Source organism: Anastrepha ludens, chromosome 4, assembly GCF_028408465.1.
Source record: "Anastrepha ludens isolate Willacy chromosome 4, idAnaLude1.1, whole genome shotgun sequence".
In the NCBI taxonomy this organism is placed as follows: domain Eukaryota; kingdom Metazoa; phylum Arthropoda; class Insecta; order Diptera; family Tephritidae; genus Anastrepha; species Anastrepha ludens.
The window spans coordinates 52,519,227-52,986,809 of NC_071500.1; the positions used below are offsets into that span (position 1 = coordinate 52,519,227).

The 467,583-nt window shown below is 36.1% G+C and overlaps 10 protein-coding genes across 18 annotated transcripts; 8 read left to right on the forward strand and 2 right to left on the reverse strand.

Moving 5' to 3' along the window:
* The first annotated feature begins 145,182 nt into the window (after nucleotides 1-145,182).
* On the forward strand, nucleotides 145,183-156,499 carry LOC128861831 (protein bric-a-brac 1-like). The gene is made up of 4 exons (XM_054100206.1): nucleotides 145,183-145,236; nucleotides 148,690-148,766; nucleotides 152,841-153,306; nucleotides 153,396-156,499. The coding sequence occupies exons 1-4, from the start codon at nucleotides 145,183-145,185 to the stop codon at nucleotides 154,533-154,535; spliced, it is 1,737 nt and encodes a 578-aa protein (XP_053956181.1). The 3' UTR covers nucleotides 154,536-156,499.
* A 15,105-nt stretch (nucleotides 156,500-171,604) lies between these two features.
* LOC128861455 (oxysterol-binding protein-related protein 11) lies at nucleotides 171,605-173,021 on the reverse strand. Its single transcript, XM_054099596.1, has 3 exons — nucleotides 172,681-173,021; nucleotides 172,231-172,627; nucleotides 171,605-172,165 (listed from the first exon to the last, which is right to left on the reverse strand). Exons 1-3 carry the CDS (start codon nucleotides 172,769-172,771, stop codon nucleotides 171,979-171,981), a joined length of 675 nt encoding a protein of 224 aa, XP_053955571.1. The 5' UTR covers nucleotides 172,772-173,021; the 3' UTR covers nucleotides 171,605-171,978.
* Nucleotides 173,022-176,782: 3,761 nt separating this feature from the next.
* Nucleotides 176,783-178,139, forward strand: LOC128862346 (uncharacterized). 4 transcript variants are annotated; one of them, XM_054100917.1, is made up of 3 exons: nucleotides 176,783-177,069; nucleotides 177,154-177,342; nucleotides 177,737-177,825. In XM_054100917.1, the coding sequence occupies exons 1-3, from the start codon at nucleotides 176,871-176,873 to the stop codon at nucleotides 177,754-177,756; spliced, it is 408 nt and encodes a 135-aa protein (XP_053956892.1). In that variant the 5' UTR covers nucleotides 176,783-176,870; the 3' UTR covers nucleotides 177,757-177,825. The 4 variants fall into 4 exon arrangements, with proteins under 4 accessions (XP_053956892.1, XP_053956891.1, XP_053956890.1 ...); XM_054100916.1 differs by lacking the exon at nucleotides 177,737-177,825 and adding an exon at nucleotides 177,895-177,980 and having other exon boundaries at nucleotides 176,787-177,069; XM_054100915.1 differs by lacking the exon at nucleotides 177,737-177,825 and adding an exon at nucleotides 178,053-178,139 and having other exon boundaries at nucleotides 176,811-177,069.
* Nucleotides 177,783-298,984, forward strand: LOC128862345 (triple functional domain protein). Its single transcript, XM_054100913.1, has 21 exons — nucleotides 177,783-178,415; nucleotides 191,421-191,976; nucleotides 192,050-193,348; nucleotides 193,429-194,223; nucleotides 194,296-195,101; nucleotides 195,170-195,288; nucleotides 195,407-196,258; nucleotides 196,320-196,441; nucleotides 199,724-199,927; nucleotides 251,406-251,676; nucleotides 251,755-251,815; nucleotides 274,641-274,740; nucleotides 275,954-276,199; nucleotides 292,727-292,801; nucleotides 292,871-293,029; nucleotides 293,154-293,269; nucleotides 293,343-293,459; nucleotides 293,539-293,728; nucleotides 293,816-293,953; nucleotides 294,031-294,297; nucleotides 297,893-298,984. Exons 1-21 carry the CDS (start codon nucleotides 178,237-178,239, stop codon nucleotides 298,112-298,114), a joined length of 6,894 nt encoding a protein of 2,297 aa, XP_053956888.1. The 5' UTR covers nucleotides 177,783-178,236; the 3' UTR covers nucleotides 298,115-298,984.
* A 12,629-nt stretch (nucleotides 298,985-311,613) lies between these two features.
* Nucleotides 311,614-315,390, forward strand: LOC128862349 (ubiquitin carboxyl-terminal hydrolase 5). The gene is made up of 3 exons (XM_054100919.1): nucleotides 311,614-312,272; nucleotides 312,329-312,858; nucleotides 313,779-315,390. Exons 1-3 carry the CDS (start codon nucleotides 311,783-311,785, stop codon nucleotides 315,192-315,194), a joined length of 2,436 nt encoding a protein of 811 aa, XP_053956894.1. The 5' UTR covers nucleotides 311,614-311,782; the 3' UTR covers nucleotides 315,195-315,390.
* On the reverse strand, nucleotides 315,218-316,985 carry LOC128862350 (alpha-1,3/1,6-mannosyltransferase ALG2). Its single transcript, XM_054100920.1, has 2 exons — nucleotides 316,875-316,985; nucleotides 315,218-316,792 (listed from the first exon to the last, which is right to left on the reverse strand). Exon 2 carries the CDS (start codon nucleotides 316,779-316,781, stop codon nucleotides 315,498-315,500), a length of 1,284 nt encoding a protein of 427 aa, XP_053956895.1. The 5' UTR covers nucleotides 316,782-316,792; nucleotides 316,875-316,985; the 3' UTR covers nucleotides 315,218-315,497.
* Nucleotides 316,986-320,247: 3,262 nt separating this feature from the next.
* On the forward strand, nucleotides 320,248-322,551 carry LOC128862351 (ribosomal L1 domain-containing protein CG13096). The gene is made up of 3 exons (XM_054100921.1): nucleotides 320,248-321,108; nucleotides 321,195-321,468; nucleotides 321,526-322,551. Exons 1-3 carry the CDS (start codon nucleotides 320,333-320,335, stop codon nucleotides 322,384-322,386), a joined length of 1,911 nt encoding a protein of 636 aa, XP_053956896.1. The 5' UTR covers nucleotides 320,248-320,332; the 3' UTR covers nucleotides 322,387-322,551.
* Nucleotides 322,552-328,214: 5,663 nt separating this feature from the next.
* LOC128862361 (hippocampus abundant transcript 1 protein) lies at nucleotides 328,215-369,463 on the forward strand. 2 transcript variants are annotated; one of them, XM_054100935.1, is made up of 10 exons: nucleotides 345,090-345,302; nucleotides 350,471-351,862; nucleotides 360,084-360,179; nucleotides 360,277-360,609; nucleotides 360,750-360,941; nucleotides 361,046-361,254; nucleotides 361,405-361,491; nucleotides 361,555-361,652; nucleotides 367,990-368,277; nucleotides 368,338-369,463. In XM_054100935.1, the coding sequence occupies exons 2-10, from the start codon at nucleotides 350,855-350,857 to the stop codon at nucleotides 368,433-368,435; spliced, it is 2,409 nt and encodes an 802-aa protein (XP_053956910.1). In that variant the 5' UTR covers nucleotides 345,090-345,302; nucleotides 350,471-350,854; the 3' UTR covers nucleotides 368,436-369,463. The 2 variants fall into 2 exon arrangements, with proteins under 2 accessions (XP_053956911.1, XP_053956910.1); XM_054100936.1 differs by lacking the exons at nucleotides 345,090-345,302; nucleotides 350,471-351,862 and adding an exon at nucleotides 328,215-328,987.
* Nucleotides 369,464-372,650: 3,187 nt separating this feature from the next.
* On the forward strand, nucleotides 372,651-385,615 carry LOC128862362 (uncharacterized). The gene is made up of 11 exons (XM_054100937.1): nucleotides 372,651-372,919; nucleotides 372,988-373,075; nucleotides 373,179-373,307; nucleotides 373,372-373,526; nucleotides 373,584-373,739; nucleotides 377,445-377,563; nucleotides 378,637-378,799; nucleotides 381,248-381,390; nucleotides 383,305-383,411; nucleotides 383,489-384,299; nucleotides 384,367-385,615. Exons 1-11 carry the CDS (start codon nucleotides 372,781-372,783, stop codon nucleotides 385,558-385,560), a joined length of 3,204 nt encoding a protein of 1,067 aa, XP_053956912.1. The 5' UTR covers nucleotides 372,651-372,780; the 3' UTR covers nucleotides 385,561-385,615.
* Nucleotides 385,616-391,968: 6,353 nt separating this feature from the next.
* LOC128862363 (prominin-like protein) lies at nucleotides 391,969-446,833 on the forward strand. Of its 5 annotated transcripts, none has more exons than XR_008454475.1 (17): nucleotides 391,969-392,099; nucleotides 416,666-417,407; nucleotides 417,499-417,643; nucleotides 417,748-417,876; nucleotides 418,892-419,079; nucleotides 419,151-419,315; nucleotides 419,410-419,534; nucleotides 420,913-421,078; nucleotides 422,481-422,650; nucleotides 425,462-425,571; nucleotides 425,663-425,767; nucleotides 425,834-426,692; nucleotides 426,758-426,879; nucleotides 439,355-439,405; nucleotides 442,507-442,647; nucleotides 442,939-443,065; nucleotides 445,159-445,249. XR_008454475.1 is itself a non-coding variant. In XM_054100940.1 (17 exons), exons 3-17 carry the CDS (start codon nucleotides 417,062-417,064, stop codon nucleotides 445,268-445,270), a joined length of 2,934 nt encoding a protein of 977 aa, XP_053956915.1. In that variant the 5' UTR covers nucleotides 391,969-392,099; nucleotides 405,588-405,705; nucleotides 416,666-417,061; the 3' UTR covers nucleotides 445,271-446,833. The 5 variants fall into 5 exon arrangements, 4 of the variants coding, with proteins under 4 accessions (XP_053956915.1, XP_053956914.1, XP_053956917.1 ...); XM_054100940.1 differs by lacking the exon at nucleotides 442,939-443,065 and adding an exon at nucleotides 405,588-405,705 and having other exon boundaries at nucleotides 445,159-446,833; XM_054100939.1 differs by lacking the exon at nucleotides 442,939-443,065 and having other exon boundaries at nucleotides 445,159-446,833.
* Nucleotides 446,834-467,583: the final 20,750 nt, after the last annotated feature.

Here is a 467,583-nt window from a genome sequence, read left to right on the forward strand (position 1 = left end):
AGCTTCCAAACAGTAACGGCAGTCTTTATATATGATTCGTTTTTCCTTTTTCAATTCTTTTTGAGCCCTCTTCAGTGCGGTGTGAATTACTAAAGTTTCAACCTGGAAGACAGTGCAAATGCTATGTAATTTAAATTTACGCCAGTTGTCACCTTGTCACCTTGTTTATGAACAACAAATGCTAATGCACAGTCGCCTTTTCCAACTTGCTTCCATCGGTATAGATATTGGTAGTCTTTACATCGATAATTCCGTCAGCGTCCTGTTGTGATGCTATACTTTCGAAGAGGTAAGGACCAATGCTCGGAAGGATTTAGTTCGGTTTTTGGTGCGGTACGTTGTTCAAGTAAAGGGTTATTCAATAGGTGCGCTTCAACTTTTTTCCGATAGGGAGGGCGAACGACGCAATATTTTTTATTTGTCGCTTGTCATTTGTAAACTTCATTAGTATACATTTCATCATGGAACGCTACACACTTGAGCAACGATTGCAAATCGTGCAAATTTTTTATGAAAATAATCGTTCTGTTGCTGCTACTTTAAGAGCATTACGGCCATTTTACGGTCCATTTAACAAGCCGTCCCGTTTTGGGGTTATGTGAAGTCATTGGTCTACAGTAACAAGCCGGCGACGATTTGTGAGCTCAGAACCAATATTGAACGCGAAATTGCTGGAATTTCGGACGATTTATCGAAAATTGTGGTCGAAAATTGGGTTCAACGATTGGACTTCGTAAAACGTGCACGCGGTGGTCATGCAAAAGAAATCGAATTTCATACTTAAATGTATATGTTCAAACTCGATAATAAAAAAAAAATTAGTTAAAAAAGTCAAACCGTTTGTGTTTTATTCAAAAAAGTTCAAAAGTTGAAGCGCTCTTACTGAAAAACCCTATATAATGTTTAATCTCTTAATATCTCCACACTTCCTATACACTTATTTACAATAAGGTTGGGTTAGTTCTATGGTTGCTCGTGAGAAAGCTTACACGGAAGAGAAATTAAATTCCTCGATTATAATACCACTGCATTGGCAAAGAGGAGAAAAAAGTTGGGAAAAGCGTGCTCTTACAACTGATAAAATTCATCAAACGAAAAAATTCTGATATAACTGCAGACGTAGCACAGAAGTGAGTGGCAAGATGTCTAATGCCTAAACGATTTATGCTAAACCCCGGACCGGTAAGAGAAGGCACTAGATAATTTCACCTAATCCTGCAGACAATTTCTGCAAGCAGCACTCGAAGAGTCCACAAAACAGGAAATAGGATATGCTGGTCCTATGAAGTGCAATACATGTCTAAGCAACATCAAAGTCATACAAAATAAAACTTGTTAATGGAGGACTGTTCGTTAGTTAAGAAATTGCTATAGTTTACTTTTTTCTGCTGCTTACTATAGTTTTATGGCGTAGAGACATTATAAGATTATGTAAATATGCATAGTTCTACACTTTGATATTGTGAAAAAACATGAACTTAACAAAAAAAGGTTATATCAATTCTCACTGCATTATACCTAACTGCGATACCCGCAATATGCGAAAGCAGCGGCTTTGTTAGCCTCAGAAGGATCTCGGAACCTTGTAACTTGATACCGAGCGCTCGCTGAGCTAACCACATTTCCAGGACAGACTAAGAGTGATCGTGGGAACGCCCAACAACAACCCCAAGCAATATAATTTCTGATTGTGGCTATGAAATCGTTCGTTTTAGTCGAAACAGTCACTCAATTACAGTCGACGCTTGTTTATTGCCGCATTTCTCTCATATACTCGTATGTAGGTACGTTTATCAGCTTTCAAGGTGCGTAAAGCGAGGTATGGCAATGTAACTGCTCATGATAACTAAACTGAAATATTGTAGCACGTGAAAGTCGCCATCTTGAAATAGGACTACTTAGAAAAAATGCTAATATAAATTATTATAGCCTTGCATATATTATATATACATATGTATGCACATATATTCCTCCCTGTTAAATAATATTTATTTATGTAGAGTGATACAATATATAAAATACTTTTACCTATATTTCAACGAGTCAGCACTTAATACCCTCTCCTCTTCATTCGCTTATAAAAAAAAAATTAAGTAAACTACTGGAAAAAGGGTGCATACATACATATATACTTTTAACAAAAGTAATAAAATTGCCGACTAATCTAGGCAACAAAAGAATTTGCTGTAAGAAAAATTTACATACGCAACAATAGACAACAGCAACTACAACAATTGCAATAATAACGCGAGAGACTATAGTAATTACAACAAATGTGATTACAAGAGCAATAAAAAATTATTTTAATTTCAAGTAATTTCCGCTGCAAATGCAATGCCCTCTAACTACGAGAACAGGAAGCGGTTGTGGAGGAGCGAATAGACAAGGCAAGGGGCTCACAGCACTACTATGTTGCGAGTATTACTTAGCGCATATTATAATTTTTTCCAGTTATTTTGTTATATTTTTTTTCAGCAATCACTTACGTACACAAAAAGAAGCGAGAGTTCGCTCATGATTTAATATTTTTTATGCACACATACAGGCATTTGTTTTGTAGATTCATAGTTATTCTTGTTTGTACAAAATCAAAGTGTTGGTGTTTGAATCATTTGGGTGTGTGCAATGCATGCCATTTTATTCGCGTGGTTTGCTTCTACCCATTTATTCATTCATTCATTAATTCCTTCATTCAGTTGACCGCTTGATTCATTCATGCATTTGATATGTAAATTTTTGAAACACTAATTTTTCTACAAATGACGGGATGGGGATTTCCGGCGCAACTAAAGATGACTTTTGATGTAGGCTAAAAGGAAATCTTGTCCGTTGATAGAAATAAGCCCAGGAAATCTTTTTAAATATCGATTTTGTTTTTTATACTAGTGAAGTATATAAAGATTTTTTGATATTCCTTAAATACTATCTTCGATGTTGATAGTTAAGAGAGAGAGCACCGTCAGGGAAAACACTGCCAAAAACCAACACGATTTTTAAGCGACTTCAAGCTAAAATTAAGTTGGCTCTAAAACTGCATACCCCAAGTTTTATTTTTAATTTTGACGAACAAGTTTGCTTTCATATAAAAAAAATCAAGCATTTATCTTAAATGGCGTGAAACTTAACGAAATAAATTGCAAAAAATCAGTGATATTTCGTTGAAAGTCACTTGGCGCTTTGCTACATCAAAATTCAATGGACTTTAAAATTTTAAATTAAAAATTTTTTTAAAATTCTGATTAAAAAGTGGAAAATTTTGAAGGTAATTTTTTGAAATTAGTTAAGAGGGGCAGCTACTCTAGCACTTTCAAATTTTCCATTTTTTTCTTTTAACTTTAAAAATTCATTTACAATCTAAAGAATATCTTTTTAATGTTTTAAGCTTAATAGAAAGTCTAAAAAGTGCCTATAAGGTCAGTAAAGTTATGAACGAAAGATGAGTAAGAACGAAAACTTTAATCGCGTTTTTCTCGAAATACGTTTTTTCCGCGCTGTTGCATATAACTCAAAAAGTAATCAAGGTATCAACTTAAAATTTTACAGGGATATTTTTTTAAACTATTGGCTTTTACATGTACTTCTAATTTTATATTAATTTTCTTTAAACATTTTGTTTTGATCAATCTGTACTATAGGGTGGGCCATGTAAAATTTTCTTTTTGAATCGGCTATAAAAAAAAAACTAATCAATATTTTTTCAAACTTTTTTTTTATTTTGAAGATTGAACATTGTAATTTATGAATGAAAAGTAATATCGTTCAAATGACTGCCGCGACTGGCTTTACAGTAGGCCATTCGATCAACCCAATTTTTAAGCATATTTTCGATTGCTTGGGCTCCAATTTCATGAATGGCAACTTCAATTTCATGTTTTAAAGCATTAATCGTCTCTGGATGGGTTAGCATAGCATTTGTCCTTAACGGCTTCCCACAAAAAATAGTCCAACGGGCTTAAATCACAGCTCCGAGGCGGCCAATTGATATCGGAATTTCGGCTGATTATTCGGTTTTCAAAAACGGTAGCCAAAAGTTCGAGTGTATCTTTGGCATTGTAACAAGTTGCACCGTCCTGTTGAAACCAAATGTCGTCCATGTCATCCTCTTTAATTTTTGGAAACAAAAACTCGGTGAGCATGTCACGGTAACGCTCGCCATTTACTGTAACCGCGGAAGAAGAAGAAGACTCAATATTTCCCAATTTTGTTCTAGCGTATAGCGTCTCATTTCGTAAATGTCAAACCTTTAAGTAAATTATGAACACATTTGACATGTCATTTGTGTTACCATTCTCAAAAACTATGTGGTTCAAAAAGCAAACGCTATATGCCCCACCCTATATAAAGGTGAATGTCTGTACGTTGTCCGCGCAAATGACGTAAACATTTTTAGACATTCATATTTTCACCCAATGAAGGTTATAGGCATGTTTTTATGATGGAACTTCCTTCCCACAGCCCCCAGGTCGCGCCACCACTCTCATTCGTCACTAATAATCGAATTATTGCTTAAATTTAATCTAAAAAATCTTAGTTTTTCCTATTTCCCACTATTTATAGCACACTCTAGACTTCATAATCCGCATAAGCTGTTCAACTATGACCCAAATGCAAAGCTCAAAAACGGTTTGAGATAGACAATTAATTAAAATAATTTTGCTTCATATTTTTCTGATTGGTTGTTTTAATTTTATTCAACGAGGCATAGCAACGGATGCCGGGTATTGTAATATTATGGTTATTAATAAAAAATTATTTTCTATGAAATTATTGTTTGTAATTCTTTTATATACATATCCTAAATCCCTCAAAACTACGCCTACGCGAACGGGGCCGCGGGTTAAAGCTAGTTTGTTTATAAAAAAGAGTAATTTTATTTCTTTACAATTCAAATTTTAAATTTTTTCGTTAAAAATAAGTAAGGGCAAAGCGTAATAATGATAATTATCAGCGTCTACTGCACAGCGAATATTTTTTGGTTGAAGCAGAAGAGAATACTATCACAGAAATAAAATTGATACTGATCTTCTTATAAACTAAATGAGATTAAACAATTGAGACTTCCAGGAAACCCCTAAAACTGAAATTCGTGCTTTGATTAGGACGAGTTCGGCCGTCATAGTCAAGTGATACTAGCGGTTGCTTGCCGGTTGCTCTCGATCTTCATACCCACTGTAGGCATTTAAAATCAACTCACTTTGCATCTACTCTTTCGTCACTTGTGGACTGTGAGAATCGCCGAGCTTCTCCTATAATCTGACGTGTTTCTCTTAATGTGGTTCTCTTTCAAAATGTAAGAAAATATAATTGAATGCCACCTCCAAACGGCAAATGGAATGACAAAATTTCTCTATAATTTGATGTTTCATTCTACAATTGGTTTTGAAACCGGAACAAACTGAATGCCAGTTACGCACAAAGTCACTCAGCAATGTCAGTCGCGGAACAATAACACTCTAATTAAAGTAAAAGAAGCAAAATGGCTTAACTCGTTAAATGATCACTCTTTTCTTTGGTTTGATTTAATAAACAAATCGAGCATTATCTGGATTTGCCTTACTTACTTCGGATTCATATTAACCCACAAATTATTTTCTCCGATGACTTCTCTTCTGTCGAGTACAATTGGCAATTTGTCCCCGGTTAAAATAACTACATAGATCATGAAGATAGTGTGATTCAGGAACCCATTTAGAAGGAGGTCCCATAGCAGTGACATATCTTATTGGAGACAATAAGGAAGAGTTCGTGCGTCGTTATAAAGAATAAGGTGAAAGCTAACGTTGCAACCTCCCCGTTCTATATCGCAGACCCCATCGCAACTAAAGATGTACACTCTTCTTCCTGTAAAATTGTTTTGGGTGTCTTTTTAATAGAATAGTTACTAAAATTACGCCAAAGAACTTAGAAATGCCGCCGAGTGGAAATGTTCCCAAACTATAACTACCCATGGTAATCTAACAGCCGCACATACACACATACATAGAGTAGCTTTTAAAGTCATACTCGTATGCTAGCATTCATTGAATGTCTCACCTCGACAACTGTTTAAATGTGTATTTGTATGTAAAATTTTACTTTCAGCTAAAAAGCAAAGTAATGAAATACTTTTATACACACACATAAATCAACAGCTGCTGCCAGATTACTCGTATTGCAGCAAAAGCAGAAAAGCAGCAGCAGCAGCAGCTGCAGCTACCGTATTCAGCATTTTTCAGTGCATTGCAATGAATTGCATCACATCCTCTTGTTAAGTGGAAATTATACAGTAATAAAAATGTTACATCTACTTAGTCGTACCGCAACAAGTACCACTTCCCCCACCTCACCAGTCAAGCGAACGAACGGATAAGCGATGCGGCATGTAGGTGTCCACATATTCACTAAGTCATGTACGTATGATTGTGTATATGTATGTGTGCATGTGCTTTTCGCATATAATTACGACGAGACGTTGACAGCGCAGGGAATTTATTTTTTTACAATTAAAGATAAATGCAACTATGAATCACAAACATTCACACACATATATATACAAGCAAAAATATATATAGATTATACATATGTTTGACAAAGCAACAACACACAACAAATATTACATATAATTTAAATTTAGTTTAATTGTTGCTCTCCCGATGGGTCTGCCGCAAAGTTGCACGATTTTCTTTCGTTGCTCTTATTCCCCTGCCGCTTTTGATAGGCGCGCAACCAACCTGTCGCAAGTATCGTAAAGTGAAGTGTCGTAGACAGTGTTTCGATCTGAAAAAGAGCGAGTGCGCATTATTATTGTGCGGCGTTCACCGTTACCTTGCTAGTGTGTGCTTTGCTTGAAGTATTACCTTGTAAACGTCAAACTGTAAAATTATAAAAGAACTTTTTCTTATAGCTTCTTATACGGCTAGGATAGGTTCAAAGATCATATAACCATATCATAGAACCAAGGCGAATCAATACAAATTAGGAATGTCAAGGGAAAGATAATAGAAGAATGAAATGAATAACAGTTAGGTGAAATTAGTTTGTCGTCATTCTATTTTGATGGCATTTTAAATTAAAGGCTAATTGAAGAAGAAAAAATCAACTATTCTAATCACAACACCTTTGACCTAAAGTGTCATTAAAGTGCCAGACAAGTGTCATTGTATCTCTTATAGCGTTGTAATTTTTTTTCGATTACAATTCGGAAAGGCGTGAAATGTTCATTATAAAACAAATTATCAACCAAACAAAAATAAGGCTTCTTAGAGCTCAAAAACCCAATTCTGAAATATCTCGAAAACTATTCTACTAATTGAAACAATCATATTTAGTTTCAGCGGACAATTTTACATAATTTTAGTGGGTCAAATGCCGTGGTCTATTTTTTTTTTCGGGTAGTGTAGTTGGGTTCAAATTGCTTCAAGTTCGACACACATAGGTATGCCATCATCAACATATTCAGCAAAGCGATAATTTTTTTTTACTTGAAACAGAATGAAATCCTCTCTCAGAGACAAATTTGACACTGATCTTCTTAAGACTTCCAAAAAATTCCAAAAAGAGGCTTTCACGAGTTCGGTGGTCATAGTCCGCTTGTTCCATACCCACTGTGAGAAATAAAAATCAACTAAGTCGTAAATCATGCTTCCTTAAAAAACATTGTATTATATATCGTTATATCGTACTATGTAGAATCAAATCACTTAAATATATTTTTACTGATTACAAAAAAAAAAAACGTTTCTTGCAAAAGTTTTTAAAAATTAATCATTAAAATGTAAGTAATAACAGAAGAGCAACACGTTTATTTTACTAAACTTAAAATAAATAATAATATATTAATATCCTGTAAGATCTCGTTTTATGCGGATTATTTTTATGCCATTTTGAAGTTGTGCAGTTAGTATTGCAAAGTTTAATTACCGACTACATTGTCTGCTTATGATGAAAATGATTTGGAACCACTTTGCAAACGGTGCAAGCCATTATAAGATAGCGATAATGATTAAAAAATTTAAAATTACATGACTTTTCAATAAAATAAAGAATTACATTTGAATACAAGTTTATTTTAGCCTAAACTGGTGTAATGAGTTTAAATATATTAAGAACAATTGGAATAAGAACAAATGGAGATTAAATAAAAACAATTTTGGAATTATCACAGGAACTCTAACAGACCTCTATATAGTATATTGAATTATTATCTTACTAACCTGGGAATATAATTCAATGGAACTTGCAGGTTCTGTAGTAAGGAATATGAAACCACCAACATAAGCTGGCATTTTGCCCAGCACTGAGGTACAAGCGGCACAAGCACTTGAGTAAACATATTTTACCAGAGAAGGGAACTCACTAAACTAGGACGAACACTAAAATGTATTAAAGAATTTGGGCTCAGAGAAATACTCTGAATCCAAGGCGAGGGCACAATAAAACTTTCAGGACGCTATGCTGGGTCTCCTAATAATAATAATAATGGATTGATATAAACTATTACGACTTTTCCCACAATAGAAGGCTTTCACTTCATACGATATTCACCCCCAGAAACAGGTGAGACCTCACTAGAAAAAGGCCATCCTGCTGTCCTTTGTGCGGTGGACCAAACACAGCACAGCACCAGGTCAGTCAATGCCCGAAACAATTGAATATCAATGCGCTGACAGCGTTAATCTAAACACTGCATTACCTTCCCCGAGCTCTAACAATTATTTTCAAGTGCATAATTTTCTAAAGGGCAATAATGTCTTAAATCTGGTCTAATTTAATTTGCTCAATATTTGTAATTTGCGTTTTCATTCTACTGAACTAAAATAAAACAATAAAAAAATAAAGCTTCGTAGCTGTGTCGTTTATATTGTAATTTGTTATTATTGTATATAAATTGATATAAATAATTTTGATATAAAAAATGTGTCCTTAGTTATTCTTTCTTAAACCACTGTACCACTGTCCACCAAATCCATTTGGATCTCCTGTCCTCTGACATTTATAAGCAACTGTGAAATAGTTATTTGTAAAACATAAAAAAATTAAAATTCTCAATTGTGTAATTGTGCTATTATAAGCTGCAAATAGTAGTTGGAAAGGAATAAAATTAAATGAATGGAAAAACAGAAAGAGAGAAAAAAATTGTGCACATAAAAAACAAACCGTCAAGTTTGTAGCTATAATAGAAAATTTAATAGATACAATTAAACATCCGCCAAATAATAAAATTTTTAAATTGTTGCCACAATGCGGCATAGTAACAACAACAACATCTGAAACAACAACCACGTAGCGTAGTGCAATGCAGTTAAAAATTAAATAGTAGTAGTCAAACAAAGTACCGCAAATCCCCCACAATGCGGCCAACTTCATACAAATGCATATTTGTGCACACTCGTACATAGCGGCGCATATGAGGACAGATTGGGGCTTAAGTCGTTTTAGATTACTTTTATTCACAAGCTGCAATTTAATATTTTAATGAGCTGCAGGAAATAAATGTGTAATTTTTTGTGACGAATGACCCATTGAATGTTGTAAAAATTGCATATAAAAAGGTAGCTGCAATTTCATAGCAGGAATTAGCGGAATACTCGGATCTATATGTACATTATGTGCACATGTGAAACTAATGATGGTTTCACTAAAGCAAACAAACATGTTATGCGGCCAAAAGGATGGACTTTTGAAAAGCGGGAATTAGTTATTGATTTTAGCAGTGCAACGTCATTATTAGAATAAACAGGTTGTAGTAGTGTTCCATATCAATCCGTCACCCCTGGCACATGCACACCATTAGTCGAGACGAAAGCTCACATTAGAGTATTGCCGTTTTTCGTTTTTGAGAGTGGGGGCAGTTTGTAACGTCACATCAATTGTTTCCATCAGCAGATATTTCGAGTGGCATTGGCGTAACGTAATGTTAACGTTAACTAATGACTAATGTCGTAATGTTAACTAGAGACTGAAAGAGTGTAGATGTTTTCTTCGTCTACTACAAGACAGGTAGTTATGCCGAATATATGTACAGGAGTATGTCCAGTTGCTACTTGAGGTTAAATTCTTCGCTTTTCTAATTTAAAATCTTCGAATCAAATATCAGCTTAGGAAGTTTCATGTGCCGTTCAAAAGCATGCGAAAGATATGTCGCATCATACAATATATAACAGTAAATTACAAAAACGCACTAATAAAATTAAAACTTAGTAGTCCATCCATACATCCGCCTTTGTATATATCTAAAGAAATATAAACTTTATAAAAAATGTTAGCCTTAGCGCGCTATTCTTAGCTACTAAATACAACAGAAAAATGCCATTCTCAATTTTTAAATTTTTGGTTATCATTTTTTGTGATTCCATTCTTGAAAATCTATCTCAAGAAAAAAGCTTACAACTTTCACTACTGCAAAGTTAAAACTTTTTCCGTTATGACCAGAGAAGCAAATTAATAGCTAAATTATGAGGAAATAATATAGAAAACAAAAATTACTTTTGTGCGGAAACGAAGAACAAAGGGCAAATATAAAATACTTAACTGTTTGGGTAAACCTTTTTCACTTTTCGACATAGTCTCCCTTTAGGCTTTTAAACTTCGTCCAATACTGTCCTGTTTGCTAATTCGTACCGAAAAATTGAATTTAGCCAAATCTTAAAAATATCCATCCGTTTCGACAATCGCCTCGTCGGTTGAATAAAATCTTTTTCCGACCAGCCATTACTTCGAGAAGCCTGGAGAATAGGGAGGATGTGAAACGACCACGACTGTTGAGGCGTGAGCTGGTGCGTTGTTGTGATGGAAGAAGAAAATCACTCGACTTCCTCGGTTCAAACGAATGTCAAACACAAAGAAATATACCAATATAGCTGAAACTTGGTGGCTGTTCTTCCTAGAGATGCTACTAACTAAACATAACGTTGATATGCACCAGTAAAATCATCTCTTTGACTTTATACGAACTTTTCAAACGACCTTCGTAATAACTTCAGGTCACATTTAAAATAAAAGCACTTTAGGCTGTCGCAAGGAACCGCTGTGATCGCAAGTCCTCTTGTTTAGCCGAGAGAGCTGAGCATGTATAATAAAATAGTTTTTACCCAATGGGAAATATTAAAAAATGTACGGGTTTTCACTTTTCGCTGGGGTTATTTCTGACCTCCTCATATGTGCTACTTTTTTCGCAATAAAGTTTTTCTCTAAATTCATTTAAATGTTTTATAAGAATATCAAAACATGCCAGTTGTTATTAAAATCTTAATTGTGACCTTGTGAATTTTGTGGCCTCATAAGAATAGAGTCCTAACTATGAGATTTCTATGTGACGTGGATTTATGTACTTGTGGTAGTTTAGTAAGCACACAGCCATAAATCAAGCCCATCGATCAAACCATCTGTCATGTAATAACAAAACAGAGTTAAGTTTCAGGCAAATTTATTTTTTCTCCTTCAAAATATAACCCGTCTGAAGCAATACACATGTGCCAATGTATAACCCAGTCCTCCATGCACCGCTGGTAGGCCGACGGAGGAATCGTCTTCAGCTCCTTCGTCGCATTCTCTTTAATCTCCTCTATCGATTGAAATCTCCTTCCACGAAGTGGTAACTTCAACTTGGGAAACTAAAAGAAATCGCACGGGGCCATATCAGGTGAATACGGTGCTTGCACGATGGTAGTTACTTGGTGTTTGGTTAAATAATGCAGCACAAATTGGGCTCGATGCGATGGAGCGTTATCATCATGCAAAATCAAAGAATTGTTTGCCCAAATTTCCGTAAGGCCAGGCAGACACTAATGATCCGGTGGCGGTTAAAAGTGGCAGGTGTGTGTCCTACAGTCCTACCAACATAGAAAAAAAATATGGACCAATTCCCACGAGCGCAGTTCATTTAAATTAAATATTCCCGGTACTTTCTGATCATAGAGTATATCCATGTATTCACCTAAGTGCTTCTTTACTTCTTTCACCACTTCGTTGCCTATTTCTATGGAATTCATTTTACTTTACTCTCGACTTGATTCTGTTATTCTCTTTCAAATCATTTCATATTTCCCTCTATAGCTCTACACTCTTTGTCACTTGGCTCATGCATTCTTTGCAAATTATTTGCTGTATTAAATTTCCAGCCTAAACTTGCAATCCAACAAGTTTCCATCGTCATAATACAGCAACGGTCAAACTGTGGTAGCACTCTGAAAAAAAACTGGGCGAATTTTAATTAGAGTTGTAAAATATTTTACGAATGCACTAATTACTCCACTCATGCAACAGATGTCGATACCACGAGGAAACGAATAAAACGCTAACAAAGTAACTAAATAATTGCGATGCATAAAAATTCTGCAAAGGCTACAATACAACAAAATAGCAACAAAAAACAAACATGGTGGTAATTTATGAAAAATAAGCAAATAAAAGAGAACCAGCAATTCAACTTAAAATAATAAAATTAAAAAGATAATATAAAAAATGGTCACAAAAGCAATAAAAGGATCAACTTTGTTGCAATGCAATATACGATAGCGGCTTGGTGCAAAACAAAATGCAACATTGTTGCAAAGCCGCATTAATTTGAGTGTATAATAAAAACAAAGAAACGAAAGAGTGTACACAATTTACAACATAAAAATTTTACAATATTAATACAATAATAATTTGAAAGTTTAACGACTTTTGATTTTTATCTGGAAGTCATAAAAAAGTGAGTGCTGCTATGTTGGCATGCATGTGAGCTGCCATTTCAGTTTAGATGTGTACGAGTATATAGTACGTATGTGTGAGTGTAAATAGCAATGCATTTTGTGGACTTAATCGTAGCTCATCTCACTTATATATATGCATACCTACTACATTCATGGGTCTATATATGTATATGAAATTCAGTAAAATGTTAAATTCTACAATAATGCAAACTGACCATAACCTGCAGTAACAAAATCATATCAGCTACGGACTGGTTTTGAACTATACATTTTGTAGCCAGTGCTAAATGAAAGTTCCAAATTGACTACTCAAGATCGTTTTTTCGTGCACAATGGTGGGTATCATTGCAAGCCACCAATGCATTTGCTGAGAGGCGTTGCACAAATCATAGGTACATATGGTATGTATATTTATTATATGTAACTATATATTTATTTGGAGGAGGATTTTTACTTGACATGTCCCAAACCCAGCGCATAATCTCACATCAGCTTACTCTCGAATGGATGTTCGGAAGCTACCCAAAGGATACTTGGGCAAGGCCCGAAAGTAGTGAGCTGTTTGAACCATATGCAGAAGAATCACTCTGGCCACGGCCTAGTGAATCGCAATCAGTGACTTTCCCCACTTACGTAGGCTTCTACTTATGAAACCATCCTTAAGCAACCATTGACGCTGAATATCTATACATATAATAATGAACGCAAAATGGTACTGTTGCAAAATAAACTAGTTACACGATAGGCTGAAAATATTTCAATTAGCCGCTTTCCAGCCATTATTCATCTGCCATCACCATTCGACATGCATACATACATAAAGACAGGTGTATGTAAATGGATAAATACATATAGCATATACATATATATTACGAAGAGAGTCAAAACGATTAAGTAGCCACTTTGTAAAGGCATGTATGTATATGTGTATGTGGTCATATGTACATATTACCATACAAAAAATTCACCGCGAAAAAATTGTGTTACTTTTCTCTTTGTTTTCTACTCATTTTTTACGCTTGCAAACAGGAAACTATTTTGCATTTAATTGTCTTTAATGGCGTGCAATATAAAATGTTAAAATGTTGTGAAAATTTGATAGGTGGAGAAGTGGAATAACGCATACATATAATAAAGTGCAAACAAACACCAAAACCCTAAGCCAAAAAATAGAATAAAAAACACCGAAGAAGACATACCAAAGTGTTTATTATCATCAGTTCTTGGCTTACCTCTGTTCTAATATTTGGTTCTTTTTATTTCTTGCTATTGCGTGTTTTTCAGAGCCAGCGAACTTAAAATGATAATAGAAAACAGAAATATTATTGGAAAGAATTTTTTTTAATTTAATCTGGTAGATAATAATGTCCGCCACGGCTACGAGTTACATAGTCCATTCGATCATTATCCAGGTCTATCAAATAAAATCATTAGTTAATTAATATTTGAATGGTATTTGTTCACTCTATGTGTTATGTAACATCCCATAACGAGTCAGTAAGTCTGAATGTAAAAGCAAAATTATTTCACAGCATTTACGTATGTAGTGGTTAAATTTTTTTTCCTTGTTCACTTCTCTCGGGAGCATAGAGCCTCGACAAGACTCAGTCTTGCGTTGGTTTCGTTAATCTATTTTGATTTCTGGCAGGGTAGGTGATTAGCCTGCCGCTACCAGTCCTAAGTAGTGGGAATGCCCACCTGTCGTTGCTTAGGAACAATGCCTTCTTACTGCTTGGAGCGCCATCTGTGTTTCACATTCTTCTGGCAGCAGGATCGCGCAGATGGTTGAGAACTTCGCTAAAATTCGTGTGCCTGCGCTATCACAGCGATCGCCCGCTTCCTCTTGCTGGCGCCACTGATGCAATGTGGAGCTGTGTATTTTTTGCTTGTTTTAGCAGCCACAATGCAAATTATGCGCAGACTATTGTGCGGGAATAAGGACGAAAGGATAAGTTTTTGGGGATGAGGAAGGAATTTTTGTTTTTTAGAAAGAGGGAAACTAGGTACAACATGGAGTTCGAACCTACAACCTCTGGGATGGCAGGCTAGTGCACTTACACATACGCTAGACTACTGAAGCCGTAAGTTGTTCCACACACTTACATAATAATTTGTTACAAATTTTCGAGCAATTTTATTTTTCACCAATTACAAACTAGGCGTACAAAATTAGCGTAATACTTAAAGATTAGACTTTAAAGTTAAAATTAAATGTTAATCTACGTCATGACCGGTATATCTAAAAGAAGAGGTATACAATTTTACTTACAGCTATATAATGCCCATACAATAGAAGCTAACAATACAAAGGGTCAATGAAAGGTTTGAAAGATGATCTCAGAGATGAAAAATCAATATCTACTTATTTTCTATAATACTCACTCCAAAAGTGCTCTGGTTATAGATGCATGGCTGTTAGCACTTGTAGATAAAATGAATTTTGAAAACAAAGAGCTTTGCGTGTTATAATCGTATGAATACTAATTAGCTCGAGAAGTTCAGAACCAATGGACCACTGATTATTATTGGAAAGAATTTTGAACAGTATTTATGCTAGTAGACACGGCGTAGATCGGATGTTAGTGAATTGGATTCGTTCGATGCTGGCCCAAAGAATCGTCTCGGTTCGAGCTGAGGAAAGTTTGCTGGTGTCATCCAGGGTCACTAGAGGTAGCCCCCAAGGCGATGTGCTGTCTCCATTGCTCTGGGGTATGGTAATCGATCCTCTACGCACCACCTTAAACGACTCGAAAGTCTACGCACAAGCATAAGCGGTCGACGTTGCCTGTTTGGTAACAGGCCATTCGCTTATGAACATCTGTAGGAAAGTGCGGAAAACTCTGGATATGATTGACACTTGGTGCTGCGCGAATCGACAAATTCCACCAAGACTGATATTGTCCTCTTCACCAGAAGGAGGAAGCTTAATGGACTCATTCTGCCTAAGCTAAAAGGAGTCACAATCCACCCCCACGGAAATCCACGGAAATTAAATATCTTGGAGTAATGCTCGATAATAAACTCCTCTGAAAATCACACGTTGAAACAAAGACATGCAAAGTACTGACAGCTTTCTGGCAGTGCAAGAGGGTTTTTGGGAAAACATGGGTCTTTCTCCTAGCAAGGTCCTATGGATCTAGACGGCTACGACTACTTCAGGCCCGGAATTAGATGCTATGATTAATCTACCACCACTTAATGTTTTCCTTCGTAGCCGCCGTAGCCGAATGGGTTGGTGCGTGACTACCATTCGCAATTCAAAGAGAGAATGTCGGTTCGAATCTCGGTGATACACCAAAATTAAGAAAAACATATTTCTAATAGCGGTCGCCCCTCGGCAAACAATGGCAAACCTCCGATTGTATTTCTGCCATGAAAAAGCTCCTCATAAAAATATCTGCCATTCGGAGTCGGCTTGAAACTGTAGGTCCCTCCATTTGAGGAACAACATCAAGACGCACACCACAAATAGGAGGATGAGCTCGGTCAAACACCTAAAAAGGGTGTAAGCGCCAATTATATATATATGTATATACTTAATGTTTTCATCCAAAAAGAGGCCTTGAAGGCTATCTGCAGGCTGAAACTCAATTCGGATTGAGACTTCGATCCAACCATCCTTGCCATACCCCTTGACTCCTTGCCATCCAGAGTCGTGCTTGACAAGAGGTTAAAGTGTGATGCTGCCAGAGGCTCAAAAACAGATGGAGAGTCAGATCTATATGTGTCTGCAGCGACAGCCAAGCTTCGCTCATGACCTTAGACAGCCCCCCAACCACTTCAAGGGTAGTCGAGTCCTGTAAATCTAGGCTGAACTATGTCGGTAGATATAATGGTTCGATGCTAACATGGGTCCATGGACACGTGGGAAAATGGATAAAGAGATCTCTAATTCTTTAGCCGGAATGGGCTCTGAGACTAACTTTCTTGGCCCGGAGCCCGTTCTACCACTCCCTTCTACAGTTATCAAAACTACGGTTAGTAAATGGGTTACTCTAACCCACAAGCGAGCTTGGCAGGCTGAGAGAGGCTGCAGAGGAACAAAACTAATGTCATGTCCGGCCGACTGTCGCGGTTCCTCCTGTCACTAAGCAGAGGGGACTGTAGGCAGCTAGTTGGACTGATGACGGGCCACTTCCTATGGCCGAAGAACATGGTGGGTATCTCAGACAGTGCGCTTTGCCCAGAATGTGGAGAGGAAGATGAGATGGCGGCTTGAGGTCTTTGGCACTGATGTGTTAAGAAGCGACCACCTTGGCTCCATGGCATCACAAGATCTACTCAGATTTCTTCGGAGGTCAAGTAGATTTACAGAAAATTAAAAACGGAATCCGAGTGCAGTACATTGGACTTAATTGTGTTTGAGTGATGTACTTCCCAGTCTGAGAAGTGGCTCTTCAAATTTTAACGGTTGGAACTTGCGTTCTTTTCCATTCCATTAGCATGACCATTCCGATCGGATTCCACATAAGAACAACAACATACTCGAATTTTGAGTGAACTAAAGAGTTGAAGAGAGGATTCCTGATATACAGATCTTTGACATCCTTTAAGCAGCGGCACACAATTACTACACTGCTGTAAACCTACGGAAGGACATGACATATATAATTTATGAATTTAAAACATTCATCAAACACCACAAAATTATTTACTGAAATTAAGTTGGTGATTAAAACCAGTATAATTAAGTCCTGTTTGAAAAAGTGAAAATCGGTTCTACAGTTAATATTACGAAAAAACTTCAAATCATCCATAGCAGAATATTCGACAACATAAACCAATGCTATCCAATAAAAGGAGCAAAAAAATTTAATCTCGAATACTCCTTGTGGAACACTCAAGGACGCTATACATAAAAGAGTACGACGAGCAATTTTCTATGTATTTTTATCTTTCTATCGAAAGATAAGCCCAAAAGTCAATGTCGAGGCCAATACATTCGAGTTTATGCAATAAAATTGCGAGTGATACTCTATCAAGGGCTTTGAGGAGTTGTTTTAATATTTCAAGATTAACTTACAATGAAAGCTTTGAACCAATTGTTAAACCAAATACCAAATCTGAAAGAAGTATAATTTAATTTTAAGCAAACGAAGTTATCTACTCAGTTTTAATATATGTAATATGAAACATAATATTTTAAGGATTTAGAATTGAATGGATTAGAATGTTAACTACGGGAATTTCTAAAGCTTAGTACATACAAAATATTTATTTAACTCCCTCCGCTCTCTGCTTTGCTAAATTGGCTTCATGCTTATGTCATGTAAATGTGTGTGTTGCCTATTAAAATAATTTCAAAAAAGCATATGCCAAACAATCAAGCACAATTAAGCATTTAATCGGGCAAATCATTGAATGCCACAAATACGATTGAAAAACATACATATGTGCTCGTACGCACCCACGAACATACGTGCACACACTATTGGACGGAAAACAGTTTGTGCGAAAATATAGGAAAAATGGTGTTAAATATGAGCAAAAAATAATCTGAAAAGCCATTCAAATAATTCACATTTATATTAACATGTAAATATAACACTACTTGTATGTGTGTGTGCACATTCGTGCTGTGTAGGAAAATCGACCTGCTACAAATTGCAGAGAGTAAACCTTTTCATTTAAATAAATGATTCTTGTAATTGGCTGCATCATACGGCAAAGTGTCATTAGATTGCGCAATTCTCTACAGTTCTGATCAAACTTATCAATCGAGGTATTCAAATAAGTAACAGCAAACCTACTCATCTTTACAGACTTATACTAAAATTATTACGCGTTACAGAAATTTATGTAGAAACTTATAAAATTAAGTACTACTTTTTGATGGGTGTTTTTTATCTATATGATAACTATCGATAACGATAACTATGGTTTGACAGCTCTGAATAGCAAACTGTGTTCACACATCCTTTCAATAGGGTTTGGCAAGTCATCTTGAATCGTTTAACGCCAGAACAACGCTTCTAAATTTTGGAAATTTACTTGGAAAAAAAAATGAATCTGCTCCAAAGTTTCTAAAGCACTGACGGCATCATCGGCCTTTATTTCGTTCGAAATTGGGAAGCTGCTCCCGTTACGATGAAGGGCAAGCGCTAAAGAGCCATGCTGACCGAATTTTTGTTTCCAAAAATTAATCAGCTAAACATCGACGACACTTGATTTCAACGAGACGGCTCAGTACAGCGCTCAGTAATTTTTTTATTCAATGGTCGTACCGCCAGATTTATTGGAAAAGGTGGTCAAACATTGGATTGATCGAATGGGCCATGTAACTCGTAGCCGAGATGGACACATGGTAGATATAGTATATACAAAAGAAATGCCATGCAATTATTCACCAGATAATGAAAAACCAAAAAAAAAATCTTTTCAACAATATTCTGTTTTTTACTACACTTTATATAATATATCCAAAGACGAAAGTTTGTTCGTTTTAATGTTATCTATAGACAGCAAAACTGCTTAGTAAATTTTTTTCATACCATGTTTGAAAATATAGTTACTGTTAAGAGCAGAATGGTGAGTGCTGGTGTCGATACCGGTCAAAATATATAATATATAGATCAAAATATGGCCCTTAAAGAGAAAGGTAAATTTTTCAACAAAATAGAAGAATATTACAATAATTAAAAAATATTTTCGAGTAGGGTTACCAACTATCTTAAATGTTAAATCTAAAAGCAATTTTGACCAAACTAAGTTTTACACAATGGGTACCAAATAAGGATTTCAATTCGGGAGCCCGGATTAGCACACAATACCGGGCTAGAAATTTTCCGCTAACATTATAAAGGGTGGTTAAGTTTCAAGAGCCGGTGTTGATTTTGAATAAAATACAATTTTTTTAGGAAATTATTGTCATTTCTCTTTATTATGATAATACTGGTATGGCTCAATTACGTATGGAACAAAATATCGGCTAAATGGCCGCCGCGGCCTCGGCGGCACACCTCCATCCGATGGTCCAAAGTTTAGATGACGCTGACGCATAATTGCGGTTCTATCCCGTTAATCTGCCGAATTATCTCATCTTTTAGCTCTTGAATTGTTGTCTGCTTATTAACGTACACCTTTTTTTTCAAATAACCCCAAAAAAAGAAGTCCAACGGTGTCAAATCACATGATCTTGGCGGCCAATTGACATCGCCGCGACGTGAGATTATTCGATCATCAATTTTTTCGCGAAAAGAGCCATTGTTTCGTTAGCTGTGTGACAAGTGGCACCGTCCTGTTGAAACCACATATCGTCCACATCCATATCTTCCAAATTAGGCCATACAAAGTTGGTTATCATCTCACGATAGCGAACACCATTCACAGTAACTGCCTGACTGCCCTCATTTTGGAAAAAATACGGCCCAATGATGCCGCCGGCCCATAAACCGCACCAAACAGTCACTCTTTGTGGGTGCATTGGTTTTTCGGCAATCACTCTTGGATTATCATTCGCCCAAATGCGGCAATTCTGCTTATTGACGAATCCACTGAGGTGAAAATGTGCCTCATCACTAAAGATGATTTTCTTCGAAAATTGGTCATTCACTGTTGCCATTTCCTGCCACCATTTCATAATAAGCCTGAATAACTTTAACGCGTTGCTCGATTATGTATCTTTCCATGGTTTAAATTGAATTAGTCTGAAATTGAAAAATCTCAAATGAAATACAAGAAAAAACTTGACGTTTAGGTGTGGTTTACATTCAACATCGGCCCTTGAAATTTAACCACCCTTTATTTTCATCCTTAGTAGCAAACAAAGTGTTTAAGCCAGCTTGTCAGATAATTTTTTTAAAAGTCGGTAATCTATCTAAATTAAAGAAACTAAATCAAGTGGGAGTTTACATACCAGAAAGAAATTAAATCAGGTGGGAACTTACATACAATATTTTTATCCAGAAATTTTTCAAAATGCTTAAATAATTTTAACCACTACAGTGTTTGTTTTAATTAATAATTAAACACTAAAATTGATTAATTGTTCATTGCAGTTTTCCACAAGTAGAATTAAGCAATTGTTAGTAATAACATAATAATAGTTAATTTTCAATTGCGCTTACAATTAATATTTTCCGTACACTGGTGAACAATAAAAGTTCACCTTTGAAGACTCATCTCTCACGAGATCAGCAAAGGTTTGTACAGAAACCCGAAACTAATACCGGAGTAGACACCTTTCACTTAATTCATTCATTTATCATGCATGCTTGAAATTCAAATATACTCTAATGCACTAGAAGATTTCTGAAATTAAAATATTTCCAAAGCCGGGAAAAAACCACAATGAGGTCACATTCTACCGCCTAATAGCATAAATTTTAGTAATCGGAAAACTATTTGAAAAATTATTTTCCAAACGCCTAAAGTAAATAATAGAATGCAAACAACTAATTAGTTCTCACCAATTTGGTCTTCGAGAAAAACATTCCTCGATTGATAAAATAAGCCATTGAAACAGCTATAGAAAATAACCAAGTTTATTCCACAAAATTTCTTGATGCAGCTCAGGCATTCGATAAAGTGTGCCATGAAGACCTGATCTGCGAACTAAAAAAGATGCTACCATACTTGAATCATATATTGCTGATAGGCATTTAGAGTAAAGTAATATCAGGCTTATTCAAACATTAAAAGAAAATAGAAGCGGGTGTACCTCAAGGCACCATTATTAAGCCAGTACTATATTTACTCTACACGTCAGACTTACCAGTTTTTACTACAAGCAGAGTAGGCAAATTTGCTGATGATACTTATACATGTATCCTAGCTGTTGGCGACATAAAGCCTGGAATATTAAACTAAACGAGAGCAAATTTGTATAGATTGACTTCACAAGCAAGAAGATAGCATATTTCCCGGTGAAAATATCCTGCATTACAATGTCCTATAGTAATATTGCTAAATACTTGGGAATGACATTGGACACGAGGCAAAATATGTCAAATTAAAAGCTAACGAAAGTGACATAAAATGAAAAAAGCTGACCATAAATGGTTGATTGCCAGAAACTCTAAACTGTCAATTCAAAACAAATTACTTATTCGAAATCAAGTTCAAAAGCCGGTATGGACAGACGGCGTTCAGCAAAAATCAAAATTATACAGCGCCAACAAAATAAGGTGCTCAGGGGCGTGGTCGATGCTCCTTGTTATATCTATAAGGAATACCGATCTGCACTACGATCTGTCGGTAGAAAAGGTTGTCAAAAGTATAGCTTTCTTTAAGACACAGCACAAAAAAAAGCGGGAAGAGTACATAAACCTGAAAGATTCAGCACTAAGAGAAGTCATATACACAAGAAGGCTGCGAAAAACCAAGCCTCGAGACTTAGTGACTAGCGGTGTGAAATGACGTAAAATGTTTGTATGTTATCAATTAATTATGTCGAAAAATATTACTTGTTAGCTTTTAAGCTCTTTTTTGTTACGTTTCAATAACAAAAAATTCCGTTCATTTATGACTGCAGCCCAGAGGTGCATGCATTATTGTAGGTACATATATTTACTACCAAATAAAAGCTTTCTAAAAAGATTATTTAAAATTCGAACTAAATCTAGGGTAGAAAAATAGATATAAAATCGACTCCTCTACACAACTCACCCCGTCTTCCTTAAACCGACTACTATGAATCCTTAGCGACTAGTCAAAATCTACAATAACTTCCACCAGCTAAGTTTATTTTAACTATGAAAGTACTAGTTCTCAACTAGACGCTCTTACACTACTTTTTCCTTTGGGGTATTTTCACATAACTTTTTAGACACTTTGCTTTGCTTTGTATTGTATATATACGTATTTAAATGTGCGAATTTATGGAGTGGACATGAATTAGCCATGCGGTAAAATACATACATGCATGCAACAGTTGGTTGCCACCTCCAGGCCACCAACATGACAAACATGCGCACATCCACTCACAGACTTTTTTAACACCTAGCGCCGCTAGTCATGTGAAAACCTAAACGAGCACCCGCTGTAATACAAGTACATATGTACGCATGTTCATATATAGTATGATTGTACATGTGTATTTACATTTGCATAGTACTACATATACATATAAATATGTGTGGCAAGTTGGCAGCATCAAATGCTTTACCAAAATTTCAGTTGTGAAAGTAGCAAAAAAGTCAAACAACCGGAAACCACAAAAATTTGCCGAATAATAAATGTGACAACCGCAACCACAACAACAAGAACGAGAGCAACCCACAATATTTACTTACTTATGCTATATAAAGGTGGGAAATATGCGCATGAAAGTATGTATGAACATGTGAAATATGTACCAGCGTATATTTATATATGAGTTTGTGGGTATGTTTTTGTATTAATTCCATAGGCTTATTAAGGATACGCACGTATGTATGGGCTTATGAGATCGCACGCACACATTGGCACGCATCAAGCCAAATCAACGCAAACAGATTCTACTGGGAAACCATAAAAGTAGAGCAACAAACCGAATCGAGCATGCAGCGGTGGTGTTGGCAATGTCGCCAAGGACATCGAAGCCAACCAAGCATCCAGCAGCTTACCTCCTTTCACGCACCACTGCATACAAGAATTCTTTGCATCATCTGTTCGTTAGTTCGTTGTATGCTTTACATATTTTCTTCATGGTTATACCAAGCTAGGTATGTAGTTGTTCCAAGAAAAGCGACTCATTGCCAAGATACCAACAAACACAAACGGCTTCACTGCTGCGAAAATAGAAAAACATGCATACGCTGGTGTGAAGATGCATTGCCAATCGGAACATTCAAAATATTTCATGGAAGGTTCACTTTAGTATGTACATACGTGCATATATGTATGTATAACTGCGTGGGTGGAAAGTAACGTTATTGAAGCAACAAGCTAGCAGAAGTAAGTGACAAGTCAAATTGGCGCAAATAACCGAAAATTCACTCAAACAGCTGGATGCAATAAAAAACAACAACAACTGAAAGAGCGCATAACTTATGCCCAAACAGACAATGGCAAGGAAAATGACAACCTTTACAGCAAAAAAAATCCGAATAGTGAATTGCTTCGACCACGAACCAGGGGCCAACACAGACACATGCCAGTCTGCCACAATGTTTGTGGGTTGCGGGTAAACAACGCTAACCCACCTCTTATGAAAACCAAAACCTCTCTTTAAGAGCGACAGCAAAATTACAAGTAGAGCGACATACATTTTGATGGGCTGTACTGAAGAAGCTTAGCTAGAAAATGAAGTCACGCTGTTGGTTTGTTATACCACAAACCCACACATACCAAACACACAAATAGACAAAAAGTACCCACTGATTTTCGTTTAGAAAATTTGTGAGTGTGGATATGCCAATGCAAGTATGTTTATGTTTGTATGTGCGAAGTTTTGTGTTGTTCATTTTGCCTTCTCAAGGTCAAGTCTAAGCAAGCAGCGTGCAACAGTTGCAAAGGCGAATAAGCAAAAAGAGAGTGTGAGGATGAGCACGCACAAACTTACAAATACACACAAACAGTGCACACTGAGCCCATTTGGAATATTTTTGACATAAATTTCATGCGTTATGCTGTGCATACAATTACACTGCACAACAAGAAGAAAAGTAATATAACAAGGATCCAACAACAACAACCAAATTTTTCTTTAGATGAGCTCAAAATTTACTCCTTATCAAAAAATGCCTCCATTTGAGAAATAAAATATGTTCAGTAATTTTAGGTGGAAAAAATGTCTTTCGTCGATTTTGCCCGAAAAAGTAAACAAAAAAATTGGATAACCAAAATATTATATTATAATAGCATAAAATATAGTATTAACACGTTCACGCCGGCGCTGTTATTCATGGTCTTCGCCCACAGACGGCAATGTTTACATCTTTTCGCTCTATCGGACGGGAGCGATTGCAGGTCATAAAACGAAATTTGTTCCTAAGGGTAGTCGTTTATGGCATCTCATCTCATAGGTACCGTCTAATAAAGTACCATTGGTGGTACGCGCTGCCAGATGATGCAATCTTGTGCGGGCCACCGGTGGTACGCGCCGCCCCATGAAGCAGACTTGTGCGGGCCACCGGTGGTACGCGCCGGCGTGAACGTGTTAATATATCTAAAATATTATCAAGGAATTACTTCACCATTCTCAATAGTTATAAGAAAAACGGACATTTTTTTATAAAGGTTGAAATCGAATGATCCAGCATGAGATATGCCTCTTAGAATGGCAGCAGATACAAAAGAATATACAAAATAAACGAAATGAAATCAAAAACAAGTTCGGGTAACTATACTGGCTATAGGCTAGAAATTCAAAATTAAGCCTTAATAACAAAGTAGTGGTATATAAATCAACAATCTCACCCATTTGGAAGTAAGGCAAAGAAATATGGGGCACAGGAAAAAAAAACCAGCATACAAATAATTCAAAGGATCCAATCTAAAATACTTCGAACAATAACAAAAGCAGACTTGTATATACCCAACGACGCGATCCACAGCGACTTCAATATCAACACAATAGATTACATACTCAGAAAATACAGCATCAAGCGTATTGGTCCAATGACTAACAAATCATCAAAATGAAGAAATGCACACACTACCCTAATCGGAGAAATTAGGCAAACGCAGATTAAAAGGATGAACTCCAACAGAACTTGTTATATAAAAAAAATATCTTTTATACTCTTAGAAAATAATGTAATGTGACATAAATTGAATTTTATTTGACGCCAAATTGAATGTTTATCTAATATTTATTTATTTATTTATTTATTTATTTATTGTCTTTGAATGGATACATTCTTACAGACTATATTAAGCTAATGTACAATAGTTTATTAGTTACTAAGAAAAGAACGATTTAAGATGATTGACTAAGATGCCATACGGCCATGTAAAATCAGCACCAGAAGAATTGAAAAACATATTTAAATCTGAACATGCCCTAGGAATCGGAGCATTCATCCCATAGTTGGTTCTCGAGAAGCCAATTTTAAAGGTTTCGTACTGTCGGAGCCTCATATTGGGTATATTAAATTGAATTTTACTTAAGAGGGAAGGACAATCAATAGATCCAGAAATAATACGAATAATAAATGAGCACGATAGAATAGACCGTCTGCTATCAAGTGGTTTTAAGTCAATTAGTAAACATCGAGAGCGGTACGATGGTACAGGTTCAGAAAAGTTTAAAGATCGGAGCGCAAAATGAAGAAAGACTTTCTGCACTCTCTCAATCCGATTAGACAGACCTATTTGGTACGGTCTCCAAATAATAGCGGCATACTCTAATCTTGATCTAACAAAAGCACAATACAATGTTTTGAGAGTGTGTGGGTTGGTAAATGCAGAACAATTTCGGCGAACGAATGCTAGCATCGCATATGATCGTCTTATGACGTGGTTAACATGGCTGGTGAAATTCAGCTTAGAGTCGAAAATAACGCCTAAGTCTTTAATTTCCTCAACGGATTGCAAAGGTAAGCCAGCAATATTATACGAAGTATGCAAAGTGTTGTTTGATTTAGCATATTTTACGTGAAAGCATTTGCTAATATTTAGTGACAGATGGTTTAAATAGCACCAGTTCCGGACATTGTGCAAGTCGGTTTGCAACTTTTCAGAGTCCCTAACACTGTTAATCACCGCAAATATTTTAAGATCATCAGCATACAACAAGTGTTCTGCAAATGAAAAGCAAGAACCAATATCGTTAATAAAGAGTATAAAGAGGAGGGGTCCTAGAATACTTCCCTGTGGGACACCGGAGGATGCAATAAATGCACGGGATGTCGTATTATCGACGGCTACAACGCAGTGTCTGTTGGACAAATATGATTTGATCCAAGACAAAAAAGTGGAGTGTATACCCAATGATGCAAGCTTCGACAAGAGTATTCGGTGCGATACTTTGTCAAACGCTTTAGAGAAGTCTGTATAAATTGCATCAACTTGAGATCTGTTCTGGAAGGCTGAAATGCAGTAATCATTGAAAATAGACAAGTTAGTGACAGTGGAGCGACTTGCAACGAAACCATGTTGGTTGGTAGATATTAGGCCTTTGACAGCAAAATATAACTTATCATTTACTGTTATCTCAAAAAGTTTTGAGACAGACGAAAGCTTCGAAATCGGTCTGTAATTGCTAACATCGTTTTTATTTCCACTCTTAAATATAGGCGTAATGGAAGTAAATTTCCAGTCGTCAACAAAAATACCAGAGGACAACGATTTATTGAATATAATTGTAAGAGGCTCAGCGAGACACAAGCAATTCTTCAGCAAAATGCCCGAAAGGCCATCCGAGTCAGTTTTCGTTGTAGACTTAAGCTTCGTAATACCCTTGACGACATCAGTAACAGATAGGTACAAAGTCCCAAAATTTAGAGGTGAAAAACTATTAGAGGGCAAACTAGAATCGGAGTCTAGGTCGGGTTCAAAATTAGAGCAAAAAAAGTCAGCAAATAAATTGGCAGATTCTATGGCAGAATTTGCATATTTACCATTATAAAAAACATTGTTTGGCACCATTGAGAAAGACTTTTTTGATTTGATGAATTGCCAAAAGGCCTTCGAATCCGAAATAATATTGTTTTCGAAATTCAAGATGTAATTTCTATATAAGAACTTGTTCAAACAGTTAAACTCTTTTAAATGGCATTGAAATTTTGAGAAGTGCATTGGGTCTCCAGACCTTTTATACAGTTTAGAGAATTTGTTTTTTAGATTCTTTAGGTGCCTAAGCCGTTTGGTATGCCAAGGTGACTTATATACTTTCTTATGATAAATAGGAATGTGCTTCAAACAGAGCTCAGAAACCTTAGTCTTAAAAAAATGAAAACAAGAGGTAACATCATTGTCGTGGAAGGCATTACCCCAGTCAATACTTAATAAAATTTCGTTAAAAATTGAGAAGTCGCATAAGTTGTAGTTAAATTTGATGTTAGGCTCATCGGATACCTCAGAAAACTCATAAAATTCCAACTCAAGAGAAAGAGGAACATGATGTTTATCAGTTAAAGATATGGGAGCAATGCCTTCAGACAATGTGTAGTTGATGTTATTTGAAATGAACACTAGATCTAGGATTCTATTAAGGCTATTATAAAAACCATTGATTTGTGATAAATCAATGCTTAAAAAGCTATCAATGACATGAATTTCGGCTGAAGAATTTACATTAGAAGCCATAAAAGCAGCCGAGTTTCTAAGTGGGGACCAATTCAGGCGACATAAATTAAAATCACCGAGGACACAAAGATGACTGTCACCAGCTATGCTTGATGCTAATGACACAACATTGTCAGAATGTGCAAAGTATAAATGATCCGGACTATTCGGCGGAATGTAGGATGCACACACATAAACTGTTCCAGATGAGCCATAAACACGTACACAAAGCTGATCGATGAGTGTGTCAGAATTGGTAAGTGTAACCAATGATGCCCGAAATTTTCTCCGAACAGCAATGAGAACACCACCTCCTCTGGAACATCCAGATTTGACAGGGTCACGGTCTTTACGGAAAACATCGTACAAATTGAGGTCAAAAATTTCACAGTCGAAGAAATTTTCATTCAGCCAAGATTCAACGAATACAAAAATATCAAAATCTAAGAAAGAACTTTTCATATATACCGTGGAGCATTTAGTCCGAAGTCCAGATATATTTTGGAAATACAATTTTAATAACTTATTACTAGCGATGGAGTTAGCTGCAGAAGTTACGGAATTAGAGGTGGAGTGACGTCTTTTTGAAAAAAAGTGAATGGCCGAATTTTTACGTTCGTAGGCCATATATCCGCATTTAAAAGCTTATCATAGGAAAATTCAGATACGCCTAGCTTAAAGTTGATTTTCTTGAAATCCTTTACGAGGGTATCCTTTTTGATAAGCATATAGCAGGAAAGAAATTTGCGGTCAATTTCTGCATGTTTCGCAACATAATCAACAATATCGGCAGCTGTCACAGTGTTTGAGAAGGACGATATGTGCAGCCACTTCATGTTAGGAACTACACTTAATTCACTATTTTGGTTTGAACCAATAACTAAAGGTTGCTTAAGCTTTTTCCTATTAGCTCTAGTTACGGTTTTCCATTCACGTGTACGATTTGATGTAGGTGCAAGAGAAGTCGGCAATGCCGACGCTTTTCTGCAAGTTGATGTTGATGGGAGAACGGACGTAGTAGCAGCAGCAGCAGCAATTGGCGTCAGCTTCACTTTAGCTGTATTAGTAACAGCAGCGCTATAAGAGAGCGGCGCATCACCAGCAGCAGCATGAGAGTGCGAAGCAGAGGAAAACGAATTAGTCTCACCATGCGGAGCAGCAACAATAGGCACGTTTACAGGCGACGTAGCAGCAGTCACTGATAGTGATTCCTGTCTCTTCGATTTGCTTTTCGCATTTTTTGTGTTCCTTGCATGACACTCACATGCAGGAACACAAGCATTAAGGTCTTTCACCTCAGCGGTTAGCTGTACCAGAGCAGAGGAGACATCAACCGTTTGATGTTTTCGTAACTCCTTCACTTCTGCACACAAATCACTTATTTGCGAAATCAGCAACTGCTTATCCACTTTGAGAGAGCTAATTGCAGCCATCGCACGAGCATTTTCCGATCTCAGTGCAGCAATTTCTCTGATAATTGTATTCAGACTGATATCTAAATTGTTTACGTCATCAGCTGATGTTGATTTCGGCAGTTGTTGATGTGGTGATAATTGTGTACTTAGATTAGCTGGATTCACAGGTACATTATCAGCAGTGGCAATTTCGTCATCCAGGTTAATGGGAGTTGATGGTGCTCGAAGGGATTGTCGTCGAGCAGCGGCACACTTATCACATATGAATTGCTTACCCGATTTAAGCAAGAATTCAAGGTCAACAGGTTGTAGGTTGACACAATTTAAATGAAAAAGGTCATTGCACTTGTCGCACTGCACTTTGTCTTGTGTACGCTCAACTTTGTTGGCACATAGACACGGCATTTTTAGATCAGTATATTATGCAATAGCCAAGAAGAATAATTTTATTAAAATAGAGTCACTGTCTCGCAAATAAAATTACACAATTTCGTATTTATGATGGTTTAGGATCATATTTAAAACTTCGATAGCGGAGCAATCAAAAAACACGACCGTTCACGTTCGCATACACGTCGACATATTGGTTAGGGAGCAAAGAATTCCAATACTACTTTGAACGCAACTACTTATTGTTTAACAGATTGTATTGTAACTTAAATATGGAAATGAAAAAAAAAATATGTATAAACAATTTGGCACATATTTGCCTATAGAGACCTACCAGAAAAAATTTACTGATACAATATGAGTCGCCTAGCTGCACTACTAGGCGAGAACCTATTCAAATACAGTATTCACTTTTAGCCTTAAGAGATTTTGAATGTGATTCTTTATATAAACCTCATTAATTTTCGTGCGTCTGCTATTTGTGGGGAGGGTCTAGGCATGACATTGTATGTATTTTCATTGTAGAATACGAAAATTTCTAGCTCATTTATTCTTTCTAAAATTGACCTGGATATTTCCACTCGAACACAAATGTACTTTAGTTCCCTTTTTTAGAAATCAAATGAGACTAACTATAAATTAAAAGGAACAATTTCAATGTTTATGTAAGAATCTGGCTCCACTGCGACATTTTTGGTGCATATATCGGATTCAATTTTCTGTCTTAGAGAAACGAAATTATCGTCTCTCATTAAATGATTATTGACGGTTAGCTGTGTATTTTTATTAAGCTAAGGATTTTTTTTTATTTCTGAATAATAAATCTCTAAAGTCATGCAAACTGCTCTTCTCGTGCCGGTTCGACAGAAGGAGGGTAATCATTTTACAAAATACCTGGTTGAAAATTTTTCTAATGATAGTACGCTCTCGCAGGTCTTCTGAGCTCAAAATTGTTGATTAAGTTTGGTTATTGAAACAGGTGATAATGCACCGAAAGAACTTAACAATGCTGAAAAGGCTAATATCATTATCGCTACTCTACTGGATTTTTAGTTCCTTCTGAAGGAACACCATAAGTGAAAGATTTATCAAAGCCTTATGTACCTTGTTTTAAACAACCAGTGTTGCCATACAAGCTCGGGCACCAGCAGTCAGCTGACTGAATCCGAGCCTGATTGCGACTCTTGCCGTAATTTCCCAAATATAGAGATATGGAATTCGTCCTTCGCTCTCAAGGGCATCTCTTATAAATCTTTTAAATTATGTTTCCTTAATCTAAGGAATCATTTTCAACACTTCTAAGTCACAGTTTGTAAAGATGTACAGTCATTCGTGTGCTCGCTCCCATTTGTGTGCTTTAGTGTGACGGGATACATTTCTTGCAAAATTACATCTTTTCATAATATAGGAAGTATGTACGGGTATGATATATTTTGAATATGAACTTAATTGCCCCTAAATACACCTTTACAATTATCTCGACATGAGTGCCACCTAGTGTGAAACAAAATTATGTTGGGTTCCCACTATGCCAGCATATCTTTTGGATAAAGAACACAGCACTCCATAAAGGAAGATATTAGAACAATATTTCTTATGCCCGACTTTGTCCTATTTATAAATCTACTATTGAATGAGTGATTGAATCCATAAATGATTGAATAAACTTTTCTCGGTTCGGGAGTAGTAGCAGTGGCGGTCTTCATTGTTCTCAAAGCACTGTAAAACGAATGACGATAAAGCCGCATTCACAAAAAGGAAGACCTAGCGACAAGTGCGCAAATTGCAAATAAAAAACCAAACAAAAAAATCTGTAAAATACGTAAAAGTATTTGAAACGAATAGACCAAATGAATGAGCAGTCAAAGCAATTTAGTGCAAAATCCGACAAGACTCAATCTCTCCTTCTGCTTAACCACTTGGCCACAAGATTTCTAAATACAACTGTAAAATTCTCGCAGGCGAGGGTTGCCTTTGGCTCGACACACCAATGACTGTTATTATTTTTCATTGCTTTTTGGCTTGTTATTGTTGTTCGTTCCTCTTTTCACCGTTGAAGTGTAAGTTTTGGCACTCCTGCTGAGTGATTGTTTGTGTGGGTGTATGTGAAGCTCATTTGCTCGAATTATTGTTGCCTGCTAACTACCGACCTAACGTGCTGCCCGCCTGGCTGCTTTTATCGTTTACTGTCCTCCACATACACACACACAACACACCCACACACTCAAATACCTATGTATATAAACAAACTTATAAGTATTTTAGACACGCTCCTGTTACTTGGCTTCGTCAGTTCGCTCGCGCTTGAAGCACCATCGCCATTACTGTCTTTATTATCATCGTTGATGTCGGTGGTGACGTTGGCGTTGGTGTAATCGCGGTCGTCATGTCAATTTGAAAAAGGTTAACTTTTGGGTGTCGACATGATTCCATATTAGCTTTTTATTGTTTTGACGTGACTTCATTGTACCTGCCCCTCGAAATTTCTCTACTGTTGTCTTAAATGTCAAGTGAGAGATTCAGTGGGGGTTTGCTGAATTCATACGTAAAAGGCAAAGTATGTATCGGGTGTTTTATAGCTGCATGCGAACTATTGATATCCATAACTATAGCTTGTCAACCGAGAATGGCAAACAAGTTAACAGTTCTGTTAAGTAAGGCAAGTTGTCATGAAACGCTTAACGCTAGAACAACCCCTCCGATTTGCGAAAATTTATTTTGGAAAAAAGATAAATCTGTTCGCGAAGTTCACAGAGCAAAGTGTTGGAGAACACGCCATTCTCAACTTGTTGTACTTCGTTCTTCAACTACATGGAAAACTTTATTTAAGAATCTTGGCGTAGTTGCCTATAAAATACAGCTCGCGCAAGAGTTGGAGCTGAATGACCAATTGTTTTCGTCGCATTTTTGCTTATTAGGCTCCTTTAGATTTGTTACTCAAATTTATTGGAAAAGTAGGCAAAAATTGGACTGACCGAATGGACCATGTAACTTGTAGTCGCGCCAGACATATGGCGGATATCATATTCCATGCCATAATTCATAATGCCATAAATTTATCTATCAAATTATAATAGAAAAAGAACATTCCAACAATGTTTCCGTTTTGTTTTATTATTTTAAATTTTATTTTATTTGAGCTTAATCCATCTCGACTATTGCCGGAGATTACACACACCGGATGAAATTTTCAAGGGATTGTGGCAAGTACGCTAAATCCAGCAATTACATGGTTGATTGTTTCACCGTAAATGCCGCACCTTCGTCACCTATCTTCTATTGCCTCGGCATGTATCGGAAATTTCTTGTTGGAGTAACTTGGTCCTGGATAGCGATTGCGAAACCTTCTGTTTCAGAAAATAGTTTTCCTCTTTTCAACCATAAATTGGATGATTGTGCGTCTATCCATTCCATTTCGAGATCATGAGGATGGGCATGGTGAATTGTTTTTGCCTTCCATGCTGCGATCATTTCTGCTGGGAATTTAACCTCCTCAGGTACTGGGAAGTCCTGCCCCATCAAACTGAGTGGGGTGAAGCCATTATCTTCCATAGCGATAGCTTTAAATAAATGAGACTCGCTGCTAAGAAAATATGTACGTAGCTTCAAGCTGCGAAAAGTGTAGACCCGCTATATTAATGATTCTTCTCCCACCAACGTTTCGAGGAAGCGATATTCTTTCCACAGCGCTTTGAGGGCAATGGCTTTAGAATTCTGTAAAATCGGTGCGTATCAGCGTTAAAATCCGAAGGAGATCTGTCTGAGACCATTTTATTAATCCAAACGAGTAAGTCAAAAGAGGTATGGTCCAGGTATTAATTGCTTTGCATTTATTTCCACTGTTCAGACTACTTTTTAGTCAGTCGTCTTTCAAATTTGCTAATGAGGCTTTGCTTTACTAGCGAGTGGTTGATTCCTTTGAGTTACAGCAATCCCGAATATTTATAAGATTTGCTGCTATGCAAGTTGTCTATAATAATATTTGGATCTACTGCATAGTTTTCTTCGGTCTCATCAAGCTGACCTATAATTAGATGTATTATTTTGCACTTATCTCTTTCAAATTCCATTCCTACGTCATCACTGAAAGCTTTAGTGATGTCCATCAGCTCACGAAGCTTATGCTTTTTGTTTGCGTAAAGTTTCAAGTCATCAACAAATAGAAGATGGTTGAATGTGTGTCTTATTTCTGTTTTGAGTGTAAAGCCGTTTTGCTTATGTGTAAAAAGCCTGTGGGTTGAGGCCAATGCAGAATCATAAGGGGCTTAAGGCGTCCCCTTGGAATATACCACGTTTGCTTGAAATCAGTTTTGAAACAGTTCCATTTAAAACCAGTTTAGTATTCCACTTGCTCATTATGCGACCCAAGAGGGCAACGCGGCAGCATCAATTTTGTATTCCTTATATTTCTAATAGGTAATCATGTGGCATCGAATCAAAAGCTTTTTTGTAGTCAATAAACGCGGCTCTTAACTTTCGCCTTCTTCGCAGAGCTACTCCTGTGATTACAGTCTCTATTTTAAAACTACTTAGTTATATTATTTTATTTTATTTTAGTGACATTTTTATTTAAATTTGTTTTCCTTGAAGTAAATGGTTTTCTTTTATTTATTATTATTGTTTTTATAAATTTGTATACTTTCGTACTCTATCTTAAAATAGAACTACTAAGTCTAAATATTAAAATGATAAATATGTAGTTCGGTATACTAATTTACTGAAAAAATGCCTTATGATATGGCAAGAATTCAGCTGGGACGCTTTTAAAAGGTTATAGCTATGGTGCTTCTCCAATTTCAACTTCTTTAGGTTTCCGCCAGAGTTACGTGAAAGAGCCCGTGAGCCAATATTACAAGTGGCAATAAGTTTCCATTAACTTTCCATCTGCCGCTTGATGTCAATCTCCAAATCATTTCAATTTTTTTTTTTTCAAAAATTATATAGTGACTTTATTTCAACGACATCAATAATCAAACGTTGTTTACAGAAAAAGAATTCCCAAAAAAACATCTCAACAATTATTCAGATAGACATACTTATGTATGTACAATTTTACACGATAGAACAACGAGTTAAAATTATTGAAACTTATTATGAAAATGGTATTTATCCGAATAAGTTGAGAATTCAAAGGTTGGTAAAAACAGATTTCAAGGAAATGGTTCTGTCGAAGACAGCAAAAGGACTGGCAGAAACAAAATTGGGCGTTCTGTTGAGAATTAAACAGCTGTAGCGCAAAGGTTTGCTGAATAACCTTCAACATCGTTATTTCGAAGTCATTGGTTCTCAACAATTAGGCATTCATAGACGGGCTCATAGTGGACATTTAAATGATGGCATTTTTTCACTTATAATTGTTAAGAGCCGAATTTCGAATACAAATTTTAAGTTACAAATTAAATTTTTTTTTTAAAACAATATTTTTTAATTTTATTCTAATTTATTTCATATTGTTTTACTATAATATAAATTAACTTACTTTATTTTATTTCATTTGATTATTTCATTTGAAGTAATTAATTTCAGTTTATTTAGTTAAATTTTCAACTTTTTCTACAATATTTATTTTTTTAGTTTCTCATTTGATTTAATTTTTTTTATTTTATTTAATATAATTTTATTATTTTTTTATAATTTTATACTTTTACGTGACTATTTTATTTTAATTATATTAAAATTATTTTATTTTATTTTACTTAACTGAATCTTATTTTATTTAGTTAATTTTGTATCTTATATTATTTTTTATTCTGTTCTCCATTTTACTATATTAACACTAATTTTATTTCAATTTATTTTATAACCCTAAATTTTTCACGTAAATATTTTATTTTACTTTAAATTAATTTATTTTATTTCATTTTACGTAACTGTATTTTATTTTATTTAATTTTTATTTCTTTATTTTATTTGAAGTAATTAACTTTATTTTATTTAGTTTAATTTTCACCTCAAATTATTTTTTTATGTTTTTATTGTCTATTGATTTAAATTTATGTATTTTTGGGTATTCGGCCGAGCTCCTCCTCTTATTGGTGGTGTGCGTCTTGACGTGTTACACAAATGGAGGGTCCTACATTTTTTATGAGGAGCTTTTCCATGGCAGAAATACACTCGGAGGTTTGGCATTGCCTGCTGAGAGGCGACCGCTATTAGAAAAATCCTTTTAGGAGTTTCACCGAGATTTGAACCGACGTTCTCTCTCTGAATTCCGAATGGTAGTCAGACACCAATCCATTCGGCCACGGCGGCCGGTTTTTAATTTTAATATACTATATATAATTTTAGATATTTTTTGGTTTCTCATTTAATTCAATTTTTTTTAACGGCGGCCGGTTTTTAATTTTACTATATATAATTTTAGATATTTTTTGGTTTCTCATTTAATTCAATTTTTTTTAATTTATTTCAGTTTACTTTATTTTATTATTTTACATTTTATACGTGATTATTTTATTTTAAATTTATTTGATTTTATTTAAATTCACTTAATTTTATTTTGTTTTATTTATGTTTTTTTTTCTCTTGTCAACGAAGCTACACCGTGTTGCTTACGACCGCTAAATTTAATACCTAATAAATCTTAAGGGCGCAGCAGGTGTCCCCATAAATGTCACCGCAATTACGCGAAGCCAACACAAAGAATCAAAAGAGAAAGCAAAAGCACCCCGAAAAGTGCTTATAAAATTCCTATCATATCTCAAAAATAAGTAAAGTGTATTTAAATCTTCCCCCAAATTGAGCAAACGCCAAATGTCACACATTGACAAACAGCCTTGAAAATGATATCCTTTTTCCTCAAAACAAAAAATACATTTACGAAACAACCACCCTTGGATACTCCACTTTATACAAGTGCAAGTAAATACACACACACACGATAAGTAAACGAGAAGTTTGTATGCATATAAGCATACATAGAAAATATATTGTATGAATGAATGAATATTATATGAACAACAGCTACAAGTGATTTTGAGCCTCCCAAATTCAGTAAACGAAAAAGAAGATTGCGTAGGCTGGTAAAATTTATATAAACACTTCATGGAACTCCCATTTGCACTGCGCAGCTGATACGAAGAAAAGGTCGTACTGATTTTTAAGCAAGCAATGGAAAATTGGTTAAGTTAACCAACCAGACAACTAAAGATTAAATATTTCTTATTTGTACACTGATATAACTGTATGTATGTATGTGTGTGCGTATATGAATAATTGTATGAAAGGAAAACACATACATAAATGCATACAATGCAGGAGTGTAGAAGGCAAGGAAGAAATTAATATTTGTATGACTTGGTCAGTTGAGAGATTGGCATCGGAATCTTGCGCCCATTTGGAGACTAGTAGGCATTTCTGTGTGCTTTACTATTCTAAAGGCTGCATGCATGCTGGCTTTGCTTGGCGTACTTATTTTTGTCGAAAACTTGCATGGCGAAATGAGCGCTTCGAATGCTTGTTTCGCTCAGGCACAGGAAAAGGAGATGTTAGCCATATTCAGTAATACATATTGTAATACATTTTTGAATCATAACGTTAATTAAAAGTTCTGAAAACATATTGCGAATTTTTCTCTTAACAGTTAAAAATATAGAAAATAAGAGGCCAATCAAAGTGACTTTGAAGCTTTTCCATTCTTATATATTATTTAATAATTGCGGCTGGTAATAGTAAAAACCGATGACTTATTTAGGTTTTTCCACTGCCGCCAGTCTGTATTTTCATGAGTTTGATTTCTTTTACTGTTTTCGAATTATCGTTCGCCTAACTGGTAGAATTCGTACATATGAATAATTTCGCAAGTAGCGCTCTAGTCGATTCTACTACTCCAACAAATCAGGTTAAGTAATTTTTTTTTTTTTTTGACAGTTATAATTTCAAGGTTGTAAAAGACTTCGTTTATTTAGGAACCAGCATTAACACCGATAACAATGTCAGCCTTGAAATCCAACGTAGAATCTCTCTTGCCAACAAGTGCTACTTTGGACTAAGTAGGCTACTGAGCAGTAAAGTCCTCTCTCGACGAACAAAACTAACACTCTACAAGACTCTCATCATGCCCGTCATAACGTATGGCGCAGAAGCTTGGACGATGACAACATCCGATGAAGCGACGCTTGGAGTGTTCGAGAGAAAGATTCTGCGTAAGATTTTTGGACCTTTGCACGTTGGCAGCGGCGAATATCGCAGACGATGAGCAGTATGAACTTTAAGACATAGCGCAGCGAATAAAGATCCAGTGGCTACGTTGACTGGGTCATGTCGTCCGAATGGATACAAACGCTCCGCCATTGAAAGTATTCGATGCGGTACCAGCTGGTGGTAGCAGAGGAAGAGGAAGGCCTCCTCTGCGTTGGAAAGATCAGGTCGAGAAGGACTTGGATTCACTTGGTGTGTCCAATTGGCGCCGGTTAGCACGAGAAAGAAACGACTGGCGCGCTTTGTTAAACTCGGCCAAAATCGCTTAAGCGGTTATCGCGCCAATTAAGAAGAAGAGAAGTTAAACCAAATAAAATGAAATGAATGGCAGGTGTGTTCAATTCCTAATGTCAAAAGCGTTGCAAATAGAACAATGAGCTATTTGAAGCTTTGCCGTACTTCAAGCAAATCTGCCATTTGGTCTCATTTCATATATTTCAGCATTGTTTTATTCATTTTTGAAAGTTATCGAAGCAAACAAAGCCAGCCTGCTGTATTTATCATACAGCAAAAGAGCTTGATTACTAATCAAGTACCAACGAAAGTGTTCAGCTCTGTAGTTGCAAATTTATTTAGATTAACTTGATAGCTCTTGTGGGTTGTTAGCACTCACCAATATTAGGCCTTGCGACAAAGTTTATGTGATATGGAAATCTCGCACCTTTTTGTTTTTGGCTTTCTAGTCGGAACTAAGAACTACTGAAGAAAATTGTAATATCTTTTTATTTAAACAATTTCCCAAGACGTGGGACTTACACCAGAAAACAATTTAAACGCTGTTCTAGAGAATAAAAACGCCACGAAAGAAACAGAACATCAAAGTGTTTTGAGTATTTAGGTTTTGAAACGAGCAAATATTTATAGAAGCCAGCAAAATATTATAGAAGTACTTATAACCAATAAATAAATAGTTGTAAGAACCCTACAGCGGCCGCCGTAGCCGAATGGGTTGGTGTGTGAGTACCATTTGGAATTCACAGAGAGAACGTTGGCTCGAATCTCGGTGAAACACCAAATTAAGAAAATCATTTTTCTAATAGCGGTCGCCCTCGGCAGGCAATGGCAAACCTCCGAGTGTATTTCTGCCAGGAAAAAGCTCCTCATAAAAATATCTGCCGTTCGGAGTCGGCTTGAAAATGTAGGTCACCCCATTTGTGGAACAACATCAAGACGCACACCACAAATAGGAGGAGGAGCTTCGGCCAAACACACAAAAAGGGAACCCTACATTTCGATACATAAGGTCATACCTATGATTTCTAGGTATAAATAAGTATCTCTGGCACATTACTCAAATATCGGCTTAATTTTGGGCAAAGATATTTAATCTGACGTAATGAGTATAATCTTGCGAGCCGCAGAACTTAATCGCTCAGACACAATTTTTTAAAAGAGCACACAACTGTTGGCGTATGCCAATGATATTGACATCGTCGGCCTTAACATCGGCGCTGTTAGTTGTGCATTTTCAAAACTGGTTAAGTAAAACGAATGGGTCTGGTAGTGAAGCGAAGTACCTGCTGTTATCAAACAAAAAGTCGGTGCACTCGCGTATCGTCACCCTCGTCACTGTTGACAGTTATGATTTCGAGGTTGTAAGAGAATCTCTCGTGCACACAAGTGCTACTTTGTACTAAGTAGGCAATTGAGTAGTCAAGTCCTCTCTTGACAAATAAAACTCACACTTTATAAAGCTCTCGTCATGCCTGCGATAACGTATGGCACAGAAGCTTGGACGATGACAACATCTGTTGAGGCATCCCAAGGAGTATTTAAAAAAGATTCTGCGAAAGCGGAGGATCGCGTAAGCGGTTATAGCGCCAATTAAGGAGAAGAAGTTGGTATACATTAATAGTGAATATGACCCATGTTGGACCACAAAAGGAACTTTTGGAGCGTTTTTATCCCAGCGGCATTTATCGGGTAATTTTTCTCCAAAAAAATGTAGTTGACATATATATATTCCGTATATAACCCAAATCCAAATCCAAATGCGTTTTTGGAGTAGAAGGCATTCACAAAGACAGAACATTAGGAACATTTCCGGTCACCGTAGCCGAATGAGTTGGTGCATGACTACCATTCGGAAGTACACAAGTTCGGAAACGTCATTGAAATTGAACTACTGAATGAAACAACAAATGACAGAAAATGTTTTTTCTAATAACGGGCGCTTCTTGGCAGGCTTCCGAGTATATTTATGTGATGAAAAATTTCCTCATGTAGGTCCCTCCAATTGTGGAAAAATATTGAAGATGAATACAGCAAGTAGGAGGAGGAGCTCGGCCAAACGCTAATATAGGCGGCACGCGTCAATTATATATTATATATATATAGAGAACATTTAAAAAGTGCTACTGAATGGACTCTAATTTCAAACCACATCTACTGCTCCAATTCCCCTATGACTCTTTAATAAATCGGTGTTCTCGTTTTTCAGAATCCTATTCTGATTAGTTCACCCCTCATTACAAACTGCGCTGGAGTTACTTTAACTTGGGCACACAATTCTTTAAGCCCCATCTCAGGCAATTTTCTCTATTTTCTCGTTTTGCAAAACATCACCAGGTTTCAGAAACCAGTACAGATTGTGTTGTGCTATCAAAGAGATTTTAGAGATATTAGAAGGGCAGTCACACTAGAATCAAGGATGCCACGAAAGCTGCCTGGTAAAGGTTGCATTTTATTCAATATCTATATACCCGACTATATCATTTTCTTTAAAATGGGCAACAATGTGTGCATACTCGTGCAATTGTGAGTGAGTATACACGCATGTGCATGCATTGCTTTCTTACTTCATATTCATGTTTTGCAAAGTATTTCTCACGTTATTAATTCCTTAATGTTGCATTGTTTATTTTTAACAGTTGCATATTTTAATCAGGCAAATGCGTTCATGCATTTTTTCCGCTATGCTTTTGTCTTATTGGAAATAATAATTTTTGTGTTACATATTTTGTCAAAGTGTTACATATTCTTTTGTTTTGTTTGCCGGCAGCTATACAACTGTAGATATCTAAACTAACAATAATTCGCTACATTCTCACAAGCCAACAAATATTTCTAAAAACAAAAGAGCATGTACGCTTGTATATTAATGGATATGCACTTTATACATGTAGTTCTTCGCTGGCTCTGCGTGTGTGTGTTTGTGTGACAGAGCATCTTGAAGAGCCTTAATATTCTACAAATGCATTTGCTTTCTATTGCGCGATTTTGTTTTGAATATTCTTTTTGGCGTAAAATTAAAAATGAAAGCAAATGAAAAAGACGCCCAAACAAAAAATAAGAAGCAGATAATTTTTCAAACAACATACATACATAATACTCATATGCACAAATTTACACACACATACATACATATTACTCATATGCACAAATTTACACATTCATCTTAATGTCAATGCGACGCCCTGATGTCACTCATACGCCCCACCTTACAAAGCCTCTTCTTTGTTGTGCTTGTTTGATGAAAGTTGTTACATCTTTTAATAAATCTTTCTCTCACGGCATGCATACATACGCATACATACGCATATGTATACATGCATTTATGCTGCTTTTGAAAATACGGCAGAGTAGTTCTATACTAAACCCTGTGATGACTATATTCGGACTGGTGAAAAGCTGATGAATATGTAATATGTCAGTTGTCAGCTTTGAGATAGGATATATCTTAACAATTTACATTTAAGATAAAATCCATGGTACCTTTTCTCTTGAAGAATTTGTTGAAGGCAGCCACATAGTTTGAGTTCTAGGCATATTAATCAAGATCTTGTTCGAAAAATCAGCTAAGCTATATGGATGCAAAATTCACACTATTTCATATTTCAACGGTGCCATTTTCTATATTTAATGACATCGGCCTGTACGACCAACTGAATTAGACTTTACAGGTGCGTTGTGATACCACTGTGCTATACGCAAACCTCATTTTCTTTACTTCGTCAAACGATTTTATGGTTCGTATGAAGCGCAGAATTGATACATTCTCCTCTCTAGGCTGTTACGTTAAAGAATTGAAAAAGTATCTACCTAGAAAACCTGCCTGACTTAAGCTAAGGCTAGAGAACTGCAAATAAAGTGCTCAACTGTTTCTTCCTCTTTCTCTTCCTCATCTCTACAATTTCTATAATATTAATAGTAGAAAACTCCTAATCTCAAGGAATACCTGTCAAATAGACAATGATCGGTTATACAAGCCACAAAGCAAGTAAATAAAAATAAGGCAAGAGAGGTCATTTTTCTTATTTACTTGCCTAGCTGTTACGCATATGCATTCATCTCTCTATGACCTATTGGTCTCTTGGACAATGTTGCTTTTAATTCTTAGTTTGCTCGAGGTCACAGGCATCCCGATGGTACTTCTATTTCTAAGAAGTTGAAGTATATAAGTACTATATATTCTAACGGAAGCCCTCGTTGCTAGTATTGCTATATAATTTGTACTGTATAAATTGTATAAATTGTTATAATTAAATAAATAAATAAAACTTTTTTCATTATACTTCCATCCTTACTATTTCCTTTCTTTCATTTTATTAGAATAAAAACTAAAAGCTCTGGCTACTAAGACCGGGCTGCAGTTCATAGAATGTATTTGTATATTAGCTTATTTTTATACGCGGTGTAAAATTTTATTCAGCATAAATGAATCGAGTGCGTTAAATAACTACAGCACAGGAACACAATTTTAGTAATTTATGTTTCTTGTATAATTTTACGATTTTTTTATGAAAATTCTACAAAAAACTAAGTTTTAAGTTTGTGCAAATTAAAACAAACAAAAATATCATCAAGATTTCATAATTTTTTATTAGAATTTTTCGAGAAAGTTCGGGTATGTGGTTTTCAATCCATTGAATTTTAGTGTAGTTTCCTTCAAGCAAGTTTAATTTTTTGGCTGATGGTCTTGTGCTATTACTCCATACAACAAATGGTCGATATTTCTAAAATTATTCTAGAAACTCTGCTTAAAAAGAATGCAATTTTGATGAAATTTTATTGGGTTTTGTTTTTAAATTACACAACGTTTGAAACTTGGATTTGAGTTTATGGTTTTTGTAGCAGAATGAACTATGTTTTCATAGAAAAAATTAATCACAAATAAGTTGCCAAAAGTTATCAATAAGCGCCTGTGCTATAGTTTTTTCTTTATTCTTTTATTATTCCACTTCGGAACATAGGGCTTCAACAAAACATTTAAATTTTATTGTATTAACCGCTGTTCTCTATACGACATCCCACGTTTGGCTAACTGCTTCTAATTTACGAAGATTAGAATACTTTCAAGTATTTTGTGGACGACCGGGTCGTCTGCGTCCTTGTGGGTTCCATTCCAATGCTATACTGCTAATGTTTTCCCTGTCCTTTCCGATCCATCGCCATTTACGATTTCTTATCACCTTTTGGATTGCATCTTACTCGGTGATCTGTCACAATTCCTTATTTCGGATAGTGTTCGGGCAAAAAAATTTACATATTATATAATCCGAAGGCATTTATTTGCTGATTTTTATAGTTTCTACGTAAAGCTTCTCTACACCGTCCATGTTTCACTGCCATATAATAGTGTGGATTTTATGCACGCGTTGAATACTCTTATTTTAGTTTTCTACGAGATTAGCCTACTTTTTACCTCTTTTACGCAGACGATTTTCTGTGTATTTTTCAGGTCCACCATTAGTTGAAATTAAGCTACCGAGATAATAGAAACTTTTAACATACTTCACCGGTTTTCCCCCGATTACAATATTATTAGGTGAGAGTCTTCCAAGGGAAGACCATATTGCGGTGCACTTGGTGGTATCAAAAGCCTTCTGGAAATCAATGAACACCATTTATCCTGAGAGTATTCGTTTGATCTACGCAACTTCGGTGGGGACGGAAACCTGCTTGTTCATTGCGTAACGACGTTTCGACCGGTTGAAGTCTGTCCAAAATATTAGTTCTACTATTTTATAAATAATTTTGAGCAACTTGATGCCTCTCCAATAGTTATTTAACTTAGTGTATATGTGGAATGCTGAGAGGAGGCAATTCAACTACTTATGTTTGTCCGTACTATAACTCGGGAAAAAAGTAGTATAATTCAATAAAACTTGGTATACTCGTACATCTTATCCTTTACCTAAGGTAGTTATTGCACAGTAACTACGCTCACCTCCCATATAAAGGTAATTTTAACAAAAAAAAAAAACTAGTTGTCAGGTACAAATAGTGATAAAATAATTTAGACCACTACCTGCGAAAAGTTTCTCAACTTAAAACAAGAAAAACCATCTATAGCCATTTAAGGATCTTGGCTAGAGAACTGCCTCAGGATTTCATCGAAAGACACACTAAGAAGCCTGAAGCACCTAGCCGCCAGACCTGGACTTTTGAAAAGAAAGTGTGCGGATTACCTAGTAACCGGTGACCTCCACTATGAGAGACTGCTACCCCTTTAAGTGTGTTGATTCTGCCATACTGAGACCAAAATATTTTTGAGACATCCCACGATAAGATAGAAAGAACTCCATCTGTCTTGAGCTTTTTTGAGAAAGAAATTGCTTAGTTTTCCTTTAAAAACTGTCAAGGGGACACCGATGTCTGAGATGAGGACAACTGAGATCGGTCATGCCGACGCTTTCCTGTCAAGTTCATTCGCTATTTCATTTCTCTCTATGTTCCTATGTCTAGGAACCCAGATAAGAGAAATGTGTTCTATAGATTCGAGGCGTTTGATCTTTTCCTTACAGGAGTTGACCAGAAGACAGCTGTAACATGGGCCTTGACCACAGCGTTCCACGCTCATTTTTTGGTAAATGCATGTTTTAATAAAATTCGCCCAAACTTGGAACATATTGCTCTTGCCCCTATGTAGATCCGATATAATTATGATTAAGACCAGATAAGAACCTCACCAACTTTGTCCTTTTATTTGTGTCATGCTATAATATATAAATCTCATTCTCCAAGAGTGTCGTTGCCAAAATTAAAAGCCATTCGGTTCGGGCTCAATTTTGTACTTCACCACTTCTTTCAAAATAACTTGTTGATAAGTATCTATAAAAATACCACCGATCGACAGTCCAAAATATTTAGTATTTGAAAGTGCTTCGTTTTGCACTCAATGATATCACCTCCTAAGTAGCCAGATGAAATAATTTGTCTGGCATTAGGCGCGTGTGAGTGTCATCCTAAAATGGGTTACTTGCCAGCAAGTTTTGAGACAGCACAATTTATTACATGGTAACATATGCATACCTGCAAATATTAACAATTGGGTGCACACACACCTAGTTTAAATCATAGAAACATGTATATACGTATGTGTGCACACTTTCCAACAGAAAAAAAAATCTTTCAAAAAAGTTATTCATTCGTATTTGAAACAAAGCAGACAAATAATATCAGGATTTTTAATAACACCTGTGCCCTACCACATCCGCAGTTTCATCATCCTTCATATCAACATTCACGTATAAAATGTACGCAGAAATTCTTCGACCCCACTTTCTTTCTCGCTCTCAATATGAAATCCTCTACTTTTTGCCTATTATTATTTGTCCCAACCCAGCTTTTGTTTACCTGTTATGTATTATTTTTGCAAGCGGTGAAGGGAAGAGCATACTTAGCAATGCAATGAATGTGCTCCTGTGGGTTGGTGGATGTGCGCCTTTGTTCGAGCTGCTGGTAATAGATTGTGGAGAAAATAAACTTTTTGACATGTCAGCTTTAAAACAAATAATCGTGATAATCATTATAATACAGATGTGTGAACGCCCAGATTGTAATAATATACATGTAGCAGGGAAAGGAGGAAGCGAATGGAACGGATGTAGAAATAAGGTCGTCAAGCAATGACTCAGTAGAAAAAATTGAAATAGTCTGATTTAAAGTAAAGCTCACTGTTAAGCCAGATCCTGGCAAACTATTAGAATATAATAAATTAAATAATATTGAATCTTTTTTTGAAATTGTAATCGGACGAGTGCGGTGTTCCTTTTTTAATTACGCGGCGTTACAGGCAATATACGTTTTATTTCTACCCTTACAAAGTGTTTTTTAAAAAATTTAATATAATACAATACCTAGTTTATCTTCTCAAACCAGTGAAGATTTCTCACTCACCAAGCCTTTGTTTTTGAAAACTTGTAATCATGCAATGAACCTTTGTGCTTGATTATATGGGGTATAGAAAACTTGTGTAAATAAATTCGTCCCCTTAATATAACAATAGCCTATGTGCTCATAGGCTATTATTTTTTTATTGAATTTTTGGATTCTCCATCGTCGATTTTATATGTGGTCAAAATTTTGTCAAATTCTAGTTCCACAAAGTGGGTCAAAACGTCAGTCAAAAAATAATAAATATTTACAGACATAACGAGATTTAAGTGAGAGCTACTTTCGACAAAAAGTTTGAAATTCATTTTCTCAAAGCATCAAAAAATTTATAGGCTATTTTAATACTAAGGGGACGAATTGAACTATGACTTCGGTTGTTCGATTTATAGTCTATATTCATTCTTCAAAATCTGGATGAAATAGACTGAAAGTTATCCCCCTCTAATTCCTAAGTATTTTTATGATAAGACTTCTTTTCGATTCTTGAAAAAGTTTTTAAAATGTTTTTCCTAAACTGCTTTCAGAGCATGTAGCAATTTACGTTGACTTATTTCTAAGGACTTGAAACTAGAAATTGGTAGAAAAGTGTACTCAAAGCAAAATAAAAACAAGTGAAATTTAAATTAATATTTTCTTTTTTTTTAATTTAATCTCCCTTAACTTCAACCCAATAATTCGAATGATCCTCTCACAATTTTTTACCAAATCTGAGTTGATTGGCGAATGTGGCGCCAACTTTCCTAGCAGCATTTCCGTGATTCGTCATTAAAAATATTTGTTTGAAATTTTGAACGCCCACTATGTGGCTCTTCTTCAACATGTGTGCGACTAGGCTTAAACTCTAAAATACAGGTTTAATACCTAAAATACATGGATGCCGTGTTTGCGAGTTCCAATAAAATATTTACTTTTTAAAATCGGCATATAAATTTCCATTCCTCTTCTAATTAAAAATTTGTCGCTTTCAACACTTTTGAACCAATCGTATGCCCTACAGCGGACTTTATAGTATATTGAATCGCCCGAAATCGTATGAAGTTTTATTGCACAATGCAATGGTTAATATTTTAAATAAAGGGCCAAACAAATTTACAAAAATAAACTCTGTTCAGTGTATTATAGTTACCTCGAAAGAACAAACATTCCAATTATTTATGGAACACAATTTCATTTACACGGTTGCCTCGGCTAGCTTCGGCATCGCTTCGCGAAGATTTTATGTAACTTCAAAGAGTTCTCACTCTCAAAATAAAACATAATGAAAAAATACTATATAGACCACTTTCTAACCTATAACGAACAATGAATCCACTAAGAGATGGTACATTATCCCGATCCATACTTCATGACTTTTCTATTCACAAATCTAGTAATTTGTTGCGACTGTCTTCCAACATATTTTTTAAGTTCACCTTCCGTATTGTTTTGCAGAATTCTACATATGTATATCGACGGTCCATATTCCCACTGCATAGTCAGTATTTTTAAGGAAACTAACGAGCGAAAACAGTGAATTAAGAACTCCAGTACTTTTTTATCATGGGGTATATAACTATAATCATCATGATCTATTAATGTAACAGTCCGGGGGTGGGCTTTAGCTGCCTCAGCAATCGTCCTCCATTCAATACCATTCAGCGCTGGAGATATCCAGCTTTTCACGCCTCATTTTTACAGGTTATCTTTGGTCTGGCACTGTCCAGCAGAAGTTTTTGTGACCCACCGTCATCCATGCGGATGATGTGACCTGCCCATTTGTTGCTTTGCGTCTTGATAGATCTTACAATATCTTCGCTATTACAGATACTTAGCAGCTCCTTATTGTGCCTGATTCTGTATTCGACATCTTCTTCGGGTCACATTCTTAACGAAATATTTTGCGTTCCAATATTCTTAGGCGCTCCAAGTCTGTGAGATTCTTGCTCCAAATTTATTGACCCGTTGGTCAACACGGGTCGAATGAGCAATTTACAAATAGCCAGTTAGCACCTCCGTGAGAGAGATCTTAATTTTAGGAGATTTATTTTAGCGTAGTGTGCACGATTCGCCATTATTATCCCGTCAGATATACAGTCCTGCATGTTGTTGTCGTTACTTATTAGTACGCGGAGTTACATAAATTTGGACACGCTCCCAAAACTGAAATCTTCGATATCCAAAACGCCAGATGTTTTCCTTTTCACTTTTCAGATCCTCATATATTTGGTTTTGTTTATGTTTATTGCCAATCCTACCAATCTCTCATAAATATACAGGGTGGCTGATGAATTTTGCTACATTAAGAAGCTCAAATAACTTTTTTTTTAGTGTATGGAATTCATTTATTTTTTTTTTCAAGTTGAAGGTCATTAAATTTTATTAAATGTAGCTTAACTAGTTTTAAAAATAATTGAATTTAAATGCCCCCCATGCTCGTTGACACAAGTGCGGCATCTTAGTAAAAAGTTGTTCATTGCTGCTTAGAGAGTTGCGACAGGAATAGCCGCAATTGTTGCCCGAATGGATTGTTTTAGTTCATCCAAATTTGTTGGCTTTGTTTTATAAACTTCTTGTTTACATAAACCCCACAAGAAAAAGTCAGGTGCAGTAAGGTCAGGCGACCTGGGGGGCCAACGAAATTCGGAGTTTCTTGAAATCAGTTTATTGGGAAATTTTCGTCGCACTCTGTCATAACAGTCTGGGCTATGTGAGACGTTGCCCCATCTTGTTGAAACCACACAGAGTTGAAAGGAATTCTCTTTCGGCGTAGTTCTGGATAGAAAAATTCTTTCAGCATTTTCAAATAACGGTCTCCAGTAACCGTAACGGTGTGACCATTTTCTTCAAAAAAATAAGGCCCGACAATACAGCGTGAAGAAACCGCACACCACACTGTCACGCGAAGAGGATGCAATTCCGTCTCGTGGAGTATCTGTGGGTTAGAAGTACTCCATATTCGACAATTTTGTTTGTTCACATTGCCGTTTAAATCGAAATGGGCCTCATCAGACATGAAAAGGCAGTTTAACATGTTTTGGTCTTCTTCCACCATTTGCAGGATCTTCTGGCAAAATTCCAAGCGAATCGGCAAGTCTGCTGCATTCAGTTTGTTAACCATTTGAATTTTGTAGGGAAATAAGTCTAAATCTTTGTGCATTATTGTTTGCAAAGACTGTCGGCTGACACCAAGTTGAGCAGATAAGCTTCTTGTTGAAACCCTTGGATTGCTTTGTATAGCTGCAGCTACAGCAGCGATCGTTTCCTCCGTCCGAACTGGTGGGTTTCGATGATAAGGCCTTCTTGCGACTGTTCCTTGCTCAGCAAAATTATTCACCAGTCTCATTATGGTCCATCTGCTCGGGGGATCGCCGCCAAACATCCGCCTGTACTCTCTCTGTATCAAAACTACGGACTCCAGTACGTGATAGCGGCGAACTATCCAAATTCTTGTTTGCGTGCCCCAGTTATCCATTTTAATAAATTATAAAGATCAATCTACAAATTAAAACAAAAATGGAACAGATAACTTAAAAAGAAAAAAAGTTATTCAATTTTTTTTTTGGTAGCGGCTTTCATCAGCCACCCTGTATTTGGTTTTGTTTATGTTTATTGCCAATCCTACCAATCTCTCATTATAAATATATAAACATATATATACAATTGGCGCTTACACTCTTTAATAGGTGTTTGGTCCAGCTCCTCCTCCTATATGTGGCGTGCCTTAATTTCTTTCACCGAGATTCGAACCAACATTCTCTCTCTGAGTTCCAAATGGTAGTCACGCACCAACCCATTCGGCCACGGCGGCCGCTATTTATAAAATAGTAGCAACTAAACTAAAAACTTTTTCTATTATTTAATGTTTCGTGCCCCAGGTTTCGAACATGTGCACTTCCAAACGGTAGTCACGCACCAACCCATTCCGCTACGGTGGCTGCCTATAGCTTACCAATAGCTTACAATATTCAGTTGAAATACCAAAGTACTAAATACCAAAGTACCACCGATTATTTGTCATGTGTAAACCTAAATAATGAGCATAAATCAGTTTGCTGCCAATAATTTATCACTTTTGAATACTCAGCCACAGGCACATGTCCACAAACATGTAAGGCATGCTTGTGCTCTATGCAAATTTTTTACAAATCTAATACTATTATATTTATTATTATGTATTCATTTATGTAGGTATTCATTTTATGCATTCAAAATCTGTTATGGTTTCACTATTGTAATTTGTTTTGTGGTCAATGCAAAAAGTTTGAAAACAAAGTAGCCGGAGGTGCAGTAGAGATTTGATTAGTGAAAATTTATTATAGCGGATTATTTGTATTCATATTTGAACCAAATTTTCTGCAAAAAGGAAATTTTGAAATTATGAAGCAAATGGGGGACAAATAAAATAACACAGTGGAAATATTGTGACTTTATAGTTTACATGTTCTGTGTGTGTGCGTACAAACAATCGTATGTAGGTATGCGAAATGGTTATGATAATATAGTGGCTTATAAATAATATTTAATTGCGTTGGCACATGTGTGGAAAATTCACGTAGTTGTATTTTTAAACCTAGTGCACTTGCTTATAAGGATATTATAATTGGTTCACTTATTTGTAGTAATGTAACAGACAAAAGATAGTTATAAGATAAGTATATGAAAATGTTCAGAGGGGCGAGATTTAAAAAAATTTACTATCCCGAATTTTTAACTTTTTTTTAAGCAACAGTTTTGACAGTTCAAGTTTTGACGGTCAATTCAACAGCATCCTCCGCTTTGTTAGATTGGCTCAGGAAGCTCAACTTTACAATCTACGTTAATGTTTTTCGATGTAAATGATTGGCAAAACTGATTGAGGTTATATTAAAACAAAATAATGAGTAAAATTTTTGTTTTTATTTATATTTTTTTCTTACTGACTTACTAAGTTACTCTACTGACTTAGTGCAAGTATAAATTATTACCAATAAACTCATAAATAAAAGAATCAAAAAAGATTAAATAAAAAGAACTAAGCCTAAAATGCATGGAATTCGAGATCTCATAAAATTCGCGAAGAACCCGAGTAATTAGGTACGTTGAACTCGAAATTCGTTCCGAATATCTTGGAATAAAAAGGATACGAGTTTCTTAAAATTCGCGCCGGAATAAGAAAGTTAAGGGGGGATTCTACTGTAAAAATCAAATTTTCATGGATTTTGTTTTCATACTTGTATTAATTTAATTAGTAAAAAAAAGTTTAGGGTTACATAAACACAGGTCTTGAGTGTACAAAAAAATTTTTTAAATTTATTTTCATTTCAAAATGGCAGCTGTACAGCCGCTCCCCCGAAACGCCTTTTGAAATCTGCCCACACTGTCACGCATTTAAAAAAAATCTGAAATGAAAAAAACCAAATTTTTTTTATTATATATCATTATTTCTAGTTGTTAAGCCTATTACTTGCAAAAAAAAATTTTTTTGTAAAATTTTTGAAGTTTTTTAAAAAATCGACATTTTTTTGTTGTCATTTTGTTATTAAAAAAGGGGTTATAAATAATAAATTTTTTCCCACCATAGCTTTAAAAACTAGTAAATATTGTTAAAAATATACTATCAAAGTTTGAGCTTGATATGTTAATTTTTCACGGAGCTGTGATGTGGGCAATTTTGAAAACGTGGTTTCGAGAAAAACACGCTTAAACAATTTTTCATACTTAGGGGGCGTCCATAAATTACGTGAGATGTTTAAGGGGGGGAGGGGGTCGAGTCAAATCTCATCTAATCTTACGTTGGAGAGAGGGGGGGTCTCGGCAAATATCACGCAATTTTTTTTCTGATTGAAACAAAAAAATTGTACATGCTTAAGATTTAATCTCAAGCCTAATCGTAGTATGATTAAGATCATTCACTAATTCGTTCGAAAGAAAATAATTTCATTCATTCTTCGACGTTATATGTACATTACTACTGTCAAACCACCATATTTGTTTTATACCAAATAGCTCAATTTAATCTGAATTTGCGGTACAGTGTAGCCCGTCGGTTGTTTTCGCGCCACTATGAGCCGAACGCCCTATCACTCAGGTTGAGGTTTGACAATTCCGGACTTTAAAGAACATGACGGAACATCATTTGCTCCATTTCTAATACGCGTACCGATTGAACCGCTGAATGCCTTCATCAGCACGCCTATTGATCTCTATTGCCCAAGTATACGTGATGATTTAGAGAAAATATGCTACAGTACATGCGGTATTTACTTCGCATCTATCACAAGAGCTGCAGAGCACAGGCGAGCAGCTCACATTGCACCAGCTAAGCAAGCGCGTATGTTCCGCAAAGTGCGACCCTCACGGATTGTCACAAGACGAGCTAATGAGTTACTGTGCGCAAGCGTCAACGGCTTAGAGTGGCTAGATTAGAACGAAGTTGAAGGAGCACATGATTTTACTGAAAATCATATGGACATGTTGGTCCCAATAGTCTCTTTTGAAACCGCGCATGATTCTCCATGGACTGAATTAGAGTAGATATTCTTTTTTTAATCGCAGTAGTTACGATTTAAGTCTTCTATTGTTAAAGTTTTATTACACTTATAACTCTCAGCAATATTGATTACTAGTCTTAACTAGTCGTAAATAAAAGCACGAAGCAAATTTTTTTTCTTTTTACAATAACAATCCAACGCGTTTACATAAGAAACCCACAATTTGACAAATCTCACGTGAGATTGGGGGATGGGGGAGGGGGTTGAATAAAATCTCACGACATCTCACCAGGGGGGGAGGGAGGGTCAGAAAATTGAAAAAAACACCTCACGTAATTTATGGACGCCCCCTTACAGCATATGACCGTAAACCGCTCGAGCGCTCAGTTTATACCTGCTTTGCTAAAACTTTTATAACTTGAAAACTATTCAAGATTTCTTTTTAAGATTTTCATGGAACATTCTGGAGTTGTTTCTGAGTATGTTTCAACAAAAAGTAAAAAATCGATTTTTTTTAAGTTTTACAGTAGAGGCCCCCCTTAATAGAATGCAAGGAAAATGTGCAATCAATGTAAGCTTGAATTAAATTAAGCATACAGGGCAACGATACAATCGACCATCTGCAATCGAGCGATTTTAGCTTGATTAATAACAAGCGGGAGCTGTAAAAGTGAGTTGGAACAGTACAAATTTTAAGATCTTAGGACAAATTTAAGAAACAGCTTTTGTGCATATTCAGTGGTTTCAAAAATTAAAAAATTATTTATAAAAAAGTTAAAATATAATCAAATTTGCTAAGCAACAAATAAGAAGTAAAATATATTGAAATTTTTTTTTGGCACCGTACATACATATTATATTAGTATGGGGAAAACAAAAACAATTTTTTTGCGTAAATTTCTGCGCAATTAGTTTAAAACTGTTTTATGGTCGATATTCAACTTCGATTAATTCTGTGATCTTATCACATTTTCGACGACGGGCCTGCATCTGGGAGGTGCATCTTTAACATCAAAGATGACTAAACGGAATAGGCGAAACCAAAATTGCACATAATTAGCTGTTATAGTATCGGCACCATAAACACCATTCACAATTTTCCCGGCCTGGTTTGCATTTTTCCCTTTATTAAAGAAAAACTGTAAAATGTACTTTGCTGACTTCCATTGTTAACACCCTGTAATTCACAACTGAATGGAACAAACAAAAAACAGCAGGACAATTTTTTTAGTGTGAAATGTCACCTTGACAACGAACATACATTTTTAATTATTTTATCGACACTTTACGAGATATCGATCACTACAGTCGTCTACCGAAAAAACAACGGACCCATTTTCCATGTCGGTCTCCTTGCCGCGGGGATGAGGCTTAAGTGGCGAGTTAACCCCATTCTATGGAGATTAACTTACCACGAACTAAGAGGGCAGCTCCATATAGGAATTGGGTATCCACTCAACCGCGGAACGGCGGAATTGGTGGCCACCCAAGTACTATGTGGAGAGTACCGTACCGACAACCTGGCAGGAGGTATAAAATGCATTTTCCTACAATGTGGAGGCTCAACAAGGATCTCTCTGCACGAGGTAACCCACTTCTGGGAAATCCTCCCGTCGAGCAATCGACGGCTCGGGCATCGGATGTGCAGGCCCGAACCCCACATTCCCCTATGACCGGAACTGACACCCAGGGTTCCGGAGGAAGCGCACTACTAGTGGTGAAACATGGCACATTGGCTATGCCAATGGAGAGCCGAGTGAGTGTGAGTGATACACCGCCGTCGAAACGATCTGAAGCAACTGAACAAGTTGTGGAGGATGTGGAGATGGCGGACAATCTCTCAGTAGACTCAGACGGATCTCTGGTACCGAGTAAGTCTTTGACAACGGTTAAACCTGGTACGAATCAGGTAAGTACCGGTAAAAAGACCGAAGTTATTGGAGATTCGAACGCAGGTGTTGGTCTAACCGCAAGGCAGATCAAACGAAGGAGACAGAAGGCGAGGCAAGCCGAAGCACTAGCTAAGGCAAGGACTCAAGCTCCGTCAACTTCGACACCTGTAACGGAAACGGGAAAGCGTGGCAGAACAGAGGATTCCTCTGTAGCGCTGCGCTCTTCCGGAAACGAAACGGGGTCTGTGCCAACGACCGGGAAGAGGAGAAAGGCAAATAAGAGTAAAGTCGAGAGACGGAATTCGGAAATGCCTGCATCCTCGACCCAATCCAAGGCAGACAAACCTTTGCCTGACAAGGCAGAGGCTAAGGGACCTCAAATGTCGAATGACACTCTTCCGTCAACGTCTGGCGAATCATTCGCGAGAATGGCAGCAAAGGCAATGACGGTGGAGATACATACCGACAAACAAGATGGTCTACTGTCCAAAGGGCAACAAGACTATCTTGACAGCTATCTTTGGAAAGCTATCGGTGAGTCGAAAGACGCGCCGACGTTCGAGGGGAAAAGCGTGGTGGACGGCATCGTAAAGGTGCACTGTTCCAATGCTTTTTCCCGAGAATGGCTAGAAAAAGCTATAGCAAAGATTCCAGCCTGCGAAAACAGCAAGTTTATTCTTGTTGAGAGTAGCAAAGAAAGGCTGGTACGAGCGAGTGTCTGGATTCCGGGTCCTTCCTGTAATTCAGCAGAACTCCTCAAGCGCATCCGTGTTCAGAATAAGGATCTTGACACGACTCTCTGGAGAGTATACTCGTGCACCAGGCAGAAATCCGCTACCACTTCGGAGGCGGGTTCCCACCTGGTACTGGGTATCGATCTTGGGTCCCTCAAGGTGCTTAAGTCGAAGTACGGGTGCCGTCCTCACCTACATCTGGGGCGGATCCAGTTCCGCGTCCAGGATAAGGTGGAGGACAAAGCGTAAATATACTCAGTCTCATGACTGAAGTAATATTTACACAGATTAATCTGCAGCATAGCAAAGCGTCTACGGCTCTCTTGCGCCGTAGGCATGCAAAACTGCAAACAAACCCACACATAATACTTATACAAGAACCATGGGTATGTCACAAGCGTATCTGTGGTCTAAGTGCTATGTCGTGGGGACAAATACTTCATTCTGAAGGGAATGTGAGACCGCGAGCATGTATTATCATGCCGAGGTTGATCGAACACACGATGTTAAAAGAGCTATGCTCTGGAGATATCGTTGCTGCAAAAATAAAGTACTTGAAAAGTGGGAACAGTGTCGAAGCTATCATAGTTTCGGCCTACCTACCCTACGACTCTTTACAGCCACCTCCTTCGAGGGAGCTAAGAGAAGTGGTCAAGTACGCAGAATCCAATAATCTGGGGCTAATAGTGGGCTGTGACGCAAATTCACAGAACATTGAGTGGGGAAGCAGCAAATGCAACCCCAGAGGTCCCAAGTTACTGGATTTTATCCTGTCATCCGATTTGGTCATCCAAAACACTGGTAACAAACCAACTTTTGTGACCAGAAGGAGACAAGAGGTGATTGATTTAACACTTACCAATAGGTCAGTTGGAAATCAAATCAACCGATGGCGAGTTTTGGAAGAGGACTCTCTTTCTGATCATCGTCTTATCGAATTCCGAGTGGGAATTGACACAATATCAATACCTTCCGGTAGGAATCCTCGAAATGTGGACTGGGACAGGTATGGTGAGCTTGTAACAGAGCGATTACCAAACCTGAAAAAACTCAAATCAGCAGAAATGATTGAAGATGGTACTAAGAAATTAGAAGGTACTTTAATCAATTGCTTTGAGGAACTGTGTCCACTCAGGCAAAGCAGACAGGGGAAAGCGGTTCCTTGGTGGAACCCTGAACTGTCGAAGCTTCGTGTACGGTCCAGGAAACTTCTTAATAAGGCCTTGAAGACCAAAACAGAAGAGGACTGGGCCAATCATCGACTTACACAGAGAGAATATAAGAAAAAAGTACGGCAAGCCAAACTTGAATCCTATAGAAATTTCTGCAGTAACGTCGAAGAAATGAGGGAAACAGCGAGACTTTGTAAGGTCCTTCATTTAGACCGCTCAGTAAGGCTGGATTCCATTCGAAAACCTGATGGTTCATACACCATTTCCAAATCGGAAACGTTTAATGCTCTACTCGAAACCCATTTCCGGGCAGTAGAACTCTCTCTGAAGCTGAGTGTGGCATGAACAATGACGGTGGCAATGGTGGAACCTCTAGGTACAGCTGGTATATTGCTAGTCGGATAGTGACAAGGGAATCGATAAGGTTTTCCTTATCTTCCTTTGAGAACTTTAAGTCCCCTGGACCTGACGGAATATATCCAGTAATGCTTAAAAAAGGAGGAGACAGGCTGATTGAGGCCCTGAAAAGGATCTTCACAGCCTGTCTTGCATTTGGTTATATACCATCCCAATGGCGACGCGTAAGAGTAGTATTTATTCCAAAACCAGGAAAAGATGACTATTCCCTAGCAAAAAGTTTTAGACCAATCAATTTGACATCGTTCATGTTAAAAAGTCTGGAACGAGTGGTGGAGAAACATATTCGAGTGGGGGTATTGCCGAGAAGTCCACTTAGTAGAAATCAACACGCTTACTAGAGTGGAAAATCATGTGAATCAGCCTTACACGATCTTGTTATCAAGATTGAAGCTGGGCTGGAAGCTGACGAATACACAATGGGCGTGTTCGTGGACATTGAGGGGGCTTTTGATAATGCCACTTTCGGCTCGATATGTTCTTCTGCCGAACGACACGGAGTTAATCAAGCCATTATAAAATGGATATACTCCATGATCCCTGAGAGGCTGTTAACCGCTGGTGGGAGCGCCGACGAGCAAATCACAGTCAGGGCCAAGCAAGGATGTCCCCAAGGGGGTGTTCTTTCTCCGCTGCTGTGGTGCTTCGTCGTAGACTCCCTATTAGCGGAGATGCAGGAACTCGGCTTTCACGTCCAAGCATATGCGGACGACGTCTGTGCGCTAACATCGGATAAATACTTAAGGAGGCTTTGCACGAAAGTGCAGGGGATCCTTGACAAAATCGATGATTGGTGCATGAGACAAGGTCTTTCCGTTAATCCGAACAAAACAACCATAGTCTTGTTTACGAAAAAACGGAAATTGGATGGACTCAGTCTTCCAACACTGAAAGGTGTGACACTTGGTCTTTCCAACGAAGTTAAATATCTAGGAGTAATCTCGGATAAGAAGCTGACCTGGGAGACACACGTTTCACTGAAGGTGAATCGTGCATTGAAGATTTTTCAGCAATGCCGTAGAGCCTTTGGCAAAACTTGGGGTCTGAAACCTGCTGTGGTCCTATGGATATACACGGCACTTATCAGACCAATCATCACTTACGCTTCTGTGGTCTGGTGGCGACGGAGCATGGTTAAGTCCACAATCCGGGAACTATACAGGCTGCAAAGAAGTGTATGTTTATGCATCACGGGTGCCATGAGTACAACCTCTGGTGATGCCCGAAATGCTATGCTTAATTTGCTCCCCCTGGATCTTAAGATACAACAGGAAGCAATAAAAGCAATGTGTAGACTCCATAAATATGGTTTCTGGCACGAAGATGGATCTTCGGGACACAGAGAAATCTTTAAGTTGCTGTCGGAACAGTATCCACTGTTTTTGGCACCTAAAGATGACCTGATACCCACAGTTTCGTTCGGAAGGAAATTTGATGTCAGATTTCCATTGCGTGAGCAATGGAGCAATCCAGAATGCATGCAGGGTGGTTTGACGGATATTTTCTTTACCGATGGGTCCAAGACTGAAATAGGGTCTGGAGCCGGATGGTACTTAAACGATAGTAATAAGTATCACTATGCTATGGGGGGAATGGCAACTGTTTTTCAAACAGAAGTTTTTGCCATCCTAAAAGTAGCCGAATGGATAATCGAGAGGAGATGGAGCGGGAAACAGATTGGAGTCTTCAGTGACAGTCAAGCTGCATTGAAGGCCCTGGAGAACGCGAAGCAAACCTCGAAGATTGTTCAAGAATGTAAGAAGAAGCTTAATTCTGTCGCAAGACAAAACAGGCTTGTACTTATATGGGTTCCGGGACACTCCGGTGTTCAAGGAAACGAAATTGCCGACGAATTGGCCAACCGTGGATCAGCGGTGCCCCCACAGGGGCCAGAGCCAATAATCGAAATCAGTCCCGCAGGAATCAAGAATTGGATCAACGATTATGTAGGCAATCTACATAAAGAGCGATGGTCCGGTCTAGAACGCTGCAGAACTGCAAAGTGTTTTGTGACAAGTCCGAACAGAAAACTGTCAAACTTTCTACTAAAACTTAGAAGGAAAGACATTCGGTTGATGGTCGGCATCATTACAGGACACATCCCATGGGGTCAGCATATGACCTCCATTGGAATCATCGAGGACCCGGTATGCCTGTCCTGCTTGGAGGAGGCGGATAGCACTGAGCACTTTCTCTGTGAGTGTCCTGCCTTTGCTAGAGCGCGACTACGGGTATTGGGTTCCGATGTCATGGGAATGAGTAATATTCGTTCTCTAAAACTGGAGGATATTTACAGATTCGCCAAAGAATCTGGAAAATTCTCACAGGACTAACTATCTCTATCTCTGTCTTTATTCTTTCCTATCTCTTTCTCTGATACTTTTCTCCCTCCCTCCTTGACTATCTACCCCCTTTCCAGAGCTTTAAATACAATGGGCTTTTTAGCCTGAGTGTTTTAGGAGCCACCAAATCTCCTGGTGCTCCTTGGCTCGACCTCTTCGAATTCAAATTCAATATATTATGACACATGAGCCTGAAGAAGAACTTTCAAATACCGTTATCTCGCAAAAATTTTGTTTCTTGCCGTTCAACCACCTGAGGAAGGAATTGCTTCAAATCAGAAACCTGAGCGATAACTCAGTAAAAATACATTTCATGCAATGGGCAAAATCCGAAAATAACCACACCGCTCACTTTTCAAACGACAGTAATTTTGAAAATTGCATAAAAGTTATATTTAATTGCTTAGCTATTAAAGAAAATGCGCTCTAACTTTGAGTAATATAAATTTTAGGACAAAAATAATAATATTCAATTAAAGAACACCCATCTTTAGGTATAGTAAATAGTACTTCCACATCTAATTCCACAAAAACTCTACCAAACGTGCTACATATATATTAAGGGTTTTCAAAAGTGACACCAAGATATCAGTAGTGAATATTTCTTAGACGGTACCATATTTTTAAGACAGGTGTACAATTCTCCGTGACTGGTTAGGTAAAGTCGCTGCCTTACGACGCACCTTGGACAAATAGAGGGGCTTTGTGATACCACTGGAACTTCTTCTACTTAATTGGCGCGATTGCCGCTTGTTCGTCGAGTGAGGACTTTACTACTCAATTGCTCTACTTGATCCTCTTTAAATCATTCTATGGCTTTATAAATATAGTTAGTCTAGCTAATTTCATTTTCTAGCAGCAATTTTCAATTTTATTTATTGCAAAGGATAATGAATTAAACTTGAACAATGTGATTCAAGCACTAGAGACTTTGCATAAAACTGATATCATCATAATTGCTAAGTATTGCAAGTAGAGCATTATATAATATAATAAATAAAATAGTATGAGGAATATTATAATTGTTTGATTTATACGGACCGCTTATATTTTTGCAACAAATTGCAAGTACTTTTAATTTGTGTTTTTTTTTTGGTTTTTTTGTATGTCGTTTAGTGACGCCTCCACTTTTTAGAGCTTTCATCAACGGTTGCTTGCATTTCTAGGGCTTGTTTGTTTTTCTTTTAGCATTTCTACGAGCTTTGTTTCTTACGTATGTGCTCATACCGCTTTTTCATTTCAGTCATTTCATTATTTTTTGCATCCATCGCTTTCGACTTTTGCATAGCATTCCGTATTTTCCCCTGTTTTTTAATTTATTGCTTTGTAATTTGTTTTTGGTCTTTCTTGAACTTTCCTCTCCACCGTTTGCAACTGTTTTTACACTTATCGCCACCATTTTCACTATTTTAGATCATTTGAAAGTATATTTTACATAAATCATTATATAAAACGAAGTTTGCAAATGTTCTTATTTTTCAAGGTTTCTTTTATTTCATTGTATAAGCATTTTCTGTTTACACTCAATATTTGACAACCTTTCTGCATATATTTTGGACGCAGTGATAACAAATGTTGTTTTTTAAAGTCGTATGGGACATCGAAACATGCGATAATGTTTAGTATCTGACATTTTCTTATGTAATTTACTTTACTCCTTGTACCGTCAGAAAGATTTTAGAACGCAAAAATCAATGCATAATGCCTCTCTTTAAGAGCTTTTGTCAAAACAAAACGTGCAATAGAATTATCCAAATAAGAAAAATTGGTCTCGAGCAATTCCGCTTTCGAGTATCGCGAAATGGTTAATGAAAACATACACTAAATCTACTTAAATGAAGTTTAGTTATATCCCCAAAAAAATATACTAAACTAATGTAATTTTATTTACTTTTGATACTTTGGCTGCGGTGGGCTCATATACAGGGTGTATACGGCAGTTGAGGACAAGCATATGTGGGGCTATAACTTCCCGAAACCATTATTTTTCTTTTCGCTATTTTCTTTTGCGAATATGTGCACATCACAATGATTTAGAAATGTCTGATTATGATAGGTGCTCGCGTTTATTTGTTCATAAGATTCACCTTGAATTGGAAGCATCACAAAAGCCAAAAACTAAGAGGAACGTTCTGACACTGTCGAAGCTGCAGAATTTATTCAACAAGAGTCAGCGATCTTTGATGAAGATCCTTCAAAGTCAATTAGTCAATTTGGAAGGGAGAAGTATAAATCCTACGTTTTGTGCAGAAAACACTTTATATTGGAGGAAGCACGAGAACAGCCACCAACCAATATTAAACATCTTAAAGCACCTGAGATGTTATAGTTTTTTTGGACAAGAAATGTGAACCTACAGAGGTTCCAGTTGTCATACACACGAAGTTTTCAACCACTGTTATGGTTTTTGGTATAGTGAGTAACAAAGCACATGTCATGTCACCACAATTCCCATTTCTTTATTCAAGGAGTTTCAGTGAACTCTGCTGTGTATACCGAGGATCTAGAGGCAGTACTGAAACCCTGGATTGATAGTGTACGTGGTGACAGTTCATACATCTTTCAGCAAGACTCTGCTCTTTCACGAAAAGCGATGCCCTGGATTACAACGTATAGAGCGTAGTTAAGCGTGAAACCAATAAGCTTCTGTGAAGGATGCAATTAATATCGTTATGGTCAATAAGAATAAGAAGTATTCGATTTTGGGCATGCATTCGTTTCTGCACCCAGGTCGAGTAGGTTATTGCAGCTAATGAAAATTTGTATTGAATGATTTTATGAATGTAGAATAAGCAAATGTTGTGTAAAAAGCTCGGGTAGTTTCATTAAATTTTGTTCAAAATAAAAGCTAATTAGATTTATGCCGCACGCACCGTACCGCATTAAACCTTTTTTTCTACTGTTTGATTCTAACTGCTGTAGAAGTGATTTTTTTTTAGCCATTATCAATTTTATTTTAAATTTAAGAAGCAATGTTGATTTTGAAAATATAATTTTATGCCCAGAAAAAGTCTAGCACTGAACTTTCAATATTACATATATATATATATACATATATATATAATTTGCGCGTACACCCTTTTCGGGTATTTGGCCACACTCCTCCTATTATTTGTGGTGTGCGTCTTGATGTTGTTCCTCAAATGGAGGTACCTACAATTTCAAGCCGACTCCGGAGGGCAGATATTTTTATGAGGAGCTTTTTCATGACAGAAATACACTCGAAGGTTTGCCATTGCTTGCCAAGGGGCGACCGCTATTAGAAAAATGTTTTTCTTAATTTTGGTGTTTTACCGAGATTCGAACCTGCGTTCTCTCTGTGAATTCCAAATGGTAGTCAGGCATCAACCCATTCGACTACGGCGGCCGACGTAAAGTACGCAAAGTAAATTAACGTTAGAAATACGATGTGGCTCCTGGTCCATGTAAATCAAATAACTATTTTAATTAGCTGAGTAATTCTACCTTTAATCGCTATTTGCAAGATACACATCTGGCTGTCAAAATATTCAATAAGGTTTATCACGCATCGTCTTACGATCGCTGCTTCACGATTGGCACCGCTATTGTCAATGGTATTCGGTATAGAGCAGAGCTCGAACTCGACAGCATACACTTGTGCTCACATAATTGAGTCACTTTATCTTTTTATAATATTCGCAGTATTTTCATTTAAAATTTTTTTTTTAATTTTTTATACAAATGTGGTTCTGTGTGTGACAAAAATTGTATAAATCAAAGTTCCAGCTGAAAGCCTCCAATACTAGCGCTGCACCACTTTCAGTTTATATAATAATTTTATTGTTATGTAAACCTTTATAAAATAAAATAAAAAATAAATAAATAAATCAAAGTTCCAAACTATATATGTAAAAGCTAATTCTTAACGACTTCAAACTTATACCGTACTATATTAAAATTGAATGCGCTATATAAGTGATCCTGCATGCCCAGATTTTGGTGAAAAAGTTGAACATTTTTCCGCCAATTTTTTAAATTTACTACATTTTTGTTAGTTTTGTACAAAGTTGGGAACTTGGATTTACAAGGTTTTTGTTATAAAATGAACTATATTTTTATAAAAAATTAACGAAAAGAAAAATTAGTTTTTATATTTATTTGGTACTAAATGTGGCTGTATCTAAAAGACTTTCAATTCTTGTATAATATGGTTGGAAGTTACAAAGTTCATAATCAGTTATTTTTATATAATGCAAACTTGAAATTAACAATTTAAAAAAATTACAGTAAATTTAAAACTATATGCATGCACCTAAGTATAATAGAAATAGAAACCAAACTTAAAGATAATTATGGGAATAGAGAGACATGCATGAAAAATATTGTGAATATTGTAAGAAGATAAAATGACTTCATTGTTTGAGCACAAGGGTAGATATAATATATTGCAAACTGCGATGCCAACAAGATGGCGATACAGGCCATACAAGCGGCGCACCGCTCCAAGGTGTGAGGAAGAAATTCAACGATAGCGTGCATTCATCAATAGCGGTCGTAAGAATAGTCTCACTGTTGTTGTTTTTATTTTAATTTAATTTCCTTTCTTTTTTAATCACCCTATATGTGGGTAATAGTCTTTATTTAAATACGTGTTACGCGTTTTGCGTGTACTCTTCCGTTAAATACAATTCACTAAAATCATACCCCGGGCATAAAAGCTACTGTTTCGTATAAATCTACATAGTGAATGTAAATTTTGATGTATTACAGATTTTAGCAGCTGTGACTTGTCGAATTATTAAACTAATTATATGATATCAATCAATTTAAAAGTTTGTGCATCGGAACACCCACAATTGATGGGAAAAATTCAGTTTTAATCGCAAATAGCACAAATTAGGCATGTAATTTAGATAGCAATTAAAATAAATGTAAAACATACCGACAGGCATTTTGTAACTAGTAAATAATACCACAGCTTGTGCTTCCTCGTTGAGTGGGCCACCATGACAAGATTCATATAATTAAATGGCATACGATGTTGCCCCGAAAGAAATCCAGTCACTTTCGCACTAATTTGGATTTACAAAAATAAAAGTAGTCTCCGTTTTGAAACGGAAATTACTAATTAAAATTTTCTCAACTGTTATGGTATACCTCTGTATATATGTATGTATGTAGGTACATAAGTATATATGTATGTAATGTTTGTTCAACAAAGGCATCTGTGAGTAGAATTACTTGTCTTAAATGTTACACCCATCAGCTGGTATTACTTCCGAAATGTCTGTAGAATTATTCATATAAAAACAAAACTATTTGATTATTATGTAAACATATCTATGGGTCACACAAGATCTACCTGTCTAAAGGTGCTGGTGCAATGTATGCTTGTTTTGCTTCGACAACTGTCAAAGAAGTCTTGAAAGATACTGAAATGTACTTATTCCCTCCATAAGTTGTGTTACTCGTTAAGTCCGCTACACTTATGAAACTAGAATTCTTTTTTCAATGAACTTAGTTTTATTCAGTCATGTAAATATTAAAAGCAAAATTGAAATTTTCTTTTCTTTCTTTCAATAGCCACCCTTTTGCTTTTACGCAAGCCATTACGCTATTGCAGCAGACACGGTTTCCATTTATATTGAAGTCTTCAACGGGCCATTGTGAAGTCTTCAACAGGTCATGACCTGGAGAACATGTCTCCAATTCTGACCATAAACTGTAGTCCAATGGATTCATAGCTGGACTTCCAGACGGCCAATCTTCTGCGGCTAGGAACCCAGAAATATTGTTCTTTAGCCACTGCTGGCTGGTTTTTGCCGTATGGGCTGGAGCGGAACCTTACTGAAAGATTCACTGCTCTCCATTGAAGATAGTACTAATACACTGCTTAACCACGCCTCCTAAAACATCTTTCTGGTACAAGTTTAAACCGATCTTAACTCCTATTTTGCAGAAAAGAAGAGATATAACGCCTTTGCTAGACACTCCCTACCAAACCACTACGGAGGCTGGATAGTAGTCACACTGAACCCTTGAAGCAACGTTTCTTTCCTCAACAAAGAAAATTTTCTAGAAAACTTTTCAAAAAAAGTATTTTCTTGACCGTTGCCCGCGTGCTGCTTGCATTTGTCGAGTCTAATTTTCTTCAAGTGCGTTGTCAGAAGGCTTTCGTTTGAAGATCATCCCTAATTAGTCTTAACATGGATATGGTCGATACATTAATTTCTCTAGACATAATTTCTGTTTTCTTAGGGGATTTCTGCGAATTCTTTCTCGAACGTTTTTAAGGTAGCACTGGCTTGAACTACGCGAGGCCGACCACTTCTTTTTCTGTCTGTCACTTCAGACGTGTCGGAAAAACGATAGATCGTGCGGTAAACAAACATTCTCGAAAAATTAAGTTTTTTCAGCAATTCGTAAATCTCACTTGCACTTTTACCACAGTTATGTAATGCAATCACTACAGTGTGATTTTCTTTAGCTCGCCACTACATTATTGATAAGCGAAATTTGCCACATTGCCAGACAATGCATACGAACAAATGCAAACGTTACGAAATTTGTTACAGAATTTATGGCAAGACTTAGTATAAAAGTTGCCAAATAGCAGATTCGCTTCGCACACTTGAAGCGCTTTAAAGTTTCGATCAGTACGATATTCAGTTTGACAGCGGTTTGCGGTTTTTTGACATTTCGAATTCACGCGCCGCACAGTGGAGCCGAAATACAAAAACGTACTATTAATTCGAATCTCTTTATTGTTGCACAAATGGAGGCGTCTACAGTTTTAAGCCAACACCGAACGGCAGATGTTTTTTATGAAGAGCCTTCTCATGGCAGAAATACTCTCGGAGGTTTGCCATTACCTGCAGAGGGGTGGCCGCTGTTGGAAAACCCCTGATACACCGCACTTCCGAATGGTAGTTACGCACCACCCATTCGGCAACGACAGCCGCCGAAGGTTTGCGATTCTTTTATTATTTTTTGTTTTCGCACTTCAAATGCAGTCCAAACGGCATTCAAATTTGTCACACGCTCTTGATAGCATAACATATGAAACTAAAAACGGATCATATACATCTTCATGAAAATTCATAACACTAAGATATTATTAAATTATTGTAAATCATTAATTATGGCTTCAAATGATGATACGAAACAGAAATATTGGGAGTGAATTTTTTTTTGTATTATAATCTGATATGCCCACCGCGGCCACGAGTTTCATGGTCATTTCGATCAGTCCACTTTGTGAATACTTTTTCAATAAATTTTAGAAACACATCTAAAGGAGCCCAATCAGCAAAAATGCGACGCAAACGATAATCATTTGGCTTCAATTCTTGCTAAAGCTATATTTTATAGGCATGTACGCCAAGATTCTTACGTAAAATTTTCCACGTGGTAGAGGAAAATATGCCAACAATTTAAGATCGACTACGAATCGACATTTCGGCGTCTTCTTCAACGCTCGACCCTATGAACTTCGCGAACAGATTTCTTAATTTTTTTTTTAAGTAAATTACTACAATTTGAAAGCGTTGTTTTGACGTTAAGGAATTCATTACGACTTGCCAAACCTTACTACAGATATGTCAACTCAGTTTGCCATTCTCAGTTGCTAAACCATAGTTATCAATATCGATAGTTTTCATGCAGCTAAATAAAAATCCGATATAAGTACAGTGGTCACACAAGGTCATGCCTACAGTCATGAGGCTTTCCTCTTTGCGCACGTCATAACGGAAAAAAGTCATACATGATTGCATACTTTTAGCTGTAGTTAATATTTCAATAGCTACTGCCTTAAAATACAAATTATTTATGTTGTCGCAAATAATTAATGATAATTGTGTTGAAAATTGTGACAATTTTGTCAGCTAGCCTTCGTTTTTTACGCACACACAAATTCACATTTTCGCATGAGCAAAAAATTGTTTATTTTACGTGCAAAACGAAGCAATGTCTCCGAAACAACACAGACGCCATCACACACGCATTTATAAGTATTATGTAGAGCTACAAGTTATAATCATATTTGTATGTACATATGTATATATGTATTTGTGCTTATAAGCATATACGTAAACATAAATGCATACCTAAAGTTTTGCGTGTACATATGTATGTAAGTATGAATATACGATTATATGTACAATGCGTTGCAACATCAAAGATAGTGTCAATTATTAACGCAATTAATTCAATCATTATTGAATCATGGAAATGGCTAGCTGACATTCAGGCAACTGTAGTCAGGCGGCAATCAAGCATCAGCAATCGTACGCCAGTCGCCTGACATCGATCGTAACCTTTGCCGGCAACAGCGTCTGTACAAGCGTCACCACAGTCGTCGCATCAGTGGCGTTGGAATTGTTTGCAGTAGGGTGACGCTTTCGAAGCCCAGTAAACGCTACTTTCTCACCAATGATGCTCTGCGCCCTACAAATTGATAGATAGTAAGTAATTATTATTGTGTGTCTATTCGACGCGGTTGCGTATACTCAACGCACAAGCCTTGGCGTATGAGCAACATCAACCCGCAAGTAGATACGCATTGATGAGTTACGAGTAATAGGTCTATTTATAAGTTCGTGCGGTTTTACAACAGATGGCGTAATTTGATTATTATTCCATCGATCCACATTTCCAAACATTCATTGGAGAGCTACTGTCGTAAGGCACAAACGTCAGTATAAGTTTTTTATTTGAAGCGTAAACAACAATATTTTGACCACACTTGAAAATGTCGAATTTCGTGCCAAATAATGTGTTTTTGCGGGGAATTCTTCTTCATTATTTTAATATGAAGAAAAAAGCAGCCGAAAGTCATCGTATCTTGGTGGAAGTTTATGGTGAGCATGCTCTATCTGAGCGAACGTGCCAGAAGTGGTTTGCACGCTTTAAAAGTGGTGATTTTGGCTTGGAAGACGAAGAACGCGAGGGTGCGCCGCCAAAGTTCATGGATACCGAATTGGAGGAATTGCTCGATCAAGATCCGGCTCAAACGCAAGAAAAGGTTGCAAAAACTTTGGGAGTTGATCAATCAACCATTTCCAAACGTTTAAAAGCCATGGGAATGATCCGAAAGGTAGGCCATTGGGTGCCGTATGAATTGAAGCCAAGAGACGTTGAACGCCGTTTTATGGCATGCGAACAACTGCTTCAACGGCACAAAAGAAAGGGTTTTTTGCATCGAATTGTGACTGGCGATGAAAAGTGGGTCCATTACGACAATCCAAAACGTCGGGCAACGTATGGATACCCTGGCCATGCTTCAACATCGACGTCGGCGCAGAATATTCATGGCCTGAAGGTTATGCTGTGTATCTGGTGGGACCAGCTGGGTGTTGTGTATTATGAGCTACTGAAACCGAATGAAACGATTACGGGGGATGTCTACCGACGACAATTGATGCGTTTGAGCCGAGCACTGCGAGAAAAACGGCCGCAATACGCCGATAGACACGACAAAGTTATTTTGCAACATGACAATGCTCGGCCACATGTTGCACAAGTGGTCAAAACATACTTAGAAACGCTCAAATGGGATGTCCTACCCCACCCGCCGTATAGTCCAGACCTTGCGCCATCCGATTACTATCTCTTCCGATCGATGCAACATGGCCTGGCTGACCAGCACTTCCGTAATTACGATGAAGTCAAAAAATGGATCGATTCGTGGATTGCGGCAAAACCGACCGAATTTTTCACAAAGGGAATCCGTGAATTGCCAGAAAGATGGGAAAAAGTAGTAGTAAGCGATGGACAATATTTTGAATATTAAATTTGTAACCATTTTACGTCAATAAAGTTTCAAATTTCGAAAAAAAACCGCACGAACTTATTCATAGTCCTATTATATTTACATACATACCATATATACACGCGCATACACATTTTGGCTTACGAAAATAGCTTGCATGTAGTCTACATAGAAAATCACCAACTTTGTGTGAGTGTGTGTGTATACATGCCAATAAATGTTGTCTAGAGTGTTTGCCGGTGTTTTGTCAACTTGTCTGGCTGTCGAGCGGTGTGTCCAGCGATGCGTTGCCAATTGAGTGCACATTTCAGCCTTACATACATATATGTATTTATCGCATTTAAAATAAATATATGTATGTAGTGTTGTGCAAAAACTAAGCAACATTTATTTAATTTTTTTGTGGATCAAAGGTTGAATTATTTCATTAGTAAATTTTTTTTTATTGATAAAAAAATATTTCTTGTAAAATATGATATCTAATGAGTCCACTTTTGCTCCTCTGATCTTTTCTTTTCCATAGACGTTATTCTTAAAGCCGCATTACCAACTTATGAAGAAGAGCTGAAAGCTATTCCAAAACAGTTATTACTTTTTGCTTAAGTCTCTTCAATATTATTCGCAATATGATCTTCAACCTTATAATAGTAAACCAAGGATTATCAATTTTCTTACATTTGGTAGTCGTAGAAAAATTATAGGAATAATATTTGTGGTTAAACTGGAATTTCCCAGGGTAGCTCATTTCTGCTGGCAGAAATTAACCTTAGTATTTTTGAAAATTATATAAAACAAATTACGAACTTAATAAACCATTTCTATTACTTATATTCTTATATAAATATTCATATAGAATTGACGATAACATTTCTCTTATTCTATACCCAGATGATTAACTTTTTCTTTAGCTTAACGGTTTTAGATCTCGACACTAAATAAACTTCCGCCCTTCTCGGATCCGCGCCAACACTAAAATGAGCCTACCACCCTCATGTTAGTTGGGTATAAAGAGGCCAGCTATTTTCGCATTCCTTATTATTAATGACAGTGCAATGTCAGATCAGAGTAGAGATAAATTTGCTTTTGTTATTAATTTTATTCTCGACTGAGAACAGCAAAGTACCTGCTACGAGAAGACTCGCAGAGACGTAGTTTCAGTAGATATTCTACTAACCAGTGGCATCCCACAGTGATTGAACAAGAAGAACCAAAGATTAAAATCAAAGCAATGTAAGCAAAAAGTAATGATGTGCGTTGATGAATGATCCCTCCAAAATGGAAAAACCTGAAGATGCTAGACAGATACATATATCTACATAAATCGTTCGCATAGCTTACATATCTGGTGGTGGATAGGCGAACCCTCGGCAGATATGCAGAATAGATGGGCAATAAAAGACAATACCTGCTTGGAGGTGTAAGTATGTAGTTTCCAGCTTTCTTTATTCTCACCAAGGCAGGATAGGCGGGCTAGCAACCTACTTATTGGAAGCTAAGTTGCTAACGAATAGTCAATTTCACAGTCTTGGATAAATAATCGAAAACCCTCGCTGACAACTTTTCGTTATCGTATAAGATTTTGAGGTTGTAAGAGACTTCGTTTACCTAGGTACCTACATTAACACCGGTAACAAAGTCGGCTTTGAAATTCAATTGAGTAGTAAAGTCCTCTCTCGGCGAACAAAACTAACACTCTAGAAGGCTCCCATCATGCCCGTCCTATGATTAGGGTTAGGAGCAGAAGCGTGGACGATGACAATATCCGATGAGGCGCCCCTTGGAGTGTTTGGGAGAAAGATTTTGCGAAAGATTTTTGGACCTTTGTACGCTGCCGACGGCGACTATCGTAGGAGATGTAACAGTTAACCGTCTGAAATTTACAACGACTTAGACGTAACGAATGAACACAAACGCTTCGGCTCTGAAAGTATTCAATGCGGTACCACTTGGTGGCAGTAGAGGAAGAGAAAGGCGTCCTCTATGTTAGAAAGATCAAGTGGAAAAGGACTTACCTTCACTTGGTGTGTGCAACTTGCACCGGTAAGCTCAAGAAAGAAACGGCTTGCACGCTTTGTTAAACTCGACCAAAATCGCTGAGGCGGTAATGGTGCCAATCAGGAAGGCAAGAAGATAAGGACACAGTTTGGCTTTGAAGCCCTCCACAAAGAGTTAAAGGAAAATATAGATCAATATATATATGCATATTTTATGTAACGAGAAGCCTATCATAGCTGTAGAGGTATCTCGCTTGTGTATACAGTAAACTTTGAAGGTAGCAGTGGCTGGCAAATACGAAAGATTGCTGAAGTAGAAAACTTTTGGAAATACTTGTAAAGGGCGACATGAGAGTACTACTGGATGCTGAAAAAGGCAAAGAGGTGTATTATTCGAAGAAGGAAACGAGAAGCCGAAAAAGATAAATGAAAAGAGTTTGAAATGCAGCTTAAAAAAGGTCTCGAGACGGAACTATATCAAATAAAAGTATCTACTGAAAGCACGGCCGTAATTAAATTATGAAGGAAACACTCATCCAGCTTTATGAATTCCATTATTCAGGGTATATGTAAACCCCAATCCCTTAGGTCGAAATGGTCGACCAGACCATGAAAAAAAACTCTGCTTAATAACAAGAAACCTCAGAGTTGCTAAGAACTTGCCCTCACTTGCGTTTGTCTTACTAGTCAAAGAAAGAAACGCCTTATGCGCTTTGTTGAATTCGGTTAAAACAAACCATACGGTTTTTGCGCCAATCAAGAAGAAGATAAAGAAGAAGTTTAACATAGGTCAGTAAGAAAATTATGTTAGATAATGTAGAGATTTGATTGCTCTTGTTTCATAAAGCACCTCACCAGATCAAGGAGTCAAAAATCATATTTAAGTACATCCAAAGGGATTTATTTGCACTTCTCTAAAAATTCGAAAGGCAATGCTCACCGTTGCTCAACTATTCTTATGGTATATATTTCCATTCAGTGGATAGTCTGGGTATCTATTTTTCGGAAACATTTTTATGGTCTATTTGAATGGTGTACAGAAATATTTCGAAGTTTAACCTAGTGCAAGTTATGATGGATAAGGGGATACTGTAACGAGGTGATTATTAGAAAGAATATAATTCAGAAGTTCGTAGATTCCCGCCGGTTATATTTTGTTCCTTCTTAACATAGGCACGTAAAGAGGTCCATATTTACTAAGGCTCTCATGGGAAATTGATTACAATGAAACCTCCTGTAAGAGGCTTAATATTAGTGACCAATTTAATACCAATATTTGTGATTATATAACAAATATAAGACAGTTGTTTCGGTATAACACTTAACTGTACATAAGTTTAAGCACCTTTATGTCATATATATATATGTCTTTAGTTGCTTAGTCACATTTGTGTGTTCTTCCTATCGCTGTGTGGCCATTTAGGCCTACACTACATCCGGGGCTTACGAGTTCTTCCACGTGTTTGGATGTGTAATGGAGTGTATATGTATGCGTTACATAAATATCCATGTATATGCGCACACTTATTTGTGCGTCCTGTGTTAATTACGCAATCGGCGCACGAGATTCGGGGTGTTGTATCCCTATTCGGTAATGATTCCATTAAATATGCTAAAGCGAAGTTGAACATAATTTGTCATGCGTCTGTGCATAAACTCTGCGACGTGCGTATGAGTGTGGGCTTATCATCTCATACCGGTGTGCGTTTGGGCATTTATATATGAAAGCATATACATACTTATGCGCGTGCACCTGCAATCTCTGCCTCATTTGCTGTTCTGTATTACAGAACATTTCAGTTAACTTGCCAGTATATACATACATACATATGTAAAGCCCACCATTGTTATAAGCATACATGCGAGTTTTCATGTACCGTTATATAGATATATTATTAGAATATATTTAGAGCACTTATATACATATTTGTATAGTTAGGTGTTGGGCGAGCTCGTGCTCTGGTGGTGTTCGTCTTGGTGTTCTTCCACAAATACCCGCAGTTGTATACCTCTTCCAAGGTCAGGTAATCGTTTATAAGGAGCTTTTTCATGGCAGATATACACTTTAAGGTTTGCCATTGCCTGACGAGTGGCGACCACTATTAGAAAAAAATTTGTAGAGCTCCTATGGATATACTTTAAAATAAATATGCATGATCTAACCCTTGATTCAATACGTTCAACAATGAATTCGATGGCTTGGTGGATGTGGGAGCAATTCGAAGTTCAATTCATGTAGTTTTGTGATTGCTTTGATTGACTTGTGACATGGTGCGTTGTTTGATGAAAAAAAATAAAGAGCAAACGCAGACCCACTTTGAACAGAGCTTCCTCTTAATCAAACGCTCATGCAATATAAAACCAACACGTTCTTCTGATATCTGTACGATGTCAACTAACTCATTAAACTTCACTTCTCCATCACTCATAACTATTGTGTAGATTTTTTAGATGTTTTCTGGGGTTGCCGCCTCATTTGAGGCGTTATGAATCATCGGAGTCTCTAGGAGCACGTTTGAAGTCAGCAACCCATCGTTTTCTTAACATTCATGCAAATTTACACTTAAGGCCAAGTGAAAGGATTTAAAGGATAGGTAAAAACCGATAGGCTGAGAATTTATTATTCCTTTAAAAACTGCATGGACTTTTTAAGAATCATAGTAATTTGTTTGTAGCACGTTCATTACATTCGTCTGAGTACATCCGACCCAAGAATATAAAATCTAAGTCTGGCGAACGTAGGTTCGAATCTCGGTGAAAGACCAAAATGACATGACGGCAGGTGACCATGAAAAAGCCTCATCCTGCTAGTAACATAAACACAGAGGATTTTCAGTGATATATATGGTGAACACATGTCGTCGTGCTGATTGATTAACCTCATCGGTCTCATAACTTACTGCCCATATAACTGAGAAAGAACTTTTCTACCGCTCTATCACACTTGGTTGCTTCGCAGGTGTCAATTCTATACCAATGGTTCACTTGAGCTCTGTTATTGAAAGCCTGGATATACCCGATTGTTACCGGTACGCTTGGCTCCAACCCACTTGGATGTTCCAAATTCTCAAAGTTATCAACCAATTCGTTACCTTCGACATCATAGTATCCCAGCGCTCGTTTAGGTTCAAACCCATTTCATCCTGGAAGAAAGTTTAGCCTCAATTTAGATACCAGGAATATTTTTGCAGAAGTTCGAGCCATTTTCCCAAACACTGCAAAATAATATAAATATTGCAAAGACTTCCGATAGAAAGACAGTTGTCATCATACCTAAAGCAACAAAGTACATATCTGAAGTTACTGTAAAATGCCATGCCACTTCAGTATTGTTTTCAGCCTTTGAGCCGTCGCTGTTTAAAGTTGATACCGGTCACCCTAAGAAGTGTCCAAATCGCTCTTTGATCCTTTGTAAGATAGCTAACAACATACTTTCCTCCAAAATGGACTCCAAGTATCTATCAACTTGTCATTGGGGGCCAAAAACATTGTGTTCTGCTCTGTCCCCGAAACTCCGATCATCGTGCCACAAACCATAAGAATGCTGACGACACATGGTATTAGTTGCCAATAAATTTTGTTATGGTTACAAAGAGATCTTGCAAAACAAAAGTTTCGGAATAAAAATTTTGGCAAAAAAAACTATAATTTAAGCAGTTTGATAGTAATTATTAGGTATTGTCCATTGGTTTGTAGAGGTACATATGAACATTAGGATGCATCGTCTAAAAATGTTGCAATTTTTCTACCTATAAAATTCATTATATTTTGTGGAATTACTAAATACAAACAAACAAAAATACCTTGAAACGTAGTACATAGAACTATGTAACTAGGTACATATAATTAGATGCCAGTCACATGGCTTGTCCATATATATATGAAAAATACACGGAAATGGTTAAGTTAAATATATAAATAATTAAGTACTATTAAGAAATCACATAAAATTATTCCGTGGTTTACATCGATCTTTGTTCAATTTTTACTATCTTTCCAGAAAGGCTATAAGCTTATGCCTATTTCTTCCTTACCTCCAAATAGCATCCAAAATCTGTTGTCAAACTTTACACAACATTTTTATTTAGAAACATGAGTTTAAGTTTAAAATTGAAAGAATAATATAGGGCCCCAAAACAATAGTTAAACATATTTTTGAAAAATAAAAAAGTCGAGGACTAAATATGTTGCAGACAAAAAATTTCTCAAATTTTTATTTTTCCATTTTTTCGGGAAAAGGTCCAATGTAAACTGTTAAAAGTTGACTTATATTTTCTTAGTAAAATAAAAACGGTTAAAATTGGGCTGTTATTTTTCCGGAAAATTTGATGTTAACTTCTAGATTTCAAAACATATATAAATTTCTTGGTAATAGGATTTCCGACTCAACAAACGAGACAGAAATGATCTGCGGTTTGATTGCGGGTATAGCACCCGTAGAAGTAAATGCTGAGATCTGTCAAGTATGTTTTTTGTATGTCTTCTGTCCATATTACTGTTACTCAGTTTTGACTTTTCTCAGCTTTTTTAAAGACCAAGTATATTTTTCTGAAAAGTCTGGTCATATTTTGCTGCTAAATGGAAAAAATGACGCAAAGTGATAAATTGAGCTGGTAGTTCCAGTTATTATTTGACTGAAGGTTAACCGTTATTATTCAACTGAGGAAATAAAACTGAAGTTTTAACAGTAACTTTTTTAGTTAAATAAAAAAAAAAATCAAAAAGTATTTTTTTTTTTGTCTTGAAACTTTTGTCAAAAAAAGTCATAACGCTACCGGTCGCTAATAAAGAGATTTGTATGCTACTTTAAACTTTTTTTCGATGGCAGGCTTAACAAAAACTTAAGTAGCTCAGGTAATTATTGACCGATTTAGACTACTAATGAGTAATTGGAAAGGTATTTCCTCACCTTTATACTATTCTGAATTTTTATTTCGCAAGCATCATTATTTTACTTCTGTTGCTATAATTTTTAAACATATTTTGCAGACCATTTCAGCATAAACATTTTAATCGTGGAATATGATTGAAAACGTTAAATGATTTTAAAACCAATTTAAAAAAAAAAATCGATATTTGGAGAAGCTGTCAAATAGGTTTTTCCAAAATATAAACACAAATATACGAGCCACTGTAACGTTGAAGACAAGAATTCTTAGCTTATGGGCATATGTAGGTGGTTAATATGCAGGTTGTCTCCTGCAAACATTTTAAAAATATGTATGTATATTCGTTTATATATATATAAATATGTGTACATACATACACTGCGCTGCGTTCGTATATTCAGAAACTGACAAATGTCGTATGTACTACATCCTGGCACGTTTATTTGCTGACACTCTCACACTCACACTCACACTTTTACTTTAACCATGACACTTGCAAATTAAAATTCAATATTAACGAAAATGGAATAATTTAATTCCTTTCACATTTCCATAATCGTACAAATGCTGACTTCATAAAAATTAAACTTCGATTTAATAATAATGACCAATATGACAACGAATCGGATGTATAGGATGGCTGGTTGGCGGGATGGCTGGATGGCTGGCCGGCTGGTTGGCTGACTGGCTTGCCGGGTGTGAGGATGGTTTTTAGTCTGTTGTGATGCAGAATGGGTAGGATTGGATTGGTAGGTTATTGCTATTATTGCTATTGTTGGTGTTCTTGTAATGTATAGCATATTTCGACACTGACACAGTAGCCATAAAAATGCCACTCAGTTGACCAATAAAAACAGCAAAAGCGTTTGTACGCCGGCACGGATTAAAATAAGAAGGAAAGCAACCAAATATACCTACTCGTATAGCAGTGCGAGCCAGCTTGACATCCTTGTTCGCAAAATATTTTTTAATTTGTCCAATAGCATTGGAAATAATAAACTATCAGCAACCATGACAACAACAACAAAAAACAACAGCAACAGATATGTAAAAACAAGTGTGACAACCAACAGCTACAGCAAAAACAGTGGCTGCCAGACAATTCGACCGCAATACAAGGCAATTAAACATTTTAACTTCATCCCTCTGTGTCCTGTCAATCCCTGCACCGCGTTCATGACGATACCAATTGTGCGGCACTGTCATGGTGTCATTGATGAAGCCCAACCAGCAGCACACGCTCGCATACTCGTCTACTAAAGGTGTGTTGGAAAGTATTTATTTATACATACACATACATACACACATGTATATATGGCAACAATTATATTCACATTCAGCGCTGCAGACCACTTGTGCCACAAGCTATGCGATCGCTTTTCGAGGAAGAAGAAAAAGCCGATCATGCTGCCTTCAGCGTTGGTTGGATAGCTGAAGTTACGTATGTATGCATATATGACGGCAGATGTTTGTGTGGGTTAACTTTAATATTACGCTTTTTTAATAAAATAGAATATTAAAAAAGTAACTCTTAAGTCGAGTAACGCATTTTTACGTAGCTGTGCACATATGCATGCATATGTATGGATATACAGAGGACCCAACAAGCGTGCGAATAATACAAATATGTGTAGGGGCATCAGGAATATGTGGAATATGATTGTTGCCGCTGATGTCGTTTTATTTGCAGCTGCCGTTGCTGTTTGCCGCAATAATAATCAAATAATGTGTTTACTGAAAACATTTTTATACCCACACGCGCTTGTGCACACGGGTATAATTATGGTCACGTAACGGTTGCATGTTGTAGTACAAAGCAATGTAGAGAGATGCAGACATACAATATACATAGATTTAGCCATGCTTTTCTTATTATCGAAGGGGAAATCTTTCAGTTGTCTCTTCAATCTTGGGAACAGGAAAAAGTCGCAGGGGACCAAATCTGGTGAATACGGTAGCTGAGGCATGCTAACGGTGTTGTTTTTGGCCAAATAATCTCTCACATGCAAAGATAAGTGAACAGGTGCATTATCATGGTGCCAAAGTCATGCATTTTTTTCGACAATTCCGTGCATTTTATAGCAAACGGAACCGTACGACCTTGTAGTAAGAACTACTGATGCACTACGCCATGGTAATCGAAGAAAACAGTGAGCAAAACCTCGACGTTTGATCAAACTTGGCGTGCGTTTTTTCGTCTTGGCTCTTTTAGACCCTTCTATTGCGACGATCGCGCTTTGGTTTCGATGTCATAACGATATACCTATGATTCGTCACCAGTTATGACTCTTTTAAGAAAATCTGGATCATCGTTGACGTCATTCAACAATTCCTCAGCAATGCTCAGACGACGTTGTTTTTGGTCGAAATTTAGCAATTTTCGAACGAACTTCGCTGCCACACGCTACATGCCCAAAATTTCCGAAAATATTACATGGCATGAGCCAATCGATATGCAGAAAGGCCGACATTCTCAGCAACTTGTCTATTCTCGACCTTCTGTGAAAGGCTTGTACCATTTGTAAAGGCTTTTGACGTGATAACGTCTTATGATTCGATTTAACAGGCTGCACGCACGAAAAAATGTGTCGTTACCTTGCTCATTAGTGTTACCTTGCTCATTTGTCGTTACCTTGCTCATTGCCGTTACCTTGCTCATTTGTCGTTACCTTGAATGAACTGCAAGCGAAAGCGCGGAACGAACGACAAAGCAAACAAAGCAAATGAACGGCAACGTTCGACATCTTGCTCTCTCCTACTTAAGTGAGCGTATACATATATGTATGTATATGCGCATATGTACATATATAAATTCACGTATTTGTATTTGCATATGCCTTCTTATTGATTATTATTAATTTGATTTACTTGAATAATTTAAAATAAAACCAAGTTTGTTAATAATACCTGTTGTTTTAATGTTATTATTATTAATTTTTTTATTATATATGAAGGAAAAAATGTATGGTAATATAATATTTACCACATTCCTTATAAGATAATATATGTTGTATACTAATATATGTATATAAACATGCATATACATATACAATTTCGCGCAATTTTCAAAAAGAACTAATCTATATGTAAAGATGCATACAAGTCATATGGACATATCAAATATACGAATCTATTCCGTACGCAAGCAAATGTAAGCTAATGTGCTTGAACTGCAAGCGAGAGCGCGGAACGAACGACAAAGAGCACAATCGGCCCCCGCGTTCGGCAACGTTCGACATCTGGCTCTGTCCTACTTGAGTGAGCATATATATGTATGTATATGCGCATATGTAGGTATATAAATCCACATACTTGTATTTGCATATGCCTTCTTCCTGTGTGCATGGTAATGAACCGTTTCTCTGTCGAGAATAGGACGATGATAGAAAAAGTAGGAAATGAAAGGGAGTGTTTCGAGTGTAAAGTGTCTTGAAAAAGGCAAATCGATGATGGTGCCTCTTAGTGTTGTTGACTTATTAACGTCTGATGCGCAATCGAAATTGAAGATATCTTTCATGAATTTGTTAAATGTTTCGTCATTTTCCACGTTTGTGTAAATGTAACTTGACCTATTCCATTGCAATTCCATTTACCTCCTCCTCTATATCCATACAAAATATCTATCAAACAAATAAAATTAAAATTTTGTTTTGAAAATTGCAACCATTCCATCAATATTTTCTTATGACGTTGTTACGTTAAACTATCGTCAGTAAACCGACTTTACAGACAACCTCTTTTTTGATTCCAAGTACTCTCACCGTGTGCCACTGTCAACATTTCAAGTATTTTTGAGCACCCAATTTCATTTTTTATACAAAATTTTATGCAACTTCTTTGATCCACTTTTTCGATAGCAGAAAACCGTCGAACACGCAAAAAACCTATCTTATTTATGCCTCTCGCAAGCAAGCTAAACATTCTACAGGGTGGGTCATATAGCGTTTGCTTTTTGAACCACCTATTTTTTTGAGAATGGCAACACAAATGACATGTCAAATGTGTTCATAATTTACTTAAAGGTTTGACATTTACGAAATGGGACGCTATACGCTTGAACAAAATTGGGAAATATTGAAAACCTATTTCCAAAGTGGTGAATCTTCTTCTTCTTTTCTGATTTTCACATCGGTGGCTACATCAATAAGTAAAATTGTCGGATTTGGGACTCAGAAAATCTACACGTTACTGTAGAGAAGCAAATGCATCCACAACGAGTCACTGTTTGGTGCGGTTTTTGGTCTGGCGGCATCATCGGGCCATTTTTTTCGAAAATGAGCGAGGAGCCGCGGTTACAGCAAATGGCGAGCGTTACAATGACATGCTCAACGAGTTTTTGTTTCCAAAAATTGAAGAGGATGACATGGACGACATTTGGTTTCAACAGGACGGTGCAACTTGTAACACTGCCAAAGTTACACTCGAACTTTTGGCTACCGTTTTTGAATTCCGATATCAATTGGCCGCCTCGGAGCTGTGATTTAAGTCCGCTGGACTATTTTTTGTGGGAAGCCATTAAGGACAAATGCTATGCGAACTATCCAGAGACGATTGATGCTTTAAAACACGAAATCGAAGTTGCCATTCATGAAATTGGAGCCCAAAAAATCGAAAATGTGCTTAAAAATTGGGTTGATCGAATGGCCTACTGTAAAGCCAGTCGTGGCAGTCATTGGAACGATATTATTTTTCATTCATAAATTACAATGCTTAATCTTCAAAATAAAAAAAAAAAATTTAAAAATATTGATTAGTTTTTTTACATGGCCCACCCTATATGTTCTACTTTTTTTTATATGCTTAGCCACCGCCACTATTGCTATGCCATCCGCAAATCCTATTACTTTTACTCCTCTGAGTACTTGGTGTTCCCTAAAACAGGACCTACCACCGATCCCTGCGGTCGTGCCATGTGTGTCCATATATCCGTGCGCTCGAGAATTTGAACGTGAATTGATATAATTCAATGAAACCTGGTACACGTATTACTCTTTGTCGATCCCTTTCATCTTAGAGGTACCTATAAAATGCTAAATTTATTTACAGAAAATGTATCTTTAATACTTAAATCAATGCCACTTTTTAAATGAATGCAAATATTTGTAAAAGGTATTTTATGATTTATAAGTACCTATAGAAAAAATACAAAATAAAGTTAAAATAATTGAACTTTGTCGTATGAATTTTGTCATTGAAAACGGGCTAAATCGTCGGTAAACAATGTCGCCCCTCTCATGTAATGTGAATTTTAAAAAATGGGCGGTACCACGCCCACTTTTAGGAAAATTCATATATCTCGATAACGAATTAACAAAACCCACGCAAACCAGAGCCAAATTCTTTGGCTGCCCACCTCATTTAGATCGCAATTTTCATGTTACGACCAAAATCCGTCAATCCGTCAGAAATAAGTTAGATATGGCATGCACATTACCCGTGATATCTTTTTGAAAGTTTACAAAATCAGTTCACCCACCCAAATTAAATGTTATTAAAATGTACGCGGGTGTACAAAGTTCGGTACGGAACTAGCTCTTCCTTACTCGTTTACAATTATGCGCGGCAAATTGATTTTCGATGTGAAATGCTTTAGTATACAAATATTTATCAACATATTCCTACATAAGTAGGAATGCACGCATTTATATATGTCAATATCCTGAATCAATGTTTATATTTTGCATCGCTGGTTTAAGATTTTATTTTATAATATATTTATATAAATATATATAGGTTTATACTAACCATACCCAGCATGCATTGCTACTGCTCAAATATTTTGTTGACGAATAGCTCAGAATTACTTTCGGCGTTGAAATTTTTCTTGCATCTAATAAAAATAATTGAATTTATTTTGCGCCTTATCTAATATAAACATCATTGGGGCCGATACAGCGGGAGAGAATCGAAGTTAAAAATTCAGAAACTTTCATTTGCATCTCGTGTACCAGTCATAGGCTGAGTATATCTTTTGTCCGTAAACTGATTTTGATGAAATAAATCCTATCACATACCCTAAGCTAAGATCAAGTTATCTGTGAGAACCTCATGAATTCGACTTAGTAGTTTTGGAGATTAGCATGTTTAAATAGATCAACAGACTGACACAGTTTTATTGCTTTGTGAACCCAAGTTTTTCCCCTACTACATCTATGGATTAAGTATAGTAGCTTTTTCTTAAGCGCCACTAGGTACGCTTTCGTCAAAACTAGGACTCTCTTCGACCTCTTTCCTTCCACCTTTTCTCCCGTGATAAAAACGAATACGATAACGAATAAAATTCACCTGAACACTCATCAAAAATACATTGATAACTTTGTCGCTTATCTGTTAAGCTTCTAGTAACCGCATGTTCTGTTGTTTGATTAGCCATGAGGGTGGGCTCATCGCATAAATCTGTTTCATGGTGTACTTTCATTAGAGTTTGTATACCATTTTGAAAGCCTTCTGTACTCTAACAGATGTAATATAATTTAAACGGTCTAAAACGGACCATAAATACAATTTATCGAAATATCTTAACTCGAGCGCATTCTATGAGTATAATTTTTGTAAAATCGTTTAATCTCACCAATTTTTGAGAGTACTGGGAAGAGTAATATTTTCAGAATACGCATTAACTTACTTACTTAGCTGGCAACTGCAAGCCATAGTCGGTTTTGGGCGCTACCAAAATGTTGCGCCCATTGCCTGTGCATTACGTGCGTTGACGCCAGTTAGAAACACTAAAGACGGTAAGGTCGCAGTCGACTTGGTGTTTCCAACGCAGATGAGGACGTCCCGCGAGTTCCACCAGTACATTTGGAAAAGAGCATCTTATTTGCTGTAGCGTTGTTGTTCATTTGCTCAGCCGTTGAATTTTCTCTGGAAAGCTCCTAACAACTGCTCATCCATCGTTGTTTGTCAATGTCCAAGACACAATAAGATCGGAAAGATGAGTGAATGATAAAGGATTCTTTTCGTGCGTCGAGAGAATGCTCTGCTTTTCAATTGACCGCCGAGCACAAAGTAGCACCTGTTGACAAGAGTTATTCTTCGCTGGGTCTCTTGGCTAACGTTGTTGTTGGTGATAATGCTTGATCCAAGCTCTCAACTACGCCGAAACCCAAATTTCCAGTCGCAACCTGCTGTCCAATACTAAAAATTAACTTTTATATATCGCGCATTTTCATTTTGACGGCTTAATTATCTTATTTGAAAATTATAAAACTCGCCTATTAACGATGAGTGTCCAATGCATTTTATTCAAAATTCTAGACAACTATTACTAACAACTATTACTAAGCTACAGCGATATGCTGACCAGTTTTTTTTTTTTGTTTTTTTGACACCACGTAAGAGATTTGGCTAAAAGAAAAATAATTAGAAATAATAAATATATAATTGAAACCGGTTAGGATATCCAAGAATAAAACGTAAAAGGACTTTTCTGATATATTTTCCTGCAGTGTAACTATGTCAAAAAAATTTCTTTGAAAAAGGATCACCTTATCTTGCTACATAACCCCAAATATAACAAAAAAACAGAGTTTTTTGGCCTTTTTTTAAGAAATTATCTTAACATAAATTTTAAATAGAAGGATGAATTTTAAAACTCTGTTTTTTTCGATACAGTCTATTGTACATAATTATAACACATTTATTTAAAAAAACGCACAAAGTAAGGAAAATTTGTTATGCAAAAATGTCAGAAAGATAGAACTAAACCAGCGAGGCTGGAGAACAAAAAAATGCTAAATCAAGTTACGAGAATGATAATCTGGTCACACTGATCACCAATTGTGCCAAATCGACGTTACGAAAATCTGCTGATATTATAGCTGTACCACAATCAGCGTCCATTTATTATTCTCTCCATCGTGTATTATATAGTAGGCAAATATTTGAGGTGCTCCTTTCTTCGACAGCCTGGGGTAGTGCACCAACCTAAATCCCCATCAATCTTCTCCATTAAATCAACAGCTCTGGCTGGCTATATTAGTAGATACCTGCCAGCTAGAGGTCTCTTAATGGTATCAGTGCTTTAGTACCACTTAGGGTGTAGTAGTACTTCAACCGGAGTAGTACCGTTATAACCATTTCACCTACCTCTCTAAATATCTATTTGCTTTCGAGAGAAAAATTTTGAGGCAAATCTTCGGTGCAGTCAAAGAGAACGGCGAGTGGCGTATAAGATGTAACCATGAACTGGACCAACTTATAAGAGGAGCAAATGTTGTGCGGTTCAACAAAGCTCAAAGACTAAGATGGCTAGGTCATACCATGAGAATGGAACCCACGAGAGCTCAACGAAAAGTAATTGACGCTAAAACATTTGCAATGAAAGCAAGAGGCATACCAAGACCAAGATGGATTGACGAACTAGAAGACGACATGCGGAAACTCAAGGTCAACAATTGGGGGGATACAACGAAGGATCGGATCAAATGGAGACATTTTGTGCAGCAGGCCAAAGCTCACATAGAACTGTAGCACCAAATGATGATGATGACTTTCAAGCGTATACTGATTTCCTCATGTGTGCCAAAAACTGTTCAATTTTGTAGCGCGGTGTAATAATAACAATGGCATTGAATAAAACAAGCTTTCATAGATATACATGTACATATGTATGTATGTGCGAACACACCAACATATGTATATGGATATTTCAATTGATAAGCGCATATAGGCGTTGGTATGCATGCTAATTTTGGACTCATCAATGCAGTGCTCTGAAATGCACGCATCCATACATACATACATATAAATGCATATACGCGTGCTGTACGAAACCGGAATATGTTAAGAAAATTTAATTGAAATTATTAAATTATTGAAATAATATTAATAATATGTACAGTTATAACAGTGCAATATTTTTCGAAATGTAAAGGATATGCAACGCTTGGAGTATCATTTTTAATGCAATTTTAAATGCAAGCGTCGGTGTATCTGCTTGTACACACCAATGCGTAGATATTCCAATAATGTCTTTCGACTTGATGCGGCATTCGTATGGAAGCCAATATTGTAAGTATATATGTATATGTATATGGATGTGTGCATGCATGTGTGCGCATCCATATATTGGAAATGCATATTTATTAATGCAGATGCAAAGTGTCAAATGCAATACGTTATGGTGTGAAAAATCACACTTTGTAAATGTAATGCATCTGTCGAAAAGTGCAAAGGATATACCTAGTGGTGAAAATTTGAATAATTGAAAATTTTTTAGAAGCAGCAGCAAGCAAATGCTCAATAAAACGTTTTGTATAGTATTAATTAGAATTAAAATATTTTTTTCTACAAGAGCTCTAGTGCTGAGAGGTTTAGGAATTTTATTCACGTAACAGTTGTTTGAATATAATATGTATTACTAGGTTAGTAGGTACCACGCCCATTCTAAAGAGCACGGCCCCACCATTATAATTAAGAAAGTCCTAATCTACAAGGTTCCGCAGGAAAAGCATAAAAATAGCGCAATTTTTAGTACCATTTCTCACTATTTTTGAAAATATTGTTTTATCGAAGGTCAATTTCACTTTCTTAAAACCAGAAAAGTTTTATAGAACCTAACGAAACGGTGTCAGTTCTTTACTTATACCTTGAAATATTAGCTTTAGGCAAGGTTTATTGTAATAAGTAAAAACAAGTATAGGTATTTAGAACTTTTTGAAAAAAGTGCAGAAAAGTGGTTCTTCATTTCTGTTGAAAAGTTGGTGCAGCTCGTCCGCAATGGGGGTAACCCTATCGGCCTTCGGCGCACGAGCACGCTCAGCATCGTATCCTTCAATCAATACGTAGAGTTCTGCTTTCTAAAATAAATTATATACAAAAATTGTTCCCTTTTGGTTGGCTGGGTTATTTCTTGTTTCGTTTTATTCTTTTCTTATTATAATTTCTTTGGCAGTATACGAGTAGAATAGAGTTTAAAGAAACATTAATATTATTTGGTAAGAAAAAGCTCTAAATCAAATGCTCAATCAATAAAACTCATTGATAACGTTCCTTTTCGTTAATATTTCGTTTTTGTATTTAAATAAAACCATTTTTGTTTGGCGCTAACAGCTGCTGAACAGCTGCTCTATCTGTTGCCACTTCCTTACAGCTTCCTTAGATTAAGCTGTTCCAGGTCTTCTTTCACTTCATCTATTTACTCGATCATGGAGCTCTAGCCATGCTCCTTTCCATTTAAAGGTAATTTCTGATAAAAGAAAAACTGCAATATTTAAGTAGATAATTATAAAGCAAATGCATTAAAACGATGTGCAGAGATATCATCATAGGTCATAAAAAATTGGTCGTGGTGACGTCTTGTTTCGAATAAATGCATATGATTATCTATGAAGCTAAGTACATATCTATGCACTTCAGAAAACTTTACTAGATTCTATACCATAAAAACCATAAAAATCTGACGAAAACTATACCTACCTCCCATTTAATTAATACTTTAGCCAATAGTATATGAAGCAGAGAATATCCCCTGTCGCAGATTGCTGACGCGGATCATTAACCGCATGAACATCACTAGTCTTACGAGAATTTTGTTCGAGGACCTCGCCTTGCTCACTTATACGGTTCAATTGATTCCAAACTACAAAACAAACGTTCGATATTGCTTCCCCTAACAGGGTTTGTAGCCCCTGGTGGGATTTTCATCTCAAAATTAGATTTTCGGGTAAAGCGCATTATCATTTTGACGGCAGAATTACAGCTTACCCGTAGGTGTTGAATGCATTTTATCAATTTGTTTTTAAATGGTAAAGGACAACAACAACGTCAATATAGAGCCCTAGAGATTTACGCTGGAAAGCTTTTTTTGGCACCACGTGGAAGAATCGGATATGAACAAACTCTGCATGTCACACAAATCGCCCAAGCAACGATATTACACATGTAAATGCGGCCTATATTCTTATTTCGGAGTACCGTTAAAAATCAATTTTATTTATATCAACAATCCAAAAAATATTCGCGGTCTTGCTGCAATAACGACCGAAACTATCAGAAATTCAAATTGGTGTGGCAGGATTTTAACCTAGTAGAGTTAATGTAGTCGATCTAGTATATCATTTCAATGACGCTCAATTCCAAAAGTTAATTGGTTAATTGTATTGATGACTATCCTCATACAAATAATGCAAAAATCGCCAGAAATTTAGATTATTCGCTGGCATATCGGGTTTTTATAGGGCTTACACCTTTTAGGAAAATTCTGAGAGATCCACATATATATGGGGTTTTTCAGTAAGAGCGCTTCAACTTTTGAACTTTTTTGAATAAAACACAAACGGTTTGACTTTTTTAACTAATTTTTTTTTTTTATTATTGAACATATACATTTAAGTATGAAATTCGATTTCTTTTGCATGACCACCGCGTGCACGTTTTACGAAGTCCAATCGTTGAACCCAATTTTCGACCACTCTTTTGCATAAATCGGCCGAAATTCCAGCAATTTCGCGTTCAATATTGGCTCTGAGCTCACAAATCGTCGCCGGCTTGTTACTGTAGACCAATGACTTCACATAACCCCAAAACGGGACGGCTTGTTAAATGGACCGTAAAATGGCCGTAATGCTCTTAAAGTAGCAACAACAGAACGATTATTTTCATAAAAAATTTGCACGATTTGCAATCGTTGCTCAAGTGTGTAGCGTTCCATGATGAAATGTATACTAATGAAGTTTACAAATGACAAGCGAAAAATAAAAAATATTGCGTCGTTCGCCCTCCCTATCGGAAAAAAGTTGAAGCGCACCTATTGAATAACCCTATATAATTGGCGCGTACACCCTTTTTGGGTGTTTGGCCGAGCTCCTCCTCCTATTTGTGGCGAGCTTTTTGTTGTTGTTTCACAAAGGAAGAGATAAGGAAGAGGCCATCCTGAGATATATGTATATTTGATCTTTTTATTCCTTTATGGAACATAGGACCTCAACAAATTGTTTCCGCTGGTCCGGATTTTGCGCCAGTAATTTAATTTCGCTCCATGTCTTATTCGCCTTCTCCATCTCTCTCCGGATTCCACTAAACTACATTTCTGGTGATGTCGTTGTTTGATCTGCGTTCCACTTACGTTTAGTAATTTCAATTTTAGTCGTTCTTTGCTTTTTGGCTTGCCAGAGCACAGTGTTTTGAATTGTATTTGGCAGGATACGTGCATGATTTTGCGCAAACAGCGGTTTACAAAGCTTTGAAGTGCTTACGGATCTTTTTGCAACAATTCCACGTTTCGCGGTTGTAGAGGAAGGCCGACTTTACGCTGGACACAAATATCTGTAGTTTGGTATTTCTACTTACCTGAGACATAGTTAACGCTAAAAATTCACATTGTGTTCAGCTGTCTCCGAAGAGCTGTACCGAAAGTAAGTCCCGTATTTAAACGGGTATTGAAGTACATAGATAATTGTACATATGTAAGTATATATGCATCATAACCATAATTGGATCGTCCACGATATTTATCTGAACTCACAGTTTCAGTTGTTGATTTCCACTCATTTCGATTAATCAACAATTTCTTGATTTGACATGAACACGCCACATTTAAGGCCGGCGGGCCAATTAAAAGGTCAAAAAAATCGATTTTTTTTTTTTCCTGAAATCAATAGCTTAGATATTCAAGAACATGAGACACAAATTTTCAGAGTTAAATTCCAAGTATTTGCAGAGCTACAGAGCCGAGCGTAGTGCGGCGTCGAGCAACCGTGCGCTTATTGTTGTAGTGTATTGTTTCTGTGTACGTCTCTGTAAGTGTTTGTTTCTCGGCTTTTCATTTTCACGATTTTACCTAATTTATGTACACGATTGCAAAAAAACTAAACGAGCTATCCATTTCATTCAAAATGCGTTATCTTCAGTATTGTTTTCTCTTCTATGTGAACTAAGAAAAACATCCAAAAACTTTTTTTAAGCGACTTTTTTACCCAGTTGAAGAGTTTTTTTTTCCTTGAAAAACCACTTTTTTTTTCTACCTCCCCCAAAAATTTTACGTGTTTCTCCCAATTTTCTTAGTTCACATCGAAGATAATTACATCAAAATTAATAATCTTTTTTTTTTGTTTTCAGATAAAAATTGCAAGTTGTATCTTGTACAGAAGTTGGGTACTTCAGTGGCAAGGCGCTCTGGGAATCTATTGATAACTCGGCTTACAATATATTGTTGGAGATTGTACAAATTTTTTTTTTTTTAGTTCAAATATATATTAAACTATCCCCAAAACTTCATTTGGCTAATTGTTTTTTTTCTCATCCTACAACGCTTCGCGAAAACTACTGAATTTAGGACATCTAATTGGCATGCCGGCCTTAAGATTTTCAAAAGATCGAAAATTTACTTAATTCTCACTTTATCCGAAAAACAATCATTTCATCTGGAGCAAGCGTTCATTAAAAGCTTTCAGTAGAAAGTGATGCCCCAGTTTCCTTATATAAAGGCCCGATTTCACAAATTCTTTAAAATAAAGGTTATTCAACCAACTAATTTCATATTTTTCCTTATATTAACTTTTTTTTTGGAATTTTATTAAAAAAAGTTTTTCAGCCAACTAATTTCCTATTTTTCCTCATATTTATTTATTTTTTTTTGGAATATTTTTATTTTATGCTCTAAGCCATATATGTATAGGTAAAAGGACGAGCACATTCTTTTGTTCACGCGAGTTTAGCTCATTTATTCTTAAGTCTTAATACTTTTGCTTAAGTTATGCAAAATAATTATAAACTTCAGACAGAGTAACTTTCTTACGCTTTATATTTTCCTTAAGTTGCAAAGCACTTGCGAAGACAGAGGGCGTGAAAGTGGATAGCTCATTTGCTGGATATTTAAAACAGTAAATTTAATTATTTTTACTTCCTTGTATCTTAAGATATTAAAATGTGTGAAGGAACAAAAAGTAGACAAAAAGCACACTGAGCTGAGAAAGAAGAATAAGATGAAATGTAGGTTTCATCCCTGCACTAATTAGGTAAGATACATTTTATAATATTGCCAAGGCTCCTTAATTGCAAACTAAATTGAAATTACGGGTAGTTTACTTATTTTCATTTTTAAATTTTAAAATTTTTAACTTTATGTAACTTGAATTATCTTTAATGCGTCTGAAAATAATTAAAATCATTGGATGTCAAGTAGGTAGAAACATTGTATAGCAATGGCCATGTACTTCTATAACAAATGTGAAATTTACACCTTTAACGCCGAAATGTATGCTTCAGTAATTCACTTCGGTCTATACTGGGCACGTAACGAGTGTGTCGTTCGAGTCTTTGTGTGGGTGTATGTGTGTGCATGTATGGCAACACGTACATACATACGTGATGCTTATCAAATTAGTTAACTCTCCTATTTTCGCTTCTTTGTGCGATTCCTTTAATGGATTTTTAAAATTCTCATGTTTACTTTTTTATACTTTATTATCCTCATAGAAAAATCCACTGACCTTTACGCTTTAGGTGGGCTTGGAATGATGATTACTTCATGTGCCTGCTCACTTTTTTATACGTAATCAATCAAGTGTCTTATACAACTTAGGCGAAATTTTCTCACATATTCCTATGCGACGATACCTTTTCGAACCGTGTTTCGTAGGTTTTATACCTTGGGAAATGGCATATTTAAATAATTAAAGCTCTTGCTTACTTTATTAAGATGAACTCAAATTTTTATTGGAATTGCCAAATGTAGCAAAAACTACAATATTAATCTGGTCCACTCCATACATGACTTTATGTAAAAATGTGTTTTAACACCCTACTCCTCAAGCACATTTCTGCAAACGCGACTAATACAAACTTCGAAATCTTCGGGTATCAGTAGAGACAGAACTCATCTAAAACAAAAAAAAAAAACTTTTTTATTTTACGTAAAATAAATTATATATATATGAATTACATACACACGCGTGCTTCGGATTATTTCATCTGGCGTCTAAGCTGTGACAGATATCGTGAATCAGACTACAGATTTGTGTCTACCACTACTCAAAAATTATGAGCTCTCAATGCGCAGTGGTATAGATTTCAGCATTAGAAGGTATTGGATATGGGAATAAGTTTCCGTCCTGTCGCTGCTGATACTATTTTTGTGTTTGCTCTAGTAATATACTGGTGATTTGAGGGTGTATATATGTGGGTCTCGAACGCAGTCAAAGATTTCTACGCTCGTCCCGAAAAAACAGCATTCGCAGGAAGTCATGCTTTATTATTACCTTGAAGTACAGCTGAAACATGTCGTATATTGATAAATATTTACGGTCATCATGCTTCATCACGCTTGTAAAGAGTGGTTTCGCCGCTTCCAAAGAAGGGGCACCGAAAAAATCGAAGCATTTCAACTACAACAATGATTGGATCCAGACGCATGTCGAACCCTTGATCATATGCCTAAAGAGTTGGATGTTGACAGATTAACCGTCGGTAAACGTTTGCATGCGATGGGAAGGGTCCACCTCAATTGAAGGAGAGATATATTGAGAGACGTTTAGTGACGTATGAGATACTTCTTGAACGGTAGAAAAGAAAAGGTTTTCTGTATCCTATCGTCACTAGGGATGAAAAATGAATCTATTATAATAACCTTAAGCGTCGAAAAAGTTGGAGCCTGCCAGTTGAACCAAGTCGATCGCCATTGAAAAAGAAATATTCATACTTCAAAGGTTATGTTGTGCTTCTGGTGGGATCAGAAGGGTGACATCTATTATAAACTCCTTAAACCATGAACTCCTTAAACGAACTTCTTACCGACTGTAACTAATGCGTTTGAATCGAGCTCTGAAAGAAAAGCGGCCGGACGGTAGAAATGACAAACTGATTTTGCTGCATGACAACGCCAGGCCATACGTTATTAAATCGGTCCAGAAATGTTTAGAGAGACTGAATTCAAAAATCTGACTCCACCCAACGTATTTCTCAGACATTGCACCTTCGGATTACCATCTGTGCCGATCAATGCATCAATGCCAGAACGGTTCACTTCTTACGAGAGCATTGCAAACTGGCTCAATGAATGGATCAAGTCAAAAGAACTCAAATTTTTCGTCAGAGGAATCCGTATGATGCCTGGAAGATGAAGTAAAGTTGTAGCTTCCAATGGAACAAACTTCACATAATATCATGTTTACTTAATCGTTTAAATAATTCGTAACTTTGGCTAACAAAGGGCGGAAACTTATTCCCATACCCAATAAAATAAGTTTGCTCACAAAAGCTAGTCCTTGAATGCAACGAAAAACTGAATTTACTAGGAATGCACAATCGCAGCTCATATGCCTCCCAGGAGATAAGGCTATACCTGGGAATGAGGCAGTAAATGCTTTCGCTAGAGAGACTGCGGTCTCATTATTAATAACTAAAACGGGCTCACTCATAATCCTCACTAAGAACAAACTGGGAATGCTCAAGGGCAATGCCGATTGCGCATTAGTGGGATCAGCATGTATATTCAATATTGCATAAACATTTGGTCATCAAGAAGATTTGCGTGGACTGCTACTCCGCAAAGAAAGTGTAACTACCCACATTCAGACATCGATGATCACATAAAAATATTATTTTACGATAAACGTAAGCTTCGGCGTAAATGGCAGAATAATAGAAACAAACACGACAAAAAAATCTTAACAAGCACAAAACAACTAAAAACTTACACAAAGCACTAAAAAGTAAGGAACTCTGATTTTCACACTTATCAAATTTGTCATCAATGCAAGCTACGGTAGAAGACAGCGAGAAAAACGTCACAATCAACATTCTACATATAGTACACCTTTAAAAACATCCCACGGATCGTGGGCAAAAACCGATAAGGAAAAGGCTCTGGAGTTCGCCTAACAGCTCTCAAATGTTTTCGCAACTTTTCCCAGTCAAAAGACAAATTTCTCTCAGCCCCGTTTCCTATGGATTTACAGATACCACTTCACATCCGGCAAGAGATTAAGTATCCAGTAAAAAAGTTCCTCAAAACAAAAAAGGTCAGGATATAGCTTAATAACCAATAAAGCGTTATTGCGGCTACAAGTTCATCACTTTCTCAGTCTACTATGCAATCACTAAGTCTACTGCAAGTAATTTCAAAACTTTTCGAAACACCGTTGCACAGTGGCCACACACAAATATGGATTTCGAAAAGCATCACTCACAAATAGAACAGAAGCAGCCTTCGTAAATAAGGAATATTGTGTTGCAATTTTTCTAGAAATGACGCAGGCTTTTGATAAAATGTGGCATAAAGGCCTATTGTATAAGCTCAAAGCGAGCTTAGTTACTACATGCTCTTAAAATCCCATCTTAAATAGGCATTTTCTTGCCAAATTAAACGATGAAGCCACCGATCTCGACGCAATAAAATCAGGTGTATCACGGGGAAGCATCCTAAGACCTTTAGTATATCCTGTTTACTGCCGATCTTCACTTATCGACGAACACACACACCGCAGCATATGCAGATGATAATGTTATAATAGCTAGGAGTAATCAAGCCTCAGCTGTTGCTTTTAAACTACAAGAGAAATCGATACTGTCTGCGCCTAGTTGAAGGAATGGCGTATACAAGCAAACGAAAGCAAATCCATTCAAAAAACTTTGACCCTCACAACGAACCTTTCCCTCCTGTAACTTCAACACCGCGAATTCCCCAAACAGATAATGCTGCACACTTAGGCATTCTGCTAGACAGGCGTCTCTCATGGTTACCTCAAATATTTTTAAAGCGGGGCTAATAATTTATTAAGCAATAACTTAGCTTCGTGATGGAATAGATGGAATGATGATGGAATGTGGTGGAATTCTTACTCAATGTCAATATCCTTTTTTAAATTGTAACTAGAAGTAATACTGAATGTTATTTTTAAGTGAGAGATTGTGTGTAGTAAATGGAGTTAATAAAATGAAATTTGTTTGACAATTTCTTAAATGTTCAAAAAAGGACTCGTACCGATTGGTGTAAAAAAAAAGTTGAACAAATACAAGCGCGTTGGTTCCAAGTACTTCCATGATATTGTAACAGGTGGCGAATATTGGATGTATTCATATAAGGCGGACACAAAATAACATTCATGGCATTCATAGCAAGTGATCGCCATTTTCAGTAATATGTGCAAAATATAGAAGGCAACCACCATAAGGGATCTTTACATAACATATTTTTTTATTACCAGCGTTCTGCCACTCCTCTTAGACCGTATAACGTCCCGCACTGATAATTCTGTTATTTCTAAAAGTTGGTCACCTTAATATGTATTGTGAAGTATGGCTAACTAAAGGGAAACGAGCGGAAATCACTCAGAACTTTTTATTAGTATTTCACCTACTCGTATTATGTATACAGACGTTCCGTATATGTATGTAAATGTTTATAAAATATACATACATAAACAAATCGATTAAAAAATGAGCATAAATTAGTTAGCATTACTTATATGTAAAATATCATATATACGTACATACACATACACATATGTAGAAGTATTTTCCGCTAGTTTTACCACTTCCGCACATACATACATACATACAAGAAAACGTTCTTTTAAATATAATATTTTACTACCATACATACATGCCACAAATGGTGCCAATATCGGGTATTTTTTAAGAGCTTGAGAACTTAAATGATAATACAATACAAAACCGAAATGTTGTTGGTCTGATCCTTTTTATTATAGTCTGGTAGAGTTTTGGTTTTTTTTTCCTTGTTCACTCCTCTCGGGAGCATGGGACCTCTACAAGACTCAGTCTTGCATTGGTTTCGTTAATCTATTTTGATTTCTGACAGTGTGTGTGATTAGCCTGCCGCTACCTAAGCCCTAGTAGTGGAATGCCCACCTGTCGTTGCTTAGGAACAACGCCTTCTTACTGCTTGGAGCGCCATCTGTGTTTCATATTTTTCTGACAGCAGGATCGCACAAATGGTTGAGGGTTTCGTTAAATTTCGTGTGTCTGCGCTATTACCGCGATCGCCCGCTTCCTCTTGCTGGCGCCACTGATGCAATGTGTGTGGTTTTTTTTGTTTTAGCAGCCACAATGCAAATAATGCGCAGACTAATGTGCGGCAGTAAAGATGGATTTTTTTGTTTATTTTAGAAGAACTAGGCAAATTTGGAAAAGTGCAAGGACCGTGCTTTTCGTGGAATTCGAACCCACAACCTCTGCGATGGTAGGCTAGTGCACTTACGCTAGACTATCGAGGCCGCATAATCTGGTACAGTGCTTCGTAGAGTTTATTTTATTATTATGATATCGGGCTTATGTCGGCCGCGGCTACGAGTTACATGGTACATACGATAAGTCCAATTTTTGACTACTTTTCCCACTAAATATGGCTGAATGGCGTCAATGGTAGCTTGAATATTGCAATAGATCGATTGTTAAGCACGCTTGCGAGTTGTATGGCAAGTTGAGACATCTTGTTGGGACCAAATGTCGTCGATGTTTAGCTGATTAATTTTTGGGAAAAAATTCAGTTAGCATGGCTCGTTCACTTATGCAGTGAGTAGCAATAAATCCGCAAAAATTAATCTACACGTTCACATATGGCAGATAAGCTGCAAAATTGGCATTCAGCTTCTCAACTGATGAAAACACAAAATCTCTTGTGGCGATTTCCCTTGCTATGTATGCAAACAGTGGCTCAATAAAGAACTCGGACGTCCAAGTTATTTGGTTTTAAATAAAAAAAAAATATGTTAAAGTGCAAATCTAATACGCTGGTGTGCTACATTTATTTTCGTTCTTCAAGCGCAGTTTTGAATACTACAAAAGCAGAAACAAACTACAACTCATTCGTACATTGAAAATACAAACATAAAAACTTAGCAAAATACATGGCAAAAAAGAACTCGGACATTTATATAAAGTAAAGTTGGGAAAATAATATTTAAGAAAAAACAATATAATTATTATTTTTTCTCACGGCATTCAGTCTTCTTGGCATGGATTCGAGCAACTTCTTGCAAGTTAAAGGATCTATTTTCCCCACTAGGACTTTCTTGTTCCTAATAACATCTTTTTTTCGTTGGTTTTCAAAATTAGTTCACAGATGTTCAATTACATTGAAGTCTGGGGATTGTGGAGGTGGTTCAAGTACTTTAGGGCAGTTGGACATTAGCCATAGCCGGACATCAAGTGGCTTATGCTTAGGATCGTTGTCTTGATAGTACTGGAAGCAGTCATTAATTCCCAACTTTTCAGCACTTTGGACCAAATTTTGTGTCATAATTGTTAGCTATTGTTTGTGGTCAATATTGTCGTTAATGAAGCACAAATTTCCGGTCCAACAGCGGTACCATGTTTAACTGTCGGACGTATATTTTTTTTTCAGAAACTCTTCATTAGGTCTTCTCCACACACACATGTATGATTGTCCATCTGACCTAAATATGTTAAGCTTGCTTTCATCTGCAAATAAAACGTGCTTCCAGAACACGAAATCCTTATCCCCGTGACGCTTTGCGAGTTTTATTCTCTTGTGTCGGTTAATCTCGTTAATGAAAGGTGTTTTTCGTGCAACTTTTCCATTATAATTATTCTTTCGCAACAGTACACGTGTACTTTCGGGGTTGCAGTTAATATTAAGGTGTTGCGCGCCTTCTGTTGCGAGCTTAGGAGCGCTCAAGTTTAGATTTTTCTTAATTCGCTGCACTGTCCACCATTCATCTGCATCTGAGAACAATTTTCGTCGTCCCGATTTCTTCTTATTACCCTTCCCTACAGGAAAGCTCAATAATCTCAATGGAAGCTGCCGCACGAACCAAGACCGAAAAAAGCGCGCCAAGTTCGGTCGAATGTAAAAGTTTTGTTTACCGTTTTCTTCGATTGCAGGGGCGTTGTGCATCATGAGTTCTTGCCACAGGGTAAAGTGATCAATAAGGAATATTACCTGCAAGTTATGCGCAATTTGCGCAAAGCAATCCGCCAGAAACGTCCGGATTTGTGGATGAACAAAAATTGACTTTTGCATAACGATAACGCCACTGCTCACACATCGTTGCTTGTGCGTGACTTTTTGGCCAAAAACAACACACTACTGATGTCACATCCACCGTATTCCCCAGATCAAGCCTCCTGTGATTTTTCTTGTTCCCAAAATTTGTGAAAAAAACACAAAATTCGCGATACTTTTTGAACACACCATGTATGTCCGAGTTCTTTATTGAGCCACTGTATATGGTAGTTGCGCAGCTTCTTCTACCACAAGTAAATAATATCTTCAACTGCTTCTGTGTGCCATATCGATTGTTGTTTTCTCTTATATTTAATAAAAGTTTTATTAGAATTATATTCACAAATCTTTATTTTTCTTGCCTTCGTCCATTTTATTTAGTTTTAACTTTGACGTTTCTCCTTACCTTCGCAATAATAGTTATCGATAACATAGAAAACACAGTGTTGTCCGGAAAAAAGTCTCGTTATGATGTAAAATTATATTACAAAATCTTGGATTTCGTAAAAGAAATTTTGTATGGATAATCTCGTTATTCAATTGCGGATTGTGAATTAAGCTCGAAAAAGTAGATAATCAAGTTGTATGTGAGCCTATTATAACGGCAGGTCATTCCTTCAGAAATAAGGGCCGATGATACCGCCAGTGCTCTATGAACTTTGCGAACAATTATTTTTTTTTTTAGTAAATTTCCACAATTTCGAATCGTTTTTCTGACATTACACGTTTCATAATGACTTGCCAAACCTTATTGAACAGAAATGTCAACACAGTTTGGTATTATCAACGCCCTCAAACCATATCGATAGTTCTCATGCAGCTATAAAAACACCCGATACATACATATGTACATGCATACATGTATGCATACATAAATTCATAGCAACCACTTTTAAGTAAACTTGCAGACAAAATGTCTTCCAAGACACTGAAGCGTTATAAATTTAATTTAAAATGTGCGCATAAATTAAGCGCGTAAGCGTGAAAGTGTCTGGCAGTCGCAGTATGGTATCAACGAAAACGCCAACAAAATGCGAATAACCGTGCCAGACTAATGCACACACACATGCAAACTCTTTTATATATTACATGTATATATATATAAGTAAGTAAAATGCAAATATTCGTAAAATGGAAGTTACTTAAAAGAACTAATAGAGAGAAATAGAAGTACAGTGGCTTACAGCTTATTTCGAATTGCACGTATCAAAAATTTGAACATTCTGTATTGAGTTTATGCCAAAGGTTTCATCTGAGCTAAAATGTTATATTTCGACTGATCTATTCCCCGATTCGAAATCACCTAAGCCTTAGTTAAGCGTTCCTTGGCAAATTTTAAAGGTCACTTGTCATTTTTAATGCATTATAAAGGGCATTTAAATCATATTCTTGCAGCACGCGTTGGATAGTTTCTGGGTGGTATGGCTTATCTGACTCTGTTTCCACTTCACTGGCAGTTTTTGGTGCTGATAGTGATGGATTTCCCCCGATTCTACGAACAATATTTTGTTCATCTGTTAAGTGGAAAATTTTGTTGGCGTCATTTCTTAGCGTATCATTAGTTTCATGCCTAACATGGATGCCTAACGGACAATACTCGGTCCGCCAAATTCGAAAGGTACGGTTTTGTTAGCCTCAAAAGTTCCCTCGAGTGCCACTGTGATCGTTAATCCAAATGACCGTTAATATCGAAGTATTCGGATGCCACCTGGCTGGGATGATATGCCCTCTCTTCAAATATTGCACACCGTCCACCCTTTCTTGACAGAATATGAATGGACCGTTTGGACCCAGCGAGGGTGTACATTGATCAAGCATATGGCGATGCGTTCTTAGTTCTTAAGAATATTAAAGTGTTCTAGCTTAAGTCTAGCTTGTGGCACAAACTCTTCAATCTGATTTCGGCACGTACAACGACAGTTTTCTCTGCGATGTTCACGGTCACTGCCCGTAGGTTGTGAATTCTGGGAGAATCGGCATTACTTCGAGCCCTTTTTGCGCAAGCCGTATGGAGGATGAGGTGGAATCATCTCAGCACCTTCACCTTAGCTGTCCTGCTCCTGCGGGTCCGTGACTAATTCATTGTCACTCGTCATCCACAAATCCTTGGGTGTCCTAATAGTTAGGTAAGATAATTAAACTAGACACCTGCAAAGTACCGCGTTCACTTTAATCAATATTCAATGAAGAAGAACACGAAACATACTGAAGCCTCAAAAGCTTCTCATATTAACGAAGCACTGAATTTTTGCTCATATAGCCACTTGATTCAGAACTTCTTGTGACTGTTCGTGTATGAACTCTAGGGATGATAATAAAGTGGAGCCAGTTCAGCACTTACACTGCTTATATCGCTCTGCAATTCGAATGATGCACCACCAATTATTTCTTGAGGAGCCACTTCTCCGAAGAATTTACAATTTGGGCTCACTATCGCTGATTCGTCTACCTAAATGACTTAGTCCAACTTGAACAAAGCACGTTAGTAATTTATTTTCATATTACATCTCTTTCCAGTGGAGGTTCAGAAGGTCACAGTCAGAAATTCTTAATAGTTCGCAGTCATGTGGGTATATAGAAAGTCCGTATAGTCTAAATCAGAATTTGAAAAAATTTCGTTTATAGTTTAAGAACAACGAAAACTATGTAGACATATTTATAAAGAGGTTGCCGTAAACGAATGGGTTCGTAAGTGAATACCATTCGGTAGTGTTGGGTTTCGAATCCTTGGGCATACAACACCAAATGATAGAAAAAGCTTTCTGTAATAGCTGTCGCTCTCCGACAGGCATTGTCAAACCTCTGACTGTGTTTCTGCCATGAAAAAGCTGCTTATAAAAAATCATCTACTAATTTGAGGTGGCATAAAACAGTAGGTCCCTCCACTTGTGGACCAACATCAAGATGAATACCACAAATGGAAGGAGGAGCTCGGCCAAACACCCAATAAAAGGTGTAAAATAAAGGTATATGAATATATATGTAATTATAAGGACTAGGTCACAAAATGTTAACAGCTTACAAGCTTTACAAATAATCTGGGTAATAAATAAATATAAATAAAATAAAAAATAAATATCTGTGTAAAACAATAACTTCATCATCACACTATGTACCCCACACACATACTACATACCTGTGCATTATCCTTATCACACAAAAACGTTACACATCCATCACTTCCAGTTACACTCTCCTCTATATATATTTTATGAATTGTTGTGGTTGCCCCAACGCCGGGCTATGATTTGCTACTTGGCACTGTTGCACGTTGCAACTCTTCTTTGTTGTTTGCTACACTTTGACGATTTTTGCATATGAAAAACATCTTTAGTAGCCAACTGCCACTCACCCACACTATCTGGTGCTCCTCTAATTGCTGTTGTTGTTATTTCTAAAATTACCAACATTTCTTAGGCCAGTTGCAAGCCAGGTCAATGAATAATGCATATGAAATAATACAGTTTTGTTATGCACCAAAATATAAATATGTATGTAAGTGTAAGTTTGCCGGACGGTTGCGCTCTTACCAACTACCGCCTTTTATTGCTGAGTACGAGTATTGCCTAGCATATCGCGTATTTCGACTTTTCACAAATATTTTATAAAAGCCAAACTATACGGTTGCGCTATTATTGTTGCATAAACGTCTTTTGTGGCAAGTGTAGCAACTACTCTTGCGCCTACTTGCATTGTTCTATTTTTTTGCCATTTTGCCATTGAAATTTTCCGCCCTTTTTCATCAGAACCAAACGTCGTGTATTCATGGTTGGATTTGTATTTAGAAATATTTGCACACATACATATGTAAGTATAATTCATATATACGAATACATATACAAACATAAGACACTTGCTTTTATAGTGTTTCAACTCACTCAACGTTTTTATAATGCATTTAAGTTGTTATTGCTGTGGAGTTTTTGTTATTCAAAATTTTTGTTCAACTGTTTGAGAAAAAGTTTGAAGTTACTTGCCACACTGGTAGCATATTTAATTTACACTTATGTTGCACTTGTTATTCTTGCAACAGTGAAACAAGTTGTTATTATATTTGCTTTCATTATTGTAGTTGCTGTTGTTCGAAAGTAGTAATTTCTCGCCTAAACAAAGCCAAGGATCAGCGTGAAGTCCCTGTTGAATAAGTCTAGAGGAAAAAAAAGGAAACTTGACTCGAGCAAGACCGCAAGTCTAACTTGGACACAGGATGAACTACATACTGCATATGTACATATGTATATATGTTTAATATATGAAGAGGCCAGCAGAGACTTGTCGACGCTGTCTTTAGTGACTAAAATTTGGTTCTTGGAAATTAACTTTCATTGGAGTTTCAGCTCGAATTTGTAGCAGCAAAATGAGGTATTAGTTAGTAGAAGAAATTTTAGTATACAAGCCGAAGGCCCTGGCAGCCAGTCATTGGAAAAATTACATATTCAACTTGCTGCTTCTTGCGCTAAAGCAATTTCGCGTACAGAGAAGTTGCAGAAAATCGGCCAAATTGCCAAAATTTATATGACCAAGCGGTGCACTTTTTATATAATAATTCGTATTTTGTTTCCACTATATGCCTTTAGATGCCATGACTCAAGACTTTTTCATCGATACCCATATCCTTGAATTTGTATATGCTTGTCATGAAAAGAGCAGTTCGACTTCCGTAGTGGTGGAAGAAAATTTGCCTAATTAAAACTTCTAAATTTGTTTGTGCATTATGTATAATCTCCAAAAGTTTGAACGAAATCGGCTGCATGTTTGTAGAAAAACATAAATATGCATGTTTACATAGTAATAACAATTTTTTATCGAAAATTATTCAGTTGAAACGTGACATAAAATCTTCGTAGCGCTATAACTTTTCAACAGATAATCAGAATTTCATGCTGCCCAAGGCATCGATGGAGATAGGTCTCTCCATACATATCTCCATATCTTCTACAAGTATATTAGGTTAGAAAAAAATGTTTTTTTGCAAAATTTTCCATCCAGCCTTTTTCAAAACCAGAATAGATTACGTATCACGTATAAGACGTTCGGGTAAAAAGTTTAAAATTTCTCGTAATCTTCTATATTGCAGTTTGCAGTCATAATAATTACAACAACTTTAGATGAATTAAGCATGATTTGACACACCAACTAGCACACCTTTTATTTTATTTATTTATAATTGGCGCCTACATCCTTTGTTGGTTGTTTGGCCGAGCTCTTCCTCTAACTTGCGGTGTGCGTCTTGATGTTGCCCCACCAATGGAAAGATCTACAGCTTTATGCCGCCTCCGAAAGGCAGTTTTTTTTTTTTTGGAGGAGTTTTTTATGGTAGAAGTACTCTCGGAGGTTTGCCATAGCCTGCCGAGGGGTGATTGTCATTAGAAAAAAACATTTTCTATTAGTTTTGTGTATCGTACCCACAGCAGGTTTCGAACACGTACACGAAACCCAATCGACCACGGCTGCCGCGTAACTTATATACAATGATAATAACAAAACTCTACAGTCGTTTGTGGGCTTCTCAAGATTTCTCAGAATCTTCAACAGATCGCTCTAATACTTAACCTTCTCTATTAAACTCTGAAAATTAATTCCGGGTGAAGCATTTTGATGAATCTAATGCATCTTATGGGGATATGTTCATGCAGCTGATTGTTCAGCTAATGTAAGTATTAGGTACATTATGTGGTATGTAAAGGGTTTTCCAATAAGAGGTGTTATTTTGATATTCAAAGAAAAATTGTATTTATTAATATAATTTTATTTCATTATGAAAAGGAAAGGTATGCCCTTAATAGTGGAAAATAACTTCAGGCAAATGACCACCACGACCACGCTTACAGGACAATATCCTTTTCATGAAATTTTCCATAACCGAATTGCAAAGTGGCTGCCCTGTGTCCTCGATAGCCTCACGAATTCTATCTTTGAGGTCTTGAATCGGCCCTGAGCTGTTGCCGTGGATTTTCTCTTTCACGTGGCTCCAAAGAAAAAAGTCACAAGGTGTTAAATCACAAGATATCGGTGGCCAATTGTGATCACCTCTTCGAGAGATAACACGGTCCGGGAACTTTTCCCGTAAAAGACCAATGGTTTCGTTGCTTTTGTGGTACGTAGCGCCGTCTAGTTGAAAATAAACGTTGTCCAGATCAATACCAACCAATTCCGGCCATAAAAAATCGAGAATCATCTTTTATATATTTAAATAACACCTATTATTGGAAAACCCTTTATTAAATTGTCCCCGCTGATTTTCAGAGGGACCTCTCACAAATATCTGGTTTCCAGACGCTACATCATCGGAGAAACTCGGAAATCTCGAAATTTTTGGAACTGAAAGCACTTATTTTATTTATAAATAGCCCTTGAGGCCTTCTGCAGAAGAATGGGTCTATTTTTGAAGTCAGCCTTTTACCTACTACAGGCTGTAGCTTAAGAAAAAAGAGTACCACCCCAATTGACCTTATCTCTCAGAGATATCGGAACACAAAGACTCTACGGTGGAAGCCGTCGACTAATAACAGTAAATCAGCGACGTAAATTTCGCAATTATCCTACTGAAATGACATCAGTTTCAGGGAGCCGCTAACTTGTCTGTATATGTAAGCACTACAGATCGAAGGAATCTAATTAACGACTTGGTTTGGAATAGACTTCGTGGAGCGGCAGACATTCTTGCTTACGTACAATGAACCAACTTTGGGTTACTCTGTGTGTAGGCTTTTCTCTCTCTAGGAAAATCACCACCAGGATTTGGAAACACCAGCCAGGTCTACTCGTAATTTTATTATAAATATTTATATATTTACTATTGTATAATACCTTCTGCTCAAATATGAACGAGACTTTATCAATAAAACGGTCCGCGGATGACATATGGCAAACATTTTTTGTTTTTTGGTAGAACTGTTATAAGCTTACATGGCAAATTTCAGCGTGATATGTCACATAGTTTGTTTTCTGTGCTACTGTAAACAACTCAAGCGTCTTAACGTCTCGTTCATATTTGAGCAGAAGGTGCAAGGCATTTGAATGAAGGATAATTTTAAATGGTAGAGCGCGAAAATTAATCTCTTTTTCAGATTTTTTTTGTATATATGATAACCAATATTTATTGTTATCAACGTTTTTTAAAGTTGGAAAGGGGTTTACTTCATAATTCGCTACTATCTTCTTTAAGCTCAAATAAAACCGTTATCGTTTTTGAAATAAGTAGTAAAAGTACAATATGTTTCTGCTTTTGTACCAAAAATCTCCGAGAGTCATTTCAAACCACTTTTTAAACTGTCGAAGATGTCTTTAAAATCGTCAAAGGGATTGTATTGGGCCAATGTAAATGGTTTAAACAGCACTGACAAGGACCACATAGTTTATTAAAGCTTAGTCCCACACATAATATGTTCGATATATTATTATATTCTTCGATTACCAGCGCCTCGTCGCCGGAGTCTAAGATCTCGTGAGCTACACCAATATTGTTCGTATTTCGTCATCACGGTACATACGCCGTTTCCATTACCAACTATAAGAATTTACTTCTCAGCTACAACATTGACCAGCTGCATTGATGTAGTGATAGAATATATCCCGTATGTACATATTACAGTCACGAACTTTCTTACAAATAAAATAAATGGTTTTACAGGCGCGTACACAGTCACTTGTGCACCACTATTCCTTGCAGGGTGGCCAAGCACGCCTTAGTTTGATATAATATGTACTGGTATTGCTACTAAGTACAACAGTGCTTACACAATTTACTTACCATTTGGCAGCTTGTCAGGTTTTTACAAGATTGGCATATGATTGGCGTGCATTTCCCGTTAAATATTTTATGGTAACATATTTAAAGGCGGCAACAAGGTGCAAGGTACTGCCTCCGTTTGAAGTAATGTTGTATGCGGGTAATGAGTTATTTATAATGCAAATCAGTTATTTAATAAAGCGTGCAAGATATTGATTTAGTAATCAACGGACATGATTTTCTTGTACTGCAAACTTAAATTTTAGAACACACAGCGCTTCGTAAGAATTTTTATAGTTTTCTTTCTTAAAAAATTTAGCCCTTTGTCACAAATATTTAATTATTATTTTTATTTTATTATGTTCAATACTTTTCATTATTGACAATACTAATCATGTTTTAGCAGTCTATAGAAAGTAGCTATAGGAAACAGTCCAACCTCTAACTGGGACTACTTGCCTGTAAATGAGTGCTATGAGGAAGCGAAGAATATTCAAACTCCGATTATAGCGACACTTATTCCCTCCTTAGTAAAAAGCTTTCCGAGAAAAATTTAAGTAATCATTTAGTGGGCAAAAAAGAAAAACTATGGAGAGAATGTTGTCTTGGCATAGAAAGTAAAGCCGTGACCACCACTGTAAATGTTACTTGTCGAGATACTTTCAGTGTTCGTTTTTACGGTCTCATTTGGTTCATACCATATTTAAAATATGAAATATACCACATTGAAAATCATATTCAAGGCTCTATTTAGGGTCATACTCAAGACTAATGTAATTTCTTTGAAACACAATAATATGAGGAGGTACGGAATGGTACTGAGTTTGGGGGAATAGAAATACATTATTTTCTCGATAGATGGCTGTAAGAATCGATATCTCTTAAAGTATCGATCAAACAATTTAAAGTTTATGCTCGTTGTCATCGCAATTGACCGGCATGTTCATAGTCGCCCAGATTGATCATATACCAGTTTTAAGCCATTACACAAAAATTTTACCCAAGGTGTTAGTTTTAAGACTAGTTCAAAGAGCGAATCTTTGGACGAAATCTGTAGAGCATTTCAGAACATCTTTCATAAGCATGGAACTATGACTAAGCAATCTTATTTCGGAGATTAATACACGATCATCGGGTTCGGGTCAACGATATCCGATCTTTTTTTAAGAGCTTGAGAACTGAAAACGATTATACAAAACAGAAATATTCTTGGAATGATTTTTTTTTGTTTGTTATAATTTCATTCCATTTATTTCTTAAATATGGCATCCAATATATGTCCGCCGCGGTTATGGATTACATGTTCTCTTCGATCAGCTCAATTTTTTACTACTTTTTCAAATAAATCTGGCCACAAGGCGTCAATGGTGGCTCGAATATTGCAATAAATCGATTACTAAGCGTGTTGGAACCAAATGTCATCGATGTTTAGCTGATTAATTCAAAATTCAGTCAGTATGGCTCGTTAGCGCTCGTTAGCGCTCGTCAGTAACCGTAACGGAAGCTCCTTTCCCATTTTGAAAGAAATAATGACCGGTGATACCGCCAATTTTTATATACACTTCGCGAACAAATTTACTTTTTATCAATCTCGATCTCGAACCGGATAAGGCGCTGATACCCATGCCCATAGCCACTTGTAAATTACTTATAGACGGGGAAACCATCAAAAAGGTAAATACAAGCTGGCAAAACTTCACAACATGCGAACTAAGCAGACAGACATGGCCGAACTAGAACAGCGGTCGATCGAAGATCTCGCTAAGATTCAACAGAGAATCTATAAGAAAAATGATAGGAGTATTAACTGGTCATTGTTTAATAGGCAGCCACGCCAGAAGGTTAGGACTTCCGTACTTCGATTTCTGTAAAAGCTGTCTTAATACAGAAGAAGAGGAAACAGTCAGATACCTTTTATGTGAGTGTGAAAGCCTAGCTATGAAAAGGCTCCGCACTCTTGATACAGCATTTCTAACCGATTTAGCGGGCATAGCGCATCTAAAACTAACGAAGCTCTGCCCGTTTATTAAACCTGCTGGGTGGTTTGAAAAGGAACACGTCGGGTAAGGATAAGCTCAGGTGGTATCACAATGGATCTGCGAAAGGTCTAAGTGTGTCTTGTGACAACCACCCTATTACCTACCTAAAGTAAAATTTACTCCGACGTTCAAAGATTCATGATGGCTTGCCTAATCTTACTGAACAGAAATGTCAACACAGATCGACAGTTCTCATGCAGCTAAAATAGAATTTAGGATAATGGTGATAGGCCCAAGTTTCATAATAGTGATGAATTGGAGCAATAAATGCACTTTATTCTTTCGAAAACGCTCTAAATATTGCTGAGAAAATCGCATTCGAATGAATTTTTGTTCCATTGTTAGCGAAAGCGGCACCCATTGCGCACACTGCTTTCTGAAATCCAATACTTCAGTCAAAATATTGCTTTTCCTGCCTAATGAGATGCCTAGTGCTTCTTTTTCAGTCACTCGACGATTTCCCAATGCGACATCCTGTATTTTTCCTACGATTTCTGGAGTTGTTGCTATTTTTGAACGTCCTTGATTGGAATCGCCCTCAAGGCTTGTACGGCCATTTTTTTTACTGTACGATAGGAAAAAGTCCTTATAGACTTTAAACATTTGTTCATGAATTTCGTTTGCTTTTAAACCTTCCTAAAATAAAAATACAATCACTGCTCGATAATTGATTTTTTCCATTGTAGTAACAGGTCGATACTGAAAGGCTTATAAACAAAGAATGAATTGACAGATTGAAATGAAACCTCACATACGTTCATATGGTATTAGGGGCGAACCAGCATAGCAAAAAAAAATTACCCCTCTCTTATCGAGAAAATTAGCAAATGGAGCATTACCCGAGTATGGCAAATAGTCCGAACTTCATGAAATAAATGTATTATATACATATGTACATATATATGTATATCTAAGTATATTCTTTCATACCAATTATATGGAGGAGATTTCTATTAAAAAACGATACGCATTACAGCAACAGTTTCAGTCAAATTTTCCATTTACCAAACGTCAGCAGATATATAATAATATTACAGTCAGAGCTAATAAGTTTATTAAAAAGGAGAATTGGTAATTAAGTTCCCTGCTCTTTTCGCTGCTGTCAACAAGTAAATTAAGTGCACATAAATACTCGCACATATATACATACATACATGCGTACATAATAATAATCGAGTGACAATTGAATTGATAGCAATTGAGTTACATGTTCATTTATTCGCATATACGTATGTATACATGTATGTGTGTATGTATATTAACTTTTTCCTTTGGCCGCTTCTACATATATATATTGCCTGTGAATGGCAAATGACATTGGCTGCATGTGCATACCTATGTGTGTTTGTACATATTCATGTGCAATTTTCTATAATTATTATGTGGCATTTCATCTGTCACTTAATTTTCAATTAGCCATAACTTCTTTCATAACAGTTGTAGTTACATACTTCTGCATACTTCATATTTATTTTTTTATTGCTGTTGTTGCTTTTGTATTAAAGTTTTGCATTGCCTAGAATAAAGCAAATGAAATTGAGAACACTACCGGGTTCAGTTCCTAACAAAAAATTAAATACTCGGAGTTTTTGGTGGCATAACCGGGGCTACTTAATTTTTTTTATTGAAAATTAGTAAATGTAAAATAGTCAAAGCGTTAAAATTTATTATTGCTGTCTCGGAGACCAAAGTTAAGACTGCTATCTTCTCAACAGACTTCAATAGGAATTGAACACGTGCCGGCCTCACGGATTCGTCAATTGCAATTCAACTAACTAAAGCCCGAATTAGCCTATAATTAACTAAAACCAACCTAATATAAGAAATTGAATTTGCAAACTGGACACACTAATGTGAAAGCAACTAAATTAATAAAAACAAAAAAATTCGAAGTTATTTAAAGTTAAACTTTTTCTCATTTGTGGTGCAGAACCAAACTAGAAAACTCCTGAAAGGCGGAGATCAAGAGGGTGTGTTGCTAGCAATTCTCTGATCTAGGTTCCAGGACATAGGAACGTAGAGGGAAATCAAAATATCTGATAAACTTGCTAGGAAGGAGACTGAAATTTCCTCAGAGACCTCCTACCCGGTCATCGGCATCCCTCTGCCAGTTGTTAAAGGGCATTGCACAACTTATTTTCCAGAAAAAACGCAGAAAAGATGAAGCTCCATTTCTCCATGTGCTATTTCGAAACCCCTTTGGCCCCGATATAATAGACGCAGGACTCAGAAAAGCCTTGGGACTGCACCCCATTCAATTTCCAAAGTCGTAGCTATGTGTACGGTCATTCGGCGTTCAGCACACACGCATAAAAGCTAGGGTTGCCATTTAACCCCCTTGCAGAAGCTGTGGGGACCTTTCAGAGAAGGACACTGTTGAGCACTTTCTCTGTATATGTCCATGTTTGGTAGCTAGACGATTAAGGTTACTGGGTGATCCTTTCTTCGACTGCCTAGGACTGCCTTTGTCTGATTTGTTTGCTGTTTCATAGCTGGGTACCAATACCCTATGATCAGAAAATACCGCAAATGATTAAATAAAACAAAACGGAGTTAAATTTCAAGAAAATTTATTTTATCTCCTTCAAAATATTACCCGTCTGAAGCAACACACATGTGTCAACGTTTAACCCAGTCCTCCATGCATCCGACAAAGGGATGGCCTTCAGCTCCTTCGTCGCATTCTCTTTGATCTCCTCTAGCGACTGAAATCTCCTTCCACGAAGTGGTAACTTCAGCTTGGGAAACAAAAAGAAGTCTCACCTGGCCATATCAAGTGAATACTGTGCTTGCACAATGGTATTTTCTTGGTGTTTTGTCAAATAGTTTAGCACAATTTTGGCTCGGTGCGATGGCGTGTTATCATCATGCAAACCCAAGAATTGTTTGCCCACATTTCCGGCCGCTTGCGACGTACAGCATCTCTAAGACGGTTTAAAACGGATAAATAATATTCTTTATTGACTGTCTGGCCTAATGCTAGGTTGCACTACGCCTTGGCAATCGAAGAAAACAGTGAACTCGGTACTTTTTTATCATAGGATACATACAGAAGTGTTTGCAAAATTGATATTCTGGCGCATCGTTAATTAAATTATGTATTGAGTCAGGCAAATTCCTCGCTTATTTCATTTTAAATGAATTTGCTAGTATTATTAGCGCTACAGCTACTGTTGCTATAGCAAAACTACATTTTCCACAGCAGTCACTAGTCGCCTGATGGCAGTTTTGAATATTGTCATCTTTAAGCCTTCAGAGTATTATAATTTACTTATACATATATGTATATTAGTACATATATATAACTATTATAAGTAGGTATATAATAGGCTGTTACACCCTTTATTGAAAATTGGCCGAACTTCTCCTCCTATTTGTAGTGTGCGTCTAAATATTGTTCCAACTCTCAACGGCAGATGGTGTTGTATGAGAAGCTTTTTCATGCCAGTATTATGGATGGATAAGATATTTTGCTCAAAAAAAGGCGGAAGTACTAAATTCGGTCCAGACCGTACTTTTTATACGCACGCACATTTTTGTAAAATTTAATTTTAGTAAAGTGCTAATTTTTGCAAGCAAGCACACTCATAGGCAATAGAGACGCATCTAGACTTAACATATAAAAAGTAGGCGTGGTTTTTTTCTTATCTCAATAATAACTCTGTAGATAAATGATAAGGCAGGGAACATTAGATGTACTGAGTTTGGGCGAATTCTGTTATATCGCTTTCGAGGTACACGCATTTGCAAGATATGTACCTGTATACTGGTCGACAGATATAAGAGTGCTGACACTATCGAACACGAAAACTATTGCATATGCCCAACTACCTTCTAGTGGAACACTCTAGTCCGGAAGCAGGAGTGGAAAATTAAAGCTCAAAAATGGAGCTGACATTTCGTTTAATATTTAAGGATGATAAAGCAGATTAAAACAAGCCGATAAGAAACACTTAGCGAAAGTTGGAAGCACCGATATGATCCACACTATTTCGTAAGTGCATATAAAACTGTTAAATATTAATAAAATGAAATCAATTAATAACGTATAAATGGTACCTAGCCTAATAAATATAGTAGGCAGCTATTAATAATAGTAGGCAGCTTAATAATATTTATTTATTTATTTATTATATATTACCAGCATATTGAAGAAAGTGAAGAATTCACGTATCTTGATAGCCAAATTACTGCAAACGATGGCGCTTTCGCTGATATAACAGTAAGATTAAATAAATCAAAATCAGCCTTTGGCGTGCTAAAAAGAGTGTGGTACTCCAAGCAGCTCACGGAGAAAATGAAAATACGTATTTTTAGTTCTAACTTCAAATTGGTCTTATTTTATGGTTTTAAGTCCTGGTCAACATCAGTGAAGATCGTTTTTAAAGTGCAAACGTTTGTCAATCGATGCCTTCGCACAATAATATGCGCTTGGTGGACAAAAAACTGGATAGCGAACGCTGAGTTGCATAGAAGGTCCAATCAAATTTGCAATTGACGTTGATATCCGTAAGAGAAAGTGAGCATGGATTGGACACATCCTCAGAAAACCATCCTAAGAAATACCAACGATGGCTCTGGAGTGACACCCACAAGGGCAAGGATGAGCAACTCGTGGCCCTTATAAATGCTTATGCGGCTCGCCAAGCATTTCTAAAATTGAATTTATTTTATCGAATTTTCCCCATCAATATACTGTTATAAAACTAATTATCATAAAATTCTAGTGCATACTAAACCGAAACGTATTTATGTGACGAGTTACTCACTTGCCGACGAACTGTTCAAACATGCAATACGTCTCCTGTTAACTAGCAATTTTTGCAATTCTTGCGTTTCTTGAAAGGCGTGAGAGTAAATTATTATCAAGAAGGTTATATTAGATATTGTCAAGTTTTCCTAGAATTTTTTTAACTTTAAAATTTTAAATCCATATCCAAGCAAACGAAAAAAAGAAAATTTGCTGATGATCATGGGCATTTACAAGAAAAGTGGAAATTTGATTATTTCTCCACTTTCGACAAAGACAAAGTTCTATAGCTGTAAGCTTAATATCCTTAGACTCTGACATTAGACATTAGACATTAAAAGAATATAACATAAAAAGGCATCACGTTACAAATTACGAGAAAATCTTGAGAAAACAACATGCTATATTTAAAAATCAAGCTATTTTATGAAATACGACAGTAAAGGCTAGTTTTGTTGTCACTCAAATGCTGACAAAAAAATTAAACCCCTTACGGATGAAGAGGTGTCTAACGAATGTCTAACTGCTGTTGCCGAAATAGTATTTCCTGATAAAATAAATGTTTTCCCAAATTTTAGTTTATTAATATTTACAAATGCAAGGGGAATTAAAGACTTGTTCGAGAACATAGTAACAAAGATTCATGAACGCATTGCAAAATTCGAATACTGTTCTTTGGCACTTGTTGAGAATTGCGATATTAGCGATACAGCGCAGCTCGCTATATTTTGCGTGGTATTGACACCAAATTTAATGTTACTGAGGAATTGTGTTCACTGACTACAAAAGGCAAATACCTGTACGATGATATAAAGCCTTTGTTGAAAACTTTTTAAAATTTATTAAAAAATATTATCGAAATATATCGAAAGATGGAGCACGAGCAATGCCAAGCATGAAGGTAGGAGTATCAGGAAGGCTATTGCAAGACATTAAGAAAGTCACAGTCGTTAACCACTGCACACTTCACCAGGAAAATTTTTGTGCGAAAAAATTAAGTTTTCCAAATGTCACAGTACCAATAATGAAACTGATCACCGAGATCACCGAAATCACCGAGAGTTTAAAGCACTCCTGAAAGATTTAGAAACTGAATATGAAGACTTGGTTTTTAATACTGAAGTAGCTTAGTAAGATGCAATGACAAAAAGAGTATACGACTTAAAAAGCGAAATAAAATATTTCAATTACGATTTCAAATGATCAGACCTGAGAAGGCAAGGGTTTTCATGAAAAAATGAAAAATGCTAAGCAAATGATGTCTCTGTTCAGAAGTACGCATGTTTGCGAACAATTCTTTTAAACTATGAAGTTAACCAAAAATGACCACCGATGAAGACTGAGTGGTACACTATTAGAAAACTGCGTACATGTAGCTACTTCATCAATTCCGGTTGATACTGATCTGCTTGGACCGAAAAAACAGTGCCAAATTTCTCATTAAAAAGTACAACTAAACTCATTTTTTTGTTTTTTTTTCTTCTTTGTTTTTATTTCGCTTTAAACTTTTAATATGAAATCTTAACATTTTTTATTTGATATTTTTTACTCTAATGTTTATTATGAATAAAGTTTTGTAAATTGTTAATAAGTGTTATTTTATGTGTGCCTTCAAAAAATTTTAAAATATAAATTGGCCCGTTGATCAAAAAGTTCGCTCACCGCTGCACAAAGGTATAGAAGCAGAGGTAGGCAAAGAGGATCCTGGTGACGCAGCCTGCAATCTCACCCAGACTCAATTGAGACAAAACGCAAACGATAGAAATAAGTAGAAATCATTAACCTTGACACTATGCGCCACATAGTCGACGCTAAAAAAACTATTTATGTGTAATAAAGGCATAAAACCGTGCTTATTGCTTCATAGAAATTTTAAGCGCATACAACATGTTCACTCTTATACGACGAAATAATTTTAGTAGGCACATATGAACATTTACAGTTACAAACATTTGTGTCAGAAAAAAGGAACCGCGATTATTCATGAAGTATAAAAGATATATATTTAAAAATTTTGTACAATGAAGTATGTACAAAACTAAGAGTCGCAATACTCCATAAGCCGTGTAGTCTCCATCGTTTACGAATATAGCCTGGTAACTTCTTCATGCTTTGAACCAGCTTTTCTGCGTAGCTCGTCGACAAACAGAACTAGATTTTGCAAACTTGACACACGAGTTGCTTTAAATTATGGCTTTCGGCTTTCGGCAAGATGCGTTTTAATAATTCCCCATACATTATCAATGGGGTTGGTGTCTGGGGACTGCGAAGGCCAGTCCATTACTGTGACGCCATTTTCTTGTTTTGTGGTTTCTCAATGTGTTTTTCTGAGAGCAGTGGCTTTGATGATGTGAGACGGTAGGGTACAGGTATGTTCGCTTCCTTCAGCTGGCGTTCGATGGTATTGATACTCACATCTTTTCCCTTTTCAGCAAGAACTGATCGTGCTTAGCGTAGTCACAAAGAAAGGTCCCGCTTAAGAAGTTGAACGATCATTTTATCCTGCTTTTTTTTCGTCACTCGCTTCAAGCCGCGCTCGGAAAAGTCATCAACATTTTTGTACATTTTAACCGCTAATTTCACATCACGACAAGCCTTTCGAATGCGTGCAGAAAAATACCGCCTCAAAACGCTTCGCGTACTTCTCACTCATTTTTGTTTGGTTGCGTTTACGGAAAAGTTTCGAACGACACTAACCTGAGTTAGCACTGGCGTAGTAACCCTTGAGTTGGACTATTATGCAGCAAAAAGCAAAACGAAATATATCTTGAAGTTACAAAAAAAAAACCTTGTTCTTTTCTTCCGACACAGACTCGTTGTTAGTAGTTTTAATTTGTTAGCAGTTTTAATACGTTTCTTTTGGAAACCAGTTGGTGTCACCTAGAACGATCGGAAGTCAAATTAAGTGCTTTAACCATATTTTTTTTTTCAAGTATTTATTTTTTATCGTTCTCAATAGAATATTGGTGTCATGTACGCTCTCATTTTATTTAGGAAAAAACAATGATTCCTTTTCTTGTGCAGATCATGTTTTTGTTGTTGTAGTCAAAAATATGTACCGAAATTTCAACAGAGTATATTGAAATAGGGACAAAACAACTCCATAGGCAATAACAAATAATAATTATCAAATTTAAAAACTTATTCATATCTTCAGAAGTGAGCATATTTCATTTAGCAGATGCGAATGCATTGACAAATCACATGAAAAACCAACTTCCTGCAATAGAGCTTAATTTTAAGCATAGAGCTTTTTAGCTCGAAAACTCTAACTTCTGTATAGCATTTGAATTTTAAAAACGTTTAGGAAACTTGTGAGTAAATACAAAAATATGGGTTGTTCCATTTTGTAGTACAACATCAAGACATACACCACAAATTGGAGAAGAAGCTCAGCCAATTCTGAAGAAACCCATTGCCGAGAGAATGTATTTTATTACTTCATCGGACACTTATCAACAACTTGTGCAAAATCGTTTAATCAATGTTCTGCAATCAAATAAACTTTACATACAATTTACACACACACATACATACATATTTGCATATGAATAAATATACACACATACATACGAATGTTTACAAATAGTGACGGTTATGTGGCTTACCGCATATTCAATCCCATTTTCACACATTCCACAATTGCTAAGCTTCATTGGTGGAAGGGAATACAAATAGCATAGCACTCACACATCCATACATGCACATACACGCATACCTAAAGCAACACAAATAAACACGCTGACAGCCATTGGGCATCTGTGCGACGAAATGCAACAGATATCAATTTTTTTTTTGTTCTTTACATCGCGCATATAAACTTCGGCCACTACGAATGCAATGCGATGCACTCTGTAACTGTAGCTTCATTGCAATTGCGAATTATTTGATTTTATTGCATTTTATTTGAGTATTTTAGTCACGTGTGGCGTAAAAAGTTATGGAATGCAATTGACCTTTACAGTAATCCGAGTATATGTACATATATGTATCCGCACTTAATATATACATAGCCACATATACAATCATACAATAAATTCAAAAACCACGCAAAATGCATGACACCCACACGCGCGTTATGTGCAGTTGCAACAGGCATTTGATTTGCAACAAAATGGCAAATACTCGTAGCACAAAAAAGTTAAAGAGAATTGACGGACTAATAGAAAAACTTAAATGGAGCACGAAAAATTGCTGCGACATACCTACATACTTATAAATTTACAAGCATTGAGTCATCACGATGCTGAATGCATTCACTGTCCACTGTACATAAGAACAGGCAACTGCGTGGCAGGCAGGAGCAGATTATTAGCACGCATCCACGTGCTACACGCTTTTTTGCACATAAATTAACAGTCATTGAAGTATGAAGTGATCCGGTTAAATCAAACTGAAATTGATTGTTACAACACAAAACAATTCGAGTGCTATTTAAGTTAAGACAAATCGACTTCTCAAGTGTAGTTTCGATATCATAAACTCCAGAAGGTCATGTTGAAACCAGTTAGCGCTTTAGGTAAATAAAGTCCCAGAGTTGTGAAGCCCCTTCATTGCAAAGACGTTGCAACTTTTTGTGCTCAACTGTTCGAAAGATGAGCCTCTGCGTGCACCTTAAACATCTCCATGAAGGGCGCACAAAAACTTTCTTATAGATGTGATCTCTAAAGCGATATCTGTGTCCAATTTTGTATGAATATCAAAGAATTACTATAGTGGCTAATAAAATCTTTAAGTTGAAGTCTGCCTTTCCTGGATAACTGAAAGTGAGAGAGCAAAAAGACATTTCATTGCAAGTTTTTACTGGATAAATTTTTACTTGCAAGTATTTGCAAGTGAGAAAAACAGCTAATCGCAAATTAAAAATAAATGCGAATTAAAATTTGCGAATCGCAATTGCTAATGGAATGTTCCTCATCTGATAGCGATGATAAAATGGAACAAATTATTATAGACAAAATGAAATCATGTGGTTCCGAAGCTTGTTGTTTTGCATTTTATTTGTTTTATTTTTTTTTTTTTTTTAATACGAGGTAGCTCAAGTGAAACAATTTTAAATTTTTGTGATTTTTCCTGCCAACAATTTAATCAGCTGTTCGTAAAACTTGCAAATTGTTACTGGTTTTGCGTTCATGTACCTTTTTTGATATTTTTGCTTTGATACAGAATTCCCGAACTTAAGTTATTGGATAATTTCTACATGAACAGACCTGATGTAAGAGGTGAGGGCAGGCCAATATCAAACCGTTAGCCAGCTCTCAGCAAATTTTACAGATTCAGCTGATAGGCTGATGTAACTGGAGTAATGGATCGGTTTGTTAAAAAAAAAAGTGTTATTGATATACGAAATAAAATGAACACAGCCCGTGCAGCTCCCCAGGCGGTGTCTTGGATGATCGGCTCATGAAAATACGAGATACCGTTCTCGTTGGTTAACCAAACGCACCCAAAATAGTGGACTTGGTCAAGATATATAAAACTAAACCCAATCGCCCAAGACAGTATGAAATCCTTGGCAAGCGCACAGGATTAAAAACTAAGAAGTGACTGCTTCCCCAGTAGAATGGCTCCCCGGTTTACGACTCACCCATATAAGTTGGCAGGCCATCTTACAGCATTATCTTTCTTCGCATATCTTCCGGCTCTGCTACCTCTCTAAAAGAATTAGTTCACCAATTAAATTTTTCACAGTCAATATAAATGGTTCAAAACAGCGTTGGCGTTGGATATTCAGTTCTTTAGAAATATTGTGATTACTTATTTATGTGGTAGTCTTCGAGTTTTTTTCGTAATTCATATAATTTTTCAATAATTTGGACGACCAGAGAGAAGATTATATATAAAAAAACGAACCATTGCACACCTTTTTGTTACCGCGTTTCGAGGAAGGATAAATAAGATCTTGAAAAATAAAGCAAGAAGCATTCCCTTCTTGCTCCTCGCTCGATACACTTCATTCAACGTCTCTCATCATTCAATATATGCACATCTCATTCCATAGATCCATGTCATGGAGTTTTGCTATTGTAATTTATGGCTAATAGTTGTAAGAGATCTTTTTGCTGCGTTAAATATATTTATTTTTACTTAAAATCTGCGATGATCGATTCAACAGTTCTGCATAGTATGTGCTAACGCTCGCTTTGAATTTTTCAAGATAATCAAAGCGAACGGCACTGCAATTTACTTTGCGTCCACGATTGCCAAACGAAAAAAAAAAAAAACATTGGGATGGCTATTTAATGTCGTCACAAATTTTGTCGAAGTTTTACTCGTCGATCTTTGAATATCGCGTCACGGATTTTATTAACAATTTTTCGTGTAACGCCCGCAATTAAACAGTATGGTTCCAATTGATGGAGAGCTTTCCAAAATGTTTTATTTGGGTCGCGCTATAGTTTTTCCACTTACTAGATGCTCATGTAACTAATTTTTTCCATATTTAGGTGTGGGCTTTAAGTAGTTCCCACAACATAACTACAAGTATCAGTTAGCAATGGCTCTCTATAAAGATGTCCCAAGCAATTTACTTGTTGTGGCAGCGCCGGTTATAATTTTCACTGGCTTCTTAACCTTTGCTCGTTTCAAAATTTGTTCACTATTATTCACTAAGCCCACTTATCAGAGGAGCAAATGTTATCAGATAAGTTTAAGCGCGAAGAATTCGATGGTACGGTCATATTCTGCGAATGGGTAATACTATAATTGTAAAAAAGATCTTCGAAACAAATCCACAAGGCGATAGAAGAAAAGGTCGGCCGAGAACACACATTTTAATATATAAATGCACATTCCTGCACTTCTACCCATGTTTTCGTTGGATTTATGGCTTAACCATCCGTATAAATCCTGTTTCGCATTGTCGCTCACTTATGGAATGCTACTGCTGTTATACAGGGTGGGCCATATAGCGCTTGCTTTTTGAACCACCTATTTTTTTGAGAATGGTAACACAAATGACATGTCAAATGTGTTCATAATTTACTTAAAGGTTTAACATTTACGAAATGGGACGCAATACGCTTGAACAAAATTGAAAACCTATTTCCAAAGTGGTGAGTCTTCTTCTTCTTTTCTGATTTTCATATCGGTGGCTACCTCAAAAAGCAAAATTGTCGGATTTGGGGCTCAGAAAATCCAAACGTTACTATAAAGAAGCAAATGCATCCACAACGAGTCACTGTTTGGTGCGGTTTTTGGTCTGGCGGCATCATCGGGCCATTTTTTTTTTCGAAAATGACAGACAAATATAATACAATCATACTATTAAGTTTGAAATCTATTACTGATTTTCTTTTGTCGCTTTTCCTGCCGGCAAAATGCTTCCGCGCGCTTGTAAATAATACTCTGGACTGTCATTTAGCCAATTAACAGACAGCTGTCGCCCGTACATCAGCTGCGCGAGCGGTCTGAGTTTGGTTGCACTTCGGGCACCGGTCCCTGTACTCTGCCGAAAATTTTACCAAGAAGACCGAATCATTAATTATTCCATACATAACTTCCATTGCGAGGCAGTTTATTACAATCAAAATAGCAATATTAACATAGCAACATTACGTTCCACAACTAGATCGTCCCCATCGGAACTTTTGAATGGCTTTATCAACCGAGTTACCATTCTTATTAAGTCTCTGCGCTTTCCAAAGCCACGAACTCGAATCTGAATCCTTTAATTTGGAATATTATTGTAATTTGCATAAAACTTTAATAATTTTGGTTCTATTTTTATGCGAAATTTTTTTAATTATTTATAATAGTAAGGATACGTATATAATTCAAGGAATATTCACACTGCTTCCATTACCATTTAAGAGATTTGCCCGCCCCTGCAGTAACAGTTAAAAATCCAAAAGTTTACGCAATTTACACCTGGTACGACTTAGTTTTTTTTTCAGTCCCACTTTATTGCTATTGGCGCAACATTGCAATTATTTGGTTTTTGTTTTAGCAAAGTTTGTTGTTTATTCCGTAGGTATTTTTTTCAAATATAGCAATATTTTTTTTTTCGAAAAACTAAACGCATTGCAGAAAAGTTCAGCCGATGCTTGGGAAAATAGCAAAGCAAGAAAAAACTAAAAAGCGGAAATTCCATTTTAAAGCAATTTCAAACAAATTAGTGTAATACAAAACGCATTCGTCGATACAAGCAATTTAGAAGTATGTATGTATGTGCTTATGAATTTGTGTATGAATAGTCAAGCGTACATTAGTAGGAAAAAGGCTTTATCGATAGCACCCTACATACATATATGCCTTTTGCAGCAGTACGAGTATGGATTAGTTAGTGAAACTTTTTGCACGCAGATAAACACGCACGCGTACACAGACACACGCACCCCTCCATATGCGAACATTGGAAAACAAATTACGTAATTCCTTTTTCGCTAATAAGGCGAGAAAATTTCACAGAGTTTGGGGTCGCTGCGGCATTGCGTTGCGTTTGCGTTGCGCGGCATTGCACAGGAAAATTATTTTCAGTTTTTATTCAGTTCACTTTAGTCTTAGTGATAAATTTAAACTCCTATTAAAAATCAAAACAAATCCTTGCAAGCAAATAAACAGCAACACCAACAATACAAAAACAACAAGGAGAAAAATTCTAAACGAACTCAACTTAAGCTGATAGTAACAAATAGTGATTACGGTAAGCCGTAAATTGGCTTCAGCGAAAAACTTAGCATTTTTCATACTCATACTGCTATGAAATGGAATTGAATCTTAGTTCGTTGAAGAAAAGAACGCTTCATAGAAGTTTAGCTGAATAATTAGGTAAAATACTGATATGTAGAAATCCTACAGAAAACGGTAAACTAGGAGCGATTTAAGTACTTGAGTGAGTCTGAGTCTCTTCGAGGGCAAAGCTTTTTAGTGACTTATGCTATACCATCTTGGTGAAAAAGTCTCTGAAATATAATCAGAAAATTCAAACTCCTCAAAAGTGACTTTATGCCAGTGTATGATCCATCTCTCGAAACCTTTCTGCAGCTCTATTTTCGGTATAGCCATCGGAGCCGTTTTCGATTTTTCCAATAGTTTCTTTCAGCTATTAAGCCGTGTTCTCCCTAGGGATTTTTTGACTCGATTAAACAGAAAAATATCGCAGGGAAGTGAATTCGATGGCTTTTGGAGGGTATTCGTTTCGGTTTTAGTAAAAAGTTCACAGATTATAATGCCACCATGCGTTGTCATAGTGCGAAATCCATCAGTGGTTTTCCCACAAACCATTTCTTTTTTGGCGAATCGCTTTATGTAAACACCTCATAATGCCCAAATAAAAGATCTTATTAACTGTCGGGTAAAAACACACAGTGTACATTACCGTTATAATCCATAAAAGCCGTGAGGCTCGCTCAATTTTTTGACTGAAAACAGCGTAGTTTGTTTTAGTTTTGGTTCGTTCTGATATCTCCACTCACTCGAGTGATGTCTGTCTTGGAAATCATGTCTTCAGCGATATCAACTCGGTTCATATTTTACATGAAATTCAGTTCCTTTGGGACTAGCTTTGCATTGACACGAACCAAGCTGAAATCATTAAATGGAATGTTCTGAACGCTTCCATAAGCAATGTTCAAGTCCTTTTCCAGCTCACTGCTGGGTAATTTTCGGTTATTGATCAACTTTTCTTTCACTTTATTGATGTTTTCATCAGATTTTAATGCCGACGGCTTGCTACTACGTTCGTCATGCTAGTTGGACTGACCGTCTCTTCTGAAGAGTTCATGCCAGTCACAAACGGCTATTTTCTTTGGAGTATCATCACCGAAATAGATTCCCAACATTTCTAATAATTTCGCACCATTCAATTAATTTATAAGGCAAAGATTAATACAAACTTTTTATTGCAAGTTCAAATCGATTTCTAAAACTGTAAAAAATCGAAAGTACGTGCAAAGGTATAATAGTTTTAGTCAAGACGGCGTAACTTTTATAAATGTTAAGCAATGGCGATACAATTTAGGAATGTTGATCACAGATGTGGCAACCTAACACAAATCGATTGGCGTAGAGCGGCACCTGGCGGTTGTTCCCAAAACTTTTTGATCCAGATGGCATACAAGTGAGAAAAATGAACAGTATTTTGTAGGTTATTAATGTGAGGTTACTCATTGGTTCCTAAGTGTTCATAGGGGGTGCATTCCACTTTGCAGGCGTGAGGTCTTCCTTCGAAGTAAGAAGCTCACTCATTCTCGAGGGAGATACGAAGATAGAATGTATTGAAAGTGAAATGAGATTTTTACAAAATTGCTTAGACGTCTCATTTACCATTACAAACTCTACTATCAAAGTCAATTATGTCTATAAACATCCTCATAGATGAAGTGCATTCAAATTGTATTACTAGGTTGTTCAATAAGTTTTGATGCTCGATAAGAGGGGCGTTGCTTCTAGTCTAAATTTATTTTTATTATGTTGGTACATTCTTGATACTACTTTATATGAATGTATGTGAAATTTCATTTAAATCTGTCAATTAATTATTTGTTTATAAGCCATTTGGCATTGACGTGCCGCAATATTTTCTTTATTGGAAAAAATTGAGTATCGAGCGGTGACTGAATTTTTATTTTTGGAAGGTTGAAAAGCAAAGGAAACTTATGAATGAATGTTGTAGGTTTATAAGGCCTTTTCGTCATCAATTAGTACAGTAAAAAGATGGGTTGCTGAGTTTAAACGTGGTGATCCACTTCGAGGACGTCCAAAAGCATCAACAACACCAGAAATCGTAGAAAACGTGTGGGAAAATCCTTAAGTGATTGAAAGAGATTTAGTAGAAGCCCTAGGAAGCAGTTCGCATAATGTGTGCCGCGAATACAGTGGAACAAAAACACATTCAAATGCGACTTTCTCAGCAACATTAGAGCGTTTTCGAAAAGATGAAATGGAATTTGTGCAACCATTCATCACTATGGATGAGACCTGGGTCTATCACCATGATCCTATCTCACAACAAAGAGCTAAAGAATGGCGTAAACTTGGTTCTTCGGCTCCGAAACGAGTTCGAGTCCAGAAATCAGCCAAGAAGGAGCATTCGTTTTTTGGGATACGAAAGAAATTTCGTTTGTGAATTACTTGCAAACTGGTAAAACAATAATTTCCAAATATTATTGTATACTTTTGGGCCTGATGGGAAAAATTCGTGAAGAAACACACAGTTTGCAAAAATATTTTTCATCAGGATATTGCACCGTGTCAGAAAAGCATTTAACAATGGCTAAAACCCATGAATTTAAATTAGAATTGTTGAAGCACCCACCGGAACCACTAGATTTTACCCCTCACGACTTCCATCTGATTCCAGACCTAAAAAAAATCATTCCTGAAAAGCGTTTTTTTACCAAATGATGAGGTCAACAGCAGTAGAAGCGTATTTTGCAGCCCTTCCAAATTCTCACTTCAGGGATGGAATTCATAAATTGAAATCCCGTTGGATTAGATGTATTGATATTCAGAGAGACTGCACTGTATAATAAAGTGTATTTCAAACCATAAAATTGTGTTTTTCTTATCGAGCTGCAAAACTTATTGAACAATCTAGTATATTGCGCATAATAAGTATTGTAACCCATACAATGTGGTTTGCCAGTATTGAATTGATCAAATAGTTTCTAAGCTATTGCGGCCAAGTTTTGGATGAGGAGCGACCAGGACGCCTGAGGCACGTGGTTACCGCAGAACTAATTCAAAAAGTCCACGACATGATTCTCGTTGATGGACGAACGAAAGTGCGCGAAGTAGCAGAGGCCATAGGTATGTCGACCAGAATGGTAATTAATATTTTACATGACAAGTTACGATGAAAAAATTGTCGGCCCGATGGGTGCTACGATTCCTCACAGTGAACAACAAACGGATGCGGCTGTTAACTTCTAATCAGTGTTTGGAGCAATTTAAGCGAGATCCGAAGGAATTCTTGCGCCGAGTTGTTACCGTTGATGAAATCTAGATTCATCATTACACACCAAAAACTAAGCATCAATCAAAACAATGGCAAGTCTGCTCTAAAAAAGGCAAAGACAGTCCCATTGACCGAAGAGCTGATGGTGATGATTTTTTGGGATCCGAATGGCGTCATCCTCAGGATTTTTAAAATATGGAAAAACGATCACTGGACAATATTACAGTGAGTTATTGGACCGCTTTCACAAAAAATTGAAGGAGACTCGGCCACATTTGGCGAAAAAGAAGGTGCTGTTTCACCACTATAACGCATCAGGACATTCATCCGGAGTTGTCGCCGTCAAACTGCATGAAACTCGTTATGAATTGCTGCCCCACGCCCGTATTCACCCGATCTGGCTCCCTGCGACTTTTTCTTGTTCCCTAACATGAAAAAATGGTTCGCAGGAAAAAAATTTAGTTCAAACAAGGAAGTCATCGCCGAGACAAAGGCGTATTTTGGAGAGTTCGACAAATTCTATTTTTAGGAGAGGTTAAAAATGGCCAGAGTGTTGGGAGAAGTGCATCAAACATAAAAAAATTGTTTGAAAAAATGATGTCTTTATTTTTTACACGGGTACTTATTGAACCCCCCTCGTAGACTGTTAATTAATTTAATTGATTAAATTTTGTAGCGGCTTTGTAACTAAAGGGTGATTTTTTAAGAGCTATAGGAAAGTTTTTCAAAAAACGCACGTAAAATACAGCAAAATTAATGAAATTTTTATTTAAGTCGGTACTACAGTCCATATAATTTAATGTTTGAAGATTATTTCATGCAAATGTTGACCGCGACTGCGCTACAAATGGTCCACCCGCTTAGTGCAATTTGTCTGTATAAACATGAGTTTTAACATAGCCCTACAAAAAATAATCTAAAGGCGTTATATCGCACGATCTGGGTGGTCAAATGACAGGTCCCGAACGTGAAATAAAATTTTAACCGAACTCGCCTCTCAACAAGTCCATTGTTACGCGTGCTGTGTGGCATGTGGCACCGTCTTGCTGAAACCACATGTCATGCAAATCCAGCTCTGCTCTATTTTGGGCAAAAAAAGTTGGATATCACTTCACGGTAGCGCTCACCATTCACAGTTACGTAACGATTCGCAGCATCTTTGAAGAAGTACGGTCCAGTGATACCTCCAGCCCATAATCCGCACCAAACTGTGACCTTTTCGGGATACATTGGTAGCTCTTGCAATTCTTCTTAAATTATAGACCAAACTGAAGATGTTTGACAGTGAAACAAAACACGAAACGTGCATCACCTGTTTAAACCAACTGTTTAAAAAGATAATAGCTAAAAAATCACCCTTTAGTTGTGAATATAAAAATTTGTGTGCCAAACAAAATTATTGGGCATTTACATTTTGAAATTTAGGTTAGAAAATATACTCCAATAAAATCGGAATTGTTCCTATTTACTTTATTATCAACAATTTTACGTGATTTGGGCTTTCCTCTAGAGCGAACTCGCACACACCTTTAGTACCTAGTCACTGCCTAAGCTAAAATATAGTAGGTTTCCCGATTGGTATTTCGTGTGTGTAGCTGTGTACATATGTATATATATGTTAATCTAAAAAGTTTTGATGTTCATACTAATACTTTGAAACATGATAAAATAGTGCCGGTAATAACATTTATATTGGCAAATATCCTTTACCACTTATATATATTTTTTCACCTGTTGGCAGAGACAAATTGGGAATTCCATATATTTGTAAACAAGTACATACACATACTAGTATATTTCCAAGTAATTGTGTATTTCTATGTATTAGTAAATTTCCCATTTTTCAAGCCCTACAAATCGCGATTACACCCACTACAGAGAATCTTGACGTTGGCAATGTTAGTTGGTTGATTTGTTGTTGGCTGGTTAGTTAACTATTTTTAACCATGACGAACAACGATGGTGCACTGACATTTATAACGTTGCTGATGAAGTGGGATTTTGAGTTCATAACGATTACTTGTATAACGATATATTGCATAACGGTACTGCTTGTGAAGTCTTTTTGTGCTGAGCTAAATAAATCGATTGATCAACTTTCAACAAAATACATTGCTATGTCTGTATAAAAATGTCTACCTACACATGTGTATTTGCATACAGCTGTAGTTAGTAAAAATAATAAAATATTCTTAATTGCAATTTCAAGTGAAAATTTCATCGTACCGCGTTGCTTCATATTCTTATCCGCTGATCCGGATGCATACGAACAGTTACCCAGGTAGCAAAATTGCGAGACAAATGTCTGTTAGATATCAGTCAGACTCGTTGGCAAAAAAATCCGAAAACTTCTGAATTTCTCGTAAATATCAGTCAGAGAAACGTAAGGAAAGGTTGGCAGCAAATCCGTGGAAAATTCAGACTTATTTCCCGACAGAAATCTATTGAAAATAACCAAATTATTGCCAACATTAAAGCGAAAATATTAATCACCATATTTTTAACTCTAAACCTACCGATATTTTATGTATTCCTATTCCTACCAAAGTGGGTCAAATGACCCGTCTTTAAAATATTATATATATTATTAAGATCACATATATTTCTCGGTAAAACAATTAGCAAGAGAAGAGTAAATCTTGAAAAATACATTCGATGTATATTATTTTTTAATAAAAATCGTGAAGGCAAACGACGATTTAATAATGTTATTTCTAAGAACTTCTGACAAAAAGTTTAAAATGGGTCAATTCACCCGTCCATGGTAGGTTTAGTGCTAAGAAGTTTTACAAGGATATCTGACTACTCTACTGTTTTTCACTGAGCTCCACGACAATTTTGTGGTATTTTGATCTACGCTAAATACTAATTTTAAGTTTTCATAAACTCACGAATTATATTGAATATTTGCTTGTTGAATCTTGCCAACAAAAATTAAGTACGTTGAATGAAACTGCAATTCAAGAACTGCGAAACCTGAGAAATCAAGCCTTTTATGGCTGGAGTGACATGTTTCGCTCAACTATACATTAAACATTTTAGATTGAATTTATTTTTTTTAACCTTATTCAATTTAATTATGTTGCTTTTATATTACGTTAGATAAGTTTTTGAATTGATTGCAATTCTGTTATATTTTTTTTTTTTTGTTTTTTGTAAAAAAAATTAATATAATCAAAAATATCTGTACAAAGTCGGACAAAAATCAATCAATCATATTGGATAACACACTAAACAAAATTCCCCATGTAGGTAGGTAGGCAGGTTAGATGGCAAAAGTACCACGCGTCAGCTACAAATACCTCTACTTAAAGGAATAAAAACCATTTACAGCCATCGAGTGCTGTTGATGTAGTGGAGAAGAGAAACGAGATCTAGGCTGGGCAACTGTCTCAGGCTATCGCCGAAAGGCAAGAAACCTCAAGCGCTTAGCCGCCAGAGCAAAGAAAGAAATTTCTCATACATCTGTAAGACTTGTCTAAATAGCCCACTTTTTGCTTAGGCATTTGTCTGATGTAAGAAAATGTCAGACAACTTTGCTAGCTGGGTATGCTTTATAGGAAAGTGGCATATTGAAATATGTGTGTGGACCGTATTGGTATGTAAATGGCGGATATTAACTCTTTAAGTAACTGCTTCGCTGCTCAGGATAGTCGCACCTCTGCGGGTAATGTATTTTTGTCATGAAAACTATTTCAGAAAAAACAAGTTGCACTTGGAATAAAACTTCAGAGGCTCAACTGTATACAGTTTGGCCCAGAATCATAACAAAAATATAACATTCCTCCGCATTTCAAACTCGTTCCAACTGTTATTCGGTTGAGGTAGATTGTAATAAGTGCAATAATAAATAAATAAGTAATAAATAATTGCTGACTTACTAAAAGTCCAGTAATAACGAAATATTGGGTATGGGAATAAGTTTCCGTCCTTCCTTGGCCAAAGTTACGAATTATTTAACCAATTAAATAATACATGATATTATATGAAGTATGTGACATTAGAAGCTACAACTTTACTTCATCTTTCAGCCAGCATACGGATTCCTCTGACGAAAAATTCGACTTCTTTTGACTTGATCCATTCATTGGGCCAATTTGCGATACTCTCGTAAGAGTACTTCATTCATTTGAATGCTAAGTATAGTAATTGCAGCAACCTCTAAATATAGAAACCAAAAAGTCTGCGTTCACTTTTAAAACATATGAAAAGCTTTATAAATAATATACAAAAACGAAAATTAGTATTTTGTAGGACAATTACGATGTTTTAGGACTTTACCCAGTTTTAAGACTCCCCCAATGTAAAGTTTATTAATTTTTCTGCTTGTAATATTCGCCGATTCTGACCACATAACCTTTAGCAAAGACACTTTGCTTCTTATTACTTACTGTCGAATTCTTTTTTCTAGCAGATAGGGTTGGCTGCGCCATGTCATCCGAACAGATGCGAACGTTCCGGCTCTGAAAGTATTCGATGCGGTATCTGCTGATGCTAGCAGGAGGAAGAGAAAGGCCTCCTTTGCATTCCAGAGATCAGGTAGAGAAGAACTTGGCTTTACTGCCGCCTTTTATCACCACAAAGAAACGACTAAAGCTCGGTCATAATCGCTTAAGCAGTTATAGCGCCAATCACAAAGAAAAAGAAAGATTGGAGTCCGAGTAGGTTTTGAGCTGTTTTGAAGTGTTGTAATAGAGCCAAAGCTTAACGATCTCTTCTGTGTTTTTTAGCATCATTGTAGGAGGCAAAACGTTTTTGACAAGCCAAATTTTCGGTACTCTGTTTCAAATTCCTTTTTAAAATTTCCAAATACCCCCATTTATTCTTCCTCGATTCAATAAATTCTAACTGACCCACATCACCTGCCGCTATGCAACCGCACACCATAACTCCCCCATCGCCGTGATTGACTGTACCAACAAGTTTCTCGTGATTTGCACCAAACAATTTGACGTCTTCTTATCCAAAAAATACAAAATTTACTTTCGGCTCAAAAACTGACTTGCTTCCAAAATTCTTGAGGGTTATTTATATAATTACTAGGGACTTCAATGAGTTATCGTCCGTTCACAAGCGAAATTTAATTCCGTCCACAAGTGAAATTAAATTAATTAAATAAGGAATTCAATAAAGAGTATTACTTTGAAGTTATGCGCCGTGTGCATGAAGCAATATGAAAAAAAACGCCAGGAATTGTGGCAAAAAATCATGGCTTTTGCATCATGATAATGTACCTGCTCACTCATTTTTGGTTGTGAGAGATTATTTGGCCAAAACCAACACCGTTATCATGCCTTAGCTACTGCATTCACAGATTTGGCTCCGTGCGACTTTTTCCTGTTCCCAAAATTGAAGAGACCCATGAAAGGACGGCGTTTTGAGACGATTGAGGAGATAAAAACCAAATCGCCGAGAAAGCTCAAGGACATACCAAAAAGTGCATATCAGGACTGCTTCGAGGAAAACACTGGCACGAGAGTATTATGTCTGAGGGGGACTACTTTGAAGGAGGTAAAATTCAAATGGATGAATAAATAAATATTTTTTGAAAAAAAATTAAATTAACCTTATTTTTTGAACACTCCTTGTATGTACTTCAAAGTATTTTTTCAATGGAAAATGTCGGCTTTAATACCAGTATTCAAAAAAGATTACGACAACTAAAAGTTTCTATAACTTTTGAACCAAAAAAGTTTAATGAAATATTCGGGCAAAGTTCGCCATTTTTTTAGCCAAGGCCGAACCGAAACCACAATAAATTTTAGTGGTCGAACAAGGTCGATGCCTAAGATGCAGTCCTTTCTTTACCCTATGATATATCTCTAATAAATTTGGAAAAGTGGTGAGCCAAACAAAAAGAATATATATTTATAGGAAGAAAGAAAACTGGTCAATTTAAGAATCATTTTACTTAAATGTGTCCTTTCTTGTTTGTTCTGTTTTCTTGTTAAAAAGAGTAACTGGTCTCACCATGCATTTCGCCTACTATTTTTGCTTTCCATTGTTAAACGGTGAGGAAAAATTATTCTCCACTTTTTCTCCAAACAGAGGGGGAAGCTGAATCCAAACACCCGTCGTTACTAATCGAGCTCTGAAGCACATACGAGCATTGCTGTTTTAAAAGAATTCTGTTCCGATTCAACAAACTCAACAATCTGTAGGAAAAAACATAAAAATCGATGACTATGTAAAAACTATGCAGCTCACTCCACAATCATACGTCACACAACTATGTATGTCCATACGTGCATGTAACTACTTTAGATATTTTTTGCTGCTGTAATATTATCGCAGTTGTTGTAATTTATTTTTCAAGTGCGTAGATTTTGCAAAGTTGAGAATTTTATTTATTTTATTGTGCGCGATGCCCGTGCATGTGGGATGCTTTGCCGAGGCTGCAAATATTGATTAGAAAATACAAATCCTTCTGCACATATTGGGTCGTATAAAAAGTTTTGTAACAAATTGTCAGTACATGGCTTTAAATTGGAGTAAGTCAATTACAATATCGCATTAGTGTCGAGCAATTTAAAAGAATCATATAGCGTTGATTTAAATTAAAATTGTTTTTTCCTTTGGTCAAAAAGTTGCTGTCACACCTGGAAATTGTATGAAGTTTACGAACATAATGCTACGTATTGAGTTTAGGTGAATCCATAGTTTTCGTTCTGAATGTTTCGATTTTAAGATGAACTGGGTGAAATTATGAGTTGCAAATCTCGAGACGAACGATTGATTTTTATCTCTACTGTTAACATTTATGACCGCTTTTGTCATGCAAGTTTATAGAGCGTGAATTTTTAAAAAGAGTAGTTTAGCTGCAAATTAAAGCTAAACTCGCACTAATAGTTTTAAAGCAAACCATTTAATCCAAGTGTCGAGTTGGTGGGCAGAATGGTTAATATATACCTGATCTTCTTTTGCTCTCTGAAACCATCATTTGTTTCATTACCTGCGGGACTCACTTAATAGAGTAAAACTAAACTCTATGGGAACCTATGAAATGGCTTTGTACCAGTTTTCACTCAGGCAACTAAAGCGCTGAAAGGTTCGTCGTTTGAAATGTCATACTTCTTCAAAAAAGGAACCATAATTTTTCAATAAAACGAAAATGGCTCAATTATTAATCGCAATTTTCAAACTTTCTCCCTGGAATCAAATACTCGAAAGAGCGTAGACGCTCTTATAAAACATTATGCCTGAGCGATTAAGTTCTCCGGCTCGTACGATTTTATCTAGCTTCAGGTTAATGACGACACAAAAACAGCGAGTCATCCTGTCTGAAACCTCGTTTGGTATCAAACAGCTCGGAGAGATCCTTCAAAATTCTAACGACGCTGCTGATGTTGAGTAACGTCATTTTGCATACCCGTATTATTTTTGCGGGGATACCAAATAACACTAAGAGTGAATTTGATTCGTAGGCACAGGAAAAAGTCATGCCGGGTGAATATGGCGCCTTGTGTTTAGTCAAACTGGAGTTGCTTACATAATGCATTGTCGCATTGAAGAAACTACATAATGAACATTTTACCCGAATTTGTTTAGTATGCTTACCTAATACTATAATTCTTATATTCTGTTTGGCATGACGAAAAAAATTTGGAGCGCGATTGTCGTGATCAAAGGCATAAGGTAAGCTAAACTTTACTTGGATCGACTTTGTAATAGTTTTTTGGATTTTGGCATGTCTTGGAAGTGTCATTCCGATAACTGGGGGCTCGTTCCTCTGGTGATGATATATTCGATAACATTTGAACCGAATAAAGAACTTATGTAGTGACATAAACGCGATGTTATTTTGTGAAAAATTTGGTCTCAAAGCCACACCACCGTTCATAACTCTCTGGGCCGATCTGGGCTTGATTCTCGCACAACAATCGTTCCGTTTTAGACCCAGTAATGAGAAAACGTAAATTATATTTTATTGAAAAAATATAACTTTGCAATGGGAAAACCTGTATTTTTTAATAATGAAAAATAAATAGATACGAGTATATTGAAACAACGTAATTTTTCTATTGATAAAACATAAATTATTATGAGAAAAAGGAATCTGATAATGAGAGAAGGTAAATTTATAATCCGAAAGGGGAAATTTGGAATGAGATAATGTTTTTTTATTGAGAATACGTAATTTTATAATGAGAATTGTTTCTCTTTTTAGTATTTGTTCTTTTGGGCCATTATTCATCCACTTTCTGATTCCATCTGTGTAAATTTTTGTGGCTGCACAGCTCGTTTGCAATTCTCTACTGATAATTTAAGCTTGGCGTCGTCTATCGTTTTTTCTATTGTAATTTATTCACAATCCTGCGGCGCTTATAACAGATATAGAGTCGTTTTCACCGCGGTTTTAAATTTACACCAAATAGTCTCTATAAAACTGCGGCATAGACAATTATGGGCCCAAATGTTAGACGGCCGACACACCCTCGGAATGCAAGACCTCCGAGTGACAAGAAGATTTATGGCACCCAATTCCCACACCTCGCAAATCGTTTTCCAAATATTGCCACTCTTGTACGAACTGCAAAATCCAATCACTGCAGCTGCTAGCTTTGAAGGAATTTCTCCTTCTGTGCCATAAGCGGAGTACTTGGAGCATCAATCCTCCGGGCTTATTATGAATAAAAGTATGTTTACTTCTTTTTAATATCCTAACTTTGCTAAACCTTTTTACCGAACTTTTTGAACACCCCAATAAGCATATATGCATTTACTTGTACGTATGTATATGTAGTCGCGCCTATGAATATCCTCCACCGTAATATCTTTATTTCAGCAAATATATTTTTCATAAATATATTTCCGCGTTGGAATGTTTGAGTGGTGTTTCTATGCAGGCACACACACACACACACACTCGTGTATGGCCTTCTGAAGGGATTCTACAAGTTAGTTCAGTTGTTGTTTTCACTGCTGTTGATTAATACTTTTTTCGCTACACAAAATCAAATTTAATTACTGCAGTAGTTACTAGGGTACACTTGTTCTTCTACGTACATACTTCGTATTTGAATATCTTCATGGGCATATGTATGTATGTATGAATGAGTATGTATGTATGAATCTATGTATGTTTGCGTTTTTATTGATAATGTACGAATATAATCGTACACCGCGTGCACCCTTGCAGACAACAACCTATCGCAACCTAAGTGAACATGTACAATAAAGTTTGGCATCAATGTATTTGTGTGTGTGTGAACCTTTATTGAACTGTAGCGCCCACTTATGTTGTATTAAACATTTTGCAAATATATTCACGCTAATTAATTTTTGGTTTTCTGACTTCGATGATTTCCTTTCTAACATTTTACGTTATTTGCGATTTCCGCAGCTCTTGGCGGGTTCGCTTGATGAAATATTTTGTTGAAATCGAATGAGTTCGAGTGTGTATGTGGGCAGGCATGTACACATGGGTGATGATGTGCCCGCTGCGAATTTATTAAATTTGGTGTACACTTAAGTTTTCTCTACCCCAGGACGCCCGCGTCGACAGTCACATATGTATGTCTAACCACATGAACATACTCTTACACACATGTATACATACATACATACATCCACACACGTATACATGTTCATTTTGCTACCTTTTTCTTTTGGGGATGCAATCAAGGAAGTCGCCAAATACGAGTCAACTTGTATACACTTCTAAACACGTGAGCACACATACATATGTACACTAGCACCGTCCGCACGCATAAGTGCACTTTGGCGACACCGCAAAGTGGTTGCAATCTTATCGACCAACCAATCGACATAAAAAACTCATCGAACAAGCTTTGGTATATGCGAGCGACAAATTTCATTAACCCCGGGGATTTCTGTTTTTTTGCCTTCCATAGTAAAAGGGGTTTTTCACACTCAATTGCCGCGGTTTGACGCCTCAATAAATACCAGTGGTTATTTTCAAGAAATACTATTGCTTATATACTTATACACACAATACATTCCAAGTACTTTGCTTGAGTGTGGCATAAGTGTGCACATGCATGTGTGCTTTTGTGTGTGCGCGCGCACAAATATCTGCCAAAGGACACAATTTAAAATGCTTAATTTTCCACTGCGTTCATTTTTCTTAAGTGAAGTGTAAATTTAACGATTCCAATTGCCTTTTCGATTGAGGCGTCGATTAGGGCGTTCCAAAGGTGCCTTTATAATAAAACGTGGCGCCACCCATTTCCTGATGCAATTAAAAATCAGTAAGAAAAGTTGCTTATGTACGAGTAGGTATGTATTTTTAGTCCTACTCCGAAAATATAAGATTAAAAACTTCACTTTATAATTTATTTGGCATAATTGTTATCATCTGCTCAAAAACGATGCTATAGGAAACTTATAAATACAATTAAATAAATCAATAATTGGCGCGTACACTTCTGTTAGGTGTTTCGCCCAGCTCCTCCTCCTATTTGTGGCGTGCGTCTTGATGTTGTTCCACAGTTTTCAGAAAATCCCGAACGGCAAATGGTTTTTTATGAAGACATTTTTAATGCCAGAAATACACTCGTTCGTTTGCCATACCTGCCAAAAAATTGTTTCTATCCTTTTTGCTGTTTCATGCACGGAGTTTTCAACCTATGCCATCTCGAACGGTAGTCAGATACGGCGACCATTAAACTTAAGTTACTGAAACTAAAATTACCCAATACAAATTAGGAAAGTAGATGCATCTGCACCCTTCCATCGTTTGTCGACAGTAGGGAATTAGGTTTTAAATTTAAAGTTTCTCCCTAACACTGAGCGTATGAGCGGGGATAAGGCCATATTAGCTTTGTTATTCGTGTGGGTTATTTAGTCATTACGTCGCAGTGGATTGCATCCGCAATCTAATCGTATTTCTAGGTTAGTGATTCGTTCGAGCAACTGTTAGTTGTAGATTTTGTTCGCGTTGTAATATTCAACGTGCTACGTAATGCCCCAAGTGGCAATTTGATTCGTTCATGGGTGCAAAAGTTCAGTGTCAAATAGCGCACATCCGAGGCCCACCGGACATCAAGAACAAGTGAAAATATTGAATTCATCGTTACAAGTTTGCACGATAATCCGCTTCAGTTCCTGCGCAAGAGAAAGGCTGCTCTGGTACTTAAAAAAATTATTCTACATGTGGGAGAAAAAGAACTTTTTCAGAGTAACAACATCCACATGAAGCAGAGCAGCGCAATCACCAGACCTGAACCCCATCGAAAGCTTATAGCGGTATTGTATAAAGTCCAATGTTTTCTAAAGAAATTCAAAGCCAACGACTCAGATTTACATCCTTCATCTATGTATAATATATACTTATATATGTGACGCCGTTATTCTGGTTTTTTATTTTGATGTTGAATGCAAGTTAATTTTTTTGAGCGGGAGTTTTGCCTATTAATGAGTCTTTTTTCATTTTATTATGACAAAGTGTAAAGAAAAAAATAACTTATTTTACTTATATTCGCATTCAAGCAATTAAAAAGTTAAAATCTTTTAAAATTTTACTCATTTGTTGTGTGCTTTGTTAAGCTTGGGCTCCCATTTGTGAGGCGTTGATGTTGTAGAGTTTTACGTTGCCTCCGAATTACATCTGGTTTTATATGAAAAGCTTCTTTATAACAGAAACCCACGCGAAGATTTGCCGTACCATATTGAGGGATGACAACTATTAGAAAAAACATTTCTATCATTTGGTGTTTCATACCCACAGTGCGCTTCGAACCCAGGCTTTACCGAAAGCAGAAATACAAGTGCGAGGATTTTCCCATCTTAGAGGAAAAAGCAAAAAGCTGTTGGGCTGGCGGCCTGGCGGCGAAGGAGGAAAAAATAAGGTAATTCCTGACAGCACAAAACATTGACCCGTTTATTTAAAAACGTTACTGCTGGTTGTTATTGTTGTTGTTGAAGTGGTTGAGTATTTCCACTGAAATAATCCTAATTAGTGACCAGCACCGTTTTACTACCACTGTCCTCGTATTATGATGTTTTTTGTTCTAAGTCAGATCCATTTAGTGGGGTCCAAGTATAGCAGCAAATTATTTATCTTGATATCTGAGATCTCATTAATATGCTGCAAGAAAGGCTTACCGAAGGAGCGGAGTCGTGCCCTGGCTAGTCCCGGACATTCACATAAATAGTGGAACAGACTTTCCTTCGCCCCTTCCGCTTGACAGCTTCTACAGACAGGATTGAAGGGTAGATTGAGTCTAGCTGCATGATCCCCTACTTTCCAATGTCCTGTAAGGGTTGCAGTGATACGTGAAATGTTTGGCCGAGAACATCCTAGCAGGTCATTCGTCCTTTGGATTTTGTATGACGGCCATGTGTTTTTTGTTGTAATACATCTTCTTTCGGCTAAAGCATGATAGTATGAAGCAATGGATGCTTTTAGTGTGTTCACTGGGGTGGAGACTGCCACCGCCTCTGCTATGTCTAGTGTCGAGCCCTTTCTTGCTAGCTCATCCGCTATTTCATTACCCCGGTCGGGAACCCATACCAGAGTAATTTCAAGCCAATGACTAAGTAATTCTAGTTTCTCTCTACACTGTAAGACTAGCTTGGATGAAATGGAGTTGGAGTCTAAGGCCTTGATTGCTGTTTGACTGTCGGAAAAGATAGCTACTCTTGCACCAACTTCCTTGTAGAGTTTTAGTGATTTTTATACTTCTGTGATCGCTAAAATTCTTCCTAGAATACGCTGGCATAGTCAGGAAGTCTAATTGACTGAGATAGGTTGAGTAGCTCCGAATGGTAGCCAGCCCACACCACAGTTCATCTTAGAAACATCAGTGTATATTTCAATGTCGTATCTTCCAATCACCTTCCCTTTGTTCTATTCGGCTCTCGGTGGAAAACATACGGTGAAGGCTTTCTTGAAGTTAAGGTCGGAGACTGTGTAGTCTGATCAATTTTTGAGCAGCGGGCGACCCTGTAGGAGGATCTTACTATGACCGTACGACATTGTTGCCCAGCTTCCTATGTCTCTGAGTCTCACCGCGCTGCAGGCGGCGATTGTTTTTAAATATAAATCTAATGGTAGCAGAAGAGTTAGTTACTGTTGGTAATTATAACTACGATGCGATGAACTGCTTTGTTCATTAAGGGACTAGCATAAATATAAAAATATAAACAACAATAACAACCTTGAATTGAATTGAAATCTTGCTATCAGGTGCCACTTTGAGCTTCGTAAATAATTCAAACCCAAAGCTCATGATAATCAAGGGAAATTACCTTTTGATTCGGTTCCCATAAGTGAACGGCAAGTGGATAAACATCATGAAGAAACAAGTTCAGAAGGACCGCGGTGAGAATAGCTAATGAAATTTCGCAGAGGATTCAACTGAAAGCAACTGGAGAAGGTTTCTAATATCAGCTAAAATCGGTTAATATATAAGTAAATAGAAGAAGATGTCACTAGAACAGCTGGAAAGTGTTTTGAAAAAACCTCTAGAAAACAAAGGAAATATCTATATAACATTCATTTGTTCCACAGTAAATAAAATTCTTATTAATAAATATGGTTTAATAAATAAAATGTTGTTCAAAATTAATTAAGTGTCAATAAATTAGATTACAATGGTTGCAATAACTGATACGTGTAAAGAAGATTACAGTTAATGAAATAATGATTATATCGCAAAAAATCTATAGTGTGTTCGATATCTTAATAGAAGTTTTTCGGTCCATCCTGATAACCCAATGACTGTAATAGCCGAAGAAAAAGTGTGTATTACTCCCTTTTTATATTGCCAATTGGAAAGCTGAGTATGCACGTAATGCCCCAAATGCGTGTAAACGTACTGAATTAAATTAGATCTCGATTTCTATATCAATTGATTTTTCTTTAGCGAGAGAGGAGTTCGTTAAAACTTTGAACTCTTACTTTTAATATTTTACTTCCATAAGTTTTTTTATTAATCTTGAGTGATTTTAGTAATAAACTTTTTATTTGCCTATATACTTGTACTTTCGTAGACAAAATTTTTATGAAGATGACGAAAATATTGAAAAATTAATACCATTCGATGGAATAATTAAACTGTAGCAGATACCAGAAGAACAAAGCAGGAGTTTGATACATGAAAAAAAATTCGTACGTGTTGGGTGTAGCAAATGCTTGCCTTTCGACAAGCAGCAATGATGAAAGAGTTGAAAAGATTTTTTTAGAATTACATATGTCAGAGTGATTTGGAAAAAATTGCAAAACGGTTGACTAAACCGAGAATCATCAGTGTAATCCTGAAATCAAACAAAGCATGACGTAGTGGATAAAGAGTAGAGAGTGGCCACTAAAAGAATAAGAAGTAGAAAAATCATCGTTGCAGACTATGGCTACCATTTTCAGAGAAAGCGAGGAAATTTTTTTGATTGATTATTTTACCAAACCCTTTTGCCCGCAAAGCCGAGCTTGTCGATCATTACCGTCTATTTTTGTTCTCGTGTGTTACCCATTTTTCATCATAATTTACAGTCCGCTTTTGGATTGATTTCAGTACCTGGGTTATAGAAACACAAATGCCGCTCGGACTACGATTTTCATACTTTTATCGATATTTTTGACGATTGGTCTACAAGAACGTGTCTCATCTTCGACTTCCACATTACCAGAACGAAATCGTTGTAACCACTACTTTGCTATTGCATTCGTTAATGAATTGAGTGTACATATAAACAGCACACATTATTCTCACCGCCTATTCCAACTTTTCACCTTGGTCGTAGTGGTACTGAAGAATGTATGAAATTAGCAACGTATTAGATGCTACAACAGTTACATATGTTAATAAAAATTCTTCAATTAATAAATTTCAGAACTCTGCTGCAAAGTTCCGACCAACACACACAAACCTCATATCACACAAAACACTTGGCAAGCATGGACAACTTCCGCTAACCAATGCATCCCCATAGCAACAAATGTATGCAAGTATGTATGAATATGTAACTACATGCATACATATGTGTACCTGCAAGTATGTATGTGTACATATATACATAACTGAATTATGTAAATTGATCGATTTCTCGGCGATTGTCAATTTGTTAATTTGCGATTGATTGATTGAATTTGATTTTATTATTTAAACAGCATTGGCTGAGCTAAGGCAAAGTGCCCCTACCAAACTCAATCCCATGGATATAGTTACTCGCACATAGAAAATCACACGCACATACATGCACGTGTATTGAGTGGTACAGTAAATGATGCTGCTGGGCCTGTTCACCAGTTATATGCAACAACGCGGCCAACTAATGTCAATCTAAAATTTACCGAATATGCAACGGCAAATTCAACCAAGTGCAGCGCAAAGCATTAGCAACAACAACGATGCACCGTTATAGTCTGCGACGTTTGACCAGAACACTAAAGCTTTCCTCACACTGCACACAAATATATACAGGCGCACACATACATACAAGTGTAAATATGTGTGCATGTATGAGTATCAATAAATGCATACATACATCGTGGATTTGTGTGTACGAGGCATCTCCAACTTTATACGGTGACCGATTCGCCCACACTGCCTGCCCCGCTGGCAGTTTTCAACCATTTCTGTCGCTGTTACGCGGCTGCTTAGCCACTGGTTATTAACAATTCACGCAACTGCAATCCTCCATCAGCACTGCCACCGCCAACTGCAATGCTGCCTTTGTCCCACAACTCTACCGCTTCATCAGTCATTACCCGCGGCTACGTCATTTATATGGCTGTTCGCTTATGGAGACCGAGATGCTACAGTTAACATTGTAGCCGCGACGGTACACTACCATAGCTCTGATAACGGTGGCGGCGAGTGGTGTGTGTCACTTAATTTCATCTCATCGAAGAGTGGTCATCCCAGCCGCTGGCGGTTAGCTGCATTTCTCATACCCTTCCGAAATATCCAGCATACAAGACTTATTACTCTTAAGTGATAGTTGTTGTTGTTTCAGTATCGCACCTCCCAAATTAACTGCGACCGGTGCACAACAGTCACTTTGACATCAACAAAATATTGCAAAGCTCGCATTATTATAAAATCTGTTCAGCAACAGCAACAATGCACCATTCTTATAACTCGGGGTAAACTCAGCTGCCACAATTATGCAACGGCTACATTGTAGTGACGTAATGGACATATGTAGGTACTATAGGCGAAACCAAAATCAGAGCCCAAGCCCATTTAGCACGAACTTCAGTGGGGAGTGGGGCAAAGAGGAACTACAACACCACACTGAATTATTTATTTGTGTTTCCGTAGTAGGCCGCACATTTGGCATTAGTTGTGACATTAAGTATGGTCGCATATGTTTGGACTATGACATTTTCGCTCAATTGGCAACAACAACTTCGGCAGCCGATTACCAAGTACAACGGTTATACGGTAGTTACTCGTTATCGATTAGAGTGCATTGAAAATTCTACTTTATATACCCTAAAGAAGTTTGGCAAAAATCAAATTTTGGACCCTTGAAATGTATTTATTTACATACGTCGTAGAATAATTTTTTTTTTTTTTTGTTAATGCCAAAAGGAATCATTTGCTACGGTGTAATCGTCCCCTTAGTATAACAATAGCCTATGTGCTCATAGGCTATTATTTTTTTATTGAATTTTTGGATTCTCCATCGTCGATTTTATATGTGGTCAAAATTTTGTCAAATTCTAGTTCCACAAAGTGGGTCAAAACGTCAGTCAAAAAAAAATAAATATTTACAGACATAACGAGATTTGAGTGAGAGCTACTTTCGACAAAATGTTTGAAATTTATTTTCTCAAAACATCAAAAAAATTATAGGCTATTTTAATACTAAGGGGACGTAATATATAAGTACAAGTACGGGGTGGTTTTCCTTTTGAATCATATAGGTGACAGCTCTTTCCCACTGGAAATCTTGAGTGTCAAGTCAATACCATATTTCCGCAAAACGAGGTGAATTGTTTACGCTCGTACAATGTTGGGAAATATTGCAAACTTATTTCAAAAGTTAATGTTTTGTAACCCTAACGGGCGTTTATTCAAAAGAAGTCAATATCATCTTTTCTGACGAAGCACATTTTCATCTTGGTGGCAATGTTAACAAGCAAAACTGCTGCATTTGGGGATCGGAAAACGCGCCGCCGTCCAGAAGCTACCGCATCCTGAGAGTGCATCTGAGAGTGACAGCTTAGTACGGATTTTCGAGTGATGGCATCATTGTCCCATTTTTCTTGGAAAAGGCTGCTGGTAATGCTATTTCGGCCAACCGTAAGCGCTACAGAGGTAAGATATATACTCGTACATGTATATCTTTTTTAACGGAAAATAACGAAATGGGCTTCTTCGGTTTTAGCAGAATGAGACCATGATACAATCGATTTTTTAAGCGCCACTTTCAGTAATGATGTTATCAATCTTCTCGGCGATGTCATTTGGCCATATCAGAGCAGCGATTTGATGTAAGCTGTTTTTACATGAAAAGTGGGCTGACCATTGCCCGATTTTTCCCATTTTGTACACCATCCATTCCTGGACTTCTATTAACTATTTAATTAAGATATCTTAATATTCATACAAAATATCCCACTGTAGATATTTACATACATACATACATACATGAATATATACATATGTAGATGGCTTTGATGCTGAGCCTCATTAATAAATCAGCGATGGTGGACATTGAATGATCAAGAGACCCCCGCAAATATCCTAAACACGTAATACTTTATGTAGTAAATTTGAAAATATAGATTTTTATGCTCCATCAAAAAATGTTTCCCTTGTCGGAGGTTTCAGTTATCTAGTAGCATCAAAGAATTATCTTCTTTATACGCATATTTGTGGTTCTACAGAAGAAAGTCTGAAGTCGAGTCAAAAGAGAAATGAAACAAGCAAGGAAGTTGTAAGTTCGATCCGAGGCGAACTTCATCCATTCATGCACATTATATTAAATAAAATTAGGAGGAATTGTTAATTTTTGGAATCAATCTAAATTATAGCCAAAGATACTTACAGCTTCACATATAAAAAATTGGCGTAGGAATCTCCACGGAACGACTACAATCTTTGAGAAATGAAACATACTACAACATACCTACAAAGTTCCCAAAACAACTGCTAGTTGACGCTGTAAGTCAAGATTTCAGTTCTGTTTTCTTTTTGTTTTCAATCTTCCGAAAACCTTAGAAATATTGGGAAACTATTTCGGATATTATATCTTACAGAAAACAATCATTTACGAGTGGTGTGAACGCTTCAGATGAGATCGTGAGTCCATCGAGCATGAAGAATATAGTAGCAAGCCGCCGGCATTGAAAACCGATGAAAACATCAATAAAGTTAAATAAAAGTTGATCAATAACCGCAAATTAACTATCGAAGAGCTAGCAGAGGACTTGAATATTGCTTATGGGCATTATTATTGATATAAGTTTGCGCCATGTTGCTGCAAAGTTAGCTCCAAAGTATCTGAATGATATCACCAAAGACATGATTTCCAAAGCAAAATCCGACTCAACTTCAAACTGGAGACGAAACATGGCTTTATGCGTACGACATGCAACCCAGATATCAGGCGAATTAGTGGAGAGCTCAAACTGAACTAAGACAAAAAAACAACGTCGTTTTCAGTATAAAAAGAAAGCGATGCTCACATTTTTTTACAATGGTTTTTACAATATAAACATAAAAGACGGTCCAAATGGCTTTATCGAAAATAGAGTTCCAGAAATATTTCAAGAGCTGGATCAAAAGCTGGCATAAGTGCATTGCAGTTGATGGGGTGTACATTGAAGGCATTAATATCACTTCTGAAAATTAAACGTGGATTTTGAATTTTCTGAATATATTCTGTTTGATCAAACTGATAAAGTCAGCGCTGCATACTTATTTTATGTTACTTATATTTATTCGCCGTCATCATGTAGGTATGATTAATGGTACATTTTTAAAGCAGTATCCCTGAGCATTGGTTTCCGATGCAATGCCAAGAGAAGTTGTAACATAACGTTACGAACTGCTGATAACTGTATGAAGGAAGAGTTGAAGTAGAGTTCATACCACGTGTACCGATTAAAGTATGGTAAAGCAAACTTGGAAGCACCGTATTTTTCTCATCGCAAGTTTTATGTTGCATGTTAAAGAGTTGAAGTAACGATAAACATATTAATTTACGCAAAAGGCAAAACAAAAAATTTTGCCTACTGAAATGTTGCTTTTTTTAATTATCATTGATAACACTAGTTGACGGCCAAAAAGAACCAGAAATTAGAGTATCCAGTTCCTATGTCAAATCGGTCGCTGAATCTGAAAAGCCATATAAACTTTTTTCCGTCATTTAGTTTTCGAGAATAATGAAGAAAACATATTAGGTCATAAAAATTTCTAATATCTGAAGAATAGAGGAGTAAATATGTCTAAAGTTGCACAATAGCTCAATCTGGTTGCAGTGCATAAAGGCCTTAGCCTAACCAGTACAACCATTAGCATGTCTCTAAAAATTACTTTTTTTGCTCCATATTTGTATTTCTTCCCAGAGAATAGAGGCTAAAAGTGATTAGTATGGCAAACGATTCTGCAAACAAATGTGGGTAATAGAGCAACGATACCAAGGCTTCTGAGGCGGTTGGTTGCTATGAGAGAAGCAAGTTTTTATGCAACGAAAGGAAACGCAAACTAAATAACCGATTTTGCATATTGTTAGAACCTACAGATTCCTTCCTATTACAAAATGGAGCGCTTAAAAGACAATATAAGCCTAATTCTGGATAGAAACTTCTCAGAAGATTTTACTCTAAAAGTCAGTACGGACGATAGCCATTGATGTTGTGAGCAACATATTAAAATTTCAAACGATTCGATTGAATAATTGTGTTTTTTTTTTTTTTTGACATCACCATGCCGAAACAAGTCGTTTCGAGATAAATGAGCTTAAAGTTTGCGGTACAGGAGTGCGCGGACCGCTCTCTACCTAATTAATGGGCCGTAGAAACTATAATATTGGGAATTTCTATACTTTCGAAATATCGATAAAACAAAAAAAAACGATTGTTTGAAATTTCTATACCTCCGGATCGCCTAAAGCTAACTCAAAAGATAATACTCACGCAAATTAATTTTTTATTTATTTTTGCAACATAATTCATTAATGGCCAATTGTTGCATAAAAATGTTTCGTCAGTCATAAACACTTAAATACTAAAGAAATAAAATCTAAAGCAACTCATAAAATCGAAAATTTTTCACTGAGTACTTAAACTAAAATTCAAAATTGCAGGTACTTACATATTTCCCTAAGTTGTCGCGTAGGGCTTCTAATTGCAGTCTTTGTTGGCCATAAACTCCACCATGACATCTTTTCGGGTGGGATTGAGTTTATTAAAATTCGTCCTATAATAAATTTATTACAAAAACCATATTTAATAATATGTATTTACAATTTACTTACATCTTTGGTTGAATTCGGTTGTTTGCGGGCAGCTGTCGCTGATCGAGTAACAGTTCGATCAAAAGAGTACGTTCAGAACTCGTTCACATATGCCATAGTGCGAAATATGCATATATCAGTGACGAGTGGAACGTACGCTGGTGTGATGATTCGACCCTTGTTAGATTCCCTAAACTTCAGGGTAGAGCGTTCAAAATATACCATACATATAGTACTCTGAATAAATGGAATTTTTTTTGGGATCATTTGCGTTGCCTATAATCTGCAAATAGCGTAATGCTCCTGTTTCATATAGACATGACAACCTTTGCACGTTTTACAAGCTCAACAAATGAAATATAGTTTTAAACTAGAAATTGTATTTACTATAGTATACCCGATTCCTCTGTAGTAGTTTGCTAATCTGTCTCGTGAAGATACATCACCATTCTATAAAAGCTATATTAGTTTTAACTTCCGGTTAGTGACCAGTAGGCGTATGAGCGATTTTATATGCAGAAGCACTCAATGCATAGATATGTAAATACTCTTCGCTATATGCACATTCTATTCTAACAAGCACATTCAGCGTGGCGAAGCAGCATAATGAAGCAATTATTTAAAAGGCAGCAAATATATATTTGCTTTTTTTGTTGTACTTTTTCCATCTTGTCATTATGCAACATACACTGATATGTACATGTGAGAGCAATACTCAAAGAAATGAGTTTTCATACAATAGCAAGCAGACAATCGTTAATAAATATTATTGTATGGCTTTGTAGCATACTCGAGCATGCATACATACATGCATTTGTGTGAGTAACTACCAATTTTATTTTCTAATATGTAAATAACATTTGAAGAGGTGCCAACTCTCGTTGACTTCTTGAACTCTGCATACCTTTGCGGCTTGAGCTGCATTGGTGGTTATAGTCCTCTTTTTGTTTCAATTTTTTTTTGTATTGCTTTTTTGTGCTCTACTTCCGCTATTTCATTTTGCTGTGGCAAATGTAGCTACGTAAGTGATGAGGGCGTAGCACGAGACGTCATAATCATGCATATGTAAATGTGTCTGATGCAAAAAAAAAAAACAATTGGAATGCTCGAACAATCCAACACACATATACACATACACTTTGGTTGCCTTAATTGTTCGACTACTTATAACAGTTTTCCTTTTATACACTTTATTCACAGTTTTTTTTTTTTTGTTTTGTGCTAAATGTTTAAGTGAAATTGCAAATTATTCTCCCATCCCCTGTATCTTTAACCACTTGAAAACTGAATATATTGAAATCACCGGAATAGGCACAAGTGTAGCGCCCCTCTCAGTCACTCTCCCTCTTGCTCTTTCACCTTGTGAAAATGTTACTTTGTTATGCAATTAGTCGATTTAGTTAAAACTTGAGAATCTTTTATTGCAAACTACAGTCATTCACATTGTTATACTGGTAGGCACATATGCATATGTATATGTTAGTACCTACATGAGCACGCAAATGCACACACACACACGCCTGATCTCTCAAACGTTTAGGGTTTGAGTAGGAGCACTGCAACTCAGTCAAATGGTTTTTTTTCTCTCTCTCTCTCTCTCTTATTTTATGCTACAAGTGGGGGAAAGTTGTTGAGGTTTCTCTGCGCAAACGGATGATTAAAGGGTTACATATTTTTGTGTTCATGGAATCCCGCATGCATTCAATTGAATATCCCAGTCAACCATATACGGGGGGGCTCTGAATATGATGTGAAGAAGAGATGCCTCTACAGCACCACATGGGAGTGTTTAGAAATCACGCCTTCGACTCGCCAAGCGTTAGCAAGCGGCGAAAAGATGAAGCAACTGGTATAAATGAATATGAGCCGATAGCGCTGGAAAAGAGCTGCCAAAAATGACACTTGTTTGGAAATACTTAATGAGTGTTAGTCAGATCGAGTTGATACAGGTAAACATTTATTGCTTCACTCGTTATTTGTGATGCTCGTGCTCTGTCAGCACCCTTTGTGCTCTCGTTCTTCTCATTGTTGTTATTGACTGTAGACCAAAAACTAACAATTGTAGGGCATACAAACATGACGTGCAATACCAAAAGAAAATTGGCAGAGTAGAAACAACAACATTCTCTAATACGAGTGCGGCCTAATGAACCTTTCTAGACAGGGAGTTGGCAACATTGAAAATAATGAGTTATACCAGTTTTATGAGGCACAGCCATACTCGCTAGCGGAAAATCTTGCTCAAGAAATTGTGGCTTTTCAATGCAAATTTTTCAAGTGAGCAGAGCCGAGAGATAGCAACAAGAGAAGATAACTCAGATAACGATTTCCATTCTTCACTTTCAATTTGCATTTGAAAGCAACAACATAATTATCGTGCAAGATTCATAAGACCTCTTCTATTCGCGACTTCTCTGTTCGCTATTTCACTTCCTTGCGCTTGGCAAATAGGAAAGGCTTCTTGTTGATTTTTTTTTTTTTGCGCTTCTTGCACTCGGTTTTTGTGTAATTCCACCTTATATTTTTATGGGTTTTCATTTAAGGCTATTAGTTCAAATGGTTCAGTATTAGGTAGTTACGAACAAATTTTAAGCGATGTCCAAACGAAATGAAAATAATTCGAAAGAATCATAGTTTCCTTGGCCGATTACTATGGTTTTAATAATGCAACAGAAAGTTCTGGTGACAAGGATTTCAGTCGAACGAGAGCAGTTTATTACAAATTTTAAGAAACGTGTTTCCGGAAAGGATAAAGACTAGTTTTTACCTAGATTATGTTTCTCCTCTCTTCTCTGAATGTTATGTGGAATTTCTTTAAGTGTTAGTAGTCTCAGTATTTTTACTATAAAGTAAAAAAAAATTATAAGTACCCCATAACACTCCGTCTGGGTTATCTTTGGTTGATTAAAAATGTCCTTTTTAATTAAATCATGGGTGAATAGCGGAGTCCGCACAGAGTATTTTCAAGTTGTATAAGTTTGCTTTCTAAAACGCCGAATTCACTCATTTAAGAAGTCCTAAGGCACATTTTTCCATATACAAGGGTCCCGATGGCTGAATTAGGAATTAAAAGCTAAATTAATAATGCATTACTAATGGGAAAATTTATTTCAATAACTATTACACAGAAGATAAGAGCGCTTTTGAGGACCTGAGTGGTCAAGATATGTCACCGAAACGGCTTATCAGTTTATTAAGGAAGAAATAATGCAGTATCGCCATGGTCTCTCGGGCCGTGTGCGGCGTAGCACCATCTTGCTGAAACCATGAGTGTGTACTGAAGGAAAGATGTTCTTTCAAAATAGTCGTTCAGCATGCCCGTGTCTGTGTCTCTTACACCATCCAAAGAAATGACTTCCCCTCGACGATGCACAAAAAAAAATTTGGCCCAACTATTCCAATCTATACTCATTAATAATGCCCATTAAATCATAACTTATGGACTGTGAAGTGACTGTTGATGTTTTAAAATGGGTTCTGTTCTTTAGGTAACCAATAATGGCAATTTTGCTTATTTGAATTTCCATTTATGTCAAAATGGGCTTCATCCCTACAAAAGATTGTGTTTATCGTACGAGATCGCTGCAACATTGTCTCAGAGAAATTTTAACGCAAATTGTACTTGTGAGCCTTAAGCGTTTGCACCTTTTGAATTTTGAAATCTAATATTATTCCTAAATATTTCTTGCTGAATAACTTTTGGAAAATCCAGGGCGGCCGCTCTCTTGCGCACAGATGAACGAATCAAATCTTCACTTGCAGCATCACGTAAACGGGCAATATTGTAACGCGAACAAAATCTACAACACACAAATAATTTGCCTTGAAATACGCTTTGGTGGTGAATGCACGTTGTTCATCCGTCCACTAGGTTATCATGACTAAATAGCGCGCACGAGTAAGGCAGCTAACGTAGTCCTCTTTCCGTTCATACGCTAAGCGCTCTCCCTAACCGCTTAGCGTATTTAATTTTAAATTTAATACCTAATTCTGCCACCGGATATCCTGCATATTAAGAAGGTATTTTTCTCCGGCGGATATGCCCCTTTCAGACTCTTTTAGGAGTCCCTATCTGAGGGTCAACGTCCCGCATATGGAGTTTTATTTGTACACCTTTGTTGGCTGGGATGCACTATTTGTTTATTAACATTTACTTATATTTTCTTATAATAAGTATGCACATGCGTCGAATTTAAGAAGTCAATGAATGTTGCAAAGAAAAAAAACAATTCTGATGCAAAGCGAGTACGTTTTCGAAAATTACAATTTTTTCTTTGAAGTGAGACCTGTCTTCAGCGTTCGACAGTATCAATGTCGAAAGGTAATCGTACCGTAAGGTATGCTTAAGTTATAGGGACTGTTCGTACAAGCAGTTCACTCATTGACTATAAATTGTGGTATCTAAAGAAGGTTTCCCCAGTCTTTTCCCAATTTGTTCTTAAGTTATCGTAATATTTTAGCTATGAGCCTGTGTCTAACCTATGAATATCGGCTTCCTCAGCCGTATGCTTGAATGTGGATACATTCGCACATGAATTGCAGTACAGCAATCGTTAAACAACACCAGATGACCTTATGATCAATGACCGTGAGAAGTTATATATCCTTTTTTGAGGGCATCAGTAAGTTCCAGGTTCTTCATTCAATTTGTGGTATTCATTCATTCTGTGTTCTTCATTCATACTGTGCAACAGTGCAACGTATTAGACCACATAGTATCAGCTACGACTCTAACCTTCTCTTCAACTTATATATAGAAGCAAAAAACGCTGCAGCGCTTATATGTGTGAGCTCAAATCCACACGTCCTGTCTCAGACCCGGTCTCCGTGCACTCACCAGACTACTGATTTCGGAAACACCGCCGGGAAACTTAATGGTCTGATGTCGAAGTAGATATAAGAAACGTCGACCTTTTCGCAGTTCATCATTTCTAAAATAAGTGCCTTGATCACCACAGCTTTATAGTCTTCAAAGAAGAGGAGTTTTGAAAAAGTTTCAAACTTGGTGAAAAATTTTTTAACATTCAACCAACTCCTATTAAAATCTGTTATTTTTATTTGGAATTTGTGGAAAGCCTTTGGGTATGCAGTTTTTTAGCCTAGTTAATTCTGATATAAGAGAATGGAAGTTTGAAGTGGATCGAAATTTTCTTTGATATGAAATCTTTTATTCACAGACAGTGTTGTGAAAGTTGTCCATGTAACGAATTTTAATTGATTTTTTTTATTTTTTGTATACCTACGTTTATATTTTTAGTTCTGGTTAAAGAGTTTGAAAATTTTTAGAGTTTTATGAAAGTTTGTCAACTTTTTCCTAAATTTTAATTTTTCGGATAAATCTTTCAAACTTACATTTTTCCACTTTGTGTCAATCTCACTTTTAATCGTTTGTCTCTTTGCAGGCCAAAATGCTGGAGAACTCGCATGCTTGGATGGGCGCTTCGAGCTCTTCGACAATTGCCGGTTTGTATGAGAAAATGTATAATACATATAAGCATTCCTTTATTGAGTGTTTGACCCGGCTCCTCCTCTAATTTGTGATGTGTGATACATATTTACATATGCAAAAATTATGAATGCTTAAAACTTAAAATCATAGCCCAGAAATAGAAAATTAATCAAAAAACTATTTTAAACCGTCATTGAATTTTATCATCAAAATAAAGCGAAAACCATCGCCTATTATTTTGTGTAATTGTGTTTTAGCCAAAATGCAAGAGAATACAGAATCTAGCGCTACCGTATTTTAATGTCTTGAGTAAAATGTAAAAAAGTAAAGGGTTTTCTAATAAGAGGTGTTATTCCCGTAAAAGATCAATGGTTTCGTAGCTTGTGTGGCACGTAGCGCCGTCTTGTTGAAAATAAATACCATCGAATACCACCCAATTCCGGCCATAAAAAATTGTTAGTCATCTCTCGATAGCGCAATCCATTGATCGTAACTGTTGCTCCAGCTTCATTTTCGAAAAATAAGTTCCAATGATTCCGCCGGACCATAAACCGCACCAAACTGTCACACGTTGAGGATAGAGAGGCTTTTCAACAATAACTCTTGGATTTTCTGAGCCCCACATCCAACAATTTTGCTTGTTGACGAAGCCACCGAGGTGGAAATGGCCCTCATCACTCAAGATGATTTTTCGATGGAATTTCGGATCATTTTCATGCATTTTAACGACCTAATCAGCAAAGAGCAAGAACACAACGTTGTTGATGATCCGCCGGCTTGAGTTAACTGGACTTTATAAGCCTTAAGACCCAAATCTTTATGCAAAATACGGTGTAATAAAGTTTGTGGAATGCCTAATTCAAAAGAACGACGAGTAATGGACAAACCTGGGTTTTCTTCAACACTTTCGGCTACAACAGCAATATTTTTGGGTGCTCTTGAGCGACGTGCACGGATTTTATTCTTCACATCACTAACTTGTCCCAACAGCTCGAACTTTTTCACCAATTTCTTGTCCCAATTGATCCCAAAAATGTTCGAGTTTTATGAACCGTCTCTGCCAAATTTTCACCATTTTTATATTGAATTTTAATAATTTCAATGCGTTGTTTAAGCGTGCGTCGTTCCATTTTTATTAATTTAGTTTCTGCTTGTCAAATAGCAAAAAATTACAGCTTCAAAAGGGACATCTACCGCGGGCTATTCAAAATAACACCTGTTATTGGAAAACCCTTTATTGGAAAATATTATTTTCGAAAATTTAAACCTTAAGATTATTGAAACTTGCAAATGGTCACCCTTTAAGAACAACGTATCGCAAAATTCGTAAATTTTTTTGTTGAAATAATTGTCGGAAGTGAGAAGCGGAGTTTGAGGAGCTTGAGATGCTGGCCAATAGGAACAACGTTCGAAAATTCTACCAGAAACTTCGGCGGCTTACAGAAGGTTTTAAAACCGGGGCATTTTCCTGTAAGAACAAAGACGGCGATCTGGTGACTGGCGTACAGAGCATACTTAAATTATGGAGGGAACATTTCTCGAACCTGTTAAGAATGCTAAGATCCCGATACCCTAATCGTTGAGGATGGAATTGTCGTTCCATTACCCGACCACGACGAGGTGAGGATAGCGATAGCACGGCTAAAGAACAAAAAAGCCGCGGGCTCGACGGACTCTCGGCTGAGCTATTCAAACATGGCGACGAGCAGCTGGTAAGGTGCATACCTCAGCTCCTATGCAAAATATGGTCGGATGAAAGCATGCCTGCCGATTGGAACTTAAGGGTGCTCTGCCCAATCCATAAGAAGGGTGATCATGCCATCTGTGCCGATTATCCCGGGATTAGTCTTCTAAATATCGCCTATATAGTTTTAACCAGCGTATTGTGTGAAAGGCTGAAGCCCACCATCAACCAACAGATTGGACCTTATCAGTGTGGCTTTAGACCTGGAAAGTCTACCATCGACCAGATATTCACAATACGCCAAGTCTTGGAAAAGACCCATGAAAGGAGAATCGACACACACCATTTTTTCGTCGACTTCAAACCTGAATTCGACAGTACGAAAAGGAGTTATCTGTGTGCCGCGATTTCTGAATTTGGTATCCTCTAATACGGCTATGCAATATGACGTTTCTCAATACGAGCAGCGCCGTTAGAATTGGGAAGAACCTCTCAGAGCCGTTTGATACCAAACGAGATTTCAGACAGCTTTACGACGACATAGACATAGCGCAGCGAATAAAGTTCCGACGGTCATGTCGTCCGAATGGATACAAACGCTCCGGCTCTGAAAAGTATTCGATGCGGTACCGCTAGCAGAAGAAGAGGAAGACCTCCTCTGCGTTGGAAAGATCAGGCGGAGAAGGACTTGGCTTCACTTGGTGTGCCCAAAAATTTGCAGAAAATGGTTCTTTCGAGGATAGAAAAAAGATTGGCAAACCAAACACTTGAGGTTCTGTTGAGAATATTGCTGCTGTAGCACAAAGTGTTGCTGAACAACCTTCAGCAACGATATCTCGACGTTCTCAACCATTAGGCATTCATGAGTCGACTGTTTGAATTTTACCCGTAGGCTGGTTGTGGACATTTAAATTGTGTAATTTTTCTCACATAATTGCTAAGAGCCGTGTTTTCAATAAAAAATAGTGAAACATGCCGAAATCTATGTTTTTACATGTTTTTGTTTAAAACAACTACCAGGCGCGTCTTTTGAAAGACCCTTTACTATTATATGCGTATACTGACGTGCCATATCGGAAAATTAGAATTATTAACTTGTTTGAGCCATCTCAATTTATCATGCAACAGCTTCGCTAATTGTCAAACTACAAATATTTTGCATGAAATAACTTCTTCCCTTTTTTTAGTGTTGAATTTATTGTTTGTGTGAGAAGAGTGTGCAGTTCACCGCAAGCAGAGTGTAGAGTACAGTGTGATCTAGTTGTGTAAAATTCCTGGCAAATAGTGCATTCAAATAGGCAAATTTTTTTAAATGGATCTTCTACAGCGATCCTTTGATGAATAATAATAACACTCGGAACAACGAAGAAGCTGCTTGCATCTGTCGAGTCTAATTTTCTTCAGGCGCGTTGTCTAAAGATGGTCAGTTGAGCGACGTAAGGCTTTCATGTGGATATCATCTGTAATTTGTTTTTACATAGATTTGGTCCCATGCATTCCTATCCCAGGGCATTATTCTCTACTTTATTTCTCTAACAGCTTTAAAGGCTGCACTGGTTCGAACCATACGTCGTCTTGACCACTTCTTGTTATGTCTGTCACTTCAGACGTTTGAGAGAAACGATTGATCGTGCGGTAAGCAACCATTTTCAAAATATTTAGTTTTTTAAGCAATTCTATCTCTCTGGCACTTTTGTCACACTTTTGCAGTACAATCACTGCAATGCGATTCCTTAACTCCCTACTCCATTGCGACAAAACTGAGTATAATTTATGAGTAGACAGTGCAAACGAACAAAAGAAAAAATAACGAAATTTTTTCCGCGAATTTGTTCTCGCCATATAAATTGTAAAATTTGTCACAAAATTTATGGTAAGACTAAGTATTACTATACATATATTAGGCAATTATATATATATGTATGTATGTTTATATAATTGGCGCGAACACCCTTTCTAGATGTTTGGCCGTGCTCCTCCTCTTATTTGTGGCGTGCGTCTTGATGTTGTTCCAGATGGAGGGACCTACAGTTTCAAGCCGACTCCGAACGGCAGATATTTTTTATGAGGAGCTTTTTCATGGCAGAAATATTCTCGGAGGTTTGACATTGCCTGCCGCGGGGCGACTGCTTTATAAAAAACTTTTTCGTCATATTAGGCAATTAGTGCGCTTCAATTTGCATGAGTAGTAGTTTTTGTTGCTGAGTAATGCAAAAACAAACCTTCTAGAGTGCTTCTGCTAGTTCGGAGTCGCTTAAAACTATAGATGCCTCCATTTCTAAGAAAACATCAAATTGGAGAAGAGCTTGGCCAAACACTTAATAATTAAATTATTTGCCTTTGTGTCGAGTGTAAAAACTTAGTTTAAAATAAATCAATTAATGCAATTTATTTATTTAAATTTATTTTTATAACTTTAGTGGTGGTTTATTGCATAATGAATTCTCGCTTGTTTTTCCAGCAGACAGTTACCAATATCAATTACAATCCATGTGGCAGAAATGTTGGAATACTAACCAAAGCCTAATGCATCATATGCGCTTCCGTGAACGTGGTCCACTTAAATCGTGGCGGCCCGAAACAATGGCCGAAGCTATTTTCAGCGTACTAAAGGAGGGTCTGTCACTTTCGCAAGCGGCACGCAAATACGACATTCCTTACCCGACATTTGTTTTGTATGCGAATCGTGTGCACAACATGCTTGGCCCGTCCATAGATGGTGGGCCTGATTTGCGGCCAAAAGGTCGTGGCCGTCCACAGCGTATATTACTCGGTATTTGGCCGGATGAACATATTAAGGGCGTTATAAAGACAGTTGTCTTCCGCGATTCAAAGGATCTCAAAGATGATAGTCTGGTACCACATTTACCCTATGGTCGGCATTCGGTAAGTGCCGTGTTAAATCGATCTTTCTTTTAGTTTTTATTTCTTTGGCTGATAATACGCAGCATTACTAACTGTATTAGTATTTCTAGCCCATGTTTCCATTTCAGGATGGTCCCATGAACTATCCTGGCATGAGTGGGCCTTGTCCGAATGGTGTACCGACACCCACCGGTGATCAGATGTCACAGGAAGCCACCGCTGCTGCAGTAGCTGCTGTTGCTCATAATATTCGGCAACAGATGCAATTGGCGGCAGTCGTTCAACATCAACATCCGTCGGAGGGTCCGTCAGGGTCCAACCTCTTTAACTTACCACCGCATTTACAACCACAGTTAGCTGCCGCGACAGCTGGCTCTAGTGGACCTGCCCCCGGCGGACATGGCTCGGTACCGTTACCAAAGACGAGTATTTCTCCTGCGCTTAGTACCACATCGAATCCCGGTGCAGGTGCAATGCTTGGACCACGGCATACACTATCGCCTTGCGGTCCTGGTTTGCCAGGTCTACCGCCTAACTTGCCACCTAGCATGGCAATGGCATTACATATGGGGCGTTGCGATCCATCTTCTGTTCTCAGCCAACAACAACAGCATCAACTTCAACATCTGCATATGCAGCAACACCAACAACAGCAACATCAGCAACACCAGCACCAACAACATCAGCAACAGCAACATGCTCTCGGTTACGGTGTTAGTTCCATGCCGCATCACGCAGGAGCATCTGCAGCTTCCATACCAGCCACAGCAACAACATCTTCCAGCCATCTGTACCAGCAACATCAGCATCAACATCAACAACAGCAATCACAAATTCAACAGCAACACCAGCACCATCAATCGGCAAGCATCAGCGACACAGATCCAAAAGTGAAATGTTCATCTCCTGCATCATTACTTGAACATCGGCGGACCAGTCCAAGCAACGAGTCACATCTACACTCAACCTTGACCGAACTGGGTTTGGACATAGGCTATAAGTCAACGCGCAGCAGCGCTTACTCACCAACACGTCTCTTCTCCGAGGACTTGGCGGCCTTGGTAGGCGCCAGTGAAGATTCCCCGCCTGGCACGACGGCGGCATCTACTATTGTAAGCAGTACCAGCACGGTAACGACTTCGGCAATCACTGGCGGTCGCACGGAAATTAGTATAACCTCCAGCGCAACGAGCGGTAATATAAGTTCCAGTAGTATAAAAACCGAACCCATCACGACAAGTAGCGAATAAGCCAACACTTAACAATATATTGTATGTTTGTATGTATGTGTGTACGCATGTATGTAGGGATGTATGTATGTAATTATTTACTTTAATTAAGTTACAGAGATGTGTTGGTGGTGCAATATATTTTCGGAGGAAAAATTTAGTTATTAAAATTTCGTGAAAAATCGAATTCTACTTTTAATTCGACATAGAACCGAGCCACAGTCAGTTTGACAGTTATTTGAAAGCGAAGGGTTGAATACTTTTCAGGTACTCATAACCGGCACACAATAATTCAATCCAAATGAACCCTAAATCATTTACTCAAAAATTAATTTTAAATTCAAATATAATAGTGCTCCAGTAAATTTTAAGGCTCTACCTTTCATTGTGTGGTGGATAGAGACTAACACTAGGTTTAGGTTCTTCTTCCGAAATCTTCTTTCCATTTTATGAATGTACTCTGGGTAATAGTTAGCTTCTAAAGCGGATATCTCATCCCATGGTTCTGTAAAAATTGACTTAGACAAAAGCAGCCGGACCCGATATATAATATTTATTCCTTGGAGCATTTTGAAAGTATACAAGCATTAAGAATTCAAAAAAGCATGCATGATTTTGAGGTTGGACCGCTCTTCTTTGGAGCATAGGTCGGACACACGGCTTCTATCATAGTTCCTAATTTGACTCCAGAGACCGAAATGCTCTCTTTCAGTGCGTACCATCCTCACTCACATCATCCTTGGGTCACAACGACCCTTTTCTTATGGGAATTCCATTCAAAAATCATTTTTGTTCCACAGGAAGTATGCCAATATTTTGGTAATGTCGACATATAATGAGGTGACATTTTCTTCGACAATAGAAAGCATCAAAGGCATTTGTTCCGAGCAAGTGGCATGGTATATCTGCATAGAGCAGACCAGCAACACTGAAAATTGATCTAAGGCCACACGTGAAGGGGGACGAGATTGGTAAGTAGGCAGGTAGGTGAAACGGTTGAAGTATCACTAAAGGACCGTTTTGATACCATTATGCGACCTCCAACATTGAGATCTATTGCCAGCCAGAGCTGGTAATGTAAACTGTCGAAGAAAGGATTATCCAGTGACCTTAATCGTGTAGCTACCAAGCCCGGACATTTACAGAGAAAGTACTGAACAGTCTCCTTCTCTAAAAGTTCCCCACAGCTTCTGCAATGGGAGTTAAATGGTAAATCTAGCTTTTCCGTGTGTGTTCCGATCGTTCAAAGACCGTAAACAAAACTACGAGTTTGGGAATTGAATGGCGTGGGTCCCAGGAATTTCGGAGTCATCCGTCTATTGTACTGGGGCTAAAAGGTTTTCGAATTAGCATATGAAGAAATGGAGACCTATCTTTGCTGCGCTTTCCCGGGAAATAAGTTGTGTAATTTCCCTTTAACCACAATCAGGAGTATGCCGATAATCGGATAGGAGGTCTCTTAAACTAACTGAGTGCTCTTTCTGGCAAGCTCATCTGTATCTTCATTTCCCTCAATGTTCATATGTCCTGAAATCCAGATCAAAGAAATGTTGCCTGCCCACCCAAGACCTCCCACGTTCCCGAAACATTTTGCTTGTCCGCAGGATCTGCATGAAAAATTGGCTGATTTAGAGCAGATTGGTATTTTAAAGCTAATTTTGAATATACAATATTGATTTTGTTGCCAATATTTTAAAATGTCACAAAGCCTAAAAGTTTATGCAGTTTTTTAACAAAGAAAGTATTCTGCTATTTTCGCCCGAAACCGAACTAAACCTTTGTGTCCGAACATCGCCGAAGCAGAAGTTCGGTCGTTCTCCTCGAACTATATATTAAATATTACATATAAGTTTTCGATTTTTCTTACTAAAATAAATACATTTTAATGAAGCGAGGTTTCATGTTACATACGATTTCACTCCTTCTAATAAATTGTGCCACCAAATACAAAGCAAAAAAAAATTTCAAACAACTCAAGCCGTTTTATAATTTGCCAAATTTAAATATGGAATCAATATCAAAAAATTTAAAAAATCATATTGGTATAAAAATTTAAGTTTTTATGAAAGTAGCTGAAGGTAAACGAGTTTTCCTTTTAAATCAAAAGTATTTAATATTAAATTTTATGTTAGAAGAACTAACAACAACTAAATACACATAAAATAGCAGTGGGATTAATTAAGAAAAAAAAAACATATACATATACATTTACTTATGTATGTATATACATTGATAAACATATAGCAAAATATATACTTATTAATATTTTTTGTTGTTTTAAGCTTTATTTCGATTTAAGTATAAACATAAATATTTATATTGTAAATTTAATTTTTTCGAATGAATGCAGTTATTGGCAAGGATGAAAGTCAAAGCAAATAGACGTTATATTATTTTTTTTTTTTTGTGTTTGAAAATTCACCCATGTAAGCAATAGGGGTTTCATGTAACGATAACAAAGTAGCTAAGAATATGAATAAATGGTTTTAAAATAAACTTAAAGTTTTACTATTAAGTTTAGAGATGCTCTTGGAAATATTAAACAAAGAGTTATATCTTTATAAAGCAGAGACCAAAAATAAAATTTATCGCCAGTTTACAAATTGAAAACTTTGCCCGTATTCTGAAATTTAACGAGGAAGTTGTTTCATAACAGTTATTACATAGATGAGAACTATTGCTTGCGCTGCCGATAAGAGTTATTTCCCAGAGTTTGTTTTCAGTGTGGCAGTCATAAAGGTATAGGGTTTTTCAATAGAACATACTGCAGGTACTTATAAACATAACTTTCTCAGATTAAAATCGAAGAATTTTCGACACTCCAAACTATCAAAGGGACTCTTTTCTTGCGTTGTTTTGTACTTGTAAGTGGACCAATTCGCTTTCGGTAATAATTGTTAATAATTTCGCTCCCTACATTTTTTTTTAATATTTATTCCTTTCAAAATTTACATTTGTAGTGACAAAATGAGGCTGTTTTTGCTCTTAAATTTGTGTATATCTTTATTTCAATTGCTACATCTTTTATATTGATAAACCCGGTACTTCGAAAAATTCTGCCTCTTAAGGGGGTAGTATGGTTAATTCGGTGTAAAACAAGCATATTTTTCGAAATTTTTTTTGTCGACACAGTTGATTTATTCCAAATTTTAAAATTACTTCATTATAAAGTCATATTTAAAGAATATTGTGTGAAATTTTCATTGATTTTTATGAAGAAATGAGTTGGTGGCAGCGAATCTTCGCGGACGTCTCATAAAAAAGTTTTATTGCGGTGTCCCTCAGAACTCATTACTGGATCAACTAAAATCAAAAAACCAAATTGATTTCATCAGCTAATAAAGTTTCGCAGGTAACAACGTCGAGTTTTTTTTTTTTTAAATTTTGTCATATTTTAAAACAACAAAGTTTTCAAGTTTTTTTTATGAAAAATCGGTGTTTTGACTTCAAAGCGCTTTAAAAAATTAAAAAAAAAAAAAAAAAAAAATTCGACGTTGTTACCTGCGAAACTTTATTAGCTGATGAAATCAATTTGGTTTTTTGATTTTAGTTGATCCAGTAATGAGTTCTGAGGGACACCGCAATAAAACTTTTTTATGAGACGTCCGCGAAGATTCGCTGCCACCAACTCATTTCTTCATAAAAATCAATGAAAATTTCACACAATATTCTTTAAATATGACTTTATAATGAAGTAATTTTAAAATTTTGAATAAATCAACTGTGTCGACAAAAAAAATTTCGAAAAATATGCTTGTTTTACACCGAATTAACCATACTACCCCCTTAATATAACTTGCGAAGGCTCTCATATTTTCTTTCTCTCTCTATCCTCTCTCAAGTAGGAATTTCGCTAGGTGTTTTTCCGTTTGTGTTTGTTTTTTGTTTTGAGAAAGCACAAAAATTTTTTTTTTTTTGTATTTACTCCCTTAAAATATTACATCTGTCGTTAGACAATAAATAATTTAATTTGCAATGAGATGGAATGAGAGTGATATTGAAGGGGCAATGCCCTAAAGCTCATTTAGAAACAACGAGTGGCTAACAAGAAGTAACAAGTACGATTAGTTGACAATTAACTACATAGGTTTTGCAAGGTTTAAGCCGACTTTGGGTAGATTTCTCTTTATTTGGGAGCCTTTTCATCACAGAATTTGTGTGTGTCAGTAGTCCGTTTATGTGTCTTCTGCTAGCGCTTTTATTGCCTCGTCAATACTATCGATGTCAAGATCGCGATAAATATCGGCGTTAGGCACGTACCACGTTGCATCAGCCATGGTCCAAAGTACTTTAAACTAGACTCGTAATTTGCTTAGATTACTTTTTGCAGCAGTGCTCCAAACCTCGATTCTATATTTCCAGATCGGTGCAATTGTCCTTCGATATATAAGTAATTTATTTTGCAAAGATATTTTGGACTGAGGTCCAAGCAGCCGTCGCTTTTTTCTTATGTGCTCCTGCCAGTTTAATTTTGAGTCGATCGTAATGACTAGATATTTTGCTTTGGTGTCAATACTTGTAAGCTCGTCGGAATTGCCAATCCTAATTAGTTCGGAAAGCCATCGGTTTGTGTAGTTTATTTGTATTTGTTCATTTGTGTTAATTTCGATGTTCCCTTTTTTCAATATAGAAATATTGGGTAGGCACTTCTCTGCCGGGCAGCATCAATTTTGTTTTTTTTTTGTGGTCTCGGCTGAAACTCAGTATTTTATACATCACTCGTTTTGATGCAAGAGTGTCATACCAAAAAACAGAAATTTTTTAAATAAGTATGCAGAAATTACCTTCATCTCTTTTTGTAAAAGTATTTATTTATTTATTTACAGACGTGAAATAATAATACAATTATTCTTACACGTAAAAAGGAGCACTGGCTGCCAGGACCTTCGGCTCGCTGATGTAAAAGTAACAGATAGTCAGCTTAAAGGTCTTACATATAAAAGGAGACTAGAAACCTTAATTAATTAAGACTATGGTAAAAATATAGTAACTAAGTTAGAGGAGCAAACATCAAATCAATTTTTTCAGTCCTGATTTGACTAGAAATTCTGACATGTTTGATATATTTTCTGAGGAAGTAGTTCTTAACAGTGTAGAAGGTCTTTGGTTTCGGAAGATACTTTCCCTGATTTGTTCAAAATGTGGGCAGTCGTCGAGTAGGTGGCAGACCGTTAAAGATAGTGAGTGACAGTGTTGGCAGCATGGAGGGCTGCAACCATTAAAAAGTATACTGCGTAAAAAATTCAAGGAGATATCTACGAACCCCTTTGGTACATTTGACGTCAGAGATACGTCATGCACTCATTTGCCTTAGAAGCGGATGAGATGTTTTGTTTTTATTAATTTATTTTTTGTGAAATCCTAATTAATTGAAGTCATCTTAATACAAGTGTCTCTTATATTTAGAAATAAATGTATTCTTACATAAAATGTACTGCCTTTGCGTACTATTCCAAGCAACCAAAAATTAAATCCGTTCCACAAGCAGATATTTTCGTAACCAAATCCGTACCCAAGGGGTTAAAAGTATCTCATTAGATGACGAAGTTTCTTTACTTTTACTTAGGGTGTCATAGTAAATTCAAAACTATGAGGTCGTTTTGATCAGCATGACATAACAGAAGAATAGTCTGATAGAAATGTTATACGTTTCTCGAAACCCCTATTGTTTTTTAATTGTATATATATTTAGACTACCGTTTATATGGATTTGTATGTGCATATGCCCGCTCATAAATAATTATGTAGCATATCTTACTCACTCCAATGCAGAGATCTCTTAAATATTAAGTCATTGAATCTTTCACATCAAATGCATGAATGTATGTACATATGTATGTATTTTATTGTACAGTATACATCTTAATTAGATACATTCCAACAAGTCATGCAGTTTTTCCAAGTACACAGCCACATCATACCATCAAACACTAAAAATTACATTATAAACAAATACCAAAATCAAAGATGTAAAACGAAAAATTAAATTTTCAAAAAGTGTGCCCAATTCAGTTAAATCTATCTTTTTTATCAAATCGAATGTATCCTCATTAAACAAACAAAAATGTACAAAATTAATGTAAACTTTGGAAAAAACGAAATTGTTAAAAAATGTGGTTTTTTGAATTAATACTATTTTTGGAAGTAAACGATAATATTAAAAAAAGAGCATTATTATGTGACCAAAATAAATAATAAATTAAAATTTTAGGACCTTTTAACTAAAAAATCAAAAATTGATAAGAAAAACAAAATCGCAACAAATGCCTTTCGGAATGAAATTCAAAAATATAAAAGTGAAAAAGTGAAAAAAAACGATAAATTATTAAAGTAATGTAAATTAATTATTATTGTATTATTAATGTAATGAAAAAGCGAGTACGACAAAATTTACTATTTATACACATGTGGAATTTTAGGAAAATCTAGGAACAAAAACAAAAGAAACAAAATTAGTGAAACAAAATTTATATTCAAATGCAAAATTTTAGACTGACTTTTATGCAACTGTGCACGGTAGAGGAATGGGGCGAGAGAGTTGGGAATTGTGTATACACATACGAGTATGTATGTGTGTATATATTGTATACTGTTTTATTGTTTTCAAGCAAATTTCATTTTACTTAAATGTTATGTTACGTTTTCTGTGGTTCATTTCTACTAAATTTAGTAATAATTTTATACTGACTTGCCAATCTGAAATAAATTGATTTGATTTTTGTGAAACTCGAGGCCAAAAAGAAATAAAGCAAGTAATATGAAGCCGGTTGATATTTCATTTAGGCTCCTTTTATTTTAACGAACCGCACAAATATAGTAGATACGTTTTTAAATCTTTTGGTTATTCGAATTCAGAAAAAAATTCAAGTTTTTAATTAGATATCAAATAAAATACAAGAAAATTAAATTAAATTAAATAAAATGAAATAAAATAAAAGAGTATAAAATAAAAACTTTCATATTTATTTATTGAGTAGTAAAATATAATAATGAAATGAAATTTTATTATACTTATTTCCATTCTTAATGAATTTATATAATCTAATTTAGAAATCATAACCAAAAATTATTAAACTGAAGTAGATTAATAAAAATAAGATAAGAAAAAGTTAATAAAATAAAATTTAACTTAACTAAAATAAAGTAAGACTAAAAATTTAAATTAAATCAAATTAAATAAAACTAAATTAATTAAACTACGCCGGCTGCCGTGGCCGAATGAGTTGCTACGTGACTAAGATTCGGAATTCAGAGAAAACGTAGGTTCGAATCTCGTTGAAACACCAAAATGAAGAAAAAGCTTTTTCTAATAGCGATCGCTCCTCTCGGCAGACAATGGCAAACCTCCAAGTGTATTTCTGCCATAAAAAGGCTTCTCATAAAAAAATATCTGCCGTTCGGAGTCGGCTTCAAACTGTAGGCTCCCCCATTAATGGAACAACATCAAGACGCACACCACAAGTAGGAGTAGGAGCTCGGCCCAACACCCAAAAACGGGTGAACGCGCCAATTATAAGCAATACATATATATAAATAATAACAAAAAATAAAATAAAATTATATTACAATAACTTCAATAGCACTTCAGAGCGGCTTTAGACATTTCCCTTTACAAAATTTCTATCTACCTCTTTTCATTCGAACGACGTGTTCCGTAAATTTGCTAATACTTTCCCACATTGCCTCACTGCTTATAATTTTATCAACTAAATTAAAATAGAATAAAAGGAAATCAATTAATCTAAAATAAAATAAAATAAAATACAATAAAATTAAGTTAAATTTACTTAAACTAAAAATACAATTACAGTAATATACAAAATGTATAAAATACTGAGATAAAAATTAAATTAAATAAAAAAGTTTAGATAGAAATTATAAAATCTATTAAACTAAAGTACAATAAATTTGACTCAATTTAATGAAATTAATTTAAATGTAATGAAATAAGAAATGAAATGAAATTAAATTCAACTAAATTGCATTAAAAGCAAGCTAGGCGAAATAAATGAAAAAACTAAAATAATAAAAATATAAATGAATTAAAATGTAATGAAATATAACAAAAGAAAATTCAGTTCAATTATATTACATAAAAAAACTAAACGAAATAAAAAATGGTAAAATAAAAATAAAAAGAAATAAAATACTTATATTATATATTAAAATTAAATAAAATAAATTAATCTTAACTAAACAATATTTAAATAAAATAAAACTAAGCAAAATGAACTTTTAATGTAATAAGAACCAAGCGAAAAAAAAAGTTTAAAATAATAAAAATAAAATAAATAAAATTATATTAAAATATAAACTAAAATACAAGAAAATTACATTACACAAAATAAAATTAAAAGTTCAAAATCTTAATCAAATATTTATAAATTGTTTGCTGTTTTTTATTACTTTAATGTCTCACATGTAAAACTTATTTAGTTTTTATACTTTGTTGGTATCTTCGATTTTACGAGTATTTATTTTTTTATTTTAGTTTAGATATTTTGCCAATTTTAGCAAAATAATATTAAAATACGAAGTAAACAAAGGCAAATATCGTAAAGGATCTTCCAAAGAATTTTTTTATCAAGCTTAAGCATTATTAAGAAAGCTTATAAAACCTAATGAGCTTTAAAAAAATAATATCTATATAACAAAAAATAATAATCTAGTCTAATAATAATATCCATCATAAAAATATCAAAAATTCAATTAAAATCTGAATTCTTAAAAAATCAGTTTTTTTTTTAATTTTAATTTCGATAAAATTCAGAGATATGACTATTTCTAAAAGAAGCAAATGATTATATATTTTCAGTAGTAATTATTAAAAAAAAGTGTGTTACCTAATTAAATAATATTTTACTTTTATTATTGGCTATTTTTTTATATTTTTTCTTTAAAAAACAAGAATAGCAATAATTGGAGGTTTATGCGTAAAAGACGGAAAGTCAAATGCTTTTATTATTTTTGTAGCAACGCGGAAATTAACAAAGTTTTCTTAAATATCAACAAAAACTCATAAACTAAATATGTAATATATATGGACTTTGTCAATTTTTTTTTCATAGATCATCGAAAATGTTTTCTTAGAGATACATTTTTTATATAGGTATATTCCCAAATATGTACATGTATGTATGTAGATACATTTCTCTATTTGTTACTTTTATTTGTAGGGCGCAGAAAGTATCATATTATAAAATGCTTTCGAGCAAAAGTATTTTAATGAAGGGAGTTAAAAGCTTGAGAACTGAGTTACATGGTCCAATTTTCGACTACTTTTGAATGAATAAAAAATAATATTATAAAATGAGGTCAAGCAGCAAAAATGCACCGCAAACGTTGGTCATTTGGCTGCAATTCTTGCACGAGCTGTATTTTGTAGGCAAGTAAGCCAAGATTTTTGCGTAGAATTTTGAAACCAATCGAAGGACAAAGACGACATTTCGGCGTCTTTTTCAACACTTCAATATGAGCTTCGCGAACTTTTTTCAAAGTAAATTTCCATGCGTTGTTCTGGCATTTAACGTTTAGTGTTGACTTGTCAAAATTTACTGAACAGAAATGTCAACACTGATTGCACATTCATTCTCAGCTATCAACACATAATTTTTTTTTCAGTTTTTTTTTCTGCGGATGAGGGGGTTTAAAATGCCTAGTGCATCATCAGAGCTACTATCGCAGCAGTGGTATGTCTATCTAAAAAGACTTTCCACACTGATTAGGAACTGTCGGCCACTTTGGAAGCGCTTTGGCATTACTTCAGAATAGCGTTCCTTTTTTCTCAATACAACACCAATAATACTGAATTGGAGGCATTGCTCAATAAGGATCCGTGTCAACCACAAGAAGAGCTTGCTTCGGTATTAGGAGTTGCCCGCCAATCCATTTCCAAGCGATTGCATGCTTTCGGAATGATTCAAACACAGGGGAATTGGGTTCATTATGAGTTAAAACCAAGGTATGTTGAAAGTCGTTTTTTCGCCAGTGAACAACTGCTCCAGCGGCAAAAAAGGAAGGGTTTTCTTCATCGCATCATGATAGGTGATGAAAAATGGATTCATTACAGCAATCCAAAGAAAAGAAAGTCATGGGGACTGCCCGGTCATGCTCCTACGTCGTCGTCTCGGCTGAATATTCACGCTGCAAAGGTTATGCTATGTATTTGGTGGAACCAAGTTGGTGTTATTTATTATGAACTGTTAAAACCAAGCGAAACCATCACTGGGGATCGGTATCGACTTCAATTGATGCGATTAAGCCGAGCACTGCGCGAGAAGCGACCGCAATACGCGTAGAGGCATGAAAAAGTGATTCTACAGTATGATAACGCTTGGCCTCACTATGCCAAACCCGTTAAAACCTACCTGGAAACACTGAAATGGGACATCCTACCCCACCCGCCATATTCTCCAGATATTGCGCCATCCGATTATCACTTGTTCCGAACGATGGCACATGGTCTAGCTGACCAGCAGTTCCATTCATATGAAAACATCGAAACATGGCTTGATCCGTGGGTAGCCTCAAAAGATGAACAGTTTTACCACGACGGTATACGAGATCTACCAGAAAGACAGGAAAAAGTAGTAGCCAGCGATGGGCAATACTTTCAATGATTCACTTGTAACCATTTTTTCAAAATAAATTTGTAATTGCATCAAAAAAACAGCAAAAACTTAGTTGGGCACCTAATAATTTACCTGTTTTTAATTTATTTTTGCGGCCGCCGTAGCCGAATGGGTTGGTGCGTGATCACCATTCGGAATTCACAGAGAAAACGTTGGTTCGAATCTCGGTGAAAGCAAAATTAATGAAAAAAAAACATTTTTCTAATAGCGGTCGCCCCTAGGCAGGCTATGGCAAACCTCCGAGTGTATTTCTGCCATGAAAAAGCTCCTCATAAAAATACAAAAAATATCTGCCGTGCGGAGTCGGCTTGAAACTGTAGGTCCCTCCATTTGTGGAACAACATCAAAACGCACAGCACAAATAGGTATATATATATAATTTATTCTCGCGAATATTTTTTGCCAGTAGAAACATTAGCTCCGTTTCGTATAAATTACGGTCTTGAGTTTCAATAACTTACAAAACAAAATTACACAATTGATTATTTATATTAAACCAATTTGAAATCAGTTACTCATGAGTACACAATTAATTATATTTATTACGACGACCAGTTGAAAGCGTTTTATCTTTTCCTATTGTTTATTTATATTACTTATTTTATTTATTTTACTTATACATTTTGCAAAGTGCCTTCTTGAAGATTTTTCTTTCTTTCACAATGATAATTTTCATTTGTATTTTAGTTCTACTAATTTGCCTATCTCTCCGTGCACAGATCTGAAATGAATTGCATATAAAGAAAACTGCAAAATAACACATTTTTATATGTTTATAAAAAGATTTTGGATACTTGATATTAAAAAGGTGAAAAAGTTAACAAATTGATTTGTACCTAATATTTTCATGAAGTAAATATTTCGGCCCAAGCAAAATCGAATTCCAGGCAAGTAATTAAATTTAAATTTTTTCGCGCTTTAGTTGTGAAAGCACACACAAAAAAAAGAAGTTCATATGTAATACATAATAAAAGAGATAGAAATGGAAGAGAATTTTGTACACAAAGTCCCAAATCAAAATCAACTGCAAAAACAACTACACTTTTCGATTTCAAAACATAAAGACTACAAAAAATTGCTTACAGAAAAAAAAATCCGAACTCACTTGTGGATAATTAATGTAATTGGAGGAAAATGTATACACTAAATTAATTTGGCAGACATGCCAAAGGTAAATATTTAAGAAAATTAGTTTTTAATATTATTGTATACTGATTAATTTGGTATTTTCTTTATTCAAGCGACGAGGCGAGCTAACAAATCTTAAGCTGAGTTGTTTACTTAAGTACAGCACTTAATTTCAGAGGGCATTAATAAATTAATTAACTACTTAGCCACAAATACATGCAACAAAAGAAACAGATATTACATTTTATTACCAAAAGCATACCAGTAAAAAAATAAGTAAATAATCAACAATAGACACATTTAAAATGTTAAGAATCAATCGTAAATCAAAAGCAAATTTATTCAAATACCCCACGTGCAGTCATTATATTTAGTAATCAGCGTATTCATCCGCAATTACACCCAAGAAAAAAAGAAAACAGAACTCTTGAGTACTGATGTTAGAGCAAAAAATTAAAATGTATTTCTGTGTAGGGAAATCACTCCGTTAATTGGTTTATGTACTACTACACAAATATAATTACATACTTGCAGTACTGAACAATAGCCTCTTTTCCCACGCAAATATTTTCAAATGTTTTCACACTCCGTCAACTGCACGTGTAATTACGAACTTCAAATCAAAGCAGAGTTACTACAAAATTAAAAAAATACTTAAAATCACAATAACGATTAAAATGAAATAAATAGTTAAATAAAGGTAAAAATTGCAAAACATTTGCAAATAACACAAAATAGCCATATATTTTCTTGCCGTGCATAAAATATTGTCTGTACTTATATGTATGTATGTATGTGTAAGCAAATCTTAAAGCTCAAACCACAACAAAGAAAATATTTATTCCAAAAGCTAAAACAAAACTTGTTCATATCGTAGTTTGTTTACTTTCTTCATATAACCCGCCCCCCAAACAGCACAAAAGAACAAACAAGAAACAAAATTAAATATATGAACTTTTTAAGAGAAGGGCAATGAAACCGTATGCAAATGAATAGTTGACTTAACATGAATTTTCGTTTTACAAATTCTCTAAATAAATTATGTACGAGTATTGAGCGATAAAATAATGGTATTATAATTATAATTGTATCTGAATCTAAATAGCGTAATATCTTTATTTTATTCAGTAAATATACAAAGAGATTAAAAAATGTGCAGCTTTTATTTCTTGTAACATGTAAATGCAGGCGGCTGTAGCCGAATGGGTTGGTGCGCGACTCCCATTCGGGCAGATAACACCAATTGATAGAAAAAGTGTTTTTAATGGCGGTCGGTTTTTGGCAGACGATGGCAAGCCTTCGAGCATATTTCTGCGATAAAAAACCAGCTGGCTTATCGTTGTCAGGTGACAAGATCCTGCGAGCAAACATCTGAACTGCTTTATTCGTAGGGGGATTGTCTGTAGACTGAGTTGTATGGCTTAGTAAAAACTAGGAAAAAGTAGAGGGTGATCAATTTAGAGGTATCGGATTTTAAATTGAAATAAAATAACGAAAATTCAAATTAATTGGAAAATCTTTATTATTTTTGTGTTGAACAATTCATGACATTTATTTTTTAAAGAGAATCCCTTTCAATATTGGCCGCAATTGGGCCGTAATTCAGCCATCTGTAAACACTAATTTTAAATGACTCGCTGGAGGACTTTGGTCGGTAGCTCATGAATAACTTAAGGAATGTTGGCTTCCAATGCCTCAAAAGAAGTTGGTTTATACACAAAGCATTTACACTTTACATAACCCCTACAAATAAAAATCCAAAGATGTGATACGCACGATCTTGGTGTCGAATCCACTGGACCGAGACGAGAGATAAATCGCTCACCGAAACAACGACGCAGTAAATCCATTGTTTCACGGGTTCTATGACTGTATGACAATTGTATTTTATTGGAACCAAATATTGTGGAGATCACGAGCTTCAATTTCCGGCACCAAGAAATCGTTTATCATGGCGCATCTTTGAAGAAATATGGGCCGATGATTCCTCCAGTCCATAGGTCCCACCAAACGTTTGTTTTCAATGGATGTAATGACTCTTCGGGTAGCACTTAAGCCCAAACACGGCATTTAGGTCTCATGGCTGAACGAAATTGGTTGGCATAAGTTGGCCTGTTGACGCGCGATGAACACTTTTCACATAGCGTCGATTTTCGTAATACGACTGTACGATTTGTAAAACTTGTTGAAGCGTAAGTATTTCCATGATGAAATGTTAATGAATACTGAAAAAAATTAGGTATTTAGTTTGACAGTAGTCGCGCGTGTTCTGTCAAAAACCCCGATTGGAATACCTCCAATCTGACCAAATAATTCAAGTACGTACCCATATGCAGTGATTAGCAATAAATCCACAAAAATTAATCTATCCGTTCATATATGGCCGATTAGCTGTGCAATTAACAATCAACTGTTGAGACTGTTTTAAAGGGTTTTTCTTAGTATAAATTGGTTTGGTGGAATATTGTTTTTGGTTTACTTCATTATTATTAACGATATTAAAAAAGGCAAACAGAAGGAATAGTTAATTTAATTTAGCTGGTATTCATAGACGGCAAAATCATGAAAATCGGTTGTGAAATAACAACACTGTGAAATCTCCTCGGATAAATTTGTGTAACTCCCTTAATTTTGCTCTGATTTGCCTGATACTTTGACATATTACCTTCTAATAAAAGTGCTATAACCCACTCATCTTTGCTCTGCTTGGCTTCAAATTACGGCACGTAATTGCAGAAGCTTCACCCTTCCCAATATGCAAAAATCATGAAAATCGGTTGTCAAATAACAAAACTGTGAAATCTCCTCGGAAAAATTGCTGTAACTCCCTTAAATTTCTCTGATTGGCCGCAAATTTTGTCATATTACCACCTTCTAATAAAAATTGCTATAACTCACTCAGCTTTGCTCTCATTGGCTTGAAATTTCGTCACGTAATAGCATTTCCAAATATATAAAAATCATGAAAATCGGTTGTCAAATAACAAAACTGTGAAATCTCCTCGGATAAATTTGTGTAAATCCCTTAATTTTGCTCTGATTTGCCTGATACTTTGTCATATTACCTTCTAATAAAAATGCTATAATCCATTCAGCTTTGCTCTGATTGGCATGAAAGTTCGGCACGTAACTGCAGAAGCTTTGCCCTTTCCAAATGTGCAAAAATCATGAAAATCGGTTGTCAAATAATAAAACTGTCAAATCTCCTCGGAAAAATGATGTACCTCCCTCAATTTTGCTCTGATTGGCCTGAAGCTTTGACATATTACCTTCCAGTAAAAGTGCTAAAACTTACTCGGCTTCGCTCTGATTGGCTTGAAATTTCGTGACGTAATAGCAGAAGCTTCAGCCTTTCCAAATATGCAAAAGTCATGAAAATCGGTTGTCAAATAACAAAACTGTGAAATCTCCTCGGAAAAATTGCTGTAACTCCCTCAATTTTGCTCTGATTGGCCTGAAACTTTGACACAAAACTTTCAGTAAAAGTGCTATAATTCGCTGATATTTGAAATTTTTACACTATCTGCAATTGTATGGCGCTTCTACTTTTGGCTTTAGACATACAATTATTAGACTTACAATTCAGTAACAAAAGATTCGTCAACCACTCGAGAAATATCTGCGCTCTTCGCTGTTTAACTATGCATACTTTAAATTAGATGACAGGATAAACGACATACATATTACATTGAGTTATTTCCCTTCTGCGGTTCCTATTTACATACTGTGTATATGTAAGGTCTCGGAGCTTACTGGAAAAAAGTAGAAAGCATGCGTATTAAATTTGTGGGAAACCACTGTGGAGTGAAAATTTTTTGGCCGGATATTTATCCATGTCATTCCTTTAACGTGTGCCGATATCTGTAATGGTGCTCACACTCACTAGCATAAAAATACGTTGCGTGTCCGCTGACACGATGAAACTGATGAGAGCTGAATTTAAATGAAAAATGAAAAAGTTTTTTTAAATTTAACAAAAATTTGGCCAAGTTACAGGGTGATTTGTGCAAATATAACAAGAGTACGGTGACTTCAGTGGCACACTGTATGACCGATTAGCTGCAAAATTGGCAATCAGCTGTCAAGACTGTTTTGAAAGGTTTTTTTCATAAAAATTTGTTTGGTGGAATATTTTCTGGCTTTTGGTTTGTTTAATTATTGTGAACGGTATGAAAAAAGGAAAAGAGAAGCATTAGTTAGTTGCGCAATTTGCTGCCAGTAATAAATAATTTGAAGAAATCCGTAAATGACGTCTACTGAAGCTGCAAAAAATTATGACAGCAATACGAAAGCGAAATTCGAATTATTATTATTTTATTTCGGCCGCCGTAGCCGAATGGTTGGTGCGTAACTACATTCGGAATTCAGAGAGATCGTAAGTTCGGATCTCGGTGAAACACCAAAATTAAGAAAACGTTTTTTCTAATAGCGGTCGCCCCTCAGTAGGCAATGGCAAATCTCCGAGTATATTTCTGCCATGAAAAAGCTCCTCACAAAAAATATCTGCGTTCGGAGTGGGCTTAAAACTGTAGGTCCCTCCATTTGTGGAACAACATCAAGACGCACGACACAAATAGGAGGAGGAGCCCGGCCAAACACCCAGAAAGGGTGTACGTACCAATTTTATATATATATACATATTTCCGCCAGAAATAGTGGCGTTGGAGCGTGCTGTCAATGGGCGATCGCCATCCAAGTATCTTGCTGGTGGGCATTCCTGAAGTTGCAATTTTTCTCTGTAATCAACAATTTTTTTTTTCGTTAACAACATGTTTCCTAAGAATATAAACCTAGTTGTGATCAAATAATATTGAAAATTACATGTTTTTGAAACGCTTGAACACAATGCCATTTTTTCCATAATTTTTCATTATTTTGCTTAAAAAATTTTAATAATCATATAATCCCAGAATCAAGTTTATATGATTTGGAACTAAATAAAGAATACTCCGAAAGAATTTCACTACGATTGGTCGATAACTTTTTGAGCTGGCATCGCTACGCATCGTATCGTAAGCGCTATGGCGCCCCACCGACGGGTGGTCGCTTAAATGATCATAGAATCGGGAACAATGCAAATTTCGCTTTAACATTTTTACTACGTATTCTTGAGTAGTTATACTAACAATTTATACAAAAAAAAGTCGATTTTTCGATCAGTCTAAACTGGTTTCCCCCCTTAAATATACGACACCATGGTCAGAGCTGGCCCTTGTGTTACCTACCAATAGTACAACCCGGCATCACACTAAACATCTTATACTTGGTTTGAGGTTCACCGAGTAACAATGGTTTCGAACACTGTTTAATAATTTAAAAACATTTCATTTTAGCATTTTAAGCTTAAGATGTGTGCGTATATTTAATAACTCCATCGAATGTATTCTTACCTAAAAAATGTATATGAATAAATATCGTTAATGTAATTTGTAATAAAGTGTAAATGTCTTTCATAATATATGTATACACATACGCACATATTGTGAATAAGTGTTTAAGGTTTCCAATAAATTTTCAAATGTTTAACAGTAGAGAGTGTAGAAGCACATCGGTTATAAAATTAAATTGTTTGCGATTGCACTTATATTAGAATTTGCAACCATACATATTTAAATATATGAACAAAATAACAACGTACTTAAGCACTTAAAAACGAATTCATAATTCATAATTGCAACCAATGTAGCTTAAAAACTTATGTCGTCTCAAAAAGTGCCCGCTGATTCAACACTTGTACTGTGTATCTCTTCATGTCGTTGCAATAGGCTTAGGCACTGATGTAAACATTGTGTGCTAGCAGTCGAAATGGCTTTCAGCAAAAGCAAATCTGGGTCTGTCGGCGAAAAGGTTTCACATTCGATATTCTCAATTGTACGCGCAAGCGATGCATTGCTGTAATATGTAATACCAACAAATAATACATATATATAATAAGGAATAAAATCAAACCATCGCACCATTGTTCGGTTAGATAGAGTGCTTGTCTGGCTGATACCATCGCATCAGAAGCAGCAAGCAGCTCCCGAGGCGGCAGAGGTGATGAATTACTAATATCCATTGCTTTGGTGTGGCTCTCCACGACTGCCCGCAAACCATCTACCCATTCTTGCCGCGAACGTGCATCGGCAGCACGCAATTTGACTGTATCTCCAGATGCACAACCGATAGAAAACGTCCGTGAATCTTCATCACTAGGACAGACCACAGCGCCTGCAAGTTGGACTTGACCACGCGGCGCACACGCCAGAACTTGTGCGGATGGTGTTACTTCATCTCCAGTTAAAGAGGAGTCACATAAGTAATAGCTAAGTGTGCCTGTCTGTGCATCAACAGTGAACCAGCGGTACTGCCAACCTAAAAATGAGAACATATAAAAGCCTTTATGGTGCTTGATATCGTTTTCGCACCTTTCATAACATTGGTATATTTAAAGAGCAATCCGTGCAACGGATGACGCAAAGTCTGATTTAGCACCCGATTAAGATTGGTGGTATCCATGACCGCAGTTTCCCCGACTTCGTTTACTAATTGCTCTGTGACGGTAACCACTTTACTTATAGTAACTATTGTAGCAGTTGTCGGAACTCCAAATAGCGATTGATTTTGCTGTTTAGATTTACGTTTACGATGCTGCAGAGATAATTTGATTTTACGTAGAATTTTTGCAAATTTTGGAAAAAACAAGATATGTGAAAATTTTAGAAGCGATAAAGAACCTAAAATTTGTAGCTGTCAAAATTATTCATTGACAAATTGACATTTCAGCTAAAGTGCATTTTATCCAACACAGAGTTGTTATTTGACAGTTTTCGATTTAGCTCATTCGCTATATGAAGCCCAGTGAATATATAAATACTGTTGAATTTTGAAATATATTCCTGGACAAAAGGAGTAAATTGAATAACTAGAAAACCGGACAAGAATTCTCATATTTTATTGTAGCGTTTGCTTTTAATATCAGATATTTCAGTATAGAGAAATGTAAATGTGTTTTTCTTTCGGTGTAATTGACGCAATCTCTCCACCCAGGGTTGCACATTTTCTTCTTTTACACAAAGACGATTCAAATGTGGTAAATAATGATTAAATAAAAATTGTACCTTCCCATTCAATATGACGTCAGTATAACAAATAAACGAGCAAAAAAGGAAAAAGAGTAAACGAACACAACACAGAATTTTTTATCACAGAGTTATTGACAAGAAATGCAAAAAAACTGCATTTGGCAGTTGTGTTATAATTCCTGCTTTCACACTTAGCAGGCCAAGCCATTCACTTAATATTCGCAAACAATCAGCTTGTAAACAAAGGTTATTTTATTTAACCCAAACAAGACCCCGGGGCCTAATGGAGTCCGCCCGGTAACAGTATAGCAAGGCGGCGATGTAATACTACCAAATGTTGTTGGAATAATAAGAGACAATCTCGCATTTACCTACATCCTAACAGTGTTGGGAAAAGCAAATCAACATGCATACAGTGTGAGTTGTCTACGGAGATCCCGAGTGCTTTTGGCTGTGAGGAAATAGTACTCTATGCCTTCTTTGCTACGGGAGTGCTTTCTATAACGCTTAACCCTTGGGAGTATATCGCACACTAGGGATGTGGAACGCACAAAGATTGATTGATATTGATAGATTCCCTGCTACAGACATACAGACAAGGCATTGACTAGGGAGGCTGTGGCCTCCACCCCCTCTATGACGGCGTAAGGTAGCACCAAACAATGGTCTATAAAAATCTTCATTACTGGGGGAATTTAATATATTTTGTTTTAAGATTCGAGACGTAACTGGGGGAATATAGTCAAAAGAGGTTCAGGCAACTCATAACTATCCCTAAGGACAAACTGAGAATATTCATAGGGATTTTCACAAGTTACTGCAGATTGCGCAGCTTTCACAGAGTTAGCACACCTTCATCTAGAATGTGATGTTATAGCCGTTCCCGTTGTTGTTGTAGCATCATATATATTCCCCATACATATACGGAAATGCTGCTGAAGTGACAGTCCTTGGTTGGATATAAATCCTAGTCGTTCCGATTACGTAGAACCGACTGTAGTGAGATCGATAGGCTATCACTTATTTGCTTCCAGAATTTAATGAAAGTCATTTTTTTTTTTTTTTTTTTTTTTTTTTTTTTTTTTTTTTTTTATTGAAACGTTATAAATATTTAAATACATTTCATTCTATTACACCTAGTTCACAACTATCAAGTAATATTATTTTATTAAATTCAACAGTATTTACAGGAAACACGTATATAACTGGAAGACAGCTGACAGAAATTTACATATATTTGTCAGTCATCAAAATTTCTGGAACAAGATCATTTGGTTTTTTTCGTTTAAGTCTCCGGCATTGGTCATCTAAATTGGCAAGTCGGCGAGCCTCCGGGTTAGTATGTTTTTCGAGTCTTTCGGCATGAGCTACAGCGTAATGTTTGACAACTTCTGATACTAATGACATCTTTAGGTCACGATGTAAATCAGTGTTCCTCACATACCATGGCGCGTTTACTGCGTTCTTTAAGAACTTGTTTTGAAATCGTTGTATTTTTTCGATATGAGTTTGTTTGGCACAGCCCCATAGTTGTATACCATAAGTCCACACAGGTTTAAATACTTGTTTATAAATTAAAAGTTTATTTTGTATGGAAAGAGGAGACCTCCTTCCAGTAAGCCAGTTTAATTTTTGCATTTTGAGGATTAATTCCACGTGTTTTATTTTAACGTGCTCTTTCCAGCATAGTTTGGCATCAAGCGTCATCCCTAAGTACTTCGCCGTATTGGAGTAAGGAATTTTCGTGCCAGAAATATATACAGGATTATATTGAATTTTTTTGTTTGTAAAATCCACATGAAGTGACTTGGCTTCATTAAGTTTTATACGCCACTTTGTAGTCCATTCGGTGATTTTGTTAACATCTTCTTGAAGTTTGCGAGAGGACTGTGTCTCATCAGCTCCAATTGCTAAAATGCACGTATCGTCAGCAAAGGTAGCTATAGTGCTAGTCTCAGAGACCGGTAGGTCAGATGTGAAAAGCACGTAAAGTATAGGGCCAAGGATACTGCCTTGTGGAACCCCGGCTTTAATTCGCTTTAGGCTTGAATAAGAGCTATCGCACTTGATCCTGAAATATCTGTTATTTAGATATGAAGTAAATAGGTCCGAAAACTCCTTTGGAAGCAAGATTTTAATTTTATGGAGTAGTCCGTCATGCCATACTTTGTCGAAGGCCTGAGCAACATCGAGAAATATGGAAGAGCACACTTTTTTCTTTTCAATTGCTTCTTCTATCACATTTGTGATCCTATGCACTTGCTCGATTGTTGAGTGCTTTGCTCGAAATCCGAACTGGTGCGTAGGAATAAGGCGTTTGTTTTCAATCAAAGGCTTTAACCGCTGCAGAATTATTTTTTCGAGTAGTTTGGACATTATAGGTAGCAAGGAGATTGGACGGTATGATGACACTTCGTGAGGACTTTTGCCAGGTTTTGGTATCATTATTACCTCTGAAATTTTCCAGTACGTTGGCACATATTTTAGCTTAAGGCATGCATTTATAATTTTTGTTAGCCTAATCAATGTTTTTTGCGGAATATTATTTAAGGTTTCAGCGGTGATAAGATCGAAGCCGGGTGCTTTTTTAGGTTTCAGGAGTTTTATTTCACGCTTTATCTCTGCAGGCGAAGACAAACAGAACTGGTTTTCAGCTTGATGAATATCTGTAAGCAATGGTGCATGATGTGCTTCATGAGGCTTAAATGTTTTTTCTAAGTGATCAGCAAAGACTTCCGTTTTTTCAATATCGCTCTTAGTCCACAAGCCATTGGGTTTTTTAATTGGAGGGTTTTGTATAGTTCGTCTTTTAAGGTATTTTGTAGATTTCCATAGGGAGTAGTCAGTACTTTTTTCCGCTGTTAGTTCCTGTACATAGTGATTGAAGGATACGTTTTTTAGTTTATTAATTTCTTCTCTTAAATGTTGAGTCATTTTATTTAACAAAGTTTTTAGCGATGGTTGTCGGGTTCGTTGCCACTTTTTTCTTAACTTTCTTTTTTCGGCGATAAGGGAATATATTTCATTTGGATAACGAAGTCCAGGTTGTTTTGCTGTTTGAGTTGGTGTGCTATACCATGCGGCATTTTGGATTTGTTGGGTAAGCAATAATACTTCTTCATCAATTTCATTATGTGACGAGAGTGTATTTTGTTTTTGAACGTTTTGATTAAGCGTATATTTGAAATACTCCCAATCAGTAAACTTGTTGGTCAGAGTAGGTGCTTGTTGTTTAAGTTCAATGCCTTCACTTAGTTTTAAATATACATATGAAAGTCATGATGGAAAGAATAATAATCATTCTTGAATCAAAAAAAAATTTAGCTTTCAGAGAAACTGAGGTTCATGTTTGAAATTTTATCCATTTTCTAAAATGCTAAAAATATAATATTCGGAATAAAAATGTATAAAATCAAATATTTGGGGAAAACCTTGTCAATATAAATTCTTAAAAGAGAAATTTCGAATACGCCTTCTAATATGCTTCACCCGTCAAATTAGTTAGCATATTATCTAAAACTTTAATATGCTCAATGCTGCAGGCATACATTCAAAGAGTTCATTTAGAAAAGCAATCTTCATTCCTTTTTGGTAACTTTGCATTTGTTTACTTTAGTATCATTCGTATTTTCGTTGTCATCGACAACAGTGGAGAGTTTGGAGAGAGCTCAAGAGAAAAATTTTGTTTCGTTTCGTTCTCACATTGGGCAGCAAAATCCTCTTGCAAAATTGGTAATTTTCAATTAGAAATACATAAAATTTAATTCAAATTCAACTAAAAAGTGAATATTTATTGTGCACGCTTGTATAATATAGCAAAAAGTGTTAAGATTTGTGGTGAAATAAAGGTTTTCCAGCGACACGAAGTTTCTCAAAAAATCAATGACAGCTACAAAGCTGTGGAGCACCACCATCATCAGTCACCACAGGAGGAGCAAAAGAATAGCGGGAGGAAACAGAAATCGTCGAAGTGTAATAGGAGGATAAAGAAGAAGCAAAATACAGGCAAGTAATTAGGCAGCAACCAGCGAAATCACACAACCAGTCCGCTAGCGGCAACCAGCTCCGAAAAAAAACAACAATAAAAGTTCTTTTTTTCATGCGTTTATCTGGTTCTTTTGCTTTTATTTTTTTTTTTTTGTATAAGACAATTCCAATGAATGTTGGTGAGTTGGTGATGAAAAATAATACGAAGATTTCAAAAAGATAAATATGAAATCAAAGAAAGAATTAGAATAAAAGAAAACGGAGCGAAGTCTGGAATGATTTTGCTGTCTGTGTTCTGCTGATGATGCTACTGAAGCTGACGACGACGAAGTCAGCGACGTCAGCGGCAGTCAGCTTTTGCGGCAAATGTGGCAGTGGACGCAGCGTAAACAGAAATATTTTCACCAAGTAGTGTTTTCCAAAGCAAATTAACAATTAATAACCTAAGTTATATAGCTATACGAAAATGTGCAGCTGGAAAGCCAAAATTTGTATTAAATTTACAAGACCATGATACGCAGTGCTTAAATAAAATAAATTAGTTAAAACCTTTTGTCTCAAAATTGACAGCAGTAGCAACAAAAAGTGCATTTTTATAAAAATAAAAACAAAAAAATTGTTTATATTGGGTTCGCGATCATTCTTAAATATTTTTGTGAGCTCATATACATAACTATCCGCATTCCTTTTTGCGCGCCCAATTACCAAATTGTAACCCAACGTAAAAGGTTGCCTACGCAAAATTTACAACACAACCCAAAAGAAAAGATCGGATTTGCAATGGCGGTAAAAAAAAAACTATTCGCTGAACGTAAAAACCGTGAAAAGGTTGGCAAGAAAATCGCTTAAAACAGTCATATTAGTGACCTTCGAAAAAAAACATACACACATTTACGAAATACGAGAAATATTATGGATGGACAAAGAGCGCGCGATATTTTAACCCTCCTACAGGAGCGTGTCGTGTGCCTCACTGGTGGCAGGGACAGACGAGGTGGCCCCCTATTATGCTTTCCCGCAACACCGAAACGCGATCGCCTCAAACCGGAGGATTTACGGCGACTTTTGAGTTACTTGATTATGATACCAAGGTATGTATTATTTCTTCAGAAAAGATAATGTTTCCTTATTAACTAACGTCCCTAAGCCTTCTCCCAAATCGATAGTATTGTAAAGCATAAAAGCCTTGCCAACTATTTGCTTTGACACTCAATTAGATCATGAGTTATTTTCTGAGTCAATGTACGAGTATTAGTAGTTCATAGAGTCTCCAATATCTACAATAGTATAATTCTTAGTTCTTGCATATTTTCCCCCTGCAGTCTTTGCGAAAGTGCAATGATAGGTTAATCAGCAGCAACTGTTCGCTTTTATTTCGTTACTTCGCGCTCTTTTGTTTTACTCTTACATTATCTCTTCTTGTTTTTTTTTTGCATTTTTTTTTTTTTTTTTTGTATTTTGAGGCTTCCACTATCCGCTTCATGGACAAAATATAGGCATGCGAGGGAAATTTCACAGTGAATAAAATCTTATACTAACTACATATAAGAGCGATTGCATATTGTGGCATGATTCATCTAAGTGATATGCGTTATAAACTCCAAGCGCAAGGTTTCAGGCTTAATGCAACCTGCGCACATATGGTACTCCAGGCAGTACATAATAGTCTCATATGGGCATGTAAATACAGCGGTGGTACTCTAATTAGCACAGCCTGTCATGTGCGCTTACAAAATAAACATTCCCGAAGAAATTTTACACTACAATTTATATTAATAACTTCAATTGCAACAACAAAAATTTTTCGAATAAATAAATATTTCACAATGAATATTTTACATTTTGGAGTATATGCGGTTAAAACTTTAGAGTATTTTGAGGTCGTCGTCATAATTGATGCCATAAAGTCTGCTTAAATTGAGCTTTGACTCGTCGCTGCAAATCGCAGCATACCAGGAGTCAATCGCAGACGGAGAGGAGTCAATGTCGCTTCTGGCAAGCGCAAATTTTTTTTTGGGCTCTTTTGGCTTCTTCAAACTGTCACATCACCTGAGGTAGTTCTGTAAAAGCCGCTGTCCTATGGTTGTGCTAGCAAGAATTACACTATAATATATTTGCACTACGACTTTAATTTGTGTCAATATGACGAATACATTTTGCAGCGCATACCTAACAATCAACGAATCCTTCCTTGTTGCAGTTTACCGACCTGGAGCGTTGTGAATTAGTTTTTTTTCGATAATAATTACTCGCATATTGGGTTTTCTTTGTTAAGAAGCTAGCAATTTCGCGTATGCTTACTACTTTTTATAAAGGATGGTTAAGTTTCAAGGGCCGGTGTTGATTTTGAATAAAATACAATTTTTCTAGGAAATTTTTGTCCTTTCTCTTTATTATCATAATATTGGTATGGCTCAATTACGTATGGAACAAAATATCGGCCAAATGGCCGCCGCGGCCTCGGCGGCATACCTCCAAAGACCACTAAATGCAAATAGTTCCTTATATAAAGGGTGGTTAAGTTTCAAGGGCCGGTGTTGATTTTGAATAAAATACAATTTTCTTAGGAAATTATTGTAATTTCTCTTTATTATGATAATATTGGTATGGCTCAATTACGTATGGTACACCTCCATCCGATGGTCAAAATATTCGATGACGCTGAGGCATAATTGAGGTTCTATGCCGTTAATGTGCCGAATAATCCCATCCTTTAGTTCTTGAATTATTGCAGGCTTATCGACGTACACCTTTTCTTTCAAATAACCCCAAAGAAAGAAGTCCAATGGTGTCGTTGACGTTTAGGTGTGGTTCACATTCATTTCGTATTCCGTATTCGCCTCTCATCCCACGTAGAGCTGTTGTTTGCCATTCTGATTTTTTTAAATTCAACTTAAATAACCTCTTTCCAGTGTTTAATATGACAGTGGTTTTAATACGGTTCACTAGACAGGGCTAGTATAGAGATCAAACATCAAAGCAGAGAAAGATTAAGCAAGGTGTACCGCAGAGTGGTGTCCTTTCGCCCTTGCTTTTCAACTTCTACATCTCGAAGCTCCCCCAACCACCAGCGGGAGTTTCCTTGATCTCATACGCTGACGACTGCACGATTGATGGCCTGTGTTGCAAAGTGAACAACTACCTCACCGACCTTTCTCGCTTTTTCACTGCGAGGAATCTCCAACTTTCCCCCACCAAGTCCACGGCGACCCTCTTTACCACCTGGACAAAGGAAGTCAAGCTGTCCCTTAAGTTAAAAGTCGACGACACACCAACTCCGACGGTAAATAACCCCAAAATTTTGGGTGTAACCTTTGGCAGCTTGCTCTCCTTCTCTGCGCACATAACCGCAATTGCCACTAAAATCCAAAATCGCAACAAGGTCCTCAAATCGCTGGCCGGCAGCACTTGGGGCAAAGACAAAGAACTGTTGCTTTCGACATTTAAGGCAATTGGCCGGCCGGTTCTAAACTATGCTGCGCCTATCTGGTCGCCTGGAACTAGTGATACGCAGTGGACAAAGCTACAGACATGTCAAAATACCGCCATTCGGACAGCCTCCTGATGTTTCCCATCCAACACCTACATAACGAGGCACAAATGCTCCCAGTAGTGGAGCCCAACAAACTGCTCAGTAAGCAGTTCCTGCTTGGATGTTACCGCAGGTTTCACCCCTGCAGACACCTGCTTGAGCATGAGCCGCCTCCCAGGCACGTCAGGAGACACCTCTCAGACTACGCTGACGAAATCCAGGACAAAACTGACCGCAACCTACTGGACCGGACAGTATTTAGACAGTCAATAAACGACATCCACCGTCACCACCTTCATGAACTCCCGTCCTGTGAATGCCGTAATCGGAGTCCAACCACCACATATTGCAGACGAAGAGCTTCAGCTTCCCCGTGAGACTCGTGTAACACTGGCACAACTATGTTCTGGATACTGTAGCAGGTTAAACTCCTACATATCCATAATCGACCCTGACATACCAAACACATGTCCGGCATGTGAAGGTACCCCGCACGACACTAACCACCTCTTCACATGCCCCCTCAAACCGACTCATCTAACACCCCTCTCCCTCTGGACCCAACCTGTCGAAACATCATGTTTCCTGGGCCTACCCCTAGATGAGCTAGACGAAGACGACCGATGATATACCTACACTGACAGGGCTACCAATGCTGTTAAAACAACACCAACAACAGTGGTTTTAAGTGGCACTGGATAAACTAGAAACATCGCTGGTTGTGATTTTCTAGCCAAATATAATGCAATCACACTATTCCGTTTGAAATCCATTACTGATTTTCTTTTTTCGTGTTTACTCTCGGCAAAATGCTCAACGAAGCAGTGATGCCATTTTCAAAAAGGCGTAATTTCAATAAATTTCAAATTAAAATTTTTCCGACCGATACAAGGAAACCGATGGATAAAGACAGCGTAGCTATTTTAATGACCATATGTGTGTATATATTAGAAAAAATTGTTCTATCATTTCGTGCTTCATGCACCAACCCAATAAGTAACTGCTATAATAAAATATATAAAAAATTCAAAACATGGAATCCCTAAAAATCCCTAATATAATATAATTCTATGCACAGGGTGTGCCAATAGCGTGCCAGCACTGTATGTATGTATTTACATAAATATACTTGTGCATTTGGCTTATATGCTCTCATACATACATACAATATTTTATTGGACGTGAGCTTTAGAAAAAAAAATCCAAAGAAATTATACCTTGCATAATAATACAAAATTTCAAAACAGGCACTCGGAAATAAAAGCGAATTATTATATAAAAGCATTGAAAACATGCAGAAAGTAAAAAAAAAACGCAATCGAAACAATACAAAAAAACTTCCACAAACATATTGTCACTCGAAAGCCCCCTAAGAGGCTTCGCCCCTGTCGAATGCACGAATGCATTAACTTACGAATAAGGAAAGTATACAAATTAAAAACTAAAATAAAAATAGAAAAAAAAAGTAAAAATATAAACACGCCAAAACGACACAATAGTGGCAGCTAGGAGCCTCGCAACTGCACGCAACGACCAACAAAACGCATAATTAAAAAACAAAAAAATTATACATACATACACATATACAAAGCAAGAAAAAAATCCAAGTGAAAAATTACGCAAAATAAATGAAAGAACAGAAACCAAAAACAACAACAAAAAATAATAAATCAACAGACAAAGAACAGCATTGGAGGAGCACACTGCAAAGGATTGTCAAAACTTGAGGCAAGTTAGGAGAAGGTGATGGCGACGGTGACGGCGACGCGGCAAGTCTGAGGAAAACAACGGCGCTGGCTGCTACGCCGACGACTTATGACTTGCTACTTCGACAATGACGCGACTTATGCGACATTATTGGCTACCCGGTCGATAGCAATACCACAGCCAACGCCTCCTACTCCGCTGGCATCACAAACATCATTGTCAGCTACATCAGTCCCAATGCCAAAACACATAGTGGCAAAAATTTCTACGGAAATCCATATGCGTTGAAAATACGTCTTTGCATAAATACACTCGTAATAATACAAAATTACAGATTATATTGTATATGTGTGTGTTTATAAATGTTATGTATGAATTAGGTACCAAACTAAAATACCACACAGTAAATCACATGTTATGCCAGTAAGCATTCTCAGTTTGTTGTTGGGCAGATTAATAACATTTTGAAATCCATTTGGATTATACACTCCCATTAAATAACTTAGCCTATAAAGCTACAGTTTGGTGCCAGCTAACGTCTCGTCCTTGATAGTATTTTTCTCATCGTATCCGTTGTTGTTGTTGTAGCAGCATAAACATTCCCCAATCATATACGGGGAATGCTGCTGATGTGACAGCCCTTGGCCGGACTTAAATTCTGGTCGTTCCAGTAACGTAGAACTGACTGCCGTGGGAATGACTAGCAAACCTTATTTTGGCATGGTTGTTGTAATATTAAAATACAGTAGGTTCTGTTTTTATGCGGCTTTTTTTTATGCGGTTTTGAAATAGTGCGGTTTTTTTTTAAATTACAAAATGCATGTCGAACTATCGGGAATTGTACATATAAACAAGATTCTAAACCAGCTAAGCAAAAACTCATCACAGATTACATCAGAAATGCTAACCCTACAAGTATGGAAGATATATAAAGATATAATTTTCAAAGATACAATATTTTGTTTATGCGATTTTATTTAATTATTTCAGATTCATGCGGTCTATGGAACGTATCTATAGTAATAATATGGGAGTAGTGCCCTTTTTTATGCGATTATTTCAGATTTATGCGGTTTTAGCATTTGAAACGTATCTATAGTTTTACTATAGAACTAGTCGCTTTTTTTATGCTGTTTTTTTTTATGCTGTTTCTTGCGGAACGTATCTACCGCATAAAAACAGAACCTACTGTAGTTATTTTGGGAATCTTCTAAAGTAACAGTATGTGGCCAACTTGAATGTCTTGGCTACGAATTTAAATCGGCGACACTTAATGCCAGAAGTATGCCTTGAACGATCTACTTTTACCGACCATGTACCCTTGAACCCTTTCATAGAACACCCCCTTTTCTTTTAGACCGAAATTAAGTTTTCTGGACGTACCGGCTTACTGGGCTTACCAAAGCCTTACTGAGTTAAGGCCGGGCTTAAAAATGATTTTACGACAACATCAATGTTACTCGCACTCGTACTCGCATTCACATTCGTCGCTTGCCTGGGTTTAGGGATAGTCCTTAAGTAAGTAGTATTGAATTAGTCGTTTTATGAATCTGCGTAAGTATGCAAGCATACATACATATATAGAGGTGCATACACATGTATCCATATGAATATGTACAAACACAAATGTTCCACTGTACAAGATTCTGTCGAAATGAATGATTGAGTTCATTTGGACAAGAGAACTTGCGAAATACTTAAATGAATGCAAGACTAACGGTTGCGATAGTTGAGGGTTGCGACCATAAATACTGAAGAAATTAGTGATTAAGAGGATTTTCTTACGAGGGTTGATATTTATATTTCCGACCTAACAAGGGAAAAATGAGCATTGATTATTGAAAACGGTTTTATTGTTTTTCAAAATATTCTTTTCTAGGCCGTTTTTTAAGTTATATGGGATCCAATGCGAACACACCTTTTTACCAACACAAAATCAATATTTTTTGGCACAATTTCTGATTTTGAACGTCTTTCGTGAAATCCGTCGGTGAGTGAACAGCGACAGTGCTTGAGCGCAGTACGAGGGGTGCCTTTTATTGTCGGGATTAGAGAACAAAAACAAATTTTAATCATCGAAAATCACTTTATTGTTTTTCAAAATATTCACCATGAAGATCTATACAATTTTTTTTACATGCGTTTGAACCAATTGTCGAAGCACTTTTGCCACTCTGAATGAGGGACCTCCAAAAGATGCATTCTGAATGCCGCAACCGCTCCTTCAGGTGTCGAAAAACATTGACCTCTCAGTTTGTTTTTTACGTACGGGAATAAAAATAAGTCATTCGGTGCCAAGTCAGGACTATACGGCGGATGACCCATTAATTCGATGTTTTGGGTGCTCAAAAATGCAGTTGTTTGAGCCGATGTGTGAGAGCTCGCATTGTCCTGGTGAAGAGTGATCCGTCTTTGGCGATTGGTTTTTCTAATTTCTTGGAAGCCAACTGGCAAACAAATGGTTGTGTACCACTCAGAATTTACTGTTCTGCGTTGTTCTAGTGGTACGGTTGCGACATGTCCAGTTTTTCCGAAAAAACAAGCGACCATTTGCTTGGCAGTGCTTCGTGCGCGAACAACTTTTGTTGGATTTGGCTCATCTTGGCTCACCCATACAGTCGACTGCTGTTTACTTTCGGGCTCATACGCGTAAATCCATGATTCATCACCTGTCACGATGTCATAGACGTGTTTTGAAGCCCCGCGATCGTATTTTTCGGGCATTTCCTTCGACCAATCGACACGAGCCTTTCTTTGAGCGATTGACAAATTGTGTGGGATCCAACGCGAACAAATTTTTTTGACAGTCAAATGATTATCCAATATTGAATCTATGCTGGTCCCACTAATGCCTAAGATTGTCTCAACCTCTCGATAGGTCACATGGCGATCGTGCAATATCAGTTCGCGCACAGCATCAATAGTTTTCGGAACAACAACTGATTTTGGACGACCTTCACGAAATTCGTCTTGGAGTGAACTACGACCACGATTGAATTCACCATACCATCGATAAACACTGGTCCTTGATGGAGCTTCATCGCCAAAAAATGAATTAAGTTCATCCATGCAATGTTGCTTAGTTAATCCACGTCGAAAGTTGTAAAAAATAATCGCACGAAAATGTTCACGATTTAATTCCATTTTTGGACCGAGATGAATCTTTTAAGTGACTGGTATTTCAAAACGTTCTGAGTACGTAAAAGCCAAAAAATGTCAAACTTTGCGATACAGCTGTCAGTTGCCAGATTGCCAAATCCCGACATATAAAAGGCACCCTTCGTATAATGGGCTTAGTTCATCGATGCATTCTCTTGTTGAAAGCCAAGCTATTGTTGAAAAATATGTTTCCAACGGCAGTAGCTTACATCACTAGGGTGTTCAATTTGTCTACGGCCACTTTTTTCTACCCTCAATACTGAAGACTTTTGAAGCCCTTCTACTCCCGATTTGCACCAGACATCTGATCCAAGCTGTACCTCAACATAGCTTCCTTAAAGTACACAGCACCACCATTGCACTTAAACACATGGACTTAACCAAAATCGCCCTTGCGTTGGGCCTATTCAGGACACCTGTTACAGTTAGCTATTCCAAGAATATCGCAGGGTGATGCCCTCCTTTCTCCCTTGCTTTTCAACTTCGATATTTCCACGCTTTCTCAATACTCAGTAGATTGTTCGATATTGGCGTCCGGGAAAGCCATCAATGGCTTATATTCGAAAGCGAACGATTATCTTTCCAGACTTTTTCACTTCTTGACTGCAAAGAATGCCCAGCTATCCCCTATCCCCAAACTACATCTAAAGGTCAAAGTTTCGTTTCAAAGGTAGGTGTACTCCAATTTGCCTCAATGACCAGTCCAGTTCAATTCTGAATGATTTCATGTTTTTTGATGAAATAACTTTCACTTTGCCAAAATTTTCCCTAGCCATGCTAAATAAGGTACGCTTAGCTGACTGTTAAATTACTATATAAAGTGTTGTTAGCTCGGGGAATAATCACAACTGTCGTACAGATGACAGTCAGGGATGTCCCTCCTGTCTGTAGGTTGGTTATTAATGCCCACGAAACTGTTGCTACGACCCTGCTTTATATCTAGAAGCTTTAGAAGCACTGCCACTTAAAGGGGATTTTGTATGCCACTGAAATCTAGTTAGGCAAAGATAGGTTAAATATGTATGGTCTGAACTGCCACGAGCTAAGGAAAAGATGATTATATATAACTGGCGCGTACAGCCTTTTTGGGTGTTTTGCCGAGCTCCTCCTCCTATTTGTGATGTGCGTCTTGATGTTGTTCCACTCCGAACGGCAAATATTTTTATGAGGATCTTTTTCATGGAAGGTTTGCCATTACCTGCCGAGGGGCGACCGCTATTAGAAAAATTTTTTTCTTAATTTTGGTCTTTCACCGAGATTCGAACTTACGTTCTCTCTCTGAATTCCGAATGGTAGTCACGCACCAACTCATTCGGCCACGGCGGCCGCGGAAAATATGAATATTATAATAAAAATTAAGTGATTCGAAAGGACATCTTTCTAAGCTCATGGCAGAAGTTGTGAAGACGTTTATGATGCTGAAGGAACTGACTGCAAGTTATCTTAAATTCATAAATAGCGAACATTTTTGCTTTGCTCTTAAAGTTTCTCCCTGATGCCAAATAACATTGCTTCTCTCCTGCATGCCAAATCGTAGCATTCCGCGTTCTGCCGCATTTTTAACGAATTAGCAAATTACGGTCGCTTCACGTATTTCTGTTTTGTCAAACGCGAGTACTAAAGCTTCATTTCTGAAAAACTCGTTATCAGTCAACTGTCAATGCTTAATGATGCATCTCATTGTTGCTGTTCTAATTAACTCGTTACAAACGACTGAGTGCCGCCCCCAACTCTTATCAGTAAATATTTTTATCGCCTTCGTCATGAGTACAAATTCCAAGCAGCTCCGTTCAGCAGCCAGTTTGACCACATTTTGTTGCTTATCAATGCGCACACAGCATTACATACATATATACATATGTATTCGTATACATACTTTGCTATTTATATTTGGAATGACTTGTTATTTTTCACATTACTTATTTGCCATTTTGCGATAAATTATTTGTGGATGTTTAGAAATTATCTTTTTGTGGTGTCGAATGTCATGTTGCCATTTGTTTAGAATTAGATAGTTATTACTTACCATTTTATAGTTGCTAATTTTAGTTTTTTGCGAGTAAACATGGTACCGGAAGGGCTTTGTTTACTGAAAAATTATGATGACTTTTAAGCTATATAATATGAAGTTAAATAAAAAACGAGTTAAAAAAAGTCACTTAAGTTCTTTTCAAAATTGCATCAAGCAGTGAGCTCACCGCAAACGTGTTGTAAATATTTTTCAAACTTATAGTAGCGAGTAGCAATGTGTTGTGGACCACTTAATGTTGGAAATTGTTCCAATCTCAAACCATTCAAGAATTTTTACAAACCTTAACACTAATTTTGTTTGTCCCTTCATGTTTCGGATTATATTAGAATTGGAATATGTCTTAAAGGCAAATGCGCTGAAAGACACTCTTTTCCCGAACTACAGTGTATCATCATACGGACTAGGCGAAGTAGATCGACTTCAGATCGTCATTGAATAAGTCTTTTAGGGGCCAACTTAATTTCTTAAGTGAATTTGATCTTGCAAGGGTGCCGTCCAAAATCTGTATGCAAAATTTGCTATATGCCTGCAGGCCCTCGTCTCTTGGCTCTTTCTATGTCCATTGTCTATTAGCATTAGATCTGTTCAAGGCTTGCGACACAGCCACGCAACATTACTATTTGACTTTGAAAAATTCACTCGCCCACAGGGACTAAGAAGTGGCTTGCAAACTATGTGTGATAACTCGTTATCAAATTTCCAAACCGAAGAGCACAGAGCAAGGGGAGCTACGGTGTAGTGTCCTTTTTCGCCCAGCTTTTCAACTTCTATATTGCGAAGTTCATTCAACGACCAGAGAGAGTTTCGTTGATCTCATACGTTGACGATTGCCCGAAATGACACCGCCAGTTCTTTTGATACTCGGTAGAAAAAGAATACAAGTACTTTTACTTGTCACTTCTCGCCCCTATATATCTTACGTTGCCCGGAGTGCACGAGAATTCCAAAAAGAGTTGGAATTTCATTTAGTGTAGTTAAGTAGCATTACACATCAAAAACCGCATAAGATTGAGTTGCTCACTTTTGATCCAATGAAGTTTACATTTTATTGTAACACCCTATACCTACGTAATTATTTTACTTTTACTTTATATAACCCTTATATGGTGCCGACGGGTTTTCTAAGTCCATAAACATTAACAATGAGCACATTCATGCATGCATTACCCACGTCATTTTCCGCCCATTCCCAAAGAATCAAGAGCGAACAGGCGGAATTTTATTGTTGGCTAATAAAAATATATTTAAATTATGTATTCAAAACAACACATCGGAAAAAGTAGGCATACATATCTATACATATACAAACATTATTCATTTCATAGTGGCTTGTGGTTAGCCAAGTAATAGCTTACAATACAAAAAAAAAAAAAAACAAAGAAACAATAGTAAAAAACGATTAAAAATACAATACTATCGTATTTTTATAACGAAAGTTGATTTTGTTGTTAGCCAAAAGTTTTAAGTCACAGAAAAATGCATCGATAAATGAAGCAGTACAATTTTTATAAAAAAAGTTTACTTGATTTAGGCCTTTAATTGAGTTATAGGTACTTAAATGTGCATACTCATGTACATATATATTTATTAGGGATACAAGTTCTGTAATCACTGAATCCCGACATCTTGGCAGCATGGAAAATGAAACTAAAATATGCTTTGTTGCTGTCACTAGCGTTTCCTTTATTATAGAATTGGTTTAAATTTACTCATCATCAATTTTTGTTTTTCTCTATTTGATTTTAATGTATTTCGTTTTTTTTTTTTTGTTTTTACTTTTATTTAAATGGCGGGATGAAAATCTAAATAACGCCATGATATTCCACCGTCTGTGGGATCACTGGTGTGGAAGACAGTGCTAAAATTCAAAGGAAGTAATTTAATAAACGGAAGCAAATTGACTGTGTACTTTTCATTTCCATGTGATAATACTGATTTAAAGCCTTTATAGTTATCGAATAGTTTATATATCTATACTCTTTATGAGTATAAGAGTTTACCTTTCCGCACTCAGATAGCTCCGCGTCGATGGCACGAATCATGTATAAGTGGCTGCCAACAAATATTCTGTTGACTAGTTATATGTATATATTCAATATGGACTTACAATTTTTGAAACAGGTTTTGCTGGTAACTTTGTGAAAATTTGTCCAAAAAGGTCGATTAGGTCGTTTATTTACAGGTGACAGGAATTCATCGTACTATTCAGAGAAAGTGATATTGCAAATCATTCTCAAAGCAACTTCGATGACAGTTGTTGTTGTTGCTGTAGTTGTTGTTGCATACCTACATACGGGAAATGCTGCTGGAGTGACAGTCCTTGGCCGGATATAAATCCGGGTCGTTTCGATAATGTAGAACCGACTGTCGTGGAAACGTTCGATGACAGTGCTATTAGCTGCTGCTTTTTTTGCAATTTGATCCGACTTTTCATTTATTGGAATACCAGAACGGCCCAGAGACCACCCACAGAAACAGAGCGTTACAGTGATTGCTGGAACAATTGTTTTTTAAGAGCTTGCAGGCTGTTTGACACTTTTCGAACGGTACACTAGACAGGGTTAGTTTACTGGGGTGGTAGCCCTTGGTCGGGAAAAACCCGAGTCATTCCGATAACATAGAACCGGCTGCTATGGGAATGTCATTCCGGTAACGTAGAGCCGGCTGCCACTTTTCGTATATTGTTTTAATAAACAGGTATCCAACTTCTTGTCTCAAACCACTTGTATCAAACTCATCCTAATAAATTCATTTTTGCGGCCATCGTAGCCGACGTAGCGTTGTTGTTATTGTTGTTGTAGCATACATGTGTAGGCAAAGCTTCTTAAGTTGCAGTCCTTGGCCGGATGCATTTCTGGGTCGTTCCGGAAACTTAGATTCCACTGTCGTGGGAACGTGGTGCGTGACCACCATTCAGTCGTGCATGGGTTTGAAAAAGCTGCTATTAAAAACCATCAGCCGTTCGGAGGTGGCATAGAACTGCAGAGCCTTTCCTGTTGTTTGAAAAAGATTAAATAGGAGGAAAAGATCATTTTTTTTTATCAGCTTAACACCGTTTTCGCTAATGTTTTAGAAAACACAAACCCTTGCCCCTGTTATTTAAACTATGTGGAACACCCTGAACGGTATGATTCGTGCGAGGCACATCGCAACAGGCTCATGCTTAGGAGAATCCAATTAGATTTTTTTTTAGTTCCGTGGGTCTATCCTAAGTAATTTTAGTTTTCTTATCACTGTATTTAGGAATCTTTCAGAAATTAAAAAAAAAAAAAACAATTTTGCGTGCAATTTGCCTTTACAGTGTAATCTCCAGGGCGCGCGCCTTAGCTTGTTTATCAAAAATGACTATGAAGAAACTAATGAAAAGAAATTGTGTCAGTAAATACATAAATTAATCGTAAAAATCTTAATTAATGCAAACTTTAAGCTATCACACATGAAACTCAGTTACCTGCCTATGTCGCAGTTCATTGTCGCATCGAACATACACATTTGTGCATAGCTACACGCCGGTGTTCGTTGTATTGTTTTCGCTCCTATTTTCAGCTTGTTCACGTTCGCTTTCCCTCTGCTTCTGCCCTCTCGCCCACTTTACACTTCGATTTCAGCACATTGTTTTGGCTCCAACTAGTTTCACTAATTTCCAATTCTTTCACTCCATTGCAGTGATTCGGCGAAGAACCTCGGCTTCACAGTCATCATTGATATGCGAGGCAATGGCAATTGCTCCACCAATCTAAAGACAATACTTAAAGTACTGCAGGAGCATTTTAGCGCTAACATACACAACGTGGTACTCATTAAACCGGATAATTTTTGGCAAAAGCAACGTGCGTCCATATCGACAAATAAATATAAATTTGAAACATCGAATATATCGATCGAAGCGCTACATAAGATTGCCGAATCTCATCAGTTGACTTCCGATTTTGACGGCACCCAACCTTACGATCACCAACAGTGGACTGAATCACGCCTAGCCATCGAAGACTTCTTTTGGCAAGCGAGCGATATGGCTGATCGCATTGACGATTTGCAGGAAGATTTACAGCGCAATGACTTCGCCGAAGATGTGAACGGCGCAAAGCATTCGCTGGATCATCACAACGAAATGAAGAAGAAAATACAAAATCTGCCAATTGAAGATTTGGAATTGCAAAGTAAAAAATTGCTAACTAAAATAAATAAGAATTCTGTTGGTACTGGTGTGCCCGGCAGACAGGTAAGTAAAGTGGCGACATAATTCACAATTAAATTTATGATTTAAGGTATTTATTCATTTATTATTACTTTAGCCCTGTGTTGGTTCTGGCGCCGACTGTGGCGGTAGCGATTCCGGCACTTCAACGCAGACACAAAACTCTTCACCAGCTTTTCGGGCGGCAACTAATAATCCCGATATGGCCGCGGCTATTAATAAAGCGCTGCGTCAAGTTGACCTCATACGGAATGGCCAACAGCGCCTGCTTACACTATGGCAACACAAGAAGTCCAAATTGGATCAGTGCTTTCAGTGGCGACTCTTCGAGCAGGATTGCGAAAAAATGTTCGATTGGATTCTGCACAACCGCGATGTCTTTCAAATGTCGTATGTCGAAATCGGGCATAACTATTCTGTGGCAAAATCGCTGCAGGATGAACATCAGAAGTTCGCAGTCGCCTCAATGAATGTCTCAGTTAATATCGACCGTATACTAGCTGTAGCTTCACGCCTCATCGAGAGTCAACACTATGCCGCGCAACATATTAAAACGTTGGCAACGCGCCTCGATCGCACTTGGAAAGACTTTGCGGCTGGATTGGATGAACGAACAGCTGTGCTGCAACTTAGCGTGCTCTTTCATCACAAAGCGGAACAATATTGTAACAGTGTTGCATCATGGGCAGCAGCCTGCCAAGCATCGCAACCACTGCCCTCGGACATACAGAGCCTGGAGACAGCAATTCGCACACACCAGTCACTGTACGAAGCGATGTGCCAGGCCTATACGGAGGTACACTCCACCAGCAAGAAACTCCTTTACCAATTGGATCACCTGGTGCAGGTGTGCAATCAACCACCGCCACCTGGTGTACCCGATCACCGCAAGAACAGTAGCTTTAATAAATATGAACGTCAGAATCCGGCAGCTGACTACAGTGAGGGCGCTTCACATGTGCTTGCTGTAATCCACCAGATCCTCGGACACCATCGCTCATTGGAGGCGAAGTGGCACCAGGAGAAAATAAGATTGCATCAAACTTTGGCACTACGTCTATTCCAAGAAGACGTAAAGCAGGTACTAGATTGGTTGAAGAATCATGGTGAGGTATTTTTGCGCAAGAACACCGGCATTGGACGCAATCTACAGAAGGCGCGTGTTTACCAAAAGTCTCATGAGCACTTTGAAAATGTGGCACAGAACACTTATAGCAATGCTGAAAAGTTACTCTCAGCAGCGGACGAATTGGCACGCAGTGGCGAGGCAGACCCAAATGAGATTTACTCAGTTGCGCGCGAGTTGGAGCTGCAAGTGGCCAGTTTCGCTGAACGCGTAGAGCAACGGCGGCGTCGCTTGGAAATGGCTGTAATATTTTACACTCACGAGAAAGAGGTGCTTAACGCTTAATCTTAAATTTATACATTTTTCTTTTTTTTTAAACGAGATATTTGAATTTTATAAATTAATTCTAGGTTACCGCTTGGATTGATCAATTACGCACCGATGTTTCCACTGACCAAACAATGCTCTCACAAGAGAATCTCGAAGGCATTGAGCGACATCTGCAGCAGTTTCGTGAACAACAGGAGAGCACACTGAAAGGTTGCATGCAGACCATAGCTCAAGGCGAAGCTCTATTGCAGGAAATGCGTTCGCTCGAATATGATGAAAACAGCGTGTCGATATCTGGACTCGAAACCACTTTGGAGAAATTAACAAAACAGAAAGTGGAATTGGAGGAACTCTGGTCGGCACGTCAATATCGCGCAGATCTAATCCTGCGATTACGTTATTTCGAACGTGACGCAATGGAGCTATCATCACAATTGGAAATTTGGTCGGAGGAATTGCAGCATGCTGATCTGTCACGTGATTATCAGAAGGCAGAGCAACTGATACGCATGCACAATGATTCTGTAACTGATATTCAGAATACCACCTATGAAGTGCTGCAACAGGGACAAGATTTGCTTCAAATGTTCGAAACAGCTGGCATCATTTCGATGGCTGATGCCACACATACTGCGCAGGCGCGCATACAGTACCTCTTGGACTTTTTAGGCGAACGTGAAATTGACCTGGAGGAACTGTCTGAGGCGAAGCGTGCGAAATTGGAACAAGCTGTACAGTTGTGCCAGTTTCAAAATGATGCCAATCAAGTTATATCGTGGATACGTAATGGCGAAGCTATGCTGGTGGCCAGTTTTGTTACACCAAATAGCTTACAGGAGGCAGAACAACTGCGCAAGGAACACGAACAATTTCAGGTGCTTTTCTTTAAATGTTAAGTGTTTTTATTCGATTTTATACTATTTTATGTACTTTTTTTCTTGTAAAAGGTTGCTATTGAGAAAACGCACACCTCAGCGGTGCAGGTGAAATATCGTGCGGATGCACTCATCAATGCCAACCATTACGATCCACAATCGATACGCGAAATTTCCGATGATGTCACCAAGAAGTGGCAACAGTTGGTAACCTACGCCGAAGAGCGTCACAAACTGGTGACCGCATCAATGAATTTTTACAAAACCGCCGAGCAGGTATGCTCCGTCCTCGATAGCTTGGAACGTGAGTACCGACGCGAAGACGATTGGTGTGGCGGTGGTGGCTCTAGCGATAAAGCGCAAACCATTGTGCAATTAATTTCAAAACATCAGGAACAAAAAGAGGCATTCCTCAAGGCGTGCACACTTGCGCGTCGTACCGCCGAAACATTCCTTAAATATGCAAATCGTTCGCAACAATACTACAAGTATCAGTCGCAGGGTAATTGTGAGACGCACGTGCGCACCATTCTTGACAAGTTGTTGACTCAGGAAAACCAGGTGCTTGAATTTTGGACACAACGCAAAAAATCGCTGGACCAGTGTCAGCAATTCGTGCTGTTTGAGCGTAGCGCAAAACAGGCAATCGAATGGATACATAACACAGGCGAGGCTTATCTTTCGTCACGCACGAATCTTGTAGGTAAGACGCGTGAGGAGACCGAAGGTCTGCTCAAGGAGCACAACGAATTTCGCGGCACTGCGAAGGAAACACGCGAGCGGGTTAAACTGCTAATACAATTAGCCGACAGTTTGGTTGAGAAGGGACATGCGCACGCTAGCGCCATCAAGCAGTGGGTGGCTTCAGTGGATCAAAGGTTTGTAAAATTAGATTTAAAATATATTTTTATCTTTAATTTTAAACATGAAATTTATTTACAAACAGATACAAAGACTTTAGCAATCGCATGGACACCTACAGAGAACAACTGGAAAAGTCATTAGGCATGTCAATGGCGGTTCCTGTTGAGTCGGATGCCAATTCTTCTATTAGCTCTGCTTCCGGTAAGTAGAAATAATGAGATATTGTGAGGTAACTGATGAAAAGGGGGAAGAGCGCATACGAAATCATTATAGAAATGTTTAAATTATCTTAATCACTTTATACATTTATCCATTGCAGGCTCCACAACTGACCGCCACTCGGATCCGTCACTGGAGGCCAAACTTACCACATCCTCTACGGCCGCATCTAAAGAAATTAATGAAGAAAAACGTAAATCAGCTCGTAGAAAAGAGTTCATCATGGCTGAACTAATGCAGACTGAACGTACCTATGTAAAAGACTTGGAAACGTGCATAAAATGCTTCCTTGAAGAGTTTCGTACCGGCCAGGGGGTGCCAACTGCATTGGCCGGTAAAGAAGATACACTATTCGGCAACATACGCGAAATTTATAATTTCCATCAAAAAATATTTCTGCGCGAATTGGAAAAATACGAAACCATGCCCGAAGATGTTGGCCATTGTTTTGTGACTTGGGCATCGAAATTCGATATGTATGTGTATTATTGTAAAAACAAACCGATTTCGAATAATTTGATGGTACAACATTCGGGTACATATTTCGATGAGCTCCAACATCGGCACAAAGTTGAACATCCCTTGCCAGCGTTTCTCATCAAGCCAGTGCAACGCATTACAAAATACCAACTACTACTTAAAGATTTACTCTCATGCTGTGAGGAGAGTCATGGAGAAATCAAAGAAGGTTTGGAGGTAATGTTAAATGTACCGAAGAAGGCAAACGATGCGATGCATTTGTCATTGCTGGAGAACTGTGATGTGCCCATAGATAATTTGGGTGAGGTAGTGCTACAGGATGCATTCCAAGCATGGGATACAAAACAATTGATACGCAAAGGGCGTGAAAGGCGTGTGTTCTTATTCGAATTGTATTTACTTTTTGCAAAAGAAGTGAAGGACTCAAATGCTTCAGTGAAATATCAATTCAAGAGCAAACTCATGACAACCGGTCAGTTCGAATTCATAAAATAGTGCGATTTATTGTAATTAGTTTTTAATGGCTTTTTCAGATATGGGTATCACCGAACACATTGAAGGCGATGAAACGAAATTCGCTGTATGGACCGGACGTTCTCCAATGCTCTCTGATTGCCGCATCGTATTGAAGGCAAATAGTTTAGAGACCAAGCAGGTAGGAAAAAGAAATTTGGCAGATAGGAAACATTTATTTTTGTCGGTAGCTTTATTTATATAATAGGACTATGAATAAGTTCGTGCGGTTTTACAACAGATGGCGTAACTTGATTATTATTCCATCGATCCACATTTCCAAACATTCATTGGAGAGCTACTGTCGTAAGGCACAAACGTCAGTATAAGTTTTTTATTTGAAGCGTAAACATCAATATTTTTACCACACTTGAAAATGTCGAATTTCGTGCCAAATAATGTGTTTTTGCGGGGAATTCTTCTTCATTATTTTAATATGAAGAAAAAAGCAGCCGAAAGTCATCGTATCTTGGTGGAAGTTTATGGTGAGCATGCTCTATCTGAGCGAACGTGCCAGAAGTGGTTTGCACGCTTTAAAAGTGGTGATTTTGGCTTGGAAGACGAAGAACGCGAGGGTGCGCCGCCAAAGTTCATGGATACCGAATTGGAGGAATTGCTCGATCAAGATCCGGCTCAAACGCAAGAAGAGGTTGCGAAAACTTTGGGAGTTGATCAATCAACCATTTCCAAACGTTTAAAAGCCATGGGAATGATCCGAAAGGTAGGCCATTGGGTGCCGTATGAATTGAAGCCAAGAGACGTTGAACGCCGTTTTATGGCATGCGAACAACTGCTTCAACGGCACAAAAGAAAGGGTTTTTTGCATCGAATTGTGACTGGCGATGAAAAGTGGGTCCATTACGACAATCCAAAACGTCGGGCAACGTATGGATACCCTGGCCATGCTTCAACATCGACGTCGGCGCAGAATATTCATGGCCTGAAGGTTATGCTGTGTATCTGGTGGGACCAGCTGGGTGTTGTGTATTATGAGCTACTGAAACCGAATGAAACGATTACGGGGGATGTCTACCGACGACAATTGATGCGTTTGAGCCGAGCACTGCGAGAAAAACGGCCGCAATACGCCGATAGACACGACAAAGTTATTTTGCAACATGACAATGCTCGGCCACATGTTGCACAAGTGGTCAAAACATACTTAGAAACGCTCAAATGGGATGTCCTACCCCACCCGCCGTATAGTCCAGACCTTGCGCCATCCGATTACTATCTCTTCCGATCGATGCAACATGGCCTGGCTGACCAGCACTTCCGTAATTACGATGAAGTCAAAAAATGGATCGATTCGTGGATTGCGGCAAAACCGACCGAATTTTTCACAAAGGGAATCCGTGAATTGCCAGAAAGATGGGAAAAAGTAGTAGTAAGCGATGGACAATATTTTGAATATTAAATTTGTAACCATTTTACGTCAATAAAGTTTCAAATTTCGAAAAAAACCGCACGAACTTATTCATAGTCCTATTATATTTATTCCTTCTGCTCCATAATGAGGCATGGGCCCACGATCGGCCTTTATTTTAAATAAATATATGCTTCCCGCCAAAATGTGGGAAATTTTTTTTTTAGATAGATCTGTCACGACCACTTGTAGCAACATAATGCATTTGTGAAGAACGCCGTAACACCATTAAACTTGATGGTTTTTCTTAAAATATGCATAAATATATTCTGCAGTATTTAACTTTAGTCTTTACCTTTTTTGTTAACGTTTAACACTTGCGTAGAGATTTTCGTTACGCGCTTATTTTCCAAAATTAAATTTCTAGAAATATAAGGCTTTTTACTTTGTCACACAGCTTGCAGCATGCGGAAAAAGCGAGATAGACCTATCTGAACCAGTCACATAGTAATTTCAAATTTTTTTGCATTTTTATACTCGCGGGCTTGTGCACAAAGGTATTATAATTGTGCCCAAGGTTATTATATGTAATTTCGTTCCACAACGGTTGCATGTAACGGCGCAAAGGAATCAGGATAGATATAGACATACGTATATATATCAAACTGTTCAGAATAATGAGAGGCGCATATTTACCCATATATGCCTGCCCGTCCTCATCTGTGCTTAGCCGACTGGCCGGAATGTACAGGTATTTTTCTGATATTCCTCATTTCTGGTAAGACGCAACCTTGTCCAAAGCAAACAAGGCGTTCGTGATATGCAAACGTTTAGCGGGAAAATCCTGGGGCTGTAGCCCTATAATCCTGAGGATAATAAGGTTAATGGCAAACTACGCGTTGCTTGCGTCCGCTCGGTCTGCGCTTAGAATGCGTGTGCATCACGGGGACGATACGGATCTGCCCTACAGCTGCGATGGAGGTGATGCACGAGCTGACGTCGCTTCACATAGTTATTCATCAATTAGCCAATCGTACCTTGTTGAATATGGCTAGGGAAGGTTTGGGTAAGGGACAAGGAATTGCTATTTTCCAAGCATCTTCCAAGCGGAGGTGTGTGCATTCGGTCTATGTGCAGGGATCAATTTCGACAAGAGTTTCTGGAAGAGCGAATTACCATTCTGAGCGGCAGTCAGGCGGCACTCAAGGCACTGCCATCCTGTTAGGTTGAGTCCTCACTGGTCCCTGAGCGTATCGAGAAACTAAATTTGTTGGGAATGTAAAATCGCATTCGGCTCATTTGAGTCCCAGGAAACAGGGGTATAACATTGAATGAAGTAATGGACGCATTGGCTAGAGAGGCTGCGACCTCGTTACCAATAGAAATCTAGCCCTTATTTGCTATGCAACAACACACCATGAAGAACCTTAGGAGTGAAAAGTAAGGTTAAGGGAGTTTAGCTGTCACCAAATTATGGGGCTGCGCCAAGCGAAATTCTTACTGGGAAGGTACAATCAAAAAAAGTTTAGGAAACTCATAACCGCTCCCTTTTAATAAGGGAACTGAGTTCGGGTGAGTATGAGTATAGGGCACAAAAAGCCATGGGCCATGAAGTCGAAGTGCAAACCTCAAATACATCTATCTATATGAATTTTTCCTCGAATTAGCGGACGGACGTACTTAGCTAAATCTGCTCCTCTCATTTTGAGCATTTTGGAATATAAATACTTGCACATTTTTATCGTCATTAAGCAAAGCACTGCGGCTTGATGTGAGCCTTAGCTTCCGCCACAATTTTTCCCCCTGCATCTCGTTCCACAGACATACTACGGTAGTTGGTCGCTTCTATGCTTCTTAGATCGTCTTCAACCTCGTCTAACCATCTTTTCGGTGGTCGCCCTATTCGTTGTTCACCAAACAAGCGTGCAGCCAAAAGTTTGCGTGGTATGTCTATATCTATCTCGATTCCTTTATGCTGTTACAAAATCAGAATTCAAATAGGGTAAAAGTGCTTTTTCTTTATGTCGTTTCTAAACCCTTTTTTTTATCTTTCTATAGGTTTGGGTAAAGAAAATGCGCGAAGTTATGCAGGAAACCTGCTTTTCGGGCACATCTCTTACGTTACCTAAGTCACCAGCAAAAAATTCTGGATCATCACAACGTTCGTCGCGTGATTTAGATGAACCATTGACGGAAAACGATCATGATCGCTGCTCATTAGCCAGCTTCGGTTCCGGTAATACCACAGATAGTGACAATAAGGTAAGTGACCTTAGTTTCCTTTGTGCTCGGCGAACAGCGTTTTTTTATACACCCATGTGGCAAGTGTGAACACCCATTTTCCAGCTTGTTTTGCTTACGTTTTGCGTACAAATATACATGAGCATATTTTGCACATTTCAGTGAAAAAGAAATAAACAAAAAAAATAAAAAATGAGAGAAATTGTTTCACACCCATATTTTCAAATTTCGCACTTCAATTATCACATTTCCTTTGAATTCAATTTTATAGCTGCACTTACCAACTACTAATGGCCCGGCGTGAATACTCAATGACACCATTGCGAAGGCACGTTTTGCAAACATTTCCAAGAAGAAAATGTCTAAGCGATCGATTGATTGCTTATGTTTACTACAATATGCAGCCACATCTGTTCGATCTGTTTGCTGGCTTCCTTTAAAGAAATCGCAATAGTAGAAGGAATGCATCAAAAGATGTGGAATTGGCGGTAAAGACCGCATTCGCGAATTCTAAAAGGATGTAAGCAATTCACATACATCGTTTTGAGAGATGCATTTTTGCATTCAATTTACGCCTACCTGTTATAGCAGATGATTTAGAGAAATGATAAACAATTTTCAGCTTTCCCTTTCGCTTTCTATATCATCAAAGCTCTACAAAGATTGTGAAGTATCTCTCGCAATAAAAACTTTATCAAATATTTTGTTACAAAAATAAGAAATCCAAAAAGCGAAAAGCTTCTTGTTGCGGTCGAGGGCTAACAAACATCTGAAATAGCAGCTTTTTCGTGTCACCTGCTATGACATTGCGTACTTTGTCAAATTACAAGCGTTTACCCCTACAAAAGGAGGGCAAACACTGAATTTGGCCTACCTCACTTTGGAATTTGGTGTATATTTACGTGCGAAAATTCTGTGGGAGCCATACGTCATATGTAAACCTTACCATGTTTTTGATGGTTTAGCTCTTTCCAGTCATCCTTTACTCTCGCCAAGGACCGCTCTTTCTGAGCGAAAATACATGTTGTCACGGAGTGACAGAGAGAGCGAGGGAGAGAGAGATTCGAAAACAAGAGAGTAAGAGCGCGAGTGTACTTTCAACCCTCATTAAAGCTTTTTGCCACTCAAAACCATTTATTTCTACGTTTTCTGCTAAGGAGCGCAATGTGCTTTTATGTATGCTTGTAGGTATATTTATTTATATGCTTCACACTTTAAGATTACAAAATTATTACTTCTTAATGATTATCAAATTAAAGCTATGAAATAAATGCAAGGCTAGCATTGTATCCTTAAGAGTTTAATATGTATTGTATTAATAAATTCGGGACTTCAAAATTACAGCTTTCACGGTTCTTCAAACCAAGCAATTATTTTTTATCATAATAACATCTGTTTCACTGATCATTGATATTTATTTTATTCCTTGCGTGGTAACCAATACACAAATTAAAAGGTTTTTTCCAAATTTTCACAAGACTGCGTGAATTGTTCTTTATCATATCAAAACGCTTTTCGTGAATTAACTTGAGTGAGGAAACACAAGAGTGTCCCGTGGAATAATGTCAGGCGGTCTCGGTCATTCTCGCTCAAACACTTCAGTATGCTCACATAATAATACTTCTTACTTACTTACTCTTACAAGCAAATGAAGCAACAAAAAACAAATTGACGACCATCAAAATAGTCTCTTTATACGTTACTCCCATTATTGGAAGCAATCCTGGTAATCCTTTGAAGGCAAACTTCTTTCCCAAATGGAGAAATCGAGACTATAAGGTGGGTGGTACAAGGTTCAATTTACTCACCTGTTCTTCTGCTCAAGTATACATATATATAAATTGAAACTCCGTTGGAGAAAATAAATCAGCCACAAACTTTTACCTATTTGCTGTTGTTTGATAGATCTTCAGTAAGTTAACTTCTTCTTCTTCTTCTTAATTGGCGCGATAACCGTCTTCCTTTTCCTCTGCTGCCACCAGCTGGTACCGCATCGAATACTTTCAGAGCCGGAGCTTTTGTATCCATTATTAGAAAAAATAGTGTGCCTGTGCAATTAAGTTCTGCGGCTCGTACGATCCTTTCCAACATCAGATTAAAGAAGAAAGCGAGTCACCCAGTCTGAAACCTCGTTTGGTATCAAACGACTCGAAGAGGTCCTCCCCAATTCTGATAGCGTTGCTGGTATTGAGCAACGTCCTCTTGCATAGCCGTATTAGTTTTGCGGGGATACCAAATTCAGACATCGCGGCATATAGGTAACTTCCTTTCCTTCTGTCGAATGCAGCTTTGAAGTCGTCGAAAAGATGATGTGTGTCAATTCTTCTTTCATGTGTCTTTTTTTTTAAATCCAATGTTGGAAAAAATGCACTTCAAATAGAAAATGCAAATGATAAAATATATGAAACCGATGAAGAAGAGCTAACCCGTGAAACGGAATGGATACTCAAAAAGAGATCCAGCAAAAAGAGGAAAGCCGATTCTTCCCCCGAACTATTGATTTCTTCACCAATTATTCAAAATCCTCAAGAAACCAAGGAAGTAAAAAAAAAGGCCCATCGACCTCCACCTATAATGGTCTCGGTAGAGTGTAATTACCAACAGCTTTTTAACATAGCGAAAGTTGAGGCAAGCGAAGAGTTTCAAATTAAACTGCTTAGCAACAAATATTACAAAGTAGCTACCCAGGACCCAAATGATTATAGGAAAATTACGAAAGCACTGAAAAACAAAAATATTTCATGGTACACTTATGAAGATAAGCATTCAAGACCAATTAAGGTCATAGCCAAAAATTTACACCACTCATGTGACCCCAAGGATATAATTTCCGACTTGAATAAACAGGGATTAAAAATAACCAACGCGATAAACAAATTAAAATGGAAAACTAAGCAACCGCTTGATATGTTCCTTCTTACATTTGAAACTTCGGAAGACATAAATAAAATTATTGCATTCAGTAGTCAATATTGAACCAGTTAGACAACCAACGTTTATACCCCAATGTAAGTCCTGTCAATCCTTCGGACATACCCATAACTACTGCGGAAAGCAACCTAGATGTGTTAAGTGCGCTGGCAAGCACCAAACTTCTCTCTGCACAAAACCGGAGGAACATCAAGCGAAATGTTGCAATTGTGGAGAAGCCCATCCGGCTAGTTACAGAGGTTGCATTGTAGCAAAAGAGCTACAAAAGATACGTGACAAGCAAACTAACAAACATAAAGGTATTACCGGAACTTTACACCCAAACAAAGAAGTAGCTGAAGCGAATAATAAAGATGGGCTACCTGAAACAGAAAATAAACAGCAAACTCTGCTATTATCAGATACGGCACCAAAGGTGCTTACATTTGCAGATACATTGAAGGCTAACAAAATTGAGGAAGATAACATTTTGAAACTGATCCTAGAGAAACTTACAAAACAACATGAATTCAATTTGGTACTCGAAAAAAGACTGCAAAACGTCGAAAAATATCTGCAAAATAAGTCATAATGCCAAACTTCCTGAAAGTAATACTCTGGAACGCAAACGGGCTTTTAAAGCATCAAAAAGAGCTAGAATTTATTTTAGATTCTCCAAAAGTGGATGTATGTTTGATTGCAGAGACACACTTCACAAAGGAGTCATCAATAAAAATTAAAAATTACAATTTTTATCACACTATCCACCCTAGCAACCGTGCAAGAGGAGGGAGTGCAATTATCATCAAAAGAAACTTGAAACATCACGAAGACCAAAAAACATTCACGGAAGAATTCCAGGTAACAACTGTTACGATATACGCCAAAACTGAAATATCAATTTCCGCGGTATATAGCCCTCCACGACATACAATCAAATGCGCCCAATATATTGAACTGATAAACAGCCACAAGAATAGATTTATAATGGGTGGCGACTTCAATGCCAAGCATACTCACTGGAGATCGCGACTCACAACAACCAAAGGAAGAGAACTTTACGATGCACTTAAGAAGACAGGATGCATTGCTATATCGACGAACAGCCCAACGTACTGGCCAACAGATCCACATAAAACACCGGACTTAATTGATTTTTTCATCGCTAAAAAAGTGTCAACCGCTTATGTAAACATTGAGAATGGCATGGATATGTCATCAGATCACTCTCCTATTTATCTAACACTGCACGAAAATGTAACGACAATACAACATCCATTTAAACTGACTAACTAGCTTACAGATTGGGATTACTTTAAACACATTTTGGAAGGCCCAGATGACCACCTGCCGATAATCAACACAAAGGATCAACTCGATGACGAAGTACTTCGATTGACAAATAACATCCAACGCGCAGCTTGGCAGAGTACACCAACTATAAGGAAAACCATTTCAGGTCACAAGTATACCAAAGAAATAAAGGAAATGGTATTGAAGAAACGGAAAATACGAAGAAGATGGCATCAAACAAGATCACCTCTTGACAAAGCTCAGTTAAATAAAATAACCAAAAAACTTAGCGACGAAATTAAAGCGTACAAAAACAGTTCATTCACAAAATACCTGCAAGAATTAACAAATGAACGGAAGACAAATTATTCACTGTGGAAATGTACTAAAAAATTAAAACAACCGTTATCTCAGAACGCACCCATCAAGATACATGGCAACAAGTGGGCCAAAACAAATAAACAAAAAGCAGATACATTCGCAAACTACCTCGAGGAGACGTTCACACCAAATGGATCGGTAATGGCTGATGATATGGATCACGACGGCGATAGCAATGCTATAAATGAGATCCCTCCGGTTTCACAAGACGAAATATTAGAAGAAATTTCATATCTAAAGATAAAAAAATCGCCAGGCTACGACCTCATTACTGCTGAAATATTGAAACAGCTCCCGAACAATATTATTGCTGTATTGACGAATATCGTCAACACCACATTTAAGCTAAAATATTTTCCAATATATTGGAAAACAGCGGAAGTCGTTATGTTCAATAAGCCAGGTAAAGATACTCACGATGTAACATCATACAGGCCTATCTCCCTTCTTCCAATACTATCGAAAATGGTGGAAAAATTGTTAATCAAAAGGATCAACATAATAATAGAAAACAAAAAAATTATACCGACGCACCAATTTGGATTCCGCACGAAGCATTCGACTATCGATAAAGTACATAGGATAGTGCGAATAATAGAAAATGCTTTTGAAGAAAGAAAAACCTGCTCTGCGGTATTCCTTGATATATCCAAGGCGTTCGACAAAGTATGCCACTATGGGCTACAGAAGAAAGTAAATGCGTTGCTACCCAAGCAGTACTCCACCATCCTACATTCGTATTTATCCGACCGTTACTTCAGAGTAAAACAAGAAGATTCATATTCATGTCTCAAACCAATCAAAGCAGGGGTTGCCCAGGGAAGCGAACTTGGCCCTTTATTGTATTTGCTCTTTACATGCGATCTGCCATGCAATTCAAACTGCGTAACAGCTACATTTGCCGACGATACAGCTATTCTTTCGATAGGAAACACGGAAAACACATCGACATCACAATTACAATTAGCCATAAATGAAATATATGACTGGACCAATAAATGGCATATTAAATTAAATGAAAGCAAGTCTGTGCATATAAATTTCACCCAAAACAAAATCAAATATGTTCCAATATATTTAAATGGTAAACAGGTGCCATACTCAAATACTGCAAAGTATCTGGGCATGACTCTAGACGCCAAGCTAAGATGGAAAGCCCATGTAAAGAAAAAGAAAGAAGAAATGGAATTAAAATACAGAAATATGTATTGGCTTATGGGAAAGGAATCAGCACTATCCACCAATAATAAAATGATTGTATACAAACAAATTCTGCGTAACATTCAATCTATACAAAGGCTCCAAAACAAAATTATTAAATGTGCAGTCGGTGCTCCGTGGTATATCCGTAGCTCCGATCTTGAACGAGACCTAAATATTGACTCGGTGGCAGACACCGTGATGAAAGGTTAAAAAACCACGTCAATACGGAGGCCACTATTCTCGCTAATCCAGCGTTAATTGTTGTATATACCTTATTTTCTAAATTCTAAACAAATTGCTCGTTAGTTAATAAAATTTTTCTTTGTAACTAGTCGCAATGTAAAATAATAAAAAAAAAAAGTGTCTTTTCCAAGACTTGACGTATTGTAAATATCTGGTGTAAATTAACTAAAGGGTTTTTGCTATCAACCGCTTAAGCTTAATCACTGAAGTTGTTCTCGGAGTTATTTCACCGCCTTCATCTTCTATCAATTGCCTCCTACTCGGTCGGAATAAGTTAGAAAGGATACCCTGGCGTATAGTAGAGAGTCGTTTAAGTAGATCTTAATTTAGAATCTTAATAGTTTTGCACACTATTCACGAAGGAGAGAAAATTTCGTTTAATTTAGTGAAAAAATATGTCGGCATGATATTTTCTTGTATTTATTTATTTTTGTTTTTGAACTGCTACCAAATGCTTATCTTGAGTTTATGCCATGTCGTAGAGTGTTGATTTAAAATCTATACCGCTTATTAAAAATCGATCAGAGAATGTTAAGGGCCCTAGAAGCTGTCATCCGTATCGTCTTATTTCAAATAGTCTTCTCACTTTGTTATGTGCCAACCAGCAATCACCTTGTTTAGCCTTAATTATATATGTATATATTACACAACAGCCGTCAACCTCATTTTCTATGGAAACCGGTTTTGGTCCTATCTCACGAATGGCTCGATCGATATTCGTGTAAGGGCATAAATCGTTTTTAGATTATAAGCTTAAGATATGTCTTTAAGGATAACCCACAAAAAAGTCTAACGGGTTTCAATCGCAGCTCAGAGCCGGTGAATGAGCGAATTATAGATTTTGTGATGAGCTGTGAGGCAAGATATGAAATTCTGCTAAAATTAAAAATCTTTCAAGTTCATTTTGTCAATATCTACTAACGAAAATCAATAACTATGGCTCCCTACAATATTAAAAAAAGGCATTGCTGCTTTCACCGAAACAATAGCATCAAATGTAGTTATCTAATAACGCTTTGGCTTTTTGCCAATCACATGCGAGTGTTCCTATCATCATAACCTATTTAAAAACAAAATTATACATTTATTCAATAAAGAAAAAATTATATATTATTTCAAAATTTGGAAAAGTTGTTCAATCGATTGCATCGATTTTGTGCCACGAAAATATGGCATTGGGTGTATGCTATTTTTTAGGGTGAAATGGCTGTCAGTGTTACAATGATACCATGTTCAGGCTTGCAACCTAATATGCAATTAACGAATTTATGTGAGCTCAATTAAAAAAAAAAACCAAAAAATAAGGGGCTGGGGAGTTGTGCTATACATATCGAAACATTGCTCACTGCACAAGTCAAAACACTGTCACATATTTTGCATTTTTGCATTTGCCTATGCTAGCGTATGACAATCGAGGCAGGAAGAATTGTGAATGTTTGATTATCGGTAAAATATAATACAATAATTTAAACAGTTTCTGAACATAGCTCTAGTTAATTTAAAAATAAAGCTTTATGCTGCAGGGTGTCGTAAAATTAATCACTCTATCGGAAGATTTATAATTTTTGTCAATTACAAACTAGACAGCTGCAGTATACAAACCTACAAACAATGGAACGCATAAAGACCAAAATTAAAATATCCGTCACACTGTATTTAGTAAAAAAAATTATTTAAAAACAAAATTGGATGATTAATTTTGCCGCACCTTGTATAACCTTCAATGATAAAGGGTCTGAGAATTGTGCGGGTAATGAAAAGAAGTGCGCACTTGCAAGGCAGAATTTTGCAGTACATCATTTCACAACAAAGAATTTTATCACGTAGAATTTTACAACACAGAATTTTGAATGCCTAATATTGCACATAAGAGTTTTGAATACAACCCGTTCGATTTTTAAGTGGCAGCAGCACATCTACTCACAGTCGCCGCCCAACAAATTAGAAATAGATTTGCAATTAAACAGTTGCAGTCCTGCAGCCAAAATATCGTGCTGTCGTCTAAATAAATGCATTCATGAGAACGTGTGCGTTTTAATATTTGGCAGATGCTGCCTGTTCATGGTGGCATTAATTTGAGATCAGTGTTATCCCAATTTTCTTCAACTACGTTAGAGCTTTTATGAGTGAAATTTGTATGCCAGCGCCTAGTGCGCCTCACATTATTTAGCTATGCCTATCTCACTCCTCGATCTTTGTTGTTTCTATTTGTTTGTTTATCATCAGCGCCGCATTATTTTTTATTAATTTCGTTATACGCCACTTGAGTTGTAGATATAGCAGTCATGTTTTTTTTTTTTTTTGTTTTTACCTACTTGTAAGCACAATATGGCGCATTGTTAGAATAATAATAAAGTTATGCAAAAACAACAACTGAGAAAAAATGAGCTTTTACGCCAATGCAGAATTTGTTTACGAAGAGCGAGTAAAAAGTGCTCTCTCCACAATCTCTCAGCATGTTCGAGAGTTCCTTTTTAACACAGCGCATTAGCTTTACCCTTTCTCCGAGTCGTATTTATTGTTTTTGCTGCTATTCATTACCAAAAATCGTTCTCACATGCCATCTACAGCTGCTCGACGCAACCTCAGTACACGTTAGAGTAATAGTGGGTGTTGTGGGGTTAAAAGTGCCCGAGTATGCAACGTTAGCAGCAGCGAGCAATGTTCGGTCGGTGGGTCGGTCGTGCGTGGACCACCGACGATGCTATTTGAACTATAGAACTATGTTATCTCGTCGTCGTTGATGACGGTAGGAGCAGTTCGTGTGTTCCCACTCTTAAACTCATATGCTCGCTCGCTTTGCTTGCGAGTCGAGTCAAATTGGTGGTAGACTTCCCGTAGCGGCTTCCAGTTACGGTGTTTTGTTATGTGCGAAAAAATGCGCATACAGTCTAACGCGGTGCGGAAATTGTGTCGGTTGGTCGTGATAAAAACAGTCTCACGGTCGGTCACACGACCGTTTGATGGTTCTGGCGATTCGCGGACTATGTAGCTGCTACGGCCGCTGTTTCTTTCAGCCTACTTACCTATTTGTGCGCCACCTCCTTCACAGGCACAGCTCTATATTTTCTTCAACTGCGCGTCTACGACTAAATGAAAAAACAAAAAACACTAGGAAAACTATTCCTTTGGCCACTCACTATTGGTCCTGCTGCAGCTGCGGGCGACTGCACTTCTTCAACTTAATACTATTGTCTTTACGATGATGCGCGTTTCTTCGTCGGTCCAGTGATTTTTTTGGAGATAAAAATTGATAACGATTTTTGTTTCGATAAGAGTGAAAAAGTGCAATTTTTTGGTAAAAGAAAATGTTGGCTGCAGTGATATAATTTTTTGAATTTTGCAATATTCAACGAAGCTTTTAATTGGTATTTCAAGTGTTTTTCCTTGTTGTTGTTGCTATAGTGAACTACCAATACTTTGATGTACTGACTATTGAAAGTAATGTGTGAAAGTGGGTAGCTACTATCTAATCTGCAATTGTTGCTACTAAAGTGCAAAATAAATGTAAAAAAAGAACTCTAAGGAATCAAATCAGTAAATTAAGCAAACTCAGTGAGCAGTTTTGCAAAGTAAATACATAAGTCGCAACACTTGACGCGCACAACCAATGGACGCGCAGTGACTTGAAAAACAAAAATTTACAAAATAAGAAAACGGCCGACCGATAAAGTATTGCAAGAATGCTAGTGAGCTGATTAACCCACCAGCAGTAGCAATGTCTGATTTAAAAGGAAAAAACCACATACACAAATTCACACACTTATTCTTATAATATACTAATGTACATGTATAGGGGAAAAATGCAAGCGCAAGCAAATTTTATGGATCACATTTAGAATATTGAAGCTTTCGGTTTTATCAAATCTATTATCCGCTTACGCCCCAGCAGCCCCAAAAGCAATTGCCGAAATTCCGAGTGTGTGCATGGTCACGTACGTGTATGTATGCGTGCGTGCGCGTGTGTTTGGGTATGCGCAAATATTAAACGTTAAATCTATGCTAGATATCATCTATGGGATGCTTTGATAACTTAAATATTCTTATAGCAATCGTATTCTCTCAAATGCACACACACACTTATGTGTATTCTTTATAAAACTTTTATATACCACAAAACAAAACAGCTGAAAAGAAATAAAATGATATAGAAAATTGACAAACAAAAAAGAGGCAGCAGCAAAAGAAAAGTTGGCACAAAAAAGGCAAACGAACGGCAAATACAGCTCTCAAATTCGTAACGCATGCCTTGTAAAATATGCTGCCGGCACTGGCTGGCTATGGCTGATGGCAAAGTGGCAAAGTGGCATGGTGATTGGTGGTAGGTGGTGCTGTCGGACGGTTAAGTGGTCTTTCGTTGTTTGGCTTGGAGGTCATAAAATAGACGAACACATAATGCGCCAGCTCTCATCTGCAGATTTACCACAAATCCGCATTTCTTGGGATATTCATTCAAATACCCGCACACACATGCGCGCATACATTCATATTAATATATACAATATACAAATATACATAAAATATGTATTACAAATAGTGCTGCAATAAAAACGAATGTATTTTATTATTATTATTATTTTATTAATGTAGGAAAACCCAAATTTATTATTGCACAACCACTATGGTGAGAATAGCATCTAGTTAAACTAGTTTAGAATTAGTTCCTATCTAGTGGTTGTTAAAAAAAATCGATAAACAAACCATTATGTGCATTTAGTAGCTGCTTGCATGAAAAAGTAAAGGCGAGTAAATTAATCATGCGTTCTACTTCACTAAGAGCTTGTCAGTTTCCGAAAACCAATTTCTCCGCAGGGAGAAGCACATACACATACATACATATGCATGTAATATGCTATAGCAACAATACGTATGTATATGTACATGTATGTAGTTAGTACACTTGACGGGAGCCCCTGTTTTTCCTATGAAAAATAAAAACACCCTTCTATCCTCTGCCTGGTACAAACGCACTTTTGTGTAATAAAATTTCACAAAGGCGTACAAACGCACTTTTGTGCAATAAAATTCCTCAAGAGCGCTGTGGACATAACCACATTTGGTTAAAAAAGTATCGAAAATTGGTCGATAAAACAGAAAAGTTTTAGTATTTACTCAAATTTTGTGTATCGCCTTCAAGGTATGTTCCTTCTTATATAATACTCGTACTTATGTATACACTTCTTTCAACGTATAATCCACTCATGAAAATATCTTTTAAATATGAAAATGTCTCTCGGAATGGACTTAAGTTCTCGCCGCTTAATGTATTTTATGTTTTCTATCGACTGACAAGGGGTGGCTTGAATTGGTAATTTAAGTTTTGTAAAGAGAAAAGAGGCTGCCGGAGCCGTATCAGGTGAATACCATATGTTCAGAATGATATTATAGCCTTGATTTTTTTCCCCAAGTCTAAGCATCTTTCACGCAAATACCGCACAGCTTTTGTGATATTCTTTGTTTACCAACTAACATATTTGTTCAATTTTGGCAATACTTTTAAATGGGCTATTAAATCACCAATTCCCTGCAATTTTCTGACAGAATGTGTGCAAGCGCTCTTACTTACAGGCTTGTTCGCGTACTCGAAATGTTAGAAGCGTAGAAAGTAACAGCTGCATTAGATTTTATAGATACTTTCTTTTTGTATTTTTCGATGCTCATTAGAGCCGGTTACTATATGTACCAACATACTATATATACATATGTAAATGAATGTAAACTATGGTGAATCTCTTCTTGCTCCACTTCTTTCGTATCACGTTCCATTAATGGCAGCGAATAGATTTCTGAGAAAATAAGTATTCAAAAACTTTTTACTTAACATAATAAATTACGTTAATATTTGTTAAAATCATCCCATATGTGACTACTGGAGTGAGTCGTGAAGGTCTGATTATGCTATATCGGGTGTCTTTAGCTGCTTGAGAAATATTGATATCGAAAACTAGGGTTTGACAGAGAAACTGTGGCAAACTTTGTTCACATTTCTGTTCAAAAAAGGTTGGCCATCTTTTAATGCCAGACCAACGATTCCACATTGTGGAAATTTCCTTTGAAAAAAAAATTGTTCAGGAATTTCATAGAGCACTGACAGCATCGTCTGCCCTTATTTTATTTATTTTTTAATTAGGAAGGAAGACGGCGGAACTTGCCATGCAAAGCGCTTAACAATCGATTTAATGCAATATTCAAGCCACTATTAAGGCCATACAACCAGATTTATTGCACTAATCGAATGGACCATGCAACTCGTAGCCGCGGCGGACATATGTCGAGTATTATATTCATAAAATAAATGCCATGAAATTGTCTACCAAATTCTAATAAATTCATTCCAAATATATTTCTGTTCTCAAGCTCTTAAAAAACACTCGATTTTATCAATTTATAACTATATGGTATATAATTACCCGTACATCCTTTGTTAGAGCTTGTGCGTCTTAATGTCTTATTGTTGCGTCACAAATATAGGGATCTATAATTTTACGCGGCCTCCAAACGCCAAAACGTTTTTCATAAGGAGCTTTTTGATCAAATCACTCACGCGGCCGCCGACGGTTTAATAGTGATATTCCATATATGTATGTAAATCTATAGTTCAAGAATTACTTTTTTTCTAAGTTCTTTCTTATTAAATTCAAACAATATTTTTGTCACTACCCTAAATTTACATTGCCAGATAAGCCTCATGATATTAAGGGTTCTTTTCCGGCTCTCCGTCACATTTAAAAAAATTAGATTTAGATTTGAATACAAATTAGCAGATTGACAGGCTACTTTTCATTCCATTTATGGCGCGCATTTTCATTTTCCCTCAGCAGCCTTGTGATCTTATCCCATCTGCAAATAGTGTTTATGCTAAGCTTTCTGAAAGTTATTCAACTAATAATCTCAAATTTTCTGTAAGCTGATATTCTTACAAGCAGATGTATTTTTTAAAGCTTTTTTGACCATATTTTATGAAAATAACGACCCGCAACGACCAGGATTTATATCCGACCCAGGACTGTCACTTCAGCATATGTATGGAGAATGTTAATGCTGCTACAACAACAACAATAAATTTTAAAGGGAACATCAATTAACCATTAATTTGCAAGCTTTTGAGAGAGCACAAGTGTTTATCGTCAATCGTCACGATAAAGTGCTCTGTAATATTAGAAGTTAACGGACAAACGGCCCTAAGTTTACCGTAATAAGTTTAGCGTAAACGGTTGATGCGATTTTGAAATTTCATGAGAAATCTTTTATATATAAAATATATTATTTTATATAGATTTAAAAAGCGTTTTATATGCAAAAACTTGTTTTTGTCTGCTTATTTAGACGTTTTGCTTTTTCCTTAAATATTTTGGTTCGTTTTGTTACAGCCGGTATATACAAATAAGAGGGGATATAAAAACATTTGCTTCTCATATTTGTTTCACACTAATATCAATCAATCAATTATATTTATAAAAATAAAAAAAATCTTATCACAGTGATCCCCCGAACAAGAAATATTATTACCGCAACAACACAGATTTTCTAGTTATGATTAATGGTTCACAACTTAAATTGTTGATAGGAAATTCACTGTCTGCTCATCTGTGCTTTGTTAAACTATTCAATGTGGATATACAGAGAAACAACAATAATTTTTGCGAATATTTTGTTGCGCTATGGGAAATAGCATTAAAAGAAATACTTTGAAATAAATATCCCGTGTAGTTGTATATACTTAGTGGGAGATAAAAATATGCTAATTTCGTATATTTTGCTTTTCGAGAGCTTTTTTTTTGTTATATTTGTCATATTATTTAACTTTGCCTATATTTACTATTTTACTGTTTACTATTATTTTCTTAGGCGTCCCTTTACCTCGATAACGATTTTGTATGGTAATCAAAATGTTTTTTTGCGACTTCTCTGTACCAAACTTCTTCACGTATCTCATGCAAAACAAGTAAGCATGAAGGCATAAACGTAGAAGTTATATAACTCCTAAAAGAATTCTGAGCTGAAGTACCTAGTATAGAGTTCGTTGCCTTCCTGTACCTGGTCTTTAACTTGCATTAGCTTTTTAGTTGTTTTACCCGAACCTTACTTTCTATGCGTGAAATACGGAGCTTTACCATATCGATACAACAAATCACTTGAACAACTCAGTTGGACTTGGAGCATGAAATTATGCCTGTTTTCCATGCTTCACATGATTTCGCATGATTTTTCACTTATGAAGTAGTTCTTAAATCTGATCTTGACTTATTTTGCGCGAGGTTATGACAGTAAAATGCAGATGTTTTTTTCTCTTCTCTAGTAGAGGTTTTTCAGGAGTTGTTGTTGTAGCGCCACCTTCAGAAGCTAAAAATATTGCTCTAAATTTAGCTGTGAAATCGAAAATCAGTTTTTTCAAATAGAATTCGTATGTAATAGGACTATGAATAAGTTCGTGCGGTTTTTTTTTGAAATTTGAAACTTTATTGACGTAAAATGGTTACAAATTTAATATTCAAAATATTGTCCATCGCTTACTACTACTTTTTCCCATCTTTCTGGCAATTCACGGATTCCCTTTGTGAAAAATTCGGTCGGTTTTGCCGCAATCCACGAATCGATCCATTTTTTGACTTCATCGTAATTACGGAAGTGCTGGTCAGCCAGGCCATGTTGCATCGATCGGAAGAGATAGTAATCGGATGGCGCAAGGTCTGGACTATACGGCGGGTGGGGTAGGACATCCCATTTGAGCGTTTCTAAGTATGTTTTGACCACTTGTGCAACATGTGGCCGAGCATTGTCATGTTGCAAAATAACTTTGTCGTGTCTATCGGCGTATTGCGGCCGTTTTTCTCGCAGTGCTCGGCTCAAACGCATCAATTGTCGTCGGTAGACATCCCCCGTAATCGTTTCATTCGGTTTCAGTAGCTCATAATACACAACACCCAGCTGGTCCCACCAGATACACAGCATAACCTTCAGGCCATGAATATTCTGCGCCGACGTCGATGTTGAAGCATGGCCAGGGTATCCATACGTTGCCCGACGTTTTGGATTGTCGTAATGGACCCACTTTTCATCGCCAGTCACAATTCGATGCAAAAAACCCTTTCTTTTGTGCCGTTGAAGCAGTTGTTCGCATGCCATAAAACGGCGTTCAACGTCTCTTGGCTTCAATTCATACGGCACCCAATGGCCTACCTTTCGGATCATTCCCATGGCTTTTAAACGTTTGGAAATGGTTGATTGATCAACTCCCAAAGTTTTTGCAACCTCTTCTTGCGTTTGAGCCGGATCTTGATCGAGCAATTCCTCCAATTCGGTATCCATGAACTTTGGCGGCGCACCCTCGCGTTCTTCGTCTTCCAAGCCAAAATCACCACTTTTAAAGCGTGCAAACCACTTCTGGCACGTTCGCTCAGATAGAGCATGCTCACCATAAACTTCCACCAAGATACGATGACTTTCGGCTGCTTTTTTCTTCATATTAAAATAATGAAGAAGAATTCCCCGCAAAAACACATTATTTGGCACGAAATTCGACATTTTCAAGTGTGGTAAAAATATTGTTGTTTACGCTTCAAATAAAAAACTTATACTGACGTTTGTGCCTTACGACAGTAGCTCTCCAATGAATGTTTGGAAATGTGGATCGATGGAATAATAATCAAGTTACGCCATCTGTTGTAAAACCGCACGAACTTATTCATAGTCCTATTAGAATACATCTAAGGGGAATTCCCCAATCATTCCTAAACACTGTATTGGCTGAACCAAAACAAAACTAGGCAGAAATGTTAAGAATTCGATCAATAAATTAAATTGTATTAAACAGATGTTTAAAAATACTTTGAATGTTTCTCAATTAAAACCAATAATGTTCTTAAAGAAATTAGCATTAGAATATTAATTTAATTTGAAACTAGTCAACGTAGAGTTGCATTTGAAGTAAACATCCGCTGATATAGACTTTGAAACCAAATACGTATGCATCTAATCATCAGTATTTAGGTATAAATGGTTCATTTCAAAATACGAGCTAGTAAGAATAAACGAATGCCCTTTGAAAATTTTCCCCTATTTATATCCCATAAGATTTATCGCAACAAATGCCACAAAAAAGAAAAAAAAACAAAATATTTTACCAGAGGAGGAAATAAAACTAAAAAAATAAGACAAATACTAAAATTCATTTAGGAAGTTGGGCTCAGAAAAATAATCTCAGTCCATGAAGAGGGCAAAATGGATTTTCATGTCAGAGTGCTAAATTCCTTCATAGTAATAATAATAATTTAATATCATTGTACCGTAGCATGAAATGGTTCGCTTAACGCTTGAACAGAAAATTGTAAAATCAAAAAAATTTCAAGGCATTTACTCGTGTCATTGTTTAAATAGGGGACAAAAACTATAGGAAATGTGCTGCAAAAATTGGTTGACAGGATGTGTGATTACAGAGCCATTAGATTCGATTTAGATTTTTTGGAGGTTTTCACTTCGACCTCATGGTCTTTTGTGCCCTCTACTCATCACAGTGCCTCATCCAAACCCAGTTCCCTTAGTAAACCATAGATATAGCTGGGATAGTCTGAGCGGATGTTCCTTTCTTCCAGCTGAGATATTTCATTCTTCTTCGCGTTATAGCATTACATTCAGGACTGCCCATAAGAATTCTCAGTTTGTCCTTAGGGAGGGTTATGAGTTGCCTAAACTTTCTTTGGTTATTTCACCCAGTAAGGACTACGCCTAGCGTAGCCTCATAATTTTGTTGCAGCTCACGTCTCTTATTCTTCAAGGTCTTGATGTTTATACTCGTTTGCGCTATACAATAATGATTTTTTATTACATTTTGCTTCATACTTCAATACATAGTTATAAACATTTTCAAACCATCAAATTAATTTCCTTCCCCTTCAAAGAGTCTCATTTCTCTATTTCCTTGCTTTACCAATACACCGCTCTGTTGCGGTTATTCTGCACGCGGTAATTCTCACAAGCATTCATTTTTCATACCGAAATGATAAATGTTTTCACTGTTCGCAACTGTTTATCATACTTCTCTCATTATTAAAACATACCTTCCTTCCGTACCGTGATTCGCTTGTTTTGCTATGTGTATCCAATGTTTGATTTGATTGCTTTTGTGTTTTGCTCGAATTGTTCATTATGCTAAAAATTGTGTAATGGAAAAGAAACATTTTTGTACATAGGTATTAAATTCAAATTCGTGAATCGTCATATAGCGATGATTGAAACCATTGTATAAAATATTAATTGGACTGTTATTGAATCTGTTAAGGGTCGCGCCTTTGATATACCTATGCTTATGTGCAAGACATTTAAAACTTTCTTGTTCGAGTCTATGTACTTTGGTACGAGACCTCAAAATTTCGTGATATCCGTCCAATCTTTATACTCAAAACTAGAAACAAGTAGCCAAGCGCCAATTATATGAATATCTAAAACTGGACAAGCAGCTGTTGTAGCAGCATAAACATTCCGAATGTAAATCGGGTGACGTAGAACCGACTGTCGTGGGAACGACTAATTGCTTTTCTTACTAACTGGCCAATTCTGTTGTGGAATATATCTGCAAACCTTTCTTTGATAGCCTAACAGAATTGGTATAAACATAAATTCATTTAATTTGCCACGAGTTGAATTTAATGAAAAGAGAGGATTTTGCTGGTCGTAGTTGTTGTAGCAGCATAAACATTCCCCATACTTACATACGGGGAATGCTGCCGGAGTGATAGTCCTTGGCCGGATATAAATCGGGGTCGTTTCGGCAACGTAGAACCGACTGTCGTGGAAACGGCTGGCCGTACTCAAATGGGTTGCTGCGTGACTAATAAAGCTCTTAATAAAAAACCATCTGCCGTATGAAGATGGTATAAAAACAACCGTAATAGCTCTATTTGTGGAAAAACGGCAGGACTTACATCACACATGAGAGGTAGAGCTTGGCCAAACAGCCAACAAATGGATGTAAGCGCCAATATAGATATACTTGTATATTACATATACATTCATATATAGAGGGATTTAGCGCTTTGAGAAATCAATCGTTTGATCAGGCGGTAGTAGCTCATAATATTATTATTCTCATTAATCGCACGTTTAGCTTTACCATCTTTACTACCAATTCCGACTTTTCTACCATTATATGGGTTTCAGCTCGCTTTGTACACAGTCGTGACAAATATGGACATTTTCAACCATCCTTTGACATTACAGCCTACTTTAACAAGACGATAGACATATTTTCGTTCTCTCACAAGCTTGTGAAACTAATGTGAAACAATATAATAAATTGATGGTTAATTGATGTGTGAATTGAAAAACTGTGGCTAGGACACCTAAATGAAACTATTTCAAGTGATGTTGCAGTTGGTTGTGCTTACAGATATAACCACTGTAGTTTCAAGACTGCAAGTCCCAAATTTATCTAGCAAAAAGGCAAAGTGCACTTTTAAGTTAGGAATAGTATACGGTATATGGGCTGTATTAGTAAAGCTCACTTAATTCGTAAGATGAGAAAAGGCCTTTTTAGAATTCCTAACATGATGATAGTCAGTCAATTGCAAATAATTTTTTTTTACATTATTTCTGTCCATTAATTTAGTTTAGAAAGAAATTCCATATACATATACATATATATGTAATATGTTTCTTCGCAGTTATAGTTTTATAGTTTCCGAGAAACGTAAATGCTGGCTTTAATGCATTCATAATTTAATCTCACAACCACATCAATTTTACATCACCGCTAAGTAACTGCTCTTAGCTTACTTGTAAATAAAAAATGAAATGTATTCTGGCACAGAATTAGTAAGCACGTGCAACAGTTATAAACTTACTTACATACAAAAGTTTCAGCTAAAAAACAGCTTCAGTTTTAAATTCACTTGCAATATTTCCCCAGTTTACAATGTTTTACACTTTACTATTTTAATTAGCATTCCATTTATGTACGGGTGAAATCTGCATAAAGAAAGGCTTGTGAAAAACAATCAGAAATAACGAATAATAAACGAATTTTACAGAAATAAATGCATTTAATGCAAGAAATAGTAAATAGTATAGAATTATGTATAAGCAGCAAAAACCTGCATATTTCTCGCCAAGGCTAAGCTGTAGTAGAGAGAGCTGCTGTATCAAATCAATTCACATTGCCTACTTTCGTACACTACCTTCGTACACTCTGCGTCCGTTGACCGAAGATGGCGCAATTTTTTATTTCCTTGCTCGTTTTTACTAACTCTTTTAAAATCGAATACAGTTAAATTTGTCTTATGCAGTACTTTGCTTTAAGTATCAAGTAGTATCCGCGACTGTGAAAGCCCTCTTAATATCGAAAATCCGAGTTTTACTAAAATTAAAAACTAAAACATACATAGTAGTCACACATACAGTGACTCACAGCTTATTTGATGCAGCCAAAAAAAAATTATTAAAATATCAAATATATTTTATGATATTTCCATTACAGAAAAAAATCTTATATTGTGAAATAACATGTTTTATTTAATAACAAAAAATAACAATATCTTAAGAAAGATATGGCAAATTAAAATAATTCAGTTACAGTTTTGAGGTCACAGCATAAATGATGCACCAAATTAAAAGTATTCAAAAACGTAAACACATACTTATACTTAAGGGGGGAGCCTGGTTTACAAGGTCAAAAAAATCAATTTTTTTTTTCGTTTTAAGCGATTCCTAATATATTTCAGAATATTCACACAAAGTTACAGAGCCTAATTCTCAATATTTCCGTAGATACAAAGCCAAAAGTAGGCGACGTTAGGTAGTTACGCTGTGACCGGACAGCTATAGTACAAACTTTATCTTCTTTTCTCGACTTTTCATTTTTATGATATCTTTGAATTGGCGTACATGAATGAAAAAAAACTAATGGACCTTTTGAAATGAATCATAGCTTGTTCCCTTCAGTTAAATTTTCTTCTATTTGAACTAGCAAAATAGATGAAATTTGAACTAACAAAATAGATTAAAAAAAATTGTTCAAGATTTTTATACCAAGTTGAAGTGAATTTTTTTTTATAGAAAGGCATTTTTTTCTTTAAAACCTCCAAAAAGTTGAAATTTTGGAATTTCTCTCAGTTTCCTTAGTTCATCTAGAATAAAAAATCATGATAATTAGAAATCCATTTGAATTTTTTGCTTTAGTTAATAATTACGAGCTGTATCTTGTACGCCAGTTGGAAACTCCAGCGTTGCAGCGCTCTACTAATATCTATGTTAAACATTTTTTTCAACTTATTTTAACCAGTACAAAAATTTCTTATACTTTTTAAATGTTCATTAAAAGATAGAAAAAACTTTGCAGTGCTAAATTAATTTTTTCCTTAAAAAAAAAATCGCAAAGAGATGCAATTTTTAGACCTCATAAACCAGGCTCCCCCCTAAGTTAAAGAAAACCCCGATTTAAGCGTTCCAAAATTAACGAACGAAATCGAAAAATACTTAGGCAAGATCTGTAACCCTGAGACTGTTCGTAGAGTTCTGCGCGAAGAAAATTTTCATGGAAGGACTGTCCGAAATAAGTCGTTGATTAATGCTCGTAATAGGAAACAAAGAATAGACTTTTGCAGACAACATTTCAACAAAGACATTTCGTTCTAGAAGTCCGTTGATTTTGCGGATGACAGCAAATTTAACCTTTTCAGGTCTGATGGGAAGTCCTGCGTTTAGAGAAAACCAAACACCGCGCTTCAACCATGTAATTTGCTCTCTACAGTTAAACACGGCGGGGGCAGTGTGATGATATGGGGTTGCATGCCCTATTCAGGCGTCGGAAATTTAACATTTATCGAAGGAAACATAGTAGTAGTTAGTGCAAAGTGCGGATAAAATGGGCATTAGGGATTCGTTTAGGTTCTACCAAGACAACGATCCCAAGTGAATACGTCTAGTATTGGTATAAAAACTTGGCTTATCTGGAACTGACCACTTGTAGTACAGACACCTGCATAGAATCCAGATCTCAACGTTATTGAGAATTTGTGGACAGTGCTGGAAAATAAAATAAGAAACCACTATATTTCTAATGCTTTTGATCAGAATTGGGCACTACAGGAAGAATGGAGTAAAATTAGTTCCGATTATACAGCAAAACTTGTAGAATATATGAATTCCCGATTAAAAGCTGTTCTGAATCAAAAAGGATACTCCATTAACCTGTTTTCGTGGCGAAACCTTTCTATAAGGTTGGCCAAAAAGTCTTGCGGTATTTTTATTGAATTTTCAATTGTTCATAAAATTGGTTATAATAATGCGATTTAAGTCAAATATGCGCCGTTTTGTTCGATGACGAGTTCCCAACGAGATGCCAACTTCATAATGCCCCTCTTATAGAAGCTCGCTTCCCTATTGTCAAAAAACTCGGAGAGCCAATTTTCACAGGACTCTCTTGTGGACAACTCCCGACTACCAAGCTCGTTCGCCATGGACAGAAATAGGTGGTAATCACTTGGTGCGAGATCCGGACTATACGGTGGATGCAAAAGAACCTCCCATCCGAGCTCCCGGAGCTTCTGGCGTGTCACCAAAGATGTGTGTGGCCTGGCGTTGTCCTGATGGAAGACAATTCGGCCTCTGTTGATCAAAGATGGCCTCTTCTGCATGAGTGCTGCATTCAAGCGGTCCAGTTGTTGACAGTACAGGTCCGAATTGAGCGTTTGGCCATAGGGGAGCAGCTCATAGTGGATGATTCCCTGCCAATCCCACCAAACACACAGAAGAACCTTCCTGGCCGTCAATCCAGGCTTGGCCACCGTCTGGGAAGCTTCACCGCTTTTCGACCACGACCGTTTGCGCTTCACGTTGTCGTAAGTGACCCACTTTTCATCGCCAGTCACCATCCGCTTCAAAAACGGGTCGATTTTGTTGCGATTCAGAAGCGATTCGCATGCATCCATATTTTCTTCGCGCAGAACTCTACGAACAGTTTCAGGGTTACAAATCTTGCCTAAGTATTTTTCGATTTCGTTCGTTAATTTTGGAGCGCTTAAATCGGGGGTTTCTTTAACTTAACCTGTTTTCATGGCGAAACCTTTCTATAATATGCTGGACAGTTGAGGAACTAATAGCAACAATTTCTGCTATTTTTCGTTGGCTTTGCCCTCTTTATAATGACGAATAACGTCGTCCCTTTTTTCAACTTTTCTTTACAAAAATTTTTTGAGAATGACTTAAGACGCTAAGCTAAAGAGGAAAAAATACATTTCACCCTTATTGCATTCTCAGAGAAAATATAAAATACACAGCATCATTTAAGCTATGAGTATATATCAATGAGAAAACTATTTGTTTCTACATTTTTTCAGCAAGCTTTGTTTTTGATATTGTCCTTTCTGCAGTGGTAAACAGTACGTACATATCTCATTACAAGTCGTATAAATTTTTTATTAAATTTAATAAACATCGAGTCATTTTCTTTTTTCTAAAAAAGTATTACCTGCATCAAATAGCTGTAAGTCACTGTATGTATGCATGTAGGACTACAGTACTTACAGTCGCCGCCTTGGTTTCCTTCACTTGCATTTCTACTGTTCTTATATTTTACAAAGTGTTTCGTTTGCCTCCTTTTGGTGATTTGATTACATAAAGTGCGATTCTGCTGCTCGTTAGAAGCTACAATACATTTGAGCACATAGAAGCCTGGAAAATACCCGACGTGGCACACAGCGAACAAGATTATTTCTTTTCTTTGTTTTTTTTTTATAATTTTAATATGTAGTTGGAAATAATTGATCAATTTTATTAATGCAGAATTATAGTACACATTTCAAGGTTTTAACGAGTTAGTGAGTTATTTTTGATTTGCTACGGTTTTAAGATTAATTGTATGGTTTTTTAACACATTTTGGCATATCATAAGACATATAGAAAAACTTGGAGTATTCTGTGTATAAATATTACCATACTAACATATTTTGGGACTTAGTTTTATAAGATGTAAAGATGTAGAGATGTCTTGCGTAGACATCGGTTAACTTAAGCCTCTGGGCAAGAATGATAGAATAGAATACAAGATTGCGCCCATCAAAGAGGTTTTTTTTGAGAGTAATATTTGCGTGACGCCGCACTGGGTCCTTGCGTGAGAGAAATGTGAAAATTCTTGCAAGAAGGCAAGATGTAGAATAAATTACACAACGTGTGTTACGAATGAATTGCCCGGATGTAATCTCGCACATAGACATTTTATTAAATGCAATGAGCGCGGAATAGTGGTACAAGATGGGCGCTGCCTTTTGTATTCTGTTAAAATTGATTTCAACCAGCAGTATGAGCTTGAAAAGCTTAACTTTTTAGTAATGATCATAGTTCTAACTGCAACAAACTATAAAGAAAATACTTATATTTATAATAAAATAAGTTATAAGGTATCACTAGAGACACTGTGAGCTAGAAAATCTTTTGTATCCCGTATAACCTTCAGACTTTACGTAATGAAAGGAATCCCTTTGTAACCGCATTCCTTATATTATTAGGATCAGCTTTGATTTTAAAAGTCAATGGGAGGTAGTGATGCATTATATTTAGGTATAAGCAGGTAGTACTTTAAATGGCGAATCCTACTCATACGGAATATGTGGATTTGGGAGCTCGAGACTGCTACTGAAAATGTTCAGTTCTCACTAGATACCTAAATTCACTGAGGAGTGAGTGTTTTGCGTATTATATTTCTCAAAAATATGTGTGTGGATACATTTATATTTCATTGTAAACAACAGTTAATGGTTTGCATGAAAATAGCAAGAATTTGGATGATTTGTCAGCATTTGTCATATTGAATATATGCAATCCATACAGTTTTTTTTTTAAATCACGCCGATAAATTCAAAATTTCCGTATTCGCTTAAATCTGCTCCCCATCCTATCAAAAAGTGTTCGCAGTGGTTTCGAAAATATTCACAGATCTGTATGGGCACATTCATAAATAAATGTATTTGTATTTTTGTATTTAAATATGGATTAAAATATCAGCACTTAACTAAATGCCGCGAACTGTATATAAGTATTTATGTAGGTATGTATGCAGGTATAATGGCAAGCGAGCGCACACCGGGCCAAAGCTTGTCGTGTATAATTTTTATACTTTTTTCTTCAAGGTTTCGGTTTTTCTCTTTTTATTAAAGTAAATATCATGCAAACGGGCAAGGCAAAAATCCCCGTTGCATGCGATTATACACTGGAATATGGGAACAAAATATGTAAATACAAAGCTTGTCCTAATTAGTTTTCGACTTTTTTTTTCATAAAAACTGCATTTGCTAATTTTTTCGTGTGAGTGCAAATTAAAGCAATGTTTGTAATAAATAGCTAGTTTTAGTAATGGTTTAAAAAAACTTGAGCGCCCTTGTATTACTTCAATTCAAAATAACATCAATTAATAGAACTTATTTAAGGAAACTGGTTACAGTTGCTCTCTGATATTTATAGAGTTTTGTTGCTGACATTGAATTCCCCCTCTCATGTTACAGACCCTGTTCATATTGTTGACCGAATTGATAACATCACTACAAGTCCCTCTAATCAGTTAACACAATCAAATTCCGTAAATAACACACTTTATGCATGAACTTACATATGTACGTGTATGTATGTATGTATATGCATGTGCATACATATATAATTGGTAAATATATGAAGCGTGCATAATGCCCAATGAAAAATTCACTAGATTCATTTTACAGTTTTACAGGTATTAATGCAGAAAATATTTATTGTGAAATATTCCATAGGAAGAAAATAATGTAAGTTGATAAATATAAGTTGTTGTTATTGTGGTAGCAGCATAAACGTTCCCCATGGACAACTAAGTTAACAACCGCTACAACCTAACGTCAGAAAAAAAGCTGCTGGGTCATCCAAGTGATCACTTGTGCCGAATAATCATTGGGTACAAGACAATTTATTGAATATATTTATTCGTTAGAGCTCGGTAACCACTCGCGCTCAGCTTTCTAAATGATCTGCGAGAGTGGCTCAAGGCCTATAAAATTTCAAATAAGTAAAACCATACGGCAGCAAACAACTTTTTTATGTTTCCACACAGCTTTCTATTTGCTTGGTACACTTCATTCAATATTAATATTTTTTTTTTTTTGATGCCCCCTCGTTGTCTTATAGACCCGTCGTTCCCCTTCGACTGCATTTCTCGATATTTTGGGGTTTATAGTCAATGGTCTATGGCTACGAAGCGTGCAAGAATTTAATTGCAAGCAAATGTGGCATCCATCTTGCGGATAGCTTTTTTTACATTTGTGTATTATTAATATAAGATCTAGACTCGATCCCAATACCTCGGAGTGCTCTTAACATGCAAAAACCATTTGATGTAAGTTACTCCATTTACAGCTTATCCATGTTTGCTAACTTTTAGCAAAAGGCTAATACGCATTGAAATTTCTTACAATGATCCGGATATTGTTTTTTACTAGTCCAGGTATGAATTGCTTTAACTACAGAGGCTTTCTAAAAGCAATCAATTTTTACTGAGTATAATTCGTTGCGGCCGCCGTAGCCGAATGGGTTGGTGCGTGATTACCATTCGGAATTCACAGAAAGGACGTTAATTCGAATCTCGGTGAAACCAAAATTAATAAAAACATTTTTCTAATAGCGGTCGTCCCTCGGCAGGCAATGACAAACCTCCGAGTGTATTTCTGCCATGAAAAAACTCCTCAAAAATATCTGCCGTTCGGAGTCGGCTTGAAACTGTAGATCCCTCCATTTGTGGAACAACATCAAGATGCGCACACCACAAATAGGAGGAGGAGCTCGACCAAACACCCAAAAAGGGTGTACGCGCCAATTATATATATATATATATATATAATTCGTTTTATGTTTTCTCCCTCTCCGGTGTATGCAAATTTCTTTCGAAATATGTTACGACATGACGAAGTTTGACAAAATGGGCATTTCTGTTAACTACATTTCCCATAAGGCGACAAAATAGTAAACATCCTACGTGCATGCCGTGCTAAGCTTTTGAGAGCAACTCAAGTAATCAGTAGCGAAATTTGCAAAGTTTTTTTGTTTATAGTGAGGTTAAAAGATGTATGTATTTCGTGTAAACAGTGCATGTCAGCTCAACCAATTGCTGAAGAGTCAAGGCAACATCTTTGGGATGCACAGCCATTATGTCGGTAGTCACACAGTCTCATGCAACCTCACATACATATATGCATGTAAGTATGTAAGGTATTGCATGTACGTAAGAAATTTTGGTTTCGCTCATAATATTTAGTTAGTATTGACCGAAAATTAAACAAATTATTTTTAGGCATTTTGAAGACTAAGGGATATTAGGCGATATTGCTTTATTAGATAAATTTTTATTAAATATATTATATTAGAAACTATTGCTTTCTGCGATTTTTAAGGCAAATAGATTTTGTTCATTTTCTTATTTTTATTTTTATTAATATATTTTTAAGTATTTTAGTTGGTATTCTGCGCCCATTAATGCACCGCGTTATGGACTTACTACCTCACTGGTCTTCTGACGTCTGAATAAGTGTTACTATAACAATGGTTGTTGAATTGGCGCCTTAACTATTTCATAGCCTATGAATTTATTATCGGATATTCTGCAGTGGTCTATATCTATTGAAGGGAAATGAATTCAGAAAAAAAAACTACAGTTTTCTTATGAGCATTAAAAGTACACGTATTTGAAAAGAGAAAACCTAAAGATTAATGGGCACTTTAAAATCAGGAAGCACTTGCCGACCCGGTTAGTAAAGACCCTTAATTATTTCCACACAAGTCGAAAGAGACCTTCTAAAAATTTTAGTAATAATGAAAAAAAAAACAATAATCTATTATTTACTCAAAAAAATAGTTCAATAACCAACCCAGGCGGCCGCAGTAGGCGAATGGATTGGTGCGTGACTACGGACCATACGGAACTTTGAGAGAATGTACGTACTAACCTCCGTGAAACACCAAAATGAAGAAAAAGTTTTTTCTAATAGAGGTCGCACCTCGGCAGGCAATGGCAAACCTCCGAGTGTATTTCTGCCATGAAAAAGCTCCTCATAAAAAATCAGCTCCCGTTCGAAGTCGACTTAAAACTGTAGGTCCCTCCATTTGTGAAACAACATCGCACATCACAAATAGGAGGAGGAGCTCGCCAAACGCTCAAAAGGGGTGTAAGCGCCAATTATTTATTTATTTTAATTCATTATTATTAATTTCAGTATTTCTCCTATTTTATTGGGTTAGATTAACCCATTTGCATCTTATGGAAATATGAAAAAGGCCCATATCGCCGAATTTTTTTATGTGTAAAATTGTATAGAAGTAAAAAAACATCATATTTCAGCATTATTTATTATTAGTTTTTTGCAGTATGGTAATATTTGAAATATGGGATGCATATAGCCACTTCACAACATTCGCACTGATAAATAGTTTCCCTCCTTTTCTTTTAAACAAACAACGCAAGGCTATTGAGCTTGACCCAATGACGTTGCTGGTATGATAGTTGAAAAATGCAGGCCAGAAAATGTTGATGGTAACAATGGGGGGGACTCTGTAATTTTTCGTGTTTTTCACAGCAATCTGTGTGATCTTATACTATCACTCGCTGACATTACATTATATCTCCGGTGCTAGTAGCCAGGAAAATTGACGTAAATAGTCGCTTTTGATGCAAAAGGGTTAAAATTAGTTTTAAGGAAATGTCCATGTAACTATTGCCAATTCGTTTGCCATACCATATAAACATAGTCAGCGATGGATCACAAGTGGCTCGTTTACTTAAACTTACACACATGCATAGAACATGCACACTCGCACAATTCTCCATGCTAGTCCGCATTTTGTGAAAATTATCGATTTTACATACATATATATACTGCTGCTGGTGGGTTTTCATGTGACTCCAGTTCGCTTTGGCCAACGACTGTCAATTATTTTTAAACGTTGTAAGGTGAGAGGAAAAGGAGCAACATGCTAACAACAACGTTTAAGCCGATAAAATTGTAACGTATTCACAAATACACAAACATGCTTACTTTTTTCATTTGCAACAACGACAACGGCACCGACACTTTTAATGGTTTATTAATTTTTCAATAGAATTTAAAATCGAACCAAGTCGTTAGGTGGTTTACATGGATAGAATCTCATTTCAGTGAAACAGTCGTCCGTCGAGCAAAGTATTGAAAACATTACTTTATTTTAATATTTACCTTATACATATAATATATAATAAATAAAAAATAAAAAAGTGCAAAAAACTGTTATGCTTACCTGCATACTACATATGTTTTTACATGCATATGTTTTTGGAGTTAAATGCGGATAAGTGTCGGCAACAGAGCTTCACGTGTCCATGCGATATTATTCTTGTGTTACGAATTAAGTGTCAACATCTGTGATTTATTTCAACATTAACGGTATACGTTTGCCTAAACAAATTTTATGGTAAAGGAAAATAATAAAACCTAAAAAAACACAAAAGCAAATATAATATAATTTAAGAAAAGATATCCACACCAAAGCACAAATTAAGAAAGAAAAATCAAGTCACAAAATTAGCTGCAATCTAAACAAAGCTCAAAAAATACAAACCAAATGCAACGTTAGCTTTAGTTATTCGATTTTATATACAAACAATTAATAATAAATATTTGCAAGCGTTTAAGTAGCGCGAATAATCAAATCACCAACTTACAGAAATTAATAAAAGGAAACGAGAAAAAAAGCACACCTAAAACAAATGAAGACGGTTAAAAAATTAATTATCGAGCGCATCAGCAGCATCGATCATCCGGATGGCAGCGCGTCGCCCAGCGGTAGCAAGAAACCAACTACAAACAAACAGAAAGCAGACAGGGGCGGCGGTGGCGGTGTTGATGGTGATGGTAGTGACGGTGACGGTGTCATTGGTGATGTTGGTTGTGCTTATGGCGAAAGTTTATCCTCCTTTGCCACCACTGATCCATCTCCTAGTCCTTCTACAGGCGCTGAAACACCCAACACTGAGTTACAGCCAATGACGAGTGGTAGTAGCCATTCACCATCCTCTGCTGCCACCGGCAACAACAGCAACTCCCCCATATCCAACTCACCTTTTAATTTTACTCCCAATACAGCCGCAGCTGGTGGCGCAATTGGCGTTTCAAATTCACTTTCCGCACCAGCTATTAAACCGCAAAAAAGTCGTCGGAAAATCTCATTACCCTGGTTTCGACAATCGAGCGTCGTGCATAGTGGTTTGGCGCGTCAGTACACCATCGATTCCCCGGGCTCATTTCGCCTCTTTCGACAGACGAGTAATACAGTTAAGGTTTGTGCCAATGGCATATTTTAACGCAAAATATTGTATGTAATTAATTGTAGACGTATTTGATACCAAATGCATAAATGTATAAGCCTATTATATACATGTAAGTGCCCTCTAGGAAAATTCTCAAGTAATGATGTACGTACTTTCCATCGAATTTAGGTATAAGTATGACAAGTTCATCCTCATTCGCAATTGTCTGTTCAATTTATATAAACGAAAGCTAGTTTCAAGACGGATTTATTGCAGGTGATGGAACATCTAAAAGGAAAAACAAAATACATTTATATTTTCACTTATATGCGGATGTCATCGCCTATAATAAATTCGCCTTGGATAGTTTGTTCTGCATCCTTTTTTCGGTAGTTTTGAATCAGGCTGAGTTGATGACTCTCGCGATAGTCAATAAGGTAGGTAATTGGTGTAGAACTTCTTTTTAGAAAGTAATGTAATGTCTTAACATCAGGTTTCTCCTCATTTTACATTTTACTTCGATCCATATAAAATGTTTCCTAATATTAGAGATAAACGAAGGCTGGCGAAAAGCTTTGAAAAGGGGAATTTTACCACATAGTTTCTCTCATAACCCTGTCCTACTTGTACACAAGTCTATGCTTACCATTCTATGCAAAAAAGTTGTAAAATTGAATGGACTATAAAACTGCATGCCCACACGTATTATACAAATTTTGATTAAAACTTGATTTTAATAATAAATTTTTGAAGTTTGTTAAATTTTTGTAGATTTGGTACAAAGTTTGGAACTTCTATTCATGATGTTTCTGTTATGCAATGAATTATATTTTTTTAAGTAAAGACAATAATATATCAAAACTTAACTAGCTAAAAAATACAGAAAAAACAAATAGTTAAAATTTATCTAATTGCACAAAGAATTAACAGTCTGAGCAAATTGAGTATCTTGAACTCTTATAATTTAAGTCCCATCAAAATCTCAAAATTCAAAATTTTCGCATTAAAATATCTTCTCTTCTCCTCATTATGCATATGAGGGTTCTTAAAGCGCATCGCTCATTATCGAATTTTTAAATAAATTGCTTTTATCGTGATGCTTTTCACAACGAAAGATGTACACACATGCTTACGTATTATATCTACTTACTTACTATACATATGTACATACATACAGTTTGTCTCATAAATCTTTTGATAAAAACAAATTTGACAAGGAAAAATTTGAAGTGGGTTTCGAAAGTAATGCACGTATTTTTTTTGTAACAAAACAAACTTACTATTTACTTTACTATTTTCTTCGCCATATTAAAAGTGATTTAGTAAAATATAATTGAAAAATAGATGTTATATTCCGCACTGTCTCAAAATACTTTTCACATATCAACAGATGCAGCAGCATCTTTACCGATTGCAACCTGCTGGGCATAGTTTTTTTAGGTCATATTTCTGTGGAATCTTTCCCCATTCCTCTTTGACGCACCATATCAAGTTCTTTTTATTCGTAGGACACCTTTTTGTCATTTTCTTTTTTAAATGCGACCATAAATTTTCAGTTGGTTTGCTATTTGGGCTTTGGGCAGGAGTATCTAGTAGTTTTGAGCAATTTTGGTACATAATAACTGACAAGACCTGAAATGTGTAAGAATTGTACTTTGGATAATTATTTTAGTATAATTTGGATAACAATTTATTGGGATTTTTTGGATCAGTAATTTAATTGCAATTTCACCAACCTCTTTGCTACAAATACAACCCCATCCCATTACACTACACTTAGCTTCCCAAATTTCACTTTGCTAATAATGTTCTTGTTTTTTATGGCTGTTAGCAGTTTTCTTTAAGCTCTGTTGGGTTCATCGAGGTTATATAGCATAATTTTTGTTTCATAAAAAAATCCAAAAAAAAATTCTACTTTTTCACTGAGTGCAAAACGTGAGTTAGAGCAAAATGAAATAGTTTGTCAACGTTAGCATGCGATAGCAGTGACTTTTTTCTTGCACTTCTTGATTAAAATTTGAGAGAATTCTTCGGACCGTTTCGTGACCTACCTTCACACTGTGGCGGTCTGCCGAATCTGCGACTATCATCCTAAGGCTGCACTGTGATTTTCCGCAAATTTCTTTCACTATTGAGCTTACCATACCTGGTGCGAGCTTTTTTGGTCTGCCTCTGTTGTATTTTAACTCTAACCAATTTTCGTTTCCTACGCGATTTATAATGTTGTCCACTGTTCTTGTATTAATAGAAAACATTGCAGCCATTTGTTTTGCTGATTTCCTTTATGGTAATTATTACAAACCATTTATATACTAATTTCACTCCTACACAATTTTTTTTTTTTGTTGATGCGATGTAATGAACAATATGAATCACTTGTAACTATCTGATGTAACATAGTACAGTTAAGTTTCTGGTGTTTGCTTATATTTCTATGTTTCCTCGAGCTGTGAAAACAAATTTGAGACGAAGCAAAATATGACACATTTTGGTTTTCGTGGTTGGTTTTGTGTGTTGCTCGTTCAAATAACTATTTTTGTGTAGAGGATCAAATAGAAGGCGTAAGCAAAGTCGCTACAAAAAAAGAAATACAAAGCAATATGTCGAATCTGCTAGGAAAATACATTGTAAAAAGAATTATGAGACAAACTGTATGTATGTACATATGTAAGTGCATAGTTACCTCCCTACAAAACTCAAAATTCTATAGAAATGTTGAGTGGATCCTTTTCCGACTTATTTCATCGCCCACTTACTTAGTGCCTAATATTTGTGAGCATTTTTGTTTTTGTTTTCTTTGCACAGAATCCGTTATGCGTACTACCTGTAACTATTAGGCACAATGCACACACTTCTGTCGCTTCTCCGAAAGTAAGTGTAACGCTCCGCCAACTCGTTCCTAATAATGTGGCCAATAAAAATTGTTCATTCATTTGTTTGAATTGATTTGCTTATTTTTATTTTCGCCAGCACAGGGGAATTTCCGTTATTCAATTAAGAAAATATATTTTGTCATTATTTCTTAGAAGTAGTTTCTCGGAAATGTATGCAATTTTGTGGAAGCGGCTTTTATTAATTAACGGATGTATATTCTATCTTTCGTTTTAAATTTAGAATTATATTGATAATGTGCTATAAGCAAAAAGAAATACATATACATATATTGGTTATATTTAGTTGGAATGCGTTTTGTTTTAAGTAAATGCTTCCCTTCGTAGGTTTTGAACACATTTTTATTACATGATATAGTACATATCTAAGTATGTATGTACATACTGTCTGTATTTTTTTATTTTAATGTTTATTATTATTATCTTTATTTTTTTGTTAAAATATAGCAGACTGTATAACAAAAACCAAGTAAATCTAACTTTCAAACTTTATATAAAAATTAGAAAAACTGCACAAACTTTTCATCATAATTCCAATATTTTTTATTAAAATTTACAAACAAAATTTGGGTATGAAGTTTTATGTTTTTGTTTTTTGTTCTTCTCATCAAGGGTATAATTTACTCTTATAATTTACTCCTGCGCGTATTGTTTAATCACCAAATTTAGAACTTTGCATTAATGCGCAAATATTCATTCGTGTATATTTTTACTTTGCAATAAGCTGTTTTTCTCACTTGCGAATTCTTACAAGTAAAAATTTATACAGTAAAAACTTCCAACTCCCCTCATTCTGATTTTGCTCTCTAATTTTCCCCCTATTTTGCAAGTTTTGTAGATACATAAATACCAAAACTTGATAATTTGTAACAATGGTTTCACGAACAGACCTATTATAGGAAAATTATGAATATTTACATAAATACAATCCAATTTATTAAATTACTTGCCAGCCTCTTTGTTATAACACACATACATTATATACATATACCTATATTATGCATGTGTATTAGATGCCTTTAGACCATCCTTAAGCGAAATATGTACATACATATGTAACCAAAGTTTCCGCTCAACATTTTATGCTGCCCATCATATTTAACTTATGGTTTGCCAAATGCTTAAATTTTGTTTAAAAGAACAAATGGTACATACTCGTTTAAAACTTTTCAGAATAAGTCTGAGAAAATATGTGTTTACACAAGATAAAATATTCGTTGGCGATAAAAAAATTTGTAAATAAATAAATAAAACAAATAAAAATATGAAAACTTATGCTCAGTCATTCATTCATTCAACATCTAATGTGAATTGCGATTTCAGTGAAATACATGCTTACATGCATAATTTTGTGCTCATGCCATTTCCCATTTGGAGTGCGTCCAAGAAATAAAACTGTTTGTATATGTAAGGGACATACATACAAGCGTATACTAATTTAAATAAGTATGTTTACATGCGCACACCTATATTTTAAGTGGGTGAATTCATGGGAATATTAAAGTCTTCAGCTCTCTGCCTAATTTTCCCGTCTTATATGAAATATAGTAGACGGTTAAATAACTAGGTAGATACTTAATGTATCACACAAGTATGCGTAAGTTACACATGCAATGTATATGTAAGTACTGAACATCACAAGCGCCACCGTTGACCGGGTTTATTTGTGCGTGACTACCTCTTATATTTGATTTCCACCGCGGACATAATCTTCTTCTGAAATCTTGCCTTGTTCTTTCATATGTTATTACAATTTAATGCCCCATATTGCAACTCTGTCATTACATTAGTTTGATTTATGCCAAAATTTTTGCAATGATGATTGTTCCTTTTTTGATTGCTATTGGTTTTTTTATAAATATAAATATTTTTCGATACACAATTAAAAAAATCTAATCTGGACATAGCGCCATCTATCCTTAACTTTTCACACAGTCATTCCACGCAACCAGATTATATCCAACAGTCGACGAAACTGAAGAAGTGGTCTCTGAACTATCTGTGTAATTGAGAATCGTCTGTCATCTTTCGAAACCACATTTTCCAGAACAGAGGAGGATAAAGCAAGGTGCGCCGCAGGGTAGTGCCCTTTTGCCCTTCCTTTCAACTCTTATATCTGGAAGCTCCCGCAACCAGTAAAGAGAGTTTCTCCTATGCTGGCGATTGTTCGATAATGGCGTTCGGCAATAAAATTGATGACTTGGGTTCCAAAGTGAACGCTTATCTCGCCCTCCACTAAATGCACGACGACCATCTTTACAACCTGGAGAAAGGAGGTCAAACTGCAGTTAAAGGTGAAAGTCGATGACACACCAATACCGACCATTAACTACCGCCACAATTCTGGGTTTTGCCTTCGACAGTTTGCTTTATTTCTCAGGGTATACAACCGCACCGCCACTAAGTTCCAAAACCGCAATAAGGCCCTCAAAACATTAGTCGGCATCACTTGGGGCAAAGTCAAGGAGATGTTGCTGGCGACATTTAAACCATTGGGTCAGTCAGTACTAAATACCGCTGCACCCGTCTGGCCGCATTGTACTGCTGCTTGGGAGTTATTGCAAAAATAACTTCTGCAAGAGCTTCATTTGCCTCGTGAGATCTGCGTAATTGGCTCAATTAAAGGTCTGGATATTGTAGTAGGTTAAACTCCTACTTATCCAGAATCGACCTAGACATACTCAATATATGACCACCTATTCACATGCGTTATAAAGCCCACTCATCTAACACCCCACTGCCTCTGGATCCAACCTGTCGAAGCAGCATGTTTCTTGGGGCTACCATTAGAGAGTTAGACAATAACGATCGATGATTACGTCGCATTGACAGGACTTAGTGAACTGACAAGTGTTTTTGCTGGTGTTTGCGCTCAAAAATACACTAGGGTTTGCTAGGCAGCAGGGTTTGCTGCCGACCCAAAAGTAAGCTACAGTGGGAACGTTCAATTAAACGCTTGCAATGGTAGTCGCATTCTATTTTGCTCGCCTCTTTTATGTCTTCTTCTTATTATTTATACAAATAAAAGAAAGAGCAAAAACAAAATATTTGTGTAATTTTAAATCGAAAAAAGTAAGGGTTAAATTTTTTAATCCAGTACTTTTGGTTGCACTGCACCTTCAAAAATGGGATTTAAAGCCTTTTTAAGGGGTAACACCACTGTAGAAATTTCAAAAAATTGATTTTTTTTTATAAGCTAAAAAAATTCTTTGAACCTTTTAAAATACAGAACAAAAAGTTTTATACGTTACCAAAGTTTATTTCATAAATATTTTAAGCTTTTAACCAAGCGTTAGTGACTGCTACCTAACGATTTCTCCAAATTTCCAAATTTTTCTCAAAACACGTTTTCTGAAATTGGCACGCAGCATAACTCAAACAATTTTAAATATTTTTAATCAGGTTTTTCACTACGTCTGTATAATAACCTTCTTAAGGGGGGAAGCTGGTCTAGAGCGCAAAAAATGGGCATATTTTATGAATTTATTTTGACTCAACAAAGGAATCAATCGAAAATCTGTGAAATAGGTTTAATAATATAGCTTTCATGGTACAAATACAAAATTTTTCGTCTGAATTAATTTCAAAATGGCCGCTGTCCAGCAGTTCTCCTAAGGCGCCATTTTTTCTAGTGGGTCCATTGCCGAAGACGTAAACTCCTTAATTTTTGTCCTGGATCAAAAAATAAAATTTTTTTAGTTTCTATATAACAACAGAAAGAGACGTACGTAGGATTTTTTCGATATTTTGTTTTTTCGCGAAATGGTGCACGTTTGAACAAAAAGTTACAATTTTCACTATAAAGAACGACATAAAATTGTTGATTAAAAAAAAAAAACTATGTAATATAAATAAAAAATCCTACGTACGTCTCCGGAGAAAGGTATTTCGAATGTATTGTCAAAATTTCGTAAGAATCGGTAAAGATTTGTTCGAGTTATGTCTTCGGCCAGTTTAAAAAAAGTGATTTCGAGAAAAACGCGTTTAAAGTTGTAAGTAGCGTTCGGGGCATACCTGCGAGGCACTGCCGTCGAATGAAAAATTTGGGCATTTAGACATTTTTGCTGGCATCCCTCATTTGGTATATTATTTCTAAGACCCTAAAGCACCTTTTAAGACAAAAAAAAAATTTTCGATTTTTTCAAAATTCTAGACCAGCTTCCCCCCTTAAGAGAAGAGCGTAGGGGATTTTCGATAGATTAATTTAAACGATTGTTATAATTATTTAAGTGCCGGTTTTTTAGTCCAAAATAGAGTATTTTCCTTCAAATGCTTGCTAATTCCACAAAAATAAATATTTTTTAAATCCCCTACGTGTTTCTCTAGCTATTCTTATCTAGATTAAGAAAAAAAAATTTCCTTGTTCCAGATTAAAATTTGCACCCTCTGTGCTGCGTGCCGCGGAGCTCCTTCAAGAGAAACCACATTACAAAAATGTCTCCAATGCCGCCATTTTGTAAAATTTTTCGATCAAACTTTGTAGTTTTGTATTTTAGTATATAAGTAATAACTTCCCAAATCAGAGTGATTGTTTTCCTTTTCTTTCTACACAAAAAAATTCTTTAAAAATCGTGTTTATTTTACGCGTGTAGAGTGGTGTTACCCCTTAATAGAACTGACTTACATTGGGTATAACGTATAAAATATTTATTTAGTCATGGGTTAAAAATTGTGGAAGTCTCATTTGTTTGTGTATAGTACTTGCATCACGTTTAAATCTCCTCTCTGTCTTTTTGTGCAGTACATTTTTTGTATAAATTGAACCGCCGCCTTTTCTCTGTATGCGCTTTCCGCACTACTACCACCCTCATTATGTGCTGTGTACTTTCGAATTCTTTGACGTTATGATGCTTGCAAGGACAAATTGTTGGGCGTTTTCCAGCTCATGCACTCGCGCAAACATTCTTTCAAGCATACCTGTGAATATAAATTGTCCTTTATGTTTGACTTTAAAGCTTGGTCATCTCCCCTCAAGTACACATATTCGCACGCTAGGCACTCAGGCATAAATACATACACTTATGTACATAAATGCATATATAACTATGTAACACGATTATATAGCTTGTGTCGTACACATTATTGCAGCCATTAACGTATCAATGCTAATATACTTGGTAAGTGGCATACTATTACTACGCCATTAACAATGCCACCAAACACCAGAACAAAACGTCAAGCTTCCGCTTGTTGTGCTGTGCAAAGACTAGTTGCTCGGGCACTCCTTATATGGCACATACATAAATAAGTGTACATATTGTTCCACTGATGGCACAATCAACTGGACAAACAGGAGAACGTGTAAACATCATTGGTTCTTCGTACTGACACTTATTATACTGATACTCAGTCACATTCGTAATACCTTTGCTGTCAAGCAATTTGTCGGACATGCCAAAGCCAGATGATTTAAAGGGGCGGCAAGTATGGTCGGGGTGTACACTGCTTTCACAGAAGTGGACAGGTCTGTGGGCGTACACTTCCTTTTGCTCACCATTGATTGTTGATATTCAATTACCTCTAGTTGAGTTTATTGGATGTATTATGTGTTGTCCACCATGCATTTTATCGTTTTCCTTGGGAATAGTTTAGGTATAGTTCAAGTAGTCGCTTGTGAAGCATGTTCCTTAATGCAAAAGTTATATATGTACATATGTATGTACTTATAATGCATAGTTCTGCAGCCAAATTGTACGTAGTTATGTACACAAAAGTGTGTATGTGTATTTAGTTGTTTGATACGATTATAAAGGATTTATATTCTAAAAAACTTTATTGAAAATTAAAATTATTTTCTTGCATGCGTCACTGCAGCAGCTGTGTGACAGATGAGGTGGAATCTTTTCATATTTTTCTGTACTGCTTTCGCCGGACGAAAAGTCTAAATATCTGAGCTCTTATTTTTTTGTCACACCTGTGGGTATGCAGATTTAGATATCACACATCTGATGAATTTCATCAGTAGCTTGAAGCGGTTGAAGCAAATGTAATTAGTTGTCATCAGCTTCCTCTCACCCAAAACCCTTCCTCCCTTATCTCCTCTCGGTTCTGTTCTTTTCCCCCCTTTGGTTTTCTCTGTATGGTATCACAAAGGTTGTATTTGATTTTTCGTCCAAGTGGGCTATTGGAAGGAGCAACTATTTAACCTAACCTACATGCGCCACGCAAAAAGTCAAATACAAGGGAAAGAAAACAAAAAGTGTTTCCAGTTACTGAAAATAAAAATCTTTAGAACCTAAAATGTTACTTGGTGATTGTAGAGATTAAGTCCATACTGTTTGAGAGGAACTATTCCATCTTGGGTTCGGTGCTCGAAACTCTTTGTTAGCTGCATAGACTGGTTTAAGGCGGTTGTTGTGGTTGATGTAACAGTTCTTGGCCGGATATAAATCTGGGTCGTTCTGGTAACGAGGAAAACCATTTGCCGCGGGAATGGAATATTGACCGTAGGTTGTCGAAACCGTTTAGTAATGAATGGTCTGATGCTATCGGTTGAGATACTAAAATATAGCTGCTTAATGCTCTCCTAGTATTAACGTCAGTTTTAATTGAAGTGAAGAATTTTTGTCGTGTACAAATTGCCGTATATCAATTTTTTTTGAGAAATACCCAAGTGGTTCTAGATTGTTACCACCTACAGAGTAGAGTACAGCCACTGCTGTAAAATTAAACATCAAAACACAATGTGAGTTCTGCTTGCTTAGACAGATGAGCCAGGATCGACGCGTGAGCAAGTTGATTTTAACAACGCTGTTATTGTTGTAGCATAGCAGCATAAACATTCACCATACATATTCGGGAAATGCTGCTGAAGTCCTTGGCCGGATATAAATCTGGGTCATTCCGCTAACGTATCTTGGGAACAAGGAAGCTCAACTGCTTCAGTAGTTTCATTACTACAATTGCGCATCGTTTTACCGTTCTTCTGTCCCCTGGGCACCTGGGCACACTTATAGCAATGTAATTGTAATTGCGTTTGGAATGATTTTTTCGACTAGTGTTGCTTTATAGCAGTTTTAATTGCTTCAACGCGCGTAATAATGGTTCATGTCCCGGTTCATATATTTGCAAAAAAACTGTGTTTTTAACTTTGTAAATATCTTTAATATAATGTTTAATTTTAATAAAAAAAATATAAAAACAAGGTATAGCAAATTTTATTGCCTTTAATTTGATATATCATTTGGTTATCGGTTAACGGGTTCTCCAGATTATAAACATTTTTATACTCTACCTTTTTCTCTTTAATCCAAAACGTTTGTCCGGCGATATCTTGATTTACAACTGTCAAGAATAGGAGACGCAAAAGTCCATTGTATGGAACAGCTCCTATAACAGAGTCGGACCTATCTACTTAACTGTGATATCTAATTTATATATGTGGCGGTATTGAGCAAAGACTTGCTCTCCTTCAACGAGTTGAATGTGTCATTAAAACGAATATTCCAACAAGACAGCTCCAATGATAGTCTTTCTCATAGAAAAGTGTTCCAAAGGTCTTCCAATTCTCAGTTAATGGGAGTGGGAAAATAAGCGTGGAAAAGAATCCAGCAGCAGTTTAAAAAAATTGTGTTATTCTACAAAATATGAAACTCTTTGATTTTTTAGGCTTATAAGATTTCTTCAGCCAACTATCAATAAAATATATCTTCTAAAATGTTTATTTATTTTTTAGGTTTATAAGATTTATTCAGTCAACTATCAGTAAAATATTTCTCCTATCATTTAAAACACATATTTTTATAAAGAGCTAATTTTTATTTACTATTTTCTTGTGTTTAATTTTGACGACTTGCAATATGTAAAAGTTAAATGCGTTTTGTTTTATGGAAAAAAAAAATATTTTAGTTGAAAAGGAAGTACAATAATTTGTATTTTAGGTGTGGCCACTCATATTATTTTGCATACAACTGTATGCTTATTTTCTATGAGCGCTAGTTGGCCAATTGCGAAAAAGCTCTCGTATTCATATGTTGATTGATTGCATGTAAAGAGAAGTGACTTTCCAATGTTTAATGTTTGCATGTTGTGTGGTTTACTTGTACGCTCAAAGGGACCACAAAGCTTATCACAAACACCATCTCATTCATATACAAGATATTCGAAGTATGTGCTTACATTATGAAAATTAAAAGTGAGGCAACATTTTTCCACTTACACTTTTTTCAAAATATTGAAATGTTGGAATTAGTAAAATTATTTGCACTAAGATTGGGGTATACGTTTTGAAAAATGTTGATGAATCTCAAAAAATCAAGAGTTTGATAAATAATTTTGTATACAAAACTATTAACTAACTAGCAGTAAAGAGAAAAATCTTAAACCTAATATAAGGCGGCTCTATGTTTTAGAGAAACAAAAATATTATATATTAGGCCCTGAACTTTTTTATAGTATCATACATGCTAGGGGTCTTGATTGGAGTATTCAGATATAATTAAAAGGCGCATTAATATTATTCAATAATTTTTCTCTTGGAATCTTGGAAAGACCAAACCTTGTCATTATATATGGAACACAATTTTATTTAAATGTCTTCCAGCGCAGCCTTACAGTAGCCTCTTCTTCGAGTTTTGACTCTTGAATAGTTGGCATAATATTTACCCAAATCGCAGTTTCTATGCGGCCAATTGACATCGTCGTTTTGGCTGAATACTGGATTTTGATATTTCCTAACTTTGTTAAGGCGAAAAGCAACAGATTTTGTAAATGTCTAAGCATAAACTACATTTCAGGCAATATATGGATGCTATTTTAGCTGTCAGTGTTAACAGAATCAAAAGTTCTAATTGCAAACAGAGCTTTACTAAAAAAAATTATTGAAGTTTAATTTTTTGTTTGCCTTAGATTGGTATAAAAAGTGTTTATAGCTAAACTTTAATATGAAAATATTTACGTTTTGTACTTAAGGCCATTACTTTAGTACTTAGGGTTCAAGTCTTAAGTTGGTTTGAATAAAGTTCCAAAATTCATTGCCTTTATACAAATACGAATTAAGTCATTTACTGGTTTAATCTGGCAAATGATTTTTTATGAGAAGCTTTTTCATGCCAGAAATACAACGAAACAAACATATATAGGGTGTTTTTTTAGCAGTATGAAAACTATCGATATCCATAAATATGGTTTGACAGCCAAAAATGGAAAACCGTGTTGATATTTCTGTTCAGTAAGGTTTGGCAAGCTATCATGAATCGTTTAACGCAATTTGGAAATTTACTTTCAAAAAATCTGTTCGCGGAGATCATAGATCACCGGCGGCATCATCGGTCCTTATTTCTTTCGAAATGGGGAAAGCGGCTTTCGTTACGGTGAATGACAAGCGCTATCGAACCATGCTAACTGAACTTGTATTTCAGAAAATTAGTCAGCTAAACATCGACAACGTTTGGTTCCAACACAAGACGGCGCAACTTGCCATACAACGCGCCAGTACAATCGATTTATTGCAATATTCGAGCCATCATTGACGCCTTATGGCCAGATTTAATGGAAAAAGTAGTCGAAAATTGGGCTTAACGAATGGACCATTCAACTCGTAGCCGTGACGTTCATATGCCGGATATTATATTAAAAAAAATAATAATAAATGCCATGAAATTATATACCAAATTAAAAAATATATATGTATATATTCCAAAAATATTTCTGTTTCGTGTTATCATTTTAAGTTCTCAAGCTCTTAGAAAAACACCCGGTACATCGTTGCGCGAAAAGTAAAATATAAATAAAACAAAATCGCTGCACCCCTCTTCAACGTCTCCATTCGGCGAACTTTGTGACTTTCTCGTATGAATAATCATCTTTTTGGAATACCGTTTTTAAATTTCAGCGTCATCTAATCGGTTTTCAGCTTAAACGGGGATACATACATATACCTGAATGTATATATATTTGTATATCCAATTGATGAATCGAAAGGCGATTGATTAAACATACCCTGCATGGAAAAATACCAGTGGTGAAGTACTTATAGAATACTACCAGTTCACTTTTCAACTCAACCAATTCGGTTTCTATCGTTTTCCATGTTAGCAGGTATTGGTATTTTTAACACCCTGATGCCCTGCAAAATGTTAATTATGCGGTCATGCATCAGCAAACTACCGGCTCACACTAGGCACAAAAAAGTCGGACCCAATTTGTTTTTAAAATAAAATAATAGTTTCACGCCAGTTAAGATAAAATATTCATATTAAAATTGTATACAGAATTTCTTTTAAATTTAGTAAATTTCCTTTCAGGTACAGTATTGTTTAAACATTCAAAAATTGGTTCAAAATTTCACAACAAGTAAATTCGAAAAATGTTAAAACAAATAAAATAAAAGACGAATAAAGAAATAAAATTTACGGAAGTAGCTTTAGAACATAAATAAAAGTAATACTACTAAAATATTTATCCACATTTTACGTTGCTGGTTGCTTTTTCGCAATGGCCCTCTTTTAGAAAAACCGGTTTTTATTAAATTGAAGGGTTTTTCTTAATTTAATTTCTAATTCATCAGCGCTGTTAAAGCTTATCATCTATTCCGAAGGAAAATACATTAATTGAAAAATATATCTACAATTATTTTGGGGTTATGTAAAAGTTCATTACTTAATAAAACACAAAAGTTTTTGTATTTTTTTTTTCTGGATCCTGTCTATGTTGTACTCCATTATTATATTGCTCGTTTTTAACGTTTACGTTTTTAAGATTTTTGCTAATCTAATGCTGAAACAGACGCCTTATTGCTAATGCACACCATCGTAGTGCGGTTTTCTGGTATCATCTTTTCATTTTGTCTTAATTGCGTCTTGTTTCAAGCGGCTGCCGTAGCCGAATGAATTGGTGCGTGACCACCATCCAGGAGTGTGTAGGTTTGAATCACCGTGCATAAAACAGCAAAATAATAGAAAAGAAATGATAATGGCGGTCGCCGCTTGGCACGCAATGGCAAAAATCCAAGTGTATTTCTGCCGTGAAAAAGCTCCTCAAGTCGCTCCATTTTTGGAACAACATCAAGTCATAATACACATTGGAGGAGGAGCTTAACACCAACAGAAGTGTACGCGCCGCTTATTTATTTATTTTTTTTAGATTTCGATAAATATCTTATAATCGCCGTAGATGCGCCTGTCTAAAAAATCAAATAATTTGCAGCCAAATTGATACTTTATTATTGCCATTATTCTAGTCAATTGCAAACAAGTTTGATTTATTCTATTAAACACCAGTGTCTGAACTAGTTTGACTTTTCCTTGCAGGGTATGCACTAGTATATAGAAAAAGCTAAGGCAGAGCTTTCACATACTGACCGTGTGGTGAAATTCCAAACTCATGAATTTAGTGACTAGTTTTTTGCCAGTGCAAATTGTACTAGTTGAAAAAGAACCAAACTTAACAAATTCAATAGGTTTCAAAACCGCCGCATTCTTGTTTCAAAGTAATTTTCTAACTTCGTGGTTATCGTATAAATGGTTTTCCGAACAGAGGTGTTATTTTGATATTCAAGAAAAATGCTATTTTTTAATAAAAATGATCGGATGTTTATTTCATTATAAAGAGGAAGGTATGCCGTTAATAGTGGAAAATAACATCAGGCAAATGACGACCACGCTTAGAGGACAATATCCTTTTCATGAAATTTTCCTTAACCGAATTGCAAAGTGGCTGCCCCATATTCTCGATAGCCTCACGAACTCCATCGTTGAGGTCTTGAGTCGACCCTGGGCTGTTGGCGTAGACCTTCTCTTTCACGTGGCCTCAAAGAAAAGAGTCACAAGGTGTTAAATCACAAGATCTCGGTTTCTAATTTTGATCACCACTTCGAAGATAACACGGTCCAGAAACTTTTCCCGTAAAAGATCAATGGTTTCGTTGCTTGTGTGGTCTTGTTGAAAATAAACGTTGTTCAGATCAATACCATACTATTCCGGTCATAAAAAATCGTTAATCATCTCTCGATAGCGCAATCCACTCACCAATGACACCTGTTGTTGGAAAACTCTTTAGGTTTTGAACATATTTTATTAATGGTAGAACCTCATACGTTTCCTATTGATAAGGGTAGCTTTTTGAAGTTTCAATTAATCTTTTGCTGTGAATCAAAAGTGCAGAATGTTCGGATAAAACCAAAGGCAGCTTACACCAATTTCTGAAACCAAAAATTCAATCTTAGTCATTTTATAACTACTCCCATTTAATATTAAAAAGAAAACTAAGTAATGTAAAATCTATATTGCATCTGGCGTCTTAACTTGAAAATAAATAAAACGTTCCGACGACATAGTACAAAAGTAGTATTTAATCCAGCAGAAACTTAGCTCAAAATTAAATATCTACTATGAGTTAACAAAAACAAGAATTACCTCGAAATTTTCAATAGTCTCGAAATGTCAAAGACAACTTTTGTATAAGCAGTTATTTGTTATTTATTTTATTTTTTGTTTTAATTTGAAAAAATACTAACTCAAAAAAAGTTTGTGATATCTTTGGTTTGTTTGTGGCTAGTGGGCAATTAGTAAAATGTGATGGCTAGCGACTGGCACATAGGCAGGCATAGTATTAAAAATATATACATGTCAGACTACTTGCGTTTTTATAGATATGAACTAGTGCTTCATCATTTATATACTATGTAGTATACGAGTACATATGTACCTATGTGTAAGTATCTAAGCTTGAATGGTCGAAAGCTCAGTCGAAAACATTATACTTGGTTCCGAAATGGAGTATAGCAAATTAAAAACTAGTCTTAGAAAAAGTGTAGCATTTTGCAAATTGTTTACAAATCATTATCTTTGGAAAATGCAAAGAAACTCAGTATAGGAGAGAGTTTATTTGGGATCCCTGAGCTCAAAAATCCCATGTTTTTTTAATTTCGTTCCACAAAAATTGTTTTAAGATTTTGAAATATTCCATTAATTCCTTTATTTCGGGCATACGATATATGAGTTTTAAGTGGTATGGGAAGTGAAACGTCCCCTTTTCCAATACCTAATGCTTTTCGCCCTAAATACGGCATTCGTAATTTAAATAACTGAATGGAATTTCAGTACCTTAACATTCTTGGTTCCAGAGAAAAACTGTATAAAAGTTTCAGTTTGTATGCGTGGTGCTACGCTTCCTTATTAAATACTTACTACTTTTCACCATAACTAAGGTGCATACAATTTATGCATTTTATGCCAAGTTTTATGTTGGTTTTCACATTTTCGTCTATATCTCAGGTGTCACGCCTCCTCAAAAAGCTTTAAATATCAACTAACAACTCCAATTTATCGAAAATGTGTCGATCATCATCATCCTGTAAACTTCCGATTTTAGTCGAAGCAAACTAATAGCAAAGCAGCCTGTTTTTCAACTCTCGTCCTAACTTTAAAATTCGATTAAATAAGTATAATATTTTTAAATCAAATGATGAGATGCTGTCGATCTCTAACTTCGTTATTCAGCACCAACAAAATTTTTTTTCGTATGTATGTTTCTGCAGAGATTCAAAAGATGTATTTTTATTTTATTTATTGCCAAGAAAAATCCTGTAAAACGGCCCTCATGGAATTGTATGTAGAAAAAACAAGAATATTTTTTTTTTTAATCCGAGTCTCTCGAAATAGTTAGTTTCTTACTCAATCTTAAAAAGATTTTTCATAACTGATGGATTTTAATAGAAGTTTTTTTTTATGGTAGGAATAGGAAAAACTTTCCATTCATATTTTTTTTTATCTCCGTGGCACACAAGTCCAGTCTTCATATTTACAACAATTTTTTCTTTGCCGTTATGAATAATTAAACGATTCAATAAACATAATTGCCTATTCATCCTTTCCCATTGCAGCCTGCTTACAACTACATGCATCAATATCCATACACAATATCAATAACGTCACAAACACATTAAAATAAGCTCGCTACCACTAACTTATTGATATGGATATGTTCTGAGATTTTACTCTCATGAATAATTAATCCAAACAGTGTAAACCCATCGAAGACTTGGCATTGTTATCTGAATAAATGTGGTAGTCAATAGCGACCTTGTTAGCCGCAGCTGACGTAGTTATATTGGCGTGCATGCAAGTGTGTGGTAATACGTCCCGGCAGTGAAACACCAAACTAGTCAGAAAAAATACTAGCTTACAACTAGAGTTTCCTGCTGAAGTCGAACTAGTCCAAAAGGACTAGATTTGTAGCGATACAAAACGATTTATTCATGAATATTTTATTTGACTTCAAACTTTCAATTCACTGTAATGAAAAGTGCTTTTACTTAATCTTTGGAAAGATAATCTCCTGAAATATTTATTTTTTTATTTTTCCATTACAGTAGGTTCTGTTTTTATGCGGTAGATACGTTCCGCAAGAAACAACATAAAAAAAGCTACTAGTTCTATAGTAAAACTATGGATACGTTTCAAAAGTGCTAAAACCGCATAAATCTGAAATAATGTAATAAAATCGCATAAAAAAGGGCACTAGTCAGTCCCATATTATAACTATAGATACGTTCCATAGACCGCATAAATCTGAAATAATTAAATAAAATCGCATAAACAAAATATCGTATTTTTGAAAATTATATCTTTATTTAAGAAACGTCAGAATCGAAAAATAAGTTTAAGTCAGAAATAGAATCAGACAATACCCACATGTTGCGCGTTCGTTTAGGATTTGGCGTAAAATCACTTTCGTCACTTGAGGAAATGTACACGTCTGATCTAGATAGTTATGCAGGCGGTTCCATACTTGTAGGTTAGCATTTCTGATGTAATCTGTGATGAGTTTTTGCTTAGCTGGCTTAGAATCTTGTTTATATGTACAATTTCCGATAGGTCGACATGCATTTTGTAATTAAAAAAAAAAACCGCACTATTTCAAAATCGCATAAAAAAAAGCCGCATAAAAACAGAACCTACTGTATATCCATACTTAGAAAATGTAAGACTAATATTAACAAATCTAGTGCTGCTAAATGAGATTTTTATTGGGAGAGTTCATGAATTTTTTTTATCGATAGCTTTTTAATTTTAAATTAATGGTTTTGGTCCATAATTTTACTAGTATTTTTCTGATCGAAATCTGACAATTGAGAGCTTGTAGGACATCGCTACGTAAAAAATACCAGTTGCTTGTATGGAAAAAGACAGTTGGCTGACTAGTTGCGTCTGCGGCTGGTACTACTTGTGAAGTAGTTTACAACTATTATATTTGACTACAGGGATACGTTGGGGGCACACTACAATAAGGTTCATTATCAATGCTTAAAAAAATATATTAGCAGGAGTATGCCAATATCAGTGCATTGTAGTGGAAATAGCAAGATGAAAAGCTTGATGAAGTGAAAATTAAACGCTACCTCATCACTTATTCATACGACTACATATATACAGTATGTATGTATGCATGTGCCTACATGTGTGTATGTAGTTGGAATTAGTATACAATGTGAATCGCAAAGATCCAAATTTAGTGAGAATCTATCCTCCATAGATTAACACGTTGATTGCCTTCATATGAATGAAATTTGTATTGATTATTGTTATAATTAGTTCTAAACTCTTAAATTTACTACAATATTATTACAATTGAAATAATTCCTTCAAAATCCTTACTTGTAAACTTCAACTCAAATGCATTTTTGATCAGTACGGTGGCCGCCGAGTTGTGCGTGACTACCAGTCATGGGGAGCCTGGGATCGAAACCCACTGGTATTCGAAGGCGGCATGAAACTGTAGGTCCTGCCCATGGGGGCCAAACGTACACGAAAAAGTGGAGCAAGAGCTCGCCAAACACCTAGCAAAGGATGTAAGTTCCTATTTTGACAATAGTAGCAGCACGACGCAAGGTTTTGACTATTTATTTATTTATTTTTTCTCCTTTTTTTACAAAAGCACATATAAAGCTTTAAACTTTGCATAAAATTAAAAAAATTCAATAAATGTTCATAAATTTTTCAAACTTTTTAATCAAAATTTTAAATATGCAGTTTTATACAGCCCATTGAATTTTGGTATAGTAAAGTGCAAGTGTGAAATGGTTAAAAAAAATGTTTATAAAAAAATACATTTTTTTTTTTAATTTAATGCGTTTACATATTTTGTAATATGTATGTCGCGTTGCTATTATTGTGAGCACGAGTGTATGTCGTATATAATTAGCGCTTTCATCCATTGTTAGGTGTTTGAACGAGTTCTTTTCTCCCATTTTTGGTGTGCGTCTTAATGTTGTTCCACAAATGTATGAACCTACAGTTTTATGTCTTGAATGGCAGATGGTTATTTAATAACGAAAATTTTCATGACAGAAGGTAAAGTCTACGCAGCCTCCAGTACTTTTGTACTGAACGTGTTAAAAAAATGTATTTCAACTTCAAATGCTATTAAAGTTTATAGCTTCTTTTGAAGATAATTTTGTATATATTATATATATAATTGGCGCGTACACCCTTTTTGTGTGTTTGGCCGAGCTCCTCCTCCTATTTATGGTGTGCGTCTTGATGTTGTTCCACAAATGGAGGGACCTACAGTTTCAAGCCGACTCCGAACGGCAGATATTTTTATGATGAGCTTTTTCATGGCAGAAATATACTCCATTGCCTGCCGAGGGGCGACCGCTATTAGAAAAATCTTTTTCTTAATTTTGGTGTTTTCACCGAGATTCGAACCGACGTTCTCTCTGTGAATTCCGAATGGTAGTCACGCACCAACTCATTCGGCTATGGCGGCCGCCGTAGATAATTTTGTAGATCTTACAATTTTAACAAAAAACTTAAATTTTTTATTTTTTATGTTGCTTGGATCCCAAATTGAAATGTTTATTAGATAACGCGATAGTTAAACAAAAATTAAATGTCCTTCAAAACTTTTATCTTTTTTGTTAAGTTGCGAGCCATTCTAATAAAACAAATTATATTTAAAAACACAACCAAAATAAAAACTATTCGTGATATTTACAAAAGTATGTAAATACCACAATTTAAAATTTGATATACTCTAAAGTAAATGCGGTAGAAAACTTTACGATATTCGATCAATACAAACCATTGCTGTGTACGAGGTGTGTTCAAAAAGTATCGCGAATTTTGTGTTTTTTCAAAAATTACTTATTTATGCAATAATATCTATTTTATCCCCTTCAAAATAATCCCCATGAGATATAATGCACTTGTGCCAACGTTTTTTCCAATCTTCGAAGCACTTCAAACATAATTTTTTTTATCTTGTTTAGTTCCTCCTTCGATGTCGTCTTTATCTCGTCAATCGTAGCGTAGCGTTGTGCTTTCATGGGCCTCTTCAGTTTCGGGAACAAGAAAAAGTCACCGGGGGAGTACGGTGGCTGTGGCATCATTAGTATGTTGTTTTTGTCCAAAAAGTCGCGTACAAGCAACGATGTGTGAGCAGGGACGTTATCGTGATGCAAGAGCCAATTTTTGTTCTTCCACAAATCCGGTCGTTTCTCGCGGATTGCTTCACGCAAATTGCGCATAACTTGCAGGTAATATTACTTATTGACCGTTTTACCCTGTGGCAAGAACTCATGATGCACAACGCCCCTGCAATCGAAGAAAACGGTAAGCAAAACTTTTACATTCGACCGAACTTAGCGCGCTTTTTTCGGTCTTGGTTCGTGCGGCAACTTTCATTGAGATGATGGAGCTTTGGTTTCCACGTCATAACCATAAACCCACGATTCATACCCAGCTATAACCCTCTGGAGAAAATTTGGGTCGTCGCGGATAGAGTCCAACATCTCATTAGCAATGTTCATACGATTCTGCGTTTGTCGAAATTGAGCAGTTTTGGTACGAATTTTGCGGCGACCCGTCTCATGCCCAAATCATTGAAAAAAATCGAATGGCACGAGCCAATCGATATGTCTAGGTCTTCAGCAACTTATCTAGCGGTGATTTGACGATTTGCCAAGACCATTTTCTTCACTTCATCAATTTTTTCATCTGTTGTTGAAGTGTTCGGGCATCCGGCATGCTTTTCGTACCACCGATAAACGTTGCTTTCGACACAATCAACATTCGGAATGCATCCGCGCACTCAATTTCGTTTTTCACACAAAATTTGATACAGGTTCTTTTATCCATCTTTTTGAATAGGAAAAAATCGAAGACGAGCCGAAACACGTGCAAGCAAAGCAGCTGTCAACAATTAACTAAACATTCAAAATGGCCGAACTCGTCGGCATGAGTGAGAGACATGAGTACCAACATATCGCCACAAAAAAATCGAAATTCGAATATACGTAACCTGCGAAAATTAAAAATTCGCGATACTTTTTGAACACACCTCGTATGAAGCGCTCAAACAGATGCCGCACGCTGCGATCAAAAACTACCTATACCGCAACCAGCCCAATTGACCTCACGGTACGAGCGATTTTTGCATTGTAAACGTGCATCCGCTTACAAAAATGATTATCAATTCATCATAAAATTTTTTGATACTTTTAAAAAATTATTAATTATTATAAAAAACTTTTACCAAGCAAGGCGTGGGACATAAAATTGTGCATCTATCGTTAGGGTTCTTAGTATCTTTACCGCGAGGATGCTAAGAACGCTCACGGGCCACTGCAGACTGCGAAGTCATCTGCACATGATCGGAATTTGGTCAACGGACTCTTACCGTTTCTGCGACCTATCCCAGGAGAGTCCAATACACCTTCTCCTGGAATGCAGCGCTATAGCGCGGAGAAGGTTGAGACATGGATGAGGTACTGTGATGAGTAGAGGGCACAAAAGACGATTAGGTCGAAGTGCAAACCTCATTCAGATATCTATCTACCGCGCCAAATACGATATTATACGGCTCCGATAGTACCGCATTTGTTTGAGGGCACCTTTAAGCGGCACACACGTACCATACTTACTTATATATTAATGGATAAACAAATACTATTAAGTTTTCAGCCAATTGTTAGCATTTCCTGGCATTTCGAACCCGTCCCTTGAATCTACATCACAAATGCATCTCGTTTTTTTTCTTCATCTCATTTCAACTAGTCAAGTTAACTACTACACATGTACATTCGTTTACCTTGCCAATATATATGTATATTTATTTAATATGCTTCATTATAAATTTATATGCCTTTCAATGCTCTACTGTTTGCCTCTTGCCTACAAAAACAAGCTATGCTAACTGGCCGTGTACATATGTACAAATGTATGTCGACACATTGTGCCAGCATTTATTGATTTTTATTTTCAAGCTGTTGCCATCGCCTTTCTTGTTATTGTCGCTTTTGTCATATTCAATTAAGTTATCCTTTTATCTTACTTTTTGTATTTTTTTGCAGATTGGCAGCCACGAGGGCACCTGGGTGGTCGCCGATTATATTGCAACACTCGGTTCCAATGAGTTGAGTGTAACTAAAGGACAACAAGTTGAGGTTGTGGAAGCACCCTCAGCTGCCGAACCAGATTTCTGTTTAGTACGCCTAAATACTCAAAGTGACGATGCTGCTATACAGGAAGGACTGGTACCCGTTTCAATACTTAAACCATCGCCAAGCGTACAGAAGAGCAGTTCAGCGCGAAAGGAAGCAAACGATGTCATGCAGGAACAAAGTGAGTAGTTGACTTTTATACACTTAATAAAGTTTTATGAAATATTTATTTTTTTAAATGTTTCCTTCAATTTTTTAGGTAACAATCGCGGCAAGCCAGATCCGTTAACTTCATCAACAAAAAGGCGCGGCTTTAGTGGGTAAGTTTTGATTTGAGATTCAATTGAAAAGTTGTAAAAGTTTGCATTGATTTGTATTTTGGGAAAGAAATACAAGTTTGAGGACGAAATGAAAAGAATGAAGTGTAAAGGTTTCAGTTAAAATTAAATGAAAGTTTTGGGTGTCATAAAATCTACTTAAATAATTAAATAAAAAAAATATATATTCATAGATTTTGTGTGTGAAAAACAAAAATTACAGCTGGAGGTACTTGTATAATACAATAATATATCATATCATTGCAATTGCTTTTAATAAAAACGCATGAGTATCCATTTTTCATACTCACATAAAGATGAAGAAAAGAAAGTTAAATATCCTATGAGAGAAGGGGAAGACTAGAGCAGCAACTAAAAGCAGGTCGCCTACACTGGATGAGCAACGAACACGGAACTTACTGAGGTACTCAGAAATGTGCATACGGTTTATGGTGGATGCGCTAACGCGCCCCTACATTGAGGCCTCCAATCTCGGAACCTTGCATAACCTTTTTCTATAGGAGCTCTAAAGTTCCATAACAGACCAAATTCATTCAGAGCTCATAGGGTTGCATTTTTCTGTTTCATTTCCGGGCAAAAGTGTAATGTATTCTACCCTACAGTAAAAATGAGTGTGAGCATTTTCCAACTGATTTTAATTTAGAGATAAAGTTCATGAAAATAGTTGTGCGAAAACTTTAATTGTTACAAAAACATGAAAGCAAATCGTTCATTTTTGTTATATTCATTACCAGCAAACCTCATAATTAATGATAATTATAATAAAAAAAAAATTTTTTTTGGGAATACTTTGCATGTTGTTTCCATGTTGCAAACGAATGAACAGAATGTACTATTGAATTAACTCCAACAAGTGGTTATATGGTTATACACACATATATATATGGTCATTAAAATAGGTACCACCACGTTCCTACGGAAAATGCAAGTTTTTTAAATTATATTAATAATAACAGAGATTCAATTGTTTGTGGTTTTATATCATAGTTTAATATAAAAATTTGAAAATGATAATAATTCAAGGTTATTTTAAAACGAGTGGTAATGGGAACAAAAAGGAAATATTCATGTGGCAATTAAATAGGTGCGAAATAGAAATAGATAAGAGACAAAAAGAACTTAGTAATTTTATTAAAAATGCTATTTAAACTATCGTAGTTTAATCAATAACTACAATAGTTTTTTGATTTTTTTGGCATAAATCCTTCTTATTTTTGAATATTTACTTACTTCCCAATTCGCTTCTTTAAATCTCCGCAAAAATTTTCAATGGGGTTTAGGTCGGGTGACTGGCTGGGCCAACCCACACCTTTGACATTATTTTGTAAAAACCCCTAACAACCCCTAAACCACGTACTAACATTGAGGGGTTGGGTGCGGTGCACTAGACAGGGCTAGTTTAATTGGTCGGGGAAAAACCCGAGTTATTCTGGTAACGTAGAATCGGCTGTCATGGAAATGTAGGAGTGCTTTGGGTCATTATCTGTCACATAAAGCCACCGAAGTGGCATATTCTCCTCAGCAAATGGTAGCACCACATCTTGAAGTATGTTTTTGTAAATAAATTTCTCCATCTTATTGATTATGAGGTGAATAGGTGCTACTCCATGCCAAGAGAACCATCCCACGACAGTCGATTCTGCGTAACCGGAACGACCCGGATTTATATCCGGCCAAGGACTGTCACTTCAGCAGCAGAAACATCCCCAAATAATTACGTTGCCACCACCCTGCTTGACTGGTTTTTTTTTTGTTTTTTTTTTTTTTGAGCCGCAGTGAGAACTCTTGTCCTTAATGACGTCTAACGTTTCACCCAGCAACATTTGCAAATACATTTTTTTTTTCATAGCTCCAAAGTATGTTATACCATTTTTTCATACCCTCTGATCCACACCATAACTTGTGCTCTTGAACAAAACTTCTCCTCTTCCTTAAATTTGCTTGTTTCGAGAGAGGAAACTTCATGTTGTACAATCGACGCCGAAAGTTCTCGCTGGTACTACGTTGTTGATTTGAGCAACCATTGAAGCCATTGGCCTTAAAAGGATCACTCTTGGCAAAAGTCACAATTAAATTATCAGTAGTGCAAGTCGTTTTTCTTTTTGACACCACGTCGTTCTGTTGATTTTTTGGGCTTAAGGCCTGTTACAACAAAATCGTTGGACCGTCCAAGTGACTGAGCCATACATTTTTACGATGATTTTTTTTTTTTGTTGCAAAATGTTTCTTTCTTTGAAAGAAATTCATGTTGTTGTTGTTGTTGTTGTCGTTGCTTTAGCAGCATAAACATTCTCCATACATATATGGGGAATGTTGCTGAAGTGACAGTCCTTGGCCGAATATAAATCCGGGTGTTTGCCCTTAAGCTTTATTTATTTTCTCTACAAAACATAATTTTACTGGGAACTGGAGTCGTTTAAATTGAATTGGAAGACTCGTCGGTATCATCGGGCTTCTTGGAATCCAAACGTTTTTTCCAGCCCGCAGCGTTAGCATGCTGTAGCATTCAATTTTCCCCATGTACATACATACATACATACGTAGGAATAGTACTTTTGGTTAAAAGTTTTTTCAACAAAGTATGATTACAGTCGGTTCGGTTCAACGTTGCCGAAACGACCCGGATTTATATTCGGCCAAAGACTGTCAACCCAGCAGCATTCACCGTATGTAAATATGGGGAATGTTTATGCTGCTACAACAACAACAAAATTACATGCGTTCTTAATCAATTTTGCTGTTTTACATGGCAACACACACAAATATGTGAAGCTAAAATCAAAACGAAATGGAAATACATCCAAAAAGTTTACTCTGTTGAAGAGGAAGAAAATTGAAAACCAAATACTGTAAGTTTCAGTTCGTTTCCCTTAAAGACTTTTTCACGAATTTGATTTAATTTGACCTTACGGATTTTTTACGGACTGAAATGTGCTTGTTTGTAGCAGCACACAAATAAGTCTGCAGACAGAATTTTTCGGAAAAATCCCGCCCTAATAACGTTAAAAAGCAAAACACATCCAAAGCATAGAAATACAAATATTTTATAAGATATTTTAGGTTGGAGAATAAGTTCGAAGCGTTTTTACCGAAAGCTTTTATTTAAAAAAAAAACAGCAATAATTATATCAATAAGTTAATCAATTATATATTCGCCGTTACTGTTTACAACCTCTTCCCACCTCTCGATCAATTTGTTAATGCCATTCCGCCAAAAATCGCCTTATCTGGTGTCAAAGAAGTTGTTGAGCCAGTTTTTAAGAACCTCTTTGTTATCGAAGGTAACGCCCTTCATATGGCGAACATGCGCACATGCTGAATTACCTCCCATTCGAGCTCTTGGAGTGCAGCTTTGACGACTTGTGCAACAGGGGCCTGGCGTTGTCGTGGAGGAGTATGGTTTGACCGATGACTGATCGACTGTCGAATAGGCTCATTCACACGGTGTAGCTGGGCAATGTAGAGCTCCTTGTTGACCGTGGCATTCTTTTTGAGCATTTTCTAGTGCAACATGCTGTTCCAGTCGCACCAAATACATATCAAAGTCTTTTTGGATGAAGATCTCGCTTGACTCTCGGACCTGGCGTATCTCCTGGTGTTGAGGTGTAGGTATAGACACCATCTCCCGTGACGATTCGGTACAAAAAGCTCTGTTTATGACCGCGTGCTGCTCGATGGCGGGCGAGATGATGAGAAACAATTTGAATTCGCCTTTCTTTGTTTTTTTCGTTGAGCTCGTGAGGCACCCAGATTCCCAATTTTTTCGGTAAATCCCATTGAATGAAGGTGGTTGAGAACCGTTTTTGATCGCAGTTCATTTTTTTCTGCCATTTCACTACTGGTTTAGCGACGTTTCTTCTTCAAAAATGTTTTCAGACGTTCTTCATTGAATTCAAAGACGTCAGAATTCATGGGCGTCAAGGTCAAGGTCGCCATTTTTGAACTTGGCAAACCGTGCTGTAGACTCGCCTATGGCATCTTCTCAAAACCCATATGTCCCGGTCTCCTTCGGCAGCTCTTTAGTCTCGATGAAAAGCAAAGAAGAGCAGGTATCAGAAATGTTGATTTTTGCCTCCTGGGTATTCCATTTCTAAGCCTTAAAACTAATAAAGAATTAAATAGCTCAAAAATACAATTAACATGGTTTTGTAGAGCAGAAAGAAAATAGTTGTGATGATGAAGTTTGTATTGAAAACAGAGTAAATCCCGAACGACTCCGGAGTCGGTACAACAACAACCCCTGAAAAGAATACCTTTAACAGAGGATGACAAAAATTGTGACTTTGGTTAAACACCTTTAATTTAAAAGGTAATGCATCGAATTAATAGGCGTTAGTTTTTGTTGTTGTCATAGATATTTAGATGCTGTAACTCCCTCAATTTTGCTCTGATTGGCCTGAAACTTCGGCATAAAACCTTTCAGTAAAAGTGCTATAATTATGTAAGTATAAGTATAATTATAATTGTATAAGTGCAGTAATTGCGAAAGCGTCAGCCTTTCTCGATACGCAAAAGTCATGAAGATCGGTTGTAAAACAAGAAAATAGTTAAATCTCGTCGGTAAAAGTGCAGTAACTCCCTCACTTTCGCTCTTATTGACGTACTGTATATCCGAAGAACGAAGAAATTCAGAATAAGTTAAATCGTCCCCTTAGTATAACAATAGCCTATGTGCTCATAGGCTATTATTTTTTTATTGAATTTTTGGATTCTCCATTGTCGATTTTATATGTGGTCAAAATTTTGTCAAATTCTAGTTCCACAAAGTGGGTCAAAACGTCAGTCAAAAAATAATAAATATTTACAGACATAACGAGATTTGAGTGAGAGCTACTTTCGATTCAAAGTTTGAAATTCATTTTCTCAAAACTTCAAAAAATGTATAGGCTATTTTAATACTAAGAGGACGAAATATATAAAGTAAGAAAAATGCATAAGCCAAACCGAAAAACCAAGGGTGTGTCTCCCCTATACCCGGTAATTAGGAATTTGTATATCCATTCCTTTATACCTTTATATTTGTAAGTATGCATGGAAATAAGCAAACAATATTCATGTACAATGAATGCGTCTTATCAACAACATATTGGCGTCATGCTATACTGAAGTTCTTATCGTTTTGCCATTTCTTTTCCTCTATTTCTTTTTTATTGCAAAGCTGATTTTTTTTTTTTATTCTAAGTATCTTCAAAAACCCCGAGCAACTATCGAATATATAAGTATGTAGGTAGGTTATCGTTTCTTTACGCGGTCACAATAAAGTATTTTATACCCAATGCATAGGTTGGTAGGTAGGTCGAACAGTCCACAGAAGTGAAACCACAGTAGCAGTTGATCTGCTACTCCTCGATGAACCATTCTGTTTTAAGTGCAAACCCATTGATCTGGCTAAGGTCGTCAGTATCATTGAACGATGAGCCAAAGTATCTAAACTAGTGAGTGGCATGCCACGCGGGATAGTAACAGAAGTTCATGCAACTTCTGCAATATTCGAAATGAGGCACGTGGCCAGTGACTGTGGTCTGTTATTAAAGCAACTAACATAGAGATGTTTTTCTTCGACCGATTAAGTAGCGCCTGCCGTCCCATTTTGGCTAACATCCATAAACACAATGCATAAATACTAAAGGAAAAAGTAACAGGCATAAACCGATATTCCATAAAATAAGCGATCAATCGGTGGTAAGCTGCTTGTTGTTGTTGTAACAGTAACTTTGCCCTGTCAGTGTAGTGTAATCACCGGTCGCCTGCGTCTAACTCATCTAATGGTAGGTCCAGGAAACTAGCTGTTTCGAAGAGTTGGGTCTGGAGGGAGAGGGGTGTTATTTGAGTGGGCTCGTTGGGTCATATGATAGTGGTTAGTAGTAGTTCTCCTTCACGTTTACGTGAAACAGTTTGCCAAAGACTGGAAGGTTTTATGGGAAAACAACACGTGGATTTTGTACCACAAAGCCACCATTATCAGGAGTGAATTTTTTTTATCCAACAGCCATTGAATTCAACTGATATACCTAAAACAACCGAAAGGAAGTAATGAAAAAATCGAAGACGGCTGTGATGGATACACCAAATATAGAGTTCCAGAGATGTTTCGAGAGCTGGATTAATCGCGGGCATAGGTACGGCGCAGTTGATGGTGGGTAATTTGTGGGCGATAATATTACTTTTGAGGAATAAACTTGTATTTTGAATTTTCTGAATATATTCCGGAACGTTTCGATCAAGGTGGTATGATGCACTTTTGTCGGTGTACGGTAACCATTCCAGAAAACACATAGTCTAAGAATCACTATACATGCTTTTCAAGCAAAATTATGTCTTAATTCGATATCCTAGCATATCTCTAAGGTGGTGCCATCATATCTTTCATCACGTATACAAAAATAAGGCGTTTTTAGGCGTTTGACCAAGCTCTTCCTCCCGATTTGTGGAGCGCGTGTTGATGTTGTTCTTGTACAAAAAATATGGGTAACTTCACCCCTATACCGCCTCCAAATAATATATGATTTGTTGAATGTGAAGGTGTTCCATTAAGTAGTGCACTTAGAAATTTGGTATTACGTAGCAGCCGCTATAAGAAAAAGTATTTAATATTTTATGTTCTTCATTTTGTTATAAACTTTTATACAAGGTTATCTTTGTTTGTCATTACGTTGGAGTGCTTACATACATACACACATCTATAGGGTCCGGCACTCAAAGTGTAACCAATTAAAAATACCATAAATTTAGTTTGGAAAATTACTTTTATTCAATTCGAAGTAAAAAATTTGTGAAAGTAATACAAAATTAAGAGTCAATTTGCTCGTTATGCCCACCTTTTGCCCTCACGATGGCTTTGAGATGGTCCAGCAATGAATCGCAAGCTGACCGAATGTGACTTGCAGGTATTTTGGCCCACTCGCGGACGATGGGTCCTTCGCTCTCTCAAGTCTGACTTGCTGCTGTTTTGGTACGAGATCATGCTTCTTTGGGATCTTGTAAGGCTTGATTTTGGATCATTTTTCAGTATGCGGCGGATGCTACGGTCAGGTATTTTCAGTTCTTTCGCCATTTGATTGGCACTTCGTCGGGGATTTCGCCCAAGTCGCTTCTTCACTTTTTGAACCATTTCACGTGACGATGCAGTCTTTTGATGACCACCTCTATTGCGTTTCGCGATGCTACCAGTATCATTGTAACGAGTAATCTTGCGGTAAACAAAAGCTTTATTTACTTTAAGGTGCCCGAGCTCACGAACAATCGCTGGTTGTGGTTTTCCAGCCAAATATAATGCAATCACACTACTACGTTTGAAATCCATTACTGATCTTCTTTTTTCCCGTTTACTCTCTGGAGTTCTCTGGACTGTCATTTAGCCAACTAACGGGCCCCAGCTGCGCGAGTGGTTTCAAGTTGGTTACACTTTGAGTGCCGGGCCCTGTATTATCCTTTTAAAAATAATTTATTTTTCTGTGAACGGTCTTGTCTTGGGAATTTCTTTTTTCGTATCAGCCAGTTTCCAAGACAGTCAGGTCTGCGATATCGAAATGATCCGGAATTCAATTCTACTGCTATAAAAATATCTATCAAATAAGGACAAGACCAATGTTTGGTCTTTGTAACACAAAGAAAATCTCCAATTTCTTTGACAACAGCAGCGGTCACTTCTCGATACTTTTTTAGCAGAATGCATTAGGCTGCGCTCAATAGGCTAATTTGAGGAATACTACAACTTCCTAATTAGCTAATAACAATTTAAATTTTTGGAAATTTATTTATACAGCTCAGAAATGAGTCCGTTAGATTTGTAAGTCACACAAAAGTTAATTATGAGCTTGATAGACCTGATATCAGATTAGAAATAACAGGGCAATGACACCATAACTCATGAAGAGACCCGTATATAATTTGTCAATTGGGTGAGTCTTCGTTTGGCTCGGGGATTCCATGAGAGCAGTATTGCTCTGACGGTAAACAACATGATCCAATGAATGTAATTGTAATATGGAAGCCGTGTATATGTTTAGTATGCCATTTCATAAGTAAGTTGAGATCTGCAGATATAACACATGGACAGAAAAGTCCGGGGCCTAATAAATTTTTGTTCAAAATTAGCTTTATTCATTAATATAATTTCCATCAAGAACAACGCAATCATTCCAGCGCCGCTCTAATATTTCAATACCAATTTTGTAGAACGATTTAACTTTTGCCTCTGTTTCAGCGAGGTTATCGCTCATTCGAGCGAAATTTCTTACCGCCGAGCATTTTTTGTAGGTCTGCGAGCTGCCAATAGTCGCTGCGAGCCAAATTAGTGAATTCGGTAAATGTGGGTGCAATTTAATTCTTTTTATTACGTTTAAACAGGGCCAAACTCTGCTCAGAATCATCAACACGTTCTTGTTTTTGGTCAGTAGTAAGCAAGCGGGACACCCATTTTGGACAGAGCTTTCTCATAGTCAAATGCATAGTCATGCAATATAAAGCCAACACGTTCGTTTGATATCTTTGCGATGCCAGCTAACTCACGCAACTTCACTTTTCGATCATTCAAAACGATTTTGTGATTTTTTTTATGTTTTCTGATATTCCAGCCTCATTTGAATGTCCACTGCGTTGTGCATCATCGGTGTCTCTACGACCATGTTTGAAGTTAAGAAACCATCTTTTTATTGTTGTTTCTGATGGAGTGGAGTCCCCATAACACTTTTCAAGTCATTGCTTTGCTTGGACGGTATTTTTCCCTATCAAGAATCACTGTAAAATTAAAACACAAAATTCTTTTCGATCCATTGATTTGAAAATAACAAAAGTAGCGTCACTCTTAGCACAATAACTCACGAACTAATGAATAAAATAACATGCAATTTAAACAGCTGTCTTTTTAAGGTTAGTACTAACTGAAAAAGAGGTGAATGCAATATTGCAATCTTTCCGCTCAATTTGAAAAAAAAACAGTTTCGGGAATAATGCATTTAAAATTTTACAAGTAGCCCCGCAGGGACCACTGAATATTATATGCACGAAAAGCGTAATGTTTGAGCTAAAAACAACAAGCAATATATCTCGCATCAATGTTACAATTTAGGCGCACGTAATCCAAATTGAAAGAGGAGCTTTTTTCCTAAACCCCTTTCAATAACGCATATGGTCTGTTATTATTAATCGATGGTTCTATAGATTTATCCTTCGAATAATTTGAATAAAATACCCAAAATTATGAATCACAAATATACTACAAAATGACTATTGCCATATAGGCAATACAGTTACCACTAATATTTTAACTAACTATTTTATGTCAGCATGTCAGAACGAATTTGAGTAAATCCTCTGTAAATTACAGAAGCAAATCAAAACATTACTAAGTATTGAAAAAAAGCCTTGCCTAGAGATACATTAAATTTGTAATGCCTACACATGCTGGGAACAACACTATTTAGCTCCTGTAGCATAATCAAGCTGTTTCGTCGCCAATACAAAACTGGACACACTCGCTGCACTGCGCCTTTTGGGAGAGCGTCATACATACCTACTCGTAACTATGTATGCACTTGTAGTTATTATATTTTGCTTTCAACATTTTCTATACACACGCTTCCTTGTGTATCTCATGAATGTCTCTTTAGTATTAAGCACAACAGAAACAAAAAAAGCACAATGACAATTGGTATAATAATAATAATATCGTAATATGAGCATGAATGGTAACGTAGTTATTACACATTTCTTAGCTCTTAGGCGGTAAATTGTTCTCCTTTCGGTTTGCGTAGTGTGCGATACGTATTAAAAGTTCTGTAGATTGACGTACGCGACACCAACGCCACTTTAGTAATTGTAGTCGGTTTTCTTCACCATATCGTTGTCGTTGAACTCGAAGACTTCTATTGCAAGAAAATCAGTTGGTCGCTCTCATTTCGCGCGGTAGAACGTTTTGATGGAAAATACCGCTTTCATTTTTGCAAAGCATTTTTGTGATTATCGTGGCAGGAATATTACTCATTCGTTGAAGTGAACACAACCGCACATACTAAAAGATATGCAATTATGGATGTGCACATAAATTTGTATTAAAATATTTATATCTGTGTACTAAAATTTAATCCAAGCAACTTATACATACATATGTTCGTTATGTGACTGAATCGGAGCAATTGCATTTACCATATATTTTACGGTCAAATTAAAGTGTCTCACGCGTATAACGACGACGTTGCGATTGGTGGCTAGCCTTATATTTCACACCGTCGCATATCTACGACAGTGACTATCAATTTGTCAATGAATAATATCTTACGTGCCTTTAAATCTGTGGATCCCATCATGTCCAAGTCACTGAGCTGTGACCATTCTGAGCATTTTTTATGTTTTTGCTGTGCCGACGCAGAACCGTTGAGCCGTAAGGAGAAGTACAAGTCCTGGTACGGAAACAATACATGCATATATACAGACATACATTGATTATAATTATTGAATATTCCACCATAACATTATTTTGTTAATTTATTGCGTGGTGTACCGCTGATTTTGTATTGAATCATGCAAAGACCAAAAAACAAAAAAGGGAAAATAAAATTGATATCAGTGAGGCAAATGTGTGATTCACAATGTGGACTACGATACGCGCCTATTTACTTAATTTGCTGAACTTATCGGATACACAATGCCCATTTTGTATAGCGATTACTTTTATTTCATTGAATTTAATTTTTTTGTTTGTTTGTTTTTGTGATAAGCAAACGAAGAAGGAGGTAAACGTATTGGCTGGCATGCACAAACATACATACATATACAAATAACTTTAACTTGTGATTGCGAACTTATTCTAGAAGGCGAAAATGGATTAAATTTGAATTGGAAGCGATAGTGAACGCTAAACGGCTAAATTAGTTAAAAAATGTTCATTAAAAGAACAAGAAGTCAAATACTGTACAAAATCGTAGAAACAACCTGTGGCGTCCCTCGAATACTCAGTTTTTTTTTTCAAGCTCGTTTCGCGCAGATTCATGAAATTTCTGCATACCACTGTTGTTGATCAAATTGAAAAGTCATTCGGAGAAATATTTTATTTTTAGTTCATTATTAAATCCAACGAATATAATGCGTTATTTGGTTGAAGTTTAACCAAATTTTTTTTGGCAAATCAATTTTTGGGCAACATTTTTTACCATTTCGGCCATTATTTTTTGTTATATTTTGAACCATTATTTTTCGTAGAGAATTTGAATAAACATCTCGTTCGAAATGAAATTCACTTTAGTAAGTTGAAATTTGGGATAGGATCTGTTAAAAGCGCTATCAAAACAAAATACTACTAACGTACCTAACCGGAACGACCCGCTTTATTTCCGGCCAAGGACTAGCATTACGGCATGAGCGCATTTTGTCGGAGACTTTTTACTTTGAAGAATACGAACAAGATTGGCAAAATAAATATAAATTTTTAAATTTACTAACCAGATCACCTTTCAATTTAATTATTTAAACTAAAAACAATCATTAGTTTTTTTTTTGTTTTAAATATTAATATTTAGTAGTCTACAAGGTGGAATAAAGAAAGAATCACAAGTTTTTGCTGAATTTTCTTTAATCCGAATCCGTTCAGATCGATAATATGTAAAAAAAATATATTACAGAGGCATTCAGAAAAAAAAACAATACGTGGTAATGCAGATATTATTTAGTGTTGTTGAGACTGCTGATCGGCACCTTGAAGTTGCCATTAATTTAGTCCAGATTGTAGAGCACCTTCGAGTTGATTACGTTGAAACCAAAGCCCAACTATAGAGGACTCGAAATATATGACGCAGCAACCCAAATAATAATGGAATCCGAATTAATAGGACTATGAATAAGTTCGTGCGGTTTTACAACAGATGGCGTAACTTGATTATTATTCCATCGATCCACATTTCCAAACATTCATTGGAGAGCTACTGTCGTAAGGCACAAACGTCAGTATAAGTTTTTTATTTGAAGCGTAAACAACAATATTTTTACCACACTTGAAAATGTCGAATTTCGTGCCAAATAATGTGTTTTTGCGGGGAATTCTTCTTCATTATTTTAATATGAAGAAAAAAGCAGCCGAAAGTCATCGTATCTTGGTGGAAGTTTATGGTGAGCATGCTCTATCTGAGCGAACGTGCCAGAAGTGGTTTGCACGCTTTAAAAGTGGTGATTTTGGCTTGGAAGACGAAGAACGCGAGGGTGCGCCGCCAAAGTTCATGGATACCGAATTGGAGGAATTGCTCGATCAAGATCCGGCTCAAACGCAAGAAGAGGTTGCAAAAACTTTGGGAGTTGATCAATCAACCATTTCCAAACGTTTAAAAGCCATGGGAATGATCCGAAAGGTAGGCCATTGGGTGCCGTATGAATTGAAGCCAAGAGACGTTGAACGCCGTTTTATGGCATGCGAACAACTGCTTCAACGGCACAAAAGAAAGGGTTTTTTGCATCGAATTGTGACTGGCGATGAAAAGTGGGTCCATTACGACAATCCAAAACGTCGGGCAACGTATGGATACCCTGGCCATGCTTCAACATCGACGTCGGCGCAGAATATTCATGGCCTGAAGGTTATGCTGTGTATCTGGTGGGACCAGCTGGGTGTTGTGTATTATGAGCTACTGAAACCGAATGAAACGATTACGGGGGATGTCTACCGACGACAATTGATGCGTTTGAGCCGAGCACTGCGAGAAAAACGGCCGCAATACGCCGATAGACACGACAAAGTTATTTTGCAACATGACAATGCTCGGCCACATGTTGCACAAGTGGTCAAAACATACTTAGAAACGCTCAAATGGGATGTCCTACCCCACCCGCCGTATAGTCCAGACCTTGCGCCATCCGATTACTATCTCTTCCGATCGATGCAACATGGCCTGGCTGACCAGCACTTCCGTAATTACGATGAAGTCAAAAAATGGATCGATTCGTGGATTGCGGCAAAACCGACCGAATTTTTCACAAAGGGAATCCGTGAATTGCCAGAAAGATGGGAAAAAGTAGTAGTAAGCGATGGACAATATTTTGAATATTAAATTTGTAACCATTTTACGTCAATAAAGTTTCAAATTTCGAAAAAAAACCGCACGAACTTATTCATAGTCCTATTAATTTACTAACCTTTAATTTATTGACAAATATCAAGATGACACAAAAAGGTACCGTCTAAGAATTATTCACTATTAACATCTAAACGTCACTTTTGAAAGATCTTTAATTATTTGGTCCTAATGCACTGTGACTTCTAAAGTAGCCTATTTTAATTGGCATCAAGCCTAAAATTGGAGACTTCCGATGAATTAGGTTATTTATTCCAGACCGCTAATCGTTCTCCTTGAACGCAGCGCTATAGCGCGGAGAAGATAGAGACATTTCGGCCATTTGCAGCCAGAAGAAAGGCGCATACGCTCAGTCCAATCCGGCCCTATCCTTAAGTTCAATAAAAGAACTGTCTGGAGGAGGTACTGTGATGAGTAGAGGGCAGAAAAAACCATGAGGTCGAAGTGGAAACCTCCAATAAATCTAAATCTAATCTAATGGCTCTGTAATCACACATCCTTGCTACTAATTTTTGCAGCACATTTCCTATAATTTTCGTCCCCTATTTAAACAATAACACGAGTAAATGCCTTGAAATTTACCGCGCGAACTTATGTTTTAATTGAAATTCGAATTTTTCACACTTTTCGTTTTTACAATTTTCTGTTCAAGCGTTAAGCGAACCGTTTCGTGCCACGGTGCAATGATATGAAGTTATGTATTCTTATTAGAGCTCGTATTTTGAAATGAACCATTTATACCTAATTACTGATGATTAGATGCATACGTATTTGGTTTCAAAGTCTATATCAGCGGATGTTTACTTCAAATGGAACTCTACGTTGACTAGTTTCAAATTAAGTTAATATTTTAATGCTAATTTCTTTAAGAACATTATTGGTTTTAATTGAGAAACATTTAAAGTATTTTTAAACATCTGTTTAATACAATTTAATTTATTGATCGAATTCTTAACATTTCTGCCTAGTTTTGTTTTGGTTCAGCCAATACAGTGTTTAGGAATAATTGGGAAATTCCCCTTAGATGTATTCTACATACGAATTCCATTTGAAGAAACTGATTTTTGATTTTACATCTAAATTTAGAGTAATATTTTTAGCTTCCGAAGGTGGCGCTACAACAACAACTCCTGAAAAACGTCTTCTGAAGAAGAGAAAAAATCATCTGAATTTTCCTGTCATAACCTCGCGCAAAATAAGTCAAGATCAGATTTAAGAACTACTTCATAAGTGAAAAATCATGCGAAATCATGTGAAGCATGGAAAACAGGCATAATTTCATGCTCCAAGTCCAACTGAGTTGTTGAAGTGATTTGTTCTACCAATATTTTTTGTCCTTCCGTCTTCAGCAAAAACAAATAAATTTTTCGGTTGCCCGACTTGTGAGCAAGCAACGTACCATATACATACATATGTAACTGGCCATGTGGAAAACAGTCATTTTCTAGATTTAATTTGGACACCTTGCTAATGATCATAGAGAATACAAGACGAATGGGGAGCTGCCGTCATTTGAAATCAAATGGCATATTGTCGAATGCGCATATCCTCTCGACTTCGAGTGATAATTTGACACACCAGGAAGATACAACGAATTTGAAAACTCGTTGGAGAAGACGGTCGAACATTTACGGTGATTCGTACTGCTAAAGAAGATTTTGTTAACCTCAGGAGATCCTCGAGCGCCTCCGATCCATTCGTGGTCAGTAAGATTTCGCGACCTTACAAGTCTGTGTAATTGCGCAACGTTCGCTGAGTTGACGCAAATCCCACCTCTTCAAGAGCAGACCGTAGGTAGTCAACGGAATTCCAATCCTCTCACTACCTCACAGGTCCCCTGTCTAACCTGTTCATCGGCCGCGCAGTTTGATATTACACCATTAGTGAAAATATTGTCCGAAAACTCAATGAAATCGTCATTGCTTACACTACGAATACGCTGCCAAATGTCTTCGCTAAAATCTCTTGTAAAGTTTTCTTATAAATCTTTCAGATTAGATGGCGAGCATGTGGTCAAAAAATGAGATTTGCTCAGCGGAAGCTCATTGCTCATTAAAAGTAGTATTTCGATTGATTCGTGGTTTTGACGGAATAGCTATATTCAACGTTGACATGAGTTTTGAACGTTTTCGATAACAAAGCAGAATTGGCACAATCAATCTGCTATCAATTTAAATTTCTTTCTGGTGATTGTTTCATTACCTACATCTTCTGGTTTTCGGCTTCTGTAGTATGGGTATCCGTAATCTCCAGTGTGTGTTCTTTGAACAAAGTTACTGGAATACTCTTTCGTACATTTATTGATCCATTCACAAAACACCAAAAATGTTTTTTTTTCTAATAGCGGTCGCCCCTCGCCAGACAAAAAAAACATCTGCCGTTCCCTCCATTTGTAGTAAAACATCAGGACAGGCATCCCAAATAGATTGCTAAATATCCAACAAAACGTCTGAGCGCCATTTATTATATGTATGTATGTATATATTTGATGAAATTGCTCTCACTTAAAATATAGAGTAATAATTTCCATAAATATTTACACCGGGACTCAGACAGCCGTCACTAGTTGCTGATGACCTAGCCGCTAATGCTCTATAAAAATCATTGTGATTGTAATTTATTACTTTTCCAATTTTAAATAAAAAATAAAAAATTCCGCAAATATTTACACCGGGATTCAGACAGCCGTCACTAGTTGCTGTAGTGCCTGATTACCTGCATTCGTCTTGCTTCTTGTACAGGTTTTATTGACTGCTTCTTAAAAAATAAATATAAATAAGGATGGGTCGAATTATAGTCTGAACAATTTAAGTCAATATTCTTGATTTCTTCTCTGAAATTGGATTATCCTACAATTCTTTATCGCCTCCTAACAGAAGCCTTTTATTAGAAGCTTCATAGTGACAGTAAATCACTCGCACAAGTTTGCTCTAATTAGCCGCGGTACCCGAATGGATTGTGCGCGACTGCCATTCGGGAGTACGTAGGTTCGAATCTCCGTGCCAGAATCAGCAAAACAGGTTTTTTTCCTAACAGCGGGCGCTCTCGCCAGTCAATAACAAACCTCCAAGTGTATTTTTGCCATAAAAAAGCTCCTCACAAACAAACATCTGCCGTTCGGAGTCGGTTTAAAACTGTAGGTCCCTCCATTGGTGGATCAACATCAAGACGCACGCCACACATAGGAAGAGCAGCTCGGCCAAACACCCAATTTCATCCGCAATTATTTCATAAGCGCTTATTACTTCATAAAAATTTTAAGCGCAGAGGCAAATGCGCGTGAAAAAAATACAGTTATTATACCTGTGTCACTTCGTGGCATTTACCTTTACCAAACCTTAGCGAGGGAAGCTACAATTTGTAGTGCATTTCTTTGATATTTAACAAACGCCAATTTTGACTTTGGAAGAATAACCAAGGAGACCGTTAAATAAACAAGCTCTATTAGAATATTTATTAAATTAGACTTAATTTATTTTCTTTGTGCTAAGGGCTCTTTTGCTTAACCGTGCCAAGACAAGTTTCACAACGAATACTAAACAATTACTCACATTTTATCATTATTACCACGTCCAGTCTTAGCGATTCAATGAAAACGCCTTAACAAAAATTACTGAAATAAATAATTTATTGACATTTTTTACATACCGCATACCGTTATTGTACACCAACTATGCTATCCTTTTTCCATCCCTCTCCTCCACTGCACTAGAACCTCGCTCTTCGCTACTCAAATTTACATGTGAATTGTCACCGCTTAGCCAAACAAAACACATCCTTATTTACTTTCAAGACGCAAAACGCCACAATGACCGCTTTGTTCGACACTCCACTAATGAGTCGCCAAATATATGACTATGGCGATGACCTCAAACCTTAATATGTACACACCGCACACGTGGAGCAAATATACTACGAAACTCCTACACATTAACATAGGAGTATCGCGTTTTAAAGGCAGAGTAGATAGGTAAGAGAATGAGATAAACACTAAAATAGGGGCACAAATTGTGTTGGTGTTAGGACGTTAAACGATATTCAGCTACCAACATTTTAACTAACCAAATTCAAATATGCATAACTTAAATTGAGAACTACGCAACGGAATTGGGTGCCTCGCAACGGAAATTGTGTTCTATTGAATTCGGAAAAAATATTTCGAGTTCTCTCTTTCTTTCAAATACAATAATAAAGTGGCAAATAGTTGAAGGGAGGCCATTGAACTACTTCCGCGATGCTCCAAAACCACTAGAGTATTTTATTTAGAGGGTCTTTTAAGTGGCGTTATTCCCCGCCACATGCATCCCTATTTTCACTATTCTGATGTAGCTTTTTATTCGACATATTAGATTACATCCTATATGGATGACTTTTACCTGTAGGCCTGAAGCTAGAATTCTTGAGCTTTGTCAATAATGCGGCACCACAGACTATGAAATATAAGTTATATATAGCGGTGCGGATATCCTTTGTTGGGTGTCTGCATTGATGTTGTTTCATAAATGGGGGGGCCTATAGTTTTATGCCGTCTCTGAATGGCAATTATTGTTCTTTTTTGGGAGGAATGTTTTCATGGCAGAAATACGCCCGGAGGTTTGCCGTGGTCAGCCGATGAGCGACCGCTATTCAAAAAATCTTTTCTATCATTTGGCCCTACCGAGTGGAAGTCACTCACAAAGCCTTTCAGCTATGACGGCGGCTAACACAATAATAATATTACGCACGTTTCAGCGAACAATTTATTTATCTTTTTTGTCATTCGTTTACAGCACAAGCTCGTAAAAAATTTGGTTTTAACCGAATTAAAATACAATAAAATTTACGAATGTATGCACACCGCCGCTTTCGAATGGGCTGGTGCATGACTACCATTCGGAAGTATATAGGTTCGAAACCCCATACAGGATATTGATGGAAGAGGTTTTTTCTAACAACGGTCGCACATCGGCAACTAATGGGGAACCTCCGAGCGTATTTCTGTCATGAAAATGCTCCTCATAAAAAAGCATCTGCCGTTCGGAAGCGGCATAAAACTGAAGGTCCCTCTGTTTGTGAAAAAATCAGAAGTACGCATAACAAAAAGGTGTAGTGCCAATTATTTTTATTATTCATAGTAAATATCAAAAGAAGCAAAAATGGCTTAATAACATGTGTCCGCAAATTTACGGCTTGGGATATATGGCAAGTTAATCTCTTTTTAACTCATTTGTTAATTGGATATTCTCATCATAGTTTGCTGAAGTTGTGTGAATAGTTTGTGTTTTCTAAACAAGACGAGGACTAATTCCCCTGATATTTTCCCTGTAATCATCCCTGAATTGTGTTCTATTCTTTCTGAAAGTTCTTCTTCCACGCTAGAAGTAGGCGCCGATCTTGATCTTCCGAACTGTTTTCTTTGGTGAATTCGGATATGATTCCTTAGCATGACCATACAGGAAATGTATGTCGGTTGGTTTTACGGTTAAATTCAAATAATTTCATAAAACATCATCCCACGATTATATTGAAGCCGAGGTAGATGAATTGGAGATTCACAATATAATATAACAGATGAAGAGTTGGTTGTTGCAAACTATATTCTTGTCAAAGAGCCAACAAGAAATCCGTTTTTAAATAGGTAAAATACCAACTGCACTTATAACTTTCAGCTTTTTTCGGAAGTCATCTCCATCGAGGTTGGGTTTTTGTTAGACTACAAATACGGGTAGAAGATATGGCTGGAATTATGCATAGCGAAAAAAAGTGAGTTGAATTAGAGGGACCACAGCTTTTATTTTTCTTTACAGCTGTAGATGTCAAATGTGCCCCCCTTCAAATGAGGCCCTTCACAGGGGTGCATTGACAATGAAAAAAAAAAATATATTAAAATGTAAGTCAACAGGCTCATCTTAGCTCACTTACAACATGCACCGTACTTTTTATTTTAAGTTAATTAATGCTCCTATTGCTCTATATATTCAAAGCTTATTAGTTGATTTTGTTGGTATTGTAGCAGTTCATCGGAACAGCATAGTGTAGTCACCGGTCGTCAGCGTCTATCTCGTCTAACAGTAGGCCAAGAAACATACTGCATCGAAGGGTTTGGCCCAAAGGGAGAGTGGGCAGTGTCGTACAAGGTACCTTCACATGTCAGGGTCAATTCTGGATAGGTCGGAGTTTAACCTACTACAATTTTCTGAACGCAATTGAGCCAATAATGTTTATTAGTCATATTGTCTCCCTTGACATTTCTGTTTCAAGACCGAGTCCTGCCTAAGAAATACGGACAATCAATTGCAATATTGACAGTTTTATAAGTATAAGAAAGAATTAGGATTGACTACGACTCTCACAAAATTTAAGGTTTATGAACGACGAAAAATATGAAAACACGGGTTTAATTCTATTAGCAGCGAGCGGATTGAAAAACCTAGTACGGAGCTATTTAATTGATATGTTTATTAAAAGATTTTTTTTTTTTTTCGAAATGGTACCACGTGAATTAAGATACTTAGTAGGAAGGTCTGAGACTGGAACTTTTTGCCTTTAATACGTCCTTTGGTACAAAATTGCCTCCCTAAATATTCAAACTTTCCCTGCAGAAAATGCTCATCTTACATTAGTGACATTCTTAGTATTGTCGATGCTTTTAAAATTATCGTTAAGGTGGGATGAAGAGGAATGCTTGTGACAATGAGTCGGTGCGGTCAACCATCCTATTCCGGTCTCATTTCCACATTTTTTATGACTTCCTTCTTTCCTTCCGTTTAATTGTGCGCACACACAATAATGATTGAACGAATGAATGAGCAGCTTGTTGGTGTGGTGCTTCTGTATAGGCACATATGTATATGTATATGTATATGTATTTTTGCACAATATACACAGTCAAAATAATAGCAGTGTGACATATTGTTTTCACTATTTGTTTATTTATTTTGATTTTTTATAAAAATATAGATCATACTACCACAAAAACCAGTTATTTAATAATTTCAAATTGTGCACAAAATTTAAAATTGAACAAATTTCTCAACTTTTTAGACGGAATTTTTAGAACAATTTTGGGTATGAAGTTTTGTAAAACATTCCCTTTTTAGTGTAATCAGGCGAGTGCTGAAATCCGAGGGAAAATGATAATGAAAAATAATACGAGTAAATTTAGTTTTGGTGTTCGGAAAAACTATTTGTTCATTTTTCAACACGTTGTGAATTCATCCTAAAAATTAACTTTACAGCTAGCGGCTTTCAATTCAACCCAGGCAAAAAATTAATTGTTTGGTAAAAAATTAGTACATTAGCTTCGTTTGTGGTTATTTTAATAGGAAACAATAGAGTTGAATTGCCTGAATTGGCTCAAGTGCATATTTATGTTGGTATAAATGGTTACATTATTTTCACAAAAGGGTTTAGTACGTTCGTGTCCACCGGGTCAACAAATGTGCTTTTAAGATGATCAAGCCCTGCCAGTGCCGTGTTGTCACCGATCATCACCATCTAAGTTAGGAACAGGAAAGGTGTTGTTTCGGCAGGTTGCGAGGAAGAGGAGTGTTAGGTGAGTGGGTTTAAGAGGGCATTTGAATAGGTTGTTAGTACTGTGCGAAGCACCTGAATTATCTGAAACCCTTGTGGTAAATGTTTGTCAAATACGGTTGCTTTAATAACTATTTTCTTCTATAAACATGATTGACTCTAATCAAGTGAAACGGATAAATAGGAGTTTAACCTGTAACAATATCCAGAGCATAATTGAATCAAAGTTACGCGGGATATTTTTGTTGTAGCAGCATTAACATTCCCCATACATGTACGGAGAATGTTGCTGGAGTAACAGTTCTTGGCCGTATATAAATCAGGGTCGTTCCGGTAACGTAGAAAGAACTATCATGGGAACGAAAGTTGCGCTGGTCTCACAAAGCAGCTGAAGCTCTTCCTCTGGGTGCGGGTTAAATTCGATGACCGCATTCGTGAGCTTAGAAAGATGGTAAAAGACACCCGAAGAATGTCATTTATTTAAGACGTTATTAGACGCTGTTGGCTCCATTAAAACGAAGTGAATACTAACCGATATTTTTCTTTTCAATTCGTTTCTCAGAACATCTGAATTCACCCGAAGTTGAAAATTGGAAGTGAGACATACAATACTTAATGTCAGATTTACAGTGAATTTGATTGAAATTAATTTGAAGTGGCTCCAAAGTTCGTTTTGATTTTCGATAATTAGGCTCGAATTTTTTTCTTTTAAAAATTTGTTGAATTTGTTTTCTCTTTTCTTTTTTGTAGTATGATCTATACTTTTACGAATAACTAAAAATATTAAACAAAATAAATAAATATACAAAACTTTGCCATATGTCACGCTGCTATTTTTTTGACCGCCACTGTTTATGAAAAGTAAGTAATATTTACGTGTAGGCAAGCGTCCGAGCATGAAACCGCTAGACCCATGGCCAAGTGTAGTGATGGTCATGAGACTCGAAGTTGAGTGTTGTCGCCAATTTCGTAATCAAATTTATTCATTCTTGTATATAAATATATACAAATATATTATCTAAATTAATAATTTTTAAAACATTTTAATTTTGCTCCTCTGATATTTTAGTTATATAATATAGATACGCTTGTAAGGCGGCAGATATCGGGTGATTCATTTAGAGGTTTTTTTTCTCCCCCTCAAAATAAAAAGCAATTTTCAATGACACGTTAACCACATACTAAGTGGTATTTGGCCAACGACTCCAGTAATGTTGGTCTCCTATGTCTCAATCGTAGTCAGCTTATCCATGCAGACTTTGGACTTTAGCTAGCTCCAATGGAAAAAAGTGTCACTGGTCACTGATCGAAAGCGTAAAATGAATTTTTCATCGAATCGTTTTCGCACGATATTCCTGGTTTCAGGAGCTGAACAAGTAAATCAAATCTTGCTGGAATCGAGACCACGGGTGTTACCGGCTACCATGCGTAAGCTGCCATTAAATCGTCACCAATAAAAGTATCTCTAAATGAATTACCAGATATGTGCATACATGTGTACTTATGGCTTCCGTATGGGTTGGGGTATGGTAGCCAAATGAGCTGGTGCGTAACTAAAAATAATAGAAACAGATTTTTCTAATAGTAGTCGCCCCCTGGGCAGACAAAGGAATCTGCTATAGAAAACCTCCTCATAAAGAACCATCTGCCGTTCAGTTGCCTAAAACTGTATGTCCCTCCATTTGTGGAGCTCGGCCAAAAACAGCTAACAAAGGGATTAAATGCTAATTATAAATATATATACAGTCCTTGGACGGATAAAAATCCGACTGTTTGGGTAAAGCAGAACCGCCTATTTGGGAAAAAGTTAATGTTATAATTAGAGAACGAGCCAAGACCACCGGACCTAGTTTTTTTTTAATAAAAAGCAAAAAAGACAAGATTCAATCACGATAATTTGAACTATTAACAAATTGTTAGATTGGTAAAAATTAATAAAAAAACCTTATTTGTGTGCACATGTGTAGGAATTATTTAATACTCGTACTTGAATAATTTCATATTGTAAGGTAAAAACAATATCTATTAGCATTTTCACCTCACTAACCACACCATCCATCGTTATAGAGCTGACATTAAAATTTGAAGAAAAGTTCAGTTTTGTGATTTATAAATTAAGGAAATTTGATTTAGTGTTCGCGAAAAAATTGGTGTAAATCCTTTATTTAATTAATACTTTTTAATTTTATATGCTTAGTACTAAATGTATTTATATGTTTTTTTTTTCTTATTTTCAGGCCAAAATGGTTTCCTTTACGAAAACACTCACAGAACAAAAATGAGAAGACACCAGCAGATAAAATACTTACCAAGAAATCCTCAGAGAAGAGCTTAAGAGTAAGTATCATACTTATAATCCTTATATGCAAAGTAGACTTGTCAAACTCCATTATGGGAGCAATGCGCTCGCACTTTTTTCCCATGGAAAATATTTTCGAATTTACGCCTTAATTATAACTACATGCAACAGGTACTTCTAAGTGAACTCTACTAAATGAATACGTTTAAAATATGGTTTTAAATAAGCGAGCGATAATATCAACTCCCGCTGGCTTTACACGCCAGATCCACAGATGTAATAGAAAAAAAAAACCAATTCGGTGGAAAGATTCAGAATCGAACTGATCAACATGGTAAACAATACGCTTTCGACCATGAGATACATCTTTTTGCGAAAAATTTACGCTGGTACACAAACTCCGGAGGCATAGGTGTCCCAATTTTCTGTCCCTGGACTTAATTCTCAGAGTATATTTCAAAGGAAGATATAAGCCATCAGTCTGGGATCAGATATAAACTTATAGCAAAACTAGTGCAATGAGCATATTTTCATCGTAGGTGATAGTCAGGCTGCACTTGAGGCCCTACTACCATTTGATATATATTAATATCCTCATTAACTTAGCCGGCCGTAGGGTGCTTAGAGGTGCATAATAATGTTAAACTCATCTGGGCAATCTAAGTATGGTCGTCAATACCTCCTATACAGCTTATTTACTTTTTCATTGATTTTAAGGTCTTTAGCTAAAACTTTGTAATTTTTGTCCGCAATTTTGAATTTTGTTAAACTGTTATCGGATTTTTTATTAGCGACGCCAAAAACCACCCGAGTGTTAATTTTTAAGAGCTTAGTTTAGTGAGCTTAATTTAATAATTTGCAATTCGATAGTAATCACTGGGCCTTAAAGGTTAAGCCACATTTCTTTCCAAGCAGTTAATTGTTTTTTGGACTTGAATATATGGTTACTGTGGTATAATATTCAAGCTTTAATTTGAGTTCCGGCTAAAGTCTCTAGACGCCAGATTTATATGAAACGAAAGAAACGGGGGTTAAAAAAACTCAAAAACTCATTTGTGTGTGGTTTTACTCCCGATTTTCTTTAAACCCTGACGTAATAAACACTTTGGACTTCAGGTCAGTGTAGAAAAAAATATCGGAAATCAGTCTCGTATCAATCAGGAAGAATTCAATAGACCTGTGTTGTTGTTATTCAGCTGTTTGGTCTGTAATCAATCTAATGTATTTCCTTGCTTTCTTCGTTTTTCCTAGTTGACGCAAAAACAAACCGAACAGGATGAGAAGAACCTCTCCACATCGGCCACAGTAAGCAGTCGAAGTCACTATGGCACATCGGCGACAACATCACAGGCCAATGCCGCACAAGCCGATTACGAGGCCGAAGAAGAAGCCGGCCTAGAATTACCACCGCCTATGAAACCTTTACAGGAACCGCACTTAATGGCAAATGGTCCACCCGTATTTGCCAAGGATCTCAAAGAGAATTCCAAAAACTTGGTAAGTTAACTAACAAATAAACTTCAGCGTGACCTCTCCGGCTAATTACAATTTACTATAATTGACCATGAATAATAAATAGTACATAGTTTATAAGTAGTTTTCAACCTTGTAGTGGTGCCTGTTTGTGTGTGCATATGAATTTTCGTTTGATTTTAATGTGAATAAGACCTTTTGTCATGCAAAACAGCCAACTTTTATGCTTAGCAGTAAAGTTAATGTATCGTCACTGCGTATCATGTTGCTTATGGCGCCTTGTTGGCACACTTTGCTTAAGGTCTTAAAAGGTCAATGGCATCGCCTAACATTTCAAAGTTTTGCCGAAAAAGAAAATGATTTGTCATTTATGTTACGATTAAGCGGCATTTAAGTTTGGCCTCGTTACTTTCAACACTCTATTCATTCACACTTCATTAGATACCTGATATGCCGCCACTTCTCGAAATGAAGGCATGTATTCTATTTAAAAAAGGAGTGGCTGGAAACTTTTTTCTAGTTTTTGACAAATAAACAAATGTTACTCATACGCGTAGTACTTAACAGCAGAAAATGCGCACTACAAATAGGGCATGCTTTTTATGGTCGACATTTTAATTTTTGCACAAATAATATATTTTTTTTAAATATGTTTTATGTATTTATATTATATTTATATATTTTTTATTTACTTTTTTAATTTTTTTTTTTACTTTTTTTTTTACTTTTTTTTTTTTCAAAAATTAAACCTTAGTTCTTGTTTTACATATCATACCGCTCTTTTGCTGGTAGAACGTCATAACCCAAACAGACAAACAAATTTTTAGATAAGTGTGCAGCAAGAACCGGCAGCTCTTCTTTCATGCGGTATGAAAAATTTATGGCGTTACCTGTTAACAGTTTCTGATTAGATGAAGATGTTTCCTTACTTTTACTTACCGAGGCATAGTAAATTGAAAACTTGGAGACAATTTTCTCTAACTTTTTTTGAGTTATGACGTTCTTCCCGCAAACGAGCGATATGCACTTAGGATCTATTCCTCAATGTCCTGCTTTCATAACGTATATGACTTTATAAGTTTCTGCTAAACACCACTAAATGGCATTTGCGGGTTGAATAATTTTGCAAATATAATATAACATTAACACTTTCATTTTGAACATACATATGTAAGTCGTGAGAGCACGAAAAGCTCAACAATAGGTATATATATACGTGTATATATTATGTATAATTGGCCCTTACACACTTTTTGGGTGTTTAGCCAAGCTCCTCCTCCTATTTGAGGCGTGCGTCTTGATGTTTTTCCACAAATGGAGGGACCTACAGTTTTAAGCCGCCTCCGAACAGCAGATGTATATATTTTTTTTATGAGGAGCTTTTTCATGGCAGAAATACACTCCGAGGTTTATCGTTGCCTGCCGAGGAGCGACCGCTGTTAGAAAAAAAAATTCTTCATTTTGGTGTTTCACGGAGATTCGAACCTACGTACTCCGAATTCCGATTGGTAGTCACGCACCAAACCATTCGACTATGGCGGCCGCCGAAATAAATAGGTAAATACGGGTATTATTTTTGGACAAATAGTACCGAACCAGATGAACTGTTGAGACGGCGCATTATCTGGGTAGAAAAGCCTGGTGTTATTTTTCCACAATACCTAATTTTAGATCAAGCTTGTTTTAGTTTGCTTGTGGCATTAATTAATAGACTCAGATCATTTCGTCATTGATAGTGATATATTTGATAGCCTTTTGGTCTAAAAAAGAGACAGAATGCTGCTCTTCAACTGGTCTAAGTCCCGTAACATCATACACTGGGCCGAGTGAAACACCAATTTCGGTGCCCACACAACGAGTATAATTTTGACTTTTTTTTCCATATTTTCGTCACAAAGATGAAGTAAAAGTAAAGCTCGCTTTTAATTTTCGGAGTCGGTTTACACTGTATTTTGTTTTTGTTGTAAATATTCATTTTGAATTAAAATTACTTTGAACTTATTTCTTGATGTTCATAATTCAAATATTTGTACCTTTGAATGAACATCTAAATTTTTTTTAAATATAATTTAACAAAAAATAGCACACATTTTCTTTTGAATAGAGGACTACGTGAAATTATAAGCTGTGAGCCACTGTATATATAGTAAGTCAGTATCTATCTCGATTCATTTATGTTATTACTTACAACCGTTATGTGCACAAAATTTGAGAAGGTAAAAACATTAACTAAAATGAGCAAACCTAAATTACTTTTGATATGTTATCGCAGCCTCCTCTGAATGGATGCCACTGCTCCAAACAAAATCCACGTCGAATTGTCACTCCCTTCCGATCGCTAGATACGATAACTTTGTTTGTTACCCTAGTCGCCAAGATAAAAAATACGGCTCGTTGAAAATTTATTTACTTTAAACCCTGAGTATTGCAGAAACTTATGTTTTATTTATACATATATTTATTTATTTCAGAAAGTCAATAAACTACAAGGGTTTTACTGACTAAAATACATTACACATTAGAAGTGCAGAAAGCACGAAAACATAATTAAATTGAATAATTTCGGAAACACATTCTTGGGCAAAGAAAAATCAAGCACAAGAGAGTTCGAAATCTCGTTGAGTTCTGATAGTGGAAGCCCTAATAGGGCATTTCTTGCTTAATTCGTACTGAGGGTATTGAGTTAAAAAAGAAGATTAAAATGAAGGGTTTTCACAGGAATAAGAAATTGAATAGCTAGACTGTTTCTGGTGTTCAATTAGAGATCAAAAGGTTGCACTTATGGTGTGGTCGATCTCACCTATATCTAAATATCAATAAGTGTTATCACGTTACATTCTCCAAACTACCTAACGTGGTACGAACGTCGTGCAGTGTCTCTAGTATCCCCTTCAGCCTGTTGACAAGATCAAAGACCTTCATGTAAGCTTCGATGCCTCTTTTATCTAAATCATATGCTGCGTTAAAATGTGTTCGTCGAAATAATTAAAATTTCACAGATCCCCTGAAATTAAGTTTGTTTGACCTCATCAAATATTAGTTATTGATAGAATTTTTCCGGCTCCCTTTTATTAGCATTAAGTAAGTTAAGTAATTTCTTTTCTTTATATCTGCAATAATCCGAAACATTCTTAAGTATCGAGCTGTGATACTGGCTGAAAGATAAGACTTTAATCGTGAAAAATATGTCAGTGTAAAAAAAAAATGGCTAATTCAAAAATATATCTGACCACCCTCTGTAAGACAGAAAGCCTATTCAAAAGCACATTTCAAAAATGCTATTAAATAACCAAATTCATTATTTATGCATACATTCAATGAATTTCAAAGAAAATACTTCATTTCACAATAAACCAATTTTAATATTAATTTGTGTAAATGGTTATCAAGAACTTTATTATTATCTAAAGGCGTACATTGTGGCTTTTGGTGTGCGTAGTTTTGCTTTAATTTGTTTGGTAAGTCAAAAAAATTGTTATCTTATATGAATGGACATTCTCACAAAGTAAATACATACCTACATACATACATAGCAATATGCACACTATCAGCAAATAATAATATTGTTTATGGTTTTTCCGTAAGCTTCAGAGATTTTATTATCTATTATTAAGCGCCAGAAATTGCGCTTGTCTTCATTCTAGTTTCATAAGTGGTTGCGTGTTGAGAACCAATAAAGAAAGCATCGTACATACATCTATTGTTTTTCTAATGGATACTAAATCTGCTCTTCAAGACACATAATAATATAACCATGACATGGAATAAAGGAATTTTCCACTCTTACATATGTAAATGTGTGTATATCATTGGCATATTCGCCCTTTGTCAAGTGTTTTGCCTAGCTCCTCCTCTGTTTTGTGGTTTGCGTTTTTATGACCTCCACTTAAAAACCAATTAAAAACTTACAGAAATGTACTAAATAAATATTGTTTACAAGTCATAAAAGTGTCCAATTCAAAGTGTCCAATGCAACGTTAAAATAAAAAAAATCCTTTACACAAAAAAAATTAAGTTTTTGCATACAAATGTTTTTTACATTTTTTTGTAGCAACAGTAGATACTGTGTTGTGAGAATTCGCTACTAGAAGGCCAGATTTAAAAATTTGTTTATAAAAATGCATAAACTTATCTATAAAATACAGATATACAAAGTTTTTTCCTCGGAAACATGATTTTCGCCTTAGTTGGTTATTGCTTCTGACGCAATGGGCAAACAAATTTGAGATTGGCTTAATTTATTTAAAATTTAATACGCCAAATAAGCTTTTATTTAGACTACCCTGTATATGTAAAGGGTTTTCCAATAAGAGGTGTTATTTTGATATTCAAGAAAAATGCTATTTTTTAATATAAATGATCGGATGTTTATTTCATTATAAAGAGGAATGTATGCCGTTAATAGTAGTAAATAACATCAGGCAAATGACCACCACGACCACGCTTCCAGGACAATATCCTTTCCATGAAATTTTCCATAACCGAATTTCAAAGTGGCTGCCCTATGCCGTCGATAGCCCCACGAATTCCATCGTTGAGGTCTTGAATCGACCCTGGGCTGTTGGCGTAGACCTTCTCTTTCACGTGGCCCCAAAGAAAAAAGTCACAAGGAGTTAAATCACAAGATCTCGGTGGCTAATTTTGATCACCACTTCGAAGATAACACGGTCCAGAAACTTTTCCCGTAAAAGATCAAAAGTTTTGTTGCTTGTGTGGCACGTAGCGCCATCTTGTTGAAAATAAACGTTGTCCAGATCAATACCATCCAATTCCGGCCATAAAAAATCGTTAATCATCTCTCGATAGCGATAGATAACACCTGTTATTGGAAAACCCTTTACATAAACCGCCAATATTAGCACATGAACATACCCATGAATAAATTTGCAGATAGGTATGTACATACATAGATTGCCGTTTGTATATTTTCGTAAAAGCCAAACACGTCAGAAAATAAACAAAACTTCATTTCCACACTTTGGAACTGAATCATCTTTGAAAATTTTAACTAAAAATTAAAAGCAAAACAAACTAATGGGAAGTAATACTAAAATATTCAATTACAAAATTAATTAAATCTTACGTTTTCTTTATTTCTAGAAATAAGCACAGTAAGCCTTTTTAAGGCAGGTGAGGCATTAAAATCTTATACCTGCGTGCGTATGTATACTAGGTTGTGCAATAAGTTTTGCGGTTCGATAAGAAAAACACAATGTTATTGTTTGCAAAGATATATATATAAATAATATATAATTGGCGCGTACACCCTTTTGGGTGTTTGGCCGAGCTCCTCCTCGTATTTGTGGTGTGCGTCTTGATATTGTTCCACAAATGGAGGGACCTACAGTTTTAAGCCGTCTCCGAACGACAGATATTTCTATGAGGAACTTTTTCATGGCAGAAATACACTCGGAGGTTTGCCATTGCCTGCCGAGGAGAGACCGCTATTAGAAAAATGTTTTTCTTAATTTCTGTGTTTCACCGAGATTCGAATCTACATATTTTCTCTCTGTGAATTCCGAATGCTAGTCACGCACCAACCCATTCGGCTACGGCGGCCGCAAATACACTTTATTATTCAGTATGGTCTCCATGAACATCAAGATAGGTGTTCCAACGAGACTCCAATTTATTAACACTATCCCGGGAGTGAGAACCTGGAAGGTTTGCAAAATACGTTTCCACGCATGACATTTTTTAGTCGCTAGGCACCAAATCTGGTGAATACAGTGGTTGCTCCAATAATTCGAACTTTAATTCATGGTTTTTAGCCATTGTCAAAATGTTGTTGTGGCACTGTGCATTGTCCTGATGAAAAATAATATTTTTTCTTTCGGAATAATATTCAGAATTTATTACTTTAATGGTTTGTAACTAATCCACAAACGAAATTCCTTTCGCATCCCAAAAAAACTGATGCTAACACCTTCTTGGACGATTTGCAGACACGAACTCGTTTCGTAGTCGAGGAGCCAGGCCCACGCCACTCTTTAGACTCTTGATTTAGAATCATGGTGATAGACCCAAGTGTCATACATAATGATGAATCGATGCACTAAATCCACTTTATCCTTTCGAAAACACTCTAAATGCTGCTGAAAAAGTCGCATTCGAATGTGTTTTTGTGCCATTGTTAGCAAATGCGGCACCCATTATGTACACTCTGCTTTCTTAAACCCAATTCTTCAGTCTAAATATTGCTTACACTGCTCAACGAGGTGCCTAGAGCTACTAAATACCCTTCAGTCACTTGATGATTTCCCAATACGATATCCTGTATTTTTTCTGGTATCTTTGTTGTTGCTGTTTTTGGACGTCTTTGAGGTGGATCATCTTCAAGGCTTGCACGTCCACGTTTAAATTCAGCAACCCATCTTTCTACTGAAAAGTCCTTATTCACTTTGAACATTCATTCAGAAATTTCCTTTTCTTTTAAACTATCCAAAAATAATAATTCAATTCCCGATACTTTATTTTCTCCAATGTAGAAAATACTCTGACACGTCGATACTAAATGGCTTGTGAATAAAGAATAAATAGTCAGATTCAAATGCAACTTCACATAGGTTCATATGAAGAATGTACCGACATAACAAAAAAATTTAAGCTAGTAGTCTGGTTCTTATCGAACTGGAAAATTTATTGAGCAACCTAGTGGTATACATTTACATACTAGTAGACAAATCGCAATTTACTTCCATGCCTGGGCGAGAAAAAAAGCACCAGCATTAAGGAAAGCTCAGTCGTTCACATATATAAATAAAAACAAATACTTTTGGCAAAATTTTCTCACAACCACTAAGTAGCGAGAAACCGCAACAACCAAATATTTGAGGCTGCCAGCGCTGATCTCTTGATTAGTGAAAATCATATAGCTCATAGAGATGAACTGTTATGGCATTAGACGGTTCAGTCATATCAAACATTTGTTATTTTGTTAATGAGAAATTTGCGTTATTGGTCGTATTTATAGACATGCACATGTACATACATACACTTGCATGTAAGTGTGTGTCCATATGTACATTTATTCAAATATGCAACTGGCTATTTGTTGGCCTAATATTTACCTTTTTCATGAGTGGTCACACTTTTTCGCTATTTCAACCGATCATCTGCCGATTCGAAAGTGAGAACAGCGCACGAGTACAACAATTCTCGCACTACATTCAGTTTGAATTTGTCTGTCTGGCAGAACGCTTTCTGTGGCATTTAGTCTTATTCGTGTTCAAAAAAAAAAAAAAAAAAAAAAAACAGAAAAAGGCGCGCGTGTTTGTGAAAAGTAAAATAAATTAGCATAAAAACACATTTTGAAATTAAAACTGGCAATTACTTTTTGTTGATTTTTTTAAATTTATGGTTTGTGCGAGTACGGCTAAATTGCGTGCTATCAGCTAAACGGCAACAATAAAGTACTAAGCCAAAAATTAAATTTCTTAGAGTACTTTCAGAAATTTGTTATGAATTTAATTGGCTTTTTGCGTTAAAAACCAACCAAAGTCCGGGCGGATACCTCAACTGAGTTGTTTAAAGGCTTCGACAGCTTTTTCCGGCGTTGAAAAACGTTTTCCTCGCATTTTATTTTTAATGTTCGGGAATGATAAGAAATCATTAGGTGCCAAATCAGGGCTGCAAGGCGGATGATCCATTAATTCGATCTTTTAAATGCTCAAAAACTCTCTAGGTTGTGCATCACTCAGAATTGATTTTTTTAAGTTTCTCCGAAAATACAGGTGACCATTTGCTTTGAGCTGCTTCTTTCGCGAACAAATTTAGTTGCATTAAGCTCGTCTTATATCACCTATTCTGCTTTGTATCCGGTTCATATGCATAGATACAAGATTCGTCACTTGTTACAATGTCATTTCATAGATGTGTGTTTAAATCACCACGGTTGAATTTCTGCAACATTTCTTTACAACAATCGACCCGAGTCCTTATTTTTGACATTTGAGCAATTTTCATTAAGCGGCATCCAACGAGACGCACAGCAGCGATTGTTTCTGGCACAACAACTGTTTTTGAACAGTCTTCACCAAACTCACGTCTCAACTCGTTGTACCAGCGTTGTACCAATCAACTCCTGCCCCATTAATGCTCGTCGAAAATCGTCATAAATCATTGCACGAAAATTTTCACGATATGAATTTTTCAACTCACTGAAAAACAACAAATAATGCTCCTAAGTTGAAACGTTATATGTTAGTTTATGATAAAAACAACCTAACTTTTGCAACACAAAGTCACAAACTATAAAAAGCATCCCACGTATAACACAAAACATTTTACTTCATCATGTCAAAGCCAACTTTTCTACGATATGTGAGTTATTGTTAGTGTATGTATTCAGGACGTAGCTTCTCTGCAATTGGACCAGCAGGACGTCCGGTTGGATCAGGTGACAGACAAAGGTCCAATGGCAATATTTCGTATTAAGATTTTTTTTCTTATTCTGTACCAAAGAATAGAATTTTTTTATTCAATTGTTGCAGTTTGTTGTTGTGGTGATTATCCTGTTTATAGGGTACATGGAAAAATTTATCAAAAAAGTCAGAAGGGTTATCAATGGATTCGTCTTGACCCCAGTATTAATAATCTGGCACGTGCTATTTAATTGAATTTTTTTTATATTTTGAATGGTGAATATAGGGAAAAGGCACCTTATAAATGCGCACAGATATACTAGTAAAATATAAAAATGACCTATGGGAGCTGGTGCCCGCCGTAGCCAAATGAGTTGGTGCTTGACTACCATTCGAAAGTGCGCAAAAGCGGTCACCACTCGGCAGGTTATGACAAATCAGCGAGTGTATTGTATTTCTGCCATGAAAAAGCTCCTCAAAAACATCTGCCATTCAGAGGCGGCGTAAAACTGTAAGCCCCTCCATTTGTGGAACAACATCAAGACGCACACCATAAATAGGAGCAGGAGCTATTTGTTGGCCTAACATACAAAACGGGTGTATGCCCCAAATATATGTATGTACGAGGTCTGTTCAAAAAATGAGGTGAATTTTCAAATTTCGCGAGGTACATACGTGCATTCGACTTTCGATTATATTTTTTTTCATGTTGGTACACTGTTTCAAGTGTTTTTGAGCACTTAATTCCATTTTTTGCACAAAATTTGATTCAATTTCTTTGATACATTTTTTGCGATAGCAGAAAATCTCCGAACACGCGAAACACTTGTTTTATTTATGCCTCTCGCAAACAAACTAAACATGCTATATTGCTAAAACCGTGATCATATTTCCGAGAGAAGTGCACCAACATAAAAAAAAACAATAAATGAAAGTCAAATGTACGTAGCTCGCAAAATTTTAAAATACACCTCGTATGTATATATATATGGAATCTGGTACCAAACTAGAAACTCACCTACTTGCAATATAATATATCATTTGTCTGATATCTTTCATTTCTATTTGAAACTCTACTAAAATCTAAAAGAATTATCGAAATTTAGCCATATTCGCATACAGTCATAATAGCTTTAATTTGACAGATTTTATAAATTATATTACCGATATTATTTTAATAATAAAGTTAAATATAATACAATACTCGATTTATCCAATCGAAGTAAAAGAAGCTGGCAGTGGAAAACAATAGTGGTTGGCGAAAATTTCGTCGGAAAATACACAGTGCATTTCACACCGTTTTAGTAAGTTTACAGTGCATACTGCCAAAAGACCGACAACAAAAGGCAACGAAATTATTACATAGGAGGGGTGTAGTTAAATATCTGATAGAAATCTCCTATATTTTAAGTTTTAGTTATTAAATTCTAAAAAAACAATTCGAAGCTATTCCTGTTTCCTGTCAAAAGTATTCGAGCGGATAGGGCATTTTCTCAGATGAACTCTTTCCTGAGGTGCAACACTTTGGTGAGTCCGCACTATAGCTTTTATTAGAGTCTCTCAGATGATATCAGACTTAACATTGACAACAAACTCGTAACCTTTTTAACGGTTCTGCGTTTCGACACTGTTGATCACGGACTATTGGATTAAAACTAAAATGTTATTCAACTTTTCAGTGCCAGCATTGAGTGTTAATAAAATCATACCTTAATGATCGTACGCAAGTTGTATGTGCCAGCCACAGCTTATCTTAACGGTGTTTCTCAAGGTTCGATTCTTCTCCCGCTTTTGTTGGGATTATACGTAAATGATCTTCCAAACGTGATAAAATATTGTAATTTTCATGTCTATACGATGATGTTTAATTGTAAGTTAGTTGTCCTTTTGGGCCTGCGATATTGGGTTGCTCTTAAATCCACGCAAATCACAGTGCATCGTTATTTATAAAAAGACTTTTAAACTTGATGACTGCAATGAAGTGAAACTGAAAAATTCTGTTATAAAATTTGTGGACACTGCAAAGAACCTAGGAATAACTTATAATAGAGCTCTGACTTGGAATACCCACAGTTTATGTGCAATAGACAAAGTCTATGGTATTCAACGAGCCTTATGGACTACTCAGCACTTAACCTAGTTAAATTCGATTACTTTTAGCGAAAACGTTCTTAATGCCAACGTTACTTTATAGATGTAAACTGTATGCCGATTGTTATAGTCTACTACGCTTAATGTCCTTGATAACCATATTGCGATATACGCCACGATATATAAAACGCCACGAGCACTTATCTGGTTTTCTAAGCCAATATTTTCCAGAGGATTTAATGACTTCCTAAAGTTAAAATGTTTATTACTTCTCAGAAGACCAAATACTTTATGGACCGACTTCAATTTAGTAAAACATCTCGATCTCTTAACTGCAGTAAGTTCGATCTCTTGAGAAGTTCAAACACTGTAAAATAACTTTTGATTGTGTGTTTGATAAACGAATAAAATATAAATTAAATATTTCTTATAAGGGTTTTTCTGCTAATCATGTTTTCTACTTATCTTCTACAAGTTCAAGTAACTACTTTCCTTATAGTGTTTATGTTCAAAATTCAACCTTTCCTGTGATCTCCACTATTGTCGTAAATAATTTCGTAGCTGTGGTTACATATCTATAAGCTCTAATTTGCGGATTAAAAATCTAAAATTACAGTGTAACGTTTGTCTGAAACGTGTAAATTCGTTTAGTTCAAAGCAATACTGCAAAACAAGCTTAACTATTTTTATAACTATTAATCAATCGGTCGGAGCAGAAACACTAATCCTGCCGTAAAGAAGAGATATTGGATTGATTCCATAAATGGCAAACGGTAGCAAAGCTAACAAATCTTTCGAGCTTTTCTAGAGAAAAAGTTAATGCATTCGCATATTTTAATAAAAATGGAACACTTCACAATAAGAAGACGACGGCTGGAAGTGAGTTATGTGATAAATATATCAGCCCAAAATGTGCGAATACGACTTCAGGAAAATTGTTTGAATGGGCCCAATGTATCAACATAAAAAAAAGTATTGGTAAAGAATATTTTAATAAAGCACCTAATTTTTGGTAATAAATCGTCTGCAGGGACGAGTCCTATTGTTTAAACCACCAGGTGTTGGTTGTTGGTCGGACAAATTCTAGGCAAATAGGGTGAAATTATGTGCAAGGAGTAAACAATATGCTGGATCTATACGGCACAAGGGGTTTCCAACAAAATATCAGCAGTGCAAGTTATAGAGTTAATCGAAATAAAAATAATTTTTCAGTAACATGCATTTTTTCCAGATTACTCAATTATGTGAGCACAAGATGTGTGGTGAAACACATTGTTTTGCTCATAAAAGTTTAAGAGTTCTGGTCGTGCTCCTCTTGTTCCACAAATAGAGAGGCCTAGAGTTTTAAGCCAACTCCGAACGGCAAATGTTGTTTTTATGGCAGAAATACGCTCGGATGTTTGCCATTGCCTGCCGAGGGGCGATTGCTATTAGATAAAATTTGTTTTCTATAATTTGGTGTTTTATGCACGGGATTTGAATATGCGGACTTCCGAATGGTAGTCACGGATCAAGCCATTCGGCTCTTCTTGGTATAAAAATTAATTACACTTTCTCTTGGGCTCAACCGGGTCCTTTCATCGAAATCGAAATAGGATTAATAACTTTGTACTTATGGTCATTATAATTCAAACTGTACCCAAAGTAATTTTACGCAGTTTTTACGATCTAGTATAGGAGGTATCACGTTCCTCACTTGCGATATTCCTAACACATATCTCTCGTCTCTCCAAGAGAGAATGAAAGCGCAAAGGGGTGCAGTTTTTTGAAGAAAATTCAAAATAGAATCAATCTATTGATGCAGTATCTATAATAATTTCAATTACAGCATCTCGTAGTGCGTCCAAGCAAGCTCGAATACATTTTTTTCAAAAACATTTCTTTAAAATTAACTAATATATATTTTAAATATGACTTAAATCGTATCATAACTACGATTTTCACAGTATATCGGCCGCACTACGCCCACCTAGCTACTGAGCGGACCCAAACAAGCTTTTAAACCTTTCCCGATGTACTCAGAACTACTCACTAAAATATCATCGTAATCGTATGAATGGTTTAGGAGTCTATAAACTACAAACGAACGAACCAAGAAACTTTCAAATTCATAAGAATTCTCTTTAATTATAACTTATTCTTCTCATCGAAAATGTATAATTATATATAGATACCTATACATTTTTATACTCCTACGTTCACAAAAATGTTTGTTCTGATTTATGAAGAAAAAATCACCAGACGAATTTGCTCCTCTCACTTTATCACAGCTTGTTGCGCTAAGTGATGCAGTGCCTGTCATTCACAAAATACATTTTATACAATATGGCCATGCAAGTATAATAATATTGACACATACAGCCATACATATACACACGTGATCACTTAAATAGGTGCTCTAGCTTTATTTTTTTAATTCCTTGTGCCGCTGTTAAAAAGGTATGGCACATGAATTGAATTTATCTGTGCTGTAAAATTAAAACGAAGTTCCGAAGTTAAAGTTCATTTAACTGAAAATTAATATGAATACCATACCAAGTATGGGTCGTGCGCAATACGGCACAGTTGATGAGTAGAAGGGAGCTCCTTTCAATTTTCGAAAACAGGAAATATCGTACAAATGTATCGCTAAACATTGGAACGGTTGAAAAGAAAATAACTACCTACAATCGACAATTTATTTATGACAATTGCCGCGAGGGACATCCGGGCATCAATATCAATTTTAGTCGAAAACAACAGCGCAATTTACGGAAGACAGAACCTTTCGCTTATGACCACAAGTGAAGGTTTGGCCCAGAGCGTATCAAAAAGTATGTAGTATAGAGAACTAGATGTCGAAAACTTTTTCGCTTTATTTCGATGAAGGAATTAACATAACTAAAAAGAAACACTTGCTTTTTTATATCGAAGTCGATGTACTTGTACCTATTATAGTGGCCACGTGTGTACGTAAGCACATAAGTAAGTGCATGCAGAACGCACTTAATTAAGAAACGACAAATCGCATCAACACATGCCATATACGCGACTCGACTACAATAACTACGTGCGTGTATTTTTAGTAGCGCATTGTGTAAATTGAAAAAAAGTGAAGCATTAAATACCTGCATACATACATAAATATTTAAAAGCAAAACAGGAAACGCGGGCGTTGTTGAAAAGCTTTTTATTTTTGTCTTCGATCCTATTAAAATTTTTTTAATACATTTTAAATTTTGCAATGAATGAGAAGAAAATTATCCTTCATTGTAATTTATTGATGTCTCACCGAAAACATACATAGATTATAAAACAAAAACACGCTAGAGTCTCTTAATGAATTTTAGTTATTTTCAAGTATTTAAAAATGAATTATTGTCTTCCATCCTCCGCTTATAAATTATGTTTTTCTATACAAACCTTTCATAAAACTTAGCAATCGATATGATTGGAAGGGGGACGCAAAGCCGAGCAGGGAATTGTGCGTGACTAGCGTTCGATTAGCTCCGTATTCAAGGACCGTTGTCGGCTTTATTGGCTGGGCTGCTCTTTCCCATTGCAGCCGGTTCTACGTATCGGAATGACTCGGGTCTTTCCCGACCAAGGGCACCCGCTGCAGTAACGGCTCCACCCAAACTTCACATCGGTTAGATGCAACCAGTGCAGAGGGTGGTGTCACCTTAATACCTGGTCAGGCCTTAAGACATAGGAAGTGGTCCATACGGTTTCTGGCCACATATTTCTCCCACCATCTGACGCTCTTAGCCCCCACGGCTTCTACTTCGCGCAATTCGTTGGTGCAACCATCTATCATCTCAAATAGAACCTCTACGATTCCTTGAAGCTCAGCCGAGCAACATTACTACCAACTTCGACAGTTTGCTCTCCTTCTCACCGCATACAACCATGATTGCTACTAAGATCCAATACCGCAACAAGGTTCTCAAAGCGCTAGACGATGACGATCGGTGACTACACCGCTCTGGCAAGGCTTAGTGAACTGTTACAACAACAACAACAGGTTTCAATACCATAGATACCCAGGCCGAAGTGCACACAAAGTACTAATATCTATCTAAATAAATGATCTGATTAGAAATACCTATACCTGTAGCCCATTTCTGTAACCCTTCTCTCACTTCTTGCGGTTCAGTAAAAAAAATTAGTCGTGTTTATCGACAACCCTGTTAGTTAATTGAGATATTCCAGTATATTTCAGTACGAGTACTCGATGGAAAGAGTTTCAGTAATAGAATGAAATAAAAAATTGTTGATCATTATTTTGATTTGGCATTGAGATGATGACAACACACATTAATTAAATAAAGCTTTTTAATTTATTTTGTAATGCCTTTGAAGTGCAAATTATAAGTGTTAAATATTTGGTTACTATTTGAATACGTTAAAGGTAATTGGACTTGATGAAAATATTCAGTTTGCATAAACACATATCCATAGATAATATATATGTATATGGGCGTGTATATTATGTATGTATATGTGAATATTGCAAATATGCAAAGTGTTCTATTGGTGCCCCATGTGCCACTACACTCCATTCCAGAAAATTCTTTTCGGACAGACAAGCAGATAAATAAAGAAGAAATTTAGATAAAATCTTCTTAAAAATGTAATGTATTGTCACTAAAAAGCCTTGTTTAATTAAATTTTAAATATAAATTCAGAACATGTAAAATAGTTAATTAGAAAATTGATTTCTTAACGTAGTATTTCATACAGCTCTTCTTTATTTGATTAAATAGCCGTTCATAAATATTTTAATTTCTGTATACACATTTTGGTTTTCATGCTTACTTTTCTCAATGTTGCCATAAAGAATTGTTGATTCCATTTCACCCATTCATTGTCGATTGTCATATAATTTTTCTCACTGCTTTCCATTTTGTCGATTAATGGTTACAGAAACACTTTTCCTTATCCAATCAAGCAATTTGGATTGAATCTATGTTATGTCTTATCATCGACAATTTTGTCGATTTTTTGTAGAAATTTTGATCCTGCAGAAATTTGAGCGCTTACATCGAAAAATTCTTTGCAATGCCCTCTACATCTTTTAACCTTATCTGCATATATATATATATATATATATATATATACATATATGTACGTACACCTGACGACCGGCTCTGAAACGTGGCTTCTTTTTTTTGTTTTATTTTCATTATTTCTAAAAGCAATTCATCTATTCATATGTCTTGTACATCAAAGTTTCATACAAATGTGCATTCCTTATATGGAGAAAATGCGTAATACCGTCAGAAAAACAAATTATCAAAAATCAACGAGAATTTTGACCCACTTAAAACTTGCGCTTTATCATACTAAAAGTTAATGGGCTCTGAAACTGCGTGCCCATTTTTTTTTTTTTTAATTCTGATTAAGAAGTTTGAAATAATTATGAAAATTTGTGGAATTTTTATAAATCTTGTACAAAGTTTGAAACTTTCATTTATTTGATAATTGTTGTAGAGTGAGTCCAAAAAAAAGCTGAACATTTATAAAAAAATTATAAAAATTAAAAAAAAAATTGGATACTTGTAAAAATATCGCATTTAGATGCGTACACGAAAGTACCTCACAAATATTAAACTTAATACATGATTAAATTTCTATCTAAAATCAACCCTCCGCTGAATAACATTTACGAAAATATTTAAAGTTATTTAGAAACCCACCAGTTTTTTTTTTTGTCATTGGAAAGTTACATATGTTCATTCCAAGGCGAATCTATTAAAGGTAGTATCGATAAACCAGCCGTTTGCTTTCTTCATTCGCTGTGTGGATCTGGATCTGGATCTCAGCATAAAATGAAATTACTCAAAGCCGTTCCATTCGCACTATCAACGCATTCGTCTAGCTCCAACTTCTTATCGGCTGTGGAATTTAGTTCGTCCTTTTCTTTTATTTTCTACTTTCTTCTGTCGTGACATTCTAATGTACAAACGTTGTTGTGTTTCTAGCGCCACCACCTTTAATGAATGCGCCTCTTTATACATTCGTAAAAGCTTAAGCTATATAATTTCTTTTTTTTTTCATTCAATACACTGGTGTGCATTATTTTAAAGATTATCGTTTCGCTTGAATTTATTTGCAGGCAAGTGCAGGCAAAATGGAAGGCAACCCAGCCGTAGATTTATCAGAAATTGAGCAAATTGTCAAAGAGAAAACGGTGCGTATCCATTTAAAATTGTTCTACATTTACATCTCTTCTCATCTTTCACTTTTTTCTATGTCACAGGAGCAACATGAGGAGAATTCAAAAATATTGAAACCAAATGTAAACAACTGCAGTAATATTAATGCTGATGTGTGTGCCAGCAACGGTTGCAGCACAGTTGGTGAGAAGAAAGATGCCACAGATGGTTATGGCAGCAACAACTCTTATAACCACGAGGAGGTATGTGAATATATATATAAATATTATATTAATACTACTTACTTTTAACTTCAGAAAATATGAAACTACATTTAAGCTACATTCAATAATTACTAATTTTTCGTGAATTATTCTCCCCACACAGCGCAATACGGAAAATAGTGATATTGAAAGCGCGCTTAGAAAGCGCCAATACGCAATCGATGAATTAATAACCACCGAAAAGTCATATATTGAGGACTTGAAGAGCATTGTTAATGGGTGTGTAATTGATACAATATATTGACGCAATGAGCCAGAAATGATTTAAAGTGTAATTATTTTGCATCTTCAGTTACCTAGCTGAAGTACTCGATCCCAAAAGTGATATACCTATACCCGATGATCTGAAGGGCGGCAAAGAACGCATGGTTTTTGGAAACATTGAAGCCATCTACGAGTGGCACAAGAAGTAAGATTTCTTTTAATTATATCATATGTCAAAACAAATTTCGAAACTAAACCTATTGGAATTATTCTCCTTTTCTCAGATTCTTTTTGGAGGCGATAGTTCGCTGCCGTAATTCGCCCGCCGATTTGGGCCCTATTATCAAGCGTTATTTACCTAAATTTGATATGTATAATAAATATTATCAAAATAAGCCAGTGTCGGATCACATTGTCACAACTCACCTTTTATATTTTGATCAAATAAGACAGAAACTGGGAAGTCGTTTGGATGTAAGTGAATATTTTTTAGTGGCTATTAATTGACATTCACAATGAAAGATTTGTATTTGATTTTAAATATGTTTTGTATTTGAATAGCTCAACGACTTGCTCATAAAACCAGTGCAAAGATTGCCTAAATATGAATTGTTATTCAGAGAAATTGCAAAACATGCTAGAGCAGCTGGATGTGATGCTGAAGTTGTTGGCATCGAAGAAGCTATGCGTGTTATGGGGGTAAATTTTGTTTAGAAATATTATTAAACGTTAATGTTTTGCAATATTAATTTGATTTATATCTCTGTCATTTTTAGATGATTTGCAAGGCTGCTAATGAAGCAATGGAATTACGTCGCTTACAAAAATTCGAGGGTAAAATTACTGCGCAAGGGAAACTGCTGCTGCATGACAAACTCACCTGCATTGAAGATGAAAAAGGTGCTGAGCGTAATGCCTACATGATGCAGAAACCGCGAGAATTGTATGTTTTTCTATTCGAGCAAAGTATAATTTTTGCGGATATTGATGGAAAGAAACTACAATATAGTAGTCCAACCTACACGTATCGTTCGCATATACAAGTAAGTGAAAGTTGTAGTGAAAAAATTAGTGCTAAATTATACAAAATGATACATACCTATATTATAACACATGGGCTGAAAAGTCCCACGCCTAGCAAAGAAAACAAGTTTTTTTTTGTTCAAAATTAGCTTTATTCATCAACGTAATTTCCATCAAGAACAACGCAATCATTCCAGCGCCCCTCTAATATTTCAATCCATTTTTGTAGAATGTTTTATCTTTTGCGTCAAAATAGGCCTCCGTTTCGGGGACAACCTCTTCATTCGAAATTTCTTACCGGCGAGCATTTTTTTAGGTCTAAGAACAGCCAGTAGTCGCTGGGAGCCAAATTAATTTGAGCAATTTGAAGTTTAATTAATTAAATTAATCGACATATTAGTGATTTTGTTTTGGTATCATATATTTTTGGTTTTGTGAAAATGTCTGATTTTGTGCCGATAATCGTCATTTGCGGGAAGTGTTAATTTCCCTCTTTCATTTGAAAAAACGGCGGTTGGTTCCGTCGCTTCAAAGACTGTGATTTTAATGTTGACGACCGTCCGCGTGAAGGAAGGCCAAAAACCTTCGAAGACGCTGAATTGGAGGCATTGCTCATTGAGGATCCGTGTCAAACGCGAAAAGAGCTTGCTTCAGTATTAGGAGTTACCCGCCAATCCATTTCCAAGCGATTGCATGCTTTTGGCATGATTCAGAAACAGGGGACTTGGGTGCCTTATGAGTTAAAACCAAGGGATGTTTAACGTCGTTTTTTCACCTGTGAACAACTGCTCCAGCGGCAAAAAAAAGGAAGGGTTTTTTTCATCGCATCGTGACGGGTGATGAAAAATGGATTCATTACAGCAATCCAAAGAAAACAAAGTCATGGGGACTGCCCGGTCATGCTTCTACGCCGTCGCCTCGGCCGAATATTCACGCTGCGAAGGTTATGCTATGTATTTGGTGGGACCAAGTTGGTGTTATTTATTATGAACTGTTAAAACCAAGCGAAACCATCACTGGGGATCGGTATCGACTTCAATTGATGCGATTGAGCCGAGCACTGCGCGAGAAGCGGCCGCAATACGCGGAGAGGCATGAAAAAGTGATTCTACAGTGTGATAACGCTTGGCCTCACGCCTGGCCAAACCCATTAAAAACTACCTGGAAACACTGAAATGGGAAATCCTACTCCACCTGCCATATTCCCCAGATATTGCGCCGTCCGATTATCACCTGTTCCGATCGATGGCACATGGTCTAGCTGACCAGCAGTTCCATTCATATGAAAACATCAAAACATGGCTTGATCCGTGGGTAGCCTCAAAAGATGAACAGTTTTACCGTGACTGTATACGAGATCTACCAGAAAGATGGGAAAAAGTAGTAGCCAGCGATGGGCAAAACTTTCAATTATTCACTTGTAACCAGTTTTTCAGAATAAAGTTGTATTTTCATCAATAAAACAGCGATAACTTAGTTGTGCACCTAATAACACCTGTTTTTTAAGGTTAACTGTCTATATATTAAGCTCAGAACTTTTCAGCCCATGTGTTAGTTTACACATTTACATTTGGTAATTTAGCAAATTATACGTCGGCGCTATATGGGGAAAATTCTTATCTTGAATATGTAAGGTGTGAACAGAGAAACCTGCCATTTGTTTTTGTTTGCTTCTATAGAAGGCTTAGGTTAAATCAAAATGTTCCAAAAAATGCATAAGAAAAATTTCCATTTTCCAAAATCCTTCCATTTTGAAATCAGCAAAAATAGCATGGACAGTTAAAGTGCTGTTTTAAAGCACACAAAAATGTAATGTAAAGAAATTTTATTTTTGTGATATTGGCATAGGCGAAGCTCTAAAAATGGGCATTCTTTCAAATGCTCAGACCGGAACGACCCTGGGATTTATATCTGGTCAAGGACTGTCACTGTATAACAGCATTCTCCAAACATTTATGGGGAATATTTATGTATATTGTTACAATAACAACCACAAAATGTATTATGATAATGAAAGTATGTACAAGGTGGCGCAAAATTAGTCATTAGATTTTGTTTTTTCATTAACTATTTTATTAAATTAAAAATTGACTTTCAGAGATGGAAATCTTTATTTTGACCTCTACGCGTTCCATTGCTTGTTTGTATACGATTTGTAATTAATCGCTCAGAAAATGCAATGATATATCGATACATATTTTTTTATCAAAAATAAAATAACAAAATATTTTCAATCAGAAATAATATTTATTCTGTGAGTTTTAAACTTTAATAATGATTATGTTTTTATTGTTGTAATTGTTTTGGCAATCGAGATACTCCAACTCACCGCTTATGGATGCACGATCGCGAAAATAATAAGGTGGCGCCGATCGTGGTACCGATACTTGCTCTCAGCTTATTTGACAATGTCATTTTATTTTCGTGACGTCACACTGGTGGAATTGGTGATCAGTGTGACCAGATTACCATTTTCGTAACTTGATTTAACATTTTTTTCTTCTCTAGCCTCAGAGTTTTTTTTTGCCATTTCGTCGGTTTATTTACATTTTTTTGCAAGTTTGGTCTTCTCGAAAGAGAAGAGCAATCAAATATCTCTCTCGCAACTGCAGTGTTGTCTAATTTTCGATATAGAAAAGCACTAAAATACCCATTTAAGAAAAGAAAATACCAAATTTTCATTGAATTACTTAAAGAACTTTGCAGGCGTGTCAGATTGGCCTTATTGTGTGAGTTAAAAAAAATGTGTTTTGGTTATGTACAATAAACTGAATTGAAAAATCAGAGTTTTCAAATCCATCCTTGTATTTAAAACTTATGTTAAGAGAATTTCTTTGAAAAAAGGCCGAAAAAGACTTGTTTGCTATATTTCAGGTAATGTAACTCCTTTTTCAAAAAGGTCGTTATGGTTTCTTTTTTTTTACTAAAAATACACCTCTTTGGCTTTAATTCGTATTCAGGCTTTAAATTCGAAGGCTTTTTGAAATTTATAAAAAGGTTTAAAATGTTAAGAAATGTTGAGCGCAGAAGATCCAATATTCTTACACAAACTCAAAATGAGGAAAAAATTAGATTTGCACTTTCAAAACATTAAATTTTATAAATTGTAGTTTTTTGGTCCGCGTTTTGTAAATATAAATGGCGTTTTTATGAAAAACATGTACATGAACCCCTTCCGATATGATTTAATAATGAAAAGAAGTGCATGAAAAAAACCGTTTTATTGCGATTTAAAAAAATCCGAAATCTTACAGACTCACAAAAATTCGCCAGTGACTTACAGGTATACTAAGAAATTTTAACATTAAACAATATGTTCCTATCACATCTGTGATATGCCCACAAGTAAAAAAGGTGTTGCCAAGTTCAGTACACTAGAAATTTTAAACTAAGTTAATTATCATATTCAACAGTATGCATGACGAGTGTAGCTCGTCATTGTGCGATATGGCATGAAAAACCATTTTACCGGAAGAGGTTAGGGAAATTCATTCAGAGGTTTGCCAATACTTTCAAAATACCAATACAGTCGAATTCGATTTTTTAAAGTAAAAACAAAATTAACTACGTGTAACTAAATATTTATAATTCTTAACTATCTTTTTTTCTAAACAGGTCAACAAAATGCATCTAGAGGAACTACCCAACAATCGTTTTCTGCTCAAATCAACCGATCCAAATAAGCCTGGTCTAAATATAATTTGCTTTGCAGCCACAGTGGAGTTAACCAATGAATGGTTGCGCATCATCCGCAACATACTGCAGTCACAACATGATTTTCTTAGGGCAATAACCAGTCCCATCGAATATCAGCAGCAGCAACAGCAACAGAATTAGAATTCGACAAGCAAAGAAACAAATCGCAATCATGTACAATTAATTGCAACAAAGCATTTCATGGAAATTTAAACAAAGAAACTAATAATAGAACAATATTTGAAATCTATATAATCATGGCAAAATAAAATTTTAAATCGATGGATATATGAATGCAAAAATATGTGAAGTAGAAGTCGATGGAAGAATTGCAAGAGGAGTCGCCACCGCTAAGACATGACTTTATTATATATTTTAACAAAAAATGTTTTAAATTTTCTGCTGGTTTGTTGAAACCCTTTGTATTAGTTGAGAAAAAGACTATATAAATCTCTCGCCAATTTCAATTATAGTTATACATGTAACGCTATTCATTTTTAGTACTGTGGGTGCATTTGATTAATGTATTTCTATACTTACATACATATTATTTGCAATAAGTATTAGCCAATAGACTGGCTGTATTTGAGTTTGAATCCAAGCCTAGTTTTACCAATGTGTTTACATATTTCAACAAAGCAACATGCCCAACTGACAAAAGGGACCAGCTATTTTAAAAGGAAATTCTTTTCAAACATAAATTGCATAACTCTAGTGTAGATTTTCAAAAACGCAAAGAAAGCGCATATACACTTTGCGTTCGATATTATATGTAATTTAATTTAATTATTTAAGTTTTTTTAATAGCGAAAAAATCTATGTCTAGCTATTAATAAATCTGAAAAGATAAGTGTATTGGATTCAAGAGAAAGTTGAAACAGTTTGAATACTAAGCTAAAAATGTAATTTAAGTGATCCTAACGAGTGATTTATGCTGTTAAGAAAATATGTAATTAATTTAATTTAACTCATTTCTTTTATAAAATTACAAATATCTTTACTAAGTAAAAATATAAAAAATTAAAATAGAAATTTTAATGTTTCATTTCGATTTTTTTTTTTTTATTTCTTTTTACTTTTTATTTTTTTTTTTTCAAAAGTCTTAGCAATCGAAAGATGATAGCAAATTTAATAGGAAAATCGCAATTCTAGAGATGGAATTTAAGCCAATAAAGTGTAAGGCGTTTTGATAGAAAATTATTCTACCTTATACGAATTTCATTTATTGGACTAGGCGCACAAACAAATGCAAAGCAAAGATGCACCACATTATGCTTCATATTTGCGCAAAATATTTAAACAAAATTTGAATTTATAACAGAATTAAGTAATATAAAATATTATGAGACAAGTTTCATAAAATGATGTGGTTGATTCATATATAAGTGCACGTGTATGTATGTAGGTGAAGTGTACCATTGAAGTCAAGCATCTATATGTATGTCTAAGTGTGATTCAAGTATAGGAAGATTAAAGCTAGTAACGATAAGGGCACAATGTACAGTTTAATATTTAAGCGTTAAAAAGTATAAACATCAAGTGTGATGTGAAAGTAAACGTAGGTAAGTGATTGAGTAGTTAGTAACGCGTCGATTAATTTGAATTATTGATTTTATAAATTTTAAATTTTTATTAAAATTTTAGATTCATTGATTTTATATTTTATAAATTATTATTATTTTTTTTTTTTTGTTTTTATACTAGTTTTTATATTACTTTGGTTTTTTTTAATTGCTCATTTTTTTATATAACTTTTTTTAACTTCCTTTTTCTAAATTTTTTATTTTGCTTTAGGAAGCCTAACAATATTTTAAGTCATTTCACAAATGAATATGACTTTCGGTTCTGCATATCAAAAATGTGGAATACTTAATTTTGTTTAAAATATAAAGTCTCTTAAATTGTTGCTAAAGAATTCCCGAACAATAAATACATAAAACATAAATACATAATAAATATATAATAAGAAATATATTTTACGTATATGATGTGAATCTTTGCTTTCCCCTATACATTTATGGCCCAAGTATTATACACAAACGTTTGCCATTGCTTGCCGCTGCTTGCAAAAAATGTGTAATGGGCTTCACCACTACAAACTCCCTTCTAGCAGCAAATACACTCGGCCAGTAGAAAGTCATGCATATAAAATGGAACTACAGAGTGTCTTGATAGACATATGTATCAACGCGCTCGACCAAATAGGCAAGATACTGCTACAACAACAACAACAACAACCAAATAGGCAAATCTGGTATACTTTTTAATGCGATGCGAATGCAAACTTAGTATTTTATATAGCAATATTGTATTGAAATATATATCTTTTATAGAAATATAGTTTAAAAGGAACTAACTACGTTGTCAACATTTTGTTCAAATAAAGACAACAAATGGTTTTTGTAATACAATTTTCTTTCGTATCGCTTTTACTACTTGTATTGCATTAGAAAAAATACCTCCTGATGATGGTATATCATCGCCTTATCAGCTGTGACCAAAGGTAGTAAACGGGCTCCAATTTCGCTGAAACTTAGTACCTGCTTTACTTTCACTTAGGAAAGAAGAATCATGAAATACCGTAAAAGTTGGCATAGAGCAACACCTACCCATTGTGGACAGGAACGTTAAATGTTACCCGATTTTGATGAAATTCAGCTTACACATACAAAGATTTTACCTAGGAAAATATAAATCGGAAAGCAACCAATTCTTACTGAAGGTCCACTACAAAAATCATAAAACGTAAAAGGATAAATATGTGAAACATTTTTTTTTTAGTTTCCAAACTATTTCTTGGTAAACTGATAATTGCGGATAATTGCAACTGCAGAAACTTGATAATCTATGTTTTCTCTTATGATTATCTTGGAGAAGGATTGTACTCTTTAAGAAGTACTTTAAGCTTTAAGAAAAGTTTCAAACTTTCACATAAAAAAAAGCAGGGCCTCACAACCGCTTGTAATCAAATAAAAATATTTAAAAAATTTTTAAAGATTTTATTGATTTGAAATCCTTCACTTTGAAGAGTCCAGAATAACAACAAAAATGTTTTGGAACTAGTAGCTCTGTAGTATGTAGAGAAAATCACCATAGTTTTGCTTTTAAATTCAGGCATCAACTTGACTACAGATGGATTAGTCAGCAATAAAGGATCTTTCAATATACTTTCTGAGACTAAAAGATGGCCCTATTTATTGTGTTAAATGATAAAAATTAATAATAGACTCAATCATCAGCGTTATGAATTCATCATAGGCTGTGAAAGTCTGCAGAAGAAGTTAGGCGAAAGAGTTCCAAGAGTTTGTAAACTACCTTGAAATACCTGCAGAAAAGCATCATAAGGCAGTTCACAACTTGTTGCAATTATCTAGATTTCATTACCTTCACGAATTACTAAAGTAACACAACAACAAAATGTTTAGTGAAGTTCGCAAATCAAAAAGTAAAAAAGCAGAAGATGAAAAAGCATGAAAGTTAACGTACAGAAAATTTCAAAGGTTCAAACAAGCCCAAACCTTAAAGTTCTAGATCTTCAAGCAGATATTTAAGTGGTTCGTAAAGCTTCTGTGTCTAAGCTTCAGAAACTTCAAAAAACGTGCTTCTTAACCCTTTCGCATCACCACTCGAAGTGCGCGATGTACTCAAAATATCTTGCGTCGGCAAGACTTTTACTGTTTGTTCTAATAAAAGAGAATGTTACAGGATTACCAAATTATTTATTTTCCTCAAACTTTAACAAGAAAATAATTTATTGCGGGTTATTCCGTTCTTGGTGATAACAGAGAGTTTTTGTTCGCGCGGTGTATTCTGCTCTTGATGGTAAGAGATAGTTTTTGTTCGCCGACTATTCCGTCGAATGATGCAAAAGGGTTAAGATATATGTATGTATATGTATATTCCGTATAATGCCAGTATGGGTATATTCAATAACGCATTATAATGCGCAACGTACTTTTGCAGTGTTGGAAATGCGTTCAGAAATGCAAATATGGCAGTACTGCAAATGCATCGCGTTCCAAAACGCCATTTTTGTATCAAACGTCGCGCATTATTTGCAGGAAAAATTTTAATACTGCCAATCTATCAATTGCAACACTTGTCACATTGGCAGTGCTGCCAGCGCTGCAATTACTGCGCATTTATAATGCGTTTCTGAATATACCCTATATGTGCATTTGCTTCCTCCAAACCTTATAGACGCTTTTTGGATTTGAATTTGGTGTAGGCGAAAGAAAGACGAATCTATTTTTGAAGCACTGGAAAAGGGGTTAGTTATGTAAATCCTCTTAGGAATAGTTCAAAAATTATCTACTTGGTAATTATCCACAGTAGAGGAGTATCCTAGATACTCCAATACTACAAAGGTCAAATATAAATTTATTTTCATGCGATTATTGGTCGTACTTCTTCTTCTTGATTGCGGCGCTGGCCGCTTACGTGATTTTGGCCGAGTTTAACTGATCTTTCCAACGCATAGGAAGCCTTCTTCTTTCGCTGCTACCACCAAGTTACAAAGAAGTTACACGACAGTGAGTCACCCTGTTTAAACCTCGTTTGGTGTCAAACGGCTCGGAAAAGTCCTTCCCATTTCTGACGGCGTACTAAGAACCTTAAATTTATCTCGCTCAATTCTCGGTTTTAGGAAGTTGTTAGTTTAATTTAAAATATCTCATTTGCTTCAATAGTGAGTTTCGTGTTCGAAATACTTAAACTCCTATTGTCATAAAAACAGAACACCCGGTAAAGCTTTTGAATAAAGCTCTTGTAGCGGACTTTAAATGATATAAATCTGGATCGTACCGAAAACAGGTGTCGTGGAAGCTGAAGCTTAGTACCATAATTCTTTGATCGCCCTGTTACTTCGCAGTTAGTAAGCCTTTAGCGACGATTTTTTAATGCCCTGTGATCATAAAACACCAAATAATGGAACAGGTTTTTTCTAATAGCGGTCGCCCCTCGGTAGGCCTCTTAATATATTTCTGCCAAGAAAAAGCTTCGCATAAAAAATCATCTACTAATCGTTAGCGCCATAAACATTCCAACATCCAGCAAAAGATGTACGCGCCAATTATATATACATATATATACTTGCGAAAAAAATAATAGAAACGAATATTTTTTATAGGTTTTAACTACTTTTCCCTGTTTTTAATTCTCATTCATTTTTCATAAAAATAAAGCTCATTCCACAACAAATGTCACATAAAAATCGAAAAATGTTTAGCAAAATTTAGAACTTTTTTAACAGGATTAAAAACAAATTGGTACGCAGCTTTATAATCCACTAAGTATGTAGTATAAAAAAGTGCTAGTTTGAAGTGGCTCAAATTTCTCGATGCTTTTCACTAATTTTTTCCTCTGATGGTGTTGCGCATTTTCTCCTCTGGTAACAAATGGTCTGGACAAGGCGCTCAATATCATTTCATTTTACAAGGCTTAGCTTATCGTGAATTTGTAGTCCATTGTAGAGTCTAGAATGGAAGTGAACACAAAGGCTCGTGCGTGGGAATTCGCTTTATACTCGTACAAAATCCGCAGCCTTGTTGTGTAGATGAGGATGTACCAGACTTTCTGATAGGAACTTGCAAATGTATACCTAGTGGTTTTTTTTTTATTTATTTATTTATTTATTATTTTTTTTTTTTTAATAAGATTAATTACTTATTTTTGATGGATGTGAGAAAGAAAATCAAAAATCATTGCACTTGAGAAAGAAGATAATCAAAATATGTATATATGAATAATCATGTCGGGTTTAATTCAATGCCTTCATTTCATTAATCTTTATGAAAAATATTATTTTATTAGTTCATTCTAAATTTTGTAAACAAATTAAGTTATTATATTGTAAATTAACTCTGTTTGCTTTCAGAGCAAAAAATATCGGGATTGTTCAGTATATTTAAAAATTTTTTTCTACTTCAAATATTTTTGGTCAAAAGTCCAAAGAATGGCATTGTTGATAATATACATATGTTGATTATATGCACACATACATACATGTGTAGGTGAGAGTATTGAGTTTATTGATCGCGTAAAGAAAACAGAAGAGTAACAGTTGAGATCGTCTACTTATATAAGGATACACACATAAATATTACAGATTAAGTAATTAAAGCTAAAGGTTAAAGTGTTTTCTGAGCCAAGATGTGAGTTTGCATGTGTAAATCTGTGTGAAGTTAAAGATTAATAGAAAGTAATAATAAGGGGATGGATATTGATATGTATTTTTTTACTCGATTACTAACGGTTCAAATATTTAAAATAATAATAATAGCATATAAAGAAACATGATTTCATATGTATGTGCTCTGAGTACTAAGTAAATGTGTATGCAAAATTCATAAAATTGTCATAAAGATGTAATAATAAAAATATACACATGCGAAAATGAATATGTGTATGTACACATCTATACACATACATATATCAAAAGGTGAGCGGTAGTTGAAAGAGATCTAAAATACGTATGTGCTTAATTGAATGTGGAACATATGTATATATGTATGTAGCAGTTTGAGCTAACTATATCCCAATATTTGATGATTCTCCTCGTAAATTTTTAAACAATTTATTTTCAAACACATTTAGATTAAATTAAAGGCAGTTTATAATGAAAAACAACAACTAACTAAAGCTGTCTTAATATGTATGTATGTATATATACAATATTTATATATACTACGTATGTATGTATGCACATACGCGTACATATGGATATAACATTTTTTAACCGCAATCATCGAGTAAGTATTAGCAAAAAAATAAGTCAAATTACTTACTCAATGCTGCAATCCATTGGTCAATAAATTACGTACTTATTTACAAGTATATATAGTATGTGCATGTCGGGTGTTTTTTTAGCTGCATGAGAACTGTCGATATTGATAACTATAGTTTGACAGCTGAGAATAGCAAAATATGTTGACATTTGTGTTCGGTAAGGTTTAGCTTAAATCGTTTAACGACAGAGCAACGGTTCCAAATTTACTTTGAAAAAAAGAAAAACAACAAATCTGTTCGCGAAGTTCATAGAACACTGGCGGATTCATTGGTCCCTATTTGTTTCGAAATGAGCGAGCCCCCACGAACCATGCTGACTGGATTTTTGTGTCCAAAATTTAATCAGCTAAACATCGACAGTATTTGGTTCCCACAAGACGGCGCAACTTGCCATACAACGTGCCAGTGCGCTTAATAATCGATTTATTGCAATATTCAAACCACCATATGGCCTGATTTATTGGAAAAAGTAGTCAAAACTTGGACTGGTCGAATGGATCATAGAACTCGTAGCCGCGGCGGGCATAAGCCAGATATTATATTCGAAAAATAAATGCCATGAAATTATCTAGCAGATTATAATAAAAACAAATTCATTCCAACAATATTCCAGTTTTATACTATCACTTTAAGTTCTCAAGCTCTTAGAAAAAATACCCGATACAGGGTGCTGCAAAATTTATGACGCTATCGGAAGATTTACAAGACAGTAAACAAAGTGTAAAATTTTTTTTAGTAAAAAAGTTATTGAATTAAGTGATTAATTTTACTCCACCTTGTATGTCTATAAATGTACCTTCTTTTGTCTTTTTGTCTCTGTAAGCGCTTATTTTAAGTTTGGTTCGATCGGTCCTTCCTAAAAAACCTAGTTGAACTGATGATAATCTCGCGTATTTTGCTTATGCGAGTATATAGATTTTTGAGTATGGATTTCGTTTTCTCTTTTAGAGATTTGTTATGACCAAATAGGATTGACTGGAACGAAATGTATGTGTATATAGCTTTTGATTGAACAACCTGGTGCTGGAAAATATATATATGTATGTATACTAAAAATCATATTTTATTATTTTACATCATGAATTAAAATTTGACGAAAAATTTTATGAGTCCCAAAATGAGAATCCCGAATACTTTGATATATAACAATATTTTATGCTTGCAATGTATGATACTAGTAAAACTTGTTTTGGAAAGTTAAAAAAAAACAATAAGCAGCACTTACGATGGCGGGGACCACTGAAATAAGGCCTCAGAAGATCTGAGAACCAATGCGTCTTTAAGTCGTTTTAGAAGTTTTTTAATTAAATGCCGATTCCTTCCTCAAACCATATTATATTTTGCGGGTTATATCCTCCGTAGTTGATGTGATAGATAATTTGCAGCAGAATAAGTGCTTGAAAACCAAAAAAAAATGCCATGTACTTTCATCTTTCTCCCTATTACCTTAGAGCCTCACAAACAGGTATCTAATCAAGCATAAAATCGTAGATAAATTTAATTATAATAAATATATTACGTGATTGAAATCTTGGCCATCATATGAAATGGGTTTCTCACTAATTGTAGAGTTATATGATGCTAAGTTACATATAATCCAGATTCCCACAAAAATGTGTGATTTTAAGTTATGGACATAAGAAATGAGTTAAGCTGCATACATTTAAGTAGTATCAGAATTAAGCTGATTATGTAAAATGATTATTGTGGATTGATTTTGATTTGTGTGCATAAAGGTATGTATATACCTACATAGGTATGTAGATATACGGAATGGTCGTGTTCGTATTAAAAGGAAGTTTAACAAATTTTCTCAAAATATCACAAAATTTCTTATAACAAATACACAGAATTAGAGTTTTCAAGGTTAAACATACATGCGTACACTTACGTATATATACTTATGTATAATTTATAAATATGCAAACAGAAAAATGAACTTAAAAAATGTATATCGCATTCTACATAATTATTTGTTTCTATTTAATTCAATTAAATTAAATTTGTAGTATTCGTAGTAGTAAAAATAAATGAAAGCAGCATAAATAATAAGCATACACATTAAAAGAAAAAAAAAAAAAAACAATAAGAAGTAAAATTTATAAAAAAAATTATGATAATATTAAATATTCACATTAAATGGAACAGTGGAATAAAGGCATAATACTTTACTTCGAAAAGAAATAAAAAACAGAATGCAGTTTTATTAAGATTGCCTGAAGTTGTTTTACTGTTATTTGAAGCAAAAGCTCTATTGCTATTGAATTGAATTTTGGCTATTATATTTATTTTATCGTTTTTTTTCATTATACTCGATCGTGTAATATCACACCTTTGGGCTTTTATTTGTGGAGGTATGTAAAGGTTAAATCCTTTGTGGATAAACCAGCTTCGATTGAGGCATTGGAAGCCAACACTACTAAAGTTTTTCACGAGATGCCGACCGAAATGCTACAGCGAGCCATTCAAAATTAATGTTTACGGATGGCCGAATTACGGCACAGGTCTGTTAAAAAAAAAGGTGAATTTTCAAATTTCGCGGGCTACGTATATTCGACTTTCGATTATTATTTTTTTTATGATGGTACACTCGTCTCGAAGATATGTTCACGGTTTTAGTAATATAGCAGGTTTTGTTTGTTTGTGAGAGGCATAAATAAGACGAGTGTTCTGCGTGTTCGGCGATGATTCTATTGCACAATTTGATGTCTGGTACATCAATTTTGAAACCTTTAAACTATGGTTTGGATGGAATTTTGTCAGTCAGTTTGTCAAGAAGATTGGAATTATTTAGAGAAAACTCATTATACCTGTGAAATCACTCCCTCTAGATGTTCATTTTGATATTTCTGAGTGCTCCATCAACCGTGAAATTTACCACTAATGGCAGCCCTTTGTCGACAGCCTCTTTTGCAATAGAGTCAGCTTTTTCTTTTATTTGTATACCAGAGTGGCCTGGCGTCGAAATAATGTGAACATTTTGAAGCTTGTAATCTAGGATTCTACGATTCAGTAGGGCAGCGCAATAGTTATATGAGGTATCTTTATCTAAGATTTTGTCGATTTTCGTCGAAGATAGACGAAGTTGCAAAGTCTATTCGGAATTTGTGCTCTGTCTCTTTCCAAGGAAATAAAAGAATCATTCATGGCAGTGAGCAGGGTGCATAAATTATTGTCAGTCAATGCTCTTAACATTTCATATGTGACACCGTCACAACCCCCCGCTGATCTTTTTTTTCTCCGGTCAAGGACAGCCACCATCTGCTCATACGTGAAACGAAGCCCCATTGGAACCAAAACAAGAGCCAACACCAGAGGCTCTTAAGAAAGGCTAAATAGCCCCTATTTTTATCCTCGTTCTAACCATAATCAGAAGATGACTCATTAACACCCTTCAGACATTTAACAAAGCATCGAGCCTCAGTGGTGTTTGAGTTGTGATTAATCTCATCAATTTTGTTCTCAAAGTTTTCTTTCTTGCTTTTTTTTACATCGGATTTACTTTTTTTGAAAGACGATACCATTAACCGATATGATTTAGCAAGTGCATCGTTCCACCAAGGCTTGGGTACAATCTTGTAATTAAGAGAAAAGTGGCAACCTTCACATTCTCTTTTAAAACCTTCACATATTATCAAAGCAGGGGTCGAAATTCGCATCTTGTAAAGCATGAAGGAATTTCTTTTTTGCTTTTTCGCAACCGTTTCCATATCCAAAACGACTGGGAGATGGTGACTGCCCCGAGAGGGAAGGGCAGGGCTCTCCAAGCACAATTTTTAGCGAGGCTAATAAAAGTTAGGTCCAACACCGATCCATTCGAATTCTTTAGGTCTTTTTTAAAGGTGATGTTGCCATCATTTAGGCATACAAATTTTGAACCGAGAATGAGGCTAACTAGCTTTTCCCCCTTTCCTGTGTCCATTGCATCACCCCACAATTTGCTTCTAGCATTAAAATCATGCGCGATGATAATCGGCTTCTAAAAAGCCTAAAGTAATTCAATTTCTGCTTCAAAGTCACCAGTAAAGATACTGGCTAGAAAGTGAACTGAAGTGAAGGTCAAATTTGGGACTAGGTTTTTTGTTTTAATAATTAAAATGTCTTGAACTGTGTTATATTCTACTGTTTTGAATTTAATATTTTTTCGTATGGCTATGGCCACCCCATCATAGCTATTTTGAAGTTTAAAAACTTTCTACTGTTTGACACTTGAAATGAGAAAATTACGCTAATAATAAGTACACGATCTACTTTTTCATGCTTAACTCCCAATCCGTAATTAAAAGGCGAGATTTCCCATACATAATTTATCTCCCAAAATCTGGGATTATAAAATAATCTTAGATAATAACCATACTTTTTGACATAAACACCCGTGTTTTGTGTGTAGTAGATCATTATTTGGTTTAACAGGTTTGTAGACATAACTCTAATAAAATGTTTGTTAGGTATTATTAACTATGAATTCATTTAACAGAAAAAAATGTGTGCCCGTAAACGTGTGTCCTCTTATTACTTGTTATAAAATGTAATATCGAATTTCGAATGCGTATTGCGCCATAATTTTTTGAAACCTCAGTCGTTTACGGATTTCCTCCAACTGTTTATTATTAGCAGCCAATTCCGCAATTAAATTAGCTATTTCTTCTTCTTGTATTTTCTTCATATCGTTAGTAATAATTAAACAAACCAAAAGGTCCGAAATATTCAACGAAAATAATTTCTATGAAGAAAAACCTTTCACAACACTATTGACAGCTGATTGTCAATTTTGCAGGTAATCTGCCATATGTGACGGGTAGCTTAATTTTGTGGATTTATTGGTAATTAATGCATATGTGAACGTACTTGAATGGTGCGCACACTGACTAACGTAAAGTGGTCCCTTACCGTAACCCGTAGAGAACATAAATTTGAGCAAAACTTATATCGTAGAAAACAACTGCGCTTTTTTAGTTACATATTTACACAATATATCGGATGTGTATTTGTGTTTGATTGTATTGACACAAAGTTGTCATTGATATTTTTGCATACACACTTTTTCACACATCCGAGTTATCAGTTACAATTTTTCATTCTTTAATAAACCAAAGCCAAAAACCAAATGGAAATAGTTCATTTATCTATAACACAGTGCGACATCAAAAATCAAACCGCACCGGACCTTTTTTTTCTGAAAATATACCTATTCAATAGCAAAACCCTCGCTGGGTTTTTAAAAGTTAGCTCGATTTTTTTTTTTATTGCGTTTTGAAGTTTTCTATTTTCATGAGATTTTGGAGTTTTACCTGTACGCTAAATTTGACTTATAAATCGACCTTTGTTTGATTTAATCGATTCATTTTGTCATAGCTTGATGCAGAAATTTCATACATGTACAAATAAACTTATTTTGAGAAGAACCTATATCTCAATACGCAATTTTCAATACCAAAATTTCGAAAAATTGTATGTTTTTACCATTTTTTACTGTAATTATGAAAATAATTTTATACGTAACCACCCGTTATACACATTTTCAGATTTTTCTATTTTTGCTAGTATTTTTTCCAGATACGGTTTTCCAATGAATATTGGATGTAACAAAATGTGATCGTGAGTAGTGAAAAGCAAGATTGGTCTCACAAGACTTTTAGCCTGTTAAGTACATAGAAAAGTGGCTAGCACACATTCCAAAATAAAAAGTATAAAGAAGGTTGTAGTCTGTCTTATCAGGAAATGTTTATTTTAGAAATTCCAAAATTTGTTCCCAACGATTTTACTTTTCTAAGATCGCAGCAGTCTTGCGAGATCAGGTTCGTGCATAACAACTCCTAAAACACATTTGACGCGCTAAATATTTTGTGAACAATACGGTTTTTGTTAACATATTTGAATTTATTAATTTCATTTACGTGAATTTTTTATGAATTAAGAAAATAAAAAATGTACAATTGTCCTGCAAATATTAACGTTTTCTGCTATTGTTGTGGACGTTTCACAACAGAGTATAAAAAAATTATTTTTATGAAGAAAAATCTTGTTAAAAATTTATTTTTTTAGAAAATAACAAACTTAAAGTTCAGTTTTATGTTTTTATCTTATAAATGACTTTTTTAGTACATTTTGCAACATTTTTGATAAAAGAAATAGTGAGAAATTTTAATTATTTTCATAATTACAGTAAAAAATGGTAAAAACATACAATTTTTCGAAATTTTGGTATTGAAAATTGCGTATTGAGATATAGGTTCTTCTCAAAATAAGTTTATTTGTACATGTACGAAATTTCTGCATCAAGCTATGACAAAATAAATCGATTAAATCAAACAAAGGTCGATTTATAAGTCAAATTTAGCGTACAGGTAAAACTCCAAAATCTCATGAAAATAGAAAACTTCAAAACGCAATAAAAAAAAAAATCGAGCTAACTTTTAAAAACCCAGCGAGGGTTTTGCTATTGAATAGGTATATTTTCAGAAAAAAAAGGTCCGGTGTGGTTTGATTTTGATGACCCCAAAATTGTCGCACAGTGTAATTAACATCATTCAAAATGGTTTAAGTTATTTTAATAAAAATTATAGTTTTTCTGTGTGGTGAGAGCGTAATCAGCTGACAAGATTCTACGGAAATTTCCAATTTTGGATTTTATAAGTCCAATGGTCTAATCGGTTAATGTTCTGGGTCAGGAAAACAAAATGAATTAGGCCGGATATTTACGGCCTGATATAGTGTAAATATGTTACATATTTTAAAACAATTTGAATTTCATATTAGCCTTGATACGTACAACATATTGCATGCATTTGTATGGTAAAAATGGCATTCACTGCCATTCTGTCGTGTTCCGATTGCAACCTATCTGTTTCAAATGCCTAAATCCTAAAATAAAACTTGCATTGACGCATAGGTTGTTAAATTGCTGATTAATTGCTGTAAAATAATATTTCTTGTAACTTTAGTCGTAGAACAATAATTGGACTTCAAATTCAATAATATATATTGAAATAAAGATAAACGTTCCAAGGTATTATCAAGGCAATGGAACAGTTACAAAAGCATTTGACGAAAATTCGCGTACCATGCGATAATGTACCCATCTATAAAGATGAATGTGTCTATTCATACGATACCCCGGAAAGTCCGACTGGACTTTATGTGAGTTTAAGTAGCTTTCTTGGCTTTGGTGAAGCATACGTCAAACGATATGCTGAAAAGACTGGAAATGCGGTGTTCTTGCATATACAACGGATTAAGACTCCCAAAGAAAGTACGGGCAGTGCATGCGCTGAAGAAGGTGGACCAGAGCGTAAAATAACCCGATTGGCCATAGGCGTCGAGGGTGGTTATAATGAGGCAAATGAAAAGAAATTTGAAATTAAGGATACTTTTAGTATTGTGGTAATGCCAGACATTGAAAAGAAATTGCCATTCCCCGATGAGCAATTGCCTCTGCTTGTAACACAGTCGGTTGGGGCGGTGCTGGCACAGGATTCAGCTTTGGCTCAATTAGAAAAGAAAACACTAACAGGTAAGACTTCAAGTACATTATTTTAAAATCTAATTGGCAATTAATAATTCATGTAGGTACTTGGGATGGCGAGGTACGACAAGTCTCCAAGTATTCAGATACCTTAATTCAGCTAGATAATGGCAAAAAAATACCGCCGTCAGGTTGGAAATGCGAAAAATGTGACTTAACAAACAACTTATGGTTGAACCTAACTGATGGCTCCATACTTTGTGGGCGTAAATTTTTCGACGGTTCCGGTGGCAATGATCATGCTGTTGAGTACTACCAAGAAAAAGGCTATCCGTTGGCTGTTAAATTGGGCACAATTACTGCCGACGGTAAATCTGATGTTTTCTCATATCCAGAAGATGACATGGTTATCGATACAAATCTGGAAAAGCATCTCACTCACTTCGGTATAAATATGGCCGCCATGAAAAAGAGTGAAAAATCGATGGTGGAATTGGAGATAGAAATTAATCAACGCATTGGTGAATGGTCCCTACTTACAGAAAGCGATAGTGAGCTACAGCCACTAGCTGGTCAAGGCTACACGGGTATGCGTAATCTCGGCAATTCGTGTTACATCAACAGTGTAATGCAGGTGAGTAATATTATAACAATATTATATATACATATATATATGTATATATATATATGTAATTGGCCCATACACCCATTTCGGATGTTTGGCCGATCTCCTTCTCCTATTTGTGGTGTGCGTCTTGATGTTCTACAAATGGGGGGATTTACAGTTTCAAGCCGACTCCGAACGGCAGATATTTTTTATGAGGAGCTTTTTCATGGCAGAAATACACTCCGAGGTTTGCCATTGCCTGCCGAGGGGCGACCGCTATGAAATAAAACGTTGTCTTTATTTTGATCTTCCACCGAGACTCGAACCTAAATTCTCTGAATTCCGAATGGTAGTCACGCACCAACCTATTCGGCTACGGCGACCGCCGATCAATATATTACATCATGAAAAAAAAAGAAAAAATTATGATTTTACTGCTTAGCTCATATTTTTTGATGTTATTAGTTATTTTTTTTTTTTTTTTTTTTTTTTAAATAGGCTCATTTTAAAGAGCAATCCTCTACTAGGGGTATTTTTTATTTATTTTACATAACGTTATGTTGCAAGACACATATAAAGATTTGTTTTAATTTTCCCTTTTTTAAATCCTAAATTTTAGGACATTTTCAGAGTCTTTATAAACTATATTTCATACATAAAAAACAGCCTTCCCAACGTATGATGGTTCGTAATTATAAAATCATTATTAAATAGAAAATATTTGTCAACTATTCATTATTATAGCTGAAAAATTAATTTAAGAATGCTGACGTCATATAACTTTAGTCCTGAAAACGGGAATGTCCATTTCTTTGCGTTTAACTCCTTAAAAAAAAAATAAAAAATTTTTGGGCATTTTGTTATCTGTATTTATTAATTTACAGAATTTATTTAATTATTTTTGCATAAGTTAATAATTTTAATTTTTCCAAAAACTCATTTAACAGGTAATATTTACGCTGCCTGATTTCATCAAGCGATACGTAGGACAGGGTGCTGAAAAATATTTCAACGCATTTCCATCAGACCCTGCAAATGACTTCAACATACAAATGGCCAAGCTGGGAAATGGCCTGTGGTCAGGGAAATATAGTAGCATCTCGGAGAACTCGCTGGATTCAGAGTGTACTGGTATTTCGCCAGCTATGTTCAAAAACGTAATTGGCAAAAATCATCCTGACTTTAGTACAAAGCAGCAGCAGGATGCTTATGATTTTTATTTACATCTTATCAATATAATCGAACGAAACTCTCGTGGTGAAGCCAACCCAGTAGAAGCACTCACAATCAATTTGGAAGACCGTGTAGAGTGCATGACTAGCAAAAAGGTAAAGTACACACACCGCAATGACTATTGCTTGCCCTTGGAAATACCATTGGAAAAAGCCACAAACTTAGACGAAGTCAAAGAATATTTGGAACGTAAAGCCGCAGATGGTAAAAATAATATCAGCGACAAAAACGTAGTGCGACACAAAGTTCCCCTACTAGCTTGTTTAGAACGTTTTTTCGCACCTGAATTGCTTGATCAATTCTACTCATCCGCTGCAAACTGTATGACCACCGCCAAAAAGACCACACGACTTGAAAACATGCCAGATTTCCTGATGTTGCATTTGCGCAAGTTTACACTTGGCTCCGATTGGGTACCAAAGAAGTTGGATGTGTTGGTTGATATGCCAGACGAATTAGATCTCAGCAACTGGAAAGCCACTGGAATCCAACCGAATGAGCAACCTCTACCTGAAACAGAAGACAAGCCAAAATTTTCATTTGATGAAAATTTAATGGGCGAGCTGATGCAAATGGGATTCCCACTTGAAGCTTGCAAACGAGCGGTGTTTCACACCAAAAACATTAGTCTAGAAGCAGCTTCAAATTGGTTGATGGAGCATATAGGCGATGCGGATATATCGGAGCCGTTTATACTGCCTGTTGATGGCATTGGCGATAGTAAAGCAATTGAGTTTATTGCTAATCCTGATAGTGTAGCAATGCTAATGAGCATGGGTTTTGAGGAACGTCAGGCAACTAAGGCATTGAAAGCTACCGATGGCAACATTGAGCGGGCAACAGATTGGATTTTCTCACATGCCGACGATATGGACATAGATGAAACCCCACAAAGTCATGCTGACGCTGATACTGGTGTTGGGGAGCAGAGAACGTACCGCAATGGTGTAGGCAAATATAAGCTCGTTGCTTTTATCTCACATATGGGCACATCGGCCCAAGTTGGACATTACGTTTGCCACATACAAAAGGATGGACGATGGGTGATCTTCAACGATAGTAAAGTAGCTCTTTCACAAAATCCACCAAAAGATCTTGGTTATTTATATTTATATAAGCGATATGAGTAAATTGGCAAAGTAGATTTGGTTAGTTAAAATATGCGCATTTCAAATGAACTTGCCTTTATTTCAATATTGAATTCTTAAAGTATAACACCTAGTTTTAAATGCAAAGAACTGAAAAATTTTAATACTTCAAGAAATATAGCTTATCGTCGCAATTAAATTATGCCGTGAAGAATAAAATTTCAATCGAGTAAATTTACGAATGACTTTCTGGCATTATTTATAAAGCATTCGCGAAAATCTTATTATAAATTATTCATGGCGTTATAAATAATTCGTGCTGATACATTGCAATCTCTTTATTACTTATGTCTCCTTTTTCATATTATTTTCCTTTGTCCATGCCGGTTTCATTACGCTTTCCACAATATTGTTGAGTTTATCGGTAAAAGCTTCGAAAGAAAATTTTTGCTGTACCCGCTTGTGCCCCATCACACCCATTCGTTCACGCAATGCATCATCCTTATATAGCTGTAGCATTGCATCTGCAAATTTTGTCGGTTGTTGCTCACATAAAAATCCCGTTGAGTTGTTTACAATTGTCTCCGTCGGTCCACCACTATTTAATGCAATCACTGGTTTTGACATATACATACCTTCGAGTGGCACTATACCGAAATGCTCGTTATCAGGGGTATAAAGTAGACAATGAGCTTTATAAAGCAGTACAAATTTTTCATCGTCATTCGGGGAACGTAGCAATAACACGTTTTCCCTCAGTTCAAGCTTGTTCACCAGCTGATGGAGTTCTTCGTAGTGCTCTACATTTTCTACAATGCGGTTATCGTATCCGCCAGCGATTATTAACCGGCAACGTCTCGATTCCGAAATGGGCAACGCATCGATCAGCAAACGAAATGCGTGCAAAGCTAATGCATGGTTCTTTTTTCGTTCATATCGATTAATATCAAGAAATACAAACGCATTTCGTGGTATATTTTCACAACCATGAACTCCGAACTCAATACTTTCCTTCTGTGCAATTTTGGCTTGCATTGTATCGAAATTTTTAGTGTTCAAAGATGGATATAATACGTCGGGTACTCCATCTAGGCGACGGAATGTGTCACCGAAAACACGTAAGGTAAACTTTGAGTTGACTAAAGTCACATCGGCCATACCAACAGTAAATTCTTCCAAATAATTTAATGGTGCTCTGTAAACACTTTTAATATACCCTTCTCGAATACTCAGTAACTGGTCGGGAAAATGACAGTAGAAAATAATTTTTGGTCGTCTCTTAGCAAGTTTCAATATAGGTACACCAACAGAAATTTGATCACAGAAGAAAACATCTAAATGTTCCTGGCGCGACAACACGAGAGATGCATATAATGCAGCATACATCATACGTAAGTACGCGCAAAGGGCATAAAATCGGCCGAAAATCTTGCGTGGCAACCAATCACCAACTACTTTCACCTGGAAAGTGCCGTCTGAAGTTTCCTTAAAACAGTGCGATGGATCATGATGATTTGTCAAGAAACTGACTTCATGTCCTCGCGATTTCAATGCGAGCGCTGCATCCACAACCAATCGTTCCGCGCCGCCTATCCCCAAATCGGGATGAAGAAAAACTATACGTACCATTTGTGCGTTTGCTTTGTTAAAAATTGGCGTAAAAAAGAAAAATTAATTAGCAGCTTAAATCAAAAGAAGTTTTAGACTAACGTTTGCACTTACTAAATATTTCTGTGTCATTCAACCAACTTAAAATTCCGCATCTGTTCTAAACGTCTGAGTCAATACCACAGCTATTATTTTTACACGTTTGCTTTCCTATGCAAAATAAAAGACAGCTGATTAAAGTGCACAGAACTGCCAACGCTGTTGAATATCCAGAATTTCTACATTCACATATGCATTAATCACCTATAAATCCACCAAATTAATCTACCCGTTCACACATGGTAGATTACCTACAAAATAGACAATCAGCTGTAAATATTGCTTTGAGAGGTTCTTGCTCATAGAAATTATTTTTGTGGAATATTCCGGTGTTTTTAGTTTTTTTAATTATTATTAACGATATGAAGAAAATACAAGGAAAAGGAATAGCTAATTTAATCGCGCAACTGGCTGCTAATAACAAACAGTTGGAGGAAATCCATATGCGACGTTTACTGAGGTTGCAAAAAATTATGGCAGCAATGCGCATGGGATATTCTATATTACTTTTTATAATAAGTAATAAGAAGACAAAACGTTATGGACACACGCTTTTTTCTGTCAAATTGGGCCTTAATTAATAATATTTACGAAAAGTTTTATTAGAATTATGTTTACAGATCCGTTTTCTTTGCCACCGTCCATTTCATTTAGTTTTTATTTTGATGTTTCTCCTTACATTCGTAATAATAATTATCGATAACCCAGGGTTGTATGTCAAAAAGTATCGCTATTATCTAGGATTATTTTATAATCTCAGATTTTGGGAGATAAATTTTGTATGGGAAATCGCGCTTTTTAATTACGGATTTTGAGTTAAGCGCGAAAAAGTAGATCATCTACTTATATGTGATTGTATTATAACTTATGGTATAGTTAGACACCAACCGAATACAAATCTGTCAACTAACCCTATCTATCCTAAGAGCATGTTTACATATGCAGTGAATAGCAACAAATCCACATTAATTAATCTATCCACTCCCATAAGGCATATTATCTCCACAATTGATCATCAGCTGTCAAGATTGTTTTGAAAAGCTTTTCATCATAAAAATTGATTTGGTAGAATACTTCAACGTTTTTGGTTTGTGTAATTATTATTAACCATATGAAGAAAAGGCAAAAAGAAGAAATAGTTATTTTAATAGCGCAATTTTCTGCTAGTAATAGACAATCTTCAGCCACCGTAGACGAATAAGTTGGTTCGTGATTACCATTCGGAAGGCGCAAGTTCGAAACTCCATGAAGCACCAAAATGAAGAACAAGTTTTTTCTGATAGTAGTCGCCCCCCGGCAGGTAATGGCAAACCACCAAGAGTATTTTTGCCATGAAAAACCTACTCTTAAAAAAATATCTGTCATTCGGAGTTGACTTGAAACTGTAGGTCCCTCAATTTGTGGAGCAACGCCACAAGTAGGAGGAGGAGCTCTGCTTAACACCCAATAATGGTGTAAGCGCTAATTATATACATATATGTATATATAATAGGCAGTTGGAGGAAATCCGTATACGACGTCTACTGAAATTACAGCAATATGCAAACGAAATCCAATATTACATTTTATAATAAGCAACAACAGGCCAACGCGTCTATGAACACAAAATTTTACATTCGTAATAATAAGTATCGATAATACGGCGACCGTCGTACCCGAATGGGTTGGTGCGGGACTACCTTTCGGAATTCACAGAGAGAACGTAGGTTCGAATCTCTGAAACACCAAAATTAAGAAAGACATTTTTCCAATAGCGGTCGCCCCTCGGCAGGCAATGGCAAACCGCCGAGTGTATTTCTGCCATGAAAAACCTTCTCATTAAAATATCTGCCGTTCGGAGTCGGCTTAAAACTGTAAGTCCCTCTATTTGGGGAACAATATCAAGACGCACACACAAATAGGAGGAGTTCGGCCAAACACCCAGAAAGGGTGCACGCGCCAATTACATATATATAATACAGAAAACATAAATTTTATACAGGCAATCTCGTTTTTTACGGATTGGGAGTTTAGCTCGAAATGGTATGAAACAAACAATATCAATCGGCAAGGAATGTGTGAAGTTGAATCAACATTGAGAAAAGTAAGCATGAATACAAACATGTTTTATACAATACTTCTCCAAGAATGTGTAACCAGTTGTGCTAAATAAGGTCAAGTACGCCTAACATTTACATTTGGGATGACATTGAAATATTTAACTCTCATATGGTACATGCATACCATTGCTAGTATATACAGGATGGCAACTTAGAGATTCTACAGTACATAGTAAATTCGCAGAGCCTTGCGAAACACTATTTTAGAAAACCACTTCTGTAATTAATTATTGTACACATTTTCAACTTATATTTGAAATTTAATTGAACAATAACTCTATAACTGCTTAACATATTGCAGTAGATTGGATATACACTTAAATATGTAAATAAGTACATATAAGCATACAAAGTGTAAGAATATAGGACAAACGTTTAATAAGTACAGACTAAAAAATTTGTGTTTTAATATTGCCTAATCCGTGGTGGGATATGGGAAACCAATAAAATTTCATAGGTGGTAAAAATCTTTGCTAGATTTCATTATAAAGTGTACACATATACATATAATGTGGGTTGTAACAACCTCATTTCATTTCATTTGGTTACATGAACTTGTTTTCTGTTTCTTGATTTCGTACGCAAAAAACTTTCAAGGACAGGGAAACTGAGAGGGCAAAGTTACATTTCATTTTTAGATGAAGTGGCAAGTTTTTACTGAATAAACTTTTACTTGTAATAAAAAAAATTCATAAATGTCAACCTGCAATTAGTGAAGTGATGAAGCAAGTCTTTTGAAAATTGTATATATAAGAGTCCAAGAGAGCCAAGAGTCGACAGCAGAAAATCGCCGAACACGCAAAATACTTGTCTTATTTATGCCTCTCACAAACAAACTAAACATTATACCTCGTACATCGAAATCAGAGGAATGGTGTGGCATTAATGTTCATGTACATGCGAGTATGGTATACTGAAATATTATTAAAACCTAGAAATAAATTTTCCTGAAAATATTTGAAAATTTGATTAACACATGCAAACTACCGTAAGAAATAAGAGTAGTGAAGTAGCTGCAGACAAATACTTTTTTCGTTTGGTGTTGTTTTAAATATAATATTACATTATTAAAATCATAATTACATAAACCATACTATATTATTAAATATCTAATACCTTCAAAAGTGTTTAAATTTGAAATCTGTAAATTTATATTTGCTTGCACATGTTGTTAGGTATTTGTTTCGTTTATGTCACGATGGGAATAGCTGACTGTCAAACTCAAACCAAAAAGATAGCGGAATCTTATATTCGTCTTGGTCTGGCATCACTCGACCGTTGACATATACATATAAACTATTTGACAGATTATCCGAACTTTCAAGCGCACGTGTTTACTTGGAGTAATATTTTTGATTTTTTAGCAGTGAATTTATGGTAAAAATGGTGAAATTACAAAAATCATTAACCAAACCAGTGGAGATAATAGAGAAGAAGAAAAAGAAATTGCTGGCACCGCCTCTTGCTGGTATTTCCAAAACGAGTAAAAAAGATAAGTCAAAAACTTTTGAGAATGTTTCGAAGTCTAAAAAAGAAATTCTCGGAAAGGCTATCGCTAAAGATGCTGATATTGTGGTGCCTCTAAAAAACGAAAAGAAAGAAAAGTTAAGAAAGGAGAGCAAAAAAGAGTCGAATAAACAATCTAAGGAAACACAGTCAAAAGACTTAAAAAAAGAGGCAGTAAAAGCTAAGAAAATACCATTAGTTCTAGCACCACCTGAGTCTCCTGCTGCTCCCAAGCCCATAAAATCTGTGCTTAAAAAAAAACCACGGCATCACAAAAAGTCTAAGGCACAAAAAGACGAAGTAATAAATTCAGCAGAGCAAACATCAAATTTAACGAAGTTGGAAAAGAAAAAAGCCGCTAAGCGTGCATTCAGAAAGCAACAAATAAAAAAGAGGCGTGAGAATAAATTAAATAAAATCAAAAAGGCCCATCCGAAACGCCTATTTAAAGCGCCACCATTTGATGAAGAAAAATTCAATGCTATTGTTAACGAAGATAACATAAAGAATATAGCGAGAGGTCTCAAAAATCAGGCGGAGAAGGAAGTGTCTGGCAAGAAAACTGCTATATTTAGCGATTTTCAATACTTCTTAAATGTAGCTTGTTTTAAGATTCCCAATGCTCCTAAACGCGTCGTAAAACTGTAAGTGTTAAATTTAAATTATTCATTCGATTAATATCGATTTTTTTTTACTTTTATTAATATCTACTTTTTCATATCACGTTAAGCAATTTGAAGCATTCTTTAGTCGATAAGGATGATGATGTAGCTATTATTGTGTCGGATTTACAACGTGGCGCCAAAGTCGACTATGAACCAACAATTCAACATTATGAGGATATTTTTCGTGAGGCCGGAATTGAAGGACTGACGATTATACCATTTAATAAACTTAGAAATGAATGTAATACTTTTGAAACGGTACGGAAATTTGGAAACTCCTATGACTATTTTCTATGTGATGGCCGATTGGTAGGGCATGCATCTGGCTTTTGTGGCAAGGTACGATTTAATGAAATATCTGTAGAATTTTTAATTTTTCTAATAATATTCAAATAGGTGTTTCAGAAACCCCGTACTACTTTCCATTCTGTGCGCATGAGTAATGAGAAAAATTTAAAGCGTGAGATTGAAAAATCTCTACGTCGTACTGCTTATAAACAATTGCAAAAAGGTGATCTCATATCCATACCAGTCGGTAATCACAAGTTTACAAAAGATCAACTAGCTGAGAATGTTATGTACGTGATGGAACAATTAAAGAATATATATCCAGGTGGTTTTCCCAACATACGAGGCTTATATCTAAAAATTAGCATTGCTGGGACATCGTCATTGCCAATTTATCTCAGCGCTGCCAAAGCCCCTGAGGATACACCGTACGTTGTTGGTCCACGTGAGGAGCGTTTGATAAAACTGAAACGTAAAGCTAACGAAGTTTTGACACAGTTTGAAATGACAAAAGAGGGTAAATTGTTGAAACTCTCGAAAACAGACGTGAAACGTAAACAAAAACTAAAAGATATGCGAGCTGCCATGGAAACTGAGAATACTGCATCAGAACAGAAAGATGCCGATGAGTCCAACGGAAAACAATGCGTTGTACCCACAAAAAAGGCTAAAACTGAGAAGGGTATAAGCACTGGAAATAAAACTGATAAGGAGAAATCAAAAGATGAAAAATCAACTGTAAAAGAGAGCGACGAGGAAGAAGACAGTGAAGAGGAACAAGAAGATGCTGATGATCATGATAGTGAAGATGATGATGTTGAAGGAGATGATAGTGGAGAAGGGGATGATGATGATGATAATGATGACGATGATGATGATGATGACGATGATGATGATGATGATGATGAGGATGATGATGATGATGATGAGGATGAGGATGATGAAGGGGATGATGATGATGAAGAATAAAAAAGAGGATAGTAAAAATGGCGATGCCTGGAAATAGTTTTAAGGCTGTGTATGTAAGTGTAGAATTTAAATTTATATATTATATCATAAACGATAATAATGAAACAAATAAAATTCGAAATGAAAAAAATTACTACTATTACAGCAGTGGTTTATGAAAGTTAATAGTTCATGTTTTTGTACTAATCTTACGTATTCAATCCGATCCGCTAAATACACTGGTGCATTTTTATTTTTAACTAGCAACCCGCCCAGCTTCGCACGGGTATAAAATATATACCCTATGTCACTCACTGAAAAAATGATTAAAATCGATCCAGTAGTTTTGGCTTATTCATAATTGCCCGTGCCCCGCACGCGTTAAATTTGGAGTAAAACAATTCTCCTTTCTTTATAGCATGAAGATTTCCTGCTATCTTTGGGATATCTAAATTCATACCCTACATTTTTGCATATTAACTTTTTGCATTTTTACATATGTATTTATTTTATTTTTACAACAATTACTATATTACAGAATGTCTTTATATACAAGGTTCATAGCCTTCTTGTCATTAGACAATACAAACATGTTTTCTCTAGAGGTTACTCTTGAAAGAGCGACATACAGTTGGCCATGTGAAAAACAGTCAACACTCAAATCTAAGCCTGCAACGTTGAAGGTTTGACCCTAAGATTTATTAATGGTCATTGGAAAAGATGTCTTTACCGGAAATTGTAAGCGTTTAAATTGGAATGGTAGATCCGATGGTATCAGAGGGATTCGGGGAATCAATACATCTTCTCCGGTACCACATCCTGTGAGTATTGTGCACTCTATTATGAAAGTTTTCAGTGATTTTACCAGCAGACGCGTGCCATTGCAAAGTTTAGGTGGACTTAGGTTTCTTAATAAAATAACAGCACAACCTATTTTCAGCTCCATTTTGTGAGGAGGGAGTCCAGACGGTTTCAAAGAATTTAGAAATTCTGTAGGAAATTGAACAGCTTCTTCCAAATCGAGAACAGTATCGACCGAGTAGTATATTTTCGTCGGCGCATCAATCTTTGAAATAATCAAGTTATTTACTTTATCTACTTGTTCGTTAGTTGGTGACAGAATAGCTCTTTCTTTAAACCAAGATATTGTCTTATAACTTATGTTATCAATGTCTGGATAGACATTGTTGACTAACTCTTGGATGTTGTCTATCAAAACACAAAGGTTTTCTAGGTTAATCCTTCCCTCACTTTGTGTTAATTCTCCATTGCCAACTTTTAGCAGCATCTCTGGAAATAGCCTGTTCTCACGTGAAGATGACGAAATCCTCATATTAGTTTTAAGCTCTAATTTATTGACATACGACTAAAGGTGGGATCTTTTTAGCGAAGCATTTATTTCGTCAGCACGTGTTCCTCGAGTCACAACTGGTAGGATTTGACGGAAATCTCCTGAGAACAGAATTGTACATCCACCCATAGGTGCATTTTTGTTGCGCAAATCGCGCATTGTCCTATCCAGTGCTTCCACAGACGTCTTGTTTGACATGGTAGCTTCGTCCCAGACTATTAATGAGCAGTCACGCATCAATTTTCCTGTATTGCTCTGTCTAGAAACACTACAGACGCTGTTATCATCATCGGTGGCGATTTTCAGCGGGTGCTTCATTGTAGAGTGTGTGGTTCGGCCTCTTTCCAAAAGAGTAGCGGCAATGCCGGATGACGCAACAGCTAACGCAATTTTTCCGGTAGATCTCAATTACTAATTACTGATGAAATATCTTGAAAAATATTGTTTTTAATTATATGCTGTAAAGAGCCATATACATATGTAGATCTATATGAAAACAACAATGTATTGTATTTAAGGTATTTAATTGGATAAGGATTAATGTTGTACCTATTTGTTGAAATCGCTTCGAAAATAAGCTATTAGTTGTCGTAAAAAGTAAATGACAAAAAATGTTATTGTATGGAATCGATAGCAAACTAAACGCGCTCCGAATCAATAAAAACTGTTCAAAAACAGTATTTTAATTAAGTGCGATTTACTAATATAGAACGTGAAAATAGCTTTTTATTTCGCTATAAAATTGTATGTACATATAATTACATGGAATTCAGTACATACATAGATACATATGTATGTACATATGTCCGAAATGAAATAATGCGAGCGATTCGTAAATACATACATACATACGTCACCATACGATGTAATTCAACATTAATGAGGTGTGGTGAGATTATCGCTTAACGCCTGTTGCTTCATTCGGTTGACAACGAACACACACACAAACAGCTTTTTTTGGAAAAAGAGCTGCTTTTGTTTAAACAATTTTGGTTAAATAACAAATAAATCAATTATTTTTTTTGATGCAGAACGAAAGTAAATTATTCAAAGTTAAACTTCAAGAAAGTTTCATTTTAATTGGTTCATTCGTTTATGATTTATGCCCATGAAAACAAAAAAATTATGTTTTTTTGCCACATTTTGACCGATTGCCACGCCCCCTTTATATATTTCTTCACATTATATAGATATAAACCTTCCTCTTCAATCAATCTATCTTTAAAAAAAACCGCATCAAAATCCGTTGCGTAGTTTTAAAGATTTAAGCGTATAAGGGGACATAGGGACAGAAAAAGCGACTTTGTTTTATAATATGTAGTGATTTTGTAAACTGAGATAAGGTTATTTAGTTCAAATGTTTCTTTTATATTAAGCCATTTTAAAGTATCTAACATTTACTTAAGGGGTTATACGCAGTTATGACTTTCAAAAAAATCGATTTTTTTTATTGCATTTTTGTAATTTACATACAGTGCACTCGCGATAACTCGAACTAATTAAAACAGGCGCTGTTCGATTTATCGAATTTGTTCGACTTATCAATTGAGTGTGCTATGTTAAAAAAACAGTCATCCATATCGATTTTTTTCAATTAAATTTATTTATTTATTTACATATGGATATGAACATGAATATGTTTAAAATAATTAATTCGTTTCAATATTTTTCATCAAATATTTGGCAGTCTTTGTGTCAGTTACACAAAAAAAGTCAGCTTTAACAGAAAAGTTAGGCCGAAAAGAAAGTTGTAATGTGTGTTTGTCTTTTCTTGCCTGCAGCAATGTTGAATATGACTTTTTCACGCAGCAATTGAAGAGTGTTAACCTTTGCGGGGCTTACTTGTTCAGTTGTGGCCCACTGAATTACCTTATTGATAGAGCTAACTGCCTCCTCAGATGATATCCGCTCACATGTCTCAGTTGTGTTGTTAAACTCAGACTCAGAATCACTAGTTTCAATTATTACTTCTGTGTCGGTAAATTCGGCACCATCATTCCATTTGTTAACATCATAAAGCGTAAATTCGAGCTGTAAATTATGTTTTCCATGTTATGTTCTTTCAAGATGAGTCCACTTATTGGGTAATTCTTTTTTCTTTGGGACAGAAACCATTTGTATAAAGCGGCTTTCATTTTAGGAAACTCAGAAGCTTTTAAAGTTCTCCTCTTCCCAGGACCCAAAAACGTGTTGTTTACTGCTTTTAAAATTGCCTTGTCTTTCTTTTTTATAAGACTTATGGTGGACTTGGCTACCCCATATTCCTTCGCTAGAGAAGTAACACTACATCCACGTTTAATTTTGTTAAGGACTTCAGCCCTCTCTTTTAATGTTAAACACTTCAACCTTTTACGATCCATTACTGACGTGCACTGATATACTACAAATGTCAAATTTAAAGCAATTTGGTCAATGCAAGATGTTGTTCCCAGAAAACTAACGGGATATTAACGCCGAAATATTCATATGGACAATACACTAGTATACATATAATTTATATACATATACTATTACATATGTATGTATGTACAAAATGTACATGTTTGAAAAGAATGTGTGTACAAATAAATTTGTTTTTTTGTTCGAGTTATAGCGCTTTAATATTGTTCGAGTTACAAACTAGTCAATAGGGAAAAAAATGTGTTCGAGTTAGCACGTCGTTCGACTTAGCGGCTATTCGAGTTACCGCGAGTGCACTGTATATTCAAAAGTATACGCACGAAATTTGAAGTAGATCTAAGCAATACTTTCGGAGTTATACCTAAATATGTAGAGATGCCTCGGCACGTTTTAAGGTAGGTATTGAAACTTTAAACGTGTTTTTTTCAAAACGGCATTTTTCAAGTCGGTGTACATGATATCTCGAAAACGGCTTGTTTGATCGGTCAACCGTTTTAACTCAATCTTTAAAGATACATTTTCTAGTAATTAATCGTTCCTTTTGTAAATCTGATACTTATTTTCCATTTTATAATCAATTTACGGCCAAATTTTAACGTAAAAATCGAAATAATTTCTTTTAAAAGCTGCCATTTTGTGAAAATTCACTATTTTGATTAGCCGAACGATTAATTACTAGATAATCTAATATATTAACAAAATTTGTTTGGTTTTTTGATTTCAGAAATCCAATCCTGAGTTACGATGTATACCGTAAATCGTCTTTTTTTAAAGGAGGTTCCAGAAATCGCCTGCAGCGCGCTCTATAATCAACATTTTCATAAATAAAAAATTTTGTTACGTTCTTGAAGGATGCTTTTATAACCGCCAAAAGTTTTCAAATTAAAATATTCTGAAGTTTCTTCAGGATAAATCCTTGACAACCCGTCTTTTATTTGCTTCATAACTGCGTATAACCCCTTAATTGAAATATCTGGTTCTGGTATAATATTTTTAGAACCGTAATATCCCGAAAATGAATATAATACCATTTAGTCATCGAAATCGTTTAGAACATATTAGGCCGTATTTATGCTGAAGCTTTGTTTGGCAAACATCGAGCAATTGTTGCACAAAACACGAAGAGAGAAAGTTTGCCGACTCTCACAGCAATCAAAATTTGTCCAGAGAAAGAGCCTTAAAGCATGGTGTTGCCATATATAAAAAATTATTTAAGATCTAAATAAAAAACAAAAGACAGCAAATTAAATGTAACGACCTAGCTGGAGATGTAACATCGCTCATAAAAACATCGATGCTGAATTTGCATTCACACGCCCACGGTTTTGAAGACCCAATAATATTTCGATAAATTTTACGGATTTTCTTGTAAAACTTATGTTTATAATATGTAATTTTTTTGCATATTGCATATATTTAACGCTTTTTTGGCTAGTATATACAAAGATGAAATGTAGACGCCTATATTTTCAGACACAATTTGGACCGAACTGTGAATACCCCAATTGTTGCACACAGTACAAGGTGAAAAATGTTTTACTTGCGTAAATAAGCCTGCCCTTTAAACCAATTCAAAAACCAACTTGTTTTGATAAAAAGACCTTGATTCAATATAACCACAACTGTTATTTTTCAAAAATATTTTCGCCATTGAAGAGGTTGCATTCACTTAATTTTAAACTGGAAGCGGTTATACATCCGCGTGGCGACACCCACGTACCACTATCCTGCTCTCAGTGAATTCAACAAAATAAGCTAATGGTATAATAATATAATATTTACATTCATTTTATTTTCGAACTGTCTTTTATTTTTATTGTTATTCACGAGCGATTTTTTCCTACAACGCCGATCCTTTTCTTGTTTAGGCAATTGTTACATCATTTAAAAAAATTCTGTGACGAATGTTGAAGTCCTTTAATCGATGATTCTTGAGTTGACACAAGGAGAGTTAAGGCTTGAACTATACATTGAACACGTTTTTACAACAGAAATATATTTTTTCATCCAGCTGTAAAAAATCAGAAAATTTACACCCATGAGTCACCCTGCGATATATATTTTGATAGAAATGTCAGTTTACAGATTATTAAAAGTCAAATTGGACTTAAAATATGGCAACCAGGTATTTTGTTCTGAGTGTGTTTTTCTTTTAGTCCGTCTCGACAATTTCCTTTTAAATAAATATACAAGGAAGTAAAACTAATATAGTCAATATAAGAAGAAATTAGAGCTAAAAAGGAGAAGGTTTATGTGCGTAGCGTTTTCGCAAGTGCAAAAAATGTAAATTCATAAATTCAATTACTTGTTCGCTGCAAATTATTAACGTAACTAATGTTCTAGCCTTAACTCCGCGACGATGTGTTCTTTATTGCATTCGGCAAAGAATTGTGTGTTGTTTTCAGTCGTCTATTAGTTGCTTGCGCTATGCATTTTTGGTAAAACTTATATCAAAGTACATAATTGTAGTGGGCTAACTCTCGCGCCGCGACATGTGGATCTGTCGTTCATTGCCACTAGTTGTATTTATTTAACTTGTACATAACGTGTGAAATAGCTCGAATTAAAACAAAGGGCTTTGCATTAAACACTGTCGCCAGTCCATTGCAAACACAAGCGGCGAAAAACGCCAACTCTGGCGCAGCTGCCGGGTTCCGACAATCCACAGAGAAAATATTTTAAACTAAGACACTTGCTTGTATGTTTGTTCCATTGTTCCCTTTGACACGACAAGCAGAAACTAGTTAATCCTCGTTTCGGTCACCGATTGGTTGTTAGGAAAAATCTAAAATGCCGAAAATTTATATCAAAAAACCACTAGGCGGCATGGTAATACGCAATCGGAACGCCATCAAGGACGTGGTCATCACTGTAAGTTGAACTACAATACATATTTCAGAATTGTTACTCTTTTTATTTAATTTTTTTTAAGAAATATATTTGCTACATTTAATATGTGTGAGTACCTGATAAGAGTAAATATTGGTGATTCATGCCAACTGCACGATATTACCTATAGATGTAGCTAGTACTGAGGATCGGCTAAGCTTAGTGAACACTTAGCTTGCACACATTTATCGACAAGTGAAGGCTTATCGCTATGACCATCACCCAGGTTGTTCCACCCACATACATTCTTTGAAGTACATACATATGCATATATGTACATATATATGTATATATATATTCGAATGCTAGGGAGCGATACTGATGATGTCGCGCACGGTTGTGCTCATGGGTATTATAAATTGGTTCACATACCGGTTGTATATTCTGTCAAAAAATATCGGGAATCGTTCATAATAAAGCGCGCGTTACACATATATCTAAATTTCTTTTACTGGAATATTGGTACAACTGTCCTCTATATTGTCGCAGAGTTTGAGTGTAATATGTCAATTATCTTGTTGTTGGCATTTAATTATATCAGTCAATCGCAGGTATTCTCTGGATTTTCACTATATATAAAAATATCAAACAAAGAATTTGCCTTAAATTTTGTGTGTTTGAACGGGATTTCGTGTGCCGAATCGTTGAAAATGTTGCAGGAAGCCTATGGTGAGTGTGCTTCATCAAAAACACGGGTCTACGAATGGTATAAGGCTTTTGCAGAGGCCGAGAAGTCATGCAAGTTTGCTCCGATCTGGTCGCCCATCATTGAGGGATGTAGCTCGTCACTTTAGTGTGTCTCACGAATCAATTCGCAACACTTTACATCATCAATTGGGCATGAGCCGCGTGGCTGCTTGGATCGTTCCAAGAGAGTTGAATTTCTTGCAAAGACATGCTTGGGCAAGTGAATTCGGACCTAACGTTTATCCAGCGCATCATAACAGGTGATGAGCCATAGGTATATGGTATGAGTTTCAAATGCAAACCAGTCAACATGCGGCTGAATGAGCTATCCATATGAGCCGAAACACAAAAAATCACGTCAAAGTCGGTCAAAAGTGATAGTGCTACCCGGTTTCTTTGATTATCATGGTGTTGTGCACTCGGAATTCGTTCCAAATGGTAAATAAAGAGTATTATTTGGAAGTTATGCGACGTTTGAGAGAGAATGTGAGTAAGAAACGGCCCGATTTGTGGAAAGAAAACTCTCAAAAGGTTCATATTGTGAACACTTCTTTGACCAAAAAACCGACAAATATCATGGAACAAGCACCGTATTCACCGGATTTAGCCCCCTGTGACTTTTTCCTTTTCCCAAACCTTAAATTGCCACTCCGCGGACGCCACTTTGAATTGATAAAGGCTCTTAAGGAGAAGGAGCTGAAGAAGATCCCTTCAAAAACGTGTTTAAAAGGTATTTTTTGATGGCTGGACTAAACGTTGGCACATGTGTATTGCTTCGAATGGAGCCTATTTTGAAGGCGACAAAATAAATTTTGATGATTAAATAATTATGTTCCGTTTTATTGAACAATTTCCGGTACTTTTTTGACCGAATGATTGTAACAGCATAAGGGAACCACGATAGATGTGCACATACATATATAACCAAAAAGTTCAGAGCGATAAGAGGAGTCGATTACTACATGTCTGTCAGTCCGTCCGCTGTGCGCGCATAACAGTAGTTTTAGAAAAAGAAAAAAGTGATATCTTTATAAACTTACTGATATTTGATATCAATCTTGACCCCAAAAAAATATAGATTAAAATTAAAAAAAAAAAATAAAGCTCCAAACTTGGTACACGTGTTGCTCCCAACCTCATTTAGATCCGACGCAAATATTTTTGCGATTGGATAAAACCCATGCCCGTTTATTAAATGCTAAGACTAAATTTCCATCCGCCCATCCATAACTCTCATTGTCTATGCGTTTGTTTGATTTCAAAAATTAACAGCTATTCCATATTAAATTATACTAAAATACTCGCGGACCGAACTTGGCCTTCCTGCTGTTTTTTTATATAAAATCGTATGACTCTTATAAACATACAATATGTATGAAAAAATTACAAAAATACAACTATAGCAATAATCATTAGCTTCATCTATTAATAAGGCTCAAGATTTCTTTTTAGACCTTTTTTTGTTTAAAAGTCCATGCAAATCACGTCTGCTTTTGATACCGTTTCCCCTAGTTAAATTGCTTGAATCATGACGGCTCTTGATTTTCACTGGCAACTTTGCGATAAAATATTCTTTAAACGCTTAATTTGGTTGTCATACTAAAAATAGCCAGTTCAAAGCAGTTGAATTATAAAAGTATCTACATACTTACAAATGTGCACATGTGCATACTTACCTACATACTATACCTTACATACATAGGTACGCACTTGAATGTTCGTTTGAGTAACAACATGAGCGTTTGCAGTAGTTAATTTGAATTAAATGAAGATTTAAATAGTTAAATGCATTTAAAAATTCGTTATACTTAATAAATTCATATTATCCGCCATTGAGTGTATTAATATTTCGCTTGAATGCTACACATTTTCAATAGGATCATATAAAAAATTGTGCATATGTATTATATTTATTTTCGGTCGGCGAACATGTAGATTATAGTTAAAACTTTAAATTCAAATTATACGATAACTTGCGAAGAATGCAAACAAAATTAAATTTTGATAAGACTTGGGCAATATTTATTATGAACATTCATATATACATACATACCGACGAACGGGGAAATTCAACGTTATGAGTAACATAATTTCAAAATTGAAATAAATTGTACATACCTAAAATTTTGAAAACAATAAATTTTTGCGTGATTCATTTTCTTCAAAAAAAAAAAGAAAGAAAGAAATCAAACTAAAGGCACTTAGGCATATTTTCTTCCGCTCACTTATGATTTCAACCTGTTGTTAAAGGGCAATAATTTTCAAATTGATACTGAATATTTCCAATGACGAGCACATATTTTTAGAATGTCTAAACGCCGTAGCCGAATGGGTTGGTGCGTGATTACCATTCGGAATTCACTGAGAGGTCGTTGGTTCGAATCTCGGTGAAAGCAGAATTAATAAAAACATTTTTCTAATAGCGGTCGCCCCTCAGCAGGCAATGGCAAACCTCCGAGTGTATTTCTGCCATGAAAAAGCTCCTCATAAAAATATCTGGCGTTCGGAGTCGGCTTGAAACTGTAGGTCCCTCCATTTGAGGAAAAACATCAAGACGCACACCACAAATAGGAGGAGGAGCTCGGCCAAACACCTAACAGAAGTGTACGCGCCAATTATTTTTTTTTTTTTTATTTTTTAATGCATTTATTAGATAATAAATTATTAAATAGAAAAAGTTGAGTAAGGTACAACCGAATTGTAATAATAAAGTGTGTTAGATACTGGCATGCACCCTTAAGCAAGACATATTCGAAAATTTTCTCTTTTGAACTGCGACTGGAATGTCAATTCTTAGCCCTTTACAATCCGCATTTTTTAATTTTTTCATATAAATTATAAATTGTGAGTTGCGCGACAGTGTGCTGTGTGTGGCAAGAGCTAGAACAATAAGCTTGAACATTATTTTAGGCCTTATAATTGTCAAGTCAAGCGGCAATTTTTAATCATATATAATATTTACTAAAAATATCAAGTTATTGCCACTTTAATAATCATTTTTGTCGTTTATCCCTTTTAGAAAAGCTATCTAAATTCTTCCATAAAGGCTGTGTCAAATATTTCCTACCGCTATTATTACTTCACTTTTATAATTTCATCATATTTCTAGTTAAAAAAAACGTGTTTACGTTTCTTTTCTTAATTAACCCAAAAGTTTTTTATATTAAAAAATAAAACATTTTCATCCGTTGAAAAAAGCAAGTGGAAATTTTTTTGTAATTGCTTTCGTTTTTATTTTAAATAAATTTTAAATTTTTGAATGTATACATTTTTCGTAAGTTGCGCTAATTTTCGGGTAATCAGACATATGCAGAATATGATACATTCAACATACTTTTATCTGATAATTTAAACTTTATGCGAAGTTGTGCAAAGTACGTATAATCAGGGTTATGGTGTATTCAAACACACGTGTTAGAGACATCAACAATCTTATAGTGTCAAAAATTTTCAAACTACTTTACCTATGACCAATAGGTTATCGCGAGAGGAATGGCTATGCGTAACAGTTGGGCTACTGTGGCCGGAAATAAATAAGATAAAGATAGAGGAACTGCTTAGCTTTTCAAGATAGGATATCTCGAAGGTCGTGGCACCGGCCATTGGCTATTTGGTAGGCATTCCTTGAGACTAGGAGTTTTCTCTCATGAATATCGTAGAAGTTGTAGAGATGAGGAAGGAACAGTTGATCACTTTCTCTGCAATTGGCCAGGTTTTCTAGGTAGATACTTTTTCAATTCTCTTACGGAACTGTCCGGCGTCCAATCTTGCGCTTCATAAGAACAATCATGAAAATAAATAAATGAAGTTCCCGTGTCGTGCAGTGGTATCACATCGGACCTGTAAGGTCGAAGTAAGTTAGTCGTATAGACCGACCACGATTAAATCACGAGTGTGCATATAAAAAATAAATAAAAAGTTATGCTGTAAATATGAATAGTTTTAAACAAAAATCAATTATAAAGAAAAGGCATGTAAGCCGTAAGCGGAAATAACGTTTCCTTATATTCACATACGTGGTCTCCAAAGGAGATATTCACAAAAAATGTGGATGTAAGCATGACACACAAAACTCTCATATTCAGGGAAAATACTCGTATGTGCCAATCACTTTGAGGAAAAATACTACATTGCTGGTGAACGATAAATCCTGGAGTCAAAAAATCTTCCTACTCTAATGGAAGTCCCGAATTAGAGGAAGTATATGAAGTTCAGGGTCCGACACTCGAAGTGTAACCAGCTTCAGATCGCTCGCGCAGCTAATGCACGGGCAGTCTGTTTGATGGCTAAATGTCAGTCCAGAGTATTGCTTATAAGCGCGCGGAAGCATTTTGCCAAGAGTTAACGCGAAAAAAGAAAATCAGGATTTCAAACGCAATAGTGTAATTGCATTATATTTGGCTGGAAAATCACAACCAGCGATTGTTCGTGAGCTGGAGCACCTTCATGTAAATAAAGTTTTTGTTTATCGCACCATTACTCGTTACAATGATACTGGTAGCGTCGCGAAACGTCATGGAGGTGGTCATCAAAAGACTGCAACGTCACGTGAAATGGTTCAACAAGTGAAGAAGCGACTTGAGCGAAATCCCCGACGAAGTGCCAATCAAATGGCGAAAGAACTGAAAATATCTGACCGCAGCATTCGCTGCATACTGAAAAATGATCTCAAAGTCAAGCTTTACAATATCCAAAAGGAGCATGATCTCACACCAAAGCAGCAGCAAGTCAGACTTGAGAGAGCGAATTAGTTGCTTCGCTTGGCCGAAAGCGGTCAATTTCCGAACATTGTGTTTTCTGACGAGAAAATTTTTCAAATTGAGCAATTCGTGAACTCCACAAACGATATGGTTTATTTGACCGACTGTTCATACGAGAATTTGAGTTATCGATTGGCCACCAGGAGGCAGCACCCGCCACAGGCAATTGTTTGGGCCACTGTAACCCCAGATGTGCGCTCTCCAATCGTTTTCATCGAGACTGGCGTCAAGGTAAATGTAAAATATTATAAGGAAAGTATTCTGGTGCGCGCTTTGAAGCCGTGGGCCAAATTAATTGCAAGTCACATTCTGGCAGCTTGCGACTCCTTTCTGGACCGTCTCAAGGCCATAGTCAAGGCCAAAAAGTGGTCATATCGAGCAAAATAAAATTGATTCTTAATTATTATCTTATTATTTACACACATTTTTTACTTTGAATTGAATAAAAGTAATTTTCCAAACTATATTTATGACCTTTTTAATTGGTTACACTTCGAGTGCCGGACCCTATAATAAATATAAAATAATTTAGTGGGCGCACAAATTTTGGGCTACAGGATATGTGTTGAAAGTGGCCAGTACTCGTCGATACTATTATATATATACTATATATAATTGGCGCGTACACCCTTTTTGGGTGTTTGGCCGAGCTCCTCCTCCTATTTGTGGCGTGCGTCTTGATGGTGTTCCATAACCCAAATGGAGGCACCTACAGTTTCAAGCCGACTCCAAACGGCAGATATTTTTATGTGGAGCCTTTTCATGGCAGGTTTGCCATTGCCTGCCCAGGGGCGGCCGCTATTAGAAAAATGTTTTTCTTAATTTTGGTGTTTCACCGAGATTCGAACCAACGTTCTCTCTGGGAATTCCGAATGGTAATCACGCACCAACCCATTCGGCTACGTCGATACTACTAGAGTAATATAGCTCTTGAAGTATTTTTCAAAGTTAGCTTGTTTTTACAAGTTATAGTCGTTTAGGTTGAACACTTTCAGTATGTTTTTTTATTCCAATGCATGTGCTTCAAATTAGTTTTTTTTTTTTTTTTTTTTTTTTTTTTTTTTTTTTTTGTCGTTTATTTGCAATCTATTTTTAAAATAATAAGCAAATTATCTAACTATTAACAATTTGACTTATATTATTGAGCTCCATTGAGGTCAATAATGATATATATGTATACTACGATTAATGTACACTTATATTCAGACTTATGTGTTAGATTTTAATACATTTTAATATTAGATTTATCTATTAGGTTCTGAATGGAATGTCTAATACATGATGTCTTTTAAGTCTATTAATTTCATTAGTTTCATCAAGTAATGCAATTGCTAGCGGGTTATCGTGATAACTTAATCTCTGTAAATATTTTGTGGTAATTTTTTTAATTTCATCTTTTATAAAGGGAATTTTTAGATCAGTATGTATGGCTTTATTTGTGACGAACCAGGGTGCACTTGTGATAAGCCTTAAAGTTTTTGACTGATATCTTTGCAGAATTTCCATGTTAGAATTGCAAGCAGTTCCCCACAGTTGTACTGCGTAGGTCCATACTGGCTTTAGTATAGCCTTATATATTAATATTTTGTTATTTAGATTAAGTGTTGATTTTGGTCCTAGTAGCCAGTAAAGTTTGTTTGTTTTTATCTTTAACTGGTTTTTTTTTGCTTGAATATGGCATTTCCAGGTTAGCCGTTTGTCCAAATGTATGCCAAGGTATTTGACCGTATCATGTTTGGGAATTATATTACCATTTAGATAGAGTGAAGGGCATTCTTTCCGTCTCAATGAAAACAAAACATGCACAGATTTGTTTGTGTTAACTTTTAATTTCCATCGGTCCAGCCACGTCTGTATCTCGTTTAGTTCTATCTGAACTAGATTGGTTGCATCAATTGGGGACGGACTTGAAGCTAGTATAGCGGTGTCATCAGCGTATGTAGCCATTAGGACATTTTCGGTTTCGGGTATGTCAGATGTAAAAATCGTATAAAGTTACACATAAAAAAGTTATGCTAACTTTCGTTGTTTCTTTCTACCAGCGCACACATACGAGTATGGGCTAAAGCGAACTTTTCACATTATCATTTTGATACAATAAGTGTGCTTTAATTACATAGCGCATATGTTTGAATACGCATTGCGTGAAACAACACATCAATTTTGTTATCAAAATGACTCAGATTTTTCATAAAAACTATAATGACAGTATTGACCCGGTAAAATGACGAGTATAGCTCGTCATTGGTTTTTCACACCATACCGAATAATAACGACCTGTATTCGTCATGCGTTTAAAGTTACTAATGAATATGATAACTATTTTATTTTGGAATTAAATTTAATATAATAATAAATTAATTAAAATTAAATCCAGTGCTCTGATTTTGGCAAAATTTTTGTTATATACTATATATTGTGGATTGTGGAAATATCACAGAAATCATCACTTTTTCTTAATTTTGCCCTTTGTCATATTATTTAAAAATATGTAAAAATAGATATTATTAAATTTGCCATTTGCTTCGTCGTACATATCTGTTGAACTAGGTTTTTTTGAGCAATTTGTTTGATTCTGAAACGTGGACTTGGCTGTTATTTGAACGAACACCTCTAATGTACGCCATATTATGATATTCGGATAAATGGGGCACTTTTTTCCATTATATCGGATGACCACACGCCCATTTTGTGTACGCTCTCTACCCAGAAAAAAAATTGTAATTACTATTCTTGTACGATTTCGTCAAGGGTAACTGCCAGGAATGTGCTTGTGATCTTATATTTTATGCACAAATTTTCAAGGCAGTGTAGGCTAATGTCTATGAAGTACACGATAGATTCCAATTTCCATTAGAGAGTGTGTGACGTCATGGAAGGATGTGAAAATGCGAACAAAAGTGCAAGAAGAAGAAATTACACAAACAACACACAATTATAATAAATTGCACAAGTGCGTCGTCACACACACAGTGATTCTGTAGAATTTTCTGAGAGCAAAGAAGCGGTGCCACGATAGGCGTCATCTTATTATTTTCTCCTTGGTGCATTCATATATGTACCTATATGTACAATATACACATACGTATACATACCCCTTTTTATGTCTAATAACGAGTTTTTGCTTCAATTTGACAAGTCATACTCACAGTGATACTTTCGCTGAAATCCACTCGTCTATGTCAGTTTAGCTTTCAATTTGGGATATACTCGTATGTCAACCCGGTAAAAAAGATGTCGCTGGTAGAATAGTTACTGCGGTTTTTGGTAGAAATTGTGGTAATTTCTAAACAATTTTTTGGGATTAATACTCTCTTGCTGTCGTACCTGAATGGGTTTGTGCGTGACTTCCATTCGGTAGGGTCCGGATGCAAAACTTATTGTGGTCATGAAATAGCTAAGAGAGCAAAAGTTTTTTCTAATAACGGTCGCCCCTCGGTATACAATGGTCAATCTCCTAGTGTGAAATACCTCATAAAACTTTATGCACCTATACTATATTTGTGGAGCAACATCAAGACGCATACCACAATTTGGAGTAGTGACTCGGTGCAACACCGGAGAAAGAATATATACGCTGATTGTAAAGGGTGTTTTTTTTAGAGGTTAGGTTTTCAAGTTGGCACTACTTTTTTCGTAGATGGTCTTTTTGACAGCTGTCACTTGATTTATGCTCAGTTTGGTTTGCCTTTTCATAATGAATAGACTTACACCTGAACAACGTTTGCAAATCGTGCAAATTTATTACGAAAATAATGGTTCGGTTCGCGCGACGCATCGCGCGCTGCGTCCAATATTCGGTTGTTCAGCGATGAAGCTCACTTTTGGTTGAATGGGTATGTCAATAAGCAAAATTGTCGCATTTGGAGTGAACATAATCCACAAGCCATTGCTGACACGCCGTTACATCCTCAAAAAGTCACTGTTTGGTGTGCTCTATGGGCAGAGGGAATCATTGGTCCATATTTCTTTAAAAATGAAGCCGGCCATAATGTTACAGTCAATGAAGAGCGCTATAGAGCCATGATTAATGACTTTTTCGTGCCTGAATTGGACGATGTTGATGTGGACGACCTTTGGTTCCAACAAGACGGCGCTACATGCCATACAGCCAACGCAACAATCGATTTATTGAAGGAAACTTTTGGTGAGCGCATTATCTCGCGCCGTGGACCTGTGGCCTCCAAGATCGTGCGATATAACACCGCTGGACTATTTCTTGTGGGGCTATGTGAAGTCGCTTGTCTACGCAGATAAGCCCGAGGCGATTGACGTCTTGGAAGAGAATATTCGGCGCGTTATTGCTGACATACGGCCCCAATTGCTGCAAAAAGTGGTCGAAAATTGGGCCTCTCGGCTGGAATTTATTCGAGCCAGCCGCGGCGACCACTTGCCCGAAATCATTTTTAAAACATAATGGCAAACCCTTATCTTTATAATAAAGCTAAATTCTTGGCCATAACATTAAATTATATACGTTTTATTTCATCTTGAATACCTAACCTCTAAAAAAACACCCTTTATATATATATATACTATTAACAAGGGGGCGCAAAATTAATCATCCATTTTTATTTTTGGTTAACTTTTTTGTTAAATAAAAAAAGAATTTTGACGACATGACCCAGGCAACGTAGCCGCTGGATCTTTATTCGCTGCGCTATGTCTATGTCGTCGTAAAGTTCATACTGCTCATCATTCCATCGCCTGCGATATTCGCCGTTGCCAAAGTGCAAAAGTCCAAAAATCTTTCGCAGAATCTTTCTCTCAAATATTCCAAGCGTCGCTTCATCGGATGTTGTTATCGCCATACGTTGCTGTCTAGTTCACAAGTGTCAAATATTGATTGGCACTATGAATCTTCCTATAGGGTGATTAATTTTGCGTTACATTATATAATATAAGACACTATAAAAGTCAATCAGAGCGATGTCACTAGAAAGCATCAAAAAATAGTTTTTCTCAATCTCACACACAAGCGATATGCCGATCTTGTAATATCGGTCCTTGTGCATCATCAATAATTATCGATGATTATAATTGCTGTGGGCGGTCCTCAAGAATTTCGTTATTGAGGTTTATAAATCAAATTTCGTAACGAAATTTTCTTAAGCTTATTCCATTCTTATGCTGACACACTACTTTGGAGTTAGTGTTAGCACAAATCGTGCTAAACCGACAAATAATTTTGAATAAGTTTTTTATTAAAATTGTGAAATTTTTGGGTGAAAATGACAGTTAGCATCTTATAGTAGCGACCCTCGTACTTTAGTTTTCTTTGAAACAAGATCTTAAAGATAACATTGAAAACAAGTCTGAATGCGGAAATCTTGGCATGTACTCTGCGATAACACATAACTACCTACCTGTAGTAGATCAGAAAATGCATAACTTTTAAAGGTGACTTGTCCGTTTCGATATAGAAAATTATTTTAACATAGCTAAATACAAATTCTTACAAAATTGTGTTAATGAGCAAAAATATTTATTATGGTTTTAGAAACGAAATTATCTAACTCAATTCATTTATTTATCAATCGAGTTTAATAAACTTAAAATTAATGATGTGGAAATTGATTTAGAATTTAACGTCAATGGTTTCCCCTAATTGCTGATAGCATACGCATATTGATTAATTAATTTTATGTTCCAATAAAGATTGTGGGTGCGTTGCGCATATTTGCGTATTTTTTTCTTGATATTTTTCATGTAGGTTTGCCACAAAAAGTTCATTGCTCACACTGTGTTAAAAAAGTGCATATTTTGTGATAAACATTTTTTATCAATATCAATGTATTCGCCGTCTGTTTGGATACTGAATTTTGCACATTTCTCCAATTGATAAGACCAGCTATTTATGTCCTTTTTATGAATGTTATTTAGGATGGTGGTCAAAACAGTTTGTATAGATCCAGTCGGGCCATGGGCTTTTCATCGGCCTTTTCTTACGTTGTCAAATTAAGTTTACGAAATAGATAATAGTCGCAGGAGTGATTCTTCTTTATTCATTACTCTCTTGTACTTACGTACATATTTATGTATGTATGTATGCCAATTCAACTGCAGATTCCATAAAAACACGAATCAACTAATTTTAATGGTATGCAAATATCTCTTCTAATGTACATACGTGTATGTCTAAAGTTAGTTTAGGTTAAGTTAGTTGATAAAGAGTGATTGCATATGTATGAACTACAGAACTGGTTCCTTAAGGCTACCAAGATGTTGTACCTAGGTGTAGGCTTTAGATGCATTGATTTGTGAGCTGAAGTCGTATTATGCAGAATACTGGCACCTTCAGCATTGTCTTCGAATTTGCACTTTAGTTTTCAGTTTTACTTTAAATTTTCCCGCATAAGATGTTGGGGTAAGAGACGTTCCTTGATGTTAAAATTTTCCATAGTTGAGATCATCTGATTCGAAGCACCGTGCGCTGAATTGTATTTAATAGGTAATAAAATTATATAAATAAATTATTAATAATATTTAGTTAATAAAATTACGCAATTTAAAGTTGAAATATATTTTAGATATTTTTATTACATAGATTTTTTATACTCTGTTATAAATTTGACAGTCTTGGGTCAGTTTTCTGTTTTTACGTTCTTTGGTGTAAATGGTGTACAAATAGATGTAGACGATATCTTATTTGTAGGCATTGTTGGTATTTGCGGCATAATTTTTACAAAACCTTTATTTATTAAGGCCTGCTAACTACAGGGAAACCTCCCGTGGACGAAAACTCACCGCCAGTCAACTTGCACAAAATTTGTTATAGGAAAAAATACCAGCCCAGGGGAATTGCCTGTCCAATAGAGGGGTCCATTATATGTTACACTCTTAATAAATAAGATCTATTCTTTGATATTAATTCTTAAATAACTGAAAGTGGGGAAGATGTAAGACTCATTGACTACCTAAATTTAATTCTTAAATAACTGAAAGTGGGGAAGATGTAAGACTCATTGACTATTGTCACTGGGTATTGTTCGTACCCAAGGAAAAATTAAGAAACTCGTTATACCTTACTGGGTTAAAAATATTACAAACATGTTAATGGAAGCCATAATTTAAATTAAGTGAGTCTATTAAAACACTATTTTTAGGTACCTTTTTCCAATAAATGTGGTCATAAGGCGTCAATGGTGGCTTGAATATTTGTTTCCATGGCTTCAAGAGTTGCTGGTTTGTTGGCTTAAACCAATGACTTAACATAGCCCCATAAAAAGTAATCCTAAGGCGTTAAATTGCACGAAGGATGCCAGTGAACAGGGCCAATTCTGGAAAGAAAGTTGCCACCAAATTTATTTTGCAATAAATCGATTCTTGAGTGGGCGAGTCCTCTATGGAATTCGCACGCAGATTCATTTTTTTTTTTAAAGTAAATTTCCACAATTCGAAGCGTTGTTTTGGCGTTAAACCACACATGATGACTTGCCAAAGCTCACTGAACAGAAATAGTTTGCCTTTCTCAGCTGTCAAACTATAGGTATCGATATCGATATCGAATTCTCATGCATCTAAAACAACATCCAATATAATGTTGCAAATAATTTAATCCGAGTGTCTTTAAACTTTTTTGACGGAACCGAAATGTAAAAACAAGTAATAAAGTAACGCTTATTTCTATAAATTCTTCTATGGTTCAATGGTATAATATTCAATTAAGATATAAATTAGATATGCTTCATTTTCCATGCTATTCGTGTATTTTTAATTTTAAAATGCTACTTTTTTAAATGGCTATTCTAAAATAATTAGCTACGCCTTTGCACATAATTAAGAAAAATCAGTGTTTTCATTGTTATTGCATAAACCGGTATCCGTGGCAGCCAGTGTTTTAATTTGTAAGTGTTACATCTATTTATGATTGTTACTCTTTTAAATAAATAAATGAATTTATTGGACAAATATGTACATACATACTCTTTAGTTCAAGCGCATACATATGTACCTCGCACGAAAAACATGCTTCCCTTTTCCACCATTTTTTTTGTTCAAATATTCTCACAGAATGTTTCTCAGAAACGGCTGTGGGCAAAAAAACCGCTTATGTGGATGAAATCGTATTTGGTGCACCACGTGATGGCGTAAAGCTTGTTGCTGTGCTCTCACTATGTTCTCTTTCCCACTGCCTCTCTCCATTCATTTTCAGCTTTCCTATGTAAATACAGGCAACAATAGTTACGCGAGAAAAGCTTCTTTTCTTTCAACATATGCACAGTATGCTTGGGAATGTACCGACTTTTTGGAAAATTTTACAAAAAACAAAAAAAAAAAAAAAAGATGTTGTGGTTGTAGTTTTTGTTACTGTAGAGAATGAAAGTAAAATGATGATGGCAAGCACGCAATCAAATAATTACTTTGTGTATAATGGAATGTATGAATGCATGAGAAGCTTTTCAACCCGAGTCGGAAAGTTTAGCAGAGAGGACATTTGAATACATTGTAATTGAACTAAAGTTAATTGAATTAATTCAACATAATATAATTCATATTTAATTTAATCTTTTAAAATATTCTATTTTGCATTAATTTAATTTAATGGAGCTTTGTTATTTTCATTTTTCATATATTCAACTAGTTTTGCAGCTCATTGTTGCCAAAAAAAAAAACAACTTCTTTCTAAATTATTGATATTTTGCTGGTTTTCTTGTACAAATAGAAAATTATTTGCTTGTTATTTGTCTGCTGTTGCTTTTAAGTAAACAATTTGTCATCAAGTAATCAGAAAAGCAACCCTGAGTCTTCAACCCGACGGAGAAAATAGAAATGAATCTAAATATGTTCCCGCCGTAAGAATAACCGATGGCAAAAAATCCATCCCCGCCCAATACTGTGCAATTTCATGCTAATTAAATATGTTCTAATTTTGACAGCGGGTATGCGTCAACCCGTTACCCTACCAATGTGAAAAAAATCAGAAGGTGTGACCAATATCAGACCGTTAACCGGCTCTCAGCGAATTTGGAAGAATAAGCTGAATAGCTGAAGTAACAGCGGTTTGTTTACGAAAAAACTGAGATTGTGTTGGTGAGATATGAAAAAATCAACACATTCTACACTGATTGGACGAGAGTGAATATGTGTGAAATGACTGGGAAGAATTCTGCTGCCGAGTGCCGAGTTGCCCGGTCACATGGTAGCCGAAGTTTCTCGCCCAATTTCGTTTTTCACCATAACTGAGAGTCAAACCTGGTAATCTATCATCCTTGAAATTCTTTTGAAAAGACGGAACAGGCTGTAGGTCCACAATACAGTATCGAAAGCAAAAGTAAAAAGTCGGTTGGCATGGTTCTATATATTGTTATAAGGATGCTGTAGGTAGACCAATCGTCGAAAATGGCGATAAAATGGAGTCGGACCGGCAGGAAGATTAGCCATAAGAGCGTTTAGAATCATTTACAAAAGGTCGATCTCAAGAAAAAGGTATATGGGTATACATACAGGTATATGGTTTTACATTCGCCGTATACTCGAGAGATGGCACCAAACGATCATTACCTTTTGAAGCATATGAAAAATTTTCTTAACAGTAGGGACGAAAACTTCTTCTAACGCGGAATTATGAATTATTTCGGAATTATATACATTTATCTTGATGTCAAACAGCAGTTTATGTTTGTTTTGATTCGCATCGTCTTCATCTGGGTTGAAATTAGATATGATCAAGCATTATAACTCGGTTGTACTATCGGTAATAAGTAAAATAAAGTTAACAATTCTGTTATAAAATATACATTCTCTCATCTACTGAGTTTTTCAATTCTATTTTCAATTTTACTATATTTAAAAAAAAATGTTTTAAATATTTATACTCACTCTGTAATATGTACATCAAATGAAAGAGGATTTACTCAGCTATAAATATAGCCAGGATAAATATAGATTTTGTTTAGTATTCATTGTGTATTCTTTATTTCATAGGAAATAAGTGCAACTATTATTTAATGTTTTTATAAAACAGCAGGAAGAACCAAGTTGAAAAGTAAATAATATTTTTTTAATAGATGTCCATATTAAGACCACAGACTGAGTATAAGTATGTAACAATTTTTTGAAACTTCAATGTCCTTTAAAATATGAAATTGATGGAAAAATTAAAAACTGAGTGTGCAGTATTTCTATGTATATAACAACTTTAGTTTCATGTGCATATGGAGTTTTTTCGGTAGTGAGAAAATTACTTCAATTGAATATTGACATACCGTTTTACGCCCTTCAGTAGCAATCAATTATCGAAAAATTTTAAAAGTATTAAAAGTATACTTCAAATTGCATATGTTTTGTTTTCGTAATTTACTAACTTTACAATATTTACAATTTACAATATTAATTAATCGTGAATTTTACCCTGTTATTTTATTGTATTATATTAGGGTAATTTTTGCTTTTTCCTCATTATAAAGTCTAATATTCTTTACAATATGTAAATCGCTTTAATATCTTGTAAACTTTGTTGCATTTATGCGCAAATTTGGCCCTGGGCCAGCCAATGCAGCAACTTTTGCCAATTATAGATGTAAAGAATTGAAAGCTTTGTGGAAAGCAAAAGTTTCACTGTCGCATACGCTTTCCTTACTCGTACATGTGCAAAATGAAACGTGTGCATACGCGAACGGTCGTGGAAACTCGGCTTCCTTTTATATACATTTTTATTTTAGTTATTAATACTAAATTCTACAAATATTAAAGGCGATAGAGAAAAAATTAGTGAAATTTAATACATTTGTGCAATGTCAATAATATTTTCCTTAAATTCTATCAACTTAAATAAATACTAGTCAATAACAAAGAAATTTTGTCGAACTTCGTGTTGCCTCAATGTCAATGCAACAATAACAATAAAGGTGATCAACAAACAAAACAACAAAAAATAAATAAAACATATATACAAATTTAAGTGTTCGAAACGTGTTATCCATCAATATGCGGTGAAAAACCCATTAATAAAATATGGTTATTTTTATACGAATGAATGTTCCATTGAATGAACACATAATTAATTCCAATTTTGGAGATACTGAAATGAAAGTGTTATTTAATGCCACAACGAAAAACTCATGCAATGAAATAATCGATTTCCTAATACCACAACAAAAAACATATATGTGTATAGCTGCAAAGTAATATAGAGAAACATATAAAATCTGGAAAAAAGTAAAACACACATTTGTATAGTATGCATGTTGATTGACGAAGTAAAATTCCATGGTGTGTATGTGCCAACTATCAGTCAATTTGTGCTTTATTTTTCCTTGTGCGTGGATTTAGTTAATTTTTTTTTTTGCTGCCAGCAGTTTGTTACTCTTTTCTGTAATTCGAGAATGCGAGAATAGCCAAACAAATTAGTACATAAACCTAATGAGTTTACAAAGAACACGTTACAGAGTTGCAAAAAATCAGCTGTCAAGGCACTAGAAAAAAGTTTCACACACAGGCATACGTTTATATGAATCTTCATATGTATGTACATACAAAAGTATGTGTATGTATACATTTATATGCATATGCTTGCACTCTGTTATGCTTAAAGGTAAAAATATTTAAAATGTTACATTCCAAATAACATTGATGTGTGCTGGAATTCGCGATCACGTTTATTTGCTCAGTTAATTGCAAGTAATACAATACGATCGCTGTACAACACGGCGTATGCGTAATTTATTTACATTGTACACAGTCGATCAATACATGTAATTGGCATATTCGTTTTGTCCACTTGTATAGTGGTGACTGTATGTACATAATTACAAAGTAATTACCATTTTGAAGTTAAAAAGAGTTTTGCATGATAAATTTATTAATTTGAGTTTATTTAGATAATTTTGTAACGTAACTCTTTTGAATTGAATCTGCCATCAATAAGTTCTTGGAAATTAAACAAAAGTAATACTCTCTTCGCAAGCTCTCCGATACTTATACATTTCATACCATGTTTCTGAAATTTTTTTATGCTCTCAATGCTTTCTCATTCGACTTAAATCTCTTACTGCTAAATCATTTCTTCACATTTAGGAACTGGAAATAGTCTCTTTTGCGATTACGTATCTATAGATCGTTCTCAACTGAGCTCTTCTTGGTCAAGATAATTTAGTGATTTGACTAATATGTTTCGCCCCGTATCACAGGAGTTTGTCGGGTTACTTATTTACATGCTGGTTAAAATAAATTATCATTTCGGATATTAATATATACAATGATTTTGAACTGTTTTAAGTAGTAATGAGATATGACAAATGAACATATCCTCTCTGATTTGGTAGTCCAAAAGATCTTCGGGTCACTCGTTTTCTCTTAGAAACTTATAGGAGGCTTAAAAGTTATTTTCTTGGTTTTAGGATGAAGAATAATTAATTAATATGTGTTTTTTCTAACAAAATATAATATGATAGATCTATTGGTTTATTATTTTCTTATTTTCTAAAATGTGATATATTTCAATCATGCATAAAATTAGTTTTTGATACCACCTTTTACGTTCTCGCTTTTATACTATTTTACATCCTTTTGATTGATTATATCTGCCAAAGAAATTTCAACCACATTTTGCCTTCTAGTGTCATATGATGCCAATTAAAAACATCAGTAAAGCCATCACATTGTTCTCAATTTGACATCTTTGATTATAATGTTTGGTTAAGCTGGTTGTTTCCAAGGGATACACTATACAAGTATATGCATACATATGTATAAAAATGTTATTTCGCCAACATGTGGCTAATATGTACTAATGGTCCAATTCTTGCTTTGTGATATCGCATTTCGTTGCCTGGTTCTAAATTTTCCTTTCTCGCTTTTCTGAGTTTTTTTGCATTTTTTATACCAGCGTACTTGTGCTCAAGGGTAATATAATTTCGCTAAACTGTTGTATGTATGTAATATAACAGAATAAAGTAATCGCGATAGATTTAGATATATATACCCTATGATCTGAAAGTACCGGGAATGTTTAAATAAAAAAAACAGAGTACAATTTCAGGCAAATTTATTTTCTCTCCTTCAAAATATGACCCGTCTGAAGCAACACACATGTACCAACGGTTAACCAAGTCCTCCATGCACCCCTGGTAGGCCGACGAAGCGATGGCCTTCAGCTCCTTCGTCGCATTCTCTTTGACCTCCTCTATCGACTGAAATCTCCTTCCACGGAGTAGGAACTTCAACTTGGGAAACAAAAAGAAGTCGCACGGGGCTGTATCAGGCGAATACGGGCTTGCGCAATGGTATTTACTTGGTGTTTGGTCAAATAATCCAGCACAATTTGGGCTCATCATCATGCAAAATCCAAGAATTGTTTGCCCACATTTCCGGCCTTTTGCGACGTACAGCATCTCTCAAACCCTTCAAAACGAATAAATTATATTCTTTATTGACTGTCTGGGCCGGTGGAAGGTACTCATGGTACACTACGCCATAGAAATCGAAGTCAGTCAACATCAGCTTCACGGTACTTTTTAGGGTATATACCAAAATGCTCAGAATGATGAGAGAAGTCGAGCAGAGCGTCCGTCCGTACCCACGAAAACTCGAGCAAAAATTAATGTATGCATTTCAATGAATCTTGGTACACATAACACTCTTTGACTAATTTAGTTTGGTATTGCCACGATGCCATACCCATTTTAAAAGCGCGTATCTGAATAACGACTTACGAAAACTTACCGAAACTTAGTTCGCGTGTTGCTCAGCACCTCATTTAGATCCAACAAAAATATTATTCAGATCGTATAAAAATCTTGCCCACTTTTCAGGTGCTTAGATTAAATTTTCGTCCTTCCGTCTGATGTTACAAGCAAACCCTTGGCTGAAGTAGTTGTGAAAATCTCAAAACTTTTGGTCAATACCACTTTTTTGTGACTCTTAATTTGGTCTGTCACACATATAGCATAATTCATAATTTTTTGGGACTAGTTAAATTTATGCATTCAATTAAATTTTACAAAAACCCTATTTTTTTCCAATCCAAAAAAAAGAAACACAACTTCTCAGTAAAGCTAAAGTTGAATAACAATCTTGCGATGCTTCACATGATAAAGCAGGGTTTATTTAGTCCCAATTAAAATTTATAAAACATTTTACTCAAGTTACTTGCGAGCCTTAGTGAAAAAATTTTCAAGTAATTAAATTATCGTACTACAAATATAAAGAAATAGAAACGCACAATCGCCTAATATCGGCCACACTTTTCGACGTTAAATACGAACGAATAAAGCTAGAACAAATCCATGCACAATTAATGGATTAGAGTCTGAAAGGGATAACTCTCATTGTCTATGAGTTTGTTTGATGCCAAAAATTAGGAGCCAGTCCAAATTAAATTTTACTAAAATGTGCGCGGGCACAAAAAGTTCGATCCAGGCCGAGTTTATCTTCCTTATTCGTTTCTTTTTCTTCTGATTTATGTATTTATATATTTTTCTCAATTTATGATTTTAAGTCTGGAGCAAATCACATTGTGCCTTTTCTCTCTGGTTTTAGTCCCTAGAATGTCAAAATCTATAATAATTGGCAGTTTAGAGTAATTTAAAAAATATTTATAATTTAGAGATCAAATGAATAGAAAAAAATCAAATCAGTTGCTCTATTGAGAATACCTGTTCAGTGTCCCTAGAGCTCAGCGCGACCTACCCCAAATCGCCCGAGACTGATCATTTGGTTTCACAGAGGCCAAGAAAACAAAGAAAACAATTTGCCTTGGAGTTCATTTTTTGCAAATAGAAATTAAAATGGTGTCTTTCTTTAAGTGCTAATTTTAGATCAAAAATCTAAATGTTATTCCTCGAAGAGGTAGTTATAGAAAAATGGCGTGTGCAAATACTATTTCAAATATTTCGTGAAATATTTACCAAAATATTATATAATTGAGGCCAATGCTTGCTCCTTTACTTTCATTCTAAAATCTTAATCTTTACAACACTGAAAGCGGCTAACATATCTGGCACTTATTTTTTAATTCCGACATTTCATTTAAAATCTTTTTGTATCTTTTTTTGAAAAAGTCAAAATGAAATTAAGCAAGAAGCAGGTAAACAAAACAAAGCAACAACTGATGCGTTCTTTTATAACAAAAAATTAAATGTGCATAAAATCTTGCTCTGAAATTTGGCAAAAGAAAGAATATAATAAACGCATTGTTAAGTGATACAACAAAATTGAAACGTTTTTAGAATGCAATCTCAACCACATTTGTATGTCAGCAAAAAATACAGCAAAATGTTTAAGAAATGCTAATGAGTCATGCGCCAACTATATATGTACAAAAGATCATCTATTATGAAGACCGTGTGACAATTTTTACTAGCTTCGTTTACATTTGATGCTGATTTTTTATGATTTAAGACTGATTAGCTGTTTTGATGCAAATATAGTAATAATAAATATTATAATATAAAGTGAAGTGTAATGAATTGTAAAAATAATACCAAAATCAGTCTACAATTCTCATTTTCACAGTGTGCTAAACTGCTGCCAGCTCATTATGCTTTCTGCTTTCTGGTTTATGTTCTTTGTTTACTTTTTTGTTGCATTTGGCAGCTAAAATATGTAGGCTTATGAACTTTTCTTACACGCCGTGACTATCCATTGGCTTATGGTGGTTATGATTAAAATGATGTTGAACAACTTGAAGATGGCGTACTATCTGCCATATAGCTTGAGGGTAAACATCAAAGATAAAATAATTCAGTTGTCAACAAATCACAAACTTACCTTATATGATAAAAAAGTAAGCGCTCAACTGAAAGCGTGTGTGAGTTGCAGTTCGGAATGGTTCATTGAAGCAGTGAAAAGCTATTGTTAAGCATATGGAATTAGAAAATCGTGAAAACATGTTTCAAACACAAAATTACGTGACTATAGCTCTTAAAAAGAAGACTACCATTTTGTGACACGCCGCATTCATATATAGATTGTTTCTGAAGTATGATTATTCATACATATATGCATGCGTCCGTACTAAAGTGCAATTAAAAAAAAAAAAATCTGCTAACAGAAAATTAAATATTTATTATTACAGCCACGAACTTGTTTAAACATATAAATTATGCTGTGATTATCAAAACAAAAACAAAAAAATAGGAAAAAACTTAAAAAGCAAATCATGCACAGAATTCAGTGACGAATACATATAATCGTTTTGGAAGTGTGTGATACGCGCGTAGCGATATTTTGTGCAATTAAGACTGTTAATTCCATTGCCTCCCAGTGAACGGCATTAATTAACCAACAATAAGCTTTTCTTCGCAAAAAAACCAACACTATTTATCATCATCGCAATTACTCAAAGGAAAGTAACAAAAAAGAAAATAAAAACCCGAAACATTGTGTACCACGAAAAGCCGTTTTTGTTGCAAATGTTTAACATTTGCCGCAAATTTAAATTGAAAAACTTTGCGCCGTCATGAGCATTGATGCCACAGCGTCTCATGATGTCGCCGAAACTTCCAATACAGAAGATCCAGTCTCGAGCTGTGAGATCACAGAGGCCGATACGAGCAGTTTTGAAATTGACGAGAGTGAGGATGAGGCTACCATTACCGATATGTTGGTCGATGATGTGGCCACCGCCCCGCCACTGATGATCGTAGCCATGCCTGACACTCTATGCAAAAGCAACATAAGTAATAGCAGCAGAAGCAACAGTAGTAGCAGTCATAGCAACAGCAGCACTTATAGCATCGGTAACATACCAAGGGATGCAAATGCAAATCCGTCTAGTGATCTCAATAAAAATGAGTTTACAGCAGTGATTACGCTTAATTCATTTGGCCCATTTGACCCCAGTAATACTACTGAAGAGCAAGCGGCTGATGTTGTATATCAGCAGCAGCATCAACAGCTTACAAATAATATATCGCCAGTTTTTGCTTTGGAAGATACAGATAACAGCAGCTCAAAGACGTCTACTGCATCGCATACCACTTCATCAACCCCTACAACGGCGGATGTTGCCAATGTTATGAGGGATAATAAGACGTCTTCTTACAATCTGCCAAAGTCAAAAGCAATTGCTTTGCCTTCTACACAAGCGCAATTAAGATTGATCATTGCTCCGGCTGCTTCTGCAAAACAACAACAGCAACAGCTTTTTATAGATGCAAATAATGCAACTTCCATTTCTGAGGATAATATTTCGTTTTCCATTGCAACCACAACTACTATCACTGACTTAGACGCAGACAATATTAGCACAGCTTTGCCAGATACTAAGCCAGGGCTGGCAAAACGTGCAATCCACAATCAGGCCACTAAATTAAGTCATAATAAGCCATTAAAAAGTGCTGACGATGATGCCACATGTTCAGCATATGCAATGGGTAATAATGACTTGCCGCTTCCGCCGGTGCTAACTGTGAAAACGGAACGTCGTTGTGTAAATTGGACACGATGGCTTTGTTTGCATTTCAAGGTGAGATGGGAGTGCACTGAACTGCGAACGTATGTATGTAATTGTACTATGTATAAGTATATAATGACATTAAGTGCGTAATTCGGCATAGTTTTGGGATGTACGAAATTAAGGCCTTCCTTAAATCCTCTTTGACTACATATAATTATATAGGGAACTTTTTGTATAGAGCACAAGTACGCCACATTTTTTATTACCGTAATGAGGCTATTGAATGAGAGTTTCTGTGCCGAGTTACCTTTCTATCGCTTTCTCTGTTTTACTGCAACGTACCTACTATGTAAAGATGCCAGCCGAATGCAGGCTTTGTTCGCTTTAATTTAGTTTGAAAGCTTTTCTGGCGAAATGACAGCTTTGGACGCTGTCAGAATAATTGACGAAAACGTAGCGACGCCTGATACTGAAGCCTGTTGTCGAAGCAAAGCAAGCGCCCCTTGGGTCAGCAGTCTTTCAAACATATTCACCCTCATTGCGTTTTGTCGTGTGTCAAATTTAAAATGGCATTGCTAATCTCACTCGACTCGACCTGAAGAAGAGTACCATGATTTTAGCAGCTGTCAACTGTCAGAAAATGGTATTTGTTTGTATTTATTATTTGAAATTAAATAAAAATGAATAGCTAACATTTTCAGTAGCTCGGACAAAGAGGATAACCACATAAAAGAGCTGTTAAGAAAATAAGATTTTTGCTTTAAAATGCCATCTCTGGTCGCTCTTTCGGGGCCCTCTTGCTTGTTGTGCATAAGCTTCTTTTTTAAGGCACATTTTAAATCTTATAAAGCCAATAACATAATAAATAACTCTCTTTTTCCACGAACTGATTTATTTTAACACGTTTTTCAATATATAATGAATTTTTCTTGAATTTAAAAGAGCAAATAGAGTGAGTTTTTTCGACGCATGTACGAATCGTTTAAATTAGTCTCAGGAAAAGTCTCTGAGACTCGTTAGATTTTGCTCTCGCTGTTTAATAATTTTTTCATATAATATATTTAATGAATTAAAATGTGTAAACACGAAATAAATTCTTAAGTGAACTCCAAAAATAATTTTTTCGTATTCTTTTCACCTAATTCACTTTTTAAACGATAGATACTTTCTCAAAAAATGTGTGTAAAAAGAGAATTAGGTATTATCGTAATGTTGCTGGTACAAATTCTAGCTACATATTTATGTATATTTTCCTATTACGTCGCGAAAAAGGTTTTTGAAATATCCTTGTTCCTTTTATGATCGATTGTTGGCTTCTCTGATAACATAACCACTAGCTGCTCGGACTGCTGTTTAATTGTTATTTTCATCTGCAAACCTCAACATGTTCAATAAATTAAATAAATGTAATAAATTATTAAAGTCAACAGTCGGCCGAAATTTTTCAATGGGCACTAAAATGACGTTTATATGTACTAATTTTTTCGTGTCGAAAATTTTTAGGCAACGCCACAAAGTGCTATTTATCACGATTTCTGTCGATTTTGATTGTACAATTCGACAAACGTAATGCCAATTTGTGGAACAACATCAAGACGGACGCCACAAATAGGAGGAGGAGCTCGGCCAAACACCCAAAAAAAGGGTGTACGCGCCAATTATATACATATATGTATATATATAATGGCAATTCAGCCCTAGTGAATATGTTTAGGTTGAATTCGTCAAACACAACTAGGGCTATTATTAATACGAACATTTGTGCTCACATAATTAGTTTTTTTTCTAATATTCGCAATATTTTTCATGCTAAATATTTGACGTAATTTTTTTATAAAAACGGAGTTCACTGTATAGCAGAAACTTTATAAATTAAACTTTGAAACTTTGTACGAAATTCACAAAAATTGCAAAAATTTCTAAAAAATTATCATCAACATTTTCAACTTTTTAATCAGAATCTTAAAAAGCTTCTGTGTATGCTGTTATATAGCCCACTCAATTTTAGTACAATAAAGTGCAAGTTTGAAATGGCTCAAAAGTTATGTTGGTTCTTTTTTTTGCATACGATGTTGGGCATGCATTTTCTTCCATATAAAATACTTCTGAGCATGTGCTTCATATGGAAGAAAATTATCCACATTAATCGCTTGAAGAGAATTGCAGCGCACAGCGGTTTACGCCTTGATGGGTACCCGCTGTTAAAATTAGAACACATTTAATATATAGAATGAAACTGCACATAATTGCGGCGAGGACGGGTTTCTTACCGTCGGTTATTTTATTCAATAATAAGATTGTTTTCTTTGTTATCCGACGTGTTGAACTATTTGATGACTATTTATTTATTTAAAGGCGGCAGCAGACAAATAACAAGCAAATAATATTCGATTCGAAACCCTGCAAATTATTAATAATTTAGAAAGAAGTTGTTTATTTGTAACAATAAGCTTGAACAAGTTCTTAAATATAGCACATGGAAAGATTTCACTATTGAAAAATATTTTATTATAGCCACAAAATGTCAGTGTTTTCCGTCTCCGTCGCAGTTGTGTTTAACCGACTGCATTTTCAGAAGGAAGTGGATCAGCTGATCATCACCCGTAAACCCACTGCAATTCTGTTCCGGGCCTCAAAGTAATGGTTATCCGTTGCCGCAGCCGAGTGGGCTCGTGCACTCGGTAGTCCACTTTAGCCATGAAACACCAAACGATAGAAAAAGCTGTTTCTCTCTAATTTGCAAGTATCGAATTGTAGTTCAATTATCGACTGTAAATAGTTATTTGTCGTTCATTTTTCTACAAGTTCTAAGTAATTTGGCTTGAAAATTGTAAAAAAGTAATATATTACATGTTTGTGGGAATTATAGATCTAAAATTGTAAGCAATAAAAGTCAACTTGGGCGGCTGGCCAATTTGCAATAGTTCAAATGTTATCCGATCATAGGGCGAAAAAATTAACGAGTTCCCCCATGTAGAAGCTGTGGGGAACTTTCAGAGAAGGAGACTGTTGGGCACTTTATCTTTAAAAGTCCGGGATTGGTACTTAGCCGATTAAGGTCGCCAATCTAAATTCTATCAATTTTGCTCCATGACAGCAACAGCTCTGGTTGGCTGTACTTGTCTGCCTATTGGAGGTTTCATAACGGTATCAAAACGGCGATTTAGTGCTACTGTGGGAGTGCCAGAGTGCTACTTCAACCATTTCACCTTTTCCCCTACTTACCTTCTTTGTTTTGATTTGACAAGTTATTTCGATGAATTTCCGATAAAAATTTGGTAGACAACGATTTTTTCGTAAATCGAAAGGTATCTTACAAAAGTACCTCTCTCAAAATTTTTTATGGCGAATTTCGTAATCCGAAGGATAATTGGAGCACCATTTTACTATATTCAAATGACTTCCATAGCTGACGGTACAATAGCCCATTCTGACAAAAAAAATTGGCACTCTCATCAGGGGCGATTTCAATCGTCTCTGTGATGTTGGCTTAACATTTATCCTTAAAAGCTCTCTATAAAATAGTCTAATGGGATCATAAGAAAGCTTGTAGGCGGTCAATTTTTTATTTTTATTTTTTTTATTAACGCATCTTAAAGTATAAGCAGAATAACGTTTAGAAATTACAACTAGTACAACGAAATAAAGATACTAACGAGCAATTTTTATTGAACATATATATTAAAAAAGGAAAAAACTAAGATGCCTCAATATTCATAAATTCATTATGAATGTATAAATATATAAGGTACATCTGCTACTGGGTCCCCATCTGGTCTAAAACTGTTTTACGCTTGAGCCGCCGACGATGAGTATTTGGCTGAAGCAAAGCCAATGCTTCAGCGTTGACATGTGTACTTAAACGTTGTCTGTGAGCCATGGCTTCCTTTTTCGCCACGTCAGTGATGGGCAAGATACCAAAATCACGATGGAGGTCGAGATTTCTCACATAGTATGGAGCATTGACGATGTTGCGCAACACTTTATTTTGGAATCGTTGGATAATAGACATGCAAGATTCGCTTGAGCATCCCCATAGCTGAATGCCATACGTCCAGACCGGTTTGAGTATTTGATTATATAGCAGTAGTTTGTTGTTCGTTGACAGAATAGAGTGTCTGCCAATAAGATAAAGAAGGTTTTTTGTTTTTAATTCCAGCTCTTCACGCTTTTTCTTGACATGCGCCTTCCAACGCAGTTTAGCATCAAGGGTTATACCAAGATATTTTGCCTCGTTGACGTACGGTATATTTACGCTGTTTATGTAGACTGGCTTGTAAGTTGTTTTTTTTAGGCCGAATACAATGTGAACTGATTTGGAATTATTTAATTTGATACGCCATTTTTTTGCCCATGTTGCAATAGAACTCACCGCTGATTGCAATTTCGTCGTTGTAGTCTCGATCACTTCTCCAACTGCTAGGATAGCCGTGTCATCTGCAAAGGTTGCGGTAACGTGTTGCTCGTGAACCGGTAAGTCATACGTATACAAGAGGTACAAGAGAGGGCCTAAGATGCTTCCTTGAGGTACCCCCGCGCGTACTTTTTGCAATGACGAATAGGCGTTGTCAAATCTGACACGAAAGTATCTGCCATCAAGGTAGGAAGAAAGGATTTCGCAATAATTCCTAGGCAAAATCAATTTTAGTTTGTGGAGTAAGCCCGTATGCCAAACTTTGTCAAACGCCTGCGAGACGTCAAGGAACACCGCTGCGCAAACTTTGTTTTCCTCTATCGCACACTCTATGGTTCTAACAACCCTGTGAACTTGGTCGATAGTGGAGTGATTTTTTCGAAAGCCAAATTGGTGCGTTGGAATAACTCTCTTGTTTTCTATAATCGGCAACATTCGAGTCAGTAACAGTCGTTCAAAAAGTTTGGACAGCATTGGTAGCAGAGAAATAGGTCGGTATGAAGACACATCATTTGGTGGTTTTCCGGCTTTCAAAATCATAATTACTTCTGCTGTCTTCCAGTACATAGGAACATATTTTAACAAAAAACACAAATTAATCAATTGAGACAGACAAGTAATACAATTATTGGGCAATTTTTGAAGAATTTCTGCAGTTATGAGGTCGAAACCAGGCGTTTTTTTCGTTTTCATTTTGAAAATTTCGCTCATTACTTCTTCGTTACTAACTGGCTCAATGTTGACATCGCTTTCAATCCAATTTGACGAGATGTCAATATCTTCAGATCCATCATTGGCATAGAAGGTTTTACAAAGATTCTCTGCAAATAAATTTGCTTTTTGCTCATTGGATTTTGCCCATTGGGTGTCGTTTATTTTGATGGGTGCTATGTGTTTTATCGGTCGGTTAAATGACTTTGCTGCCTTCCATAAAGAGTAGTCTGTGGATTTATCAGATGTGAGGCTCTTAAGAAATCGATTGAAATTATCATTTTTGAATATCTGAATTTGAACGTGTAGTTGTTTGGTTGAGTTTCAATTTGTCCTCAGGATATCTGGTTTGCTGCCAACGACGTCTAAGTTTTCGTTTTTTATTTATCAGCAACTTGATATATGATGGGTATTTATTCTTGTTTGATGTGACATCTTGCTGGGGCGTACTGTTCCAAGCTGCGTTTTGAATTATTTGCGTGAACTGAAGCACGGCATCCTCAAGATCATCAATAGTCACGATACAGTCGGTGTCTACCACTACAGCTTGTAATTGCAGTTGGAAGTACTGCCAGTCGGTGAAGTTATTAAATAGACGAGGAGACGTTTTATTTAGTACCGCATTCCCTGATATTTCTAAAAGGATCGGTGAGTGGTCAGAGTTCAGATCGAAGCCTTCGGAAATAGAAAGATGGTTTGCGGGAATATTTTTGAAGACAAAAAAGTCAATCAAATCAGGTACTTTGTTGGTGTCTGTAGGCCAGTATGTTGGCTTGCCAGTTGAAATTATTTCGCAACCTCTTTGTCTTATGGCTTTAAACATTTCGCGCCCTTTTGTCGTTGTAAGCCTAGACTCCCAATGTATGTGCTTAGCGTTGACATCGCCTCCTATAATAAAACGTCCTTTGTGTCTTTCGATGAGAGATACGTAATCTTCAGATTTTAGTTGATGTCTGGGTGGGCTGTTAGTAATATTTGTTGCTCGAAGGCCTCGACAGAAACGGAAGTTGTTTGAAATTCCTCGGTGCTGAGTTGGTCTTCCAAGTGGTGGGTTATATTATTTTTTATGAGAACGGCGCTGCCACCTCTTGCACAATTGTTGGGGTGAATAGTATGGTATAGCGAATAATGTTTAAAATTCAAATATGAATGTCTTGTGAAGTGTGTTTCAGCTATTAGGCAGACGTCAATTTCGTCGTTGTTTAACAGAACTTCTAGCTCTGTTTGGTGTTTAGCTAGACCGTTGGCATTCCATAATATTATTTTTAGTGTTTTATTCATAGTCAAAAAATTGCATGTTTTGTTCAAGGGCACACAAGCGTTTTTCAATTGATTTGAAGATTTGGCCTTGTTCATTTAATTTGCTTAATATAGCTGAAAGGGGATTTCGCACAATAGGCGGTCAATTGACAACAAAGTTTCGGCTGATTTTCGAAGACAGTGCACAAAATTTCGAATTACGGTGGGGCATGTAGCGCTATCTTCCATGTCATCCTCTTTCATTTGGGAACACAAACAATTACTGAACATGACGCTGTAATGCTCGCCATTAACTGCAGCGGCGGCGTCTGACTAAAATCCGCACCAAACAGTAGTTTGTTATGAAAGCAACATTTTATCCATGATTTCGGTCTCCAAATACAACAATTCTGTTTGTTAATATAGTCGCCGAAATGAAAGTGAGCGTAATTTGAAAAGATGATTTTTCGGAAAATTACCATTTCTATTTTGTAAATATCGAGCCATAAACTAAATCTGTGACACTTCACGGATATTATTTTAGCTGTCAAAAAGAAAAAAAAAGACGGTTCAAATCCCAAATGCTGCTGTCCTGGAAGTTCAACGCAAACAAGGTTTAAACGATTTCTATGTAACTTGGCTTTTCTCCCTACAAATAGATAGATCATATAAGCATAGTTTTATATCACCCCGCACGGAAGATGATTTTTAAAAGAAACAAATGGTTCATAAAACACAAAACTTTCTGCACTTATTATAACATTTTGTAGTACTTTGTTACACTTCAGAAATTAGGAGAAGTGTATTTTTATTGAATGTATGAAAATTATTTACATTTATTTACTGAATGATGGAAAAATATAGCAATGTTCGCTGATATGCAATACTTTTTGATATAAAAATTTGGAACCTGAACGAATAAATCCGTGAAATTACCGACACATGCATACGTAGCAAGCTATAACTGACCTTGGTTTTTTAAATTTAATTCGCACATTAAAAGATACTGCCCCCAGCTTTGTTATAATATATAATTGGTACTTACACCCTCTTTGTGTGTTTGACCGAGTTCATACTCTAATTTATGGTGTGCGTCTTTTATTATATTTCCATAAATGTACGGACCTACAGTTTTAAGCCGACTCCGAACGGCAGATATTTTGTTCATGAAGAGCTTTTTCGTGGCACAAATGCACTCGGAGGTTTGCCATTGTCTGCCGAGGGGCGACCGTTGTTAGAAAAAACTGTTTCTTCATTTTGGTGTTTCACGAAGATTCGAACCAACGTTCTCCGAATTCCGAATGGTAGTCACGCACCAATTCATTCGGCTACGGCGGCCGCCGTATTGGTTTGCGGAAAAATAAATCCATTATTCTCTCGGTAGATGGAGATCCATGTGTCGTAAAGTATCGATCAAAAAAATTAAAGTTTATGCTCATTGCCAAGGTGACATTTCACACTAAAAAAATATTTTGCCGTTTTTTGCTTTATCCCATTCAGTTGTGGGTTACAGGGCGTTAACAATGGATGTCAACAAAGAGAAAATTCGGTACATTTTACAGGTTTTGTTTGATAGAGGCGAGCATGCAACCAAGGACACTAAAATTGTGAATGGTGCCGACACTGCAACAGCTAATTACCTACAATTGTGCTTTCCTTGAAAATGTCGATAAAATCACAAAAATAATCGAAGTTCATTTAATTTATAATTTTTTCCTGCAAGTCGGAAGTATTTTTAGAATATCTTGACTCCAGTAACGAATACAATTTTTTCCAAAATAGTTTTTTCACTTTTATCTTCTATGGCTAATAAAATAATTATAAATATAAATAGTTTCTATTAGCTATAAATCTTCTTAACTTAAACTACATCTGTAAATTTATTTAAGTAAATTTGCTACATTAATTTTGCATATTTTTTTACAGAGCTCTGGCATTGGCGAACCTAGCGTATATCACGCCTTAGTTGTAATATTTTTAGAATTCTTTGCATGGGGTCTATTAACAATGCCAGTAATAGCGGTAAGTACTTCTGAAGTTTTGTTTTGTATAAATTGTTTCTTAATTATCTTTAAATATTTTAATTATAATTATATAATAATTTTTTAATTTCTTACAGACTCTGAATCAGACATTTCCTGACCACACGTTTCTCATGAACGGACTTGTAATGGGCATTAAAGGTATATTGTCCTTCTTGAGCGCGCCACTTGTAGGTGCTCTCTCCGATATTTGGGGACGGAAATTTTTCCTACTCATCACAGTATTTTTCACGTGTGCACCTATACCGCTAATGGCCATCAATTCGTGGTGGTTTTTCGCAATGATCTCCATAAGTGGTGCACTGGCAGTTACTTTTTCTGTCGTATTTGCTTATGTGGCTGATGTCACTACTGTCGAGGAGAGGTCGCGTGCGTATGGCTTAGTTTCGGCTACATTTGCAGCCAGTCTGGTATGTATTGCGCATATGTATGTAGTTTATGCTGATGCATGACTTAGAAATAACACAAATAGCAAACTTAATTAAAATTAAAATGAAATGAATACTATTGTATATGTTTATATTTTCTTTTTTTCCACATTCCTATTAAGGTGATTTCACCCGCACTCGGTGCTTTGCTAATGGAGACGTATGGTGATACGCTAGTTGCTGCGCTTGCGACAGCCATCGCTGTCCTTGACGTGTTCTTCATATTGGTTGCCGTGCCCGAAAGCTTGCCAGAAAAAATTCGTCCTTCTTCATGGGGTGCGCCCATAAGCTGGGAACAGGCTGATCCCTTTTCTGTAAGCTAGTAGTGCTTTAATTTTTCACATCTGCATGTTTATGTTGTATATTTAATGGTTAATATTTCAATTTGTTGTCATATGTACGTATGCATGATGAATAGGCGCTGCGCAAAGTGGGCTCCGATCAGACCATACTTATGCAATGTGTTGCTGTGCTGTTGTCATACTTGCCTGAGGCGGGGCAATATTCATGTATATTTGTATATTTGAAATTGAAAATGGGCTTCAATTCAATGGAAGTGGCAGTTTTCATAGCAGTTGTTGGTACGCTTAGTATATCCGTGCAAGTGACGTTGGGCTATCTTATGCGGTGAGTAGCGGCTACATTTCGTTACACATATAACATGTGCATTAATTTTGTTTCAAATTTAAGCTATATACTAATATACCTATATATACGTATTCTAATGAAATGTAAATATATATACGCATTCTAATGAAATTTGTTTCCATTTTACAGGGTATTTGGTGCAAAAAATACTATTATTTTAGGTTTAGTACTAGAAATGTTGCAACTATTTTGGTATGGTTTAGGCAGTAAGTCATGGTAAGTAATAAATATAATTTTGTTGTCATTATATCCTTGACTTGTTTTGTATTTCACTTCAAGGATGATGTGGGCAGCAGGCATATTGGCGGCACTCGGATCAATAACTTACCCAGCCATAAGCGCTTTTGTTTCTATTCATTCACATCCTGACAGACAGGGTAAGAAGTTAACTAAATATAAATTTTATTGTTTTACTTTAACTAAATTCAAGCGATAACGATGTTTAAGAGCCAGTTTTTCAGTGCCAATTCAACTGTGGTGAATTTTTAAACTGCAAAAGTCTGTTTAAATTACAAAAAAAAAATGAATAAATACTTGGAGCCTACACTTCGGTGAGGTATTTAGCCGACCACCTCCTCTTACTTTTGTTAGGCGTCTTGATGTTGGTACACAAATGGAGGTACCTATAGTTTTCAGCCGAATCCGAACGCCAAGTGGTTTTTATGAGCAGTTTTTTCATAGCAGATATACACTCGGGGGCTTGCCATTTGCCTGCCGAGGGGCGACCGCTATTAGAAACAACTTTTTCTATTATTTGATGTTCATGCCCGGAGATTCGAAGCTGCTCACTTCCGAATGGTAGTGACCCACCAACTCATTCGGCTACATAATATATGCGAACACTAAATAATTACATTAACATTTAAAAAGTGGCCCTAAGCGAGATAGTTTTAATTTTCTCCTTTCAAATGGCTTGTGAAATTTTAAATTAAAAGCGTAAACAGTCTCCATACTACAACAATGTTTTGTATTAAGCTCTTTGAGAAAGTCTCTATACAATAATCCCTCCGAGTCATGTGGCATTACATTGAAGTGCGCTAACAGGCTCACTGAGCTATACAACTCAAATAGAAAAGTATGAAGTTCTTCCCTTTCTTTACAAGAATCTCCCGAGGTGTTTCCAACACTTGCATCTCAAAAGGCACCAAAACTTGGAGAAAAGTGTTTTGCCATGTTAAAGGCACTCTATTTTTTTCAATCAAAGCATGCATATTTAGCATAGCAGTTGATATTTAAAAATGTAAAATATAAATATGTAATGCATCGTATAATTCAATAACACAAATTTTATTCGTTCATAACGATTCAGTAAAAACAATTACCCTCTATGTATACACAAGGTGTGTTCAAAAAGTATTGCGAATTTTGTATTTTTTATAGCGATATGTTGGTACTCATGTCTCTCACTCATGCCGACGAGTTCGACCATTTTGAATGTTCAGTTAATTGTTGACAACTGCTTTGCTTGCACGTGTTTCGGCTCGTCTTCGATTTTTACCTATTCAAAGAACCTGTATCAAATTTTGTGTGAAAAACGAAATAAAGTGCGCGGATGCATTCCGAATGTTGACTGTGTCATACGGAGAAACTACTTTGGACCAAAGTAACGTTTATCGGTGGTACAAAATGTTCTCAGAAGGCCGAGAAGATGTGAACGGCGAAAAGCGTGCCGGACGCCCGAGCACTTCAAGACGGAAGAATTGATGAAGTGAAGAAAATGGTATTGGCCAATTGTTGAATCACCGTTAAAGAAGTTGCTGAGGACCTAGACATATCGATTGGCTCGTCCCATTCGATTTTTTTCAATGATTTGGGCATGAGACGGGTCGCTGCAAAATTCGTACCAAACCTGCTCAATTTCGACTAAAAGCAGCATCGCATGAAGATTGCTAATGAGACGTTGAACTCTGTCCGCGATGACCCAAATTTGCTCCAGAGGGTCATAACTGGTGACGAATCGTGGGTTTATGGTTATGACGTGGAAACCAAAGCTCCATCATCTCAATGAAAGTTGCCGCACGAACCAAGACCGAAAAAAGCGCGCCAAGTTCAGTCGAATGTAAAAGTTTTGCTTACCGTTTTCTTCGATTGCAGGGGCGTTGTGCATCATGAGTTCTTGCCACAGGGTAAAACGGTCAATAAGTAATATTAACTGCAAGTTATGCGCAATTTGCGCGAAGCAATCCGCCAGAAACGACCGGATTTGTGGAATAACAAAAATTGGCTCTTGCATCACGATAACGCCCCTGCTCACACATCGTTGCTTGTACGCGACTTTTTGGCCAAAAACAACATACTAATGATGCCACAGCCACCGTATTCCCCCGGTGACTTTTTCTTGTTCCCGAAACTGAAGAGGCCCATGAAAGGACGACGCTACGCTACGATTGACGAGATAAAGACGGCATCGAAGGAAAAGCTGAACAAGATAAAAAAGAATGATTTTTTGAAGTGCTCAGATTGGAAAAAAACATTGGCACAAGTGCATAATATCTCATGGGGACTACTTTGAAGGAAACAAAATAGATATTAATGAATAAATAAATAATTTTTGAAAAACACCAAATTCGCGATACTTTTTAAACACACCTCGTACATACTCGTATGTATAAGAATTGATATTAGTAAAAAAGCAACACTTACATTGTAATAGCTTTTCGCTGCTGCGATTGCTGGTTTGTGGAATAAAATTTCAAACTGGTTAGCATCAGAAATTTGCAATATTTTTATTTTCACCAGCAACGGCAACACAAAACAGTCCTGCAATGTAATTTTATTTTACGAAAAAGCCTCGATTTTACGATCGGCTTGGTATATAACAAATTAATTTCATCGCCTATTTTCTCGTCATTTCCAACTTGTAGCCATTAAAATGCTTTCTAGTCTTGAATTCAGATAAACGTGTTTACTATTCATGTGATAATTCACATCATCTGGAATATTATAACTATTCAACAACAATTTTCTCTTTTGCATAATTTTTTATATGGTACAATTGATTTACTGAGTGAAAGGACGAACGGTTATAAATTTTGTTTTAAAATAATTCATTGCAACTTCTGCATTTGAGTATGACAATGACAAGTTCGAATTGTCAAATCTGCCACATTTTCAAATGTATGCAGACCAGCTGAGTATTTAGACGTTATATTTAGTGCAGAAAAAATCACCGAAAAGAGCACTGTGCACAAGTCAAAAAACACCAAATCCAGTTGTTAGCACGTCAGTCCAATTAAATGCAACTCTACTCTAAAGCATAACCTCAGCAAGTCAGCAGAATGTAACTCTACTCAACAACCATTTTGATATTGGTCAGTTAAGGGGAGAGAAAGAACTATGCATGCGCTTTTAATGTACATATTAATTAATTTTCAATAAAGTTTAAGTTTGCTTAAAAAACCCGTAAAAGTCTTATCTGTTTTTCCTTTCAATATATTGAGTCGACACCAGTCCTTCAGTCCTTTCCTAAGCCCATCATTGGATAAAATACAATATATGTATTGAGAAATTGCTGGGAACGTGTTCTATTGTTTCTTGTGCTTCTTTGCAGAGTCTACAGGAATCGTTTTCTATAGTACCCTAAGGGAATTATAAAACGATAAACCTTTTTTGGTTTTCTATTTATTTTTCATTTATTATTTACTAGCAAACCCGGCCCCCTTCGCTGGGCACACTAAAATAGAATAGATATGGTTTAGAACAGAAAATATATGATTTTCATATTATTTATTTCTTTATTCTTTATTCAAGCGCTTTGGCATAAACAATATTTTTTGTTTTTCTATTTGTTTTTGAGTAAATATAAAATATAAATTGAAAATCAGGAAAAAAGAAGATTGTTTTTAAATTTCAAATTAACGCATATGAATAAACAATCGTCTTTTTTCCTGATCATTCATGAATTTTTCGTTTCAATTTATATGTTTTATTAAGCATTGGAGCTTTTTTAACCATTATCCATTTATATTTTTCAAAAAAAAAAAAACGAAAAAAAATTTTTTTTCCACGAACACATAATTTTATTCGGATTTCACATTAAATTCTCAAATTTCGTAAGAAATTATTCACTGTTCCAAAATCCACTCCAAAAAAATTCACAAACAATTTTTACATGTTGCACTTACGTTTTTTCCTTATGGCATCCAAATCAGAAAGAAATATTGACACATTGTAACTCACACTGTCAATTTGACAGTTCAGTTCCGCCCCAAGCGTTAAAAAAGTAAGCGACATTATGGCTGGTTCAAAAGAACGCTGTACCCGTTGCCAGTGTTCCGAATTACAACCAAACTTTACGAAACCCATTTTCAATACTTACTTAACAATGTGTGTAAGTTTGGTTTAATTCGGTGCAAAGACACGGCCTGTCCACGTTTTGGCATATATTTCGGGACCCTAGTCATCAATAGGTATGAAAATTACCCCGTATTAAAGCACTTATCAACAGCTTTCATTTGATACCCATATTGTACATACACAACCAAAGGTTACCCGGTTCCACGTTTTGACCTATATCTCGAGACCCCAGTCACGGAGCGGCATGAAAAATACTCTGTACTAAAGCATTCACCAACAGCTTCAATTTGATATCCATATTGTACAAACACATTCTAAGGTCCACGTTTTGGTCTCTATCTCGAGACCCTAGTTACGGAGCGGCATGAAAAATACTCTGGACTAAAGCATTCACCAACAGCTTCCATTTGATACCCATATTGTACATACACATCCGAAGGTTACCCGGGTCCACGTTTTGACCTATATCTCGAGCCCTATTTCCAAAATAGAATATAATCCATGTTACTCGTGGATGATGTAGCTTTCGAATGGTGAAAGAATTTTTAAAATCGGTCCAGTAGTTTTTGAGCCTATTCATTACAAACAAACAAAGTTTTCCTCTTTATAATATTAGTATAGACAAACAGGTTTGAGTTTAATTAAGTTCTTGGAACTTTCTATTTGCGTTGTTTGGCTTGTAGTTGCATTGCATACCTCGTAAAGCTGATTATGAGGCTGTTACTTATTCACTATTAGCTAAACTGTTCATGGGGTATACTTTATGATATGATAAGAAGTATACGGCGAATGGTTAAATATTACTCATTTACGAATTATTCGGCAAGCACTATAAAATATAAACAAAAAATTTAAAATACGTTTGCATATTAGAAATAACAATATATAATTTACGAGCATTACAAATCAATAAATCTGAACTTTGTTTGAAAGTGGCGAAGGAGTAATAATAATATCAAATAGAATGCCGAAAATGCAATATATGATACATGTTGAAACAATAGACCATATCGTCCCCTTAGTATAACAATAGCCTATGTGTTCATAGGCTATTATTTTTTTTTTAAATTTTTGGATTCTCCATCGTCGATTTTATATGTGGTCAAAATTTTGTCAAATTCTAGTTCCAAAAAGTGGGTCAAAACGTCAGTCAAAAAATAATAAATATTTACAGACATAACGAGATTTGAGTGAGAGCTACTTTCGACAAAAAGTTTGAAATTAATTTTCTCAAAACATCAAAAAATGTATAGGCTATTTTAATACTAAGGGGACGATATGTGGTCTGAGGTTACCCAATATTGGCTGCAACAAAATAGTACATGGAGTGGTATAATATAACATGCTAGCTAAAATCATTCACAAAGAAAATATTCACAAGAAAATATACTTAAAAATCTAAATATTCAAGAAAACACTCTCTCTGCCATACTATACATACTATAAATACACACCAGACACAATAGTTAAAAACGATAGATACAAAATATACTATGATAGAACAATTTACACAGACAAAACAATAGCATGCAATAAACCAGATATTACAATAATCAATAAAAAAGACAATAATACACAATTACTTGAAATAATACCAAATGATAACAACGTCCATAGAAAAATACACAAATTTAGCCAAGGCGAATCTATTAAATCGTATCGGTAAATCAGCTATTTTTTTTCTTTCGTCGTGTTCATGTGGCTGTCGAATTCTTTCTTGTTTTCTACTTTGCCTATACTTTTCTTTGACAATCAAATGTACAAAATATTGTTGTTGGTCTAGTGGATTTAGCAGAGCAAATAAAACAGATATGCAAACAGAACGAAGTGAGTATCATACCACTCATAATCTCAGATACAAGAATATTGCATAAAACTTTTATAGAAAATTTAAAATTAATAAAAATTGACAAAAAGTTCACTGTAATATTCAGAAAGCAGTGATAATAAAAACATCCAATATAGTTAGGTCCTTTTTAAACGCGTTCTAATAAAAAATCAAAACACTTCGAAATAAATAACAATAAAATAATACAAAACATAATATAAAAAACAAATAGTACCGACACGACTTGCAATCCCAAATGTGCCGTCGTGTTCGGTGAAAATGGTCCCCGCGTCGTGCGGTATGCGGGAGCAAGAGTGGCGTGGAGAATATAAAATAATATATATTATATACAAAAAAATAATAATATAAAATAACTTCGCTCACATAGAGGTTTACCTGAAAGTTTTTTGATGATGGATTTTTAGTGGTTATAAAAATAATTGTAACAATTTTATTTATAATTTTAACCCTGCATCAGTGTTTGTTTCCATAGGTTTCTTTTTTTTAATATTACAGCTATACCTATATCAAATTAGATAAAACACTATTTACATTGCCCTACAACTATATAATCTTTTAACAAATTACAGGTGCCGTTCAAGGTATGGTAACTGGTATGAGGGGCCTTTGTAATGGATTGGGACCAGCTTTGTTTGGAGTTATTTTCTATTTATTCAATGTGGATTTAAATGATGATTTGTTGGGAAAAAATCCTGATGACTCAGTACAAAAGGAGAGTAATAAATACACAGAATTGATACCAGGTCCACCATTTGCTATTGGTGCACTAATGGTAATTCTGGCAATTTTGGTTGCAATCTACATTCCAGAAAAGCATAACGATTTAAATGTTAGTCGAACTTCAAGTGAAAAGAAGCGTAAGTATTTCAAATTTTTACACACTGCAAGCAGGCATGAATGCATTTTATATTTTCTAGGTACCTCCGTAGATGTGCAGTATGAAATTGAATGCGGCAATAAATCGACGAGTCCACTGGCACCACTAATGCGATCTGATTCAATGGCACAATTGTAGTTTTTAGTAAATTAAAACCAAAAAAGGACATATTTGTTTTCGTATTTTTTTGATGAATTTGTGAAATGCAGAGCAGAGAGGAAAAAAGAAAAGATATAAACTTTAAATAAGTGCTGACTTTTTATTTTGTAGATGCTAAATTTTAAGCTAATAGCAAAATGAATTCCTATAATGAAGTTATTTATAATTTTAACCTTAGAGAGCAAATGTATTTTTAATGCATGTATGCATGTTTGTTCTGTATGTATGTATGTGCTGTATATAAAAAACAAATGTAGAATATTAAAAAGAGCTCTAAGCTTTGCTTGTGGTTTTGTTTTTAAAACCTCGATTTGTTTAATAAATTTGTAAAAAACTACGCAATGTCCTGGACATAACATAAGATATTGTGTTATACGAATTATATCTTCAATATCAATACAATACATCTAATTCGATTTAGTTTTTTTCACATTAGGTGGCTACTCCACTAAGTTCAAATGTATATTTTAATAATGAGAGTTGAAATATTTTTGTGAAACCTTAAACTTAGCGTTGTATTTGAATAAAAGAAAAGAAAACCGAGTGCGATAAAGCAGGTGCATTTCCTAAAAGTTGTAATTTTAACTTGCAATTAATCGCTTTTCCTCAATGGCGGCGCATTTGGGGCATTCATATCCAATAAATTCTTCGGTGTATATGTATTATATAGGACATATGTACATTTCCGTTTTTTTTATGGAAAAAGTCATTTGAACTGTTTGGATTTTACTAAAATCGGTCCTATTATGTTCTTATGATTACTTTTAGTAGCTAATTTAGTTATTAGAGTATATGATTATGTGATTAATTGCTATGAGAGTATGTGATTAATTGTACCACCACTTTATTACACATTGAAGATAACTTGCAGCATAATGTGATTAACTGCACCAACACTATTGCACATTTAAGATAATTTCACTGTACAAAATTCAAATTCTTGTTTGAGTATTTTAATTTAATTACAATACATAACAGATATTTGCACATACCTATATGAAGCTTAATTAGCTTTTTTTATGTAAAAATAATAATTCTAGTGCACAACCGTGTTTTCAAGGTGGGCAGCTCCTTCAGACAACGAGTTTTTCAATCATTTCATGCAATAAAAATGGCGGCGCTACAGCTCAAACGTGGCTTCTTTAATTTGCGCCGTGGAATATACAGCCTCTTGTATCAAATGAAATTAACCAAACGAAAAAAATGAAAATTTGAAGGGAGAAAGAAAAAAGTACACTTTTTTTATAAACAAATTGATAAAAACTATGTTTTAGTGCTGATATAAAATTTGAGGTACATGCAAAGGCCAATATGTTAAAGAATATCCGGAAAAACGCGGTTAAAGTTTTCGTCTTTATAAAGTAGAGTTAAAAGAGAGTTAAAATTATAGTTTCACAGCTGACTGTTTGTGTGTAAACAATAACAACAGTTACCCAATTCGAATAATTGTTTAAAGTAGCTCCTGTACTGGAAAAAGCAAAGCACAAAAATTAGGTGGGCAAAAAATTAAAAAATATAGTCTGTGAAGAGTGCGCGCCTTCTTACCTACTTTCGGTGCTTTCGACGCTCATCACTTCACTGACTTCATAGGGACTTTTTAGACTTTCTATTAAGCTTAAAACATTGAAAATATATTCTTTAGATTGTAAATGAATTTTTAAAGCAAAAACAAAAAAGGAAATGGAAAATTTTGAAAGTGCTGGAGGAGCTGCCCCCCTTAAATAATGAGAGTGAAGTTGTGAGACATTTTATTTCATTCTATATCTTTTTTCATTCTTAATATCGCCTTGAATATACACTCCTCCTCTATTTTTGCAACTCTCCATGCGAATCTTTCATTTTTCCGAACAGTGCTGAAAGTATTCTTCTGTCAGCTGCTTGAGAATGTACGCCGTTCTTTCTTTTAATGAGCTTTTTTTAATACAGATTTCACTTTAGAGAACTAATTGGAGACTCACAGTGCAAACTGGCCTTGGCTAGAAATCTCTTGAACGACAATGAGGAATGAGCCGTTGCCATTATGCCAAATTTGAGTAAAAGAATAGCTCAATTATTTTTGTTTTGATTCATTATCAATTAGGATACATTTCGCAGAAATCCTAAGAGAATGCAGCTAATAACAGTCTATCGCCGGACACATACGTTATTTTCTCGATAGATGACTTTAGTGATCTCGTAAAGCATTGATCAAATTCAGTTGTGAGTTACTGGGTGTCAACAATGGAAGTCAACAAAGAGTTACAGTTTTTCATTGATAAAGGCGAAAATGCAAGCTGAAACTGTGAATATTGTTTATGGTTCCGATACTGTAACAGCTAACTTAGAGCGGATTCGGTTTCGTCGATTCCGTTCATGCATTTTGATGTTAAAGAAAATGTCGATAATGTCGAAAATGTCTATAAAATTACATAATTAAGCGAATTTGAGCGGCATGTTAGTAGTCGTAGCATCACCCAGGAACTAAAGATCGACCATAAAACAGTGGTTTAACACTTGCGTCAAAATTTTACGCAAAAATAGGTGACTTATTTTCCCCCAATCATACAAAGCAGGCTCAGAGATATCGGACGCTCCTTAAGAGACGAGCCATCTGGTATTCGCCGTCACCGAAGCTGTGTTGACCAAGCCAACACTCTTCGGATTATAGTATAACAATCTGTTGGGTGGCGCTCCCCTTCTTCGTGCTGTTCATAGACTTTAAGAAGGCGTTCGACACTATCAAACGAGACGCAATATGGCTGGCATTGAGAAAGGGAGTTCCCGCCAAATAATCCGCCTCATCAAAGCTCTCTACGAGAACTTCGAACTGGCAGTGCTTCACAAAGGCGATATCAGCGATCCATTCACTACCAACGCAGGCGTAAGGCAAGGTTGTCCCCTGTCGCCCCTTCTCTTCGCCATCGTCCTTGATGACATCATGAGCCAACTGACCCTGCACAAAAAAGGCATCGTTTCACCAGACATCTTGAGGGCCTGGACTTCGCCAATGACATCTGCCTCCTCTCTCACAAACTCTCCGACATGCAAGCGAAGGCGGACAAACTAGTCGCGCTGGCACGCACTGTCGGACTGGAAGTCAACATTGCTAAGATCAAGGCCATGAGTGTTAACCACAACAACGCAATCTGCCACATTGGTTGACTGATGCCCGGTGGAATTCTTTGAAAGTTTCCACTACCTCGGTTGCATCATCGCGGCAGATGGTGGAGCAGATGAAGATGTCAACTGCAGGCTAATCAAAGCAAGGGCGGCATTCGCAAATCTCCAGGAGCACTAAACTACGAATATTCAGCTCATGCGTAAAGGCAGTATTTTTGTACGGAAGCGAAACATGGCTGGTCTCTAACACCATCACACAGAGGCTATAATCTTTCATCAACAAATGCCTCCGCATCATCTACAGAATATTCTGGCCAAACACCATCAGTAACGACGCACTGCGGAGATTAACGAACGAGGAATCCATTCCTAGGCAAATCAAACGCAGAAAGTGGCGATGGATAGGTCACACACTGAGAAAACCACCAGATAGCATCACGAGCATGGCACTTGACTAGAACCAGCAAGGTCGACCAAAAAACACTTGGAGAAGGTCGATGCTGTGCGAAATAGCAGATGCCGAAATCTCATGGGACGGTGCAAAAACAACAGCACAGAACCGTGCAAGATGGACGAGTCTTGTCGAGACCCTATGCTCCCGAGACGAGTGAACAAGGAAAAAATAATAATTTTTTTCCCCCAAACTAATATTTGGGTCGTTTCGGTTACGTAGAACCGATTACCATGGGAATTAAAAAAAAAAGAGGCAAACATTTCCATCATAAGTTCTATTGTGATCCGAGTTTTCCACAATATCTCATCCAGACTCAGTTTTTTCAATACAACTAAGATGGTACTGGGCTGGGTTAAGCGTATGAGTATCTCTTCTGGCCACAGCAGGTCGAAATACTTCTTCTCGTTAAGCTGTTATAATCGAGACCCAAGCATGATGCTTCTGGGGACAGGTCGCAGAATCGACAAGAGTCATTTGACCATATCTCGAGACTGTGCAGTTGATGCCGCAATCTGCAATGGCTGTGAGCATTCTAATTCTATCCTTGGAGAGGTTTATAAGAGGTTTGGACTGCCATAGAGATTTTATATATTTCTTATATACATATACATATATATTTTCACAAAACACTGGCGGCTCTTCAAATATTTGTAAGCACTCATCGTTTCATGTAGTTAAAAAAAAATCAAAACAACTTTTGTAAATAAAACGACAATTCATCAAATATATTTTTATATTAATGTACGATACCCGCGAATAAACACATTTAATATGGCGCCTGATAAGTTTATGTACACTCCTCTTCCGGAAGAAAGGGAAGCTAGCGATAATATGCAACCACAGTTTATTGACATGCTAAAATGGGCAGAACATTCTGTTGCGCAGTTCGGCACAGAGGATGTGAATTTTGGTATGCTAAGGACCAGATTGTTGATTCTAATTCGAGATTTATTCCTGTCTTGTATTTTGTTACAATAGAAGATAGTGAGGATTGGGCAGTGATATTGGCCACTTTTAAGATCACTTGGGTTATGCTAATCATCACGATAGCAGTGACATTGATAGGGTAAGTGGAGCATTCCTATACTTATATAAGTTAATATGTAACTACATACCTACATACAATTATTGGTGTGTATGTGAGCACTTCAACAGCATGTAAATTATAGGTTAATATATCTGTTACTTCGCTGCCAAGGATATCTAAACCCAATCAAAGATTATACTGAGAAAATGTATCAAAAATGTATACGTTGGCTACTAATACTACTAATGCTGATTCTATTAGCGGCAATTCTGTAAATTGAACATCATTATATTTAAAATTATGCACATATTTTTTTATCTTGTTTTTGCTCTAAGATATTTTCTAATCTCGTCTATAACGAGCAGTCTTGCCTTGAAGCCTATACAAGATGAGAAAAAAAAGAAGCTGCATGTTACAGATCGAAGACTAGATCACGTTTTAGTTTTCAACTATCAAGAGTTCAAAAATAAGACTTATCGCAGTGCGAATGGTTTGTAAATATTAATTTTCAAACATATTTTTTATATTAAATTTTATAATGTATTAGATTTGATTGATAACTCGCTTCGAGTGTCGAATGTGGATGATGTGCCAGAAACTGCATGCCCACCTGCCAATGATATAGAGGGTATAAAAGAGAGAATCCAGAATATAAATAAAGAATTCGAGGTGATATGTATAGAAGTATTGATATGGACTGACTGTAAGTGTGTGTGTGTGTGTGTGTATGTATAGGTACATGTGTTTATTAATTGCTTACATACCTATAACTAATGTCAAGCTCTTAAAATAGATAACATTAGATTTGTTAAAGGACGTCTGTCCGCTATCATTTGTAGTTTACTTAGGAACGAATTAGCGTAAATTTTTTGTAGCCCATTTTGATGGGTCAGGGTTCATGACATGTTAACGGTTTTATTTCGGTAAAAACAAGAAAGCTGTTGAACTTATCTTCTTCTTCTTGAGTAGCGCAAGTGATTTGTTTAACCGATTTTTGCCGACTTCAATAAAACACTTCCTCGTGTTTTCTTCATGCTAATTGGCAATAAATGGAAACATCAAATAAAGCTAAACCTTTATACATTTAGTTTTAGCAGAGATACTCCTCTTCCACTGGGTGATTCAATAAGACCGCAGATTTTCTTGTATAAATAAAGCAACAAAATTTGTCGAAATGCCTTTTCTTACTTCATCATGTTTTCTAATACCTGTCGTTTATGCACATCGCTAAATGCACACCACGACTCCCTGGCACCACAAGATGCGCCCATCAAATATTTCCGTGACCTTTTGGCATAGCTTCGCCGTATACCATTTACAACGCATTTGTTTTCGATGAAGTTCGGCTTAATAACTCCACCAGCTCAAAAATTACAACAAATAGGGCATGGGCATAGTTTTTCCTTGAATGTCATGTGAATTGTCAGTACCTCAAATGAGGCAGTTTTGTTTGTCAACGATTTTTTTTAGATTAAAATGTGCCATATCGCTTTCACGCAATGCGCAAAATGTACTTTTTCCAGAACGATCAGAAAGGACCACTTTTACGCGTTGTGCAAATGAATATCATTCCATGACTAAGTTTGTTAAAGCTAGTAGTATTACTTGTCTGAAAAAAAGCTTTTTAAAAAATTAACATGCCAGATATAATTTTTGTCAAAGATCTGCATCACCCTTAAATTACCCTGTACATCGAACCCTTCATTAGCTTGAAATACTTAATGACAAGTTGGCGCAAAAATAATGATCGCTTTTTGCTTTTGAATAACTTTTTTACTAAATAAAAAAAGTGATTTTGTGTGACCGAAATCTTTATTTTGACCTTTACGCTCTCAATTGTTTGTCTGTTTGTATACTGCATTTCATTAAAGGTGGTGGCACTAGACCAACAGTACTGTTCTGTACGTTTGATCTGTCAAAGAAAAGTATTGAAAAACTAAAAAACAAATAATGGATTCGCCTTGTTTCATTCTGAGCTGACAGCCACATGGACACGGCGAAAGGAAAAAAACAACTCAGCTGATTTACTAACACCACCTTTAATAGATTCGCCTTGACTCCAACTGTCTTGTGTCAAATAAGATTGCCGTATCACGTCATTTGCAAAAATTATATATATCTTCCTATATATATATGTATATAATTGACGCGTACACCCTTTTTGGGTGTTTGGCCGAGCTCCTCCTCCTATTTGTGGTGTGCATCTTGATGTAGTTCCACAAATGGAGGGACCTACAGTTTTAAGCCGACTCCGAACGGCAGATATTTTTATGAGGAGCTTTTTCATGGCAGAAATACACTCGGAGGTTCGCCATTGCCTGCCGAGGGGCGACCGCTATTATAAAAATGTTTTTCTTAATTTGGGTGTTTCACCGAGATTCGAACCAACGTTATCTCTGTGAATTCCGAATGGTAATTACGCACCAACGCATTCGGCTACGGCGGCCGATTAGGGGGATTAATTTTGCGTCACCTCATTATAAATATGCGGAGATCATAATACGAGTACATATTTATACAGTGCTGGACTTAAGTATAGGCACAATCCGCTTTATAAAAAGAACTGCAGTTTTATTTGTATTCAGAAAAACGATATATTTATTTTGTAGTTATATTATAGGTGTAGAGTTTATACATTAAAAAATAGCTATGAAAACTAAATACATTTTCTTTGCAAATATAGTTTAAAAATAAAAAAATTAAAATTAATTCGACATTTTACTGGACAAAAGTATAGGCACAACTACTTAAACGATAACCAAAGTGCGTTGAAATTTTAATTTAATATTTTGTTGGTAACCCTTTCTGTTTTATGACGGCCTTAAGTCTATTTGGCATTGAGTGGACAAGTTTTTTTTGTTATATTTTCGCCAATATTAAGCCACTCTTCCATTAAAGCTGCTTTAAGCTCAACCTTATTTGAAATTGTGCGTTTTCGAATTCTTCTCTCCAATTCCTCCCACAAATGTTCTATCGGATTTAAGTCTGGTGACTGCGGAGGGTGTGGTAAGACGTGTGAAACGTTATAAGCGAGCCACATCTTGACGTCATGGGCTGTATGCTTCGGGTCGTTGTCATGTTGAAATGTGAACGACCCGGGTAAGTTCAGTTTTTCAGCGCTTTTCTTCACATTTTCCTTTAAGATGTTTAAGTAAACTGTCTTGTCCATAATCTCATTAATGAAAACAAGCTCTCCCACACCCGCAGAAGACATACAGCCCCATACCAACATCCCCCCACCACCATACTTAACCGTTGGCAAAAGATTTCGAGATTCCATTGCAGTGTTACGTTTTCGCCATACCCTTCATACCCTTGTGTGTCCATCAGGCCGGAAAATGTTGAACTTGCTTTCATCAGAAAACAATACCTGATCCCAGAAATCGCTTGGCTTGTTTTCAAACTTTTTGGTATACTCCAATCGCTTCTTCTGATTGATGGCAGATGTCAAGGGCTTTCGTCTAGCCACACGAGAGTTATAACCAGCCTCATGCAACACTCTTTGTACAGTTTTAAAGTGCACATCTTTGCCAATTTCTGCCTTTACCTCTGCAGCAACCTGTGAAGATGTAATTTTTGGATCACGTTTCACTTTTCGTATGACCTGAGCACATTCTCTCTCTGTTAATTTGCGCGGACGACCACAGCGACTTGCATTTTCAAAGTTTGTTTCACCTTTGAAGCGATTTACAATGGTCCGTATGGTAAAACGACTACGATCCATTAATTCACCGATCTCTGCAAACGATTTTCCTTGGCTATGCAAGTGTAAAATGATTTTACGCTCCGATACTGTTGTTTCAGTTTTTTTTGGGCTCATTATAAAGAGTTTACAAACAAAATACTTATTTACAAAAATGTTATCAACTTTTCGCTTGTTTGAATCAATAAAAAATAATAACGGTACACATAGGAATGTGCTGAATATAAAAGTGTTGCCAGATAATTGAAACAGATACGCACAAAACAGACGCGCACAAAAAATTATGCAAGTAGTTGTGCCTATACTTTTGTCCAGTAAAATATCGAATTAATTTTAATTTTTTTATTTTTGAACTTTATTTCCAAAGAAAATGTATTTAGTTTTCATATCTATTTTTTAATGTATAAACTCTACACCTATAATATACCTACAAAATAAATATATCGTTTTTCTGAATACAAATAAAACTGCAGTTCTTTTTATAAAGCGGATTGTGCCTATACTTAAGTCCAGCACTGTATGTATCATCAACTCCGTTTTTCTCGGTAAAATGTTTGAGGAATTTTTGTGCCTTCTAATAGTGTATATATAATTTTTTAATTTTAATTTTTTGACTCCTTCAAGGTATATTTTTATTCGATTTTAGCTAATTTTCAATACTCCAAGAAGCGATTTTGTACATATGAGCATTTATTTTACTCACAGATATGCGATTTTTTCATCGTAATATGTCTACAAACCTGTTACAAATGGATTTGGGTTCGACGCTATTAGTGGATTTGGATTTTAGTAATTTTATAGAGCGTTCGCTGCAAGTGGATGCGGTAAGTTAATTTTATTCGAAAGTTAGGGTTAAATTAAATAATACGAACAACACATCAAATGTTATCCATACTCCATCTTAAAAGTTAAGTTTTTAAATGTTTAAAATGCACTAAAAAATCAAGCAATCCCTTTAGTAAAATTTAATATGGGTTTGTTTGTTAATTTTTGGAATAAAACAAACTCAACGTCGGTCGTAGGGAAATGCATTCTTATGCTGAATGGGAACACTCTTAAAATTGAAGCCTCAAACAGCTTGTACAGATTGATTACTCTGATCCACAAAACTTCAAGGCCCCAAATCTTCGGTCGGTTGATGATGCCTTACGCATTTTAAACCCCCTCATCCGCAAAAAAATAGCCTTCAGTTTTTCAAAACTAAGAAGCTCCCTCAAACTTCGAGGGATGTTTTTCTTTCTTGTGGATTTCTATCATAAAAACGAGAAATCAAATAATCAATCCCAAGCTTTTTTTAAGTCTATCACCCGATGCTTGTACAAAAATATCAAATCTTCTACAGACAGCTAAAGTTTTAGATGTGCCAATTGGATTTCCCAGGCATAACTACCATGATCTAATTCTTTTACCACTAGAAAGGCCAAAGCGGTCAAATGAACGAATCATATTTTCGATCGAACTTATTCAAACTTCACAGTGTTCTTAAAAATTGCGCTTTTTAATACTTAACAATTTTTTTTTTGAGCTATTGATAAATTCATTCATTACTTTTTTATGTCCCTTTAATGCAATAATGAACAAGACACAAATAGGTTTTATTGATCTTAATGATTTATGTTTTTTTGTAGCCAGAGATATTGTATTTAATATTTATTAATATGTGATTATTTCTTAATAATTATAATTTTTTGGCTATTTTTAATTGTTCGTTATTATTAAATTAATATTTTTGATTTTTGTTTTTTTTTTAATCGTAATTAGTCATTATAATATTTCGATTACTAAAGCTAGTGTTAAACGGATTCTTAAAAAACACAGTATAATTTACAATCATTACAATTAATATAATAATTTTATATAATAGGAGTGAATTTAACAGACAATAATTTCTTTTAAGCTATTGAATTTCCATAGCACCTTCAGTTTTGTGGAACGATTTTTCAATTCATATTCGTTGCTCTACAATACCACAACGCAACTGCCGGATGCAATGCAAAATAGAATAAGAAATCTACTGTCCCCATATTTTCTAGAGGCTGAAAATGATTTAAAAGAAAAAGGTAAGTATTTTTTTATTTTTTTTTATTTGAAAATTGGAAAAGTAATGAATTACAATTACAATGAATTAAAAAGCATTAACGACTAGGCCATCAGCTTAAAGGTAAGTATTATATTTAAATGAACCAAGGATGAACGGTTTGCCAGGTTTGCTCTATAACTATGGTGAAAAAGAAAATTGCGAGTGTAGTTTTGGTTGTCACGTCACTTGGGGATTCGACGATTCTGCACGATGTTCACATGTATTCACACACTCGTCCAATCAGCCGTTGTTTAGTCGGCAACGGAATGTCAATGGCAGATTTTTTATATCACCAACACAATCTCAGTTTGTTTGTAAACACATCCCAAGTGATCTCAGCCCCTCAGCTGCGTATTTAAAATTTGCTGAGAGCCAAATAACGGTTTGATAAATAGCACCCCTCTAAAAATCTTTTCACCATGTAAATGTACTAATATTATGTTTCCATGACTATATCACAGTTTAAGTTAATCTGATTGCCTAGGCATCCGCATAGACGAATGTACAATCTCAAATTATAAGGGAGTTAATAAATTTGTTATATAAGACACATATAACAAAATTTTAATATTTTATTCCATGTTTTATTATCTTCAAATCATATTATACGTTCTTTCATTTCGGCCAGAGAGCCTTTACACAAATCAAATACACCATTTTTTTTATATTTTGATTTATAAAATGAGGTCATGCTGAGAATTAGGCCCCAATAGTAGAATAAGTGGTCGATTTCAAGAAATCCGTGTCATCTAGTGTTTGTCTCAAAATACAGAAATATCACAATGTCTCGTGTATTTCTCGCCGTAGGATTGTCTGTCTTGCCTAAAACAAATAACAGCACACCTGAGATAGTCTAAAATATAATAGTTACCAGATAACGTCTAAAACAGTGCATTTGGTGTTTTTTAAGAGTTTGGGAACTTAAAATGATAGCACAAAACTGAAACATTGTTGGAATGAATTTTTTTTCTTATTATAATCCGGTAGGTCATTTCATGGCATTTATTTTTTAATCTCATATCCGGCACATGTCTGCCGCGGTTACGAGTTATATGGTCCGTTCGAACAGCCCAATAAATCGATTGTTAGGCGTCGTGTTGTTGGAACCAAATGTCGTCGATGCTTGGGCGATTAATTTTTGGAAAAAAAGTTCTGTCAGCATGGCTCGACAGCGCCTGCCATTTACCGTAATGGCAGCTGCTTCCTCATTTCGAGGACCGATGATGCCGTAAACTTCGAGAATAGATTTATTTATTTAGTTTTTCAAAGTAAATTTCCACAAGTTGAAAGCCATGCTTTAGCGTTAAACAATTCATGATGCCTTGCCAAACCTTGCTGAATTGAAATGTCAACACAGTTTGTCATTCCTAGCTGTCAAACCACTGCTGCCACTGGCGGCCTCCGAGCCAACTCTGACAAGACGGAGCTGGTGCTATTTACCAGAAAATATAAACCTACACCCTTTCGACTTCCCAAATTAAATAACCACGTTCTTCCGCTCTCATCGGAAGTTAGGTATCTTGAGAGATGCTTGACTGCAAACTCCATTGGAAGCCACACATTGAAAATCGGGTAAAGAAGGCCAGTATAGCCTTCTACTCCTTCTATGTTCGGTAAAAAATGGCCACAGGTCGTGCTGTGAGTGTACAACGCAATGGTTTTGCCAATTTTAACGTATGGATGCCTAGTTTGGTGCGAAGGTCTTCGGAAGGGCTATAATAACACTAAACTGGGGAGGGTGCAAAGGACTGCATACATTGGCATCACTTTAGCATGTAAAACTTGCCCTGAATGTCCTTTTGCACTTACTTCCCATCAACTTTTCCGTCATTTCCATCGCAGCTCAAAGTACAATCAGGTTAAAGGAGATTGGTCTCTGGAGGCAATCTTTCAAGGGACATGGTAATTTCGGGCAGTTAACCACGTATTTCTCTAAACTTCGAACAAATCTCTCTATCCGCAAACTAGAGTTTGAGGATCGTGCTAGGGCAATCTTTCCAAATAGGTAGGATTGGATCGAGGGGAAAATCTGCACCGAAGCTTGCATCTCTGTCTTCACTTACGGTTCCGAAATGGAATCGGGAGTCGGAGCAGGTGTTTTCTCTAAATCAGCCAATTTATCTATCTCTTTTAAACTGCCGAACACTGCTAGTGTTTTTCAAGCAGAAGTCTTTGCGATCTGGCAGGCATGCAAAATGCTTAGGGAACGCGGGAGCGAGGGAGATATTAACATTTTCTCCGATAGTCAAGCCGCAATTAAGGCTCTGACGACGCCACGGGCAGAACGAAATTAGTAAACTCCTGTAAGGAGGAGATCAAATCTCTTGAGGGAAATGAAATTGCTGATGAGCTTGCCAGGAAGGGGACTGAATTTAGAATTATTTCATCAATTCATTGCACGCCTTTTCACATCCTTTCTTCCTGTAAGGTCAAACATTTCGATCACTTTCAACGAAACTTGGACAGGACCGAGCTGCAGACAGATCAGAAAAGAGCAAAGGAAATTGGAGGTCAAAGAAACCACTATGGGTTTATGCCTGGGAATGGATATGCTATCTAATAGTTATATTGGTAAGTGTAACAAAGGAATATTAATAAATATAAAAATATATTATATTATTCAAGCGCAAATGATCTTCATAATTTTGGCGGAGCTCCTTTGGGCCGAGCTTAGTGGTGTGCTTCTTTGGTGCTAGAAATCATAGAATAGAAAGCGTTTGCCGCGTACTTTTAAGATGATTTGATTTTCCTGCTCCTGTTAGGATCTGCGACGGTTCCAATTTTAACATATTCATTATACCTAGGACAATTTCCGGTAACGTAGAACCGACTGTCGTGGGAACGCCTTCGCTTAACTTCTTTAACCTTTCTTGTTGTCAATGAATTCTCTTACACCATCAAAAAATCAACTGTCATTCGTAATCCATTTAAGTCTTTGATTGAATTTATTACCACCATTGTAGGACCGGACATTTGGGATTGTTGCGCGGTAATAGACCATCTCATCAATCGACTAAAAGCCGTATTTTAAGTGGCAACCCCTCGCAGTGGAGAGAACTCAGAAGATGTGGCCAATATCAGACGCTTAACCTCAGGATGATAGATTACCAAATTTGGCAATCCGAAGCAAATTTGGGAGAATAACTTCAGCAGCTGAATTCTGCCCGGTCATTTCACACGTATTCACACACTCGTCCAATCAATCGCTGTTCAGACGGTTCAGGCCTAACATGGACGATGGCTGCGTTGATTTTGTTGTATATCATCAACACAACCTCAGATTTTCTGTAAAAAAACGCTGTCGTAATCCTGGGGGCGTCAGCCAATCGGCTAATTGAAATACGTTGAGAGCCGGTTAACACCTCTGCTTTCTGTACATCATGTGAACAACCGAATGGGCAAATGGACCTATAACATGGCAGTCGAAGTTACTCTCACAATTTTGATTCGGAGGGTCAAACTTAGTAATCCATCATTCTTGCTAATCACTCTCTGTGTTGTTACCATACGGTGAGAGAAAGGTAGATATGGTATGTAGATATGGAAGCCATTCATAGCCTTTCGTTTGTTGTAGGCAGGCCGACGATCTAAAACACTCGGCATGCAAATATTTGTGATTAGTGGAAGTAATTTGAATAAAACAAATGAGATTGAAAGCACGATTAGTATTCTTATTTTCAAAAAATCCTCCTTACTTTGGGAATTTACTTATTTCTATATCTCTATCTCTCGATCTCTAAAAAAATGTTTAACTACTAAACTAATCATATCATACTAATTCTTGTCAAGTTTAATTCAATGGAAGATGTAGAAAGAAAGTTCACATTATTCCAAATTACAAAATTTTCTCTTACTGCAACTTACTGCCAATTCGACAAATATCATGCATACCACTACAGCTCGGTGAGAGCCTTAGCTTTCTCCACAATTTATCTCCATGCACATCCATAGCCATACTACGGTAGTTGGTCGCCCCTATGTTTCTTATATCGTCCTCAACGTCGTCTAACCATCTTTTACGCGGTTGCCCTCTTCGCTTTTTGCCATACATCCATGCATCCGAAACTTTGCGAGGTATTCTTTCAACTAAACTTCACACTTGTGCTTGCCGTCAGATGCGTTGCGTGGGCTTGCCGTCGAGAGCATAGGTATTAGTTATTTACAAAGTTGTGTTCTCATCGTCTATTAATATGTTTCTAATTTTTATAAAATTATTGGGACTATTTTGTTTGGGAAACTTAGGTCCCAGGATTTGTTAGAATTTTTCAAGCAAGATCTGGAAATACTTTCTTCCAAAAATCTAAATAAAATCGGTAAAGATCAGTGACCTATTCAATACTATTTTAATATTTTATGGACAAGGAGCCCCTAGGCGGTGCTAACCTTATATACTGCTGCGTACATCGTTAGAGGATAACGCTGAAACAAAATTTTTCGAGAGGAAAATTATTAAACATACATAATAACTTATATAATCTATTGCAGATTGCCATTATATTGATAGTTGCGTCCTTACTGAGATGCTTCGGTAAGCGCTATAGAAATGAAGCCGAATGCTGCAATCAAGAAAATGGTTCCATACTTTTTCAATTGTAAGTGGCAAATACTATTATGTAATTTCGAATCAAATTAAAAAATTAATAACTGTTAATGTTTTATTGGATTTCAGGGCAGCATTTCTAATATGCATATTTTTTCTCATCGCCCTTTTACCATTTCTGTGGAACTTCGTCCATGGTGTTGGCCTTTACAATGGTGTTTGTTGGAAACTTGGAACGAATCGACAAAAGCGAGCAATTGAGGTTGACGCCACACATAGCGACACCAATTGTCTAAATGAATATTCTATCCAAAAGTTTGTGGAATCTGTAAGCATCAAACCAAATTTCACCCAACTTATAGCAGACGATTTGAAACTGATTGAAAAGGAGCCTGAATTGCGTAAATATTCAAATGATTTTAAACAAAAGGCAAAAGATGCGAAGAATATTAATCTAACAAATGTGTGTAATGATATCAAAATTGATATGGATCTAGCATATTTCAGTAAAGTTTATAATAAAATGTTCGAATATGTAAATGGCCCCATAGAAAATAAGCAAACCAAGAAACTGGGGCTGTGCCATTTAAATACTTTTAAGAAATATATAATCGATCAAATCGGAACTAATACAATGTACAAAAGTGCCGATCAAATAGCTGAGGAATGCAAAAAAGTAGTGGATTTCTTTAGTGAAAGTTACACACAAATTACAACTAAATGCATAGATAGTATCGAAAAAATGGGAAATTATTATTCAAGAGATAATAAGCATAATTTGAGTGCAATTGTTGATAGCTTGAATGAAATGTATGCTGATGAGCTTAATGGTTATGTGGATATGGTGGAGGATGCACTAGCCAATAAAGTTGGTCTGTGCCGCCGCCTTGCGGATACGACAGATGATGAAATGGAATGCTATGGATATGCACATATACTAGTAAATTCTCTACATACAAATATTTTTAAACGTTGTTTTTTATAGTCTTCATCTTTCTTTTCAATAGAATACTATATGGAGCGCTTTAATGATTTTACTCTGGCTTCTACTGCCTCTAATCCCAATAGCACTTTATTTAGCTAGATTATATGGTACGAAGTGGCCGTTAAAAAAATGTAGTTGCGTAAACAGAAAGTCGAGAGAGCATGAACAATCCAATTGGAAAGGAGATAGAACAAATCAGGGTGCAAATACATCTCGAAATTTGATGTCAGCACAACAACAAATATTAAAAAATCAATATCGCAATTATAGAGTAGAAAATCGTGCACAGAATGGCCAGCCCATGAACCGAACGGGAAGAATTAATAAAAAAGGAGCGTGCAGCGAAGTACATCAATCTGAAAATGTGTCAAGAGACTGCTCTGAAAAGAGTTCAGCTCTAGAAGATAGAAGCAATAGTGTTCATCAAAATGTCGTGGTACATGAGACTTGCATACGGTTGTATAAAGAAGAAATACGAGATGCACACAAACCTTCAACTTCAGAAAGTGATTGCCACGCAAGAAAGGAATCAACATGTAAATCGACGCCACCGAAAATAAAAACTGAAAAATGTTTCAATGAGGTAGAAGATGCGCTAATATCTTCAACTCCACAAGATGAATGCCGTCACACTAAAATGGAAACATCATACAAGGCCAAGCCTTCGGAAAATGTAACTAAAAAATTTATCAACAAGATAGAAGTTGCATATAGGCCTTCAACTTCGAAAAGTATATGCGACACTAGAAAGGACTTAGCAAGCAAGTCGATGCCTCCGAAAAAGATAACTAAAAAATGTTTCAGTCAAGTAGCAAGTGGGCTAAGAAGCATACCGGAGAAGGCTAGAACTCCAGTGTGCAGTGAGGAGCACTCAACATATATGGGAAAGGAATCAATGGAAACTGAAGCGCACCCAAGGAACTCTAATGCCAGTGATATTAGAATACTCGAAAAGGCGAATGCCCCTGAAGTTATGCATAAGGAGCCAAGTAGTTCTGAAGAGAAATGTCCTGGACGATATAGTAACGGCGAAGAGATTATACCAAGTACTTATGAACCCTCAACTTCTACAAAGCAAACGACAAAAAAATTGCAGATAAAGATACCAGAACAAGTGCAAGACTCGAAGGAATTTGCGAAGAAGCGACGAGAGTGCAGAGAAAGAGTAATCAAGGCCACTGCTTCTCTACATATAATACAATTTAGTAAAAAATGATTGTTGTAAAGACGGCAAATAATGTTAAGAAATTTAATAAATCATTTTATATTTATGCGTTTGCTTATGGTCATTGTATGGATAGTACAAATGTGCTAGAGGGAATGGAATCCATAGTACAAGTACTACTCTGAACTCGGCTTAGCCGCTTTCTTACTTTTAGACAGTCCCTAGAGTCCAAAGAAATATTGGAGGATGTATGCCTTTACTGGGCCAGGATAATGTGAGCTGTTCTAAAAAGGCTAAGAGTACGGCTTATGGGGTTAGGGGTAGTCAGAATTTTCAAAAAATTTAATTTGTTTTTGCATTTTTTTTAGTATAATATCTTAAAAATGTTGTGTGAAAATTTGAAGTGAATCCGACAAACACTTTTCGAGTTATTCAACAATTAACAAATGGCGCTCCAGAGCGTTCGAGAGCAAGCAGCTAGCAGCAGCTGCAAGCTACCGCACGTATGGAAGTGGCAGATAAGCGCGCGTACAATAACACTCGAAAAGGTAGAATGCCACGTAGGCAACAGCAAATCGATATTTTGTAAGCTGCTCTGACGGCTGAAGAACTATTATATGGCCCAGGAATAATATAATTCGTATAACTCTTTATAAATCGATAGCCAAATTTTAAATGCGTTTTTCTCAAAACTATATTTTTTGAACTGGTGATCATTGCAACTTAAAAACCGCTTGGTAGCTTTGAATAAAATGTATACTGCTTTTGAAAAACACAAAAAAACTCGTGCCTGATCCAAAGAATTTTTTTTTTCAAAATTTCGTTTTTTATTTTAATTAATTGTCGGTTTTTTTTGTCGAAAATCTGAAAGTTATTTTCTGAGGACGCCATATTGTTAAATTAGGTTAGGTTATGTTAAATGGCTGCCCTAGCTAAAGGGCTCACTTGGACAAATGTTAGGAAATTCGTCCGTTGTGGTGCCATACATGGGAGAGGAGGAAGGAGATGGGAAGGAATAAGGAGCCTTGGGATTAGAAACGATGATGACCATACATTTTTACGACGGCGCCGACGGGGGCTGATTTGCGTTCGTAGTTAGCCGTAACAAGCTATTAATGAACTTCACCAAATTTATGATATCTACACCGGCTATATCCGCAGGCGTAGCGAAAAAGTGAGAGCCCAGATTTCTAAGTCTTTGCCAGACGAGAGCAGGGCAGCTGAGAAGAAGGTGTTGAGATGATTCCACCTCGTCCTCCAGACAGCTTCTGCAGAACGGACTTGAGGCAATCCCAAGTCTTACGGCGTGAACACCTAACGGACAATGTCCGGTAAGGATGCCCACCAAATTTGAGAGCTGGGGCTTTGTTAGCCTTAGGAGTTCCCTTAAGCGTCCCTGATCTACCCGTGGCCAGAAGGATCTCGCGACCTTGCACGTTTGCGCACTAGCCCAGCGCTCGCTGAGTTGACTCGATGCCCATCTTTCCAGGAGCAGACCACAGGTTCTCAGGGGAACCCCAATTCGCTCATTTCGCGACGAAACCGTCTCCAAAGTTCCCTGTCTAGCCATCTCATCAGCCCAGCAGTTTCCCTCTATGCCGCTGTGCCCGGGAACCCAAATGAGCCTGATGATGAAGTATTCGGATGCAATCGAGAGAGAAGCCAGACATTCCCCGACCAATCTCGAGCGCACAAACAGCGAGCCCAAGGCCCTAATTGCCGATTGGCTGTCGGAGTAGATATTTACTTCCTTAACGGTAATTACCGAATTGAGCAACCAGTCCACCGCTTCCTTAATTGCGGATACCTCCGCTTGGAAAACACTACAGTGGTCCGGGAGCCTAAATTTAAGTTTGATGGGAGGCTCCTTACAGAATACTTCCCCACCAACCCTTCCGTCCAACTTCGAACCATCCGTGAAAATGTTTGCCATGCCTTGCCGCCGAATGTTGCACCCCGCCCACTCATCCCTTAAGGGAATGTGAGTAGAAAAAGGTCCGCTCGGTCCTAGCGTGGGTGTACAGTGGTCCAGCACCATAGGAATGAACTCAAAGTTTTTAAGAATGCTAGAGTGTCCGTAACTTAAGTCTAGCCTATGGCCCGAACACCTTAATCTGATTGCGGTGCGTGCAGCGGTAGTTTTTCCTACAATGTCCACGGGCGCCACATTCAGCATAGCATTAAGCGCTAGAGTAGGAGTGGTACGGAGAGCCCCACTGATTCCAATGAGGGCAGACCTTTGTACCCTCTCCAGCTTCTTAACTGATACCATCCTTTCTAGCGAGTTCCACCAGACAAGGACTCCGTATAGCAAGATTGGTTTTATAATCGTGTTATAAAGCCAAAAAGTGACTTTAGGTGAGAGGCCCCATCTTTTGCAGATAGCGCCCCTGCAACCATACAGGGCGACTGTTGTCTTTCTGATTCTCTCCTCAATGTTTGGCTTCCATGTAAGACCTCTGTCAAGGATGAGTCCCAGGTACTTCACCTTGTCAGAGAGCACCAACGGAGCGCCCGATATTGAGGGGAGAAACACTCTTGGTATTTTGTATTTCCTCGTAAATAAGACGAGCTCCGTCTTCAGATAGATCGCAATTCGATATCGATAGGCCGCAATTTGCGGTCCAATTTATAACTAGATTCAGATAACCCTGCATCAGTTCCATCAGAGTATCTAGAAACTTGCCTCTGACAATAACAATAACAATCACCTTACAGCCCCTCCCCTCCAGCTCCTCCAGCAGACCGTTAAGTACGGCAACCCAGAGTAGTGGCGAGAGAACACCGCCTTGCAGAGTGCCTCTGTTCACTTTCCGGCGGAGAGAGGTGTCACCCCATTCTGCCACGACCGTTCTATCGGTAAGCATCGTGTGGATAAGCCTTATAAGTTCGGTTCCGACTCCTAGTTTACCTAGCGACCTGGTGATTGCCTCCGAGAGTACATTATTAAAAGCCCCCTCAATGTCGAGGAAGGCACCCACAGTGAACTCCTTCTGGTGGAGGACTCTACCGATCTGCCTTTACAGTAAGTATGTTGAGCGTGCGATAAACGCCCCCGAGGAATTTCACTCCTTATGTGCAGATCAATCAGCCTCTCCAGGGTTTTTAGGAGGAACGAGGAGAGACTGATTGGTCTGAAATCCTTAGGGGATACATGTGAAATCTTACCTGCCTTGGGTATTTACTCTCACAGCCCTCCAAGATCTGGGTATGTAGCCCCTATCTATGCAGCTCGCGTAGATAGGAAGAAGCCAATGACAAGATACCTCAGCAGATTTCTGCAGTTGAGCCGGTATAATGCCATCGGGCCCAGGTGACTTGAAGGGTTTGAAAGAGTCAATCGCCCAAGCCATGCGTCGCTTATTCAGCCAGCGGTGGTGGGTGTGTGGAGTGCTATGCGTCGGAAAATGGGCGTCAAGGAGTAACCGGAGTGACTCCTCGCTGCTCATGGTCCAGCAGCCCGAGCTGTCTTTCAGGTACCCCATAGGTGTGGAATTCCTCGAGAGAATACGTCTGAATCTCGCGGACTCATGACAGCCCTCCACGCTTTCGCAGAATCTCCGCCATGAGTAATATTGTTAAATTAAAAAAGCAAAGGCTCGGTCAGACACAAGATTATCAGTTAATAAAACAAATTTCTCTTGTCCGATTAATTTTAGATGAGTCTCCAAGAACTCATGATCACCGCAAGGAACAATTACAATAATTTTTTTTTTTTTGAAATTTTGCTACAGTCAAGGCGAAACATGATGTATTAATGCTATGTTTTTATTTTTGTACAATAAAGCAATTGACTAGCAAAACAAAATAATTGAAAATCATAATTTTCGGGCCTCTGACTACCCGTAACCCCTTATCTTACGATGCAGTGTCATTTTATTTGCAAATGAAATGGGACTTAAAGTACGTTCACATATGCAGTAATTAGCAGTAAATCCACAAAATTAATCTACTCGTTCACATATGGCAGCTAGTAATAAACTGTTGGACGAAATCCGTAAACGATGTTTACTGAGGCTTCGAAAAGTTATGGCAGCAATACGCATGCGAAATCTGATATTACATTTTATAATAAGCAGGAACGCCAAAGCGTCTATGGACACAGCATATTTTATTAGTGAATATATGTAATAATCAAATCGTGTCCGTGTATTGTAGGTGAGGCACGGCAAGTTCTGGGAGATAGAAATTCCTTTCGGCATAAATCATTTTTTAAGGAGTGTCTTAAGATTAGGGATTCCTTTGCCTTTTTATGTCACGAAGTCACGTAAATTGCAAGAACTAATACAACATTTAGGAAAAGTGCATCACTTTAGACAAACGCATTTTGCTTCATATGCGTGTGGTTGTTCAGCCAGTAATGCTGTAGACTATTATAACTCTAAGGGTGGGTTTATACAAGTACGTTCAATGAAAATACTGACCTTAATTTTTTATAGGTATAGGTTTATGTATATAAATGTTGGGGCACCCGGCTGCTGCAAAGATTCTCAAATTTTCAAGCAGTCGTTATTTAAGCAAGTTTCTAAAGCCCTCTTCTCAGCGAGAACTCGAAACCAATTTTTAGCAGCATTTCGCTTTACACAATTTCTAATGAAACCAATGGCCAGATGAAAAGAAAAGGTCTTTAATTACTAACTTTCCAAGTTTAGGAGAGTCGTAGAGACCACTTTCGGTCACTTGAATAGTCCATTGAAGTAGTGTATTTATGCATTTATCATTTTGACCTCATCATTTCATGTCGACTGATTTTAATACTGAAGGCAGACGCCATCCAATTGATGACGAAACCAACCGTCAGTTGGTCCAGTAGCGGTGGGTACGTGCGTGGGATGCTGCGAAACATGCCGAAAAAATTTTTTAACAACTCATTTAATACCGGCTGAAACTTCTTTTGTGTATTGTTAACATTTAGTAGAATAAAAAACAAAATAGTCAGCTGCGCCGTAGAGGGGGGAAAAGACGTCAGCTGAACAGGCAAACTTGTAAAATAAATTAAAAAGTAAAACTGTTTATGCCGATTGCAATTTTTTTACATAATTTTGGACACATATGAAAATATAATAATGATGGTCAGCTGCGTTTATGGCGGTGGAAAGACCGTCAGCCGAAACATTGAAAACTCCGTGCGCCGCCGCGATGTATGAACGCAATGATACATTCTTGCTTCGGCTGTCAAGAATTTAACGGTATAAAAACGCAGTCCAAAATCGACCCCTGGCATCCTCACTAGAAAGCAAGGTTTAGAAATTCACAAATCAACAAGAACAACAAGAATCGACCTACTGTACTCAAGAGCACAACTTCAGCGCAGAACACATAAGAGAATCAATTGCTTCGTTTTTATGTTCCTTTTAAATTTCATTTATTTTATATTCTTCTTTTTAAATTCAAATTTTATTCTTAAAATAGTTAAAGTACTAACAACAAATACATGGGATATTTTTGTTCGATTAGTTTTTAATTAAAATATGGTTCAATTTATCTGGAAACTTAAAATAAATATAATTAATTTATTACATGTGCATATTTTTTAATTTTGCTAAATTGAAAGATTTATACCCGCCAATGATATGATATCGTACTCCTACGCAAATGGGGTAGCGCCTGAAGGCCCAACAAGTTTCTTCTCAACTTTGTAAAACAAGAACACTATTTGAAGTACATACAAACTTTTTGCTATAAACAAAGTTACATACATTTATTAGATAAATTGTGAATTTTGACTTTTATTTCCCTCACCGAAAACACAAAGCCTCTTATAGCATTCTTTTATTTGAAAAAAATTGTGGTGCTTTTCGTGTGATAGAACACTCTTTTTCCATGTTTCAGTGCTTTTTCAGAGTTGGCAACACTGATTTTTCAGCACTGGCGGGTGAACACAATGGCTTACCAGATCGGCGTATTAGTTTGTATTACCAATGTGAAAAAACGTTATATTACATCAAAACTAACAGAGAAACAGATTACGCCTTCCGAATTTGCCGTGACATTTTGTAATCTTTTTGATCAATTGGCAAAAACAAAGTCACGAAATTGACATATTGATAAAATATTGTTAGGAATACTTGTTACGTTAAAATCCAAATAAATCTCCCACAATAATTCCTCCGAGTTCGATCATTAGATTGTCAAATAAAAGTCACAAAATTAATGGCAGCATACTTACGTGTTTTAGTGAACCACTTTATTACTTTTCATTTATTCATTTACACATTTAACTTCCGACTGAATATAAAGCTTCTCGTGCATAACGTTCATTTATTGCCAAAAAGTAAGTGAATGTTAAAGAGGGTAAAAGTTGTCAGCATGTTCATTCGCTACAGCTCAAAATAAATCTTAACACAGTCAAGTGATTTATACGCATCTGGCATTACCCCGCTGGAATGATTAGTTGAATGAACGCATTGGGAAAACGGTAATTTGTGGATAATGAACTTTTTCATGTTTAGTGGAAGTTCTTGCTTCGATAGGGGAAGACGGTTTAGTTTTTCGACTAGTGATGTGGGTGTATTCCGCGGTGTGGATGTGAAAGTTAAAGTTTCTTGTGTAAACTGTTTATCGAAAAAAAGAATGGTTTAAGACAAAAGGTGAATCATAAGTATACAGTTTGTTGCAAATGCGAAGTGTGTATTTGTTTTCTGTATTGTTTTGATATGTTAAAATAGTGATTTGATGCTGGAGTTGTTTGCTGTGCCCATGCATACAATACATATGCTAATTGATTTTTCCCCTATTTGGCGTTATGGTAAACAAGCAAACACATTGAAGTAGTGTATTTATGCAGCTCAAGAAACAAATGCATAAGTTTTAATCTAATTCGATATGCTTTAAAACAAATAACAATAAGTAGGTATAAGCAAATAAAAATGAATAATCTGCAGCAATGAAATAACAAAAGATATACATACATATGTATGCCGATTTATTAAGTAACTGTGCGTACTTGAAATTTTGATGACCCCAACAAAGACGCGACTGTGTATTAAAACAGATAGAAAAAAACTTGAAAAAGTTAAGAACAACAAAGAATGGAAAACTTATAAGTGAATTTACTATGCTTTTATTATTTCTCTGATTGCTTGCATGCTTCTACATGTTACTCTTGCAGGAAAGATTAATTTGTGTATTTGATTACATCTGTGAAAGTGGTGTAGCATTTTATATTGTGATACTCAAGTTGTACCAAATGCATGAATAGTGGGTACTCTTATTAGAAAGGTGGAAGCCCTCACTTCTCTCCAGTTCAATTCAATACATTTATGAAAAATAACTAGATTTGAAAGATAAACAAGTATTTTTATAGTCTGCTGCTTGTTTATCAATGCATAAACACTCAACTTTCTGTAATTTAATTAATAAAACCATATTTTAGAAGTAGCAGCACACTTTTAAAAAATGAAAACCAACTATTTGTTAAATTATTTCTTTTATAAATTAATCTCGAATATTTTTTGTGTGCCCATGAATTGCATTTACTAACAAATGATATCACTGGCGCGTCTCATTGGAATAGTGTGCTCGTGCCTTTACTACTTTATTCTCGGCCAGATTCGCTCGTTGCAGTTGTGTGAGAATGGAACAGCTCTATTCCGTATCGTCGGAATAATCTAGCGGAAATAAGCTGTGCGTTATCTGAAGTTGCTTTATTGAGTGCCTTCAAATATAGTTAATGCTTACTTAATAATGGGATTGTGGCATTACAGAATGCAAGAAATGTAGTTTTTTACGGTATTTAAACAGAAGTTACTAAAAATGGCTTCCTCACACAAAATATAGGGCTAACTTCAGTGTAATGCCGCAAGAGGAACTTTAGACAAAATATAATTTTTTTTAATTGCGCTTGGTGGAGATGCTATAGTGGCAATTTCGTTCCTGATGTCTTGCAGTACTAATAACTTTAACAATAAATTATTTATTTAAGCCTCCGGAGGTGACCATAGTTCAGACGGCAACGAAGTAAAATGGATGAGTGCGTTCATTTTTTTTGTATATTACTACTTTTCTCTCAGTTTTTTCGTAAACAAACCGACGTTACATTCCCTGTTACGTCAGGATATCAACTGATTTTTTCAAAATCGCAGAGAGCCGGTTAATAGTCTGATGTTGGTCTTATCTGAATTTATTTCGCCATGGTGATACATCCCTCTCCCTTTATTTGCACCCTTTTTTCAAAGCATGTGACATTATACCACTTATATATATGTATATAATTGGCGCGTACACCCTTTTTGGGTGTTTGGCCGAGCTCCTCCTCCTATTTGTGGTGTGCGTCTTGATGTTGTTCCACATATGGAGGGACCTACAGTTTCAAACCGACTCCGAACGGCAGATATTTTTATGAGGAGCTTTTTCATGGCAGAAATACACTCGGAGGTTTGCCATTGCCTGCCGAGGGGCGACCGCTATTAGAAAAATGTTTTTATTAATTTTGGTTTCACCGAGATTCGAAGCAACGTTCTATCTGTGAATTCCGAATGGTTATCACGCACCAACCCATTCGGCTACGGCGGTCGCCGACATTATACCACTTATGCCCCAAAAAATGTGCTACTGAGAGTAACTTGCTTCTGCAAGAGAGATTTGATCTGTCCCATAATCAGATGGTGCAGTACTTAGATCCAATTAATTTTTTTTTTTTAAATTGCAGCATTAGCAACGAAGGCCATCAGCTATCTGAATACTTACTTATTCATAGAGCCAATTTACACTATGACTTCACCTTGGGTGGGTGCGCGCCCTTATTGCCATAATTTTAAACGAATGAATGACCAAAATAAATAGTCCGCTAAACCTTAAAAGCACGCACGGGAAGCCGCAAACAAATTCGTCATGTAAATGGCCGAAGAGAATGTGCGAAAAACCCAGGGTAAAAAACCATCATGTATGTAAATTGGCTCTTAGTCCAAAACTCTTTCATCGCCCAAACCCTTGGAAAGTGTTAAACGATTAGCTGAGCTACGTTTATAAACCAAAAGATAAATCAGTGAAATCAAGGCGAAGTTATGTAGACAATTACAGTTCGGTATTTTGAATGTAAAAATTACAATGAGAATGTAGACAAATAAACAAGGAAACAACAAAGATGATGTTGTTGTGGTTTTAGCAGCATAAACATTCCCTATACTTACGTACGGGGAATGCTGCTGGAGTGATAGTCCTTGGCCGGATATAAATCCGCGTCGCTTTGGTAACGTAGAACCGACTGTCGGTCGCTTTGACACTCAAAGTACCAAATCGCAAGAAAAAAAGCAGATCAGCTGTTCTAGCGAAGTCCACTTATATGAACGCCTTAAATAAAACTACACGAAATATAATATTAAACTCTTTTACCGTTTTTGTTCTCCAGATGGGAGTAACTAATAAATAATGGCCAGTTCCGCTTACATGCTAACGTTGTGCTTTTTAAACTGAGTTCTTGTTTAGACAAATAGTGCCATAGACTTGCACAGATTTTAGTAGTTCTGAAGAAGCACGTATTGTAAATATTTTGTGTTCCGGACCGAATTTTACATATCTGTGCACATTTTAGAAAAATTATATTTAGGTTGGCTGTTGATGTTTGGAATCAAACAAAGTCTGTCTGCCTACATATCCGTTGCTCTGCAAAAGTTCAAATATGAGTACGAATATGAAAGAATCAGCTGATTGGTTGATGTTACGTATGTTACTTTGTTGTTGAAGTAGCATAAACATTTCCCATATATTATACTTATGCTCGGGGGATGCTGTTGGAGTGACAATCCTTGGCCCGATATTAATCTGGGTTGTTGACTGTCGTGGGAAGGGCATAGCTGTCTAAACTCTTCTTTGGATGTCTAGCAAACTTGGAATCTGCAACCATCAACAATATTTCAACGTTTATCACAGCGACGAAGTGGTTTCATCACTCCGGGAATTAGAGAGGGAGACTTTGAGTCTAATAAAACTATATCACAATGCATCCAGGTCTACGTGGGCCACTCTACATCATCATCGGGTGTGGCAACCACCTTAACCCAACCCAACCTAATGGACATTAAACAAACAAAAAGTTGAAAAATAATGAAATTCTTAAAATCATCCGTCAGCAAACGCAGATGTTTCTTCTGCATGAAGTTATAGAGTTCGCTATAGCATTCCGTTTGTCTAAGTTCAGTCGTAGTATTCTCGATGAAAGTTGAAGACTCTTTAATATTTATGTGGTTGCCCTGAAATATATGTAAATTATTAAAGCACTTCAAAAGTATGCAAAGAGAAAAATAAATTTAAATAATATTAAACAATTATAATAATAACAATTATAAAGCATACTTACTTGTAATTATATGTGGCGTTTATGGTATACGGCATTTATGCATCGTCTAGTTTATTTTTTATATTTTCTTTTTTTGTGGGTATTTTCAATTAGTTCTTTATTTAACAACTTTTTTGTATTTCAATGCCGCAATGAAAATTTCAAGCTCAATGTGTTTTTTTTTATAAAATTGTTTGTAATGAGCAGTCAACTTCATGACATAAAATAAAATAACACACTTTCGCACATTTGTATTCACCGTATTCTTTATGCCATGACACACACAGAACGATCTTGACCATTAACGTTCTCTGCACGGCATTGGCAGTGGCTATGTTGAGTTTTTTCGGTATATCACCAACACAATCTTAGTTTTTTTCGTAAACAAACTGCTTCATAACCCCACTTATGTCAGCCCCTCAGGTGATTCTGTAAAATTTGCTGAGAACCCGTTAACGTCCTGATTAGGAAACATCTGTGTTTCACCATGCTTCACAAGCGGCTTGAACAAATTTGTGTGAATTCTGGTTGGATTTGATTAAAGAGTTTTGGAACTACAAAACAAAATTGGATTTAGACCCAGAGGCTTGCTACAAAAGTTTGTCTTTATAATAATTACAAGGTTGATTAATAATTTTGTTTGAAAATTCCACGTATTGGTCACAACTGAAACATCCCGTATGAAATAAAGTGGTTTAATACGGGTTTACGGCTACTGAATTCTACTATTACAAGAGAAAAGGAAAAATTGGCGAGTATGAATCATCTGTCGGACATGTGTTGCCTTAATCAACAATAATTTCCAAGTTTTCTGGTTTTTGTATATATACATAAGTTATGTATGTGTGCGCGCCTTTTTTCTTCAAGAGTTGCTTTAATAGACAAAAATACATATTTATGTGTGGTACACTGCATGAGTACTTGTATGTCTTGTAAACCGCAGTTGACGTTGCGTTTTGATCTTTTGTATTTATACACAAACAAACAATTATATTTGTCGGGTACAGTATGTATTATAATAACAAATTGCATTAATTTGGTCTCATATCTTTGAGAACTCGTCGGTCTGCCGATTATTCTCATTCTTATATACAGTGAATGTGACTGAAAATGGTTTGAATGGAAACAAAAAGAGTACACATCGATTTCTTAGATTTTTTACAACAAAGTCTATGAAATTCCGTTCAAATTGCAAACATTTTACTATTTTTAGTACATTAATTTTTTAGAGTATAGTAAAGGGTTTTCCAATAACAAGTGTTATTTATCGCTATCGAGAGATGATTAACGATTTTTTATGGCCGGAATTGGATGGTATTGTTCTAGACAACAAGACGGCGCTACGTGCCACACAAGCAACGAAACCATTGATCTTTTACGGGAAAAGTTTCCGGACCGTGTTATCTCTTTATGCGTAGAATATGTGCAAGAAACTTTATAACTTTTAAACAATTAATAGCAGCCACTTCAAACTTGCATTATTTATACGAAAATTTGAAGTGAGTTTCAGAAATTAAAAAAAATTAAAGTTTGAAATTTTGCCAGTTTTTTTAACTTTTCTAAAATTTCACATATAATTAATATAATGTGTATAAGATAGGCACACATTCGAAAATATTGTAGCCATTTCACACAAATAGCTGTAACGTTTTTCAATGACACTCACTGTACTTTTGACGTACACAGAAACGTATCTGTACTTTTAGCTTTCATTGTTGTTATTCTATGGTCCAATTTACCACTGCTCCTTTCTTTGCTATTTTCTTGAATTTTTGTAGAACAAGTTAGCTTCAAAATACAATAAATACAATGGTGATATTTGATGTGCTTTGCGGTAGTGAGTAACCTTGTCTTTTCTCGTCGCGTTTCTACAGTATCTTTCATTCTATTTTTGCTACAAACGCAAATAGTTACAGTTATCTTTAAAATCATTCTTTATATTTATCTGTTCGCGATAATAAACTCATTCTTCTTAGTTTATCAGTGCAGTTGTGTATATATGTGTATGTTTGTATGTTTGCATATGTGTGTATGCTTGTAAGTTGTTACTGATATGGATGTTTTCTAATAGTTAACCTCTGTTGAACCAGGAAACTTAACTATGTGAAGTTGCATCCGTTCGGAAAGTGTACGTAAACCTCTAAAGGTTATGATATTACCGGGGTTAGTACTAAAAATATATTTGGGATTAGAGAATACTCTACTCCCGGAAGAAGTCGAATATAATCTCTTGCTTCCTTTAACCAACGCTTGTATTTTCATTCCAATAACTTCAGTACTTTTATTGTTATATACGGGACTTGATATAATATAGCGATTTTATTTTGTTGTTGTTGTTAACAGCATAGGTAGCCCTGTCAGTGTAGGCATATCATCGTTCGTCTTCGTCCAGCTCATCTAGGGGTAGGCCCAGGAAACATGCTGTTTCGACAGGTTGGGTCCAAAGGGAGAGGGGGGTTAGATGAGTCGGTTTGAGGGGGCATGTGAAGAGGTGGTTAGTGTCGTGCGGGGTACCTTCGCATGCCGGACATGTGTTTGGTATGTCGGGGTCGATTCTGGATATGTAGGAGTTTAACCTGCTACAGTATCCAGAACGTAGTTGTGCCAGTGTTACACGGGTCTCACGGGGAAGCTGGAGCTCTTCATCTGCGATAGGTGGTGGTTGGACTCCGATTACGGCATTCACAGGACGGGAGTTCAAGAAGGTGGTAACGGTCTCCTGGTGAATGTCGTTTATAGACTGTCTAAATACTGTCCGGTCCAGTAGGTTACGGTCAGTCTTGTCCTGGATTTCGCCAGCGTAGTCAAGGAGGTGTCTCCTGACGTGCCTGGGAGGCGGCTCGGGCTCAAGCAGGTGTCTGCAGGGAGGAGACCTACGGTAACATCCGAGCAGGAACTGCTTGCTGAGCGATTTGTTGTGCTCCGCAACTGGGAGCATTTGTGCCTCGTTATGAAGGTGTTGTATGGGTGACATCAGGATGCACCCGGTCGCGATCCGAATGGCGGTATTTTGACAGGTCTGTAGCTTTGTCCACTGCGAATCACTAGTTCCAGGCGACCAGACAGGCGCAGCATAGTTAAGAACCGGCCGGCCAATTGCCTTAAATGTCGAAAGCAACAGTTCTTTGTCTTTGCCCCAAGTGCTGCCGGCCAGCGATTTGAGGACCTTGTTGCGATTTTGGACTTTTGTGGCAATTGCGGTTGTATGCGCAGAGAAGGAGAGCAGGCTGTCAAAGGTTACACCCAAAATTTTGTGGTTATTTACCGTCGGAATTGGTGTATCATCGACTTTTACCTTAAGGGACAGCTTGACCTCCTTTGTCCAGGTGGTAAAGAGGGTCGCCGTGGACTTGGTGGGGGAAAGTTGGAGATTCCTCGCAGTGAAAAAGCGAGAAAGGTCGGTGAGGTAGTTGTTCACTTTGGAACACAGGCCATCGATGTCATTGCCCGACGCCATGATCGTGCAGTCGTCAGCGTATGAGATCAGGGAAACTCCCGCTGGTGGTTGGGGGAACTTCGAGATGTAGAAATTCAACAGCAAGGGAGAAAGGACACCACCCTGCGGTACGCCTTGCTTAATCTTTCTCTGCTTTGAAGTTTGATCTCGAAATATCACTGACGAGTGCCGACCGCTCAGATAGTTCGCGGACCACCTCTTCAGCCCTGGCGGGAGTGTCGACTGATAAATGTCATCTAGTAGCGTGGAATGGCTGACTGTATCGAAAGCCTTTTTCAAGTCCAACGCTACTAGGACAGTCCTCTCGCAGGGGCGGTTTTGGTTAAGCCCGCGATTTATCTGGGCGTTTATGGCGGTGAGTGCAGTGGTGGTGCTGTGCACTCGTCGGAAACCGTGCCGATGTGGGGCTGGGGCCAGGTGTTTCGTGTAGAGTGGGAGTAGGAGGGCTTCAAGTGTCTTCACTACTGGGGAAAGGAGAGCTATCGGCCGATAAGACTCCCCTTAGTTGGCGGGTTTCCCAGGTTTCAGTAGTGGGACCACTCTCCCTGCTTTCCACTTGTCAGGGATGATGAGAGTGGCATGGACAGATTGAAAACCCTTGTGAGAAATCCTACTCCCAGGGGTCCCAGATGCTTCAGCATCAGCGCGTTTAAGCCGTCAGGGCCAATGGCTTTCGATGATTTCGACTTGTTGATGGCCCCCTGAACCTCATCACCGGAGAAAGTAAGTGGCGCACTGTCGTTCGTCAGTTTGTGCAGCCTTCTGGTAGCACGACGCTTGGTTCTGTCGTCCGGAGGATGCAATATGAAAAGCCGGCTAAAATAGCTCGCGCATCTCTTGGGGTCCGACGAAGTGCAACCGTTGAAGGTGATAGCCACCTTGTCTTTGTGCTTCGTCGGGTTTGACAGGGACCTAACGGTGGACCAGAGCTTACTCACCCCAGAGGTGAGGTTGCAGGTCTTCAGGTGCTCAACCCATTTAGTCCGCTTATGCTGGTTTACCAGTTGCCGGATCTCCAAATTGAGATCCCTTATGCGGGGATCCTCGGGATCGGCCTGGCGTAGGTGGTCACGCTCGTTTGCTAAACTGGCTGCTTCGGCTGGGAAATGAGGACGAATGTCCTTATAACTTCCAGCTGGAATGAAGCGAGCCGCAGCAGTTGTGAGCACCTTGCGGAATGCGCGTTCGCCTACGCGCACATCAGTGGGGATGGGAAGAGCGGCGAAGGTGTCCTCGGTGAAGGCCCAATTAGCTTTTTTAAAGTTAAAATAGGACCGGTGATTCGAGGAAACGAAGTCGGCAGGTCTCTCGAACGAGACGATAATGGGCAAGTGGTCTGATGCAAGCGATAGCATAGGTCGCCACGTTATGCTATTTATCAGACCAGCGCTAGCAATTGTTAGGTCAGGCGAGCTGCTACCCTGGTGGGGGCGTCGTCGTTCACTGTGCTGAATGTCGAGTCGTCTATCTGCTCTGCCAGTTGCTGTCCCCTACGATCATTTGGCAGGCTTGAATGCCAAAGATCGTGATGCGCTTTAAAGTCACCTACAACCAATCGGTTTTCACCTCTGATGAGCGCACCTATATCAGGGTGATATCCTGCCGGGCAGCAGGTGACAGGGGGTATATATATGTTAAATATTTCGAGCTCGGAATCGCCTGACCTGACAGCTATGCCTTGACATTCTAAGGTGCTGTCCCTGCGGTCGATTCCTTCATCGATAAGACGATACTGCACAGTGTGGTGGACTATGAACGCTAGGCCACCACCGTTGTCTCGCTCGCGATCGTGTCTGTGCACGTTATAGCCATCCCTGGTGATCAGAGATGACCTAGCGTGCAGCTTTGTTTCTTGGACCGCAGCTATCTTAATACTGTGCCGGCTCATAAAGTCGACTATCTCGTCGACCTTACTCGTAAGTCCGTTGCAGTTGAATTGGAGAAGTTTGAAGCTTCTCGGTGAGGTCAGTGTAATTCGGGGGATGAGCGACGCGTGGTGTTGTCTGCGTTGGACCTGCTGCGCAATCCACTGTGGCTGTTGCGGCCTGATGGTGGTGGGCGGCCGCGCCTCCGGGGGCGGTAGTGGGTGCAGAGCTCTGCAGCAGGGGGCAACGTAGGCAGTTGTCCACTCACGGGTGGTGCGCAGGCCGGAACATCTCCGAAAATGGCACCAGCCATTGCAAGAATTGCACTGGACTGATACCAGATTCCGAGGTATTACGGCCTGACACACGGAACAGACTTTGCGGGGGACCAGGAGCTGCTGGTTTGTCCCCGCACTGGGGTTGGAGCTGGAAGGAAGGGGAGGGGTTGAAGGGGAGTTGTGTTGCTCCGATAGGCTCCTCACCGTGGAGGTGTTGGTAGTAGTGGCGGTTGGTAGTGCCGGCCTATCAGGGGGTGTGTTAGCTGTGGAGGCATCAGACGCCTGCTGGCGGGAGCAACACGTGGCCACATACCGTGTGGACCACTCCCTATGTGACTTAAGACCCGAGCAGGTCTTAAGGTGGCTCCACCCGTGGCACTTGTTGCACCTAACCGAGGTGGAGTTCGGGTGAAGCCGTTTGTGGCAGACACAGCAGTAGAATACTTCTGGCCCAGGGTTGGATTCGATTCCAGCTCTGAGGAGAAGTATTTGGAGCAGGATTGCTGCGAGAGTTTGCTCCTGTGACGTAAGGGGTGGGATGATATGGGTTTCACTAGACAGGGCTAGTATACTGGGGCGGCAGCCCTTGGTCGGGAAAAACCCGAGTCATTCCGGTACGTAGAACCGGCTGCCATGGGAATGGATTTTATTTTGTCTCCTGTACTTCTTATAGTCTTCCATGTTCACATCTCTCATCTGTTAGATCGGGTGCCTCTTTCTCTTTCACAGCTTCAACGGTACTCAAATGCTATTCCTTTTAATGAAGATTTCACCTTATCAATCAATATAGAATCCGCTTGACGCAAAATCTGGCGAATAAGACGTATTGATCTAATGTTGGGATATGCTATACTTGGCTAGAAATCTCTCGATAGACAATGCGAATGAACCCTATGACTATACTGATTTGCTTATGGGTATGAGAAGCATCTAATTTGGAAGAGAAGGCTACATGTCAATGGACGCTGGGGTAATTTAGCAATGCCAGTCTTATTATTTTATAGCCAAATCTAATAGTATATATTTTTTCATGGAAAGGATTACTGTATCACTCACCATCACTAGCTACTATATTAAATAGGCACTAATTACATTACACAAATTACATTGCTTGCCATTTCATAAGCGGTTAGGGGTAGTCAGAGGCCCGAAAAAATTATGATTTTCAATAATTTTTTTTTACTAGTCAAATGCCTTATTTTACAAAAATAAAAACATAGCATTAATACATCTTGTTTCGACTTGACTTTAAAAAATTTCAAAAAAAAAATTAATAATTGTAAAAGTTATAGCTGTTTGCGTGCGGACAAAAGTAATTAGTTTTATTAACTGATAATCTTGTGCCTGATCGAACCTTTGCCTTTTTAATTTAACAATATGGCGTCCTCAGAAAATAATTTTCAATTTAAAAAAAATTTTAATTAAAAAAAAAATCTAAATTTTGAATAAAAAAATGCTTTCGATCAGGCACGAGTTTTATATGTTTTTCAAAAGCAGTATACATTTTATTTAAAGCTGCGGTTTTTAAGTTGCAGTGATCACCAGTTCAAAAAATATAGTTTTGAGAAAAACGCATTTAAAGTTTTGCTATCGATTTATGTAGAATTATGCGAATTATTTAATAATTTACACTGTGTCATGTATTCCTGGGCCATATAATAGTTCTTTAGCCGTCATAGCAGCTTCCAAAATATTCATTTACTGTTGCCTGTTGTCTACCTCTCGAGTGTTATCGTTAGCGCGCTTATCTGCCACTTTCAAACGTGTGGTTGCTTGCAGCTGCTGCTAGCTACTTGCTCTCGAACGCTCCGGAGCGCCCGAGCGCCCTTTGTTAATTGTTTAATAACTCGAAAAGTATTTGTCGGATTCTCTTAAAATTTTATTATAAATTATAAATATTATTCTTTAAGAAAATGCAAAAAATCAAATTTTTTGAACATTCTGACTACCCCTAACCCAATAATGCAAAGGATTACATCCCCAAACAGCATTCACAAATTGTGAAAATCTATTTATTCAGTGTGTAGTACAAAAGTTCCCAAAGCGAGTTGTGCGGTTTTTATTATTTAAAAGTGTACGTTTTGCACTTATTCATATTCATACTCAGAAAGTTGTCTACTACTTGTCTATTTCTGTGTAACTATGACACTATGCACTTCAAGATTTCGACTATCTACTTCTACATTGGCCTATTTTATTCACCATAAACTACCTCCAAATGTAACAAAAATGTAAAATAGTTTAATACACGAGTACACTCAGTCTGGGCTTCTTTTCCACCAGATAGATTTGGAAGGAATATAAACCCCATATTTTGTAAGATGAATGAAATGTGAGCAACTAATTGAATGGATATAAAATTTACTTACTTTTATTGCAACAAAAATTAATTCAATAAAACGCCTGCAAAAATAAATATGAGTCACCACTTTTATTAATTAAAATAAAAAAATTATTACCTTGAATGTGCGAATCTTTTTTAGAAGCTATACTGGTTTTCTGTTGCCTTTATTGGCAGAAAATTACCATTGAACGTAAGCGTGCAGTTAAGTGGCCATAAACAAATGTACTCATGGAAATAGAGTTTTTTTATACTAGATTTATGCATTAGTTTCTTCAGTAAAAATTTGCTGCGAGAGCGTAACAGAAAAACTGAGAGATATTTTGTAGTAAAAGAAAAATATCAGAAAAACAGTAACATTTTGCAATTAAACAGCTGATAGGCTGTTTTGTCAATTAGTTATTATTATTTTTTTAATTTTATTTATTTAATTATTTCCAACCAACCAACTTCCGCATTTTGCCGTTGCTTTGCCGGTGAACTTTGCTGCTGTAATCAAGACTTTTTTAACATCATTTCACCCACTTATTTATGTACTTGCAATTTCAAAACCACCAATTCCCTTTTCACTCGTTTCTATTTATTTTTAAACTTTATGTAGGTGAAAAATTCACAAATGTATTCACCGAAATGTTTTGTTTACGTTTTTCGAAATTCATTTAGCTAAATGAATGAAGAGACACTAATGAGGTGTTAATTTGACTTCGTAAAGTTGTATTGCATGGTCTTCGATTTTGAAAATGTCTACCACTCGGGCAGCCACTTGGTTTTGGAGCCTAACAAAAAACAGCCCTACATGTATGTTATTTGTAGGCCATGAAGCTCAAATAAAGGGTGAGCATTTATTATGTCGAATGAAATGCCCAACACCATCTGCAAAAAAAAAAATAATTAAAAACAATATCAAAAATCAATGGAAATTCAAAAAATTAAGAAAATTTGTTGAATTTTTCCAAATTTTGCATACTGTCTGAGCCTTTGATTTATGTAGTTTTGATTGAGGAAGGAAGTGTATTTTCTTAAAAAATGTATTAGAACTCATTAAAAAAAAATAATTGTTAAAATTTTCCAATATATAGAGCTCGTATTATTTTGTATTTACTAAAATTGCATACATTCACGTCTTGTTGGGCATAGCTGATGCATATACAATACATACTTATAAGTATATATTATATTATATTATATAAAAAATATTTAAACAGAATTCTCTCAAGATTAGACTTCATTGCTTCTTATTCTTTTATCCGTTTCTTTTTTATTGAGTTTATGCGGTTGACGTCTGAGTTCATATTTCGGTATAAAATGCAGATAACCAACTTTTTTTGGTTTGAATTTGAATCATACTTTAATTATGCCCTGCAGTGAAAACGAATTTTCTGACTGAGATCGAACTAGTCCGCAAATGACCAGATTTGCATCAATTATACAACAATTTACTCATGCTTTTTTTATTTGACTTTAACCTTTAATTTTACTTTTATTTGGACATGTTGTAAACCATTAAAACTATATATTAAGTATGCAATTCATAAATCGTGGCTTGGCCAAGAAAAACATATTTAATATATTATAATTTCAAAAGATTAAAAAAAAATTATTTATTGTATCTGAAATCTTTTATTTGGTTAATATGTAATTATTTTTTTCTGCAATATATAGAAAATGTAAGATTAAGGCTGCAAATAATAAATCTGAGGCTGGCAAATAAAGTAGTGTAATGTTTTATACTTAATAAAAAAGGTTTTTATATTGTATTCACGAATTTATTTTATCTTTGAATTGCCTTTTGATTCTCAAAATTGGAGTTTTGGACCATAATTGGTCAAATTTTTTTTATTTCTATTGTGAACTGGTATAGGTATTCCTAATCGAAATCTGACAACTATCAGTAGGACATCGCGATGTAAAAATACGAGTTGGCGTATGAAAAAAGACGGTTGGCTGAGTAGTTGGATCTGCGACTCTTATTCTGAGAGGTAGTTTATAACTAGTACATATGGCTACAGGGTGCTCACATACATATGTATGTACATATATGTATAACATCTGAGTATGTACATATATGTTTACTTATTTACGCACTCATGAGTTTACTATATCTTTTTATACACAGTTGGCATAAAAGTATGCGTACGTGATAATGATTAAATAAATAAATTAGTTAAAGTCACTTTCATAGGATTTTTATAAATTGAAAAGTATTTTATTTTCATTGAGTTAACATTTTTACAAAACTAAACATGCATGTAATAACAAAAAAACCTTAGTGTTTACGTACAAGGACAAAAATAACAAAAAGATTTTCATTTAAAATTTTACATAAAAGACAATAACTGTTTGATAGCATTTACCTTTTAAAACGACTGCATTGAATTACAAAGTTTGTAAGTTTGAAGATACGTGACTCCTTTGCTCTCGCAGGACTTCGAAAGGAGTATTCTCTTTGAAGAAATTTTGCTTTGGCGCATTTTTCAGTTCAGTACATCTCATAAGTGCTTTATAGGGACGGTATTTAGGTCTGTTCGTTGTTCGATGCTGTTTGGGCACATTTTAAAGCAATCAAAGTTTTACAATATCAGCTATATTAGTGTCCTTAATAACAAGCTTTGAAAGTACTCGATACGGTACCAGCTGGTGGTATCAGAGGAAGAGGAAGGTCTCCTCTGCGTTGGAAAGATTAGGTGGAAAGGACTTGGCTTCACTTGGTGTGTCCAATTGGCGCCGGTTAGCACGAGAAAGAAACGACTGGCGAGCTTTGTTAAGAAGAAGTTAAGAAGAAGAATACCAAGCATACAAAATTGCTCTTATCTGTGAGAGTGGTCTTCTCCCATAGTTCAAGAGGCTTGTTTTTATGATTTTTGTCAAAGGCAATGCGTCTTTGCCTATTAAAAAAAGATATGAAGATTTTCTTCGTTTCTTCTCGACAGTCGGTTCTATGCTACCGGAAGGACCCGGATTTACCATATATCCGGCCAAGGACTGTCACTCCAGCAGCACTCTCCGTACATATATGAGGAATGTTTTGGCTGCTATAACAACAACAATACACCTTTAATTACATGGGACTTAACTTCCAATGGAGTCAATGCACGTTAACTTTTTAAAATTACGTTTTATACTTTTAGCAATCAGGGTTGGTGAAATATTTGGCTTTTGCTGGTAACTCTGTAAAACGTGGCGTGTTGTTCCCCCGTCTTGCTAATATCGAGGATCGTCCTGAGCGTGATCGGGGGACAAAAACATTTGTGGATACATCTTTTTTGAATAAAAGAATGTGTCTGGCCAGTTTCTTTATATTGTATATTTTCCTTTCTTTGAAAAGTTTTATAATACCAGTGTAGGGACGCTAAATGAATATATAAAAAAAGGCGATACACATAAACTTAATGCTGGGTCGTAAATTAGGGATTGGCATTTCGTTTTCCTGGATCAGGTTTTGAGTTTGCATTGTCTCGCATGTAACGCATCGATTATATTAGAATGAAAAAAGTCGCAGTCTCTTTTGAAATTGCTACTTTTTCAATATTTTCTTTCAATAAACTACAATTTTTGCATAGAAATGTGTTTTAGATCGTTTAAAATCGAGTCTTAAAAGTATACGCAGACTTTTTCTGTGAAGTGTACTTATCGGTTTTTCCGAAAATTCCTCAAAAAACAAAAAAAAATCGGGATTTGTTTTGTTAAGAAAATTATTATCGTTTCGGAATAAACAAACGAGTTACCAAGTAAAACAAAAAAATCACATCCTCTATAGATGGAACTGGCTATGGCTCTACGGTAATGTGAAATACGTAATTAGGTGCGTTACATTCCAAATTTTTGCAAGCCAAGAAGTGACAAAGTTTATCCTGATAACGCAGTTGAAAAATACCATTTATGCATATATGTACATACATACATACACAAATGCATACACACATACATATATTTATTCGTTACTTTCTATGTAGTTCCTCATATAAGAGAGCACATAAATACAAACTTTTTTCACTTAGCATACTAAATTAATAATAGCACATTTCACATTGTTATAATGTGCGTATTGTGTGCTTGTAAGCTGCACATTCGCGGCAATTGATCACAATACAATGTATGTATATGCCTGCTTAAGTTTATGTGTGTGTGTATGTAAATCCGCATGTGCATTAGCGCGGGTCGATTTTCCTCTGACAAATTTCATGTCTGAAGCTTATTTGGAATGCATTCATTTTTGACATAATCGAAGATGCTGAATAAAAAAAAATCACCAAATCTTTTTACCAAAAGAGAAGTGTGTCGAATTTTTAGAGAATTTGCAATTAATATAGTTTAGTTGGTCGGCTTGAAAGTTGTCAAAGAGCCACTGAGTGGTAAGAAAAGGGTATAGTAGTTCTCAGAGGGGGAGGGAGTAAAAACACGTAAAAAATACACGATTGAGAGTATAATTGGGTGTCGCCGATCGTGGTACCGTCACTTTGCACTCAGCGAATTTGCCAATATCAGCTGATTTCGTGACGTCGGAGCGGGGCAATTGGTGATCATTTTCGTAACTTGATTTGCCTTTTTTTCACTAACCTCGGAGTTTTAGTTCGTTCTTCCTGACATTCTTCAAGCCTCCTTTAATTAAAATGTGATGTTAATAATTATGTGAAACATATTTTTTTAATTAGTTCAATAACACTGTGCGACAGTGAAATTATACTTTTATGGAGACCTAGTTCAACTTGTAGGTATAGTAAAACTAAGAGAAATGGTATAGGAGAAATTTCCAATACACCCCCAAAATCTCATTTTATGGCCATAAAACCGTTTTTCAGTAGGTTGATGTGAAGAATCACTCCTAACTTCGCCAATTTCCATCCGATTTCAAATTTGTTTTTTTAGTTCGAAAGAACAAAAACAAGCCTTTTTGACAGTGTGTTGACAATTTTTCTGAAATGACAACTGACGAGACTGTAGACGGAAGTATTTGGAATTTTTGTATTTTTTCTCTATTTTTTCAACTTTGACATAATTTTTACGATATTATCCGTTAGTGAGGATTTTTTTTAGTACACTACTGTTATAGTAAATTTAATTTTGCGTCGAATGAGCTATGTTTGACTGTAATTGAATTAAAATTATTGGAGTTGTGTGAGTTTTAAGATTTTAGTTTTTTTTTTTTTACTAATTTGGTATGTAGGTATAACTTACGCTAAATGGGAATAAGGACGTGTTTTGATGCGTTATTATAGATACGTAATATTTATTGGAGTGTATATGTATACATAAGAGTACACTGTACTGCATACAACAGAACTGGTTAGAACTTACGAAAATATCTGACATATTATAGCACTTTTTTTTCAATAGAAATATGAAAAAGCTCCCAAGTGTACCAAAGTTCACACTGTACATTGATTAACAAAAGAAGTTTGTTATTATAATTTAACCTTATTAAAACGTCAAAGTTTTATTGTTTTTTTCATTGAAATTCAAGAGACATAAATCAAAACGTTGCCAGAAAAGTCGAATTTCTCAATATTCTCCGATGATGTGGCATCATCAGCCTTATCATAAACCAGATGATTGTTATTTTTGTAAAACGGACCTAAACGGTCATCATTACAAAACTCGAAAGCACAGTTGCTGATGTTGCAACTGTTAAGAACCCCGTAGTCTTGGACGAAATGATTGACTCAACTGCAGGTCATGAACTGAAGGAAGTTCAACTCGTTGCTGATGATGATCAAACTGATAACAATAAACCTGATGATGAAGAGTACTTTCCGTCTGGTTCTAAGTCTTCAGAACGACACATTGTATCAAATTCAGATTTTCAGGATCTTTCTCGTGATTTACTTCTATCGGGAAGACAATCTGAAACGCTCGCTTCTCGATTTAAACAATGGAATTTAGTTGATGACGACTTAAGATGAATGATGATGATCGAATTTCTTACAGAGAAGTATTCAAAACTGATGAAGAGAATGACAAATGTACCGAACCATACTAAACTCCAAAGGGCCATTTCCAATGCATTTTTAAGTTTGGAACCAGTTCCGTTGTGTACTGCACCGTACCGCACCGTACCATACCGTACAGTGCTGCACTGCACAATACTCCAATAAATATTATGTGTTATAATGACACTTGTTATCATTTTAATGCTTCGAAACGCATACCAAATCTCGTAGTAAAAAAAAAGAAAAAATCTTAAAACCCACACAACTCTATTAATTTTAATTCAATTACAGTCAAATATAGCTCATTCGAGGCAAAATTAAATTTACTATAACAGTAGTGTACTAAAAAAATCCTCAATATCGGATAATATCGTAAAAATTATGTCAAAGTTGAAAAAAGAGAGAAAAAATAAAAAAATTCCAAATACTTCCGTCTACAGTCTCGTCAGTTGTCATTTCAGAAAAATTGTCAACACACTGTCAAAAAGGCTTGTTTTTGTTCTTTCGAACTAAAAAAACAAATTTGAAATCGGATGGAAATTGGCGAAGTTCTTTTTATTTATCATCTGGTCACATTGTCGGCAATTGCGATTATTGTTGGTGTTGGCTATTATTTGAGTTATGTGACATCTCTTTGCTTTATTTTCATTTTTTTCCAAGTTTGTTTTTCTTTTCAAGCCAAATCGCTCTCTCGTTAAAATTCCGAAAAGTCCGTCCTTGTATTTAAAACTTATGTTAAGACAATTTCTTGATAAAAACCCTAAAACACTTTTTTTTCTATACTTAAGGTTATGCAACAAGTTAAGGTACTCCTTTTCCGAAAAGGTTGATATGGTTTCTTCAGTTATTTTTCTACTATGAATATACCTCTATGGCTTTAATTCGTATTCAGAAAATCCAAAGGCTTTATACAATTTATAAAGATGGTTTTAATGTTAAAAAGTGTTGAGAGAAGAGGCAATTTTCTTGCATAACCTCAAAAGAAGCAAAAAATGAGAACATCAAATTTCATAAGAATCAATAAATTTTCAAAAGCACTGAAATTTTATCAGCATAAGCTTTAAATGCGAGACTTACCTTTTTTAGTATTTTTGTTTTAATTACATATACAAATGTTTTTTTTAACTTATAGTTTTGGTAGGTTTAACTTCAAAAAAGAATCCACACCAAATTTAAAAATTTTCCCATTTTGGGTATAACAAGCTATAAATTTATTGGAAAGAGCAAAGTGTTGGCAAAACTGCATCAATGTGACGTCACGCACTCTTTGATGGACGCAATTTTGTTTCTATCATTTACGTAAATATTATATTCAAAGCATCGTATGCTCCCACTCTCGTGATTTTTATTGAACGAAAGTTGCGGAAATACTGACTATGAATGCATGCATTTATGTATATGAAGACGTTCACATAACAAAAGTTGAGCAAAGCCAATGCCAAAGCCAAGCGTAAAGATGGGTAACTCATCTTCTCGCTTGCTCCGGCAATCATCAGATGTAAACAAATGAAATTATTCCAAAAATTTTAAACTCCAGTTAAATTCAAATGAGTATGACATAAGTTATTATTGTAAATAAGAAATTGTACTAACTTTATTATATATAATTTACACATTTTTTAGCTTAACGCTTTTGCTGCGAAAGCGTTAGAGCGTCAAAGCGAAGCGAACGCCAATGCGAAGCAAAAGAATCGTCAAAAAAATGTAATCGTTTCCACGACAGTCGGTACTACGTTACCGGAACGACCCGGAATTATATCCGGCCATGGACTGTCACTCCAGCAGCATTCCCCGATTTCGATAAGATGTATGAAGCGTTCTATAGCAGCATAACCAATCCCCATACATGTACGGGTAATGCTGCTGCAGTGACAGTCCTTGGCCAGAAAAAATCCAGGACGTTCAGATAATGTAGAACTGCCGTGGGAACGAATTTCTATCACGTACATATTTCTGTATGAAATTATTTGCACTATACGTAAACAGCATTTTTCCATAAAATTGTAATATTTTTATGATTATTAAAACAGTTTTCATGCCGCAGAAAGTAGTAGTCGGTGTAGCAACAGTAGTGGGCTTAAGTAGAAATACACAAACGTATGAAAACGCAATCCTCCTTCTGATCATGTGTTGTTATAAGTGGCATGAACGCAAGCAACGGTGTTCAAAAAAGGTATTTCGTTAAGTTAAAATCTTATTCTTATGATTCTTGTTATTACAAGTAAAGAAAGACCGAACTTCGGCTTGAGTCATCTGAGGCCCGTTTGGTTTCGGTTCGTCTTCGGCCACTGACAATGAGAAAATATAAAATATTAATAAAAACAACAAGGAAAATTTGCTAAAAACAAAATGCTTATTTTTTAGTTAAAGTTATTTGTATTTACATAAGACGTAGAAGCTGTGTAAATACTGTCTTTAATAACCCACCGTTCAGCCACATGCGCATTCTCTTTTGATTAAGTGCTTGTGCGAAATTAGCGTAAGCTTAAGAGGATCTCTGTTTATGATATTCTCTGTTGTAATACATATGTATACTCGTACAAATTTATGTCCTATGTAGTTCGAGCCGTCTTAATGCAAGTGTTTAAATGTGCACAGGGATTCAGAGCAAAGGAGGCCATAAAAAGTTGAAAAGTAAGTGTCGTAGTATTGCTGTAAGGAAAAGCATCATAGAAAGTTAAAGTTAAAGACTCAAATTTTAAAAGTCTCTCATCAGGTCCGCCCCATTTTATGGCGCAGAAGCGTGGACAATGCCAACATACGATTAACGTCTCTAGGTGTCGTTCCCACGACAGTCGGTTCTACGTAACCCGAACGACCCGGATTTATATCTGGCCAACGACTGTCACTTCAGCAACATTCCCCGTATATATGTATGTATATGGGGCATGTTTATCCTGGCACAATAACAACAACAACAAACGTCCCTTTGAGTGTTTGAGAGAAAGTTTCGGCGAATAACGCAGACTATAGAACAATTAGCTGCATTGGATTCACGGCACCGTACTATACACTTAGGGTAGCTTAGCAGAGCGTAGTATAAAGATCCAGTTGCTCCGCTGGGTAGTTCATGTCATCCGAATGGATTCCAATACTCCGGCTCTGAAAGTATTCGATGCGTTACCAGCTAGTGGTAGCAGAGGAAGAGAGAAAGATCAGGTGGAGAAGGACTTGGCTTCACTTGGTGTGCCCAACTAGCACTGGCCAGCACGAGAAGGAAACGACTGGTGCGCTTTGTTAAACTCGGTCAAATTTGTATGGCCATATGTGTATAAGTATTTTTAGAAATAAGGTTAAGCTAAGTTTTCCTAGACGGACATGTGAAAAATTATTTCTGGCCAGTAAAAACATTCAATAATAGAACTCTGCTTAGCAGTGAAGATGAGCCATCAAACGCATCATTTGGGTAACTTCAATCTAGGGCTTATACATTTTGGAAAACCCTTTAAATAGCTCTGGGATGTACACATGAATATTTTTTGTATTCATGAACATAGTATGTAAGAATGTATGAACTAATTTCTCCAGCTGTATAGAAAAACAAAACCGAATGGTCATTCGTGTTGGCCACTTTCCGCGTTGATGTTTATTTGAATTTATGTATGTATACGTGTGCGTTTGCCTTTATTAAGTGGTCGTGTGGTTCAACTATAGGGTGTAATTTTATTGGTGACAATTTTAAAGTTGCCATTTATCAATGTGAATGACCACCAAACTGTATATATGTATGTGTGTATGTTTGCATGTAGCACTAATCATGAGTATGTATGAATTTTCATATACCTACATTGCATACACGCATACTCGTGCTAATTTAGCAGATATATCTAAAAAGAACATCTACATATACATATGTATGGAAAAAGTGTTCGTAAACAAGCAAGTAGCATAAGGTCCATTATAACGGTAAAATGCATGAATGGATGGAAAAAGTGTTTTTACACTACGCAAAATTAATTCTTATAATGAAAGCAGATTTTCCATACATGTCGCACAAAGGTCGAGTTAAATTAAAAATGCGATTTGCCTTTTAGCCATATTTTAAAATTCTTGTACTTCTCTAAGCAAATTTCTCATATAGTGTCTGCTATAATCGCTCTAAAACTATGGTGTGGATTATTTAGAAATGAAGTTCGCTTCAGTTGGTGCCGTAATCCGGATATCAACGCATATTAAATATATTGCTCTGTCGGTGGCAAAATTTCCAACCATGTCACTGCAGAAATTTAACGTTTCTTAGTCTCCGAATTTATAATAAAATATGATAACTTCATGCTGCACAGTTTTCTGTCTTTGGAAATTGCAAAAACAATAGAATAGCATCAATTCACCGAAGTTTTGACCAATATGTGTGAGCGTGGACGAAATGAATTGAAGCCTCTCAAGCAGTAAGCAAAGTCGCGTTTGACATTGGATTGTAAGGGAAATATATTTTGAGCTGCCACCGCTTCGGCAAATGTTCGATTCTGATCTCTACTTTAAATTGTTAATCTTCATAAGTAAACAATTCAATTGAAGCATCGAAATTTTAATCAAAAGAAAGAATGTTGTGTTCAGTCATGCATACTAACGATGTTAACGCTGAAAAACTTACATACTTCTCACCTTCAATATATTTTATTGTATTTATTTATTTAAGTCAAATATACAACCATAGGTTAATTTTACTGACTATGACTGACCTTAAGAACAGCTTACGTAATTAAATCCTAGATAAAAGAATTAACAATAAAAATAAAATTAAAATTATAGTTAGTAGTAAAGAATTTGAAGTTGTAGGAGGTATTAAAGAGAAAGATAAAAAATAGTATATTAGTAAATTAGAAGCAATTGAAAGAATGATAAATTATTTGAGTACGTTCAGCAATATTCGTCAAGGCTACAAAACAATTTATGACTGAAACGCATCTTTCATACATTTAATTTTTAGTAGTAAGTTATGCCAAAGACGCCGCCGTAGCCGAATGGTGCCGGTTGATGCGTGACTACGTTGGTTCGAATCTCCGGGAAACACCAAAATAAAGAAACCTTTTTTTTTTAATAGCGGTTGCCACTCGTAATGAAAAAGCACCTCATAAAAATATCTACCTTTCGGAGTAGGCTTTAAACTGACCAACGCGCCACAAATAGAAGGAGGAGCGCGGCCAAACATCCAAAAAGGGAGTAAGCGCCAAAGACGGACAGAGAACACAAAACAACTGTGTTTCATCGGAACTAAGTTTAACGAAAGGCAAGATTTTGAAAACATGTGTCGATCTTTGAGATATCTGGGTTCCTGAGTAGTTATGATCTTCTGAAGTAACCCTAAACACTAAACACATAAATACTTCCCTTTTATAGCCTTACAACGTCTTCTCGGCTCTGCGTTTCTTTCTCTTTCACAATTTCTTCGACTCAAATCTTGTTTCTGATAATGCCGATATCACTTCAGGAAATAGATTGGACGTCCTTTCACTCAGCATTATTTCCAAATAAATTTAATTTTGTTTCATTGCTCTAAAGTACATATATATTATTGTAAATTTTTTCCCCTTCCTTAAATTTGTTTGTGTCAACAGAGGAACTTTATGAGCTATTCTGCTGGTAGTTTCATGTTGTACAGTCGACACCGTACAGTTCTCGCTGATACTACGTTGCTGCTATTATTTATTTATAAATCTTGTATTTTCTGTATGAACGTGGGGGTACTACAGGGTCCAGCACTCGAAGTGCTGCACGGGCATCAACTATCTATTAGTTGGCTAAATGACAGTCCAGGGTATTGTAAACTAAAAGATTCCCCAGTATCGAGGCGCAGAAAAAAGCCATTGTTCGCGAGTAGGCCAAAATACCTGCAAGTCACATTCCAGCAGCTTGCGATACGTTTCTGGACCGTCTGAAGGCCATTTTAAAGGCAAAAAGTGGTCATATCGAGAAAAAGTAAATTGATTCTTGATTTTGTATTATTTTCACACATTTTTTACTTCGAATTGAATAAAAGTAATTTTTCAAACTAAATTTATGGCTTTTATAATTGGTTCTCTTCGAGTGCCACTCTTTGTATTTTAGGCACTTTATGTGTATGTATATGGGACTTATAAAACGGAAGTAAAATTAAAAATGGATATTGAAATTTATTTTTTATTCTGATGAAATTAAGTTTGCTAAGGGGAACTATGAAGTCGAAATCCCCTTAAAATCAGTTTTAGTCCTATCATATCCTGAAATTTTGAGAGTATTTTGAATTACGAGAGTAAGAAGGATTTTGTGAAACCTTTAAAGATTTGTTTTCTAATATTGACGAAATTATGTATAATTGACCTGTAACATAAGAGAAATATTTCTTTGATCAAAGATGAAAGAAAATTGACGAAGTGAGTCGTAAGGTATGAGTAAATAATCATAGGATTTTATCTCCCCTAAAACGTTTTATTACACATCTTTATACTTTCAAAACAAATTAAAAAAATCGTGTGATGCATCCTTTATGGGCGTGCATCATCTGGCACCGGGTATCACAAATAAATAGCAAAAATAAAAACAAAATAGAGCATCTTAAAAAATATTTTCTTAACTTTTATAATTAGCACTCTAATCTTAACTGTGCTTTTTTCTCAGCATAACTGTATATTTACATGACAAATAAGTTTCATCGAGTTCTTTTAACAATTGCTATTTAATCATTTCTTTTGAAATTCCATTCCGAGTGATTTCTGCTTAACAATTACTAATACACAAATGAATTTCCTTTGTCCGATTGGGTTTGCGTACGTCTACGGATGTGTGTATGGGTGGGGTGGTTTTTTACTTTACAATATGTCACGTTAAATTTGAAGAGACACTTCAAACGTGTGGAGTAGATACATTACCCCTCAAAGTACTTGTTTTATCATAAGCACATGCACTCACATACATATATACATACATATGTACATGTACTTATTATGTCCGTAAAACGTTATCACTATTTTCCTATTTAATAAAATGAGTACATTTAATTAACAACTGATTTTATTCATAATTTTTTTTACAGCACTTCCAATTTGTAGTTAATTGCTGAAGCGTAACTGCCTTGTACGGAGCGCATCGTTTGTTGTGTGCCAAATCTACAGCAACATAAGCTATCAATCAGTCATACCTACAGTCAGTCACTTAAGTAGTTATATTCAATTACTCACGCACCTACATACATATTACATGGAAATATATCATAAATGTAGCACATCTCAGCAGCATTGATGATATTCATATCGAAAATTAGCACTTGCTCATTGTAATAAAGGAAGGAAAACAAGAAGAGCAACCGCAAGAGCAAATAAAACACGCATATACGCACCAAAGCATCAATGTTTTAGTTACCTAGTGGAAAAAAGTGGTTGCTTTACACTTTCTCCGACAAAAAGTTTAAACAATTTCAACATAATCAAAAATGCACCAAAAACTAACAGCAACAACAACAAGACAAAAATTAGCTGTGAAAATGTCAACAGATTCCAGCAACTCTACACAGCGCCATAACATTACCAATATACGTTGCCATATTTCCTGTTGGAGTACGCTTTTTGTGCTTCTAGCGCTAAGCACTTTTGCCAGCCAAGCTCGAGCATTCGATTTGGGCAATGAATTGAATCTCAAGCCTACCAAGTATGCAGAATGGACGAAAAATGTCACGTACGTTAGCTCGACAGTTTATAATGCGCGTGGCATGCAACCACTTTACGATATTACACATAAAATTATTTGGTTCTTCACCGGTGAACATCCACTGCCAGAAGGTTAGATAAGGCTTGCTGTGATTTCCCCTATTAATATTAATTAGTAATTAAAAAGTTTATATACCTAATTTTAAAATTTCTCCCTTCATAGGCTACCTCGTGGTCAAGGATAAGGATATTGAATTTGGACCAAAAATTGAACGAAATGAATGGATTGATTTAATTAAACACTATTGGTTAATATGGCTAATTGTTTTGCTCGTTGGACTGCTAATTGTTACAATGCCAGTCGTTGGGTAGGAAAGAAAATCGTATTTAAAATGGCACCAAACTAAACAACAAAATAAAAAAAAACAACACAAGAATATTTACTAAGTAAAATTGTTTTATATTTGTATAGCTTATGCTTCTGTTGCTGTCGCTGCGCTGGTGCTTGTGGTGGCCGTTCGGAGCCGTTCGACAAGAAACATGACACCTGCCGCCGTGTGTTCTTGGGTCTTTTGCTCATAATATTGGCAACAGGTTTACTGTAAGTAGAGTATTTTTTTGTTGCAATACACGTTTCTAAACATTTAACAAGACACACAGTACCTCACAAAAGTTTTCGGCATTTCATATTATTTCTTTTTCCCAATAATGCAATAATCCAATCAAGGAAAAACTGAACAAAATATTCTATTTAATCTTATAACCACTTGCAATCAGTTTGGTCTAAATAGTCATGAAAGCTTTGATTATTTCTATATTTGTGCATTAGGTAATTTTCGCTCTTCATAAAAAAAATCGTAAATATAGGTTCCTTTTAAAATTTGACTATACGGATATTCGGCTGGCAAACCTTACTACCACAATCAAGTCATAGATACTGTAGTAGGTTAAATCCGTGCTTATGGAGAATAAAATCCGAAAGATCCACGCACTAATCAACTTATGCCCAACCCACCTAACACCACTTTCCCTTTGTGACTATCTTCGCCAATACTTTATGGATCACCGACCTACATATGTATGATTTAATAACAACACAAGTTTCCTTACCTCCAAGAATGTGTGCATTTAACCTGAGTAGGCTTAATGACTCCATTTAAAATTTTTTTTATTCATATGAGTTTAATTAACCCATTTTGAATATAAGTGAGTTTAATTGAAACATAAACATAGTATATGAGCCCATATTGAAAAAACATCTGTTCGCTTATATAAGCTCCACTATAAGCTCAATGATCAGATAAACCGAGATGATTTCCACTGTAGCTCTGTGCGAGCGGTGCCCTATTGATGAATTCCAGAGTTATTTTGAAATTAAAAAAAAAAAAATTTTGATTCATCCGAAAAAAGTGAAATTCCGATTACTTTCGCGAGGCACTGTAAACATACTTTATACCTACCTACACATACATTTGTGTGCATATATTTAATAGTACGCTTAAGTGTAAGAATAGTATAGCATTTATTGGTTTACATTCCTCATAAAACATTATAGCAAGCATATTCATTAGTGTTAATTTTCTCCACTTGTTATTTCTTTCTCAACTCGTTTTTAGTTTCGGTGTTATAGTTACATTTGCAACGAACAGTTATATGCAACAAGGTATTGAGAATAGCACAAATCGTGTGCGGGATGGCAGTATCGATACCCGTAAATTCCTCGAAGCCTCATCTGAGCAAATCGATCATATTCTAATAACAAATTACAAACAATTGTCTATACAGTTGGACAATATTTTGCGGGGTAAATATAGCACTTGACAATTGACAATTCATTACATTCATGAGAAAAAATAATCATAAAATTTTTTGCAGAAACATCAAATTTCATCATAAAGGAATTGGAACAGAAATCCATGGCAGTTTCGCTCATTTACCTTACAGACTTTCTTGAAAAACTGCCTCAGCTGAGATTAAAATTACAAAAAATGAAAACCATTACCAACGAGTTGCGTGTTTATGCATCACAATTGAGTGATGGTAAGTTGCTTGTCGAGTTAGACGAAATTCATATTCACACATATCTATTTACATCTATGTATATTAAAAACATTTGTTTCTTTTTTTGTAAAAGGCCTGCGTGGTGTTAAGCGTGATTTGTTGGTTATGCTTACGAAGTGCAATAATAAAGCATGTCAGGATGTTCTCAACAAATATGAGATCGGCAAGCTTGACGCTAACGGTATACACTATGACCAGGTAAGCAGAATAAATGTTGGAATCATATGGAAATATGTATAAGGACATTCCTTTTTTTGTTATTGTAAAAACAAATCACTTTTTCCTATATTAGACACACTAAGTCCGTCGTAGAAAAGTTACGAACGCAACCCTCAGCTATGGCTATAAAAAATTGGCTAACACTGAATTCATGCGAATTCAGGAAAAAGTGCCGCCAAGCTCAAATATCAAATACTGATGTTTGGACGCTAGCTGGCACAAAGTAACAATAAAAATTTTAGCGCTATTTTTAAATTTTCCCGCGAAAAAATATTTTTGAATGAAGAAACGCAGTAGCATTTAAGAATGTTGCAAATGCAGTGAGACATATTGAGAAATACATTTAATCAATAGGAAATTAATGGAAACATATTTGTGAAAAATTTCAGATTGAAAAAAAAAAACTCTTAAGCTCTTCTAAAAATATGACAAAATGAATTTTTGAATTGAATGAAGAATTATTGAAGAATGAATAAAAAAACAATGTATTTCCTTATATATTGAATATATTTGTGATCAATTTTGATTAACAGTTTTTACCTGAAGCGCACCAAATTTCCGGTTTAAAGATGGATTTGGTTAAATTAGGTCATGAAGACGTCGAATTTCCAAATGATCAAGTATAATTGCCCATTGTATTTGAGAACTCAAAAAAGCCCCTTATCCTTTGGGAGAAGCAGAGCTTAGCTTCGTTATTTGTCATTAAATCCTTTTAACCCTTAATTAAGCTATTAGCTGAAGTCAGGCCATAAACGACTTTGATCGAGAGTGAATGAAAATCTTGCATTTTCCTCCCCTAAACGTTGTTATCGGAGACCAACCACCATCTCGTTGCAGATGAAGAGCTCGATCTGCCCCATTGAGTTATCCATATTTGCTATTTGTTTGTGAACTGTTTATTTATGCACATGAAGGCTCTACCTCTCTAGCAATGCTCTGTATAAAGTTACTACGACAATAAAAAAAAATGTTGACTTAATATGCTGTGTCTCGAAAGCATGGTTTTGACTTTGGCGGTTATTGTTTTGGACCACAGAATTCTTTTAAAGTATTTTTTCATTTAAATGTTTTTTGTTTTTGATTTGGAAATGCTCTTGTGCCAAAATTAACAAAAATAATATATAAAAAATTAATATTTCTTTTTAAATGCTATCAGATGGTAGACCGATATTTTCCCAAGGTAAAAAAATTTAATAACAAAAAACTAATATAAAAATTTGTATTTAATGTTATTTATATAGACATAAATGCACTTTCAACAACATGAGTACCTACTGATAGACACATGTACATATAAATTTTTATTCATATGTATTTATATTTATTTACTATTTACTAATAATGGAAATTTTCTTAGCTACCGGATGTTACAGAAATTATCGATAATTTGGATAATTTGATAAGTAGGGACATAGCTTCGGCTGGCAAGCGTGGACGTGATATGCTCAAACAAATGCGCGCACATCTTAATACGACTATAGCCAAGTATACGCCAAAAGTGATTGACTCTATAAATAAAGCAGGTGAGTCAAGAAGATGATAATATATTTATTATAATAATATATTTTAAAAAATATTCAGAAGAAATTTGACTTTTTTCGAAATACTATATAATATATGGGAGGTTGAATTAGTTTTAAAGGTTTTTTTCGAAGATTTGGGGCTTTATTGTGAAAAAACGGTACAAAATATTTTATTCGAAGTATTGGCCATCGCTAGCTACAACTTTCGCCCATCTTTCGGGCAATTTCCGGATGCCGTTTCTCCAAAATTCTGGCCGCTGCTTGGCTATCCATGATTCAACCCATATTTTGGTAGCCTCGTACGAGGAGAACCGCTGGTCCGCCAAATCGAGACTCATATGCCGGAACAAATGATAATCGGAGGGAGCTATGTCTGGACTATACGGCGGGTGGGGTAATACTTCCCAGCAAAGCGTTCCAAGGTATTTTTTGACAGGTTGAGCAACATGCGGCCGAGCGTTGTCATGTTGCAAAATAACCTTGTCGTGCCTTTTTACCGTTTCCGGCCGTTTTTCTTTCAATGCCCGGCTTAAACGCATCAATTGCAGTCGGTAACGATCCCCCGTGATTGTTTCGCCCGGTTGGAGCAGCTCAAAATATACGACGCCGACCTGATCCCACCAAATGCAGAGCATGATTTTCTTGCCGTGAATATTCTGCTTGGCCGTCGACGTTGATGCGTGGCCGGGCAAACCCCATGATTTTTTGCGTTTTGGGTTATCGTAGTGGATCCATTTTTCGTCGCCAGTCACCACCCGATGCAAAAAACCCTTCCGATTTTGTCGCTCGATCAGCAATTTGCACTTAAAAAATCGCCGTTCGACGTCGCGCAGCTTCAACTCGTACGGGACCCAATGCCCTTGCTTTTGGATCATTCCCATCGCTTTTAGACGCTTGCAAACGGTTGATTTATCAACGCCCAATGATTCAGCAAGCTCTTCTTGGGTTTGGCACGAGTCCTCGTTTACCAATTCCCCCAATTCCGCGTCCTCGAACTTTTTGAGCTGGCCAAGACGCTCCTTGTCTCCGGTGTGAAAATCTCCACTTTTGAATCGTCGAAACCAGTACTCACATGTTGAAATCGACGGAGTATGGTCTGGGTAGGCCTCCTGCAGCAATTCACGGGCTTGGGCTGTATTTTTTTTCAAATTGAATCAGAAAAGCAAAGCTTCCCGCAAATTGCGTTTCGACGGCACGAAAGTTGACATACTCGGAACACGAAAGCACTGCGTTGTTTATACTTCAGCGAAATGACAGATACTGATAAACAAAGCCTAGGGATGAGGCTTTGTCATGAATATATATTCAGTATTGCCAACGCGATAAAGTGATAAATAGCGCCATCTGTGTGCCACCTTTAAAACTAATTCAACCTCCAATAATATTATGTCTTCCTTTAAAGGAAATGCTTTCCAACACGCCTCAAATGAAATCAAAATGGAACTTAACAAACTGTCATTAGTTATAAAAGACAATACTAAGAAGTATACCGGCGTTGCGGATGATTATTTGGATGAATATGGACCGTATCGATTCTATTTTGGCATTGCAGTTTGCTCTATATTACTACTGGTAAGTCAAGCTCCAAATATACGGTACAGCCAAAGCCAACTGATTTTAATTAACGAGGTTGCGTCAATGGAATGTGGTAGAGTAGACCAAGAAATAATATTTGTTTAACAACGTTTTTAAAGTTTATGACGCATAAAACATGTTAAACAATTTTAAGTGGATTAACAACAAACACTTAAACAATTTTAAGTGGATTACTGTGGAGACATTTTTTCACATATGCTTCGTTTTCGCCCATTTGAAGGAAGAAAGAAATCTAAACACAAAACAGGCTTATAAATGCTTTGAATATAGTAGAAAAGCGTTTGACGTAAAGTTTCTGCACTTATCTATTATTTTAAGGGTTAATTGAAAATATTCAATTTCGAACGAATCCAAATATAATATGGTGCAAAATTAATCACCCTATGAGAAGCTTTATAATTTTTGCAAATGGCGTCGTACTTTAATCATATTTGAATCTTGAACTAGATAGCTGCAGTATACAAACGTACAAGCAATGGACTGTGTAAAAATCAAAATAAAGACAAAAAGATGAGTGCAAATGTAGGTATTTAATAAGGCATGCATTTGTTCCTTCGGTATGCACAAGGCGCTCCATATAGTGTTTTTTTAATGAAATTTGTTAAATAATTTTATTTTGACAATTTACTCAGCTACCCAGAGATGTTATGACTAAAGTTATCAAATTTGAAAAGAAGTTCAGAATTGAACTGGACGACAAGGTAAACTGGAGTATACCTGCATTTAAAAGTAAACTCCAGGTATAAGCACTGCAATATGTGGTAAAAAAAGCGTTCTGTGCCGATGGATAGTTTTCCAAGCGGAGCTGAATTCCATCTGCCTATGTACGGCGGCCGCCGTAGCCGAATGGGTTGGTGCGTGATTACCATTCGGAATTCACAGAGAGGTCGTTGGTTCGAATCTCGGTGAAAGCAAAATTAATAAAAACATTTTTCTAATAGCGGTCGCCCCTCGGCAGGCAATGGCAAACCTGCGAGTGTATTTCTGCCATGAAAAAGCTCCTCATAAAAATATCTGCCGTTCGGAGTCGGCTTGAAACTGTAGGTCCCTCCATTTGTGGGACAACATCAAGACGCACACCACAAATAGGAGGAGGAGCTCGGCCACACACCTAACAGAAGTGTGTGAGCCAATTATTTATTTATTTTTTTATGTGCAGAGATTAACTTAGATAGGAACTTCCGGAATGAACGAATTGCCATTCTGAGCGACAGTGAGACGGCATTCAAGGCTTTGTCATCCTGTGAAATTAAGTCCTCATTTGTGCTTGAGTGTATCCAGAAACTGAATCTGTTAAGTACGCAGCAATCGCATCCGTCTAATTTGGGTCCCAGGACATAGGGGTACAACTAGGAACGTAGTAGCGGACGCATCGGCGAGAAGCTTAGCAGTGAGAAGCTAAGGTTAAGGGAGGTTAGCTGGCACCAAACTATGGGGCTACGCCAAGCGAAATGCTTGCTAGTGGGTTACAACTAAAACAGGTTTAAAAGTCTCTAACTCTTCCCAAGGATAAATAGAGAATGACCCCGACATACTAAACATATGCCCAGCATGTGAAGGCACTCCGCACGACACTAACCACTTTTTCACACGCCCCATCAAACCCACTCATCTAAAACCCCTCGCCCTCTGGACTCAATCTGTTGAAACAGCAAGTTTCCTGGGCCTACCGTTAGATGAGCTAGACGAAGACAACCGGTGGTTTACACTACACTGACAGGGTTAAGTATACTGCTACAACAACAACAATAATAACAGGCATTCTCACAGGCCATTGCAGGCTTCGTAGTCATCTGCACATGATCGGGATATGGCCCACTATAGTAAATGTTTGTCGTTTCTGTGACCAATTCCAGGAGACTCCAATGCACTCTTTGAATCTCCTTGAATGCAGCGCTATAGCGCGGAGAAGGCCGAGACATCTCGGCCATTTGTAGCCGGAAGAAAAACACATAGGGCTGTAAGTTTATAAGATTTTAGAAGGTTGATGAAAAAATTATATATGTATATGTATATATATAATTGGCGATTACACCCATTTTGGGTGTTTGCCCGAGCTCCTCCTCCTTCTATTAGTGGTGTGGACCTACAGTTTTAAACCGACTCCGAACCGTAAATGGTTTTTTTATGAGGAGCTTTTTCATGGCAGAAGGACACTCGGAGATTTGCCATTGCCTGCCGAAGGGCTTTATTATTATTGTGTTATTATAAATAAATAGCGTAGGAATTCCGAAGTTCTCTTCTTGGTACATTAAAGTTTATTTTTCCCAAAAGGGGAGCACAGTCAATTAATAATGCCATATACAAATGTTAAGGAGCGAACAGAACTCCTACTTTCTACAGGTTTGAGATTTAAAAGAAGTAAACGAGCATTATATGCTGGAAGAGGCTCAGTAAATCGTAAAGACCGCAAAGCATACTTAAGAAAAACCTTATGAATTTTCTCAATCTTGTTGATTGAGAATTGTTGACAAAGCCGCTAAATAATAGTGGCATTCTAAATGTGGGACTGTACAAAAAAAGTGTCAACATATCTGTATAGAAATATGCGCCTATGTTTTATGACAATAGTCTATATGTACATACTATATTTTCATTCTAAAATCGCGTAAACGTTGATCACCTTTTACAAAAAGCGCAGACAGAAACTTTTAAAAGGGTATTATGACAGATAATACATCGTATCATAAACCGTTCTAGGACCTTGTATTTTTTTTTATGTTATACAGTGTTATTATCCTCAAATAGTGAGTAATTCTTATACAATAATCGGTATTTCATCCCCAGATTTTGGTTTGTATAGTGGCTGCATTGTTATGTGGTATATGCGGCAAACGCCCAGACGGCTATGGAGATGACTGCTGCAATAAGGGCTCCGGCTCGCGTTTCTTGATGATGTAAGTCTTTCAATAAGCCTATTTATCTATTCATACATACCTATATACACATATTTCACTTTACGATTGACGTTGTTTTGCTTCCTTACAGGGCTGTAGCATTGATTTTCCTGTTTATTTCATTGGCTGCCTTAGTAGCTTTGGTACATTTTTTGATCGGCCTGATAGCCTATCGAGGCTTATGTCTTCCATTAAAGTAAGCGATGCCTTTTATAAGTTACCCAAAATGCAAATATTTACATATAATGTTTTGAATTTCTAGGGACCCTCAAAACGATGAGATATTCGCTCAACTTGACAATTCTATCGACTTAAACAATGTGCTTTATCCCCCCAAACAGAAGGGCAAACTGACTTCTGGTGGTTTACCGCCCTTACGCATTTCACATGTGATCACCGCTTGTCAGCGCAATCAAACAATTTACGAGGTGCTACATATTCACAACCGTATCGATATTCATGAAATTAATGATTACCCAGCACAATATAAAATAAATCAAACCTTAGATGATTTAGTAGATGGCATCTCCTTCGATGATAGCGACGTAATGATACTAAGCCCTGAGGACAAACAACGTATTTTGAGCCTTAGCGAATCGGCATTGAAAAACTTTGATTCCGCCCAATATATTGACAATCTTAACGACACAATAACAAAACATTCGTTAACTGAAATTGCTCAAGAGCTCCGCCAAACAGCTAAGAAAATCGACAGTAGTGACGATATGAAAGATGTACAGGTTAGTCTGCGTAATCAAGCCTTGCATTTGGAGACATACGAACAGAATTGGGTGATACCAATGAAAAATCAATCAGTGGAACTTATTCGATTGGCGAATGATTTGGATCATAGCTTACGCTATAAAGATCGTCCATTCCACGAATCCATACCGTTGCTGGTCAATGAGATTGAACGTGCGCAAACATTTTTCCGCGTAGAGGGTCGCCAGTTTGTTAAGGCTACAGCTGAGAATTTGACTCACTATTTTGCAAGTGAAATAGAGAATTATTTAAAGATGGTTGTGCAGGCAGTGGAGAAAAAAGTTGGCTTATGTGCGCCGTTAGCGAACGTCTACGACTCTGGTATAGTGGCATTGTGCAATTCTATTGTAGATCCATTGGTAAGGAGTTACAATTTATTTAGAATTTATTTTTAACTAAAACTGTTTATTTTCGTTTTGTATAGAACGGTTTCTGGGCTGGTGCCGCATTATGTGTTGTGCTCTTTTTGCCAACGTTGATGGTGGCAGTTAAATTAGCAAGTTTATACCAGAAGTCTGATCCGTATCCTGGCCCACTAGTTGAATCGTAAGTGCAAACTTACTATAGTCTTTTAGAGAATGCCTATTAATTATAATATTATATTATATTTTTGTATAGTTCATAATAATATGCTTCTATTTTTACTAACATTTTGTTAACTTATTTTTAAATGTTGTACTAATTTATAAAAAAACCATTTTTTCAATTGAGGGTTTGTTAGTTTTAACATTTTTAATACTTCATTGAACAAAGTGTTGGGGTGTTGCAAAAATCTCCACCACAAGAAGTCGAACATCATTGCCGCGTTGTAAAAATTAATGATAATAGTTTAGGGATTTTTGTCACATATTCATGGCAAATATATTTTACAAAGGTAAATATCTAAGGGTCCAACATTGAGTTCGAAGAGCGATTAATCAAAAATTGAGCGTAAGCGCGTCAGAGTGTTGGAGTTGAAATGAGCTACAGACTATACGGGCTTAGTTTCCATATTACTTCTTTTGCCATATTTTATTGAGTGGTAAATTGATAAGTCTTCAAGTAGTTTTTACTTAGTCTGGGGCAAGATTTTAATGACATAGTTTCAATGTGATAAGCATCAAAATTTGGGCCCAAGTAAAAATTGAAGTTTTGAAATATGTAGGGGAGAATGGGGAGTTGTGAGACGGGTTTGTTTTTGGACCCGTATTACTCAAAATCTTAATATTCTGCATATGTCAACGATGGAATCTTTAGTCAATGAATACTGGAAGCTATTGGTATGGCCTATTTAACAAAACTACAATTTTCCTTAAAATTAAAATTGTATATAATAATATAAAATATAATACAAAATACAAAAATGTGGGGAGTTGTGAGACACCATGGTTTAAATCAATAAAAATGACTTATTTTAATATAGTTGTTAGTTCTTTATTAAGATGAAAAATAAAAATGAAAAGACAATTGTTATAAAAAAGTGTATAAAAATGCTATGCCATCAACCTGATGATTCGCAGTGAGAACATGTATAATAACCAGTTCGTAAATTGGCACACTTTAGGTGCACAGCTCGATCGCATACATTGCAATGAATGGAGTTGTTTCTGCTTAACTTTTTCGGCATTGCGCCAATAAACCCAAAAATTTCATGATATATATACAAACAATGCATGAATATTGCGACGTCTTATGAAAGATGCGTTAAAACGTCGAAAAAAACGGTGTCTCACAACTCCCCACATTTGTTGTCTTACAACTCCCCAAATCGTTTTTTTTATAAATGGCCGCGTAGTCATAAACACATCGAACGTTCATGCCCAAGTGAATGTGTAAATTCAAAGCTAATAGGACAATTAATAATTTTTATATATTAACATTTGCAATTTGCTTCAACAACTGATCGAATGTATCGCAAAACAAATGATGAGAAAAACTTACCGAGAAGTTCCAAAACACAGTAACTGGAGAGACGCGTCGAATGCGTGTAAATATGACCAATGCTAGCTGAAAAGTGAGATCGCATCGAGAACACTTGTTGACACTTAAAATCGAATGTAAACAAATGAATAATGCCGAAAGGTAACAATGTCTCACAACTCCCCGTGTCTCACAACTCCCCATTTTCCCCTACAATTTTAGCGCTCATACAATTAAAGTATACATATTGATTATTCAATATATTAATAATAATTAGAATAAAGAATATATGGGTTAATTACACATACCTCTCTCAGATTGCCTCAATTGACGTCTAGGTTATGGCAGACAATTCCGATTTAAGATATGTGATTCTTCTAGGAAGGCGAAACACATATACATGCCGGTTTTTTGCTAAAAATTTCTCTAGGCAAAACGACAGGTTAGTTCTAAAATTATGTCTCACCAAATCTAAGTGTTCGTCTATCTGACCACTGCAGCCTGTTTCAAGCTGAACTGACAACAATAAAAGAAGTCACGCCTTAGCTCATAACCTGTAACGCAACTGAATGACCTTTTCCCATTTATTCTGCCAGAATGGGGTGGGCATTTTGCACTACCACTAAATTGCACTTCCACCAACTTTTTAGTGGTAGTTAAAATAAGGGTTTCGTTATCACAAAATCTTCAAATCACTAAATCCGCTTATTGCACTAATTATTTAGTGCACTATGCCCAACCCTGCTGACATGGAATCTACAATGAGTCTCTGATCACGGAGATATCTCTGTGTACGGACTAGAGAGGAAAACATGGTCAACACTGCTTACTGTGTAGGCATCCTCCTATCTTCTTGAAGGCACTGACTCATCTAAGTTTTCGTCGAAGATTCAAATATCTAACAAAGCAAGTCAAGCAAAAATTGGATGTAGAATGTGTCAAATTGCTAATACATGGTGATCGCCCCACCGCCATCTTGGTAGTCGATACAAAAACAGTACTCTGTCTTGTCTGATCGATATAAACGAAGAGACACCGATGTCTAGCATACTAGTGAATGTTTAGTAGATCTAGATCTAGCAAGTATGCATAGTTTATTGAGCTTCGTAAGTTGTTGTTGTTGTTGTTGTAGCAGTATCTTTGCCCTGTCAGTGTTGTGTAAATTACCGGTCGTCTTCGTCTAGCTCATCTAACGGTAGGCCCAGGAAACTGGCTGTTTCGACGGGTTGGGTCCAGAGGGAGAGGGGTGTTAGATGAGTGGGTTTGTTGGGGCATGTGAAAAGGTGGTTAGTGTCGTGCGGGGTGCCTTCACATGCTGGACATATGTTTAGTATGTCGGGGTCGATTCTGGATAGGTAGGAGTTTAACCTGCTACAGTATCCAGAACGCAATTGAGCCAGGATTACGCGGGACTCTCGGGGAAGCTGGAGCTCTTCTTCTGCGATAGGTGGCGGTTGGACTCCGATAACGGCATTCGGGGGTCGGGAGCTTAGGAAGGTGGTAAGGGTCTCCCGATGGATGTCGTTAATGGTCTGTCTGTATACTGTCTGATCCTGGAGTGGTCTGTCTGTTTTGTCCAGGATCTCGTCCACGTAATTGAGGAAGTGTCTCCTGATGTGCCTAGGAGGTGGCTCGGGCTGGAGCAGGTGTCTGCATGGGTGAGGCCTGCGGTGACACCCTAGCAGAAACTGCTTGCCGAGCATTTTGTTGTGCTCCTTAACCGGGAGCATGTTAGCCTCATCGTGTAGGTGTTGTATTGGGGACATCAGGAGACATCCTGTCGCGGTCCTAATGGCAGTATTCTGGCAGGTCTGTAGCTTCGTCCACTGCGTATCACTGGTTCCAGGCGACCAGACAGGCGCGGCATAGTTGAGAACCGGTCGGCCTATTGCTTTGAAAGTCGACAGCAACATTTCTTTGTCTTTGCCCCAAGTGCTGCCGGCAAGCGACTTGAGGACCTTGTTGCGATTCTGTACTCTCGTTGCAATAGCGGTTGTGTGCGCGGAGAAGGAGAGCAAGCTGTCGAAGGTGACTCCCAGAATTCTGGGGTTATTAACCGTCGGTATTGGTGTGTCGTCGACGTGCACCTGAAGTGGCAGCTTGACCTCCTTTGTCCAGGTTGTAAAAAGGGTCGCCGTGGATTTAGTGGGAGAAAGTTTTAAGTTTCTCGCAGTGAAGAAGCGAGAAAGGCGGGCGAGGTAGTCGTTTATCTTAGAGCATAGACCATCAATGTCATTGCCCGACGCCATTATCGAGCAGTCGTCGGCGTATGAGACCAGTGAGACTCCCTCTGGTGGCTGGGGGAGTTTCGAAATGTAGAAATTAAAAAGCAAGGGTGAAAGGACACCACCCTGCGGTACTCCTTGCTTTATTTTTCTCTGTTTGGAGGTTTGGTCTCGAAATATCACCGACGAGTGACGACCACTCAGGTAGTTCGCGGCCCACCTCTTCAGCCCTGGCGGGAGTGTCGACTGTAAAATGTCATCTAGTAGCGTGGCGTGGCTGACTGTATCGAAAGCCTTTTGTAAGTCCAACGCTAATAGGACAGTCCTCTCGCAAGGGCGGTTTTGGTTAAGTCCGCGGTTTACCTGGGTGTTTATGACGGTGAGTGCCGTGGTGGTGCTGTGCACTCTACGGAAACCATGCTGGTGTGGGGCTGGAGTCAGGTGTTGTGTGAGGAGTGGGAGTAGAAGGGCTTCAAGTGTCTTCACTACTGGGGAAAGGAGAGTTATCGGACGATAAGACTCCCCTTGGTTGGCGGGTTTCCCAGGCTTCAGTAGTGGGACCACTCTCCCCAATTTCCACTTATCAGGAATAATGAGAGTGGCCATGGACAGATTGAAGACCTTTGTGAGGTATTCTACTCCCAATGGACCCAGTTTTTTCAGCATCAGCATGTTTAGTCCGTCGGGGCCAATGGCCTTTGATGGTTTCATTCGTTTGATGGCCCCCTGAACCTCGTCACTGGTGAAAGCAAGCGGTGCACTGTTGTAGGGCAGTTTGTGCAACCGTCTGGTGGCACAACGTTTGGATCTGTCGACCGGAGGATGCAGTATAAATTGCCGGCTAAAATAGCTCGCGCATCTCTTCGGGTCCGACGAAGTACGACCGTTGAAGGTGATATCTACCTTGTCATTGTGCTTCGTCGGGTTCGACAGGGACCTTACGGTGGACCAGAGCTTGCTCACACTAGAGGTGAAGTTACAGGACTTCAGATGCTCTACCCATTTGGTCCGCTTATGTTGGGTGACCAGTTGCCGGATCTCCGAATTGAGATCCTTTATTCGAGAATCCCCGGGATCGGCCTGGCGTAGACGGTCACGCTCGTTTGCCATAACGGCTGCTTCAGCTGGGAAATTGGGACGTAACTCCCGGATCCGTCCAGCGGGTATGAAGCGAGCCGCGGCGGCTGTGATCGCCTTGCGGAGTGCGCGTTCGCCTGCGCGCACATCGGTGGGAGTGGGTAGGGCTGCGAAGATGTTCTCGGTAAATTCCGCGAATCTGGTCCAATCAGCTTTGTTAAAGTTGATGTATGACCGGTGATCCGCGGAAACAAAGTCGGCAGGTCTCTCGATCGAGATGATAATGGGCAAGTGGTCTGATGCAAGCGATAGCATAGGTCGCCAGGTTATGCTATTTATATTATCAGACCTGCGCTAGCAATTGTTATGTCAGGCGAGCTGCTGCAATTGCCCACTACCCTAGTGGGGGCGTCGTCGTTTACAGTGCTGAACGTCGAATCGTCTATCTGCTCTGCCAATAGCTGTCCTCTACGATCATTTGGCAGGCTTGAATGCCAAAGATCGTGATGCGCGTTAAAGTCACCTACTACCAATCGGTTTTCTCCCCTGATGAGCGCACCAATATCGGGGAGATATCCTGCCGGGCAGCAGGTGACAGGGGGTATGTAAATATTATAAATTTCGAGCTCAGCATCGCCTGACCGGACAGCTATACCTTGACGTTCTAAGGTGCTGTCCCTGCGGTCGATGCCTTCATCAATAAGACGATACTGCACTGAATGGTGTACTATGAACGCTAGGCCACCACCGTTGTCTCGCTCGCGGTCCTTTCGGTGCACGTTATAGCCGTCCCTGGTAATCAGGGGAGAGCTAGCGTGCAGTTTTGTCTCCTGGACCGCAGCTATCTTAATTCCGAACCGACTCATGAAGTCGACTATCTCGTCAATCTTACTCGTTAGTCCGTTACAGTTCAGTTGCAAAAGCTTGAAGCTTCGCGGGAGCGTCGTCGTAATTCGGGGGGTGAGGGATGCGTGATGTTGTCTGCGTTGGTCCTGCTGTGCATTCCGCAAAATAGGTAGTGGCCTGATGTTGTCTGGTGGCCGCGCCTCTGGGGGCGGTTGCGGGTGCAGAGCTCTGCAGCAGGGGGCAACGTAGTCACGTGTCCACTCACGGGTGGTGTGCAGGCCGGAGCACCTCCGAAAATGGCACCAGCCACTGCAAGAATTGCATTGAACTGTTGACAAGTTCCGAGGCACTACGGTCTGACACACGGAGCAGACTGTGCGGGGGACCAAGAGCTGCTGGTTTGTCCCCGCACTGGGGTAGGAGCAGGAGGGTTGTGGGTTTGAAAGGGAGTTGTGTTGCTCTTGGGGGCTCCTTACCGTGGAGGTGTTATTAGTGGCGGCGGTGTGAAGTGCCGGCACTGAGGGCAGTGTAGCCGTGGAGGCGGGGGCCGCCTGTGAGCGGGAGCAACACGTGGCCACATACCTTGTGGACCACTCCCGTGTGTCTTAAGGCCTGAGCAGGTCTTAAGATGGCACCACCCGTTGCACTGGTTACACCTAACCGAGGTGGAGTTCGGGTGGAGCCGTTTGTGGCAAATGCAGCAGTAGAATACTTCAGGTCCGGGGTTGGGTTCGACGCCAGCCCGGAAGAGAAGTATTTGGAGCAAACTGGCTGCTATGAGTTGCTCCTGTGACGTGAGATTTAAGGTAAAGTACGGTACACTAGACAGGGCTAGTATACTGGGGCGGCAGCCCTTGGTCGGGAAAGAAAACCCGAGTCATTCCGGTAACGTAGAACCGGCTGCCATGGGAATGGAGTAAGTCACATTGAATGGTGCGATTTGAAAATAACCGGTTTACTGGTAACACAAAAATATGAGCCCCATTGTCGCTTACCTAATCTACCAAATTCTCTACAGAGAATATACCACAACGTATCTACAGCCCACGACAAAATGATAGCAACTCAATAGTTTCAACAGTTTTTGTTTTTTTAATGTTCGTTTTTTTTTTTTTTGTTTGTCTAACAAAAACAATATAAACCCAAATTTTGAATTTTGTGCAAAGAGAAAAAGAAGCACACAATTTTTTCATGACAATTCCACAGTTTTTAATTAGAATTTCTGGTACAATTTTCGGTATGGAGTTTTGCAGCTTCTTTTAATAAAATAAAGGACACATTTGAAGTTGCTAAAAAATTCCGTTAATTTTTTTTAAATTTTCCGCTTGACGATGTTGGGCCTTATATGAAAAAGCATGTGAGCAAGCAGAGACCAAAAATATACATTGTGTAAAATAAGTACCCGGAATTTATAATTTAAACTCTCCCGGGAATACCTGACACTTCAAATTTGGTTTTTTCATGTTGGTACACATGTCCTTGAATGCACAAGCCTTATTAGAACGGGATCTATTACTTAGTGTGTTTTATTCTGCAGTCAAAGTGAGTTGATCTTTTGTTTACTTGGCGAATTTTACTCAATTTTTTGCAAAAAGAGCATCGGAAGGAGGTCTCTGAAGACATGGTTTCCCGAGCTAATACGGACCCTACGTTCATGAAACGCATAATAACTGGTGATGAGACATGGGTCTACGAGTACGATATGCAAACCAGTCAGCAATCGTCTGAATGGCGCTTCGAGAACGAGCCGTATCCAAAAAAACCACGCCAAAGCCGGTCAAAAGTGAAGGTTATGCTCACGGTTTTCTTTGATTACCAAGGCGTGGTGCACTCTGAGTTCCTTCCAGAGGGCCAAACGGTTAATAAGGAATATTATTTATCCGTTTTAAGGCGTTTACGTGAAGCCATTCGCCGTAAACGGCCCGAATTGTGGAAGGACAATTCGTGGATTCTGCACGACGACAACGCGCCATCGCACCGAGCCTTGATTGTACGCGAATACAAGACCAAAAACTTAATAAATACTATCGAACAGCCACCGTATTCGCCAGATCTCGCACCCTGTGACTTTTTTCTCTTCCCAAAACTAAAATTGCCACTTCGGGGAAGGCGTTTTGAGTCGATTGAAGACATTAAAAAAAATTCGCTAAAGGAGCTGAAAGCCATCCCGGCGCCGGCCTACCAGCGGGCCATGGATGACTGGGTTGTTCGTTGGAATATTTGTATCGGCTCAAAAGGAGCCTATTTTGAAGGCGATCCAACAAATAATGATGAATAATATGAAAAAATGTGTTTTTTTTTTAAATTCCGGGTACTTATTTTACACAATGTATGACATAATAATTATAAACAAGTGTCTTATTAGTATATATGTAGATGCTTAAAAATTAGCTAAAAACACGATAAATCAAATTGTAAAGCAGCAGTATAAGCAGAGAATGTTAATGCAATGAGAAGGTGCAAATGTTACTGTCAGCTTTTTTTAGTACAATTGAGATTTGAAAGATTTGTAATAAGGTAATTTAGCACACCGAGTTTATACACACCTCACTGACTTTTGCCCACACAAAAATTAGAAACACCACACATCTTTCACCTCAACACACAACACATTTCTCAAAAATGCATTCGTAGACGCAGTCGCAGCTGCCATGATTCTATCAGCGACGGCGCTGACAATTTAGAACAAAAACAAAAAGTTCATTCATAAGTTAGAGCTCATATTTCAATTTCATTCATAAAACGAGCCGCCCATATGCCAATTTTCGCGACCATTCGAAAATAGTCAATATTGGAATATTTCGCGTGGAATTATTTGCCAATATTTGATAAATCTTAAATTTTTGTCATGTCGAGTGGCCGCGGCTCCGTATGTATGTATGCACCCTTATATGTATGTAAATATGTATTCTAACTGTGCGACAGTCGCGAGTTAATGCGACTTCCAGCGAATCACACATTGCTGTCCGCAAAGCCGCATATATGTACCTTATGATCAGAAAGTACCGGGAATGTTTAAATTAAACAAAACAGAGCTAAATTTAAGGCAAATTTATAGTATCTCCTTCAAAATATGACCCGTCTGAAGCAACACACATGTGCCAACGTTTAACCCAGTCCTCCAAACACCCCCGGCAGGCCGATTTGTATTCTCTTTGATCAGTGCGATGGCGCGTTATCATCATGCAAAATCTGAGAATTGTTTGCTCACATTTCCGGCGGTTTGCAACACACAGCATCTCTCTAAGGTTTCAAAACGGATAAATAATATTCTTTATTGACTGTCTGGCCCGATGGAAGGTACTCATGGTGGACTATGCCTTGGCAATCGAAGAAAACAGTAAACATCACCTTCCCGGTTCTTTTTGCTCATAGGGTATACATATCCCATCTTTTCACTGACGACAAGAAGACGGTCGCAGTTGTTGTTTTTTATATGCATACATTTTGCGTTCGTTGAAGGTTTGTATATATTTGTATACATATGCGTGTATGCGCGTTTGGCTTTCTGGATGCATCCATGGATATTAGAATATTTTCTCATCAATATGTGTATGTAAGTAGTTCAGATTTGACTGAAGAGATTAAATATAGGAATGCATATTCATATGATTGCCTTTATGGCTGTTTTACATATAAATTAATTCAAATGAAGTATTAATAATGTTACATAGAAAATAAATTTATAAAAAACATGTATTAGAAAAGCTGAATACACTATTTTAAATCAATTCTAATTAAACCAAATATAAAAAATGAAATAAAAATATCGAACAAAGAAAAGTGGGTACAGGACTTGAACCTGAGTCAAATATGGGACTATGTACCGCATACACGACACGTCTTTCACGATTGCGCTAAACTACAATTATTAATAAAATTTTCTAAATCACTCATCTATTCGATTCGCAGTTTTATATGCACATATTCTGCGTTAGTTGAAAGTTTGTATGCGTAATTATATGCATGTGTATGTGTGTTTGCGCGTTTGGCTTTCTGGACAGATATTAGAATGATATTTTCTCATCAATATAATTTGGATTTGATGGAATAGATTATAGACATATGTACATATTTTCTGTTTTGATTGATTTATATAAAAATCAGGTCATATCCATTATGAACTATTTTATACCGAAAAGAAATTTCCATTTATAAAATACAAAAAAAAACAGTATTTTAAAGAAATTTTAATTAAAATAAACTCAAAAATTTTACCAAACTTTCCTGGTTTGAATTGTAAAAAAAAATGTGCAAGAAAAAAAATATGACTTCAGGACTTGAACCTGAATTATATACGTGCCAAAAAACAAAACGAATAATTCCGCCGACTTTAGCTTCTGCACCACAAACTAACTGCCGCGCGGCCTTCTTAATCGCAAATTTATTTGCTTCGATTTCCTTAGTAGTGTGCCGAAAAATCTTATGAACTTCCTCAGTAGTCTGGTAAACGCAGAAAAAATCTGAATTGCTGTCCTAGCGTGGTAAGTAAATATAGAAACCCTCCACTCGCGTCACTCGCGTGGTAAATATCTGCAATTCGCCACTCGTGAGGAAAGTTGAATTTGAAATGACCTTATTATGAATCTACAAATTAGAACTCGAAAAAAGCTCTTTTAACATTTGCACCCTCTCATTGCATTAACATTCTCTGGTTATAGCCATACTTTCATATGCAAATTTACAGAATACTTTCAGGCGCATCCATTGAAAAACTTACGAGTGTAAAGGAGAACATTATTAACCTTTTTTGTGATAGAATGTTCGCACATAAAATTATATCGTTTCCCTTATTTTTATCGTAAATATTTTTCCAGTGTAATAAATGAAGTAAGTGTTTATTGGAAATAAATGCTGAAAAACCAAATCAAAAGCATATGACCTCTATATAAAAATACTGCCATCTGCTATCAGATATCTTAATCAAGCTTTACCCAAGAATGCTGAAATAAAGATTGTGCAATGCGAATTTCCGTTACATATGTTTCTATCTGCGTTACAAAATCCAATTAATTGGTGAAGTATTTATCGCGAAGTATGAAGTGCGCGGTTGCTAATTGTGCGAACAATAGCAAAAAAAAAAAAAAGGTTTCAGTTCTGCCAGTAAAGCATGGCTTTTAAGTTTAAAATTTGCTAATGTGTATGAATGACTTTTTAAATTATTGAAAACACTTTAAAGCGCAAACTTAAGTGTAGCATGGTGTTGTTGCTTCAGAAAAAAGATTTTGAATGTTTGCAGCTTGATAGCTCCCTGGACTTTACCATAGTCCGTCGTCACCAAACCACAGGACCACAGCAGGTTTCAGACCCCAGGTGTTGAAAAATCCTTATGTGCGATCCACATTCACCGAAACATGTTTCTACCAAGTCAGTTTCTGAAGACTAAGTCTGTCCAATTTCCTTTTTCTCGTGAACAAAACTAACGTAGTTTTGTTCGGGTTGACAAAAAGACCTTGTCTCATGCACCAGTCGTCGATTTTATCCAGAATTCTCTGAACTTTCATGCAAAGCCTTCTTATGCTAACGCACAGACATCGTCCGCATATGTTTGGACATGAAATCCGAGTTTCTGCATCTCCATCAGCGCAGAGTCTACGACGAAGCATCTAACAGCGGAAATCTTGGGTACATCTTTGCTTGGCCCCGACGGTAATTAGTTCGTCATTGATCCCACCAGCGCTTAGCAGCCTATCAGAGAGTATGGAAAATATATCCACTTCACAATGGTTTGATTAATTCCGTGCCGTTCGGCAGAGGAACATATTGAGTCAAACACGGTGAACACGCCCACTGTGTACTCGTCAACTTCCAGGCCGGCTTCAATTTTGCTAACAAGATCGTGTAAGGCTGATTCATATGGTTTTCCACTCTGGTTAGTGTGTTGATTTCTACTAAGTGGACTTCTCGGCAATACTTCTCTACTACTCGTTCTAGACAAGTAAAGGTAGTAAACAAAAATACCGCAATTTCAAATTGTCAATGTCAATGTAATTGTAAGAACCGAATTTCATGTAAATTGTGTGCGAATTTGAAAGCTCGTGAGTACAGCTTTTATATTGTGACGCAGAGGCGCAAATGAAAAATTTGTGTACACTTATCGGGGCAATCTTTGCATTTTATCATTCTTGGCTCTTACCTGCAGTGAAAGGTTCGGGGAAAATAGGCTACGAGCGTATAAAACTTCTTGAAATACCTTTAATTACAATATAGTAAGATTTTCAAGTAGATAAAGCTGTTATTCTTAGGTACGTACATTTGGGCATGAACTCTAATACTCGGTGAAAAGTTTAGTTAATCGATTGTTGTGTTTTGTTTTTTATTATTATTGTTTTGTTTTTTCAATTCTTATTACCTAAAGTTATCTTATCTCACTAATATTTTAGAATTAAATGAATTCTTACGTAAAATATAATAAATAAAAAAATCGTTACCCAAGGGGTTAAGAAAAAAATTTGTGTATGAATTTCTTAAATGGCAGCGACACCTGTATCAAAATAAAAAATGTAAATGTAAAATTTAATAGAAAAAGAATAGACAATGTTTTACATATATTTAATAGTATGATTAAATTTTTGCTTTAAGTAATGCAGTTTTTGAATCTTTTCTAAAAGTATGTTTATGATCGTCTCGAGCGAACGACTCGCTAGGAATGTTTACTAATTCTATTCCGTGGAAATATAATTTCACAATAATGGGTTTTCGTTTAGCTTGTAAAATGTGTTCCAATTATAAAACTTTCACCGTTCATTAATTTCATAATTTTTTCAAATACAAAAATCAATTTAATCCATTAACATTATTTCGTTTATTAATTTTTTATTTAACTTTCTTTATTTAAAATAAACAAATCGTAACCTGATTTCGTTTATTCATTCTGTTTTCATTAATTCATTTGTATGTGTGCCCTCTTGCATGCTGTTTTCATATTGTTTGTGTCCTATGTATGATTAAATTTTGCAACTACCAATTTTCAGGGAGTATTTGTATGACGCATATAGTGAACGTGATCACATTCCATTGGCAAAGTAAGTGAAACGTTTCAAATAACAATAATTTTATACACATTTTTATTAACAATTACAAATTTAGTTTTTTGTATTTTTAGTTTTTGTCTATGTTAAAAAAGAAAAACGCCTATGTGCTTGTGTTCACACAATTAAATTACTTTAGCTTTATATAATATACATACGTAATATTTTTCACGCAAACTTTTTCCGTTAATTTTTTTCCAAAATATATTACATTGCATAACGAAAACCTGGTAAAACTTGGAACTGTGATTGCTCTGTACAAAATTTATAAAAATATAACGAATTTCAAACAATTTTTATACAAATTTTCAACTTCAGTACCAGTAGCCAGAAAAGTTCTGGCTATGCAGATTAATAGCTCATTCAATTTTAGAACAATAAAGTGTAAATTACAAGTTGCTCAAAAAACGTTTTGATTTTTTAAGCAAAAGATTGTTTTTTTTTAATAAAAGATTTCAGAACATGCGCTTAATCTGGAAGAAAATTGCCATCACCGTAAGCAAAAAAAAAGCGACTAAAAATTTATATTTGTATTGTACCAAAGTTGAATTGACTAAAAAACTATATAACAAAAAATTCAGATATCGACGATACAAATTTCGAATATAATTTTTGAAAATTTGTTAAATTTTTGTAAATTTCGTATAGAGTTTGGTACTTTGATTTATAAGGTTTTTTTTGTGCTGCAATGAACTATATTTTTATAACAAATTAATAGAAAAACGTACCATGAAAAATATTACGAATATAAATATAAAAATATAAATATTGTCTTAAGTCACTTTAATTATGTGAGCGCAAGCGTAGTTTTTTAGTTTCAGCTGTGAATGATTAAATAATATCGGCTTGTCTTATACTCAGTAATTTAGTGCTTTTCATATTTTTTATGCTAAGCTAAAATTTCGTTCATATACAACTAATTTGTTTAAATTGTTTGAAAAATCGTTTGTTTAGGTTTAGTTAGTTTAAGTTTTCTAGATAAAAAATTTAATGTGACTTCTTAGCTTATATTTGATAATGTTGCTGAAATGCGCTAAAAATTCATAAATATTCTGGTACTAAATTATGCTGCTACAACCAATCCATATGGATTTGAAAAGTAATAACAAATGTTTACAGTGAAATCTCCACATAACAAACTATGCTGTGACGAAAAACTCTGGTATACATATATGGTACTGTTTGTTGTGCCCCTTGAAATAATCTCATTTTTGGGATGGTTTTCATACAAAAATACTCCATAGATAAAAAGAAGAAAGTTGTAGTATGGAAATTTTTGCTGCATAGAGCGAACTTTTGGTTCTAAGGCCTCTGCGTACAAAGCACCCCCTCCTAAGCGAACACCTAGGTTAGATTAGATTAGGTTAAAATGGTTGCTCAAGAAGTGGGTACATTTAAACGAAGAATTCTAATTAATCCTTTGTGATACCATTGTGAAGGAAGACCGATGGGATGAAAGGAGAGGGCGGAGAGAGGTGGGGGTGAGATGGTTAGGAGGATGGGTTTAGAGTGTGTGGATTATGAACGATGACTGTGCTGCGTTTGCGTCAGCCGCTATATGCTACTGATGAATTTCATCAAATTTTTAATGTCACGGCCTGCTATATCAGTAGGCGTAGCAAAGAAGTAAGAGGCCAGATGCCTAAATCTTAGCCCCGTGAGAGCAGGGCGGCTAAGGAGAAGGTGCTAAGATGATTCCACCTCAATCTCCATTCAGCTGACGCAAAAAGGACTCGAAGTAATTCAAGTCTCACAGCATGCGCACCTCGCGGATAGTGTCCTGTGAGCCCACCCACAAAGCTCGAGTGCTGTGATTTTATCAACCTCAGAAGATCACTCAAGCGCCCGCATTCCACACGTGGGCAGAAGGATTTTGCGACTTCACAAGTTTGTGTACTTGCCCAGCGCTCGCTAAGTTGGCGCGAAGCCCATCTTTCCAAGAGCAGACCGCAGGTGGTTATGGAGATCCCAATCCTCTCTGTTCGCGCGGAAATCACCTCACATGCTTTTTGTCTGGCCAGCTCATCCGCTTCACAGTTTTCTGCAATGCCCCTGTGACTAGGAAAGCGAACACCTAAGGTACTCAACAATTTTTGCGCTTATAGGAAGTGCCCGTTAATAATACTTTGTGACAGATCTTTAATCTTTAGCCAATTTTATTTCCAAAACCAGAACATATGTACCTATGTATGTATGTAAGTATACATAAATATTTGGAAACAAAAATTCTTTGAATTTTCATTGCACTTTCATTGGAATTTTTTGATGTAAGGCATTCAAAGTCTGACATTTTAGCATGGCGAGTTTTTCCTTTCATTTCAATATCTTCGAGGTGTATTTGTAGATCAGTGAGTAATTCAACTCCATTGGATTTGTTTTTAACAACTCATTTAATACCGGCTGACATTTTTTTTGCGCTTTGTTGACATTTAGTAGAATAAAAAACAAAATAGTCAGCTGCGCCGTAGAGGGGGAAAATACGTCAGCTGAACTGGCGAACTTGTAAAATAAATTAAAAAGTAAAACTACTTTATGCCGATTGAAATTTTTTTACATAATTTTGGACACATATAAATAATATAATAATGATGGTCAGCTGCGTTTATAGCGGTGGGAAGACCGAAGCAAGAATGTTTCATTGCGTTCATAAATCTCGGCGGCGCGCGGAATTTTCAATGCTTCAGCCGGTATTAAATAAGTTGTTAAACATTTTTTTTCGACACGTTTCGTAGCATCCCACGCACGTACTCACCGCTACTGGACCCGCTGACGGTTGGTTTCGTCATCCATTGGATGGCGTCTGCCTTCAGTATTAAAATCAGTCGGCATGAAATGATGAGGTCAAAATGACCCCTGGCTCCCGGACTAATAATTAATGCTTAATATTTGTAGTACTGTTAATTTTTAAGCCTGCACTGCTACTGCACTACAACAGCTTGTAATTGGCATACAGTAACATGCAAAAATATATGCATAATTTTATTATGGCCTTTAGTTCGTAAGAATTATTTTTATTTTAATTTTCCACCACACAAATTTCGTTTTTGTTTATTCTGTTGCAACAAACTATACGCTTTTACCTTGACTTTTTATAGTGGACCAAAGAACAAGCGACGAAAGAATAAAGATCGACGACGTGGTCGTGAATACTACGAAGATCCAGTCGCTTCCACGGCGCATGGTGTGCCACCAACTGCTGGTGTGCGTGACACTCGTTATAACGACATGGCTCCCAAGTAAGTGTGCAACTTATGAAATATCCATCTTAAATTTTTCTTAACTGCTATTTTTTCCTAAAATTAACTATAAATATAATCTCGTTATTCTTAAATTTAGTAATAATATTGTTGGTAATATTTATTTGCTGGGCTGTTGCCTACTAAACGTACTCAAATGCCAATTTGCTATTAATTGTATTTTTTTGTTTCAATATTTCGAATGTTGGTTTGCTATTTTTTAATATAATTTTTATTTCAATTTACATATACATATATATTTCTTTTAAATTTTTATCTTAATTTCCTTAGAGCTAAGAGTTTAATTGGGTCTATTGATACGAGGCCAAGATCTCTGACGGCAGATGGTTACTATTAGGTTAACACTGACGATGTGATGATTATCGGTGATATTTTTAATGGTGGTGATAGAGTTGTGGTGCGTTGCATAATATTTTTGTTTGAGTGCTCTAATTGTTTCGTACTCAAATAAAGGGTTCACTCAAAATGCCTAGTTCAATTTCTAACCTTTTTGCTTTTTTAGTTTTGCTGCTACTAATACTTGTGAGTTCAACATTTGCTTTTAATCATTAATTTCAAACATACCATCTTTCAACATATTTTTATATTTATTTTTATATGTATGTATGTTCATACCTGTCTGCTTGATTTCGCACTTGAAATGAGAGAAGTAGTTTAAAAAGCCACATTTTCATTTTTTTACTTTTACTTTGCAATGGCTTATACAATTTTTTTATATAGTATAATACTATTTTTGATACATCGGGTGTTTTTTTAGCTGCTTGAGAATAATCGATATTGATAATTATAGTTTGGGAGCTAATAATGGCGAACTGCGCTGACATTTGTGTTCAGTAAGGTTTGGCAAGTAATTATAAATTAACACCAGAACAACGGTTCTAAATTATGGAAATTTACTCTGAAAAAAAAAAAATATAATAATAATAAATAAAAATAAAATATGTATGTTCGCGAAGTTCATACGTGAAATTTTTTTTAAATTATCTACCGTATTATAATAAAAAAAATCTAAAATATTTCTTTTTTGTGTTATCATTTTAAGTTCTCAAGCTCTTAAAAAACATCATTTACATAGTAAAATTACTTCATTAGCTTCACATTACGAATAAGGTACACTTATGTTCACATAATTAAGTCACTTTATCTTTTTACAATATTCGCAATATTTTTCAGGAGGCATGTTTTTCGTTAATTTTTTATAAAAATATATAGTTCATTGTATAACTTAAACTTTCGCTTTGATTTTTGAAATTTTTTATTGCTTACGAATTTGAGCAATTTCTTCCCTATTAAAGCTTCCGAATTTACGAAAAAATAACAGAAAAAATTTAACATAAAAAGTATTGCGAACACAAGTGAGCATTAGTGTGTAATATACAAGGTGTCTCACAATTAATCATCCAATTTGTTTTTAAATAACTTTTTCATTAAATAAAAATAAAAAAAATTCAGTGATGGTAATCTTTATTTTCATTGTTACCTGCTTCATTGCTTGTTTATTTGTATACTGCAGCTGTCTAGTTCACAAGTGTAAAATATGATTGACGTATGTTACGACGCCATTTGCAAAACATATAAATCTTCCGACAGAGTGATTCATTTTGCGCCACCTTATAGGTGTTTTTAATCGAGGCTTAGGAGTTTTATTGTTGTAAAAAACAGTAATTGAGATGCAGGATGAAATTTATTCCATGCCTAGTATACTGTCATATAACCACCGTGAAAAAGGCAGTGTATTTTGCCAATTTCCTACCACTCTTCCACACATATCGGCGGGAACGACCACAATTTTGTGTTCGACATTTTTTTCTGAATTTTTTAAAGAACTTTCGGTGCTTCAAATGACCAATATTCTTTATTTCTTGAACTGTCTGATCGATGGTAAAGGTGTAGCCTTAAATTTGTGTGCCCAATTCGCCACAAAGTGGACTTAGTAAGCGTTTTGTTTTTATTGTTTTGTAATTATTAGATATGTTGCAGCAGTCCTTTGAATTTTTTCTCGTCTTAAGTTGAATTTTCTCACATTACTTGCTTAAGCGATTCACTTCTCGCATCGCCTGTAGAATTGCTTACTTTAGCGCACAAGCATAATATTCACGTGTCCACAACTATCCTCATCACCATAATCATCATCATCATAATCATGAACTAGATTTCTATGGAAGTCTAAAAGTGATAAATTTCGAATATCTATTTATACTAAATTACTTTGTATATTTATTTTTGATAATTATTTTATATATGTGTGTGTAACTTGTACATATGTATAGACACCTTACAGTGTAAAACCAATCTACTCTGGCTGTCTAATAATATCAAAATTCTTTGCTATGGCTCTTACACCATTTTCATCAGACCTTATGTTTGTGTGTCATTTTCGTGCTTCATAAATATATACATATGTACATTATGTATCGAAGATTTTGTTTTTAACTTAAACTTATTTTTATCAAAAAATTCTTTCATATAAAATACATATTTATTTTGCAGGCATTGGGATGGCGGCCCACCGAGATACCAAAATCCTCCAATGGCACCACCTGCATCCGAGTATGAACGCCCACCGCCATATTATTATCCGGGTGCTACGGAGCAAGACTAAGTAATACAGATTGAGATACATTTTTAAAATGTGAACAAAAACAGCAAACAGATAACAGCGCCATTACATTAAAAAAAACAGCAATAACAATAACTACCAACAAAGTGACGTGACGATAGACAATGAGAACGCTTGAGATGAGGATATATAGTATGTGATGTTTAAGTGTGGAAGGGATATGCGGGAGGGGTGTGTGGTTGTGTGCGTGCACCAGCAACACTAATGCGAATTACTACAACAGCAACGACAACACCAATGTGTGCATATTGCGCATATTGCAAGTTATTTTTAGTGCGAATTTCTCAATTGAATGATTTTCCTTTTTACATCTGTGAAATGCATGGGAAATTCCAATTAAATTTGGCGGCATACAATCACAGCCACATACCACATTAGTTTTCTACTTCTCAAAAATATAAAGAATCAAAAATATAAATAAAAATACAAATAAAAACGAAGCGCATCAGCGAATAACTATAAAGTAAACAATTTCTTGGTTGCACATAAAAATGTTGGTTTCAAAAACCGAAAAGCAAATGGTACGGATATACATGCAAAGATATATAAAAAAACAAATTGATATGAAGGAAGAAACAACACACAAAAAACGGAAACAAAAACAAAAACACAGCCATTATGCATTCTTCATTCCGGCGCTCAGACACATACATACATACATATGTGTTGTGTTTAGTAGATACTCAAATAATATTTCGATTGTCTCAAGTATTTTAGTTAGTTTTATATTGAAGTGTTATTCCAAAAACAATATACATATATAAATATATATACGAGTATATGTGTATGTAAAATGAGACTGTATTTATTAGGTTTTGTAAACACTTTTAATGAGTTGGTGAGTTCTTGTCTCATTAACTATATATGTATGTACATAGGTATTGAAACTTTCTGTTAACATCACATCATTCATATATTTGAATTTTTTAAAACAAAAAAGAAAAAAATATTGTACTATTATAGATTCATAAATTTAATACATACATATATCCATTTTTAATCTGTATGTGTACACTATTCGATTAATTGCAAATGTTTGTTAGATTTTAAACATATATGAATATATATATTTATGTATACATAAATGTACAAGCGAATATAAAATTAATTTTCAATTGTGAAAGCAACCATTTATAATGAAATGAACGAATTTTTAATTTTTAAAACCAAATGTCTTTTTATATTTACAAATTAATCAAATAACGGTTGCCAGAGATAATTATAAGGAGTAAATTTGGCTTTAATTTAAAGTTTTTTTTGTTTTGTTTTAATCTTTTTGGCATCTTTCATGCTCACCAAATGTCGAGCTGAAAGATGAGTTGTGTAATTGCAACGATATTGTCATAAAAACCGTATTATCTTAAGAAATGAAGCGAAAAGAATATCCTTAGCAAGTTTTTCTAGCAGCCGAGAAGCAATAAGTTGGCATCGTAGCAAGTAAATATAAAAGTAAGAATGTTGTATTTAAAAATTTTGCTCGTATATGAAAATGGAAAAATATACAAAAACATAAAAATATAAAATTTAACTAAAAAAAAATATATAGGCCATCAAACATTGTTTGTTGGTTCTTCAGCAGTAACGAAACACTTCTAAAATGCTTCAATTTTACTGTATGTTTAGATAAATAAAGCTGCAAGTTTATTATTACATATATATAAGACATAAAAGAAAATGCATTTTTAGAGTACGAAAGGCGTGAAAAGCAGTAAGTTGAACTTTTAAATTAAAATTATATAATATATAAATTATATAATAAAAATTATTAGCCATAAATTAAAATACAAATGGTATTCAACAGTAAAACCATGAAACCAATTAATAAAATAAATGTTAAAAACAGGTAGCAGAATGGAAAGTCATATTTGTATGTAGGTTAAATGCAATTTTACGTAACGTCATTTGTATTTCGGATAAATTGAATAATTGTCAATAATTTTTAATGTCGTGACTTTTTGAGAAACATACCAAGTTGGGGTTGCTCCCATCCACTTTAATTGATATTAGTGGAGTTCCCCTATATCTATTGTGCCCCTTTCTCTTCACAGTTTTTCTGCAACTAAACCTATTTCGCTAAAGAAATCTAAGACGGCCGTGGCACTAGTTTCTTCGGAACGACGTATTTATTTACGGCCAAGAATTGTCACTTCAAAAAAAAAAATATATATATATATACATATGTATATATTTAAAGTAAAAATAAAATGCAGTTGCAAAAATGAAAAGCCCGCACTCTAACTAAATATGGGAACATGGTTTGAGCAATTATTCGTACTGAAAATAAAATGATTGAAATACTCAATATTGCGATTAAATTATTTTTATTAGAACTATACTTATGCACGTACAAAACTATTACCGTATTAGGTAGAGGATAAGAGTTTCTTGAAATTTAAATATTTGAATAGTTTAGGTTAGGTTGGGTTGACCTGGCTGGCTGAAAGCCATTAGCCCAATCAAGCCATTGGTCCTTAGTGGTGCTGGATGGAGCTTGACTGTTACGTTTCCTTGTAGTAGGCTTATTGCAATAAGCCTCCGTCATTTGCGAATCGAAGTAAGCTCTAAAGCTCTAACCTCGAGAGACATTCCAACGTCTCATATTGTAGAGCTCCTAAACATTTCATTCGGGTTCTAGCTAATATAGGATAAGAACATAGAAGGTGTTCTAGAGTTTCCCTCTGTTGTTGTTGTTGTAGCAGTATCTTCGCCCTGTCAGTGTAGTGTAAATTACCGGTCGTCTTCGTCTAGCTCATCTAACCTTAGCTGCCATGGGAACGAGAGTTTCCCTCTCTTCTAGTTCATTGCAAAATCTGCAGCTATCATTGTTTGTAATCCCCATCTTGTATGCGTGTGCCGCTAACAAACTGTGGCCAGTCAGTATACCTATGATATTTCTGCTTTCTTTTCTGCTAGTACGAATCTGGCGTATTTATTAATACGTAAATATTTGAATAGCCTTTTCCATGAGGAATTTCTTTTCGTTGCCCTTTTCTTGTTGTAACAGCAACTAATCTGTATAAAAATAAGCGTTTTTTAATCGGAAACGAATGGGGTTGTTTATTTATTTTCTTTATCAATGCGATAACGATGCATAGCCTTCTATTTCTTTGAAGTATTTGGTGTGTATATCTAGCTATGTATTTATGTATGTATGTGAATTACCATTTCTGTACCTCCTCTCTTCGTTGTTGCATCCATGCTTAACAATACCTCTTTACTTTTACAATCTGTTAGCGTGTTTCCTTCGGTTATCCAGCATAGTATTATGATCAAATTCCAATGGAATCATCCGGATCATTTTTATGGGTGTTGAGAATGTTTAAAAATTGTCTTAGTGATTGGTAAGATCTGAAATAAGAGATTATTTTGGCGGTAAAAATTGCAACTAATCGATATGGAACATTAAATAGCATTTATAATAAAGCCGGTTTACTTTTCGTCCCCCATCTCAATTGGGCAGTGAAATTTATTGTATGCATAATGAAAAAAAGAAAGTAGTTCCACTTAAAATTTTTTGACGACTACAGGGATTTTTGAAGCCTTATTATTTGATCATATTACTGGCAGTGTTGCCACATTGTTAATAGTTTAAAAATAAATTATTATAATTCGAGTTGGGAATTTCTTTTACTTAATTAATTTTACTTTTTTAACCTTCTTAGAAGAACGCAACCAACTTGAGTACAATGTAAATGTTAATTTTACTTCACAATATTACGGATTATTGCATATTTATATGTACTTCCGTTAAAGAATCTCTCACCCTTATCCAAAAACTAAAAATAAATCTATAAGTATGGATGTCTGCGTAGTACTCAACAATTACAGCAACATCGCGACCCTGTTTTTCTTTTTTGTTAGCCTGATGGCTGATACTCATCTGATTAGCTGTTGCAATATTGCAGAAGTTACTTCGCACCAAACGTGTTGCTCGAAAATATGGAAATATGGACCAATAAAATCGTTTCATTTGAACTTAACTTTGCGCTAAAGCCAACAAAAATAAAAATTAAATAATAAAAATTAGCACTTACAATGAATTTTGTAAAAAAATTGGATTTGTATTAAGATTGAATGCTCCACTATATTCAAAACATAAGGATTCAACTTATAAACATCTTCGGACAAGCATTTCATAAAGATTTCCTCCATTACACCGCAGGCCTCTGGCTATTTTTGCCTGACCAAAGGAAGCGTGGGAAATTTAAAAAAAACTAGCGTTTTCCTTGTACTGGCATGCCATGTTTTTGCAGCTTGGAAATGGGCATCTAATTTATTTCTTTTTATTACTTCCCTAAATTCAAATTGTAGATAGAATTCTTTCAAAGGCAGTTGAAAACGTTGATTTCGATGAAGAAGTCACAGAAGTACCACCAAATATCAAATGGTTAACTTGGCTACTAATGTCATTAACTTCTTTTTTGTCATTATTGTTTGCATAGAATGGGTGTTGATAATAATGAGCAATAGAAATGCGAATATTACGTTTATCGAATGCTTGATAATAACAATGTTGCCGAAATTTTCGTTTAGAGCGTTTTTTTATCTCATGAAAAGTCACTGCACTTATTGTTGCTCGAACCAGCGCGCCACACAACTCCCAAGTTTTTCCGCAGTCGGAATTTTCATCTTATACCTTCTTTTCATAAGATTACAAAGTCGGCAAAGTCTCCAAGTTGAAATTTTGTTTAACTGGTTTATCTCGACAATATTTTCCGACTCAACTGATTTTCAAACCACTATACATATTTTGTATTTTTTTTCAAACGTTGGGTATATTCAGAAACGCATTATAAATGCGCAGTAATTGCAGCGCTGGCAACACTGCCAATGTGACAAGTGATGCAATTGATAGATTTGTTAACGATTTGCAAAAAGATTTGTTGCATTTACGTTTTACACTAGTTGCGTTTTACACTAAAATGGAAGTATTATTGAGTTTAGTTGTTGACGATATATTTGAAGTAAAAAGTGATAGTTTTTTGCTAAATTTAAGAAAAAAAAGACGTGTAAAGCTAAAAAGAAGATCACATATAGTAAGATGTTCATTAAAACGAAAAATTCCCAAAAATAAATCTTTTTTTCCTAGTCGCTAATGCTTTTTAATTTATTGTGATTGTGATTCATTACTTTTCCAATTTTCAAAAAAAAAAAAAAAAAAAATAATAATAATTTTTTGAAACAATTAGAAAATTTTCGCTGCGCGATTTGCCCGTCTATTTTCAAATCTTTATTCACTTTTTTTATTTCTTCCGCCACCTTATTCCACAAAACACTCTTTTTCCTCCTCCCTGAAGCAAATTCACTTTCCATGCTCAGTCGGACTCTGAGAAGCAACTTTACTTCCGATGTACTTAGATAATCGCTAAAATCAAGAAAAATGTAATAAAATATTGTTTTAATAACGTATATTTAATATATGTAAAAAAATTAGTTTTATACTCACTTTTCATCAGACATCATATTAGCGTAATCAGCGGCAGTATTAAAATTTTTCCTGCAAATAATGCGTGACGTTTGATACAAAAATGGCGTTTTGGAACGCGATGCATTTGCAGTACTGCCATATTTGCATTTCTGAACGCATTGCCAACACTGCAAAATTACGTTGCGCATTATAATGCGTTTCTGAATATACCCGTTATCAAACAACTTTTGCGCAAGTATATGCACTTAAGCAACTGAGTACATACAAGTACAATGCAATTGTTGTAGTGGGCTGTAAGGCAATAGTAGTAAGCTACTAAGAAGAACAACAGCACAGAGCATATTCTCGAGTACGTGTGACTCGGTATCCGTGCCCTATCCTGTTGTTATTGTTGTAGCAGCATAAACATTCCCCATGCATATACGAGGAATGCTGCTGAAGTGACAATCCTTGGCCGGATATAAAGCCGGGTCGTACTGGTTACGTAGAACCGGCAATTTGTCTCGAAAAATCGGTACTATTGAAGTTATAGACAAATTTTACATGATTTTATTTTTGTGTAAGTAAAATTGATATTAAAAATATATATATATTTAATTTTGAAAAACAATTATTCTAGCGACTTTTAGAAAGAAAATGACGAATACAACCAAACCAAATGAAAGGAGTTCATTGTAACAGCCTCTGATTGAAGTAACATACAAAAAAATGGACTATGATGTTGAAAGGTTTTAAACTGCCATTTAATAAATATTAAACTACGAGAATAAATATAATAGAGCTTGTCCAAGAAAAGTTGTAAAAATATCACAAATACGAACCCATGCGAAAAATGCATTTTAAATAACGCAAATGTTGTATATTAGTATGTATTTATTATGAGACATTATTGCGGTATATATTTACAATACAAACCCATACACACGCACATACATAGGTATGTACACATCTATACGTTATGTATGTTAAGCTAAATAAATTGATAATAAAGAAATAATGAAGAAAAAGCAATTTATTAAGTGAAGTGTTTACAGCCAATATTTACTTTTTTTAAAGTTAAATGAAAAACAAAAAATAAAGATTGGTATGCTCATATGTCAAATATACTTATGAATGCTCTATTGATTGACTAACCTAAAAAGACAAACACAAGTTTATTACAACACTTATACTATAAAGTAATATATACACATTTATTAATACCTATTATTGTAACAAAATGGCGGGTGCCCTTTCACCCGTTGCATGCATTTTAACTTGGTTTTTTACAAGTAACTATGCCTGTATTTTAACATTGCACCAATTAATTGTTACTGCCCTAATTTTTTTTTTTAATATTTTTCATATCAAAACGGAAAGGCGAACAATTTATATGTTACAACTACGTAAAAAGCAAACTTAAAAAACAAATATTTGTCCCTTTTTTCTGGGTTTCCTAATATTTCTTTTTCAATTTGATTAATTATAACACATTTTTATATTTATTTTAAGTGTATGTTGGAAATAAATAGAAAGAAGTTGGATGAAATTAAATAAATTACAAAACAAAAATCTAGTGTAAAAGTTTTCAAATAGTAAACTCATATATTCACCTAAATATAAACTTAGCTACTTGAAATCACTCTAAATCTAAATGAAATCATTCGTAAAAAGAATAATGCACTTAATTCAAGAAAACAAAAATAAAATATGAAGTAAAAATATAAAGAAATTATACAAGTGTCTCATAACTTTTGAGAAAATTTGCATTTCAAAAAACAGTAACTAATGGTTAGACAAGAGAGAAGGAAAAAGTTAATTAAAGCGAGATACAAAGAAATCATATGAAATGTAATTGAATGACGCAAAATAGAAAATCAAACACACATACAACACACAGAGGAAATGGAAAATGTAATACAATATATCCAACATCATAAACAAATGTAACGAGCAATCGGTATATCTTCAAGCCGATCGAATCGTTCGACTACATGAAATTGTAAAAGCGGAACGAAATCGTAAGAATTACAAATAAAGTTTGAAACTACCAAAATGTGGTTTACATTCTGTGAAGAATTTTTCTGTGGGTAATTTGTTAGTGGTATTTTATAAGTTTATGGCGTAATACTACGAGGGTAGGTGGATAAAGGCCTTATCTAATCGCCTAATTGGCGCGATAACCACTTACGCGATTTTGGCCGAATTTAACAAAGCGCGCCAGCCGCTTCTTTCTCGTGCCAGTTGGATACACCAAGTAAAGTCCTTCTCCACCTGATCTTGCCAACTCAGAGGACGCATTCCTCTTCTTCTGCTACCACCAGCTGGTACCGCATCGAATACTTTCAGAACCGGAGCGTTTGCATCCATTCGGACGTCATGACCCAGCCAGCGTAGCCGCTGGATCTTTATTCGTTGCGCTATGTTTATGTCGTCGTAAAGCTCATACAGCTCATCGTTCCATCGCCTGCGATATTTGTCGTCGCGCAGAATCTTTCGCTCAAACACTCCAAGCGTCGCTTCACCGGGTGTTGTCATCGTCCACGCTTCTGCGCCATACGTTAGGACGGGCATGATGAGTGTGGAGTGGCAGTTTTGTTCGTCGAGAGAGGACTTTACTACTCAATTGCCTACTTAGTCCAAAGTAGCACTTGCTGGCAAGAGAGATTCTTCGTTGGATTTCGAGACTGTAATTGTTATCGGTGTTGATGCCGGCAAAGAAAAGAGGTTTGTAAAAATAATTCTATTAAAATGTTTATTAAATATTATTAAGTATGCATTCATATTATAAAAAAGCGATAGCAATGGCACAAAGACAATGCTTTAACAATTTCGATATTGACGGTAAGTTACTATTGAAAATGACAAAGAAAATAATAAAGCAATCATGCAAACAAAATTTTTATGAAGTCGATTTAAAAAACTGCGCGCAACATTGACTGAATTTTTGACGGTTAGAACGCTTAACTTTAAGCAATTTTCCAAATTTCACATCGAAGGTGATACTTTAAAAAATCCTATAACATTGCGGTTGTAATTGTAGCTCGTACAAGTCCCCTGAACAACGCTTCCATAATTTTTTTCGGTGGTTTTCCTTTTACGTAGTCTGCTAATCAAGTTCTGAGATATGGCAACAACTGGGCGAAAAATCGAATCTGATATTTTTTATCGTAAAGCTTAAAATTTTAATGGTAATCGTACTCAGAAAAAGTTTTTTCTAATCGAATGGATTCGTGCGTGACTACCATTCGGAAGATGTAGGTTGGAAACTTCGTGAAACAACAAAATGAAGGAAAACGTTTTTTTCTAATAGCGGTCGCCCCTCGACAGGCAATGTCAAGCCGCCGAGTGTATTTCTGCCATGAAAAAGCTTCTCATAAAAAATATTTGCCGTTCGGAGTCGGCTTGAAATTGTAGGTCTCTCCATTTGTGGGACAACACCAAGACGCACACCACAAAGAGCAGCAGGAGCTCGGCCTAACATCCAAAAAGGGTGATCTTGCTCCAAAATGTAATTGATGCGTGTGTAACGATGACATTTTATGACTTTCGACATACACTCTTAGCCACCAAAACAAGGAACTATAATAATTTATTATTGTATTAATCTTGTTTATCCTTCATAATCTTGCATCTAATTCCAAACAGTACGACACCCATGTCCAAATATAATATAATACGACCGTAAAGTTTTAAATTAAAAACAATGCGTCGATCCTCTCGTTTCGACTTTTGGTGATAAAGTCGTGCCTCGTGAAGATCGCCCAAAAAATAATCGTTTCGAACGCTTCGAAACACATGTAAACGTTTTGATATTTATAAATAAATATTTGGACCTACTTTCTATCTCAGACATAATTTGCAACCCTCGTATGTGAGACACGAAAACAAAAGTTATTTTGCTGTTTGTTATTAGTGAATGAAGATACAAATAAGATTTTTATATTATTTCCGCCGCAAAGAAGACAGTTAAAATTGCCTTCGTACTATCACTGATTTCTAGATAAACATAGGTATATGCTTTCCAACCCAATATCTGGGCTGATTTTATAAAGCTTACGATTCTTCTGACTATGTTCTCATATTTCCTTTGGCAAATACTAGAAGTTACCAAATGTTTTAATATAACTTTTAAAAAAAAATAAATAATTGGCGCGTATACTTCTGTTAGGTGTTTGGCCGAGCTCCTCCTCCTATTTCTGGTGTGCGTGTTGATGTTGTTCCACAAATGGAGGGACCTACAGTTTCAAGCCGACTCCGAACGGCAAATATTTTTATGAGGAGCTTTTTCATGGCAGAAATACACTCGGAGGTTTGCCATTGCCTGCCGAGGGGCGACCGCTATTAGAAAAATGTTTTTCATTAATTTTGCTTTCACCGAGATTCGAACCAACGACCTCTCTGTGAATTCCGAATGGTGATCACGCACCAACCCACTCGGCTACGGCGGCCGCCACTAACTTTTAGTTATACGTTATATCCACTTCAGCAATCCTCCAGCAAAGTCTGAAAAGATATTTATTTAAATTTTATTCATATTAGCAGAAAACTATTATTAACTTTATTAGCCCCTTGCCTTACGATTTAATTTCGAAGAAACATGCGTGCTCAGACTATTTCATTTTAATGCAACTCTGTGCGGGTGTTATCAGAAAATAAAACTAAACTATTATAACGGTTGTTTTTAAGTTTATTAAATTTACTACTACTGCTTTTGAAACATTTAAATATGCGGCGGGCATAGCCCGTCAATGTCGAATTTGGCAGAAAAAATGTTTGCGGGCGACACTCGTCATTTCCACTTAAGGGGTTAGTAAACAATTAAAAAATAATTGTTTGCTGAAGACATTTTTTGTGGCAGAAAAGAATTTTGACGATTGCAAAACTACCGCTCATTTACTTAATTTTACTTCCTGTCCGTACATTCGCCCAAATAAGCTTGCATCGTTAAACAATCGCCCCTTTTCTATGATTTCCTTATGCTTAAAGCTTCCTTTGTATACACAAAAATTCTAGCAATCAGAAAAGTCTTAATTTTCTAAGGTCGCATCAAAGTTCTTGGTAATTTTAATCAGACAATCAGATTCTGGAGTATTATGCAGTATCCTCTTTCAAAGAGAAAATGTTATGGAAATTGAGCGCAAAAGAAAATTTTGAATGACAGCTGATTTCTTGTTGTTTGGTTTGATGATAAAACAGAAAACATTGCGAAGTATTGAAATCTCTGTTAAACGAGTACATAAAATGCTTCTTTGGGAACACTTATACTTATACATATATGGTTTACAGCTTCTATTGGGCGTTTGACCGAACTCCTGCACAAATGGCGGCATCTACAGTTTTAAGCAGACTCCTAATGGCGGCTGGTTTTTATGTGAAGCTTTTTCATGGCAGAAATACACTCGGAGGCTTGCCATTGCCTGCCGAGGGGCGATTTTTATTAGAAACAACGTTTTTAACATTTCGTTTTTCGGGTTTGAAGTTTCGAGCTGTGCACTTCCGAATGGTAGTCACGCACCAACTCAATCGGTTACAGTAACGCCTTTGAGAAGGCAAAAATACATTCTGTCATAAAAATATCGGGAATTGTTCCTTTAAAAAGCGCGCGTTGCACATATGTATAGGTACATTTTCTTTTGCTGGAATGTTGGTACAACTATCCTCTATACTGCCGCAGAGTTTGAGTGTAATCTGTCAATTAGCTTGTTTTTGGCACTTAATTATATCCGTCAATCGCAGATATACTCTGCGATTTTCACTATACATAGATAAAAATATCGAACAAAGAATTTGTCTTAAATTTTGAAAATGTTGCAGGAAGCCTATGGCGAGTGGGCTTCATCAAAAACACGGGTCTACGAATGGTATAAGGCATTTGCAGAGGCCGAGAAGTAGTGGAAGATTTACCCCGATCTGGTCGCCCATCAACGTCTTCAAAGTGAAGGAAATGGTTCTGGAAAATCATCATTTAAGTTTGAGGGAGGTAGCTCGTGACCTTAGCGTGTCTCTCGAATCAATTCGCAACATTTCACACCATCAATTGAGCATGAGACGCGTGACTGCTCGACTCGTCCAAGAGACTTGAATTTCTTTCAAAAAATTCATCGGAAGAAGGTGACTGAAGACATGCTTGAACAAGTGAATTCGGACCCAACGTTTATCCAGCGCATCATAATAGGTCATGAGACGTGGATATATGAGTTTGACATGAAAACCAGTCAACAGACGGCTGAATGGCGCTATCCTCATGAGCCGAAACCTAAAAAGCACGTCAAAGTCGGTCCAAAGTGAAAGTCATACTTTGATTATCATGGTGTTGTGCACTCGAAATTCGTTCCAAATTGTTCTACGGTAAATAAAAATATTATTTGGAAGTTTTGCGACGTTTGAGAGAGAATGTGCGTAGGAATTTGTGGAAAGGAAACTCATGGATGTTGCACCATGATATCGCACCGTTTCACAAGACTCATATTGTGAACACTTTTTTGACCAAAAACTCGGCAAATATCATTGAACAACCACCGGATTTAGCTCCTTGTGACTTTTTCCCTTTCCCAAATCTTAAATTGCCACTGCACGGACGCCGCTTTGAGTCGATAGAGGCCATTAAGGATCTGTTCAAACGCATTTAAAAGCTGCCTTGATGACTGGATTCATCGTTGGCGCAGGTGTATTGCTTCGAATGGAGCCTATTTTGAAGGCGAAAAAATAAATTTTGATGATAAAACAATTATTTTGCGTTTTATTGAAAAATTCCCGATACTTTTTTGACAGGATATATATTAATTTAAATATGATAGAGCATATTTAATTAGTTGGCTCATCATTCATCATCACTCAAAATGACAAAATTTATGTCGATTGTTACAAATTGGTAATAATTATCTCTTGCGCTATCACACTTTTTGTTGTAGAAGCTTGGTAGTTAAATTTAAAAAACCTTCAGAATTTTTTTGTTAGTCCCTGAGTAAGAAAAATAGGCCACATAATTAGCTATTTATAAAGATGATATTTGCCTAAAAAAGACTCGTAAATATCATAAAAAATTCGGCCGATAATCTTAGCTGCTAGTGCGCCTATTTCGAACTATATAGACTTAATTTATTTTCGTGGTACAATGAATAAAATATTTAAACGGTGAACAATTGATTTTAAAATGAATTTAAGAAAACTCAATCAGAAAAAGTCCATTATCTACATACAACAATGCCTTAAACTCCATTCATACATCTTATTTGAATAATAACAATTTTTGGCTACCATTTTATGAACCTCGAACTTATCAGCTATAAATGAACAAAATGGAATACTAATATATACCTGTTTCTTTCCGTTCTCGAAAAGAGTTGAAAAAAAAACGCAAGTTTCTTTTATATTTTGGTAAAAGGAATGAACAAACTTATAACAAGGTTACAAAGTTGGCAATATCACTTTATGTGGTTCAACTTATGGTATTGAACTTAATGATACTTAATTGATATGTCATGAAAGTACTTGTACAATGCACGAGCAATGGCGTTATTTATTCTATTTAATTTCTTTATTATCCATTATTTTCTCGGTAGATGGCTGTGGTGATCGATATCTCATACTTAAAGTTTATGCTCGTTATTAAGGTGACATTTCACACAAAAAAAATTATTTTGCTGTTCTTTTGTTCTTTAAGTTGTCACAGAAATAATCGAAGTTGACTGGCATGTTAATAGTCATAGCATCGCTCAGCAGCTAAAGATCGACCATAAAATAGTTTTAAGCCTTGTGCATACAAATAATGAATTTCTAATATATAAGCAATATATAATAATATTTAACAAAAAATATTTAATAAATATTAAAAATGTAATATTTCTCAGCCTGAATTGTCAAAAGTGAAAAGAGTCAATGGAATTTGAGTTGGTTTTCAAAGAATATTAAATCAAAACTGCTTCTTGGCCTACCTTAAGACTAAGAAAGCTTTATTTTTTTCTTGTGACTTTCACTTTATGAATACTGAATAGGGCTTAAAGCTTCATAAAGTATCATTTTTTAATATATAAAAAAATATAATATATATATTTTTTTAAATTAGTACTAGTTCATTCAAAATATCTTTATTTCTATTAACTTAAATTCAAAGGAACTTGGCTCTATATACACTTATTATATATTATAATTAAGCCTCTTTATTTTTTTACAATATTCGCAATAATGTTCATGCTAAATTTTTGTATTAATTTTTTATATAAATAGTATAGTTCATTGCATGACAAAAACCTGAAAATCTAAGTTCCAAGCTTCGTACAAAATTCTCAAAAATTTAACAAATTCCAAAAAGTTGCCATTAAAATTTAAAGTTGTTTGGTAAAAATTTTCAAAAGCTTTTTAGATACGCATATTTGCAGCTTTTGGTGAAATCTTGAAGTGAGAGTTTGAAGTGCTTAAAAATCGTGAAGATTTTTGATAATTTTTTGTTTGCATGCGTTTATGCATAAAAATTGCTTTGGAATTATTAATAACAATTAAAAAATTTGTTTGCATGATAAAAAAATTCTACGCAGAGTGGAGCGAAAAGTAGTTTTAAATAATACAGTTCAAATTTAAAGTCAATCGAACAACAATTGTTCGATATCGGTTTGACCAACTCGAAATTTCTGGTTTTGAAAAAAAAACGGGACTAAAGCTTTAAATTGTACTAACACAGAGTAATGAAAAGGACAGCGATGAAAAGTATTTAAAACTCGACTTACAGATTTTTCCCGAACATGAAACTTTGCAAAGTAATTTTTCGGAACTGAAGATATAATTTAAAATCGATTTTTCGAGAACTCTAGAGTGATCAGCAAGGCGTTACATTTACAAACATACATCAAGAAATTTTATGAAAAAGCAGTCTAAACGTGAATAGGCTTTGTTTATATTGTGAGGCTGTAAAAGATTTCTTTTGAATACTACTTTTTCTAAGAGTTATGAATATGTAGGATAAATGCCCTAATCACTATTAACTCGTACCCCACCGCTGTCTTCTCATATACACACCGTTGCAAAATTATAACCACGCCACTATAAAGCAAAAAGATTCCCTTGAACGCAACGTTTCATATGATTGGGTACCACTGACATATTTTAATTTGAAATTGCTATGTATGTAATTCTATTACTTTTCAAAACATCTGGGCTGAAAGAATGCGAAGTATAATAAAAAAAAAACAATATTCATCATCACGCGTGAGCTAATCGGTAAAAAAAGTAACTTGCTCTTGCTCACTTGTTGTTCATTTTACGCACCAATGTCTCATTTAGCGATTAACGGTATTCTCCAGCGAGCAACGAAGTGGTGAAACGAATGCGACAAGTATATATCTGTCGTATACACCAGACAGTGACAAACAACCATTATGAGGAGAAAGTTATTATTTCCCAATGTACCAAATCGCCACTTTTGTGCAATTTCTAGTTTATGCTGCTTTCCTGCTTGGCAAGAAGGGAATATTAGTGGAGTTTGCTCTTTTGATAAGCAACTGCAATAATAATACTAATTGGCACTTACATCCTTGTTGGGTGTTTGGCCGAATGTGGAGACCAACACTTTAATGCAGTCTCCGAACGGCGGTGACTTTTTATGAGAAACTTTTGCATGGGAGAAATAACCTCGAAGACTTAAGATTGCCTGCAATGTAGTAACTCCTTTTAGAAAAATTTTTTTTTACCATTTGGCCCTACCGAATCGTAGTCTCGCACCAACCTATTCTGTAACTACTTCTAAGTAAATTTTATTAGTTGAATTACAACAGCTAAAATGCAACTTTGTGTATGATGTTCGTTTACATAATTTTTTTTTCCATTGTGGGAAAATTGTTTTGTGTTTCAATTCTAATATTGGAACCACGGATTAAAAAAGAAAAATTAAAAACCACTGAAGAAATGGTCACATTGTGCAATACATATAAAGGTAAGTTTCAAGGGCCGGTGTTGATTTTGAATAAAACACAATTTTTTAGACAATTATTGTCATTTCTCTTTATTATCATAATATTGGTATAGCTCAATTACGTATGGAACAAAATATCCGCCAAATGGCCGCCGCGGCCTCGGCGGAACACCTCCATCCGTTGGTCCAAATTTTCGATTACGCTGAGCCATAATTGAGGTTCTATGCCGTTAATGTGCCGAATTATCTCATCCTTTAGCTCTTGAATTGTTGCTGGTTTATCGACGTACACCTTTTCTTTCAAATAACCCCAAAGAAAGAAGTCCAACGGTGTCAAATTACATGATATTGGCGGCCAATTGCCATCGCCGCGACGTGAGATTATTCGGCTATACAATTTTTCGCCAAAAGAGTCATTGTTTCGTTAGCTGTGTGACAAGTGGCACCGTCCTGTTGAAACCACATATTGTCCACATCCATATCTTCCAATTCGGGCCACAAAAAGTTCGTTATCATCTCATGATAGCGAACACTATTCACAGTAACCGCCTGACCGGCTTCATTTTAGAAAAAATACGGCTCAATGATGCCGTCGGCTCATAAACCGCACCAAACAGTCACTCTTTGTAGGTGCATTGACGAATCCACTGAGGTGAAATTGTGCTTCATCACTGAAATCACAAAGTGCGCGATGTGCATTTGAATTTGAACGCCCGTTTTCATAATAAGCCTGAATAACTTTAACGCGTTGTTCGATTGTGTATTTTTAAATTGAGTTAATCTGAAATTGAAAAATGTCAAATGAAATGTAGAAAAAAACTTGACGTTTAGGTGTGGTGTAGATTCAACATCGACCCTTGAAATTTAAACACCCTTTAGAAAGAAGCACACACTCGTTTCATATTTATTTTTTATATTTACCAAAACTGGATGTTTCGTTAGTTCTCTTGTAAAGTTGAGACATGGAATACTACTACTCCGCAACTCAGTAAAAATACTTTATTCTAAATATATTTTAAATCTACGTTTCATCGGTTTTTTTATGAAATGCTCAATAAATAATCATAAGCGTTATTACGACAAACACCGCATTATTGCATGTGTGCAAGTACAAACCTCTTTAAATATTGTGATTTCAAATCATTTCGGGTTTTATTGCTTTTTTTGTCTCAAAATATCTCAAATGAAATCGAAATAAAGAAATGTCTTAATATAATAGCTTTTTATTTTCAGACTGGTTTCTTTCTCAGATTAGTTCATTGACCACAACAAAGCACTGAACTATTGATTACGAAAATTGAAACTAATCGAAAATGAATGCCAATACATACAACTGTGACGAAATCACTTGATTGATTTGTGTTTTTTGTTTTACATATCCGCTATTGGTATTTAAGTTGCATGCACGCAAATACCTTCATGTTTGCATGGTTTATGATTGTGCATACGAGGTAAGTCTGTACATATTTATGTATGCACTTGTATAAATAGTATATTTAATCAGCAGGCCAGCATAGTTGAGCCTTTTGCTTGGGTTACACGACATTATCCATCAATATGCAACATTTGTACTGAGGAAAAAGTAAACTAGAAAGTACTTTCACTATTACCTGCACACATACATACACACTTGCTCATTTATGGTATATGTACACATGTATATACATATGTTTAGGAGTGATCAGTTAGTTGTAGGAGTTTCACTAAAAACGAGATTTAATGCTAAACAAAAAAAAAAACAAAAAAGAAGTAGAAATGAACATTAGTATCTTGATTTTGTTCGTTTGTTTAAAAAACAGTTGCGGACATGAAAAAACGGGACGAAAAAAATTTTTGGAGTTTATATTTTGTTTTTAGTTAATTGCTTTGGGAAACAGTCACAAAGAACATGCGTTCTGATTCCAAGTAAGTGTAAGTCGGAACAATCAGATTCAATGTTCGGGTGCACTGGCATTTATTTAATGTTTTTATACAGGTACAATGGTTTTTGTGTGCATATTAATTTATGAAGGAACAAAAGAGAGCGTATTTTGAGAAACGAGTCGAGGTTACGATCGAGAATATTTATCGAGTATCCTTTAGATTTAAATTTAGATTTAATTTCGTTTAATAGAATTTTGCAGTGCTCCTTCTGCAATTCCGTGACAAGAATCTTCTTCACAGAACACAGGTAAAACTATGGCTTCCTCTTTCTTACTTACATTTTCAAAAAGTGCTAAAGTTGAGGTTGGAGCTTATTGCCAGATGAACCCATATTAGAAGTTTCAATTTCTTCAAAGTAATTTTATACCTTTAAAGACAAAAAGGCACCAATTCATAAACCTTCTAAATAGGTTTGCCTGTATAACATTCAGAGGAATATGTTGGTTGTATGTACATAGTATTATATGTATGTCTATTTGCCATTTTGGGATCATAACAATGTGCGGAATCATTTTGAAAGATAAGGTCAGTTATTTGTGAATGGGATCTTCAATCGGTTTGATTAAACTTCCATCAAGTCTATACTTATTAATGAACAGTAAACTCTAACTAAACATCTGTTGCATATAGCTGTGTAGCGGAATAGCGTACTATATATCTGCGGCAGTCGTAGCCGAATAGGTTGGTGAGTGACTACCATTCGGAATTGCACAGGTTCAAAACTCCGGACACGCAACATGATTTTATAGAAAAAGTTTTTTTACAATGCTGTTTGCTCCTCGGCAGGCGATGAAAAACCTGTGAGTGTATTTTTGGCAATAAAAAAGTTCCTCATAAAAAACCATCGGCTTAAAACTGTAGACCTCTCCATTTGTGGGACAACATCAAGACGTATGCCACAAATAGGAGAAGGAACGCGGCCAAATATCCTAAGAGACTGTGAACGTACTCGTATACTTATATACATATATTTATTTATGTCTGGAGTTCAATGGTACAGACATTAGGAAAATTTTCAAAATATAATTTTTTGTTATTTTTTTGTATAATACGCTTGAGGATATATCCCAATAATATTATGCTAAACTATTACACAATAAATAGTTCTTCAATCTATTTTAGAGTATTGGTTGCAATCCGATAAGTCTAGCTCTAAAATTTTAGTATTGTAAAGCTAAAACGCTTTGTACAAAGTTGTACGAAAAGTATCGAAACTACGAATGTTTTTACCTGACACATTAAAATCTATAAACACAAGAACACTGCTCCCCCCAGTCAATTTTACCCAAAAGGATATCGAGAAAAAAGAAAAAGACAAAACAAAAAATTAAAATTTAATTTAGAAATATTTTATAAATGAGGTCCCCATATAACAGCAGCGTATTATAATTTAGATCGAGCAAACGTAGAGTAGAGAATCTTGAGTTTATATAGGTCAGAGAATTGTGAAGATGTTAAGGAAAAACCAATTCGTTACACACCTAGCTTATTGAGTTCTGATTGTAAAACAACTGAGTCATTAAGGCAACTAACCTTGGAGTAAATTTTCAATAAATAAATTTCTCAATAAATTTGCCAATTTAGCAACTAAGATTTTGTTGGAAATCGTACCAAAAGTTTTAGCGAAATCAGAAATCATATAGGTAATATATGTTATAGCTGTTAATTACCACAACAGGAGATGAATCCACAGATCACCAATTGGCTTTCATCTACTCGTTGCATTAGCGTTTACCTACAGATCTTTTAACAAACGTATGACAGACCATCGCAGGGAAAGAAAATTGCAAATTTTGGTCTCGTTTGAAAAAATACCTTTCGTCAGTGTAATTTAGATATACTACTGTGGGCAAAAAGTAAGGGGAATTCGGTTGTAAAATGAAAACTCTTTATTTATTCTTGTAAATCAATTTCATCCCCTTCAAAATAATCTGCTCTCGATGAAATACACTTATTCCAACGATTTTTCCAATCCCCGAAACAAGCCAAATAGTCCATTTCCGGTATAGCGATCAGCACCTTCTTCGATTCAGCTTTTATCTCCTCAATCGACTCGAAACGCGTTCCCGGAGTGGTCTCTTGAGTTTTGGGAATAGCCAGAAGTCACACGGAGCCAAATCAGGCGAATACGGTGCTTGCGGAACGATATGCGTGGAATTTTTGGCGAAATGGTCACGAAAAACGAGTGCAGTGTGAGACGGTGCATTATCGTGATGCAAAAACCAAGAGTTGTTGGCCCATAATTCTGGTCTTTTTAGACGAATTGTTTCACGTAAACGACGCATAACGCTCATATAATATTCCTTATTAACAGTTTGGCCAGGTGGAAGGAATTCATAGTGCACCACACCACGAAAATCGAAAAAAACTGTCATCATGACCTTTATTTTTGAACGACTTTGACGTGCTCTTTTCGGTCTCGCCTTTAGCACGATATTCGCTTGATTGGTCGGTTGTTTCAGGGTCGTAAGCATAAATCCAAGTCTCATCTCCCGTAATGATGCATTTGAGCTTGTCCTGATAGTCTGAAAGCATTGTTTCACACATATCAACGCGACGACTTTTTTCCAAGAAATTGAGAGTTTTCGGTACCAAACGAGATTTGACTTTTCGTAGGCCCAAATGGTTTTTCAAAATGGTTTTCACAGATCCTTCTGATATTCCGATCATATCAGTAAGGTCTTTAACAGTCAACCGACGATTTTTGAGCACTAACTCCTTCACTTTATTGACGTGTTGGTCATCTGTTGACGTCGATGGTCGTCCGGAGCGCTCTCTCAACACGTTCTCGACCCTCTTTGAAGTCTTTGTACCACTTATAAACATTTTTCTGCGACATGGTCGAATCACCAAATGCCTTCTGCAACATTCTAAACGTTTCCGCAGCCGAAATTTCATTCCGCAAACAAAATTTGATGGCACTTCTCTACTCAATCAAATCAGACATTGTAAAAATCGAAAAATGCACTCTTGCTCGTTTGGTAAACACAAGCGTAAATATATTACTGATAGTGACATTCACATGAAAGTTTGCCTAGATGTTATTAACACTGCTGCCAACTCATGAAAAAATAACTAGAGCGAAATTTTAATCCCGCGAAGTTTGACAAATAAATTCACTTTACTTTTTGCCCACATTAGTAATTTAGTCCAACCGCGTTGTCGGAAATATCGCTTTGGCAAGCTGCCGCATAATTAAGCCAGCATCTTGATGTTGTCAAAGAACTATACAACATCGAATTTTGTTGTCACCGTCTTCTATCAATTTTCTTCCAATATCTTTAGTGATTTTGCGTTTATTTTACAAAATCATCTCATTCAGGTAGCGACCTTCACTCGGTTCACCTTGAGACGGCACACCTCTTCACATATATATATGTATATATAATTGGCGCGTGCACCCTTTCTTTCTTTCATGACAGAAATACACTCGGAGGTTTGCCATTGCCTGCCGAGGGGCGACCGCTATTACAAAAAAAAACGTTTTCTTAATTTTGGTAATTCACCGAGATTCGAACCAAGTTCTCTCTAAATTCCGAATGGTAGTCACTCACGGCGGCCTGCTTAAAATTTTTCGAGAAATATCCAACAGCGAACTTGCCAAATCATACTTTTTCGTTAATTTTCCAGGTAATATATTTTTCTTTCCGTGTGACAAGAATTGTAACCTTTCCACTTTCGTAATTTTTTTAAATTTGATATATAGTATGGTATGCATATACTATGTACAACTTTCATTGAAATTGGGTAACCATTTTTCTAAGTTAAAATCAATTTATGTAATAAAAAATACTTAATGCATTTTTACGAAAAAAAGTACGTAGCTAATTTACTCCACACTGCTTTCCGGATTTTTAAGTCCACAACTGTGCATATTTGTAAATTGATGTTGGTATGTGTATTTTTAAATTGTGAAATTGCCTTCCCTCTAATCCATTTGTTTTTAGTAAATAAGTGTAAGCGCATAATGGAGTTGGTTAAGTTACAACTAATTATTTTAGATTTAATTTTACGCTAATGCGCATTCATTTAACATCCAAAGGAAGTAGAGCATTGAATTTGACATTTCACGGTTTCTGCTCATTAATACCCATCTGTGTATTATAGCGTGCTTATGCGCCTGCAATAAAAATTAATACTCGCCTACTCACTCACAATCGTACGTACGATATGTAAAGCATTAGATCTTTTTGGTAAATTTGTATGCAGCTAGGAAATTGTGTTGGTTGCATCATAAATAGTGTTAACAATTATGAAGGTTTTTTTTTTTTTTTTTTTTTTTTTTTTTTTTTTTTTGCATTTATTTTAAGTATTTGTAGGACCTTTCTCTCTTAGTAGCTAACAATAATTCATCAAATAGAATATTTTCTTATAAGCCAAGTTAGCTGGCTATTTATATGACCATTTAAGTAAGATGGGTTCTATTATAAAGACTCTGTGCTTTTCACATTATAAAGTTAAAAGTGTGTTTACATTGTAGTTTACAGTATTCGCTTTAATTTTCTATTAAGATGCTGAATGCTCTTTGGCTTTCTAGACATGCAAAAATGATAAAAATCGGTTGTAAACCAACAAAACTGTCAAATGGCGAGTGAGCCGGAACACTTCCTAATTCGATGCTGCTTTGAGTTCACCATAACTTTTCAGTTGAATTTCTATAAATCGCTCAATTTTGCTGCGATTAACCGATTGCTCCCAATTTTGCCGATTGGCCTGCTCATTAAGCATTTTAGATCAAATTTAGGGACCAATTGATTTTTAAGATAGCAATATCATCTTCAAATATTGACTTTAGAACATTGTCAGAGGGTTAGGAGATCTATGATGAAATTTAAGTATATACATAGTAATGTTGAGAAACTGCAACTGCTATAGGAAACTCATGAGATAAGTATTTTTATAAGTTATAACTCTCATCTTCTATGAGTTAGTTGGTATATTTTTTGGGACATTTGAGACCTCTGATGTGGTGCTGTGAAGGCTTCTATGAGTTTGTTTGATCCCAAAAATTAAGAGAGAGCCCAAATTAGATTTTATTAATATACCACCTTGATCAAA

Excerpts from the sequence above, each read along its gene's own strand:
- LOC128862362 (XM_054100937.1), top strand. The coding sequence starts at position 372,781 with ATGGCGCCTGATAAGTTTATGTACACTCCTCTTCCGGAAGAAAGGGAA. Across the intron at positions 372,920-372,987 it reads CACAGAGGATGTGAATTTTG|AAGATAGTGAGGATTGGGCA; the intron begins GTATGCTAAGGA and ends TTGTTACAATAG. Across the intron at positions 377,564-378,636 it reads GTTCGCTGCAAGTGGATGCG|CTATTGAATTTCCATAGCAC; the intron begins GTAAGTTAATTT and ends ATTTCTTTTAAG.
- LOC128861455 (XM_054099596.1), bottom strand. The coding sequence starts at position 172,771 with ATGGATACCACCAATCTTAATCGGGTGCTAAATCAGACTTTGCGTCAT. Across the intron at positions 172,628-172,680 it reads ATATACCAATGTTATGAAAG|GTTGGCAGTACCGCTGGTTC; the intron begins GTGCGAAAACGA and ends TCTCATTTTTAG. Across the intron at positions 172,166-172,230 it reads CTCTATCTAACCGAACAATG|CAATGCATCGCTTGCGCGTA; the intron begins GTGCGATGGTTT and ends TACATATTACAG.
- LOC128862363 (XM_054100940.1), top strand. The coding sequence starts at position 417,062 with ATGCACCAAAAACTAACAGCAACAACAACAAGACAAAAATTAGCTGTG. Across the intron at positions 417,644-417,747 it reads GTTACAATGCCAGTCGTTGG|CTTATGCTTCTGTTGCTGTC; the intron begins GTAGGAAAGAAA and ends ATATTTGTATAG. Across the intron at positions 425,572-425,662 it reads GGCTCGCGTTTCTTGATGAT|GGCTGTAGCATTGATTTTCC; the intron begins GTAAGTCTTTCA and ends GCTTCCTTACAG.
- LOC128862346 (XM_054100914.1), top strand. The coding sequence starts at position 176,871 with ATGCTGCAGGCATACATTCAAAGAGTTCATTTAGAAAAGCAATCTTCA. Across the intron at positions 177,070-177,153 it reads AAAATCCTCTTGCAAAATTG|CAAAAAGTGTTAAGATTTGT; the intron begins GTAATTTTCAAT and ends TGTATAATATAG. Across the intron at positions 177,343-177,780 it reads AAAGAAGAAGCAAAATACAG|CTATACGAAAATGTGCAGCT; the intron begins GCAAGTAATTAG and ends TAAGTTATATAG.
- LOC128861831 (XM_054100206.1), top strand. The coding sequence starts at position 145,183 with ATGACACTTGTTTGGAAATACTTAATGAGTGTTAGTCAGATCGAGTTG. Across the intron at positions 145,237-148,689 it reads GTCAGATCGAGTTGATACAG|GCCAAAATGCTGGAGAACTC; the intron begins GTAAACATTTAT and ends GTCTCTTTGCAG. Across the intron at positions 148,767-152,840 it reads GCCGGTTTGTATGAGAAAAT|TGGTGGTTTATTGCATAATG; the intron begins GTATAATACATA and ends TTATAACTTTAG.
- LOC128862345 (XM_054100913.1), top strand. The coding sequence starts at position 178,237 with ATGGATGGACAAAGAGCGCGCGATATTTTAACCCTCCTACAGGAGCGT. Across the intron at positions 178,416-191,420 it reads TACTTGATTATGATACCAAG|TGATTCGGCGAAGAACCTCG; the intron begins GTATGTATTATT and ends ACTCCATTGCAG. Across the intron at positions 199,928-251,405 it reads CCACAGATAGTGACAATAAG|ATTGGCAGCCACGAGGGCAC; the intron begins GTAAGTGACCTT and ends ATTTTTTTGCAG.
- LOC128862361 (XM_054100935.1), top strand. The coding sequence starts at position 350,855 with ATGAGCATTGATGCCACAGCGTCTCATGATGTCGCCGAAACTTCCAAT. Across the intron at positions 351,863-360,083 it reads GGCTTTGTTTGCATTTCAAG|AGCTCTGGCATTGGCGAACC; the intron begins GTGAGATGGGAG and ends ATTTTTTTACAG. Across the intron at positions 361,653-367,989 it reads TTCACATCCTGACAGACAGG|GTGCCGTTCAAGGTATGGTA; the intron begins GTAAGAAGTTAA and ends AACAAATTACAG.
- LOC128862351 (XM_054100921.1), top strand. The coding sequence starts at position 320,333 with ATGGTAAAAATGGTGAAATTACAAAAATCATTAACCAAACCAGTGGAG. Across the intron at positions 321,109-321,194 it reads CCTAAACGCGTCGTAAAACT|CAATTTGAAGCATTCTTTAG; the intron begins GTAAGTGTTAAA and ends TATCACGTTAAG. Across the intron at positions 321,469-321,525 it reads CATCTGGCTTTTGTGGCAAG|GTGTTTCAGAAACCCCGTAC; the intron begins GTACGATTTAAT and ends ATATTCAAATAG.
- LOC128862349 (XM_054100919.1), top strand. The coding sequence starts at position 311,783 with ATGGAACAGTTACAAAAGCATTTGACGAAAATTCGCGTACCATGCGAT. Across the intron at positions 312,273-312,328 it reads AGAAAAGAAAACACTAACAG|GTACTTGGGATGGCGAGGTA; the intron begins GTAAGACTTCAA and ends TAATTCATGTAG. Across the intron at positions 312,859-313,778 it reads ACATCAACAGTGTAATGCAG|GTAATATTTACGCTGCCTGA; the intron begins GTGAGTAATATT and ends CTCATTTAACAG.
- LOC128862350 (XM_054100920.1), bottom strand. The coding sequence starts at position 316,781 with ATGGTACGTATAGTTTTTCTTCATCCCGATTTGGGGATAGGCGGCGCG.